Here is a 567,996-nt window from a genome sequence, read left to right as displayed (position 1 = left end):
TGTGGTGAGACTACGTTATAGAGTTGTTTTATTTGAAGTTTATAAAATACTTGACAGAGGAGTATACGTTATAAAGCCGTTCGTTACAGAGGTGTTTGACTATGCAGGATTTATACACATAGATCAACTATATTGCTTTTAGCGATAGTAAGTATATTTGAAAATTTCATAAGAGTATTGACCAGTGCTACTGTAGCTTCGGAAGTGTTTTAAATAAGCGTGCAAATTTTCAGAAAAATCACTTCATTAGCGCTCGAGTTGTTTTGGTCACCGACTTAGAGATGCCTTTTCGAGAAAAGCATATTTAAACCTTAACTTTTAATGATCGTATCTGAACCAACATTGTTCCGATCGACTTGAAATGTTCATGATATATTCCCAGATACTTAAACTTCAGAAACGGTTATATAGAGGCTTCGGATGTTTATTTGAGGCATCCAGCTCCAAAACAACCTAACCCACATGCCCAAAAAAATCAAACTAACTATAAAGATCTAACCGGAACCTTTTGAAAAAACTACTAAAAAACTCCATGTTGTAATACTACCTTCTAAAATAATACAATGTGCAATTTTTTAATATTTATTTTAAAAGGTTCCAGTTAAATCCATATAGTCAGTTTGATTTTTTGGTCATGTAAGTGAGGCCGTTTTGGCGCTGTTGTTATACTGAACTTTTCGGTTCAGCTACTTATTCCATAGATCCTTCGCATAGAGGAAAAATGCAGATTTAGCGCGTCAAAAATATAACTCGATGTTTTATTGCATGTTTGACCATAACACTATGCAACACTATAAATGCAAACAACTTTTAGTATGCATTTTTTGAAAGTATAAATTTAGACTACAAAAACCCTAGTAGGGTTTTGTCCTGTCAGATCCAATTCGGATTTTATGGCCCCATTTAAACTGGGCTAAATCTACACTAACTACACTACATTTATAAGGCCTTTATCTCAGAAACGAATAGGAATTTGGTCTTGCTGTCTTTAGCAATATTGTAGCCATAGACTAGTAGAACTTATCTTTTGAAGAAACCACATAAGAAAAACACCATCTAGGGCATCAAAATCTATAAAATATAGAACATTTTACATAATTGCTGAAATTTTGGTCAGTATCGGCTAAACTATTGGGAGTTGAATCAAGTAACGTTTTGCAAAAATCTTCCAAATAAAGTTTTCAACAATTCTTTAGAAGATTTTGAAACTCTAAAATGCTTACTTCATGTCGTTTCAGCGGTATTTTGCATCATATCTTTTACAACACGTATTTCAAACACAGTTCACACCAACAGTTTATTCTCGCATTTTGGATTTCACTACCTTATTGACGTTTTTATTAAATCGTCTGTGAAAAATGTACTGAAAACAACGGCATAGAGGCATTTTACAACAATGACATGTTCTGAAGGGTTATGTATTACATTCTAGGGATTATTTATCCAAAAGAAAATGTTCAGAAAAATAAACGGTTTTGGAGACACGGTGGGAAATGTATAAAAATTGTGGAATTTTTGCATATATTTTGAAATTTGAGGCAATAAATGTAGTTTTTCGAGTTCATTATTTCTCCAAGTATTTTATTCTTGTCCTTATCTACAAATTTGCTTCAGAGTTCAGAAGAAGATTAGCATTGGTTTCAGAGATATAGCCCAGAATTTCTTTAAAAACTTAATATTTAACAATGTTTAGATGGGGCCATAAAATCCGAGCTGGATTTGACACAACAAAACCCAACTCTTGTCGTTTGGGTCTGCACTTTCAAAAAATCCTCAGTTCGAATTGTTTGCACAAGATCACCTTAAAAATGTTGCACCGTGTATGTCAAATCTCTGAAATTTGCAGAAAATGTACAGGGATGAACCCAGTTGAAAATAGTTAATATATTTTGTTGAATTTCGGGGTAACTCAACCAGACCCTATTTTTTAAAAAAGCTATTTTTGTAAATCTTGCGAACGTATCGGGATGTCGCCTGATGAAAGTAAGCTATATATTTTGTTGAATTGAAGAGGTTTAACAATTAATTTAATGAATTCGATAGACAATGGTGGCTGTGTCTCCGACTCTAGGCACTTATTTGTGGCCGTAAGACCCGACCGCGCCCACTTTTTTTAAATATGTTATATCTCCAAAACTTCTGAACCGATTTCCATGTCATTTTCCAATTATGTACGGGGATGGCCCCTGGTGGAAATAGGTTATACATTTTGTTTAATTTCTAAGGAGCCCTATTTTTTAAATGCGCTAACGGCAATTTTCGGTATAGATCCACGTTTTCATATAGCCCCCATAGAACGGCATCCCCGATTTCGGTAAGGTTTTAGCAACATTATCCATCCGAAATTGCTAAAAATTGGTATTTAGTCTTCGTTGGAGGTATAAAATATTCCGACGGAGAATTGTCAGCAGAGGAAGATATGGCTCTCATAGAAAGGTATCGCCCGAATTCCGGTGTTTTCAGGTAAAAATAATAATAATAATAATAATAATAATAATAATAATAATAATAATAATAATAATAATAATAATAATAATAATAATAATAATAATAATAATAATAATAATAATAATAATAATAATAATAATAATAATAATAATAATAATAATAATAATAATAATAAATAGTATAAAATCATAAGTTGCAGGTTATTGCAGCTACAATTTTCACTAATTTGTTAAAAACTATGAGTTCTAAAAATAAAATAAAAAAACTACGCGGCATCCCACGGCATTCCCTACTAAATACCTGTAACAAAGAACATAAGTTCAAACAAAATCAGATGTGACAAATTTTAATTGTCACAAATATTGTATATAATAAGCTTTAAAATTGCTTGTATATAATAATCTTTAAAACTGAATGCAGCGATCGCAAATTTAGCACTAAAATATATTGCCGAAACCACTCTAAAATTTGTCAATAAAAAATGAACCGTTCTTCCACACTGGCTAATGCGAAATAAATTTTTTTAACATTTAAATGCCTTTACATTTTTGGCGTGCTAAATCGGTATTTTTTCCACTGTGCTTCGCGTTGAACCACACTAACCTGCGGCTCATTTTCCAAGAAGCATTCATAAAGGTCGAGACAGCTCTAAAAGCTGTAAAGCGGTGAATCTAAATGTGATAATTTTTCAAATGAGAGACCTAATTAAGAAGTCTATATAGAAAAAATTATAACAAAGATCACAAAAACCTTTGGTGTTAGAGAAGTGTGTAGGAGTGGCCGTAAAAATTTGTCATTTCCGGCTCCATATCTCAGTTCGATCGAAATCCTTTGCAGACCACTTGGATTTAGCCCTGTTCGTACGTCTGTCTGGCGGATTAGAGCGCACGCTAACTCTCGAATGGAGCAATCAATTGGGTCCAAATTTTGTACATCCTTCGGGTACCTCCATAAAAATATAAAATATTCGCTAAAATGGCGCGCAAAATAGCTCTCGAATCCATACTTCCTGAGATAATGAACCAAAAGCTGTAAAAAACCGGAAAGTACCAATTAAAATGACCGAAATGAGAATCCGATTTGACGTAAACATTTCTTTCAAATGTACGTCAATCTCCCAACAAGAACAAGTATGTCCATTCCGTCAGGCACCTACTCGTCAAAAATTCAAAAATTTATTAACAGAAGGAAAACATTTATTCGGAGCATCCACAACCATTAATACCAAAAAGTCTCAATATTTTGTCGGCAAGTTCATACGTCCAAACAAGGCCACCAAATTTGAGGAAAAGGATATCGATTGTGTAGCCGATAATACTTTTTTACTTGTTACAGTGTTTTATTTTTTGTTTTTTAAATATTTTTGTAACTTTTGGACGATTATATCTAGAAGCATGAATGTCGCTGTATACAGGACTACAAAGAGTGCCTTCGGAAAATATTTCAAAACTATCCTCCAACATCCCTTGAACTGCATTCAATTGAAAATTTTGAACTTTCGTGAGGAAGGTACCCGAAAGTCTTTCCGATATGGACCTTCTACTTTTTGAAGAAATTGTATGATGTGTAAAGCTGGGTACACATTAAGTCTGTCTGGTTACTTTCCCAGCAAGAATTGTCCAGCAAGAACTTTCTCAGAGAGTAAGGGGTTTTTATTCTCTTTTGCTAGAAAATTGTAAAAAGTAAACAGACACCTTCCCAGCAAAAACCAGCAAGCAATCAGCTGACTTGCCAAAACAGAACAATTTGTCCGCCAACAAAGGAAGCAAACACGTTGTATTTTATTAAAAATAAAAAAGAAAATGAAACAAAAAAGTATTTTTCCACTTTACAAATTTGTTCTCCATAAAACAATACAATTAGACTATGCTATTTCCACAATAAAATTGTTTTTAATGTTCACAAACATAAAAACATAAATCGACAAAAAACTAAAAACATCTGATTGATTGTTTTCAGGAAGAAGAAGAGCTTGCAAGTGCTTGTTAGAAAAAATTTGTCCAGCAAGAATTTGCACACTCTCAGTGAAAGAACTGTCAAAATGTCTCTCTCGAATCGCTCTCTTTTGCTGGTTTTTTGTGTTAACAGACGACTTCCAGCAACAATTGGTACAAGTTGTTACCAATTTTAGGGTAACCAGACACATCTATTGTCAGTTTTGAATGACGGATTTGTTGTTGCTTGCTACTGTGGCCGTTCATTTTCGTTATTCATCATGCCATCGCAAAATGTTTTGTGGTTGCTGGACGGTTGGACAGTAATCGATAATTGCGAAATATCGACATTCAAAACTGACAATGTGTACTGCTCTTAAGTTTTAGGCCAAATCGGATATTCAATATGTAAGTAATCGTGCTAAATAGTCATTTTTCGTGGTGCCGACATCCTTTGTAGAGCTTTTGGGCCATTATATCAGGAAGTATAGGGCCTGCGAGGATAAGCAGAAGAAAAAAATCAAAACGGCACATGTCCTTAAACTGCACTTTTACAATTATTTTTGTGTGAGTCCATATCCTATGTTTGGAAGAACAAATTTTGGACCAAATCAGTTGATTTTGGAACAAATCGTGCCCGTAATTCGACAAATATTGAACTTTTTTGTGTCGAACACGATCTAAGTTTCGACAATATGTTACGAGGACCAAATTTTAGACAAACTCTGTTGATCCATTTGAGAGATAATATGCGCTCCAGCCAGACAGCCGGACCTACATACAGACAAATAGACGAACAGACATGTCTCAAACGACTCCAATTGTGTTAAATAGATTTTGTCAAAAAATATGTGGGGTCTGAAACCATTATTTTTATCGCATCAAAGTGTATACCGGGAAAAATGTCTAAAATCGTCTTTTCCATTTCAAAAAATCTAAAATTTTTTTTTTAAACTACTTCAGTGATTTTTGGAACATAGATTATGATAAAAATCGTCATTCCCATTTTATTTTTGTTTTTAATGTTGCAACTAATAATTACATTTTATAAATTGTCCCCTTTTCAAGTTAGCTTTGCTTCATACCTCGTCAAAAAACAACTGTTTTAATCGTGTTTTAATGATGTCGGAATGTAAAAATCCCGATCTTCTATTCCAAATTATTTTGTCCGTAGAATCTGTATTAAACGTATTTTATACATGGAAAACGCTCTAAATGTGTTTAACAGGCAGTACACTTCTCATATATATATCTGGTATAGACAGATGAGCTTCTTAAAGTCTTCTGCTTCAGAAAAGCCTCAATTGGTCAACAGTGGATCAAACCCATTCTACTGAATATTTCGAGGATTTATATAAGAAATTTTACTACGATGATAAACATTTTATTTTTCGAGACTTTAATTTTCTAATAAGATGATGGGTATTTCTTTTCTATTTTGACATTTTTCTTTGTTTTTATATAATTTGTGTAGAGCACATAATATTCCCCACAACCTTACCAATAACCATTTCCACTTGTTTTCTTCATGAATGCTCCTTTTGTAATGCTGAAGGCATTCACCATCACCGAGTCCATTAAAAGAAAAGCAAAGCGGCATTTCGAAAAACGGTTAACAAATCTTAGCAAAGGAATGTGAAATGAAGATTTAGACATTGATAAGATAGCTTGGGTAAATTGAAATCTTTAAATGTCTTTGAAGCTTGTGGCGTTGGTTTCGTGGGCCACATTTATTGCAGAAAATAAGAAAATACTTATCTCTCCTACAAAACTCGCTCTGTCATAACCAACTGCACTCCATTAAGAACAATATATTACAATTGAATCCTCTTTGGTGAACTATGCGACATGGTACATTCTGCCAGCAATAAAAAACTTCATCAATTAATTTTCTTAATAAAATAAAACAGATATTCCAATTAGAACTTGATTGGTAATGGAATTTGTCCTAATTTAAACTCAAAACACATTCTTTAAAAAGTACATTTGTGTATAGAGTAATAAATCAGCTTATAGATAGTTTCTTTTTTATCAAATTCTTAAAGAAAAAGTGGTATATTTCTTGATTGAAATTTCATTTAAAAGCTTTTAACAGCTAAGTGCATGGGATTTAAAAACAATTTTATTGGGGAGACACATAAAATAGAACAATACGAAAAATGGGTTAATTTCTCAGATGGCTTTCTAATTAAGATATAAAACTTGCTTAGTAATGGAATAAGTGACGTAAGTTGTCATCAACAGTAATTAGTTCAGCTAGTTAAAGAACAACACTTTCCGCATTGGAATGGATGTCTGCTTACAAAGTATGTTGCAATGTTGTCCGCTGATGTTTGACACTTTTCAAATATAATTATGTGGTTGTGCCATAACTTTAGAACAAAAAAATGCATAAACCAGTTCATTAATGAGTTCCCATGTTTTTCACTACCACAACAACATGTTATCTTGGCTGAAAGAAACGAATACAGAACAATCAGTAGTGGAATTCTGTAACCCATTTTTGAGTTACCGACAAAAATCGGCAATATTAAAACGAAAAATTATGAATGAAAAGTATCAATAAAAGTTGACAACACTGTTGCTATCGGTAGGACTTAGCTACGGTTGTTAACTTACCGAAATTTTCGTTAATTACAGAAATTATAAGCATTTTAGTTTTACGGATTTTTGTTGGTAACTCGAAAAATTAGTTGCGAAATTCCACTACATGGGGCTCAATTCTGTTTCTATGAAAATGTGAAATGAAAACTTTTATAAAGGAAATAAATGTCAAATGAAAAAAAAAATTATAAAAAAATATTTTTCATTTCAAATTTTCATAAAACAAGAATGCGCACCAGGATTCAGTTTCACATTCAGTCACCATTTTTTTTAAGCAAAAGCAAGCGTTTATTCTTTTTAAATTTCCTGTTTTTTATCAAAAATACCACCCTCGTAATATTTTGTTTCTTAGCGTAACTATCCAAATCTTTAATTCTGGCAGGCAATGCACAGTGGTCCCACTTGTATGGGAAGGTGCGACAAAAATATTTATAATCGTCGGATCAATCTGATTTTTTCAGTATATGCTAAAAATAAGTAAAAAATACTTTAGCCAAAAAATCATCAATATGGGTCCAGTTTTTCCTATAGCCACCATGTAGCGATACCACCCGATTTCAGGTATTTTGAAGCTTTTATCTACATTTTCGGCCCTAATTGGCTGTACTTTGGTATTTGGTGTTCGCAATGGTCAAAAACCTTCTGCGCCAAAAATTGTGGTCTTAGGTCCAGGTTTCGGTATAGCCCTCATATTAGGGTACCTCCCTATTTCAGTTATTTTGAAGTTTTTATCTACATTTTCGGTTCAAATTGGTTTTAATTTGCTATTTGGAGCTCTTAGTGGTCAAAAAACGTCTCCGACTGGTATCGTGGACAGGAAAGGAAACAAATTATTCCATTTGAGGTCAGAATATTTCATGGTGCGACCGAACTTTACATTTTTACTTGTTTTTCATTTTATATGTAGCATCATACATGTATCAAAAATATACAAATGTAAGAAATACACTCATGAGTATTTCCCAAAACAAAAATGTCTAAATTATTAAAGAAAAAACTCAAAACAAACAATTAAAACACAAAACAAAGAAGAAACTGAGCATACAGTAATACGGCATATTCACTGCAACGACCAGAGGCATCGTCAGTATTTTTAATGTCACGTACGGAAGCGCAAATACATATATGCAGCTGGAACCAAATTTTTTGTAAACTTGACACTATTTCGAACATTCTTCAACAAATTTGGAGAGTGGCGAAGGATGGCGAAGTTAGTAAAACTCAACTTCAATTTTCAGGACTTGGGAACAAAAATCCACAAAAAAGTATTATAAAAAATGTGATTTCCAGCACATTTTATGCGAATAATGTGTACAAAATTTTATGCAAAAGTAATTAGAAAACCGTGTACTAAAGCTTCCATTTGAGTTACTTGCATTGTAAGATGTCACAACCTTACTGATGTTTCTAAAGTTTTTAAGAGAACATATGTAAATGTCAACTTCTTCTGTTTTGTCTTGTTAAATACCGTTATAAATTACAAAAACAGTGCTGGAATATTAAAATATAATATGTTTAGAGATAATTTGCTGAATTGTCGCAGAGATTTGCTGATATCGATTTTTCGATTTTTGTCGCAGGTTGGGACCAGTGTGCAATGTGTCCCTTGCATGAAAAAAACGAAATATTTGATTAATTTGTTGTTGGTCAGGAAAGAAATCACTTTAATGTATCAACAACGCGAGGGACATCTAGGCGTCTAAAGGAAGTGTAAATACATCAATGAACGTACGTAGCTGTGCGAACACAAAATTACCATGACGATCGAAGATTCTATTTTCTAGCGCGATAAATTTACACTAGGTGACACTTGTCAAGTGTCATTAATGCGCTGAATATTAAAAGTGGAATACGCTGTACATAGTTCTTCTTGCAAATGTGGGGTTTACTTAGGCATGGAACTACACCAAATGACCAATGTCAGAGACATAACATTCGTGCACATCAGAAGAGAGAAAAAGAAGAACAATTTGTATTTTCACGCACGAACCACTCATTGCCGTAGATACACATTTAATTGATTAACACATTTTCTTTTTTGTTTACAAAGCAATAAAATCAACACCCCGATGACCAGCAAACCTTTTTGTACACATAACTTGTTACTAATAGACCTTAATTCACAATAAATCGAAACTTTTAAATTCGGATTTTTATTGGAAAATATGATATTACCAAGTATAGCTGGCAATAAAGCATGTTTATTAGTACTGCTTAATCACTCCAAGCTTCTGACACTGTTGATCATAATAATCTGAGCTTTCTTGGAATTCGACGGTGCACCTAGTCCACAGTCAAATTCAAATTTATTATGCATTGCAATCGTGTCAATTATATAACTGAACTTGTGCATCCAAAAATCGAATGGACTTGAAAAAAAAAATAGACTTTCTACATCCGCGTAAATCGTAGGGACTTTTTATATACAGAACAGTTGCATATGGTGGATTGTTTAATTTTCCTTTTAATATTTGTAAGATAACAACATAGTAAAGCCCAGGACTTAACTTTGTCCCTCTTTCAACTCAGGTGGACCCTGAACATTCCGTGGTGGCACCGTGAACTTCCTTTAACACCAGTTAAAGGTGTGAGAGAACGATAAAAACTTGGGAAATAGAAAAACGAACTCCTCTAAAGTTTGCGACCTAACAATTTTTTTAAGGACCTTGATCTGCGAATCTGTACATAGAATGTTCTGACTCTTAACAAAGATGGTGTAGTCTACGCAATGCGGTTCTACTTACAAAGTACAAAACCGACATTACTGCCATACAGGAAATACGATGAATTGGGAAAGGCATCACAATAATACCTAAATGTGTCGCACTGTTTGGTACAAGATTTGTAGGAAGTCGGAGGTAAAAACATCTAGTCTCCAGTTTCTTGCTACAAAAGGTATGAAAGCTTATCTGTACCCATGCCCCTGCCGAAGACAAGAACGAACAAACCATAGATATATTTTAGAAGAGCTTATAACAAACCTATGATCTGTGTCTTGCTCATGACTTTAAAATTATTCTAGGTGATTTTAATGCCAAAATTGGAAAGAAGAATATTTTTAGCCCAACAGCCGTAAAAACTTTGAAGCGCCAAAATCATGGTAGTTAGCAGGAACAGGTTTAAGTATTACGGACATTCATAGGGCTCCTGAATGTCAACAGATCGATAAACAAAAAACCAAAGTAATCACGTTGTGATGAGGGAGGAAATTCATGGAGCATGCTGGATGTATGATCGATCCGAGAGGAAAATATTGACTCGGATCACTATCTTGACACGGAAGTTAGACATCGGTAAGCTTCAATCACAACATATAGCCACAGCATATTCCACTCAACTGCCCAAATTGTTAAATCAAAGCACTCCATGTCCCGATAATATATCAGCACCATGCAAACATTCGTAAAATCCATACATGGATACCAGAGACCTCCACCTTTTCCACGAGAGGAATATGCAGATTTCCGACACTAAATCCATGGCCACTCTATTCACCACATGACGGCGCAGTTTGTTAGAGAGTTGAATGTAGTAGTCGATGGTAGCAGAATTCCGACCACAAACTGCCCCAAATTCTAGGGGTCCCATTCGACACGAACAAGGTTCTCAGGTCCCTATGCGACAGCACTTGGGGTGCCGATAAAGAAACCTTGTTGACCACATATAACGCGATAGGTCAGTCTGTGGTAAGCTATGCGGCTTCAGTTTGGCCACTGAGATTATGTGATACGAGTTGTCAGAATCCCGCCCTGAGAACAGCAACATGGTGCCAGCTCATGTCTTCAGTGGACCATCTACATGAGGAGGCAAAGATTCCGGTACAGCAACACAATGCTTTCGTTGCAGTACTTGCTCGGGTGTTACCGTGAGAGCTATCCCAATTACCATCTGGTGGGTAGGCCCGACGCACCCAGGCACATCAGGAAGGATTTTCACGATCTAGAGGAAGAGGTCCAACGATACAGGATAGACAAGCAGGCATATCAAGCAGGTTTAAATAGCATTCACACGGACGCAGTTGCTAAAGCCATAAGCAGATTTAGTGTGTGTAATGTACGACCGCCTCGATATTGACGTAGCAACCGGAATAGGTATCATGGCCCAGATGTCACGGACAATTAATTTTTGGTTGCTATGGGTAAGCTGGAATTACCCTTTGAATTTGCTGAAAAGGGACTGCGGGAGCCTTTATTAGCTAACTTCAGCCGGCGTGGGGGGTTCGTGTCCCCTTTCTAACAAACAACTAAACTACAGAACATTATTATAGACTCCCCTTTTTTATCATAAGGTAATGGTTCTTGTATCCCACGATCTATCATGCTATTGTGAAGTGATGAATATTCAATTCATTCTACTATAAATCTCTGATGTTTTAAGATTTTAGCCTCTCAACCCTCCCAAACCGTGTACCTGCTTGGGCTAACTTTTAGCAGGCACCCATATCTTCCATTCCCTAGCTTTGCCTTACCACATTATGAAAACACTGAATGATTTTCTTAGAAATCCATATTTAATACTCCATAAAAATTCAAGACATATTCAATATACAAAAATCGGTAGTTTATATCTAAATCGATATAATGGCTAATTATAATATTAAGATTGCATAATTATAAGTAAATATAAATTAAACCGAATGTGAGTACAAAAAATATACTTTGGCTAATATGTATTTTATTATGCCACCCTAATATACGGAAGAATACACATTGTACTGAAGAAATGTAAAAGATAACATTACATTTTGTTTTGATCACAACTTTTATCTTTATAAGTCTGAGCGGAATAGGCAAATTTGAATGAAGAATTAAGGAAGCAAATTTTCTTCTTTGTTGTGTTCACCAAATTGTAATGTGTATCAATTGGATATACCTAAATGGGCAAATAGAATGAAGAAATAAAGGAAGCAAATTTAGGTTTTTTGTTTTGATTACTAATTCCGATCCGTATCAATTACTAATAAGACAAAAACAAAAACGATCGCAAAGGAGAATACTAGTTGTAGGTGGTGTGCAGGTAGACAAAAAAAATATGTTACATTGTTGGTACTCACCAATGACGTTGACGCTGAAGTTCTCGAGGCCTCGCAGAAGTTCGACGTTTTTTTCTTTCGATATTATACACCTTATTATTGTTGTAAAAAATATGATGATGTTATTGTTGCAAAAAGTACATAATAATGAAATTGTGGAGAATGATGTTTATAGTATTTCCCTTGTTGATTCATTCATAACTTCTATACCCATTTGCTTCGTTTATAAATGCCTTTGGTATATGCCGGAACTTTACAGGGTGGACAATTATTATGTCTACAGATTACTTAGGTGGTATAGCTAAATAACTAATAGGTAAAAAATTAATTCATAAGGCGAATAATTAACAGTGTAGTTAATTATAGGAATATTGTAATATTATACTTATCAGGTTACTTAGGTTTTAATGAAGATTTGATCTTGTAAAATATTTGTTGTTTTTGTTGCTTCTTAAACGTTTTGCTGTCGGTGAACACAGAAATATGAGAATTTTGTCCTCATAACATACAAACAGCACTAGCTGGGATTTATGGAACATGCAAGCTGCATATGAAGGTTATAGAGCGGGATGAACTTGTCAGGTGGTGTCTATAGAAATTGGTTCTGGTCACTTTGCAAAGAGCTTTGGTATTCCATGAAAAAAATATTGTAGTTTAATTAGGGCAATCTGCATGTGGCCTCCAAAAATAGATACTAACGAACGATTATGGTATGAAATTGCTGGGGTTATAGTGTTGCTACAATTGCCCAATTTAGGCTGGTAATGAACGATTGTTTGGAACAAAACAGCTATTGCAACAGCGTGGTCAGTTGAAATTGAGGGTATTCTAATGCTTCAATTACAAAATGGTTTTGGGAGATAATATAAGGGTTGTGCGTAATAGTAGCTTGTGGGAAAGGCTTATTCTCGCAGCACATGTCTCCCCCCGACGTAATCCGATGAATATTCTGTTGTCATGGCCACGAGATGATGGATGTCGGGGCAATTCTTTCCACACACTATGTTAGCACTGGTAAATTTCGTTGTTCCAAATCAATGCAATTTTTCCAAAATTTATAGATTAATTAAACTTCTATTTCAAGTGCCTAAAGAAAATATATTCTTTTATAATTTTTTTGAAAAAAAACTTCACAAAAATATGCACTTGATTACCTTGGTAGCACTTTAAAATTTATGTTTAGATTTTTATAATTAATTCTTCTAATCAGATTGTTGAAATTTTTTGTAAATTTTTTAGATTCTTTTTAGTGTTAAGAAGTTTCTCGAATTACGATTTTGATCTTTACCACACGAGAATCGGAAACAAAAAGGGGAAGTGATAAATTTTGTAGGAAGCATTAGGGCTCTGTACTAAAATGGATTGAGTGTTGTGAACTTGAATGCTACTAAAAATTGAGAGATTTACATAGTCGTATTCACTTAATTGTTGCTAACTTTTAATAGTGTTGCCACTTGAGATAGTTTTTGGTAGAATTTTTAATGAACATAAAAAATATTTTTAATGATTTTGAACGCAGGTATATTACATGTGAATGAACGCTCGGGATATTGCAGTCGCCTAAATTCTTATAGGGCAAAGATCGATCGCACAGTACAAACATCTGCCCAGCATGCGACATGCCCTGCCAAACCTACTCATCTAACTCCAGTTGATTCGTGGTTACAACCCATGTAGATAGACCCAGAGCCAGACTGAACAGAAAAAAGAACACACAAACATATAATAATAAACACTGTTACAACAACAACCAAGGACCCCTGATATGACCAGAAGTGTTGTCCTGCTATCGAAGAGAAGAATGCGGCATATAGGGCTACTCTACAATCAGTAGCAACGTAGCGCACGATTGAGGTATAGAGGTAAAGGATAAAGGGAGGAAACATATTTCCACTGGAAAAAGAGAAAAATTGGCAAAGGGTAAGTGTGCGTTATGACCTCCCTTTAAATGATCAAAAATCCCAAATTAAACAATATACAACACTCAATTGTTGGCACGGTGATCTTAAACCAAATTGAAAAGGAAGGTGCTTACACCTGGGAAGTTCTTGCGGATTCTGAAACTACAATGTTCATAGATTAATTAACACATGTTTTGGCTTACTTTTCAACTTCTAGTCGCCATAGAATAACTAGATACTCAGTTCGACAAAATTCGGTTGAAAAATGTGGATAAAATATGTGGATAAAATTTTCAAAATACCCATACCGTTCTAATAAAACATGAATTGGAGTTTAAAATGTAGGCCGCTGTTGAAGTGTAGAGTTTTTTTTTTTAATTCGAACAAAACGTGTACGCAGAGTACTTAAATGAAATTAAATATCAATTCAAATATTTATTAGTACATCAAAATTTTCAGTTTTCACAATATTAAATATTGTTTATTTGTATATTATTCCTTTTCCGCATACTAAGTAGCGGGCATTTTGCTAGTTAAGTCATAATTGCGATTAGATCGATCGCCCTTGATCATTACCGACTTATGGATTACTTATCCCAACTTCTCAATACTGCTACTCTTGTCATGTTCAAAAGTCGCAGGTTTTCTATGAACTTGTATATTTTATAGTCGGATTTGTGTATTACAGAAATATATCGTTGGGTATTGATGTCAATACTGTAGTGAAACCCCCAGAAAACGTCCAGTCCAACGCTCATTGTACAATGTCACCGTCTTGTTCACAGGCATTGACATTTTACACCAAAACAAACACCTTCAGCGACACTGGCCGTAGATTGGCGATGGCACGTACAAAAAGAATAAAGAATCGATGAAACTACAACGAGCGAACAGCTCACAGAAAGACAATATTTTCTTGGGACAGCGACTGACTATGGCAGACTTTTCCTTTTTCTTATTTATTTCGTTTTTTCCTTCTTCCTTAGTCCATGTCCATCTCCATAGACTTGACATTTGCACACACACAAACGCACAGTGTTTGCTTTAATAACGACGATGGACTTGAACTTCATGAATGACATGTTGCGCAGTTGTAGCTATGCTAAGTAAATATATGGGATAGAAAGTTTGTACTTCAATAGCGAGTTTACCGACGCATTGTCGCAATTGGAAAATGTTGTTGCTGTAACATTAATGGTAATTAAGTAATTAATATAACAACTTCTAGGCACTACAAAATTTAATGATTGCATAATTGAGTGGAATTTTCAGTAAATAATCCCTAAAATCGATCTTAATTTTGATGTTTTCTTTTTTCCGGAAAAATACCTATTTCGTCAATGCAGCATGAGTATCCACCACACATGTCCCATTTTCCAATGAGATTTTACAAATAATTCCAATTCAAACAATTTTATACTAATCCCATTTGTTTACAAATACATTCGCACAGCAATTAAACATATCCATTCATGCTGGCATAATCTACTGCTAATTCTAGTAATTTGTGATTCCGTCCGCCTGACATTTAGTCATTTACGAGAAAATGAATTTCATAACACTTTAAAGCCGCTAAATGTGTTCATTTGGCATGGGCCAAGTGATCAATTTGGTTGTCGTGTCCACGTCAAACCACCATCATTTGTTTTATTCTACATGAAATTCCAAAATAAAAACGCGTGAAGGTGCCTGCTATGACAACCGGCAATCACAGCACCCAATCATCAATGGATTTCATTGGAGGGGTCTTTGTTTGTTGGCAGCAGCAAGACAGGCAGACCAGCAGCTAGAATAAAAAATGAAAACACAAATACCACAACAATAGTATCACACCACTCTCTTGACATACAAAAGCCAAAAGGTTTAGAAAAGAAATCAAATTAAATGCAACACTACCATGCGGCGGCTGCGGCACGCCCATTCTTTGACATAATCACTGCAATTAGGTGAGCATACCAGCAAAAACCGGGCAATGGACAGACGGACATGTGTGAATGTTAAAGCATTCCGAACATGGATTCATTGAACAGCTAATTTTTTAGCTCTAGTCGGATCAAATGCCAAAATCCAATTTTAAATTGTTGTGAAGCAACAGTAAGCAGCGACAACAACAGTGGCCGCAAAAATGGAAGTCCCAAACAAATCAAAGCAGACACTTTGGTGGCATAAGTGAACATAATGAAGAATGGACGTTTTGGCTGTATGGACAGACGGACAGACAGTCCGACAAGGCGACTGATTGGTGGCAACATTGAGTGATGGTGTAGACCATTCTTTAGGTTCTGTTAAAAAATTTTACGCAAAAAACGTGTCGACAAACCCAAAAAGAAAAACCTTGATGAGCCATTATTTGCCAGTGAGGGGGTTTGAAAGAGACAGTGCTAGTGATGATGATGACTACAAGCACACATCCGTACTAGCGGTCGGCAGTCGGAAAGAAGATCACCTGTGGTGCCGCAAATTAATTCTTTTGGCTATTATTACATCAAGCGAGAAACAGCGAGTGTGAAGGAAAATTTTAAGCTTGCAGGTTATTCGGCTTCTCAAAGAATCCTTGCACACAAACGCATGTCGACTTAAATGCCAAGAACGGGATTTTGTTTTAATAGCACGACAAGCTCATCTTTTTTATTCTTCATAACACCATCAACCGTTGCGCAATGACTGGCTTCTGAATCCGACAAAGGGATATACCGGCATTTTTGGTGGATACCACCACAACATCAGTGTCAGCAGCCAGAAAAAAACCAACAACACTAACAACAGCAACACCATTTTGTAATTGATTGTGTTTACAAATTATTACGTTGCTGTTGAACAAACCCCCATTACATGAACAACATGCATTCTGCAGTTGCAACAACACTTGAACTGTGTACAGCTAGGCGGCAGGCATTTAGCGTTTGGGGCACGAAAGTTGCTCCGACACATATACACATGAAAATAAACAACACAAAAGTAGCTATCTTTTTTTTTGTTTTGAGTTAGGCAAGAAGATCAATTTTAAGCTGCAGCAAAAGACCACCCGTGTTGTCTGCCGCCACAGTATTTATAGGCAGGTCTCATTTTAATGATGCACTAGACCAGCAGAAATGTTGGAGACAATCACTTTGGCTACCAGCAGTAATGATGACATAAGGCTCCAGGCTAGTTAGGAGGGAATTTTGATGATTGATGCTTGGCTAATATTCTTAGTGTTCATTTACTTGTTGCGAAGGATGCAGAGGGCAGTAGGAAAGGGTAACTAATAGAGATCAACTGCAGGTGAGTCTTAGGCTACTACCAAAAAACCTTGACATATAAAAGGTTCAGAAGACATGAAATTTAGTAAACGTCATTGATTTTGTGTTTAAGGGAATTTTGAGGAAATTCAAAATAACAAGCAAGTTTAGGACAGCGCCTCTTACACATCTCCAAATATTTGAAAAGCATATTTTAATTGACAAATCTTAATTATGTAATGTAGACAAATTTTAATTATTAAAACCAAACTACAGCACATAACATGTAATAACGAGAGTAAATCACAGCAACACATTTCCAAAGTATAACCACAACCCTCTAAATAACCAAATAGGTCGGAACACAAAAAGAGAGTATATGTAACAGACAGATGTTTGGAAGTATGTAATTTCCATAGACGTAAAAGGAGGGAACTTCAAGTCATTTTGTTTTCCTTTCTCCCGTTATGGGTTCATACGGCTTCCACAATATCTTATACGATTGCTTGAGTTCGAATCTTCCCATGTAAGGCTATTTTGTCTTAGTTCATAGGTTATTGTTCAGTGCTTACTGTTGATCGCCTGTGAGCTTCTCCCCTCGATTTAAAGTGAATATCGTTTGCCTTACTTGAAAACATATTATTGGTATTGTTCGGCTACAGGTTTTTATATTATACCCTCCACCATATGGAGGGTATAATTAAATTTGTCATTCCGTTTGTAACACATCGAAATATTCGTCGGAGACCCTATAAAGTATATATATATCAAGCTTTTTGTAGAAAATTAACTTATGTTGAAACTGAGGTATGGGGTATTGTAACTCGCGATCAGTTTTACTATACCATAACTTTTGACCGCATTTCGGTAAAATAAACTGTTTTAGCCCGATTCACCGAGGGGTTTCTTAAAATAATATTTTGAGCGGAAGCTGTGGTCGTACTAATGTAAAAAAATCGGAAAAAATCGTTGAAAAAAACGAGTTTCATTATGTTATTTTCCAATTAGTGGTTTTACAACAGAATGTAGAGCTTAAAGCTCAAAGGAGAAGTTAAAGAGTACATCTCAGAGTTGAAGTTTCTAATGTATGATTTTTTAATATATCCACTGTATCTACCTCAAACGGATGCTGACATTTTGAAACCAGAAAAATGGGGTTTTTTGAATTTTTTTCCTAATCGGGACGCGCAGCTGGATTTGACTAAAAACTTATTATTTGATTATAGTACTCACGATTTCGCATTTTTTAATGTATAACATGAGGGTGTAGCCTTCACAGGATCACAGTAATCTGCGCCCAAACACGAAATTTTTGTGCGTAAATTTTTCTCAAAAACCTATTTTTTTGGTTTAAAATTTACAAACGTCAATCGATTTCCGTGGAAACCCGCGTAAATTTAGTTTTTTTGCGTTCTGAATCTAACAAGCCACGACGCGTAAAAATCCACCCACTAGATCGGCGGATATGATACCCCTCAAATTTTGAAAATTTGCAAAAAATTATTTTGAAAATATCGCATATTAAAACGCGTTTTGGATGTGTCAGTTCTACTCAAATAAATAGATCGATACGCGTGTTTAACTGCGCTAAAACAGATATTTAAAAACTCTCGTAAATCCAGAGATATAATAGATTTTTTCTAAAAATTGAGTGCGATGCTACATTCACGGTTCTTGATGGATCGCATTGAATCGGCATAGAATGATGTATTTTTTAATGGTGATTATTGAAATCGGATGCGCATAAAATGTAAATGAACTTCGCGGAAATTATGACCATTTTACTGTGTTTTGCACCCTAATATGCAGCAGATGCTACATCGTGGTCGCCAAATAGAATTTGACAAACTGTACATCAAATAAGAGGGATTGATTCGCTGTGTTGGAAAATCGGATGCGCATCATGTCATTTTCACAATTGCGCGGTTTATATGCATCTCAAATGTTGTAATATTCAATATAACATTATTTTAACGTTATGCCACCATTGGAATTCCTTGTGATTTGATATAAGGTTCTAATAATATTATCCAATAGGAAAACTATAAGCGAAAAATTTGTTACAACGAAATATCATCATTATTGCGTGAAATTTTGACGAAAATGCCGAAGAACTCAAACATTTTTTCTCCAACTTTTCCTAGAAAACCATAAAAAAATAAAATTAGAATAATATGATTTTAATTTTTTCGTAATATTTTTTTCGTATTTTTGCAAATAAATTGAATACTATAGCTCCAACCTTCACAACTTAGGTTTCATTTTACTCCTCAAAATGTCTGGATGCTGTTATAATTTTTTTATATATTTTTCGTAAGTATGAGCGCTATTGTTTCAAAAATATGTTTGTAAATACGTGAAATTATTTAACAAATTTGATTTTTCGCGAATCCATTGAGACTTTGCGATTATTTTTTTGCATCATCGCAAAGGTTACGAATTCAGTTCACGATAATAGGATATAACAGCCGACAATATTAAGCCGCGATTTTTTTTAGAATTTTTTCTAATTATCATAATTAAAACAGTCATATCTTTTGCGCGCAACGATCAAAGTTAGTAACGAAAACAGATTTGGAATGCTGATATTTTTCTTAATCTATATGCCAAAAATCATTGATGTAGTTTCAAAATTTTTTTTTTATTTTTTTGAAATGAAAAAGACAATTTTAGACATTTTTCCTGATATATATATATATATTATTGATCAGTATAAAATTCTATGTCGATTTGACCATCAAGATACAGCTCGCAATTTTAAAGATAGAGAGTCAAAATGTGGTACAGAAGTTTTTATTACTTGCATGATGGTTGGTATTGAAAATGGGATATATCGGTCCACGTTTTGATATAGCCCCCATGGAACGGTACCTCCCGATTTTCGGTATTTTTAAGGTTTTAGCTTCATTATCCTACCAAAATGGCTGAAATTTGGTACGTAGTCTTCATTTGGGGTATAAAACTTTCCCCCAGAATTTTGTCGGTATCGGTCCACACCTTCATATAGCCCCCATAGAACGGTACCTCCCGATTTTCGGTATTTTTAAGGTTTTAGCTTCATTATCCTACCAAAATGGCTGAAATTTGGTACGTAGTCTTCATTAGGGGTATAACACTTTCCCCAAAATTTTGTCGGTATCGGTCCACACCTTCATATAGCCCCTATAGAACGGTACCTCCCGATTTTCGGTATTTTTAAGGTTTTAGCTTCATTATCCTACCAAAATGGCTGAAATTTGTACGTAGTCTTCTTTGGGGGTATAAAACTTTCCTCCAGAATTTTGTCGGTATCGGTCCACACCTTCATATAGCCCCCATAGAACGGTACCTCCCGATTTTCGGTATTTTTAAGGTTTTAGCTTCATTATCCTACCAAAATGCCGGAAATTTGGTACGTAGTCTTCTTTGGGTATATAGAACTTTCCACCTGAAATTTGTTGGTATAGATTCACGCCTTCATATAACCCCCATAGAACGGTACCTCCCGATATTCTGTATTCAGCTTCATTATTCAATCAAAATAGTTGAAATTTGGTAATTAGTCTTCGTTGAGGATATAAAACGTTCCACCTAAAATATGTTGGTATAGGTCCACGCCTTAATATAGTCTTCATGGGAGGTACCTAAAGGTATGGATCGACACAGTCCATTTGGAAGTGGGTTTTATTTCGGGAGTCATTTCATTACAATAGATAACGCGACCTCCAATAATTTCAGTTGGTCACCATATAACTTAAAGCTTTTGAACTTTACAGGAAGCATGGACTTTCCCACGAAAAACAAAATATTTCTTTAACCAGGAGTAGCATCGGTAGGATCTTCGAACAAAGCTTAAACCGCACTTAAACAAATAAGTTGAACTAATGAGAAGACCGATATGGACCATTTTCGAAGTTAAACTACATTTGGACATGTGAAATTGTTTTAAACTTATGTGGGGGAGGTACCCGAAGGAGTGGACCGATATGGCTCACTTCCTAACTTAAAGTATGTTTGGACAAAATATTATGAAGGCCAAACTTTGGACGAATCGGCTGATCCGTTTGAAAGTTACCGCCACTACAAGTGGTTTTTACAGCTTTCGAGTCATTTTCTCAGGAACCCTTGAAAAATTTCGATTTTACCAACAAAATGGATATTTTTATCGCCATAAATCCATAACAAATTTGATAACAATTTTTATGAAAGGTTTAAGAACTTTTTATTTGTTTTAAATAAACGATTTTTGAGCTTTCTTTAAAAGTCTCTGGCTTAAGACAAGCTTTTTATGTGTATAATAATCCTACAAATCCTGAGGTGCTTCCAACTACGAAAATAGTCTATAGGCATCCAACCATAGGTCGAACATTCACACAACTTAATAGGCAACAATAAATAAAGCTTCCCAGCAGAACTCTACTTCTTGTCTTTTCATTCCATACGAAAATAGAAACAAGTACAACATTTCAATTGTGCAATTGTTGATGGTGATGCTATCATCACCCAGTTTAATAGCCGAATGATGTCAATGCTTAAATACGCCTCTTCAATAAGCAATAATTCAAATAAGTATTCCAATATTTTATAAAATGAATCATAGAAACAAACACTTCATGTGGAAATTCTCCCACAGCATTCACTCGCCACAGCAATAATGGCTAAACCACCACCACCCATATTGACAAAGGTCATGGCTAAGAAGAAGTGTTATGCAAATGCTCAAGCGGAACATATTTCAGCCAAAAATAAATGCCAAGGAATGAAAATAAATTTTGTAGCGACCACTTAACAAGAAAAAGTACTAATTTTTCATTGCTCTGCTCCCCCATTTGGTTGTTTTTCTTCCAAAAGTATCTCGTGAAATGACGTTGAAGCGTGTTATGTGGAAATCGATTCGCTTGGATACCGAAATATGAAAAAAAGTATTTTGACACAATTAGGTTGCCAGGTTGGTGTTGTGACTGTGTGTGTGTTGTTGGCACAGGTCGCAAACGCCGAAAAAGAAAACTTGACAGATAGTTCCACACTTGTACACTCTTTACGCAGCATATAAATAGAACACCGACGCGCCACCGGTTGAATTTTGGGGAGAGATATGGACACTCCAATATATCTGTCTGTCTGTCGCTCTATCTAATGGCTCTTTTAAGTGGATCTTTCAAACTTAGACAAATTTATATAAAAATAAAGCATTCATCATTCATCGAGTTAAGCTGCACAGCATTGCCATCATCATCTTCATTCACCAAAATGTAGAACACCAAGAAGAAATTCAATTCAAGCAGTTCCATTGTAGGAGAGGGGAGAAGAATACACATTTCTTAGTCCCCTCTGCTTCTTTTACGCACACGATGCGATGACTGTTCAAATAATTGTTTTGAATTAATTTTGCAATAATTGTATTGGGGTGTTCGCTCTTCTTTAGTCAATTCTACGAACTGTAACCGAACATATCAATTACACAATATCTGATGAATCTCCACGACGGGAGCTGGACGTTGGGAGTAAATGTCAGTCAAAGTCGAAAATGCATGGGTGCCTGGTTGAGTGATGTTGCAATTTGTGGCTGGTTCAACTGGATGTCCAATGAAGAATGCATACATGAAGAGAAACGTGGAAACAAAAGGGAACCCACAACAAACTTTCCTTGCAGAAAATGATTCAATATTTTGGTATGACATGACGAAATACTCTTTTACAAAAAAAAAAAATCTTTGAAGTCAAAAGAAAACTGTAGCGCCAGTCGGCTTTACAGTAGTCAGCCGTTATATTGAAATTAATGTAAAGCGAAAAAACAAATAAAACTGCAACTGTGAACTAAAGAATGAGAGTGTTAAGCACTATTGGAGTATGTTAGACGTGCGATCTATTCGAGGAGTATACAAAGAGTCGGATGACTGGTTCACATCCAATGCCGACTTAACGGACATATATCGTTGCAATCAGGACCCAAAAAAAACTGTCCTCAGTAAAAATTCCAAAACAATACTCGAACAGTCCTTAAGAGAGTATTTTGATGTTTTGTGTGGTATATATTCGTAGAAGTTTTCCGTTTCAGATCTCCTTGAAAATTCATGTACGCTTAGAATACATATTACGATTTGTAAAGGTTCAGCCAAAAGGGATACTCAATTAGTAACGAGGGTAATAAAAGGTCAAGAGAAGCACCCTTTCTTTCACAAATGGTCAAAAGAAGCACCAGAAAGGGTCATGAGAAGAGCACTTGCTTTCAAAGATGGTCAAAAGAATCACCCTTTTATTCAGAAAGCGATAAGAGAAGCAACCGTTCATTCAGAAAAGGTTAAGAGAAGCACCTTTTCTTGCAGAAAGGGTCAAGAGAAGCACACTTCCTTTCAAAAAAGGGTCAAGAGAAGCCCCCTTTCTTTCGGAAATAATCAAACGAAGCAACATTTCATTCAGAAAGGGTCAAGAGCACCTTTTCATTCAGAAAGGGATAAGAGAAGCAACCTTTAATTCAGAAAGGGTGAAAAGAATCATATTTTCTTTCAGAAAATGTCAAGTGAAGCATCTTTTCTCTCAGAAAGCGTCAAGAGCAATCTTCCTTTCAGAGAAGATCAAGAAAAGCACACTTTCTTTCAAAAAATGGTCAAGAGAAGCACCCTTCCTCTCAAAAAAGGTCAAGAAGAGCACCTTTCCCTTCAAAAAAGGCAAGAGAAGCACCCTTCCTTTCGAAAAGGTCAAGAGAAGCACCCTTTGTTTCAATGAACGTTCAAGAGAATCACACTTCGTTTTAAAAAAAGTTCTAGAGAAGCACCCTTCCTCTCAAAAAGGTCAAGAAAAGCACGCTTCATTTCAAAAAAGGTCAAGAGAATCGTCATTCCTTTCAAAAAAGGTCAAGAGAATCGTCATTCCTTTCAAAAAAGGTCAAGAGAATCGTCATTCCTTTCAAAAAATTGTCAAGAGAAGCACCCTTTTATTCAGAAGGAGCCAAGATAAGCAGCCTGTCTTTTAGAAAGAGCCAAGATAAGCACCCTGTCTTTCAGAAAGAGCCAAGATAAGCACCCTGTCTTTCAGAAGGAGCCAAGATAAGCACCCTGTCTTTCAGAAAGGGTCAAGAGAAGCACCCTGTCTTTCAGAAAGTGTCAAGAGAAGTAGTCTTTCTTTCAGAAAGGGTCAAGATAAGCCCCTTTTCTTTCAAAAAGGGTCAAGAGAAGCACCCTGTCTTTCAGGAAATGTCAAAAGAAGCACCTTGTCTTTCATAAAGGGTCAAGAGAAGCACCCTTTTTTTAGAAAGTGTCAAGAGAAGCACCCTATCTTTCAGAAATGGTCAAGAGAAGCACCCTTTCTTTAACAATGGGTCAAGAGAACAATCCTTTCTTTCAGAAAGGGCCAAGGGGGGAACCCCATTCTTTCAGAAAGGATCAAGAGAAGCACCCATTTTTTGGAAAGTGTCAAGAGAACCACTCTTTCTTTCAGAAAGGGTCAAGAGAACCACTCTTACTTTCAGAAAGGGTCAAAACAACCACCCTACCTTTCAGAAAGGGTCAAGGGAACCACACTTTCTTTCAGAAGGGGTTAAGAGAAGCACCCTTTCTTTCAGAAGGGGTTAAGAGAAGCACCCTTTCTTTCAGAAGGGGTTAAGAGAAGCACCCTTTCTTTCAGAAGGGGTTAAGAGAAGCACCCTTTCTTTCAGAAGGGGTTAAGAGAAGCACCCTTTCTTTCAGAAGGGGTTAAGAGAAGCACCCTTTCTTTCAGAAGGGGTTAAGAGAAGCACCCTTTCTTTCAGAAGGGGTTAAGAGAAGCACCCTTTCTTTCAGAAGGGGTTAAGAGAAGCACCCTTTCTTTCAGAAGGGGTTAAGAGAAGCACCCTTTCTTTCAGAAGGGGTTAAGAGAAGCACCCTTTCTTTCAGAAGGGGTTAAGAGAAGCACCCTTTCTTTCAGAAGGGGTTAAGAGAAGCACCCTTTCTTTCAGAAGGGGTTAAGAGAAGCACCCTTTCTTTCAGAAGGGGTTAAGAGAAGCACCCTTTCTTTCAGAAGGGGTTAAGAGAAGCACCCTTTCTTTCAGAAGGGGTTAAGAGAAGCACCCTTTCTTTCAGAAGGGGTTAAGAGAAGCACCCTTTCTTTCAGAAGGGGTTAAGAGAAGCACCCTTTCTTTCAGAAGGGGTTAAGAGAAGCACCCTTTCTTTCAGAAGGGGTTAAGAGAAGCACCCTTTCTTTCAGAAGGGGTTAAGAGAAGCACCCTTTCTTTCAGAAGGGGTTAAGAGAAGCACCCTTTCTTTCAGAAGGGGTTAAGAGAAGCACCCTTTCTTTCAGAAGGGGTTAAGAGAAGCACCCTTTCTTTCAGAAGGGGTTAAGAGAAGCACCCTTTCTTTCAGAAGGGGTTAAGAGAAGCACCCTTTCTTTCAGAAGGGGTTAAGAGAAGCACCCTTTCTTTCAGAAGGGGTTAAGAGAAGCACCCTTTCTTTCAGAAGGGGTTAAGAGAAGCACCCTTTCTTTCAGAAGGGGTTAAGAGAAGCACCCTTTCTTTCAGAAGGGGTTAAGAGAAGCACCCTTTCTTTCAGAAGGGGTTAAGAGAAGCACCCTTTCTTTCAGAAGGGGTTAAGAGAAGCACCCTTTCTTTCAGAAGGGGTTAAGAGAAGCACCCTTTCTTTCAGAAGGGGTTAAGAGAAGGACCCTTTCTTTCAGAAGGGGTTAAGAGAAGGACCCTTTCTTTCAGAAGGGGTTAAGAGAAGGACCCTTTCTTTCAGAAGGGGTTAAGAGAAGCACCCTTTCTTTCAGAAGGGGTTAAGAGAAGCACCCTTTCTTTCAGAAGGGGTTAAGAGAAGCACCCTTTCTTTCAGAAGGGGTTAAGAGAAGCACCCTTTCTTTCAGAAGGGGTTAAGAGAAGCACCCTTTCTTTCAGAAGGGGTTAAGAGAAGCACCCTTTCTTTCAGAAGGGGTTAAGAGAAGCACCCTTTCTTTCAGAAGGGGTTAAGAGAAGCACCCTTTCTTTCAGAAGGGGTTAAGAGAAGCACCCTTTCTTTCAGAAGGGGTTAAGAGAAGCACCCTTTCTTTCAGAAGGGGTTAAGAGAAGCACCCTTTCTTTCAGAAGGGGTTAAGAGAAGCACCCTTTCTTTCAGAAGGGGTTAAGAGAAGCACCCTTTCTTTCAGAAGGGGTTAAGAGAAGCACCCTTTCTTTCAGAAGGGGTTAAGAGAAGCACCCTTTCTTTCAGAAGGGGTTAAGAGAAGCACCCTTTCTTTCAGAAGGGGTTAAGAGAAGCACCCTTTCTTTCAGAAGGGGTTAAGAGAAGCACCCTTTCTTTCAGAAGGGGTTAAGAGAAGCACCCTTTCTTTCAGAAGGGGTTAAGAGAAGCACCCTTTCTTTCAGAAGGGGTTAAGAGAAGCACCCTTTCTTTCAGAAGGGGTTAAGAGAAGCACCCTTTCTTTCAGAAGGGGTTAAGAGAAGCACCCTTTCTTTCAGAAGGGGTTAAGAGAAGCACCCTTTCTTTCAGAAGGGGTTAAGAGAAGCACCCTTTCTTTCAGAAGGGGTTAAGAGAAGCACCCTTTCTTTCAGAAGGGGTTAAGAGAAGCACCCTTTCTTTCAGAAGGGGTTAAGAGAAGCACCCTTTCTTTCAGAAGGGGTTAAGAGAAGCACCCTTTCTTTCAGAAGGGGTTAAGAGAAGCACCCTTTCTTTCAGAAGGGGTTAAGAGAAGCACCCTTTCTTTCAGAAGGGGTTAAGAGAAGCACCCTTTCTTTCAGAAGGGGTTAAGAGAAGCACCCTTTCTTTCAGAAGGGGTTAAGAGAAGCACCCTTTCTTTCAGAAGGGGTTAAGAGAAGCACCCTTTCTTTCAGAAGGGGTTAAGAGAAGCACCCTTTCTTTCAGAAGGGGTTAAGAGAAGCACCCTTTCTTTCAGAAGGGGTTAAGAGAAGCACCCTTTCTTTCAGAAGGGGTTAAGAGAAGCACCCTTTCTTTCAGAAGGGGTTAAGAGAAGCACCCTTTCTTTCAGAAGGGGTTAAGAGAAGCACCCTTTCTTTCAGAAGGGGTTAAGAGAAGCACCCTTTCTTTCAGAAGGGGTTAAGAGAAGCACCCTTTCTTTCAGAAGGGGTTAAGAGAAGCACCCTTTCTTTCAGAAGGGGTTAAGAGAAGCACCCTTTCTTTCAGAAGGGGTTAAGAGAAGCACCCTTTCTTTCAGAAGGGGTTAAGAGAAGCACCCTTTCTTTCAGAAGGGGTTAAGAGAAGCACCCTTTCTTTCAGAAGGGGTTAAGAGAAGCACCCTTTCTTTCAGAAGGGGTTAAGAGAAGCACCCTTTCTTTCAGAAGGGGTTAAGAGAAGCACCCTTTCTTTCAGAAGGGGTTAAGAGAAGCACCCTTTCTTTCAGAAGGGGTTAAGAGAAGCACCCTTTCTTTCAGAAGGGGTTAAGAGAAGCACCCTTTCTTTCAGAAGGGGTTAAGAGAAGCACCCTTTCTTTCAGAAGGGGTTAAGAGAAGCACCCTTTCTTTCAGAAGGGGTTAAGAGAAGCACCCTTTCTTTCAGAAGGGGTTAAGAGAAGCACCCTTTCTTTCAGAAGGGGTTAAGAGAAGCACCCTTTCTTTCAGAAGGGGTTAAGAGAAGCACCCTTTCTTTCAGAAGGGGTTAAGAGAAGCACCCTTTCTTTCAGAAGGGGTTAAGAGAAGCACCCTTTCTTTCAGAAGGGGTTAAGAGAAGCACCCTTTCTTTCAGAAGGGGTTAAGAGAAGCACCCTTTCTTTCAGAAGGGGTTAAGAGAAGCACCCTTTCTTTCAGAAGGGGTTAAGAGAAGCACCCTTTCTTTCAGAAGGGGTTAAGAGAAGCACCCTTTCTTTCAGAAGGGGTTAAGAGAAGCACCCTTTCTTTCAGAAGGGGTTAAGAGAAGCACCCTTTCTTTCAGAAGGGGTTAAGAGAAGCACCCTTTCTTTCAGAAGGGGTTAAGAGAAGCACCCTTTCTTTCAGAAGGGGTTAAGAGAAGCACCCTTTCTTTCAGAAGGGGTTAAGAGAAGCACCCTTTCTTTCAGAAGGGGTTAAGAGAAGCACCCTTTCTTTCAGAAGGGGTTAAGAGAAGCACCCTTTCTTTCAGAAGGGGTTAAGAGAAGCACCCTTTCTTTCAGAAGGGGTTAAGAGAAGCACCCTTTCTTTCAGAAGGGGTTAAGAGAAGCACCCTTTCTTTCAGAAGGGGTTAAGAGAAGCACCCTTTCTTTCAGAAGGGGTTAAGAGAAGCACCCTTTCTTTCAGAAGGGGTTAAGAGAAGCACCCTTTCTTTCAGAAGGGGTTAAGAGAAGCACCCTTTCTTTCAGAAGGGGTTAAGAGAAGCACCCTTTCTTTCAGAAGGGGTTAAGAGAAGCACCCTTTCTTTCAGAAGGGGTTAAGAGAAGCACCCTTTCTTTCAGAAGGGGTTAAGAGAAGCACCCTTTCTTTCAGAAGGGGTTAAGAGAAGCACCCTTTCTTTCAGAAGGGGTTAAGAGAAGCACCCTTTCTTTCAGAAGGGGTTAAGAGAAGCACCCTTTCTTTCAGAAGGGGTTAAGAGAAGCACCCTTTCTTTCAGAAGGGGTTAAGAGAAGCACCCTTTCTTTCAGAAGGGGTTAAGAGAAGCACCCTTTCTTTCAGAAGGGGTTAAGAGAAGCACCCTTTCTTTCAGAAGGGGTTAAGAGAAGCACCCTTTCTTTCAGAAGGGGTTAAGAGAAGCACCCTTTCTTTCAGAAGGGGTTAAGAGAAGCACCCTTTCTTTCAGAAGGGGTTAAGAGAAGCACCCTTTCTTTCAGAAGGGGTTAAGAGAAGCACCCTTTCTTTCAGAAGGGGTTAAGAGAAGCACCCTTTCTTTCAGAAGGGGTTAAGAGAAGCACCCTTTCTTTCAGAAGGGGTTAAGAGAAGCACCCTTTCTTTCAGAAGGGGTTAAGAGAAGCACCCTTTCTTTCAGAAGGGGTTAAGAGAAGCACCCTTTCTTTCAGAAGGGGTTAAGAGAAGCACCCTTTCTTTCAGAAGGGGTTAAGAGAAGCACCCTTTCTTTCAGAAGGGGTTAAGAGAAGCACCCTTTCTTTCAGAAGGGGTTAAGAGAAGCACCCTTTCTTTCAGAAGGGGTTAAGAGAAGCACCCTTTCTTTCAGAAGGGGTTAAGAGAAGCACCCTTTCTTTCAGAAGGGGTTAAGAGAAGCACCCTTTCTTTCAGAAGGGGTTAAGAGAAGCACCCTTTCTTTCAGAAGGGGTTAAGAGAAGCACCCTTTCTTTCAGAAGGGGTTAAGAGAAGCACCCTTTCTTTCAGAAGGGGTTAAGAGAAGCACCCTTTCTTTCAGAAGGGGTTAAGAGAAGCACCCTTTCTTTCAGAAGGGGTTAAGAGAAGCACCCTTTCTTTCAGAAGGGGTTAAGAGAAGCACCCTTTCTTTCAGAAGGGGTTAAGAGAAGCACCCTTTCTTTCAGAAGGGGTTAAGAGAAGCACCCTTTCTTTCAGAAGGGGTTAAGAGAAGCACCCTTTCTTTCAGAAGGGGTTAAGAGAAGCACCCTTTCTTTCAGAAGGGGTTAAGAGAAGCACCCTTTCTTTCAGAAGGGGTTAAGAGAAGCACCCTTTCTTTCAGAAGGGGTTAAGAGAAGCACCCTTTCTTTCAGAAGGGGTTAAGAGAAGCACCCTTTCTTTCAGAAGGGGTTAAGAGAAGCACCCTTTCTTTCAGAAGGGGTTAAGAGAAGCACCCTTTCTTTCAGAAGGGGTTAAGAGAAGCACCCTTTCTTTCAGAAGGGGTTAAGAGAAGCACCCTTTCTTTCAGAAGGGGTTAAGAGAAGCACCCTTTCTTTCAGAAGGGGTTAAGAGAAGCACCCTTTCTTTCAGAAGGGGTTAAGAGAAGCACCCTTTCTTTCAGAAGGGGTTAAGAGAAGCACCCTTTCTTTCAGAAGGGGTTAAGAGAAGCACCCTTTCTTTCAGAAGGGGTTAAGAGAAGCACCCTTTCTTTCAGAAGGGGTTAAGAGAAGCACCCTTTCTTTCAGAAGGGGTTAAGAGAAGCACCCTTTCTTTCAGAAGGGGTTAAGAGAAGCACCCTTTCTTTCAGAAGGGGTTAAGAGAAGCACCCTTTCTTTCAGAAGGGGTTAAGAGAAGCACCCTTTCTTTCAGAAGGGGTTAAGAGAAGCACCCTTTCTTTCAGAAGGGGTTAAGAGAAGCACCCTTTCTTTCAGAAGGGGTTAAGAGAAGCACCCTTTCTTTCAGAAGGGGTTAAGAGAAGCACCCTTTCTTTCAGAAGGGGTTAAGAGAAGCACCCTTTCTTTCAGAAGGGGTTAAGAGAAGCACCCTTTCTTTCAGAAGGGGTTAAGAGAAGCACCCTTTCTTTCAGAAGGGGTTAAGAGAAGCACCCTTTCTTTCAGAAGGGGTTAAGAGAAGCACCCTTTCTTTCAGAAGGGGTTAAGAGAAGCACCCTTTCTTTCAGAAGGGGTTAAGAGAAGCACCCTTTCTTTCAGAAGGGGTTAAGAGAAGCACCCTTTCTTTCAGAAGGGGTTAAGAGAAGCACCCTTTCTTTCAGAAGGGGTTAAGAGAAGCACCCTTTCTTTCAGAAGGGGTTAAGAGAAGCACCCTTTCTTTCAGAAGGGGTTAAGAGAAGCACCCTTTCTTTCAGAAGGGGTTAAGAGAAGCACCCTTTCTTTCAGAAGGGGTTAAGAGAAGCACCCTTTCTTTCAGAAGGGGTTAAGAGAAGCACCCCTTTCTTTCAGAAGGGGTTAAGAGAAGCACCCTTTCTTTCAGAAGGGGTTAAGAGAAGCACCCTTTCTTTCAGAAGGGGTTAAGAGAAGCACCCTTTCTTTCAGAAGGGGTTAAGAGAAGCACCCTTTCTTTCAGAAGGGGTTAAGAGAAGCACCCTTTCTTTCAGAAGGGGTTAAGAGAAGCACCCTTTCTTTCAGAAGGGGTTAAGAGAAGCACCCTTTCTATCAGAAGGGGTTAAGAGAAGCACCCTTTCTTTCAGAAGGGGTTAAGAGAAGCACCCTTTCTTTCAGAAGGGGTTAAGAGAAGCACCCTTTCTTTCAGAAGGGGTTAAGAGAAGCACCCTTTCTTTCAGAAGGGGTTAAGAGAAGCACCCTTTCTTTCAGAAGGGGTTAAGAGAAGCACCCTTTCTTTCAGAAGGGGTTAAGAGAAGCACCCTTTCTTTCAGAAGGGGTTAAGAGAAGCACCCTTTCTTTCAGAAGGGGTTAAGAGAAGCACCCTTTCTTTCAGAAGGGGTTAAGAGAAGCACCCTTTCTTTCAGAAGGGGTTAAGAGAAGCACCCTTTCTTTCAGAAGGGGTTAAGAGAAGCACCCTTTCTTTCAGAAGGGGTTAAGAGAAGCACCCTTTCTTTCAGAAGGGGTTAAGAGAAGCACCCTTTCTTTCAGAAGGGGTTAAGAGAAGCACCCTTTCTTTCAGAAGGGGTTAAGAGAAGCACCCTTTCTTTCAGAAGGGGTTAAGAGAAGCACCCTTTCTTTCAGAAGGGGTTAAGAGAAGCACCCTTTCTTTCAGAAGGGGTTAAGAGAAGCACCCTTTCTTTCAGAAGGGGTTAAGAGAAGCACCCTTTCTTTCAGAAGGGGTTAAGAGAAGCACCCTTTCTTTCAGAAGGGGTTAAGAGAAGCACCCTTTCTTTCAGAAGGGGTTAAGAGAAGCACCCTTTCTTTCAGAAGGGGTTAAGAGAAGCACCCTTTCTTTCAGAAGGGGTTAAGAGAAGCACCCTTTCTTTCAGAAGGGGTTAAGAGAAGCACCCTTTCTTTCAGAAGGGGTTAAGAGAAGCACCCTTTCTTTCAGAAGGGGTTAAGAGAAGCACCCTTTCTTTCAGAAGGGGTTAAGAGAAGCACCCTTTCTTTCAGAAGGGGTTAAGAGAAGCACCCTTTCTTTCAGAAGGGGTTAAGAGAAGCACCCTTTCTTTCAGAAGGGGTTAAGAGAAGCACCCTTTCTTTCAGAAGGGGTTAAGAGAAGCACCCTTTCTTTCAGAAGGGGTTAAGAGAAGCACCCTTTCTTTCAGAAGGGGTTAAGAGAAGCACCCTTTCTTTCAGAAGGGGTTAAGAGAAGCACCCTTTCTTTCAGAAGGGGTTAAGAGAAGCACCCTTTCTTTCAGAAGGGGTTAAGAGAAGCACCCTTTCTTTCAGAAGGGGTTAAGAGAAGCACCCTTTCTTTCAGAAGGGGTTAAGAGAAGCACCCTTTCTTTCAGAAGGGGTTAAGAGAAGCACCCTTTCTTTCAGAAGGGGTTAAGAGAAGCACCCTTTCTTTCAGAAGGGGTTAAGAGAAGCACCCTTTCTTTCAGAAGGGGTTAAGAGAAGCACCCTTTCTTTCAGAAGGGGTTAAGAGAAGCACCCTTTCTTTCAGAAGGGGTTAAGAGAAGCACCCTTTCTTTCAGAAGGGGTTAAGAGAAGCACCCTTTCTTTCAGAAGGGGTTAAGAGAAGCACCCTTTCTTTCAGAAGGGGTTAAGAGAAGCACCCTTTCTTTCAGAAGGGGTTAAGAGAAGCACCCTTTCTTTCAGAAGGGGTTAAGAGAAGCACCCTTTCTTTCAGAAGGGGTTAAGAGAAGCACCCTTTCTTTAAGAAAGGGTCAAGAGAAGTCCATTTACTTTCAGAAAGTGTCAAGAAAAGCACCCCTTCTTTCAGAACGGGTCAAGAAAAGCACCCTTTCTTTCAGAAATGGTCAAGAGAAGCACCCTGTCTTTCATAAAAGGGTCAAGAGAAGTACCCTTCCTTTTAGAAAGAGTCAAGAGAATCACCCTTTCTTTTAAAAAGTGTCAACAGAAGCACCCTGTTTTTCAGAAATGGTCAAGAGAAAAAAGAAAGGGTCAAGAGAGAAAAGAGGAAAGGGCAAGGGAACAACCATTTCTTTCAGAAAGGGTCAAGGGAAGCACCCTTTTTTTATGAAAGGTTCAAAGGTTTATTTCAGAAAGGATTAGGAGAACCACCCTTTTTTCAGAAAGGGTCAAAAGAAGTTCCTTTGTATGATGAGAGAATAAAAAATACAAAGATGTTATGATATTTTTCCGGACAGTTACACATCATACACCCTTGTACTGTATCCGCACACACTTCTTCGCCTAACGTCATGTGTTTTTATGGAAATGCTGAACTGTTTACGGCACACTTATGCCACTGTACCATGTTTGCTGCCATCTTTGGATTCCGGACAGCAGACAGCGCATAATTCTTTACATCATATAATCATATATTCAAATATTTTATGAATTTTGCCAATGCAGCTCTCGCTCTTGCTATTTCTCTTTGGATCTGGTTGTGGGGACCGAGAAAATGTTGTTATGCTAAGATCTTAGATCACAAAGTTGGAAAGTAAAACACAAATCATGAATGTAATTGTAGCTGGGAGTCGAGGCGTTTAATTTTGTACTCAGTTGAATAAAGAAAATAAATGGAAACACAAACGAATACCTAAAAGTTGCAAAAGCAACTAAAACTATTACAATAACGTGCTAATGACAGAAATGATGTCATTGTATAAACAGCCTATAGTGACGTGGAGTTATTTGACAAGGATTTTCAAGGGCCAGATAATCGCTAAGTACTGCTAAACTTTTAAAATTAATTTCCAAATTAGCAGCATCATTTGTAAAATCTCAAAAAAAATGTTCGCAATATCGATGAAATTACTATTAACATTTCTATTTCAATTGTTATTTTTGTTAGTCAGTCACTGGATATTCAAATTCAATGAATTTCAAACTATATGTTGTTTTCACATTGTTGCTGAAAATCACATCGAATATTGGCATGGGAACACAAGGCCCCATTGATCTACTACCTCAATAAACGGCTGGCTATACACAGGATGCCAGTATGACATGTACGATGGCAGATATTTATTCCAGCTAGCATCGGAAAACATGACCAAATTCAATTTAGCTGCAACATAGAAAAGGCAGAGATTTTTAAAACAGCAACGGCAACAATAAAAACATTAAATTAAAATTCAAACATTGTGCGGAATGAAGGAAGCAAAAATGAAATACAAAAAAGTCAAAACAGTTTGACCAACAATCTGAATAATAAGCAGCAGCAGAGTGATGGGGCCATCAAAAACTATCAACCAACCAACAGCAATCATTGTCATCTCCTTCCTCTGCCTTTATGGATTTGATATCTAAGACCACCATGGAGATGGAAATCAATGAAAAATAGAAAACTATTCATACAAATTTAAAACGGAATACGAGACCGCAGAGACTTAAACTATTCCAAAAACTCATCGCAAATTTACATATTCCAAAGGGATGATGATGGCCACCAGTCAACTATTTCAATAAAACCCCTGCTGTCAGCGGGACTTCTTTGCAGGTACGGCAAAACAGAACAATTCTAAGGAAGCTGTGTAGAAAATATTGAAAAAATCGTGCATTTGAGGGAATACTGAATTCGATATAACAAATTGAAGTACGTACATCCCTGAGATAGTAAACAAAATATTTGCCAAGTTAATTGAGGTCGGTTACCACAAAAATAAATGTATAAAACAATGAAAAGCAACGGGTAGCTGGCATTGTCAGTATATCGGCAACACCCCTCCTGAACTCTTTTAATTTGAATAACTCTATACTCTAAGCATTTGCCAAATAAAATGTTGGTCATGCAATAAACAATTCAATAATTTTTTTTTACTTTACTTTTACTTCCATGATCATCAAAACGGTTTAAGACATTAAGGATCCTTTTCGTAAGGGGTTGCTATTCCCCTTACGAAAAGGATCCATAATGAAAGCGTATTAATGACAAACTAAATTGAATAAATATAAACAACTGTTTAAAAGTGAGTCATTCATTACTCTTCTTCCCTCCCGGAGTTTGAATAGTTTTTGAAGATTTTAAATACAAAAAAATGAAGGGATATCAATGGAAATTTCTTCTACAAAATACATTAAGACGTCCTTTTCCGACCTACACAGAATAATGAATTGTTGATCTTAGAGTGCTTGTAGAGTAAAATGTGTAGTTTAAAGATAGTTTTAAATTCGGTATGTAATATCGCCCGTACAACAATAACCGTGTCCAAACTCTTACAGAGAAGTTTTACATGGCTGAAATACTCAGGAAATGTCGCTTACATTACCTTTAGTTGTATTTTTTCGTCGTTGAAAATGTGGTGTAGTTTGGTCTGCAAATTAACCCGAGAATTCAGTTTGTATCGATGGGCTTCTCTCCGTACGGTGAAGATCTGGTACAAGATAGCCCGATCGTTACATTGATTGACTTCAGCCTTTCACAAATTCATATTCGATGCAATCCTATAGGCAATGAGAATAATATTCCTTTGTTTCAAAAATTCGCTTAGTTTTTTTTTCCATTTTTTTCTCCAAAATTAATCATGTTTTTCTTCTTACTAACCGCGAAAAATGAAAAAAAAATTGAGTTTCGAAAAATTTGGAATGTTTAAAAGCGATTTGCATCTTTAATTTTTTAAAATAATGATACTCATTTTTCTGTCGTTGGGTGCATCCACTGTGCGTCCGCTTCAGAGATTTACTGTCTAGAGAACACTGGTATCTTCTATCTATAGAAGACACCATGACGGCTTTAGGACGTTCTCATATATTGAAGACCCCCTTTGAAGTTCGTCTTTCTATTGAAAACCTCTTTGCAATTTCTTCGGTATACCGAAGACCTTTTTAGGAGGACTTTTATGTATAGAGGGCAATCTTAGGAGCCCTTGGGGACTTTAGGGCAACGTCGCCAATACTATTTCCATCAATACTCAAGCATGTGTGTATACATGAGTGAAAAAAACAACAACCACATGATGTTCATCGTTTGTTTATGTACACGTACACTGTACGTGAGAGAGAAAAGCAAACGCAAAAACAACTCAGTGGGCGCCCTTACTATACTGTCTTGGCAAAGAAGCGCGTCCCTGCTTTAGCGCATCCATACAAGATATCTTTAAGAGTTCTTCCATCTATAGAATACCCCTTTAGGAAGTGGTCCACCTCTGAAAGAGGACTTCTATCTATATAAGATCCCTTTCGCATCCCTTTCCGTCTATAGAAGGCAGCATTCGGAGAACTTATATATATGCAAGATCCCTTTCGGAGGTCTTCTTCTTTCTATCTAAAGAAAACCTTCCCGAGGTCTATCTATAGAAGACCTTTCGCAGGTCTTACGTCTATTGAAGACCACTGTAGTAGAGCTGGCAAACTATCGATAGTCCGACTATCGTTTTGACTGCTGTTGTAAAACAAAGGTAACCAAAGCAAACATAAGTGCTTCTTTGTCCGATATTAACAATGCTGTACGACAGTGATAGTTTGTCAGTTCTACCCTGTAGGAAGTCTTGCATCTATAGAAGACCCCTTTCAGAGATCTTATTCTATAGAAGATCCCTTTCGGAGGTCTTATATCTAAAGAAGATCCCTTTCAGAGGTCTTCTATCCATATAATATCCCTTCTATCTATAGAAAACCCCTTTAAGAGATCTTCCATTTATTGAAGACTCCGGAGATCTTTCGGAGGTCTTCTATTTATAAAAGACTCCATATAGATCTTCCATTTATAGAAGACTCTATTGGAGGTCTTCTATCTACAGAAGACCTTCCGCAGGTCTTTCGTCTACACATACCCTTGATGAAAGTCTTTCATCTATAGAAAATCCCTTTCTGAGGTCTTCTATCTCCATAGAAACCCCTTTAGGAAATCTTCTATATATAGAATTCATATTCTTCTATATATGGAAGAACCATTTCGGAGATCTGCTATCAATAGAAGACGCCTTTCAGAGGTCTTCTATCTATAGAAGTTCCCATTCAGTGGCCTTTTATTTACAGAATACCCCTTTCGGAGATCTTGCATCTATATAATATCGCTTTCATTAGTCTTCTATATAATACCGCTTTCGGAGCCTTATATCTATGGAAGTCGTCTTTAAGAGATCTGTGTATATAGATATGTTTGAATAACATCTTTAGATATTTCACTGTCAGTGTTAAATTTTCCGACAATTGTCTAAAGTTATTCCACCCTTCTTTAGTAACGTCGAAGTCTCCTCCAACAAATTGTGTTAAAATACAACTTCGAACTACTCGTCTTTGCCTTCAGTCGGGCTCAGATGAGACTGACGTTAAAAACTTTAGACGAAATGGTTTAACCTCCGACTGCCCACACATCCACAGCCATACTTATTTTGAGTTTGATGGCCGCAATCGTTCCTGTAAGTCGCTAATATCGGTATTGTAATTCCAAAATCACCTACCAGTACATAATTTGATTTGTTAATATTAGGCTATTAATTTATAATACGAGGGCTTTTTGACCTAGACAACACTGAGAGTTGATAGGCGTCATTTGACAATTTTTTTGAAAGTACTATGAAAAACTGGTTTAATGAATTCAATCGTGGGCGGCACTCGAACGACCGTTGTGTCAGAAAAATATTAAGCCGTGCGTGAACGGATGGTGCAAGATCGTCATGTTTTATACCGCGAGATAATGGTATCCTTGGGCAATTCTTTCACCGCACAATTTGTCTATCGCTCAAATAAGTCTTTTGTCAATTGGTGCAAAGAAATGATGAATAAACACGATCGCGGTGCTTCAAACGACGTTTTTGGGCGACGAATCTTGGATCTATGCGAATGAGCCCGAAACAAAACAAGCAAATGGTCGCCTGTTTCTACTGACAACACTGACTATGCGGGAACTATACGGCTTGAGCAACGTAGGAGGCTAATTCTAAGTGGTACACTACAATTTGTTTGGCTGAAGTCTCCTGAAAATTTCGAAAAACGAACAGCACAATGCGAGCTCCCACACACCAATTCAATCCTGCGCAACAATTCAATTCATTTTGACCGCAACAAAAAAACGGAGAATTGATGTGTTATCCGCCGTATAGTCATGCCTTGGCAACCGATGACTTCATTTGATTCCTGCACATCAAGAAAAAATGGAGTGGTCAACGGGTTTCCACGCCAGAGAATGCTGTCGAAGCGTTCTAAAAACAAGTTTTTGAGGTGTCTCAATCGGAGTGGCAAAAGTGCTTCATCAATTCGTTTGAAACAATAAAAGTATGTTTGATGGTAAATATTCGCGTTTTCGTTGTTAGGCCAGAAAGTAATCGTGCAACCCTCGTAGCGTTTATTGGGTGGATTTAGCCTGCTCATGAGCTAATGTGATACTCAGAACTACTCTGTTGTAATAGATCGTAATATGTTGCTAAACCTTTTTAAGAATACTCCAGATTTAAGCATTACCTTAAGAGCCGATTTATACCGAAGATTCGGACGGTAAATATTATAAGCAATATTGATCTTTACCAAAGTGGAGAAATGAGAAAATGAAAACAATTGCTCAATAAAATTGTCAAGACTATGGAAATCTCAAAATAGTTCTTAGAAAAAGATCAGATGAATCATACCGGGTCATGTTTTAAGGCCCCTTAAAGCTAATAAATTTTTAATTTTCAAATTTCACAAAATTCTACAAAAAATGTCAGACCCGAATCATCTTTTTAGCGCAGAAAAGGGAATGCGACAATATATTTTTTATTGTTTTCAAATTTACAAGAATAGCCAATTAGAGGGCAAATAAAGACATTAATTTTCATTGAAATTACCCCCAAAAATAAACCAACTCAACCAACCGCAATCTGAATAAAATGTGTTACCCGTTTTCAATTGACATGGGAAATCAATGAGAACAAATTAATTTGAATTTATTGCAGTGTTCGCCCCTTTCCACAGAACATAAAATGAAAAAAAAAGATCCGACGCGCTCACCTGAATGAAATTTTCATAAACCGTTTAACGAGATAAAAGACGATAGATAGGGTGAGCAATAACAACATCTATTATTTATGGTTGTTATCTACATTTGGGGTGGGATGGGAAGATTGCAATAAAATATTCAGGATTGCCATTCAGATACCAGTCAGTATTAGATCACAATTATTACTTAGAGAAAAAAGGAAAAGGATCAATAACCTCCTAATGGCTGCTCACATTAGCATTGCTTTCATCCAAGGATTTAGAATTCTAAAGATTTTGGTCGCCCTTTTTACTCGTGTGTATATGTTCTCATTCATGCATGTACGTGTGTGAATAGATCCATTTAAAAATCTCCATGAAATCTGGGTCTGTTTTTGTTTACAATCTGCTAGACAGTTTTTGTTGAGGGAAGAAAAAGTTGCCTTTGTTCTTCGAGCATAAGAAAAAAGAACGTTTATTTTTCCTTTCAACGCCCTACATAAGATAGCTGTGGTTAGGGTTGAGAAAAAAGTATCCTTTTGTTATGATAATGCATGTGTAACAAGATGAAGAATTATAGAAAGGTTAGAGGTGAGAACACGCATATATAAGGTCACTCACCTCTTTGTGAATGAAAAATTAAGATGTAAAAATATTTGACTCGGAAATTGATAATGCCCAAGTCAAGTTTGGACAAAAGAAAGGGATTCATTTCATGGGAAAAATCCGACAATTATGTAGTGAAAAATTGTATGCAAATGCGATCGTTGTTCAATTAAACAGAGCTAAAAGATTGTAGAGGCCATGAAAACAAAAAATGGTAAATGTTTGTGAGTAAAAAGTTGAAAAAGTTAGTAAAAATGCTGTCCTTCCTCAGATAGTTTAGAAATCAAAATAAATACTTTTTTATTCGTTCTTCACTCTAAGGTTTAATATGTATGTCTTCCTTTTATAATTAAAAAAAAAAAATTCCGCAGATTTTTAACCTAATCGCTGTTGTAATCTTCATGTACCATGCATTTTCTTACATGTTTACGCTGACGCATCGCAATCCTTATAGGGCTTGTTTGTTGAAGACTGCGAAAGTGTGTGCACCCGTAAGAAAACACCCACCGAACCTTTTCCAACTTATAAATTCTCACATAGATATTTTCCCCCATTACATGTGTAAGTATGTGAATACATAGACAAGTGTTTTCAATACACTTATTAATGTGTAAGAGGTAAAACCGATAAGAGGATATAATACAAGAAAAAAGAAAGAAATTTCACTTACCTTAGTGTGAAGTTTTTTTCTCTTTTCAATGAAGTGTTGAACTGCACGGAAACTGCTGTGTGAAGTTTTTTCGTGAAAGAACAGAAAATAGAAAAACAAAAAAATTAAGTCAGAAAAACTTTTGATATTGCTTGAAACATATGATGTTTTTATTGCAAATTGAAGAAATAGTTTCTTGTTTGGGAAAATGCGTTTTTATTAGAAAAGAAAATAATGATAATTTGAACATTTGCAACAGCTAAGTGATGAAAATCACTTTCAGTGCTTAGAATACCAAGTCAACAAATCTCACTCTTATTTTGTCAATATCATCCGACTATAACAAAAATAAATCACTCATCACCAAATACGTTAGTGGTGAGATTCTCTAACACATTTTTCGAGTTCCCGTTAAAATGATAATGCTTATAATTTCGGACATTAACGATATTTTTGGGTAAGTTAGTGACCAATTAGTAAAAAAGTATGAGACGGCTTTGCCCGAAGAGATATACCCTCAGCCTATGTGAATTTAAACATTCATCTAGGGACAGATCGAATGTATTTAGGATGTTTTCAGAGTTTGGTCGCCCTTTTTAGACATTTGAACTTGCCGACAAAAATGTGGATTAGGATTGAAGGTGAAAAGTGTTGCGGATGAGGTACTTAAAGGAATGGACCGACTTGGTCTATTATGGAATTGGATCTTATTTTGGCAGTCATAACTTTTCGATAGATATCGCGCCCACTTGTCATTTCAGTGGATCATCGTATAACGTTTGGACCAGAATGCCAGGAAGCTGGACTTGATATGGAAAACATAATATCGATTTAAACAGTACCACGACGTACAGCATCGGTATACATTTCCAAACGATTTTCGAATAGACCTTAAACTGCATTTGAACACACATTTTGAACTTTTGTGGGGCAGGTACCTTAAGGAGAGAACCAATAAAGGCCATTTTAGAAGTTAAATTTAATTTGGACAAAATATTACGAGATCCAAAGATTGGATCAAATTGGTTGTCCCGTTCAAGAGATAACGTGCATACAATTTTAGTGACATTTTTTAAATATTGGGGAAGCAACGGAAGTTGTGGACTGGTATTGCCCACTGAAACTAAGTTTGGACTAACTATGACGAAGGCCAAATTTTGGACCGAATCGGTTGATCAGTTCGAGAGTTATCGTGCTCTCCAGGCACTTCATATGGTGCCATAGGGGTTTCTTACACCTTACGAGCTGTTTTATCAAGAAGTATGGGCTTGCTTCTGAAAAACTTTTACCGTCGTAATTGAGGTAGCGAAAGTAAGTTGCTTCAACAAAAGTCAGAGTGATTCGAGAGCAGGTCTTAAAGTGAACTTATTCGAAATTTTGTGGGGGAGGTACCCGAAGGAGTGGACAAATACAGTCTATATTCGAACCTGACCTATATCTGGTAGATATATTAGGATGTGTAAAATATGGACCAAATCGGTCACTTCCATCAAGAGTTATCGTGTGCGCATTGTTTCCGAACATATTTGAACTTTTGTGAGGGAGGTACCTGAATGAATTAAACTAAGTTTGGACAGAATATTACTAAGGCCAAATTTTGGAAAGAATCGGCATATCCGTTCGAGAGTTATGTTATGTTCCAACCACTACACACGGTGTCATAGAGGCTATTTGCAACTTTCAGGCTATTTTTTCAAGAAGTATGGACTTGCCCCTGATGAAGCTTGTCCGACGTATAGGGGATAGTGAAAACAAGTTTTTACAACAAAAATCAAAGCGACTCGAGAGCAGGTCCTAACTGAACTATTCCGAAATTTTGTGTGGGAGGTACCCGAAGGAGTGGACCGATTGAGTCCATATTGGAACCTCATCTAAGTCTGGTAGAAATTTCACGATGTACAAAGTATAGACCAAATCGGTTACTCTCTTCAAGAGTTATGGTGCGCACAATTTTTCCGAACATTTTCGAACTTTTGTGGGGGAGGTACCGGAAGGAGTGGACCGATATAACCCATCTTCGAATTTAAACTAAGTTTGGACAATATATTACGAAAGCCAAATTTTGGACCGAATCGGTTGATACGTTCGATAATTATCGTGCGCTCCCGTCAGCCCTATATCATGAATGCTGAGAGTACAAAAACATAGTAGTACAGCTTTACCAATAACAAAAACGCTGTTACTTTTATTTGAACTTTTCATTCATAATTATGAGTTTTAATTTTACCGATTTTTGATAAAATAAGGTTAACAATTTAGTTTATTTTAGTTAATTAATTTTTTAAAGAGTTAAATATTGATTTCTTAATTGTAGTTTTAGTCTCTAAGGGGTGGTTATTACAATACTGTTACACCTACTAGTCCGTTAAAAATGACAAATATCAATGTTAACAAAAAGTCTGGCAATTACACATTCTGCGGTTTGCCGCTATGGATCAAAGGAAGAAGATTCAAAAAATACTTATGAGATCTTAACAAATGTCAACCATTCAAATCAATTTAATTTGAATTACTTTTAAAAAATCCACCCGGTTCTACTTTATAACGAAATTTGATATTATCTGTTATCAATTTAGGACTCTTCAGCATCAGTTATTTCTACAAAAAAAAAAAATAATAATAATAATAGAATACATTCTTCCACACTTAATGCATGAACAATAAATATCATCCAGGATGAAAGCAGCATTGTTGAAAACATCCCAAACCCCAAAACAACAATAGAATTTTCCATCTTCAAAGAGATGCAATGTAGATAAGTGAATTTAGAAGCTACCTCAAATGAAAGAGAATGAATGAATGCGCCAGTTTGGTAGAGTTGGGCAATTGAACGACCTAGTTTACTGTCATAGTTCAAAAACGTATGAGTAACATCATACAAACTAACGTGGCATATTAAGTATACGCATTTTTTCGTACAAACAACCGGTGTCCCATGAACTAGATTGTGAACTAGGTCGTTCAATTGCCCAACTCTACGGTTTGGTAAGCAGTTAACAACATATGTTAGATATTGAAAGATTACTTGAATAGATTCTTCATGTAACAGTTTTCCCCTGGAAACACAAATTGTCTATTTCTTTGAATAAATGTTGGTCAAACATGCCGTTGTTTGTCGGCTACACCTACAATGGACCTACAATGACAATTGTTTGCAAGTATGTTTAACACCTTCAGGAAATAACAAATATTAATTAACAATTAATTTGATTGAGAAATTTGGCTGAAACTGTCAAAATATATTAAATCGGGCCGTATCGCGTGGACAAAACAAAAAAATTTACATATGACCCATTTTAATACCAAAAATTTTAATGACTTAAAAACTTTTCAACAAATTTGTATCCAAACATTGCAATCCGTTCGGAAGCTAGAGTAATGCTGATAAAAAATATGTTTAACAAAATAGGTACCTGTATTATTAAATGTAATAAATTCATCTACAAAACATTTTGGCTGTTGCCAGTGGCAAAAACATTGACCATGAAAAATAATTTATAGGAGTACCTATCTGAAATTAAATCGAATGGAAAATGTCATCTCCCACAATTTAAAAATAACACCTGCAATGTTTTTGCGGATTCTAGCCATTCACATCCGATATGCCTGATGAGCTGAATTAAAGCACCAGCGAAACGATCGTAGCATATTGGTTGGGTTTGTGAGACTTCGCTAAAATTCACTTTTGTCAATACAAATTCCTAGTTCATGTTAGCTCGATTAATTCAATTAATATTTTTTTGTTTTGTCTTTTGATTTTTCTCATCTATGAACATTGTAGTTGCAGAATCCGCAAAAACGTCCATTTAAAATTGGTTCAGGCGCACCGTGGGCGATGCAGGAAACCAAACCCAACAACAACTGCAGCTTAGCGTTGTAATGGTTACAAATTATTTAGGAAGGATCGCACCATAGGTGGAACTGGAGAATTGATTTTCCTATTGAACCAACAACACAGACCTATTTCCCTAGAGCCTGGTTCTAATTACCAGTACATGGAAAGTATGGAAGTAGCAGTCAGGCGTGGCACTGCCGAGGTAGAGTTCCTGAACGTATACATCCCGCCGATAAATGACTGTACTCCAGGTTATAGGCCCAAATTTAGCCGGCTTTTGGAAGGTACGGTTATGACCTTCCAAGAGCGGGCTGGTCTTGGTAGTCTTTAGTGCTCATCAGAGTTCTGCCATTCGAAACTCGGCAATGACCAGAGCGGTATAGCGCTGAGTAGATTGAGAGCCAGAATTAGCGGAGAGTGTCATAGTTCGCCAGATATAACCATCGAGTCACCTTAACTGATAAATGCCGTCGTTTCTCTTAGGTCAGACCATCTCCACACAATTGCCTCCATCAGTAGACCGAACGATTACATCACCTCTGATAGCCGCACAATCATCAATCATGGGAAAGCAGAGATCTGACCAACCCTTCTGATGTTGGGGTAGCAGAGAGGACGTTCCGAGACATATTTACCAGTCATATAACTACTGGTCGAATACACGTTGAGTTTGGTGACGGGATTAGCAAATGAGATATGACACGGTATGTTGTGGTTGGAGCGCAAGATAACTCTCGAACGGACTTTTTGTCCAAACTTATTTTAAGTTGGAAGAAAAGCCATATCGGTTTACTCCTTCAGATACCTCCCCCACAAAAGTTCAAAAATGTTCGAAAAAATTGTGCGCACGTTAACTCTTGAAGGGACCGACCGATTTGGTCCATACTTTACGCATCTTAATATAGCTACCAGATATAGATCAGGCTTGACTATAGACTATATTTGTCCATTCCTGCGGGTACCTCCCACACAACATTTCGTATAAGTTCACTTTAAGACCTGCTCTTGACTAACTTTGACTTCTGTTGAAGAAACTTGCAATCGCTGTCTCAATTACGACGGTAAAAGTTTTTTCAGTGGCAAGTCCATACTTCTTGGGAAAACAGCCCCAAAGTTGTAAAAAACCCCTATGGCACGATATGTAGTAGCTGGAGAGCACAATAACTCTCGAACTGAAAGTCCGATTTGGTCCAAAATTTGGCCTTCGTCATATTTTGTTCAAACTTAGTTTAACTTCTAAAATGGCCCATATCGGTCCTCTCCTTAGGATACCTCCCCCCCAAAAGTTCAACATTTGTGTCCAAGTGCAGTTTAGGGTATGTTCGGAGATCCTTTGGAAATTTATACACAGATTTATAGACATGTCCATGCTTCCTGGCCCACTTAAATGAATAGTGGGCACCATATCTATCGAAAAGATATGACTTTCAAAATAAGATCCACTTCCCTAATGCACTATGTCGGTCTATTCCCTCCTCCGCAAAATATTTGAACTTAAATCCTAATCCACATTTTTGTCGGCAAGTTCAAATGTCCAAAAAGTGCCACAAAATTCTGAAAAGACCCTTAATACATTCGATCTGTCCGTAGATGAAAGTTCCAATTCACATTGGCTGCTGGTATATCTCTGCCGGCAAATCCGACTGATACTTTTTTACTTGTTTTTGACTGATTTTACCACCTTTATCCAAACGCGGAATTTTCGGCGGCAAGCTGATACAGCGCACATAGTCATGTCAGGAGGGATCTTCATGATCTAGAAAGAGAGTCCAACGTTACAAGAGATGACACCTAGATAAGCAGTCACAGATGCCATAAACAACTATCGTATGAATGCGGTCTTCGGAGTACATCCCCCGTCTACCGCAGTTAACGAGAGTAGGTACCACAACAAACCAGAGCTGTTTTGACTCAACTGCGATCGCGATGGTGAAGCCGTTTAAATTCCTATAGGGAAAGGATTGCTTACGGAGCATGCCCGCACGACACACTGAATCATTACAAATCTACTCAATTAACTACAGTAGCAGCCACGTTCCTAAAACTTGAGACAGACCCCTAGACATATTAAGCAGGAAATTGTGCTTACAAACATATCGTATGCTGTTACAACAACATTACTTGTAGATACATTTTATTGGCCGAAATAGACAGTAAATGGCACAAACATTACGTTGGAAATAATAGTTTCATTTCTGGTAAATCAACGCCATATTTACTGGAACAATATTTTTCTAGGTTATGAACAAAATTTCTAGCAGACATAATTACATACATATCGCTGATTTACTCAAAGAATGTCACATCTCAATAATTTCAGAGAAAAACGACTTTGAAGTTGCCGATTGAAATTTGACTTCCTAAAGTAAAACGATAATTAAAAAATCTTAAAACAATGGCTTGGACCACCTTTTGTAATGAGCTAGCCAGATATCGGTGCTAAATTAAAATACTAATTTGAAGTGGTTTAGTGCTTCATAAACTCAAAAAACTTGTTAATTAATTTATGCCAAACTGTAACCCTCTGACAGATATCAACATGAAAATTTGACACAAGATAAAGTAGAAGTCGTAGAAAAAAAAAGAAATGTCTAAGTCAGTAAACGCATTTTTCGAGTTATGCCACTCTTTGTGTATGTAAGTATATCAAGGGTATATCATTAAATAGAGAATGTGCCACCAAATATGGATGTTCTATGTGAAGTTGAAGTTCAACCAAAACAAGCTTCATTTATTTGGAATTGTTCTTTTCCTTTCATAAATATGGTTGCTTGTCACTTTAAGTTCGTTTCAAAGAATGATTTGAAGGTGCGGTAGCAAAAGCTATTTGAACTTCGTAGTAATAAAACACTCCTAGAAGTCGACCAAACAAAAAATCAAGATGACTTAATTGTGAGTCCAATGCAGAAAGTGTGTGTATACTACCTACAACATTACGACATATCTTTGTAATTTATCTTAACAAAACTTTTAGATAATATCAGGATTTAAGAAACAAAGTAATGTCTTATGGGTAATAAACCAACCAATGGAAGTGATGTCTTCTTCGATTCCTCGTTAAAATAGAATTTCGTGTTTAACAATATTTCATCTTTTAAATGCTGCAGAACAATTTCCATGTTCTCCAGATTATCAGTAAATCGCTTATTGTTATTAAAAACAAGCACAGATCATAAAAACAAAATGAAAGAGAAATTGTAAATTCGAGTCAGATTTAATTTCAATTGAAAATTATTTGGAATTAAATACAAGGAAACAGCGACATTGACTGTCTATAAAAGCCGAACACATCAAGAAATGTTTCAAAGAGAAATTGATTATTACTTTTACTACTAGGGAGTACTCTCGAGAAGATTTGTAGGACAATAATTGAGGTGTAACATAATTTCACAAACGATTTGTAGAGAATACAAGAGCTTTTGATGAGTAATACATATAAATTGTTATACCCTCAGCATTTATGCTAACGAGGGTAAATCACCAATATTTTTGAAAATTTAACATAGCTGAAGCCAAGGGGTACCCTTTTAGAACACGCGACTTGTGATTGTATACTATACAAATTAAATATTTTTGGATAAAATGAAATGTTTTTGGACGTGTCTATTGGTATATTGGCCTTAAAAGATTATTTGCATGGAAGCTGTGGTTATATTTACGTTAAAAAATGGGTAAAAATGGGTGGAAGCCAACATGTATTTTTTTTTGTTTTCTCTCGATTTGTGAGTAAACCACACCTCTCTCGATTTTCCTGTCAAAGTAAAAGTAGAAGCAAACTAAATAAGGATAATCTCACTAATGTATTACTTTTCAAAATTTGAACTGCTTCTACCATTAAATGATACAGACATTTTGAAGCCAGATCTACAGTGTTTTTGAAATTTTCTTCTACTTTAATTCCGCAAACAAGTTTTTCAAAAAATCATATATAGGATTGTAGTACTAGCGATTCTGAGTTATTTGATATGTACATATGTTGTGAATGTAGTATGCACAGCTTCATAGAAATCTGCTTCAAGATGCGGAAATTTTGCGCGAAAAATTTTCTAAAAATCATATTTTTCGGGTCTAATATTTGCAATTGTCTCTAGAATACCTCATGCTAAATTGCACATTTTAGTTTTTTACGTTCCGGATCCAATAAATCATTCCTCGTGAAAATCCATCTACTAAAGCGCGAGTTACGAGAAATTCCAAAGTAGAAAAATCACCTAAAATTGTTTTTGAACATATGGCGTATTTTACCGCATTTTCTGCGGATCGTTTCCACTGCAATGCAGAAACTAGTGCAGCATCTTCGTTTTAGCGGAAACAGAGATTTGAAAACTTCACTGATAAGGAAGCTCCATTCATTTTATCCCAAAAAAATAGTGTGTGATGCTACATCCACGGTTCTTGATTGATCGCCTTCAAATAGATATATATCGATGTAGATTTTCATGGTGGACACTGAAATCGGATGCGGACAAAAATTGTATGCACTTTGCGCAAATAAGCGATATTTTATAGGTTTTTTAATGCTAAGATGCAGCCGATGCTACATCTTAGAGTCCAAATTATATTTCGAAAAATATATACAACTTAATAGATATGGTCTTGCTGTACATGAAAATCACATGCGGACAAAATGATTTTGATAATTACGCGATTTACACGTATTTTAAAATGCATATAAATTAAAATGGGTTATTTGACCTCTATTTCCATTTCAGAAGCTTTGAGATATATCCTCATAAACCCAATTACCTTCCCTAATGGGAAAGCTTTTATATGAATGTCAATAAAACAAAATCCGTCTATTTTATTGGGAGATTTAAGCAAAATGAAGGAAGTATTCCTATAGATTTTTACAATATTTTCTACTATATAATGCATGTGAAAAAAACTTTATTCAAACAAAAAATTATTTTTTTGACCAAAATATGTGCTTATTTTGGCTGTAACATCGAAACTATAACACCAATCTGTATCATTGTAGTCTCATTTGATTCGCCGTGAAGATTTGGTCCACAACAAATTTTTATGTAATTTTATGACCACTAAATGAGCCTTAATTTTGAAAAAGTTGACTTATATTTAATTATTTATAAATTTTATGTACATTTCGCGAATTCTGTGTAACATTTTGCAGGTATTATGCAATCTACTCGCTGAAGTCACTTCGAGAGAACTTTTTTGTAACAATTGTGGACATTAAAATAATTAGCGTTTTTATAATAGTTTCTTTCTTAAAAAGCGAAATAAAAGCGCCATAACTTTTGTCCGCAACAACCAAAAATTGGCTCGCGACCAGATTTGTACTGGGAATTTTTTTCTTAACCTACATATCAAAAATCTTTGATGTAGCGCGAAAAAATTTATCCCTTTTTTCTGAAATGGAATATGAAATAATTGACAATATTCGTGATATACATGTATACTACTTTTTGTTTTCAAAAATAAAAAATAATTTAAAAAAATTAAGTTTCAGTGTTTTATTTAGAAATGCACTTAAAACTAAAAAATAATTTGTCGCTTAACCTCAATAAATATATTCTTTCTCATGATAGAATCTCTCAAATAAAACGCTTGCATTTAAATTATGAATGGTGGCAAAATTAAACGGCAAGCGTTTTATTTGAGAGATTCTATCATGAGAAAGAATATATTTATTGAGGTTAAGCGACAAATTATTTTTTAGTTTTAAGTGCATTTCTAAATAAAACACTGAAACTTAATTTTTTTAAATTATTTTTTATTTTTTACTTTTTAGTAAATACATTTTTTTGACCACTGAGAACCCCAAATGCCGAATTACCGTCCATGTGAGCAGAAAATGTGGATTAAAATGATACCGTTATATGGAGGCTATATTAAACCTTGACCTACGTCCACAATTTTTAGTGGAGAAGTTCCTGGACTATTGAGAACTCCAAATGCCAAGTTAGAGCAAAATCGGGCTAAAAATGAAGACAAAATCCTCAAAATACCAGAAATCGGTGGTACCGTTATATGGGGGCTATAGGAAAAAATTGACCCATATTGGCTTTGGTTTCATATTCATGTATTGTCACCTAAATCTGAAAAATGTGCAAAGTTTTAGTTCGATTGGTCAACTGCAACCGTGCTAAAAATCAGTTACCAGATTTTAAAAGGGGGTCAAGTTAGACACCGTGAAAACACTGTAAGAATGGACCAATATTAGTTTTGATTTCATATTCATGTATTGTCATCCAAATCTAAAAAGTGTGCAAATTTTAAGTTCGATTGGTCAACTGCAACTATGTGAAAAATGAGTTACCAGATTTGAAAAGCAAATTAGATAAAACAATGTAAAACAGTGTAAAAATGGACCAATATTGGTTTTGATTTCATATTCATGTATTGTCATTCACATCTGATAAGTGTGCAAAGTTTTAGTTCGATTAGTAAACTGCATCTGTGTTGAAATTGAGTTACCAGATTTGAACTAAACACACACCAAAGCAAGTTAAATAAAACACTGTAATAATAATAATAATAATAATAATAATAATAATAATAATAATAATAATAATAATAATAATAATAATAATAATAATAATAATAATAATAATAATAATAATAATAATAATAATAATAATAATAATAATAATAATAATAATAATAATAATAATAATAATAATAATAAAAATAATAATAATAATAATAATAATAATAATAATAATAATAATAATAATAATAATAATAATAATAATAATAATATTAATAATAATTATAATAATAATAATAATAATAATAATAATAATAATAATAATAATAATAATAATAATAATAATAATAATAATAATAATAATAATAATAATAATAATAATAATAATAATAATAATAATAATAATAATAATAATAATAATAATAATAATAATAATAATAATAATAATAATAATAATAATAATAATAATAATAATAATAATAATAATAATAATAATAATAATAATAATAATAATAATAATAATAATAATAATAATAATAATAATAATAATAATAATAATAATAATAATAATAATAATAATAATAATAATAATAATAATAATAATAAAGTTAACACCGCTGGCAATGCCAGCCAAATTAATTTGTCCTAATCAGCAAATTAATTATTCACCAGCAATTTAATAATTTCTACACGCGTATCCGGTCTGATTTCAATTTGCCTGCTTGCACTTAATTCCTGGGAAAACGATTTTGCTGTATCAGCGCCTGCACATTAACGTATGTTGATTGCAACTCGAGTGGGCAGGTGACAAGCCAACATGAATGAAGAGAAGCAGGCAGTCTTGGTTACGACGTATTGGAGTATAGTTTTGAATCAATTAAATAATTTCGTTTGTTAATTTGAAGTGCGAATTAAAATAATTATTTGTGAATTTGAAGATAATTAAAGGTGATCCTTTCAAAGTGAATAACTTGTGTTTTATTTAATAATAGGCGCAGTTGGAAGCGCCTCAAATTAATTTTTTTAACCCTATCAAGTGGAGATCCTTTAACTGGCGCCCGAGAGCAGGGACCCTGAGTAAAGGTCTCTTAATAACAAATTAAAATTTCTGCGATCTCTACGGAGCACTCCAGAAATAAAATAAAATAAAATAATAACACTCCTGCGATCTCTACGGAGCACTCCAGGACGTATAAAAATTAAAACTTAATAAAAAATAAAAAACTCGTCCCTCCTTCGCCAAACGAATAAACCCGGTGATTCCAAACTATTCTAATCACAAAAGGTTATTCGAGCGAAAGTGAAGTTACTCGTACCTTAGTAGGTATCCACGATTATAAAAGTGGATTTCCAAAAAGGAACCTTACGAAGCTTCCGCGAGGAAATAAAAGGGTTCTCCACTTGAGCGCGTCGCGGCACGTAACCAAGACTCGCTTAGTGAAAAGATATTCATATAAAAAATATAAAAGAAAGGAAATTTGTTGAAGAAGAAATAAAGAAAAATTTTATTTAATTTTACAAGAAAATATAAGAAAAATCGAATACCAAAAAGGTGAATTAAGAGAAAAAACGAAAATTTCTAAATTGCAAAAAAATTTATGCATAACCAAATAAAAAATATAAAAAAAAAGAAATAAAAAATAACAAGAAGAAATTTTACAAGAAAATATAAGAAAAATCAAATACAAAAAAGCGAATTAAGAGAAAATAAAGGAAAATTTCTAAGTTGCAAAATTTATGCATAACCGAATAAATATATATTATACAAAAAGTATAAAGAATATTATTCCTATAAAGAAGGAAAGGAAAATTTAAAGTTACAAAAAAATTCAAAAATATATAAAATATATTCCTATAAAGAAGGAAAGAAAAATTTAAAGTTGCAAAAAAAAATTCAAAAAATACATATTATACAAAAAATAAAGTATAAAGAATACAATTATTCCTACAAAGAAGGAAAGAAAAATTTAGGGCTGCAAAAAATTTATAAAAAAATGTATAATATATATATATATATATATATATATTAAACAAAAGTAAAAAAAGAGAAAAAAAGATATAAAAAAGTTGTAAAAAATAAAAAAAAGTTTTAAAGAAAAAATAAAATTTGAAGAATACAGCCCAATACAAAAGATATAAATAAAATAAAGTGAATAAAATAGAAGTGCAGTGCAGCAACGAAAACTTATACGAGTCATCTTAATCCTCAGGTGAGTCCAAGTTTCCTTTTACCGCTTATACCTTTTTCTTGTTGTAATTATGGAAGATATCCAAGGGAACCTAACCACCCTAACGGGTGCAGTAAATCGTCTCTTGCAAGAGATGAAAGCAATAGAAGCTAGACTTAGGGCAATTGAGAGTAATAGGGATGTAGAAGATTTGAAAAGAAGGCTAGATTCAATAGTACCGACGGTAGGTGATCAGGGAGAAACTGTTGCAATTTTACAGGCTCCGAGAACAGAAGAAGAGCTTAATTCGATATGTAGGCTTCCAGATAGCGTTAAAGAGCTTAGAACATTTGACGGAAACCCACTAAATTACGTGTCCTGGGTTCATGCAGTAGAGATGGTCTTGAAGGACTTTGAAATAGTGAGGCATAAGCCTATTTATAGGTCTATTTTACAAAGTATACGCCAGAAAATAGTTGGGGAAGCTGATGCAGCTCTAGTGTCATACAATATTTTTGACAACGACTGGAAAGAAGTAAAAAAGGTTTTGTCACTCCACTATGCTGATAAGAGGGATGTGCAAACCCTCGAACACCAACTGAATCAACTGTCGCAGGGGTCATCAAAGGTGGACGAATTTTATTCAACAGTGAATCACCAACTGTCGCTCATCATAAATAAGCTAAAAACGGAGACTTATAGTGAGGAAACTATAGATGCATTGGTTACTACACATAGGAATAGGGCATTGGACATATTCATCCGGGGGCTAAACCCAGATTTGTCAAGAATGGTCATTATACAACGACCAAGAACCTTGCCAGAAGCCTATTCGGCTTGCCTGGAACTCCAGAACCTTACGATGAGGAACAATATACTACACTCGAAGTCGCAACCACGAATGATCAACTCCTCAGCTGTTGTTCCTGTCGTAAAAACACTTCCAAGACCCCAATTTAATTTTTCTAATAATGCTGGGTATAATCACCATCCTCATAGATACTCCAATAGCAATAACAGACAGACCCCCCATCCAAGGTTTCAATATGTTAAGCCAGAGCCTATGGAAACGGACCATTCGACCCAAACGCGAAAAACAAACTATATAAACCGGTCCAATAACGTGGAAAAAAGAAGAGGGAGCGAAATTTTTAGGGCGGATAAACAGCCGCGCGTTTTTCACCTAAACACAGAGGTTCAAAATGAGGAATTCGTCCCACAGGAAGAATTGGTAGTAGGTGATTTTGATTCTGCAGCCGAGGAGCGAAATTTTATGGAGGAGGGGCATCCAGCCTACCTTACATAGAATTCATTACAGGTAACAACACTCGACTTGAATTTTTGATCGATACCGGCTCGAACAAAAATTTCTGCAGTCTAAACCTATCCGCCGGAAGTGTACCATTATCAAACTCAGTCGTTGTTAAAACAGCGGGCGGAGAAATTAAAATAACTAGGAAAATAGAGGGAAAATTTTTTGCAAAGTATGGAGTATTTGATTTAATAACATTTTATTTGTTACCTGGTCTTAATACTTTTGATGGCATTATAGGAGATGATACCCTCAAGGAGCTTGGGGCTATTGTCGATAGGAAAGAAAATTTGCTTGTGATTAGGGACATTATCAAAATACCTCTTGCGGCAAAAAAATCAAATAGTATAAATTATGTTTTAAGTGAATCCATTCCAGGCGAAACTAGGGTAAAGATTAACAAAATAATAAGCAGATTTAAGTCATTATTTGGGCCACTGGACAGCAACCAAGCAATCTCCACGAATGTTCGGGCAGAAATAAGGACATCAACCTCAGACCCCATTTATTCGAAAAGCTATCCATATCCAGCTGCAATGCGAGAGGAAGTCGAAAGACAAATCGCGGATTTGTTATCCGAAGGAATAATACGTCCTTCAAAAAGCGCTCATAATTCCCCAAATTGGATTGTTTCAAAAAAGCCAAAACCAAATGGCGAGAAACAGTATAGGTTAGTGGTCGATTACAAACGGTTAAATGCCGTTACAATTCCCGATACGTATCCTATCCCGGATATAAACGCTACTCTTGCAAGCTTGGGTAATGCCAAATACTTCACTACAATCGACTTGACCTCAGGGTTCCATCAAATTCCTATGAAGGCTTCAGACATTCCAAAGACGGCGTTCTCAACTATGAACGGGAAGTTCGAATTCCTTCGTCTACCATTCGGACTGAGAAACGCACCAGCGATTTTCCAACGAATGATTGATGATGTCCTAAAGGAATACATAGGAAAAAAATGTTACGTCTACATTGACGATATTATAGTGTTCGGACAAAGCGAAGAGGAACTCCTTTCTAATGTAGAGGCAGTTTTTGAAAAATTGGAAAACGCAAATTTAAAGGTCAACATTGAAAAAACCCATTTTATGCAAACAGAAGTAGAGTTTTTGGGATACATTGTTAGTGCAGATGGAATTAAACCAGATCCAAAAAAAGTAACTGCAATCGAAAACCTGGTTCCCCCTAATAATCTCAAGGAACTTAAAGGCTTTTTGGGAATGACTTCATATTATAGGCGCTTTATAAGGGACTACGCGAAAGTAGCAAAACCACTTACTAATTTGACAAGAGGTGAGAATGCCCAGGTAAAAGCTAATCATTCCAAAAAGGTCCCAATAGATTTACAAGACGACGCACTAATGGCCTTTAAAAAATTGAAGATCCTTCTGACTACAGCAGAGGTTCTTGCATTCCCAGACTTTGACAAGCCGTTTAACCTTACGACTGATGCATCCAACTACGCCATTGGAGCTGTCCTCTCCCAAGGTGAGTTTGGTAAGGATAAACCGATTGCGTATATATCCCGATCGCTGAACAAAACTGAAGAGAGCTACGCAACTAACGAAAAAGAGATGTTGGCGATTGTGTGGGCGCTAGACAACTTACGGAATTACCTGTATGGAGCAAAAAAGATCAGAATATACACCGACCATCAACCGCTTACCTACGCGTTAGGTAACCGGAACTTCAATGCAAAATTAAAGCGATGGAAGGCTCGTATAGAGGAGTACAATCACGAGTTGATCTACAAACCCGGTAGATCTAACGTCGTGGCAGATGCACTCTCAAGATTGAAAACTAGCGTTAACCACATAAGTGACGTTTCCACAGATACGGCCAGTGAAGGAGATTCACAAGCAACAAGGACAGCATCAGAAGTTAGGGACGATGACACGGAATCAACAGGTTCAACCATTCACAGTGCTCTCCAAGATGCATCTGACTTAATTCCTCACGTGGACGTGCCCATTAACGTTTTCAAAAACCAAATAATTATCAAAATAGGTCCTGAATTGCAGTCCAGTGAAATACCATATGAGCACTTCATGCGTCACTATGTCTCATCACCTGACTGGGACACTGAGAAGCTTTCGGATGTGCTAAAGAAGACATTGAATCCCAACGTAATAAATGGCATTAAAGTGCCAGAGAATTACTTAGCGATTTTACAAGATCTGTATTTACAACATTTTTCAAGATATAAAATTAGAATTGCTCAAACGGAAGTCAAGGGCGTAAGATCAGATAATATTCAATTCGAAATTATCCAGAAGGAACACCATAGAGCGCACAGGAACGCTAGAGAAAATAAAAAACAAATTTTGGATGAACACTATTTTCCACGTATGTACGCCCACATTAGAAAATTCGTTGAGCGTTGCGATATATGTAAAAGCAATAAGTACGACAGAAATCCAGCTAAACCTTTACTGCAAGACACTCCTACACCAACCATGCCGTGCGAAATATTGCATATGGATATATTAGAGATACAAAATCAAAAATTCCTGTCCGTACTGGATAAATTCTCTAAGTTCGTTAAACTGTTTCACATAAGTGATAGGTCTGTATTAAATGTTCGAGAAAAATTAGTTAAAATCCTCCATTATTTCACAGCTCCAAAAATTTTAGTAACCGACAACGAGAGTAGTTTCCTTAGCCCCTTAGTAAAAGATTTTATCGAAAGACTAGGTATAAAAATTTATTTGACACCATCGCAACGAAGCGAAGTAAATGGGCAAGTAGAACGTGTCCATTCAACCCTTATAGAAATTTACAGATGCCTAAGGGCAGAAAAAGAAGAACTCAGTGTGCAGGAGTTAATGTATGTAGCAGTAGATAGATATAATAACACTATTCACTCCGTCACGGGAAAAAGACCTAGTGATATTTTCTTTAACAGGGTAAAAACATCTGATATTAACAAACTGCTCGAAGCCCGCTCTAAAACTAACAAGGATCTTAGAGAACTAATTAGGAAAAATGCCAAAGAAAGAAACAAGCGTATGAACAGAAAGCGCACGTCTCCAAAGAAATACAGGAAAGGCGATACGATCTTTGTTAAGATTAAGAATGTTAAGGCCAAGAATAAGCCAGTTTTTAGAAAAGAAATTGTAGAGAAAGACAACAGAGTTACAGTACGCACGGTAAGCGGTAGAAGGATTCACAAAGCTCACATAAAAAATTTGAAATAATTCCATAAATAATCGAAAACTTCTATTTTTTTCACAAGATTTTTTTTTTTTTTTAAAATAATAATGCAACTAACAATGAAAACTAAATAAAGCGCTCTGCGAAATTGGTGAGTGCCTTAGGCACTGGGGTTCGACTCCCTGCCAGCGCTCATTACCACAAATAAAATTAAACAAAATGAAAAAAAAAAAAAAAAAAAAAAAAAAAAAACGGCTTTGCCAGAATTGTACTAACCACTAATGTAATTTAACATAAATAAGTATATTTTCAGGAAAAATGATTCCCAAGCCAAGCATTATTTTTATGGCATATATTTTTACCCTTCACGCTGAAAAAATATTTCGTTATGATGCCCCTATAGTTACTGTGAGAGCCGGCAACGCTTGGACTATTAATGGCAATCTAAAATTGGTTCACGTTATCAACCTGGATGACTACGCAACAATTGCGGATAATGTAACAGCGCTGATCCACAAACACATGCCGCCCGGGAAGACTAAAGAAATAATTGTTTACCATCTGACGCAAGTGCAAGAAAGACTCACCGAATTGGGAATCACACGGGGCAGAACCCGAAGATCAATCGACTGGATAGGCTCCGCATGGAAGTGGGTCGCTGGCAGTCCAGATGCAGCAGACTGGAATTCTATTTTGAAAAGTCAAAATGCAATGGTTAGCAACAACAATGAACAGTACAAGATCAACGCACAACTTATGAATACCACTAATGAAATCGTTCATAAAACTAATGAACTTATTATCAAGATGAATGAAATTAGCAATGGGAAGGAGGCCGAGAGAATTGGACAGAACACGATGAACCAAGTTCTCATTCTGAAGGATACTATTAATGAAATAGTAAGGGCTTGTCAATTGGCTAAAAGAGGAATTATCAACACAAACTTATTGAATAGAGCCGAAGTCGAGGATACCATTTCCGAAATGGAAACGCTTCCATACGCTAACGCCATTGAAGCTATCGAATACGGAAATCCGTCCATATTCACAAATGGGTCACTGTTGCTATATGTCCTTTCCATCCCAAAGCTGAAGAAAGACTTTTATCACCGACTCATAGTGAGGGCAACAATAACAATCGGTAGACAAATTGAACTACCATTTAATGAAATACTTATAAGTCAAAATGAAACGTTTGGTGTGAAAAATCCCTGTCTAAACATCAACAAAGTGACAGTCTGCCAACAAACATCTCTTATCAAACTGGCTGAAGAAACCTGTATACCACGCCTGCTCAAAGGAGGAATTGCAAACTGCCGTTACAAGATGATTAGGACTCATGTAATAGAAATGTTAACAACTGATATAATATTCCTAACAAACTTCGATGGTGTCCTTAAAACCAGGGAACATACAAAAACGCTCAATGGGAGTTACCTGATACAACTATATAATGAAACCTTACTGATCAACAATGAAACATTCTCCAGTACATCTGTTTCGAGGCTTCAACCACTTCCCCCTGTCCTAACCAACGTGGCTGAAGAAAAACTACTAGTGGACATCGATCAAGTTCACAATATAAGTTTGCACAACGTGGATGAACTTGAATATCTTGGTTTGAAATTAAACTTGTCACTTGGAACACATATGGGTATCGCTATTGCAATGGGCATTTGCGTTGGAATCCTGTGGCATAAAATAACTAGAAGAATTAACCTGCCAACGATTACATTTCCACAGACAGCCGATCCTACTCTTCAACCAAAAAATGTGATCTGCGGGACGCAGATGTTTAAAGAGGGAGGAGTTAACACCGCTGGCAATGCCAGCCAAATTAATTTGTCCTAATCAGCAAATTAATTATTCACCAGCAATTTAATAATTTCTACACGCGTATCCGGTCTGATTTCAATTTGCCTGCTTGCACTTAATTCCTGGGAAAACGATTTTGCTGGATCAGCGCCTGCACATTAACGTATGTTGATTGCAACTCGAGTGGGCAGGTGACAAGCCAACATGAATGAAGAGAAGCAGGCAGTCTTGGTTACGACGTATTGGAGTATAGTTTTGAATCAATTAAATAATTTCGTTTGTTAATTTGAAGTGCGAATTAAAATAATTATTTGTGAATTTGAAGATAATTAAAGGTGATCCTTTCAAATTGAATAACTTGTGTTTTATTTAATAATAGGCGCAGTTGGAAGCGCCTCAAATTAATTTTTTTAACCCTATCAAGTGGAGATCCTTTAACTATAATAATAATAATAATAATAATAATAATAATAATAATAATAATAATAATAATAAAATATTTATTCAATTCGATTCAGTTTACATTTCGACGCCCTACTACCTCAACTTCGTATCTTAAAAAAAGCGATTTTGACGTTTTGATATCAAATTATTGCTATTTTTGTGTTTTATTACTGCAACCACTTATTATGTCATATGTTGCCACGGTTCTCTAAATATTAATAAAATGTATTCTCGTATCTCATTCACTCCTATTTTCATAACTGCCTCAAACTCGTATCTTAATTAGAGTTGGGCAATCTCGTTCAATGGGTAGAGATGGACAGTGGGTAAATACCCAATGGGTAAATACCCGGTAAATTGGGTAAATTGGGTAAATACCGGCTAAATACCCATTTGTGGGTATTTATTTGGGTATTTACTATATTGAGTCGCTAATACAACATCTTAGACCCTATTTCTGGGTTTAGGCTATGAAATCGATTCAAAATGGATAGTTTTACAATACTTTAAACAAGTGGGTAAATACTTGGGTAAATACCCGAGTATTTACCCAAGTGTTGGGTAAAAACTCATTAACTGCCGAACTACTTGACGTAGGCTGACAAAATTTGGCTCAAATCTTACTTATGTCAAGAGAATATCTAGCATTGAAAATGGGGTCTCTGGGTCCATGTTTTGATATAGCCCCCATATAACCGTACCTCCCGATTTAAGGTATTTTTTGTCTATTTGCCTCATTGTACAATCATAGTGGCTGAAATTTGGCATAGTGAGTTCTCAATATGTAGCAAATACCCTTGCAAAAACTTGTCAACATAGGTCCACGTTTTCTAATAGCCCCCATATAAGTGTACCCCGATTTCGGGTATTTACCCAAATTTTGGGAAAAACTCATTAACTGCCGAACCACTTGACGTAGGCTGACAAAACTTGGCATAAATCTTTCTTATGTCAAAAGAACTTCTGGTACTGAACATGGGGTCTCTAGGTCCATGTTTTAATATAGCCCCCATATAGCCGTACCTCCCGATTTAAGGTATTTTCCATCTATTAGCCACATTTTACAACCAAATTGGCTGTAATTTGGCACAGTGAGTCCTCAAGGAGCAGGAAATATCCTTGCAAAAATTTGTCAATATAGGTCCACGTTTTCTAATAGCCCCCATATAAGGGTACCCCGATTTCGAGTATTTACCCAAATTTTGGTAAAAACTCCTTAACTGCCGAACCACTTGACGTAGGCTGACGAAATTTAGCTTAAATCTTACTTTTTGAAGAGAATATCTAGAATTGAAAATGGGGTCTCTGGGTCCATGTTTTGATATAGCCCCCATATAACCGTACCTCCCGATTTAAGGTATTTTTCATCTATTAGCCACATTTTACAACCAAATTGGCTGTAAATTAGCACAGTGAGTCCTCAAAGAGTAGGAAATATCCTTGCAAAAATTTATCAATATAGGTCCACGTTTTCTAATAGCCCCGATATAAGTGTACCCAGATTTCGAGTATTTACCCAAATTTTGGGTAAAAGCTCTTTAACTGCCGAACCACTTGACGTACGCTGAAGAAATTTGGCTCAAATATTACTTATATCAAGAGGATATTTAGTATTGAAAATGGGGTCTCTAGGTCCATGTTTTAATATAGCCCCCATATAGCCGTACCTCCCGATTTAAGGTATTTTCCATCTATTAGCCACATTTTACAACCAAATTGGCTGTAATTTGGCACAGTGAGTCCTCAATGAGCATTAAATATCCTTGCTAATATTTGTCAACCTAGGTCCACGCTTTCTTATAGCCCCCATATATGGGTACCCCGATTTCAAGTATTTACCCAAATATTGGGTAAAAACTCTTTATCTGCCGAACCATTGGCGTAGGCTCATAAAATTTGGCTAGAAACTTTCTTATATCAATAGTATTAAAAGTATTGAAAATGGAGTCCCTGGGTCCACTTTTTGATATAGCCGTACCTCCCGATTTCAGAAACCCATATTGGGGCCACAAAAAAACGTGGACCTACGTCGACAATTTTTTGCAAGGATATTTTATATATATAAGGAACCCACTGTACCAAATTACAGTCAGTATGATTGTAAAATGTGGCTAATAGTTAAAAATACCTTAAATCGGGAGGTACGGCTATATGGGGCCTATATCAAAACACGGACCCAGGGACTCCATTTTCAATACCCTTATTACTACTGATATAAAAAAGTTATTAGTCAAATTTTGTCAGCCAACGTCAACTGGTTCGACAGTTAAAGAGTTTTTACCCAAAATTTGGGTAAATACTCGAAATCGGGGTACCCTTATATGAGGGCTATTAGAAAACGTGGACCTATATTTTTTGCAAGGATATTTAATGCTCCTTGAGGACTCACTGTGCCAAATTACAACCAATTTGGTTGTAAAATGTGGCTAATAGATGAAAAATACCTTAAATCGGGAGGTACGGCTATATGGGGGCTATATTAAAACATGGACCTAGAGACCCCATGTTCAGTACCAGAAGTTCTTTTGACATAAGAAAGATTTGTGCCACGTTTTGTCAGCCTACGTCAAGTGGTTCGGCAGTTAAAGAGTTTTTACCCAAAATTTGGGTAAATACTCGAAATCGGAGTACCCTTATATGGCGGCTATTAGAAAACGTGGACCTATGTCGACAAGTTTTTGCAAGGGTATTTTCTACATATTGAGAACTCACTATGCCAAATTTCAGCCACTATGATTGTACAATGAGGCAAATAGACAAAAAATACCTTAAATCGGGAGGTACGGTTATATGGGGGCTATATCAAAACATGGACCCAGTGACCCCATTTTCAATTCTAGATATTCTCTTGACAAAAGTAAGATTTAAGCTAAATTTCGTCAGCCTACGTCAAGTGGTTCGGCAGTTAAGGAGTTTTTACCCAAAATTTGGGTAAATACTCGAAATCGGGGTACCCTTATATGGGGGCTATTAGAAAACGTGGACCTATATAGACAAATTTTTGCAAGGATATTTCCTGCTCCTTGAGGACTCTTTGTGCCAAATTACAGCCAATTTGGTTGTAAAATGTGGCTAATAGATGAAAAATACCTTAAATCGGGAGGTACGGCTATATGGGGGCTATATCAAAACATGGACCTAGAGACCCCATGTTCAGTACCAGAAGTTCTGTTGACATAAGAAAGACGTAAGCCAAATTTTGTCAGCCTACGTCAAGTGGTTCGGCAGTTAATGAGTTTTTACCCAACACTAGGGTAAATACTCGGGTATTTACCCAAGTATTTACCCACTAGTCTAAAGTATTGTAAAACTATCCATTTGAAACGAATTTACAACCTAAACCCAGGAATAGGGTGTAAAATGTTGTATTTGCCATTCAATATAGTAAATACCCAAATAAATACCCACAAATGGGTATTTACCCGGTATTTACCCACCGTGTGGGTATTTACCGGGTAAATACCCGGTAAAAACCATCTCTATCAATGGGCACCGGTAATTTCTTTGACAAGACTGCGTATTCTTAATTTCACACGTTGGTTTTTATGATGTTAATCATTCGTCTTTGAACGAGGACAGTGATCCGGATCGTTCAATTGAACGAGATTGCCCAACTCTAATCTTAATACCTGAGCAATGATGTCTGACTGACAATCAATGTGCAGTCGAAACGGCGGAAGCTAGGATCTTTAAATTGTGGGTAAGAGTTAGTCTTAGGGCGCAGGTGGTAAACTTGGCTGGGTTTCTGAAAATTCGCAGTAGAAGGGTTACGAAAAGTACTTAAATGTACTAACATTTGTACCATTTAAGTGACATACTGATAATCAACGTTGAGGCGAAACCGCTAAATCTGGAATATTGAAATTCTGAGTGAGGGTTCCTTTTAAAGTGTAGGTGTGTTCATAAGAGAAAAGTACTAAAATGTACAAAAAATTTTACTTTTGTATTAGGCGAACGAGTAGAGCTAGAATTCTGAGTGGAAAATTGGTACACAGACGGAGTGCAAGATAGTTGCAGTAAAGGGCTTTTGGAAATTCGAACAATAAGTTTACGATAAGTACTAAACGGCAATAAAAGTGTACCATTTGATATTATGTGGACGAATAAAGTAAAAATCTTCACAATAGTAATACTTATATCGGTTGAGATATTTTTTTATGTGTTCAAACCCAGCAATATTTGAAGGAATGGGTTTCATCCGATGACGTGGTTTCATGACATCTTTTGCATTGGTTCAAACCAGGGTTTCGGAGTCGAGGTATTTTTGGCTCGACTCCGACTCCAGACGAGTTTTTTTCACGACTCCGGCTCCGACTCCGACTCCGGGTCGACTCCGAGAGTAAATTCCTATACCTCTAAAAATGAATAAAATTTGTAAAAATTGTTAACTTTTTCCTATATTTTGGCCTATATAGGCTAATGTGTTAGTTTTTCCTTACATATTCATTAGAAAGGACATTCGTTCGAATACATTCGAACATATCAATACTGTTTCTGCCGAATCTTACGTTGAAAAATACCAAAACTAGTTTTGTCGCTTTTCCTTTTTTGCACGAGTATATTCTGGAAGCAATTCTTCCGCGTAAGAAAATCGTTGAGCTTTCACAATATGTGAAAATGAAGGAGCAATACAAATCATAAGGACTACATGCAAAAAAGTTATGGGCAATTCATGACCAAGTTTCAAACTGGATGTAAGCCAACATTTTAGTGTGCTTAGCCTCAAAAGGAGACTTCCAGTTGTAAAGCCCAATAAAAACGATTTTTCTTCATTTTTTCCGAGAAAACTACGTAACTTTTTGGCAGTTTTGTTTTCTTTATCTGAAAGAGAAAAATACTACGAAGTTTTGAGGCCGTCTACGAACCCCGTTTTTATTAAAGCATTGTGGGGTGCCAACTTTAGCTCGAAAACTATTAAACCAATTGTCATATATTTTTGTGGCCGATTTCGAAAAAAACACAGTTTATGCTGCATACAAAATAAAATGGATTGTTCCCATCCAACGCTCACACTAAGCCAATATTGTTCCGATCGACTTAAAAATTTGACTACCTATTCTATGATATTTATACATTCTACTTCTTCTGAAATTTATAAGTAGGGATCACCCCTTAAACTAAAATTTAGCGCTCACATTTTGAACATTGCTGTGGAAATATTTGAGATATAGTGTGTATTCTACCCAGCACGTAGGCAGATGAATGTTTTCTGGAACTGAAAAATTAGATAACGAAGAGATTTCGTGCATAAAAATATTCTACAAAAATGTTGCTAGGAAAATTTTATGTAGGGTCGGTCACTTCTTTATCACTTTTACCCGATCCTTTCTCATGAAAACTGTGATTATATATTTCATTGAATTTCGTATGTGATTGTGTAGAAACTCGGGTACACATGAACTATATCTGTTCCTGGCGGACAGATCCGGTTATTTGAATGTCTACATCTAAAGCCCTCATCGTGTATATAGAAAGAAATGTTCCTCACTGAAAACATGTCATCTAAAAATTATGAAACAATGTCTCCAAACAGAGATATAAAGCTATTTTCTCAATGATGGATGGGGTTCAATGAACAATTTATTATGTCATAACTCTGAAATTTCATCTATGGGATCCTTTGGGGTTCTCAATTGGGGCTTTCATTCCGAAAATGAATTTTTCAACCCCTAGATCTTGAATTCCATTTTGTGCCACAGGGTATTCAGTAAGATTTCCCATAGAGACCACACTGTCTTTAATAGAAGACAAGGATGACTTCTCATAAAAAACTGGATGAGAATACCAATAGACCTTTGTGAGAAGAGCAATAAGACTTCTGACGAAAGAGGTTAAAGGTCCAATCTTAATTCGATTGTCATAGAGCTTTACTTTTTTTGCAAAAATGTAAAGCATCAATTGGATCAACAAAATAGGGATGAATAGACTACACTTCAGAGGATAGTAAATATCCTGTGAATCCCTTAACTTAGTATAATATACCGTTTGCATATATGTTTCTTATGCATTTCTTTTAAAATAAAAAATGATTTTTAAAAAAATGTTCTTGTTCCAAATTTAATGTTATACTTTTATAACGTGGAAAAAATTTTGGCCGGAGTCGGAGTCGAGTTATTTTTTTCGACTCAGACTCCGACTCCGACTCCAGCAAAATTGCTCGACTCCGACTCGTAGACTCCGACTCCGAAACCCTGGTTCAAACGAAGTTGTGAAAGATCCGATCTTTTCATCAGCATTTGAACCCACGCAAAGGAACTCGTGAAAGATTCGATCCGAGCATTTGAACCCATTCCATCGATCCAATAGAGATGAATTTTGAGTTTTTATGTACACACATTTTCTAAATATATAAGATTAATTATTTACAATTCGGAGACTCGAAATCACAACCAACGTTGTTAAAACTCTTGTCGTAATGATAATGTCATTGCAAAGGGTTGGTGAAAATGACATAATGACATGTCAAAGCATTGGTGTAAATGACATGCTTTGGATCCAAAAATTAATATCATCTTTTGGTGTCCACGCTCATATAAAATCCATCGATGAATATGTTATAAAGATGACATGCTAGATCACTTGTACTCATGATTGAATGGCATCTTTGTCATCGAACATTTTGCTGGGAATATATACGAAAAGTACTAAAGGGTACTAAATTTAGTACTATTTCCCATTGAGCGAACGGATAAAATTGGAATATATGTTTCCACAACACCCCCGAAGGGACAAGGGGAACTTCTATCCTATCAATGAGTGCAAGCCAATTAATATTGGCTCAATGAACCTACTACTTATCGCCGAGACCGAACGCCGTGACTTACGACGCCACCTTTTAGTGAGTGAACTGTAGGGAGTGAACCGCAAACCTTCGCCTACCACTGCACCACGGTGGTTCCCAATGTCTATGCAATAGTTGCCATAAAAACAGGCAGCATTTATGGTGGTAAGTGGACGATAAAAGTGGAATAATTACATTTATTATCTACATCACTACTATGTGTACGGTTGAGGTACCACGAACAAAATAAACATATTCTGACAAAGCAGCGTGATAGAAGACCAAAAAAGAGGAGACACGTATCTCGGCGTTTATTGCTATCACATGCACTTTTGCTGTTATGGGTCCCAAATGATTAGATTCGATTTAATACCTCAAACTCATATCTCAATAAATGCGTTACGTGCTTAAGCTTAAAAAGATGTACTCAATTCCCTAATAATTTCATTTTAACTTTCACCCCAACACCGATGTATCAAAATATACATCGTTTTTTGCCTCTCCTGAAAAGTTGTATTTTTTAAGATACGAGGTTGAAGAAGTACATAAAAGGCTTAAAAGTAATAATATTTGTGAACATTTATTCTCTTGTATTAACATATACTTTTAGAGACTACCAAATTATATTTTAAATGTGCTGCAATATTTCATTTGTCAGCTAATCAATTATTTTACTTTATTTACGTATATACATTTGTAATTTTTTGACCCTAAAAATTATTTATAAAATAGGGCATTATTTTAATTTCATATAAAATTGCTTACATACTATTTTAAAATCTAGTCTTTAAATTACTGTTTACATATTTACAAACATTGTGCAGTATTTTATACTGGGTTATATATTTACATTCATTGTGCAGTATTATATACTGGATTTCCGTCGGAACAAATTTGTGGTATCTCCTATGGCGGGGATTGGCAAAATCACACATTTGCCGTTTATAACTTGCGCTGGTGTGAGTGGAAACGTAAAGAATGCGTTAAACGAACGAATGTGTTTACAGTGTACGTGTGTGTCGTATGCCCGCGGGCATAGGAAAGTTGTTGTTAGTGGCCATCACTGTCCTATGGTAATAGATGAGGGCCTCTCCATCATACAATAATCCCTCATCTAACAGCTTTATAAGTGCTCACTGCTTGGAGACGACTGAAGAAAATATTTACATTTTTGACTAAACTTATTATATTTGCCAAAAGTTAGATGAATATCTGTTGGAATAAAATAGTTACAGAGATTTTTTAAAAAATAGAATTTTTGTCGAGTCCACAACTATTGTAAATCAAATGGAACAATGTAACAAAAATATTTTCCCATCTTTGTCTCAATAAATTCAAACCTTATAAATCGAAAATTAAAGCTCTGATTTTTTGGATGTGTTTTCAATTTTGTTAGTTATTTAAATACTAATTTCATACATGAATAGAGCTTATGCTTTCGGGCCGGAACGTTGATATCTCGGAAACAAGAGCAGATAGGAAAAAGCCGGCATACGCTAGAACCCTATAAACCACCTATATCTCAAAATTTCAAAAATGGCGTATGGTACACTTAAGCATGACACCGAAGATTTATATAATATCCCTTATAAACTACAATTACATGAACAGTTAAACGCAATTTTCCACATTCTGATACCAGTTTCTGTACAACCAACAACAAATTATTCATTCAAATGCACACACAAAACAATTGTTAAATGAAATTAAAATCAGGGATTGGTTTAACACCGGCAGTTTTGTTGTTGCTGTCATTTAAATTTTACACATTTTCATGTCAGGCAGCGTTATCATCAACATAGAATTTGCAATAAGTGACAGCAACCGAGTGCAACACCGATCAACATTGTCCAGTCTTATCAGAATGGACAATCAAAACTGAAATAACGTTTTTTCACTTCAGATTTATGTTTTACTGTGGCGACCTATTTACGCGTTGGACGCCGTAGTAAATGTGAAATGACAAATAAATAAATTTAGTATTTGTGTCTGATTATTCGCTAATGCAAATGAAATGATTAACGACGACGAAAGCGCTTAATAAGTATGGTGATTTGCAAATGGGGCTATGTGGTGAATTTTAATTGACATAGAATAATTTTGTAGGTAATTTTAATTGTTTTAAAAGTGGAGAATTAAAAAAACAAAGCCGATTGTTTTCAATTTCACATTACAATTTTGATTGGGGCACCAGGGCTGGGGAATCGTTTATTTCACATAACTGGAAAATACAGCCCAAAGTAGAGGGAGTACCTACCTTAATTTAGGTTTATTGATTTTTCTTAATTGAGTTATGGCCAAATTTCCCAAGCTTTGAAAAGAGTTTCTTCGCATTAAACCATAATAGCTGCTATCAGCACGATTTTCTTACTACAATTAAAAGAAATACCCAACTAAACGATTTATGTGACAAAAAATCAGTTGTTTTCCAATGCAATTAAATTCTGAAAGCGTCAAAATGTCTGGCACATAAATACTCTTGTACGAACATAGTATGCAGTTTGCTAACACTGGGTGTAGCAATCAATATCAATTCTGCTTCTATTGGTTTTACTTTACGGACGTTATGATTTGAAACTTCTGCCAGCTGGATATTCTACAACATAACGTCATCGACAATGCGGAATTTAGAAATTCAAAAACCCAGACACTATGTCGCTGAAACCTGATGTTGTAAGTGAGAAGATTGACAGGCACAATTGATGATCAAGTGATTGGAAATTCCTTTGATGTGACACCAACAATGAATGTCAATTTTTTTCTTCTAATAGTAGACAGTTTTCTTAGTTGCTAGCAACAAGTGAAACCAACCCATACTTATTTCTATTGACCCTAAAATGTCATGAGAAGAAATTTATTTTATTATAGGTTTCCTCTCAACCTTAACAACTTTGATAAGTCACCTTGCCACATTTTGACTCCTTGAACTTTTAAGTAGTATGTACAGTATCGGCCAAAACTAAAGCACCCCCTCAGTACATATTTTTAAAATGAAATTTTTTTTAAGAAAACAAAGTTGTAATTTGTATTTGTATTTTTCGTTTTCTTTATTTATATCCATATTAATAGAAAACACAATCAGAATGTATTCAGAATGTAATAAACAAAAGTTAAAATTCAAAAATCATTTTAGGTCGAAAATGTAATCGGACAAAACTAAAGCACCCCCCTATTTGAAGTATAACAAAAACCATTGAAATCATATTTCGTTGGGCCTCCTCTATTCTGGATGACACAATCACATCTTTTAGACATAAAGGATTCTAAATAATTAATTATTGCAGGCGAAATAATTGATTTTCGGAAAATTTAGCTTAAATCCTCAAAATACTGAAAATCGGAACTTATCGCTATATGGGGGCTATACCCAAACGTGGACCTAGGACAACGATCTTTGGTGGATAGGTTTTGTGACCACTAGGAACCCTAAGTACCAAATTACAGCTAATTTAGTGGGGAAATATGGCTTAAAAATTCAAAATACCGAAGATCGGAAGGTACCGCTATATGGATGCTATACCAAAACATTACCCGATATTGTTTATATCCATTTAAAAAAGATACTACAGCCTCTTCTGTTCAAATACAAAATCGCTTAAGTTTAAAAATTAGCAAGAGAACGATTCACAAAAGAACGGTAGACGTCGGCTTATTCAGTCGACGACGACCAACAAGCAATATTTAGGATTTAACAGTTGCCCACTTGGTACACGTCTTTTACCATCTGAATACATTAAATTAAATATAGCTTCATCGGAAAATAGCAGTATCCTCCATTTTCTAATCCAATTCACTTTTAGTCGATATTAAAGGTTTCTTGCTGGTCGTCGACTGAATAAGTCGACGTCTACCGTTCTTTTGTGAATCGTTCTTTTTCTAATTTTTAAACTTAAGCGATTTTGTATTTCACCAGAGGAGGCTGTAGTATCATTTTCGGATGGATATGAACAATATCGGGTAATGTTTTGGTATAGCATCGTTATAGCGGTACCTTCCGATCTTCGGAATTTTGAATTTTTAAGCCATATTTCCCCACTAAATTAGCTGTAATTTGGTACTTAGGGTTCCTAGTGGTCACAAAACATATCCACCAAAGATCGTTGTCCTAGGTCCACGTTTGGGTATAGCCCCCATATAGCGATAAGTTCGGATTTTCAGTATTTTGAGGATTTAAGCTAAATTTTCCGAAAATCAATTATTTCGCCTGCAATAATTAATTATTTAGAATCCTTTATGTCTAAAAGATGTGATTGTGTCATCCAGAATAGAGGAGGCCCAACGAAATATTGATTTCAATGGTTTTTGTTATACTTCAAATAGGGGGGTGCTTTAGTTTTGTCCGGTTACATTTACGACCTAAAATGGTTTTTGAATTTTAACTTTTGTTTATTACATTCTGAATACATTCTGATTGTGTTTTCTATTAATATGGATATAAATAAAGAAAATGAAAAATACAAATAAAAATTACAACTTTGTTTTCTTAAAAAAATTTTCATTTTAAAAATATGTACTGAGGGGGTGCTTTAGTTTTGGCCGATACTGTAGGTATACACAATAACAATCATTGCTAAAGGTGTTATTAACCAAGTTCAAATAAACAAGGTAGTACTTATCAAATATCTGCTTCTTCCCTATTCTTCTTCTTTTTCTTCTGCCACAATACTTGTTGACAACATAATGTCTTTATTTTCGAAACCTAAGACGCCAATTGGGATGTAATCTGTTGCTGTAGTAGGTAGTACAGTGACAGGTCAACTAATTATTTTTAGTTATGATCAGACTATTCGCTATTAAAATTTCTACACGATACGAGAAATAGGCTTAAACTGATTTAAAACCTAAAAGCGTAGAACTTTTGCGCAGGAGGTACCAAAATGACTAGATCGACATGGTGCCATCATAATTCGACACCGTCGGAGTTTTACAGCTTTTGGTTCATTATGTCTGGAAACTTCCATGTCCACTATAAAAATTGCATCGCAATCTGATTCACAGACACCATCTTCGATAAAAATTTGAAGGCAATCCTCGAACAGCCCATAAACTGCACTCAATCATCAAAAGTGTTGCCCGATATATATCTTCTTAGAAGTTGATGTAAGTTTGTAAGAAATTTTATGATGCGTAAAGTTTCGCATCCTAAATGACTGGACCGACGTGATTAGACATCGTAGGAGTTTTACAGCTTTTGGTTCACAATGTCTGGAAACTTCCATGTCCACTATAAAAATTGCATCGCAAACTGATTCACAGACACTATCTTCGATAAAAATTTGAAGGCAATCCTCGAATAGCCCATAAACTGCACTCAATCAACAAAAGTGTTGCCCGATATATATCTTCTTAGAATTAGGACAACCTGTTGCAAAAAAATTCAAAACGATCCCAAACTCCGCTTATACCAAAATTTTAGACAGTTTGTGTGGGAAGTACCCGAAGTGGACCGACATATTCCATATTCGGACCTGAAATATATATGAAGGAAATATTACAATGAAAAAAGTTAGAACCAAATCGATTACTCCCATTTTTAAACTTCCTCAAGTTCCTGAAGGATTGTAACGATATGGCATAGAACATAGAAGAGGTAGATCAAATCGGTTAATCCGTTCGAGAGTTATTGTGCGCACTAGCCAGCCAAACGGAGTGATTGTTATAATTATTTCTGTAGCCACCCAAATATGTTCTATCTGCGTTCAGATTAAACAATTCTGCAACATGAATTGACTGCGTCCATAGAGAATCGCGAGACAGGTAAGTGGGTTAAGCAAGCAAATTAAACAATTGCAGGGTATCGTGCGTTCTCAATCCACATGTAAAGCATGCGATATGCATCGCGAGTGAAATTTTGGGGTGAGGTGGTAATTTTTTTTTTTTTTTGTGCAATTTTTTTGTGGTTGTTGGGCAAGTTTGTTAAGCGCTTTTGTTTGGTGGTGGGGGTGGGGCAAGTAACCCCCCTCAATATGCTCTAATTCGAGAAGAGTTTCACTCGCGAGAGGAATTCGATCGAATTCGAGCGTGTATTCGGACTCAATTCGAATCGAGGCGGCTGCACAGCCCAGATCTTAATTGGGCTACAACCATCCGATTACGGCATTCACACTGCATTTTCGTATTGCCTGGTCAACTGCATCAGTATGAATGCTATTCAAGTCCGTCTGAGAGGCTCCACTGAAGATGGTCCACTGGTATAATGAGTTTGCAGCCTGTTGAAGTCCTGAGGGCGGCATTTTGACAGCTTTAAAGATCTGTCCATCATGTTCATCATCATGTCACACCAAGTAATGCCGGCTAGAGACTTAAGTACCTAGTTCCTACATCTCAGCTTGCCGCAAACATGAGCGGTCGAAGTGAACATACTATCGAATGTGACCCCTAGGATTTTGCGGTAGTTGGTACTCGAAATTTTGTTAACATCGACCGAGACATTTAGCCCAGTGCTCACCTCCGCAGTCAATGTGGTGATAGAGTGGCCTTAGATTTAGTGGCGGATATTTGTATATTCCTCTCGTGGAAAAAAGTGGTAAACTCAGTCAAATAGGAGCTCAATGCCCACCTAGGAGAACTCCTTGTTGCACTAAAGGTACGGCATTCAGAGATAATTAAGTCGGTCGGTCTGCTAATAAAAGCTATTATAGGGAGATGGTATGATCCAAGGGAAACGAAGGGTAGCCAGTTGACGCCACTTGTCACATCAGGTGACGCGATGGTTATATCTGACGAAATAATTCTGGAAGAGGCATCCGCTATATGCCTCCGGCAAGTACCTGAAACAGAATGCCACAACGCATGATGAACATTTAAGTTCCCTAAGACCAGTCGGTTATGACCTTCCAAAACCGGGCTAGTGTTGAGCCTCTAACCTGGAGTGCAGCTATTTATAGGAGGTTCCAACATGACTTGTACAGGTCAATAGAGCCATGCCCAATGGAAATAGGTATGTATTGAACAGACTGGTGCAAAGGCAAAGGTAGTCTCCCACCTCATCTTCTGGTGCGATCCTTCTAAAGTACATTAGCACCACAACGACTGGTGTTAAGTGCTGCGTGCGGTCGCTGCTGGGGGGAATTACGGGGTAGTATCGAATTATTAAGACTTATGAATTAATGATTAAAGGCCTACAAACACAACAACAACTCAACGTACTTTTCGGACGCTGAGTGTCGAGCGTACAACAATCGGAAAAATTGTGCGCACGATAACTCTTGAAGCGAATAACCGATTTGGTCCATACATTGCGCATCGTAAAATTTATGCCAGACATAGATGAGATACCAATATGAGTTCTATTGGTTCACTCCTTCGGGTATCTCCCACACACAATTTCGGAAAAGTTCAGTTAAGCACCTGTTATCGAATCGCTTTGTTTTTTTCTCTTAACAACCTGTATTTGCTGCTCCCAGTACGATGGTACAAGCTTTATCAGGGGCTAGTCCATAGTTACTAAGAAAATAGTTCGAAAGGTTTAAAAACCCCCTATGGGACCATGTGTATTAGTTGGAGGGCACGATAACTCTCGAGCGCATCAACCGATTCTATCTAAAATTTGGCGTTCATAATATTTTGTCCAAATTTAGTTTAGACCCTATCGGTCCACTCCTTCAGTTATCTTTCAGCGGCAAGTCCTAACTTCTTGAGATAATGGCCCAAAAGCTACAAACAACTAAGTAGTACGTAGGATAACCCTCGAAGGTAGAAACCGATTTGGTATAAACGTTGTACATAGTATTATATAGACGTCAGAAGTATTGTGTGTACTTCTCCGAGGCTGAGGGTATATCTCTGTCGGTCAAGCCGACTGATATTTCTTTACTTGTTCTTTTGGAACTCCCCTAATTTTTTCCATTTGATCAAAAATCCTTCTATATGAAATTTTATGAACGTTAAACCATGCCAACACAGAGTTCTTTGTTTTGATAGTAATTTGTATGGGGCCAAACGTGAATTTTCACAAAAATCATCTAAAGGCCGCAATTAGAATCCAACAGGAGTTCCAAAAGAAACCCAATTATTTTTGTTCTTTTTGGGTCGCTCTAATGCTCCATTGCACACTGGATACGCTCAACGGCAAAAATCAAAAAATGATGTCATCAATTTAACAATTTGAAGATGCAAATCACTTCTAAACATTCAAATTTTTTCGAAACTATTTTTTTACTTTTTCGCGTTTCTTAAGGATAACAAGTGAGCAAAGGCTATAGTCGGGTCGGGGCCGACCATGTGATACCCTGCACCACTATCCCGACTACCACCAAACATAATATGCCTCTTTCTCTCTGGGACCCCCATAAGCAACAGAAATTTCGTGACCATCCGATCAAAATTTCGACCTGTAGCGTAATTCAAAAAAATTGATGAATTGGATGCATTACCGACTATTGTGGTATCTTCCTTGTTTGACAACCTTCGCCAACATACTTTACACCAATGTACAGGTAATATTTTTTTCTTCCATTGACAGGCTTTGCCGTTGAAATACCCCTACTAGAAACCGATATAGTCACAAAGAATAAAACTTTGAATTTGTCTCCACATTAGTTTTTCCCCATTCCCCATACGACTATCACCAAAATCAATAGGCTTCTTCCTCGGTAGGGCCCCATCAACCCCCAAAATTTCGTGATTACAAAAAACAGAAAATTGGTCAAAATTTCGACCTGTAGCGTAATTGCAAAAGAAGGAAGAATTGGATGCATTCATTCCATTCCCTATAGGCTTCAAAATTCCAACCGGTAGCGTGATTACAAAAAATGGAATAATTGGATATATTACTGACTTTTGCGATATCTCGGTTGTTTGCCCACTTACGCCAACATACTTTGCATCAGTATAAAGAAGATCTTTTGTTCTTCCATTGGCAGGCTCTGTTTTTGGAATACTCCTACCAGAAGCGGAGATTTTCGCTTTAAAAAAACGTTGACTTTTCTCCACATAAGCTTTTTGCTTATTTCGACTCCTGAATATTATCCGACCATCACCAAACATAATAGGCTTCTTCCTCTGTGGGACTGGCATCAACTCCCAAAAAATTCGTGACGATCCGATCAAAATCTGATGTTTGACCACCTACGACAGCCTACTATACATCGTTGTAAAGGTGATATTTTCTACTTTCCTTGCCAGGTTTTGCTTTTGATATACCTCTTAAAGAAACAGAGCTATTGGCTTTTAAATAAAATGTTGACCTTTTCTCCAAATAGTTTTTGCCCAGTCCGACCCCTGAATATTATGACGATCCGATCAAAATTGCGACCTGTAGCGCGATTTCGAAAAAATTGAAAAATGGGATATATTACCGAGTATTGCTATATCTCCGTTATTTGGCCACCTACCCACCACAACAATAAGAAAAATCACCAACATAACCAACCAACAAACTGTTAGGGAACAACAGATCTTCTGCCACTTGCCGCTACTTCCAAGGAAAATGAATGCTTATAAATTTATTAAAGACTTTAAAGAAATATTGTTATGACAGCTTTCTTTTCGTTGCGTTTTTCTTCTGCTTCTTCTTGAGTAATTTTTCTTTTCAGTTTTCACAGGAATTTTTAAAAGAAAGAAAAAGTTTTTGTTTTATTTTTACTATTTTCTCTAAATTCGTCGAAGAAAGACTTTTACTTAATTACCAGCAAGATTCTTCTGCACTCGTTTGCAGTTAGCCAAGTTGTTCTGGACTTGTTTGGTCCATAACAGGGGCTGCTGTTGGCAAAACGCACTTGCTTGCCATTCAATTTGGTATGACATGCCGTGCATACCTACCGCCGAGATTGTCCAACTAAGGAAGAATTTTCATAGCGCCGCCAATCATCATCGTCCACATTGCTTCTCTTACCAAATTCGTTGTTACTGGTTTGGATGTATTAATTGTCATTAATTGTAATAGGTATCGGGTAGTTGGCAAGCTGGTTGCTGGCTGGTGTGCAGATAAAATTGTTCTTCATTTTACTACTTTTATTTTTTACAGTGAAATTGAAATCTATGCCATAATTGTCATAAACATTAAACTTATTCGGGAAAAATAAAAAAAACGGGTTAATAAAATAACATTGAAAATGTCGGATAAATGAATAACAATAAATACGACGGTCACTCGAAAACCTTCTGGCCTTCTGACGCAGTGTCGCCAGGTGTCATTTGTCATTTTTTTGCAAGTTTGACAGTTTTTAGCTTAAGCGTACACAGTTTGACATACGACCATGTGTTGGGTTGTTAACATTGGCGTGATTGTGACACCACCAAAACATGGTTTTTGAACGCTTTTGCAGCATTTTCTGGCGTTTGCTGCTATTTTTCGTGTTCGTACGCATAGTTCCATGATTCGTCACCTGGCTCCATCTTATAAACGTCGTTTGAAACACAGCCATTGTAATTTTTCGAAAATTCTTGCACCGATCAACACGGGATCCAACGATCCATTTTTGACGCCAAATGTTTATGCAATATCAAATTTTAGTTGGTGGAATACATACCCATGTATGTCTCTATCTCACGGTATTTAACATGGCGATCTTGGATTATCCGTTTACGCACGGCTTAATTTTTTTCTGGCGCAACGGTCGTTTTTGTACGACCCTCAGGATCTTGGTTTTCTAGCGAGTGTCCGCTACGATTGAATTCATTGAACCAGTTTTTCATAGTCCTATAGGATGGTCCTTTATCGGCATGTAAAGATTTAGTTTGATCGATGCACTCTTGCCGTGATTATCCACGTCGAAATTTATGAAAAATTATCGGACGAAAATTTTCACAAGTAAATTCAATTTGTTTGCAAAGTGACTTTTTCAAGTCACTGTAAACAACACAATACATGGTCATACGTCAAACTGACTTGAGTACGCTTAGGCTAAAAACTGTCAAACTTTCCAAAAAAGTCAAATGACACCTGGCAACACTGCTAGTTGCCTAGGTCAGAAGGTTCTGGAGTGACCCTCGTATAGAATAAGTTGAAGTTATTGATACAGTGGCATCTTGGCCTTTTGTCCTTTCAGACAGAAAGTCGTGAGTTCATGCAACATAATATGTTTTCAATGAGAGATTTCCTGAATACTTCAGACATGTAAATCTTCTCTGCAGGTGGTCCGAAATGCCATTCAAACTCTGTAACAAGAAGCAGATCCCATCGTTGCCAATGATTGGATGCTTTGTGAGTAGAGTTTTTTCAATTGATTTAATTTTTTCAGGTAGTCTGCTTAGATTGGACTGGCTATGCGTCAAGTCGAACCTAGGATTCTCACAGTACATGTTCTTAACGAACTTCAGTAAAATTGTCTACAAAATAAATGCTGGTAGCAAAGACAGAATGAAAAAAAGTTACACCCCATTTGAGTTTTCCCTACTTCCTCATAAGTGCCAAATAAAATTAAAGTTGACAAGGCTTGGACCAATTACCTTCATCTTCGTCAACTAATTTTATGGGATTTAATTCAAAATCTTTCAACACTTTCATTAACTAAATCATAGCGGCAGAGCATTTAAGTAATTTTATTGCCATGCTACGACAGCTATTTTCTCCCCCAACGTCAAAGTGAAGCCGAGGCTTGATGTACCGCTCCCCGAAATCAAAAACTTTACAACTGACTTAAATTACGTTTGGAATTGATTTAAGAAGTCATAAACAAGTATGGAAAAACTAAATTAATTTCGATATATAAAGTAAATGCCGGTTTGGATGATCTGCACAGACAACCCACATTTCCATTTCGGGCGTTCAATTTACACAATTTCCATCATTTTCAATTTTCAATGGATGAGGAGACATGTATCTATCCGCAATGTTGTTGTTGTGTTCAAATGTTCCCAACCAAGTCAACATCAACATTTATTTATATTTCCTTTATGGCCATCATATATGGTCAAATTGTCAATATGTGTCCGACGGGGCACGTCTTTCTGTCTGCCAGTGAATTATTTACTGGAATGGAAAAACAAAAGAGGGCCATTTATGGCATCCACCATGCCACAGTACAGCATTCAACAATTCCTATTCAGCGCTAGTAGTCCATTGGAGCTAATAATGTTGGAATGAATGGTGGTGGAGATGGCGATGACGTTTGTGTTGCAGCGGCGCTTGCAACATTCCTTAAACGGTAGACAATCGTCGTATTGAATTTTGTATTCAAGAAATGGATAAAATTGAAATGATGACCACTTCGATATGGTATGAACAACAAGTAATAGCTAATGTTTACAACAAAGGCAAAAACAAATGCAAACTTTTTAGTTATTTTTTACCAATACATACGTTCATGTTTTTCCTATAGTGTGTAAATTTCCACTTTCTTGTCTCAGTTAAATTTTGTTGTTGTAGACTATTCTTAATGTTTCTTACGATTCTCATATTTCATCTGCCTCACAATTTTACTTTGTTGTTGTTTCAATAAGCATTTGTCAAACAATTCAATTATTTTGTCAGAGCAACATCAGCATCTGTTATAAAATCTAAAAATGATGACCAGGCCAACATCAGTTAACAGGTATTATATGAAAATTATAGGTTTCATTCTATCCACACTCCAGCTGCCACTTTTTATCCACAGATTTATGACATTTATAAGTAAAAATGTTGTCTTTTCATGTTGTTTAAAGTATTGAGCCATAAAGAATAGAATATCCGGTAGGTGGGTATAGCATCAATCATCCTAATTTCATGTGAAGTTTTAGATGTAGTATAGTAAGCAAATTAAGTTCGGAACTCATTCTGCTTTGTTACCAAATGACCTTATCTAGAAGCAAGATCAGAGTTACATTTGCAGATCAGATTTACTTTACAATGTAATATTTAATAATGTTACGGCGTACATCGACGTAATTTGATTCCCTTGTAAAAATTATACACAGGGGAGCGGACGCATGGAATTCAAAATATCGATTTGCCCATATTATAGATTTCCACTCCTTATTCTGATAGCACACTAGTGAAATGACAAATTATTGCCCACTTCATGCAAACATTGCACTGTGGTCGAACTTGTGTGGGAACAGCGGCCAAAAATATATATATTGGAGCTATATCCAAATTTAAACCGATTTGCACCAAAATTGGCACATCTATTTCTAGGCCTACTTTAATAACCCACTCCAATTTTCATCGATTTGACCCAAAATTGACACATCTATTTCTAGGCCGACTTCAGTCACCCATTCCAATTTCCATCAAAATCGGATGTATATAGCGTGTTTGGTGCAGCAAATACGTGAAATCGAAAATATATATGGAAGCTATATCCAAATCTGAACCGATTTTCACCAAAAGCAATAGCGTTCTTCCGCCGGCTAAAAAAATGATCTTCCCCAATTTTCTGCCAAATCGGACAACAAATGCGACCTGTACGTTGCGATTGGACGGACGGATAGACGGAACCAGCAAAATGTTCGATGCCAAAGATGCTATTCAAGAATGGGTGCAAGTGAAATGGAATGTCATTTTTTGAGCATCTTCACTCATTCTTTTTCCAAGAGCGTGACCCCCAAAAGATGCAATTCATTTTCAGATCCTAAGCATGTCATCTTTACTAACTAGATGGAAGGGCATCTTCAACAATTATTTGGCATGGCATCTATACTAATCCTTTGGCATACCATCTTAACCAATTTCCAAGAATAGCATTTTCACTAATCTTTAGCATGTCTTTTTCACCAAGGAATTAATGAATTAACTATAATTTATTTATCATCATAAAGTTTACATCTATAATTGCAGTTTGTTCTCGTTGTTGTAACAGTAGTTAATATGTTTGTATTCTCATTTTTCTGCTTAATCTGACTCTGGATCTATCATTCGTAAGAATGTGGCTATTTCGCTATTTATATGGTTTGTAACCACAAAGCTGCAAACTTAAGTTTCTTAGCAGGAATGGTAGGGTAATTGAAAAAAAAATTTAGCCGTGTGTCGTGGGGGCCTGTGCTGTATGCTGGGCAGATGTTTTCCACGGTGTCATCAGTACTTGCCCTATAAGCAAGTTTGACGGCTGCACCATCCCGAGCGTATTGACACAAAACTACTCTGGTTGGTCCTGACAGCTGGCGCTTCTCAGCTGCGATAGATGTGGTCTGAATTCTGCTATCATCGACCATGACATTCAACTCTATTGTTCCCAACTCGGCCGCCTAGGTAGTGAACAGAGTGGCCGTAGATTTATTGGCAGGTATATGCATATTCCTCGCGTGGAAAAAATTGTAAGATCAGACAAAAAGGAGTTCAGTCTTTCACAAATGTCGTCAGGGAAGGCACCTGACGCCAAGATAGTACAATCATTCGCATACGTTACGATCTCAATGAGGTTTTCCTCACTCTACGGGTCTTGGGCTTCTTGATCCTAAATTCAAGGCACTACTGTCATCCACACTTAAAATTTATTATCCAACGTTTCAAACTTGGGCGGTGAGTAGTCTGCTCGATGACATCAAACAACGAGGGTGCTTGACAATATCAAAGGGCTTTGCTAAATCAAGTGTGACTATCACTGTTCTATCACACGGCTTGCTCTGAGTGAGTCCTCGGCTAATATGGAGATGGAGATGGACTTCAGCGCTACTATGCTAGGGATCGGCAACTGGAAAGTTATTTCTGATGCTGGAAGAACTAAAGCCACAAGGGTCCTTGCTACGGGCGACAAAAGCGAAATCGGTTTCAGTAACTGGCCTATTTTCCAGACGATGTGTTTGGCAAGCGACAGGTTGTAAATTTAAGTGAGAAACTTGACTTCCGGCCGTCAGCTGCTGCAGTGTAAACACCGCCGCTGCACGCAACAGAGTTTTCTTCCTCCGCAACAGGTTTTGATTCATCTTACAAAAGGATTTTACTTCCCATCAGTGCAGTGCAGATTTCGACATTGACTCCAACTGCAGATTACTATTTCGTGAACCTTTACTTTTGAAAATGGTAAAAACGGAAAAAGTAGTAAAAGTTTTAAACTGCTCCCATATTAATTGTATGGTGTCTGAAGTAAAGGAACGCTTTTCGAGTAAAAAGTGGTAAAACTTGAAGATTCTTGCACGTAAAGGAACAGGGTTTTTGTTGTTTTGTAGGGATCTACAAATCGACTTGTTGAGCAGGGTTCTCTAGAGCAGGCAAGGAAACTTTTATAATTGGTCTGTTCATTTACTTTTAAAAATGGTAATTGTTGCAAAAATGATAAAAGTGGTGAACTGCTCTCATATAAATTGTATGCTTTTAAAAGTAAGGAAACACTGTGCGGGTAAAAATTGGTAACCTCAGGCACGTAGAGGAACACGACTAATACCAAAGAGACCAAAGAGTGCAGTCCGACTCTACTTTTAGCTCAATGATTGGGACTTCCTAGCATAATAAATCTTACAAAAGTAATGGCGGTTTCAATTCTGACAAAAAGAAAAAAATGTTTAAAAGACTCCAATCATTATATTGAGAAACTCTCTTAATTAGGGGCTCCCTACGTAATATATGATTACAGAGGCCTCATAACATTAGTGAAAAAGTTTTAAGTTTTCGCGGAAATTGAGAAAGATTTAAAAAATTTGCTGGCTTGCCAATTGTTTTAATAAAATTTCGCGAAGATTCAAATGTAACCAAAAATATACAAATCTGTTTAGAGGTTTGCATATTATAGCAAAAACAAAAAAATATAATGAGAGAATTTTTAAAATTTTTGTAAGAGAAAATATTTTTTCAAATTTATTTTGTGAGTTAGTTGAAGAAAATGTAGTAAAATTAGGTCGGAGTTATTCTCCTATTTCAGTTAAATTTCACGCAAAAAATCACATTTTTTATTCTAATCACTTCTCGAGCACACGCTAACATCTAGCGGAAGATGTGGGCAACGTTATAATAAATTTTGGTTTCCTTTGAATGGGGTATAATCTTCAAATAAAACTGTATCGGGTAATGTTCATTTTGAAATGCGTGTAAATCGCGAAATCCTCAAAATCACTTGATGCACATGCGGTTTATCAATACGGTGAATTCTTCTCTTTTAATCTGTACACATTTGCCAGGATTTAATTTGGAGGTTAAGATGTAGCATCGCCTACAGAGTAGTGTGCAAAAAACTGTATAATGCTTATAATTTGCACAAAGTGCATATACCTTTTATGCGCATCCGATTTCACTATCAACCGTGAAAAAATACATTGATTTAAACATATTTCAATAAAATCCATCAAGAACCGTGGATGGAGCATCACACAGTATTTTTTGGATAAATCGGATACAGCTCCCATGCCACTAAATTTTTCAAACCGCTGTTTTCGCACAAACGCGAGTGATGATTCACTTTCTTCATTGAAATGGAAACGATCCACATACTCAATATACATATCAGATTATGCGAAATCGTGAGTTCTTTAATCCTATAATTGGTTTTTCGAAATATCCCAATGCGCGTCGCAGTTACATAAAAAATACAAAAACACCTGAAAAAACACCTAAAAGGTGGATGCAGTGGAAATTTTGAAAAGTGATACATTAGAAGTGTAATCTTCATTTTGTATTCTCCTACTTTTACTTTGGACACATGTCCGTCATTTGAATGGTTTAATCAGAAATCGAATAGCAATGTAAAAAACCTGTTTAGCTTCAACGTGTTTTTACCTATGTTTTTTCCTTTATGCGGTCGTAACTACCACGTAATTTAAATTTTTTTGCTAAATTTTTGAGCTTTGTACAAAAACATCTAAATTAATCCAGCAATAGTCATAGTTACTGATAAACTAGAATAGTTCGCGTATTATAATAGTGCAAACCTTGGCTTCATGGAAACTAAAAATTTTGACTTTTCCTCATATACATGTGTAAAAATAAAAACACAAAATTCATCTCTATTGGATCGATGGAATGGGTTCAAATGCTAAGGAAAAGATCGGATCAATCACGACTTCCTTTGAATTGGTTCAAATGCTGATGAAACGATCGGATCTTTCACGACTTCGAAGGAAGTCGAATGGGTTCAAATGCTGATGAAAAGATCGGATCTTTCAAGACTTCATTTGAACCAATGCAAAAGATCCAGTGAAATCATGGCATCTCATGGAACCACTTCCATAAAATTTCGCTGGGGACATGAATAAATCGACTCAGAAAGTGATTCCATGCATATCCCTGGAAGGAACTATGGGTCTATTTCCTTTCCTTATGCATGTTACATACAAATGCACTAACACATAATACCCATTACTACAATGTGGTGTATTGTATAAAAAAAGAGAAAAAAACAACATAGGTCCAACTTAGGTATAGCCCCCATAGAACGAAATCTTCTGGTTTCTGGCATTTTTGGGGCCTTGACCACATCTTTCAATGAAATATAATGGCACCGCCAGATTTTCGGAGTTTTTAATGTTTTATATAAATTATTAATTCGAATTGGCCGAAATGCCACATAATCATTCTTGGAGGTAGGCTACCCCCAGAAAACTTGCGATTAATATAGGTCCGCATTTTTAAGTTGTCCCCATAAATCGGTACCGCCCAATATTAGATATTTTTAGGGTACTAGACGTAATAATCGATCAAAATGGATGAATTTCCTAAATTGAGGACCACATTTTGACGTATCCTTCATGTAACTGAACCGCGCAATGTCTCTTTTATATATTTAAAAACCTGAAATGTATTATCTGCCATTTGAAAACATTACAAAAACACCCTAAAAGGTATCCTTAGAATTTTGGTAACAAGTTACAAAGGTGCGGAAAGATGCAGCTGATATTTTGAAAGTAAAATCTATAAACTACTACCAATCTTTTAAAAAAATTCGTTGGGGGAATAAGGGAGAACATAACTAAAACTTTACATGAAGTTTAATTATACTGAAGAAATTACATTACAAAAGTCCTTCAGGCAACTCACGTATTCAATAATGAATCCAAAAAATTAACAAACACAAAACTGCATAATTTTTTTATTTTTTGCGTTTGTTTACTCAAAATCACTCTCACGCAAAGTTGTAGTCGAGAAGTGGAATGCAGCTAATCCCAGTAAAAAAAAAACAAAAAGTTTGGACAAATTTGACCACAACTGAATTAGACGCATTCGTCGGCATTCTTTTGGCAGCTGGTTATTCCCACAATAATATGCAAACTACAAAAGCTTTGTGGCAGTCAAATAATCTACCCATATTCAGAGCAGCCATGTCTTTTAATCGATTCTCTGTACTGGCACGATACATTCGTTTATAACAACTTTTTTTTAACATTAAACAAAAAATTAAATTTGTCTTGTTTTATTTCTCATATTTTTTACACGGGTTGAACATGTACTAAGAACAAAAAAAGAACAATAAAAGAGAAAATATCCGAAATTTTGTGTGAGAGGTACCTTGAAATATGTCTGGTGGAAATATTACGATGTGCAAAGGGTAGGCTAAAGAGGTTGGTCAATTCGGGAGTTATCGTGCGCATAATTTTTGAGAACAATTTTAACTTTTTTGGGGGAGGTATCCGAGGGAATGAACCTATACGGGTCCCATAGGGTACTTATGCAGGGTACAGTCACTCACCGTAGTCCTATGTCTTTTAAGATTTGGGGGAGTAAGTCTGCGAAATACAACTAAGAGCCCGAAACATAAGGCGAACTATGCACTTAAAATGCAACTCCATAGTACCAAAATGTTCTCAAATAAATTAGCCATTGTTAAAGTATTCATTTCTAATATTTCGAATTTCGAGTAAACATATTTACCCTGCTAATTAATTTTAAGGTGCGTTTTCTTTGTGACCTATTACAATACCCCTTGACCTTTTTCTTGTTTCCCTCAGTGCAGCGAAAGTATTGATTATTTCCGTACAAAGTACACACTGACATTTACATCGTTGTAGTTATTGTTGCTGCTGTTGCTTTTACCTGCATCAAACTGATGACCTTGAATTTAATATCCGAATAATGAGGAAAATATGAATATTGATATGGCTTTGCCTAGCAATGGTAGCTCTTGAACACGCGGCACACAAATAGCCCACTGCTAAACAAAGGCTGTTGTCGGATCAATAGGTGAACATAAATCTCAATTTCAATGAGAGGGTAAATTCAAACAAAAAAAAGAGGCACTTGGCCTTTATGTGGTTACCTATTGGCATGAGGTATCGGCATTGTTTTCCCTAAATCTGTAGGCTCGTAAGGTTAAATCCACCACCTACCTTAGCTGTCGTTATCACAAATTTTTGGTTAAATGCTTTGGTGTAGTTGTGTGTCTACCGTCAGCACCACCGCTTTGGCAACATGAATAATGGCCAGGTTAATTAGCAGAGCTCATCAGTCAATTCGTCAAAAGTTGGTTGAATGTATTTCGTCGAATGTACCACCTATGAATAGACAAAAGGCCTGACTAAGTCATCCATTCGGTAGCGGGTGTTGTAGGCATAGAATTCATAAAGTGGTTGTTTTGTGTGTGCCAAACAATGCCTTTGACATCGTTTGGCTGGCAGGCACACTGCCTCAGTTGATGTATTCGCCATTAAGTTTAATTGGTCTCTTCGGTTTCGAAGTAGAAAGAGAAGAAGAGGACTATGATGGCATTTTGGATCTAATTAGTTGTTAAGGTTTGTAAATGAATTTCAAGAAGTTGTTCATTTAACTGCCGATTTAATGTTTGCAAATGCCTATATCCATTGAAAGTAATATTGGAATATGAATCTTCGTAGAAAATAATTTACAAGTGAATATTAGTCACTTCCACTTAATATATAAATATTTTAAAAACGACAATTGTTTTCAGAAGTTATTGTTCGTTATAGTGAGAAACTGGTGAATATTGTTGTTATATGATTGTCATATAAAACTGTAAAATAAGCAAGTAAAAAACGTTAAGTTCGGCCGGGCCGAACTTTTTATACCCTCTAAAATAAAATACTTATTAGTTTCCTGGCCTCCAGCTTCACAGCAGTGAATGAAAGACTTGCTACAATTCGAATAAAGCAAAATTCTTCAACTTCAGCTTTATTTGCGCTCATGCCCCCACTGAAGACAAGGACGAACTGACCAAAGATATATTTTATGAGCGCGTAGGAAAAATATATGACCGTTGTCCTGCCCATGACATTAAAATTATTCTAAGCCATTTTAATGCCAAAATTGAAAAGGAAAATTCAGTCTCCACAGTGAAACATCTGACACTGGTATGATGTTGATAAACTTCCATACTTGCATACCAGAGACCTCCACCAAGGATCTCATGGTATGATCAGGAGTGTCGTGCTGCTACCGAAGAGAAAAATGTGGCATATAGGGCTACTTTACAATCCGTAGCAACGTGTAGCGCACGATAGAGATATCGGGAGAAAAGTAGAGAGGAGAAACGTCTTTTCCGCAGGAAAAAGAGAGAGATGGAAAAGCGGGAGTGTGAAAAAATCGAAATGTACAGGAACCAGAATGAAGTCCGAAAATTCTACCAAAGAGTCAAGCATCAAACTGATGGCTTTGGTACAGGCACATCCTACTGTAGAGACAAGCAATGTACTTTGGTAACTGGTACAGATAGTGTGCTAAGGATATGGAAAGAACATTTTTCAAAACTGTTGGCATCCAATAGCAGCGAAGACGACGAAGATACCACATACCCAATCCCAGAAGATGACTGAAGAATAATAAGGCAGCAGGAGCCATGGCTTACCAGCCAAGCTGTTCAAAACCGGACGCGACTAGCTGAAGGGAGATAAGACTGTATGCTTTCACTATAGGGGCATAAGTCTACTCCCTATTGCTTACAAGATCGTGTCAGGGATATTGTTCGAACGACTTAAGCCTATGGTCAACGAGATAATTGGTCCATACCAATTTGGCTTTAGACCTGACAAGTCCACCATTGACCAGATATTTACCCTGCGGCAAATCATGGAGAAAACCCAAGAGATGCAGATCGACACCTACCACCTTTGTGTCGATTATAAAGCAGCCTTCGACAGCCCTCTGCATTCAAAGCTCATCCGGCTTTGTAAAATGACTTTAACTGACACGAGGTCCTCAGTCAAAATAGGAAAGAACCTCTCCGAAAAGTTTTGTATCAAAAGAAGTTTCAGACAAGGAGACAGCCTTTCGTGTGATCTCTTCAACATCCTGCTGGAAAAGGTTATACGAGAGGCAAACGTCAAAAGAAGTGGCACAATCTACACCAATAGCCACATGTTACTTGCTTATGCTGATGATATAGACAACATGGGAAATCAGAAATAGAAGTAACTGGTACCTTTATTAAGGTCGAAGGAGAATCTGCTAAAGTGGGTCTGGCGGTAAACGGATAGAAGACCAAGTTAATGGTGTCGACGCGCAATGCGTCCATTGAGCTCGGACCAACTGTGGAAGTTGGTTCCTATTATTTTGAGGTAGTAAAAGACTTCGTCTACCTCGGCACCTCCGTAAACACAACAAACGACATTAGTTGTGAAATAAAAAATAATTGTGAGCAGTTTAAAAACAAAGCCACATCTCGTCAAGCAAAAATATCGCTCTACAAAACACAGATACTACCCGTCCTGGTGTATGGCTCCGAAGCCTGGGTACTTGCGCAAGCAGACATGGTAGTGCTTGGTGTGTTTGAGAGAAAAATTCTTCGAAATATCTACGGACCAATCTGCGTTGACGGTGAATATCGACTTCGCATGAACCACGAGCTATATCTGCTATAAGTAAGTTTTGTGACCTCAAATGTTTAATTACTGGTTGTTCAATCAAAAAATATTGCTAAAACTGTACAAATACCGAAAACCAGGAGGTACCGTTTTATGGAGGCTACACCAAAACTTGGACCTATGTTACCATTTTTGGTGGAGATATTTTGTGACCTCTGACCTCAAACGTTAAATTAACTCGAGAGGTGACGTTATATGGGGGCTATACCGAAACATAGACCTAATATATGTTTTGGAGTGGTTTTGTGACCACTATGAAAATTACAGGTACTTGCATCACAAAAGGCAGCTAAAACAAAATATCGAAAACCGGAAGGCTATTGTGTTTTGTGGCCTCTGCGAACCTCAAATGTTTAATTACAGGTTGTTCGGTCCAAATATGTAGCTAAACCCCTCAAAATACCGAAAACACGGAGGTAACTTTATACAGGACTATACCAAAACGCCCATCTTCGAAGTTGAACTGCTTATGGTGCAAAAATATTACAACAAACGGACATGGTTATATAGACTCAGAATATTATCCGGCTCAAGAATATGTATACATATATACTTTATAGGGTCGCAAATGGTTATTTCAATGCTTTGTTAATGAAAAAATATACCCTCCATACTATGGAGAAGAGAGAAATATGAAAATTAAAAATTAAAAGAGGGGACTCTCATTGAAAGTCAGGTTCAAAATTTGCTATCGATTCTATATCGCATGGTTTTGGAGCAGAATATACTCGCGCATAACTTGCTTCGACTTTCTGTGGTTTTGAAGGAAGATTTCTTTACTGTAGGTAAATACAGCTGATTCCTTTGGAAAATTAACCTAAAATCCCCATACTTGAAGTGGGTTATCTATATATGTATATAAAAGAGTTGAGTGATGATGACTGACAGAACTAAAAAAACCAGAAGGAACGGCTGAAGCTGGATCTCCAAATTTTGGGTGAGTGTCAGCCTTGGGTACGAAATGTAATAATTAGGACCAAATGTGGTACAATTTTGATTTAAATGGTCGGATGGAGCTGGAATCCAGAAATTTGGAATTAAGATTATTTTTGGGATTTAGGATTTAAAAAGTTTTGGAATTAAGATTATGTTGCGGTGTAGGATTGAGGTAGTTTTCGAAATTCGTACTTATGCGTATAAAAAGCACTAAATGGTACTAAATTCGGTACAACTTGTATTTGGTTGAATATATATAGCTGGATTACTGAAATTTTGAGTTAATATTATCTAATAAGATTGTGATAGAGAGGTAGTTTTGGAAATTCGTACGTATGTGTATTAAATAATAAATGGTAATAAATTTAGAACCTTTTGGTATTTTCTAAAATATAGACTGGAGTTCTGAAATTGGGATTATGGTCAGTGTTGGTGTGTAGGGTTGAGATGTGGAGGTGTTTATAGAAATACGAGACTTAAGTGTACGAAAAGTAGTAAATGGTACTAAATTTCATGTAGGAATAGAGCTGTAAAAATTGGAATTAGGGTCATTGTTGTTGTATAGGGTTGAGAAGTTATATTGGAAATACGAACTAGGAAAAGTAATAAATGGTTGAATTAGAATTGCACAAATTGGTACAAATTGTTATTGAGTAAAGTGGTTGAGATAGAAGTTTGAAATTCAGCAATAAATCTGAAATTTAAAATGCGTGTGGCTGTTGTTGGAGTGAGATACGGGCCAGTTTTGGAAATTCGAACTAATGGGGTACGAACTGCACTAAAATGAAATTAAAAATCAATTAAAATAAGTATAAATACCAGAAATTTCAGTGTTCGCCATTTCCATTTTATATATTGTTTATTTGTATTTATCCCCTTTTCGCATACGAAGTTGCAGGTACTTTGCTAATGTCTTTATATGAGAGCTATATCAAAACATGCACCTAGCTCAACAGTTTTGTGTTAATGTTCTACATCAACATCTCGTAAAATAGTTGATTCGAAATATGGCTTTATCTTTGGTTAGAATTATTTCAAAAATGTTATGTGAGTACCAAAGAGTATTGCAGAAAATATCCCAAAAATAGAATATATGCATACCTCAACACTGAATCATTCGACCTACCTAATCTGTTCATATAGGGTTATATTCAACAGCACAAAGCTACACCCTACATCTAAACGGCACAAAGCAATAATAATGGTTTAACAACAAGGAACTCGTGTCAGTCACAACAACTTCACGTATTGTCTCGGATAGCCTTTTTTGGTTCTGTGATGCCAAAAATGTGTTTGGAATTTAATTGTTCCACGACAAACTAATTGCACCTGAAGTTGGTTGACTGAGGTGTACACACACACACACCAAAAAAAGAAATTCTACAAAAGTAATTTGTGGAAAAACTCAAATTACTGTCCCAGTCCAGTCGAAATACATTTCACAAATTCTTTTAGCGCCCAAAGGTGAGTCACGTTTTGTTTTCCCCAAATAACTTCTCTCTCACAAAACAGCAACAGAATAGAAACCAACTTGATTTTGGCAATGCGACCCGGTATTCATTGTTCTTTTGTTGTGGAAACAACATCAGGTTTGGTCTCCAGCGTAATGACTCTACACAAAATGCTCGCTAATGCTTGATGACTGCTCATAAATGAAATGGAACGAATCGTACAATGATAACCTGGCAAAACAAACTTTAGCCAGCCATGCATTCATTGGCCAGGAAAAAGAAAACATTTAAAGAAAAGCGGCAGACAGATACTCACGCGAATGGACCTTGTGCTCGTCGTGATGAGTTGATTGAAGTTTTATGGTATCAGAACAGGAAGTAGATTTTGTTTATTGTTGCCTTTATTCATTTCATTCTATTGTGAACTAAAATAATTCCAGGTTTCCTTTCGCCAGGCAGCCACAACTAAATCTGAGGCTAAACAAAACAATAGTTGCCGGTTGGTCATTTAAGCCGTATGGCCGATCAAGGTTTTGCAGATGTCTTGTTTATCTGATGGAAAAAAATGTGTTGTTATTTATGACAGCCATCACAGAACACACTGGAAAAAACAACAACAGCAGTAACACTCACACGTCGTTAATTGTAAATCCTCCGGTGGGCACGTGAATTAACTTCGCAGGTAAAAGGGTGCCTAATTGCTTGCACTTTTATGGGAACATCCTTTTTGGACGCAGCAGTTTGGTGCTAATTAGAGAAATAGTTGTCCTACAAGTTTTTAAAAACCCCTTTTCTTTGTCTTTAACCTGTATTGTCATATATTCTAATTGAGATTTGACGAACTAATGACGACAATTATGGACTTCAGTTGCAACCATGAGGAAGTAGACGTTTTAAACATTTAGAACAAAATTGAAAATCAGGTTTTGTTCTTCCTGTGCTGCTATTCCATAGACACGATATAAAGTTGATAAACAGGTTGACCCTTTTTAATTTTTGGTGACAATTTAATTATGGACTAACTTGGGCGTAATGTAAATTATCAGTCAGATACTGGAATCGAATACCTTAAAAGTTTATAAAATATAGTAGAGCGAAGGCATGGAAAAATAAATATATGAAATGGAATTGTTATATTCTCTAGTGATTCTACACTACACTATTATGTCTTATGTGTACATCAAGTTCTGGCATGAATATCTCACTGAATGAGCCGATGAGATATTCTGCAACAATATAAAGCGTAGACCGATTCAAATAGGGGAAATTAAGACAAATATTGTTTTTTTAAGTACTTCAATTGATAAATAAATAATTATTTAATTTTCAAGCATTGTCAGATATACCCCCATTATTATAAGTCTTCTTTTGTTATAGTTTGGATTTACCGAACAGATTTATAGCGTTCCGGTTAAATTAAAGTTTAAAGTTATGATTGAATTTCAAGGAGGATCTTCAAGTCATTAACTTTCAATGTGAAAATTATATTTTTAATGCCATCAGATAGTAAAAGAACACATCGTCACCATAAATGCCGGAAGACGTAACCCACAAAAATAAAACTTTACAGAAGAAGCAAAAAGCGTTATAAAATGAAAACTGTGTTATAAAATATCGAAAATTTTTAGTATCGTGTTAGTATCGGAATGTTAGAAGCTGTGTGGGTTACGTCTTTTGGTATTGTAATTTTCTGAAATGCCAAGCGACGCACAGTGGGGTGAGATCCCGAAAGAGGCGGATTAATTGCCCAAATAGGTCAATGTTTTGGAATAGTCTCCATATAGAAGTGCAGACAAATGAGGGGATTTTCGAATATTTTAGGCACAAATTGTGCATTTTGAAGGAACTAAAAATATTTATACCAAACATCCTCCCATATATTCTCGTTTTGGAATAACCTCCATATATAGAAGCAGTCAAATATGACATATTTTAAAGATGTTACCCGTGCATTTAGTAGATTTTTAAAAATTTTGTTTCAGATATAGTAAAAATTATGGTTAAACATTTTAATATATTAGTGCCCTTATAAAAAACTTAACACCCAAAAAAAATTTCGAAGTGTGTAAAAAGAATTTTTGATAGCTCTATGTACATAGATTTTCTGAAAAGAAATTATACTAACTTTTTAAACAACAGTATCGCCCTGACGAACCGACATTTTTACGTAGAATAAAAAATACACCCAACGCTAAATAACAAATACAATAAAAAACCAGTAAGGAACGGATCAAAGTCGGGCGGTGCCGACTATATGATACCCCACACCACTGTGAATATGTAAAATATATATCGGAGCTATATTCAGATCTTAAGCGATTTCGATATAATTTTGCACATTTATTCCCACACCGAATTCAGTCACACATTCCAATTATCATTGAAATCGGAGTAATATAGCGTGTTTGGTGCAGTAAATACGCGAAATCGGCCGAAAATATATATGGGAGCTATTTCCAAATCAGAACCGAATCCGATATAATTTGGCACATTTATTTCTAGACCGAATTCAGTCACACATTCCAAATTTCATTGAAATCGGACGTACAGTGCTGGACATATCAATGGAAACTTTTTTCGATAAACTAAATATAATAATTTTTGACTAAGTACATTTATTCCTTAGTCAAACATACCTGAATATTTAATTTTATGCAAACATATGCAGGTATATCTAGCTAAGGAATAAATTAATTTAGTCAAAAATTATTATATATAGTTTTCTGAAAAAAGTTTCCATTGATATGTCCAGCACTGTATATAGCGTGTTTGGTGCAGCGAATACGTAAAATCGGGCGAAAATATATATGGGAGCTATATCCAAATCTGAACCGATTTTCACCAAAAGCAAAAGCAATCTGCCTATGACTAAAGAAATTGTAGTCTCCAATTTTCAGCTGAATCGGACAAAAAATGCGACCTGTACGTTGCGAACTAAAATACATGGACGGACGGACATGCATAAATCGACTCAAAAAGTGATTATATGTATATCCCCAAAAGGAACTATGAGTCTATTTTGTTTCCTTTTGTATGTTACATACAAATGCACAAAGACATAATACCCCTTACCACAGCGTGGTGTAGGGTATAATAACAACATAAGTATAATAGCGAGGAAAAAATCCATAATTACCAGTTTTTTAATAAATGAATATTTCCACCATTTCTTCAATAAAAAAATAACGCCAAAAAACGGCACGAGTTATGAGTTGATTTTGAAAGAAAACACTCTACACTAAAATACAAAATTAAAATTTTCACACCTCTCAGATACTATCTTTTTTATATAACTCCATGTACTTTCAGAAAATATGGAAAATAAGGACACATTTTTGTTGTACACCACAATTTCTATAACGCGTTTTTTCTAAAATGTTAATAAGTACCTGTATTTGACTATTCCATTCAAATGATCACTTTTGACACGCAAAATCAAAAATATTACACATTAAAAACAGCAAATTTTATTTTTTTTTGCGGGTACTTTTGAAAATGTGAATATAAGTTCAACTTTAGCACAGTGTAACTGTAAAAATAAACAACATATGACTTTGATATTTTCGGTACAGACGTAGAATTCTTTACCCTATATCCGTATAATAATAGTTGTTCCAAAAACCGAATTTCATTTTTTGAATTAATCTGCGTGTTTTGAGATTTCAACCCTCTGTGCGACGTAACCCACAATTTGTTGAGTATACATTTGAAGAAAGTAGTATAAATGAAAAATTATAATTAAATTAGAACTAGTTTATTGGCCTACGCGGCTAAGCGAACTTTAAACTAGCAAGCTGACGGTGTTGGGTTCAATTCCCAGTCTTAACGGTGATATCATTGGAGCAAAATTAGGTGAACTGTCTATTCCATCTATCACTATAATTACTTATAATTTCAAGTGTATTAGACGATATTTAAAACATCAGATCCAGAATATTATATTTATTGTTGTATTTAAGTCATTTTATTGACAAAATATTATTAATATAAATTATGTGATGTGTAACAATTTAAATGTAACTTTTAATTCTCATAAGGAATGTTGCCATAAATGTAATGACAATCATTTGTAATTAAGTGTTTTAAGTCTAGCAGGTGTTGAAATTTCTTTTTTGAAAGTTTTAAATTCTACGCGTACATCTAAGGAGGATCCACTGTCCCAAAATCTCCGAATCAAACGTCAATGTTTGCAGTTTATTGGATCTCCTGTCTTTTTGCATAAGTAAACAATACAGAAATGTTGCGTTTTTCTCCGTACCTATTTGAATACCATTAAAATCAGTCAAATTTATCCAATCTCAAGCTATTATATATGCTATACCACGGGTTGATAGGAATATTTTCGGCAAACTTACACTATAATCGTAGTTGAATTTTGAGCATATACACGTTTTCGGGTCAACGTCTCATAAGACTTGTCACATACATCAGTTTTTGTTGCTATTTGTCTTCAAAATAACCACTTACTTTTGTCCATTTACTTTATATTGTTTTCATGTTTTTGTTGTTTTTGGGAGGTTTATTTAAATCATGGAATAGGTCGGTCTTCAGACATCATTTTCAATTAGACACTTCAATCACTTTTTTTATTAAAACTTGCGACATTTTACCAAACCTGGGTTTTGGCTATAAGGGGAAATATGGAAAATTCCCACAAATCTAAAATTTTGTGCAGTTATTCGTCTTACAAAAACCGCCTAAAGTAAAAGTTGTAGATTTAAAAATTAGCAACAAGAATGGTCTTTATAATTTTTAAAACGGAATCACCATTCATGAGTTATCGTCATCAGAGAGTCAAATTAAACATATGGATAAATAAGCCGCATAAGAGGCGAACAGGTTAACATAACCACGCCATGTGATAGGTATTTCTGTAAGCTTCCAAACGACACCCACTTTGTAATAATAGCTCCAGTAGAACCGGGTAATGTTGCCATTGACATTTAGTTCCCATAAAACCATGTTGTTATTGTTAAATTGTTAGTTGTTGTAATTCATGCAAACACTTTCTTCTTACACCATGATTGTGAATAAAAACTTCTATACAACTTTCAAAAATTGACAAAACAGAAGCGTATACAATTTTCACCAAAAACTGTCCAAATAAGTGTCAAAAAATTGACTTTCTTGAAAAAATATTTTTGCAATTTTTTCGCAAATTTTCGCAATTTTTTAGGTTTTATCCTTTTCTGCCATGAGACCATTCCGAATTGGTGCGAATTGTCAAAATCTGTTCAGCCGTTCTTGAGTTATAAGCGTAGTAACTAACATCATCATCTAATATATAAAAGGCAATGTGTGTATGTTAGTATGTTTGTATGTTCCGAATAGACTCAAAAACGGCTGAATAGATTTTCTTGAAAATTTCAGATAATGTACTGGGAACACCGGTGGTGAAAATAGGCTATATATTTTTTTGAATGGTCGTCGCGGAAGTAAAATATCGCGGTCATCCCAAATTATTCAAAAATGTATTATTTCAGATAATATACCTAATTTTAGTAAGCGTGACTACATAACCGCTAAAACACTGGCTTCAATATGTGGGATAACGCGGTCAACGCCATATTTTGGAATACAGTAAAATCCCGATGATTTGAAATGTCACTATATTGAAATTCCGAAAAATCGATTGGGAAATCTTATGAAATTTTGTATGTGGAGTTTTTAGGTCTGAGAATAGGTCGTAATCTTTTTTTTTATCCCGCTAAGTGTAGTGACCGGTGGTCCTCGCCACAATTTTTTTAAGAAAACCGCGAAATTCAAGATACGTTTTAATATATTGTTTACAAATTGTTTGCAATGCTGTGGTAAGTACAGTCTTGACCCTGAATGGTCGTCGGGGAAGTGAAAATCGCGGTCATCCCAAAATGTTCAAAAATGTATTATTTCAATTAATTAGAACTGTCGTAAGCTGTTTTTATACGGCTAGGAGTAGTGACCGGTGGTCCTCCCCCACAATGTTTTTAAGAAAATCTGAAATCTTTGATATTTTTGAACGTATTGTTTACAGATTGTTTTCCCTGAATGATCGCGGTCATCACAAAGTTTTCAAAAATGTATTATTTCAATTTGTATACATAATTTTAGCGTGACACAAAAATGATATAAACACTAGCTTGAACAAGTGGGATAGCGCGGTCGTGAGCTATTTTAATACGGCTAAGTGTAGTGACCGGAGGTTCTCCTTCAAAAAATTTTTTTTTAAATCTGAAGTCCATGATGTTTTTGAACGTATTGTTTACAGATTGTTTGCAATACTACTGTAATTACTGTCTTGACCCTGAATGGTCTTCGCGGCAGTGAAATATCGCGAAAAGTGAAATATCGCGGTCATCAAAAAATTTGCAAACATTTATTATTTCAGATAATATACATAATTTTGTAAGCGTGCCTAAAAAACGCTATAAACGCTGAACACTAAACAATAAGTGGGACAGCGCGATCAACTCCACATTTTGGAATACAGTAAAAGCCGGATAACTTGAGATGTCACAAGATCGAAATTCCAGAAAGATCCATTGGAAATCAGACAAAGTTATTGATATACAATATCATAATTGGAATCAGAATACCGCGATCGTGTTCGATTTTTGAAAATATTATAATTACGGATAAAATCTCAAAATGTGGGAAGTGAAACTTCATGAGCATTGATTTCAGTCCTTGGAATAGCTAGGTAAAGATACATTTTTTAAATACAGCAAAATCTCGATAATAACAACTACACTTTACAGAAGTAATTTTTTTATGAATTATATAAATGTTGCCGTACATATCCCGAAGGAACATACATTTCGCTGAGGGGTATTTTACCACTATTGCATATAGAGCGCGAAGAAAAAAGGCGTTACGTTCGATCGGGCTGAATGAGGTTAAATCCACCAAAAATAGCGAAAATCAGGCGCCACCACTCTATGGGAGCTATATCAAAACGAGGACGTATACTGAACAGGGCTATATCTCCGAACTATCGAAAATCGGGAGGTACTGTTTTATGGGAGCTATATCAAAACGTGAACCTATTACTGTTACATACCGAGCGCAAATAAAAAGGCGTGTCTTTCGGTCGATACGAATATTTATGCTCTCCTCTTTAAAATATATTAAAATCAGATTTCAGCCATTTCGGTGTGATAATGATGTTAAATCCTCAAAAATAGCAAAAATTCGCCGGTACCGTTCTATGGGAGCTATATCAAAACGTGGACCTATACCAACAATTCTTTGCAGTAATAATTACGACCCCAACCGAGACCAACAATCCAATATATAGCAATGTTAATTGACGTGCACCGACCATTATATGTGGGTCACAAAGTGCTTTAACTGTCGATTTATGGTGAAGGGTATAATAAAAGAGATTTTATATCTTAAATTTGGGGGATACCATTATATGGAATTTATATCAAAACATTGATTTATATTGTTTGAAGTTTCTAGAGGGATGCCTAATTATGGGTGTATCAATACTGGATAGATAATTAAAGTTTACACGGAGAACCCAAACAACGGGCCAGCAACGCGGACCGGGTCAGCTAGTTTTTATATATATATAGATTCTGACTCCACAGTGTGATAGAACACCAAAAAAGAGAAGACACGTGTCTCGCAGTTTTTCCCTATCTCATCAACTTTCGCGGTTATAGGCCTGCAAAGGTTTGAGACTTTGATGTAAAAAGTTAGGGCTATATCTTCCAAACCGTTAGGAAATTTTAATTTATCTCAGAGGCAAAGTTGTAGCTCTTGTCTTAAAGAACACAAATTGTGAACACATATAATCCATCAAACTTCATCTGCAAGGCGAAAATCGCCATGGTCAAATTTCTTTTAAAATTTTTTCTCAAGTTTTGGTCTACAGCTATCAAACCGAAATGGCAAATGTGATTTGTGTCCTGTTTTCTCGGTTCTGGTCCACAGATACTAAACCATTTAATATTCAAGAAAACAACCAACTACAATAATGTAGTAAAGGCATCAATAAACAACTTTCTGGGGCATGCGAAATGTCAATGAACGGTTCTTACTGGTAAAAATAGCAAAACACTTTTGAAAATATTCAATTTTTACATTTGTTCTCCGGTTCTGGTCCACAGATACTGAATCGCCCAAAAATTAAGGATACCGTCAACCACAAATATGTACCTAAGATTTCAATAAACAACTTTTGTGAACGTATGAATAATGATTCTTAGGGCTGAAATTCACAAACAATTAAATTATTTTTAAAATTCCCCTGCTCATGTTGGGAAATAACAAACAGTTAAAAACTCAAGAAATTTTTAAAGGTTTGGCATTTACGGACCTGAACAGGAAAGAATGATCTAAAATAATCGAATTTTGAGCTTGAAGATAAGTTCCTAGAATCTTCATTTGTTCTAGAAACTTGTTTGTTGATATCTAAGGTAAATTTTCGTAGTTGACTGTATCCTTAATTTTTGGGCGGTTGCGTCGGAGAAAAGAGAGTAAAAATTTAATATTTTCAAAAGTGTTTGCTATTTTTACCATTAAGAACCGTTCATAGACATTTCGCATGTTCCAGAAAGTTATTAATTGATGCTTTTGCTACATTATTGTAGTCGGTTGTTTTCTTGAACATTGAACGGTTTAGTATCTGTGGACAAGAACCAGAGAAAACATGATAAAAAGCTCATTTGCTTTGCTATTTTGACCTTTTATTTAGCAAAAAATTTAAATATAACGTTTTCTACGAGGTTCACATCTTGATTTAGCCCCATATAACGGTACCTCCCATTTAAAGGTTTTTAAGCTTTCTGGATACATTTTTTGCACCAAGTCTGCTGAAAATTGACATTTTGGAATCGTAGTGAAGAAGGAGCATCCCTCCAAAAAGTTTCAATATAGGTCCAAGTTTTGATATAACCACCTGCATCACCGCTTTGAGGTTATACATTTATAAATATATGAATTTATTGTTCCTCTATATAATAAAAAATCTCCATTGAACAAACATCCTCTCATCCCTTTAGAAAATATAGATTTTTTGTAACAAAAACCCATTTTCGACACACTGTGCATCGGTATTACCGACCTGAATTCCTACATCCTTTTTGCAGAAAAATGTATCAACTGTCATAATATAAAGGGAGTTGTACTTTCTTGTAAAATTTTTGAACTTGATTCTGACTACTGAACATCTCACTTTTCTTACGACAACGTTTTTCTTGTTCTTTCTTTTTTGCAAATACATTTCTCCTCTCTCCTTTTCCACCGAAATTCACTTCACCTTGCTACTGAATGCACTTTTACTCTGTATGAAAAGTTCTTCCCTTCATGTCTGTCTTCCACCAAACTGTTGTTGTAACGATATGTTTGTGTTTTCATTTCGCTGCTTAATATGGAATTAATGGGTTGAAGTTGAGCCAGAATTACTCTGGTTTCTCGTGGCAGCTGACATTTTTCAACTGTTTTATATGTGCGGATGTACTCCGAGGACCGAATTTGCACGGTAGTTGTTTTTGACATCATTGGCTTGCTGATCTAGTGTTTCTCCATTATATGGATTATGATAACTCTCATGTTATCACCCGTGCAAATGCTATAACTAGAACGTGTCATTGTGTTGTAGTACTAGAAGAATCTTCGAATACTCATGCAGAAACCCCTCTAATGACATGAAGAGGCAACTGGTTGTAGTTTTCAACAGGGCGGAATTCTGACAATTTTAAATGATATTTCATTGCATTGCCGCAGACCGATCTATCGCGCTATATTTGTTCGTCCATGATGTTACTTTATATGCACTGCAGGTGCTGCCAGCTAGAGGACCTTCCTACATCTTAACTTGCCGCAGTGTGACTCCTAAACAGAGTTACCCTATATTTAGTGGTGGGCATTTGAACATTCCACGGTAAGATTAGTTTGATTGGAGTTCATTCTTTCACAAATGATATTATGGAAGGTACCCGACACCAAGTCAATGGCATTTCAGTTTTTCTGGTTATGGATAGTTTCGGTGAATTGGTATGTTACAAACTGACCTAAGAGAAAATATTTTCTTTGCTCACTAGCCACTTTCTTTGGTTATAAGTAGCATCTTCTTATGATGCCTTTTCTAACGTTGTTATGGTTGTTTATTTAGAAATTTTAAACTGATGGTTGGTGGAAACATCAGATGACCTTAAGGCAAGAATTCTACTCCCATACGACGAGTACAAAGACCGGAGGTTAGCCGGAGGTTAGTCTGTTCGATGTCCTCATTGCTTGCCAGTATCGCCCTTGGGAGAGGAAAACCTCAAGAATCTTCGCTAACGTCTAAAAAACTGAAAATCGGAAAGGTGAATCGACACCTTTCAGTAGCTAAATCACACGTTGCTGCCGGAGTGACCCGGAACCACACAACATCCGTGTTCCGGGCATTGGCTGTCACCTCTGGGTAGGATTTAAACTTCGGCCTCCCTTATACCAATTATGCCTACACTCCAGCCTCTATTATCGTGAGAACAAATAATAATATAATAATTATTCCACAAAAATCCTAGACGGGACAAGGGAGACTCCTCCCACATCAATGAGTGTAACTCGAAATACTTAGGAAATCTCTGCAACTTTACTGAGAGGTATTTTGGTGTGCATTCCACTGCACCACGGTAGTACCCATGACAGAACAAAACACATGTTATTGTTCTTGGGTGCGTCAGTTACAATTAGGGAGCTGTCGTTCTTCCTTGTCTTAAGAGTCGTTTTATTGTTAAAGAGGCTATGGTATTGTACTTTAGTTTATACCTCTTAGCAGGCTTTATGTCCTCTGTCTGGGAACGTTCTTGCTTGGAGGTTATGTACTGTACTGTTGGCAGCATACTTCGCGATTTTTGCCGAAAATGAACTTAGCTTTGTCTTTTGGTACAGGGCTTTCCGAATTTCGGACAAGCTATTTTTTTTTTTTGGTTGGAATTAGTAGGTTTTTAATCTTTCAGGCAAACAGTGTAACGGCTTGAGCACACTAGGCTACTAATAGGCACCCCCCCAAACCCGTGCCCTGGCATCGAGGGGGAATTCCTAACGACCAGACTTCTTTAGACACTTGTCGAGCATTCAAATCTTCGACACAGCAGCTTTACCACCTTCATGTTGAACGTGTAAATGTACATCGCTCGCCCCAAAGATGCCAGTCCACATCCCTGGCTTACGACAACCATTAACAAGTGACTCCAAGGTGAGTTGGTGTTCAGTTTTATCAATATAATTCCTTGATTATGCCACGCTTAGACCAATCAGAACCTTTGTTTGGTGTCTTCCACCATCTACATCACTTCATTCCGTTGCACAGTGTGTTCAAATTCAATATTTTGTGCCAAAAATGCAAAAAACAAATCGTCGAAAATTCCCAAAAAATTTACATGAAGGGGTAGAAAACATGCTAGCTAAGAGAAAAAAAACAAAAATTTAGTTATAATTGAAGTAACGGTACCTATAACATGACCTTATTTTCTTTAAAACAAATACTAAAATTCGCAAGGAAATTCGTCGAATTTGTATGGAACATATTATCGCGAGTGGTTGGAATTTTTTAATGGTTCTTTTTGCTATCCGATAATACGAAATCTGACGTATTAAACTGTGCTTAGAAATAAATGTATTTCCGTTCCAGTTCTAGAGAATACCCTGTTTTGTGTTGAATAGGATATAACTAAAAAGTTCCACGGGGTTCCACTGTTGTAATGGGACTCAAATATAGAGGAGCTCTCGAACTATCAATTTCTCAATAGAGTAATTGCGACCAAGTGCGACACCGGGAAATAGGCCCCCTATAACGGTACCACCCGATATTATGTATTTTCAGGAATTTACCTACAATAATCAACCGATCTGGCTAAATATTAAAATATGATGTTTTATACGAGTAAACTATCTCCACCTTTTGATGTAGCGCCTATATAACGGTACTGCCCGCTTTCAGGTATTTTAGAGTTTTTTAATACATTTTCGGAACGAAGTGGCTACAATTTTGCATTTAGGGTTCCTAGTGGTCAAAAAACTTGCACACAAAAAATTGTGGGCATAGGTTCACTTCTTTATAGAACTTTCATATAACGGTATCCCCGATTTTAGGCATTTTGGTGTTCAAAGGTACATTTTCCGACCGAATTATATATTGTTTAATGTTGACAAATATAATTTGCTAATTTCGAGTTATTTTGGGATGTCTGCTGTCTGGTAAATCAATACATTCAGGCAAATTTGATAAATATACACAAGAAACGTGTAAGGTTTTTTAGGCATTTATAGTTGGGATAATATGCCAGCCACTGATCATAAGGTATTATTTCATGGAGAAGCTATAATAGAAGCATGTATACTTCCTATTGAGCAACTATTGGAGAAGGCACGAGAGTCACGACTTAAGGATACACGGAAATACCGCCAGAAAGATTTCCAGAAAGGCCACAAACGAAGACTTTGTCCACCGACTTTTGGTATCATCTGACCCGTTTATTTGTAGTTTAAGAAAGAACTCAAAAACTAAAAAAACATAATTTAAACAGTGAAATAGCGTAAAATGGCTAAGTATTCATCCATTAATTTAATTTGTTCTATTTTTGTTATAGTATAATTAATTGAATTATTTTTTTTTTGTTAAAACACACGTCTGTATTTGAGAATATAACGTTTTATGTTTCTATATCTCCAAAACGTATTTTAAATAACTCTAAGAAATTATCAATTCTTATTTAAATGTATCTGTATTACACAAACTTTAAAATTTCGAAAAACCTTTTTTATACCCTCAGCCTTTAGGCTAAAGAGGGTATTTACACTTTCATACGACCAAAAATGTGCCTCATCGAAATAATGGTTTTAGACCCCAAGTATGTTTGTACGATATCCGTTTCAGACAATTTTGAGTAGATCTAGCAATGTCCGTCCGTCTGTCTGTCTGGCTGGCTGGTGCGCACGATAACTCTCGAACGAATCAATCGATTCCGTTCAAATTTTGGGTATCAAAATATTTTGTCCAGATTTGATTTAAGTTCGAAAATGGGCCATATAGGTCCACTCCTTCCGGTACCTCCCCCACAAAAATTCGAAAATGTTCGGAAAATTTCTGCGAACTATAACTCTTGAAGGGAGTAACCGATTTGGTCCATACTTTGCCAATTGTGAAATGTGTACCAGACTTTGATAAGGTTTCAATATGGAATCAATCGGTCCACTTCTTCCGATACGTCCCACACACAATTTCGGAAAAGTTCAGTTTAGGACCATCTCTCGAAACGCTTTGATTATTGTTTTAGCAACTTGTATTCACTGCCCTCCATACGACGATACAAGTTTCATCAGGGGCAAGTCCATACTTCCTGAGAAAATAGCCTGAAAAGTGCCAAAAACCCCTATGACACCGTGTGAGTGGTTGGAGCGCAAGATAACTCTCGAACGGATCTGCCGATTCGGTCCAAAATTTGGCCTTAGTAATATTTTTTCCAAACATTGTTTAAGTTTGAAGATAAGGCATATCGGTCCACTCCTTCAGGTACCTCTCCAAAAAAAGTTCAAAAATGTTCGGAAAAATTGTTCGTACCGTAACTTTTGAAGGGAGTGGCCAATTTGGTCTATACTTTACACATCCTAATATATCTACCAGATATAGATTAGGTTAAAATATGTACGATATTTGTACACTCCATCCGGTAACTCCCACACAAAATTTCTGATAAGTTCACTTTAAGACCTGATATCGAATCACTTTGATTTTTGTTGAAGCAACTTGCATTCGCTGCCTCAATTACGATGGTGAAAGTTTTTTTAGGGGCAAGTCCATACTTCTTGAACAAACAGCCCAAAGAGTGCAAAAACCCCTCCCATGGCACCACATGTTGTGGCTGGAGATCCACTTCCATAACGGTAAATGTCGATCCATTCCTCTTGGTATCTCCTCAGCAAAACTTTTGATATTTAATCCTAATCAACAAAATTTTTAAAAACATACGTATTTTGGGAAATAATTGTTTCAATATACACAGGCTGAGGGTATATCTCTGTCGGCAAAGCCGACTGATACTTTTTTACTTGTTATTCAATAAAATTCTATAGAAGAATGGCTTGTAGATCTATGGCTATAAGATCTATGTCTAATAAACATCTCCTCCAAATTTCATTTTTCTATCTTTATCCGTTTAGAAAATATAGATTTTTGACACAAAAAAACCATTTTGGGCACACTGTGCGTTGTCACATGTTCCACTGCGCAGGCTACATTTTTCATTAAATTCCCAAATATTATTTTAATGTCATGGTCAGAGCTTGGGTCGCCAATAAAACTAATATTGAAGAATTTCCGTCTATCCGAATTATCTGTAACTAGTCTTTTATTCCTCGGGATGAATCTTGAGACGCAATGTTTAAGCCTCCGGCTAACTACAAGCGTTTTGAGGTACTTTTTGTCGCCTTTCCCGTTCAATCGCACTTCCTGTAAGACGGTTCTATCATTTTTGTACTTTCAAAAACATCCGCCAATCCTGACATTCCCGATGCAGATTTACGATTATTATCGTTAGTGTGATCTTGAACATTAGGATTTTCATTCAAATTGAGTTTTTGGTAGGGTGGGTTACTACACTCAAAACTCAATAATGTTAATGTTCTCATAGGTGAATGTGGCATTATAAATATCTTCAATAAGCGCACCGTCAATCCAGGTATCATAAGCACACGGATATTTACTACGAGACTCTCCCCGCATCTACGCAGCTCTTGTTTATTTAAATCGCAGCGAACCAGAATATATGATGGGTGGATTTACCGCATCTCCATTTTATGGTCAAAACTAACATTACATCACAATATTCAATAAGCGTTATTCACATTGCCCTAATATAAATAAAAAAATCATTTTATTTCTTGCGAAAGTTTTTTCCACAAAAAAATACAATTTCATGCAACATTTCATGAAAGTAGTTTTCTCCAAAAACAAACTACAAGCTATGTGTGTCTGTCTGGTAGTTTATGTTGACACATTAGCATACAGGTCTGTCATAACTTCCCTAACACCTTTTACTTTCATTGAACATTGACATGTTTCGATATTTCATTTACCGCAATCGTCCGTCCGTGGCCATTGAGTTTCTTCACTTTGGATTTCTACTTTTTTTTAAAAAAATATTCGTTTAAAGCATGTCTGGCAAATATGCATGCCGAACAACCGACCATGTGCCAATAACCACCCTCTGTAATATTTCTGCAGAGGATATAACCGCGAGACAATTTCACGCTTTGGTAGCTGACTTTTCTGATTTCTTTCTTTTTTAGGATTTTCAAACAACAACGAGTCGCTTAAGGACATTGAGTACTGGAACTTAGAGTTGGATAGATGTATGTATGTGTGACTGATTTGGACATGAATTTGTCTTCCACAGATTTGAATGTTGAATGAAAATATTCATTCATCCATGAACTGGTGATGAAACAGATGTTGTAATAGTTTTTTTTTGTCATTTTAGTGTTTTAGCAACGGCAACAGATAATCATTTATGTTGACAATTATAATTAATTAAAGCTTGGCTGGAAGGTCTTAACCATGTCAACGTTGTGATGAACTTGCACAGTGTTTTTATAAAAAGCTATGGGCTTTTACACCTTTATCGTTTTCTGTAACTTCCTAGCCGTTTTTTCGGTTCACTGTTTTAACAAAAAGTAGCCAGTTCAACAAAATAACAATTTGTTTTGTTTTTTAACTTTCTTTATCTTTGGCTTCTTGGTTTTTGTCATCAACGTCTTAGGATAAATTAAATGTCTTTGTTATGGTAAATAGCTAAAGGCTTACATGTCACACAAACAAAAACAACGACCACCACGTCCATGACTTGGCCTGTTATATTTTTCATTTCAACAGGATTTTCGATTCACTTTTCATATGTATGATATAACAGGCCCATAATGGCCAGTCATTTGTCCGGACACATAGCTAGACAGGTGGTAGAAAGCATTTAATTTTTTTTGTTATTTATTTGTCATACTTGACTGAATTTGAAAAGGCGACAGATAGTTTGTCTCTTTGACAGCTTTGAGTCAAAGACATTTCTGCAAAAAGAGGTAAATCATTTGCAATGAAGATCAAGAAACGAAGATTAATAAAAAAAAAATAAAAAATATACAAAAAACGCTTAAATATGATCATGATCATTATCAAGCCTTGGGCATATCTAGGTTTATTCAGCCTGGCTGAATTAAGGTTTCCATAGGAAATCTTCAATTCAGCCTGGCTGAATTAAGGTTTCCATAGGAAATCTTCAATTCAGCCTGGCTGAATTAAGGTTTCCATAGGAAATCTTCAATTCTGCCTGGCTGAATTAAGGTTTCCATAGGAAATCTTCAATTCAGCCTGGCTGAATTAAGGTTTCCATAGGAAATTTTCAATTCAGCAAGGTTTCCATAGGAAATCTTCAATTCAGCCTTCAATTTAGCCTGGCTAAATTAAGGTTTCCATAGGAAATCTTCAATTCAGCCTGGCTGAATAAAGGTTTCCATAGGAAATCTTCATTCATTTTATCCTTTGCTACGAATATTTCAAATCACGAATCTTTCCTTAAGCAACCTGTCACGTGTGCGTTCACGCTTATCAATTGTAAAGCATTGATGCTCATCTTCGTTTTCGAGTTTTATTCCGAATTAAAAAATATATAAATAAGTGTGTTCATAAAGAGGTTGGGCAAAATTAACATACATATGTAAATGCAAATTGGACGTACATATATCTTTTAAAACAATTTGGTGTTATTAAAATAAAAACAATATCTCGCGAAAGTAATATGTTAATTTTGTAGAATTATTTTTCGTGCATATTACAAATTGAGCGCTGTCACTTTTGGCGTATGTCATCATTTGTAATTTTTCAATGTATTATTTATACATTTCCTCTGTTATGAATGCTCGCATTTATTGAAATAAATACTTAAGTGAAATTGTGTAATATGGTTTTATTATTTTTTGTTAATCCTCAATAATTAAATTATTGCGCATATAAATAACAATAACGAAGAGATGAATTGTTTGTTCATTTGCACATCTTGTTAAACAACAGCACCATCATTAAACGTTCGTTGAAAAGATTAAAAATGCATGGATGATATTGAATGGATAAATTAAACAACTTTGTTGGTTGTTGCTCGGCAATTGCATTTGCATTGGAAGCGGATGTTGGTGGATATTGCGAAACAAAAGGATTATTACTTAAAGCTGTCGTATACAACACACTTGACAGCATAAGAGTGGAGAAAATATCGTGTTGATATTATATCCAGTTCCTACATGCTAAATATTGAGACACATTGCAATTTATCATGTGTATATTTTTTTAATATCATATGTTTAACTTCCCAGCATATTTTGAAGGAAGGGGTTCCATGCGATGACGTTATTTCAAGTCATCTTTTGCATTGGATCAAACGAAGTCTTGAAGGATCCGATCTTTTCATTAGTGTGATTTTTATTAAAAAAATCATAAACATGCTGAAATATTCTCTTGATGTTATTTAGAAAAGTGACCAAAACACCAAATGTCGACTTTTCTTCACAGTGTACTTGGTTTTCTGCTGTATAAGAAAGCGAGATATTAAAATGTGACGAAAACTTTTTAAATAATAAATTAGTCCAGAATTAAATCCGAAAATTCTGCCAAAGACTTAAACATAAACTTGATGGATTTAGTACAGGATCCTCCGGTAGAAACGAGCAAGGTAATCTGATAATAGATGCCGATAGTTTGCTCAGGTTATGGAAAGAGCATTCTTCAAAACTGTTGGTATCAAATACTAACGAAGACGACGAATATACTATTGACCTAATCTAAGAAGGTGGTATAGAGTGTGTACCGCCCTGTCAGGTTGGGATAAATATGGCAATAAATCGGCTTAAGAATCCGCCGCACGATCCGATGATTTGGCAGCCAAGCTGTTCAAGTGCGGTTCTTCGATGCCGGATTGACTTGGCACCATAAAACGTTTTTCTGTGTTGGTAGCAACACCTGCTCCGGATTATTTTTGTCCGTGCCGGGACGGAGGAAACCCCAGGACCAATATATTTGTGCTCGGGTTGTCACATACGCATCTTCACCCAATCGTCGGTGAGATGCAACAGATGTCGGGAGTGGGTGCATCTGAGGGTTTGTTATGGACTTCTTCATGCGAAGGACAATGCGACTCCCCGCAGTCTTCACAACAGCAGCCGCACACGCAGCATTTAACATCAGCCGTTGTTGTTCCAATCCCTTAAAATGCATCCTTTTTGCAATTTAATTGCATGGAATTACCGAGGTAGAGTTGCTAAACGTATACATCCAACCGATAAATAACTCAACATGAGCACGCTTTTGGAGGGTCATAACTGACTTGGGGGACTTTAATGCTCGTCATGAGTTGTGGCATTCGGTTTTCGGAAACGACCAGAGGGGTATAGTACTGGCTGAGAAGATTGATAATCCACGTTTTTCAACGTCAATGAGGACGCCCCTACCAGAATTAGCGGACAGTGTCACAGTTCACCTGACATAACCATCGTGTCAACTGGTCTGGCAACTAACGTCACCCGGCAAACCGTTTTTTCTTTTGGATCAGACCATCTCCCTATAATTGTCTCCATCGACAGACAACCCAATTTTATCACCTCTGAACGCCGCGCTTTCCTCAATCACGGCTAATTGTCCAGTTTCACAGAGTTCACTAATCACCGCTTCAGAGATCTGCCCAACCCTTCTGATGGTCGGTTAGCAGAAAGGACGTTCCGAGACATAATGACTGCTAGTCGAATACCCGAAGTTTGACCAAACATCCTAGCATAGGCGACGGGATTACCAAATAAGTGTGATAAGTTTCGCCGTGCCAACGCCAGCGACCCCAGAGCTGTCACTAGAAGTTAACAGGTTGGTCTGTGAGCATAAGCGGAACAAGTGGCTAAATTATGGGAAGACGGAAGATAGGACCTCGGTTACATTTGGCGACGTTACGCTGACTGATCCGAAAAGGTGCGCAAGTTATCATTCGACAATTTGTCGAGCACCACGGGAGTGACAGGGCGAATAGAAGAGTACTACGTGGCATTAGATCTCTTCCTGCCGAGGATGAAACGCCAAAATTTATAATTTATGATGTTGCGAATGTCATTAGGATCGCTAAATAATCTAAAGAGTTAGAGTTAGGTCCTTATGGAATCTCCAAGGTAATGCTAAAACTGCTGGATGCGCCAGGAGTAGAGTATCTTACTCAAGTTCTCAACCTACCGGAAAATGGGCAGGGTTGTCCCACTACTGTCGCCAGGCAAGGATGTCAGCAAAAATGAATCTCGCAGACCGATTTCGATTTTGTCGCCCGCTACAAAGACTCTTGAGGCTTTAGTCATCCCCAGCGTAAGAAATAGCTATCCAGTTGCCGATCATCAACATAGGTTCCGTAAGCAGCACAGTACAACAACGGCGCTGCACGCCATCGCTACACATATTAGTCGAGAACTCAATCAGAGCAAAGCGTGTGATAGAACGGTGATGGTGGCTTTTGACTCATCAAAAGCCCTTGATACTGTCAAACACATAACACTGTTTGAGGATATCGAACAGACAACCCACCGGCCAAGCTTGAAACGTTGGATAATCAATTATATGTGTGGACACCACTCGTACGTGGAATTCGGGAACAAGAGGGCAAAGCCCCGTAGAGTGAAACAGGGATGCGGATGATTGTACGATCTTGGCATCAGGTACCTTCCCAGATGTCATTTGTGAAAGGCTAAACTCATATTTGACTGATCTAACCACAATTTTTCACGCGAGGAATACGCAAATATCAGCTACAAAATCTACGGCAACTCTGTTCAAAACATGGACGGCAGAGGTCAGAACACTGTTGAATGACATGTTCGATAATAGCAGAATTCCAACCACAAACTGCTCCAAAATTCAAGAGGTCAGATTCGACAGCTCATGTCGTCCGGGCATACCACAGCTATCTGAGACAAGCTGAGATGTAGGAACAATCCAAGTCCCTAGCCAGCAGATCTTGATGTGCAGATAAAGAAACCTTGTTGATCACATATAATGCGATAGGTCGGCCTACAGTAAGCTATACGGCGCCAGTATGGCCAGCAAGTGCAAAGCGATGGAAAAATATTCAAACCCGTCAGAATGTCGCCCTGAGAACAGGTCGAGGGTGCCTCTTCGTGTCTTCAGTGGACCACATACATACATGAGAGCCATCCAAATCACCATATAGTGGATAGGAGTCCCCACACTGGCATGTCAGGAGGGATCTTCATGACCTAGAAAGAGAGGTCCAACGTTACAAGAAAGAACACCTAGATCAACAAGCCTGTCAAGCAGGTTTAAATAGCATTCGCATAGATGCAGTCGCAGATGCCATGAACAACCGTGCAAAACATCTGCCCAGCATGTTGCTTCTCAACTAAATCCAGTAGATCAGTGGTTACATCCCATCGAGGCAGCCACATTCCTAGAACTTGAGATAGACCCAGAGCCAGATTAAGCAGGAAATAAACCTACAAACATAAAATAAAAAACACTGTTACAACAACAACGGGTGACGTAGGGGATGGAAGATACCAAGGAACGGTCCTGACCCTCTTTCATCTCAAGTGGACGCTGACCTCCCCGTGGTGTCACCTGGGGAACTGCCTTTAACACCCATTACAGGTAGTGAGCTAACATGTGCCGCGCGTTCGCCCATAAGAACGTAAGAAACTTGTGGTTGGGTGTCGGGTTAGTAACCCTCCCCTAGAAAAAACCGCCTACAATGAAAAACGAAAGAAAATAAAAACAACCCCCTCTAATCTTGACGAACCCCGCAAACGTTTTAAGGACCATGATCTGCGAATCTGCACCTGGAATGTTCGCACTCTTCACAGAAAAGGTGCAGTTTACGCATTGCCAGATGTACTTGAAAAGTACAAGGCCGACATTACTGCCATACAGGAAATACGATGGAACGGGAAAGACGTCACAACAACACCTAAAGGTGACGCACTGTATTATTGCACATATTGCATATCAGATTTAAGCATCTGGATATTCATAATGGCACTTGGCTGTCGCCAGATCAAAGAACAAGAAATGAAATTGATCGCGTTGTGATAGATGGAAGACATGCATCAAGCGTGTTGGATGTACGATCGTTCCGATGCGAAAACATAGCCTCTGACCTCTACCTTGTTGCACCAAAGGTACGTACCAGATTAAACGAAGCACACAAAGTGCGAACAGACACAACACGGAAGTTGAACATCGGTAAGCTGCAATCACAACAGATAGCCACAGCATATTCCACTCAACTGGCCCAACTGCTTAATCAAAGCACTCCTCGTCCCGATAACATATCAGGACAATGGCAAAACATTGCACACTCCATGCAAACAGCCACAAAATCAGTACTTGGATACCAGAGACCTCCACCAAGGAATACGTGGTATGACCAGGAGTGTCGTGCTGCTACCGAAGAGAAAAATTCGCATATAGGGCTACACTACAATCAGTAGTAGACATCGGATTTTAGCATGTTTTTTATTTCTTATCCGATTGGACTCAAATTTTGGATCTAGGCGTTTTGAGGGTCAATTTTTCGATATTTAGGGTCATATCAAAAATATGCAAAAAATATGCAAAAAATATGCAAAATATATGCAAAAAATATGCAAAATATATGCAAAAAATATGCAAAATATGCAAAAAATATGCTAAATATGCAAGTGTTTTTTTGACGAAAATCGTCAATTAAATTTGGAAAATCATCAAAAAAGGATTCTAAATTAAGTTTTGTGTCGTTTAACATAGTTTTTTTGCAGATTATTATGTTATTGAGACTCTCCAGATGTTCCGCCGTAGCAATAAATCTGGACTAATAAGACTTAAATCAGTTTTCACAAGGTGAGAAAATGTCAAATAACCAGCATTCCTATTACAACATAAGTTGCTTCCTATACAAATGAAGGTAATGGAAAATTTTCAAAAACTCAATCAGAAATGTCAAAATCAACGTGTCCAAATATAGTGATAGTTTCTACTCGGGCAAAATTGTCTAGCAGAAAAACAAAGGAACTAGAATTAGTCATCGCAATTTTTGTTTAGATAAAAGTGGAATTTTTTCTTGTTTTTGGAAAAAGGGTTCGTTTTTTTGCACAAAATGTGAAAAAGTACTAGAGTAATATTTACGATTCCAGGTTCTGGAATATAACTATAATTAGAAGTATACGATTTTAATATCCACATGTTAAATTTGAATATACTTTATAGCGTTTAGTCCTTTATTCAGTATATGTGGTCAAAATGTTTCTTTGGAAAAATATTCTAACTGCCGCTTTAATATTGATGACATGGTTTTAGTTTAATGCACTAAAAATACATAATTTTATATGTATATTGTACGCATACAACCGCTTAAGGCAGAATTGGGAAATGTTCACTCCTCGGTGAAAAGTAATGCATTATTGTTATACCCATCCACGATGAATAATAAGCAGAATGAAGAACACCCAATGATTAGTGCAAAATAACATCACTCAGAAAAACCACACAATAGCGTGGTAGTGGTAAAATAAGTCAAAAACCTTCGAATTATCTTTAAAATGACACAACCACTCACATATTTCTGCTAGAAAAGCATTTGGAATGCTAAAAAATATAGTTCATTCATTCCTGCTACAGGAAACAATTTAGATAACACAGTCGAAAAGTCATAACCCTTTTGTATATACAATTAATTAACTTATATCTGACCGTGTACTCGATAATTTGTACTAATCATTACAAATGCTTCGAATTTTGACAGTTGTTTAATGGAGAAGTTGCTGTAAAAATTGTTTCAGCAACATTTAGTAAAAATTATCGAGTACAAGGATATAACACCTTTTATAACACATTAGTCTTGTTGTCTAGAATATAAATAAATATATTTAGAAAAATATTCTCCGCAATATTGTCATTAAAATTGCCAAAGGCACTATACACCTAAAAGGCAAAGATTTCAAGGAATCTTAATTTCCAAAACAAAATGAAATTTCACATCTGTCCCGTGTTTTGCTTACATCCTGATGTAAACTTTAAAAAGTCATATTTCTAGCTATACTTTAACAATCTGATTGGCTTTTTTGTAATTTGGGAAAATTGAGCCTTGTTGCATTGTAAATTGGTAAAAAGTAAGGAAAGGAACAAATACGGGTAATCCCAATAAAAATGTCCGGATTGTCTTATAGACAAATCTCACTATTTTTTACACGTAGAGCACTTTTTACTTCTTTATTTAATTTAAAAGTTGGGTATTAGCAATTAGAATTTAAAAAAGTATTATTAAATAACTACCACGAGTGATTTAATCATAGAAAATAATTTATTTTCTTTACTATTCGTTAATCCGGACAATTTGATAATTCGGATACCGCCGAAACCTGTGGTGTAGGGATTATCGAGATTATACTGTATATATGTGGGCAATATCCAAATCTGAATCGATTCTTACCAAAATAAACAGGGATCGCGCTAGGGCCAAAAAATCTCCAATTTTTATGCGAAATAGTCTATAAATGTGACCTGTACTTTGTTTTCAAAAAGACATGGCCAGATGGATAAGTGCGAATCTATGCAGATCATCAGAAAGAACTGTGGGTCTATTTCGTTTCCTTTTGTTGCAAACTCATTCACTAAGACATAATACTCTTAGGGCCATTATTACATGTGTTCTTTTACTATCTGATGGATTTGAAAACGCAAAATAAACCAATTTGGAGGCATTAAAAATATAATTTTTACATTGAAAGTTAATTTTAAGAAGCTCCTCCTTGAAATTCAATGATCACTTTTAACTTTAAGTTAACCGGAACGCTATAAATCTGTTCGGTAAATCCAAACTATAACAAAAGAATACTTGTAATAATGGGGGTATGAGTATTAAAATATAGTTATCAGAGCAATCATGAATAAAAATTCCGTGCGGAATTTGTTTCAATTCCACAATTTCACAATTTTTTATTTCCAGATTTATGCCCAAAAAGGGAATATTTTTGTCATTCGACTAGAATATTCCATAATAAAGCGAATCTAGTAGTTTTCAATTTTTAACAAATATTGATTTTAATATAATTGAGCTACAAATTAAGACTACACTTTCTAAAATTATTATCCGTGAGGAAAATTCAGAGATTCATGATTGCCCTGTATATGTTTTTATATGTTGTACATTTTTCGTAAAATATGAACGATTTTATGTAGTCTTAATTTCTAGCTAATTTGTTATTTTGTCAGACAATTTTGGCCGAGCAGAAACTATCAACATATTTGGATACGTTCATTTTGACATTTCTGATTGAGTTTTTGAACAAATTTGTATTAGAAAGCAACTTATATTGTAATAAGAAGGCTGGGTTATAGGAAATTTTCTAAGTCTTTTAGTCAAGATTTATTGCTGTGGCGGAATAATAATTAATAACATAATAATCTGCTAAGAAATCGACGTTTAACGACAATAAACTTAATTTGAAACACTTTTTGATGACTTTCCAGATTTAATTTGACGATTTTCGTCAAAAAAGTTAGTTGCATATTTTGCATATTTTTTGCATATTCTGCATATTTTTTGCATATTTTGCATATTTTTTGCATATTTTGCATATTTTTTGCATATTTTGTGCATATGCAAAATATGCAAATATGCAAAAAAATAAAAAATATGAGCCTGTCATTGCATTCAGTTTTCTTCAAAACGAATTTTGGTCCAATCAGAATTTTCGTATCTTTATTAATAAAAAATATGCAAATATGCAAAATCCGATGTCTAATCAGTAGGAACGCATAGCGCACAAGATAGGTATCGGGAGAAAAGGAGAGAAGAGAAACGTCTTTTCCGCAGGAAAAAGAGAGAAATGGAAAAGCAGGAGTGTGAAAAAATTGAGATGTACAGGAGCCAGAATGAAGTCCGAAAGTTCTACCAAAGAGTGAAACATCAAACTGATGGCTTTGTAGTGATCAGCAAGGTAACTGATACAGATAGTGCTAAGGATATGGAAAGAGCATATTTCCAAACTGTTGGCATCCAATAGTAGCGAAGTCGACGAAGATACCACAGATCCAATCACAGAAGATGGTATTGAATGTATACCACCCGGCCAAGATGAGGTAAAGACAGCAATAAACCGGCTGAAGAATAATAAGGCAACAGGAGCTGATGGCCGAGCTGTGTAAAACCGGTGATAAGGTGTATTCATCAGCTAGTTAGCTCCATCTGGCTGGAAGAACGCGTACCCGACGATTGGAACCTGAGCATCCTGTGTCCCGTCCATAAGAAAGAAGATACGACTTTATGCTTCAACTATAGGGGCATAAGTCTTCTCCTTATCGCCTACAAGATAGTGTCAGGGATATTGTGCGAACGGCTTAAGCCCATGGTCAACGAAATAATTGGACCATACCAATGCGGCTTTAGACCTGGGAAGTCCACCATCAACCATATATTTACCCTGCGGCAAATCCTGGAGAAGACCCAAGAGTGCAGATCGACACCTACCACCAGTTGTGAAATAAGAAGAAGAATTGTATTGGCCAACAGATGCTACTTTGGCTTAAGTAAGCACTTTAAAAGCAAAGCCACAAATCGTCAAACAAAAATAACGCTTTACAAAACACTGAAACTATCCGTGCTGATGTATGGTTCCGAAGCCTGGGTACTTGCGCAAGCAGATAAGGCAGTACTTAGCGTGTTTGAGAGAAAAATTCTTCGAAATATCTACGGACCAATCTGCGTTGACGGTGAATATCGACGTCGTATGAACTACAAGCTGTATCTGCTATACAACGACATCAATATTGTTAAACGTATCGAGATGCAGCGATTGCGTTGGCTAGGCCATATCATAAGAATGAGCGATGATGAACCCGCTAAAAAGGCGTATAAATTCGAGCCACATGGCGGTGCACGCAGAATTGGCAGGCCAAAGAATAGATGGCGCAATCAAGTGGATGAAGAGATGACAAGGCGCGGTATTCCAGAAAGCGAAGCACTAAACAGAGAGAATTGGAGATCTTTTCTTAGTTCGGTCTATGGAACAAATGTTCTGTAATGGGCCAGCTAAGTAAGTAAGTTACAACAACAATTCTGTAGGTGACACGCTCATATGGTGTATGCATCAGCAAGTCAGCACCAGTTGGCAGAAGAAACTCATACCCGATGTCTGAAACCTGTGCGTTCTATGTTCCGTCCACAAGAAAGGAAATTAACCTGTAAATTGAAACTAAAAGGGCATAAGTCAGCTCCTGTGTTCAGTATATTGTGTGGATTGGCCTATGGGCCAATGAAATAACTGAGACATAGCAGCGCGGCTTTAGTCCTGATTAGTCCACCATTGACCACATATTTACCTTGCGTTTTATCGATTTATCGATTAAACAGCAACATTTGACAGTTCTATACGTTCATCCTATCATGGGTCGATCTGTAAACGAAGTAATTTATACAATTAATAAAGTGGAAGGAAAATCTGATAATGTGTCTGACAGTAATCGGCGTAAAGATTAAGTTGGTGGTATCGACGCACACTACGTCAACAGAATCTGGGCCCAAATGTTGAGGCGGTACTTACAATTATAATGGACATAATTTCCAAAATTATTATGGAAATTTCGGCACGGCCCTATCAACAGACATATACTGCACCAATCTAGCCGGTACGCCCTCCGCAATTTTCTTCCAATCATCACGAAATATCTCTTCAAGTGGACACCTCCTTGATGTCAACATTAATTAAAAAATAAACTATTTCACTTGCCCGGACATATGTATATAAAGTGAAAGTAGATTTTTAGAAAGTATATCAAACATTGTATCCATTTCTCATGATGGCCATGAAATGGAAATTTAAAGCATCCTTATTGAGATGTTTACAATGTTTACAAAAGAGATTAATTCACTTTTGTGTGAGCTGGTTTAGGAGATTAATAACCAGCTCACATAAAAACCAAGCAGATTTCATATTAATAATCATAACAATAATAACATCCTTATTTGTCAATGTAAACGTGGTCATTAAGAGTCTTTGTTGGGGTCATTAAATATTATAACCAAATCTATCACATGCCATAATGAACGATTGATTAATAACAATCGATTTAAGTGTTTGCTTGTTGGAAAAGATGATACATATGAAGTCAATGCAGCAAATGGAAGATATGTTTGAAATTTAATTAAATCATATTTAGTCATTTTTAATTTCATTATGAAATGTTTTTCGCTGACAAGTATGGGAATGTTTAATGATTAAAATGGCATAAATTCCTGGATGAAAATAATCAATGTCAAGACATGGAACTCCTTTATTAAAACTCGACATATACTTCAGCAACGAATTGTAAATTAATATTGACTTCCTTAAGGAAGAAGATAATGCTACACATTTGTCTTCTTTTAGTCAAAATTAAAGATTACCTATGAGTTTCTAATACAATGCAGTTATGCACTTGCTCGATTGTAGATTGCATCTCCGCTGCCTTCGGTGCAGTCATCATTCAGACGTTAAATTTTAATGACAACCATTAAGGAAGTTGCCAGAGTTCAAACTCTATTTTAGCTGCTCCCTTTGGAGCTTTGTGCAAATACAAAACAAACAATCACACTCAAATGCAAACAACAAACTTTGATATCAAATTTTAGCATACAAAGGGCGGTCGGGTGGGCGCACATTAAACTTCTCTGATAATTTGTGGCTAATGCTTACTGCTCCATTTTTACAAAAATCTAAGCAAAACTTCAACAATTTCCCATGGTTAATTTTCGTAAATATGTGCGTTTTTCTTTCTCTCTACGGGGACGTGGAGGCGCAAATGTTCGACAGCATAACTAACTTTGTTAGTTTTCATCTTGACTTGTGCATGCAGACGTTTACTTAGAGAAACTTTGCTGCTTGTCTTCGTTTTTGGCAGAAAAGAGCAAGGATAACACAAAAGATGAAAATAGTTTTTAATTAGCTTTTGTGAAGTAAAATTTGCTTGCATTTTGGAAACCAATGGAACGAGTGATGAAAATGGATGTTCGACAGTAACTAGATTCACACACACGCACACACATCATGCACATGCACAACTTTTGAAACTGTGTAATAGTTTTGTAAATTGCAAGTCTGGCACATGAAAATTGTAGCTATGTATGCAATAGTAATTTGAAGAAGGGTCACCAATGGGTTCAAGTGGATTATAGGATTTTGGAAATGAAATAATTAATTAGGCTAATTAAAAGCCAGTAAGAAAATGCTTAAATATTTCATAGAATTCCATATATTAACAAATGGTAGACTATAGTTTGCTTTGCTTGATCAACAATGGTAACCATTGTAGCTGCCAAAAATGTCTTTTTACAAGAATGGACGGGACTACAAGCGGCTGAATTGCCGATAGCAAAGTGATTACATTTGAGTTTCCCTCTCTTTAAAGCATGCCGATCTTTTACGCTGATACTTAAATCTGGAACATGTCATGTTTGATATATGGTATTAATTCTATTCAATGGATATTTTGTCTTTCACATCACTGCTTGAATCTTTATTAGGCTTGTGTTTATGTAATTTTTGCCAGAAACGTAGCCAGAAATGCATCTCGACACAGTTTCAAGGGGGCCGAACGGACAAACGGACTGGTATTGCCCACCTTCGAACTGAAACTATGTTTAGATATAATATGACGAAGACCAAATGTTGGGCCAAATCGGTTAAACGGTTCGAGAGTTATCGTGCTCTCCGACCGGCACGTATGGTGACATAGGGATTTTTTACACCTGTTTTCCCCGGAAATATGGACTTGCCCCTGAAAAAACTTTTACCGTCACAATGGAGGTAGCGAATGCAAATCGCTTCAACAAAAATCAAAGTACCAGAAGGATTGAGTTCATATTGGAACCTCATCTAAGTTTGGTAGAAATTTCACGATGTGCAAACTTTGAACCAAATCGGTTACTCCCTTCAAAGGTTATCGTGCGCACAAATTTTCCGAACATTTTCGAACTTTTGTGGGGGAGGTACCGGAAGGAGTGGACCGATATAACCCATCTTCGAACTTAAACTAAGTTTGGACAAAATATTGCGAAAGCCAAATTTTGGACCAAATCGGTTCATCCATTCGAGAGTACTCGTGCGCACCAGCCAGACAGAATGACAGACCGACGAACATTGCTAAATCGACTCCAAATAGTCTGAAACACATTTCGTCCAAACATACTTGGGGTCTAAAACCATTATTTCGATGAGGCACATTTTGCCCGTATGAAAGTGTATATTAGGGGTATAACCAAAAAAATACCACCACATAGCCGTGTAGAGCATGAAAAACTATTATGAAATACGGTGTCAATTTTTGTCTATTGCGAAAAAAGTTTCCGAACCAGATGCATTGAAGTTCAGTAATGCATTTTTTAATTTTATCTGTTATAACAACATATTTTCTTTTCATTAAAATTTTTATTTTTTTGTAATCTAATTTAAAATCATTGTCAAAGCGTTCTGGACCAATTTGTTCTCAAATCGCGACATTTTGGAGCATATTAGGAACTTTTGACACTATTGCAATTTTTGATTTTTCTTTATAAACTCGTGAATTTTATGTTTATATTTTTTGTACCTATCGGACTAGAGAATATGGGGTCATTTGCGACGAATTCGCGAAAGTGTTTGTTTCTTTTTTTTCATAATCTGAGGGTATATTTGTTAGTTGTTTATAGCAGGCTGTTTTTGTAAAGGTGGTTTACTAATTCGACGGCCAAACCAAGTGTTAAACCTGATTATGTGTGAACGTGCGTAAAATCTTTGCCACTACCTCTAACGGGTGTTCTACCAACCCACGTGGACAATGATGCTGATTGGAATATGAAAAAAAAGTATTCGAAATTGAATAGAGCTTTCCTAATGTTATCCCCCTTGCATGCAATAAGAAATTAGTTATTACTTTCAGAAATAATGGATTCACAAATGCGTAGGTTTGTCTCTGCAATTTAATATTCACCTCGACAAAAGCAACAATCAACGTCAAATGATTTGTTGAAAATATGTTGTAAGCGGAATTTGGCAACATTAATATTTGTCACACTCACATCCGTTCCAAGGTGTGCGTATATAAAAATCTTAATTAGTTATGCCAGTAGAAACGCATCACTGATAAACATTTTAGTACGAGAATTGTATATCAATTGTATTTATTAGCTACACAAATAACTCATCTAAATCATGCAAGCGAACCACTACCACTGGCGGGCATATGGTAAAAGCTTTGTTAATGCTAGGTATTGTAGCGTAAATTAAATATCGGGATATACATAAACAATGCAAACAGTAGACACAAAGGAATCAGTTGTGTGAATCATTCAGTTTCTATTGAATTCGAAATACATTCGATGGTGACAAATATCCTTGGTCTACGTCGTTACGAGTACATTCAAAATAATTTTTGGTTGTATTGAATATATGAACGTTGATCTCATATGTTGTTTACAAATTCAACAATTCGATTGTCGTAAGACGAAATCGTTCAATATCCAAATTGTTAAAAGTTGTGTCTCACTGTTAAGTGGTAACACAGGGTGAGTATATTTGTAAATTTTAATTAAACATTAAATGTCAGCCATGTAAATAACAGGCAAGCTACCAGTTGCAAGATCACATTTGGTTTTAACTACTAAATGCGAGTGACGTATTTGGCTGCCATTGCCGTGAAGTTTAATTTTAAGCCTTTGCTAAATTTCCCGTATGCTCAAAATAATTTCACACGTTTCATGTATTTGTGGAACCGCACACGGCCAAACAATGCCAAATCGATTGAAAAAATATTGAAAGATAAACGTTGTGTTTAATATTAAAATAAGATAATGATAAACACAGAGAGAGATTTTTTTAATTCACACATAAGTTGTTGTTTCTACTAAATGTGTCATTATATTATCTTCTCAATTTAGCACTATAGCTTACGCACTATCGTCAGCATCTTGGGGCATAATACAAATAGAGTTGTTTCTAAGTTTAATTTATTTGATGTTTTCTTGTTGATTCCTTGCCAAAGTACTCCAACTGAGTTCCTAGAGATTTTATTGTGAAGTTTTCATTTTTACATTGATATTGATATTAATTGACCCATATTTGTATTGAAAAATGATTCTAAAAAGACAGAAACTAGGTCGACTTAGATGGAAAAAGGCTTCAAAATAATTCATATATTCAAATTTGCAATATCTATATATGAGGAAAAGTCAAAATTTTTTAGTTTCCATGAAGCCAAGGTTTGCACTATTAGAATACGCGAACTATTGTAGTTTACCAGTAACTATGACTATTGCTGGATTAATTTAGATGTTTTTGTACAAAGCTCAAAAATTTAGCAAAAAAAGTTAATTTACGTGGTAGTTACGACCGCGTAAAGGAAAAAACATAGGTAAAAACACGTTGAAGCAAAACAGGTTTTTTACATTGCTATTCGATTTCTGATTAAACCATTCAAATGACGGACATCTGTCCAAAGTAAAAGTAGGAGAATACAAAATGAAGATTACACTTCTAATGTATCACTTTCCAAAATTTCCACTGCATCCATCTTTTATGGATGCTGACATTTTGAAGCCGGATTTCAGGTGTTTTTTGTATTTTTTATGTAACTGGGATGCGCATTCGGATATTTCGAAAAACCAATTATAGGATTAAAGAACTCGCGATTTCGCATAATCTGATATGTATATTGAGTATGTAGCCCACACAGCAGCGGAGTAATCTACTGCCAAAGGTCAAAATTTAGTGTGATATTTTTTCTAAAAAACCTATTTTTCGACGATCCGGATCATATGAATCAAAGATCGTAAAAATCCATCTACTAGAACGGCGGAAATGGCTACTGCAAAAGTTGAAAAATTTGCGAAAAATGTTTTTGAAAATATCGCGGATTAAATCGCGTTTTCTGTGGATCGTTTCCTTTTCAATGAAGAAACTGACACATCACTCGAGTTTTTGCGAAAACAGTGGTTTAAAAAGTTTAGAGCCATGGGAGCTTTATCCGATTTATCCCAAAAATAGTGTGTGATGCTACATCCACGGTTCTTGATGGATTTTATCGAAATAGGTTTAGATCGATGTATTTTTTCATGGATGATAGTGAAATCGGATGCGCATAAAAAGTGTATGCACTTTGTGCAAATTATAAGCGTTATACAGTTTGTTGCACACTAAAATGCAGATGATGCTACATCTTAGCGGCCAAAGTAAATCCTAGCAAATGTGTACAAATTAAAAGAGAAGAATTCGCTGTGTTGTTAAACCGCATGCGCATCAAGTGATTATGAGGATTTCGCGATTTACACGCATTTCAAAAAGAACATTACTCGATACGGTTTTATTTCAAGAGTATACCCCTTTAAAAGGAACCCAACATTTATTTGAACGATACCCATATCTTCCGCTAGATGTTAGTGTGTATTCGTATTCGTGTATTCGAGAAGTGATTAGAATAAAAAATTCGAATTTTTGCGTGAAATTTCTCTAAAATAGAAGAATAACTCCGACAAATTTTTCCTACATTTTTTCACCTAACTCACAAAATAAATTTTAATAAATATTTTCTCTTACAAAAATTTTATAAATTTCCTCAATATATCTTTTTGTTTTTGCTATAATATGCAAACCATTAAACGGATTTGTATAGTTTTAGTTTCATTTGAATCATCGCGATGTTTAGATTACGTACATATTTTTTTAAATATTTTTAGGATGCGTAAACAGCTTGAATTTTATTAAAACAAGTTGGAGAGTACCAATTTTTTAACTCTTTCTCAATTTCCGCGAAAACTTAAAACTTTTTCACTAATGTTATGGTGCCTCAGTAATCATATATCACGTAGGGAGCCCCTAATTAAGAGAGTTTCTCAATATAATGATTAGAGTCTTTTAAAGATTTTTTTCTTTTTATCAGAATTGAAACCGCCATAACTTTTGCGCGCAACAACCAAAATTAGTATCTCGAACAGATTTAAGAATGGGATTTTTTTCCCAATCTATGTACCAAAAATCTTTCATGTAGCTTAAAAAAATTTTTTTTAATTTTTTTTATGGAAAACTAAAAAATTTTGTCTTTTCTTCATATATATAAAATTCTTCGAGACTGTCATGATGTTCGAAATTAAACTCCTCCCAAACGGCTGGACCGAATTCTATGAAATTTTGTATGTGGAGTTTTTAAGTCTGAGAATAGGTTTTTAGCTATTTTTTATACTGGTCAGTGGAGTGACCAGGGTACCTCCCTCACAAAATTTTTTTAAGAAAATGTGAAATCAATGATAATTTTGAACGTATTGTTTAAAAATTAATTGCAATACTATGGTAATAACTGTCTTGATCCTGAGTGGTCATCTCGGAAGTGGAATATCGCGGTCAGCCCAATTTTTTAAAAATGTATAATTATAGGTAATGTCCTTAATTTTAGTAAGCGTGACTACAAAAACGCCACATTTTGCAATACAGTACAACCCAAATAACGTTAAATGTCCCTTGACCGAAATTCCAAAAAATCGATTGAGAAATCAGGCAAAACATAATATCAAATATGGTTAAATAACTAGAACGTCTAAAAAATGTACATTGGTCACTAAAGCGATGGGCCAGAAATTCGGTGCATCTATAAACTATCTAAATGCATATAGGGTTCTTTAAGACTGACATGATTTTCTAAATTAAACTTCCGAATCGGCTGGACCGAATTGGATGAAATTGAGTGTGGGGGACCACCCCAACAACGGATTTTAACAAATCGCTAAATATCAGAGATTATTAGACGTATTGGTACTTAATACAATTGCAATTGTGGCCTCTGCCATTATTATTATTATTTATTTATTTCAAAGTCAAGCCAAATGGCCATTAATGGGTGTTTTGGAAGCAGAATACCGCGATTGCGTCCAATTTTTGAAAGCTTTATTCTTACTGATTAGATTTACAAATTTAGTAAGTCAGCAAACTTGGCATGAACATTGACTTCAGTGCTTGGAATAACTCGATCAAGACCACGTTTTTTTTAAATACAGCAAAATCTAGATAAACCCAATAGCATTTTGAAGTCGTTTTTATGAATCACAGATGTTTTCATGTTTAGAGATGCAAAATAATAACGTGTTCAATGAAAAAGTATCTCTGTTAACAAGAAGTAAAAACGACGTTAAGTTCGAAAGGTCCCAACTTTTATGCACACCACCATAAATTATATTGAAATCAAGTTTAAGCCATTCAGGTTGAATAACGTGGCTAAAACATTCAAAATCCTCAAAAAATCGGTAGGTATCGTTTTATAAATGAAAAAATGGTTTTATACCGACAATTCTTTGCTAAAATATTTGATACCTCCAAGGAAGACTAAGTACCAATTATAGTCATTTCGTATGAACAATGTGGCTATAAACTAGAAAATAACGAAGATCGAGAGGTACTGTTCATTGAAGACTACTTAGAAACCTGGACCTGTACCGAATATTCTATGTTTTATACCCACACTGAATACTAAATATCAAGTTGCAGCCATTTCGGTGGGAGAGACTTAAACCTCCAAAATATAGACACTCGGGCGGTATTGTTCTATAGTAGTTCTATCAAAACGTGGACCTATGCTGATCATCCTTTGCAAAAATGCTTTATGCCTCTAAGGGAGACTAAATTCCAAAGTATTGTCATTTCGGATAACGCGGCTAAAACCTTGAACATTCCGAAAATCGGGCGGTCAGTCGGTGCTATATCAAAATGTGAACCGATATAACCAATTTTCAATACCAAACATGCTACGAGAAAAAAATAAAACCTTCTGTACCAAATTGAAAAGCTCTATGTTAAATATCGCGAGCTGTATCTTGATTTCAACAGGTAGACGGACATCGTTATATTCACTTATTTTTTATGTTGATCACGAATATATACTTTATAGGTTCTAAAGTAAATTATACCCTTCATATTATGGTGGAGGCATTAATTAAAGTAATATTCTATTTTACATCTGGAGAAACCATTGCATGAGGGTTATACCAAAACGTCGATTTATCGTCAATTCGGTTCGAATATCTAGAGGTATCGATATTAGATAGTTACGTTGTAGATAGATTACTAAGCCTTACACGGAAATCCAAAACGACGGGCCAGCAACGCGGAACCGGGTCAGCTAGTATCATATAAATAGAGGTTATCAAAAATCGACATTTTTCTAGACTATCACAGCGAAACGATCGTAGATATTGGTTGGATGTGTAAGACTTCGCTAAATATCACTTTTTCAATACAAACATTTTGCTACTTAAAATGTTTGAATGTAAAGGTTAACGTTTTGGTAACAAAAATAGTACCCTTTCCCAAAATTCAGAAATTTAATAATATCAGGAATATTTTTTGTGGTCAGAACTACTTGTTGCCAGTCACCATTTGACATATCCTATTGTGACTGTTTGTAGCCTAAACGTTTTCAATACGGTTTGACGTACGACCATGTGTTAGGTTGTTTACAGTGACTTGAAAAAATCAATTTGTGTTTATAGTTACCCAGACCAGTAGTTCTAAGTTCATCCATCAATTTTTTGAAGAAAATTTTAAAAAAGGTATAAAAGTGTATATGGCAAAAACCAAAAATGTTTTACAATCGATGAATCCGAGTTTTACCCATTCAGAATTCGCGAGCTGTTAACATATTCTATTTATTATGACTGAAATTCTTTAAAATGAAGTGTTTTAGGAGGAGTCCCATAAGGTCGACCATTAAAATTATTTTACGTGGAAGCTATGTTGGCATCAATGTAGAAAAATAGGTAAAAATGGGTTGAAGCCAACAAGTTTTTTAGGCTCCCTTCCGATTTCTGGCTTAACCTTACATTTTATAGACATATGTTAAAGAAAGACCCTATTTTTGCGTTTAAAATTTACAAATGCCATTCAGTTTCCTTTGTACCCCGCGTGCGACCTCCGCGATAGAATCCATCCATTAAAACCGCGGATATAGATACCTTGGAAATACGAAAATCGACAAAAATTTATTTTGACAAATCCGCGTATTAAACCCCGATTTTCTTTAACATTTTTTACATAAATGGAATCCTTTATACGCGATTATAATATGTGCGAAAACGCGTGTCATAGATTACAGAGATTCGCGAGTAATATGGGTTTTTACCAAAAATATAATGTGGAGGCACATTCGCGGTTCTTGAATAATCTATTTGAAATATGTGTATACAGACGTATTTTTGATGGGTGCTACCGAAACCGGATGCACATTAAAATCATATGCAAATTGCGCGATTTTTACCCACTTTCAGGTTTTTTGCATTGTGTGATGCAACTGGCGGCACACTTCGACCGCTGAGTGAAACATCGATATATGCATAAATATTGAAAGAGATTGATTCGCTGTATCCAAAAACGGATGCGCATCAACCGATTTTAACTAATTCGCGAATAACAGGCTTTTTAATTTCCACATTTTTTGAATGATTGTAATTTCAATATTGCTCTTAATTTCCTATCCTTACAAGTTATCACAGTAAGCAAATAAGTTTTCACGATGGTAAACCATATTTCTTGATGAAGTTGTAGCACACATTAATTACACAGTGCTACAGTGAAAATTTGCAGGGGTTCTAATGCATAAATTCGGTTTTGTGGGAGTCCACAGAATACGAAAATACCTTTGGTTGCTTTGGGTCACTTCGGTTTTTCATTTTATAACTGTAAATGTAGTGAAAAATGGTCTTTCTTGAATTTTCAACTTTAAACGGACATTACTTATTTTTTCCACAACCAATTTGCACACACTGTTTTTCATTATAAAGGGGAGAGTAATGCCTTTCGAACAAGCCATAGATTTTTAAAATTGGTTAACAAATGGCTAATTAATAGTGGTTTAAGTGTGACAAAAACGCATTAAAAAACAGTAAAATGTTTTTCCTTGTGCTCCAGGTAGCGTAAATGGCACCTAACAGTACAATTAATCACAGTTAGCATGTAGGAAATTTAGTTGGCTTTCCAAAATGGGAAAAACCAACAAAATCCGTTGAAAAATGAATGCGTTATGGCATTTTTTGTGTTTCAACTTTTTTGTTTTTTCTCGTATTTTCCCTTATAAAACATTGATACCTTGTGCGTAATTGTAAAGCAGGATAATCACAACTAGAATCATACATGCTAAGATACCCATCTTTTATAAAGGAAAATATGAAAAAAACCAAAAAGTTGAAACACAAAAAATGCCATAACGCATTCATTTTTCAACCGATTTCGTTGGTTTTTCCCATTTTGGAAAGCCAACTAAATTTCCTACTTGCGAACAGTAAATAATTGTACCGTTAGGTGTCGTTTACGCAGCCTAGAGCACAAGGAAAAACGTTTTACTGGTTTTTAATGCGTTTTTGCCAAACTTAAACCACTATTACTTAGCCATTTGTTAACCGATTTAAAAATTTTTGGCTTGTTCGAAAGGCATTACTTTCCCCTTTAAAATGAAAAAAAGTGTGTGCAAATCGGTTGTGGAAAAAAGAAGTAATGTCCGTTTAAATTTGAAAATCCAAGAAAGCCCATTTTTCACTACATTTACCGTTATAAAATCAAAATCCGAAGTGACCCAAAGAAACCAAAGGTATTTTCGTCTTCTATGGACTCCCACAAAACCGAATTTGTGCATCAGAATTCCTGCAAAAAAATGTTGTCCACTTTTGTATCACAGTGTTATTGTATGGGATATTAGCGAAATAGTTGGAGAACTCCCAAATATTTTTTCTAATTTTTCGAATCAAACCAAAAAGTATATTTGCAACAATATTTTCCAACAATAAGTTTTTCTCTGTTGTTGTTGCTATAATATGCAATTTATGTACCCAATCTCTATAAATTTGGTATCATATTTTTCTACGCATTGTCTACATTCCGCATATATTTTTAAATTTATTTTTTGAGGGTTTGTAGGGACTCTGGAACAGGATAATTTGGATTTACTTCAAAAATGTTTTATTATTTGTTGATTTTCCTCGAAAATAATAATAATATATTTAATAACTATTTAAACATCTACGAATGCATAAATTTTCTCATAACAACAAATAAGAAATTTTTAAATATTTTTTCTTTATATGAAAAACCGCTATAACTTTTGCGCGCATCGGCCAATTTTGTGAAGGCGAACAGATTTGAAACCAGAATTTTTTTCTTAACCTCTGCGCCAAAAATTGTAGATGAGCACGCAAAATTTTTTTTTAATTTTTTTCAAATGGAATGGCAAAGGATTTTTGGTTTTTGCCATATCTATATTATTTGTTGATTGAGTTGTGAAAAGTTAGTACTTCAAATGTTTGAAGGTGTCAGCTGTCAGCAGGTTTGCAGACGAACATGTTATTAATTTGTTTTCAGTGACCACCTCATTAAGTCTTTACCCGCTTTTTTAGCAAAACGTTTTGCGGTGTCGACTAAAGCTCGAAAACCAATGGACCGATCTCATATATTTTTTAAACAAATTTTAAAAAATCAATCTAAAAATGGCGAACATTCGAAATCGAAATTTCGATTTAAAATAAATATGGACACTTTTTTCCCCCATTCATTAGTCAAAAAAATCTTTTAAAGAAAATTCTCTTATTTAAAGATAAAATTGTGATGTATTCAGTAAGCTCAAACAAATTTATGAAGACTGAACACAAAATTTCAGTAATTTCGGGCGGAACCTTTCCATGAAAGCTATATCGAGACGTGAACCAAATACCCATAATTATTTGTAGGAATATTTCGCAGCCCTGGCAAAGACTTAATACCAAATATCAACTACTTCGGATAATGTGGAAAATGTGGCTAAACTTTCGAAATACCGAAAATTGGGGGTAGCATTCTATGGGGGCTATATCACAACGTGGACCTATGCTCATAATTTTTATCAGAAAAGTTGTTTGTCAACTGGTAACCCTCAATACAAAAATCCAACCAATTCATTTCAACCAAACATACATATATCAAACCAGCGCTTTTTGACCGGACAAAACGTGGAATTGGTGGGCCATTAGCCGTACAGCCCTGGCTTGGCACCCTTTTATTTCCCGTACATCATGAAAAAAGGCGTACTAAACCAATTATGTCGCTAGAAGATGCTGTTGAAACGATCAAAAGTCGTCTTGTGGAGATGTCTCATTCGGATTGTAAGAAGTGCTTCAACAATTGGGTTGAGGGCAATACAACTATTTTTTATGATAAATATCGCGTTTTCATTATTAGGCTAGAAACTTTTCTAGTATCCCTCGTACCAAGATTTTTATTAGTAGATCAAACTTTAAAGCAATAACTATCGTTACAGAGAACTACTATTTTCTGTTGGTACAGCTCATTAGGGCGTATAAGTTACATTATATCAATTATATGGAAAATATCAATCATACGCCCCAAACACTACTACAAAACTTTAGTGTGAGAGATGTAAAAAGGAGTAGTCCAACATATTAGGACATTTTACACTTTAAAAGCCATGATTAAAGCTGGAATCAGCTATCAAAATTCCCAAAAGTGGCCATAAACTGGATTAAAGCGTAAAGGCATTGAAATGGACCGACCATTACTGTCGTTAGTTATCATGCAAACCAGCCATTTTAGTTGGTCAAACTGTCAGATAATATGGACATGTCGACGAAAAAATATATCCTTGTAATGAGAGGTACATGCCATGAGTATTTCAAAAGAATCCTCGAACAGAGCTTAAACTTCATGAAAATTTGGAACTTTTGTGAGAGAGAAACCTGAAGAAGTTGTCCGATATAGGCCTTCTTGAAATATGACGTACGCAAGAAAACGTACGAAGAAATTTAATATGTGTAAAATTACGGACAAACAGTAATCGAGTTTTTTGGTACCGGAAAGGTTTTCTGAGCTGTTGAGCCATTACCTCATGAAGTATGGATATTAGGGTTATGAGTTTTCGACATTTTTTCTCCTTCTGATTTCCGGTAGCACTGATGAATGAACTTTTGTCTATTAATCGCTAAAATAACATATATTTCATTGAAATATATACTTTCCATTCACGCCCAAATCGGTTTAATTTTTTTTTTTTTTTTTGATAAAATGTAATAATTCTCAAAAATTAGATCCTATTACACGAATGAATAAACTTAAGCGTACTAATAACTAAAATAACGTTTATTGCATACAAATAATGGGAAAGGTCATGCACAAACCACTTCGATTTTTTTGTTAAAAAATTATATCTTTGAAAAAAGCGTTTACGATTTTCAGAATAAAGAAAATTTGTTAGAAACAAATGTTATGTCAGTTTGGTTTTCTCATGTGGTTCTAAAGTTTATTTTCTATTTATAATATAATAATTGCACATAATTCTGATAAATTCAAATGTTTAAACTATTTTGTGCGTTTCACCGAATCACCTTATAGTTAAGATTAAAAATATTGGCAATTTATGACAGTGTGTTAGTAAGTTTACATTTGCTCTCTCTTGCACGCTCCTTCTTTGCGTTCGGGTCGTATGCCTTAACAATACCAACGAACGGCGTGGGTATATACCAGCGTTAGCCTAAAGTCTGACCGCGGTCGTAAGTCCGCGTTATGACCACCACAGAGCCGATTACAAAGCACACAGGGCGTTGAAATAAAACATGTTTAATAAAAATATTACTAAAGTTAGGAAAACTTTAAACAAGTAGCCGAGTTCAACGATAAAATTCCTAGTTACAAAAATATTTAATTAAAAGTTGGTTATAAGTTTAGCTTCTAAACTTTGCATCTGCCCCAGGGTGAAAGTCAAAATCTTACTATCCAATTATTAATCTCTTGTAATATGAAATAATCAAACAGAAATTCAATTTGTCAATAACTACTGAGGTATAACTTCTCTCAGTTGTATTGAATTTCTCTACGAACTGTTTTGTAATTCCCGTTGTGGTAAAGTAAGAAATCACGATATAGAATCAAATTGCTTTAGAACTTCTGTACTTGTTTTCGCAAACTTTTTTAATTTCAACAGAAAATAATGTTTAAATTAGTTTCTAATTTAATTAAATTATAGTCACGTTATATGTTGGAATTTTCGCATTGCCATTTTTGTTTTGTTTTGTCTAGCAGTCAGTCGTTAGCATTCAACGAAGTGTAAAATTTAAAATTGTTTCGAAATTAGTTTCAAATGCACTCATTTCAACAAATATTGCCGTAAACACCGCGCAGTATAACAAACCAAACGAATGGTCAAATTCTGCAATAAACAGGTCATTCGTAGGAAGAACCAACTTCCTACTGCCAGTTAAGAACAAACCATGTTTAAATGCAATTTAGCCACAACATAGAAAGGGCAACCGTTTTGAACAACACGCCAAAACAAATTTAAAATTCAAAATTTGTGTAGAATAGTTTAAAAACAAAACATCTGCCAAAATCATTTACACAGTTTCAACGACCCACGGAGTACTCAGTGATAGTGGAGTGGTGGGACCATCAGAAACAATCAGCCAACAAATCAACAACTTGCGCCACGAAGGGTAATGAAAATAAAGTCAAAACAGAGCGAAACATTCACAACAACAAAAATAATTCCATAAAAATTTTACAAATTTCAAAGGAAGAATGCTGATTGTTAACTGCCTTAAAAATATCCATGCCACCAAGATTTGCATGCATACAACGGCGAAAAGGAAACAGACATTGGGACAATAGAGGAAAACGGTACACAGCCATCTATGAAATGGAGGACATCTGTAACAACGATTATTCCTAGAGGATTTATTTGAGGTGAGTTCAAATAAAAAGGAAATAATTAAAAGAAAAAACCTTAGAAAAATAAACTCTGAGATGAGATGAGATCATCCCAGCAATTAATTTGTTTTTATTTTGATTTTTGAATTCGTATTTCGTGACAAGAATATAAGTATGTATTAGGTACACATACAAATACAAATATGAACGAAAATATAAAAATTTTCGAACTAAACTAAGAAATAAAATTCAAACAATATCCAGTCCTCCGAACTCCTTAAAGCCACGAAACAAATAAACTCAAATTTTTGTATCAATGTGCAACATCCAAATAACTTTTGCGGGAGTAATTCTTTATAAACAGTTATTTAATATTTGACTTTTAGTTACAAATAGATCCCCTAAAGGATGAAAACAACTCTAGTTATCCATTCTCAAATGCAACAAATAAAGATATCATTCCTTCCCGCCACTTGATGCATTGAAAACAAGATATGGCTGAACGTTACCTCAATTGTTGTTGAGAAACACAAGACAACTCCAACAAAAGGATAGTACAATGGACTTTTAATCCTGGCAATACATGTTAAAACGTGTAAATACTTCTATGTGAAACTTCAAAATCAGACAAGCATGTCGCAAACCAAATTTTCACAAAGGGAACAGAGTTTTAGATATCTGTGTCCAATACACACAATTTGCCAGAGGGTTACCAACATCTTTGAAAGTTGCATTACTTGAGAAGATTGTTCTTTATGTTGGAGTTTTATTTGCTTTAACATTCTTCAGTTTTTCATTTAAAAAAAATAAATATAAAGATTAGAAATTCGTAAATTCGTAAAACTATTACTTCAGCTTTATGTGTCTTGAATGTATAATCCCACAAGAAAATATTTGTTTGAATTATTTTCTACATATGCAATTGATTAGTTATGAGTGATTGACTGACGACCGCAGCTATGATCCCAAAATGTTGTACCTGCGTCACTTTATTCGCAAAGTCTGAGATAACAGTACCAAAAGCAAGAAAAAAATTTCAGCAAATTCAAATCGACCAATCAGATTTGAGAAAACTTCAAGTATACAGATTTTTTGCTTGAAAATGTCAAATTTTTGCAAAATGTAACATTTAGTTTAAATGGAAAATGTAATAACAAATCACCGGTAATGCGAAGTTTATTCCCTACTTTTCTTAAAGTAAGGAATAACAAAAATTGACTTTGAAGACAAGATGTAAGAACGGGCCTTAGAGTCATTTTGTTTATCCCACTTGCATCTTTGCATTGCTACAGACCACACACTACTATTTAGGTCCAAATATGTATATTCAATTAAAAAACAAAAAAAACTATCTTTACAATTTTGAAACTTAGAAAAAATATTAGATTTATTTTGTTTGTTAACAATCGGTTATGTTCTGAGACACACTTCACCTCTCACTTCACGCCTCAAGCATTTTGTTCACCCCATTTACTCCTATTTTTTTTTGCGAATTTAAGATTTATTAGGGTATTTAAAAGAAGAGTACACGCTAGTTCGAAAATGGGGTGAACAAAATGTTTGATTTGTTTTGTTTTTGAAGAATAAATGAGTTTGATAGCATTTTTGTTTTTGGTTTGTTTTTGTTGAGTTGAATAAATCCAGTGGTGTGATAACGATTTATCGTTTCTGGTTCCCAATGTAGTTGATAAGGACGGTTTTTCTTCGCTTTCAATTTCTTCGGGTATGGAAAGATTATTTTTTTAAGACGATGCATGCTGTTCTTGCAGCCGGTGAACGAAAAAGAAACCGGATACACATTGGAAGGCTGGTTTAAAGGCAAAATTATCAGTGTTGCCAAATACAACTCTGGTAGGGGCTATGGGGATCTATAGGGTAGTTAAAGTAATGCCGATAAATGTCGGAAAATGTGGAAAAGGGGAAAACTTTTTTCTGGTAGCGGCCATATAAAAGCCGTTACGGGGCCAAAATTGGATTAGAAGTTATTGGTGTGAGTGATAAAGAAGCCATTTTAAAATTACCTAAAATCCCCCATTAAAACAAAGAAGTAAAAGTGGAAGGCCATTAAATTTTAATTTAATTGATTTTTATTTGGTTATTTCTTTAACGCCAAAACTAAGAAAACAACATCACCGATACAATATTGGTCCTTCCTATTATCTACAAGGAAGAGTTCAGCCGCTTTATAGGAAGATTGATCCAAAGCCATCCAAAAATTTGGGAAATACCCGGCATAGTCAGCGAGATTGCAGACAGTAGTGACGAATGATGCAGTCTGGCCTGAATCCGTCAACTTTATGAAGTCTATCGAGTATTCTTGATCACGGTGTGTACCACAACAGCCGAAAACAATCTGAAATTAAAGAAAATACAAATTTGATAAGCACCAGGAAACCAGGTAAACGGTTGAATGGATTGATTATCCCTACCATTTGTTTTTACATCAGTCCTCGAAATTGGTTGCACCTGCCAAAATGAACTAAAGCCTTCTGAAAGTAAAGAAAAAAAAAAACAGTAAATTATTAATGACGTATATCCTTGAATTACCATAACTTCACAAAAGACTACAATTTTTTGTTATATAACGTTTAGTTTAAGTGTAATTGTCAGTAGTTAGTGCTTTAAAAAGTAAGAGATTTGAATTTTTAGGGTTTTTAACGCCAGGGAATCTGCGTGAGAGTAGGGTTATCTCCGTACAACGTTAGGATAATTTTTAAACTTTTGGTCCATTTGGAAAGTCCATGGTACCACTACTAAGAGAGCTCTGTTAGGAAGTGTAATATAGGATTAAAAGGCCAAAACTGGCAAAATAACAACCTAATATACGTATGGAGTCGGTAGCCCCAGTAAGTGGCTCACTTAAAACAGTCTGGTGTTATGAATTCAATGTTGACTTTGTTTTTTTTTAATGGCCCTAGTAGTAACTCTATCGGTTGGGTTTCAACTTTTTGTAAATACTAGGATTGTACCCTCATGGAATAAAGATGAAGTAATAGGTTAAAAAATAATATAAATTTAGGGTTAAACTTTGTTTGCAATTTTTGCAAATATCAAAAATACCACCGCATAGAGCACCGTAGAGCGTAAAAAACTACTTTGTAGTTTTTTTCTATCGCGAAGAAAGTTTCCGCACCAAATGCATTGAAGTTCAGTGATGCATTATATAATTTTATTTGTTATAATGACATATACACTTTTTGTAATAACTTGTTAATAGTTTTAATCTAATTTAAAACCAATATCAAACTTGTTATAAAATCGCGATATTTCAGAGCATTTAATGCGCCTTTGACAATATTGCAATTTTTTGTTTTGTTTTGTATTTTGTTTTATATTTATTGTACCTCTCGGACAAGAGAGTATGTGGTAATTTGCAACGAATTCGCGAAAGTTACAGACCCTTTTTAATGATTTTGCCTGTGAGAATCGTATTTGTTTCTATAAATATCACGGTGCTCTTGAAAACAATTTAAATGGAAGGTGCTTACACCTTCGAAGTTTTTGCGGATTCTGAAACTACAATGTTCATAGATGAGAAAAATCAAAAAACAAAAAAAATCGCCGGAGCGCTTTTTAACAAAATCGCGATTTAAGTTGACAATTTTAGGGGTTGTTTAGGTTTTCACGATTTTGCTTAGAAACCGCAAATCCTATCAAAATGGGACTGAAAAAAATGTTGTAGCTATGAAAATTCTCTACAAGATTGTCTTTTATGGCATTCTCGTCGTTTTTACCGTTTTTGAGATATAGAAGCTCAAACTTGGACAATTCAAATTCAATTCAATTATGTATCGCCCTTTATAAAACAATGTCATGACTGCAAATTCCCAACTTAAACTTAAGACAGTCTAGTAGAGAATTTTCACAGCTTTAAGATTTTCTCAGGTCCCATATCGATAAGACTTACCGTATTCAAGCAAAATCACGAAACCCTAACAAAAAAACCTAAAAATGTAAACTGAGCTTCTTTATCTCAAAACTGGTACAGGCTGGAACAAATGATAAACGTCAATCCTCTAGAGAATTTTCACAGCTACAACATTTTCTTTAGCTTCATTTCGATTGGACTTTCGGTTTCCAAACAACATTATGAAAACCTAAAAAACACCTAAAAATGTGAATTTTGACGGCGATTTATTTAAAAATTTCTACAGCGATTTTTTCTTGTTTTTGGATTTTTCTCATCTATGAACATTGCTGTTTCAGAATTCACAAAAACTTCCCCTGTGTAAGCGGTTTTCATCAAAAGTTAGTTAAGGCGCACCCTTCATGACATTGTTTTATAAAAGGGCGATAGATTCAATGCATTGTCCCAATTTCAACTTCTATATCTCAAAAACGGTAAAACCTACGAAAATATCATAAATGCCGATCTTGTAGAGAATTTTCATAGCTACAACATTTTCTTTATTCCCATTTTGATGGGACATGTGGTTTCTAAGCAAAATCGTGAAAACTTAAACAGCCCCTAAAAATTTCAAATCAAATCGCGATTTATTTAAAAAGCGCTCCGGCGATTTTTTTTGTTTTTTGATTTTTCTCATCTATATACGTTGTGGTTTCAGAATCCGCAAAAACTTCCGAGGTGTAAGCACCTTCCATTTAAAATTGTTTCAAGAGCACCGTGATATGTATTCAAACCAAGCAATTTTAATTTTTAAATGGAAAAAATATAAAAAATGCGATTTTGTTATCAGGACAATATTCCGCAGATGGTACTGTCGTGGTATTTTTTTGGTGATAGATAGCCCTAATGTACAAATAATAAGCTTGTCTGACAATGTGTATCAAACATATGTTGAAAGAAAGCAAAAAACGAAATTACAACAAAACAAGTAAGAAAAGTCTATAGTCGGACGGAGCCGACCATGGTGTCGAGGTTTGGAGTCGACCGATAAAGTTATCGATATAAAGAGGGAAAACCTCGACTACAAATGTCAAATGAAACATAACCATCCCTATCTGTCAAATCAATCTGTAATACTTGAAGCAGAAGCAGCAGTTTTGCCGCAAAGATTATAAACATAAAAATAAACCAAAGTTAAGACCGCCAGTGTCTTTCAATTTAACTTAGTGTTTTATTTAAACCTACACCACCAGTTTACCAATAGCAACACGTAAGTATCGCCTGAATACTTGTTGTGTTGTCTTTATTGATAAAAGTGTTGTTGTTCGTCTTTGGGCAACAATTAATTTCGGTTCTAAAACTACTCTGTAGATTTAGAACCCCTACAAGTCCATACGTCTGTATCGGAACTTGTACACATGGGATACCCTATACCACTATCCCTGGACAATCGCTTTCCACGGAACTTCTTTTCAATGATTGTGAAAATTTAATTATCAAATATCAGAGATGTAATGTATAATACTTATGACCAAAACCAAAAGGTTATCTAGCATGAAAAAGACATTTTTGTAGCAGGAAAGGAAAATTTAATGAAAAAATTAAATGAAACCCACTTATGTAGTACTACTACTTCCGTTGTTTAACCGCTACGTTATGGAAATTGCTACCAATTTCACACAAAAGTTTCAGTCCATTTGACCCGCTAAGTATTATCTGATCTTCACGTTAGTTTGTACGCTTCTTCCTCATCATAAACTCAAACTTTGCTTAAAATTTTGCGGGTTATTATTTTGACCTACAGAGCCGCTACAAAATTGGTTAAAATTTTGTTTTTGGTCCATTTCATTCCATGAACATTTCACGATAATCAGCAAAAACTAATCATTTCTATTCTGGCCCGAACCCAACCTCCTTAAAAATTTCGTTACAATCGGTCCATAATTGCGGCCTGAAGCTTGTTTGCAATTTGAGATATGAATTTTGGCATACCAAATAAGGGGTCTAGGACGAATATTTCGTGGTGTTACGTAAACTTTTGGAGAGACAATATGTAGCATGGGATAAAAATGTTGTTCTCTACACAGAACTCATTATATATTAGGCAGTAGGCCCGTTATCTAGCAAACACTTTGTTGCAATTTACATCAGAGGAAAGGTCAGTAGTTTTTTCCCATATGTAGGCTACTTTGCGAAATATATATGTCCTCAAGGAATTAAAATATCGACCAAAAATAAAATTTTTATATTTTTCATACAAAAGTAATGGTCCATTTCACCCGCTAAAAAATATCAGATCATCATTCAAAATTGTAGGCATCTTTTTCGACCTATACTTTAACCCGGTGCAAAATTTCGTGACTATTGATGTATAATTGCGACTTCTAGCGAGTTTATTATTACACTACAAACAAATAACGGAATATATTAGGCTGTAACTCTGTTATCTGATCATGCACACCAACATAATTGGCATCAATTGAAAGGTCAAGCGTTCCACTTTCAAGTATATCTCACTTGTCCGGAATGTCACTTCCAGGAATTAAGATATAAGCTGTATATTAAAAATTTTTACAATTTTCACACAAAAGTTTTGGTCCATTTAACCCTCTATATATTATCTGATCGCCATCTCAAATTGCAAGCTTCTCCTTTGTAATATATTCTTACCTTATTTAAAATTACGCGTTGATCGTACTATTATTGAGACCTACAGAGCCGCCAGAAAATTGGATAAATATTATGTTTTTGGTCCATTTCACCGGCTAAATATTTCACGATCATCAACAATAAGAATAAGGATCTATCCATCCCCGACCTCCATACAAAATTTCGTGACGGTCGGTACATAATTGCGGCCTGGAGCGTGTTTACAATTTATAATGGACAGACGGACGGACACACATCTCAAAATCGCTTTATCTCGTCGAGATATGAAGATTGGTATACCACGAATATTTCTCGGTGTTACATGAATTTTTACCAAAACAAACTTATAATACCCTTTTCCACATTGTGGTATAGGGTATAAAAAGGTTAAGTCCAGTGTTTGCATGTTCCTCACAGAGAGATCTTCTGCTGGTAGGTTGGTTGTTAGTTAGGTTTGTCATCTGTTTGCCATTTTAGTTTTGCCTTATTAATATCAACACTGGTCGTTGGTTGGTGTTGAAGTGAAGATTGCTGCAACTTTTCCTTTGTGTTCGTGTCATATTTTGACAGATAAAAATAAGTTCATAAAGTCTGTCAACTGCAGCAGCAACATAAATGGACGAAAATATCTTCATTAAGTGCCATATAATTGAGTAATTGAAGTTGGCTGTTAATGATGTTGTTGCTGCTACTACTGCCGTGCCTGGCTGATGGTGGTGGAAATTGAAATTTAAAAATGCCGCTTTACAAACGGGCAGTACATGACTGATGATTGCTACTGGAATTGAATTAGTTTTCCTTAAAATATCTCTGCGTAAATATGGCCTAACGTTGTAACTGGGACAATTGCAATTGTTGAATTGTCACAATGTTTGCCACAAAATAATATTGTAGAAGAAATCATGTTTGATGTCGTTTTATTGAGGTTTTCATTTTTTGGCTATTCACTGTCGTGTAATTAGGTCCACGTATGTGTAGCAGTAAACACCGTGCGGTTTTGGTAGAAGCTAAGTAATTAAAATTCACATACAGCAAACGACGATATTGACATAGTATTTGTTTGTGCCACCATAAAATTTTTACCATACCATGCGTGCTTCGGTTTCTAATAGAATGTGGATAATGCACGAATTAATTTGGATTAAGGCAGTTAATGCAAATTAAAGCTGCCGTCTGTCTAGGGGATAAAGTTTCAATTCATTTCTCTGAGAAATTAAACAAGGAATGTGTGATGCATATTGGTAAAATTTAAAAATAATTAAAACTTGATTTGTTATGGGATATGACCAGCATGTTCTCACATATTCACAATGTCTAAGAAAGAATTTCTTGGTTAAGTACATTATAATTACAAAATGTTCTATACGTAGAATATCGTGATTATCTTATAATTAAGCTAATTATAGGTACGTTTTAATGCAGATACATAAATCTAGGAATTCATTTTGTATACACTTACATGCTACATTCGTTTAACTACCTGCCTCCAACACTATTCAATTTAGCAAACTTTTCATTTGTTGGCGTTTTTTATTGTTGGGCTGCAGAATTTTACATCTTTGTGTTTATTTCAGCTTGAGTCCATATTTTGTTGTAATTCAATTGTTTGAATAACAACAAAATATTTTAAAGTGGATATGAAATTGATTAGTTGCGGGCGAAGGGTAGGGAATACTAGGAATTGCTAGGAAATTAGAAAAGCCAATCATTTTTGTAGCACAAAACCAGACGTCTAAAACGAACACCAATGCCTCTTAGAATATCTCAGTGCACTCTATATGTTGGTATGTTTCGAAATTGGAAATTGAAATGAATACGAACTCTTCTGTTAAAATGTTAATGTGTCTATGGGAGTCTCATTTTTACTGCATTTTGTATATGTATATGAAGATCAGCCATTCGATATCCCGAGTCGTGGTTCAATTTTTATACCCTCAGCCTTTAGGCTACAGAGGGTATATTGGTATACGACCAATAATGTGCCTGAGCGAAATAAGAGGATTAGACCCCAAGTAGTGCGCACGATAATTCTCGAACGAAGCAACCGATAGGGTCTAAAATTTGGCATTCGTAATATTTTGTCCAAAATTAGTTTATGTTCGAAAATGGCTCATATCGGTCCACTCCTTCCAATACCTCCCTCACAAGAGTTTACGAATTTTTGCTAAAATGGTGTGCAAGATAGTAATCGGATTGATTATAACTTTTCTTATGGTAATATTACGTTCAGGCATAGATCGGGTTCAAATATGGACTATATCGGTCCACTCTTTCGGATACCTTCCACACAAAATTAAAAAAAATGAAGTTTAAAAGTTCCTCTTGGATCGTTTTAAATTTCTTTTCAGCAGATTGTCCTTGCGGCCATACTTACTGAGATAATGGCATAAAAGCTCTAAAAAACCTTGACGGCGCCAAATAAAATGGCAAATCCACACGATAACTCTCTCAGAAGTTTCTAATTGGTCCAAACTGTGCACATCGTATTATACAATCATACAATATACAATACTCACGGTGCTCTTGAAACAATTTTAAATGGAAGGTGCTTACACCTCGGAAGTTTTTGCGGATTCTGAAACTGCAATGTTTATAGATGAGAAAAATCAAAAAACAAAAAATCGCCGGAGCGCTTTTTAAATAAATCGCGATTTAAGTTGAAATTTTTAGGGGTTGTTTAGGTTTTCACGATTTTGCTTAGAAACCGCAAGTCCTATCAAAAAGGGACTAAAAAAAATGTTGTAGCTATGAAAATTCTCTACAAGATTGACCTTTATGGTATTCTCGGCGGTTTTACCGTTTTTGAGATATAGAAGTTCAATATGGGACAATTAAAATTCAATCCAATTCTGTATCGCCCCCGTATAAAACAATGTCATGACTGCAAATTCCCAACTTAGACTTATATATCTAAAAAAATGTTACAACTTAGGATAAGTTACTTAAGCCAGTATTGTAGAAAATTTTTACAGCTTTATGATTTTCTCAGGTCCCATATCGATAAGACTGACCGTATTCAAGCAAAATCGCGAAACCCTAACAAAAAAACCTAAAAATGTTATCTCAACAATGTTACAGGCTGGGAACAAATGATAAACGTCGATTCTATAGAGAATTTTCACAGCTACAACATTTTCTTTAGCTCTATTTCAATTGGACTTGCGGTTTCCAAGCAAAATCGTGAAAACCAAAAAAACACCTAAAAATGTGAATTTTGGCCGCAATTTATTTAAAAATCCTTACAGCGATTTTCCTTGTTTTTGGATTTTTCTCATCTATGAGCACTGCTGTTTCAGAATTCACAAAAAATGTTCCTGTGTAAGCGGTTTTCATCAAAAGTTAGTTAAGGTGCGCCTTTATGACATTGTTTTTTAAGGTGCGATACAGTCTCAAAACTCAAAAATGGTAAAAACTACGAAAATATCATAAAGGTTGATCTTGTAGAGAATTTTCATAGCTACAACATTTTCTTTAGTCCCATTTTGATAGGACTTGCGGTTTCTAAACAAAATCGTGAAAACCTAAACAACCCTTAAAAATGTCAACTTAAATCGCGATTTATTTAAAAAGCGCTCCGGCGATTTTTTTTTGTTTTTTGATTTTTCTCATCTATGAACATTGTAGTTTCAGAATCCGCAAAAACTTCCAAGGTGTAAGCACCTTCCATTTAAAATTGTTTCAAGAGCACCGTGTACTACAATCTTATACAATACTACAATCTTCATAGATGAAAAAAATCAAAAAAACATAAAAAAATTGTCGAAGCGCTTTTTAAATAAATCGCGGGCGAAGTTCGCATATATAGGATTTTTATAGGTTTTCACGATTTTGCTTGGAAACCCCAAGTCCTTTCGAAATGGGTCTAAAAAATGTTGTAGCAGTGAAAATGCTCTGCAACATATTCTTTAGTCCCATTTCGATATTACTTGCCGTTTCCAAGCAAAATCGTGAAAACATAAAAAACCTAAAAATGTGAACTGTGACCGCGATTTACTTTAAAATCTTTCCAGCGATTTTTTTCTTGTTTTTGGATTTTTCTCTTCTATGAACATTGTAGTTTCAGATTATATCGTTCCCGTCCTTCGGGTAGTTCTGACACAAAATTTGGAAAAAGGGCAGTTAACTGCTAATCTCGGCTGGTTTTGATTTTTTTCCAAAAAGTTCTTCTAGCGGGCCCTATTACCAACTTAATTGGGTAGTACGTAAGATAACCCTCGAAGGGAGAAAACGATTTGGTCCAAACTTTGAACATCGTATTAATTCTTAAAGCCTCGAATTATGTCCGAATAACGACTATCGGGTACCTCCCACACAAAGTTCAGAAAGAGTGCAGTTTAAGGACTCTTCTGGGATCGTTTTTAATTTTTTGGCAACATGTATTGTTTGTACGCGGCCCTAGTTAAGACGATACAATTTTTTTCGTGGGCAATTCCATATTCTTTGATATACGAGTATTGACCAAAAAAACTCAAAAAACCCTACAGACGTCAGAAGTATTGTTTGCTTCTTTTCTTTAGGTCCGATATATCACTGTCGGCAAAGCTGACTGATACTTTCTTACATGTCTTTAGATTAGTTAGCCTTGAGCCAACTCATGTGAGTGAAAAATGGTATGAAACCCTATAATAATATTTCTTCCAAGGAAATTAACTTTCCGTTGTGGTGCCCAAGGGTTGTGGTGCACACTACCATGAGGTCGTACTGAATTGTGAAGTAATTAAGTTCTGTCCGTAGTCGATTCCGATTATTTTTCTCGACTCAGGCTCCGACTTAAACAAAATTGTCCAACTCAGAAACATGGTCTAGAATATACAAGGACCCTCCGAAGTCAACGCCACCTTTTCCAGTCATAACTTTAAAAACAAATCCCATCCTTATCAGTTGAACATTAAATTTATTATTATAGGGTACATCATAGTTCAGGGACGAACGGGTCCCCCGTGCCCCCCCGAAATGGTTTGGTCGAACAAAATTTTTTAAGCTACTGTAACTAGTTATTAAATTTTTTTCTCATAAAAATGTTTGTATTTTTGAAGATTTCAAATTAAAACTTATATTTTCTTAGTTTCTGAACAGAAAATGTACATCATTAACAAGTTTTGTAAGAAAATATTTTAAAAATTTTTGTTTGTAAGCTGTTTTTGAGAGAAACTTCCAATGAAATTTGAATTACTTCTTCATGTCGTATCATATCACTATCAAATGCTAATTCCTTAATAAATATACCCCATGTCTATTATTTATTCGAACTGTATAGATCTCTCGAGGCCTAAAACTCATCCGGTTATAACAAAAATAACGAGTTATCATGGGAATGGAAATATATAAAAAATTTATTGAATAAAATGTATAAAGGTCCTTCGTGGACTACATATTGAAAGCCAATTAGAAATTTGTTTTACTGCCATCGCCAAAATTTTGTTATTCTGTTTTAGACAAATTTGCTGCTAAACAGTATGAGAAAATAATGAAGACAAATGCATTTTTGTGCGTCACTTGATTTTTACTTATCATTACCGAAGTGTAATTGTAACCTCAGACTTTAGATTACGAGATTATATACACTAGGATTGTATCGCATAGATTTCATAAAAATAATGATTTAAGACTTCACATATGTTTGGACGATATTCGTTTCAGCCAAGATGGGAGTACTTACCACCGTCCGTCCGTCTGTATCTCTGTTTGTCTGGCAGGTTGACTCATGATAACTCTCGGTCCAAGTTATGGATCTCGTAATGTTTTGTCCAAATTAAATTTTAGTCATATAGGTACCTCCGCCGTAAAAGTTCAAAAATGTTCACTAAAATGGTCGAAGGGACTAACCGATTTGGTCTAAAATCGAACCTAATATGGTTCGCAAAATGACTTCCAAAAGTACATCAAGGTCTAAGAGAATATGTTTGGACAACATCTTCAGGTCTCTTATACAAGTCTAACATAACTGCAGTTTAAAGACTGTTCGATGATTTTTTGGACAATTTGTAGTCTTGTTTACAGCGATATCCTACTTTTCGTGGACAAGTTTATGCTTCCTGACAAAGCTCTAAATACTACAGTGGCCAACTTAAAAGCTTATGGGCGCGGTAACTATCGAGAGGAGTGTCTCTCAAATAATTATTAGTGAATAATTATGTGGCGTTCAATAAGGATCGATTGTTATTTGTCAAAACTATATAGAACTAAGTCCATCAAAGTGTTTGTCATCGAGTCCAAATACTTCTAATCGTACAATTAAGAAAACAAATTATAACGCTTCTTTTGTAACATAATATTAAAAGTAAAAATAATCCTGGTATCAGATCTATCTCTTTCGGTAAAAAACACTGTGCAACATTTTTAAGGCAATCTTGTGCAAATAATTTGAAGTGAGGATTTTTTGAAAGTACAGACCCAAAGTACAAAAGCCCTAGTTCTGTTTTGTTGAGTCAGATACAGCTTGGATTTTATGGCCCCATCTAAACATTGTTAAATATCGACTTTTTAAACAACCAATGCAAATCTTCTTCTGACCTTTGCAGCAAATTTGTAGATAAGGGCCAAAATAAAATATTTGGAGAAATGAAAAAAAAAATTATAATATATATAAAAATTGCATAATTTGTATACATTTCGCACCATATCTCAAAAACTGTTAAATTTTTCTTAATGTTTTCATTTGGAAACATATCAACGACAACGACAGCCGATATTCTTAAAAATTAGGCTAAGATCATCGAAATAGTGAAAATCTTGCTATAGCAAAGACAACGGCAATTCTTTGTGGTTGTAAAATTCTGCGATAAACCATAACGTGGACCTGTATGATTAAAAACTTCAATATACTTCAATAAATTTTACATGGCGACATTGGCGAACGTGGCCCGATATTGTCTATTTTCAATTCTAAATATCCTACTCTGTAAATATTTAAAATTGTATCCTTAGTCCCAATTTACATTAAACGATTTTTCTTGCGGCAATTTTTCTCGTTCTCTTTTAAACTTGCCTCTTGCGTTTATACAGGCAATTCTGTTTTCAAAACAATGAATATAATGTCAAAAACGAAAAATATAAAAGGAATTGCCTGAAAATTGACGGTACGAGCAATTTTTTCCCACTTCCATACCCCTTACGTGTCTCTCCTACAAACTGAGACTTGCCGCAAGTAAACTCGCCTAATGTAAATTGGGACTAAATATTATGAATTCTTTCTATTGAATTTATATACTTTGTACCATTATTTCATATAAAATATAGAATAGAATATGTGCCAAAATTTCCAGTCCATCGGACAAAAATTTACCGAGATATGAGCTTTCGAAAGGAAACATTTATTGTGTTTTGTATGTAGCATAGAAACTAAAAACGTCTTTTCCTCGAAGTGGCACTTTGTATGTTTTTGTGGGACTATTGTACACATAAATCATGTGCTTAACCGAGAGAGTCTTTAAAAATAACTGCTGACGGAGTCAGAAAAAGTATCGATTTTGTACAGTGTTTTGTTTTTGTTAAAATCGAAATTTTGATTTTAACTGTTCAAAATTTTTAAAAATTGATTTTTTAATTCCTTTTCGATAATGGACAAGATTATTAAGTTCGAAATGATCCACAAAAATATATGCTGATCGGTTTATTCTTTTTCAAACTACAGTGGGTACCGCAAACTGCTTTAGTAAAAACAGTGCTTTATAAGCGGGCATTTGAATGTAAGAGTTTTCAAAAAAAAATAAAAAAATTGAAGGTACATTAAAGTTTAATAGATTTTTTATAAAAAATGCATGAAAATGGCTTTTCTCATGCTTATAAGTGGCTATAACCCCTTAAAATAGCTTTACGTAACGCTACACAACATTTGAATTTTTCATGATTTTTGGTCAAGTTGTGCCCCCCCCGAAATGAAATCCTGCGTACGTCCCTGTCATAGTTGGTCCCGCCTTAAAGTGCCTCGTTACACGTTCCAAGCTAAAATTAATGTGAACACATTTATTACACATGGGAGAACAAATTGTTGCAATCTACACGTGAACCATTTGCAGTTTTAAACACACCTTGAAAGAAAGTGAACTCATGTGGGTTGTTGGTATTGTTCGTGAATTAGGAAAAAAGGGGGGACGGACAGACAGTTGTTAAGTACACTTATACATGCATTTCAAAAAGGCGTTGGGGTTTTTGTTTCACAATTTCCTATTTTGTACAACATACACATTTGCATATGTATGTATACCCAAATGGACAATCCAATGTGTGTGTGTGATTTTAAGCTTACCTTGGGGTAAATACCTGAGTGGAAAGAAACAAAGGAAATTCTTGGTATTTTTCTTTAAATAATGAAAATGTTTAGATTTTAATGAAAAAAAATTTTCATTATTTCAAATGCGAAAAATAAATATGTATACGTTTAGTTACAAGATTTAAATACGTAAATTTGTCATATAATGAAATGAGGAGATTAAGATTTGGCATTAAGGACATACAATTTATTTTACTTCATGTTATTGCTATGCTTGCACCTTTTCCAAATTAATTTTCTTACGTGGTCTAATTACGGAAACATACTACCCGATTCCTGTAGAGAAACTGCAACCTGCGATCTAGATGAACTTAAATCATTCCATCTCGAAAATGAAACCACACCTTCATTTCTTATTTAAAATCTTATGAAAATAAAGTACGAAAAGTGTGCTCATCGTTTTCACATTACCATGGCAGCTATTTGTAAATACTTTCTAAGATATCACTTCAACAAATCTCCCCTAGTTTAGATTCTTAAAAGAACGAAAAAGATGTCAACTAAGCTATTTACAAAGAAGCTTGACAACAAATTGATGGCCACATAGATGGGTGACTTATCTCTGTCATTAGAAGCATTTTACTAACGTCAGCATGATGATGACACTATTTTTGTATAATGTCTTTCTTTTTCTCATGGCACCCCTTCCTTGTTGCTGCAGTCGTAAGGCTTTGCTACGGAGGAATTATATACAGCCAAATGCAAGTGGTTGGCCTCATTCTTTTAGCACTAAAAGTGTGTAAATATTTCGACATTTAGGGAATACAAGCAGGCGATGAACTACAAGCCAAGCTTAGGTTGGCACATCAACATACAGACCGGCCATCCATACAGCCTGACCTTCTTTCTTTATGGGGTTTACATATATGTGAGTGTGTGTTTGTGTGCTTGTAACTACAATTTCGAAAAAAAGGTTACTGAAAACGCAATTGCAACCTGTCAGGAGTAAGCTATCCAGACAGGATGCACTTAAGAAGTTAAAAACATGATGGCACACACATTCTGCTACTGCTGTTGAAAATTGGTTACCAATTTCTAGGAAGCTGCGGTGTGCTGCCTCACAACCTGAAGGAACCATGTGATCTTAGTAGTTGGTGGTTATGTGGCCACGGATATACACCACCAGCATCATCAACCAGAAGAACTACATCTTTGGAAAATAAAAATGTCAAATTGTCGCAGTTAGCCATACAACCGAAACGTCAAACAAACACTGCAAAACACTTAACAACCAACCCACCATATTCAGTAGCAACCGAATATACATAATTCAGCGAAAATAATTTTTGAAACAGTGGTTTGAAGTTGAGTGGAGTTACAGGTTTGGAATAATAGGAAGATAAGAATATAGTAATAATTGTTCCACAAACATCCAAGAAGGGACGAGGGAGACTTCTGTCATATCAATGAGGTCACCACTGTTTATATTAGCCAAGTGATATTGGACCTATTGTTTATAGTCGAGTCCAAACGGCATATCTTACGACACCACTTGTAGATAAGTTTTTTTGCTGAAATACTCAAGAAATGTCGACGTGTATTTTGCCACCATGTAAAATAGCATGTTGCCTGGCCTAGGTTCTGCCCATCCTAACCTATGTTGGACTTGTCTTAGCGACTGCCTATTCTATTTAGAACGCGAACTTACCGACCATTTTCGTTAAATGGTGAAATTATAGACATTTTATATTAATCGATTTTTGTCGGTATCTGAAAATGAGTTACAGAATCGCACTACTGGCTGCCATGAATGTAATCCTGGATCTCCAATCTTTGGATAACCTGGTCCTTCTTATACCCTCCACCATAGTATGGAGGGTATATTAAGTTTGTTTTTCAGTTTGTTATGCATTGAAATAATCATTTGCGACCCTATAAAGTATATACATATATTCTTGATCAGGGTAAAATTCTGAGTTGATCTGTGCATGTCCGTCCGTCTGTGGTAATCACTCCAGCATCCACAAAAATGGAGATAAGAAACTAAAATTTTGGGAATATGAGTCTTTTGTTTGGAAGCAGGTCAAGTTTGATGATGGGCTATATCGGTCGACGTTATGGTATAGCCCCCATATAACGGTACCGCCCGATTTCAGGTTTGAACCGAATTATCTCTATTTTGACATTTAAGGTTCCTAGTGATCAGCAAACTTATGTTCCAAAACTTAAGGGCGTAGGTCCGTGTTTTGATATAGCTCCCATATAACAGTACCTCCCTATTTTGGGCATTTTGAGGATTTAAGTTACAATTTTAACTGAACTAGCTGTGGTCGCGAAACTTCTTCTCTAAAAATAGTCAACATATGTCCATGTTTTAATATAGCTCCCATATAACGGTACCTCTATATTTTCGGTATTTTGAGGGTTTAAGCTACAAGTTGAAATTTGAGGCTCTCTGTTGTCACAAAACTTCTCCACCAAAAATCGATCTAGCTCCCATATAACGGTACATCTTTTTTCTTTTAACCGAACTAGCTGTAAATTGACATTTGAGCTTCACAGTGGTCACGAAACCTTTTCACTAAAAGTAGTCAACATAGGGCGATGTTTTGGTATAGCCCATATACAACCGTACCTCCCGGTTTTCGGTATTTTGAAGATTTTAGCTAAAACTTTTAACTGAACTAGCTGTAGTTTGACATTTGAGGTTCCCAGTGGTCTCGAAACTTCTTTACTAAAAATAGTGAACATCGGTCCATGTTTTGGTATAGCTCCCACATAACGGTACCTCCCGATTTTCGCTATTTTTCTTAGCTACAATTTTTAACCGAATGAGCTATAATTTGACATTTGAGGCTCTCTGTGGTCAAGAACTTCTCCACTAAAGATTGAACTAGCTCCCATATGACGGTACTTCCCGATTTTCGGCATTTTGAAGGCTTCAGCTAAAATGTTTGACCGAACTAGCTGTAATTTTACATTTAAGGTTCCCTGTGGTCACGAAAAATTTTTCCAACTAAAATTTTGAAAGGAAACTACTTATTCCATTTTAATTAAGACTATTTTATGGTGGAAGGTATAAAAAGTTCGCCGGTGGCAAAAATACACCTCAGTGTAATGATGGAGGAACTTTAAATTTCATAAATTTTTTTATGAAAGCACATTTTTTACAATACCGCTGCATCGCAATTTAAACTACACCTGCTGCGGATGCGGGAGGACAACATATTGCAACTAGCTAGCTTCCAGAAGCCCAGTATATAACATTGGAGTTTATTTACATTTGCTGACACAACATGTGAGTGAGCTAATTTCAAAACTTTTTGTTAAGCTGAGCAGATCATAAACCATCTTCTCTGTGTGCTGGAATACAAACCCTTAGCAGCTGAAAGTTCAAACATCCAACCAACAACTCCCCAAGTTGTCTTAACTCTGGCATTCCGTGTGACACCAAAGCACAAGTGTCAATATCTAGGTATGTGGCGATGGCCTTACCATTATCTGTGAAAGGGAAAAGAAAGTACAGACAGACAGGTGCTGCTCTAAGAGAGGAGCAGAACCCAGCAATGAACTACTTTCCGCATGCTGCATGTAATTTTCGTTTCATTAATAACACAGAGAAAATCTTTATGAGTTTGCCAAAGATTAATTTATGACTATGGAAAAAGGATTGCTGTTGCCGGTGCAAGACAGGCAGATGGACAGACAGACATAGCCAGAGCACTGACTGCTTAAGTTTTGCAAATTTAAACAACTTAAAATCGATATGTTCGATATTTGTTTTGCAAGAGCGGCAAGAGGGACACATGAAGGGAAGGCCTGTGATGCAAGCGACGAGCGTAGGAAAACCACTTTCACCCCAAAAAAGCCACAAAGAAAAAAATAACTGTGTTATGCGATGGTGGCATGCCACATGCCAACAATATTAGCAACGAACCCAGCTATTACCATTCAGCCAGCCTAAATGTGTGGCATGTAAACAAACTACGGCAATGTGTTGACTTTTCTCAATGATCGATAATTAAATCCTTCATACCGAACTAAGCCAAACAAACAAAAAATCCACTCCCCAACTAATCACTTCAGCAAATCTGGTAACAAATGAAAGAAATAGCTGCCGGCCAAAATCCAGAGAAAAGAGCAAAAACTCAGCAAAAAGAAATGTCCAGCCTTAGAGAAAATTCTGAGCGCCATGGTAAGCGACGGCGGCGGCTTAAGCGCGGCATCAGCATTTTGCCTGCTGTCGATTATTATGTTGTGTGCAGCAAAATTCGTTTTAGTTTTTATTGCGTTAGCGTTTATGAATTACGTGTTACGTTACACTTTTTGTCACATAAAAATCAAACAACCAGCAGAGAGGCACTCTCATAATCTCTGGCAAAAGTCACAAGAGGCCGTGCACGTTTATAAATTTGCATATAAATGGTATCGGCATTAAGCATTATGAACTGGCGGACCCCAATGTGGAACGTGGACACTAGAGTGGGGCGATTTGAAAACCATCACGGGCGCCTGGAGTTTCTAATTCTTGGGATTGTACTGAGCAAAAAAGTCAACTAGACCATATGTCTACGGTGAAAATCGAGCCCCCGGATTTTGGCTTGAAGTTATTTTTCAAGGATTTTTGGATATTTTGGCATATAAGAACCAAACCACTGAGATTTTCGATCCAACACAAAGACAAAAATTGTAGCCAAGACAATAATAAAGAACTCTCTAGTACATCGCAAAATCATTGGAACGCTCCTTCAGGTAGTTATGGCCTCGAGAAGGTGCACATTTTTCGGAAAATATCGATAAATGACACTGTGCTACAAAATGGGACTCAAAGTCAGTGGGTGGAAAATTCCTTTTGGAGATGAAAGCCCTTGGTGAGTGTACTAAGAACCCAAAAGGAAATATTCACCATAGGTCAAGTTTCCGAGATATCGCGTGATTAATGGTTTAATTTTGAACCCTTAATTTGTGAGGAAATAGCTTCATATCTCTCTAAAGCGTTATTGTAGCTTCATTTTGACATTACATTTCTTCGGTCAAATCGAATGGTGAATCTTTTTGTAGAATATTTCATCCCTCTAACTCAATTCCTTTCATGTCCTTTTCGTCCTTTATTTTTTGAACCATAGTAAAAGTAACACAAGACGAGATTTTACAGCATCCAAATATTCTACAAAAATGTTGTTCAGAAGATTTTAGGTACGGTTCTCATTGATGACCAATCGATATTTCCCCGTTTTCATGGTCCTTTTTGACATTTACCCGGTTTTTGTTCAGAAAACTATGTTTTGTTTTTATGTATATTCGTTATTGGTCTGTGGTGCTTCTGAAATACTTACCATAAATAGCTATTGTAATGACGAACACGTTAATAACAAATTTTATTTGAGGATAGATTCGGTTATCTAAATTTTTGAACCGGATATTCTGATATTAAAACCGATTTTGGAACCGGTTTTAAGTAACCGATTAACCGATTGGTTCCGAAGCTAGAATAAAAAAACAGCTTTCTTAAACCGATTTTGATGTAAAATATAGGTCAGATAGGTCAAACTTCTGAGTTATGGCGAGATGAATTTATGTTATGTTGTTTTTTTTATCAATCACTTTCATCGCCAAAAAGAATTTTTCAACCAGTGATATTTTACATCAAAATCGGTTTAAGAAAGCTGTTTTTTTTAGCTACGGAACCAACAAAGTTGTAATAAGCTACTTGCTGTCATTTGATTGACCGTTATATTAGCTTTCTAATGATATACATATACGGTTAATCGGTTAGTTAAAACCGGTTTTAATATCAGAATATCCGATTCAAAAATATAGGTAACCGGATCTATCCTCAAATAAAATTTGTTATTAACGTGTTCGTCATTACAAGAGCTATTTATGGTAAGTATTTCAGAAGCACCACAGACCAATAACGAATATACATAAAAACAAAACATAGTTTTCTGAACAAAAACCGGGTAAATGTCAAAAAGGACCACGAAAACGGGGAAATATCGATTGGTCATCAATGAGAACCGTACCTAAAATCTTCTGAACAACATTTTTGTAGAATATTTGGATGCTGTAAAATCTCGTCTTGTGTTACTTTTACTATGGTTCAAAAAATAAAGGACGAAAAGGACATGAAAGGAATTGAGTTAGAGGGATGAAATATTCTACAAAAAGATTCACCATTCGATTTGACCGAAGAAATGTAATGTCAAAATGAAGCTACAATAACGCTTTAGAGAGATATGAAGCAATTTTCTCACAAATTAAGGGTCCAAAATTAAACCATTAATCACGCGATATCTCGGAAACTTGACCTATGGTGAATATTTCCTTTTGGGTTCTTAGTACACTCACCAAGGGCTTTCATCTCCAAAAGGAATTTTCCACCAACTGACTTTGAGTCCCATTTTGTAGCACAGTGTCATTTATCAATATTTTCCGAAAAATGTGCACCTTCTCGAGGCCATAACTACCTGAAGGAGCGTTCCAATGATTTTGCGATGTACTAGAGAGTTCTTTATTATTGTCTTGGCTACAATTTTTGCCTTTGTGTTGGATCGAAAATCTCAGTGGTTTGGTTCTTATATGCCAAAATATTCAAAAATCCTTGAAAAATAACTTCAAGCCAAAATCCGGGGGCTCGATTTTCACCGTAGACATATGGTCTAGTTGACTTTTTTGCTCAGTACAATCCCAAGAATCAGAAACTCCAGGCGCCCGATAACACTTTTTTCCTTCCATACAAATCGCCCCGGCCTAGTGGACACTCATAATTGAATGGTATCAAATATTTACATCGATGGCAACAGATGGCGTTGTTGCTTACCTTAGCATTTAAGCAGAAGAAAGGTAAACAGCAAGGGGTTGCCTGGTTGGTTACTGCGTCACAACATTTACCGCAGTTACAAAACACCTTTTGGCTAAGCATGCATGCTGGCTGTTTGGTTGGCCTGGTAATGTGAGTAGTTAACGACCACAAGTTCAATACCACCCACATGTGAATTTGCTAACAAGCCAAGCAGAGCACAGAGGTTCAATGTAAAATTCCCCAACCTGGGGACCTTGTTTGTGGCATCAATGCCAATCAATCACATGGAGGGACATTTTCGTCTTTCACATAACCAGGCCAATTAAATTTAATCAAACTATTTCCAGGTCAAGCACCTAACCACCACCAACCAAGTCGTTGAAGCGTTAACTATTTGCGGCTGATATGTGCTTGTAATGAGAAACTATTTACCACCACATGATCAAAACGATGAAGGGCAAATACCCTTTCGATGCAGTTCTTGTTGTTTAAAGGACGTGACGAATCAAGGTTTTTGCTTCAAGGATCTACATTACGTTGGCATTTGAAGTGATTTGAAAATCATAAAGTATTGTAGTGCTTAACTTTTGGACGGCTGCGGATATTTTAATCATGCTTGTGTACAAACGAAATGCATGTACAAACGTACTCATGTGCTTTTAGTTTGTGATCAAGGTTTTGACAAACATTTTCCAATTGATTTTCTGTTATTTGAGGTTTAATACCCTACACCACATTGCGGTAAGGCGAGAAAACAGTTTGCCAAATTATATTGAAATCGGTTCAGATTTGGGTATAGCTTACAAATATATTTATATATCGATATGAGGTACTTGACACACCACACACGCAAATTCTGTCCAAGTTTAATCGAATTTGGAAATTTTCGGAAATTTCGGTTTTGAGCAATATAACGCACAAATATAGATCTGTCTAAGTATACCCTCAGCCTTTAGGCAACTTTGATACAACCAAACATGTGCCTCACCGAAATAATGGTTTTAGACCCCAAGTATGTTTGGACGAAATTCGTTTCAGACAATTTGGATTCGATTTAGCCATGTCCGTCCGCCTGGCTGGCTGGTGCGCACGATATCTCTCGAACGAATCAATCAATTCGAGCCAAATTTTGCACCTGGTAATATTATGCCTGAACTTAGTTTTACTTTGGGTATCTCCCCCACAAAAGTTCAAACATTTCTGTAAAATAATGTGAACCATAACTATGGAAGGGAACAATCGATTTGGTCCAAACTTGGCACATATGGGTTATATCGGTCCACTCTTTCCGCACAAAATGCGGAAAAAGTGAAAAAGCTCCTCTCAGATTGTTTTGAATTTTTTCAGCAGATTGTCCTTGCAGCCCCCTTTATAACGGTACAATTGTTTTCAGGCGCAAGTCCATACTTGCTGCGATAATGACTTAAAAGTTCCAAGAAACCCGGACGGAAACATCTCAAAGAGAAAATCCGCAAGGTAACTCTTGCAGGCAGTTTCTGATTGATCCAATCATTGCACATCGTATTATTTAACCTAGTCATATGCCAGGTTGGAAAATGGACAATATCGATCCAGTCCTTCGAGTACCTCCTACATAAAATCTCTTAAAAGCTTACCGGTACCAACTAAACTGGGTAGTATGTAAGATTACCCTCAAAGGGACAAACCGATTTGGTCCAACGTTGTACATCGTATTATTTCTTACAGCATAGAATTAAGTCTGTATATTGACTACATCTGACCACTCTATCGGGTACCTCCGATACAAAGTTTGGAAAGAGTGTAGTTTATCTATTTTATTTTTTTGGCAACGTGTCGTGTATACGGTCCTAGTTACATGGTACAATTTTTTAGGTGGCAAGTCTATACTTCCTCAGAAATTGACCCAAAACTCAAAAACCCGTATAGGTCCGAGGCTGAGGGTATATCTCTGTCGGCACAGCTGACTGATACTTTCTTACTTGTTTTATTTCATAAGGAATCATTGTTTGATATTTGATTATAAATACTTTTTTAAAAATACCACAATATTTATTCTATGATTTTCCAATAATTTTTTTTTCAGGCATTTGCTACACCAAACCGTTATTTGCATATCTTTTGTAATATTTATCAAACAGAATTTTCTGGAATTGTATCTCTAGTTTACAACTCAGATATAAGTAGCTTTTCAAAATCCAATCAATGCTGGAAAATATATTTTTATTATCGCTACAACGAGATGGATTTTCTTTGTAAACGGAGAAAAATAATAATATTTTATTGAATAGAATATCCCTCCATTTGAATTCGTTGCATGATATTTTTGTTGGGATACTAATCTTCTAACGCTAATCCTTTAAAAATTCGTAAATTTAGATTTATTCATCAGTTATCTCCCCCGCCCTCCTTCACAAATACTCTTCCACTTTTCATAAAGGCAGCTGAAATGAAATTTCATTAAATTGGGTTTGGTTGTTGATCACTCTCAAAAATAAAAGCGAGTTGGATATCCAAACAATGCACACAAAATCGAGCAACATCCCCACCAAAAAAAAATGCCTCAGGTGTTGTTGCAAATATAATAAATGCAACAAACATTTGCGTGCCGACACAAACATATTAAAGACCACAAATCCTTTGGCGCTGCGTGGGAACAATACATAAACCAGGGACACACACACAGCTAAGATGTATTGTCGAATGGATGAATGGGAACAAGGAATGAACGAAATACAAACGTGAAAGCCAGACAACACTCCAATAATCGAAATCAAACAAATTTCAACAATGCCAGACAATTGTTACGCAATCAAATATCGTACAACTTCAGATGTTGCTTTTGCGTTCGTACGCTGATGCCTTTCGTTGCCATCAATAAGTAAATGAATGAATGACTGACTGAGAAAAAAATATAAAATTTTCACAGGAAAGAAAGAAGCATGAATTTTATTAAAGCCCATTCACAATGAAAATTTTTGGGGAAATTTGTCTGCATGAATGCAGGTGTAACAGACCCACCGCCACCAACCACAATGTATTACATCACTGCCTCATCATCTGTATCATATATATGAATGAATGGATTTTGGCCTTGCATTTGCCAGTTTATTCAGTGAAAATCTCCAAATATGAAATATGGTATGCATGTAAATTTCAATGGGGTGACGATTTTTCGTTACCGTCAAATTAAATTCAGTTAGTGCATTCTACCGCATATTATTTTTGTATCCTTCCTAGAATTTTCAACACAATAATCTACAAAAAATTTGAACAGTATTTGAAAGGGGACATGGTAAACAGTGGGAACTGTTTTAAGCACACAACAATGATGTTTGGACAAGTATAAAAAGAAATTAGTATTGCCCTTGATTATAACAACATTAAAGACACATCGCTCTTTTACTCAAAGAGTGGCATAACTCAAAAAACAGTTTGCTGAGTTAGCAATTTCTATTTTTTCTACGACATCTATTTTATCTTGTGTCACATTTACATTTTCATGTTGATATCCCTAAAATATTACAAGTTACAACTCATTTAGTATGAGTTTGCCATAATCCAACAAAAAGGTTTTTTGAGCTTATGAAACACTAAAACACTTCAAATCATGCTTGATCTTGCACAGAAACATAGCACTTCTATCTGCCTAGCTATTTGCAAAATATGATCCAAGTAGTTATTTTATTTTTTGTGTAATAACACTGTACAACAAAATTGAACTTTTTTTTAAATTACAAGAAACCCTGCACAGATTATGAAAGAGGACCTAAAAAAAGAATAAACGTGTATCGGCGTTTTGAAAGTCTAATTCGAGAATAGGCGTGACCAGTTCCGCCCATTTCTACAAGTTTTGAAATATTCGACATCAGATTCCTTGGAATCCTTGTATTTTAGGTATAAAGTGTATTTGCAATATTACGGACAACAATGCGGGTTATCTTTTTATGAAAAAATTAACCCTTATGGGAGTCACTAAAGGGGTCTTTTTGGTCCATTTTTTTAAAAACGGTTAAAAAGTCCTTTAAAATGAGATCGTATCAGATGAAAATATTCTACAAAATTATTTGTCATAAAATTTGATTAGTCGGTAATACATCCCATTTTTTTGGAAATCACGCTACAGGTCGCAATATTGATCGGATCGTCACGAAAATTTGAGGGTTAATGAGGGTCTTACAGATGAAGAAGCCTATTGATTTTGGTGGGCAAACACTAATTTGGAGAAAAGTCAACATTTTATTTCAAAGCCAATATCTCTGTTTCTTTAAGGGGTATATCAAAAGCAAAACCTGACAAGGAAAGTAAAAAATATCACCTTTACAACGATGTAAAGTAGGTTGTCGCAGGTGGTCAAATAACAGAGATATGGCAATAGTCGATAATGCATCCAATTTTCCGATTTTTTTGTAATCACGCCACAGGTCGCAATTTTGATCGGATCGTCACGAAATTTTAGGGCTTAATGGGGGTCCTACAGAGGAAGAAGCCTACTGATTTTAATGATGGACGGATAATATTTAGGGGTCGGAATGGGCAAAAACTTATTTGGAGAAAAGGTCTACGTTTTATTTCAAAGCCAATATCTCTGTTTCTTTAAGAGTTATATCAAAAGCAAAACCTGGCAAGGAAAGTAGAAAATATCACCTTTACAACGATGATGGTTGTCGTAGCTGCTCAAACAACAGAGATATTGCAATAGTCGGTAATGCATCCCATTTTCCGATTTGTTTGTAATCACGCTACAGGTCGCAATTTTGATCGGATCGTCACGAATTTTTTGGGAGTTGATGCGGGTCCCACAGAGGAAGAAGCCTATTTAGTTTGGTGATGGTCGGATAATATTCAGGAGTCGGAATAAACGAAAAGCTTATAAGGGAAAAGTCAACGTTTTTTTCTTCTGCGAATATCTCCGCTTCTGGTTGGAGTATTCCAAAAGGAATACCCGTCAATGGAAGAAGAAAAGATCTCGTTTATATTGATGCAAAGTATGTTGGCGTAAGTGAGCAAACCGAGATATTGCAAAATTCAGTAATATACTCAATTTTTCCATTTTTTGTAATCACGCTGCAAGTTGGAATTTTGATCGGATAGTGACGAAATTCTGGGGTTAGATGGGGACCCCACAGAGGAAGAAGCCTATTGCTTTTGGTGATAGTCGGATAATATTTAAGGGCCGGAATGGGAAAAAAACTCATTTGGAGACAAATTCAAAGTTTTATTCTTTGTGAATATATCGGCTTCTAGTAGGGGTATTCCAACGGCAAAGCCTGTCAATGGAAGAAGAAAATATTACCTTTACATTGGTGTAAAGCACGTTGGCGAAGGTGGTAATGCATCCAATTCTTCCATTTTTTGCAATCAAGCTACAGGTCGTAATTTTGATCGGATGGTCACGAAATTTTGGTTGCTTATGGGGGTCCCAGAGAGAAAGAGGCATATTATATTTGGTGGTAGTCGGATTATATTCCCTAAAAGAAATGTTTACCAGTGAAAAACTGGTAATGGTGTAGGGTATCACATGGTCGGCCCCGTCCCGACTATAGCCTTTGCTCACTTGTTAAGTTTTGTCCCACAAAATTTCATTATAGATAGAAGACGTCGAAGACAAAAATATTCTCCATCAAATTTCAATATAAGTCGCCAAATAAATGAAATATGTACACGCAGAAAAATTTATGTTAGAAATATGTTTGGATCCAAACATAATATGTTTGGGTCCAAACAACTATATGTTTGCAACATTTTGTAAGGGTAAAACATATTTTTTATGTTAGAACATTTTTTTCATGGGTGGAGAGAGGATTTTTGTCAACGAGAGTAATAACAGTGCTCTCGCGGCTGTGGAATGCTGTTTTATAATAAAGAGTTGTGTGTATTGTATAATAGAAGACGTAGAAGCGAGGAAGGGGGCTTTGGTGGCATGTATGCGTCAAACTCGTGTGCTTCTTGTTTTGTTGTTGTTAACCAACTTAGCAGACGAATAAGAAAAGAAGAAATGATATGAATTATATTTTTTTTCTTTCTTCAGTGTTTTAGTTGCCTTTGTAGAGTCAAGACGGTAAAGTGAGTGAATAAATCTGTGTTTTGTTTTTTAAAGAAATTGTGCTTTTTAGTAAATTAAATGCCCAATACATTTTAGAATTGAATCGGAAAGTTGAATGGAATTATTTTATTGGACAAGGAAGAAATCGCATTTAATACTGGTAAATACATGCATACTTATGTATATTTGAAATATGGCATATCCATATTTATTTATTACATTACATATGTAATCATTTGATTCTAGATGCCGATTCCCCGCTGATGATTCCAACTATGAGGTCAATTTGTTTTATTTCACAACTAAGGAGAAGCGTTCAACTACGTTTCTGTATATTTTTCCTTTTTTTTTAAAGTGTGACTATTTACAAATTATTTCAATCAGTTTTTCTTTTATTAAAGTGTGTTATGTATTTCTTTGGAATTTTGTATGTACCTATGTGTTTGTTGTTCTTTTGGCTTTCAATAAAAAACCACAACATTTGCGTGTATACTATAGAGATAGCCAGTGAGTTCTTACTGACAGCAAGTGAGCACACATTTTAAAGTGTTTTACATTGAATTTTACGCTCCCTTGATCTCAGTAAGCGCCCACTGGTGCATGTGTTTGTTTTTTTTTTGTGCCTTTTGGATTTGTATTTTTCTGAACCCAAACATATAAAATGTTTGCACCCAAACATAAATTTGTTTCCACCCAAACATATCTTTGTTTGCACCCAAACATATCTTTGTTTGCACCCAAACATATCTTTGTTTGCACCCAAACATAAATATCTTTGCACCCAAACATATATATGTTTGCACCCAAACATATATTTGTTTGCAGACCCAAACATATATTATGTTTGGGACTGTTGCAAACATATATATGTTTGCTGCAAAATATGTTTGGGACATATGTTACAGAGGCCGTTTTTTTTGCGTGTATTTGCAATATATATTAAGAAAATATATACATCAAGTTTGCCAACAAAACACCCAAATATTTTTTGAATAAATTAGTTTTGTTCTTTTTTCGGGTTGACGCATGAAAGTAACATGAAATTTAGTTTTAAACGAAAGTTGTTAAAAGAAGAAATATTCTGCACAATATATATATCTAAGTAAGAAAATGATGTTACAAAATTAGATATTATAGGTAGAAATTATTTGTTAAAATTTTAGACTCTTGATTAAAATTTATTCCATACTGAGTCAAAATCTCCTAAAATACTTCACTTTCTGGGGATTGTGTCAAAAGAAGAAATATTCCAAATCAAATTTCATTATGAGTCTCTGAACAAAAGAAATTTGTAGCTATAATATTTAACATCTCCCGAAGATTTCGCTTTCTATATATGACTTAGAAGCATATTCTACCGTTTTTATTCACATTTTCGTTATCTGCGGTCACAAAATATATTTTATTGATGCTTTTTCATAATAAATTCGTTCAGAAGATTATGTGTGGTCGATCCAAACTGTTTTTGAAATATCTATGGTGAATATATTTTTTTTTCTTTTCGATTGCTTGAGTGGAGTATTCCCGCATTGGCTCAACTTCATTTATTACCCTCTATTACAGAGAGTAATGTTTTTCAAAACGAACTGACAGTGTTGCAAAATTTTACTGATCGCTACCAATATCATGATTTCATCCCGGCGAAGGGAATTATCAATTGGCTTCTCAGTTTTTGAAATGATGCCTTTTTAGTGAAAAACCGAACTCTTTAAGTGTCTAGTATTCCCAAATGAATGAGAATCACACTCACTTTTCGGCTATTCCAAAGAAACACCAACATCAAAATATTCTGCAACCTGTCAGCACGTATCAACTAAGAATTCGTCGAATTCTGTGAGTTGAAAATAACATCACCACAGTTGCCTGTGAGGTTGTTATTGGAATTTTGTTTTTAACAAAGCTCCATTTGCCCGTGCCCCGGCTGTTTTTTGTTTGTTTTGTTTATTGTTGAAGATTCAATCTCATTTCAATTGCTTGAGTGGAGTATTCCCCCATTGGCTCAACTTCATTCAGGAGTAGCTGCCACCATTATAGTATTTAAGACCATGCCAAAATCATGGATGTTAGGACTCGTATGTCAGATATATATATATACTGGACAATAGACGTAGACAATCCCCGAATTTTCACATACAATATCAGGAACCTACGACTTATACTACTGACTTTATTTTTGTTTATAATACTAATATACGTAATTTTACAAAGTCCGACATGGGTTGTCAATATTTTCCCTATATGTATTCACCATAGATATTTCAAAAACAGTTTGGATCGAGCACTCATAATCTTCTGAAAGAATTTATTATGAAACAAGCAAAAAAGTATCCGTCGGCTTTGCCGACAGAGATATACCCTCAGCCTATCCTAATTTAAACTATCATCTACGGACAGATCGAATGTATTTAGGGTCTTTTCAATATTTTGTGGCCCCTTTTTGGACATTTGAACTTGCCGATAAAAATGTTGATTAGGATTCAAATTCAAAAGTGTTGCGGAGGAGGTACTTGAAGAAATGGACCGACTTAGTCCATTACGAAAGTTGATCTTATTTTTGATAGATTTTTTGATAGATATCGCGCCCAAACATTTCAGTGGGTCATCGCATAAATTTTGGACCAGAAAGACCAGGATCAGGAGATCCAAAGTTTTGAACAAATTGGTTGCCACGTTCAAGAGACATCGTGCATTCAATTTTGCAGTTTTAGTGAAATGTTTTAAATATTGAGGGGGAAGTACCGTAAGTTGTTGCCCATCTTCGAACTGAGACTAAGTTTAGACAAAATATGACGAAAGCCAATATGACCAAATCGGTTGATCAGTTCGAGAGTTATTGTGCTCTCCAGCGACTACATATGGTGCTATGGGGTTTTTACACCTTTCGGGCAGTTTTATCAAGAAGAATGGACGTGCCCTATAAAAGCTTCTACCGTCGTAATTGAGGCAGCGAATGCATGTTGCTTCAACAGAAATAAAAGTGATTCGAGAGCAGGTCATAAAGTGAACTTATCCGAAATGTTGTGTGGGAGGTACGCAAACGAGTGTATAATGTATGGACCACATCAGTCACTCCCTTCAAGACTTATCATGCGCACATTTTTTCCGAACATTTTTGAACTTTTGTGGGGGAGTTACCTGAAGGAGTGTACCGATATGGCTTATCTTCGAACTTAAGCTAAGTTTGGACAAAATATGACGAAGGTCAAATTTTGGACCAAATCGGCAAAACCGTTCGAGAGTTATCTTGCGCTCCAACCACAACACAGGGTGTTAAAGGGTTTTTTTTGCACTTTTCAGGCTATTTTCTCACGAAGTATGCACTTGCCCCTGATAAAAGGTGTACCGTCGTATGGGGGGCGGTGAACACAAGATGTTCCAACAAAAATCGAAGCGATTCGGGAGCTGCTCTTAAACTGAACTTTTCCGAAATTTTGTGTGGGAGGTACCCGAAGGAGTGGACCGATTTTGTCCTTATTGGAACCTCATCTAAGTCTGGCAGAAATTTCACGATGTGCAAAGTATGAGCCATGTCGGTTACTTCCTTCAAGAGTTATCGTGCGCACAAAATTTCCGAACATTTTCGAACTTTTGTGGGGGAGGTACCGGAAGGAGTGGACCGATATAACCCATCTTCGAACTTAAACTAAGTTTGGACAAAATATTACGAAAGCCAAATTTTGGACCCAATCGAAATAATGGCTTTAGACCCCAAGTATGTTTGGACGAAATGTGTTTCAGACAATTTGGAGTCGATTAAGCAATGCCCGTCCGTCTGCCTGTCTGGCTGGCTGGTGCGCACGATACCTCTCGAAAGGATAGGTATCGTAAGGGTGAAATTATAGGAAAATCTGTCCGTTATACATTACCCATGAACATGATTGGACGGTTGGCTACCAGAGAGGAAAAGAAAACACATTGAAATTTTAATCTTTGATGTTCTGTGTACTTTTATTGAAAATAAAAAATATACAAACATTCAACACTACAACTAATTTAACAAAAACTACATTACCTGAAAAGAGAACTAAAAATTCAAATCCTTAAATAAAAGTGATTAAACTATAGAATTAGTAATGAAATCTGAAAGCGAAATGAACATTAACACAAGTTATGAAACAAGAATAAAATTGAAAAAAAAATACTAAATTGAAGTTAACAAAAATTAAAATATAACAAAATATAAAAACGCCAACCAAAAGTCAAATTTAAGTAAAATAAACTATAAAGATTGTCAGCCGATACCTTCCTGGAGCCATACTCATCGCGCATCCAATCCAACGAGGGAAACGCAGTGTCGATGCATGACCAGACCGACATGTTCTGGTATTCTTCCCAGGCCTATGATACATTAAACTTGGACAGGCAGACGGACGACGGCTCAAATAATTAGGTTCTCGGTAGTTGGTATGAAAAAAAGAAGAGAAGTAAAACATGTATTAGTAAAGAAGGAAACCATTGGGGAATTAGCATATACTCACCTTATTAATTTTTGAGTAGATAGTCCGGAAAACTCGTGGTTGATTGAGCTTGATCTAGGGTTTAGGGGGCTGTTTAAATATAGTTTTCGCCGTCGAATGTCGTCTCCCTTTTGGTTTCTATTCTGAAACTAAAAAGAGAAAAAAAGATAAGAAAAGTTGTATAAAACTACATACAAATACATATATAAAACACATACATTATTTTAACCTGAAATATAACTAAACGCTAAAACTATACAACTGATTACTTATCTACGATTACTTACTTTACCAATACTTATCTAACAACACTTAATACGCCTTGGGGAAGAAGTAATCCACTGACTAAATCCTCTGGAAAGCCGCTAAATCTTCACACGTCACATCCACGTCCTGTTTTCACCTGAAAAAGGAGAGAAAACATGATTAATTAGCAGATCGGAATTAATTTTGTTTTTTTTTTTCTTTTGCTAATTTGTAATTGCATTAATATAATGAATATTTTTTTTAATTGTTTTGAAGTATAAATTATGAATAATAATATTTTATAATGAAATTAAATATTTTGTGAACGGGAATGGCTTTCAATAAAACCTTTTATAACGAGTATTGAAATATTAATGATTTTTATAATGGTAATCTAACAAGATAAAAGGTAAGGAAATGCAGACAAAACAGGTGGGGAGAATTTGGGGTATTCCACAATACTTCGGAACAGAAGGAATACCATGGTGGGATGAGAAGTTCTACGGCACCAACAACAACATGCAATCTCAATAGAAGTTAGTCAAATGTATGACTGTTTATCGTTGTTTTTTGTTTTTAATCCAGCTCCATCCATCGGGCAATAGTGTTTTGGTTTTTTGTTGACCCTTACGAGGTCTAATGTCACTGACAAGAACTGCGGCCCACATACTGAGGTATCGCCGTGTAATTATGTCAGCCAGCCAGCGCCGTCAGTGACTAAGTTCCTTCTCCAGACGTTAGTGGTCCCTAGGACGGGACAAATGCATTGAAATTCATGCACACTTGCTCGAAGTAAGCCCACACTGACATTCGCTGGTATAAATGCTATGTTCCAGTACCTGCATTTTTCTTTTGATACTTTATGTTTATATCATTAATATAGGAAAACGATCTTGTTAACGGACTATGGAGAGCATAATTAACTCGACACATTGGAATGTCGAACACATCTCACAGTGGATCCACTTGTATGGAAAAAGTGGCCAAAAATATTTAGAGTGTAAAAATCAAGCCAATGCACCAGTTACAGCTTTGTGCTTCTGCGAAGAGTGTTTAAGAAACCACGAGCGTAACATTCTCCCCCCTTTCCACTCTGGAGGGGGTATACGGTTAGAATTGTTGTATGCTGTTAATACAAAATGACATGAACGAAGGTCCCGATTATCTTATGATGCAAAAACAGACTAGGGTAAACAAAACAATCTCCAAAACAGCATAAAATCCAACCAATTTAGCGGAGTGAAAAAATCAATTTTTTTGGAAGGCACGCACCGCCAACGTAAGACAAATTTGGAAGAATATTTTTTTATCTTGCCACTGATGCCAATTATGTTAATGTAGGTAGTCAGATAACAGTGTTATACGGTAATATATCCATAGAAACCCTATTCTAGGGCAGCTTTAGTCAGCGACCCACCATTTATAGTCTGGCACTAGATGGCAGCTGATTTTAATACTGAATAATCTTAAACCCATGACCTACTTTGGAAAATTATTCCCGAGGTGGGCACTGGTGGGCATCATGACTAAAACCTTAGGTCAAATTTAAGTATATGATCGAATTGGCATAACAAAATACACTAAAACATATGCAGCTAACTAGAATTCCACAACACGCTAAAGCACTATTTTTTAATGAATATTAAGCTATTACCTCCTCCTTCAAAATTTGAATATATTTACTTGCACTTAAAATATAGGTTATACTCACAACGAAAAATATTTGTCAAATGTTCCGACTTTTGAAGCTATTCTTAAGAAGATCGCGTTCGAATGAAACAAAAACTAAGATATTTTTAAAAAGGTCCATGGCATAGCTGTGAGAGTTGCCAGATGTTGTACCGAAATGTTGACTTTAATTTTTTTATTTTTGGCCAATGGGTGGATCCACTGTGCATCTGTATATCTCAACTGTATACATATGTTAAGACCAAATCCGTTTCAGACAATTGCGGGTCGATTGGTGACTGACTGAGTGGTCCGTACCACAAATCTCGAAAGTAGTAGCCATTTTTATATCCCCTACAAAAGTTAAAAAATTTTCACTCAAATTCAGTTTGGATGGAGAATCGTATTGTTGTTGTAGTATCTAATTTAATTTTTCCTCAGAATATTACTCTCGTAGTATTAATTCCAAACATAGATACATAAAGTTATAGGACGAAGTAAATCAGTCCACAAAAAGATAAAAATGTTCGCGTAAATGCACTTTGTATACCTTTGTTATACCTTGGGGCACCGAAAATTCCAATAGCTCTACATGCATTAACAAAAACGGTGATTTTCTTTTGTAACAAATAGAGGAAGTACACAAATAAGGCCCGATAATTTCGAGACACGATCCTTTACGGTCACAACCAAAAAAAAAAAAAAACATGTGTTGGGCGTCGGGTTAATGAAAAATGAAAAACATAGGAAAACAGAAACGAAGTCGCCAAAATTGTGCTAGACGGAAGGCACTCTTCCAGTGTGTTAAATGTCCGATCGATTCCAAGAGGGAACGTCGATTCGGACCACGTCCTTGTAAAGTTACTGTTCAAGGCCTATACTACATTTTGTGATGACACATGCTGGAATACGGCAACCCACTTTCTTCAAACGACTATACTTGCGTACCAAAAACCAGGAGTGTCCTGTAGCCCTGTAGCCATTAGCAACACAAAGCGTCAAGGAAAATATCAGATAGAACATGTAAAAAATCGTTAAGTTCGGCTGGGCCGAACTTTTATACCATCCACCATAAAATATTCTGAACTAATTAATTTCCTTTTCCAATTTTAGGTGGAGACTACGGATACTCCAAATGCCTAAATTAGGTCAGAAATGTATGTATGTACAAATGACTTCAATCGGGCGGTACCCTTATATATGTGCTATATCAGCGTGTGGACACATGTTGACAATTTTTGGTTGAGAAGTTTTGTAACCTCTGGGAATCTCATATGTGAACTTACAGATAGTTCGGTCAACAAATATAGATAATGGCTCAAAGCTCAAAATCTAGATATATTGTTATATGCGAGCTATACCAAAACATGGACCTATGTATGCTGACAATTTATTGTGAGGAAGTTTTGTGACCATAGCCCTTATATGGGGGCTATACCAAAACATGGACCTATGTTGACTATTTTTAATGGAGAAGTTTTGTGACAACTGGGAACCTCAAATATCAAATAACATGTGGTTCGCTCAAAATCGGGAGGTACCACTATGTGGGGGCTATACCAAATGTCATATTGCGGGTAGTTCAGTCAAAACATGTACCTAAAACCCGAAAATCGTTCATTTTTGAACTTGAAAAAAGAGATTCGGGTGCAAAAATATAGCTCAATTATTTTGGACGCTAGACTGATTACAACAGACGGACATGCCTAGGTCGACTCAGAATTTTATCATGATCAAAACTATATTTACTTTGTAGGGTCTCCAATACTAAGGTGAAGTATATAAAAATATCGAAGAGGACAGAGGAAAAACATATTTGCAGAAAAAAGAAAGAGCAGCAGAGAGCAAGTTCAAGTGTCAGAATGAAGCCCGACATTTTGACCAGAGTATAAAACGCCAGACTAAGAGGGCGGTGCAGGCACATTCTCTCTCTAATGTGGTAACTTATAGAGATAGCGCACTGAGGATACTGAACCATGGGCGGTGGTGAAGAAACCCCGGAATTTATCGATGCCTGTGCGACATGTATGTAGATAAGGAGTATGCGTAAGTTGTTTAACAAAACTTGGCTGTTGGCTGGAGGAATGGATATCCAACAATTGGATAGCTCAATTAATACAATTAAACAAAATTGGAGAAGTAAAGTAGAAGATCGGCGCGTTTGAAAATTTATTCCTAATTCAGCTTATGAAAGAAAAAATCTATTTAATAAAAAACCATTTAAGTAGGTATGTTAACGCAAAGAGTGACACCTTGACGTCCATAAGTACAAACTGTTCAATAAACAAATCTACCTTTAAGTTGTGTTGTCATTACTGTTATTGAGTCCCACCTGTACCATTATGAACAAAATTTCACCCAGCATTTCATGCAAACGAAGGTTGACATACCAAAAAATGCTAACCTCGCAATGCAGTGTGTATTTGTCTTTGCGCCATAGGTTGTCCAATGCATTCCGTCCGAATTAAATTAAATGGAATTGCTGCTGCTGCATTGCAACCGTAGCGACGACGTTCAAGTGCAATTGAAATCTTCAAGTGGATGAGAGTTGCACTTTTATGTGTTAACTCTTGTTTGAAGTGGTAAGATACAGTTTTAAACTTAAACTTATGTTGGATGCCCAAGAATGAATTTAAGATTAACGGTAAACTAAAAGACTTTAAACTTCGTTTGGGTAAAAAGATGTGGTAAGATGTGATACAAAAGGTAATTAATTGAATTGATAAAATATGATAAATTGTTTATTACATAATGTAACAGGAAGGTGACATTGATTACAGAGTGTGAAATCCAGAGAATGAAAATAAAATTTTTCAGCAGTGGCAAGTGCTAGTACTATGCTAAAAATTCAAATTTTATAAAAAACAGACATACAGTCATCGGATAAAGCGGCTACTTACGATATATAAAAGGCTTATTAATTCTTGCTGAACAAATCTAATAGAGAAGAAATTAGGAAATATTTGAATTCTGTTGTTTCCATAAAATTTTTCAAATTGATTTTACCTATCTTAAGAATACAACTATTTCTTCTTTTGTTTCCAGTTTTCGTTGGTTACAATGCTATAAAATTGACTGCAGCAGTTAATATTGCGAGAACTCTACTACTACTAAAAAATCAATGCAAAAAACACACAAATTCAATCTCTTGAATCTAATTAATACTATTTCCCAACACTCACAACAATTCACAAAAAACAACTCGTAATTGAATTCAGTTGCATTTTATTGTATGCCTCATTTATATCCTTTGTCTGGGTATATCCAACTTATTCTCTCTTGTATTTTCTCATTTAGTTAGTATAATTAAGTAAATTCCAATTAAAATTGAAAAACTTTTCCTTCAGCCAACAACTGGTAATATAACAATTAGTTGCTACTTACAGAACATCCCAAAATTTGTTTTGCCCCCGCCATCCCCCCTCGTCGCAAAAGAAACTAAAACAAAAACAGAAAACTTTATTTGAATCCTGTTGGCTGTTGTTTTGCCTTGTCGTAACAAATAACAAAATAAAAAAGTTCGGCACTTCTTTAGAATGGTAACAACAATCAATACAAATTTTGGATGGTAAACAAACGAAAAATTTTGGTACTAAAATAACAAAAACACAACAATATATAACATTAACAATTTCAAAAATTAAGGAATTGTGACAATTAAATCGAATTAAGGACTTTATTAAAATATAAATCTCGTTTTGTCTACTTAAATTAAGCAAGGAATTTATTCACACGTTTCCATATATTGCACGCTCCCTTCCAAACACCACGAAATCGTTACATTTAAAACTAACGTCACATATACCCTCCCTTTACTTTATTATATGAAAACAAAGTAATACTCACGAAAAAGTATAAATCCACATTCTTTGTGCGTTTTGGGGCACAGGTTTGGCGTTCTGTGGGGCAACAGCCGGTATTATCTGCACACCTATATAGAATCGTGCAATGCGGTGTATACATTTTCCATTTTTCGGCGAATGCTTTCAACGCGTGGTTGTGGTATGCGACAGGAGCCCTCCTTTACAATGCGTCGATGGTGGGCACTGGCAAAAGCTGAAAGAACAAAAGAAAATATGGAAAATAAAATTAAAAGGAGTTCTTATTACAGTTGACACCCCAAAAGCAGACTGCATTACAGGAGATATCCTGCCTACGCTTTATGCTCTCCATAAGCAACAGTAAATATCCAGCGAGCTTATATTCCATAACAGTTGTGTTTTCCTTGTTGTTTTTTCACCTTTTCATCATGCAACCCAAAAACTGTCAACATGCTTGAACGAACGGTAAACAAATTATTTTTTGGCAGTAAAAAATTTAGGTCGAAAGCATGCCAAACCATCTTGTCATTGTTAGTGTTAAATTTTTTCACCGTTCTTTGGCGCACAGATTTTTTTATTTCTGCCTTTATTCTCAAAGTTTGCATTTGAAGCCAAACACCCAGAAATCACAATTTAACACCTTCCATATCAACCCAACAACAAGAAGTGAGGAAAAAAATGCAAAGCAATGGCTTCAAATACCACGACGAAAAAAAGACACAAGAAAATCCCAATGAAATTACATTCTTTCCTCGTTCGATCGAATAACACGAAACTTGCTGTGACATTTCAGTGCAATGCTAAGACATTGACAAACATTTTTTATGGGGCCAAATGCTTTAGTTTTTATGGTTCGTTTTTAGGTAGTGCATACCTAACCAAGATATATTCTCAAAAAACAAACTGATATTCTAATCCACTTAAGAGATAGTTTTGCATACAGTGAGATAAATTTCAAAATATTCAATGATAATGGCATGTATTTTTTGATATTTGAAATTGTTTCAGCTTTTAGTTAAATGATAACAATGTGTTTTTTTTTTCATTGGACTTAAGAATTGATTTTAAAACATCAGGAAGAGAATAAGGCTGAGGTTTTCACGAGGCAAAAGCATGATAGTTAACAGAAACAGTTCAGATATCCCTTCCACTTACAACAAACAAAATTAATCGTGTTGTTATGGAGGGAAATCACACATCGAGTGTGTTGAACATACCTGTAAAGGAACATGGGCACGGATCATTATCGTCACCGGAAAAGATTGCCCCCGATTGGATATAACAATCATAATGATTACACGAAAGCTGGGCAGCATAAACCTCACATCACACTCTGATAAACTAACCCAATAACTTGATGGAACAACTCCACTTTCAATATGGAATCAGTGCAACAAGCAACATAGTGTCCATCCTGTCCAAATGCTATGTTAGTACTTGGGAACCAGGGGCTTAGACCCAAAAACTGAATGAAATATTCTGTATTGAACCGCTCTTATTGATTATTTTTCATTGATGCTATGAAAAGTTGCATTAATATAATGAAAGGTTTTGTACCCTAGACAAAACTATTTGCAATAAAATTAATTCAACATATTGTTACTAAAGTAATTGGTGGATTTAAGTTAAATTATATAAATTTAAATTTACGTTAATTTAATAATCTGATTTGTAGCGTAAATTTTCATTAGGCATTTACTTTTGTATGAAGCAAATTTACAACAACTTCCTCCCTCATATTTGTTTTTATCATTCAGTTTTAGTTGAATTATTCGTCTATATCGTGACGTCATTCATAATTACCCCTTCTACTCTCTCGTATTTATTACATCTGTCCCATTTGCTTATGTGTGTATTTGCTAATCGATTGACATTTCGCTTGACCATTGCAGAACATCCTATATTGAGGATTCTAGAACAGGCTGTGCTTCAGCGAGCGAGTATAAATACAATTCCAAATCTACCCTCGAATTACAACCGTTGGAGAAGAAGTAAGTTAAAGCTGGGTGCTTAATAAAGTTATGCTATGTGCTTAGTACAGTAAAGTCGTGTACGTAAGCGTATATTAAAGTCAATAAAGCTTTGTTGAATCGTAATATATACGAATCCACATTTTATTTGGTACAAATCGTATAGGGGAATAAAACAACGTCTACACAGGATTCAGTTAAACCTAATTCCGTAACAGTATTTGTCATAATTTAATTTGTTGTTCATTAAGTGAGTATAAGATAATTTATTCAGTGAAACTGCTTCATATTATTAATGTAAACGTTTGATAAAACCTTTACATCAGTGGAAGTATTTCATTAATAGTTTTATTGCATTCATGAACTATTTCATTAAGTTTTCTTCAACAAAACTCAATGAAGTTTTCTTATTAATTCAATAAAGCCCTACGTTGCACAGTGGATCCACTTGTATGATTAAAGTGGCCAAAAATATATAGAGTGTAAAAATCAAGCCAATGCGCCGGTTACAGCTTTGTGCTGCTGGGAAGATTGTTTTAAGAAACCACGAGCGTAACATTCTCCCCCCTTTCCACTGTTATGCTGTTAATACAAAATGGCATGAACAAAGGTCCCGATTATCTTATTGTGCAAAAATAGGCTTGGGGAAACAAAACAATCTCCAAAACAACATAAAATCCAACAAATTTAGCGGATTAAAAAAATCAACATTTTTGTCTGAAAATTGGTAAAATTTTTAATATAGATCTTATAGCGTTCTTCCTGGAAGGCACGTACCGCCAACGTAAGACAAACTTGGAAGAAGATTTCTCCATCTTGCCACTGATGTCAATTATATTAATGTACGTGGTCTGATAACAGAGTTATACGCTAATATATCCATAGAAATCGTATTCTAGGGCAGCTTTAGTCAGCGGCCCACCATTTATAGTCTGGCACTAGATGGCAGCTGATTTTATTACTGAATAAACTTAAACCTATGACCTTCTTTGGAAAATTATTCCCGAGGTGGGCACTGGTGGGCATCATGACTAAAACCTTTGGTCAAATTTAAGTATATGATCGAATTGGCATTACAAAATACATAAAGAAAATATGCAGCTAACTAGAATTCTACAACACGTTAAAACACAATTTTTTAATGAAAATTAAGCTATTACCTCCTCCTTCAAAATCCACTATAATATTTTGCTATACGTATTAGTTTCGCAATATTTTGAATATATTTACTTGCACTATGTTTTAGGTTGTACTCGCAACAAAAAATATTAGTCAAATATTCCGACTTTTGAAGCTATTCTTAAGAAGATCGCGTTCGAATGAAACAAAAACTAAGATATTTTTAAAAAGGTCCATGTCATAGCTGTCAGATTTGGCAGATGTTGCACCAAAATCTTGACCTTAATTTTTTTTTTTTTATTTTTGGCCAATGGGTGGATCCACTGTGCGTTGGTTCAAAAGCAATAACGAATTTCATTATTATAACGTAAAATTTCATTCATATTATGAAGGCATTTAATTGAATTCGTGAAACAATTTCCCTCATACTCTCGTAACGGACAAAAAAATGGTGAATATGTTTAATTTATTTTCATTGATATAAAGTCAAGTTGAAATCATGTTATGATGCTTTTTCTTGCCACTCCTGGTCACGAGCGTGTGGTTTACTCTTCAAGTGCTTCATATATATGGTCCAGATTGTTATACGCTGCCGAAACATAAAAGCTGTAGACTAAATAAGTCTAACGCTTTTGCCACGTGGACATATAGAATATTTTGGATATAGTATTTCAGCCATGCACCAAAGTGGAAGCAAGACTGGGTGTTCTTCCGAGTCATGTTCAATGGAAGATAGGACTAAGAGGGAAGAGACAAGCCAGACTGGGGAAACGCTATTCAGTTCAAGAGCCGCCGTGGGCAAGAACATCAGAATAAAGTGATCGAAATCTCGTTGTGGGCCAGAATAAAGTAATCGTAGGGCAGGACATAGGAACAAAATGATCGATATCTCGTTTAAAAGCATTCATGGATCAGAACAACAGAATAAAATGATGGAGGTATTGTTCAAGAGCCGTCGTAGGCCAGAAGATAAGCATAAACTGACTGACAACTCGTCCAAAGGCCGTCGTTGGATAGAAAACAAGGATAAGGTGGCCGACATCTTGTGCAAAAGTCGAGCTGTATGAAGTCTAGTCGGCCTCATAACTCCAGCTAATTCCTTGACGACGACTTGGACAGCTATAAAAATTTGGGAGTGATTTTGTTTACTTGGGAACCGCTTTAACAAACAAATATGTTTTTGGGAACAGTATTTAGAATATGTTGGTGATACTTGAAAAATCCTTCCTTAAATGCCTGATGGTCGTGCGATCTTTTGAGATGATTCTGAAAAACAATTTCGACACTTAAGCGACACTTGTCACTCTCAATTTGGCTTGCCACTCTAAGAAACAAGTGTAAGTGTGACTTTCCACTCCAAAAAATAAGTATAACTATTGATTGTCACTCTAAAACTAAGTATATAGGTATTGTGTATGCTCTGCCAAGTAGTTTTGTGTACTCAATAGAATATTCTGTTTTATTTTTGTGCTGTTCGCACATTAATGGCCAGGTTCTCTAAGACGATTCGAATTCAAATTCGTTCGAATCACTATCAAACCTCTGTTATTGTAGAACATTTGGTTTGATTGAAAATAAAAATTAATCAAATATTTTTTTTAAAACACAGAAGTTTGATAGTAGTTTGCACGAATTTATAGTCGAATCTTGTTAGTGAAACAGACCATAAGTGTTGTTTTCAACCCTTGTAATTCAACCGATGCTCTCCGAGAGACTGAGAGCAAAGGTCTAAAAGTGGCATGTAAGGAAAATGTTTGTAATGCTGTGTGTGCTTCCATTTGTTGAGCCAATTGTCAAACAATCTACGACGACTATATAGCATTTGCGATCTTGCAATTGCAAACTACAATTGACGCTTATTTTACTCTGATGAGTCAGGTCTTGATGCGTTGAGAATGTTTTTTTGATGGTGGAAAAATACTTGAGTGCAAGAAAACGCTTGTATTAATCCCCGTTTACACATGCAAGTGACAGTTCGAAAAATACCAATACACTCACACATATTCAATGCCACACCAACTAACAACCTCACTGCCGATAAAATTTCCTTGTCAGTGATCAGTGTAAGTGGTTTGAAAGTAACTTAAATTTTTTTCGATTTGTAAACACACATGCAAGTGTCCGTTCTAAAAAAATAAGTTTCGACTATAATATGTATACACAACTGTCTGCAAGTTACTTGCATGTGTAATCATTGGGTAAAGCATGAAGTATAAAACCCAAAAACACTTGTGGGTGCTTAAGTGGCTTATGAAGGCAAGTGGCTTATTCATTATCTATGAAATAAAGAAGTACAATTTGAAACGTGGTGTTGGTTATTGGAGTAGAGCAGAAGACTAGAGACATGTACTGATTTTTTGCATGACTGAAAAATACTCTGAAAATATAAGCTAATATTATGCTGAGAGGTTTTTACCCAGTAGTGCAATGTTGGTGAAATTTCTTCAGTGTTGTGTCTTCAAGTGTTGTCTTAAAACACACCGGCTTTGGCTGTTACATGTAGGGCAAATATCATTGAGTTATGAGATATGAGTGAAGTCTCCCCTGTTTATTTTGGCAATGTTGACAACTTGACTTTCTCCAGCCTGAGAATTCACCCCAGGCATTTTGCGTGTAAGTTGCGGTGCTATTGGTTGTACATATGTGTCAAAATCCATCAACTTCAAAACTTTTAATTAAACTGATGCAAATTCAATAAAAATTTTTACTTGAATTCCTTTCAACTTACCTTTATTTTATCTTTGCTGCAATGCATATTGTCGCCTAGACTCCAATACAGATGTGGGTGAACCTAATTCTTCCTCCTGTTTGCGGGTCACGGTAACCGGCACGTAATAACGTGAGTAGATGTTATCCGAATCGTCCTAACGAAGAAAACCAAGAAAAAAGGAAAAGAAAAACAATTTTAATTTAATTTCAAATAAAAAAATTTTCCCAGAAAAAAAAACAAAACATTTCATGCAACAGATCATGAAACTTTAACTTAAAGTGTTTTAAAGCTTCTTATGTATGTGCATGTGTATGTGATGGATTGGTTTATATTGCCGCATTAGCACATGTGTCTGTCATAACTTCCTTAACACCTTTTACTTTAGTCCGCAATCATTGGCATGTTTCGCTTTCATTTGACTTAGTTGTGGTCCAATGATATTTCGCCTAGTATTTCATTTTTGCTTCTTTTCTTTTGGTATAGGCCACAGACCTCCCCAATATTACAAATGATCTCTGCTAGGGATTACATTGTGGCTAATGGGAATTTATTGATTTTGAAATACTGTGCATTTGAACAAATTCCTGCCAAATGAAATATAACAACCAGTGAGCCTTTTTTCAATTTCAGTTTTCACATGACTTGGTCTATTGTCATCAAACAGCAACAACAACAAAAATGTCTTTGTGAGGTACATATAAAAAACCTACGACCAGCCTGGCTGCCTTTTCGACTGGTACATTTTTCATTTCAACAGGATATTTTTTCGATTTCTTCTTATGTGAATGATATAACAACACCACAACAGCCTAGGCAAATGGGCAGACACACACAGCCGGACAGGTGGTAAAATTCATTTAATGGTCTGTGATTGTTATGGCGTTGTTTGGCTGAAATTTACGTAGCCATGAGGCATATTGCCATACATCTGAGAAGGCGACAGCTCGTTTGTCTATTTGACAGCTTTCGGCAATAAGACATTTTTATGCTATGTTAGGCTTTACGGCCAGCAAATGCAACAACAACAACGAGAGCAACCGAATGCAAGTAGTATTGGTGTCGAAAATCATTTTATGATTAGTAAGCCATGCAGCAAACAACGAAAGTTTCGTTAGCCTTCCTTAAACTGTAATTTATTAAATTGTTAATAAGTTTGTCAACTGGCTTAGTTGCACTTGTTTCCACAAATAATTATTTCTAATGCTCCTGTTGGATCGAATGAGTTATAAATATATATACAGTGTTGCCTGTTTACAACAAGTTAACTTGAATCTTAATTATGTAGCCCATAAAAACAAAGGACATATCGTTGGTGTCATGCTTAAGTGTTCCATATGCCATTTTCCAGTTTTGAGATAATCGCATTTTAATGATTGGCTTTGACTGAAGAACATATTTATATTTTTGACAAGATTTATTAGCTATAGTATAAAGAACATATTTGCCAGAAGTCAGAAAAATATCTGTTAAAAAAAAATAGTTATAGAGAATTTTTTAAAAATAAAATTTTTGTACGACGATATTTATAGCCATATCGATTCAGCTCCTCAACACATTCAAACTTCTCAGCCAAAACCAACTTATAATACTCTCAAAAATGGCAACTCTATTAAAATATATTGTATTGTGCTGGAAAACATGTACATAAAAATAATCAAGAGCTTGGAGTGCTCCATTTATCATTGCATTTGGCAGCCACAAGATAATGCTGATGACATAAAACTACTCAGGACATTCATACCAGGATATGTGGCATCTATCACATGTTGGTAGCTACTGGTATTGTATGACAAAATAAGTTATTTACGAAATTTATGTGCATGAATTGGCGCAACAACAAAAACGTGTGTATTACCCAATATGAAACCACAATGTTTGAGGAATGCATAAATAATAAATAAATTCCTTATTTCTCAATAAAGTCATAACCCAAAGCTGATGTTGTAATATTGTGGAATTGGACTTTTGTGTAAACATTTTTAGCATTCCAATAACCAAAATGTAGAATTATTGTAAAAATCATGGAAGTAGTTTGTGTGTGAAAGTGGTATTTTAGAAATTTATGGAACACTTGATAGATTTCACATTGGGATTTGAAGTAACAAACATACATATGTATTAAAGGATTTTATATAACATAGTGATATATTTAGAGATTTAATTAAAATAATATAAAAATCTAAGCTATGCATAGTAGATAAATTTATAATTGAAAACATGACCCAATTCTATTGAAATGTTTTATTTTATATTAATATAGAATGTGAGTGGTCATCTGCTTATCTCTTCTTATATATTAGGACCTTGCTCAAACAACTAATGCATGTACATATGTATCAAAGTCTAATAAAATCGCACTAACTATCGATATACTTTAAATCGTTTTTATACCCTACACCACTATGTGGGGAGGTTATTATAAGTTGGTTTTAGCCAAAAAGTTTGTAACGCATCGAAATAATGGTCGTAGACCCATACTTATATATATCAAAATGAATGTCTCGACGAGCTGAGTCGATCTGGCTATGTGTGTCCGTCCGTCCGTCCGTCCGTCTGTCCATCTAAACCTTGTAATCACGCTACAGGCCGCAATTTTGATCGGATCGTCACGAAATTTTGGATGTTGATGGGGGTCCCGGAGGGGAAGAAGCCTATTGATTTTGGTGATGGTCGGATAATATTTAGGGGTCGGAAAGGGCAAAAAACTTAGGTGGATAAAAAGACAACGTTTTTTTCCAAAGCCAATATCTCAGCTTCTATATGGGGTATACCAAAAGCAAAACCTGACAATGAAAGCAGAAAATATCACCTTTCTAATGATGTAAAGTAGGTGCTCATAGGTGATCAAACAACGAAGATATCGCAATAGTAGCAAATAAAACCCCAATTTTCATTTTTGCGATTTTAATTATATTGACAAATATCACAGCTTTGCTTGAAAATTTTCCAAAAGCAAAGCCTGACTATGAAAGTAGAAGATCCCGTCTTTACAATGATGCAAACTAGGTCGGCGTAGGTAACCAAATAACGGAGATATCGCAATAGTCGGTAATACATCCCATTTTTTTGGAAATCACGCTACAGGTCGCAATATTGATCGGATCGTCACGAAAATTTCAGGGTTAATGGGGGTCTCACAGATGAAGAAGCATATTGATTTTGGTGATGGTCGGATAATATTTAGGGGTCGGAATGGGCAAACACTTATTTAGAGAAAAGTCAACATTTTATTTCAAAGCCAATATCTCTGTTTTTTTAAGAGGCATATCAAAAGCAAAACCTGGAGAGGAAAGTAGAAAATATCACCTTTACAACGGTGTAAAGCAGGTGGTCAAATAGCAAAGATATGGCAATAGCCGATAATGCATCCCATTTTCCGATTTTTTTGTAATCACGCTACAGGTCGCAATTTTGATCGGATGGTCACGAAATTTTGGGGGTTAATGGGAGTCCCAAAAAGAAAGAAGCCTATAGATTTTGATGATCGTCGGATAATATTCAGGGGTCGGAATGGGCAAACGCTTTTTTGGAGAAAGGTCAACGTTTTATTTCAAAGCCAATATCTCTGTTTCTTTAAGAGGCATATCAAAAGCAAAATCTGGCAAGGAAAGTAGAAAATATCACCTTTACAACGATGTAAAGTAGGTTGTCGTAGCTGCTCAAACAACAGAGATATCGTAATAGTCGGTAATGCATCCAATTTTCCGATTTGTTTGTAATCACGCTACAGGTCGCAATTTTAATCGGATCGTCACGAATTTTTTGGGAGTTGATGCGGGTCCCACATAGGAAGAAGCCTATTGATTTTGGTGATAGCCGGATAATATTTAGGGGTCGGAATGGGGAAAAACTCATTTGGAGACAAATTCAAAGTTTTATTCTTTGTGAATATATTGGCTTTTAGTAGGGGTATTCCAACGACAAAGCCTGTCAATGGAAGAAGAAAATATTACCTTTACATTGGTGTAAAGCAGGTTGGCGAAGGTGGTCAAACAAGGGAGATACCACAATAGTCGGTAATGCATCCAATTCTTCCATTTTTTTGCAATCAAGCTACAGGTCGTAATTTTGATCGGATGGTCACGAAATTTTAGTTGCTTATGGGGGTCCCAGAGACAAAGAGGCATATTATTTTTGGTTGTAGTCGGTTTATATCCCTAAAAGAAATGTTTACCAGTGAAAAGCTTATGCACAGGGGTAGTGGTGTAGGGTATCACATGGTCGGCCCCGTCCCGACTATAGCCTTTGCTCACTTGTTTAAAATTACTATTATTTTATTCCTTCAATTCCCATTCAATGGAGCCGCATTTTAGAAACCTGCAGCAGAAATCTTTTCAATTCGAATTGTTTATATTTGATAAAATTGAGCAATTTATTTGTTACACATTTGATTGCCAACAATTTTTCAAAGACAAAACCCAATGTAATGCCCGTAGTGTCGTCGTCCACTTCTGACAATGTGAATTTTTGGGCCACAATTTATGGCTCTATTAGCATTGCCTACTGACTACTTTCAAACCACAATAAATTCATATTAGTTGGTCATATTTCAAAGCATTACAAAGATAAGGAAAAGGAAAAACGGGCGACGCACATACACACACCTATCAAAACACAGATAAAACAGAAGAATATTGAAGGAAAGTTGTTTTCCACATATGCGAATATTTGTTTTGAGGAAATAGACTTCTTTTTAGGCATATGATGAAATTGTGATTGGATTTGTAATAACTTTGACCAAATAGCTATTGAAAAAAAAAAAGGGTTTTGTATGCTTGATGTTATTTTTTCATTGAACTAAAAGCATTAAAGCCACCAAAATATGTATCTAACTGTAAAAACATGTAAGCAAATATTATATTAACAAGTAGAAAAGAATCAGTCTTCGTGAACTGAAACTTTCATCAACGAACAGATCAAATGTATGGACATTTGAACTTGTAGACAAAAATGTCAATTAGGATTAAAGTTCAAAAGTGTTGTGGAGGAGGAACATAAAGGATGGACAGACATAGTCTATTTTGGAAGTGGATCCTATTTTGGGAGTCATATCTTTTCGATAGATATCGCACCCACTAGTCATTTCAGTGGGTCATCGTATAACTTTTGGACCAGTTTTCCTGGAAGCATGGAAAAACATAATATATCTGTAAACGGGACCACAACGAACAGCATGGGTAACAATTTTCAAAGGATCTTTGAACTGCATTTAGACAAAAATGTTGAACTTTTGGCGGGGAGGTACCCTAAGAGGAGGACCGATATGGCCATTTTAGAATTAAAACTAAATTTGGACAAAATATTAGTAGATTCAAAGTTTGGACCAAATTGGTTGCCTCATTGAAGAGATATCGTGCATATCATTTTAGTGAAATTTTTTAAATATTGGGGGAAGTGCTGGAAGTTATGGGCCGGTATTGCCCATTTTCGAACTGAATCTATATTTGGACAGAATACGACGAAGGCTAAATTTTGGAACAAATCGGTTGATCAGTTCGAGAGCGGGCAGTGAATACAAGTCGTTACAACAAAAATCAAAGCGATTCGAGAGCAGGTCTTAAACTGAAATTTTCCGAAATTTTGTGTGGGATGTAATCGAGGGAGTGGTCCGATTGAGTCCATATTGGAACCTTATCTAAGTCTGGAAAATATTTCACGATGAGCTAGATTACTTCCTTCAAGAGTTATTGTGCGTACAAATTTCCTAACATTTGGGGGCTTTTGTGGGGGAGGAACCGGAAGGAGTGGGCCGATATAAACCATCTTCGAAACCAGTGAAACCTGCCTCAAACCGAATGTCCTTTAAGACAAAATGAAGGAAGAAATTTTGAACGCGGGTTTTCTTTGTTTCAATTGTCGTAGTAGATTATGAAAGACGGGCAAAAAGTAGAAGACCTGTGTATCGGCTTTTTGAAAGCTTACGTTAGGAGGCAACCTATATTGCGGGAAACAAAAAATTCCCATTTGAACTTTTTTGGAAACCTTAGGCTTAGTATCAGATCACACTTTTTCTTTGTATTAAGCCTTGGTTACAAAAATAAGTTTGTTCGCATTTACTTCTATAATAGATGGGCGAAATTGAGAAGCGTTTATGTCTGCCTTAACACACAACATCTGTGTTCCGGCCAGTATATTTATAAATGCATCATTTCCCTGTGTTGGACGCATATCCTGGAATGCCTGCTCCGGATTCTTTGGTCCGTGCCGGGACGTAGGAAAATCCAGGCTCGGTTTGTCAGACCCGCATCCACCACACCAAGGCTTCGTTGAGATGCAATAGATGTCGGGAGGTGCTGCACATCAGGGGTTGCTCTGGAATCGTCTGTGTAAGGGACTACAACGGGGAATATGTTTCTGCATGCTGCTTGAATGAACAACAACAACAGCGTTCCTATTGCACCAGTCTGTTCAATACAGACCTATCTGCTAATGACCCGTACATGGAATGTATGGGGGTAGCAATATGTTGTGGAACTGCAGAGTTAAAATTGCATAACATATACAACTCGTCGATAAATAGCTGTTATAGGTTATAGTAGCAACATTAGTCCATTTTTGAAAGGTCATAACCGGCTTAGGGGACTTTAATACTCCTTATGACTTGTGGCATTAGGTGCTAGTTAATAATCAGGGGGTATAGTATTGGGTGAGCAGATTGATAACTCTATTTTTTGAACAGTCTATGAGAACACCCCTTAACGGAGTTCGCCAGATATAACAATCATGTCACAATATCTGACATATAACGTCACCGGGCAACCAGGCGTTTCTCTTGGGTCAGACTATCTCTCGGAAAAGCTAACTGGCCTAGTTTTGGAGAGTTCACCGATCACCGATGTTCGGTTAGCAGATGAGACGATCCGAGACATCATTAATTGTCGAGCCAACCTCAGTGATCCCAGAGTCAGGGAGTTGACACTGGAATTTAACGGGTTGGTCGGTGCGCATATGCGGAACAAGGGAGTGACGGGTCAAAGACAAGAGTACCATGTCGTATTAGATCTTTTCCTTCGAGGAGGAACCTCCACGATTTACAATATATGCTGTTGAAAATGTCATTAGGAACGCTAAATCATCCAAAGCAATGGGTTCGGATGTAGTCTCCATGGAAATACTGAAACAGCTGGAATAGCCGAGAGTTGAGTAATCTCACCAAAGTTTTTAACCTGTCGCTAGAAACCCACATCATGCCCGAAGTTTGGAAAATGGGCTGGGTGGTTCCGCTAGGGAAGCATGTCAAAGATGCCGGAAAAGGTGAGTCGTACAGACCGATTTAGCTTTTGTCGTTCCAGCATCAGAAATAGCAATCCAGTTGCCGATAACATCAGCATGGGTTCCGTAAGCAGCATAGCACGCCATTTCCACGCTAGTCAAGGACAATAATAATCCCTTCGATAGGAAACTGTTGGTGACCCTCAACTTATCAGAAGCCTTTGATACTGTCAAGCATTCCTCGCTGTTTGAGGACTTGAGCATACCACCCTCTGGTCAAGTGTTAAACATTGAAATTCTCCAAGGTAGGGTGATATCGCCCTAACCTATACCTTTCCTGTATTTCAACCCCTCCAGACGGCATATATGTGAATTATTGTACGATCTTGACGTCGGTTGCCTTCCCTGATGGCATTTGCGAAAGGCTCGAGGAATATATTTAAATCAAGAAGGTTGGGATAGCATTCAAACAGATGCAGTGAATGCGGTCCTCACAGTACATGCCCCATCTATGGCAGCTGAGGAGAGTAGTTTTATCTCAACTAGGCACGGAATGGCGTGCTTCTAAATTCCGATAGGGCAAAGATTGATAACACCGTGCAAAACATCTGCACCATTTCTACTTCCCTCCCAATCCTACTCAACTAAGTCCAGTACAGCAATGTTGCTGCATTGCTACAGCTGGAGATTGATCCAGAGCCTTGCTATTACACCAACAACAGCATAAAACTGCAACTTGTTTGAATTCTGACTACAATATTGAGAATTGTAAATTGTCAAACTCCAATTTCAAACCATTAGCTTCTTCCGAGCACTGAGTACTTTTAATACTCTCAACCCAAATACAAACATGCTTCCCTAAGAAGGACATCCATGCATGTGCTATGGTCCAAAGACATTGTAATAAAAATGATTGTTGAACATCAAAGCCATGGTCAACAACATGAGAAAAAACGCTCATACACACAGGCATAAATAAAAATGACCATAGTTTTGGACATAACAATCATTTCATGTCATTTATCAAGTGTGAGTACAAATTCGCATAACACTGTTTCAAAGAACACCCGAGCGGCTGCAGCAGCAGCTGGGTGGGTTTATCTGACTGGAACTATGTCAACTCTTCCAACACTAGCTGATAGTTAAACATGACACAAGAACATCACCATAACCGACACCAACTTCTATTCTCTGGGGAAATATAAACTTGAATGAGCAGATGCAGAACATAAAAAAACTGAAACCGAGATTCGTCTGGCTTTTGTCATTTTGATTTCACAAAAAACAGATACTCGTAGTATGTGTGTCATGCCATAGAAAAATCTTTTCTCATTTTCTTGACTTTGATATAAACAAACAAACAAACAAACAAATACCAGTTATGAAAATCCATAATCGCTTCAAATATTGTCATGTTTAGATGCTGAGCCATGATCTTTGCTTCTGAGATTAAGAATTTTAATTAAATGCAGTTTTTTATTGTCGACCACAAAATGCTAACTAAAATCAAAATTGACATCTGGATTTAGCTGGCGTTGTTGCCATAACCTTCAATATGCCTCAAATCGCGTAGTAAATCTCTGGGGACTCTTGCAATTTTATCTCTTAAAATTCTCTATTCAAGTGTCTTGCACAGAGATCTCAATTTATGTTGTGCGATGTTCTGAACACAAAGTTCAGCGCAGCTGCTGACAACGATTATAAAATGACAATTTATTAACTTAGCTTTACCAACCGACAGTAACTGGTAACCAGCAGTTAATTTAAAATGATATGATCATTAATTGTTTTTATCATGTGAAAATCAGTGTAACTCGTTCAGCGCTGCACTCGATCAGCGAAACAGACAGATAGCCAGCCAACTAGGTAGTTCGTCAGTCCTAGTCACCGTATGCCAAGCGTAGGCGTTAATTTCTGTTGCGTAAACATATCAAATGACTTTCGTTTCTTGGGTGGGTGTTCAAGAGAGTGATTAATTTGTTAATTGTTGTTCTCAGCTGCTGCTTCTCCTCCTCATACTTTGATGCAGTCGGATGTATCAGCTAACGATTACAACGTCTGCAATTGAGATGTTCTGAGTTGAATAGACAGAAGCCATCTGAGATGGACAAGTAGATGAACGTGTACATCATAATTTAAATCTGATTTGTTCTTAAATGTCATGATATTAGTTTTCATTCATTCATACGTGGTAGATATTTGAACGAAACATGCGAAAGAAATAATACAAAAAGTGAAGTGCTATGTGTTGCATAAAGTACGAAAAACCCCAATCTACCCATCAGAAAATTAACACGAATATATGATGAATGGTTCAATGGTAGGCACACCCATCTTGCAAGCATTGCAAAACTATACAAGTGGTGTTCTAAGATAAGGCGTTCGGACTCGGCTATAAAAAGTATGGAAACTGAAGCGTGAGTTGTATGCGAAATAAATTAGAACACAAATAATTTATATTTTTTTTACAAAATTATTTTTTATTTTCACAACCGTTCTCTTCGTTTAATTTTTTGGATTCAAAATTTTCTGTTTACCATTTACAATAGGCCTGCTCACACTCATACAAATACATTTTGTTATTGTGTTGGTTTTGAAATATACAAATTTCAATGTTTTCATTTTGCCTCTGTAGACTGTGAGAAATATTGTAAAATTTTTTTATTTTATGTTTCAAAATTTAAAGTAGAAGAATTATTTTATTTTGACCAAATATGACTGTTGATGTTATAGTTTGTTGCGCCAAAGTGCGCCGACAAACCAAACACTCTAATTTGCCGTATTAATTTTCGGCAAATAAAAATTCGTATTCAGTATCTTCATTCATTTTTTCAGTGTACGCATATAAATTGATAGACAAAATCGAAAACAGAACCTTCCTCATTTAATGTTCAATAGAGACTGGTTGGTAATTTTGAAAATATTCAAAACAAAAACAAAAGCTCTCTTCTTAAATTGTGTGTGTGAGCAAATTGACATACACCGACAGGCCAAGTGCGCACTTTGAACAGCAAGCAAAATAAAAATCATGGGTAATTTGATTTGATAAAAATTTGATTTGATAAAAAAAGGGTTGTTCTATTTTTGAATATCAACTGGTATACCTTCGAAAGTGTGTTCTTTAAAGAGAGGTTCCAGCTTACTCACTGCCATATTTTCAGTAAAAGGTTAAGATCGATATTACCGAGCGTAAACTTATTACAATTATCCTTACTAATCCATTACTGTAGCAAAGGCATGTCTGTAAAATTCGAAAAAAAATTTAATTAATTTTTCGGTCCTACACGCCGCGCTACATATGTACATATACATATGTGGTCAACAAGTAAAAAAGACGTTCAGTTCGGCCGGCCCGAACTTTTTATACCCTACACCATAAAATATTAATAAATAAAATGGAATAATTAGCTTTATTTCCTGTCCATAATTTTAGGTGCAAAAACGTTCGACCACGGATTCCCCAACTGTCTAAATAATGGTATCTTCGTATGGGAGCTAGTGGATCAATCTTGACTATTTTTGGTGGAAATGTTTTGTGGCTGCAGGGAACTTCAAATTTCAAATTACAGGTCCTTCCGTCGACCAATGCAGACCTCAAAATACTGAAAACCGGAAAGTACCGTTATGTAGGGGCTATACCAAAAAATGACCTATGTTGATGATTTTTATAGAACAAGTTTCGTGCCCACTGATGATGTCAAATGTCAAATCACAGCTAGTTTGGTTAAAAATTGTCCTTTAAATAGTGAAAATCGGAAGGTACCGTTATATGGGTGCTATACACAAACCATGGACCTATATTGACGATTTTGGGTGGTGAACTTTCGTGCCCACTGAGAACCTCAAATGTCATATTACAGCTAGTTCAGTTGAAACTTGCCGCTAACATCCTCAAAATACAGAAAATCGGGAGGTACCGTTATATTGGGGCTATACCAAAACATGGACCTATGTCCATAATTTGTGAAATATTAGTTTTGTTGTCGCTAGGAACCCTAAATCTCAAATTATAGAAAATTCGGTCTGAAAATGTGATTAAAAATTTCAAAATACCTGAAATCGAGCGGTACTGTTGTATGGGGGCTATACCAAAACGTTAACCGATATAGACCATCTTCGAACTTGACATATCCCGAAAAAATGCATCTTCCCAAAATTTCAGCGCCCTATCTCCATTTGTGTGAATGCTAAAGTGATTAAAACAGACGGTCGGTCGGACGGACATGCACATATTGACTCAAAATTTTACCCTGATCAAGAACATATATACTTTAACGGGTCGGGAATGATTATTTCATTGCGTTACAAACGGAAAAACAAACTTAGTGTATCCTCTATACTATGGTGAAGGGTATAACAAATTCCTAATTATTTCTGGCGACATTCCCCTGCCAAAATAATGGGTTAGTAAGGAGATTTATAATATTTATTTTGCTGGGTGCTGGTTTGGATGAGGTGATATAGAATGGATTTTCATGTACTGAAGACCAAAACATCTGCTTTCCAAAATTGTCCCATTGAATAAAAGTCAATCCACAATTCGAATCGATACTTAAATATTTCCTATTCTGTCAGTTGGGTTGAAATCATCGACGACGACGGATGCTGAACGTTGGGAGTCGTTCATTCCTTTTTAATATACATGTTGTAAAGGTAAGACAAATCTGAGTTAAGCAATATCTGAGTTTGAGACTTAAATTGGTGTAAGGTGGAACAGCATGGGAAATCAAACGATTCTGAAAACCCTCTGGTCAGACAAATTACACTCTAAATAAATAATAACATTATAAATTTTAACCTGCTAACGGTGCAGGATGACATCTGAAAGCTGTGGAGTAGCGCAGAGAACCGATGCGTTTCGTATAGTGCAAAATTCTTTCTGAATTGTCATTTGCAAGATGTCTTCTTTGACTTCAAACATTTTTCAATATTAACTATCCATTTTATGCAGATTTAATAATGTGAAACCTTTTATCCGCCTTTAAATTTTTTTCCAGCAACACTTTCTAATTATGGTAAAGCAGCGCTAACTACAAAGCACCAGCAATTGCACCTCGTGTCCCACAGAAAAAAAAAACGAAACAAAAAACACTATGGCTTAAAAGGAAAGAAGAGCCTGAAGCTGCTACAGATCCACAACAAAACTATCAACAACAGATGGTGTTTTTGTGTTACAAACCATACCAACAACAAAACACCAACTACCTCAAAACGATCTTGGCCGCATTTAAATTGAGTTTTGTCTGAAAAATGGAAATTGGGATGCTGAAAGTTTGTGTACTGCGAAGTTCACTGGGTGAGTAGTTGATAGGGTTAACCCTATTTTTCTATATTTTGTGATAACGCCCTTAATGGCGCAAACAATTAATTCACATTTGTTGCAATTACCAACACCACAAAACCGCCAACACAATTATGAATAAATTTGTTTTGGTTTTGTGCAAAACTATTAATTTGCAAATGAGCTATTTTATAATATTTGTTCGTATTTTATGCAGAAATGTGTTAATTTTTTCTGTTTAAACAAATGGAGATCAGTAACCATAAATTTCACATTTTTACAGTTATTAAAAAATCCCGGACTGTGTTATAAAATGCAACGTTTGTTCATTCAACTTTCCAGGCTGTGTATTGCTTTAATAAAGATAAAACCAAAGAGGGGAGGAGGTGGTCACAAACATGCACTCACACATATATTTTACACAAAGTCAAAAAGTTACAGTTAACGCTTTTTGTTAGCTCTCAGACTTGGTTATAGTTAGTTGGTCATCATAACGCACCACAAAGAACCGTTTCGTGCATGTATCCCGGCCTTTGTTAACGGATATGCTTGCCAAAACTTGAGATACTTTATTCTCTTGTTTTTGCTTCTCCTCTTTTTTTGCCGGCCAGCATAAATCCTTTTGGGAGCCATCCATTGCTTTTTATGCTATGTCTAGTGAGGTGCATATGTATATGTCTGCATATACGGTATTGTGGGTGTTGTTCTGTAGAATATCCATGGCGTTGAAAAAAAAAATGTATCAAATCATTGTGGAGTTGATGACGCTGACCACTCCTGCATGGTTTTTGTTGTCTCTTCTCACCGCACAGAGTCCTACTTTGTATTCATTCATGTAATCTTTATTTCATTGTAAAACTTTGGACCATTCATTCGGGCCCAACACACAACGATGTGTGACCAAACAACAAGCCTACCACTACTACTGTTCTCTCTGCCTTTGCCATAGACCACACTACCAAGCTTACTGGCAAAAATAAGTGGGACAAAAAATTGTTGGCTAAAGGCCTGAATAAATACACAATTCCTTTGCAAAACCAAAATGTGCAGCAGGATGTCCATATTCGTAAACAACTCAAAGCAAAGTTACAACAAGCCTAACAGACGCAGGGTCTAAAGAACAGTAAAGAACACTTTTTTCATTTCATCATATCGTTCATGGGTTTTTTGCAACGGTTAGGAAGGGTTTTTTGGTAACAGTTATAAAGTTCCACACCCCAAAATAAAGCGTCATATAAGGGCATTTTATGCATGTAACAGATTTGAAGTTGACCATTCATTTCCTCTAATTTAATTAACAAGTATTTCCAAAGTGAAGTTTTTTTTCCGGTACATTGGACAAATGTCCGGCAACAGCATGAATCGAACAATGCGGTATGTAGTTTTGGTTTAAAATTCTCATACGTTATTCTCATGTGGTATACGACCAAAATGTGGCTCAGCGAAATAATGGATTCAGATCCCAAGCAAATTTGGGGTCGACTTAGCCATGTCCGTCTGGCTGGCTGGAGCGCACGAGCATCTCCGAAGAGACAAGGGGAGATTTTTCCATTTCATAGAGTATAGTTCGATTATATTTCCATATCCTCAACCTTTAGGACAAAGAGGGTATATATACTTTCATACGACAAAAATGGCTTTAGACCCCAAGTGGGTTTGGACGAAATCCGTTTCAGACAATTTGGTCAGACGACTGACAATCTAAAAACCAACAGACATTGTAAATTGAAACTTGCTAACGACACGCCCATGTGAAGGGCGACATCTCAAAGCTTTCGATTAGCGCTGAGGCATATTCTGAGCTCGCCTATTAGAAAAGTTTAATTTCGCTTACGTAATATTTTGTCGAAGATGGGCCATATCGATCGAGTTCATTGGGTACCTCCTCCACCAAAGTTCAAAACTTAACGCTTAAATAGTGGGGACGATAACTGTGAATGACCGCAACCTATTTGATTTTGCACATAGCCCACACTCGAACCAGACATAGATCGGGTTCGAATATGGACTAGAGGTCGGTCTACTTCTTTGGCTACCTTTCACACAAAATTTTAAAAAAGTTCAATTAAAGAATCTCTCTCGAATCGCTTTGATTTTCTTGCAACAATTTGTATTCGCTGCACCTATTACGACGATACAAGTATTTTAGGGGCAAGCCAATAATTCTAGATGAAATGGCCCGAAAACTGTAAAAACTCTTACGGCCACTTACGGCCACTATGGGTATTGGTAAAAAATTTGTACATCGCAATATTTCTTAAAAAAATAGGTTAGTAGGAATATGGGGGAAGTCCGTACTCCCTGAGATAATGGACCAAAAGCTGTAAAACAAACCGGGTCAGCATCAATTAAACTGATAAACACGAATACTTACGAAATGAGTATCCGATTTGACTAAAACTTTGCACATCTTAAAATTTCTTTCAAATGTACCTTAACCTCCCAGAGGGTCTATATCGGACATCATCTTCGGATACCTCCTCAAAACAGTTCAACATTTCGCTTCGATCGCTAAGATCGTTTTGAAATTTTACCCCGGTGATCCTGTTTTCTGCGATATTATGTCAGTGGCAACTCTATTCTTCCTGACACAATGGTCCTTAGGAAACAACTAAAATTACTGGTGGGTGCGATAATTAAGAAATCTGAAATTCAGATCCACTTTCAACATTGGTCCATTCCTTCAGGTACCTACTCCGCAAAAGTTCAATACAAATCAAATTGAATTGGGTAATTTATTCGTTCACAAATGTTAAGATATATACCAAACAGTCTCGATATTTTGGTCGGCAAGTTCATACGTCCAAACAAGGCCACACAATTGCATAATATTTGGGAAAAAGCATTTGGTTGTGTAGCTGGTATTAGATCTGTCCATAGATGTCTCAATTCACCCAGGCTATTGGGTACATCTCTGATTCTTTTTTACATGTTTTATTATATTTCCATTAAAACCTAAAATCGTTTCGAAGTTACAAACCACCTAAATGTATAGAGGACATGTCAAAACAGTACTGACATTTGCAACAAATTTAATTCAATTTAAATTCCTCTTTTTTCAACAACCAAAAACTGCCTTTACATTTAATTTCGGTTGAAGTGGTGGCTAAAAATTGAATTACCAAGAAAACGGTGGAAAAACGCAATCAATATTTTCAAATTTTATCCTATAAATCATAAAACTGTCATCACATGCCAAACGCTATTTTCATTGCCATACGGCTCGACTGAGCTTCTGATGGTGGTAATGGTGGTTTTGTTTAGTGGGCTCTTTTGTATGCCGGAATAAATATTGCGTTTCATTTCTTTTTTTGGTCATACTCATATTAATGCCCGTTTGAGCTCACAAAGAAAGAGCCTGCTGCCAAGGCTGGCAATAAAATCTTTAAACCACAATCAGTAGACCTCTGTCGCTTGGGTTTCCCATTTATCTCAAGACAGTAGCAAAATTTGGTTGGTCTTTGGTCTATGGCGTTAGATAGCTAAACAGGGAAATATAGACAAATTCAATTGAGTCGGAGCAATGTATGGAGTGTTCGCTAGGTTGGATGCTTTTGCACTTTGAGTGTCGTAACTTTTGTTATTATGACATTTTTATTTATTCAATATGTGGTCGGACAGCCAGGCCATGTCGGGCTAAGTAAGCATTCCTTTCCATTGTCATACCACGCGCTACAAGCCGCCAATTCTCAGTTATTCCCAAAAAATTTTGCCAAGAAAATGAAAAAAGGAAAGCGACGATGGGCTAAATTCCTTTAAGGTTCCAATGCCGATAACAAAAATCTTAACAATTATTTTTGCTATTTTCTTAGTGCTTTAGTGTGGTGAAATAATATCAAGAGAAGAAGAAAAGAAAAATTTAATATAAGTCACGACACACAATATTTCGTGGCCTTATTTTGGCCAACAACCTAACAAATATGTCAACCCTAGAAAATGTGGCAATATCTTTAGTCGAAGTTTCCATTATAATGAGAAAAAATATTACATAAATTGGCTGTCAAATTGAAAGAAATATTTTATGTGAATTTATTTAATTAAAATCATATTGCATTTGCAGGGATTGCAGAATCGATTGGAAATCTTGATTTTAATTAGATTTTTAATGGTAAGAAGCCTTATATTCGTAAAGCAAAACGTTGTTCAGAAATTATGTTATATTTTAAATAATTTAAATTTATAATTTCTCCATTGAATTAAATAGTCTGTTCCAGTATTACACGTCTCTACTAATTTGTATTATATTTTTCCATGACATAAAGGAAAAATTGTTGTCGTAGTAAAAATGTGTATTTCTTGCAGGTTCTGGAACAGGTATATATTCTATAGTAAGACAAATGAACATAATATGACCCTTCTAGAATGTTTCATTTCCGAAATACTCATAAATGACTTAACTATTGTCAAAAAAAAAAGGATGTTGTCTCGTGGAAGTAACGAAATTACAACCTTATCAACAAAATGAAACAATCTTACAACAAACAGCTTGCCAAAAAATTCCTTGCTCTGAAAACTATCTTTATTTAAAGAACACGAAATAAATAAAATGTGTTACTAACATCTGCTTTAGATAGTTTTGCCCGTCTTTTTTCCTTCACAACAAGTGCCGATGAAAACACGTTTAAATAAGGAAATGTTTTCAAAAAGAAAAATAATATAAATGATATAACATGTTTTCCTACGAAAATGGGTAGAGGAAACAGGAAATGAAAACTAAGAAAAAAAGAAGGAGCTATTCCTGACTTACAGTTTAGTTTAATATTTAAGTTACAAGGAATATGCGAAAAAGGTCGCATATAACATATAAAATGCATGGTATAAGATGGAGAACTCTGATGTTGTCTAGCAAAAGTTTTGTTTGTTGCACTTTTGCGTTCAATCGTGTATTAAAAACTCTCGAGAAGGCATGCCTCCGACTTCGAAAGTGGAGATGTAGATCTCTGAGAGAAACAAAATTGTCAAGTAAGACTTTTTGTGTGACAGGACACTTCTCTCGCCATCTCAAAGCAGTCAACTAATGCAGTGGAGGCATTGTGACTCACAAGAGAGACCATTTGCTCTAAGTGAGCGTAAATTGGTTATCGCTCACAGCTTGTGTAGATGCTAACACGTTGTGAGCATCAACAAATTTACGCTCACTGACTCGTATAACTCTCGAGCGGATTCGTCCAACTTTGGTTCTCGAAATATTTCTTCCAGACATAAATCAGGTTCGAATATCGGTCAATTTCTTCGGATACATACCATAGGAAATTTCAAAATTGTTCGCAAACGTGCAATATAATGACCTGTCTCAAATGTTTTCAAAATTTGTTGCAGCAGACGCCTTCCAGGCCCTTATTATAAAAGTAAAATTTTAGGGGGGCAAGTCCATACTTCCTGTGATAATGCCCATTAGCTATGAAAACAGCTTCCGGCATCTACTAAAGTGATTGTTGAGCACCAAGAAGGTCTATAGCGGACAACACCTTCGACTAACTCCCTCACAAAAAGGACCTCTAAACAAGATTATATTGATTTCGTGTTCTTAGGAACCGTACCTAAAATCTTCTGGGCGACATTTTTGCAAACGATTTCGAAGCCGAAAATGTCATCTTGTGATACTTTTATTGCGGTTCTTGAAATAAAGGACAGAAAGGACATGGAAGGAAGAGAGTTGGAGGTCGAAATGTTCTACCAAAATTGTAATAAAACAACAGCGAACAACGATATGACGCTAATTTCTGATGGCTTATAGGGTCTCCAGCAAAAAATTCATTACGCCAAAACTCAAAAGTTCGACTCACGGCGGATTTGTGCTTTGTTGTTGGGTTCTGTATATACTCATAAAGAGGTTTCACCTCCAAAAGGAATTTTACGCCAGTGATAAAAAGTTTCTCAACCAAAAAATATCGACTTAGATAGTAGGATTTTTTTTTTAATTAACTTTAATTGACTTTTAAGAAAAATTTTAATTATTTTGACGATTTGATCTTCGTTTTCTGAATGATTTAGCTGTAAGTTATCAGCTATTTAGTTTTTTTTTCCAAGGAGTCGGAAAACTTATTTAAAAAAGTTTAAGCCAGCTAAAATGGTGGGGACGTTATAGATAAGTTCGACTGTAGCTTACTTTAGGGCGGAGGGTATAAAAAGTTCGGCAGAGGAAAAACCATATCCCAACAATCTGTGTTCAGGAATTTTGAAACTCCGGGATTTTTGAAACCCTATCTCATTTGACTTCCCTACTCAGATGCAATCCAAAGACGTACAAATATAAAGATTTTTAAAGATTCAAATCTTCGACTTTCCTTTTTAAAAAAAATCAGCTTGACCCAGGCTGAGGTTTGAACCCACGTCTTTGAAAAACATATAAAAAAGTGTTGTCACGGCGTGTTAGCGTTCAGAGACAAACTCATAACTTCCGAAGGCTACCCCAAAAAAGATTTGTCATGGAATGTCATACAGGTTGACTGAGAAAAAAGCTGATGATGATGCTACCAACGGCGGTGGTTGTGTGGGTTTGAATCTACCACTTTCCTTTTTCTCTTGCAAAAAATCATCGGTCATCAAGCTCGACTCTAACGAGAAATTAATTAAAATAATTTGTATACCCTACACCACCTTGTGGTAAGGGGTATTATATCTTTGTGCATTAGTTTGTAATATGCAAAAGGAAACGAGATATATTCATAGTTCCTTTTAGGGATATACATAGAATCACTTTCTGAGTCGATTTACGCATGTCTGTCTGTCTGTCCATGTATTTTTGTAAACAAAGTACAGGTCGCATTTATTGTCCGATTCGCATAAAAATTGGGGAAGATAGTTTTTTTGGCCAAAGGACGAACGCTATTTATTTTGGTAAAAATCGGTTCAGATTTGGATATAGCCCCCATATATATCTTCGCCCGATTTAAGGCATTTGATACACGAAACACGCTATATATGTCCGATTTCAATGAAATTTGGAATGTGCGACGGTATTTAGTCTAGAAGTAAGTGTGCCAAATCATATCGAAATCGGTTCATATTTGGATATAGCTCCCATTAATATTTTCGACCAATTTTGAAGAAATTTGGACTATGTAAGGGAATTTGGTCTACAAACAAATGTGAAAAATTATATCGAAATCTGTTCTGTTTTGGATTTAGCTCCCATATACATTTTACATATTCCCAGTGGTGTAGGGTATTATATAGTCGGCCCCGCCCGACTTTGATCCTTTCCTTACTGGTTTTTTTGCTGTTTGTTTTGTTATAGCCCCCACACACAGAAAAATTTATGTTAGAAATATGTTTGGATCCAAACAAATATATGTTTGGGACCGGTTGCAAACAAATATATGTTTGGATTCAAACATAACATGTTTGGGTCCAAACAAGTATATGTTTAATCGGTTCAGATTTGGATATAGCTCCCATATATGTTTTCCGCCGATTTCACGTATCTTTTGTACCACATACGCTATATATGTCCAATTTCGATGAAATTTGGAATGTGTGACTGAATTCGGTCTAGAAATAAATGTGCCAACTTATACCGAGATCGGTTCTGATTTGGATATATGTAGCTCACATATATATTTTCGCCCGATTTCACGTATTTGCTGCACCAAACACGCTATGTACGTCCGATTTTGATGAAATTTGGAATCTTTGACTGAATTCGGTCTAGAAATAACTGTCCCAAATAATATCGAAATCGGTTCAGATTTGGATATAGCTTCCATATATATTTTCGGCCGATTTCACGTATTTTCTGTACCAAACAGAAATTAGGAATGTATGACTGAATTCGGTCTGGAAATAAATGTGCCAAATTATATCCAAATCTGTTAAGATCTGGATATAGCTCCGATTTATATTTTACATATTCACAGTGGTGTAGGGTATCATATAGTCGGCCCCGCCCGACTTTGATCCTATCCTTACTGGTTTTCTTTTTAAAAGTGTGACTACTTACAAATTATTTCAATCAGTTTTTCTTTTATTAAAGTGTGTTATGTATTTCTTTGGAATTTTGTACGTACCTATGTGTTATTGTGCCTTTCAATAAACAAAAACACCAACATTTGTGTGTATATTATAGAGATATCAAGTGAGCTCTTACTGAGAGCAAGAGAGCGTACATTTCAAAGTGTTTTACGTTGAAATTTACGCTCCCTTGCTCTCAGTAATCGCCCACTGGTGCATGTGTTTGTTTTTTTTTTTTGTGGCTTTTGGGTTTGTATTTGTTTGCACCGAAACATATAAATTGTTTGCACCCAAACATAAATTTGTTTGCACCCAGACATATAATTTGTTTGCACCCAAACATATATTTGTTTCCACCCAAACATCTATTTGTTTGCTGCAAAATATGTTTGGGACATTTGTTAGAGAGGTCGTTTTTTTTTGCGTGCATACAAGGTTTTCTCCTGAATATAGGTATTTTCAGTACTGCCAACCATCGCGAAACGATAGATCTCCATCTGACTTATTCTTATTCAGTGCTTCTCTAAAAATCAGATTAAAAAACTTTATTCGCTAGTTTATTATATACGATACTAGAAAATTGAAAAAAAAACGCATTTCTTTTATCATAAAACATGAAACGAATGCAAATATAAACGATAGACATTTACCATATTCCGTTGGTTACTGAAATATTGAAGCCATCGCCCATCTACATAAATCAAGAGATACGCTGCTCCTCTCCTTTCTCTATTAGAACACCTTTGGCTCCCGAAAGTATGCAACAACATCCGCTTTAAAAATATACTATTGCATTTACGACGTAAAATGTATGTAAACGGATGTAGCCGAGTTCTACGCGTGCACGCAAACAAAAATCGGCCTCTCTAACATATGTCCCAAACATATTTTGCAGCAAACATATATATGTTTGCAACAGTCCCAAACATAATATATGTTTGGGTCTGCAAACAAATATATGTTTGGGTGGAAACAAATATATGTTTGGGTGCAAACATATATATGTTTGGGTGCAAACATATATATGTTTGGGTGCAAAGATATTTATGTTTGGGTGCAAACAATTTTATGTTTGGGTGGAAACAATTTTATGTTTGGGTGCAAACATTTTATATGTTTGGGTGCAAAAAAATACAAACCCAAAAGGCACAAAAAAAACAAACACATGCACCAGTGAGCGCTTACTAAGAGCAAGGGAGCGTAAAATTCAATGTAAAACACTTTAAAATGTGTGCTCACTTGCTCTCAGTAAGAACTCACTGGCTATCTCCATAGTATACACACAAATGTTGAGGTTGTTTATTGGAAGGCAAAAGAACAACAAACACATAGGTACATACAAAATTCCAAAGAAATACATAACACAATTTAATAAAAGAAAAACTGATTGAAATAATTTGTAAATAGTCACACTTTTAAAAAGGAAAAAATATATAGAAATAAAACAAATTGTCCTCATAGTTGAAATCATCAGCGGGGAATCGGCATCTAGAATCAAATGATTATGTAATGTAATAAATAAAAATGGATATGCCATATTTCAAATATACATAAGTATGTATGTAATTACCAATATTAAATGCGATTTCTTCCTTGTCCAATAAAATAATTCCATTCAACTTTCCGATTCAATTATAAAATGTATTGGGCATTTAATTTACTAAAAAGCACAATTTCTTTAAGAAAACACAAAACACTGATTTATTCACCCACTTTACCGTCTTGACTTTACAAAGGCATCTAAAACACTGAAGAAAGAAATAAAATATAATTAATATCATTTCTTCTTTTTTTCTTCTCCTCCTAAGTTGGTTAACAACAACAAAACAAGAAACACACGAGTTTGTCGCATACACGCCACCAAAGCCCCCTTCTTCGCTTCTACGTCTTCTATTATACAATACACACAACTCTTCATTATAAAACAGCAATCCACAGCCGCGAGAGCACTGTTATTACTCTCGTTGACAAACATCCTCTCTCCACCCATGAAAAAAATGTTCTAACATAAAATATATGTTGGTACCCAAACATATCAAATTGAGATATGTTACAAAATGTTGCAAACATATATTTCTTTGGACCCAAACATATTATGTTTGGATCTAAACATTAATTTGTTTGCAACCGGTCCCAAACATATATTTGTTTGGATCCAAACATATTTCTAACATAAATTTTTCTGCGTGTGTGTGTGTGTGTGTGTAACAGAGTGAAAGAGAAAAAAAAGAAAGCACCAACACACAACCAAGTCAAAGTGCGACCAGAGTTATTTTGTAATTCACTTCCATCTCTATTAAATGTTAGACGTTTCAGTAGTTGTGCCAGCAGTAGTGGTCTGAGTAGTAGTCTGCTTGTAAATAGTTTTATTTTATTTATTTTGTTAAGTAAAAGGATGGGGGTATTAGTATGAAAATAGTTTTGGTTTCCTCGAAACATTTGCGGTTTTACACAATGCATTTTGTTGTTGCTGTGTGTTCAGCACATCCAAAAATGCTGAACTCAAATTGTGTTTCGTTGACCTCCCCGCTTCCCAGAAATTGCATAAAATGAAGCAACGAAAGCGGAAACTCTGTTTAGCAAAATATTCGTAATGTATGAGAGTGTATGTGAGCGATTGTCCTTCTATTTGCTATCTGGTTTTAGTTTAGTTATTTGTTTTATTTGAATGACTTCCAGCAAATCCGATTTTTAGTTTAAATTGTTTTTGGTATGGCTTAATTTTTGTGCAGTTCCAGAGCAGAAAACGAATGATTTTATCAGAAGTATGGGCGACATACTTTCTTCAGCTTCCCATGTTTCATGATCCATGGCAAGCTTGGCCAACTGCTGATGTTGTAGATATGTGGGCTATACGGCCCAAAGTTTTTTTTCGCTTTGCCATAGGAAAATTGTTTCCATGGTTAGTTGGTTGGTTGTTGGTCTAATGCCTCCCTATTTTGCTTATGTTGACAAAGTGCCTTGGTTCATGGACATAACTTCAGATTTGTATGATGTATATGTGTACTTGAATCCCTATACAGGCTATGCGTAGGTTTTATGCGGTTTTCTTTCATTTTTGCCGTTAGTTTGTGACTAAGGCCAACCAATGTTTTATGGCCAAATTTGAAATGTCCTTCTGCGATTCTTTCATTATTCTCTCTTTCTTTCTGTACGTTGTCAACTCAGGCTTCAAAAAGTTTCCCCCTCACCACTTTATGAATTAAAGCTAACTGTTGGTTTTTTGCAAAAGATAAGAATTGTCAACATTTATCAAAATGTTGGAAATTTTATGAAAAGATAAATAAGAAATGAATGCAAAGTGGCTTTGCTTCCCCGAAGACTTAGAAGTTTCGAAGTGATGTGGTGAGTTGAGAATAATTGCAAGTTATGTAGGCCATTGCATTATTTATGATTTTGGAAAAAGCCAACATTGTGTCCCAAAATGGGAGACATGGTGCTGGAATGGGGGAAAAATTATGTGAGACATTAGCTGGAAGAAAATAAAGAAAAACCATTAAGTGATACAATATGAAAGCAAAGGAGAAAGGTTAATTTCAAGAGATGAAAGTGAGGTCGAGCGTGCGTTGTCAGAACAGAAAGAGGGAGAAAAACCTTAGGTATCAGAGGAAATACAGCGTTTAGAATTACACAATTGTTTAAACGACAAGGGATTTTAAAATAATGGAAATATTGAAATGAAAATGTTCTTTTAACATATGAATAAAAATATAAGCCCATACATTCGCCGTCCCGAGATAAATTGTGTGCATTGGTAAACAGTTAAATGTACTGTTATATTTACAAACACTTAACATACCCCCTTTTAAAATATGAACAAAAATTATTTAGATCAACATTCTTAATAAAAAAAATGTTACCACAAATATTTTCGAATAAAAGTCAATAAAAAAAGCAAACAAAAAATCCCAATCGAAACGAAGAAAAAATAGAAACAATTTAGCAGCAATACATTTAAGTATGTTTTGGGGTAACTGTGCACTGGCAATTTCGTAATAAAACAACAACAGCAACAAAACGGTTACGAGTTTCGTTGATTATTTCTCCTGTGTTTTGTTTTGTATGGAAATAAGTAAAGCAATAAAAACTGATTGAAAATCGAGAACTGTGGTTAAAACGAAATGAGAAATCTCTTGGCGTTGACTAAATCATATTAAGGAGGGGCACTGGAATATAGTTTGTAATCAATATCGATTTTTTAATTATAAAAAAGTAATCAAACTGAAGAATTTCTAGAGCCACATTAATCTGTGTATTGAGGTTGACTCCATAACTACATTCGAAGTGGAGGGGTTTTTTTCTAAAAGCACTTGTAAACACTCCACCATGATTAAAGTTAAAGTTCAAATTACAGGGATTGCCTTTAAGTGTATTTTGACAGTTGATTTGTTATTTCAATTTCATTTGATTTAAATTAAAAATATACACCCACACAAAGTTTTTCCCGCCACAAGCACCACAACAATGCATGCCCCAACATCAACTAGGCGGCGATACTATTTCTTTCTTCATGTGCTGAGTATTCACTCAAATTTTATGAGCACCCTGAACTTTATTCACCTCGCATTTACATGTTTCCAAATGTCAATATTCAGTTTTGCATTTTATAACTGAATCAAATGAAAAAAACCTAAAAACAACTGAATAAACGTTACCAATTTATCCTTGGCCAAAGATATTCGAGTGATTTACAGACACATTTATTTCATGCCGCGCATGTTGAAATAAAAACCAAATACAACAAAATTCTTATTGACTAAATATATTAACAACTAAGGGTACATATTTTATTTTCAACGATATGAGACCTTTTTTAAATGAGGTTTTTACCAACAAATGAAACGAATACTACTGGTTGGCTTTTTGCACAAAAGCTTATGCTGTCCATGAACATTAGTTTATTGGTAATGGGGGCAAAATACGAGTAGTATTAAATATTACATATTGAGGTTACTGGTTAGAATATCTTATCAATTTATTTATGTTTATAAGTTTCACTGAGGTTAAAATTTTTAATCCAATGGGCTTCAAATTCTTTGAATACCGAGTTATAACCTAGTTTATACTGAGATTCCTGTCATAATAGTGTTTCATAGTTATTGATTGTTCTTCCTATTCCAATTACTGCTCCATGTCGATAATAAAATCGTATAAAGCGTATTATGTGAACGACTAAAACCTAGGGCCAGTTAGATATTAGAGCCATATCAATGCGGCCTTGGACCATTGACCACCTATTCACCTTACACACCTTACCTTAAATTCTGCAGTAAGCACAAGAGAGACAGATCGGCACCTACCATCTATTTCGACTGTGTCCACTGCCATTACCTCCCAAGCTATTTCAAGCCACGTCTTAGATTGGTATCCTCGCAAATCACATACGACTTTCAAAGATGTTATTGATCGATACGTGATCATCAGTTAAAATTTCCGTTGGCGGTGAATATGGGTGACGAATGAAAAACGAATACCTATTGAGGTACAACAATGTCTTGGTCATATCATAAGATTGAACGATGATCCCCCGCTAAAAAGTGTTGGCTAGAAAGCCATATGCGAAAAAGAATGTGCTGATTATGAATCAGCTGAAAATCTGTCAGCGGAACAAATTAACAACGCCGACGAAACAAGCCTTTTTTTTGAAGTGTTTGTTGCCACAGACTAAGGGTCCAAGAACTTTTGGCTGCAGGTAGCAGACATGATTTTACTAAGTCATTGAATATAAAGACAGCTTTGTGGACAGCTGCTATGTCTTGGGACAATGTAACACCACAAGTTCTTCGTAATGTTTGGAATAACCTACTATCTCAAGATGACGAAAATGAGAATTGCAATGCTGTTATACAATCGAACATTGTAATACCGCCTGGATGTTCAATTGATGAATTCTCAAATTGGATGGAATGCGATGATGGTATCGCATCCTGTGCCATTGTATCTGAAACGAGACTGAAGGGGATTTCGAAGAATCAGACGAAGACAATCCAATAGAACCAGAAACGCCCTTATTAGCTCAAGCAATAGAAGGATGCAGTGTTCCATTGCATATTCTTGAAAACAATACCAGCAAAATGTTCGATGCCAAAGATACCATTTAATCATGGTTGCATGTGATCTGGCATGTCATATTTTTAGCATCTTCATCGAAGAATTTTTAATGAGCGTGGACCCCAAAAGATGCTATTCATTTTTGGATCCAAAGCATGTCATTTACACCAATGCTTTGACATGCCATTTTCACCAATGCTTTGGCATGTCATTTTCACCAACCCTTTGCAATGACATAATCATTACGGCGAGAGTTTTAACAACGTTGGTTGTGATTTCAAGTCTCCGACAACATCAAGAATGGATTCAAATGCCGACTTCCTTTGCAGGGGTTCAAATGTTGATGAAAAGATCGGATCTTCACAACTTCCATTACATTGGTTCAAATGCTAATGAAAAGATAGGATCTTTCACGACTTCGTTTGAACCAATGCAAAAGATGCCATGACATCACGTCATCGCATGGAACCCCTTCCTTAAAATTTTGCTGGGATAATATTCCAGAAATTTCCGAGCCATATGTAATGCAGGTCCATCGAATACATACTAATCTACTCAAAAACAGAATACACGCACAAAAACAAAGAACATTATATAATTACTTTAAGACTTATGGCATATTTTAAAAATGTATTCTTATGTTAGTCTATATAAAATCTTAAAAACCCCGTAAATTATTGATAAAAATCAATAAAAACATCATAATTAATTATATTTACAAAAACCTCTATTAACCGTCTTTTTCGATTATCCGTGCTCACCTCGGTCATGAGCGAGCCGCATAAAAGAGGTTCAACTGTATATGAATTTATTTTTATTTGAAAATTTGCCTATTAGGCGAAGGTCATTGTTTATTATTAATTTTTATTTAATTTCTAGTTAGAGACGAGCTTACTGACCAAGATGCTTTTTGAAAAAGGAAAGCCGACGATACGAACCCACACAACCACCACTGTGTGACATGACATGTTTCGCCTTTGGTTTAGGAAGGCTCCTCAGACACATCGATTATGGGGCGGCTTCGCTATCATCTAACTTTTTTCCTCCTGAAAATGCAATTTGTTTTTTACAAAGTTGAATTTTTTGTTCAAATCTTTGTATGGCTTTCATGACAAACGCTTAGCGTAGCCTTTGAAAGTTATGAGTTTGGATCTGAACACTAACTCGCCGTGACAACACTTTTTTCCATGTGTTTTTCAAGGACGTGGGTTTGAACCCCAGCCTGGCTCAAGCTGATTTTTATTTTTATTTGAAAATTTGCCTATTAGGCGAAGGTCATTGTTTATTATTAATTTTTATTTAATTTCTAGTTAGAGACGAGCTTACTGACCAAGATGCTTTTTGAAAAAGGAAAGCCGACGATACGAACCCACACAACCACCACTGTGTGACATGACATGTTTCTCCTATGGTTTAGTTTCCAATTTAGTTATTATTTTTAATTTAATTAATATTTAAAAATTTGATTTTTATTCGACCTTTTTATTTGGGAAGAAAAAAAATGATTTTATTATTTTATTAATTTTTTTGTGTTTATATTTTACTCATTAGGGTTGACCTTTTTAATAGATTGAGAAATATAAAAGAAATATAAAAACACAACATATTTTGATGCAAAATATGAAGAACTCAACATTTTTACTTTAACCTCGAATTTCTCTGCAACCACTAGACCGATCTTGATCGCTTTCGATTCACCGGAAATGATGATTGTGTTATCTGCAGAACAAACAAGTGAGCCAAGGCTATAGCCGGGTCGGGGCCGACTATGTGATACCCTACACCACTACCCGTGTGCATAAGCTTTTGACTGGTAAAATTCAAAATATTAAAATTGGGATAGCTTAGCGCCTTCTGCTAATACAGGTCAATTTTGTTGAAACGCATTTAAGTGCATTGTAAGTACCTACAACTCAAATAAAAAATTGAAAAGTGGGATGTACGCCAGTGGGATGTGAGCCTCCATCAAAATTTCGTGAGGATCCGATCAAAACTCCGAAAAAGTGATGTAATAACGACTATTGTTATATCTCTGTTGTTTGACCACCTATGACGATTTGGTGACGATCGGATTAAAATTGCGACCTGTAGCGTGATAACAAGGTTTAGATACACGCACTGACGGACGGACACACACATAGCCAGATCGACTCAGCTCGACAGGACATTCATTTTGGTATATATATGTATGGGTCTACGACCATTATTTCGATGTGTTACAAACTTTTTGGCCAAAACCAACTTATAATACCCTCCCCACATAGTGGTGTTGGCTATAAAAAATGAAAATATCTGTGCAATCGATATGCAACCTTGGGGCTCATGTCTGAAACCCTCCAATTTCTTCTATAATTTTACTATTTTCAAAGGTCTTTTGATTTTGGATAGGGTAACGAAGTTTTAGTCGCATTTATTATGCTTCGGAAAATTATGTCATATACATCACACTTTTAACAGGCCATCTCTAGGTGGACACTCACCCGACAAAAATATAACACGTATTATAGAACCAGAATTTTCTTGAAATTTTCCTAACAAATTGGTCCTATTGTGATTTAATATTTTTCCTTTTTGATTTCCATGTATGTATATACACACTTTCTTTTTAATCTCTTTTTCATATTTTTTAAATTTGGTAATAAAAACAAGAATTGCTTTGGCAGCCATACAAGCAGCATGCGTTGATTGATTGACAGATCTCCAAATTGATTAGTCTTTTAAATTTAGAACAGTTATCTTTTTTGGGAAATCTATGTCAATTTGTAGCGTTTTTGGTTAATGCTGTCTTACAATCAATCATTTGGGTGGTAGCATTGAAAGTGAAATTTAAATGTGGAACAAAAATGGATATGCACTAAAATTCCAGGTGTGTTTCTTTGTGAAATGTGATCAATTCTATTCTATTTTCATTATTTTGCAGTTGATTGCTTCTTCGATTCACTAAAACTCAGTCAAGTTGTCACTTTTAGTCACTTTTAGTAGACAATTCGTTAGCCGCCTGGCTAAATATCTACCAAATTGTTCTTTTAGACCCTTAGTTAATATATAGTTTAATCGATTTTGAGTTGAACCATTCGATACTTATTTAATTATTTAGTTTTGGTAGGCTTTATTTTATGTTCTTTTAGACCCTTAATTAATATATAGTTTAATCGATTTTGAGTTGAACCATTCGATACTTATTTAATTATTTAGTTGTTGTAGGCTTTATTTTATGTAGTTCTTTCTATATTTTATTTCTATGGAAAATATATGTATTTTTTTTAATTCATTAAAAGTATGGGTCAAAAATGTGTAATTTGTGTAATTGAAATGTACTGGCAGTCAGACAAACAGCCAATACATTATATCTTGCTTAAAAAAATAAGTGCAAATGTTTAATAAAGCGCCTCTTTGCGTGTGCTCGTTTACATCTTTACAAAGGAAACAAAAACATATCCAATTAGCATCTTTAACTTTGTCTATCATTTACAAAAGGCAGACGAGTGACTCTGTACCGCACCCAAATTACGTTAACATCTACCGAACTTCATATTTCATTTTCTTTCACAGTACAGGCGAAATGAAAAAAAAAAACTGTAGTATATGTGAAGTGTACATCTCGTATAATAACTTAACTCACTTCAAAGCGTGCCCAGATGTATTACTGGTAATTCAGTTATTCTCTTCCTCTATCCGACAACAGATTAAATTCTTCGTCTACTTGATGTATATGTATGTGCAGTACTTCAATTACTTCCATTTATTGTCCAAGTCATTTGAAGTCTAGCTTAATTGACCTTTCTTTGCCTAGGTTTTTTCTTTTCATTTTTGGATTGATGTCGGCATATACATTTCTCATCATAATGTTGAAATTTAGATCGTAATTGGTGCATACCCTTTAAATGGATGGATGTCTTTGAATTTATTTCTCTCACATTTCTCACATCTATGTGAAGTTTTTGGATGTGTTTAAGGATCGGTTATATATAAATTACACATTATAATTATATTATTTTAGTTATTTTATATGCCATAGCTTATTAAACTACTACTTAGTAGTCACATATTTTTACATATGTACATATAATTATACATATGTATATTTATCGTTCGTTATCTGTAATCTTAACCATTAAAACTAATTTATTCTTATTATTGTTGGACAATAAAATGACAAAATATTTTACATTATTGCCTTCCCACAATGTTTACAATGTTTATTACGTTAGAATCGGCAATGTCGTTGCCGCATTAACACCTGGTCTTATGCCATTGTAAATTATATGTGGCTTAACGTAATTGTCAACTAACACACTTATTGGATGAACTAAAATAATTATATATTGGGTTGAAATGAAAATGGAGATCGCATTGTCAGTATAATGGAAAAGGCAATTTGGAAGCAATATTTTATTGATTTTTATACAGATACCGATTAATGTGCCAAAAAGAGTGCAGTTGGTTAATTAAAATGCCATCAACACCAAATTTTAAAATTTTTTGTTTCAATTGTTTCATTACCAACTTAATGTTTTATTTTTTGTCATATTTCTTGACGCAGCTTAACGTTTTACCGCTTAAGTGAAATTGTGCAACTCCTTCTTTTTGTTTTACATCGAAAAAAATAAATTATTCATTCACATTATAAATGATAATAACCAAGACATGATTCCCTTTCATTTGTAGCATCTTGTAAACCAACCAACCTTACAGCTTATTTTCAGTAAGGAGGATATTCCATGAATGGAATTGGAGAAGAGCTGCCAGCAGTGGTTTAAACAAGTTCTTCTTTTTATGACAGTAAATGCAAATGAATATGTGTATGTGAATGTACATGAGGACGATGATGTTGTAAAAATTTTGAAACAAAAGGAAGATTGGTTATAGCAGATATTTAAGACATTTAACGTAATAAATGACAAGATATAAATAAACTCTTAATGTTGTTGAACAGTTGCAATATATATTAGGTCAAACTTGTATCGAATTTTCAATATCCGATTTAAGGGTAATTAATTTGTATGCGATTGCGTAAATATTTTATAGATCTAGGTGAACTTGATAAAGTTAAATTGATGATTGCTTTTTTTTGCAATTTTAAGATTTGAAATCATTTTTTATGACTTGACAAAATGAACATTTTTGAAATACGTGTGCACTAATTCGGAAATAATATTTTTTATGACAGTTGGAAGGCAGTGAGAAGTTATCGAAAGGCTACAAGACAATGATGAACGCTGGAAATAATCATTGAAGTCGTTTGTTAGATATGTGGTCCTGAGTCTCAATAAGGATGCTAATACTTCAGAGTTTATGGACAGCTTATATGTATGTGGTCGAAGTGGTGTCACAGTCGCATTTGTTGCAGCGACTGCAGTCGTTGATAAACTGATTTCGAGCCCGGCGGAAACCTACTTACTTACTTGCTTAGCTGGCCCATTACAGAACATTTGTTCCATAGACCGAACTAAGAAAAGATCTCCAGTTCTCTCTGTTTCGTGCTTCGCTTTTTGGAATACCGCCCCTTGTCATCTCTTCATCCACTTGTTTGCGCCATCTATTCTTTGGCCTGCCAATTATGCGTGCACCGCCATGTGGCTCGAATTTATACGCCTTTTTAGCAGTTTCATCATCGCTCATTCTTTTTATATGGCCTAGCCAACACAATTGCTGCATTTCGATACGTTTAACTATATTGATGTCGTTGTATAGCAGATACAGCTCGTGGTTCATACCACGTCGATATTCACCGTCAACGCAGATCGGTCCGTAGATCTTTCAAACAATTTTTCTCTCAAACACGCCAAGCACTGCCTTATCTGCTTGCGCAAGTACCCAGGCTTCGGAGCCATACATCAGCACGGGTAGTATCAGTGTTTTGTAGAGCGTTATTTTTGTTTGACGAGTTGTGGCTTTGTTTTTAAACTGCTTACTTAAGCCAAAGTAGCATCTGTTGGCCAATACAATTCTTTTTCTTATTTCACAACTGATGTCGTTTGTTGTGTTTACGGCGGTACCGAGGTATACGAAGTCTTTTACTACCTCAAAATTATAGGAACCAACTTCAACAGTTGGTCCGATCTCAATGGACGCATTGCGCGTCGACACCATCAGCTTTGTCTTGTCACCGTTTACCACCAGACCCACTTTAGCAGATTCTCCTTCGACCTTCATAAAGATATCGGTCACTTCTTTTACTGATCGTCCCATGATGTCTATATCATCAGTATAATCAAGTAACATGTGGCTATTGGTGTAGATTGTGTCACTTCTTTTGAAGTTTGCCTCTCGAATAACCTTTTCCAGTAGAATGTTAAACAGATCACACGAGAGGCTGTCTCCTTGCCTGAAACCTCTTTTGGTACAAAATTCTTCGGAGAGGTTCTTTCCTATTTTAACTGAGGATCTCGTGTCAGTTAAAGTCATTTTACAAAGCCGAATGAGCTTTGTAGGGATACAAAATTCAGACATGGCCTGGAATACCTTTGAACGTAGCGGGCTGTCGAAGGCTGCTTTATAATCGACAAAAAGGTGGTAGGTGTCGATCTTCATCCCTTGGGTCTTCTCGCTTTTCCATCTCTCTCTTTTTCCTGCGAAAAAGACGTTTCTCCTCTCTCCTTTTCTCCCGATACCTCTCTCGTGCGCCACGCGTTTCTACTGATTGTAAAGACACTCCTGGCCATACCATGGATTCCTTGGTAGAGGTCTCTGGTATCCAAGTACATACTGATTTTGCGGAAAAATACTAGCTATCACCAGAAGATGCTGTAAAAGCGACCAAAAGCCATTTTTATTTTTTATTTTTTGAGTTGTTTATTGGTTTTTAACTTTTTTTAATAGATTAGAGCATATGAAAAACTCAACACTCGTATATTGATTGCAAATATGAAAAAACTCAAAGGTTTAACTTTGACCTTGAATTATTCTGCAACATCTGAATCGAATTTGATCGTTTTTGATTCAAAACAAAACAAAAAACGATTTTGAAGCACTGTGCGCTGAATAGATAGTACAGAATAGGCCCACAGGTCTAAGTCACACGGCTTGTAAATCAAAAAAAAAAAAAAAACTACCCATACGTTACTTCTCCCGAATGATAGAACAGTGTTACCACGTCAAGACCTGTTACAACAAAAACCAATGTGCACTTTTTCAAATGCAGTATGGCCAAACTATGGCTATACGAAGTTTCCGATGATAATGGCAATGAAGGTGGTTATAAAAGTCCGTCGTTAATTTTGAGAAGCCAAAGTAAAGCCAAAAAAAAAATCCTAATACAACTTAATTAAAAAGTCAATTTTAGCGCCGCCCAATGATGGGAACACGTTTTATAATAATTTAATTAAAATTCACCACAATACCAGCATTTTGCCGCCATCAATCTGATTGCATGGTCGCCAGCCACATCAGGATAGACAGACATCATTCACCTGACAGGATAGGGTTTAATGCCAGCCAGAAAGCATTTTCAATGCCTTTGAAGGAGTTTCCAATGGGTGTTGAGGAGCCACAGTGTCAGTCAAATGAATGAAAACAACATATTTCATATGACAATGCAATGCAAGAGACGACCAAGTGAAGCAGAAAAAAAAACGAAAAATAAAAATATTTGCACTTTGGAACCATAAATTGATAATTTAATTTAATGAGCTTTTATTAATAAAGAATAATTGTGTCTGCCTGTTTAATGGGTAAACGTTTCGCTAACAAATGGCGTGCGAGACACAGAGAGAGAAAGTTGTTCGTAAACAGATATTAATCATATCGGATATAATTATGATTCCATAAAATGAATTTAAATAAGCCTTCCTTCCTTCTTTCCTTCATTTCATTTTTTTTGGTTGAACATTAAAAAAGGCAATTGTCATTAATCAATAAATGTGAAAGCCTGTAGATTTATTATTGCTAACAAATGTCATTAAAAGCTTATTCAGTGGAAGAAAAGAAATAAGGATGTTTTTTGTTAATCAATTGGGAAGATTAACAAGATCGTCAAAGATATATGTCTTTTTTAAATAAGCCGAAATCGAAATGCTAGTTTCGAATGGAAAATGTTATTTCCTGGTGATTTACATCGTGTGAGACAGTGGTATATAAAGTGATTTATTGAGTATATCGGGCTCAAAATTTTAATAATGAATAAAAAATTAAATATTAAATAATTAAGAAATTATGATAAATATGTATGCTAAGTCATTTACATTAATGGTACGCAATGTGCACTATACATAGACAGTTTTTCACCAACATCTTTAAAATTGTATAATCTTACCGCAAACTTGAAACAATGATCAAACCTATGCTGCTAAAACGACAATGATTTGTGTTCAAAGTATAGCATATTTTGACAATGGAAACTCACCTGCAAAGATAAGAAAATAAACAGATAATTTAATTTGGGATTTCATACGTTGATTCATTTGGTTTTATTTTAATATTTTAAGCATGGACAAATAAAAGAATAGGCAAAGAAATCCTCTCACCTAAGTTCTCTCACTGAGTGTGAATTGAGTCAATTTTCAAAATGGCAATAATTATACATTTTTAAATTATTTATGCTGGAAAAGAAAACATCAGGGTAGTCTTTGACCAGATGTAGTAGTTTTCGCTCGGGCGACCCCTACAAAAAACAGCACACTAAAATTTCTCTGTCTATTCTTTTATTTGTCTATGTTTTAAGTTCTGAAAAGGAATTCATGGTATGACCAGGAGTGTCGTGCTGCTACCGAAGAGAAAGATGCGGCATATAGAGCTACTTTACAATCAGTAGCAAAGCGTAGCGATATGTACAGAAGCCACAATGAAATCCGAAAATTCTACCAAAGAATAAAACATCAAACAGATGGCTTTGGTACAGGCACATCCTCCTGTAGAGACCAGCAAGGTAATCTGGTAAAAGATACAGATAGCGTGCTCAGGATATGGAAGGAACATTTCTCCAATCTGCTGGTATCCAATAGTAGCGAAGACGATGATACCACAGATCCAATCCCAGAAGATGGTATAGAATGTATACCGCACGACCAAGATGAGGTAAAAACAGCAATCAACCGGCTCAAGAATAATAAAGCAGGAGTAGCCGATGGCTTACCAGCCGAGCTGTTTAAAACCGGAGGCGACGCGCTGATAAGGTGTATGCATCAGCTAGTTAGCACCATCTGGCAGGAAGAACGCGTACCCGACGATTGGAACCTGAGCATACTGTGTCCCGTCCACAAGAAAAGAGATAAGAGTGTATGCTCCAACTATAGGGGCATAAGTCTTCTCCCTATTGCCTATAAGATAGTGTCAGGGATATTGTGCGAACGACTAAATAATTGGACCATACCAATGCGGCTTTAGACCTGGCAAGTCCACCATTGACCAGATATTTACCCTGTGGCAAATCCTGGAGAAGACCCAAGAGATGTAGATCGACACATATCACCTTTTTTGTCGATTATAAAGCAGCATTCGACAGTCCCCTCCGATCAAAGGTATTACATGCAATGTCTGAATTTGGTATCCCCGCAAAGCTCATCCGGCTTTGTAAGATGACTTTAACTGATACTAGGTCCTCAGTTAAAATTGGAAAGAACCTCTCCGAACAGTGCAGTCCCAAAAGAGGTTTCAGACAAGGAGACAGCCTTTCGTGTGACCTATTCAACATTTTGCTAGAAAAGGTAATACGAGATGCAAATGTCAAAAGAAATGGCACAATTTACACCAATACCCACATGTTACTTGCTTATGCTGATGACATAGACATCATGGGACGATCAGTAAAGGAAGTAACTGATACCTTTAGGAAGGTCGAAACAGAATCTGCGAAAGTGGGTCTGGCGGTAAACGGCGAAAAGACCAAATTGATGGTGTCGCGCAAAGCGTCCATAGAGCTTGGACCAACTGTACCTACAATTTTGAGGTAGTTAAAGACTTCGTCTACCTCGGCACTGCCATAAACACAACAAACAACATCAGTTGTGAAATAAGAAGAATTGTATTGGCCAACAGATGCTACTATGGTTTAAGTAAGTAATTTAAAAATAAAACCACATCTCGTCAGACAAAAATAACACTATACAAAACGCTGATACTACCCGTGCTAATGTATGGATCCGAAACATGGGTACTTGCGCAAGCAAAGTGTTTGAGAGGAAAATTCTTCGAAAGATCTACGGGCCGATTTGCGTTGACGGTGAATATCGACGTCGTATGAACCACGACATGACATGACATGAATATAGTTTAACGTATCGAGATGAGATAATATCACATATACTCGCCTTCATAAGATTAATATACCATAAAACAGTTTTTAATTTTATAACGTTTTTTGCTTCTCCTGTAAAGTTTTGGTTTTGTGGGTTACGTCTTCGGGCATTTATGGTGACGATATGTATGAATATTATTTAAGTAAAAATAGCTATACGAACTTTTGCATTTGAGAACTCTATTAAAATTAACCGCCTGTTCATGTATGTCGCACGGAAACTTGTGCGAAAGGAAAGCAGTCACTCCCTTCCGCCTAAAAATGCGTTCATGTATTTCGCAAACTATCGTGCGATTGCCGTTACGTATCCTATGCGAAATACTACTACTTTGAATGTACATTTGTACAACTATGTTTATAAATGAGAGCCAAATGAGAAATGAAAACAAAATTCACATATACATACAAGCATTGGAATATGTGTGATTTATTTTGTTTGAAAAATAAAATGTGTCGGTATTTTGAATTATTTTATTTTATTTATTTCTTCAAAATAATGGATGAAACCGCCATTAAAACGTGTCTATAAAATTTTTATTTTGTTTCAAGAATGTGTTGCATAAATTTGTTTTAAGATTATCGGTGTTATTCGCGAGTTTACGTTCTACTCGGCAGCTACAAAGCAAGTGAGTGATTTTGACATTTTCTTTCTATAAGAGATAGTCCTTTCGAAATACATAAACCCAAATTTAATGGAAAAGTGTACGTTTACGTGTTATTTCGTATGGCTTGTCGGTCGCATTGATTTTCGTTTCGAAGGCGTTTACATGAACAGAAAATGATTTTTTTCCACTTCCGAAGCGCAGAAAACCTTTCGGTCGAAATACATGAACAGGCTGTAAAAATTATTTAAAATTCAACCAAATCTCATTGTGTCTCAATTGCTTAACAATTTACACTTATCAATTGTTTGCATGGTAAGTTGCAATTATTAGTCCACATTATAACAAATATCAAATGTTTATATTTGTGCATATCATTTAATTTAAATCACTTTTGTCTACTATTTGTTAGAGTTTAATTAATTCAACTAGCATTCATTATATATAGTTTCTCTCAGGCAATTAAATTGCACAAAATTGCTGTTTCTATTTGTCTTCCCCGGTTGTCCTTCTCCTCTAAACGATTTGCAAATAAATCAATTATTTATGTCATATTGACACAGTGCAAATAAAACACAATTGCATAACCACAAATAAACCAAAAATAATTAATCGTTTCAAAATTTTTAAATGACAAGGAAAGACCATAACCCGCACACACACCTTCTTACCACCGACCGCTAATTATAATAATTCTAAAGCCCAAAGTCAAACAAAAATGAACTTTTCAACGAGACAAAAACCGACGATGCATTTCAAAATGCAAATACACAGAAAAAAATAATTACTTCGTTTCAGGAATAGTGTTCATAAAGTCTTGCAAAGTTCAAATTTCTGCATTTCATGAACACCTTTCATAAAGCAGAAAAAATACTGGTTTTTTCTGAGAGATTAAAAAAAAACAATTTTGGCGAGTTGTTGTTTTTGTTATTATTGACTAACAACCACCACACACCGCCAACCATACCAGAGACAAATTTTGCTGCTTTTTTTAATTAATGCTTTTATTTTGTACGGTTTCTTCTAATGAATTTTGAGAGCAAGAGAGGAAATATGAGACCAAATAGCGGAATATAGGAAAAAATAGGAAAGTGATTTTGCATCTCATGAAAATCTTACATATTTTTGATAAAATAGTGGTTTTCGGATGGAAATAAGAAATTACACATGTATCTTATGTGAGGTACCTGTACAGTATGAAAAAACTACATCACAAACGAAAATATGTAAAAATTCGTGAATTTTTTTTCTGTGTATGTAAATAATTTGTGTGTGAATGAGTGCAAGGGTATGGGTTGGAGTTTGATATATGGATTGTAAAATAATTCTCATTAGAACCTCCATTTAGCAGAAAAGCATTTTAATATTATTGACATACTGATTTTGAAATTTGATGATTATCATGACAACGTGCGAGACGTTTCACGTTCCATTGTAATTATCATTTAAAGGTAAAATGAAAAGATCTGAGTACTAAACCATATATTTGATACAACCCTGCTAGCATTTGGAAGTGAGTTTCTCACTCCGTGTACAAAAAGCAATCGCAATCGACTCTCAATTTTTGTAAAAGAACAACACTTTAGAATTTTACAACAACAAATTTATTGCAGTCCTGTTTTGATCGTCCTCAATAACTACTTAGAGTCAGCGAAAAAGATGGAAATGCGATTATTGATTGTTTACACAAACAATCCTTACGGCGTACTACTATCGCGTGTGCAGACACTTTTTATCGCCTATGCAGACATTTTCTATCGCCTAAGCAGACACTTTTGATTGTTTAGATTCATTTAAGGCGTGTACAGCCTTGAACCAATATAAGACATTTATCAATCTGATGTTTATATGCAACGGTGGTGCAGAGGTTAGCATGTTCGCTTTGCACTCGTAATGTCCCGGGTTTAATTTCCCTGCCAGAAAACATAACATTTTTTAAAGTGACAAAATTAAAGTAGACGACAATTTCAACTCAGAATAGTTCTTTAAAAACATATGTACGCTGGAAAAGTATTTAAAATAACAAAAAATTAAAAAAATAGAAACAAAAAAAAAACGAAACAATTAATTTTTTTCTTCACCATGCGAGCTCGCTGGCGAGTGTTTCTATCGCTTGGTAGCGACTACATCGGGCAATATGCGATAGAAAATGCTGGCAGGGAATTTTGATATGTATGTGTAATACTATTGAATTACATGCAATTGAAATAACCAAAGTATATCTTTTGTCTGCAACATCTCATACCAACTAAATATTAGCTGTAATGTTATTCATACATGCATTTATGTATACAAAAAATTCTAATGCAATTATATTATTTATGCACGCACAAATATTCCAATTTAAAGTGTCATTCATCATCACAATGGGATTTGTGGTGGTTTGCCAAACACCATCACTGACAGACGGACGATTCTATCTATAGTTTCAAATTTTAGGTGTTGGCCAAAATGCATTTCGTATGCAAATAAATATGTATGTTTATTTTTGTTGTTGTGGTGTGGTCGGGGCGACCAACAACAATTTCAAATAGTCTAAATGCAAATTGAAATAATTTATTAAATTTATTTGTAAATGTCTATACAAATGCAAATAAGCTGCTACATTTGTAAATTTTGTAGAGATTTTTTGTTTGGTGATCATAAATCACAAACTATATTCTTTTTTGCAGTTACACTGTCGTACAAATAACAGAAAAAGTGCCAGACTATATGTAAATTCCCTCCATTAGGTATTTTGGCTATAGAAGATATGTATGTATATGGTATGTTTTAGAACAAAAGACCTATATATTTCTATATATATTTATTTCAAGGGTATATCCTTTTTATTTATGTTACACGGAAGATGTATAGAAGATCTTTTAAAGAATTCTTCTGGAAAACAGTCTATAGAGCTGTACGGAAATTGAAAAATTATCCTTGATACGATTATTATTTATTTTTATTATTTATTTATTTATTTATTATTATATTAACTTGTAGTAAATACAATGTTAATAAGACATAGCATTGGCTACAACGGCCATCAGCTAATTATTATTTATTAATAGATAGATATTATTTCAATAACACAGTAAAGTATATACATACATATAATTAATATATCATCTATACTTGGCGTAGCAAGAATGCTGTTTGCCAATTTATACAAATATTAACATATTTTGTTTATTTCATATTTAATTGAAGTAATTCATTATTTGTTTTCTATAATTTATACAGCTTTCAAGAAATAAATAGAGAGAAGAAATATTCGTGCCATTTAGAATATCTAATGTTTCGTTTACACTGAGAATAGTTTTATTAAAATACATTTTTCTAAATTCTTTCAATATGGGACAGACACCAATAAAATGAAGAGTATTTTCTATTTCATTAGTGTTGCAGATAGAGCATATACCATTATTATTATTATTTCTAAATGCTTTTGAGTTCAGATCAAGTAAACCACCTCTGGCTCTTATAATTAGACTGGATATACGTGGTGAAAGGTCAACTGTAAGAGGTGGGATTGTGTTGTATTCAAGATGAGGGTATAGATCGTGGGACTGTGAGTTTCTGGCAGCCAAAACAAAATCAAGATTTCCTTTTTTATACAAGGCATCAATAATTTCTTTCCAGTTTGAACATATAGGCAGTCTATTATTGGATGGATAATAGTTTATATCATGGCATAAATTTGACCATGCGTTGGCCCATGAAATATTCTTTTCCAATATTTCCTGATCTAATATTCTGGGAAGTCGATTTGTATTTAACTGTAAGATTTTATTGATGTAACAGAAATGACTTTTTAGTGTAGCAGAGAACAGGGAATGTAGTGCAGTTTCGAGATGCAACATATAGTTTGGCGTGTTGTTGGGTAAATATAAAATTTTCTTAATAAAAAATCGAAACAACTTTTCTACATCGTCATATCGTTCATATCCCCATACCCGATCTGCATAGCACATGATTGCTTTTGAGCAAGATTCAGATATTTTTAATTTATTTTTTTGTGATATTTTTGGATTTTTTATGTATGTTGACCAAGTGGAATTAATGGCAATTTTAGATGCTGACAGTTTATTCTTTATGTGATTTTTAAAAGAGAGATTATATGAAATGTCTACCCCTAGATACTTATAACTGTTGACAATTTCAATGACTTGACTATTGTAATAAAAAATCAGATTACTCGAAACTCTTGAACCTTTTCTAAATACCATTATTTTAGATTTCGATAAATTAATTTTTAAGCTCCAAGTGAGACAATATTGTTGTAATACATTTATCATATTCTGCAAATCATTAGGAGTGTCAGACAAAAGAACAATATCGTCAGCATACAATAAAACTTTTATGCATGAATTTGCAACGTTCACACCTCCAGGAAGAATATTCGGCAGGTCATTAACATAGAGTGAAAACAGAACCGGACTGAGAATACAACCCTGTTTAACACCTGAGTCAACAGAAAAATATTCAGAGAACGTATTTCCGTCCCATACTCTGGTTTTAGTATCCTTGTACAGAAGTTTTATAATCGAGACAATCTTTGTTGACATTCATAATGCAGAAAGTTTATAAAATAAACTATTTCTGGGGATCAAATCAAAGGCAGAAGAAAAGTCAACAAAAAAAGCATACGTAACGTTATTTTTGATTGCGTTTAAATTGACAATACTGACTAAGTTGAAAATATTGTCTATTGTGGAGTAATCTTTTCTGAACCCCGCTTGGAATTCATTTAGGACATTATTAGTAGTCAGCCAGTTTGATATTCTATTTAAAAGTAGAGAATTAAAGATTTTACATACCGAGTCAATTAGGGAAAGACCTCTATAGTTACTCGGCACATTAACATCGCCTTTTTTATGTAATGGAACTAAAATAGATTCCGTGAAAGATGTTGGTATCTCCTCTTTAATGAAAATGTGATTGAAAACATATAATAGTTTACTTAGAAAATTTCGAGGAGCGTATTTATAAAACTCATAAGGGATACCGTCTTGTCCTGGAGATTTGTTACTTTTGAGCTTACGGATAACATTATTTAGTTCGCAATATTCGAATGGTGAATCTAAGAACGGATCAACATAAAAAGGAATACACCATCTTATATCACCGTATGCATCATGATTACTGAGAAGTGAACTAAAATAGCGTTGGAGGTCATCAGAATCAAGATTTCCATGCCTTTTGGTACTTTTGGTTTTTAAGGAATTCGAAATCTCCCACCATTTTTTACTACATTTAACCTTGTCTAACTTTTTTAAGTTTGTATTGTAACATTCCAACTTCTTTTTTTCACACAATTTTTTGAAACTGCTTCTTGCAGAATAATATTGTCTTCTGTTATGACCAGTATTTTCTCGTCGGCACAATTTAAGAGCTCTTTTCATAATAAATCTTGCACGAAAACAAGACCAGTCGAACCATTCTTGCTTGGGTTGAAAAACAATTTGTTTCTTAATTTTTTGGGGTTGTGCAAGTTTGATTGTATGTGTAATTTTATTAACCATATCATCCACCGGCATATCTTTTAGGTCAATTTTAAGAAGAGGTAACGTATTCAGATTTTGGCAATATTGTGCTTTGAACCTATTGTTCCAATAAAGTCTATGATGTGATCTTTTAGTATTTTCAGTATTCAAATTTATAGGAGTTTTTATATGTAGGCATAAAGGCATATGATCAGAGTATGACTTGGGGGGAATTGTAAGTTTCTCAACATATTGTGAATAACTATAAGAACATATACAGTAATCTATAGTGGAGTTACCCATAACCCCACAGAAAGTGTATTCACCTTCGGTATCACCATCAACCCTGCCATTAACAATGATTCCCCAATATTCTCTACGACATTTAAAAGTTGTTTACCGCGAGAGTTAACAGTTGTATCCTTAGATCTTCTGTGGGGATAAATGTGAGCGATATCACAAACTATATTATTTTCAAGAACCTGTTCATTTCCCATTCTCGCATTCATGTCACCCATAATACAGTAATCTAAAGGATTAAGTTTTAGTAAAAAGGAACTGAATTTATCAGCATCAAGGTTCCACTTGGTGCAATTTAAATAAATAGGGAATAAGTGAAACGGTTTACCACAAACGTTGAAAAGTAAAAATGGATAATCATACGATGTTATAAATTTAAGGTTGAATTTATGCTTAATTTCTTTTTTGAAACCATATAGGCAGCCACCAGAATAGGCAACCAATGCAGAACATAGTTTTGAAAGAAATGTGAAAAATTGGATTGTTTGTTTAACACTACATGAGTCTCAAACAAAAGAAATATATCAAATTTGTTTAGAAATGTTACAAAATTCCCAGAGTTCATGCAACTTTGTAAATTTGAGACATTGTAAGACACTATATGGCACGAATCAAACTGCTATTGCCTAGAAGAATCAGCATTTGAATTAACAGTTTGGTTATAATAAACTTCCAAAGGTGAACCGGCTTCAATCAGTATATTATTGATAAAATCTGCATCTTGTTGAGAAGGTGCAATTATTCTTCCATGTAGCCATATGTACTTTTTGTCATTGACATGTGTACAAAATTCTCCTGAGCGAACTTTTATATTATTTCTAAATCCCGACAGTGATTTGGAAAATTTTCTTAGGTTGTATCTACACGTCTGTTCTTCGGCAGTGTAATCTCTTTGAATATAAATATGTTTTCCATTTAGTGTCCTCCTTGCGTCGATGACATGTTGGGCTTGGCCCTGAGTATCAAGGGTGAAGATAAAAGATTTGCCAGAGGACAGCATTCTAGTTTTCAATATGTTAACCTCAATCTTCAGCTCATCTTTACATATTTTACTAAAACTTTTTCTAGCGGCCTGGGAATTGTTGCATAAAAGTCCACTCACCACTATGTTGGACAATCTGGTTCGTCTGTCTATGAGCTCAATACGGGACGTAAGCTTCTTAACTTCAGTTTTCAGCATTGCATTTTCGGCTTTTAAATCCTCTACTTCTTGTTTTATGGCAGCCAGATCTTCCTTTTTGGCAACATCTTTCAATTTGTCGTCCAATAAATCAGCCAGTTTAACCCAAGAGAAAGCATCTTGTTGTCTATCAGGGTTCATATTTTGGTATGGCGAAAATTTTTTGGGTATATTTTCCTGTTCTGGGGATGTTGACAACAGTGGTCGCTTACTGTTCATCTGGTAACACTGTTCAGCATATGTTAAGCGATAATCCGATAACAGGCAGCAAGAGAATGTCTGTTATCGATTACTAGGTATGATGGTGGTTTGAAGGAAGAGCACAGCTGTTGTAGTCCACCTGATGATCTTAGTATTTGTAAACAAACCAAGCTTTCCAGTCTGAATACAGATATTTTCACGAAAAAAGATATTAAAATTTGCAAATATCACTGCACAACAGGCCACAATCCAGAAATGACCAATATCACGGATAAAGTGAATACGAAAGTATATTTAGCGCGCTCGTTTGTAAATCAATACTGCATATATCCAGAGTTCTGAGGGAAATATTGGAGCACGTAACAAAAAGCAGCTGTATGTAAGTGTGTATATATTGCGAAATCAATATATAGCACCATCTACACCTCAAATTTAACATCGGTGATTTTTCTGATAAACATGTGTTGATACTTCTAGGCGAAACATTTAAATACCAGATTAATAGAAGACTTACAATGTACATATCTGTTAATCTATATGTTTCTATAAAAATTATGCATTATAGTTACAAAATGTGTTGTTAGATTAGACTAGGTTTTTAGAAATTCGTCAAGTAAACGGTATTGGAATTGGCGAATCTATCAAAATAAGAATTTTGAGGTATATATCGCCATCAAAAGTTAGAATTCAGTGAAGGAGATTTGAGAAAGTCAAATTAATTAGCATATGTTTAGGCGGAATATAAAAAACTGAATTTGTACTACTGGGTTTGGCAGATAAATTTTAACAATATCTAGGCTATTTAATTTGAGGTGATAATATAATATTTGGAATAGGAATGCCATGGTATTTAGTAAAACTATGGTCTTTTGTGCTATTTTGAACTTTAAGAACCGTTCCTACAGAGTTCTAGAACGTTTTTTTATTGAAATTTTAGTTTCACCTTTGTAACTGGTTGTTCGCTTGAATTGTGATTGGTTTAATATGTAGATGTATAGATCAAAACTCGAGAAAAAATATAAAATATATTTGATGGATTTTATGGTTTCACATTTGTTTTCTTTACGAAAATAGTCGTAATCATGTCATAACGACATCTTTATTTCGTATGTTACAATTTATTAAACGAGCTTAGTCTAGCATACTTTAAGACAGAATATTTTTTAGGAAATGCCTAGAGATGGTAAATGGGTAAATACCCAAATGGTAAATACCCATTAAAATGGGTAAATTGGGTAAAAATGGGTAAATACCCAAGTATTTACCCAATATGTGGGTATAAATTACAGGAACTAAAATCATTCAATTAGCTGTGAAAACGCAATGTTTTTTGCAAATTTTAACAGACTATGAATAAAATTACCTGTTTTGAGTATAGAAGCAATTAAAATATGACCAATTTTGGTCGATATTTTGGTAAATCTTTCATATATTGTGCCAGAATAATTTTGATATTTGAGAGCTGTTACAGCTGTTTGTTGCAGTTCCGAATGCCGAAAAACACAAATAGTGGCTCGAGATTCAAACTTTATGATATATCAGATGGATTAATACACGATTTCAGTGGATAATGTTGAGATTTAAGTCCTTGACAAAGCTAAAATATTTGCATTCTTCGGTTATTTTTTCACTCAAGCAACTCCAACGACCGATTTGACATATAAAAATTTCGAAACGAACCTAGGCAAGTCCCTAGATTGCACATTTTCTAACAATATTTACATTTTGTGCGGGCGGTGCCCAAAGGAGTGACCGATATAGTCTACATTCGGGCATGACATCGGACATCAATGTCAATCATTGCTTCCTATAGTTGTCGTGCACATCAAGCACTTTAGTTGGTCACCGTGGATTTCTTTAGAGTTTTTGCACCATTATGGCAGAAAGCATGGATCTACCCACGAATATTATACCGCAATAAGCAGGACCACAAGAAGAACTTTTGGTCGAGCAACCCCTAAACTGCACCTAAGCAAAAATGTTGAGCATTTTTGTGAGGGAGGTACCCTATGATGTTTTACAATATAGATCATCTTGGAACATTATGTACGTTTGGAAGATGTACGTAGTTTGAGTTGGTGTCGGCAGGTTTATTTAAAGCTTTTAGGACATTTTCTCAGGAAGCATGGACGGGCTGCCGAAAAAAGTTAAATGGGGCCGCGAAATTTTGTGAAAAATATCATGTTTCTAAAATGCATTTGTGCAAACAATTTTGAAATTTTCTTTGGTGAGGTACCCGAACGAGAAGACCTATATAGTCCATATTCGAAGCTGGTGTATGTATGGAAGAAATATTACGATGTACACAGTTTGGACCAAATCTGTTTTCAGTCACATTATCCAACCAAAATGACTGAAATCTAGCTTCAACATAATTTATGGCGGAGGTTTTGAAAAGGTTGACCCGCTCGAACATAACGGCATATTAACTTGTTTTATTTTATTTTTGGAACTTTTAATTTTGTAGCATTGTGTATTTTTACTTATATACAGATAGTATAATATCTGTCCAATCCATATTCTATTGTGGCCAATAGCAACACCGACCACAAAAAAAGTTTTATTATTTTGAAAAGGCAAATAAGCTTCATGTTTGCAAATTTTCAACTAATCACTCCCTACCCGGCAATACTCTGTGGCTGATATTACAATAATTGTGTAGCTCCATTGAAAAGTCACAACAAATATTGACTTTATGTTTGAAATGTATAACAAAATGTAATTTTTTCACATATCAAAACAACAAAACACACAAATCGTAATGACCAATGGACGGACATGGAAATAGTTTGAAAACTTGTGAATGTTAGATGGACTTCCATTATCAACCATGATGATGGTGGTCATACCATCATCAGAGATCCTATAACCTTGTGGCATCAACTTCAAATCCCATTATCCACTAAAAACATTATGTTGGATGGTGGAGTAGAGATGCCAAGGAGGAACATCAACACCTCCAGCATTGGCAGCATTGGAGTTTAAATGATGTTAATGTTTGGCATGTGTTCTCGTGGCTTGTTTCCGTTGATGGGTTTAAGGTTGTTTGTTGCTGATGGTGATGCTGTTGCTTTGCTATGTGCAACATAATTCGATTTTGTTTCGTACCAAAACTGAAACACATTCCTCCACTGGTGTTCGAGTTGAAAGGATTTGTTGACCATAATCGCTAATGGCGATACTAATCAGATTTCGTGGATGACACCATCAGAAAATGAAATGAATGTAATCCGTTTAAGGTGGAAACAATTTGGAAAAGTATTATGCAAATCGTGGGAAATATGATGAAATTAACAACAAGTAGTTTTAAACCGATCCAGGTGACGTTTAAACGTTTGACAAGTGAATTTTTACACCACATGTTAACAAAAAAAATAGTTAATAAAATAGACAGCAGAACGCTTATTGCTTTCGTATATTACAGAACTGATTATGGAGTTGATCTTACAATTTTTACATATATCCTTTCTAATAATACTACTTTATTTGAAGTATAAGGATGGGTTGAGTTATTTATAATAGTACAGTTTTTGTGTTTAATCTTGCTTTAAAATATTTATGGGGTTTTACCACATTTTGTAATGTTTTTCGATACAAATTCACTTTAGAGCAAGATTGTAATACCCTAATTTTTAGTACAATCGTTTTCACTCATGTTTGCCTTTCAGTTTAACAACAAAAGTTTTTTTTCAAACGTAGCATTGACACAAAAAAGGGTCCCTTGGAATTTAACCCAAATTTTCCGAATAAAATCATGTGGTATATAAAGATCAACAGATGCATTCCTTTTTATCTAGTCAACGCATATGTTATTCGCTGGAATAAGTCATTGCCCTCTTCAAAGACTCCCGCCTTAATTAGGTGTTACATTGCAAACTTTCTTGAATAAAAAATAAATTGTCACACCTAATCCCAATTGGACACATAAAATTCAAACTAACTCCTATTACAATGTGAAAGCTTTCTTTCCAACCAAACGTAGGTGTTGATTTAAATCCATTCAAAACAACTTTCTTTCGTTCGTGTGATGCCATGACACAATTGGCTGTTAAAACTGATTTAAATGAGGGATTTGACCACAGAGTCCTATTAGTCACACAAATCCGTTTTCCACAAAGATAGAAAAAGTAAATTAGTTAAACAAAGAGACATGTTGACTGGCTGGCAGACAGGCGAACAATTATTATATTGTTATGCTGATGTTGCTCACACAAATGTGTAAACAAAACACTAAACCGAGACGAATTGATACATTTTTCAATTATTTGATAAGCATCTCCGATTAATACCTAAGCTCAAGCATTGAATATTAAATGAGATATTTTTATACGCAAACGAAAATCATATTCACAGAAATGCAAAATATTTTTCCATTGCAACGAGGAGTATACAGTGTCATCTGAAAGATTGTAATTCACATCAAATGGACATTTATTACCAAGGCCAGAAGCAGCGGCAGCAACACCATCAAATCATCATAAAATCACATGAAATTAAGGCAACGCCAGTATTTCTGCCGTGTTGACAATGACAGCAGTGGCAACTGGAAGATGCCGTCGAATGACAATTAATGCAACACCTGTAATGACAGTCTAAGGCGATGGCATTTTATTTCAATACAGGCCACTCCACTTTCTGTAGACTCGAGGCCCTGAATTCGTTTACGATCTTGTTTTTCTCTGTGAAGCACCAGCAAATGGTAAATTTTGCAACATCCTATACATACATCTACGAAAATTAAATTTTGGTATTACGAGGATTCGACTGTTTGTAAATTACCCGCTGTGATGTTTAATTAAATACCGAAAAACAGGGCACCCATAAAAATTGCAAATAGTCGGCGGCGTTGGCATAGACTGAGCAAATAGCCAAGCGACACACATGAATTGCACGATTTCAATTACATTTCAAATGACGCTGACAATGACTGTGGTGGCTGGTCAGCTATGCCGTTCCATCGATGACAAACATTGATGCAATGACTGTGATTTGCAGCTGACTTCAATAGCTGAACGCATTATAACGCTATCTTGGATCAAAATGGTGCAGCATACAGATACACACATACGCAGCAGAAAACCAAAAAAGAAGTTTCGATTGTCGTTTAGTTGTTCGTAAAGCAAGTGATCGGAATAGTAATTTAATAATAACTAATCGTTTAACATTAAATTGTTTAAATTTAAGTCTCTCCCCCCGCCATATATTTTTGGCTGGAAATACCTGCAGCAATATTTATTTAGTTGTAATTAAAACGCTCAACTGAACACTTGAATCTGTTGGCAACCAATGTAAACGAAATGAATAACTGACTAATAGATCGATTCATTGCGATTGTAAACAAGTGGCAAGATCACGTTTCACTTTTACTGCCAACTACGACTACGCATTTTCGTCGTAGTAATCGTAAGATAGCAGCTAGATAACACAACCAGCTACGATAGGATAGCGTGAGTGCACTCGTTATCAATGGCGGCGGTTGGCTATGAAAGTGGGCTTTCAAGTTACTACCATCATCGTATTTTTTAATCATCATCCTTTTTTCCGAAATGTCTTCAACTGTCATATTCATAATTTTCAACGTTCGTTTTGTTTATGGCATTGCTTGCCCAGCAATGGCCAATCAGCAACTTTGACAATTAGAAATCAATTGAAATAAAATATCACGAGACGCATGATAACTAACCAACGCGCATGGCGATGTTGTTAAACAGGTAAAAGAGGTAACAATTATTGTGGATGTCAAGGCTCTATATAGCAATATAGTGTATTAATTAGAGAAGTTTTAAATCCAAAGAAATTACAGGCATACATATGTATATTCCCAAAATATCCCGGAAGGGACAAGGAAGTCTTGTCTGATATCAATGAGTGCATGCCGATTCATATTAACAGAATTATCGGGGAACCACTTTTTATCGTCAAGTCAGAACGGCGTGTCTTATAGAGACTTTTTTCATAACTGAAACCACGGGGGCTCTCCAACCAGCTTAGAATTCGGAATTATGGAGAATGTACCCTAATTTACGGTACGGAGTTCAATGATAAATAAAATTCAGTTTCGAAAATTTCTCTATAAAAAGTGTAGAAAAAAATTTTAAAAATTCGTTGACAAGGACAGCAACTTTGAAAACATGGCTATTCCAAAGACGCCGTCTATATTTCATTTTAACACTATGTTTTCATGTGGAGTCTGAGCATACTTTTAGGCGGTATATTTGAGTAATAGATACCATATAACTGGTTTTTCTTATGCTGGCTGACATAATGAAAAGCCCAAGATGGTCTACATTTAATGTACAAAACTTAAGAAATTAAGTTTTAGATAACACTATGCAACAAAATCGAACTAAAAGTTTGGGGCGTGGAAAATTTCTTTTGGAGATGACACCATATATATATTAAGAACCCCGGAGGACAGATCCGCCGTGAATCGAACTTTCAACTTATGACGTTACATATCACACCTTTGTTCATTGTTGTTTTAGCTTATTATTGAGATGACAAATCAAATGAGGTATTTTTCGTTGAACATCTCGACCTGTTAACTCGCTTCCTTCCATGTCTTTTATTGTAACAACCGCTATAGAAATAGCACAAGATGACATTTTTATGCCCTACACCACTATGTGAGGAGGGTATTATAAGTTGTTTTTGGCCAAAAAGTTTATCCGATCGTCACCAAATTTTGGGTGTTGTCCATCTAAACCTTGTTATCAATTTTGGACGTTGATGGGGGTACCGGTGGGGCAGAAGCCTATTGCTTTTGGTTATTGTCGGATAATATTCAGGGGTCGGAATGGGCAAAGAACTTATTGATTTTGGTAATGGCCGGATATTATTCAGTGGTCGGAATGTGAAAAAAAAACTTTTTTGGAGAAAAGGCAAACGTTTTATTTCAAAGCGTATATCTCTCTTCTGTAAGAGGTGGCAAGGAAAGTAGAAAATATCACCTTTACAACGACGTGAAGTAGGTGGTCATAGGTGGTCAAACAACAGAGATGTCGCAATAGTCGGTAATGCATCCCTTTTTTCCATTTTTTGTGCAATCACACCACAGTCGGAATTTTGATCGGATCCTCACGAAATTTTGGGGTTTAAAGGGGGTCTCACAGAGAAAGAAGCCTATTGATGGTTGGCGTACATCCCACTTTTCCATTTTTTATTTGAGTTGTGCTGACGATGCACTTAAATGCGTTTTAACAAAATTGACCTGTATTAATGAAGACATTCAGAGCAAAGGCATTAAGCTATCCCAATTTTAATATTTTGAATTTTACCAGTCAAAAGCTTATGCACAGAGGTATCACATAGTCGGCCCCGACCCGACTATAGCCTGGCTCACTTGTTCAGCTTAAAAATGTTTGCGAGAATGTTGCTGAGAAGATTTTAGGTACGGTTCCTAAGAACATGAAATCGATATAATCTTGTTTTAGGTACTTTTTCACTTTTAACCTTACTCAGATAACCCTATATTTATTTCAATACATACCACTTAAACAGATGAATGTGAAGAATTCTCGGAGTCATCAGAAATATCGACCATAAATGGAACTCGTTTTGCCGTCGGGCCAACCTTTACTACGAACTGTAATTGTAATAATTAGCTTCCTTTCGTTTATGAAACACTAAACCCTTCCTAGATCTATATTCTGGGAATACAAAATATTTCAATTAACAACCAATTGGATTGAAAATGTGACTAAAATCTTAAAAAAAACCTTAAATTGAGTGGATGTACCAAAACGTGGACATAAATATTCTGTTTTTTTTTTTTGTTTTTGTAGGGGATGTTTTGGACCTGTTATGTTTTGTACTACTAGAAGGCTAAATACAAAATCTCAGTCATTCAGAAGGACCGTTCTATAGGTGTGATATTGAAGCCACAACCTTCAAAATACCGAAAATTTAGAGGTGCCGTTCTAAGAAGGCTGATGAAGACGTTGACCTATGTCGACTATTTTTGCAGGAATGCTGCATATCCCCAACGAAGACTATTTAGCGAATTGTCCCCATTTCTTTAGGATAATGCGGCTTAAACCTTGAAAATACCGAAAATCGGGCCGTATCGCTCCATGGGGGATATGGATATGTACAGACAAATTTATTGGGGGTAAAATTTGGAGTCCCAAATTTGCCATTTCGGTAAGATAATGGGGTTAAACCATTTAATGTGTATTGCGATGTGTTAAAAACGGATTGAAAATTTAATAATATCCTCCACATTATGTGGTAGGGTATAAAAAACCAACACAGCTATACAAAAATCTTTCTTCACACGACCTTTATAGAGGAATTTTTGATTCGTGTCGTGCTAAATCTTATCGAACAAAAACTACAATCACGCACGGCTAAAAAATTATTCCGATACGCACAAGCACCGCCTTTTACGAAAAGGCACGAACACGCACTACTCACGGCACGACACGCGACCGCCTCTACTCTCTATATTGCGATTAGAGTTGTACAATCTAGTTCATTTGAAAGATCTAGTTCAATAGCTCAGCTCTATTAACTGAACTAGTTCAGTAATCTAGTTCATAGTTCACTATCCAGTTCAATCATTCAGATCAGAATCATTCACGGGCTCTTAATCGTTCGCTTGATGAAAACACATACATCCACCAAATAGGAACAAACATTAGAATAGTATAATTAAACTACAAAAATATTATATTTAGATACATATTTTTATTCCAGTCATAGAGAAAGTTTAAGTTTGCATGAAGTTTAGAAAAAACACGTCCTTCGAAAAAAAATTTAATTACAATTTCATCAGGGACGTACGCAGGATTTCATTTCGGGGGTGGGGGGGGGGTCAACTTGACCAAAAATCATGAAAATTAAAAATGTTATGTATCGTTACGTAAAGCTATTTTAAAGGGTTTTTTATGATTTTATGCACGAGGGGCACTAAAAACCTTCTGGTCTAGGCAACACGCAGTGTCGCCAAACGTCATTTGATATTTTTTGGAAAGTTTGTCAGTGTTTAGCCCAAGCATGCTCAGACATACGACCATGTGTTGTGTTGTTGTGGCTATTAGCATAAGTTTTAAAAATATCGTCACTAATATGAATTTCGGAAATCGTTTTGGTGAAAGAACTTCCATGCAAAAATTGCGAATATGTCGAATAGATATGTACTGTGTTTGGAGGATATAAACAGTTTGACCCGAACCCGTTTCCTCTTTAAAGTGCATATATTACACACTAATTTCCGTGCCATTAAAAAAGTTTTGCATTATTGTAAGGAAATAATATTCGTTACTTGCATAAAAACACCAAAGCTTTACTATTTTACCAGAAGTGATAGAGTTAATGAAAGCCAACTAAGCTATATCCTGAAAAAATAGGTTGAGTCGAAAAACTCCATCTGATACATCAATGGTCTCCAACAACCAATCACTTCTGTCGGCACAGCGGAGGCAAAGTTATGAAAATTCATAATTTTTGATTTCTGGAAAACAAGAAAAAGTAGCAGTCGAGTTTGCCTACATATATAGACATATAGCGTACGGACTACATAGCCTATTTTTGTTCTGTAAATTGTAAAGCCAGGAAGTTTCCGAATTTTGTCTTCAGTTTTGGACGTATACATTTCCCGACAATACTTCGAAATATTTGGGGTGTACAACATCTCGATTATTGGCGTTACCCAGCAAAATTTATTTGAAGTTGTTTTATGTGAAGTAAAGATTGAATAGCTTTTTTAGAAGCAGTCTACACAGAGTCATGAAAAATGCATTCCGTTCTTCACATTTTGACAATGTCCGATTTGAATCCATTTCATAAAATTTTCACATTTTAGCAATGTTTAGATTTATAATAACTTTTTGCAAAGAAAATTCTCAAGAACACAAGAGTCAATTTATTTCACGATATTTTAATTATTCAGCAAAATGTTTGTATCCCAAAAGATAATCATAGGTGCAAGAAATATCAGACTGTATATTGTTTGTAGCCAAAATTAGTTAAATCATGAGTGTAAGTAACTATGTCTTTTTAAGTGAAAGAAGTCATGATTTTTACAAGGGCATGGTGCAGCTAGGATGCAATCAATTTTAGATGTTTATCACCTATTTTGCATGACTCTATGCAAGAAGCGTTTTAAGATGTTTTTGGGTATTTTTAAGTAATAAAAGCTAACTTTCTAGAATAAAATTATTTGATTTTTATTTGCACTCAGTCGCTTTTTAAAATGATTTATTTGAGATATTCCATTGTTTTATATTCATTATATTTCAATTTCATGACTATCGAACTATTATTAAACTACTGTTTTTTCAAACAAAAATGTTCTACAAAAACATGAGTTTATTAGTAATTTGAAAGAAACTAGAGAAAGAGGCCATAAATATTAATTAGAAGTTACCACAACTCTTTTAAATACTCTTTTCCAAATGGCCCTGAGGTCTCAAATCAATGAAAAATCCTCGCTTAATAGATTTTAACTTCCCCCATATCCTCAAAATGCATGCTTGCGAATCAAATTTTACATTAATCGAAAAATCAATTCAAAATACATTCTATGAAATGTATATTTATCCACTACAAAGAACAAATGCAAAATGTGTGCTTAAGAAGCAAATTAGACAGTATCCTCACTGCACCATGCCCTTGTAAAAATCAAGACTTTTTTCACGTAAAAAGATGTAGTCCGAAATCACTTGCACTCACGATTCAACTACTTCTTTGGCTACAAACATTTTGCTGGGTATGATCAAAAATGTGACCTCGATGAAAGCGCAAAAGTTTTGCACGTTTGTACAGACGATACCTAAAAGGATAGGGGGGCCCCCCGTGCCCCCCCCCCTGCGTACGTCCCTGAATTTCATATAAGTGGCTGGCAAAAAAACTTATGTTGTGTGAGTGTAGAAAATATCACCGCGAAAAAAGCTTTGTGCATGTATGTTTCTTTTTATTTTTTTTTTTTATTTTTTCTATCCAAAACAATGTACATGTTATGTCAAAAATGTTCTTTATATCGAAATTACTTTTATTACAATGGTGGTTGACACTTTACATTGATCTAAAACATAAACAAAACTCATTACATTACGAATGCATCACTTAGCACAGAAGACGGCGTCACTTTATTCATATGTGAATGACATGTTGAACTAAATTGTGAATCGTTCGTTCGCTGATCGCTCTTCGTGGATCTTTCGGTCGGCACTCAGTGAGCTATTGAACTATTATGAACTATATCGACTGATCTAGTTCATACGCTCTTTTCAATGAATCGTTCAATTGAACTAGTTCGTTCATGAACTATACAACTCTTTGTGATATCTCCCCATTTAACAACGTTGCGAGGGCACTTAGTAATTGTAATGTTTTTAATGGTCACGTTATTTAGCGTCGCACAGGGATTCAGACTCCGATTTTCCTGGCCAAAAAACGATTTTTTTCATCGCGAATTTCGTATTGAACCTCAAGAAACCACTAGGTCAAAATATTGGAATATTAGCATGCCACGCCTATGTCCCTAAATACGAAATTTTTTTTATTTCCTGGAGAAAGACTAATATCGATATAGGCTTAATTTGTATTAGGTGAATAGTATTGTTGTTTTCACGAGATGAACTCTACTTAGCGCTTGCCAAGAAACGTTTGTCCACTCAATCTTTTTTTTCTCGACAAACTCTGTGAACCCCTATGGAACAATAGTAACCTTCCTAGTCATTCTATGCCAGAATATATGTATAAGCTTGTGGACATACATACATATGAATGTAAAACCAGGGACACGTGTTGGCCTATTCTGTAACATTTAACAACTATAGATATTATTTAAAAGTATTTTTATTGTAACAAAAACAAAACAAAAATATGAAATTGTTGTACAATAAACAATGAGTAAAGTTGTAAAAAATTACGGAATATGTCTACTGGTATTACAAATAAATATTTAATATCTCTCATTTCCGTTATTGTTTAACAGTTCCTGTTTTATTAGTTTCATTTTCGTAATGATATTAACATAAATAAATTCCAGATCTTAACACCATGAATCCGCAATACAGCCACATCAAAACTAAATGTCAAAACTTCTTTGTCGTAATAGCTTATGATAATATGCAATCAGATAGTCACAAAACTGCTACTGAACAAGCCTTCATTCATTGAGCCATCCATCAATTCATCTTATCAACTTGCATATTAGCATTACAAGTGGCTCAAATGTATCTAATCAAGTGATTAAATTTGTTAGCACAGGATTATTATGATTTGTGCAGAGGCGATGAGCTATCAGCATTACAAGCTTCTTAAATTCAATCTCGTGCGGCTTCCAAAATATGCAATTCATGTGATTTTATTTAGATAACTTGAGGCTCTTTGTAAAAAAACAAAATGCAGTGTTCCTTTTCGCAGAACCCCTACTACCAACAACTATTTCCACAACATATTCGCCAAAGCTACTGTTCATTCTTTTCTACTCGTTTTTTTTTTCGTTTTCTGTCTACAAACATATTAATCATATTGTTGGCATCTAGTTCTCTGTGTTGTTTTTGCCTCGGAACCGCAACAAAATTCTCGGAAATGCAATTAGCATTTTGTAGTCCAACAAAACAACAACATTCAATGCCTGTGACTGACTGACTCTGGCATCAAGCCGAATGTTGCTGTGCTGCACCAGACAAACAGACAGACAGACTTTAGTTGACTGACTGACGGCGACATGACAATGTAACATTCTCAATAATCTCCCCGATTTAGCTTTAACGTCATGCGATCGTGCTTAACAAAATTGTGCTATAAATGTAGACATTTTTGTGTTTGTCTGAATGTTTGTTAGAATTCCAAAAATATTCTTAACCCTCAGACATGTTTTGACATGGTGGTTACAATGGACCCGATCAAAAGGATTGTTCTTTTGATATATGAAAAAGAGAAGAGATTGTTGCCCGATTCCATTATTTATTTGCTCAATTATATGTGGCCTCATTTTTATCGCTTTTACTCTAACGGTGAATCAAACATAGTATCCCAGCAAAAATAAAAAAAAACTCATTACAAATCTTACCATTATCATTATTTTAACAACGGCATGTCGGCGAAAATAAGTCATTACGTTTGGGCCACTTAAATTCGAGAAAAGAAGTGGTTATTTGTTAGGTAATTATGCTAGTAACTACTTATTCACCCACTTTGAGAGGCCAAAACTAAATATTTCTGGCAACATGCCCTTGTTAAAATAATGTGTTTGTAAGAATATTTGTAGTGAGTTGTTTTGCTGGGATGAAACATTTATACAAAATTTTGCTATGTTCCCACCTTCTACGGTATAAAATACCGTGGGGGTATTTAGATCTCTATCGGGTATCTCCCAATGGGAAATTTTTGACGTTCAGCACGGCAAATAAACGGATCGGATACCAAGGAAATAAAATACGTGTTGGTGGCCAAAAACTATCATAGAGCAATGCCTGGGTATCAATGGAGAGCGGATGTTGAGTGAACCGAACAGCGATTGTAACGAACGTCTGTTCTCCATGCCTAAAGAGTCTGGTAGTTTAGTTGGCAGCCCCAGCGCAGAATCGGTAGCGTCAGTGCAATCGGCTGAACATTAAGAGTTGTTTAAAAGCTTACATGTGCAACATCATTGGTTTTATAATTTTGTCAACAAAAAACTCACGTGCAGACGGTGAGCGTTGAACACAAAACCCTAGGATTTGTAGTCGGTGACACACACTCTGTGCCACCGTAGTCATTACTTAGTAAGGAGTAATATAAGTAGTCATTTTTGTTTACGTTATTTTGTAATGGGTTATATAATGACTAACGGATCCGAATTTTTGCTGGGAATTATTTGGAGCTTTTTCTTCTCTATCTTTCCTCCTCTCTTTTTATTACACACCTACACAGCTCATAAATATTTCAATATATCTCCCATATTTTCTATGGAGTCCCATCTGATCCTCCCAGTCACATTCGGGTTAACAACACTTCTGTTTATATTTAACCCAGCAAATTGAATATTTTATGAGCAAACGTCATACACTGTCCAAACACAACATTATGCAATTAACAAAATTTAAATTCCCAATAAAACGAACTTTCAATACAAACTGTCCCCCTCTATTTTCCTCGATGAAATAAAAAATATAAATTACGAAAATGTGGATTTCCAAACATAAACCTAACACCCACCGCCACCATACAGACACATTTAATGGTAATAGCAAACAAATTTGTTTATTGCCAACAAAAAATAAATGATATCTCGAATAAAAATCTTAAAAGTAAAATAAAAAAGGAACTTTCTTTGTCCAATAACCGCAATATTTAAAGTGACATTTTTACGATTGAATTTTAATTAAATGAGAAAAGTATTTTCACAGTTACTAAACATCGTCAACAGTCAAGCGGCAGTAAAGGGTCAATTGGCCATGGCGGAAAAGTTTTTGGACTTTCAATTAAAACTTCCAATTGTCAATAAAAGTGTTTTCCATTAACTTGTCGGTTTGTGGATTTTCTTAAACTTCTTTAATGTTTTCCATTAAACACCATAATTTTCTTGCAGTGTATATTGTTAATAGCACTTTGCCATTATCATTTCGTAGCTTAACAATGTCTTCGCTGATGTTGTTTGTTTTTTGCCTCTGATCTATGTAACAGCAGCGGTCTGTCTACAATTTCAACAATCCATAAGTAAATAAACTCATAAAAATTGCATTTCATTCATTTGATTTTTATGACTCTGATGAATTTTTTAAAGTCAATGTAAATTTGTCCATTTCTATTACACCCCATGTTCCAGAGTGAGCCAGCCTATTAAGTCCACATACTGCAGTCGTATGTACGCCTGTTGGCGTAGCAGAGAAGCTGCATCCAATTTACATGAATCATTCATGAACAGGTTAAATGTTATACCACTACGGCTATTAATGCTGCTGATTTTTTGTTTGTCTTTGAGTTGTAGTCATGGCCAATTCGCTACAAAATAATGAATTTTTTGGTTTTGTGTTGTTATCAATGCTGATCGACATCGATGATGATGATGCGAAGTAGATTTCCTAACTAAATTAACAGTGGAACAAATGTTGATGCCTTAAATCAATGGTGCCAAGAAATTTACCTTAGATATTTAATTTTGAAATGAGATTTATGAGACAGTTTGCAAATACATATGATTGCATTGGTTAAAAATTCTAATAAATCAATCATATAAGGAAATGAAGTTTTAACACGTTTTAAACCCACGCACTCAGTTTTTTAATCAATTTATTTAAGTAAAGTAAAATATCTTAAAAGGAAAGTGAAGTATTTTATTGTTTCTAACAACTACAACAGTGCGTTTTTGTTACCAGTAAATTAAAAAGAGCTTTAATTATATCCAACTTTTAATTTAAAACTTTCAATGTAAGGTTTTGTTCCGTAGATCTTTAGTTCAAAACTGAATATCTAAAATCTCACCCCAATTTCTTATTCAAATATTCAGCCTAAAAGTATGCTCATCAAATTACTAAATCTAAATATATTTGCTATTAAAGTCAAGATGTAGATGGCGGTATATCTTATTGGACAATATGGAGTGTCATTTTGAAATGTTCACACCTTTAGTTCAGTGCGCATGAGAAGTATACTTAAGGGGTTACCACCAGTCGTGCACCACAATTTGATCTACTTTCGGTAATTTTTTGGTTGACAAATATTAAATTGTTTTCTGACAAATGGCCACCACAAAAAACATAAGCACTCTAGCTCGAAAACAACAGGACCTATAATCATATTATTAAGTACCTAATGTATTCTCTTTAAACGAGAGATTTTTTAAAATATTAATTTCTAAGAAAATTGTGGACTGTAAAAGTCAAAAGTTTAATTTTTAGCAAAAAAATTTGGAAGTTTTTTGGCTATGAAATGGCTAAAAATTACAAAAAATCCCTCGTTATAATAAAACAAGGCTTTGATGTACGTAATAACTCCACAAAAATATATATGATGATTAGACAGCGTAATTTTATGCAACCCTTATTTTTGGTCCGATTCATGTCAAATTTTGGGGCTGGACATATTTTTGGATTCTGATTAAATCGCAATCAAAAAATATTACATATGCAAAATACATAAATTTTTGCATATGCAATATTTATGCATTTAACATATTTTCTTATGCAACAAATATTTCAATAATAGGTACAAAAATGTTTGTATGTAAAATTTTTCTGTTTAAAATTCTTTTTAGATAAGATAATAAAAAAGCGAAATGTGTAACCACAGCCCCAACTTTTAAAATACCGAAAGAGGGGGTATCGTTCTATGGGGGCTATATGAAGGCCTGAACCTAAACCGATAAATTTTAGGTGGAAAGTTGTTTCCCCCAAGGAAGACTTAATACCAAATTTCAGTTATTTTGGCGGGATATTGAGGCCACAACCTTAAAAATACCGGAAATAGGGAGATGCCGCACAATAGGGGGCTATATGAAGACGTGGACCTATACTGACAAATTTCAGGTGGAAAGTTTTATACTCCCAACGAAGACTTTATACAAAATATCAGCCATTTAGGTGTGATGTTGAGGCCACAACCTTCAAAATGTGGGAAATCGGGAGGTACCGTTCTACGGGGGCTATATGAAGAAGTGGACCGAAGACTTAATACCACATTTCAGCCATTTCGGTGGGATTTTAAGACCACAAATCCTTGTATATATTTTTGCATATGGTTTTGCATATGCTCATTTTATGCAAATATGTAAAAATATGTCAAAATATGCACGATATGTAAAATATGCAAACATTTCTGGGCCTAATTCGTTTTATTTTGTGATAAAACGTGATTCTGTCTAATCAGATTTTCTCTACGACCATCCTAACCATATATGCATTTGCATAGGATTCCGCTGTCTAATGATGATGTATACAGCCGTTTTCGAGCTATAGTGAACATCGGCTTATACCTATCTCATATCTCATCGAAATAATTGTATTATTCGGAAAAGTGCAGTTTAAGAGCTACCCCCGAAGTTACGACTTTACTAGTTTTTTTTTCGAGGGCAAGTCCATACTTCGTGAGATAATAACCCAAAAGCTTAAAAAAGCCTGCCGGAAACAACTAAAGTGTACGTAAGATAAATCTTGTAGGGAGAAACCGATGTGGTCCGAACGTTGTACATCACATTATATAGACGCCAGAAGTCTTAAGGTTCGAGACTGAGGGCATATCCCTGTCAGCAAAGTCGACTGATACTTTTTTCCTTATTTTTTTTTTCAATATTTCGAAGGGAGTTCTTGTAGGGAGAAACCGATGTGGTCCGAACGTTGTACATCGCATTATATAGACGCCAGAAGTATTTCATTTACTTCTTTTCTTAAGGTTCGAGACTGAGGGAATATCTCTGTCAGCAAAGTCGACTGATACTTTATTCCTTATTTATTTTTTCAATATTTCGAAGAACATCATCAGTAGGCCTATTCTGTAGCTTTTATCGATTGAAAAGATTTTAAATTTTCTTTTGTTTTTATAACAACTACAAAAAAACTAAATCAAATTACTGTAAAATAAACAATGAGTAAAGTTGTTAAAAAGTTACTGAATAGGGTCTTTAAATTTTCCTCTCCGCAAAACGCCGATGAAATGAAAAGTGTCAGAAGCTTTTATAGAGAAGAGGTTCCATGTAATTGCGTTAAAAATAGAATCGGCTGTTTAACTGGTACTAGAGAAGTCTCCCCAGGTTTCCTTGGGGTTGCTCGTGGCAAATAGTAATATCCGGGATATAAATAATTGCTAACAGTTGTTCTGTTCGTGAACCTGCGACAACGTACTTTTTCGAAGTTTAAAACAAATTGTCAACATTTCAAAAATAGTAGACTATTGCAGGTTCCGGAACAGAGCATATGTACACTCCACGTCAGTAGCACTCGATTGTATCCGTCGAGGTTGTCTGTGTCATATTCTATCTTATTGTGGAGAAATATGACATAACTGCACGACTCCAACTGATATTCCGAGAGGTTTCAAATATCTGTCAATTTAAACCCTTTAACGCTGTTATGTAGGTGTTCGCGGAATTATTTATAGGTTTTCTTTGGTGAAAAACGATTAGAAAGTCTTGCTTTATCGACTGAAAGAAAATTCGGCGTTAATATGTCAAATAAAGTGACTGTTATATCCTGATGACCAAAAATAAATTCCTATTTTTCATTTCGCGAAGAACTAGAAACATATTTCTTTCTGTGTTGATATGGAACATTATCGACTTTAGATCCCTACAAAATTAAAAACGTAGATTCATTCGCTTCGGGATAAATAAGCTAACATTAACAGACATTTAGGTGTTCTATTCTACTGACGTGGATTGTATTTCCACATCCATCGGTCCAATACAAATTTTAAATATGAAGCACAGATGGTGTTTTTCAAGTTATTTCTAAGTCTCGCGGTCTTAATCGAAAAATTTTCAAAATCCTTGCCTTATCCTGAATCTATCTCTACATAAAAATAATTATTGAATATTGAAGGTTTAAAAAAATTCACTTGAACGTGGATGGTCGGTCTGTTGCTCATCGTCTAAATAATTTTTATTTTATGTAGATATGTATTTTCTTTCAAATCTATTTGGAAAACTTATCTCATTTTTCTCAGATGGCTTCAGTCCTTTTATCCGGATTTCTTAACACTTTTTATAGAGTTGAAAGATGGAGACACTTTTATTAACCCATTGTATGTCATATCTTTTCTTCAAAACAATAGGTTTCTCAACCGACAGGATAGTATTATTCAATCTTCTGCCTAATAGTATACCCATCAAGTCAATATTTTCAGAAAATTATTCAACTTGAAAAATAGATGGCGTTGTAAGAATTATTAGAATCCCAGGAAAATAATCTATTGCCGTTCAAACATATTTACAATGTCAACGGGTCAACCATTTTGCTACGGTATCTTAACTAATCCTTTGGCATCTTCACCAAACCTTTGGTATGGTATTCTCGCTATTCCCCTTTTATAGACTTTTCATTGAATTTTTGGATTAAAAAACCTATTCACAGTCATTCTTGCACCAGATCGAATTAACTTTATAAATTATTAATATTTCAATGATGATATTTACACTAGAATATGTGTATTATCGCACCGAAGTCTAATACAAAGCACCACAATAGGACATATTCCGCATTCAATATGTCCATTTTATATATCTATACACTTCTACCATATATTAATTTATTTATTTTATTTATTTAGGTTGTTTTTTCTACACAACAAGACAAAATCTTATGATTACAGTGTAGATTTATAAATATACATCAGGTATCCATGTTAAAAATTTTCACAAATAAAAATAAAAATGATTTAAAATTTAAAGTGAAGGTATTTTTGTAAATTGGTTTATAATAATATTGAATAAAATTGGATTATTTGTTTTTTAAATATCATTGCGTTGCTGATGCTTTGTATATTGTGGGGTAATTGTTTCATTTGTTTATTCTAACATATAATATCACTGGCAAAAAACATAAAACGTACACCAAATACTGATTTGCATAAAACTTGCTCTGAAACATGTTTAAAAATAAAAAATTAGCAATTCCAATGTTCAAAATATATTACTAAAATAGTCATAGTAATGTTTCTAACGGTGACAATAGTATCCATTCCATATTGAAAAGTTGACAAAACATAGCTATACTAGATCCCTATACTTCCAAGCCACCAGAGCCAATATTTCCTTGTCTCTGAGTTGCCATATGTCAAGAGTATGGGCGATTATTTGTATTTCGATTAAGGTGTAGTGCACGTTTTATTGCAGCCCTGAACCTGAGCTAAATTTTCTTTAAATTCAAACAACCCACACAATACAGCAGTCATGTCAATACTCAACTTCATTGAAGCCTATGGAAGCGAAACAAAAAAAAAAAAACTAAACATAAAGATATGCTTGTATGAGTTCTGCTATAGTTCCCCATACGTAACATAATGCTGGTAGGTAAGAATGTATGTATAGATGTATGAACTCGTCGTATTCCTTGTGGCAGAAGTAGTTAACCAACAATTGCAGTCAAAGTCATTTATGCACCCCACGTGCATTTGCCAAACAAAAAACAATATTTATTTCTTACCCCCATGGCCTTTGGTGGAAATATAGCTGCAAATTTTCTAATAAAGGAAAACAGCAACAACAAAGAGATCATTCATGAGACTTCATGCCGTGGCGGCAAGCTAAAAATCTGATGTTTATTTTGCATTTTTTCGTTTTTTGTTCTTCTTTTTGGCCAGACACACGAACATCAGTCAGAGTCACGCTAAACAAAAATCAAACAAAAGCAACATCGATGAATAACCATCAGGCAGCTAGGCAACAAGTAAGGTAAAGAGCCATGTCAGGCCAACCAACCAAATACCCAACCAGTAATCTAAGCAACAAATGCAGTTTAGTTTAACTAACTGATCGTGACCAATTGCTTGTCGTTTAGTAGTGGTGATGATGATTGTGGTGGCTTGGCGGTTTGTTGCATGCCACACTATGCCATTCCATTCCATGGCACACGGAGAACAGTGCATGAATGACTGGTAACAATGATGACAATACAGCAACAAGCAACAGCAGTAATAGTGGTACGACCACAAAATGTCTCACCTCAACCCTGGCTTTGCCTTTGCATCATAATGCTTAGTTCGATGTTCGCTCGGCATCCCCACATTTCGGGGGCAAAAGCAAATTGTTTAGAAAAATTAGTCGTTACAAAATTAAATTTCGTTTAGACTTTATTGTCTAGGCCAGTAGACTGACAGACCGGCAGATATTCATATGACGGCCACTGAGTCATTCAGTCAGGCGTTTTATTGAAGAGTTATAATAACAAAAAAAAAAATACAATCCTTTTTGCTGTTGTTGCCAACAATAACAATACCACCCAATAAGAAACCAATATGCAAACCACAAATTGCCCAGCCCTTTGGTATTGTTGTAGCTATAGGTTACGAACATTTACTGTGGTAAAGAAGTATTTTTATGATAGTAAAATAAAATGACATGAGTGTTTGTGTGGCGACAATATAAATTATAAGTTTTATTATTTTTTCCTTTTTAATTGACTTTATTGAATTTATGTTTATATATGGGCTTTTCTTGAACGAACCCCTAACAAAAATAAAATTTGGTAAAAAATGTGAGAAATAAAGATTTTACCCATCATTCTCCCTCTCTCCGCAAAATGTTTTTTCTAAATTATATTTTATTTTATAATCTCCCCTTATCTTTTGATCATAACTCAGACAATTTAGTTAAATTAATGGGAAACAGGCCACAAAAATTATGTACAAAATATCTGACCATCCTTACCAAAAAATATAGGTCATAAAACACCATCAAAGTAAAGAGGGAAATGGAGAAGAAGAAAGCAAAACAATGAATTACAGAATTACTTTATGACTTTTGGCAAAGAATGACCAACACAACATTCAACGGCAACATTCAACACAAACATCCAGCCAGGCAACCAGCCATGATGGCGATAACAACAAACAACAATAAATGAATTAAGCCTAGAAGCGGCTCGTATTGCATAATCCCCCAGGAAGCTGACAACACAGAATTCATAAACTATGAAAATCTTCCAGAAAAAAGTAACTTGCAGGAACAACAACAACATCACCACCACCATTAAACATTTAAGCGACAACAGAATCATAAAAGCATCTCTTGTCTGTTGATGGTGACGACAAATCTGCAAATGGCAACATTTAAAACTGTTTTACATTTGACCCATATTTTATGCTGCATTTACAATGGTCTTTGAGAAAGGAAAACAAAAAGTTACCAAAGGGAAAAGAGGAGGTAAAATGCAACCATATAATAATTACAATTTTAATCTCAGCCACCCACCAATTTGGAAAATTATCAAAATGTTTTCTCTCTCAGTTTTTGGCATGGAGATTTCTTAATAGAAGTGGAAAATAAATTTAGTTACTTCATTGAGGTAGTGAAAGTTTAATAGACATATCTACGGCAGACAATAATAGGTCACTTAAACTGCATTAATGAAAATAAAATTTGGAAACATATTCATGACACATAAAACAGGCAATGACAACTCGCTAATTTTTAGCACATAAATACAATTAAAAACACTGAATTTTCTAAAACTCGCATAATAAATAAAAAATATGAAGAAAGTTTCAATCTACTTACAAAAACCCTAAGTTCAGCATTTATTATTAATTTACGTATTTTGCCTAAAAGTATGCTCTTTCATTCAAACAACATATATAGTAAATATGAAATATAGATGGTTCTATAATATGTATTTCAAAATTAAGTATCATTAACCAATTTTTCTACAACAAATTTAAAAGATTAAACGTTCCGTCATTTGAACCGTTTTGTATAAAATCTGATACATTAATAAACATATTTATTTTGGTATCGGAAGTGGAAACTATACATGTTTAATAACATGATTAATAAACTATCTTTACGGTATAATATTGAAATTAAAAAAGATCAAAGAAAGAGTTACAAACCTTCCTTTATCGGTTATGGACAGGGGGTTCGACGTAGTTATGACATTATCGTGACAGTAAAATATTCAAATAGTCCATAATTTTTATGAGATGCAGCAATTTTGTAGCTGCTTGCTAAAACTGTATGTGGATAGGATGGGACCATTCGTTATTGGGGCGTATACGCTATAAAATATCGCGAAAGCGTTTTATAGCAGATATATTTTGTGATATTTTTTATCTTTCACAGCATTTAAAGGCAGTTCCTGACGAATAGGAATCCAAAAAGTTTGAAATAATTTTGTAACTTTTCAAAATAATATCAATTTGAATCAACTATCGTTTAAAATTTGAAGTATATAAAATTAAAAAAATATATATTTGAAAAAAAAAACAAATAGGAAAAGCTTTAAGTTCGGTCGGGCCGAACTTTTTATACCCTCCACCACACATTTCAGCCATTACGGTGGATTAATGTGGCCACAACCTTCAAAATACCGAAAATCGGAAGGTGGCTATATAATGGCGCCGACCTATACCTTCAAATGTCTGAGGGAAAGTTCTATACCCCCAACGAAGACTGAATACCAAATTTCAGCCATCTCGGTGTGATAATGAGGCCAAAACCTTCAAAATACCGTCCTATGGGGGCTATACCAAAACGTGGACTTATATAAACCCACTTTGGTAGGAATGTTTTTTGGCCTCTGGAGACACAAAATACCAAATTACAGTCAATTCGGTGGTAAAATGGGACAAATATCTTAAAATCGACGACGCGTCACACGTCATTTTGTATGGGGGCTATACGAAAGCGTGGACCTATATAGGCCGCTTTCAATAATAAAAGTCCTACGTACAAATAATAGATTTTCCCAAAATTTCATCCACCTACGTCAATCCGTTCGGACGCTAGAGTGATTTCCACAGACGGACAGACGGACGGACATGGCTATATCGATGTAGAATTGCACGCTGATCAAGAATATATATATAGTTTGTGGGGTCTACAATGATTATTTCGAGTTGTTACAAACGAAGTGACAAACTTAATATACCCCCATCCTATGGTGGAGGGTATAAAAGAAACTGTACAAAAAAAAAAAGAACAATAATAAAAGTGGTAGGTAGACCTAATAGTATTGTAGACAGACCCCAAATTTTCCAAAGTAAATGCTTTGCCGTTTGTGGGGTAGGTATCATAAACAAACAGATCCAATAAAACGTAACCACAATCTTTCTTATATTGCAAGAATTCATATTGTGCGGTTTTTTAGAACATTCTGATATTTATCAAGAGTAGTATGGAGAATAAAATTATAGCGTTTGAACCAGGATTTCGGAGTCGTGCCATTTATAGTTCGACTCCGACTCGGAGTCTGGAGTCGTGATGAGATCAATGTTACTCAAAATTAATTAAATACGTACTAGTTTCCAATTTTTCGTGTATGTTGTTTTTTGATAAGATGTTCCTTTGAGGGAATTTACTCAACTACTAAACTGGCACATAATTCCTGAACTTATCCCATTAAAGTAAAGACTAAATAAAACTGAAGTTAAGTTCGACTGGCAACCTTCTCCGTGAGAAAATCTTTAAACTTTGAACATTGTCAGCTTGAAGGGGCTATTAAAACGTTGATATGTATAAGAAACAATATATGCAATTAAAACAATTCGGTTTGATAAGAATTCTGTACCGAATTTAAAAGACATATTTTAAACTCCTCTTTGCATTCAACAGACATACTGACAATGCAAAATATACATACAAATTAATTCTGGTGGAGCTCAAATGATAGTAAATATCCTCTGTCCCATCCTCTATAATTTTGTCTACATGATTTCATTGCTTTTTATACCCTACATCACTATGTGGTAAGGGGTATTATGTGTTAGTGCATTTGTATGTAACATACAAAGGAAGCGATATAGACCCATAGTTCCTTCCAGGGATATACATAGAATCACTTTTTGAGTCGATTTATGCATGTCCGTCCGTCCGTTCGCAACATACAGGTCGCATTTGTTGACCGATTTCGCTGAATTGGGGAATACCATTTTTTTAGCCATCGGAAGATCAAGTTCGAAGATGGGCTATATCGGTCCAAGTTTTGGTATAGCCCCCATATAACGGTACCTCCCGATTTAAGGTATTTTAAGGATCTTAGCCGCATTTGTTGCCCAAACCAGCTGAAATTTTACATTTGAGGTTCCCAATGGCCGCAAAATTGCTCCACTAAAAATTGTCAGGATAGGTCCACGGTTCGGTATAGTCCCCATATAACGATACCTCCCGATTTAAGGTATTTTATGGATCTTAGCCACATTTTTTGCCCAAACTAGCTGAAATTTTACATTTGAGGTTCTCAATGGCCGCAAAATTGCTCCACTAAAAATTGTCAAGATAGGTCCACGGTTCGGTATAGTCCCCATATAACGATACCTCCCGATTTAAGGTATTTTAGGGATCTTAGCCACATTTTTTGCTTGAACTAGCTGACATTTTACATATGTGGTTCCCAGTGGCCACGAAATTTCGCCACTTAAAATTGTTAAGATAGGTCCATGTTTTTTTGTAGCCCCCATATAACGGTACCTCCCGATTTTAGGTATTTTAACGATTTTCCCCAAATATGGCTTCAATTTGACATTTGGAGTTTAATGATTTCAAAAAATTTACTTTAATGTAATTCTCTTCTGGAATATTTTATAACCTAAAGGAAGACTAAATAACAAATTTCAGTCCTTCGGTGGGATATTGACGTCACAACCTTTAGAATTACGAAAATCGAAAGGTACGAACATTGGGGGCTATATCGAAACATGAACCTAAACCGACGAATTTCGACTGGTGTAGGGTATTACATAGTCGGCCCCGCCCTACTTTGGTCTTTTCCTACTGGTTTATAATATGAAAAAACGGGCCAAAAAAAATTTTTATTCATATATTTTTCATATAAGAATAAAATAAACCATGCATTAATAAATGTAGGAAAAAGTTTTGCCCGGAGTCGGAATCGAGTTATTTTTTTCGACTCAGACTCCGACTCCAGCAAAATTGCTCGACTCCGACTCGTAGACTCCGGCTCCGACTCCGAAACCCTGGTTTGAACAAATGCCACAAAGACTACTAAAAACGTTTGTGCGAGAGGTGATATTGGGACATTTCGAGGCTCATATCTCAGGAAGAACAAAAAAAAAAAATCGACATGATTGGAGAAGTTGCCATAAACTGGATTGAAGAGCAAAAGTGTTCGACTTCTTCCGAGGAGGCACATTATGAAATGGACCATCTTCAAATAATATAATTGTTCCACAAACATCCCAGATGGGCCAAGGGAGACTTCTCTCCTATCAATGAGTGCACCCCGATTCATATTAGCTCAATGATATGGGACCTACTGTTTATTGCCGAGTCCGAACGGCGTGTCCTAAGACACCACTTGTAGAGAAGTTTTACAAGGCTGAAATACTCAGAAAATTCGGCAACATCGCTGAGGGGTTTTTTGCCACCGTTGAAAATTTGATGTTGTCTGGCCTGGGAATCGAACCAACGGCCTTTAGCGTGCAAGACGGGTGTGCGTACCATTGCACCACGGTGGTACCCGGACCATCTTCAAACTGAATTTAATTTCGGAAGACATTCCTTCCGATAGTAATCATGCCAATCAACCATTTTAAGTGGTCACTGAAGGATCTTTAAAATATTTTAACTTACTACGTCATTATATTTATAATCAGAATCGGAAAAACTTCAAACAATTCTCCAATAGCCCTTAAAGTTAATCAAACATTTTGAACTATTCTGAATGAGTTACGGGACGTACCCATCAATAGGTGTCGTGTTCACCAGTCATTTTAGTTGATCACCGTCGGCTTTGGATCTTTTGGACCATTATGTAATAAACAACGGACTTGACCAGAAAAAAACTACATATGTATATTGTTGCAATCAGAATCGCATTAACTTCGATGAAAATATCAAAAAATTCAAACATCCATTAAAACCTTTGCGGACGCAAATAAATTCAGAGCGGTGAACGTGAAAGTTAATGCATGAAAACTGCACTTAAGCGAATATTTTGAGCTTTTGTGAGGGAGGTCGCCGAAGGTGTTGTCCGGCACATACCTGCCTTCAACCTAATGTACCAGATATAGCAATTTTACCATGTGCAAGCTTCGGCTAAATTGGATACTTTCTTTGTAAGTTATCGTGCCATCAGTATTTTTTGTGGCTGGCAGTGGTTTTTAGAGCTTTTGTGTCATTATCTCAGGAAGTATGGACTTTCCCCCAAAAATTCGAAACAAGGGCCGCGAAAACAACCTGCTGAAAACAAATTTTAAAACCTTATAGATAAGTTATACTGTATTTTAATAAATTGTATATATTCCTGTGAATGTATATCATATATTGTCGAGGAAAATTTCATATTCATATAGCGAAGTTATTTTATGTTTTTTACACAAGAGTTCTAACTTATTTCTTATTGCAATTTTTTGGGAGTTTGCTAATAAAGTTTCTACTCAAGAGACCTCTGTTATTGCCTACCTCACTATTAGCAACATCAAAGGATTTACTATACTATAGTTGACTTTACCGTATATGCGATGCTACTCACAATGGATTAACCAAATACAACATATGCAAACCCATACACTATGTGTACCAATGTGTGTGGGAGTAACTCTAGCCATTCATGGAGTTCTTTTTTATTTTCACAACAAAAGCGGGAAAATGTTATATATGACATTCGTTCTAATATAAATGTTTACAAATGAAAGTTTATGATCCAGGAACATTTCTATTGATCTTGCAAAGCAAACAATAAAGGCGACTGTATTTTAGTGGCTATTTAGTCATAAAAATATTTATGTTACAAGGAAATAAAGATTCGCGTTTAGTGTTACAAAGAAATCTAACCAAACCCCCAACGTTAAGATTATTCATTTGCTTCGTTTTAATCAACAGAAGTCAAATGGGACCCTTCTACAATAAAAGTTGGTAGCGAACACCAAAAACACATCACTAAAATATGTGTGAGTTGTGTCCTGGGCATCATCTCAGGGGATAAATATTCCTTGGTTGTTAAACGTTTACAGCTTTTGTTGTTGTTGTGCGTATTGTAACACAAAAAGCCATGCTTTAGACTAGAATTGCGTTTGGTTATGTTCGGCAACAAAAACACGTTTGCACCATTTCTGTTTTATTAATGGCCGTGGGCTGAAATGCTCTCTCAAATGTCAACCAGGAAAAACAAGGATTTGTAATGGGACCCAAAGGCTTGAGAAAGAGTGTCAGAAAAAAACAGAATTGTAAGGTTAGCTAGAAAACGCAACATAGATGTGGCAAGTACAAGTGTTGACCGGAAGAAGTAAAATATGAAAAACGGCAAATGTGTGCGTCAATGTGGGTGGAGTGTTTGTGTTAAAAAGCCAACAATGACAACAATAGCCCTCAGCATTAGGGAGCATTAGGGCTGCCGGTCTCAAACAAGAACCGATTGATGCCAATTGTTGAATCAACATTAACCCCATAAACTATTTTTGTTCCAAAAGATGAAATTAGAATGAGGTTCACTTGTAGTGAAATTTATAGCGTATAATTGCAGAAGTATCTTCCATAATATATGAGCAGTATGTTTTTGGTCAGTAAATTTTAGATGAAAGTAATATTGAAAACAATATTGTCGAAATTAATGAAATCTGAAATGGCATCACTACCTCTCTTTGCAAGTTTTAAAGGGCTTTTGTGTGTGAAAAAATAAGGAATAACAAACTAACACTGACACAGCAAGTACTTCTTGGAATTGCAGCATCGGTCATATCTAACTTTAGGGGACATTAACCCTTGAGGCATTACACTGAGATTATTCCACTTGAAGAAGACGGGTGTGAGAGTGTAGGATTTAATTTAATCTTAAGATTTTGTTATGATAAGCATCACTTGAAAATTGAGACAGGTTCACAAACAAAACGGACAAGATAATTAAAAACAAAAAATTAAATAAAAAATTAAAATACAAGATTGAAATGAAGTGTGAAATGGCATACGGAGCAAACACATGGGAGGTATATTCCACTTCCAACATTCTGTTACAACATTAATAAAGTATCGATAAATATTTATAGTAAATAGCAAACTGTTGGGAATTCAATCAAACAATATTAAGAAAAAAAGTTTTAATGCATTTTACTTAAAAACTCGTCGCTGTAAAATATCTTCGTATAATTTAAATTACAATAAAACTTTTAAAAATACCAACAATAATTAGATTTAAACTTAACTTCTCTTCTATAATTTATTAGCAAATTAAATTTATTTTTCCAAAAATATTTATAAATGTTGCATGGGCCTGCCCACCACCGCTTCTCGTTCACTTTGTCGGTGGTCTGTCCCACCAAGTGAAGTGAAGTAATTTATCTGTTACAAAATTTCAGCAAGAAAACGAAACCTGTTCAAATGACATTCATCTAACACTTACATAAATAAAACAACAAATGATTGTATAATTTTTTGAGTTTTTTTCTTCTCTCGTAAAGGTGTGTCATTGGCATTTCAAAATTAATTTTGAAGTGCACTTTTACATTTATCTTTATGATTTTTCTGTTTGCCCAATTGCAATAACACGCACAAAGATCGATGATGAAATGTTTCGCTCTAAGCAGCAGCAACAGCTTTTAATATGAATTTTGATGATTTATTTCTTTGGGGTATTATTTTGAGTTGACAAAAATGTCAAATGCTTTTAAGCGAGGAATTAGAGAAAGAGGTTGATATTATCTACGCCAAGTATCAGATCGGAAATCTCTGAAAAAAGCAAATATGTTTTGCAATTTTTCGACATTATAAGATTACAGGAAATTCGTATAAGCGCTACGAGTAACATACTGAAAATATTATGTGAGCTCAATCCAGTTGGAAATGTGCGTTTTCTGTATTTACGCACATTGTATGTTGTGCAGTGTCTCTTGTTGAAAACAACCCAGTAAAACTTTTGAGAGGGAATTTTATAATAAAAAATAAATATCCTGTAACTAGGATGAAGTGTATCACAGTTTCAAAATTAAATACTACCCAGGAAAAATTCCGAAAAAGTCCCACTACAAACCCGAGGGTTGTGTGCTCAACGTAGGAGGTTTTGTAAATAGTTACGACTATCAAAAAATACTACAAAAACATATTATTCGGTAAGATTTTTTTTTCTGGGCAAAAACATAATAAAAGTGACGTTTAGGACGCACATAATTAGGCAGTTCAGTATTTTCAAAAGTGAATGGGTCAAAAGGATGTCGACAACCTGCAAATGTATTAAATAGCACAAACATACTCCGCTCAACTTATCCACAGTCGAAAGACGACATTTCTTGACCCGGTAATGTTGAAGCGCAGTGGACAAAATATTACGAGGACCAAATTTTGAATTAGGGTGACGTAGGGGATGGAAGATACCAATGAACGGTCCTGACCGGTTTTAACATGGCAAAGCCCAGGATTTATCTTGGTCCCTCTTTCATCTCCAGTGGACACTGACCTCCCAGTGGTGTCACCTGGGGAACTGCATTTAACACCCGTTAAAGGTAGTGAGCTAACATGTGCCACGCGTTCACCCATTAGAACGTTAAAAATTTGGGTTTGGGCGTCGGGTTAGTAACCCACCCCTAGAAAAAACAGCCTACTATGAAAAAACGAAAGAAAAGAAAAACAAACCCCTCTAAAGTTGACGAACCCCGCAAACGTTTTAAGGACCATGATCTGCGAATCTGCTCCTGGAATGTTCACACTCTTTATAGAGAATGTGCAGTCTTCGCATTGGCAGACGTACTTGAAAAATACAAGACCTACATTACACACAACAACAACTAAAGGTGACGCACTCTATTATAGCTGCCATGACGTAAAGCATGAGTTTGGTTGCGGATTTGTAGTTAGTCGGAGGCTAAAACATCTGGTATCAAGCTTCACCCCAGTGAATGAAAGACTTACTGCAATTCGAATAAAAGCTAAATTCTTCAACATCAGCTTTATTAGCGTTCATGCTCCCACTGAAGAAAAGGACGAACAGACCAAAGATATATTTTACGAGCGCTTAGAAGAAACATATCACCGTTGCCCTGCCCATGACATTAAAATCATTCTATGCGATTTTAATGCCAAAATTGGAAGGGAGAAATTCAGTCTCCACACTGAAACATCTGACAATGGTATGAGGCTGATAGACTTTGCAGCTGCAAAAAACATGGTAGTTAGCAGTACCAGATTTAATCATCTCGATATTCATAAGGGCACTTGGCTGTCTCCAGATCAGAAAACAAGAAATCAAATTGATCATTTTGTGATAGATGGAAGACATTCATCGAGCGTATTGGATGTACGATCGTTCCGAGGCGCAAACATTGATTCGGACCACTACCTTGTTGCAGCAAAGGTATGCACCCGCTTAAACGTAGCAAACAAAGTACGAACAGACACAACACGAAAGTTAGACATCGGTAAGCTGAAATCACAACAGATAGCCACATCATATTCCACTCAACTAGCCCAATTGCTTAATCAAAGCACTCCTCATCCCGGTAACATATCAGCGCAATGGAAAAGCATTGCTCACTCCATGCAAACAGCCGCAAAATCCATACTTGGATACCAGAGACATCCACCAAGGAATCCATGGTATGATCAGGAGTATCGTGATGCCACCGAAGAGAAAAATGCGGCATATAGGGCTACTTTACAATCCGTAGCAACGCGTAGCGCACGAGAGAGATACAGGGAGAAAAGGAGAGAGGAGAAACGTCTTTTCCGCAGGAAAAAGAGAGAGATGGAAAAGCGGGAGTGTGAAAAAATCGAGATGTGCAGGAGCCAGGATGAAGTCCAAAAATGCTACCAAAAAGTCAAGCATCAAACTGATGGCTTTGGTACAGGCACCTCCTCCTGTAGAGACCAGCAAGGTAATTTGGTAACTGATATAGATAGTGTGCTCAGAATATGGAAAGAACATTTTTCAAAACTTTTGGTATCCAATAGCAGCGAAGACGACGAAGATACCACAGTCCCAATCCCAGAAGATGGTATTGAATGTATACCGCTCAGCCAAGATGAGGTAAAGACAGCAATAAATCGACTGAAGAATAATAAGGCAGCAGGAGCCGATGGCTTACCAGCCGAGCTGTTCAAAACCGGAGGCGACACGCTGATAACGTGTATTCATCAGCTAGTTAGCATATCTGGCAGGAAGAACTAGTACCCGACGATTGGAACCTGAGTATTCTGTGCCCCGTCCACAAGAAGGGAGATAAGACTGCATGCTCTAACTATAGGGGCATAAGTCTCCCTATTGCCTACAAGATCGTGTCAGGGATATTGTGCGAACGACTAAAGCCTATGGTCAACGAGATAATTGGACCATACTAATGCGGCTTTAGACCTGGCAAGTCCACCATTGACCAGATATTTACGCTGCGGCAAATCCTGGAGAAGACCCAAGAGATGCAGATCGACACCTACCACCTTTTTGTCGATTATAAAGCAGCCTTCGACAGCAGCTGCGTTCAAAGGTATTCCAAGCCATGTCTGAATTTGGTATCCCCGCAAAACTCATCCGGCTTTGTAAAATGACGTTAACTGACACAAGGACCTCACTTAAAATAGGAAAGAACCTCTCCGAAGAGTTTGGTACCAAAAGAGGTTTCAGACAAGGAGACAGCTCTTCACCATCCTGCTGGAAAAGGTTATACGAGAGGCAAACGTCAAAAGAAGTGGCACAATCTACACCAATAGTAACATGTTACTTGCTTATGCTGATGATATAGACATCATGGGCCGATCAGTAAAAGAAGTAACTGATACCTTTATGAAGGTCGAAGGAGAATCTGCTAAAGTGGGTCTGGCGGTAAACGGTGAGAAGACCAAGTTGATGGTGTCGACGCGCAATGCGTCCATTGAGCTCGGACCGACTGTGGAAGTTGGTTCCTATAACATTGAGGTAGTAAAAGACTTTGTCTACTTCGGCACCTCCGTAAACACAACAAACGACATCAGTTGTGAAATAAAAAGAAGAATTGTATTGGCCAACAGATGCTACTTTGGTTTAAGTAAGCAGTTCAAAAACAAAGCCACATCTCGTCAAACAAAAATAACGCCCTACAAAACACTGATACTACCCGTGCTGATGTATGGCTCCGAAGCCTGGGTACTTGCGCAAGCAGACATGGCAGTGCTTGGTGTGTTTGAGAGAAAAATTCTTCGAAAGATCTACGGACAAATCTGCGTTGACGATGAATATCGACGTCGCATAAACCACGAGCTGTATCTGCTATACAACGACATCGATATAAGTCAACGTATCGAGATGCAGCGATTGCGTTGGCTATCATAAGAATGAGCGATGATGAACCCGCTAAAAAGGCGTATAAATACGGACCGCTTGTCGCAAACAACTGGATGATGAGATGAATAGGCGCGGTATTCCAGAGTGCGAAGCAACAAATAGAGAGAAATGGAGATCTTTTCTTAGTTCGGCCTATGGAACAAATGTTCTGTAAAGGACCAGCTAAGTAAGTAAGTAAATTTTGAATTAAGTCGATTTATCCGTTTGAAAGTTATCGTGCGCTTCAGCCATACAGAAATATAAAGGGACGGACAGGGCAAAATCGACTTTAAATTGTCTGAAACGGATTTCGTCCAAACATATGTATGTGGGGTTTAAAACCTTTATCCTCTTTAGCCTGAGAGTAAACACCAGCGATATTTTGCAAAAATATGTTCGTCTGCGGCGCTTTTTGTTTTTAAAAAAAGATATGCACACTTTTACAAAAACTTTCTATTTTCTAAAATAGTGAAAATATTAAAAAAAAACGTGCGATTTTTTACAAAAATAATTTCGCCAGCGGGGTTTTCGTTAAAAAAAAACTAGATTTGAATATTATTACAAAAACTTTGTATTTTCTTAATTTCTTAAAACATTTTTTAAAAACTCGCACGAATTAAAATAATTTGAATATTCTTGCGATTTTTTTCAAAAAAAAAAAAAAAAATTTCGTCTGCGGCGCTTTCTTTATTAAGAATGGCAATTGAATATTTTTTAAACAAAATTTGCATTTTCTTAAAATAAAAACATATTTTTGTGCAAAATCTTGCGGGGCTTTTCCACTTCCCGACACCAATTAGTTTTGTAAGCTGAGAGTATTTTATTTTTACAGCATTTTCCATTCTTTTTTTGTGTGGCTACATACTTATTTTACATACTTATTTTTCTTAAACATTTTAAATTAATTATAAAATGTATATGCATTGATTGTATTAAACAAAATCTTTTAATTTTTAGAAACTCCCATGGGAGTTATGTCCGCTAGGTGTCCGTTATGTCCGTTGGGAGTTATGTCACTGCACCCGTCTGACAATCCATTCTAAGTATGACTTATGGAAACTAACGCTCTGTTTAGAATATAAGGTCCCCTAAATAAGTACAAGTTTTATATATGTATAATCGATGCTCTTTGTTTGCTGGACTGCCTTTCTTCGCAGGAATGTCATATCTTCTCACATCGCTATGTTTATACAACAATACAACAACAATTGTCATCACTCAATGAATTATTAATTTTATTTTGTATACAATATTTTATAAAAGTTTTTTCTTCCATCTTTTCTCCCATCCGTGCCTATCTAAAAACACACCACATCCATCAGGCGGCGAAAACGAAGAAAACAATGTATTATATTACAAAAATGTTCACATTTCCTTGACATGGTTATGCCTTCATGGTTATATTTGAGTGGTGGGAGGGGAACAGCAAGCTTGAAAGAGGGTGGAACAAACATATGTTTGTGTAAAACTTTCTCAATGATTACTTAATATTAATATTCCAACATTTATTGATTTTTTCACGTTTTCGTCTCTGCCATCAATTGCTGCACAGCAATTTTGCTTTTCACTTCATCGTAAATTTTTTTCAATACTTGATATCCTTATGGGAATATTGTAGAGACTCTTATACACTCACTCATTCAGTCATACGTCAATAATAGAGCTTTTAAGGTATGTGAGAGTCATTCCAACAAATTGATGTGAATTAAATCGAAGTATATCGCATCGTACGGAACAATTCGAATCATGTATGATGATCTGCAAGAGGGGTGAGGAGTGGAACATCGCAACATTTTATCTCCTATCTATGGATCAATGAAGAGCAAAGGAATAGACGAATGGACGGAGGAGGTATGGATGCATGGACTCTGCCGGAATGAATGAATGCCAATTGTTGTTGAATAATGCAAACTAATTAAAAGAGTAAATTGATTGTTTTCTCTTTGTCAATGGCTTGGTGTGTGTGTCGGTCTATGGATTGTAAATGTTGGGCCCCACTGGACAACTATGATGCTGTTGCTGCTTAGTTTTTCATCTTCCCTCTTTTTGTTTTTCATCTTCTTCTGCTGCTTTGCAATTGAACAAATATTTGGTCATGTTTGTGTTTTAGAGGAGTATGTTTGCCAATGTTCGTTTATTCAATCGATTTCTGTTCAATGTTCGATTTGAAAAGAATGCGACTCTCAGAGGTTCAATGACTTTAAAAACTTTAAACATTGTAAATATGTCATTGTATTTATTGTTGTTGTTGTTGCTGTACTCTGTCGCAGTCGCTGTTGTGGCTGTAGCTATGTTTGTTTCTTAATAAATTCACTTTCGTATCGAATTGAATGGAATATATTACATGCTAAAATATGTATGTAAGTACATACATACATATATCCATACATACATTAGTAAAATAGACAATTTGCATAGTGAAGTTTGCCACACATACAAACCGTTTAACTTACACGTCGTTAGACATATTACAAAAAGAATTTACCTGGAAAGACACAGAATGGAAATAAAGATAAAATATATATTTATTGAATTGTTATAAAATGTGTTCGCTTGTACAAAACAAATTAGATAAATTGTTACAAAATATTTACATAAAGAATTTAAAATATGTCAATGTAATTTAGAATTCAATATTCTAGTATAAGATTATAATGTTGATTACAAACGATTGCAAATTTACTTTGCAATTAAAAGAATTTTTTTAGAGACAACTTAATTTGAGGGGACGGATAAGTGCATAACCCAGTCTAGATTGCATAATTAGATTAGAAAATGTTATCTTTCTCAAAGACATTGAGATTATGAGGCGAGCATTCCCAGAAATTTGGGGGATGCCAAAGTGGTTCTCGCATAATGCGCAGTGAATGGGAGCTACCGAAGTGCAGTGGTAAGCAAGCAGCATATGATAATATATAAATTGGTGCAAATGATCTTGAATGGTATTTTTTGGCAAATCAGCTACTCGTTATACCCTCATACAATTTGATACGATCAAAAATGTGACACATCAAAATAATGTCTTTGGTCCCTAAGTAGTTCGGACGTAGTCCGTTTTAGGCACGTGGCCCCCTGTACGCCCGTCGCACTGCTCAACATGTCTAATCTTTGCACCATGCAAAATTTTGTTGAAAGTTATATCAAGTTCGAAGATGAGCCATATTAGTCCACTCATTCGGGTACTTCCCCAACAAAACCTCAAATATTTCCAGCAATATGCTGCGCTCGACAACACTCTTCAGGAATGACCAATTTGGCCCAAGCCTTGCACATATATAATATTTCTTCCTGACATAGATCAGGTTCGAGTAATTTTGCAAACGTGCCGTTTAAGCACAAGTCTCGTATATTTTTATCCTTGTGACACCTATTAAAAAGGTATAACTTTATCGGGAGCAAGTCCATACTACCATAATGCTCAAAAGGCCGGTTCCAACTAAAATTACTGATGAGAGCGATAACTTACATATAGAGTATTCGATTTGCCCAAAACTTTTGCACATTGAAATATGTATTCCAAACGTATATCAAGTTCCATGAAGGTCTATAGCGAACACCTACCTCCCTCACAAAAGTTAAAAATGTTCTCTTAGGCACCATTTAAAGACGTTTCGAGAATAGTTTTGAAATGTTCCCGAAAGTTTTCCTTGAGGTACAGTTTATGCTTTTCGTGCACAATTCCATGCTTTCCGACATAATGGTATAAAAGCCCTAAAAAATCCAACTGTGACCAACTAAGATAGCAATAGGGCAAGATAATTACACACAGAGAAAACATATGATTGATCCAAAAATATTCAAAGAGCAAAATATGTATTGTAAAGATATTTTAGATTCCGTATGTAGTATTGTGACTCCAATTACAATTTCTTTGTCATTTGCAACGACAGTTTTATCAACTGAACAATATTATTCTTTTTTCTTCGACAATTTTATTGTATTTTCTCGGTATTCGATGCCGTGGTGAAAAAACAATGTTGGTGAGTTTTGTTTGTATGACAGTATTATTTTCTCTTTGTTTTTTTTTTGTATGTACACCACCAAAATTAAGATTCTTGTTTGTATTCCTTTCTTTTTTAATTCTTCTTTAGGTGGTTGAGTTTTACTGACACAATCTGAGAAGTGTTTTTGGGTTGAAACATGAAACCTACCTGGGTTTTTATAGTACTTTTTGTTAGTTGTAACTACTTACAAAACCCCTACTAACCCATTATTTAAACAAGGGCGTGTCGCTGCGAATAACTATTAATTCTATAACCACTTGAATAACTAGTTATTTTATAGCCAATAGAAGTTGAAAGATATGTTAAACAAGTAAGAACGGCGTTATGTTCGGCCCGATCGAACTTTTTATACCCTCCACCTCGATTTATATTGAAGTAAAATGAATCAATTAGTTTCCTTTCCTTTAGGAAGAAGACTAATTACCAAATTTCAGCAAATTACATCGATCTATACCGACAAAATTCCGGAGGAAAGTTTTATACCGTTCTATGGGGACTATATGAAGGCGTGGACATATACCAACAACATTTTGGGGGAAATTTTTATACTCCAAATGAAGACTAAATAACAAAAAATAACTAAATAACGATCGGAAGGTGCCTTTGTATGGGGACTATATGAAGGCGTGGACCTTGGACTTTCTGGTGGAAAGTTGTATACCCCCAACGAAGACTAAGTACCAAATTTTAGTCATTTCAGTGTGATAATGAAGCTAAAATCTTAAAAATACCGAAAATCGGGTGGTACTGTTATATGGTATTTGCAATACCAAACAAATAGAAACTTCTATACCAAATTACAAAGCTCTATCTTAACAAGTAAAAAAGTATCAGTCGGTTTTGCCGACAGAGATATACCCTCAGCCTGTGTGGATTCGTCTATAAGATATATATAGGTATTTCAGCGAATATTTTCGAAATTTTGTGGGTGAGGTACCGGAATGAGTGGACCTATAAGCACCACCGTTGAATTTCATATAATTTTCGAAGAAATATTACGATGTCCAAAGTGTGGACTCGGTGCGAGCTCTCTAGCCACTACATGTGGTGCCATTGGGTTTTTTACAACTTTCGGACTGTTTTCTCAAGAATTATGGACTTGTCCCTGAAAAATCTATTACTTTCGTAATTGAGGTTGCTTCAACAAAAATCAAAATGATTCAACGAAAATCAAAATTTTGTGTGTTATCCAAAATTTTGTGGTACCCGAAGGAATGGCAAATATAATCCATATTCAAACCTGATCTATATCTGGCAGATTTTGGACCGAATCGGCAGATCCGTTCGAGAGTTATCTTGTTTTACAACCTCTACACACGGGGTCGTAGACATTTTTTACAACTTTCATGATATTTTCTCAGGAAGTATGGACTTGCCGCTAAGGAAACTTGTACCGTCGAATAGGGGCAGTGAATACAAGTTGGCACAACAAAAATCAAAGCGATTCGAGAGCAGTCCCTAAACTGAACTTTTCCGAAATTTTGTGTGGGAGGTACCCGAAGGAGTGGACCGATTGAGTCCCTATTGGAACCACATCTGAGTCTGGTAGAAATTTCACGATGTGCAAAATATGGGCCAAATCGTGCACACAAATTTTCCGAACATTTTCGAACTTTTGTGGGGGAGGTACCGGAAGGAGTGGACCGATATAACCCATCTTCGAACATAAGCTTAGTCTGGACAAAATATTACGAAAGCCAAATGATGAACCGAATCTGATCACTGATCAAGAATATGTACTTTATAGGGTCATCGATGAATATTTTGATGTGTTACAAACGGAATGACAAATTTAATTATACCCTCTATACTATGGTGGAGGGTATAAAAACAAATGTTCTATTTTTGTGCCAGTCTACTCATTACTTAGTAAGTAGTAATGTAAGTAGTCATTTTTGTTTACATACTTTGTAATGAGTTAAGTAATAACTAACGGATCCGAATATTTAATGGGTTATTTGGGGTGGGTTCTTGGATGAGCGCAAATGAGTAGTTATGTTGTCTTTGCTGTCAGTTAAATCAGCAAAACTTCATCATGTATTGTGTTCATGAATAATAATAATAATAATAATAATAATTGTTCCACAAACATCCCAGGATTGACAAGGGAGATATGGGACCTACTGTTTATCGCCGAGTCCGAACGCCGCACAATGGTTCAAGAAACGATTTTCCTGGCCAAAAATCAAAATTTTGTTTTGTAACAGATATTTAATTTCTATATGGGATTCGATAGTAAACATATTGAAACTAAGGAAACCAAAAAAGTAGGTCAAAATATTGGAAGGTGCGGGTGTGGGGTGCCACTAAAGACGTACATTTTTCCCATGTTTGAGAAATACTTAATTTTTCAAAACTTCTGGAGAAAGAAATAGCTATTTCACGGAAACTATAACGTATATTGCGTTCGCTGTTTTTTTTGTTAGGTAGGTAGGATTGTGGCCTTTAAAAATAAATTAAACAAATTACCGTGGCGTTTACACAGCATGAGCTCTTTTATTTTTCCTCAGGTACTAAATTTTATGAAATTCCAAATTTAGTGGACTAGAACTTTTGTGGAACAACATGGAACAATGTTCTGTTTCCACAGAATTATGGCCTCTCCTCTTTCAGCCCATATATACTTTTGTTCCCGTCCCGTTCCGTCCGTTTAACACTTTTTTAAATTTATTGAAATTACATGGGTAAAAATGTGTGTTTTTCCATACCAATTCCCATATGAATTACAGCTTTTTTACACAAATTAAGATTTTGAGTATATGAGTTTTCATATGAGTTATATAAGTTTTATGAAAACCCAAGGAGCATTTTATTTTAATTTTTGAAAAAATTAAATTTTTTGTATTTTTTTATGTGAAAAAAATTTGTGAAAAAAATTTTAATTTTTTTTCGAAAATTTTTTTTACTTTTGTTTTGGTATTTTTATACTTTATTTATTGGCGTTTGACCATCTTTAATATATAAGAAGATATAAAAACACAAAAACATTGATATTTTGATGAAAAATAGTAAAAAAAAAATCAAAAGTTTAACTTTGACATTGCAACTACCAGACCGAATTTGACCGCCTATAATTCACCGGAAAGCTGATTGTGTTATCTGTCTAACAAAAAAAGAATTATGAAAATATCTCTATCCGTTCAAAAGTTACAGAATTTTGACCAGGAAAAAGCGATTCTGAACCACTGTGCGCCGTGCCTTAAGACACCACTTGTAGAGAAGTTAACATGGCTGAAATACTCAGGAAATGTCGCCAACATTACTGAGGGGTATTTTGCCACCGTCGAAATTTTGATGTTGTCTGGCCTGGGAATCGAACCCACGACCTTCTACGTGCAAGGCGGCATTTATACCAAAGTTATGTGGAAAGTGTATATGAGAATTACATACAATCAAATCAAACATTTTAGTATCGGGTTTTCCGGGCTGACAATAGTGTTTGTAAAAAATCTAGATTATGATATTTCCTACACGCAAAAAAACGGCCTCTCTAACATATGTCCCAAACATATTTTGCAGCAAACATATATATGTTTGCAACAGTTCCAAACATAATATATGTTTGGGTCTGCAAACAAATATATGTTTGGGTGGAAACAAATATATGTTTGGGTGGAAACAAATATATGTTTGGGTGGAAACAAATATATGTTTGGGTGCAAACATATATATGTTTGGGTGCAAAGATATTTATGTTTTGGTGCAAAGATATATATGTTTGGGTGCAAACAAAGATATGTTTGGGTGGAAACAATTTTATGTTTGGGTGCAAACATTTTATATGTTTGGGTGCGAAAAAATACAAACCCAAAAGTCATAAAAAAACAAACACATGCACCAGTGGGCGCTTACTGAGAGCAAGAGAGCGTAAAATTCAATGTAAAACACTTTAAAATGTGTGCTCACTTGCTCTCAGTAAGAACTCACTGGCTATCTCTATAGTATACACACACATGTTGTGGTTTTTTATTGGAAGACAAAAGAACAACAAACACATAGGTACATACAAAATTCCAAAGAAATACATAACACAATTTAATAAAAGAAAACTGATTGCAATAATTTGTAAATAGTCACACTTTTAAAAAGAAAAATATATAGAAACGCTTCTCCTTAGTTGTGAAATAAAACAAATTGTCCTCATAGTTGAAATCAACAGCGGGGAATCGGCATCTAGAATCAAATAATTATGTAATGTAATAAATACATACATAAATACATAAATAAGTATGTATGTAATTACCAATATTAAATGCTATTTCTTCCTTGTCCAATAAAATAATTCCATTCAACTTTCCGATTCAATTATAAAATGTATTGGGCATTTAATTTACTAAAAAGCACAATTTATTTAAGAAAACACAAAACACTGATTTATTCACTCACTTTACCGTCTTGACTCTACAAAGGCAACTAAAACACTGAAGAAAGAAAAAAAATATAATTCATATCATTTCTTCTTTTCTTCGTCGCCTGCTAAGTTGGTTAACAACAACAAAACAAGAAACACACGAGTTTGACGCATACATGCCACCAAAGCCCCTTTCTTCGTTTCTACGTCTTCTATTATACAATACACACAACTCTTTGTTATAAAACAGCATTCCACAGCCGCGAGAGCACTGTTATTACTCTCGTTGACAAACATCCTCTCTCCACCCATGAAAAAAATGTTCTAACATAAAAAATATGTTTTACCCAAACATATCAAATTGAGATATGTTACAAAATGTTGCAAACATATATTTGTTTGGACCCAAACATATTATGTTTGGATCCAAACATATATTTGTCTGCAACCGGTCCCAAACATATATTTGTTTGGATCCAAAAATATTTCTAACATAAATTTTTCTGCGTGTACCATCGGCATTGTTAATGATTTTTTAAATATTGCGGAAAGCCCCAAGTTTTATATGTTTGAAGCAAAAGGTGATATTTTTGGATTTGCCATTACAATGCTTGAACAAAATAAATAAAATAGATATTTTAATTAATTCTCTTTCGAGTTGAGCTGTTTTGACCTAAGATGTACATTGAAAAATTAGGAATCTACCGAAGTCCCCTACATTCAACCATTATGCTATGTTTCACGGGTGGTTAAATCCGATCATCAGGCATATTAGAATGTCATTTGTAGATGGACGAAGGCTAAGCTTGGTAACGGGTATTTATACCACAAATCATTCGAAAATTGCATATTCGGTATTATCATATTGGTATTATTCGACCTTTTTATTCATTGAGGTCATTATATTTGTTTCTTTATTTCTTCATTCTTTTTCCCAATATTTAATTGCATCATAAGGGGGTAATATCTACGTAAAAACTAAATTCGTCAAATAATTCCTGCAATATTTACAGCCGACAATAGTAGTGGAACTTCGGTAGTTTGTAAAGGAAAGGAGCGACTGACATTGGTCTAACTCAATTTAATAGTGCGAAGACATGGGGGGAAGCCAATATTTCGTGAGATATGAGTTCTTAATATACTAATATATCACACTACAATTTTTAGTAGTCATTCATTTTATTTTCCATCCCTCTTCTATGATTTTTTCACATTTGCTTTGTGATTTTGCGTGCCTGAAGACACCACTTGCTGTAGCATACCAAGACATGTCACATCAGTCTAAAATTCTAATGAAAATAGTTTGAAATTCATTTTCCAAAATATCTAATACTCCTCTATATTTAATCAAATAAAACACAGTCAGTTGTAAGTGTAATCTAAAATAGAAACTTATAGGCCATTTACATATAACAAGGTTAACCCAGTGGGTTTGGGTTTCAAATGTCATTTCCATTGTATATACTTCAAATAAATCCTCATAAAGAAGGTTAACCCTTCAAAAAAACATAATATAAACGCCGTATCAGTGAATTTATAACATTTATGAAAGGAACAATTATAAATTGCATTAAAAAACTAATACTATTTGGACAATAACACTTAATATTTTACCATTACCGGCACATGACAACGACAGACTCTTAGACAACAACAAAAACAAGTAAAAAAGTATCAGTCGGCTTGGCCGACAGAGATATACCCTCAGCCTGTGTATATTGAAACAATTTTTTCCTAAAAAAACGCATGTATTTAGGGAATTTTGGGCGTTTGAACTGACAAAAATTTTTTATTAGGATTAGAGATCAAAAGTTTTGCGGAGGAGATACTAAAAAGAATGTATCTCTAGCCACTACATATGGTACCATAGGGGTTTTTTACAACTTCAGGGATGTTTGCTCAAGAAGTATGGACTTGCCCCTGAAACAACTTTTACCATCGCAATTGAGGTAGCGAATGCAAGTTGCTTCAACAAAAATCAAAGTGATTCGAAAGCATGTCTTAAAGTGAACATGTATCCGAAATTTTGTGTGGGAGGTACCGGATGGAGTGGACAAATATAGTCCATATTTGATCCTGATCTATATCTGGTAGATATATTAAGATGTGTAAAGTATGGTCCAATTCGGCCACTCTCTTCAAGAGTTATCGTACGCACAATTTTACCGAACATTTTTGAACTTTTGTGAAGGAGTGGACCGATATGGCTGAAGGCTTGAAGGAGTGGACCGATATGGCTTATCTTCGAACTTAAACTATGTTTGGACAAAATATTACTAAGACCAAACTTTGGACCGAATCGGCAGACCTGTTCGAGAGTTATTTTGCCCTCCAACCTCCTCACACGGTGTCATAGGGGTTTTTTGCAACTTTCAGGCTATTTTCTCAGGAAGTATGGACTTGCCCCTGATGAAACTTATACCGTCGTATGGAGGGCAGTGAATACAAGTTGCTAAAGCAAAAATCAAAGCGATTCGAGAGATGGTCCTAAACTGAACTTTTCCAAATTTTTGTGTGGGAGGTACCCGACGGAGTGGACCAATTGAGTCCATATTAAAACCTGATCTAAGTCTGGTACACGCTCCACGATGGGCAAAGTATGGACCATATCGGTTACTCCCTTCAAGAGTTATCGTGCGCACAAATTTTCAGAACATTTTCGAATTTTTGTGGGGGAGGTACCGGAAGGAGTGGACCGATATAGCTCATCTTCGAACTTAAACTAAGTTTGGGCAAAATATTACGAAAGCCAAAATTTGGACCGAATCGGTTCATCCGTTCGAGAGTTATCGTGCGCTCCAGCCAGCCAGACAGACAGACAGACGGACGGACATTGCTCAATCGACTCCAAATTGTCTGAAACACATTTCGTCCAAACATACTTGGGGTCTAAAACCATTATTTCGATGAGGCACATTTTGCCCGTATGAAAGTGTATATGGCGAAAAACAAAAATTTTTTACAATCGATGAATCCGAGTTTCACCCTTTCAGAATTCGCGAACTGTTAACATATTCTATATAGTATGATATACATTCTTTAAACTGAAGTGTTTTAGGAGGAAGCCCATAAGGTCGACCATTAAAATTAATTTACGTGGAAGCTGTGTTGGCATCAATGTAGAAAAATAGGTAAAAATGGGTTGAAGCCAACAAGTTTTTTTATGCTCCCTTCCGATTTTAGGCTTAACCTTACATTTTATAGACATATGCCCAAAGAAAGACTCAAAGAATACTTCATGGGCAATATGATACTAGTGTATCATTTTTCGATATATCCACTGCATCCACCTAAAATTGATGCTGACATTTTGAAGCCGGAATTTCGGGGTTTTTTGAATTGTTTTAATAATTCGGACGCGCAACAAGATAATATTCAAAACTCACATTAGGATTATAAAACTCGTGATTCTACGTCGTTTAATGCATATCTCATGAGTGTGCTCCTTACAGCATCCTAGTAATTGGAGTCTAAAGGCCAATATTTGATGTGTGATTTTTTTTTAAAAAACCTATTTTTTGCGTTTAAAATTTACAAGTGCCATTCAATTTCCTTTGTACCCCGCGTGAATTTAGTTTTTTTACGCGACGGATCTAATGAGACCTTCCGCGATCGAATCCATCCACTAAAACCGCGGATATAGATACCCTGAAAATAGGAAAAGCAGCAAAAAATTATTTCGACAAATCCGCGTACTAAAACGCGATTTTCTTGAAATTTTTTTACGTAAATGGAATCCTTTATACGCGATTATAATATTTGCGAAAACGCGTGTCATAAATTAAAGAGATTCGCGTGTAATATGGGTTTTTCACCAAAAATAGAATGTGGAGGCACATCCGCGGTTCTTGAAGAATCTAATTAAAATTGGTATATTTGGACGTATTTTTGATAGGCGCTGACGAAACCGGATGCGCATCAAAATCGTATGCACATTGCGCGACTTTTACCAACTTTAAGGTTTTTTGCAGTGTATGATGCAACTGGTGGCACACAATGGCCCCTGAGTGAAACATCGAAATATGCATACATTTTGACAGAGATTGATTCGCTGTATCCAAAAACGGATGCGCATCAACCGACTTTAACTAATTCGCGAATAACAGGCTTTTTAATTATAATATTAATGGAATGATTGTAATTTCAATATTACTCTTAATTTCCTACCCTTATAAGTTATCATAGTAATCAGTTAAACTCTCGCGATAGTAAACCATATGTTTTGATGAAGTTTTAACTGTATACATTCATTATTCTATGGGATTTTAGCAAAATAGTTGGAGAACTCCCAAACATTTTTTTCTAATTTTTAGAATCAAACCAAAAAAATATTTGCAACAATATTTTCCAACAATAAGTTTTTCTCTTTTGTTGTTGCTATAATATGCAATTTATGTACCCAATCTCTATAAATTTGGTATCATATTTTTCTACGCATTGTCTAGATTCCGCATATATTCTTTAATTTATTTTTTGAGGGTTTGTACGGATTCAGGGACAGGATAATTTGGATTTAGTTCAAAATTTTTTTGTTATTTGTTGACTTTCCGCGAAAATAATAATAAATTTAATAACTATTTAAACATCTACGAATAGATACGAACTCTGGTCGAGAGAACATCAAAAAGGCAGTGCTCCGAACACAAAAACTTTAATTAAAAAAAAATTGTGTTAACACGATAGATTGTGACTCAAAAATTGATTTCTTTTATAAAGAAAGTACAAAAGTTTTCATATAAAATCGAGTATGCCTGCTACAAGTAGAAGAAGTTTAAGAAAAAATAATATTATATGTGGCCAATGCAAACTTGTAGTTAAGGAAGAAGAAGAAGATTCAATTGAGTGCGACAAATGCGAAACAATTCTCCATGTTAGGTGCTCAAAAATAAACGAAAGAGAGTTTGAACGGCTCCTAAAGAATAAGAGTGAAGAGTTTGAGTGTCATCTCTGTAGTGAGAGTAGTGGAAGCATTCAATCTGAGTTGAATGTAATTAAAAGAGAATTGAAAAAACTAGATCAACTAACAACAATGCAAGAAACAATGACTTTTATGTCAAAACAATATGATGATATATTGAAAGGAATCAAAGAAAATAATAAGAAACTAGAAACAGTTCAAAAGGAAAACAAAATGTTAAAAGAAGAAGTTAAATACTTAAAGAGCTCAATGAAGTTTATAAATGATGAGAGAGTGAAAAATGACTGCATTATATCTGGTATTAAAAGAGCAGATAACACTACAGCAATGGAAACTCTCATTAAAATAACTCAAAATGCTGGTGTGGAAATAAATGAAGAGAACATTGAAGATGTGTTTTTTCTGAAAAAGAATGTAACATCCAATAACAACAATCAAACAATGGTTGTCAAAACTAAATCAAAACAAATGAAAAGCAAAATAATGTCTATGAAAAAAACGCTGAAGGAAAATGATGAAACGAAAAACGTATACGTAAATGACTTTTTAAGTCGCGAGACAATGAACCTTTTCAACTATGCGAAAACTTTAAAAAAAATTGGATTTCGTTCCGTATATACTGTTGGAGGAAAAGTGTTGGTACGAAGAAGCGAATTATCAAAACCTAGAATTATACGTAATGAGGAAGACATCAATAAATTGCTGATTGAGGCAACAACACATAAACCTCGTCGTGATTTGACTGAAGTTGATGGTGATGACGACGACACATATCTTTCGTCTTAGCTGTTTATCGATTAAAGTATCATTGTAGTCGATTAAATATTAATTTATTTCTTTTTTATGTCTAATAAATATTTCAATGAATTTACTTATTTTAAAAATTATATTCAAAATATTAGTAATATACATTTTAATATCATTTCAATAAATATGCGAAGTTTATCTTCAGTGAATAAATTTAATAAATTTAGAACTTTAGTTGCAAGTTTGCCAGTGTTGCCATGTGTTATTTCTGTGCAAGAAACCTGGTTTAGACGGGAGATTTCTCAAATATACACAATAGCTGGTTATAAAGCTGTTCACTGTTGTAGGATGGATGGATACGGAGGAACGTCTTTTTATATAAGAAATGATATTCAATTTGATATTGTTCTATGTAGAAGTGAAAATTTTATTGAATGCATTCAGATTTCTTTGGATGGTGTGAAATCATGTGGTAAAACAGTTAAATTAGTTTCATTTTACAGGTCGCCAAAATGTTTAACGAACTTTTTTCTTTCATTTCTGGAAGATATGTTTATAAATTATGGAAGAGATCCATGTATTTTTGTAGGAGATACTAATATAGATGTATTAGATGCGCATGCATGCAATGGCCTTTTCAACATCTTAGAGAGTTATAGTTTTAAGAATTGTCATACCTTAGTAACACGGCCAATAAGTGGTACATCCATTGACCATGTTTATACTAACATTGATGGTATTTCGGAAATTTTTTCGGCTGAATGTCTTTTGTCGGATCATAATCTGATTTATTTTTCTGTTGGAGTTCCAATGGAACAATATATACAGACTTCTGGAACTTACTCTTTCATAAATCATCAAAACTTAGTCCGCTGTATACAAAGGGAATTACCACTGCTTAGACTAACTAATGATTCGTCGGTCGATATAAGTTGTTTAATTTCTATGTGTCAGCAATGTTTAAATGAGTCTACAACTATTCGAGCTTACAAACGGCAAGACAAAGGTCACATTACTCCATGGATAAATCAGAATTTGCAAAATTTGATTCGTTTTAAAGAGAAATTGTTGAAGAATAGAAGAAGAAATCGTGGCAATCGTATTATAGAAAGACAGCTCAAATTCATAAGCAAGATAATAAGGATTGCTTGTAGGGAATCAAGAAATAATTACTACATTATAAATCTTGAAGAACTTCGAACTGATCCTGGTAAGTGTTGGAAATTTTTGAATAATAATCTAGGAAGATCGACTGGGGATAAATCTATAAAAGTCCGAAACAATGACGGTAATTTAATTTGTGATGATCTCGAAAAGGCTAACTTTCTAAATAACTATTTTCTCGATTCAGTGAGGGAATTGAAATCGTCAGTGGAATATAATATTGATGTTTGGAATTCGTTGAGAACTACAAACTGGTTGAGTTGCGATTTAAACTTTCGTCATACCACTGTGGGCGAAATGCAAGAAGTGATATCCAATTTGTCTCTTAAATCCAGTCCAGGTTACGACAATATTTGTCCTAGAACCATTTTACAATGTGGTGCCGACCTTGTTGCATATCTTGTGATTATCTTTAACAATATGCTTGATCAAGGTATCTATCCTGAGGCTTTAAAAATTCATAAGGTTGTTCCGATACCAAAGGAAGCTAATGTCAGTTCATCTGATAAATACAGGCCAATTGCTATACTATCAACTTTCAATAAAATTTTCGAAAAAATTTTGTTTAAACAGATTTGCGAATATGTTGATAATAACAATATTCTTTGTCAGTATCAGTACGGATTTAAAAAAGGTTGTGGAACTGAGGAGGCTTGCGTAAACGTAGTGACAACGATATGCAATGGATTAGACGATGGCGCGAAGGGAGTTGCTGCAATTTTTTATGATTTTTCCAAGGCCTTTGAGCTAGTGGACCACATGATCTTATTAAAAAAGTTGCAATATTATGGTTTTAGAGGGAATACACTTCAGTTGGTAAGGAGCTACTTAGAAAACAGGAAACAATTTGTGCAAATAAAACAGAAGAAAAGTTCTGAAGCTTCTATTGTCCATGGAGTTCCACAGGGAAGTGTTCTTGGGCCATTGCTGTTCAAGTTGTATATAAATGATATTACGAACTTAGGTCTCTCTGGGAAAATGTTCTTATACGCGGATGATATTTGTCTCATTTATCCTTATAAACATGAGACGATAGCAAAAGTTCACATGGAGCGTGATGCTGCTTTAATCAACGAATATGTACGTATAAACAAGCTGTTTCTGAACACAAATAAAACGAAAGTCATACGTTTTAAGCCACACGTCGATAATACGTCTTTTAGTGTAAATGTCAATGGCACACCAATTATAGAAGTTAGTTCCTTAAAGTACCTAGGACTAACTTTACAAAGCAATCTTTCATGGGATACTCACATACAACAGTTAAAAAATAAAGTAGCTGGAGTGTTAGGACTTCTGTATAAATTCAAAAACAAATTTAATTTTGAAACTAAATATCTGATTTACCAAGCATTGTTTCACAGCAACCTTACTTATTTGACTCTAATATATGGATGCAGAAAGAGTGTTGAATTGAAATCACTGTTTAGGTTACAAAACAAAGCTTTAAAAATCGTCGGAAATCTTCCAATCCGATATCCAACCATATTGCTATACAAAGAAATGTTTCCATCTGTCTTGCCGCTATATAGCATTTATAAAATGCAACTGTTAATGTATGTGTACAAATGCATTCATAATATTGGTTTCCATACAATTGGATTTTTTGTGAATCAAAATGTTTTTAATACCAGAAATAACACAAACTTAAGGGTAGCAAGGTGCAGACTTGAATTAACAAAACAGAAGATTTTGTATGTAGGATGTTATGAGTTTAATAAATTACCCCATGCTATAAGAAATGTAACCCGAATTTCAGAATTTAAAAATAATATAAAAAACTATCTATTTGAAGAATTAGATGCAATTTTAAATTAATTTAAATTTTTCAGTTCTAACAAAAAGATAATAATGCTAAATTTTGCCTTTCAAGTACCAATAATGTTTACTTTGCCAACTTTAGCCTCTACAATGTCTTTGTGACGCTGAGGCATCAATGTAATTAGAGTAATATCTATTAGGTACTTATAAGATATTTTTATAGTATGTCTATATTTTAAGTACTTAATACACCAATAAATGAAATGAACTATTAAAAAAAAAAAAAATATGGACTGCTGTTAACGATTTATGCATACATTTTCTCATAACAACAAAAAAGATATTTTTAAATATTTTTTCTTTATATGAGAATAAAAACCGCTATAACTTTTGCGCGCATTGGCCAATTTCGTGAACGCGAGCAGATTTGAAACCGGATTTTTTCCTTTACCTCTGTACCAAAAATCGTAGATGTGCTCGTAAAAAAAATTTTTAATTTTTTTCAACTGGAATTGTAAAGGAATTTTGTTATTCGCCATATACCCTTCATAGCCTAATGGCTGAGGGTATAAAAAACTTCAATACATAATCGCATGTACAAACTTCACAGGCATGAACTTACATTGCAACATAAAATGAAACAGAAATTCAATTGGAAAATGTTGTGCTCAACATGTAGTAGTTGTTCAACGAAAAGCAACAACACCAGCATCCTTACAACATTGATATTTTGTGCAAAAGAAAAACAAAACCAAAAAAAAACATACTAAAAACAACGAATTTATTTTGTGTCAGCATGTGGTCGGTCACTTAAGCTGTAAGAAGACTTTGGCGGCGGCGGTGGTGATGTTGGCGCGACTGATGCGATAATCTCAGTATCAGGTTGGCCTTCAGTAGTACATCGTTGATGACTGCAAAACATTCCGTCATTGGTGGCAATAAACTTTAAAGTGACACTGTTGCCAATATTATTTAAGAAGACGTCAGATCACCGGCAATGTTAAAGCTAACAAAAAACATAACACGAGAAAAACAAGAAGAAAAAGAAAAAAATCAATAGACTACAGCCACCGGGGACAAAACAAGAGGTGAGATACGAAGAACTGGTGGCCGTATGCCGTATGAGTAATGTGTAAATATCTCATGTTTTTACTTTTGCTGCTGCTTACTTTAGTATGTGGGGGCTATATGCGCCGGTGGTGTTGTCTTCGTTCGAGTTTTCTGTTTACATCGTCGGTGCTAGACTTTGTGGCAACAATTGTTGTTGGCAGTTTGCTGCTGCTGTTTTTGTTATTATTATTGCTTTTTTTCAATTTGTTGCTGAGCGTTTTTTGCCTTTATTCGTTTTTCAATTTGTCTATGCCAGTACATACAGTCAGAGTCAAAAGAACGTTTACACCTCACAAAAAGTTGTTAATAGCATAATTACACCGGTATAGGGATATAATGAATATGAAATATAAATGCAGTTTTTTAAGTGTTTAGTGGTGAATTAAAATCCGCAAAATATTAGGCCTTGCATAATCTTAATTATGAAATAAATGAAGATTGATAAAATAACCCAACATTTCAAGAGTCAAAAGAAAGTTTACACTCTTGCCAAAAGTAAGACATTTTTTAATCCTTTAGCTTGACATGCCTTTATTTAGGCTTTTTAACTTATTTTGATCCTATTCGAGTGTCTGAATAGTAAATCCACCAGTATTTTAGGGAAAACCGGTGGTAATACCCCATTGGACCCGTAGTACGGTTTTCGGGCAATTTTGACACAAAATAGGGCTTTATTTAACTTTCTTTCGAATTTTTTCGGTAAGTACTCAGTGGATTTGAGGTCTAGAGACTACAATGAGTGATCCTAGATACATGGGAGTAAAATATAGCAATTTGTTATTCATGAATATGGGCTAAGCCTTCAAAGCCCTGCCCAAATGTCAGATCCCCATTTGATATAGGCCCCATTTCAGTTCACTGGGATCAGTAATCTCGTGTCAATACGAGTATCTGATATTGTTCTTGTATCCTTGAACCCATACAAACTATTTCTTTGAACCCCGCTTCTGTCAGGTACCCGATGAACATGTATAAGACACTCCATCAAGTTTGATTCTGTATACAACATTTTCATCGTTAAAAGCTTCGTTAATGTTTTTCGACAGTTGTGGCATATTTTGCGACAAAATATGTGGAAATGGTTATGAAAATAGAAAAATACATTTTTTTAACTATATTTGGTGAAAAATATCAAACCTGTGGAAAATTATAAACGAAGCTTTTAACGGTGAAAATGTTGTATACAGAATCAAACTTGACAGAGTGTCTTATATATGTTCATCGGGTACCTGACAGAAGCGGTGTTCAAAGAAATAGTTTGTATGGGTTCAAGGATACAAGAACAATATCAGATACTCGTATTGACACGAGATTACTGATCCTAGTGAACTGAAATGGGGCCTATATCAAAGGGGGATCTGACATTTGGGCAGGGCTTTGAAGGCTTAGCATGAATGAATTCATGAATAACAAGTTGCTATATTTTACTCCTATGCATCTAGGATCACTCATTGTAGTCTCTAGACCACAAATCCACTGAATACTTACCGAAAAAAATTCGAAAGAAAGTTAAATAAAGCCCTATTTTGTGTCAAAATTGCCCGAAAACCGTACTACGGGTCCAATGGGGTATTACCACCGGATTTCCCTAAAATACTGGTGGATTTACTATTTAGACACTCGAATAGGATCAAAATAAGTTAAAAAGCCTAAATAAAGGCATATCAAGCTAAAGGATTAAAAAATGTCTTACTTTTGGCAAGAGTGTAAACTTTCTTTTGACTCTTGAAATGTTGGGTTATTTTATTAATCTTCATTTATTTCATAGTTAAGATTATGCAAGGCTTAAAATTTTGCGGATTTTAATTCACCACTAAACACTTAAAAAAACTGCATTTATATTTCATATTCATTATATCCCTATACCGGTGTAATTATGCTATTAACAACTTTTTGTGAGGTGTAAACTTTCTTTTGACTCTGACTGTATGTACATTTTATGGGCAGCGATATTTGCAAATGTTGTTTCTCTCCATTAGGGAATTGCGTCAATCAATTATCAAGTTCGTGTGTTTGTATTTTTGCAATTCAGAGTTTGATGCACACAAGTGTGCCACACATTCACTTCATTGCTGAACAGCAGTTCGTAACAGGGCCAACAAAAAACAATCACTTTGTGAATTTGCATCAAACTCTTTTTTATTTGTTTGTTGTTTGATTGAATTGCTGGCAAGACAATGATTGTTGCAAAGCCCCCACCGCTCACAACTTTTGAAATTAATTGTAAAGAATTCTAATTTTGATTTCTATGAAAAATCGTGGAGCACCAGTTCGATAGAAAAAATGCCGGCTGGTATCTACAATGTCCATGAACTCATAGTATAGAAAAACAACAACAAACTCCCACCCTGGCTATCTAAGTTTCAAACATCTGGGAGGTCTTAGAAAACAGCAACAACAATAGTTTGTAAAGAATGAAATTCAATATATTAGAACGATAACAAGTACGAATTGCATAGCGAACAAAAAGGATTGGCTTATTGTTGTTGTAATTCGTACCGACTAAACCGAATATTAAAAAAATTTTAAGACGAACATATTTAAGTTGGGTAATAAGGAAAAATGTATTTCAGATCGCCTTAAGCAGAAACCTATACAAAACGTTTGTCACAAGACTAAAGGTAAGGTCAAATTAGGCAAATATTTGCTCCAACACCAGAGATGGTCTGTATTACGATTTTTTAGGTTTTCGACGGTAAGAAAGTTGTAAACGTCGAAAACGTCATATACCCGTAGAAAACGTATAAAAAGTAGTAAACGTCATAAACCTCAAAAAATTTATGTTCCCATCATATTTTTTTTACTTAATAATAATTCTGCAAGCCTGTTTTTGTTACTGAAGAGCGTCCGTACCTTTTTTTTTGAAAATAACAGCATATTTTTATTAATATTTTAAATTTAAAAATAACTGAAATAATGGAACAATAAGATGGATTACGCACTTAGCAAGCCATCTACAATATATTCCGAACACTACCACTACTTTACGTATGATTCAAAGAATTTGCGGGTGAAGTAATAAACAAACATATGTATAATGTCCATAAAATATAAAAAGTATATATAAAGTGTACATTTTAGAGTGAAATCTTTTTATGCCTGTTTTATTGTCATGAAAAAACATCGATTTTTAGGTTATAAAATTCGTTTGTTTATTCTGTCAAAAACCTTGTTTGTTTGGCTAGGTTTACGACGTTTCCGACGTATGTAATATACGTCAGAAATGTATGTCAGATACGTCATAATTGCAGACAGACCATCTCTGTCCAACACAGTCAGAGTACGCTTACTAAAAGCAAGTGAGCATAAATGTCAATGCATTATTTACGCTAACTTGTTCTCAGTATGCGCACACTAACTGTAGCTAAAGCAAATATTTGCTCTATTGTACCCGCTACAAATCAGAAGTTCGCATGATCAAATCTAGCAGACAGCAAAAAAAGAAAAATATGAAGGGTGTTGGAATTGAAAACAAATTCCACCTGAACTGTTCTAAAAATAATTTAGTTTAGTTTATTTTTCAACGTCTAGTGCCCCTGGAATAACCAGTTATAAAATAGTAGATTAGTATGGGGTTTTAAGTAGTTGCGACTACCAAAAAGATCCATTTGTGAATGTTTTTTCCCTGGTTATTGGTCACCGTAGGATTTTAAGCTATTGGACAATTATGTCAGGTAGCATGGTCTAGCCCACGGAAAACATTATATCGCTGTAAGCATGATCAAAAGGAGTACCTTCAGGAAAATAAAATTTCCATGGGATCCCCGAAAAACAAATTGAACTTTTGTGACGTTACCTGAAGATGTTGTCCAATATAGATGGTCTGTATTGGACAACACTAGCAAATGCCCGCTACTTCGTATGCGGAAAGGAAACGAAATATATATAAACAATATTTAATACGGGAATGGTGAATATTGGAGATTCTGTTGTACTAAGTCTTATTTTTATTACCAATATTTTTTCGATTGTAGTCAGAATTAAAAAAAAAAATCTGCCGTATCGCATCCCTACACAGCTAGTATATTTTTTATTTCGAATTTCCAAATCTACGTATCATATTGCAAATTTCAGATTTGGCTCCTGGTTTTACCCCTTCACTAACACAGCATTCCCTTCCAGTACGAATTTCCAAACACTAAACTTTATCTCACCCCTTCACAACAACAATCATGCACATTGACAATTCAATGTTCTAGCTTTAGCGGTTTCGCCCAGAACCCGAATAGGTCCGCTAAATTTTCGGCATTCAAAATGGCCATAAAAATCCACGTTTTCATATATCGCCATTTAACGGTACCTCTCGACTTAGTGTATTTTAAAAGAAGAACAAATGTATATTGTCCAATTTTCTTTAAATTAGGAACTTGAATACTCAGAGGATATAAAAGTTTAATTTAAAAAATCTCCACTTCAATCCACGTCTATTAGAAGAGATATTTTGAAGATTTAGAGTATTTTGAAGATTTTGACATTTTCCAACCGAAATTCGCAATTTGTGGCATGAAAGGTTAGAAAACTTCTTTACAAAAAATTGTACTTAATGTGCACGGGTATTCAACCGTATATAACTGAAAATTTTTTGAAGGCATTTCAATTTAGGATTTTTTAATATCAGGGGGTAAATACCTTCTAGTTAACTAAAAATTGTCGCATTGGACCACCTTTTCAAATTTACATATCAAAGCGGTCAGAAAAAAAAACATTTTTTGAAAAGATACTTCACGTTTGACTACTTAATTTCAGTACATTCTTTAGAAACTCCTTGGCGTTAACATCAAATCAATGGAACAATATTCAGTACAATTTTTCAAACTCAGAACTTTGTCTCAAATTTTAGAGCGATCTTCATAACAAATATTTTTCTATTTCGTTTTTTTATACAAATAGCGTATTTCCAAATTATATAATCCCAGATTTGTTCCTACACCCAACACCAAATTTAGTACCTTAACTATTTAAAATGGTTTTGCTACCAACATGTTACCCAACTTTTCGTACACATAGGTAAACGTTTCAGAAATTACTTCCTTATATTCAACATATATCCTAACCCCAATTGACTTTTTTAGTTTTACCAGTTCCCCAGAAACTCATTTGAGGACTATTTAGTACTTTTTGTATAAATAAGTACGAATTTTCAAAACCTCCTCCCTACCTCCACTCTAAACACCAATTGCTAATCTAATACCGAATTTCAAAATTCCAGTTCTACCCTTTACAAAATCACAAATTGTACAAAATTCTATACCATATAGCAAATGCCAAAAGGTACCAAATTTTGTATTATTTAGCACTTTTCGTACACGATTTTCCAAAATGTACTTTCATATCTCAGCTCTATCCGTTCACCTAAACCCAAATTATAGCCAATGTAGTTCCATTTAGCACTTTTCCATAAGTACGAAATAATAATCTGTTTACGCAAATACAAGTTATATAAACTCTCTACCATATAGGGCTTTTCGACCTTTGATACATCTTTCTTACTCTTCATCAGTGACCCCTATTCCAAATTTCAGGATTCCGGCCCTATTCGTTAACCCATATCCAAATTGTACTATATTTAGTACCATTTATTATTTTTCGTATACTTTTAATTAGAATTTCAAAAAACCTTTCTTTTTTACTCTCCATCAGTGACCTTCATTCCAAATTTCGGGATTCCAGCTCTAATCGTTCACCCAAACCCAAATTGTACTAAATTTACTACCATTTATTACTTTTCGTACACTTATAGTTCGAATTCCAAAAACCTTTCATTTTTACTCTTCATCTGTGATCCTTATTCCAAATTTCAGGATTCCAACTCTATCCGTTCACCCAAATCCAAATTGTACTAAATGTAGTTCCATTTAGTACTTTTCGTGCACTTATAGTTCAAATTTCTAAAAACCTTTCTTTGTTACTCTCCATCAGTAACCCTCATTAAAAATTTCAGGATTCCAGCTCAATCCGTTCACCCAAATCCAAATTGTACTAAATTTAGTACCATTTAGAACTTTTCGTGCACTTACAGTTCGAATTTCCAAAAACCTTTCTTTGTTACTCTCCACCAGTGACCCTAATTTCAAATTTCAGGATTCTAGTTCCATTCGTTCACCCAAATCCAAATTGTACTAAATTTAGTACCATTTAGAACTTTTCGTGCACTTATAGTTCGAATTTCCAAAAATCTTTCTTTGTTACTCTCCACCAGTGACCCTAATTTCAAATTTCAGGATTCTAGCCGCATCCGTTCACCCAAATCCAAATTGTACTAAATTTAGTACTTTTCGTACCCTTATAGTTCGAATTTACAAAAACCTTTCATTCATCAGTGACCCTCATTCCAAATGTCTGTTTTCCAGCTCAATTCGTTCACCCAAATCAAAATTGTACTAAATTTAGTACCATTTAGTACTTTTCGTACCCTTAAAGTTCGAATTTCCAAAAACCTTTCATTGTTACTTTTCATAAGTGACCCTCATTCCAAATGCCTGTATTCCAGCTCTATTCGTTCACCCAAATCCAAATTGTACTAAATTTAGTACCATTTAGTACTATTCGTGCACTTATAGTTCGAATTTCCAAAAACCCTTTGGTACATGTTTCTAGCTTTCCATCAGTTACCCTCATTCTAAATTTCAGAATTCTAGCTCTTACCGTTTGCCTAATACAAAGGGTACCATATTTAGTACCTTTTAGTACTTTTCGTACACTTGTAGGTCGAATTTCCAAAAACCCAGCCTTATCTCACCCCTGCACACCAACAGCAACCTACACCCAAAATTTCAACTTTCTAGCTTCAGCGGTTTCGTCAGTCAATCAGTCAGTCAGCCACTCACCTCACTACTCTTTACTATATATAGATTTTCAGACGTTTTTAATTATATTCTCGTTGGAGCCGAGGATTCGAACACATACAACCACCACTATGTGACATGTTTCGCCTTTGATGGATGAGACATATCGGCTGTGGAGCGACTTCGCTGTCACCGAACTTTTCTTTTTTCAAATGCAATTTTTGTTCAGAAGTGTGTTTTGAAGAAATTTTACGATGTGTAAAGCAAATTCGGATATTCAATTCGTAAGTTAACTTATGAGCACCAGTTATTTTAATTGGTGTCGACGAGGTTTTCAAAGTCTTTGGTTCGTTGTCTCAGGAAGTATGAACTTCTCCACTAAAAAATTATATCGTTGTTATAGAGACCGCGAGAACAACCAAGCAAGCAATTTTGAAATGATCCGTTATCGTGTGCAAACCTTTAGTAAATAAACAATTTTGAATTTTTGGTCTTAGCAAGTATTTGACATAAACTATTAGCGGCGAGGAATATAACAAAGAACCAGCAGCTTTGAATGTATACCACCTAGTCAAGGTTAGGCCAGGAAAGCCATTAATGGGCTCTAAAAATCTAAGGCAACAAGAGCTGATGCCGTGTCAGCCGAGCCGTTCAAAATCGGTAGTGAAATGCTGATTACGAGTATGCATCAGTCGTAAGCATATGTCCGAACAATAAGGAAGATAAGGCGACGGTATGTGCAAAATATATAATTCAAACGTGAGCGTCTAAAACCTATGATCAATTAAGCAATCGGACACATGCGGTTTTAAACCTGAAGAACCCACCCAGACCAGATCACTACTGTACACCTAGATAAAACCCACGTAAAACACATTGACACATTCCACCTATTCGCGACTACAAGGCCGTCTTCAACAACTAAAAAAATATGTTTCAAGGCATGATTGAGTTTGGAATTTCTGAGAAATTGCAACGATTAGACAGGATTATATTTACTGATGCAATAACAATTATTAAAATACGAAAGAACCTCTCCGATTTTTCAATACTAAAAAATATTCCAGAAAATGTTCCAATAACTGTATCAGACAGAAATTCAGTATATTTCGTCCCTCGAATTATTTAATTTTCATTCAATTTTCACCTTTTTCTTGGTCAATGACACTCAAAACATTAATCAAAACAAAAATCAGATAAAATGATAGCAGACCACCTTAAAATCGATGAACCAGATTAAAAACAAACATGGAATATTCCAACAAAACACGATTACGTATATCGATGATCAATCGTGAGAAAATTACATGTTTCCGCAATGAAACTAGTTTCGAAACAAATTCCATCTGGTGTTGATATCTTTAAATGATAAATATTCCACTGAAGAAAACAAAACAAAAAACAACTTCAAATGTTTAACTTTGACAATCCCAAGTGAGGAATATTTTCATTAAATTGACAACTTTTCCTGACCCGACAATCTCGACTGTCCAATTTGTTTAATTAAATGATTATTAAAAAACTTATCTATGATTGTCTCTCCTGCATTGCGGAGACGATGGCGACAAAATGTAAGTCCCCCATGATTCCAGCTTCAGCAGATACGCATAGCAAGTGACAAACGGGTATTGCAAATCTTTTTTATCAGAGATAAGAAAACGGCAATGCAATGTAATTTGTTAATGCTTTGGAGCTTTGTTGTGCGCGCTATGTGCGGCTGGGCATTTCAACAAAAATGACAAACATTTTAATTTCAACAATTCAAAATAAGAGCTCAACAACAACAAAGAAACAATCCAACTACTAAATGTATACATTTTTTAAAACTGCACTTTGTTGGCAGCGGCAACAAGCATTAATTACAGAAAAAACCACAACAACAGTAGCAATAAAGAAAAATTGAGGGAAAAAACACTGGCGGCGGTTCATTTGAACGTGTTAAAAAGCTGCTTGTGGGCCAGGAGTTAACTTTCTTGTGTCCACTTATTGCGGATATCATTTGTATGTCGTCAGCAAACGCTTGCCACTTATTTGTTGGTTGCACTATTAATGATTATCATCTCTCATCTCCAAACGTAGGATGATGGATCATTTGTTGGTTTATTGCGAGTTGTTGATGATGTTGATAGCGATTATTGCCAACTTGAAAAACGAAGCGATTTTTTTAATTAAATAAAAACGAAACAAGACAAACAAAAACGTTGATGGTTTGATGATACGTCTCAAGAAAACTGATATCAAAAGTGATGTCTGATATTAAATTATATTAGTAACTTGTCGTCAAGCTGTTTGTGGTACAATTTGAAACATTAAAACGATTCCTTTGATGAGTGTTGCATTAAAATGAGATTTAATGACACCAGCAGCCAAAATATTGAGTGTTTATTATTTTGAAATAATTTTTCCATTTAAGGTGAAATTCAGTCAAGCTTTTAATAAATAAACAAAACTTTAGTTTAAAGAAATAAAATTTACTAGAAACGTATTTAAGGTACTGGATTATATAAACCGTGTTTGACGTACCAAAGCTATAAAATATTGAACATTGAAAATACCACTCACGAATTGTTGAGTTCACTTGTATTGAATTTCATAAATACATTAAAAATCAATTATATAATGGTTTCTAGCTATAAATAAGTTATAAGTAAGCCATAAAAATTTAATAGTTTGAAAGTTTTTCTTCAACAATTGATAACACATATTGTTATTATTTTACAACAATAGGTGAATTGAAATCAGGTAATCAAAAACATTGCAACACGTGCATCTTTATACCCTTTTGCATTAATCGGAAGGTATTGTCAAGTCTTTCATTCATAATTTAAATATCAGTACATGACTATCTTTAAATAAAAATCAGAAATTTAAAAGTAACAAGTAAAAAAGAATATGTCGATCGACTTTGCCGAAAGAGATGTACAGTAGGTAAAAGAAACAGAGAGAGATGGAAAAGCGGGAGTGTGAACAAATCGAGATGTACAGGAGACAGAATGAAGTCCGAAAGTTCTACCAAAGAGTGAAGCATCAAACTGATGGCTTTGGAACTGGCACATTCTCCTGTAGAGACCAGCAAGACCGTGCTGATGTATGGTTCCGAAGCAGATTAGGCTGTGCTTGGTGTGTTTGGGAGAAAAATTCTTCGAAAGATTTACGGACCGATCTGCGTTGACGGTGAAAATCGATCGTATGAACCACGAGCTGTATCTGCTATACAACGACATCAATATAGTTAAACGTATCGAGATGCAGCGATTGCGTTGGCTAGGCCATATAATAAGAATGAGCGATGATGAACCCGCTAAAAAGGCGTATAAATTCGAGCCACATGGCGGTGCACGCAGAATTGGCAAGCCAAAGAATAGATGGCGCAAACAAGTGGATGAAGAGATGACAAGGCGTGGTATTTCAAAAAGCGAAGCACGAAAACGATCTTTTCTTAGTTCGGTCTATGTAACAAATGTTCTGTAATGGGCCAGCTAAGTCAGTAAGTAAGATGTACAGTAGGTATTGATAAAGAATTTCATCTATGGACAGATCGAATACCGTATACACAACTGAAATCTTGTACAAAAATTATGTTTTTGGGGATTATGAGAATTATGTGGCTTTCTTCGGAAGTATGAGCCTGCCGACAAAAATAAAACAAAATTTTGGGATATTCATCTTAGATATTGTGGACTTTACGTTTTATTACAATTTTGCTATTACGTTTTATTACAATTGTTGAAGTAATGGACCGACAAAGTCTATTTTGCATGTGGGTCTAATTTTAGAAGTAATTCCTTTCGATAGCCACCCAATATGCTCTTGGGCCATTATGTTAAGAATCATGGAATTGGCTATTAACAAATTTTAGTTCATTGTAACTAGAAACACAAGGGCTACATTCGATGAACATTTCAAAACAATCCTCTAACAGGCCTTAAATTGCATCTATGGAAAAATTATTTCAAAATAATTTAACTGTTTACAATTAGCAAATGTTGTCAGTCTTACTTATCGCGCCCACAAACCGTTTTTGTTGATCACCATATGATTTTTAAAGCTGTTATATCATTATTTCATGATGCTAATGAAAAACATCAAACTTCTGTAAGAAAAATCAAAACGATACATAAACTTTTGTGAGGGTTGTACCTGAAGGTTTTGTTTAGGAACTTGATATACATTTGGAAGACATTTTACCATGTCCAAATTATCGGATAAATCGGATACTCAAGCTGGTGCCGGCAGGGAATTTAAGGGGTTATAGACACCTCCAAATTTAAACAAAAATCAAAATGTATTTTATTGACGCATTCTAAAGTACAGGTAGAATAGAATACGTTTCAGAAATTTCGGTCGGACAATTATTGGCTGAGATATAATTTCATGAAAAATTGATTTTTTCGTACACAATCTACACCCGAAAAAATTCTACCGTAGTAATAGGAGCCGCGAGTGCAACCGGCTGGAAAAAAATCAAAACGATGGGATACATGTCCTTAAACTGGACTTCTACGAAAAAATTTTAAATTCTGTGTGGGAAGTAACCGGAAGAGTGGACCGATATAGTCCATATTCGAACCTGATCTATGCATAGAAGAAATATTACGATGTACAAACTTTGGACCAAATTGACTTCTCCCTTTGAGTGTTATTGTGGAAGAAGGAGACCGATATGGAAACTTGTGCAGTGATTCAGTCCGTTACAATACACGGTCCAACACGAAAATTATTAACCATATTCTGCTACCGCATCGGGATAGAAAATCAAAAATAAGAAGACACGTGTCCCGGCGTTTTTCCCTATCACTTCAACATTCGCGGTTATAGGCCCCCAAAACCTGAGGCTTTGAGGCTTTCTGGAACAAAACAAGATTCTAGGGACGGTTCCTCAAGCTCTAAATTCGATTATTTTAGATCATTCTTGCCTTTGCAGTCCGTAAATAGCAAACCCTTCAAATTTCCTTGAGTTTTATACAATATTTCCAGACTTGAGCTGGGGGAAACTTTAAAAATAATTTCAGATTGAGGAACCGTCCCTAGAATCTTTTTTTGTTCTAGAAAGTTGTTTATTGAAATAGGTACAGTTTTGTAGTCGACAGTATCCTTAATTTTTGGGCGGTTCGGTATCTGTGGACCGGAATCGGAGAAAAAAGTATAAAAATCTAATATTTTTAAAAGTTTTTGGCTATTTTTACATTTAAGAACCGTTCATAGACATTTCGTATGTTCCAGAAAGTTGTTTGCTGATATCTTTGCTACGATATTGTGGTCCATCGTTTTCTTGAATTTTTAACGGTTTAGTATCTATGGAGCAGGAACCGAGAAAAAAGATACAAATCGCATTTGATTTGTTATTTTGACCATTAAGACCCGCTTCTACAGAGTTCGTATGTTCTAGAAAGTTGTTCACTAAGATCTAAGGTACATTTTTCTAGTTGGTTGTTTGCTTCAATTTGATATCGGTTTGATATCTGTAGACTAAAATCCGAGAAAAAACTAAAAGGGAAATTTGACCATGACGATTTTGAATTAAAGGTATGGTTGAATGGATTTTATGTGTTCACAATTATTATTCATTAAGACGAGAGCTACAACTTTTCTTCTACGAGTAAACCCATATTCTTAGTGGTTTAGAAGATATGTGTCTGAAAAAATGATCCCTTTTGACATCAAAGCCTCCAGCCTTTGGTGCCCATAACCGCGAAAGTTGAAGTGATAGGCAAAAACGCCGGGACACATATCTTCTTATTTTTGGTCTTCTATCACGCTGCGGTGTCAGAATATGGTTAACCATGACAAATTATTACACACAGTGATATAGACAAAAAATTAAATCCGACCTAGTTTATATACTAATGTCCGTCCACAGTTAATATATTTAGCCTCCCTCCCACCTGTATCTCAAAAAGTCAAAAATGGCGTATGGAACACTTAAGCATGACATCGACGATATAAGTTTTTGCAAAATTTGTAGAGTACGTAAGAAAAACAATAAACAATAGTTGGAAATATTTTTATAAACATATCTCAACATTTGTTAACATGCAAGCATAAATAAATATTTCTCTAATTTGATTAAATATTAAACAATAGAAAAATAATAACATTGAACATAAATAATTCATGGTAAACCTCGTTCGTTCGTCAACATGAATTCTTTGCAATTCAATATTTAAAATTAGATAAGTCAATTTACAACAAAACAACATGTCAGGCAGACAATAAACAATGGCAGATTTTGTACAGCGGATTAACCACTCAACATCTAAGCGATTAAATGGAGTCATTTATTATGGCATTATGGCTGGCACTCCAATTGAATACTGGAATCAATCAAGAATTGTCAAACGGTTCAAATTCTGATGACTTGTGGCATGTCGGGGCACTTGATAAAATGTCAGACGTTTGATTTAATGACCGCAAAATAATTCTATTGCGTTTCGTGTGGTTTTTTCTCTCTTCATAACTTTGCAATGCAAAACGCATTGAAAACAAAAATCACAAATTCAAAGTTTCTAGTTAAGCACTTCACTCCCATAACTCCCATAGACCATCGAACCAATGAATGCAGAAATAATAATTGTAGCAAATATGCTAAAGAAAAACAATTACCCAGTACAACAATCACAAACCAATTGTATAATTGGAGTGGAAATAGACTTGATTAGCTGAGGAGACGTATTGATAGACAGGCCAAGTCATAGATTGAAGATTGAAAACAATAACATTTTTATTGTTAATCATGTTGCTCTTTGAGCATCAATTCTTTTGTAAATACCAATAAAATGGCAAAAGTTGCAAATGCATTTGGTCTTCCGCAAGTAAAGATACAAGAAAGGCACAACAATAGAAGCCTCCCACAAATTTTACCATCAATCGTTTGATATTCTCCTTGGCATCTTTGCTAGATTTTTTTTTTTTTTAAATATGACAAGTGCTCAAGAGGGAGTGTTAAGCGAAATCTCTTTGTAAAAATCATTTGTGTGCCCAGAAGCAATCAAATGATTGGCATATTTAATGAACATTTCTGATTAGCCATTAAACGATTTAATTAAAAGCATTTGCTTTTAATAAAGCCCAATCCCAATAATGAATCGAATACAGATTATTATTGGGGAAGTTGGAATAAGAAGTGCTCTGCAATAAGGAAAAGTCAAAAGCTGGACATAAGGTTGGGTTGCCGAAAAACTGGGCAATAGTAGTCTCAGATAAATAGATTGATGATCATACTTTAAGGCGGAATATTTAAGTAATGATACACAATTTGCTGTAACCTGTATTCGAAGTTCTTTAACGTCGATCCTTTTTAGAAAGCTGTTTTATTGATTACATACTCGTATGCATATCAGTTCGGCACAATTTTATCAATGAACTGTGAGGTTGCAATCAATTCATATAGTTCTCTAAAATACAACACCTAGTACATTGTGCACAGCTAATTTTTCTTACTGTTCAAAATTCTATTCAAGAACTCCAACTTCCATGCTCTTGAACACTTTTCATCCATTATTGTACATTATTAGGGTTACAATTAGTATAGAGACATATTGAATGGAATGAATAAAGCTCGGGAATCAATAATTCTGTTTTTCAAAATTTGTGAGAAACAGTTTTAAGGAAATTTATGAATTATGCTGGTTGTTATTGATAATCTTCATGCTACTGCTTGTTTCTCAGCCATAATAATTAAATCTCAATTATTTTTCAAATGCCTTACTAATTTATCGAAATTTAGTGATTGAATTTAATGTGTTTTTATTGGTACCATATCATAGCTTAATGCTTCTGTTGTATGTTGAGGGGAGGGGAGCTAAACTATTGATTGGTTTCCCAAGACAACAGCTTACTGACCCACAACAACAACACATCTGATTATCAAATAAATTTCCAAATTGAATCTTCTCATAAATTATGAATGCGAAGAATTCCCCAAATAAACAAAACACAAACTGTTGTGTTTTAAACACCGTTGACATTTATGATCCCAACAACAGCAGAAGCTTTAGAAGACAAATAGAGCGTTAATGGGCGGTTTTTTAAATTGTACAGCATTTGGGTAGCGAATAAAGACAAATGGTGAATATTTTATTAAAATGAATAAATTTTTTAAGCTCGATTTTTTTCAAAGTAAATATCCTTCGAGATATTGTTAAAAATATATTGGGGCTTCACAAATAAGTTGTCGTTTTTATACCCTCCACCATAGTATGGAGGGTATATTAAGTTTGTCATTCCGTTTGTAACACATCGAACTAATCATTTGCGACCCTATAAAGTATATATATTCTTGATCAGGATAAAATTCTAAGACGATCTAGCCATGTCCGTCTGTCCGTCCGTCCGTCTGTTGTAATCACTCTAGCGTCCGCAATAATTGAAATAGAGTGCTGAAATTTTGCACCCGAGGGTATTTTTTCTATAGGCAGGTCAGGTTCGAAGATGGGCTATATCGGTCCACTCTTTGGTATAGCCCCCATATAACGGTACTTCCGGATTTGAGGTATTTTGGCGTTCTTCGCCACATTTGGCACTTAGGGTTCCTAGTGATCAACAAACTTATATCCCAAAGGATATGGGCATAGGTCCATGTTTTGGTATAGCCCCCATATATCGGTACCTCCCGATTTTCGGTATTTAGAGAATTTTAGCTACAATTTTTAACCGAACTAGCTGTAATTTGCCATTTGAGGTTCTCAGTGCTCATGAAACGTCTCCACCAAACACCGTCAATATAGGTCCATGTTTTGGTATAGCCCCCATATAACGGTACCTCCCGCTTTTCGGTATTTTGAGAAGTTTAGCTACAGTTTTTAACCGAAATAGCTGTAATTTGACATTTGAAGATCTCAGTGACATAGGTCCATGTATTAGTATGGCCCGATATAACGGTATGCTCCAATTTTTAACCGAACTAGCTGTAATGATCGATATTTTGAGAATTTTATCTACAATGTTGTCTATTCAAAAATAATCGTCAATATATGTCCATGTTTTGGTATATCCCCCCATATAAATGTACCTCCCGATTTTCGGGGTCCATTCTTGAGGGTCTACATTGTTTTTGAGGAAACTACCCTCAATTTGGCTCTTGAAGTTCCCTGCAGCTATAAAACTTTTCCGCCAAAAAATTTAAAGATAGGTTGACTCTTTGATATAGCCCCGTAGGTGGTACCTTTCACCTAGCTGAACACATTTTTTTAGATTAGATTAGATAACACTGTGCAACAAAATGGAGGTGAAGGGCTTTCATCTCCAAGAGAATTATCTCTGCCCCAACATTTGTGTTCACAGTGTAATTTAAGCAATAGTGGGAGGCAGTAGGAGTCTATCCATTTTCGAAAAGTTGTTCCACCTAAAATTGTGAAAAGACCCTAATTATTCCATTTTAATTAAGACTTTTTTTATGGTGGAGGGTATAAAAAGTTCAGCCCGGCCGAACTTAACGACTTTTTACTTGTTTTATATCATTTCATATTTCATGGATTGCATTCCACGCCATTTATATTTCAAAGTTGGCATCATTAATTTGCGATTTGGCAAAAATAAAAATTGATAAGTACCTTATTAGGCAGATTAGTGAAATGATAACACATGACATAATGTGGGTTTTAAGCAAGCAGACTGAAACTAGATAAGGAGCTAAAATTATAGGCCTTTTTGTGGCTAGAACGATTCAGCTATCTTGGGTATTTCCTTGATTTAAATCGATCGTCCATATTCATTCAATTGCCCTTGGCTGTTGGGAAAATCCCATAACATTTCGTCATAACGGCACACACATCCAATATTGAGATAATGCACACAAACAACATCCTCAATCCGCAGTGTCATAGGTTATCGTTATCACTACTGCTGCTGCAACAATGAACACAAACAGACACCCAATTAGAGATGGGCGCGTGCCTAAAAAATTAGGCACGAACATGCACGAACACGGACCAAAATTTTTATGCACTTTCACGCACAAACACGGCGTTTTTCGAGAAGGCACGAACACGCACACTCACGCACGAAATTAATGAAAACATATATCGATATAGTTGTACATTTATTTGTTCAAAAAATTCATATGTTCTAAAATATACATATTGCAAAATTACTTATAAACAAACATTTATATATTGTTATTTAATAACATTATTTTGTCCAAGTTAGAGTTAAAAAGTCTAGTTCGTCTTTCGTTGAGAATATTTCCAGATGTGGAAAAAATCTCTCGCTCGTTGCTGAGCCGACGGGTATAGCCAAAATTTTCCTGGCTAATTGTTTTAAAAGTTTAAAACATCTGGCTAGATACGGCACTCGCTAAATATGTATCAATTTCTGTATCAATTGGAGATTTTTCAATTTTTCGTCTTTTTGCCAAATTTTGATCCAAAAACTCTGAAAATTCGTGTAAATGTGGCATTGCAATTTCCTCCTCATCATTAGAACACTCTATGTTCTCACCTTGTATATCAAGTAACATTACTTAACATACTTATAGGCCGAACTAAGAAAAGATCTCCAATTCTCTCCATTTGTTGCTTCGCTTTCTGGAATACCGCGCCTTTTCATCTCATCATCCACTTGTTTGCGCCATCTATTCCTTGGCCTGCCAATTCTGCGTGCACCGCCAAGCGGTCCGTGTTTATACACGTATCGCTGCATCTCGATACGTTTAACAATATTGATGTCGTTGTTCAGCAGATATAGCTCGTGGTTCATGCGACGTCGATATTCACCGTCAACGCAGATTGGTCCGTATATCTTTCGAAGAATTTTTCTCTCAAACACACCAATCACTGCCATGTCTGCTTGCGCAAGTACCCAGGCTTCGGAGCCATACATCAGCACGGGTAGTATCAGTGTTTTGTAGAGCGTTATTTTTGTTTGACGAGATGTGGCTTTGTTTTTGAACTGCTTACTTAAACCAAAGTAGCATCTGTTGGCCAATATAATTTTTCTTTTTATTTCACAACTGATGTCGTTTGTTGTGTTTACGGAGGTGCCGAGGTAGACGAAGTCTTTAACTACCTCAATATTATTAGAACCAACTTCCACAGTCGGTCCGAGCTCGGTCGGTCCGAGCTGAACGGACCATTTACCGGCAGACCCACTATAGCAGATTCTCCTTCGACCATAATAAAGGTATGGGTTACTTCTTTTACTGATCGGCCCATGAGGTCTATATCATCAGCAAAAGCAATTAACATGTGACTATTAGTGTAGATTATGCCACTTCTTTTGAAGTTTGCCCCTCGTATAACCTTTTCCAGCAGGATGTTGAAGAGATCACACGAAAGGCTGTCTCCTTGTCTGAAACCTCTTTTGGTACCAAACTCTTCGGGGAGGTTCTTTCCTATTTTAACTGAGGACCTCGTGTCAGTTAAAGTCATTTTACAAAGCCGGATGAGCTTTGCGGGGATACCAAATTCAGACATGGCTTGGAATACCTTTGAGCGGGCTGTCGAAGGCTGCTTTATAATCGACAAAAGGTGGTAGGTGTCGATCTGCATCTCTTGGGTCTTCTCCAGGATTTGCCGCAGGGAAAATATCTGGTCAATGGTGGACTTGCCAGGTCTAAAGCCGCATTGGTACGGTCCAATTATCTCGTAGACCATAGGCTTTAGTCGTTCGCACAATATCCCTGACACGATCTTGTATCTCTCTCGTGCGCTACGCGTTGCTGCGGATTGTAAAGTAGCCCTATATGCCGCATTTTTCCTTCGGTGGCAGCACGACACTCCTGATCATACCATGGATTCCTTGGTGGAGGCCTCTGGTATCCAAGTATGGATTTTGCGGCTGTTTGCATGGAGTGGGCAATGCTTTGCCATTGCGCTGATATGTTATCGGGATGAGGAGTGCTTTGATTAAGCAATAGGGCTAGTCGAGTGGAATATGCTGTGGCTATCTGTTGTGATTGCAGCTTACCGATGTCTAACTTTCGTGTTGTGTCTGTTCGTACTTTGTTTGCCACGTTCAAGCGGGTGTGTACCTTTGCTGCAACAAGGTAGTGGTCCGAATCAATGTTTGCGCCTCGGAACGATCGTACATCCAACACGCTCGATGAATGTCTTCCGTCTATCACAACATGATTAATTTGATTTCTTGTTTTCTGATCTGGAGACAGCCAGGTGCCCTTATGAATATCGAGATGATTAAATCTGGTACTGCTATCTACCATGTTTTTTGCAGCTGCAAAGTCTATCAGCCTCATACCATTGCCAGATGTTTCACTGTGGAGGCTGAATTTCCCGACTGTTGGGCCAAAGATATTCTCCTTTCCAATTTTGGCATTAAAATCGCCTAGAATGATTTTAATGTCATGGGCAGGGCAACTGTCGTATGTTCCTTCTAAGCGCTCGTAAAATATATCTTTGGTCTGTTCGTCCTTTTCTTCAGTGGGAGCATGAGCGCAAATAAAGCTGATGTTGAAGAATTTAGCTTTTATTCGAATTGCAGCAAGTCTTTCATTCACTGGAGTGAAGCTGGATACCAGATGTTTTAGCCTCCGACTAACTACAAATCCGCAACCAAATTCATGCTTTACGTCATGGCAGCTATAATACAGTGCGTCACCTTTACGTGTTGTTGTGACGCCTTTCCCAATCCATCGTATTTCCTGTATGGCAGTAGTATCGGCCTTGTACTTTTCAAGTACGTCTGCCAATGCGAAGACTGCACCTTCTCTATAAAGAGTGCGAACATTCCAGGTGCAGATTCGCAGATCATGGTCCTTAAAACGTTTGCGGTGTTCGTCAACTTTAGAGGGGTATGTTTTTCTTTTCTTTCGTTTTTTCATAGTATGCTGTTTTTTCTAGGGGAGGGTTACTAACCCGACGCCCAAACCCAAGTGTTTAACGTTCTTATGGGAGAACGCGCGGCACATGTTTGCTCACTACTTTTAACGGGTGTTAAAGGCAGTTCCCCAGGTGACACCAAGGGGAGGTCAGTGTCCACTTGAGATGAAAGAGGGACCAAGATAAATCCTGGGCTTTGCCATGTTAAAACCGGTCAGGACCGTTGCTTGGTATCTTCCATCCCATACGTCACCCAAGTAACATTGCTTTTACATTTAATTTCTTTCTTTTATCTTCTAATAAGAAATTAATCTCCTTAAACGGGGGAAATAAAAACGTCCCTATAAGATGTGCCATTGTTGGTACAAAGCGTTTAAGCAATGTAAACAATCATTGCTTTCAAATTTTTCATTTTTGTTTTCAAATCTTTCATGAATAGGTATCAATTGAGCAAACTATCAGAGGTTTTTCAGACCAAAGGGTAAAAATATGCATAGTAGGGTATTTGTCCGAGCTTAATTTTTCGGAACACTCTTTGAAAATTTTTAAGTCAGATATACGATTCAACTCATTCTTTTCTAGCAAAATACTCTTAATCTCATTCTGGACTTGGTATATGCTGTCAAGCATAGTATATGTCGAATTCCAACGTGTTCTTATATCTTGTTTTAAAGTTTTCGACAATTTGTTGTTTAGCTCCGATTGTGTAAAATATTTTACAAGGTTTTTTGAGCAGTCAATCAGTTTTCCCAATTCGGGAAGTGGGTGTTTTACAATAACATCATCCATAACTAAGTTCAAATTATGACAAGCGCAAGATATACGTTTAAATCTAAAATAACGTTGGAACCATTGTCGGTTACAAATACAGAATTCCTCAACTTGTCGTCAATATCAAATTTAGCAAGATAAACAACTGATATCAAAGACAATATATTGCGTTAACCCGCTGAGTTGTTTTTGTATTTGCTTCTCTCTCATGAACAAAACAAATGGCAAACAAACATCATATTTTTGTTTTTTTTTTCACTCGTACTCTGGCCTCTCCATAACAAAACGGCAAAAAGTACCAGACTACAAAATCAAAGAAAATAAATTTGGGAAAACTAGAGTTGGTGAATTTTTTGGTCGGTTTTATATTCTTGTTCGATTTTTTTGTTTAGTATGGTCTCTTGCACGACTTATTAAGGGAACCCAAAAATTTAGCACGATCGTGACACATAGTGTAGGTCGTGTTTATTCGTGTTGTGCAAAATCGTGTCGAACAAAAAAACACGATCACGCACGGCCAAAAATTTATTCTGGCACGACACGCACAAACACGGCGATTTTCAAGAAGGCACGAACACGCACTACTCACGGCACGACACGCGCCCACCTCTACACCCAATTATGGAAATAATTTAAATTTGTTTAAATTTGTATATTGGTCTATACAAACACACACACATAACGACTGCCCGCCGGGAGGGAGTAAACAGGAAATAAGGGGAAAAACAAAAGGTCATTCAGCCGCATGAATGACCGACCGCAAACAGCAGCATGCCACTGAACAGCATGTGCCATTCATTTCGAATTCAGTGGTCATGCAGTGACGTATAATAAAAACATTGTGAACGAATAATGTGATTGACCAAACCTGGCCATTGAGTCATGATGATTTTAAATCAAAGGATGGTAAGAATGATTTGCTAAAGTTTGAATGACCAGCAATAATTTTTAGGAGGATATTGGTTCTATAACATATTGAGCTTTAACAAAATAAAGCTCATTAGCAGCTTTAGAATACACACAACTGACACAGATTTTCTGCTTGATTCATTTGGGAATGCCGCCGCCGCCCTTATCACTGTGCTGTGATTTTTTTATTGTTGCCATTGCAACCCGCATCACCATGGCATGGCATAAATCATTGCAGCCAAAGTTCCACAAACAGGTTTCTTTGTTTGGGTTAATTTGCTCTCTTCAAGTGTACTCAATAACGTCGTTGTTGTAAACTTGATAATGCATTTTTAATAATCCCAAAGAAAAAGAAGAAGACAAACCTTGATCTTAACCGAGTTTTTTGATTTGCAACCAGTTTTGTTTTGATTTTTTTCTTTGTGATTAAATGTAAGCCGACACCGACTTATGTTTTTGGCTGAACCATATTTGGCTAATACATCAGAGGTGGGAGGCAGTCTTTTAGTGAACTGGGTCAGTGTGGCAATTTTGAGTTGTCCGGCGGAAGTTGTAAGCTAATAAAAAACAGTTAACACAAATCTTCAATACGAAAATAAAACCAAAATGTTTCGTTTTATGGCTTATATTTGGAAATTTACAATCATGTAAAGGGGTTTCTCGAGAATAGTATTACTAAGCTGAGATCATATTTGATTATTATTAGCAGAGAGTAGGCTGCAAAATAGTTTATGCCCTTTTAAGCCTATAATTTAAATTTGATTGTGAATTATGTTAGACATTAACACTTCACTAAATACTTTAAAAAATATTAGAAGTCCACTTAATTTGATGTTTGTACAATTACACTGTGCAACACGAAAATTATTAACCATATTCTGACACCGCAGTGTGATTGAACACCAAAAATGAGAAGACACGTGTCTCGCCGTTTTTCCCTATCTCATCAACTTTCGCGGTTATAGGCCTCCAAAGGTTTGAGGCTTTGATGTAGAAAGGGTCATTTAGTCAGGACTATATATACCAAACCGTTAGGAAATTTTAATTTATCTCGGAGACAAAGTTGTAGCTCTTGTCTTAAAGAACAAAAATTGTGAACACATACATATAATCCATCAAACTTCATCTGCAAGGTCAAAATCGCCATGATCAAATTTCTTTTAAAATTTTTTCTCAAGTTTTGTTATACAGCTTTCAAACCGATAAAATTTGAAGCAAACAACCAACTACAAAAATGTACCTCAGATCTCAATGAACATATTTCTAGAATATACAAACTCTGTAGAAACGGATCTTAATGGTTAAAATAGCAAAACAATTGCTATCTTTATCCTCCTTTCTAGGATTCTGCTCCATAGGTATTAAACCGTTCAAAATTCAAGAAAACAATCAACCACAATAGCGTAGCAAAGGCATCAATAAACAAATTTCTGGAATATGCGAAATGTCTATAAACGGTTCTTAATGGTAAAAATAGCAAAAATCTTTTGAAAATATCCAATTTTAATACTTTTTTCTCCGACGCTGGTCCAAAGATACGCAAACGCCCAAAAATTAAGGATACCGTCAATCACAAAAATGTACCTAAGATTTCAACAAACAAGTTTCTAGAACAAATTAAGATTCTAGGAAGGATTCTTAGTTTGGAAGATATAGTCCTGACTAAATGACCCTTTTTACATCAAAGCCTCAAACCTTTGGAGGCCTATAACCGCGAAAGTTGATGAGATAGGGAAAAACGGCGAGACACGTGTCTTCTCATTTTTGGCGTTCTATCACACTGTTGAGTCAGAATATGGTTAATAAAACATGACTCAAAAAATTACACACAGTGTTATTGATTGCTTTAACGAGGGCTATGATACCATGCAAGTAAAAAAGTATCAGGCGGCTTTGCCGACAGATATATACCCTCATTGAAACATGCATCTAGTGACAGTATCGAATCGAATACCGGCAACGTAACCAAAATTTTTTTCCGCCAAAATAAATATTTGGATTAAAGCTCAAAGGTGTTGCGGAGGAAATGGATCGACATTTTAGTCCATTTTGGAAGTGGATCTTATTTGGTGAATCATTTTTTCGATAGAAATCGCGCACACCAGTCATTTCAGTTGGTCACCGTATAACTTAAAGCTTTTGAACCACTACGTCAGGAATAATAGACTTGGCCACGAAAAATATAATGTCGCTATAAACCGGACCACTGCATTTAAAACAGTGTTGAACGTTGGGTGCCACCGTGGTGCAATGGTATGCACACCCGCCTTGTACGCAGAAGGTCGTGTGTTCGATTCCCCGGCCAGGCAACATCAAAATTTTCAACGGTGGCAAAATACCCCTCGGTAATGTAGGCGACATTTCCTGAGTATTTCAGCCATGTAAAACTTCTCTATAAAGTGGTGTCGTAAGACACGCCGTTCGGACTCGGCTATTAACAGTAGGTCCCATATCATTAGCTAATATGAATCGGGGTGCACTCATTGATATGAGAGAAGTCTTCCCTGTCCCGTCTGGGATGTTTGTGGAACAATTATATATATATTATTATTGAACGTTTGTGAGGGAGGTACCCTAAGCAGAAGACCGATTTGGAGCATTTTCGAAATAAATCGTGCGTACCATTTTAGTGAATATTGGACCAATATGGCCCTTCTTCGAGAGATATTATGCCCTCCAGCCACTACACATGGTACCGTAGGGGTTTTTACAGCCCAGACAAGTCCTTAACCTACACCATTTCTAAGCTCTGTGTGGGAGCTACTCGAAAGAGCGGTTTCAAATGTCAATTCCATAGCGCAAACGTCAAATAAATCCTCATGAAGTGGGTTAACCCGGCAAAAAACTCTAATGTAACCGTACTATTAAACTGTAATTTTTCCCAATTTTGAGTGAAAGGTACACGAAGGAGTATACCGATTTGGTCCATATTCAAAACTGAACTATGCCTGGAAGTAATATTACCGTATACAAAGTTATAGCACGAATTGGTACTTCCTTCGAGTGTTATAGTGCGCCCCATTTTAGCGAACATTTTTGAGCTTTTGTGGAGGAAGCGGAGTGTGCCAATATAGCCAATCTTCCAACTTAAACTAAGTTTGCACAAAATATTACTATATCCAAAATTGTGTGAGAGAGTGTGCCCACCAACCAGCCAGATAGACGGACATGAATCAACTCTAAATTTCTTGAAACGGATTTCGTGTACACATACATGGGTGTAAAGCCATTATTTCGATGAGGCACAATTTTGGTCGTATCAAAGTGTATATGAAGAAAAGACAAAATTTTTTAGTTTTCCATAAAAAAAAAATTAAAATTTTTTTTTAAGCTACATGAAAGATTTTTGGTACATAGATTGGGAAAAAAATCCCATTCTTAAATCTGTTCGAGATACTAATTTTGGTTGTTGCGCGCAAAAGTTATGGCGGTTTCAATTCTGATAAAAAGAAAACAATCTTTAAAAGACTCTAATCATTATATTGAGAAACTCTCTTAATTAGGGGCTCCCTACATACTATATGGTTACTGAGGTCCCATAACTTAAGTGAAAAAGTTGTAAATTTTCGCGGAAATTAGGAAAGCATTCAAAACAATTGGTAGTTTACAACTTGTTCTAATAAAATTTAAACTGTTTATGCATGTGAAAAATATATACAAAATATGTACGTAATCTAAACATCGCGAAAATTCAAATGAAACCAAAACTATACAAATCCGTTTAGCGGTTTGCATATTATAGCAAAAAACAAAAAATATATTGAGGAAATTTATAAAATTTTTGTAAGAGAAAATATTTATTGAAATTTATTTTGTGAGTATGTTGAACAAAATTTAAGAAAAATAGGTCGGAGTTTTTCTTCTATTTTAGTTAAATTCCACGCAATAAATCACATTTTTTATTCTAATCACTTCTCGATAACACGCTAACATCTAGCAGAAGATATGGATATCTTTCAAATAAATGTTGGTTTCCTTTAAATGGGGTATAATCTTGAAATAAAATTGTATCGGGTAATGTTCATGTTGAAATGCGTGTAAATCGCGAAATCCTCAAAATCACTTGATGCGCATGCGGTTTACCAATACAGCGAATTCTTCTCTTTTAATTTGTACACATTTGCCAGGATTTACATTGGCCACTAAGATGTAGCATCGTCTGCAGTTTAGTGTGCAACAAACTGTATTACGCTTATATTTTGCACAAAGTGCATATACTTTTTATGCGCATCCGATTTCACTATCAACCGTGAAAAAATACATTGATCTAAACATATTTCAATAAAATCCATCAAGAACCGTGGATGTAGCATCACACAGTATTTTTTGGATAAATCGGATACAGCTCTCATGCCACTAAATTTTTCAAACCGCTGTTTCCGCACAAACGCGAGTGATGGTTCACTTTCTTCATTGAAATGGAAACGATCCACATAAAACGCGAATTAGTCAGCGATATTTTGAAAAACATTTTTCGCAAATTTTTTAATTTTTGCAGTAGCCATTTCCGCCGTTCTAGTAGATGGATTTTTACGATCTGTGATTCATATGATCCGGATCGTCGAAAAACTAAAATATCGCGGGGTACCAGCACACTCAAAACGATATTGTAAATACTGTACCCAAAAAATAGGTTTTTTAGAAAAAATATCGCACTAAATTTTGGCCTTTGGCAGTAGATTACTCTGCTGCTGTGTGGGCTACATACTTAATATACATATCAGATTATGCGAAATCACGAGTTCTTTAGTCCTATAATTGGTTTTTCGAAATATCCGAATGCGCGTCCCAGTTACATAAAAAATACAAAAAACACCTGAAATCCGGCTTCAAAATGTCAGCATCCATAAAAGGTGGATGCAGTGGAAATTTTGGAAAGTGATACATTAGAAGTGTAATCTTCATTTTGTATTCTCCAACTTTTACTTTGGACAGATGTCCGTCATTTGAATGGTTTAATCAGAAATCGAATAGCAATGTAAAAGACCTGTTTAGATTCAACGTGTTTTTACATATGGTTTTTCCTTTACGCGGTCGTAACTACTACGTAAATTAAGTTTTTTTGCTATATTTTTGAGCTTTGTACAAAAACATCTAAATTAATCCAGCAATAGTCATAGTTACTGGTAAACTACAATAGTTCGCGTATTATAATAGTGCAAACCTTGGCTTCATGGAAACTAAAAAATTTTGACTTTTCCTCATATAGCCTAAAGCCAGAGAATATAAAAATAATCCTTAACTTGTACTAAAATCAAAATTGATATTAATGTGATAATTTTCAAATATTAAAATAGATTTAATCCCATGTTTATAATCGCCAAGAAAACATTTCATTTTAAATTTAATCTCATCTTCAGGGTTAACATCTTTCATTTCCCAGTGTTTCAAATTACCAAATTTCCATTTTAATTCCATGGCCGTTCATAATGTTGTAGTTGTAATGTTTTCGTTTTTCTTTCTTAGTCAAAATGATTTGCCTGTTTTTTCTATTTACAACATTAATTATATCACCTGCTTAATCCCTTTCAGCGGCGGTTTGACGTTACAATAGCAACAACAACACAAATATCAAACCACATTATTTACCTGTCAATAACTTTTTTCTATTGCTTCGTGAACTGGGCGTTATCCATCCATCTGCAGATTATCGATTGTTGTGTTGATATCAAACGCCAACAGACCACTACTCACTCATTCAAATGTGTGAGAGAAAAAAGAAAAGAGCATCAGCAGAAGCAGCAGCAGTCGAAATGATTGAAGAGCAAATGTTATTTTTCAATTTTATTGATGTATTTTGATTGTTGATAAAGCCAAACATTTACTATTGCCCATTGACCGACCGTTACAGCCAACAAACAGGAAAGTTGCCAATCAGTCAACATTTATTTCACTGATGACGCCGCCGAAGTTGAAGATGACGGTGTGATGTTCAAATTATATTATTGGGAACATAAACAAAGTGATTGATGAAACCAACATTGGATATTATGTCAAAATAACAATAACTTCTTCATCAATGATCGAACGAATCTAAATGGACGAATGAATCAATGATCATTTCCATGGAGAGTTTCCCACAGCGATGGACATTTGAAGGCAAGCCTAAAACTAAAAGTATCGAATTACAAATTAGTCTTGAAAACACAAAACGACAACAATGACTTGTTGAAAATTTAAATATTAATTGAGAATGAGAATACCAATAAATATATTGAGGGAATGCAGCTTCTATTTCTAACCAATATGGCGCACTTTCGCTTTTATTTGGGTACACAAAAGAAGAATTAATTAAAACAAATAAAACAACAATAGCAATAAATACAAAAAAAGGGTTGCAAGAAAAGCTGTGAAACAAATTAGAGAAATTCTGTTTTGTCATTTTAATAAAAAATACACATTTTGGAATTTTCCAAACTTGGTTCGAATGAGAAATATGTGTGTCACAGATCAATGAAATGAGAAGTGAATTGGATGTTTTTTTATTTTAATTGTTAAGATGGGTATGGAAGCAGTTTTTGGAGCACTTAAATATGTTGATGTTTTTTTCAATTATGGGCTAAAACTAAACAACATTATGATTGCGCCCAAAACAGGAGATTGGCTGAACGGTCTTATCTTTGAACAGTTCTTGTAAAGGACGAAAGGTAAAAAACTCCAGTTTGACCCCAGTGGAAGAAAGATATACTGAACTATCTATGCGAAGCATGTGTACTTTCGCAAGCAGATAAGGCAGTACTTGTTGTGTTTAAAAAAAAAAAAATTCTTCACAAGATGTACGGGTCAATCTGCGTTGACGGTAAATATCTATACAAGTTTTCAAATTCACCCTTTGTCTAGCACCACATCTAAATATGTCTGATGAGGTGACTTTAAACCTGGGTCCTCTCCAACAAACACCACAATGTTGTCAAGGTCTTAGCGTTATAAGCCACTGCCAATCTATCAAACTTCTGAACTGGAAGGCATTACAATTCATGAAGAAAAAAAGTCTTCGATTGTATATGTGTGTGTATTGAAGAAGTATGCTAGGAAGACCAGAGACACTAGGCTGACTTGATGATAAAAAAGGCTTCAAAAATACTTCACAACTGCAAATTTGCAATATGTTTAGTATATCAGGAAAAATGTCTAAAATTGTCTTTTCCATTTCAAAAAAATCAAAAAAAAAAAAATGATATTACATCAATGATTTTTGGTACATCGATTAAGAAAAAAATCAGCAATCAATTTTTAGAAAAAAATCTATTATATCTCTGGATTTGCCAGAGTTTTTAAATATCTGTTTTCGCGCATATTTAAACACACGTATCGATCTATTTATTAAAGTAGAACTGACACATCCAAAACGCGTTTTAATACGCGACATTTTCAAAATAATTTTTTCGAAATTTGAGGGGTATCATATCCGCCGATCTAGTGGGTGGATTTGTACGAGTCGTTGCTTGTTAGATTCAGAACGTAAAAAAACTACGCGGGTTTTGTTATTATTATTATTTTAAGAACGTTTTAACAAATAACCGTATCATTTACACAATTAAATTGTGTCTCATCAAAAAGGTTCGGGAGCACATATGTTTGGACGATGTCTGTTTCAGATCCGATTTAGCCCTGTTTCGATCCACTACTTCGTGCACCGTTCTGCACAAATGTTCAAAATTGTTCGCTAAAATAAATAAAGCTCGAAGGTAGTAACCGATTTGGTTCAAACAGTCCATATCTCAATATTTATTGCAGAAATGTATGAGTTTTGAATATGGACTATATCGGTCCACTCCTTCAGGTACCTCCCATACGAAACTTCACCATTTTCCCAAAAGTCAGTTTAAGAACATTTTGTAGCGGCCCGCATCCCATAATTTATTCCAAAAGTACATCAACCATCAAGTTCCAAGAAGGTCTTATATAACTAACACCTTTGGATTCAAAAATTCAAGATTTTCCTAATAGGTCTAAAAGCTTTTCACGGTGCGCCTGAACTGACTTTAGTTCTGAAACTACAATGTTAATAGATGAGAAAGATAAAAAAATTAAATAAAAACAAAAGTGCAGTTTAAGATCTGTTCAAGGACGTTTTTAAATTTTTACGGAGGGTGATATAATGTTCAATATTTTCACTTAGTAGACTTTAAGGATTGTTTTGAAATTTTCAACGAAGGTTGTGATTGTAATAACAACGAAATAAACCAATCCATACTGAGTTTATTAGCTGGTGGACAAAGTCTACTAAATCCTTTTTTATTGTTTCAACCCAGATAAACACCACAAAAAAGTGGTTGCAACAATTAACGTAAAACTCTGTTTTTTTTTTCATTTTGTTCTAGTATTGTTTGTTATCTGTCATTTCACGCTTACAAAGCTTCATTTAATCTATGCATTTCCACGCAATTGTCCTAAAACCCAAGCTATTAAAAAAAATCGACTATTTTGTAATTTTCAACTTTTGATGAAAAAATTAAATATGCGATAAAAATTTAATCATAATTGTTAGAATCATATAAAGTCAGGGATTTCTTAGGAATATAGTAGGATTATTTTCTCAATCAAAAACCAAGAGATTGGCATATAAGGACACACCTATATTACCCTCCAAAGTTTTTGGCAGGAAAACTATAAGTTTTAGAGAAAAAAGTTATTTCTTAAAAAAATGCTTAAAAAAATAATTTTCGTAATCAATTTTAAGTTTTCTCGCAACAAATTTCTCGGCGCTAAGTGGGTTATTTTTTAAGGGTAAGCCTGGATTTTTAAGAATGTGTTTGAGGGACTTCGCATTAATTGTGATTTTTTAGCCATGGCAAGCTTGGCATTTTTGTCCCAACTAGTCCCATCAACTGGTCCAAGCAGTATTTTTTTCAGTCATTCCTCCTAATAGGCTTAAAAACATTAAACCTACATAAGTCTTCAGTTTCCCCTAACTGCAATGTCCCCCACGACATGCTGACAGATAACTGTCTAGCCAAGATTAGAATTAACCGCCGACAAATAATTTCAATTGTTTAATTACACTGGTCAACAGGACTTTTGTTTCAACCGAAGTTGCAGTTGTTTCTAGATTTCCCCTAACTGCAATGTCCCCCACGACATGCTGACAGATAACTGTCTAGCCAAGATTAGAATTAACCGCCGACAAATAATTTCAATTGTTTAATTACACTGGTCAACAGGACTTTTGTTTCAACCGAAGTTGCAGTTGTTTCTAGATGAAATCGGCGAGTTATTTTCAAATCCGGTGCCGGTTTTTCTCCATCAGCTCTTGTTTTTGAGATATAGCTCAAAATCGGTTTTTACGAGTTTAACCCAGACTTTCGTTATTTTCGGATACAAACAAATATTTTTTGTGGGTTTTTCGACATCAATATATTAAGGAGATGTTGTACGCTCGATACAAATCATTTTGGAAATAGTTATGGTGAGTATATATCATAAAAATATAGAAAATATACGACGGACCTTGTAAAAATTGCATATTTTGAGTACTTTAAGCTGTAATTACGTCATCGGGAGAAGTCATAGGATCTTCATATGGTACTTCGGATATGCTTAGGGTGTCTACTATATAATCCAGTATTCAAATGTATAATATAAAGTTCATAGCCGCCATGATTCGGCCATAACCTAAAAATCGCCATGAAGACTGCTAAAGGGAAATAATTTCCCAGTGATATCATTACCACATAAGCCAATTACTTTTCAATGGCAGTCTTCATGATGATTTTTAGGTTATGGTCGAATCATGGGCGGTATGAACTTTATATTATATATTTGAATACTGGACTATATAGTAGACACCCTAAGCATACCCGGAGTACCATATGAAGATCCTATGACTTCCCCCGATGACGTAATTACAGTTTAAAGTACTCAAAATATGCAATTTTTACAAGGTCCGTCGTATATTTTCTATATTTTTTTGATATATACTCACCATAACTATATCAAAAACGATTTGCATCGAGCGTACCACATCTCCTTAATACATTAATGTCGAAAAACCCACAAAAAAATATTTGTTTGTATCCGAAAATAACGAAAGTCTGGGTTAAACTCGTAAAAACCGATTTTGAGCTATATCTCAAAAACAAGAGCTGATGGAGAAAAACCGGCACCGGATTTGAAAATAACTCGCCGATTTCATCTAGAAACAACTGCAACTTCGTCTGAAACATTCAACTTTTTCAATTTTGTTGAGCAGTGTTATTGGTTCAATGATTTTTGTGCGTAATTAGACCCCTATAATATATGTTTGAAAAATGATTATTTTTGACATTCACACAAACAGTCAACAATTACATCATTTCAATTAAAACACACACACAACAGACAGACGGATAGAAATTTCTTTGAATGCTGGCATCTGTTCTGTTGTTGTTCTGTTCTTGTGTTATCATCATTTAAAACAATGTAAAGTTCATAAAGTTCAAATTTAAAATTTCTTTATTTTTTATTCTTCGTTCATTGTGGATGTGAATGTCTGACTGTCCCACCAAGCAGACTGACTTTCATTTCGTTTAATGTAAAAGAAAAACGGTTAAAAGTTATTGGTGTCAAATTCCAAAGGGTGGCACGCTGGTGGCAAACCTTTTTCATGTATGTCATGCAATGACTGCAAAATAAGTATTAAAATGGTGACGCATGTTTGTACATGTACATAAGACGTTGTCAGGAAAATTGTCATGTCAAGTAATTAATAAATTAGCCAGTATTTTTAACTTCGAGGAGCCCAATGATGGTTTACATCGTAGAAAAATTAGTTCATGCAACCCACCCTATTGTGTGACCTGTGATCTATGAATATTTCCTATTCCCCAAGTTTGTACTATTTTATTTTCTGCAAACTGTCTCACATTTTTGATATAAATTGCAGGCATTCCATATGAAAGAACCAGGAACATAGCACCTATTTTAAATAAATATTTCTCCACTATAGCCACGTCATTGAACTCCAATGAAAACTTACACTGACCGCATTATTATAAATTCGTTACATCGTTTCATTTGTTCATATTTATGAATATTGAATATCACGTCTGTCAATTCATCCTTTTTATAGCTTGGCATTCAGAGTTTGTTGTTGATTTAATAACTGTGTATTGTTGTTCAACATTTTTTCTTTAATTCTGAATTTTTCTCGCCGGTATCCGCATTGCTCAAAACTTAAGTGAAGCTTAGTAATTTATTAAGTATTAAACGTTTGTCTGACATGATTTATGAAGTGTTTTATACTTTGACTTAATGAAGATTTGTTTGCTTTTTTTCTTCTGCAGTTTTTTTTCTTTAAGAATGAAATTTAAACCATTTCCTTAGTGTGTGTAGTTGTTGGCGTAGAGTTGCACTGGCACTGCACTTAAGAAAGGTCTTAATTTACAATGCCTTCGATTAATGATGGCGCCTTTCAGTTTTGGCAAACACCAATGATTTGTCAGCATTGAACAAGCTTTGATGGTGGGTTTTATGCTAATACCTGTGACACAACACACAGGGATTTACTGTTCTACAAATTTGGACATTGTGTAAAATTATTGAAGAAAAAGCTTTTGAAATCTTTCGATAAAAATGAGAAAATATATTAATATAATTTTGACAAATCTTGAGATTATTTCTAATGAATAAGATTCGCCTACTATAAGTTGTTTCCTAGCATAAAGAGATGAATCACGCATTCAGAAACTTTGTTAGAAATGGTATGTAATTCAATAAATTATTTTTTAATTATTCATTATAAGGACGTTGTTGTGTTCATTATTTTCCATATATGAACCACATAACCTAGATTAAGAACATTACCTTAAATTGTGTCTATTATTTTAAAGAAATCGGAGACCCTTTCGGACCACTGTTTGTGATTAATGTCGGGGACACACACATTGTGACATAAACACATAGCCATGGATGTGGGCAATTTGGTAATAGTGCGATACCTAATTCCCTGTTAGGGCTTGGCAAACATGCACAAATCGCATATTTCTTCTCCCACAATATTTGCATTGTATGAACGAGTGGCATAGTGAAGAGCAAAGGACGGTGAATGTTATAACAATTTTAAGCCTAGATTCGCTTCGTTGTTTGTGACTGCAGTTTGTTAATTTGATAATGACTTTGTCGCCAATCTTTCCGTTTTAGGCCATACGAGTTATTCCCCATTAATGGAAGCGGTGTTGGGTTAAATGATGTCTATGACTTTAAGATTTTACTTAACCAGATCCTACTGTACCACAAAAATGAAATGCCTTCACGCTCACTTACACCAGCAGACGACATAAACTGTCACTTTGTGGTAAAAGAGGCGCATAATAATCGAATAAATTTAAACATAAATTGTTTAATCGATAGTTTATGAGAAGTGGTTTTGGTCATTTTGCTGCCTTGCTTTGCGTACAGGACAATGTATTAAAATTTGCACAGAGATATGTGAAATATTACTGTAAAATGTGCATGTGTGTGGGTGTGTGGATTAACAACTTGTGTCGTCTTTTATAGTTCATATAAATTCTAGGATTATGTGTATGTATGTGTGTATCTGTATGCATATGGAATGACAGTATAACGGCGATAATTTTCTTTCTTGCGTGCATATTCTGTGGGTGGGTGGTAACCACAAACGAAACTTTATATTTTATTTCTTTGCAGTTCTTGCCTTTTGAGGTTAATGGGTTTAAAACAGCTGCCGCTGCTGCTTCTGCCGCTGTCATAGTTTTATAGGGGCCAGAAAACAAGACATAAAATATTATTCTTGTGAATGAATGAATAAAAATGAATGACAATGACATCACTTATCATGATTACAATTCATTTCTTTAAAATAGGACAAGAGTATAAAATTAATTCAACTAAGAGAGTAGTGAGTGAGTGATTGTGCGTTTTGTTGGCCTTTGCCGTTTGTTCTAATGTCTTACAGATGGATTCAAATGTGCAATATTGCAATTATTCATATGGGACAAAAATGACAGAGACATGTGTCATGAAATGATGAATGAATTGAAGTATTAAACAAAGTATTGAAGGAAACGAACATGGAGAGTAATAGAAAGTGTTAAAATTTGCATAAACAAGTGACATTACCTAACAGGACAAATCATCTAGAAAAGCCAACAACTAAAGATCTCCAACTTATATAAAATTCTTATAAAACCTTGGATTTAAATTTTTTTAATCGAACATTAAACATTGACAATCTGTCCGTCCGTTATATTTTGTACGGGCTTATAAAGAAGCCCCAAAATTGTCCTAGAGGGAAAAACATAGTCCCCACGAAATATAAACTTTGAAGGGACAAGAGCAGAAGCAGATTCAGAAATTTCGATCTCATGATCTTGTCACCGATTAATTCATAGGAAACCACTACGAAAATCGTATACATAGAAGGTGAGTATTTTGAGTCACTAACGCATCGAATAAAGCACAATTGGGCATTTCATTCAGAAAGTAATCTTCAATTTGGAACACCACCTTGTTGTAGCCAAGAATCGCGTCGGCTTGAACGTAGTGGAAAATGCACATACCTCCTACACAAAAATTCTCGTATCTGTGGAATAAGAACTGTGTGACGTTTTTTACACTGTCCTTGTTCCCTAGTAGCAATGCCATAGTCTTTGTTCAAATTAAAACATTTAAAAAAATCCTACTATTTTTATGTCGGTTCCACTACACGCAAAAAAATATATGTTAGAAATATGTTTGAATCCAAACAAATATTTGTTTGCGACTGGTTGCAAACAAATATATGTTTGGATCCAAACATAATTTGTTGTGTCCAAACAAATATATGTTTGGATCCAAACATAATTTGTTGTGTCCAAACAAATATATGATTGCAGCATTTTGTAACATATCTCTATTTTTTTTTTATGGGTGGAGAGAGGATGTTTGTCAAAGAGAGTAACAACAGTGATCTCGCGGCTGCGGAATGCTGTTTTATAATAAATAGCTGTGTGTATGGTATAATAGAAGACGTAGAAGCGAAGGGGGTGCTGTGTATGCGTCAAACACGTGTGTTTCCTGTTTTGTTGTTGTTAACCAACGTAGCAAGTGAAGAGGAAAAGAAAAATGGTATGAATTATCTTGTGCTTTTTTCTTCAGTTTTTAAAAACGATCGTTGAGTAAAGGCGGTAAATTGATTGAATAAATCAGTGTTTCGTGTTTTCTTAAAGAAATGGTGCTTTTTAGTAAATTAAATGTCCAACACATTTTATAATTGAAAATTTTAAAATTGAATCAAAAAGGTGAATGGATATATTTCATTGGACAAGGAAGAAATCGCATTTAATATTGGCAATTGCATACATACATATGAGTATTTGAACAATGGAACATCCATATTTATTACATTACATAATCATTTGATTCCTGTGTTGTGTTTTATTTCACAACTAAGGAGAAGCGTTCAACGATGTTTCTATATATTTTTATACCCTCCACCATAATATGGAGGGTATAATTAAATTTGTCATTCCGTTTGTAACACATCGAAATATTCATCGGAGACCCTATAAAGTATATATATTCTAGATCAGGGTAAAATTCTAAGTCGATATAACCGTCCGTCTGTTCGTCCGTCCGTCTGTTGACATCAAGATACAGCTCGCAATTTTTAAGATAGAGCTATGTAATTTGATATAGAAGTTTAAATTACTCCTAGGAAATCGGCTATATCGGTCCACGTTTTGATGTAGCTCCCATATAACGGTACCTCCCGATTTTCTGTATTTTTAAGGTTTTAGCTTCATTATCACACCGAAATGACTGAAATTTGGTACTTAGTCTTCGTTGGGCGTATAGAACTTTCACCAGGGTTTTGTTGATATAGGTCAACGCCTTCATATAGCCCCCATAGAACGGTACCTCCCGATTTTCGGTATTTGGAAGGTTGTGGCCTCAATATTCCTTCGAAATGGCTAAAATTTGGTATGTAATCTTCGCTGGTCGTATACAACTTTGCCCCAGAATTTTGTCGGTATAAGTCAAGGCCTTCATATAGTCCGCGTAGAACGGTACCTCCCGATTTTCGGTATTTTGAAGGTTGTGGCCTCGATATTCTTCCGAAATGGTTAACATTTGGTATTTAGTTTTTCTTGGGGGTATTCAACTTTCCCCCAGAATTTTGTTGGTATAGGTACATGCCTTCATATAGGCCCCATAGAACGGTACCTTCCGATTTTCGGTATTTTGAAGGTTGTGGCCTTAATATTCCACAGAATTTAAGTGTGGTGTTTAGTCTTCATATGGGACGATTTTCGTAATTTTGAAGGTAGTGACGTCAATATCCCACCGAAATGACTGATTTTTGTTATTTAGCCTTCCAGGGGGTTATAAAGCATTCCTGAAAAGAATTATTAGTATATGTCCACGTCTTCCTTTATTACCCATATAAGCATACTCTTAATTTTTGGTATTTTTTTTTTTTGGTTTTAGCCAAATTATCTCACCGAAATATCGGAAATTTGGTAATTAGTCTCCTTTGAGTCTAAAAACTTTCCGCAGGAATTTGTCGGTATAGAATTTTTGCTGAAAATTGGTAATTAGTCTTCTTCATAAACGAAAGGAAACTAATTGTTCTATTTACTTCAATATAACTCGTGGTGGAAGGTATAACAAGTTCGGCCCGGCCGAACTTAACGCCCTTCTTACTTGCTTTCTTTTTAAAAGGGTGAATATTTACAAATTATTTCATTCAGTTTTTCTTTTATTAAAGTGTGTTATGTATTTCCTTGGAATTTTGTTTGTACCTATGTGTCTGCTGTTGCTTTGTCTTTTAATAAACAACCACCATTTATAAACGTGTGTATATGATAGAGATAGCCAGTGAGCTCTTACTGAGAGCAATTGCGCATACATTTCAATGTGTTTTGCAAAATTTGGCCCTTATAATATTTTGTCCAAACCTAGATCATGTTCGAATATGGGACATAACACTTCCACCCCTACAAAAGTATACACTTGTTTGCTAAAATTCTGCGCGGATCAATCGATTATACTCGAACGTATCAACCGATTTGATCCAAAATTTGTTTCTCTCAAAATTTCTTTAAAAAAATACGTTCGAATATGGGCTATATTGGTCAACTCCTCTGCTTACCTCCTGCACAAATTTTCGGAAAAGTGCAGTTAAGGACCTGTTCTCAAATCATTTTTTTTGCAACAAGTTGTTCTGAAAGTCTTTTTACCATGGTGGAAGTTTTTTCAAGGGCGAATCCATACTTCATTTGAAAATGACCCGAAAGCCAGAAAAAAGGCCTACTACCACTACGTGCAGCGACCGCACTACAACTTTTGAAGAGGTTACTCCGTTGATAAAAATTTTGTATATCTTAATATGTCTGCGAAACTTAGATATAGTTCGAAGATGTTCTTATCGGTCTACTCCTTCTGGTACCTCCTTCGCAACGGTTCAAAATGTGTTTGCTAAAATGATACGAACGATATCTCATGAACGGAGCAACCAATTTGGTCCAAACTTTGTACTTTAATTACTTATCTGGCCCATTACAGAACATTTGTTCCATAGGCCGAACTAAGAAAAGATCTCCAATTCTCTCTATTTGTTGCTTCGCACTCTGAAATACCGCGCCTTTTCATCTCATCATCCACTAGTTTGCGCCATCTATTCCTTGGCCTGCCAATTCTGCGTGCACCGCCAAGCGGTCCGTGTTTATACGCCTTTTTAGCGGGTTCATCATCGCTAATTCTTATGATATGGCCTAGCCAACGCAATCGCGGTGCGGAAACTTTGTATTTCTCAATAATTAGTAAAAACTTCAACATTTATATTTGAAAACGGGCCAAATCGATCTTATCTCACAAAAGTTCCAATTTTTTTCTCACAAAAGTTCCGATTTTAAGCGCAGTTTAGGGTCTGTTCGAGGATTCTCTTAAAAATTTTACCGAAGGCACTGCTTGTGGTCCTGTCAACAGTGATATTATGTTTTTCTGGGGCAAGTCCCCGACTCCTGGCCCAAAAGCTCTGATCATATGTTGACACACTGAAATGCCGTTGGGCGTGATTCTATTGTAATGACTGCCTCCCAAAATGAAATCCACTTCGAAAATGAAGTACTGTGTCGGTATATTACTACTGTTACAGTTTCAGCAACACTTTTGAGCTTTATTCAAAATCCATATTTTTGTCGGCAAATTCGTGCTTCCAAAAGGGATTACAAATTTTTGAAATATATAACTTTGGGGAAAATGATTTTTGGTTGGGTACCCCGAAGTCGATTTGTCCACAGATAATAGTTGTAATTCACATAGGACGTCGGAAAGGCCGATTGATACTTTTTAACTTGGACTTCTTTCGACATCGTGGACTTGTATTGGACCTCTAATTATGTTTAGAAAAATATCGTAAAACAATTAATTTTCTAACTACAGGCGTACCAATATTAGTCTACCTTTGAAACTGTACGAAGTGCTAGGTCTTCCTAAATCTGAAGTACGAAATATTTTATATACCAATTTTTATTAATGAAAAAGTCGCCAGTTCTGCATTCGCGGAAGTTTAGGGAAAATAGCTCTCTTAGTGTAGTAAAATAAATAATTGAACAATTTATACAGTTAGTCAACTATATTATTGCAAACGATGAATTTTTAAAAATTTAGATATTTAATTAGGAATTACTACAAGTAATTCTTTCAATAATGTTGGGCTTTTTGTAAATATCTGTTGATTTACCTGTTAATGACAACATCAAGCCAATAAATGCAGAAATCGGTCGGAAATAACAGAAACAACGGGCAAAATGGATAGGTACCTGGTTTTTGTAGTGTCAACTAAATAATTGCAAAATGAATGAATGTGCAATAAATTCTTGGGATTTCCCCCTCGATTTTTTTCAATTAAGGATTTTTATGACTTTTATGGTATGTGGACATGTAGATCCATAATTTTTGATCATAAGTAAATGATTGTGTGTGTAACATAGACAGTATATTCAGAAAAAGAGAAAGTCAGGTAAACGGTTTCGGAAAATATGCTACATTTGGTCTATTCCAATTATAATAATGTTAAATCCGCCAGAGACATCGCTAAAATCACTTCTCATAAGCTGAGAGCTGTATACAACATCATATACCGCACCGAGAGAGAAGCCAGGCTCAAACTGAAGGCGTTACAAGGCAGACCCAAAATAGTAACCACGCGAATTGACAGGAGAATGATTAAAGAAATTGACGAAAGAACCCAAATCAGCACCAGAAAATTGATTTTTTTAATTAAAAATGATTTTGAAATAAGTGTGTAACATGGAAATGTCAGAAAAGTGCTACATAATAACAAGCACTCATCACGAGTGACTAGGTAAAAACCGTTGCCTTCCCAGCACAATATATAGAAACTATTCAGACGTGTTACAGACAACTTTTCACACCATCTTTAGTATCGGCATGTCGTTATATTTTCTGATGAGACTAAAATTATGCTGTACTATCACAATGGGCCTCAAAAAGTATTGCGAAAACACCTTTACAGCGATGGAAAACAAAAATTTAATACATACCGTAATGTTCTGAAAACTGTTATTTATGGTGTGGGGTTGTATACCAAGAAGTGACGTTGGTAACATCCAGATTTTGGAGGAAACAATGACAGAGGATGTTTATTTAGATGTTTCAAAACATGACTTAACCGAAAGCGTCAAGAAATTTAGGCCTGTTGGCACTGAAAATTCAAAGTACTACCAAGACAACGCCCCTAAACATAAATCTAATTTATGTAGGACTTGGTTGTTATACAACTGTACCAAAGTCATTTACACCCCGTTCCAATGCCTAGATATTAACCCCATCGACAATTCATGGGTACATCTGAAGGGAAAAGTCGGGAATAGGCCGCCCACTAACCTGGGGGACTAAATAAAATGCAATAAAGAAGAATGGCAGAAAATACCATTGGAATATGACATTCTGAAACTTATTTATTAAATTCAGATACGTTTACAAGCTGTTTTTGGTGTCAGAGGTGGGCATGCGAAATATTAGAACCAACTTTTCGAAAAATACCGTAAAACACTGAAAAGTTGTGAATTTTGCAATTCTTTAGTTGACAGTGCAAATTATGAGTTGTTTTCATTTTTGTTAATTTTAAGAAAATGTTTAGTGAAATTTTGCTGCTTTTTTATTTTATTATATTAATAAACATCTGTAAGAATTATACTGTTAACAAAAATATAAAAAATTATATTTTTTTATACCAATAAAATGAAGTTTTATTTTAAATTTTGTAATAATTTTGGTTTTGCAATAATTAAGTTGACTAACTGTATGTACTACAATTTCCTTTTTGACTTAAGCCTCAGGTACATACGTACAAAATATTACTTACCGATCGAGTAAACCAATCGGAAGTAAATATACGTATCTCTTTTTGGGCAATTTTTTATATTTTGGCCATTTGTAATGTTTCAACACAGACAGAATGTCTGGCGAGACAACAGAGTTCAGACACACACACACACACGTACACAGAATAACAACATTATGGCCATCTGCAACACATTCTTGAACGTGTTTCTTTAATGCTTAGATTTCACATGAATAGACAAGATGCTAGCTAGACGGACAGACACACTAAGGAAGTCGACAGTATTTGTTGTTGTTGTGGAAACAACACTGGTTTGAAAGTGGCTTTGTCACACAGCAGCACTTGTTTGTTCTTAGAGAAGGGGTTAAACAAGAATGACAGAGATAGAAAACAAAAACAAACATAGAAAACAAAACAACAAAAAATAGAAAACACAAAAACATTTTGAATGGAATGGACACAAAGCAACGTGTCCATTTTACGCACTTTGACATTACGCACCATCACGTACCAATGACCATGTCACGTTGCCACACATTCAAACACACGCTAACACTTTTTATTACCGCCCAAATGGCCAATTTGATAGATTTATGTTATGTGGACATTCTACTAGGCCACGCCGCTGGACAAAGGAAAAATAAAAACAATTCAAAAAGTAGTGTCTGTCATGTTAACACTTCGCCTAAAGGTTTCATAGGTTGGGAATAAATAATTAATTTGTTTTTTCATGTATTTCAATTTTATATGAATTTTGATTTATTTTCTTTGATATTGTGGCGTTTTGTGTGTAAAATATTTGGGTTTATTATCGCATTATTGGCAATGAACATAAAGTAAGGGAGGGAGGGGTGAAATATCACAGTCATATATGACCATAATGTCCATGGTCATTGCTAAGCGAACACCTGAATGGATGTCATTAATAATTTTATGTATTTTTAAATCCGATTACATTTCCGCTTTATTGAACCCTGCTGATGTTGCTTATTTACGTGTTTTCTGCATAAATCCCCTGTGTAAGCTTTAAAACCACGTCCAACGAAGGCATCGCGCAATTGAATATTTTAACACCTTTCCGAAAGGCTTAATTTGTGGGGCAACAGCAAGAGTAAACATTATGGCGGATAAGTTCATAGCACCGCGCACACACCGGCACCTGTCCCACACCACTGGCTGGGGATTTGCGGCAATATTTGCTTGTTTATTGTTTAATGACTTAATTAATAAATTAATTTAATAATTTTATAGTTGTTGTTTACTTCGGTGTGTGGTTGTAAACCCTAGGTGTGGGATTGTTTGTTTGATTCAATGCCGCAACAAATTACTTGCCACATTTTAATACAAATAACTCGCTGTTGGGTGTTGATTATGTAACTCATTATTGAGAAATATTGCGGATGTTCTACAGATTTAACCTCATTAATTAAGCGAAGCTTTGCTGAAAAATTTAATTTTTCCATATCCAGTCCAAAGTTCTACATATTTTAATTATATTATTATTAATTTAATATTCAATTTAATTGTCATTTCTTTAAAAGCTTGAAAGCATTAATATAGAGTTCTTAATTGACCTCCAGGTTTGGCCACTTTTCCCTAACCCATCTATGACAAATTTTTCAATTTTTATACTTAAATACAAAAACATCAATCTTAATTAACATGAAATTAGGATTTCATAGAAAAGAAAAAAAAAACTTTACAAAAAATCTCAGTCAGGTGTTCTGGCAGCTAGGTGTTATTGAAAAAAAATCCAAAACAACTTTACTTTCTCACATTTGTTGTAATACCGATTTCACTCTTTAAAAAGGCGTTTTATTTTCTCATGTTTTTGTTACACCTCCTTCAAATTTCGTAACTAATACAAATCACTGGGCAACTCCTTCCTGTCCATTACTAGAGTACACGTTTCACAGCATTTACTTTCGTGGTACTTAAAAATTCTAAAATTCATTTTGGGTTACACTTCGTTTTGTTCTATTTCAATTTATTTTCGTATACTTTTTTCTCGTTTATGTTTTTTTCTTGATTTTAACAACATCATCAATCACGGAAATTGAAAAGTGCCTTTTGTGTGTTGGCTGCGGCCCTGCCACCGACGAGAGTACAAAAAAAAACCCAATGGAAAATGGGAAAACAAGTTTTTTTATTATCAAAATATTCAATCTTCAATTCGTCGTCACTCTTCCCCTTTTGCCGTAGCGGTATGGTAAGAATTTGTTCTTTTCTTATGTTTTGACATTTGCACTCGCATTTTGTCTGATCCAACAAAAACACTCTATTTCCCTGTAACTGCATCAAATTTACTTCAGCACACAGCCCAGTTCAAAATCATCAAAATGGACTTTACTTCTCTCAACTGAACTCATTTGTAGGCATTTCACATAGCCGGGGAACCAAATGGTTTTTTTTTCCTTTTCTATTTCGAGTCCATTTAGAATCTTAGAAAACATTATTACATTTGTCCATTCATCCATCCAACCCGTCCGTCTCAGCCTCTTTCCTATCAACTTGGTGACCTCTGACCAACAGCTGTGTTGATTGATTCCCTTTTCTTCTTCCCAAACATTTTTTTGTGAAATTTAGGTAGAAGATTTGCACAGTGACTAAAGGGAGTTGGGAAATTTACATTTTTATTTGTTTCTTCGTAAAGAAGGAACATTTCGAAATTATGTAAAATATCTTTGCATGCAGGTTAGACCGATCAGGTTGTACGTTCATTTAATATTTGCAAAGAGGTCGAAGTGGAGGCCTCTAGACCGAATTTGACTATATATATGTATATCGAAATTAGAAAAACCACTTTCTGTTTAATACCGGAAAATGTGACATTGTCGGAAATGAGATTGTTGTAAGCTAGCATGAGCGGGATCACATTTATTAACAAACTCGACAACTTCTATACTGATCTACCTCTTTGCGAATTGGAGAACGAACACGGTAGGGTCTCAATGCTTATCTGCACAGTTATATCGAACTTCTTCCGTACTACTACTCAACACTTGTTTGTGGGATGAAAGCAATGTCGATTACTGAAGGCTATTTTAAGATGTGGTCGAGACAGAGACTATTCCACAGATTTTTCGTTCTATCGACATGGCCCAGAACCAGCGTTGCCGACAGTTTTTGATCAGAAATCGTCAAATCGTCAACAATAACTGAAAAATCATCAAAAAATCGTCAACATGGCCCAAAACTCGGTTTGGTTACCGTTTAATGCGATTTTTCGCTGCTATTTTTGTGAATGAAACATAAGATATACAATCCACAGCAATAAATCTAACCCAATATCACTTAAATACTGCTATAAAAACAGCTTTCAGAAGATGATAGTTTTCCTATGGTTATCGAGTTTGAAGCAATGCAGTATGGTAAAGCTGGGTACACATTGCCATTTTAAATGGTAGCTCAAATATCGCTTGCTTGACAGTGTAACTGTCCATATTTGTCCGTATTCATCTATTCATCTATTTGCATCTATTACCAAAACTAAAGGAAAATTTTCAGCTCATGTAATTTGAATGTGGTTCAAAAACTGTGAAATACCTGTGCCTAGATATGTCACAAGTGTGCCTAAATATAGCCAATCCGTCTGGAAATTGCTATAAAACATTAAAAAGCTCAAAAATCGAGTTTGGAACATTGCTTTCCTTAAAATCTTTCGTGAAACTTTGGTCAAAATGTAGTTATCGTCTTTTATTTCATGCATTTCTGCCTTAGGTGAAAAATCGTCATTTTGGACCATAAAATCGTCAAATCGTCATTTTTCAGTTTTGGGCCAAAAAATCGTCAAAATGACGATAAATCAGCAAATTCGGCAACACTGCCCAGGGCTCATTGCCGTATTCCTTGAAGATGTCTTAATTAGCTTCTTCCTTTCTTCCTTTCTACATTGGGCCTTTGGCTTCCGAGTGAAGAGGCTGCTTTAATTACAGTCACGCGTCCTTAATTCTAAACCTAGTGAAATCAACATACGCAAAATGTTTAAGCCCCTGCCACCCATCATCAACGTCTCGTGGACTGCTTCCTCACCCAATACTCGTTAGCCTAAAGACTGTGGGTATAATAATTATTTTTAATTAATTTCTCGTTGGAGATTTTTGCAAGTGAAAAATGAAAGACGAAGTCGGTCACATAATTTTGTGGAGTCATTGAAATATTCGTTTTGGTCTGGTTCGCTTGGTCTGCAATCTATCGATATTCCCTACATTAGATATTTTCATTTCAAATTATCGATAGCTTTCAACATTTCGTTAAATTGTCATCACCATTAATTTGGAAATAAAAATGGCGGAAAAGGGTAGAAAAATGGAAAAAATAGTCTTTATTTTTCATTGATAAACTTAGACCTAATAGCCCGATAAGACGAAGCCTTAAAAATCATACATACGTAAAGATTCAAAGACACTTAAACTAAAGTGCTTTTGTTGACATTTTTCACAAGTAATTCACAGAAATATAAATGAGAAAAAACAATTGTTTTTATTAATTAAAAATGCACAAAAATACAATTTACTTTACGAAAATTTTGTATTTGTTACTACTGACTTAGTTTTTTACATCCAAAAAACCGAAAAGCCGCGAAATTTCTATTAATTTTAATAGATTGTAGGTTGGGGGCTTTTATCCGATAATATCGATAGACAAAACTGTCTATCGATATTGAATTTATAAAAAGGAATCGATACTAACAATAGTGCCATCGATTTTTTGCCAGCTCTAGGTTGGTGCGCTTGGTAATTTCGGGTTTCTCCCAAACTTTGCCAATAGTAATTCAAATCAACCGATTTGGTCCTTCCGAAATAGGTTAGGGTCGAATATGAACTATATTGGTCCACCGATACAAAATTTTAAAATTTTCGCAAGAGTGCAGCTTTCGACCACCTCTTAGAACGATTTGGATTATTTTGCCACAGGTTGTCTTCGAGATCACTATTACGGAGGTAAACTTTTTCGGAGGCAAGCCAATACTTACTGAGATAATGAGCCCAAAGCTCAATAGACTCCTGTCGGTACCAACTAAAATGGCTGGTGAGCACGAAAACTTACGAATTCAGTATCCGTTTTAGCCAAAACTTTGCTCGTCGTAAAGTTTGTCCGAAACGTACATCAAGTTTCAAGAAGGTCTATATCGGACAACAACTACACAGCAAAAATACTCATTACAAATTGACCTACCTTCTAATTATTTTAACAAGGGCATGTCATAAGAAATCCGTACTTATTTTTGGCAACTAAAAAGTAGATAAATAAGTAGTTACGACTTGAAGTAACCAGAGAGTAACTACTTATTTATCCACTTTTAGTGCCCAAAAAAAAAGTACTGATTCCCTATGACATGCCTTTGTTAAAATAATTAGAAAGTAGGTCAATTTGTAATGACTATTTTTGCTGGGAACTGCTACATCTCTAACTTAAGTTAAAAATTTTTGATTTTGTGCAGTTCAAGGTCAGTTCGAGGACAATTTAGAAATATGTAATAGAGACTTCTTGTGGATCTATTTACATAATGTTTTTCGTGGACAAATTTATGCTTCCAGATATAATGGTCCAAAATATCTAAGAAAACTTATGGCGATCTACTAAATGGCTGGTGGGCAGGATAACTATTGAAAGAAGTGATTGGTATTGCTTCAAACTTTGCACATCGAAATATTTCACACGAACTTAAGTAAAGTTCGAAAATTACATTCATATATCGGACAACTTTTTTCGGTACCTCCCTTATGAAAGTACAACGTTTTCTCTTAAGTACAGTGTAAGGCCAGTTCGACGATGGTTTGGAAATTTCCATCCAAGGTAGTCAATGTGATTCTGATTACAAACACCCAAAAAGTCCTATGGAGACCGACTAAACTGATTGGTTAGGACGATAACTATTGGTACTGTACTTCGTAATATTTATCTTAAACTCCCCCAAAATAGAGTACAATAGGTTCGCTGAAGTACAGTTTAAATGTTGTTCAGGGATTGTTTTAAAATTTTCATCGAAGTTAATACTTGCGATTCTAATTGCAACGATATGATTTTTTTATAATATAATGAGCCAAAAGCTCTTAAATCAGCCTTAACATGGCTGGTTGCCACTATAAAAATCGAAGGAATGAGATCCAAAATTAGATCCAGTTTCAAGATAAACATATCTCCACTGCAAAAGTTAAACACTTTTGCGCTTCAATCCAGTTTAAAGCCACTTCTCGAATCGAGCTATTTTTAGTAGGGTACGCCAATACTTCGTGAATCCCTCAAACACTTCTCAGATTATTGTGGCCTTTTTAAAACGTTTTAATTCTATTATCCATATTTATCTCGATGATGGCTCGAATATTAAGAAAAAAACGTCCAACGGGACGGAATATATGAAGAATTAAGTTTTGGTGTTAGTGTAGACTGTGTTGTGTGTCCGTCAGTTGAAAGATTAGGCCCACAAATGACTGACAATTTACGCTGGGAAATTCCAAAATTTTCTGTTACCAATGGAAATACTATTTGCTTTAAAAATTAGGGATCTATTACAGGTAATATCTTTCGCTACAACAAGAATCCAAACTGCACAGTGAAACGGAAATGGTTTATAGCTAAGAACATTACAGAGGAGTTGTATCAATTCATATTGGCATCGACTCTGCAGGACTTTATTGGCGGTTTGTGAATTAATACCAGCAATATGGTATTTTTGATGCCTGATCCTCACCTAAACAATTATTTTGATATACATTTTTTAGACCACTGTTACTGGCCATTTTCATTCTTTGTATTTTTTGACCTATTCTTGGGAGTGGCTCTAATTCATTTCTGTGTTCATTTACTTCCTTAAAACAGCAACGACACATATACTTCTTCTGTTCCTATTCTATATGAAACAGATAAAAGAATGTGTGTTTGTGTTTGTGAATGGGGTTCAATTTACATTTAATGGCTTTGACTTTTTGGTGTGAACTTTTCCTTTATTGTTGCTTTGAGAACCAAAACAAAGAAAATGAATTTTTTGTGATATTGGTTTTATTGTTCTTCTCAATTAGAAGAAAACAGAGAAAGATTTTAGCAATTGGAAATTAATGGGAATTTTAGAAGAGTGAAAAAAAGGCATTGTGGCCATTTCATTGCAAACGTCCTTGTCAACAATGTAGTTTTTGGGGCTCACAAAAATTGATTGAGGTCGCAAACAATGAAGGATATTTTAAAGCTTTTAACATGAGGAAGGTTATAATGAAATAAGGAAGAGGAAAACCAAGATAGGAATAAACAACATTCTCGGAAATAATACACATATTTTAGAGTCTTTTGCTTGTTAATGTATGTGTATATACATTTGTATGTATGTGTATTGGTAATCATTCAATAGAAATGTTTAAGGCGTCCTTGTTATAATTGCTTTGATTTCCTTAAATATTATCCTCTCTAATTTAAGGTAATTTATTCCAAATTCACCTGCTTTAATACTGGAAAAACATAATTACTTAATTTATTATGAAATAATTTTTCCAACAAAATTAATTAATGATTTGATTTCATGTTCGTCAACATTTCATAATAGAATGACAGTTCGTTCATATCATTTGATTTGAGTGACATTTCATTTGAATAATGCAAATATTTCTATTTTTTAGATTTGTCACTGAGTTGCAAACTAGTAGTCGAATGACTTAAAACCCACTTTAAGGCTTAGTCAGAGATACACAAATGCCTGTTGAGGGGGTAAATACTGCGTTTAGCTTTAATAGATTTGAGTTTTATAGTCTTGCAAGTAGTTAACACATTTGTTATAGCGTGTAAATTGCTCAACATATGGTGTTTTGTGCAAATATTTAGCATTAGAAATAATATGCGTAAAATTGCTTGAGATTTCTTTCTAAATTATTACTAGAATTTATTAATTAGTTTCGTAATTATTAAACATTACACATTATAAATTATTCAAACGATTGCCTACTACATTTTATAGGCTATTGAAATTCGCAATTAAAACTTTAAATTATCATAAATTCGCCATTAATTGATTCAAAATTCCACTTTGCAATTCAAATTACTTCCTTCAATGTCAAGATGTAATAATAATGTCTTTCACAGCAGTTTCCTATTCAAATTATCTAACATTTCTTACATGTTTTTGTTTTCCTTTCCGCTCATAAATTAACGATTCCATTTCATATTTTCTTTTTTCTATTTCTTTTACTGAAAGACGACTTTTACAAAATTGTTTCTAACATGACTTTCAATTATGTTACGTTTATCTCGTTTAACATAATATTTGCAATTATGAGTCATAAATTGCATTTGTGCTGGATCAGTTGTTGTTGTTCGATGCAAAATTTTCCGTCTCAATGAGTAAATGGAATGGCGGCAGCACTCATTACATATAATGTTAAATTGCAACTATACACACCAAGTAAGACAGACAGATATTCAGCAGGGTCCAATAGCTGCTGCTGATGCAGCCAGTGTTTGGAGAATGAATGTAATTCCAAACAAAACAAGTAAAAAAGCATCAGTCGGCTTTGCCGACAGAGATATACCCTCAGCCTGTGCAAATTGAAACACTTTTTTTCACAAAAAACTTATGTATTAGGGGGTTTCAAAATTTTGGTCGTATGAACCGACAAAATTGTTGATTAGGATTAAAGTTCAAAAAGTTTGTGGAAAAGGTACTTAAAGGAATGGACCGACATAGACCATGGGGTTACCATAGGGGTTTTTACACCCTTCGGGCTGTTTTCTCAAGAAGTATGGACTTGCCCCTGAAACAACTTTTACCATCGTAATTGAGGCAGCGAATGTAAGTTGCTTCAACAAAAATCAAACTGATTCAATAGCAGGTCTTAAAGTGAACTTATCCAAAATTTTGTGTGGGAGGTACGGGATGGAGTGGACAAATATAGTCCATATTCGAACCTGATCTATATCTGGTAGATATTATGAGAATGTGTAAAGTATGGACCAAATCGGTCGCTCCCATCAAAAGTTATCGTGCGCACAATTTTTCCGAATATTTTTGAACTTTTGTGGGGTAGGTACCTGAAGGAGTGGACCGATATGGCTTATCTACGAACTTAAACTAAGTTTGGAAACAATATTACGAAGGCCAAATTTTGGCCGGAATCGGCATTTCCGTTCGAGAATTATCTTGCGCTTCCACCTGTTTATGGGTTTATGGTGTCATAGGGTTTGTTTTTCAACTTTCAGGCTATTTTTTCAGGAAGTATGGACTGCCACTGAGGAAACTTGTACCTTCGTATAGGGGACAGTGAATACAAGATGTTACAACAAAAACCAAGGCGATTCGAGAGCAGGTCCTAAACTGAACTTTTCCGAAATTTTGTGTGGGAAGTACTCGAAGGAGTTTACCGATTGAGTCCATATTGGAACCTCATCTAAGTCTGGTAGAAATTTAATAATGTGCAAAGTATGGACCAAATCGGTTACTTCCTTCAAGAGTTATCGTACGCACAAATTTTCCGAACATTTTCGAACTTTTGTGGGGGAGGTACCGGAAGGAGTACACCGATATAATCCATCTTTGGACTTGAACTAAGTTTGGACAAAATATTACGAAAGCCAAATTTTGGACCGAATCGGCAGATCCGTTCGAGAGTTATCTTGCGCTCCAACCACTACACATGGTGTCATAGGGTTTTTTGTAACTTTCAGGCTATTTTCTCAGGAAGTATGGACTTGCCCCTAATGAAACTTACAGCGTCGTATAGAGGACAGCGAATACAACTTAAGTAAACAAAAATCAAAGCGATGCGAGACCAGGTCCTAAACTGAACTTTTCCGAAATTTGGTGTGGGAGGTACCCGAAGCAGTAGACCGATTGAGTCCATATTGGAACCTCATCTTAGTTTGGTAGAAATTACACGATGTGCAAAGTATGGACCAAATCGGTTATTCCCTACAAGAGTTATCGTGCGCACAAGTTTTGCGACAATTTTTGAACATTTGTGGGGGAGGTACCTGAAGGAGTGGACCTATATGGCCCATCTTCGAACTTAAATCGAATCTGGACAAAATATTTCGATACCCAAAATTTGAACCGAATCGATTGATCCGTTCGAGAGTTATCGTGCGCACCAGCCAGCCAGACAGACAGACAGACGGACAGACAGACAGACGGACGGACATTGCTAGATCTACTCAAAATTGTCTGAAACGGATATCGTACAAACATACTTGGGGTCTAAAACCATTATTTCGATGAGGCACATTTTTGGTCGTATCAAAGTGTAAATACCCTCTTTAGCCTAAAGGCTGAGGGTATAAATATACAAGTCATTCAAGGTTGTTGATTGCATCATTAGCATTGTTGCAAACAAACAACAGTTTGTGCAAAGTAAATGCAGGTGTCTCTCTCTCTTGTTGGCATCTATTTTATTTGTCCGTTTTTGCCATAATGACCCAAAAGTTATGAATTAGAAGACACTAAGCGGCAATAGAGTTGAGATTCCGGACCAATGTACATAAATGCTTTGCAATGACATTTCGGTCGTGTGTTTATCCAGGTGATATTTGCTTGCCAAATGTTTGTTTTTAAATTTAGGAAATGTCCAAAATGATTAAAAAATAAGTAAACCAAGAATCAGTTGCCTTTGGTCAGACATTGTACAATAACAGAAGCAGGAATGGTTGACCTAAATACCCTACGGGCAGATACCTAATTTTAAAAGTAAATAGCATTTTCGTAGGTAATAAAATAGGTTTTGGAAGATTCCAGCCACTTATTGAGCACGAAAATGCAAATTTTCACGATTTTTTATAAGAAATGTAGCAAACTTATTTAGAAAATTTTGTTTTCATGTGAGAGGTCACACTTTGAGCTACTTTCGAATTGTTTTGTTCATCACTAAGAAATTAATAATTTCGTCCTTAAGCGAAATGGAATTAAACAAGTAAAAAAGTATCAGTCGGCTTTGCCGACAGAGATATACCCTCAGCCTGTGCAAATTGAAACACTTTTTTTTCACAAAAAACTTATGTATTTAAGGGGTTTCAAAATTTTGGTCGTATGAACCGACAAAATTGTTGATTAGGACTAAAGTTCAAAAATTTTGCGGAAAAGGTACTTAAAGGAATGGACCGACATAGACCATGGGGTTGCCATAAGGGTTTTACACCCTTTGGGCTGTTTTCTCAAGAAGTATGGACTTGCCCCTGAAACAACTTTTACCATCGTAATTGAGGCAGCGAATGTAAGTTGCTTCAACAAAAATTCAATAGCAGGTCTTAAAGTGAACTTATCCAAAATTTTGTGTGGGAGGTACGGGATGGAGTGGACAAATATAGTCCATATTCGAACCTGATCTGTATCTGGTACATATTATGAGAATGTGTAAATTATGGACCAAATCGGTCACTCCCATCAATAGTTATCGTGCGCACAATTTTTCCGAATATTTTTGAACTTTTGTGGGGTAGGTACCTGAAGGAGTGGACCGATATGGCTTATCTACGAACTTAAACTAAGTTTGGAAACAAATTTTGGCCGGAATCGGCATTTCCGTTCGAGAATTATCTTGCGCTTCCACCCATAAACATGGTGTTATAGGGTTTGGTTTTCAACTTTCAGGCTATTTTTTCCGGAAGTATGGACTTGCCCCTGAGGAAACTTGTACCTTCGTGTAGGGGACAGTGAATACAAGATGTTACAACAAAAACCAAGGCGATTCCAGAGCAGGTCCTAAACTGAACTTTTCCGAAATTTTGTGTGGGAAGTACTCGAAGGAGTTTACCGATTGAGTCCATATTGGAACCTCATCTATGTCTGGTAGAAATTTCATAATGTGCAAAGTATGGACGGTTACTTCCTTCAAGAGTTATCGTACGCACAAATTTTCCGAACATTTTCGAACTTTTGTGGGGGAGGTACCGGAAGGAGTGGACCGATATAATCCATCTTTGAACTTTAACTAAGTTTGGACAAAATATTACGAAAGCCAAATTTTGGACCGAATCGGCAGATCCGTTCGAGAGTTATCTTGCGCTCCAACCACTACACACGGTGTCATAGGGTTTTTTGTAACTTTCAGGCTATTTTCTCAGGAAGTATGGACTTGCCCCTAATGAAACTTACAGCGTCGTATAGAGGACAGCGAATACAACTTGAGCAAACAAAAATCAAAGCGATGCGAGACCAGGTCCTAAACTGAACTTTTCCGAAATTTTGTGTGGGAGGTACCCGAAGGAGTGGACCGATTGAGTCCATATTGGAAACTCATCTTAGTTTGGTAGAAATTACACGATGTGCAAAGTATGGACCAAATCGGTTATTCCCTACAAGAGTTATCGTGCGCACAAGTTTTGCGACAATTTTTGAACATTTGTGGGGGAGGTACCTGAAGGAGTGGACCTATATGGCCCATCTTCGAACTTAAATCGAATCTGGACAAAATATTTCGATACCCAAAATTTGAACCGAATCGATTGATCCGTTCGAGAGTTATCGTGCGCACCAGCCAGACAGACGGACAGACAGACAGACAGACAGACGGACGGACATTGCTAGATCTACTCAAAATTGTCTGAAACGGATATCGTACAAACATACTTGGGGTCTAAAACCATTATTTCGATGAGGCACATTTTTGGTCGTATCAAAGTGTAAATACCCTCTTTAGCCTAAAGGCTGAGGGTATAAAAATATCCATTTTTAAAACTCGTGAACTGTCAAACTCAAAATTTCGATTTTACCTAAAAAACTGAATTGTTTTTTCGCCATAAACTTGTCAGAAAAGAAAACGAATTAAAAAAGCCTCTCGCTTTTGCAACTATGTAAAATGGGCCAATAAAAAAATTAGATTTTGTAAAATTTGCAAGTGGCCATAACCTAGAGCTGGCAAAAAATCGATGGCACTATCGATAATATCGATTATTATTTAAAAATTCAATATCGATAGATAGTTTTACCTATCGATATTATCGGAATAAAAACCCCTAACCTGAAATCCATTGAAATAAATAGAAATTTCGCTGCCCAGCTAACATTTTTTTCCGAATTCGTATCGAATTCGGACAGAATTTCTGAAAAAATATCCGATTCTGATGCCGAATTCGTATCGAATTCGGTACGAAAGTTGTATGGACGTGGTCACCGAATTCGGAAAGAATTTTCGAAGGAAATTCTTAAAAAAATGTTAGAGTTTCGCGACGAATTCGGTCCGTATTCGGAAGTAAATTCTTGGAAAATTCGGAGAAAAATTTAGATTTTCTGACAGAATTCGGTCCGAATTCGGAAGAAAATTCTGAAAAATTCGATGAAAAATTTAGATTTTCTTAAGAAAATCCGTCCGAAATCGGAAGGAAATTCTAGAAAAATTCGGAAAAAAGTTCAGATTTTCTGAAAAAATTCTGAAACAATTCTGACGCCTTCGATATTGACACAACACGTGTCGTACTGTACTGAACAAACCCCACTCAGATACAATTTTCTTTTAATGTACTATTTATGGAAGATTATAATTTCAAACTTTCTAATGATTTTGCCTGTTGTTATGATTTTATGATTAACAGTAGAACAATGTGCAGAAGTATGTTGAAGCTATCAACACTAGCTTGAATTATTATATGTTGCATTGATATTAAAAAAATGTAAAACTGTATATGCGAATTTTATGACCAGTCATTTTGTTCTTCGACATCAACCGAAAAAAAATTCCCTTAGAAAATCCATTAGAAATCGGAACGAATTCGGAATAACGATTCTTAAGATTCTTTAGAAAATGTGCAGAGATTCTTAAAATAAAGTTATAGAAAATCGGTCCAATTTCTAGGAAAATATTAGAGAAATCGGCCACATTTCTAAAAAAAATTCAGAAAATCTCGGTTACGTGTGTGTAAGAAATTAAGTCCGTAGTCACACGTACACATTTCTCGGTAAAATAAAATGTGTTTTTGTTGAGACAGTCTGAACTCCATTGTTAAATAACTTTGTAATTTTTTAAATATTTTTTCAATCACATACGTTTGAATTTTCTGTTTAATACATATTTTCTGTAACCATATTTTTTCTTCACTTCAAATTGTTTTCTCCTTCGTGTATATACATTTTTGGTTGAATTTGTTCTCTCATTAATAAATTTTATAAAAAATAAATATCCACCGCGTTTTATCTCTGCAAAAAGATTATAAGAGGTTATGGGCGATACCAAGCAAGAGTCTACCCACGGAATCTTACAATTCCGTGGTACTAATTTTGAGAACTGGAGTTATCGAGTATGGATGTATCTGGATTCGTTGGATTTGCTGGATGCCATAGAGAATACTCCGCCCGCCGAACCAAATTTAGCTGCATCATTTTCTAAAAAGGATAAAAAGGCTAAGACAACTATTATCAGCCTAATAGCAGATGATTATTTGGAATGTGTTCGCGATAAGAAAACAGCGAAGGAGATGTGGTCTGCTCTGCAAAATACATTTGCTAAGAAGTCGGTTACGAGTCAGACATTGGTAAGGAAGCAGTTAGCGCTTTTAAGAATGAAGCCTGGTGATGACTTGCAGAAACATTTACTGGTTTTTGATGAACTTATACGGAAATTGAAGACATCTGGAGCAAAAGTGGATGAAAGAGATGCCGTTGCTCAACTTTTTGTCACACTACCAGAAGCCTTTGACCCGGTAGTGGCCGCGTTGGAAAATATGAAGGAAGAAGACCTGTCAATTGAATTAGTTAAGCAGAGGCTATTGGCAGATGAATCAAAAAGGCAAGATCGTTGTGACGTGGATACTTCAAAGTCGTCTGCATTTAGTGGTGAGAAGAAATCGAAGAAGTTCCTTGGTGTGTGCTTCCGATGTAAGAAAAAGGGACATAAACAGAAGAATTGCCGCGTTCGTTTGGAAAACGGAAAAGCCAATTCAGCGTCGACATCAAAGTCAATATGTTTTATGTCAAGCGTTTCTGATGGTAAGAAAATTAAGGATAAGTCTGAAATTTTAACATTCAAAATAGATTCTGGAGCCACGGATCACATGTGTAAAGCGGAATGCAGTTTCAATGATCTTTATAATATGAACGAACCCATTACCATATGTGTTGCTAAAGATACGGAAAAGCTTTTGGCTTACAAGAAAGGTACAATCAGAGGATATTGGAGAGATTTGGCAATCACCATGACGGATGTTCTCTATGTTAAAGGACTTCGGGATAACTTGTTATCTGTACCAAAGCTAACTGAATATGGAATAAGCGTTGAATTTTCCAAAAATGTTGCTCTATTGAAGAAAGATGGTAAGGTGATTATGAAAGCACCTAAGAAAGGAAGTTTGTACGAGATGCAAATAAGAATAACACATGAGGCAAATGCAAGTTTAAGTACAACAGATATTGGGAAATTGTGGCACTCAAGAATGGGTCACCCTAGTGATAGTAATCTTGAAGAACTGGTCCGACATAAAATGGTCGATGGTGTGGAAGCTGTGGCGCCTGTTGGCATTTGTAATGTATGCATGCAAGGTAAGCAGAGTCGGCAGCCTTTTAAAGGAAGTCGTCCAAAGTCCAGTCGCATTCTTGAAAGAATTCACACTGATATTTGTGGACCAATTGATCCCCAAACATGGGATGGTCACAGATACTTTGTAAGCTTCATAGATGATTATAGCCATTTCGCATTCATATACCTACTGAAAAGAAAATCCGATGTATTCGACAAATTTGTCGAATTTGAATCAATGGTTACAGCAATGCATGGTGTCTCAATATCTGCAATAACTGCCGACCAGGGCACAGAATATCTTTCAACCAAAGCAAAGGAATATTTTAAGAGAAAAGGAATTCAGATTCAAAATACAATTTCCTATACTCCCCAGCAAAACGGAGTTGCTGAAAGATTTAACCGTACCTTGGTTGAAAAAGTAAGAAGTATGTTAATTGAATCTGGTACTCCGAAAGAATTATGGGGTGAAGCTGCATTAACGGCAACATATCTAATAAACAGAAGCGCATGCAAAACTCTTTCGGATAAGAAAACACCTGCAGAAATTTGGTACAAGCATAAGCCTAATGTTTCAAAATTACGTGTTTTTGGATGTAAAGCATTTGTGTGGGTTCCTAAGCAGAAAAGAAAGAAATTGGATTCAAAGTCGGAGGAAATGGTTATGATGGGTTATACATGCAACGGATACCGATTGTGGAATCCTAAGAAAAGAAATATAATTTTTGCAAGAGATGTTCGTTTTGATGAAAGTTGTTTTCCTTATTTGCAACAGACAAAGGAAGAAGAAAATCCTCAATTACTTATAAGATCCCACAGTAACGAGCAAGAGGGGGAATGTGTGGAAAATGTCGTTCCTGGTGAAAATGTCAATAATTATGAAGGTAGTTCCGATGATGAATTGGTTTCTGCTGAAAATGATAGCGATATCGATGAAGATAATACTACCAATGACGAAGATAATACTATCAACGAAAATGAAGGCAAATCTACCCAACCTGAACCGAGGAGAAGTCAAAGGTTAAAAGCAAAATTGATGGGGTACATAACAGGTAATGCAAACTCTGCAATTTCTCAATGTATGTTGGAACCTAAAACTTATGGAGAAATCATGAATAATTCCAATAAAGAAAATTGGATGAGGGCTGTGAAGGATGAGCTTGATTCTATTGAAGATAATCGGGTTTGGGATTTGGTCCCACGACCAAACAACCAGAAAATATTAAAGTCTAAATGGGTATTTCGTATCAAAGAGGACGCAAATGGTAATCCTGTTCGCTATAAAGCTAGGCTTGTAGCGAAAGGCTTCCTTCAGAGAGCTGGGATTGACTATGAAGAAACGTATTCACCGGTAGCGAAACTTAGTACAATTCGAATAATATTAGCGGTAAGCGTTAAGAGACATTTGCATATTCACCAGCTGGACGTAAAAGCTGCATTTCTTTACGGAGATTTAAAAGAAGACATTTTCATGGAAGTTCCTGACGGATTAAATGCTCCTAAAAATCAAGTATGTAAATTACGAAAATCGCTTTTTGGACTTAAACAGAGCCCAAGATGCTGGAACGAAAAAATTAACAACTTCTTGCTCCAACTTGGTTTCAAGAAATCTTTGCATGATTCGTGCCTTTACACAATGTTCCAAGGTAATTCTGTTCTGTATTTGCTACTATATGTGGACGATGTGTTGATTGCAGGAGATGAGTTGCAAGCAATAGAAAAGGTAAAATCTGATCTGCGTGCATCATTCAAAATGTCTGATTGTGGACCCTTACAATATTACTTGGGAACGAAGATTGAATATGACAGCACTGGGGGCGTAATGAAGCTGAACCAGAGAAATCACATCGAAAAGATCCTTGAAAAATTTTCAATGACAGAGTGCAATCCTACAAAAACTCCAATGGAGAAAGCTTTGATTCTACCAAAAGAAACCCAAGATTTAACTGATAAACCATATCGTGAAATGCTGGGAAGTTTAATGTATTTAATGCTAAGTGTTCGACCAGACATATGTTATCAAATATCATATATGGGTAGATTTCAAAACAGTCCTGGTGATATACATTGGTCGGCGTTAAAAAGAATTGTTCGCTACATTAAAGGAACTAAAGACTTCCATTTGGTTTATCAAGATAATTTAAGTGCTGAAGAACTTGTTGGATACGTAGATGCCGATTGGGCATCAGATAGTACAGACCGTAGATCTGTAAGCGGATTTATTTTCAAAGTTTTTGGTTGTACCGTATCATGGAGCAGTAAGAAACAGACAATAGTTGCAACGTCTTCCAGCGAAGCGGAATACATCGCTCTTAGTAATGCAGTTTCAGAAGCAGTTTGGATAAGGGGTATCCTTTTAGATTTAAAAGTTCTAAATGAAAATACGCCTATTAAACTATATGAAGACAATAAAGGATGTATTGGTATAGCGCAAAATTCCGGCAGTAAAAGATCAAAACATATTGACGTGAAGTATCACTTCATCCGAGATTACATTTCTAAAGGGATTATAAAAATTCAACATATATCAACAGAATCTCAAGTTGCTGATATGTTTACAAAAGCGCTGGATACTAGCAAGTTCGTAAAGTTTCGAGATGAACTACAATTAAAACGCAGTGATTGAGAGGGGGTGTTGAGACAGTCTGAACTCCATTGTTAAATAACTTTGTAATTTTTTAAATATTTTTTCAATCACATACGTTTGAATTTTCTATTTAATACATATTTTCTGTAACCATATTTTTTCTTCACTTCAAATTGTTTTCTCCTTCGTGTATATACATTTTTGGTTGAATTTGTTCTCTCATTAATAAATTTTATAAAAAATAAATATCCACCGCGTTTTATCTCTGCAAAAAGATTATAAGAGTTTTTTTACATTTTTTATAAAATAAAAACAGTTGTTTATTCTCCTTTACATTTCTGTGAACTACTTTTCCATAATTTCAAGAAAATCATTGACATTTCCGCCATTTTCATATCCAAATTAATGACGGTGACAACTTAACGATAATATCGATAGCAATCGATATTTTAAAACATTATATCGAAAATATCTAATGTTGGGAATATCGATGGTTTGCCAGCTCTACCATAACCGCTTCATTAATCCACAGGTCTACATAAAATCATATTTCTTCATGTATTGCAAAAATGCCACAGTATTTTGTGATACATTAGGGTCATTATCGAGAGAAGTAAGGAGAATAAAATTATAGTGTTGTTACTAGAGTTGGGTAATCTAGTTCCTAGTTCCTTGTACTAGTTCCAAAACGTATGAGTAACATCATGAAATATAACGTGCGATAGTAAGTATACGCAGTTTGTTCAAAGAAAAAGTGTGGTCCATTGGAACTGCAAAGTGAACTAGATAGTTCCAAATAGTTCCTTTGGCACAACTCTAGTCGTTACGGGGACCACAAAAACTACTAAAAACGTTTCTAGGAGTTGCCCTCAATATTTTTACATTTCCGGGAATATTGACATCCCTAGAGAAAATGTTACTGTTGTAGTTATAATCACAATGTCACTACAAGTTCAACACAAACGTGGCCTGCATCTGGACAAAAGTGTTAAACTTTTCAGCAGGATGTACCTGACTCCTCCTTTTGTGCCCACCAGCCATTGAAGTTTTTTAGTAGTCAACGTTTAATTTTTTAGAGCTAGGGGACCATTATGCCATTAAGCAAGGATTTGTCCTCGAAAATTATTGCATCGCTATAAACAGGAAAATCCCAAGGCGGCGGGACCTTCGGTATCGGATTGACCCGAAACCACACAACACCCGTGTTCCGGCCCTTCTGATGTTCGGGTAGCAGAGAAGACGTTCAGAGTCATCATCACTGTTGCAGCCGCTCGCTATACACACGCTTGTCGAATACCCGAATTCCCCAACAGAGGCGGTGGGATTAACAAATGAGCGTGATGAGCTTTGTGTCAAACCCAGAGACCTCCGAGTCAAGGAGCTGACATTGGAAATTAACAGGTTGAGCGGTGAGCATTAGCAGAACAAATGGCTAAATCATCTGAAAAGTAGCAACGTTGGAGCCGCAATCAGTGAATTATGGGCAAGGGCTAAGTCACTCTCGAACCCTGGAAAGAAGTAAGATAGGACCGCAATTATATTAATCGACAGTTTGTCGAGCATCCCGTATGTGAGAGAGCGAAGAGATAGTTATTACGTCAAATTAGATCTCTTCGGGCCGAGAAGGAACCACAATATACAAAGGATATGTCGCGAATGTCATCAGGAACGCTTTATCATCCAAAGCGTTGGGCTATAAGTATCTCAACAAAGATCAAAAGTAGCTATCCAACTGGCGATCATCAGCAGCACAGAACGACAACAGCGCTGTATGCCATATCCACACATATTATGCGATTACTCAACCAGAGCAATCCGAGTGATAGGACAGTGTGGGTGGCGCTCGACTTATTAAATGCCTTAGATACTGTCAAGCACTCCAAGCTGTTGGAGGACATCGAGAAGACTTCCCTTCGGCCATGTTTGAAACGTTGGATAATCAATTATATGTGTCGACGCCAGACGTACGTGGAATTCAGGAACAAGAAGTCCAAGACCCATAGAGTACAACTCGGAGTTCCCCAATGTGGGTTGATATCTACGGAAATGTTTAAACTCTACCACTCCTGTATCCCATCCCCTCCAGACGACATTGAGATGAGATGATTGTAAGATCGTTGCGTCAGGTACCTTCTCTGATATCATTTTTGAAAGGCTGAACTCCTGTATCACCGATCTTATCTATCTGCAAATATCTACGACCACTCAGTTCACCACATGTACTACTAATCGCATCTAAATTTTAGGAGAACATTCGACAGCATATTCATATCGCGACAAGCTGAGATGTAGGAACAAAGTCCTCTAGATCCTAGCCCCCGGCACTTGGTGTGCGGATAAAAAAAACTTGTTGACCATATAAAAACCAATAGATTAGAAAGTTATGCGGCACCAGTGTGTTCCGCAAATATAAGTGCATGGCGATTGAAAAATACTCATGCTTGTCAAAATGGCTTACTGAGAATTGCATCAGGTGTCCCTCATGTCTGCAAAGGCCATCTGCATGAGGAGACAAAGTACATTAGAGCAACACAATGGCATGCTCAGGTGATACCGTGAGAGTCAACCTAATCACCGTATAGAGGTTACAACAACAAACTTGGGGTACTTTTGGTAAAAAATTAAAAATGAATTCATATTGGAAACGGTATGGAAAAAACACACTATTTAACAAAAGTATATCTGGACTGAAATAGGAGACTTTCGGGCATCTTTCTGTGAAAACAGAACATTTTTCCATGTTGTTCCACAAAAGTTCTGGTCCACAAAATTTGCAATTTCATAAAATTTTGTACCGGAGAAAAAATAAAATAGCTCATGTAGTGAAAATGCGACGGTATTTTTAAAGGCCACAATCTTACATACCTTACAAACAAACAATGAACACAATATCTGTTATAGTTTCCGAGAAATATTTTTAGTTATAGTTTTTAGGGGCACCCCGCGCCTACATCTTCCAATATTTTGACCTAATGTTTTGGTTTCCTTAGTTTTAATATGTTTACTATCGAATCCCATATAGAAATTAAATATCTTTGACAAAACAAACTTTTGATTTTTGGCCAGGAAAATCAATTTCTGAACCACCGTGCGTCGTTAGTCCAAAGCCTCTGGGAATAAAAAAAAATATGCTGAAGAAGATATGAAATTGAAAAATCTGTCCTGATCAGACAAGAAAGCTGGCTTTATAGCAGTATTAGTTTCATAGTTATATAAAAACCAAACTAAATTCTAACAAACAAATTTCCATAAAATTATCTCAAACATTCGTTGGCAACACTGATTATGTCCACATTGACTTGCCATCATCCTCCATTACAGCACTTTGCGTACGATGGACAATGAGGTAAGTTGCGGATTACAGATGAAACATGGATCTTATCTCGTGGTATTAAAAGCTGTTTACGTCTTGTAAAAACTTCTTATCGATAAAGTAAATTTGGAAATATTTTAAATCCTCTCAACCACTTCACTGAAATAATTTTCATAAAAAACTCCAAAAAATACTTCAGTTGACTGTCATAATGATGGACACTTTTGTATTCACATTTCGACGCCACTTAATAAAGATATTGTCGAGTCATAACTCAAATTTTCTCCCACAATAAAACAACAACAACAATGGACAAGAATGTGTTGAAATTAAGGCGTAGCATAACAATTCAACTTTTAACAATTTTTTACATTAAATAATCATATTTTACAAGATACGATTCGTTTGGCATGCACGCGGCAGACATTGCTCGAATGCCAGCATTTGAATGGATTTTCATAAGGCACATGGCGGTGGTAGTGATGGTGTTGGTGGTGGTGGTGGCATGGTAGCAATTCATAGATTATGGTAAGCACTTAATACCGGCCGGTTAAGCGGCTGGGCTGCATGGCAGACAAGCAGGTCAGTCATTTAGTCGCTCAGTTATTCATTCTTTAATGCTGGGAGAGTAAGACCACATCCACTGTTTAACTTCAACACCATCGTTTCCATTCAAACGTCAAGTTCGTTTGCAAATTTCAGTTTTATTCCACTGGTTCCCCGTGACACAATAGCTGTGTAAATACCCATATTTGCCTTTTTTGAAAATCTCTAGTTATGGCAATAAAAAAACTCCAAAAAGTCAAAAAACGGCAAAGTCTTTTGTATTCTTAAAGACCGGTGCTGATATATGACCGACAGTTAAGCATAGTTGTCGTTTGCATGTGCGTTTAGTTTTTTGTTTCTTGCTTGCTACTTGCTTTTTGTATAAAATGACATTTGCAAATAAATACTGGCATTTTTTTGTTTTTTTCTTCTAAATACAGCCTCCTTCTACAAGCACTGCTGCTGCTGTTGCGGTTTAGAGCTAGCACAAACACTACAAAAGTTGCAGATTTCTTACCGTAGTCCGACTATCCGTCTGCCAGCGTAGCTGAAAACAGTTGTTAACGTGTTTGTTTAATTTCTGTCTTATTGTATTGCTGTTGTTGTTTGTTGTACAAACATATCATTGCATTTTTTTGTTTATTTGTTTATCTACTCCCGTTTAACCACCCCCACACTCACTCACACACACACATTATAAATCACTTCATTTGCATTTGATGTTAGTATTGGTATCACTAGGGGAACTTAGAGTACAATGCAGCAAAATATTGAAAATAAGCTCATCGAAATTCCATCTTAAGGCCATTATGGATCCAGGGTTCTGACCATTTTTCGTTTGACAATGCATCAACTGTTACTATTGGGAAAGGAATTTTGGAGGAGAGACTTGGACTTAATATAATAATTGTTCCACAAACATCCCATAAGGGACAAGGGAGACTTCGACTTGGACTTAATTACGTATTATTTTTTAGCGATTAATCTATAATGTCCCAAATTTAGTGGGCCATAATTCTGTGTATTCAGAAACTGATATTGATCATACTTATGGTCATCATGGCTTAGTAATAATTTCTTTATTTATTTATTCAGGATTTATATCTATGAAATTTAATATAAGCAAATGACATCAGGACTTGACGTACACGTAATTTAAATGCTATTAGTTACCCATTCAGATACATTCAAGAACTCACCTGAAAATAAAAGAAAGAACATATTAATCAAAATTAGTAACATTTTAATTAGAACAATCATTTTCAAATTGCATGATTTAAAATAAAATAGGAACTACTAAATAACATTTACTAGCATGCCTTCCTCTTGTCCCAAGATGGTCATTGATCAGACCTTTAACAGGAACTTCATCATAATTCGGAACTTCAGAAATACAGTAAGCTTCAGCTGTAAGCTAAGCAGAGTATTGCAACAATGTGCACCTGTATTTTTTTTTTTCTTGTAATTTTACCGATTTTTGTCGGTAACTCAAAAAATGTCTTAGAGAATCGCACTACTGCTATTTAAATAAGAAAATACATATTTAGAACCTCGTATAGACCTAAAGATAAGTCCATATTATAGAGCAAATATGAAAAATGTTGGCTTATTTTACATGAATCGACTTTGTCCTTCGAATTTCTCCGCTATTCGTTAAAAATCGAATATATTTTCTGTTGTATTATTACATACATGTTAACATTACCTAATCGCTATGAAATCTAATAAACAGGATTTTGCATCTATGTTTGGTAGATTATATTCTGTGATGTTTCTGCATCGATCCTGAATTTTTCTCAGTGTATTTAAATGTATTTTTTACATTTGACAAGCTATTCAATTTCTTGAATTCGCAGCAATGTCCTTGGACATGGTGACTTGTGCTCCTTGTGTTATGTTCTATTTATGACATTGTCTTGTAGACATATCGTAGTCACTCACCCATAGCCAGACATTACATACATAGTATGTATGTAATATTGACTGGACTGGCCAGTCAATTGTTTCCCATTGTTCGCTTCGGCTTGATTCTGTTCTTTTGTCTATTTGACAGACCAGCAGACTATGGATTTCGGTTTTCAAAAACTTTAAGATTGTTGTGCGTCTGACAAACGTTTGTCATGCATGCCGAACGATAACTTGACAATTGTTGACATTAATTTATGCAAAATTTATGGTTTTTAGCTAAGCACCAGAATTGTTAAAAGAAATATGAAATGAAAAATGAAGCAGACGTTAAACGCAATCAAATGAAATGGAAAACTAAAAATTGAGATACAAAATCAACAGCAATCAAACATATAAACATTTTTATTGGCGGTTTTTTTCCTTCGACTGAATATAAATATGAAAAATATGGGGAATATCATAAGCAAGTCGTATGTCCGCCCGAGTGGCACAGTGTTTGTCATCATAATTTAAGGAATATAAACATTTAAGGTAATTACTGGCAGGTGAGTCAAGTCGAATGTAAATTTTATAATAAAAAAAAAACATTTTTGCAATCCCAAACAAGTAATTTTTTAACATCATCTGCGCCCTAAAGCGAACATATTACAGCTGCCCTGGCCATGATAGATTAACTTACTTAATTAGCTGGCCCATTACAGAACATTTGTTCTATAGGCCGAACTAAGAAAAGATCTCCATTTCTCTCTGTCTCTTGCTTCTCTTTCTGGAATACCGCGCCTTGTCATCTCTGTTTGCGCCATCTTTTCTTTGGCCTGCCAATTCTGCGTGCACCGCGAAGCGGCTCATATTTATACGCCTTTTTTGCGGGTTCATCATCGCTCATCCTTATGATATGGCCTAGCCAACGCAATCGTTGCATCTCAATACGTTTAACTATATTGATGTCGTTGTATAACAGATACAGCTCCTGGTTCATGCGCCATCGATATTCACCGTCAACGCAGATTAGTCCGTAGATCTTTCGAAGAATTTTTCTCTCAAACACACCCAGCACTGCCTTATCTGCTTGCGCAAGTACCCAGGCTTCGGAGCCATACATCAGCACGGGTAGTATCAGTGTTTTGTAAAGCGTTATTTTTGTTTGACGAGATGCGGCTTTGTTTTTAAACTGCTTACTTTAGCCAAAGTAGCATCTGTTAGCCAATACAATTCTTCTTTTTATTTCACAACTGATGTCGTTTGTTGTGTTTACGGCGGTGCCGAGATAGACGAAGTCTTTTACTACCTCAAAATTATGGGAACCAACGTCAACAGTTGGCCCGATCTCTATGGACGCATTGCGCGTCGACACCATCAACTTAGTCTTCCCGCCGTTAACCGCCAGCCCCACTTTAGCAGATTCTACTTCGACCTTCATAAAGGTATCTGTTACTTCTTTTACTGATCGTCTAATGATGTCTATATCATCAGCATAAGCAAGTAACACGGGGCTATTGGTGTAGATTGTGCCACTTTTTTTGACGTTTGCCTCTCGCATAACCTTTTCCAACAGGATGTTGAAGTGATCACACGAGAGGCTGTCTCCGTGCCTGTAACCTCTTTTGGTACAAAATTCTTCGGAGAGGTTCTTTCCTATTTTAACTGAGGATCTCGTGTCAGTTAAAGTTATTTTAAAAAATAATGATTAAAATTCAGACATGGCCTGGAATACCTTTGAACGTAATGGGCTGTCGAAGGCTGCTTTATAATCGACAAAGAGGTGGTAGGTGTCGATCTGCATCTCTTGGGTCTTCTCCAGGATTTGCCGCAGGGTAAATATCTGGTCAATGGTGGACTTGCCAGATCTAAAGCCGCATTGGTATGGTCCAATTATCTCGTTGAACATAGGCTTTAGTCGTTCGTACAATATCCCTGACACGATATTGTAGGCAATAGGGAGTAGACTTATGTACCTATAGGTAGAGCATAAAGTCTTATCTCTTTTCTTGTGGACGAGGCACAGGATACTCAGGTTCCAATCGTCAGGTACTCGTTCTCCTGCCAAATGGTGCTAACTAGCTGAAGAATACACCTTATCAGCGTGTCGCCTCCGGTGTTGAACAGCTCGGCTGGTAAGCCATCGGCCCCTGCTGCCTTATTATTCTTCAGCCGGTTTATTGCTGTCTTTACCTCATCTTGGCTCGGGGGTATACATTCAATACCATATTCTGGGATTGGATCTGTGGTATCTTCGTCGTCTTTGCTGGATACCATCAGTTACCAAATTACCTTCCTGGTCTCTACAGAAGGAGGTGCCCGTACCAAAGCCATCAGTTTGATGCTTCACTCTTTGGTAGAATTTTCGGACTTTATTCTGGCTAATGCACATCTCGTTTTTTTCACACTCCCGCTTTTCCATCTCTCTCTCTTTTTTTCCTGCGGAAGAGACGTTTGTCCTCTCTCCTTTTCTCCCGATATCTCTCTCGTGCGCTACGCGTTGCTACGGATTGTAAAGTAGCCGCATTTTTCTCATAGGTAGCAGCACGACACTCCTGATCATACCATGGATTCCTTGGTGGAGGTCTCTGGTATCCAAGTATGGGTTTTGCGGCTGTTTGCATGGAGTGGGCAATACTTTGCCATTGCGCTGATATGTTATCGGGATGAGGAGTGCTTTGATTAAGCAATTGGGCTAGTTGAGTGGCTATTTGTTGTGATTGCGATGTCTAACTTTCGTGTTGTGTCTGTTCGTACTTTGAGTCGAACATTCCAGGTGCAGAGTCGCAGATCATAGTCCTTAAAACGTTTGCGGGGTTCGTCAACTTTTCAGGGATTTGTTTTTCTTTTCTTTTGTTTTCTTCATAGTAGGCTGCTTTTTCTAGGGGAGGGTTACTAACCCGGCGCCCAAACCCAAGTTTTTAACGTTCTTATGGGTGAACGCGCGGCACATGTTAGCTCACTACCTTTAACGGGTGTTTAAGGCAGATCCCCAGGTGACACCACGGGGAGGTCAGTATCCACTTGAGATGAGAGAGGGACCAAGATAAATCCTGGACTTTGCCTGTCATTACCGTTCCTTGGTATCTCTCATCCCCTACGTCATTAACATTGTATTAAAAGACTTCAATGCTAAAATTGGGGGTAAAATGTCTTTGGTCCCACAGTCGAAGCCGAATAAATGTCAAGCAACAGAAATATATCCTTGTAGCAGCCCAGGTACACAAGACAGAAACTTAACATACAAAAGAAACTGCAAATACAACTTATACCAGGAGCCTACTCCGGTCGCCTTGCCACTTGTTGAAAACGGCACACCCACTGACTTCTACCTGCCACAAAATCTTTATTTGGATAACATAAATCACCACATAGTAGTCCAGGTGTGCCGTTGGGCTACTGTAGTAGTTAGGCTACTGTAGTTTTCATGGAACCGATCATATCAACACGATCACCATCGAGACTATAGCCACCATCCGATTATCATCGCGCCGGCATTAACAAACCGATTCCGATTACCACTAAGCCAACAAAAACTATACCATTACAATAAATATTGAATTTCTAACCACTCGTGTTTCACTTAAAGTTTATAGAACCTAAGTTCGACCACTCGTTAAATTGGATTAAAGGAAAACAACTTTGGTAGAGGACGTACCTGCTTGAATGGACCAAATTGATGTACGTTTGGAGAAATTTTATGATATGAAAAATTTCGACCAAATCGAATACTCAATTCGTAACTCATCTTGGTCATAAGTCATTTTAGTCGGTGTCGGCACGGTTTTTGGATCCTTTGAGCCATTACCGCAGGACTTGCACTTTTGCCAAAAAATGTGGAATTTTGTGTAGACCGAGCGATATAACCCATAGTCCATATAGTCCAAATCGGTTGATCCATTCAAGAGCTATCGTGAGCACCAACCAACAAACGGACAGAACTAAATCGACTCGACGAGTTGACATTCGGCTTATGGAACAAAGGTTCTGTATAGAGCAGGTTACATGTCAGCCAAGAAAAAATGTTTTTATACATAGGTTATAGGATGTTAGTGAAAAATCCATGATTCGAAAAAAATCGTCTTACAAAACTCAAAATATCTGACAATTAAAGTTCGACTAGACTGTGCTAGACACAAGTTATTACATTGAAGATAGAATACATCTAAAGCTATCCCGTAATTAAACATAGAGTAGTACCCTTTTCATTTAACTTGAGCTTAATGTAGGGATCACTAAAGTCGATCCCAGTACAATTTGCCCTTTTAAGTTAAAATTGCGTTTTGTTTTAATTGCCACATTGCCCAACTACCAGTGGCAATAACTCTTCCATCTGTTATGTCGTTGAAGTTGCAGTTGTCGCTTTCGTTGTGTTGAATTGTTAATAAACAATTTGCCAGAACATCATAAAAATGAAGACATCACTCAAACATTAACAATAAAAATGGGACTTGCCGATGTTGCAATAATTTTTAATTGCTTCCATGATGGACAAACCAGGCGGACGATGAAACTTCATTTTGCCGTAGCCGTTGCAGTTGCAGTAGAAGGAAGACACTTTGGCCATAAGAATGGTTAAATTGCAAGGCGGTCACAAACAATGCCACTGCAACTGCCTGGCAGTCTGCTCGTAATAACAACTTGTGGGGGAGGAGATGTCTATGACAACAATGATGATGCTGATGAGAGCATGGAGTTGTAAAACTGTACCACAGCACACTAATAATAATACTTCATGTGGAATGAATATGAATGACATTGGAGAAAAAACCGGGGAGGAAGAAATGAGGTCTGCAATCTTTTGTGGAACATCCATCCATATTTACCGGTGAGATGGCCAGAAACGGTGTTAAAATTAACACTTTTCCTTGCAACGTGATTGCAACTGCAATGTTTGTGTGTTGCCAACATTCGTTTGTTATACAAACACTCTTATTGAGTGTGGCACTCCCTGCTTGAATTGCTGTGAGGAGTAAGTGTTGCTGGGTGGTCATTTGGTGCCATACCATCACAACTACTATCATCATTGTAATGATGTCTGACATCTCATGTGAATGTGTCATGTTCAACATTTATTTGATATGAATGGAGTCCATTGGACAACATCGAATGTGGACATTGCAACATTCATGTCAAGTATGATGTTATCCTCCCTCTCTTCAATTTTCTATATTCTTCTCGTTTTATGTAGAGTAATTTTACGATGAACCCAATTGCATGATGCTGCTGTCTGTAGCTGTTGCTGGTAATTGGTAATTGCTTTTAATGTCTCTTCTTTTGTCTGATGGTGGTCCATGCCCACAATTTCGACAAGCGTGACCATTAGGGTCCATTCTATTATTTTTGCTGTTGTTGTTGTTGGTGTTAACGAACCATGAAATGAATTTGTTTCTGTAAGTTTGTAACATTTTGTTGTTTGGTTGTGTGTGTGCGTGCTTTTCTCACTTTCATATGAATGTTTTTATGGTTAAGTTGGTGTTAACCACAAGTTAAACTTAACCGCAACAATAAACGTTGCGCTGACTTTACATGATGGTGTTTTGTACGCCATCAGTCAATATTTGTACTCTCGTAACATATTAATTGAATGGCAAACTTTACTCGCTGTCTGCTTGAATTCAATCAATTTTTGTTTTTGCGCGGTCGATGGTGGTAAACCACCAATGTAATAAATAATAATTTTAAATGAAAATTAATAACTATTTAAAGACCGCATAAGTAAGTGGTGGTGTGACAAACAAACTTTAAAATATTAACAAAGTGCAAGTGCATTTATATTACACATTAAATGAGTAGCAGCTTTGAAGTTTAATATAATTTGTATTCGAAAATGATGATTTGAAATATCATATAAAATCAACTGGTAAAATCAACCCCTAAAAGGCGATGCTTGCTTTTTAAGTGGACCATATTCCACTATTTGACACTCTGCAAGTTTGTACTTGTGGCAGGGCCATTATCTCTTCTGGTTTATATCCGATAATATCCGGAAAAGTAATTTTAGATTTTAAAGATTTCTCTTTTTTATTGTGTAATGAGTAGACATCGGATTTTGCATATTTGCATATTTTTTATTAATAAAGATACGAAAATTCTGATTGGACCAAAATTCGTTTTGAAGAAAACTGAAAGCAATGACAGGCTCATATTTTTTATTTTTTTGCATATGCACAAAATATGCAAAAAATATGCAAAATATGCAAGTATTTTTTTTTTTTTGACAAAAATCATCAAATTCAATTTGGAAACTCATCAAAAAGTGTTCTAAATTAAGTTTATTGCCGTTAAACGTCGAGTTCTTAGCAGATTATCATGTTATTAATTATTATTCCGCCACAGCAATAAATCTGGACTAAAAGACTTAGAAAATTTCCTATAACCCAGCCTTGTTATTACAATCAGAAATGTCAAAATGTACGTATCCAAATATGTTGATAGTTTCTGCTCTGCCAAAATTGTCTGACAGAATAACAAATGAGCTAGAAATTAAGACTTAGAAAATATTGACTATTACATAAAATCTTTTATATTTTATTAAAAACATATAAAAAATACATACGGTGCCATCATGAATATTTCCCTCTGAATTTTCCACACGGAAAATAATTTTCAAAAGTGAAATTCTTTTAAAATCAATATTTGTTAAAAGTTGAAAACTACTAGATTCGCTTCATTATGGCGTATTCTAGTCGAATCGACAAAAATATTCCCTTTTTGGGCATAAATACGGAAATAAAAAATTGTGAAATTGGGGAAAGGAAACAAATTCTGCACGGAATTTTTATTCATGATTGCACTGATAACTATATTTTAATACCCTAAGGGTATTATGTCTTAGTTAATGAATTTGCAACATGCAAATTGAAACGAAATAGACCCACAGTTCCTTTTGATGATCTGCATAGATTCGCACTTATCCATCTCGCCATGTCTTTTTGAAAACAAAGCACAGGTCACATTTATAGACCAATTCGCATAAAAATTCTGGGTTTTTTTGACCCTAGTGCGATCCCTACTTTGGTAAGAATCGATTCAGATTTAAATATTGCTCCCATATATACAGTTCATTCGCGATAATCCCTACACCACAGGTTTCGTTGGTGTCCGAATTATCAAATTGTTCGGATTTACGAATTGTAAGGAAAATAAATTATTTTAGATGATTAAATCACTCGTGGAAGTTATATAATAATACTTTTTCAAATTGTAATTGCTAATACACTTAAATGAAAGTGCTCTACGTGTAAAAAAATATTGAGATTTTTCTACTCGACAATCCGGACATTTTTATTCGCATTGCCCGTATTTGTTCCAGAAAAAGCCAATCAGGTTGTGAAAGTAGTGCTAGAAATATGACGTTTTTACATCAGGATGTAAGCAAACCTAGAGACAGATGTGGAATTTCATCGTTTTGTAAATTAATATTCCTTGAAATCTTTGCCTTTTAGGTGTATAGTGCATTTGGCAACTTTAATGACAATATTGCGGCGAATATTTTTTTTAATATATTTATTTATATCCTATACAACAAGACTAATGTGTCATGAAAGGTTTGTCCTTGTACTCGAGAATTTTTACTAAATGTTGGTGAAACAATTTTTCACCAACTTCTCCATTAAACAACTGTCAAAATTCGAAGCATTGGTAATAATTAGTACAAATTATCGAGTGCACGGACAGGTATAAATTAATTAATTGTGTATACAAAAGGGTTATGACTTTTCGACTGTATTATCTAAATTGTTTTCCTGTAGCAGGAATGAATGAACTATATTTTTTTAGCATTCCAAATACTTTTCTAGCAGAAATATGTGAGTGGTTTTGCCATTTTAAAGACATTTCCAAGGTTTTTGACTTATTTTACCACTACCACTCTATTGTGTGGTTTTTCTAAGTGATGTTATTTTGCACTAATCATTGGGAGTTCTTCATTCTGCTTATTATTCATCGTGGAAGGGTATAACAATAATGCATTACTTTTCGCCGAGGAGTGAACATTTTCCAATTCTGCATTAAGCGGTTGTATGCGTACAATATAGATCGATATTATAAAATTATGTATTTTTAGTGCATTAAACTAAAACCATGTCATCAATATTAAAGCGGCAGTTAGAGCATTTTTCCAAAGAAGCTTTTTGACCAAAAAGAACAAAAATTGTCAATTTATGTCTGTATATACTGAATAAAGGACTAAACACTATAAAATATATTCAAATCCAATATGTGGATATTCAAAACGTATACTTCTAATTATACCCTCAGCCTTTAGGCTAAGGAGGGTATATACATTTTGATACGATGGAAATGTGCCTCATCGAAATAATGGTTTTAGACCCCAAGTATGTTTGGACGAAATGTGTTTCAGACAATTTGGAGTCGATCTAGCCATGTCCGTCCGTCTGTCTGTCCGTCTGTCTGTCCTGCTGGCTGGAGCGCACGATAACTCTTGAACGGATGAACCGATTCGGTTCAAGTTTTGGCTTTCGTAATATTTTGCCCAAACTTAGTTTAAGTTCGAAGATGAGCTACATCGGTCCACTCCTTCCGATACCTCCCCCACAAACGTTCGAAAATGTTCGGAAAGTTTGTGCGCACGATAACTCTTGAAGGGAGTGACCGCTTTGGTCCATACTTTGTATAGCGTAAACTTTCTACTAGAGTAATATGAGGTTCCAATATGGTCTCAATAGGTCCACTCCTTCGGGTACCTCCCACACAAAATTTCGGAAAAGTTCAGTTTAGGGCCATCTCTCGAATCGCTTTGATTTTTGTTTTAGCAACTTGTATTCACTGCCCTACATACAACGGTACAAGTTTCATCAGGGGCAAGTTTATACTTCCTGAGAAAATAGCGTGAAAGTTGCAGAAAAACCCCTATGACACCGTGTGAGGTGGTTGGAGCGCAAGATAACTCTCGAACGGATCTGCCGATTCGGTCCAAAATATGGCTTTAGTAATATTTTGTCCAAACATAGTTTAAGTTTGAAGATAAGCCATATAGGTCCACTCCTTCGGGTACCTTCCCCACAAAAGTTCAAAAATGTTCGGAAAAATTGTTCGTACGGTAACTCTTGAAGGGAGTGGCCGAATTGGTCTATACTTTACACATTATAATATATCTACCAGATATAGATCAGGTTCAAATATGGACTATATTTGTCCACTCCATCCGGTACCTCCCACACAAAATTTTCGGATAAGTTCACTTTAAGACCTGATATCGAATCGCTTTGATTTTTGTTGAAGCAACTTGCATTCGCTGCTTCAATTACGATATTAAAAGTTTTTTTAGGGGCAAGTCCATACTTCTTGAGCAAACAGCCCGAAGAGTGTAAAAACCCCCTATGACACCATATGTTTTGGCTGGAGATCCACTTCCATAACGGTCAATGTCGATCCATTCCTTTTAGTATCTCCTCCGCAAAACATTTGATCTTTAATCCTAATCAACATTTTTGTCGGTTCAAACGCCCAATTTTTTTAAAACTCCCTAAATACATACGCATTTTGGGAAAAAATTGTTTCAATATACACATGCTGAGGGTATACCTCTGTCGGCAAAGCCGACTGATACTTTTTTACTTGTTATAGTTATATTCCAGAACCTGGAATCGTAAATGGTGCTCTAGCACTTTTTCCCATTTTGCGCTAAAAAACGAACCCTTTTTCCAAAAACTAGAAAAAATTGCGTTTTTATCTAAACAAAAATAGCGATGACTAACTCTAGCTCCTTTGTTTTTCTGCTAAACAATTTTGGCCGATTAGAAACTATCACCATATTTGGACACGTTGATTTGACATTTCTGATTGAGTTTTTGAAATTTTTTCATTATCTATCTACATTTGTATAGGAAGCAAATTATGTTGTAATAGGAATGCTGGGTTATTTGACATTTTCTCACCTTGTGAAAACTGATTTAAGTCTTGTTAGTCTAGATTTATTTCTGTTTCGGAATATCTGGAGAGTCTAAATAACATAATAATCTGCAAAAAACTATGTTAAACGGCAAAAAACTTAATTTAGAATGCTTTTTTGATGATTTTCCAAATTTAATTGAAGATTTTTGTCAAAAAAACACTTGCATATTTAGCATATTTTTTGCATATTTTGCATATTTTTGCATATATTTTGCATATATTTTGCATATATTTTGCATATTTTTTGCATATATTTTGCATATTTTTTGCATATTTTTTGCATATTTTTGATATGACCCCAAATATCGAATAATTGACCCTCAAAACGCCTAGATCCAAAATTTGAGTCCAATCGGATAAGAAATAAAAAACATGCTAAAATCCGATGTCTAGTAATGAGATGTGTAAATAGATATGAACTTGTTGGTGAAGATGCATTTGAATCGATAATAGAGTGCCTCATATGAATAACAATTTAAAAAATAATTATTGCTGTAATTCCGTTTATGATAAGGAGAAAACCCAATTTTTGGAGCCACATGAGTAACGGCGATTAAAGAAAAAAAGCTCACCGTCACATGTAGCTTGCGATATTGCTATGGTTACAACGTTTTCTGAAATGATCGTATAAGAAGAGGAGGAGGAGAACATGCCTTGCCAGTATGTCCAGTGTAGACCTACCTCGTTTGAACCTTGCGTTATCTGCCCAACATTAGTCCGATTTTGGAAGACAATACCCGTCTGGTGCTTGTATACTTCAATGCTCATCTTGAGCTATGGCACTCGGTCCTAAGCAATGAACAGAGGGCGCTGAACAGTGCTGGCCGAGTAATAGCTTCAAATTTCGCACGTTGGACGAATACGCTCCTACGAGAATAAGGAGAATTACCCAGCTCGCCAGACATCACCATTGTGGCGCCTGGGCCCTATTCCCCGAAACAACTTATTGGTTTTCACTTTGCACTTATCAGACAGTAGTTATTTTACAAAGTGCTAGTTTTTTGTTCCACAAAATTACTTTCCAATTCCTCTTTGCACTTAGCAAATTTTTCTATCATTGTTCCCTTTAAATAAAATTAAATAAAATAAAACAACAAAAAATGTGAAATAAAATAAACTCTCAAATAGAGTCTAAGAGTAAAACCGAGAAACATCTATTTGTGGGGTTGGAAGTTGGGAATGGGGTGGTCCGGAGGTTGGAAGTTCGGAATGGGGATGTTTGCAGGGTGGGAATTCGGAATGGGATGGTTGGTTCCAAGGGGTTTGGTTCGCAGTTCGGAGAATTGTGGTTCGGAGAGGGGAAGTTCAAAGGGGTGGTTCGGAGGGTGGAAATTCGGAAAAATTAACTCGATCTTTATAATTTTTTGTCATAACCGTGTTTTCACAATTTCCGAAAAAATCTCCCGTCATAAAGTTTTGAAAACATTAGTTGTTTTAACAATGTACATTGGCAAGGAGGACGTTTGCCCCGCAAATGGTCTGCAAAAACAAACTGCAAAGCTTTCTGTGGAACGAAAGATCACTATTTTTTGCAAAATCTTAGCAAAATACACTTTGCAGTTACAACTTTTCACTTAGCGGAAGAGAAGGTTTGTGGAACAGAAAGCATAACCTCTGTCCGCCGTACTTTTCAAGAACCATGGAAAAGCTGTTGGGCGATGGTTCAGAGAATTTACCAATCACCACTCCAGAGAGCTGCAAATTCCCTCTGATCCTCGGGTAGCTGAGGGAACTTTTCTGGACATCATCAAAGCTGCAGCCGATCGCCACATACTTGCTGGTCGAATAATTGAAATCAGGCCAAATTTCCCAGTAGAAGCGACGAGACTTGCAAAAATGCGTGATAGGCTTCATCGTACGGACCCTGAAGACCCCGGAGGGTTAGGGTTAGGCTAGTTTTCGCTCATAATCGTAAGAGTGGCTAAACCACCTGAAGGAATGCAACATTGGTACAGGATTAAGTAAATTGTAGGCAACGGTTAAATCTGGGAATGAAGGATGATAAAAGAGGTGTTACCTTCAAAGGCGTGACAGTAACTGACCCAAAGGAGTGCGCGTGTTATGTTAACCGACAGTTTATAGAGCAACCTAAGAGTGATAGGACAAAGAGGTATGTTCTACGCCTCCCAGCCGAGGAGGTACTACCACAATTTACGATGAGCGATGTTCCATATGTAATCTGGAACGTGAAATCATTCAAAGCGTTCGGCCCACACGGAATCTCAATGATAACGCTTAAGAATACCGGATGAACCCCGGAGTTGATTTTTGAACAAGTGTCCTCAATCTATCATTAGTCATCCATAAAGTCTCTGGAAAGGATTCCAGCAGAGACGAATCGTACATACTGATTTCCCTCCTGTCCACAGTAGCGAAAATTCTAAAGGCCGTATATTCCCCAGCACAGCACCACAACGGCAATATGAAATGAGGCTCACACCCTGAACATATTGATCGATGGTGTCCTGATTCCGATCACTAACTGCCCAAATATATTGGGTGTAAAGTTCGGTAGCCTACCGACAAAGAAACCTTATTGAACTCTTATAATGCAATAGATCAGGCTGTGGTAAGCTATGCGATGTCTGTGTGGTACGCAAGTGTTGGCGCTATACAGCGGAGAAATATTAAAACCTGTCAGAATGCCTCCCTGATGACAGCAACAGGAGGTACGTAGAATATCGAGGTAATATAAACCCCAATCTATATGAGCTTTACATCGACAATACTGAAGAAGCTGTAGCATCCCAATGTTCAACATAAAAATAAAAAAATTTAAAAAAATAGATCACATAAACATTTATTTAAAGTGTAAAATCATGTCTATTCATATCTCTTATACCACCACACACCATTTCCACAAGCTGCAACACTACCACTAGAGAGAGTACCAACAACATTTTTATACCCTCCACCATAGTATGGAGGGTATATTAAGTTTGTCATTCTGTTTGTAACACATCGAACTAATCATTTGCGACCCTATAAAGTATATATATTCTTGATCAGGATAAAATTCTAAGACGATCTAGCCATGTCCGTCTGTCCGTCTGTCTGTCCGTCTGTCCGTCTGTTGTAATCACTCTAGCGTCCGCAATAATTGAGATAGAGTGCTGAAATTTTGCACCCAAGGGTCTTTTTTCTATAGGCAGGTCAAGTTCGAAGATGGGCTATATCGGTCCACTTTTTGGTATAGCCCCCATATAACGGTACCTCGGGATTTGAGGTATTTTGACGTTCTTCGCCACATTTGCAGACCGAATTAGCTATAATTTGGCACTTAGGGTTCCTAGTGATCAACAAACTTATATCCCAAAGGATATGGGCATAGGTCCATGTTTTGGTATAGTCCCCATATAACGGTACCTCCCGATTTTCGGTATTTTGAGAATTTTAGCCACAATTTTTAACCGAACTATCTGCAATTTGACATTTGAGGTTCTCAGTGGTCATGAAATATGTCCACGAAACATCGTCAACATAGGTCCATGTTTTGGTATAGCCCCCATATAACGTTACCTCCCGATTTTCGGTATTTTGAGAATTTTAGCTAAATTTTTTAACCGAACTAGCTGTAATTTGCCATTTGAGGTTCTCAGTGGTCATGAAATATCTCCACCAAGCATCGTCAACATAGGTCCATGTTTTGGTATAGCTCCCATATAACGGTACCTCCCGATTTTCGGTATTTTGAGAATTTTAGCCACAATTTGTAACCGAAATATCTGCAATTTGACATTTGAAGTTCTCAGTGGTCATGAAACATCTCCACCAAACATAGTCAACATAGGTCCATGTTTTGGTATAGCCCCCATATAACGGTACCTCCCGATTTTCGGTATTTTAAGAATTTTAGCTAAAATTTTTAACCGAACTAGCTGTAATTTGCCATTTGAGGTTCTCAGTGATCATGAAATATCTCCACCAAGCATCGTCAACATAGGTCCATGTTTTGGTATAGCTCCCATATAACGGTACCTCCCGATTTTCGGTATTTTGAGAATTTTAGCAACAATTTGTAACCGAAATATCTGCAATTTGACATTTGAGGTTCTCAGTGGTCATGAAACATCTCCACCAAACATCGTCAACATATGTCCATGTTTTGGTATAGCCCCCATATAACGGTATCTCCCGATTTTCGGTATTTTGAGAATTTTAGCTGCAATTTTTAACCGAACTAGCTGTAATGATCGGTATTTTGAGAATTTTAGCTACAATTTTGTCTATTCAAAAATAATCGTCAATATAGGTCCATGTTTTGGTATATCGCCATATATAACTGTACCTCCCGATTTTCGGGAATTTTCAGTGGTCACGAAATTTCTTCACTAAGTCCCAATTTACATTAGGCGAGTTTACTTGCGGCAATTGCCAGTTTGATGGAGAGAGAGGTGAGGCATATTGTAACCCTTTGCCTCTCAACACCCTCTCTCACCAACAAACTGACAATTGCCGCAAGTAAACTCGCCTAATGTAAATTGGGAGTAAAATTCGTCAACATGGGTCCATTTTTGAGGGTCTACATTGTTTTGCTGAAACTACCCTCAATTTGACTCTTGTAGTTCCCTGCAGCTATAAAACTTTTCCGCCAAAAAAAATTAATGATAGGTTGACTCTTTGATATAGCCCCGTAGGTGGTACCTTTTTAGATTAGGTCAGATAACACTGTGCAACAAAATGGAGGTGAAAGCCTGGGGCACGGAAAATTCCTCTTGGGGAAGAAAGGCCTTGGTGAGTATATTATGCACCCCGAAGGACAGATCCGCCGTGAGTCGAACTTCCGCCTTATGGCGTGATGAAATTTTTGTTAGAGACCCTGTGGGCCATCAGGAATTAGCGTTATATCTTTGTTTACTGTTGCTTAAGTGCTCTACAAAAACAACAAACAAAGATATAATGCTAATTCATGATGGCTTACAGGGTCTCTTGCATAACGCGGAAGTTCGAATCACGGCCCATCTGTCCTTCGGGGTTTTTAATATACACACTCCAAGGGCTTTCATCTCCAAAAGAAATTATCTCTGTCCCAACATTTGTGTTCACAGTGTAATTTAAGCAATAGTGGGAGGCAGTAGGAGTCTAACCATTATCGAAAAGTTGTTCCACCTAAAATTGTAAAAGGACCCTAATTATTCCATTTTAATTAAGACTATTTTATGGTGGAGGGTATAAAAAGTTCGGCCCGGCCGAACTTAACGACTTTTTACTTGTTATGATTATTATCGAAGTTATTTGAATATTTACTTATGGATTTCAATTGAAATGTGCCACGAATTAACACCCTCCCTCAATAAAATTATCTTTTATTGCAGACAAACGAAATGAGAGACAAGCAGTTAGACATAACGACCGACAGACAGAAAAACAGACGGACAGACAGAAATATAGACATGAATGCATTTTACAAATATGTATCTTCTGGGTATTTGTAACTGTAGCCATAAATAAATATATGCATACATCTATGCATACAAACATGCATATTTATACATAAATGTCTGTGTATATTCATTCGTCCATTCATTCATTGTCTTCTATTGACAATGATAACAAAAATTGGAATGGCAGAGAGAAAACAGACATGACTTTTTTATTATATTTAAGGCAGTTTTGAGGCAATCTCAGCCACAACACAAAGCTCTAAACAGCGCTTTACACTATAACACTTTAAATTACCAAAAAATAACAACACTAAATAAATTATTTGAATTTGGATGGATGCTTTATCACCTTCACACCGTCACACATTGCACCGAAACGAAAACAAGAAATGGAAAGGAAAAAATGTCGAATTTCAATGTTTATATTTTTTTGGTTAATTGTTTTGTTGTTGTTGTTTTTTGAACAGACAACTTGCATTGCTGAGCTGTGCATCTGAAAATGCAAATGAATTGCCTTAAATGAGAGTAAATGTGGCCATAAAAGATACTACCATTTGACTGTGCGGTATTTTGTGGTACACCAAGTAATTTCAATAGATCAACGTAGATAACACTAAAGACAACGACGACAACAAAAACAACACCAACAATATAACTGGCAACTGGAAAAAATTCCACCAACCTCTCTAAGAAGTTAAAAAATGACAAACTAGCTGCTAAACACACTATTAACGTTCCTCAGATATGTACGTTCGGTAGTTTTTCTTCACCAAATTTGGCATCACAGAGTTATAATTTAACATGTCATAGGCTTAGGCTGGCTGCTCGGTGCAGCAATGGGTGCTCGGTGCAGCAATGGGCATTAGGAGCTTTTAGGTGCACCCCACTTACATTCCTCTGCTATAGACTTCAAATTCAATTGCATTCAGATTTTTGTTAACAAAAATAACAACAAATGTTGTTCATAAATAACTTTTCAATGTTTTGTAGACAATTAAATGTTTGTTGTGACACGTTCATGTTGAGTCAGTCTCTTATGAATGCTGCTCACACTAACTCACACACAGCTAAGCGTTAAAGTTAGCCTAGACTGCCGTCATTGCTCGTATTTTACTCTAACTTTATGTTAGCTGTCCTAATCGATATAAATCTTTGAATGAAGTTGCCAGTAAAGTTGTCAAATTATTGCTTAATTAATATGGGTTGAGTCGTAGAATTTATGTTCCACTTAAATTCAATAAATACGCATGGAAATTTAAAGCCGTCAATGTTGTAGAAGAAAAAGTTTACTTATTTCTTGTCAGGGGCAACAATCTTGACGCGATACAGGGGCTTAGGTCGCAATATCTCGGTACTCGACATGGCATCTTAAACGGACTAATAGAGCTCCGTTTTACTTGACTTTTTGAGCGCGAGAAAGTGCGGCTGACCAAAGGTTATCCAGGCAGTGATCTCCTACCCATCAGAGATCCCCCAACACCGGGGTGTTATGCGTAATACTCGTGCCTATCGGTGTTTTAAGGTTTGCAGTGGGGTACCTAAAACTGTATTCGAACGGAGCCTCGTTGACACCTGGGCGAATCAACGAGTAACGAACTTGTTCTTCTGCCAATGCCCTTACCGTGGCAATGCCACAGTTGACCTCCCATCCTTCCCTTAAACTACATAACTTATGGAAAACAGAACTTTAAAAAAAAACCCAAAAAAACAAAAACTTTCAAAAAACAAAAACCCCCGACTGATGTTGGTGTGGATGCCTTGGCACAATCAGTCTTCACTTCCACAAGCGCAAGTACCTCCCTCTCGTTGACGATTAGGAATATGGACACGGACAACTCTCAATTAATCTCCCCCTCCACTTCGCGTGGTACCCCAACCAGGGGTAAGGCAGAGCAGGGTCCTCCTATCCAAGATAGATGAGAGCTTTCTCACATCAACAAATTTGGATGACGAACAGGTCGACGAGGTAAATGACTCAACCTTAACCAACGAGGAAGAAATAATGGAAACCACCATTATTCCCTCCACAGGTCAAGCTGGGTCGTCACCTCTGTCCGACAAAATCGCTCCTCCAATTTGTTCAGGAGAAAAACCCTCACAGCTTCTTAGACAAACTGCCGTTGATGAAGTTGTCGGAGAGTGCGACGCAGCCATGGAGGTCATGGATGAGTCGCAAAAACCCTCAACCTCAAAACGAGCAAGCAAAGAGGCTATGGATAGGAAAGGCTATCGTTTCGCAACCTCGTATTGTGGGCGATTTGTCGATAAGGACCCCAAGACCATCACCGAAAGGGAATTTAAATTTATTAGGAAAAACCTAAAGTTTGTGAGGAGATTCGAAAGGAAATATCCTCACCTAACGAGTAAGGATTTCCAAATCAATAAAATTCCCACGTCGAGTGAGGGAGGGTATTCTGCCGTAACCCGTACGGATGTGACGACAGACCACCCTCCTACTACTATACCCGCCGGGGACCTGGCAAAATCACAGTCCATACAGACTGTGAAGAAGCCAACAAGGTCAAAACCCAGGCCCAAAAAAACCGTTGCCTCCCCAAACCCCTCTGCTGCCCCTTCTTCTAAGCCCATAAACAAGGTGATGGAGGCGGGTCGGCTGATGGGCAGGGGGAAGCTCGAAAAACGGGATGAGAAGTCAGTGCCAGTGAAGACTTTTTCAAAGACCAGTGGTACCTCAAGGACAAACTCCACCGAACCCGTAGTGGTGAAGAGGATTAGGTCCTCTGAGGAGCAACCACCGGCTGCGAAGAAGTCATCGCTGTCACGACCGATCATCTCGCAGACCTCTGCTGCACCGGTAAGCAAGGTCAGTGCAGGTGCCAGTAACTGTGGGGCTACACACTCCGCAGCGACCGCCACCACGCAAAAACCTTGCGCGCCGAAGGTGATCAAGGAGAGTGTGAAGGACAACACAGGGAAGAGTAATACTTCCACAATCGTTGTCCCTTCACAAAAACTTGTGAACCAGCCAGCGGGTCTCAAGAGAAACCTTGCACATCCAAGCAGGGTAACAGTGCGTTGCGACGGACAGTTCCGGATGACCTGAGAGTGGCCATCATTGACAAGGCTGAACCCAATGGAAGGATCAGCACAAGTCATTGGTTGCAAATCGAGGGTCATCTTAGAGACGAGGTGGATCGCAGTAAAGTGAGACTCGGTCAGTCTGCCCCCTATAAGGTGGTCATGGTTGTTAACTGCGAGAATAAGGAATATGCAGATTTCCTTAGATCTACGGTTAACAACCTTGATCCTCTTTGGGAGGGGAGTGATTTGGCTGCTGTCAGCATTGCTGAGATTCCGTGTGGGATGGTGACTTCAGTATGGGCCCCCCCTCCATCTATGGAGCTGGACAAAATACTGAAGTTAGTCGAGAGGCAGAACGTCGGTCTTCAGATGGAGAACTGGAGAATTCTCAGCTCCTATCCGAAGAACGGCGGTCTTGTCATTCGCTTTGCAACGGATGTTAGCGGGGAAGCCTACTTACGTAGTCGAGAGGGGTTGCTTAACTTTGGATTGGGAAGGTTATGCTTCAAAATCCCAACAAAGCAACAGTAGGAGGTAGGCGACAGCAGCTCAGTGTGGTGCAGATTAATCTGCATCATTGTAAAGCTGCTGCTACCGAACTCCTACTTACTCTCTCGACTTCCAAAATTGATATTTCTCTAGTCCAGGAGCCTTATTTATACAATAATAAGGTTGCTGGACTGAGTAATAACAACTACACTGTCCTCGCTGCGTCGAACGGAGACAAGGTGAGAACATGTGTAGTCGCAAAAAAGAACCTAAAATTAATGCTTCTCTCTAATTTCAGCAGAGGAGACATCACCACCATAAGGATGGACAGAGGGCATGGAAAACCCCTTATAATGGCCTCTGTCTATATGCCCTATGAAGACCCCGACCCACCCGGCGGTATCGTAAATAATCTAATGGACGAAATGGGGAGCACAGGCCACATCATTCTGGGATGCGATGCAAATGCTCATCACTTCCATTGGGGAAGCAGCGATACCAACACTAGGGGTGAGTCAATTTTCAAATTCATTCTGCAAAACAATTTAAGAATTTGTAATAGGGGTACCACACCCACTTTCCAAAATAGAGTTAGAGGCGAAGTAATTGACATCACCCTAACTAATTTGGAAGACTCCAAAGCTATGGACTGAAAGGTATCTGAAAAGTGCTCTTTTTCAGATCACAAGATGATACTCTTCAAAGTCCCCATAAGTTCGGAGAAACAAAAACCGTACAGGAATCCCAGGAGGACAGACTGGAACAATTACAGCTTACAAACGACTTCGGTGTTAAGCAATCCTCAAAGGCTGTCTACATCAAAGGAAGTCGAGGTTGCTGTAAACGATCTAAGTAAGTCCCTCCTGAGGTGTTTCGAGGATTCCTGCCCAATAACCTACCCTGGGAAGAAATCTCAGCCGGTATGGTGGAATAAAGACCTGGCCAGTCTTCGCAAGGCGGCCAGGAAATCATACAACAAAGCCAACAAATTTTCTCTCAGTACAGATTGGGATACCTACAGGGTTAATTTCAATAAGTACAAGAGTGAAATTAAAAAGGCTAAACAGAGATCTTGGGCTTGCTTCGCTGAGTCTGTAGAAGGAGTAAACGAAGCTGCCAGGTTTCGTAAGATACTATCCAAGGATCCCAAACCCATGGGTAGCATCAAACGAGAAAACGGCACGTGGACTAACTCTGGTCTAGAGACTCTAAATCTGCTGTCTGAAGTGCATTTTCCAGGCTGTAATGACCTAGAGAGTGACTCGCAACGAACGAGTCACAATCAGGGCTGTACGGCACAGGACGAGCAACTGATTGACAGCTTAACTTGCATCCCAAGAATAAAATGGGCGATAGACAGCTTCCAACCCTATAAGTCTCCTGGACCGGATGACATTATCCCGGCCATGCTGCAGAATGCAGCTGACTCGGTACTGGCAACCATAAAGGAAATTTACAGGGCCTGCCTGCGTCTGTCGTACATACCTAACTCATGGAAGGAGGTAACGGTAACTTACATTCCCAAAGCTGGGAAGCCTAGTCACACACTACCTAAAGACTATAGACCTATTAGTCTTTCTTCCTTCCTCGTCAAAACTCTAGAGAGACTACTCGTCCACGTCATACGGTCTCATCTAGATTCCAATACTATAAGCAACTCGCAGCACGCCTATATTAAAGGCAAGTCGGTGGACACCGCCTTACATGAGGTGGTTGGATATATTGAGAGGAATATGGAGGGTTCGTGCTTCACACTTCCAGCCTTCCTCGACATAGAGAGAGCCTTCAACAATGTGAAGCTGGAATCCATTCATAATTCGCTCACTAACGCAGGAGTTTCCTCTATCCTTGTTAGGTGGGTTGATGAAATGCTGAAGAGTAGAATCATCAACTCCCATCTAGGAGAGAGTTCCGTAAGGAAAAAGGTTTGCAGGGGTACGCCTCAAGGAGGAGTTTTATTACCCCTCCTCTGGCTCCTTGTAATAAACGAAATTCTTGTGAATTTCAACCAACTAAGGACAAAGGTGGTGCAGCTGTCTCGCTGGGCTCGCACCGATGGACTTGGTGTGAATCCAACGAAGACCGAGCTCGTACTCTACACGACTTACTTACTTACTACTTACTTAGCTGGCCTTTTACAGAACATTTGTTCCATAAGCCGAACTAAGAAAAAATCTCCAATCCTCTCTGTTTGCTGCTGTATTTTCCCAATCTGGGATATGTAGCTTTGTGATATCTCGCTTCACTTGTTCGCTCCAACGAAGCTTTGGCCTTCCAGATCTGCGAGAACCTCCATGCGGCCCGTATTTATACGCCTTTTTAGCGGGTTCGTCATCACTCATTCTTATAACATGGCCTAGCCATCGCAATCGTTGTATCTCGATTCGTTCAACTATATTGATGTCATTGTATAGTTGATACAGCTCGATGTTCATACGACGCCGATATTCGCCGTCAACACAGATTGGCCCGTAGATCTTTCGAAGAATTTTTCTCTCAAACACACAAAGCACTGCCTTATCTGCTTGAGCAAGTACCCATGCTTCGGAACCATACATTAGCACGGGTAGTATCAGTGTTTTGTACAGTGTTATTTTTGTTTGACGAGAGGTGGCTTTATTCCTAAACTGCTTACTCAGCCCAAAGTAGCATCTGTTAGCCAACACTATTCTTCTTCGTATTTCACAACTGATGTTATTTGTTGTGTTTATGGCGGTGCCGAGGTAGACGAAGTCCTTTACTACCTCAAAATTATAGGTACCAACATTCACAGATGGTGCGGTGTTTATGGACATATTACGCGTCGATACCATCAACTTGGTTTTTACGCCGTTTACTGCCAGACCAACTTTAGCAGATTCTCTTTCGACTTTTGCAAAGGTGTCAGTTACTTCCTTTACCGATCGACCCATGATGTCAATGTCGTCGGCATAAGCCAGTAACATGTGGCTGTTCGTGTATATCGTTCCATTTCTTTTGACCTTCGCGTCTCGTATGACCTTTTCCAGCAGGATGTTGAACTCTACACGAAGAAGCGCAAAATTCCCGATTTCCCGCTAACAGAGCTGGATGGTGTTGCCCTAAAACTCTCATCGGAAGCCAAATACCTCGGTGTTATCCTGGACCAACGCTTAAATTGGAAAAGGAATACTGAGGAGAGGGTTAAGAGGGGTTTTATGGCACTCTATTCCTGTAAGAACTCCATTGGTAAAAGTTGGGGTCTCAAACCAAAGATCATACACTGGTTGTATGATACCGTGGTTCTCCCAATCCTTACCTATGGAGGGCTTGTCTGGTGGCATGCACTCGGGAACAGTGCACTTCTGTCCAAATTATCTAGTGTTCAAAGAGCCGCATCTCTGCTAATCTCTGGTGCCATTAGAAGTACACCTCAAGCCGCCCTGAATGTGATACTGGATCTCCAACCTCTTGACATCACTATCAACTCTCAGGCGGCGAGAACTGCTTTCAGGCTTAGAGAGGCAGGTATGTGGCAGTGTTCACGATTTGGACATGCAAAGGTCCTCTTCCCCTTCACCGATTTACTTGAGTCCAGTGGACCCGATCACATCAGTGATTATATACCCACTGCACTCAATTTCAACCAAATTAACGTCATAATCCCAAGCAGAGATGCCTGGTCTAGTGGTAGCCCTCCTCTTGGCGGTCTGGCCATCTACACAGACGGTTCAAAGATGGAGGATGGCACAGGTGCCGGGGTCTTCTGCGAAAACCCACAAATTAAGCAATCCTTCAAACTCAACGATAACTGCAGCGTCTTTCAGGCAGAGATTTTTGCAATTAGGAAAGCAGCGGAGATGATCAAAGAACTTGGGAGTGTCCTGAAAGGACCGGTGACTATTTTTGTCGATAGTCAAGCGGCCCTTAAGGCTCTCAAGTCATGGACCATAAACTCAAAAGCTACCCCCATTGCAAAAACGCTCTGCTTGAAGTACGCGACTTCGTTGATCTTTGCTGGGTTCCAGGACACAGTGATATAAAGGGAAACGAAGAGGCAATGCGACTTGCCCCTGATAAAACTTGTATCGTCGTAAAGGGGGATACGAGAGCAGATCTTCAGCGGAACTTTTCCGAATTGTTGTGTGGGGAGTACCCTAAAGAGTGGACCGATAAAGTCCATATTGGAACATGGCATGTATGAACCAACTCGGTTCCTCCCTTCCAGAGTAATACTGCGCACAATTTTTCCGAAAATTTTTGAACTTTTTGATGGAGGTGTCTGAAGGAACGGACCGATATGACTCATCTTCGAACTTAAACTAAGTTTGGACAACATATTAGGACGGCAAAATTTTGGACCAAATTGGTTCATCCATTCGAGAGTTATAGTGTGCTCCAGCCACTACACATGGTGCCATAGGGGTTTTTACCTTGCCTCTGAAAAAACTTGTACAGTCGAAACGATTCGAGAGCAGTTTTTAAACTGAACTTATCCGAAATTTTATGTTGGGTACCCGAAGGAGTGGACCGATATTGGAATCTCATTTATGTCTGGTAGAAATTTCACGATATGGACCAAATCGGTTACTCCCTTTCTCTTTGAACTTTAACTATGTTTGGGCAATATATTACGAAGGCCAAATTTTGGATCAAATCGGTACATCCGTTGGAGAGTTATCGTGCGCTCCAGCCAGCCAGCCAGACAGATGGACGGACATAAAATATGTTATTTCTATAAAACTACTGAACCGATTTTGACATTTTCAGGGAAGCTACAGGGATGGCCTCTGTGTAAATGCGAATTAATCTAGAATCTAGGTACTTCTTTGGGGCCTAAAGTCGGGTTTTTACGTCACGCCTAACTTTTCAAATGTTTTTATCTCGATTTCCAAGGTTTACCGGAGGAGGTGAGGTACCTTCGCCACGCCTTTCTTTTAAACAATACATGTATCTGCCAAATTAATGATTATTTAGGTTCTAGCATTGATTTTGGAAGACAATGGGGTTGTATCTCCGACCCTAAGTACATATTTGGAGCCAAAATACCGGACCCACTTTTTTAAATAGGTTTTATCTCTTGTTTTCAATACATTGTTTCTCCAAAGCTACTGAACCTATTTTCATGAAATTTTCAGAAAATGTTTAAGAATGTCCGGTACTCCAAAATTATATATATTTGTTGATGAATTTCGGGGGCATATTGTTTTATAATCGTATATTTGCTAAACATATGAATGCATCGGTATCATGTATGTATATTAGTCATGAATATTGTAGTAAAGTATAATGTTTCCAAAAATATATTATATATTATTTTTTCGACCATTTTATTTATAGCAAAAAGGTACTAAATTTTTAAACGCCCACTGTCATAAACACATAACACATTAATATTCTGAATACAATTCGGTGTCAGAAATAGAAAGCAGGTTTCGGAGTTATTTTTAAATTATTCAATTTTTATTGAATAATTTATAAAACAAAATGTAATTACAAAATTGCAAGTTGGCGCCATCATTTTTTTTTTTTATTTTTAATTATTTTTAAAAACAATTTAAAAGTCATAAAATCATTTCCTTGAATTTTTATTATGTATTTTACTCGATTGTTGACACGGGAAACATAAAGTACCAACTGTCATGACAGAATATAGCTACATATAAATGTATGTCTGTACATACGTTAACAAGCAATAAATTCTTATCGCCATTATTTATAATGTGACCTTCATTTTTCAAAAAAAAAAAAAAATAGAAAATGAATGCCATGGGGAAATATTCATGACATTAAATAAAAATTTCGATTTTTCAACACATTAACCCAGTGACTTACAAAAACAGAATAAGAACGACAACATCTACAGAATATTAAAGGGGCTTTAAACACAATACCACATTTATAATTTTTTTATTGTTATGTTTAATATGGGAAAGCTGACTTTAAATGAAAATGTCACATGAAAATGACTTAAGACCACTTTATTATTTTTCATTCTGTCTGTATTTTTTGTTTTTGTAGCAAGGCACGTTCACGATATATTAGGTGTCAAAGTGCTTAAGACCACAACCTCACGTCTGAAGATTCAAATGCTGCGCACACCACCACCATCGAGTGAGCCTAAGCCTAATATTTGAAATACTTTATTATTTTTTCATGCAGTCAAATTGCCTTCTTCGTCTAACAGCAACGTGCAGAAAGAAGTGAGAGTGAGTTAAGACCAAACTTATTACCACCAACAAACGGCAAGCAGGCACATGAAATGAAACTTAACAGGCAATTGATTGTAAGACGAGCCTCTTTTCTTAAGATTGCCTGTTAGAGGTGATAAATGAAAATCCCTCTATGGTATGCTCATGCCACCACCATCGCGACCATGGCCAACACTTTCGTTTTCCTTTCCTTAGGCGACCAAATCACGTCGTCTTTAGCTGGTAATATCAGAATAGCTGGTTATTGAAAAAATAAAAGTCATAAAAATACACTGTTGTAGCTGTTTAGCGATAAATCATATTTATGAGATTGAAAATTAAATTATTTTTTGTCTCTTCTTCGACGTCGTTGCCGTGGTAGTTAATTCTATTGAAGGTAATAAATTTGGGAATTATGAGCAAAACATAGGATCTGAGAAAAAATATTGAAATTCAATGCAATATTAAAATATTTTATAAGTTTCAATGTGGACATTAAGAGTTGTGTGAACGAAAGTTGACATCAGGAAATGGAAGATATGAATTACGAAACGTTGAGGAATTTATACAGTTTACGCTGAAACATTTTTATAGCGCAATTTTAAATAATGAAAGGAGTTTCTGTGTTGGAATATTTTACTGAAGGAAAATTAAAACTCCTAATTGAAGGAGGATTAGATATTATTAGAACTGTTGAAGAGTCAGCACGCATTAACACATGTTTTCGATTAGAGAAAATATGCAGTTTATATACCCTCAGCCTTTAGGCTAACGAGAGTATATACACTTTGATACGACTAAAAATGTGACTAATTGAAATAATGGTTTTAGACCCCAAGTATGTTTGAAAGAAATTTTTGTCAGACAATTTGGAGTTGATTTAGCCATGTCCGTCCGTCTGTCTGGCTGCCTGATGTACATGATAACTCTCGAACGGATCAACCCATTTGATTCAAAATTTGGCTCTTGTAATATTTTGTCCAAAGTAAGGTCATGTTCGATGATCGGCCATTATCGGCCCCACTCTCATGGGTACCTCCCCCATAAAAGTTCAATATTTTGTTCAAAAGTAATGCGCAATAACTCTCGAAGGGACTAACCTATTTGATCCATACTTTGCACATCGTAATCCACTGCTTCGGGTACCTTCCACAGGCAATTTTGGAAAAGTGCAGTTTTAGACTTGCTTTTGAATCGTTTAGACTTTTTTGCAACTGATTATTCTCGGGCCCCTTTTACCTCGGTTCAATTTCTTTTCAGGTGCCGACAAAAGTTCAAACATTTTTTGCTATTTGCTATTTTTCTTAAATTGAGAAACCGATTTGGTCCAAACTTCGGAACTCATAATATTTTGTCGGAACTTAGTTTAAGTTCGAAAATGGGCCCCAACGATCCAGTTCTTAGGGTACCTCCTTCACAAAAGTTCACAAATTTTCTTTATGTGAGCTTCCTGACATAATGGTAGAACAGTTCTCGCAAAATAAGATCCACTTCCAAATGGGCTACGTCGTAAATTGCTTGAGTTAACTACTTCGCAACACCTTTGAGCTTTGATACACTGATGTTCGTCCATATACGTTATCGGACCCAAAAGCATACGTTTTCTGTTTTCATCTGTTGTTGTTTAGCAAAGGAAAGACTTTCTCAGAGAGATTAATGCATAAATATTTTGAGCACCAATGCTTAAATCCAAATTTTGTCGACAAGTTCATACCTCTTAAAAGGGCTACAGAATTCAGAAAACCCCCTAAATAAAAAATTTTTGGTGAAAGATGTAGCCGGTATTCAAGGTTTGAGAAAGTATCTCGGTTGGCAAAGCCGACTGATACTTTTTTACTTGTTTAGACATATGTTTTTTATTAAAAAAGTGAAAATTTCCAAATTTTGAGTTACTACCCTTTTGTTGAACAGGTGCGATATGTTGTGCATTTTACTGGCAAATTTTGTTAACTGAATTGAAATTGAATTTCAATTAGCAATTCCAGATCCAGTCGTATAAATTAAAAGGGTTTCAAGGCAATATGTTACAGATAACGGTGTCTACACTATGCAATAATTTTCGGGTCATGCTCTGGGTTCTAGGAAATTCCAGGTGTGGGTGATATTATTCAGTTAGTAAATCAAAACCCCGAAAGCGGAATCTAAAGGCCAAATTTTTTAGAGCATTATTTAACCTTATATAACCACAATACTATGGATAAAGTTTTGAAATTTGATAGAGACCTTTGAATTACATATGGAGTCATGGTTCAAAAAATGGGTCATATAGTGCACTTTTTGGTATAGACCCAAATAAGGGTATACCCTGATTACAGTACCTTTTAGGTTTTATCCATATTTTCTAACTAATTTCACGAAATGTTGGTCTTTTTAGGTGTTAGTATGTAGTAACCCTCTACACAAAGAATCATTAATATAGGTGCACGTTTTGGCAAAGCCCTCATATATAGGTACCTCCTGATTTAAGCTATTTCGAGGGTCTTGGACACATTTTCCAATTATTTAGGCTCTTATTTGGCATCTTGGTTTCCGAGGAGGAGAACACCTTTTTGCGAAAAAATATTCAAAGGGTCTTGGCCACATTTTCCAGACGATTTGGCTGAAAATTTGTATTTTAGTATTTTAATTAACTGTCTGTCATGGTTATCAAAATTAAACTATCCTCTTAAATATTTATATATGTATTTATTGCATTCGTTTCCTGCCAGACTTAGTCCTGTCGATTTCTGGAAGTCAAAGAAATCCAAACAACAACCACAACCGAATGCAACAACATTTTGTTTTATTTTCAAAATTTAATGTTGTCCTACGATGTTGCCAGTATCTGATGTGAATTCTTCTACGGCTCAGTGTAGTGGAAGCTATAAAAATATCGATAAAAACTTTGTATTATTGGCAAAACATTTAACAGCCATAAAGTCAACAACGAAAACAACACCACCACCGCCAACAGATGCAGTAACAATAAAAGCTTGGCCAAGACCAGCATCTACCTTTCTCTGTTGTTGCTGAAGACGAATGGAAGCAGTAGTCAAGCACCATTAGCGACATGCTGCTGCAATCCATTGAGGAGTAGTTTTTCGTTCCCTCAAATCGTAAATTACCAAAGGTTATTGCAAAGCATGGTAACAAAGGTACATTGGTAGCCCTATAGGAGGGCACTGTACTGCTGCTGATGATGACGATTGGGATGCATCTGTAGTTTATGACAGCTGCAGTCGAGAAACAGAGAAATAGCAAAACAAAATACAAACTTTGAAGAGTGTAGATTTTTTTCTCTTATAGTCAGTTGCCATAAATTCTTTTAGTGTTCTTCAAAAATATGGTGTTATTTTATTTTTGTAGAAGATACTGTAACGCGGACCAATAACCCAATGTCATGATCCGGCAAGTGAATCATTGCAGCTTACGATAAAAAGTTGTATAACATTCAAAAATATAAGAAACATTGGGGGTTATCATGAACTGCAATTCCGCGTGAATTTTTTCACTTTCGCCCTTAACTTGCAACGGCGGAAAGACGAAACTCGCGGGGAAATTTCATTCATGATTGCCACAATTATCTCTTAAACATGGGTCTTACCTTGATCTTGTACTATTTATCAGCCGATATTAGAAATAACGGTTATATAAACTCACCTGTAAACAAAAGAAACAAATTTCAATTATTTAAAAATAAAAAGGATTTTATTAGGAACAAGTTGAATACAGTTGATTGCGTAATTTTGTTAAGTCTTCAACGGGAGACAGTCTTCGCATTCAAGAAACTAAATAACCCTAACAATTGCAATACTTTAAATAAAACTAAATTGTTTTCATAACCTCACATTTGACCACAGATATATGTACATTTCAAATTACATCCTTGAATGATGTCTGCTTAACCTACATACATACAATTTCCCAGAAACATCAAGAAAATCAAACTGACGAAAAGTTAAGCCATGTTGCTGACAAAGAGTCTATGTAATTAGCCATAAATCAAGTGTTATCGTAGATTCTCTTCGCAAGTGGGTTCGTTTGGTTCTTGCTTGCAATAGTTGTGTTCTTGTTTCTTTATTTCGTTATCAGATTTTATAAATTAATTTGTTCTTGGCTTGAAAATCAAAACAAAACTTTTCTTATCAAGACAACAACATCTCTATTAAAAAGGGCAATGTATAGATGTGTGTTCGAACACATACATGTATAGGTATGGCTGTGAATAAATCTCAAAAGGAATATACCAAGGCATTTAAGCTAAAAACAAACAATGGCAAGGATCTGTAATTACTTACGAGAACAAATGCTGCCTTCATATCAGATAGTTTGGCAAAGAAGTCAGTCGTCTGTCAGCAAGTCAGTCAGTCAGTCAGACGGACCGACCTAAGAACAAACAATTTATAAAATAACACTGCAAGTTATTTTACAAATAAACTACAGAGATGAGAGAGAATGCAAAAGGCATGCTGATTCAAAGAAGAAAGAAAAATAGACACCCAAACAAATAATTACTCTTATGCAAATATGTAATAACATTGTAATGTGTGAATGTGAGATTCTCTAACATGCATTTGTGTACTACAGAATTTTTAGGTGAGTAAACATAAATTGTATATTGGGGTATGTTTGTGTGTGTGTGTGTGTGTATTTCTTATTAGGATTTGTTATCATTGTAGTTTTCTTTGTTTTCCTTCAATCTACTCAAGCGGAAAGAAAATCATTTACATTCTCACAAACACACATGAAAAGTCAACTTTTCTTTTCCATCGACAAACCCAAAAACATAAACAAAGGGGAGATGGTAAGGAACACCAAGAACAAAGACATTATTGCGTTTGTAAAATAACATCACGTAAAATCAGATATGCAGATGGAGATTGTGGAGTTACACTTGAAATAGTTTTGCATATTCTCACGGCCCATTTGTAAGGCACTAACAACAGGTGAATTGGTGGTTTGTTGGGTAACATGAGGGGCTATGTACATATAGAGAACTGAGGACTTTAGAGCAATGTCGTTCTTTGGTATTGTTGAAGTTACGAAGTTTTTCGGCAATTCACACACACACGACCCGAACGCATCGAAAGAGCACACAAAAAAAAACAAATGTTTTGATTTGTTTTTGTTTTGCAACATGCGCGCGTACAACCCTACTCACACACTGTCAAAAGTTGCCAGTATTCAAAATTTTGTATGCCCTCTTCTTGGTCGGCAGTGCTGTTATATTTTATTCTTTATAGAAACCGAGTATGGTATGATACGTTTTATAAAGGTCCGAATAGACTGTAAGGAGTATGAAATGCTGTGTTGGGGACAAAATATATGTACATAAAGGACTATGGATGTCAGAGTAGTGTATTAGGTGTTTATAGAATAATATGAGAAGTTCTATAGAAGTCAGAGCAATTGTAAATAGTCCTAATAGGATATGCAGCGATTCGAATATAATATAAAGATCTCTAAAGAGTTCTAAGTATAATAAACTCTATAGAGGTTCAAATTGAATATTAGGTAAAACACATAGGTTTAATTAGAATATAAGGAACTCTATAGAGATCCCTGAATATAAAACGAATTCAAGAGTTGCCCAAGTAGAATATACGGATCGTTTTACAGGCCCAACCATAATATACGTTACTCTGTAGTTGTCCGTGTAAAATATACTAGTCCGATTAGAATATGAAGAGTTCTGTTCTAGAATATGACGGATCCAATAAGGGCCAGCGTAGGATATAAAAAGCTTACTGAAGGTACTCTATAGAGGTACATATGTGTAGAATACGAGATACTCTCTCCGATTTGAATAGAAGGAGTTCTATAAGCTTCCGAGAAGAATATGAACAGCACAGTAGATGTTCAGGTAGAATATGAAGAGCTTTGTAAGGTCCCAAGTAAATATAAAGATCTTTTTTGGATGCGAATAGAATATGAGGAATCCTAAAAGGGTCAAAGTCCTTCTAGGATCCAAGTAGAATATGAGGAGCTCTATGGGGGTCTGAGTATAAGATGAAGAGCTCAGTAGAGATTCGGGGATATTATGAAGAGTTTTGAGAAGTCCAAGAAGAATATAAAGAGCTTTATGGAGTTCCGAGTAGAATATGAGGAGTTATAATAGGTTCATAGTAGAATAAGGGAAGCTATATAGGGGTCAGAAAAAAACACAAGAATATGAGGAGCTATATAAGAGTCAGAGTAGAAATTAAGAAGCCCTTTAAAGGTTCCAGTGGAATATGATGAGCTCTATAAGGGTCGGAATACCATATTAGGATGTTTATAAGGATCCAAGTAAAACATAAAGAGCTCTATAGGAGTCCTAGTCGTAAATAAGGAGCTCCATAAGGGTACAAGTAGAATATAGGGAGCTCTCTCGGGGTCTGTGTGTAATATGAAGAGCTCTGTAGAGACCGGAGGTTTTTATAAAGTGCTTTGAGAGGTCCGGAAAATATGGGGAGCTATATAAGGGTCAGAGTAGAACATAAGGAGTTCTTCAAGGGCCTTGTTGAATTTGAGAATATCTATAAGTGTCCGACTAGAATATGACGAGCTATATAAGGGTCAGAGTAGAACATAACGAGCTCTTCAAGGGCACTGTTGAATATAAGAATATCTATAAAGTTCCGACTAGAATATGACGAGCTATATAAGGATCAGAGTAGAACATAAGGAGCTCTTTAAAGGTCCATGTGGAATATGATGAGCTGCATAAGGGTCTTAGTAGAATATGAGGAGGTTTATAAGGGTCAAAGTAAAAAATAAAGAGCTTCATAGGAGTCAAGAGCTGTAGAAGGGTCCAAGTAGAATATGGTGAGTTCTATAAGGTCCGAGTAAATTATGGAAGGTTCTACAAGGGTTTGACTAGAATAGCTCTGCAGATGTCCAAGTAGAATATATGTTGCTCTTTAAGATAAGAAGTCAAGACATGTACAAGTAGAATGTAAGGATCCCTTTAGAGGTCTGACCATAATATAAGTTGCCCTATAGTGGTCTCTGTAGAATGCGTTGAATATGAGATTCCCTCGATTTGAAAAGAACGTATTCTATAAGGTTCCGAATAGAATATGAAGAGCTCCTTCGGAAGCAAATAGAATATGAGCAGTCCTAAAAAGGTCAAAGGTCCTATAAAATTCAAGTATAATATGAGGAGCTATATCGGAGTCTGAGTATAATATGAATAGAGATTCGGGGATATTATGAACAGCTTTAAGAGGTCGGAGAAAAATATAAAGTGCTATATGGAGATCTGAGCTGAACATGAGGGGCTATAATAAGGGTCATAGTAGAATATAGGGAACTATGCTAAGGTCAGAATATAACATAAATAGATCTTTTTGGGTTCCTGTGGAGATATCTATAAGGGTCCAAATCGAATACGAGGAGGGTCATTGTAGAACATATTGAGTCCTTTAAGGGTCCCTGTGGAATACGATGTGATTTATGAGGAGGTTTATAAGACCAAGTAAAACATAACTAGTCGTATATAAGGAGCTCTATAAGAGTCCTATTAGAATACAGTGATATCTATAGGGGTCCAAGTAGATTATGGAAGGCTCTATAAGGGTCCGAATAGAATATGAAGAGCTCTGTAAATGTTCAGGTAGAATATGAGGAGCTTTATAAAGGTCCGCGTAGAAAATGCAGAGCTCTATGGGAATCATAATATAATATATGGGGTCCTATAAGGGTTCGATTATAATATAAAGAGCTGTGTAGAGTACAAGTAGAATATATTCTAATAAAAGAAGAAAGGAGAACCGAAAATAATAAGATTTAGATTTATGAGAAAATCTGTAGCAATGAATTGGTAAAAATTGCCCCATACAAATACAAATTACAATAGAAACTTTGAGGCCCAGTGGCACGTGTTAACATATTCCGATTGTCCTCACTTTGACAATCCAAAAATTTAACAAAACTAAACAATGTTGGCCGCCTCAATAAAACATGAAGAACAACGAACATATTAACAAAAACAAAAATGCGTTTATTTAATGCATGCGTTAAAAGCACACTCCTTTATGGAAGTGAATCATGACTGATGCCTAAGATCATAGCCCAAAGACTACAAACGTTTATCAACAAGTGTTTATGAATAATACATCGAATATTTTGGCCTAGAAAAATCACAAACGAAGAACTACTTCTATTAGCCAAAGAGGAACCAATTGAAAAACAAATAAAAAGACGTAAATGGAAGTGGCTAGGCTACACACTTCGAAAATCACAAGACAGTAAATCAAGGGCAGCCTTAGAATGGAACCCCCAAGGCACAAGAAGACCGGGAAGACCAAAGAACACGTGGCGGCGTACAGTACTTGCCGAACTGAACAAGATCAACAAATCATATAATGAAATTAAAGTAATATGTAATGATAGACTAAGTTGGAATAACATTGTAGAAGTCCTATGTTTCCATTTGGAATAAATAAAGGTTACAAAAAAAAAATTTGGGTAATGCCGCAGAAAAAAATCCGACATCGATGTTTTAAACTACACTAATGCATAAAAGCCGAAGAGGAAGAGGTATTCATCATACAAAGTACTAGCGGGCGAACTGTGTGAAGATTATAGTCAGTGTTGTAGTTGGGCCACATTTGTGGGACTTTAGATCTGACATACCTCTATCTTTGCCTTACGCCAAATCTTCGTATCGCTACTTACTATATTTGTACAGCCTACAATGCACCATTAGATGAGCTCATAGGGATTTACACGATGTTATTAACTAATATAAGTTACGCAGTTAAGATCAAGCCGTTCAATACCAAATGAATTTTCAGGCAATAGAATATTTTATGTTATGCCAATGTTTTAAAGCTATGAATGGAAAAATCCCTAAGTCATTTCAAAATTTAATAATGTTTCCAGCGGAATATTTTTTGTAATCATTGAAAAATATTTTTCCACACAATGCTTCAAATTTAAATACCATGACCTCATGCGTGTATTCTTCTTCTATGCTTGTCCATTGTCACAAAGCATCCTCTTTTAATTCTCAACTGCTTTGAAAGGCAAATACACAATCAACACTAGGCCAAAGCATCATCCGACATTTTGCATATGAATAAAATGTGGAATAACAAAACATTACAAAGAGGGGATTTTTCATTTCACACAAAGAAAAATCCTTAAAAATAAATTTGTTTTGTTTAAAGTTACATACTGACATCTATACATACACAGAAATAATAATAACAACAACAGCAACCTTGACTAAACAATTGTTTTTTGCCTTTTTTGTTATGTTTTTAATTTATTACGATGAAAAAAAAGAAAAGGACATTAATGATAATGGAAAAGAGGAAAAACATAATGCATGAGGATGATATGTATGTGGTGAATACACATACTCGTATATTGAAGACGTTAAAAACTTATGCATTAAATATCGCAAATTACACACGAAAAATTATGAGGCTCTCTACACCAATGCTGAACCATGTCTGATGTTAAAAAACATGTGTGGACCCACATAATACTCGAGTCAAAAAATCTCATAAATTTCCTACTTTGCTCTTCTCAATTCAATCAGTAGCAGCATTTAAATAATCCTGAGATATTGGCCTCGCCGGGGAGAGATGCTTGGGGGAAATATACAAATATTCTTCAAACTAAAACATGTGTAAAGAATAAACGAATGCAAGCACCAATGAATGACTGAATATGCATTGGAATTTGCCTTCATTTTTAAACTGAAAATCTTTATAAATTGTAATTTTCCTATTTCGGTGTGTGGTTGTAATTACATATTCTTCTTCTCTATACACATTATGGAGACAAAACCAAAAGACAAGGAATTGCAATTATAAGATTCTGTTCAACCCATTCATTTCGCCATTCCCATCGGGGAGTGTAGGACGATGTCGAAACAGGCAGAGAGTCATAAAAACGAAGTTCATGTTCATTAAAAATGTGAAATATGCCCACGGTTGTATTTGTCTCTGCCCTCGATGTCTATATTTTATGCAATGATGATGTAGTTCAAGGAATTTTATTCATATAATGCGAGTACACTCAAATATAGTTGCCACAGATATAGAAGTAGGAAGGAAAGCAATAGTCAAACTGTAGCCAATTTTATGTATTAGCAAAATTGTATTCGAGTCTATGGGGAAATGCAGCTTTACAAGGTTATGGAACGGTAATGGTCTTATTGGATTAACCCTTAGATTACGATAAGGGACTCACAGATACTATTTAAAATTATGTGATAAAATGATCAACAATAAAATAATCGCTACACTCGGAGAACGAAACATATTCTGAGAGGTTTTTGTAAATATCTAAAAATATATATTGTTGGAGCAACCATATACCTTGTGTCGTTATGGTATAGGCCATGAAATTTTCAATTGTGGAAATACAAAAATACAAGGATGTTCTGCGTCCTTAGAGAGAAGGAATATCGATGAGGTAAACATATTCTGAGAACAAAATAGGATATTGTACGTATGTATGTAATATTAATTTTTACATATTTGCAATGCACTACTTTTTTCTCAGAATATGTTTACGTTAACAATAGGGTATTGTAAATATGTAATAATAATTTTGTACATATTTGCAATACCCTATTTTGTTCTCAGAATATGTTTACCTCAGCAATATTCCTTCTCTCTAAGGACGAAGGAAGTTCGTAGTTTTGCTTCTCCACAGTAGAAAATTTGTGTACATTTATATTTGGTGATTAGAGATTATCAGGCGAGACGGTTTCTTTAGATTTACTATTGGTGAGAAATATTTTGTCCAGAATGTTGTAAATGGTAAAGTGTATGTGTAACGACATCTATATTTCTTATTAAACATTACTATAAGAAAGGGTAGTCATTAAAAAGGGATATAATGGTGCATATTTCAGGCGAACAAAAGACTGTTGGTCTTGCTTTAAGGCAGCCAAGATCACCATATACTACGTTAAAGTGACTGCAACAACAGCATATGTTCTCTTTATTCTCATCCGTCGTGGTTTATCAAAGGAAAGATTCGCTCAGAGAGACTAATGCACAAAATATTTTGAGCACCACCGCTTTAAGGGCTGGAACTAGAATCTACTTGTGAGTCACATAAGATTCGGTTTTGAAAAAAATCCTAAAAGGACCTGTCCTGCTGATTTAACTTATCAACTTATCTTTCGCACTTATGATGTACAAAAACAGTGCTAACATCCTTCTAGAAGTAGAATGAAGGTTATAATATGTTACTTCTACTTCTTATTTCCTAACCAACAATTCTGTATTTACCTTCAAAGGGTTAATTGGGGCACTACTAAAACACTCTTCATAACAAGCAACCCCACCACAACTACCAACAAAATCTATAAAAATAAATAATAGTTTTACATAAAAAGTAAATAAACAACTTTGAACCGGCATTCCAATTTTTCTTCTCCTTTTTGTTCTCGTTGGAAACTTTCATTTGTACGAATGAACAACGCGGAGATGCTATATCTAGAGGCAGATAAACTATTGCATAAAATAAACATTAACCGCAATAACAACGGCGCACATTTATTTATTTGAAGAGAATTTTTCTCTCGCATTCCCCCCCCCCCCCCCCATTTCGAGACCACTGAGAACCTCAAATATCAAATTTCAGATAGTTCGGTCAAAAAATCCTATAAAAAGGGCGCGATAGCCGATAATTAACCAGTCAAGCTGTTTACGACTGGATACGCGGTAAGGTGCTATTCAACGCTTGCAAAATAAGCAATCTTTATCCTGTCCGTAAGAAAGGAAATACGATTTTGTGCTCAAAACACATGAACGATAAAGTTCATGAAATAACTGGGCCATATCAATGCAGCTTTAGGCAAATCCACCATTGACCACATATTTTCGTTGCAGAAAATATATCAACACCTACCATATTTCTGTCAAATACAATGCAGTCGACAGTCCTTTACGTTCAAAGGTATTCGAAGTCATGCCTGAACTCGAGTCATTCGAGGTGCAAACGTTGATTTGATGCTTTGGGCTAAGTAAGTAATTTAAAAACTAAGCCACATCATGAGAATGAGAGATGGTGAATCCACTAAAGAGGCGGATTAATATGGCCTGCATGACGGTACAAGCAGTACGGAATATAAGATGAATGTTCAGCATTGGACCACCTTAGTAAGTATACGTGACACGAAGCACGATATCAAACACGCTAATCTTAAATTGTTGCAGCAATTTTATCAAATTTTTCGAAATCAACCATTCCAAAGTACGAAGCGTTGCCTTAATGTCGGATACCATCAGGGTGACAAGGACTAATTTCCAAAAATTACCCGTTAAATACACTTTCTCATGGGCTTGATGACCAATCACTCATCACGTAACTCATTTATATGAGGCAGTCAGTGTCAAAACGGCCTAACCCACATGTTCAAAAAAATGAAACTGTAATGAGCTGTATGTAACTCGTTGAGTTTTAGAGATATCAACTTGAAAATTTGATACAAGATAAAGTAGAAGTCGTAGAAAAAACAGAAATTGCTAACTCAGAAAACGCATTTTTGAGTTATGCCACTCTTTGAGTAAATGAGCGATATGTAGATGTGTTTTAACCCTTAAAATTATTAAGGACATTCTAAGGCATACAAATTTGTAATTTTTAGAGTTGGGTAATCTAGTTCCTAGTTCACTGTACTTGTACCAAAAAGTATGAGTAACGTCATAAAATCTAACGTGTGACATTATGTATACGCAGTTTGTTCATACAAAAGTGTGAGCCATTGGAACTACATAGTGAACTAGATAGTTCCATATAGTTTTGCAAACCTTTAGTAACTTGAATATATCCATATTATCCGCAGTTTACCAAATTCCTTCCTGTTCGTTTTTCACTTTGATGTGATAATCATATCACAGCCAATTCAATTTCATTCATATGTTTCGTGAGATTTTAAATTAATTTCAAAATATGTTTTATATAAAACCATGTTCAAACATGTCATTTGACTAGCACAAATGTTGATTTCATGTCAAAAATTGTTCAAAACGAAAGTTTCGAAAATATACAAAGTAAAATTAATTTATAGTGAAAGGTAAACATTTATGGCAATTACGAAGACCTCCTCTCTCTCTCGCTGGTTGTACAGGGAAAAAAAAACCAGGCGATAAACGGGCTATGTACGCAATGTAACTAATTGAAGTGGTATATTGATTTTGAAAGAGATGTGTATGTATGTAACGCTTACATATACACGGGGAAAACAGAACAATGTGAAAGCATATTAACAAAGTGAACTACATTGATTAAATGTTTATTATTATAGTTTAATTATAGGCTATTTTTTAATTAATTAAAGAAAATGTTCAAAAGTTAAATATTTTATTAATTATACCCTCAGCCTTTAGGCTAAGGAGGGTATATGGTAATTTTCAAATTTCTTTTAAAATTCCATAGAAAAAAAATTAAATATTTTTTTGGTGAGCACATCCGCCATTTTTAGTACATGGGTTAGGAAAAAATCGTGGTTGCAAATCTGTTCGCGTTCACAAAATTGGATGCTGCACTCAAAAGTTATGGAGGGTTTTAATCTCTTATAAAGAAAAAATATTTGATAATTCCTATTGTGTTGTAATAAGAACATGTATATATGAATCGTTAACAGCATTTGATATCTATGCGTAGATGCTAAAATAGTTGTTAAATTTATTTTTATTTTCGCGGAAAATCAACAAATAATGAACAAATCATGGAGTAAATTTTATTTATTCTAACTCAGAGTCCATAAAAATCTCTAAACAAATAATTTAAAAATACGTACATAATCTAGACAACGCGTAGAAAAATGTGAGACCAAAATTATAAAGATCGTGTTTATAACTTGCATATTACAGCAACAACAAAGAACAGAAACTTATTGTTGGGAATTATTTCAAAAATATTTTGTTGGTTAAGTACGAAAAATTTGAAAAAAAATTTTGGGAGTTATTCTATGATTTCGCTAAATTTCCATACAAATCCTGAAGTATTTTGCTTAAACTTCTACAAGAAAAGTAATTAGTCATCATGAAAGTATATTTGTTTTCTATGATAAGCAATAGAAATAAGAAGTAGAGAGTAATATTGAAATTACAATCAAAGAAAAAACATAGAAGTTAAAAACCGTATAATTCGCGAATCCGTTTAAATCAGTTGAGGTGCACGTGATTTTCGGATACAGGGAGTCCATGTCTATCAATATCATGGATTTTCCCATGTTTCATTCAGCGGCCAAAGTGTGCCATCAGTTGCATCTTGCTATTCAAAAAACCTTCAAGTGGGCAAAAATTACGCGATGTGCATATGAGTATAAGGTGCATCTGATTTCAATGGTCGCCTATTAAAAATACGTCAATATAACTTATTTTAGACAGATTCGCCAAGGACTGCGGATGTGCTACCACTTTCTATTTTGGGATAAATAGGGATATTACTCCCGAATCTTTGTAATTTGTGACACACCTTTTTGGCAAATATTATAATCGCGTATAAATGATTACATTTCTGTAAAAATAATCAAAGAAAATCGCGGTTCAATTCGCGGAATTCTCAAAATATATTTTTGCAGATTTTCCTACTTTCAGGGTATCTGTATCTGGCGTTTTAGTGGATGTATTCGAACGCGGAAGGGCTTATTAGATCCGGCACGTAAAAAAACTAAAATCACGCGGGGTTGAGGGGTACCTGTACGACAGTTGTAAATTTTAAAGCCAAAAAATAGGTTTTTTTAAAAAATGTACGCACCAAATTTTCGCCTTTGGACTCCTATTACTAGGAAGCTGTACGGTGCACACTCATGAGATATACATCGAACGACGTGGAATCGCGAGTTCTACAATCCTATATACTAGTTTCGATTATTATCGAGTTGCACCCTCTAATTATAAGAAAAATTCGAAAAACACTGAAATCAAAACTTCAAAATGTCAGCATCAATTTTAGGGGGATGCAGTGTATATATCGAAAAGTCATACACTAGAACCATGTTGCCCAAGGGGTATTCTTTAGTTCTCTTTTTGAGCACAGGTTTGAGTTTTGCGTGGTTTGGACAGAAATCAAGAAAGAACACAAAAAAACTAGTAAACTTCAACACATTTTTCCCATTTTTTTATATTACCACCAACGCAGCTTCCACGAAAATTATTTGTTATGGTCCATATTATGAGATCGTGGCTAAAACACTTCAATTAATATAAATATATTCATATTTTATAAAATATATTAAAAGTTCGCGACTTATTCAATGGTGAACCTCAACTTCAACGATTGTAAAACTTTTTTGAATATTACCATATACACTTTGATACGATGAAAATGTGCCTCATCAAAATAATGGTTTTAGACCCCAAGTATGTTTGGACGAAATGTGTTTCAGACAATTTTGAGTCGATCTAGCCATGTCCGTCCGTCTGTCTGTCCTGCTGGCTGGAGCGCACGATAACTCTCGAACGGATGAACCGATTCGGTTCAAATTTTGGCTTTCGTAATATTTTGCCCAAACTTAGTTTAAGTTCGAAGATGAGCTACATAGGTCCACCCCTTCCGGTACCTCCCCCACAAAAGTTCGAAAATTTTCGGAAAGTTTGTGCGCGCGATAACTCTTGAAGGGACAGACCGATTTGGTCCATACTTTGTATATCGTAATCTTTCTACCAGAGTAATATGAGGTTCCAATATGGTCTCAATAGGCCCACTCCTTCGGGTACCTCCCACACAAAATTTCGGAAAAGTTCAGTTTAGGACCATCTCTCGAATCGCTTTGATTTTTGTTTTAGCAACTTGTATGCACTGCCCTCCATACGACGGTACAAGTTTCATCAGGGGCAAGTCCACACTTCCTGAGAAAATAGCCTGAAAGTTCCAAAAAACCCCTATGACACCGTGTGAGGTGGTTGGAGCCCAAGATAACTCTCGAACGGATTTGCCGATTCGGTCCAAAATAAGGCCTTAGTAATATATAGTCCAAACATATTTTAACTTTGAAGATAAGCCCTATTTTGGTCCACTCCTTCAGGTACCTCCCCCAAAAAAGTTCAAAAATGTTCGGAAAAATTGTTCGTACGGTAACTCTTGAAGGGAGTGGCCGAATTGGTCTATACTTTACACATCCTAATATATCTACCAGATATAGATCAGGTTCAAATATGGACTATATTTGTCCACTCCATCCGGTACCTTCCACGCAAGAGTTCGGATAAGTTCACTTTATGACCTAATATCGAATCACTTTGATTTTTGTTGAAGCAACTTGCATTCGCTGCCTCAATTACGATGGAAAAAGTTTTTTTAAGGGCAAGTCCATACTTCTTGAGCAAACAGCCCGTATAGTGTAAAAACCCACCTATGGCATCATATGTTGTGGCTGGAGATCCACTTCCATAACGGTCAATGTCGATCCATTCCTTTTAGTATCTCCTCCGCAAAACTTTTGATCTTTAATCCTAATCAACATTTTTGTCGGTTCAAATGCCCAAAATTTTTAAAACCCCCTAAATACATACGTATTTTGGAAAAAAATTGTTTCAATATACACAGGCTGCGGGTATATCTCTGTCAGCAAAGCCGACTGATTCTTTTTCACTTGTTTTGTTAAGACTTTGCCTTATTTTATTACCAATACTGCTTCGCCTTAATTTCTCTCAGTGTGGATTGCAAACATTTGCTACTGTTACGTGGTTAGTACACAAATCACTGGAATTAATTTAATGCTTCTGGCTGATTATTGACCGGGCAAGCTGATGCTGATATGTAGACAGACAGTAATATTGCAACAGCAAACAAACATTGGTGGTCACCACCACGACCATACCACACTCACCATGGAAACAAAAGGCATTAGCGAATTTGACCACAACAACATTTAGAAGTGATACATTTTCGAATGGCAAAACAGAAGCGATAAATGGTTCCGAAAATTAATTTCTGTTTTCCCCTCCTCTCATCCCAAAGATTAATATACCATTTGATTACATTCGACAGGCGGACAGACGGACAAGCAGGTTACAGGTCAGCTCTTTATTTAGCAAACATTTTGTAATCAATTTGAAGAATTGTTGTTTTGAAAATCTAAAAACATATCATGTCTACAGCGATCAGCCTGACAGGGGTGTGAGAATGATGGATTTAATCAATTTCAATTTATTCATGTGAAAAATGTGGCATGCAATCGATTGGATTTAAAGGCCTCTTACTTGGGAACGTAAGCAACCACACCAATGAATTTGTGTATGTATGGATTTGTGCAACAGCAACAAACATTCTTCGTTGTTTGGCAAAAACACAGTTATCTGCTGTGGTGTCGGATAAACCACAGCTCACCATGTTTGAATAAACAATCAACTTGAAATTATTTTAAGGCTTCTAGCCGTTTACTTAAATATTTGTATCTTAAATAAGTCATTAGAATTTATATTATGCCCATAAACAACAACGGTAGCAAGCGTTTTATATTTTAAGACAGGTTATAATTTTATGTTAAGGTGGCCAGATGAGGGGCATTTTTGAAAATTGTATTTTAATGTAGGTGATTCAAATATCCATCAATCGATATCTAAATATGTAGTTAGCAATGTACGTATGTTTGAGGACACTTATACATTCAACTTATTTCGCTGTTGTTTATGAAATCGATCAGAAAATTAGGTGTAAAGGGCTGCCTGGTTATGATATCCAGAAGAAATTGCGTTAAAGGTGCATTTAACCAAAAAGCCAGCTCAAAGTTTAATGCCAGATGGAGAAGCGCAAAAAATATTTTCATGTGCATTTTCAGAGTTTTTTTATTTGCAATGACTCTTCAGGAATCCCTGGTCACCTTCAAATAAAAAATCACATACTTTTAAAAATTAATAGAATTTATTGCCAAAAGGTATTTCAGAGTTGATACGTTCGTTCATTCGTTTAGTGAATTCGTTTCGGCATTATTATCTTAAGTTTTATTTTTTCGTATATTCGTATAAGCCTCTTATAAATGTTTAGTGGCTGACAAGGAATTGAAAATTGTTTTACCATAAACTTGCAAATATGCAAATGCCATTTACCTGCTAAACCTAGCGTAACAGTGATGTGGTAGTGGTACCACTCTTTCCCAACTCTTAACTTCCCATTGTAAATTGACTTACTTCAATTAACTGCCTCTGCCCGACATGCAATGCCATGCCGTAAACTCTGAATACACATTGAGCGAGAGGTTTTTAAGCCTTTGGCTAATATCAAAACCTAAAAGTTGTTATCTGTAAGCATGTGGAAGTTTGATTGAATGAATGTGTATGTGTGTTTATTAGGCCGGGGCGATTTGTATGGAAGGAAAAAAGTGTTATCGGGCGCCTGGAGTTTCTGATTCTTGGGATTGTACTGAGCAAAAAAGTCAACTAGACCATATGTCTACGGTGAAAATCGAGCCCCCGGATTTTGACTTGAAGTTTTTTTTCAAGGATTTTTGGATTGTTTGGCATATAACAACCAAACCACTGATATTTTCGATCCAACACACAGACAACAATTGTAGCCAAGACAATAATAAAGAACTCTCTAGTACATCGCAAAGGCATTGGAACGCTCCTTCAGGTAGTTGTGGCCTCGAGAAGGTGCACATTTTTCGGAAAATATCGATAAATGACACTGTGCTACAAAATGGGACTCAAATTCAGTGGGTGGAAAATCCCTTTTGGAGATGAAAGCCCTTGGTGAGTCTACTAAGAACCCAAAAGGAAATTTTCACCATAGGTCAAGTTTCCGAGATATCGCGTGATTAATGGTTTAATTTTGGCCCCTTAATTTGCGAGAAAATAGCTTTATATCTCTGTTAAGCGTTATTGTAGCTTCATTTTGAGATTACATGTCTTCAGTCAAATCGAATGGTGAATCTTTTTGTAGAATATTTCATCCCTCTAACTCAATTCCTTCTATGTCCTTTTCGTCCTTTATTTTTTGAACCGTAGTAAAAGTACTACAAGACGAGATTTTACAGCATCCAAATATTCTACAAAAATGTTGTTCAGAAGATTTTAGGTACAGTTCTCATTGATGACCAATCGATATTTCCCCGTTTTCATGGTCCTTTTTGATATTTACCCGTATTTTGTTGAGAAAACTATGTTTTGTTTTTATGTATATTCTTTATTGGTCTGTGGTGCATCTGAAATACTTACCATAAATAGCTTTTGTAATGACGAACACGTTAATAACAAATTTTATTGAAGGATAGATCCGGGTATCTAAAGTTTTGAACCGGATATTCTGATATCAAAACCGATTTTGGAACCGGTTTTAAGTAACCGATTAATCGTATATGTATATCATTGGAAAGCTAATAAAATGGTCAATCAAATGACAGCAAGTAGTTGATTACAACTTTCTTGGTTCCTGTGCTAGAACAAAAAACCGCTTTCTTAAACCGATTTTGATGTAAAATATCACTGGGTTGACGCGGTTCAAACTTCTGAGTTATGGCGAAATTAATTCATTCTTGATTAACTTCAAGTGCATGATAACAAAACAACATAACACAAATTCATATCACAATAACTCAGAAGTTTGACCTATGGCATAACTGTCTTTTCAGATTTAAAAAATATCCTTATCGACTTTCATCCCTAAAAACAATTTTTCAACCCAGTGATATTTTACATCAAAATCGGTTTAAGAAAGCGGTTTTTTTTGTTCTAGCTTCGGAACCAACAAAGTTGAAATCATGTAATCAGCTACTTGCTGCCATTTGATTGCCCATTTTATTAGCTTTCCAATGATATACATATACGATTAATCGGTTACTTAAAACCGGTTCCAAAACCGGTTTTGATATCAGAATATCCGGTTCAAAAAGTTAGATACCCGGATCTATCCTTCAATAAAATTTGTTATTAACGTGTTCGTCATTACAAAAGCTATTTATGGTAAGTATTTCAGATGCACCACAGACCAATAAAGAATATACATAAAAACAAAACATAGTTTTCTCAACAAAATACGGGTAAATATCAAAAAGGACCATGAAAACGGGGAAATATCGATTGGTCATCAATGAGAACTGTACCTAAAATCTTCTGAACAACATTTTTGTAGAATATTTGGATGCTGTAAAATCTCGTCTTGTAGTACTTTTACTACGGTTCAAAAAATAAAGGACGAAAAGGACATAGAAGGAATTGAGTTAGAGGGATGAAATATTCTACAAAAAGATTCACCATTCGATTTGACTGAAGACATGTAATCTCAAAATGAAGCTACAATAACGCTTAACAGAGATATAAAGCTATTTTCTCGCAAATTAAGGGGCCAAAATTAAACCATTAATCACGCGATATCTCGGAAACTTGACCTATGGTGAAAATTTCCTTTTGGGTTCTTAGTAGACTCACCAAGGGCTTTCATCTCCAAAAGGGATTTTCCACCCACTGAATTTGAGTCCCATTTTGTAGCACAGTGTCATTTATCGATATTTGCCGAAAAATGTGCACCTTCTCGAGGCCACAACTACCTGAAGGAGCGTTCCAATGCTTTTGCGATGTACTAGAGAGTTCTTTATTATTGTCTTGGCTACAATTGTTGTCTGTGTGTTGGATCGAAAATATCGGTGGTTTGGTTGTTATATGCCAAACAATCCAAAAGTCCTTGAAAAAAAACTTCAAGTCAAAATCCGGGGGCTCGATTTTCACCGTAGACATATGGTCTAGTTGACTTTTTTGCTCAGTACAATCCCAAGAATCAGAAACTCCAGGCGCCCGTGATGGTGTTCAAATCGCCCCACTCTAGTGTTTATGCTTTGTTCATTAGGCCAAGTGTACATAACGGATTTAGATGGCAAATATGCCTCCCTCCCGTCCTATTTACTAACTGCTCACAAGATAAATATTCTCTAGAATAGTTCCTTTTTTCATTTTTTTGCACCTACTCCTTGCCATTGCTTACTGTGTCTGAGCCGATTTGGTGGCTGTTGTGTAGGATTTGTTGCCTAGCATTGGTCCCATTCTTAAATACGTAATAAGTTTTGGCAGTTGCTTCGTTTACATCTCAATTTACAATCGTCAGCTGTGTAATAGATACTGGTTTGTTGTTGTTGCAGTACTTCATCACATGCTGGATCCTGCGATTATGCCATGATGAATATGGCAACGAAAGGCTGTGTTAAATCGTTGCTGCATTGCATTCTAACTAATTTCCAGACATTCACAAACATGGTTTAATGTTATCTAGGTAGTAACTAGTAGGTACTTGATTGTGGTTGTGCATGGGTGTTTTTCTGTTAGTTTTACACAGGCCAACAAATGTTTTGCAGGTCATGACTGGTGACTTATAGTATAATAGACCCAGCAAGAATCAATTTTACTGTTAATAGTACCGTACTATCTTGGGTGTCGCCGTGATGCAATGGTAAGCCCATTCACCATGCACACTGAAAGCCCAGGTTCGATTTTCAGGACAGACAACAAATTATATAAAAAAATTGCACTAGCATCTAAGGCTAACGGCTAATTTTATCGTGCCAAGCAGACACTGTAGTTGGTGACCGTAGTATTATTTAGAGCTTTTGGACCATTATGTCATAGTCTCGCCCACGAAAAACAGTACATGTCTGTAAATAGGACGACAAGAAGTACCTTCGTACTTACCAAGTAAGCGAAAATTGTTTTGATTTTTGTAAGGGTACCATTCGGGTATGTGTTTTCTGACATAGATGTTCTTGGAACTTGATGTACGTTTGGAACTATTGTTACGATCAAAATTAGGGCGGACCAAAGGTCAATTTTCACGGAAATGCTCTAAATCGATGAACAAAGTGAACCAATTAATTGTTGTGGTTAAAAAACGAATCCAACAACAATTTGTGAAAATCGCGCCATATTTTGATGCAGGTTGGAATATTCTTCCGGTGCGTAAGGCTAAAATTTGCATAACACACTGTCGTCGCATAGTTTACCAAAGATTTCTCTGCCAACACCCAAGAGCTACCGGCTAGCGAATTGAGGACCTCGTATCTACTTCAGATATTGTCGGTAAAAACGTGCAAGCGCACGGACGACATAAACATGTTATCGAAATGTCTTGGCGTAATTATTGGCCGGAATCTGGTCCAGGTGGTGTACAGTGTGGCAGTAGATTTAACTGCGATTATTTTCATATTCCTCAGGTGGAAAAACTGTACTCAGTCAGCTATGTAAATATTTAACCTATCCACATATGTCATCGATGATAGGACCCGACGCCAAAATCGTTTAATCATCCGCACACATTAAGAGGTTGTAGAATTGCAGAAAGGTACAATTTAAGCAGTTTCGGAGATAGTACCCCTTTTTTAAGAACTCTGTGTTTCGGACCACAGGTTTTCGACTCCTTATTCCAGAATCCCACCAGCGACCACCGTCCACATAAGTAGTGCTGATTATCCAACGTTACAAACATGTCTGGAGGGAATATCTTCTCTATAACTTCCAACAACTCGAAGGCCTTCGATAGGCCAAGAACCACTATAACTGTTCAGTTACACAGCCTGTTCTGGTTCAATCCTTGAATAATATGGGTGGTTAAGGCGCATATTTCTGGTGTGATACTGTGCATTTTCCGGAAGTAAGGAAATCGGCCTGTGCGATTAATATCTGCTGGCATCAGTAACTGGCCTCTGTAGAGGGACCACTCTGGCAAATTTTCAAGCTTCTGGTGCAATATGAGTAGCTAACGATAAATTGATTAAACTTGTCAAATACTCATCTCCGGCTTCCTTCAGTTGTCTAAGCATTACCATTAAGATTCTGTGTCCCAACGCTTTTAATGATTACGAGTTCTGGAATTGTGGTGGTACCTCCTTGACTGAGGGGGCTCTTGTACAGCGTAGTATACTCCTCTTCGTCCTATCACTCTCGGGATGCCTCTTAAAATAACACGCGCACGTCTTGGGATATATCACTCTCATTTCCGGTACCAATTTTGCATTGCATCGTCTACTCGTCAGTTGACTTGATCATCAGGGTTCTTACGACGAAGCTCCTCACACTCATTGGACAATACCGTCTGCCCTGCTGGGAAATTTAGTCGGGTATTCGACCAACAGGAAAGTCGTGTCATTTCAGTTGGTGTCGGCAAGGTTTTTAGACCTTCTGGGCTACTATCTCAGGATGTATGAACTTGTCCCGAAAAATTTTACCATCGTAATAGAGGCTGTGTGGCCAACCTAGAGCGCAAACAAGGGATGACCGAGGGATGACCCTAAACTGTATTTTTGCAAACAATTTTGAAATTTCGTGTTATGTATTCGGATCTAATCTCTGGTCAAAGAGCTATCGACTAGGATGATCTAAGGTTGGACAGAATATTACAAGGTGAATATTGAATAGTTTGCCACCGTGATGCAATGGTATGCATACCCGCCTTCCACGCAGATGGTCGTGGGTTCGATTCCCCGACCAGCCAACATCAAAATATTTTCAACGGTGGCGAAATACCCCTCACTGATGTTGGCGCCATTTCCTGCGTATTTCAGCCATGTAAAACTTCTCTACAAAAGTGGTGTCTTAAGACACGCCGTTCGGACTCGGCGATAAACAGTAGGTCCCATATCATTGAGCTAATATGAATCGGGGTGCACTAATTGATATGAGAGAAGTCTCCCTTGTCCCTTCTGGGATGTTTGTGGAACAATTATATTATTACTAGCTGAACCCAGTGCGCTTCGCTACCCCGACCAAGGTACAATATAGTTTGACACATTTGTTTGTAGGCCAATTTTCTTCCAAATTTCATTAAAATCGGGTATACATAGCGTGTTTGGTGCATCAAATACATGAAATCGGACGAAAATATATATGGAAGCTATATCCAAATCTGAACCGATTTGGATATAATTTGGCACACTAATTTCTATACCGAATTCCGTCACTCATTCCAAATTTCATAGAAATCGGAGATATATAGCGTGTTTCGTGCACCAAATACCTAAAATCGGCCTAAAATATATATGCAAGCTATATCCAAATCTGAGCCGATTTCAATATAACTTGACAAATGTATTTCTGGACCAAATTCATTCACACATCTAAAATTTGGAGATGGTAAAAGATACCATTCTATAGATATTTGCATACAACATCTAAATTTTTTGAGGTACCTCCGATTCTGATGCTATATCTCCGGATCAACGCGGAATTTCAAAACATTTTATAGCCTATGTTACTTTCAGGCCATGTAGTAATATACTCTGACAATTTGAGGACGATCGGTTTAGCGGTTTTTGAATCCATAAACTTCAAACAAACAAATAAACAAACAAACAAACAAACGTACAAACATTTTTCTACTTTATATATAGATAGTTTCGATAAAATCGGTTGTTATTAGGGGAACCCGACATATGGACCGACAGGGCTAAATCGATTTCAAATTGTCTAAAGCGGATTTCGTCCAAACATTTTACTCATATTTCGCTAATAATTTTTGAATGGCTTTTGTAGACCGGAAAATCACAAAGTCTTCAGTAAGTCGAAGAGCGTGGTAAGATATAAAAACAAGAAATGCTCCTAAAAATGTTCTATAGTAAGGATGCACTAATTGTTTTGTAACCCAGTGTAAAACGAAAATTTGTTTTTCCTTGCTTTAATATTTTTACAACTTTCTACGACTAGCAATTTCGCTGTTGACTATTTCTCATATTTTTTTTGCGAGGAAGGTAATAGCAATCCAAGAATTCCCTGATATTACGTTGCTTTAGAAAAGAAGACGAAGAATATAACAACGTAAAAATATATAAGGATGCCATTTTATTATTATTTGTGGAATTGGAAGAACAGTTATATCTAAAGTCAGTGTGGATGTTTGAACGTCTTTTCTGGTAAGCGTTAGAAATGGACTGTGTTTGAAAACTTTATTTCCATTTATAAATGTTGCTTTATTTTTCTTCTTCTCTATGATGGGTACTATGAAGTACTTCAAACACAATTTATTTCATCAAAGTACAATAATTTTTAAATTTAACTAAATTTTATTTTCAGTTTAATTTAAAATTAAGAATTAGAATTCTAATTTCCTTTAATGAATTCTTAGCATTTTTCACTTTTTATAATTCTTCTCCAAGTCTCCCTATCTTAGCTATGCATCATCTAAATTTGAAATTGCAATTTAATTCCCATTGTGGAAGCTTTATCCGTTTTTTCTTTCTTCTTTTCTTAGTTTACCCCCTGGATTTATTTGTTATTCCTGCCGGTTCTTTACAGATTCCAAAGAATAACATATCCGCTTCTGCTGTTGCAACATCATCGGTAACTTCATCATCTTCAACTTGTGCAACATTCTTCATCTTTGTGTGTGTGTCTGTTTTTTTTTTTTACTTTTTCAATTATTCAACATCTTCTGGCTGGCCATGAACATGGAATGATTTCAATGCTGTTGGCGTTTATTATACTTATCCTGCTGCTAAAGAATTTCTTTGAAATTTTAAGCTGTTATACTTTAATTTAGTTATGGCTGTTATTACATATCCACAACGTCTAGCAAGGAAAAAGGAAGACGAATGTGTTATTCGTGGTAATTATTTATTTTTAATTAATATTTTTACAGGTTTCTCATAATGATGTTCTTGGATTGCGTAATATGGTAGGAGAATAATTTATTTCCTAGAAATTATTTTATGTAAGGTAAATAAAAACTAAATTACCAATGTATGTATTATCACTCACACTTAGGGGAAATTCTATAAAATATATCGAATTATATTTCCAGCAAACTATGGGTTATCTCTGAGGAGTTTATTTTTAACAAATTATAATTTCAATTTAAATTTCCACCTGTATCCAACTTTAATTAGTTCAAGTTCACATCTCTGACATAGCAACTGCAAATTACCATAGTTCCATGACATATTCACATTAACCACAAAACCACTCCTTTTGGTAATTTTCCCATACAATTTTCTTGTCATCCAACTTCAACTAGCATTCGGAGTCTTACAATGACTAGCAAGCAAGCACAATCAAACTATGCTTTTGTTATACTTGTGTCACCCACCCCCTTTCATATGATGAAAGCCAGGGAGCCAGGTATTCGCTGTTAGTTGCTCGGAGAGAAGGTGTTCTTCGCCAACGGTGGTGTTGCCACAAATAACAACAGCAGGCGGCACTTGCAATTGTTTAATGTGGTTTTTATTACATTTTAAGCGTTTTTGAAAACATTGTTGTGTATCTCAAGCAAGCAACAACAATAGTAAAATGTTTTGTGAAAACCACATAGAAAAGCAAAACAAAAAACAAAAACAACAATAAAACACTTTATTAGTATTGCAATTCATTTATAAGACACCTTACATCGCATTGTTGTATTGGTTTCGCTATTCAAGTGAAAAAATAATTAAGCAAATAGACAAACATACAGACAGATGGTTGCTTGTTTGACGTGTGACACAAGTTGGTAAATGATGTTGCAATTTTAAAGGAAAAACAACACCTGAGTCATAGCAGCTCAAAAGCACACACATATTTTGATTGTGGGAGAAAATTTAAGTGATGAGGGAGTTTTAGTACCAAATTCTAGGTAGCGGTGGAACAATTTTCGTTGGAAAGTGTGTGTTTAGTTAGCCATAATCACTAATTAGAACGTTATATGGAAGTCTTAATTTTTGATTGAATGTTATTAGAAATGGAGATTAGGACCAAGTGTAGTTTATGTACGTATTTAAGAAATAATTTTGACCAGTTCTAGCGTGGGAATACAAATAAAAAAATATCAGTCGACATTACCGACAGAGATATACCCCCAGTCCGATTTTATTAGGATTAAAGCACAAAAGTGTTAAGCATTTGCAGAAGAGGTAACTGAGTCCATCTAGGAACTGGAGCTTTTTTGGGAGTCATTCCTTCCGATAGTTATTGTGTCAATCAGATATTTTAGTTGGCCACCTTAGGATTCTTTAGAGCATTATGTCGGGAAGCATAGACTTGTCCACGAACTAAATAATATAGTTGTATTATGAATCGCAAAGACTACCATAAATGAAAATTTTAAAACAATGCTCGAAAAGCCCTTAATCTGCACATGAGAGAACATTTTGAACTTTTGTGACGGAGATACCGGACAGAGTTGTCCGATATAGTATATCTTCGACCTCGGGTTAGTCACTCCTTATTGCGACCACCAGCTATTTTAGTTTGTCACTGTAAGATGTTTATGGCTTTGGACTGTTTTATCAAGTAGTATGAACTTGTACAGGCTAAAAAATATTCAAGACTGGACCGGATACCGTGATGAACTCAGTCTTTTAACAGCGGCTAAAAACAGACAAATATCGTTTTCCCCATAAAATAGATATTGCCAAAAAGAATGTAACATCATGTAATATTGTATGATCGCTTAACATCTGGATAACGGATATGCAAATAATGAAGAGCATGGACTTGCCCACGAAAAACATTTTATTGCTGTAAAGTTATTGTTGTTGTAGCAACCAAAATATGCTCTGTACTTATCCGGTTTTGGTTCCTCTGTGTCAGATTCTGCATCCTGGAGAATCAGGAGACAGGTGAGTGGGTTTATCTAGTTACACAAAAGCAGCGTGTCGCGCGCTTCCAATCCACATGCAAGGCGTGTGTTGGGTATCGTGCTACCAATGTGGCACCAATACGAATTGAAGAGGCAGCATCTTAATTTGGCTGGCTTCGCAGCTAGGGTCTTTCTGCTGTGATGGATGAGGTGGTATCTAAGTAAGCATTCACTCTGTACTGCCTGAGCAACTGCATCAGAGGCAGAGGTTCTCGCAGGGATGTTCGAGGCGAATCTACATCTACATGTAGGGCAAATCTTCAAGTTGGGTATCGTGCTGTCACTTTCATTTCGACCCAAAACGAATTGAGGCGGCTCCACCATTCGGATTTTAATTGCTAACCAACTGCTGCTTCGGCAGCTGACATTCTTCTGCTGCAATTGGGTAATGTGTGTATGAATGCTATTCAAGCCCGCCTTATAGTTTCGTTGATTTAGAGGTTCCCGTTTGGTTCTCTCTCTCTTTCTAGATCATAAAGATCTCTCCTGACGTATCATGAGAAGGCACTCTGTTGCAGTCCTAATGACAGCATTTTGCCATTTTGTAATTTTCTTCCACTGCGAAACGCTAACATTCGCATACTTCGCTGGCGCCTCGTAGCTAACCACACACCGGTATATTGCTTTGTAAATGGTCAACAAGTCTTCTTTCTTTGTCAGCACCCCAAGTGCTGCAGGACAACGACATGAGGACCTTGTTCCAACTTTTGATCTTGTCGCAAATAGCTGTGGCTGACGCAGACATCTTAAACATGCTATCGAACGTAACGCGCAAAAATTGAGGAGATATTGTTTGGATCACCTGAACATATGGTTCGGACACCTTCGACCCATATGTTCAGGTGGAACTTTGGACTTCTTCCAAAAAAATTGCACTTGAAACAGGCGCCGCACAGTGGTTCAGAAATCGATTTTTTCTGGCCAATTTTTGCAAATTTCTGGAGAAAGAAACAACTATTTCTCAGAAACTGTAACAGATTTTGTGTTTTTGGTAGGTAGCTAAGATTGTTGCCTTTAAGAGTAGTTTTAATAAATTACAGTAGCGTTTACACGAAGTGAGCTATTTTATTTTTTCTCAGGTACTAAATTTTAGTGAAATTCCAAGTTTAGTGGACTGGAACTTTTAGGGAACATCTTAAAACAAAGTTACGCTTTAACAGAACGATGCCCAAGAGTGTCCCCTTTCAGCCCATATATACTTTTGTATCAGCCCGTTCCGTCCGTTTAACACTCTTCTTAACTTTTTTGAAATTACATGGGTAAAAATGTGTGTTTTTTTCATACCGTTTCCCATATAAATTATAGCTTTTTCACACAAATAGACTGATTTTAATATGAGTTTCTATAAGAGTTATGAGAGATTTATGAAAACCCAAGGAGTTTTTGTTTTTAAATTTAGGAACAAAATTTTAATTTTTTGAAAAAAAAAATTAATATTTGTTTTCCTTTTTTTTAATGTTTGTATTTTTGTGGTTTGTTTATTGGATTTTGACCTTTTTTAAATAGTTACAACATATGAAAAACTCAAAAACACTCATATTCCGATGCAAAATATGAAAAAAACTCAAATTTTTAAATTTGACCTTGAATTCCTCTGCAACCGCTTGACCGAATTAGGTGACATTTAATACGTCGAACAAAAAAATAATTAGAAAAAAATTAATATGAACATAACATTTTCTTACAGTCGTCGTAATAATTCTAGAAATATTCTATTACGAATTTAAGAGATTATCTATGACAACTCATGTTTAAAAAAGAATCTCAAATATCTTCTATTCGACTCCTTGGTATTGTTTAAAAACGTTCTTAAACATATTCCGAAGTCGTCTTTTAAAACCGAACATACATCCAACGTTTCAGTAAAGTTGGGCGTCATTTTTGATAAAAAATAAAAGAGCAAGGGCAACATACATCCAATTTTTCTTTATTCTTTATCAGAAACGATCTCCAACATAAATGAAAAGTCGGATATATTTTCGGCTTAAGAGTTTCAGGTTTCTAGCTGTCGTCTAAACAGGTTTCTATGATGACTTCAAGTGGTCGTCTATGAAGACCACTCAATGTCGTTTAAAAGGTTCCAGAATTCTAGAGGTCGCATATGTCATTCAAAACAATCCAAGTTTTTAGTCTGAAGATTTCTGGAAAAATAATCTTTAAAATTTAAGTTTTTGGTCAGAAGGCCTTCGAAAAAACATTCTTAATCTTATTTTGGATAGAGTATTATGAAGCGCAATGATTTGATGATATCGGACGATCCGTTCAAGAGTTATCGTACAGGGCTTAATATATTCAAAATTGTCTGAAATCATTTTGTCCAAACATATTTGTGATCTAAGATCTTTCTTTCCTTGATGGACTTTTTTGATTTTTTCTCAAAAATGATTTCCTGTAGCACGGATGAATGAACTTTTGCCTATTAAGTTTAGTGATGTTATCCAAACATCGCGTTTTGTAATACATATTTTCTCCAAAATAAGATTAGGAATATTTTTGGTATGCCTTCTGACCAATAAACTTAAATTTTAAAGAATTTAAATTATTAGTAAACATTCCATTGAAATATAAACAAAAAAAATTTCAAAAATAATTTCATGTTGCACGAATGAAAAAAAATTTAGCCTACTAATAACTTAAATATCGTTTATTCCATTCAAATATTGAAAAAAGAACATGTAACAACTTTGCTCAAAATTTAATTTTTTTTTTGTTTAATTATATCTTAAAAAAAGAGTTTACGACATTTTTATGATTCGCAGAATTAAAGAAAATTAGTGAGAAACGAATGTTATGTCAGTTTGGTGATCTCATGTGGCTCTAACGTTGATATTCAATTATATATCTGCTTACAGTGACCTCACAAAATTGCCCATAAATGCGATAAATTTAAATTTGAAACTCATCACGGTATGATGCGGGATTATGAGGTTGCAAAAAAGTAATAAAGCTACTATATTTCTTCGTTAGTCTAAAGGCTGAGGGTATAATTAAGTTTACAACTTCGATTTAGATATATGTACCATTCAGATCTGTTAAAACAAATCATAACCTCGAATGAATTATTTTTCTCTCTACGACTTATAGTCCCAAATTTATAATTTGTACACTTTTATTTAAATAATTGTCAGCATTTTCAATTTTATTTAATTCTTCAATTTGCACTAATCAGCATGCCTCCTGTTCTAGCTGTGTTTGCATTGTTGGAAAAATATAATTTAATTAAAAATAACAAAACATCAGCAACAGCTGTTGGTGTCAATTTCATTATATTAAAATGTTACCAATTTCCGGAAAATTGTTGCAAAGATTTGAATCATTTATTATTTTTTCAAATATCCTGTATGGAATTTACTTTAGTATTGCAAAAATATATGTTAATAATAAATGACACAAGCACACACACATCCCGCACACATGGAGATAAAATTTCATTAAAATGATGGAATTTCAAAATAAAGTCAAAGTAATATTAAAAATGAATAAATTATTATTAAATAAAACGCACATAAAAGATGTGCATTTATTCTATGTATTATTTCAGAACAATGAAACACAAAAGATAGATGAACAGACAAACAAAGGATGTCAGTTTCCGATTTAATGATTTTTGTTTGATTTCATTTTCATAAGATGATGAAATCGAAATCACAATGTGTCAAGTAAAACTGAAAAACACATGAATAATTTTCCCCATATCACCCACATGACAACTCGACGACTCTTACATAAATTTCGTATAATATCCGCCTCAATGATTTATTTATTTAACATCACACACACGACAGACAATACGCTACGCTCCTTGTTTGGGGCGGTATGTGGTTTGCTTTGCCATGGCATTTGTTTATTATCCTGACCAGATGCCAATTCCCCCACATTCCTCTCCCGAAACACCTGTTTTATTTCACGATTATAAAAATAGTTACAATTGCATTAAAACGCCAACAAATAAAAAATCAGAAATTCATGCACTTTCAGCACTCACCACTCTTGTTGTAAATGATTTATATTTGTATATATGTGATGACAGTGGCTCAAAGAAAAAGAGTTATAAAAAAAAAATAGAATAATGAAACATTTAAGCGATGCCAAAAATATATATTTTAAACAAATGAATCCTACAAACATATTTAATAATCGGATTGGATTTTGATAAAGCTCCAATTTGCATATTTGAGCGATTTTGGGTATTTTGAAACATGTTTTTGGGTCGCCCTAATGAACTGTATGGAATCACCTTTTAATTATCGTATATTTTACAGGTCTGATATACTCACATAATGTAAGACGACATGTCACGGAGGGTTTAAAAACTTTAACTTTGTCTTCTCAGAGTTGAGCTCATGATTATCTATTGATATTCCTTAATCAGAGGTTATATTATATTAATTTAAAGTAAAATTGTGGATAATAAAACACAATTGAGACATTTCTGAGAGCCACTGTATACATAAATAGCTCATAAACAAATAGACATTATATTTCATTTGTGAAAATGGAGATTTATTGCTTTGTCGTGATGTTGCGTTAAATGGCGAACAATTAATTTGCGTAATAAAGACTTTCCACTCTCAGGGATGTCATTTGCACACACATTGCACATTATTTTCCTATACCAATTGAACACAGAAAGAGAGGTTGAGAAATACGAGCAAAATAGTCATTATTTAGCTAAGGAAAATTTGAACAAAGAAGCAACCGGAAGGAGATTAAAAATTAATGAACTGATTATCCATTTCATTTGCTTGAATGACATCATCTTTAAATTAATAAATGGAATTTATGCAAACAGGGAAAGGGGAGAGGGGACCAGCAAAATATTTGCAGTAATATCCTCTCCTTCTCACTTTCAAGCATTCCTCTCAAATAACTCATAATTCTTTCAATGCCCTTTTTGAAAAACAAATCTGTTTATAAACTTTTGACCCATTGAATGCAACAACCAAACATGTAACCCATATTTGTTAAATTGTTTATTGAAAAAAAACTTTGTTTACAAATTGCAAGAAGCAGGTGAATGGGCCATTTGGTTACCACAACCAACAAAAAGGTAATTTCCCCAATGTGCAACAAGAAGGTGTCAAACCATTTGGTGTTAAGTGGTGTCAAAATGTCGAAGTATAGGAAGAGAACAACGAACCACACAAAATTAATTTAACCCAACATGAGGAATTCAATTGTTGCCGACATATGGCCCCCCAATTTGTAAATGTGTGGCAGTGGTAGTAGCAGCAGCATCCAGCTTCTGGCAAAGTATTTTTAACCAAATAATAACAACAACACTGGCAGCAGCATTGTTGTTAACATGAATTTTAATAACAAAGGGAAGAAAAGAGATATGAATAAAATTTTGTAAACACCGAGAATTGTTTATATTTTTTGGAATATAATAAAACATTTCTTCGTTATTTTTCTTGTCTAGAATTTCATGAAAGCTGACAAAAAGAGGTTTAATAAAATAAACATTGTCGTGTTATTTGTATAGAAAATTCGATATAGAGAAATATTAAATTTGATTGTGATAATGATACTAAATTGGGCACAAGTTAGTTCTTCGTAGGGAGCATTTTGGATAAATAAAAATTTCGACTCCTTCATAGCCCAGCATCGATGAAATCATCACTTAGTCGAATGAGTGGGTGTAAGGGGTTTTCGCTACTTTCAATTAGAAAGTAATGTAAAAAATCTCCATACTTTTTATAAATTTAGGAAAAAAAATTTATTCATTTCCTGCTAAAATTAGAAGCCACCAAAAATATGAGCCGAATAACCCATTAAAAATTAATGCAAACAAGCTTCCTTCTGCATTAAAAGATTTAAAAGGGAATAGTACGTATTTTGCTCATTACAAAGTAATGAGTATGGTTGCGCAGAGCATGTTTTTTTTGATAAAAATGCGAATTTTTTATGTACATTAGGGTTATGACGTTTTGACAATTTTTTCAAAAACGATTTCCTGTATCGGGAGTGAAAGAACTTTTGCCTATTAATGCCAACAATAACGTTCATTCCATTTAATTATTAAAAAAGGTTACACACAAACCACTTTGAAAAAAACATTTTTTGAATAAATGCTATTAATTGAAAAAAAATCTCAAAAAATTATTTCCTGTTGCACCTTTTGAATATTAATAACTAAAATAGTTGTTTATTATTGTCTTTTTAGGACGAAGGCCATTATTTATGAAAGTTTTTAATTAATTAATTGGATTAATTGAGCTAACATGGCCTAAGGAGTTTTGTATTGAGTGTGTGGTATTTCGCTAGAATTCATTTTTCAATACAAAACTCCTTAGGCCATGTTAGCTCGATTAATCCAATTAATTAAATAAAATAATTGTTATTCCATTTAAATATTGAAAAAGGTCACACACAAACCACTTTCTATTGATATGATATATGGAATAATGTTATATACATACTTACATATGTTATAAAATGATATATATGTAATGATATGGCGATAAAATTGGTGAGAAACAAAAGCTTATATCATGTTGGTTATGTCGTTTGGCTTTAAAGCTTGTTTTGAGTTATATATGAGCTTAAAGTAACTACAAAAATTTTTCAAAAAAACTCATATATAAAAATTTTAAAAGCTTTTTGTGGGTGAGCTTTTTTTATCGAATCACCTAACTAAGATTTTATCTAATCTTAGGCAAAAGCTCATCAAAATATGATACAGGGATATGAGGTTGTAAAAAAGTCATAACCCTAATGCATGCATTGTAGTGTGTAGCGTGTTTAGCTACAGATCAGAACTTCTTATGTCTAATCCCTGCAGAGCCCAAAATAAAAATGTGGTGTGCAATTAAATTAAACATAAATTCACTTCAACCTTATTTGGTGCGACATGCCCTTATTGAAATACGGCGTTAGTATATGGATTTGTAAGTGTGTGGTTACAGCTATCAAAAAGTGCTATACATTTATACCCGTCGCTGGGTTAGTTTGGTTAATTTTGTACTCAAGGAAGTATAGCCTCTCCTAAGAAAAAATATATGGTTGTAATGGAATTACGACAACATACTAACGTACATTTTCAAAGAACTTCCCCTTTCAGAATATTTTTTGTCGTCAGCGATTCTTAAAAATATTGGAAAATATGCAATTTTCGCAAATTGTTAGAGAAAGAAATAGCTATTTCTCGGAAACTATAAAGGATATTGTGTTCGTTTTAATAAATTGCAATAGCGTTTACACATGTACCAAATTTTAATGAAATTCCAACTTTGGTGGACTAGAACGTTTAGGGAATTACTTGGAACAATGTTTAGTATTGGTAAAAATATGACTGAGAGTGTCCGTGGTGACTTTTTTTTTGGTTTTGTATTTAACTTTGACCTTAAGTTCCTCGGCATCAACTAGACCGAATTTGGTAATTTTTGATTCACCGGAAAGCTGATTCTATTATCTGTCGAATAAAAAATTATGATAATATCTCTATCCATTACACAATTCTGACCAGGAATATCTCTATCCATTACACAATTCTGACCTTTGGAAATTTGTAATTGTCGGTCCATTATTCTTTCAGGTACCTCCTCCCCAACGAGATATTCGATCCATAGATTAAAGTTTCAATTCACACAGACTGAATTTAAACTATAATTTTTGGGCTTTTATGGATAGGAACCACAAGGGATGCAACGATGTCGTCCTTATTCGACCCATTCTAGTTGGCCATCATATGGTTTTTAGAGTTTTTGACCTCCTTTAATTTACACTTATTAACTTATTATGAGGTAACTCGGTAACACTCTTGGACAGTTATGTAAGTACTGTCCAGAAAGATATGACTAAATATAATTAAAATATTTTGAAAAAGATTTAGTCTTGATAGACATTGTCCTATGCCATTATTTTCATGTAAACTTTTTTTATATACCACCTTTTAAGATATAGGGTCTATCGGAGGCTCAAACTTTAGTTTCCACCCTGGATACGCAGTGAAATGCAATAATCGGTTTTTCGATTATAATCGACCATTTTCATTGACGCGATCGGAGTGGTATATATGTATAAAAAAGTACCGCCAATTACGCGGTTGTAGCATACCCAATAGTCAACTACGACTAATAGTCGACTACGAATAATAATAGACTACGACTATCGAAAGTCGATTAAGAATAATCGATTATCAGGTCTTTGCACAGTCACTACGACTTTTAGAAATGTTACGGCTAATAACCGATTAATAGATTAACCGAAATCGATTTTACGTTTCTCTACTTTCCACGGTAATACTCTTTCTATTATCACGGATCTCGAACACAAAACCAGTGCTACCTGTTCTTTACACGAAGGTCTTCGACATGGTCAACCATCTTTGCTAAGTACTGTCAACTTGTATTGGTTAACAGACCCGCGTGGTGAATAGATTCTTGTGGACAGAAGTCCGAATACTCGTTCTAATTCGCTCGAATTTCACTCGCGAGTGAAACTCTTCTTGAATTCGAGCAAGTTGTGGGCGGCAAATTGCCCCCTTTCCCCGCCCAAACAAAAAATTACCCCACCCTCAAATAAACTTGCCCCACGTCCACCAAAAAAATTGCAATCAAAAAAACTTACAGACTCCTCCCAAAATGTGGATTCAAAATCCACTAAAGCTACATCAAATTTTCAACGGCTGATAAATTCACCAATACAATATCGGTTACTTTTCCTAAATAATTTATTTTTACATTTTTTCAGAACTTAAAATACAAAAATTATAGAGAACCACTTTCGACATATAAGTTTCATTTATCTTCCATCTTCTTATCTGTGGTACTATTCTGTAACTAGTTAAAGACAGAATTAGCGACAAATATCGATAAATAGAACATTTTATTTGCTTATAATTTCGATTATTTAGCAACCAAAATTCAAGCATATTTGTGTCTTAAATTTAACGATTTTTGTCGGTAACAAAAAAGAGTTACAGAATTCTACAACTGTGGTCTAAAATATACACAAAAAATTTGTCGCTTCAGAGTAAACTTTTATAACTTGCCATTGTTTGATTTCCATCCGATTTCAAACCAATTGCTCGATAGAAAGCAGTTATTCATAGCTGTGAAAAACAACTAAAAATTCTGACATTTATTAAAAGCAACATGCAACCATAAATCTCGACTATCTCATATTTCACATTCACACTTTTATTTAAAATGGAAACAATGTTGTCATCACTAGAATGTAGAAAAAACCATTAGAATTATAATCAAAAACGGTTGATGCAGTTTATCTACCTAGTTCTCAGAATCTAAAAATCATTTCATCGTTTATCTAAAATCTTGTTTATCCAACACATTAACATTTCACCTGTAGACGATGACACAAGGCGTTGACCCACTGCACTACTTTGTATCGTTGCTCCCCCATATAAAAAATGTAAATGTGTTTTGCTGCTTTAATGTTATTTGAAGTTTCATTTATTTTTATAGCCTCCAAGGGGAATGGGTGAGGGTATCACTGCTACTGGACTTCCTTCCGTAGCAATTATTTGACCGGACTGTATACGCAGTTTCCGAAATTTAACAATAACAGAACTAAATACAATACATGGAAACCGAGAAAAGTTGAAATGAAAAATAGTTTTTGGTGTTTTCGTATGCTTTGTTTTATAACTTCCATTGAAAAACAACAACAAAACATGAAAACTTTTTCAATAGCCTCGGTCGTTAAACAAACGTAAAAGTGCAACAAAATAACACAACAAAAATCGTAACATTTTCAGACTGAAACAAAACAACATTTCTCTCTGCGATTTGGTTCCAAAAATGAACAATAAATTCCCCACCTTTGATGGTTTGGTTCCTAGCTGGTGGTTCATGTGGCGATAACTGCAAAAAGTTCCTCCTTCACAACAAATGCAACAGAAACATTTAAATATTGACGAAAGAGGAAACAGGGAGAGATGATTTCGGAAAATAACAGACCTTTTATAGGCTTCATTTTCAATGTTGCAACCAACCAAACCAAATGAAAAAAGGAAACTACATCTAAATAACCAACTACATGGCATCGACGATGATGAAGTGATATGGCCATAACAAACTCCCATCTCCCCACGAGTTTTTCATGGCATTTTCATTGAAATGAATAAATAAAAAACAATAACAACAACATGTGCAGCAAAAAATGCACCGACTAAAATCAATGAACGCTATGGAACATGTCGATGGAACATTTCACTCGTTGCTCTCGTAAAATCGCATTTTCCACCAGACGGTAGCAGGCAGTAATGCCTTTTGCCACCATTGTCGTTTACATATTTTCGTTTTAAACGTTTCTTCTTTTGTTTATATTCGGTTCTAGGCAACGCAATGCAAGCCAACTTCAATGGGAATTTTTTAACAATGACCCCCACCTACCGCCACCAATGCCAGCCAGAGCAGTAGTAATCGTCAATAGCGCGAAATAAATAAACAAATCATAAAGATTCCAACACTTAAGCAATCATAATCACCATCGTCTTCGCGCTGGTGCGGATGATCATAGAATATGTGCAACATGCCGGTCATTCTAACATACATACTAAGATGTTGCTCCCCAGAAATCGAATGAAATTGAAACCATAAATGAAAATGTCAATCACGAAATCAAATGAAAATCAATTGGCAGCCAATATTCGATAAAAGAGAAATGTTGGGAAATATTCTCAGATTATATGAGCGGAAGAGGCTTTTATTTCACTTCCCTCTAAATAAGAAAAACGCGCTACAAATGTTTCTTTTTTTTTCTTTCTTTACACAGAACAAAATTATCATGAAAGAGAAGATATGGGAGAAGACTTCCTTGTTCCTACGGGGATGTTTTGGCAACATATGTATGTAAATTTTGGAATAAATCTGGTATTCCATTCAAGAGTTATCGTGCGCACAGTGGTTGGGAATCGTGTTTTCTGGTCAAAACTCTGTAACTTTTGAACGGATAGAGATATCTTCAGATGTCAAGGTCAAAGTTAAAAATTTGATTTTTTTTCGAGTTTTTTATATGATATAACTATTTAAAAAAGGTCAAACACCAATAAACAAACAATAAAATACAAAAAAATGGACATTTTTTAAACTTTTTTTTCAAAAAATTTATATTTTTTCCAAAATTAAAAAAAATGCTCTTGAGTTTTTCATAAAACTCATATAACTCTTAGAAAAACTCATATATGAAATATGTCCATTTGTAAAAAATCTATAATTTATATGGGAAACGGTATGGAAAAAACACAAACTTTTATCCATGTAATTTCAAAAAAATTAAAAAATGTGATTGCTTAAGTGGAGTATTCCCCCATTGGCTCAACTTCATTTATTACCCTCTATTACAGAGAGTAAAGTTTTTTCAAAACGAACTGACAGTGTTGCAAAATTTTACTGATCGCTACCAATATCATGATTTCATTCTGGCGAAGGGAATTATCAATTGGCTTCTCAGTTTTTGAAATGATGCCTTTTTAGCGAAAAACCGAACTCTTTAAGTGTCTAGTATTCATATATGAATGAGAATCACACTCACTTTTCGGCTTTTCCAAAGAAACACCAAAATCAAAAAAACATGTCAGCACGTATTAACTAAGAATTCATCGAATTCTGTGAGTTGAAAAGAACATCACCACAGTTGCCTGTGAGGTTGTTATTGGAATTTTGTTTTTGTTTTTTTTTTGTATTTAACAAAGTTCCATTTGCGCTTGCATCCGCTGTTTTTTGTTTGTTTTGTTTATTGTTGAAATTCAATCTCATTTGAATCTTCAACAATAAAAAAACAAGCAAAAAAGTAAAAAAAAAGTATATATGGGCTGAAAGAGGACACTCTCTGGCATCATTCTGTGAAAACAGAACTTTATTCCCAGCTGTTCCCTAAAAGTTCTAGTCCACTAAAATTTAATACCTGAGGTCACTTGGTGTAAACGCTACGGTAATTTATTGGGACGGTTCTTAAAGTCAACAATCCAACCTATCTAACAAAAAAAAAAACAAATAAGCCAAAACTATAATCGGACGGGGTCGACCATGTTATACCCTACACCTTTACCACTGGGAATTAGCTTTCCACATATCAAAATTTCTGTATGCAACAAATAAACTTATTGTTAGAAGTAAATTAGTGAATTCTTGTACCGTATCACACCAAGCTTAAATAATAAAATTAATAATTGTTTCACAAACATCCCAAAAGGGACAACGCTTAATGATATGAAACCCACAGCTTATCTCCGAGTCCGAACGGCGTGTCCTAAGACACCACTTGTAGAGTAGTTTTACATAACTGAAATACTCAGAAAATGTCGCAAACCTTACTGAAGGATATTTTACAACCGTTGAAAATTTGATTTTTGCTGGCTTTGGTTTTGGAAAAAGGTGGCAAAGCGACCCATGCGCAATGTATGTATGTATAATAATCCAATTGGACAATTAAAACGTCAGGGCACCATGTAATTTGCAATAATGCAACAACTGGGAAACTGTGGTTCTCTACGCAAAACCCATTATATATTAAGCAGTATGTCCGTTATCTAGCAGACACTATACTGCAATTTTCATCAGAGTGAAGATCCGTAGTTCTATTTCATATATAGTCTACATTGCCGGTATATGCCCTCCAGGAAATAAAATATATACCAAAAATATTTTTTTGTATTTTTCATACAAAAGTAATGGTCTATTTCACCCGCTAAATAATATCTGATCATCATCCAAAATTGTAAGCATCTTCCTCTACCTATCTCCTAACCTCGTGCACAATTTCGTGATTATTGACCTATAATTGCGACCTCTAGCATGTTTATGATTACACTAAAAACAAATATAAGGCTGTAACTCTGTTATCTTATCATGTACACCAACATTATTGACATCAATAGAAAGGTCAAGCGTTCCTCTTCCAAGTATAGCTTACTTGCCCGGAATGTCTCTTCCAGGAATAAAGATATAAGCTGTATATTAAAATTTTTCACAATTTTCACACAAAAGTTTTGGTCCATTTAACCCTCAAAATATTATCTGATCGCCATCTCAAATTGGAAGCTTCTGCTTTGTCATATACTCTTACCTTATTTAAAATTTCGAGGCGATCTGACTATTATTGCGATCTACAGAGCATATACAAAATCGGATAAAAATTACGTTTTTGGTTCATTTCACCAGCTAAATGTTTCACGATCCTCACCAACTAAAATAGCGATCTATTCTGATGTGAAACCGACCTCCATACCAAATTTCGATCGGTTCATAATTACGGCCTGGAGTTTGATTACAGTTTATAATGGACAGACGGACACACGGACGGACGGACACACATCTCAAAATCGCCTTATCTCGCCGAGATATGAAGATTGGTATACCACATTGGGGGTCTCCGACGAATTTTTCGCGGCGTTACATGAATTTTTACAAAAACAAACTTATAATACCATTTCCACATAGTGGCGTAGGGAACAATTAACACATTATCTGTTATAGTTTTCGAAAAAATAGCTATTTGTTTGCAAAATGACGATTGCGAAAAAAATGGTCGCCCACACCTTCCAATAGTTTAACCTATGTTTTTGGTTTCCTTAGTTTTAATATGTTAACTATCGAATCCCTAATAGAAAATAACAATCAGTGATGAAACAAATTACACTCATACCTCTTTATACGGCCCCTCGTTTTACGGCATTTTGCTATAACGGCCTGTATAAATTATGGAACACATTCGCTTTACGGCGCTTTGTGCCTCGTTATACGGCCAGAAGAAATCGTTAATTTACCGTTTTGCTATGAAATTTTGCTTAGTCAATTAAAACCTCTTACTGTTCTAAACGGACCCGTGAAAGAAGTAGCATTATGGAGCAGATGGAAAGATTACTAGATTTGTGGATGGAGAATAACCACCAAAGAAATGTTCCTATGAGTCAGATCATTATTCAGCAAAAGGCTAAAAGTATTTTTGAATCTTTAATGAGGGAAAACCCCGATGAATCGTCACAAAATTTAACTTTTGTTAAAAGCCATATGTAAAAGCCATATTTTTACTTCCACTCTGAATTCAAACCTTATGTCCACAATGAATCGGAACCGATCTCTTACTCCTAATATGGATTCGTATGAAATGTTTTGCCTCGCTTTACGGCGTTTCGCTTTACGGCCGACATTTTGGGAACGTATCTAGGCCGTATAAAGAGGTATGAGTGTATTCGGTTTTTTTTCCATGAAAAGGATTTCTGAACCACTATGCGCCGTTCTTACTTGTTTACACTGCAAGGGTGTAGTGTAGAAAGCACACAAGTCACCACTGGACACCAATTTTTAATTTCTATATGGGATACATTGAAACTAACGTATTGAAACTAAGGATACTGACAAATTAGGTCAAAATATTGGAAGGTATGTGTTTCCTTTTATCGTTTTTCATATTAATTATAGCATTTTTACACAAGTGAATATTTCAATTGTGAATATTTGTGAAGTGAATATTTCAATATTGTCAATTTAAAAAAATACTCTTTTGAAAAAAATATTTTATTTGTTTTAATATATTAATTTTATTTTTAATTTATTTTAATTAAAAAAATAATATTTTTAATTTTTATAGTTTATTTATTGGGGTTTGACCTTTTGAATATTTTGTTTTTTGGTTCACCGGAAAGTTCATTATTACATTACCTGTCGACCAAAAACATAATTGCGACAAAATCGTTATCCTTTCAAAATTGAAATAATGAAAATTATTTTTTTTCTTTTATATATCATCAAAAAATTTTAAAACGGCATCGCTAGACGATAACTTAGAAATAAAAGTTGTGTATGCCACCTCTTCTCCTCTACATATGCATATAATTTTATCTGTATTTACTTTTATCATATATTTTTATAACAGAAATATAACTAAGAAGCTTCCTATTTCAAAAAGTTATTACGAGTATATTTTTCCAAAAATCAAATATTCTCACACCTAAGTAACCCTTACTATATTCGTACAAATGCATATTACGTTTTTTCGTAATCTCAATTTAATCCAAACTTTTCACACAAAAAGATAAAGAATGATTAATTAAAGTTTTTTCCCAATTTGTTATTCAAAAACCAACGACAAACAACCAATAAATAGTCATTAAAATGTTGTAATGCCATTAAACAGAAAAATACACCTTACATCCTCAAACTACGAGTTGAGATCATTAATCAAATTACTTTATGTTAAGGTTAATGCAATGGAAGAGGTCAAAGGTTAGAAATAAAATGAAAATAAAATTTAACTCTTAAAAATATTACCGTAAATAATTGGATTTATTGTTGATGGTTGGAAGTGCATCAGAACTTACCTGAAATTAAATGGAGAAAGAAGGAAATTAATTTTAAAATTACAATAATTTAAATAATGTTTAGGGGATTATAAGGGAACTTATTTTTTAAAACCGGAAGTGTTAGAAGAAGTAGAAATAAGTACAATACGTGTACTAAAATTGTTTTTGTAATAGTTTTTGAACACACATTTCCCACAAATTGTAAAAAGGAAGGCATCCTTATCACACAAATTGTGGTTCTTAGCTTATTCAGGCTCAGTTGTAGCAAGGAGAAATCACTTTTCCCTTTTTTAAAAAAATACGTTTTATTTATTTTTATATAGTGAGACTTAATCAGTTCCAGAACCTGCAAGAATCTACTATTTTTGAATTTTTTGACAAATTTATTAAGGAAAAACATTTTAAAATTTCAAAAATAGTAGACTCTTGCAGGTTAAACGTGGTTTAGACTACACGCTTATCCGATGATTAAGTGCATTATCTCGATATATTTGACATATATTGTATGAAAATGACATCTTCAATCGACTGGAGTTGCTAAACCAAGCCTGGTTTAAACGGGATATTAGGGAACACATCACACCTTATACAACTTTTATTTATTAGTGGGAAACATTTTTCATTCTTTTCCAAATCCAAATATCAGGATATTATACTGAAACTCAAATATTTAGATCACCAAACTCTTGGAACGAAATATCACTGAGCAACATTTCCCTCACACGAATTCCAAACAAAGCCATCATATCGTCCAGTTCCTACGCCAGACTTTTTAGTTATTCCACGCAATATGGTACGTGTTAAATTCAAAGGACTTTCTTATTACTTTAGTCACAGACACATTAAACAAATCAACAACAATAACACCAACAGCAATGCATATTAACATCGTCTGTTCCGCAAATTACAATAAATAAAACACAATTATTCATTTAAATTGTTATGACTTTCGCCAAATGTATCATCGCAGAGCATAGGCACGCTACAGCTCAATTTTTATTTTTATGCAAAATTGATTAACGACTTTGTGCTAAAAGACCAAAAGACAGAAAAGACCAAACAATATTCGAATTGAACAATTGCAGCACCAAGAAAGACCCCACAAACCACATAAAACAACTAAAAAAGAAATCGTAAGTCAATTGAAAAACTTGAAAGACTTATTACAGTTGCATTTTCTGTTTGTATTCTACACATAGAGTTACCAGGCTTAGAAAATGTTGATAGAAAGGATAATGCTAGTAAATAGAACGAGTGAATTTCTATTGTATTATAGGTAAACTGATTCACCTGCCCTTGAGAATTTAATATAGAATTTGTGGAGCCTGAGGACTCTAAATTAAGAGGCCCTAGGCATGATAAACTTGGTGGCTATAGATCATTTTATATCTTCAATTAGAATGATAAAAGTGACTTTATAAAATGTAATACCCATCGATATTTTAGATATTTAATTTTTTATGGTCTAATTTTATGGTAATGGCAACTCTAACCCCATGTTGAAAATGAATTTCATACGTTCATTGGAGCTTGAAAAATTGCAACTGCACAACAAACCAAAAAAACGAAACTACAAACAACTATCAAACATATTGCAAACACGCACAAAAGCAATAACAAAACCAAAATAATGACATCCATGACGACAGTGGCGACGACGAGGACTACGACAACAAAAATTATATTTAACGCCCCCTTTTTTACTTTTTCAAAGAATTGAGAACATTTTTTATTAATAAACAATATTTTCGATAAATGATTAGGTGGGTGGGTGTATGGAGGAGCAGTATCAGCAAAAACAAAATAGAGAAAACAAAATTACTTTGCGATGTATCACCCTGCCAGAGATGGGAAAACTTAACAAAATGGAATAAAATCAAATCGAATGAAAGGAAGACAAAGCATTTTTTTGTGAGGCAAACAGTGAGTAGATTGGCCATGTAAATATTTTATTGTCTAAATTATCTCATACAGTTGTTCAAAATCTTTTTTTCCTGGTCAAGACTCTGTAACTTTTGATTTTTTTATTCATTCATTCATTCATTCGAATCCGCTCTAGTAGTTGCACAGGAATTCAAGGACAAAGTTAAAATTTTGAGTTTTTTCCATATTTTGCATCAAAAGTTTGAGTGTTTAACTATTTAAAAAAGGTCAAACGCCAAAAATCAAACACTAAAAATACTAAATTTTTTTCTAAAAAAATATTTTTTTTTTTCAAATTAAAAAAATACTTGGGTCCCAGCCAACAATTTTTGCCGATGCACAGTGGATCCACTTGTATGGAGAAAGTGGCCAAAAATATTTAGAGTGTAAAAGTCAAGCAAATGCACCTGTTACAGCTTTGTGCTGCTGCTAAGAGTGTTTTAAGAAACCACGAGCGTAACATTCACCCCCTTTCCCCTCTAGAGGGGGCATACGGTAAGAAGTGTTTTAGGCTGTTAATACAAAATTACATGAACAAAGGTCGGGAACATGAACAAAGGGTTGGGGAAACAAAACAATCTTCAAAACAACATAAAATCCAACCAATTTAGCGGATTAAAAAAAAACAACATTTTTGTCTGAAAATTGGTAAAATGTTGAATAAGATCTTATAGCGTTTTTCCTCGAAAACACATACCCGCTCCCGTAAGTCATATATGGAAGAAGAATTCTTGACCTTTTCATTGATGCCAATTACGTTCTTCTACGAAGTCAGATATCAGAGTTATACCCTAATATATCCATAGAAACAATATTCTAGGGCAGCCTTATTCCGCGACCCACCATTTGTAGTCTGGCACTAGATGGCAGCTGATTTTAATACTGAATAATCTTAAACCTATGACCTACTTTGGAAAATTATTCCCGAGGTGGGCACTGGTGGGCATCATGACTAAAACCTTAGGTCAAATTTAAATATAGGATCGAATTGGCATTACAAAATACACTAAGAAAATATGCAGCTAACTAGAATTCCACAACGCGCTAAAACACTATTTTTTAAAGAAATCTAAGCTATTACCTCATCCTTCAAAACCCACTATAATATTTTGCTATACCTATTAGTTTCGCGATATTTTGAATATATTTAATTGCACTTAAAATTTAGGTTGTACTCACAACAAAAAAATATTAGTCAAGTGTTCCGACTTTTGAAGCTATTCTTAAAAAGATCGCGTTCAAATGAAACAAAAAGTAATATATTTTTAAAAAGGTCCATGTCATAGCTGTCAGAGTTGCCAGATGTTGTACCAAAATTTTGACATTCATTTTTTTATTTTTGGCCAATGGGTGGATCCACTGTGCGATGGCTCTGATTTCAGATTTTTTCCGAGATTTCCTAAACTTTTTTTTTCGAGTACTCTGCAGGGAAATTTTGATTCGCTTTTTTCGATTAATTTCCGAGTACTCTGCACATAATCTGAAAAGAAATTTTACGTCTTTTTATACCCTCAGCCTTTAGGCTAAGGAGGGTATATGGGCAATATTATTGAAAATTTAAAATCGTTGAAGCCAAGGTTTACCCCTTTATAACTCGCGAATAGTGGTTGTATATTGTACAATTTAAATGCTTTTGGATAAAATGAAATGTTTTTAGACTTGGCAAGAAATATTGGGTTTCAAAGTTGATTTGCGTGGAAGCTGTGGCTATATTTATGTTAAAAAATGGGTAAAAATGGGTTGAAGCAAACGTGTCTTTTTTTGTTTTCTCTCGATTTGTGGTTAAACCACACTTTTCACGATTTTCCCGTTAAAGTAAAAGTAGAAGGCAACTAAATATGGATTATCTCACTAGTGTATAACTGCTCAAAATTTGATCTGCGTCTACCATTAAATCATGCTGACATTTTGAAGCCAGATTTTAAGTGTTTTTTGAAATTTTCTTATAATTTCGTTCCGCAAACAGCTTTTTCAAAAAATCATATATAGAAATGAAGAACTCACGATTCTGATTTATTTCATATATGTGTCATGAATGTAGCCTCCACAGCTTCAGAGAAATCTGTATCCAAATACGAAAATTTTGTGCGAACAAATTTCTAAAAATCATATATTTCGGGTCTAATTTGTACAATTGGCATTTGATTTACTCGTGCATGTATGCAAATTTTGGATTTTTACGTTGCGGATCTAATAAATCTATACTCGTGAAATTCCATCTACTAAAACGCTAGATACGAGAAATTCCAAGGTAGGAAAATCACCTAATATTGTTTTTGAAAATATCGCGCATTTTATCGCGTATTCTGTCGGCCGCTTGCACTGCTATGAAAAAACTAGTGCAGCATCTTCCTTTTTGCGGAAACAGAGATTTAAAAACTTCACTGATAAGGGAACTACATTCATTTTATCTCAGAAATAGTGTGTGATGCTACATCCACGGTTCTTGACTGATTGCCTTGAATAGGTATATATCGATGCAGATTTTCATGGTGACACTAAAACCGGATGCGGAACGAAATTGTATGAACTTTGCGCAAATTAGCGATGTTTTATAGGTTTTTTAATGCTAAGATGCAGCCGATGCTACATCTTAGCGTCCAAATTATATTTCGAAAAATATATACAAATTAAAAGATAGGGTCTTGCTGTACATGAAAATCACATGCGGACAAAACGATTTTGATAATTACGCGATGTACACATATTTTAATAATGCATATAAGTTAAAGCGGTTTATTTGAACTCTATTTCCGTTTAAGAAGTCTAATGATTTATTTCAACAACCTGGTAACTTTCCTCAATGGGAAACCTTCTATGTGAATGTAGATAAAGCAAAATCCGCCCATTTTCTTGGATGTTTAAAGAAAAATAAAAGAAGTACTCCTATAGATTTTTTCCAATATGTTCAACTCTAGAATGCATGTGAAAACTATTATTCCACACCAAAATTTGTTTTTTGTAACACAAATATGTGCTTATTTTGGCTATAATACCCTAACTACTATCCCGATGATAATAAGTTTGGTCTCATTCGATTCCCCCTGAAGTCCTTTTTTAAAACTGTTACTTTTTTGTAATTTTTGACGGGTAAATGGACCTATATTTTCAAAAAATTCGGATTACATTTAAAATTTTGTCAATTTTTTGTAAATTCCGCGAATGCTGAGTAACATTTTACAAATATTATGCAATCTACTTATTAACGTCACTTCGTGATAACTTTTTAGTGACAATTGTGCTCAATAAAATAATTAGCGTTTTTATAATAATTTTTTCTTAAAAGCAGAAGTAAAACCGCGATAACTTTTGTCCGCAACAACCAAAAATTTGCTCGCGAGCGGATTTGTACAGGGGAATTTTTTCTTAACCTATGTACCAAAAATCGTTGATGTAGCGCGAAAAGAAAAAATTCAATTTTTTGGAAATGGAATATGAAATAATTGGCAGTTTTGCCCATATACACTTTGATACGATGAAAATGTGCCTCATCGAAATAATGGTTTTAGACCCCAAGTATGTTTGGACGAAATGTGTTTCAGACAATTTGGAGTCGATCTAGCCATGTCCGTCCGTCTGTCTGTCCTGCTGGCTGGAGCGCACGATAAATCTCGAACGGATGAACCGATTCGATTCAAATTTTGGCTTTAGTAATATGTTGCCCAAACTTAGATTAAGTTCGAAGATGAGCTACATCGGTCCACTCCTTCAGATACCTCCCCCACAAAAGTTCGAAAATGTTCGGAAAGTTTGTGCGCACGATAACTCTTGAAGGGAGTTACCGATTTGGTCCATACTTTATATAGCGTAAACTTTCTACCAGAGTAATATGAGGTTCCAATATGGTCCCAATAGGTCCACTCCTTCGGGTACCTACCACACAAAATGTCGGAAAAGTTCAGTTTAGAGCCATCTCTCGAGTCGCTTTGATTTTTGTTTTAGCAACTTGTATTTAGTGCCCTCCATACGACGGTACAAGTTTCATCAGGGGCAAGTCCATACTTCCTGAGAAAATAGCATGAAAGTTGCAAACAACCATTATGACACCCTGTGAGGTGGTTGGAGCGAAAGATAACTCTCGAACGGATCTGCCGATTCGGTCCAAAATATGGCCTTAGTAATATTTTGTTCAAACATAGTTTAAGTTTGAAGATAAGGAATATCGGTCCACTCCTTCAGGTACCACCCACACAAAAGTTAAAAAATGTTCGGAAATTTTGTTCATACGGTAACTCTTGAAGGGAGTGGCCGAATTGGTCCATACTTTACACATCCTAATATATCTAATAGATATAGATCAGGTTCAAATATGGACTATATTTGTCCACTCCATCCGGTAACTCCCACACAAAACTTCGGATAAGTTCACTTTACTACACTTCGACTAACTTTGATTTTTGTTGAAGCAACTTGCATTCGCTGCCTCAATTACGATATTAAAAGTTTTTTTAGGGGCAAGTCCATACTTCTTGAGCAAACAGCCCGAAGAGTGTAAAAACCCCCTATGACACCATATGTTGTGGCTGGAGATCCACTTCCATAACGGTCAATGTCGATCCATTCCTTTTTGTATCTCCTCAGCAAAACTTTTGATCTTTAATCCTAATCAACATTTTTGTCGGTTCAAACGCCCAAATTTTTTAAAACCCCCTAAATACATACGTATTTTGGGAAAAAAATTGTTTCAATATACACATGCTGAGGGTATACCTCTGTCGGCAAAGCCGACTGATACTTTTTTACTTGTCTTTTTTTTATTAGTTTCCGAGTACTCTGCACATAATCTGAAAAGAAATTTTAATTCGTTTCTTTTTCTCACGAACAAAATTCCCGAACTTCGGTTGAGAGTTGATTTTTACCCGAGTCTTCATTCGAGTTTTTAAGAATTCGTTTAGAATTCGGAAAGAAACTCTAATGTTCCTTCAGATTTTTTCCGACAAAACTTTCCGAATTCGTGGGCACCTTCACACAATTTTGTTCCGATTTCGGAACGAATTCGGCATCAGAATCGGAAACTTGTGCAGAGTTTCATTCCGAATTCGGAAAAAAATCGGACAAAATTGTAGCTGGGGTTTACCTAAAACTCATACAACTCTTATAAAAATTCATACATTAAAAAAATGTCCATTTGTGCAAAAAAGATATAATTTATATGATAAACGGTATGGAAAAACACACATTTTTGTCCATGTAATTTCCACAAATTCAAATTTAAAAAATAAATTAGCTCACTTCGTGTAAACGCTATTTCAAAAATTTACATATTTTCCAAAATTGCGAAAAAAACTGATCGTCTTTAGCAGCACGCCACGCCCAAACCTTCCAATATTTTTTTCTAAATTAATTAACAATCGGTGACGCCAAACATTTGGGGTTTGTCAAAGAAAATCGATTGCTGAAACACAGTGTCTCGTAATTATGTTTATATCAAAATCCGATCTAATTTGCACAAATTCATCGATTGCATCATAATTGCAACCTTTAGAGAATTTTCGTGAAAACGCTACTTTGGTCCTATACAAATTACCATGGAAACAGGATTAACGTTAACCAATCGCCATTAAATGTAATATATTCTATGAATATTTTATATGTCTTCTAATGTTTGAATCATTACATCGCAGAGCCTCCCATCTATTTTTCGGGTACTTTAGCCCATATAGAAGCTTTATTTTTCTGATTTTCCTGGACTTCCCATCTCTGGCACAACAAAAACACTAAACCACAATTTGAATAGAAGAGGGCGATAATCCTCACTGTTTTATACTCTCATAAATAAAAGTGGTGGGCAACAACAACAAAACATACCAACACGCTGAACACAGAATTTGCTAAAATAAAATACGGCTCCAATTCCTGACACGTTCATTCGATGAGAATGATGACGAGTAGAGTATGACGATGTTGATGATTTTTCACTGCATGGTTTCGTATGAGATATTCAACAACAACAGCAGCAACAACATAACAAAATAAATTCTCATAAATTTGTATATTTTTTTCGCTTTTGATATTTTGGTCGTTTATTTCTTTTTTGTGCAGTATTTCTTGTTCTTAAATATTTTTTTTTTTGTTTTGCTCGAATAGAAACACGAAATGACAATCCTGTATTGTAGATACAAAGTATTAGTCATGCGTGGGGAAGGATGTCGGAAATTTTTACACAAAGTTCTATTCACAGAAAGTTAAATTTTTACAGTCAGTACTATGGGAGATTTCGAGGAATGGTTTGAATATCTGTTACTTTTTTGTAGAATAGTCTTGAGAGGGACTATCAGGACCAAGAACCGTAGAATACTGAATTAATATTTTTAAATTTTAATTTAAATTTTGGATCGAATCGTTTGATCCGTTCGAGAGTTATCGTCTGCTCCAACCAGACAGACGGACGGACATGGCTAAATCGACTCCAATTGGTCTGAATCAGACTTGTGGTCTAAACCCAATATTTCGACGAGGCACATTTTGGTCGTATGAATGTGTTAATACACCATTTAGCCTAAAGACTGAAGGTGTAAAAAATAGATATCGCACCTGTTCAACAAAAGGCTAGTAACTCAAAATGTGAAGTGTCCACTTTTTATTAAAAAACGATAAATAATGCTCAACTCCACCAACAGAAAATATCTCTGTTCTGCCTAATCTTTCGTAAAAAAATACCGTTATTCCACTCTTCATGTTTGTATCAACAGTTTTTTGTCTCTACTAAAAATAAGAAATTTTGAGTTACTACCCTTTTGTTGAAAATGTGCGATATCCAATGTAGAGATAGTTACGTCGACTTTTGTTTAATCGATTATTCGATTTTTATTTTAAATAGTCTAAAAATCGAAATAGGCTTTTGGTTATAGAGAAATTCAAAAAGACGACTTTTCATAGTAGACTATCGATTTTCCAACACACGATTTTTTTTACAAATTTTAATAATCGTTATAATAGATTTTAGTAAGATAAAATCGGAAATTTGACTTTTTAGATGTACGTAAATCAAAAAGTCGAAAAATCGAAAATTCGACTTTTGACTGCGATTACATTCCCTTAATACAATTTGACCATGTCAGCCGTAAAAAATGATAGGTCTGATGATCTTCAACTGTGAAAATCCTTCGTTTTGGTTCGATGCGTATGGCAACTGAGAGCTCCCGTGAGAAAATGAAGGTCCTTGTGTTAAGGGGTTATCCCAAATGTGCAGACAAAAAAAAATTCACGACATTTTTCAAAGAAAATACTAATATGTTATGTAGATTTTTTTTTAACTGAAGGAGCACATCTTAAACTATATTCGCAGTTTATGTTGTTGAAAAATATTGCATAGTTTTGTGGTAAATGGCTACCAGCGAAACCCTGTTTTGTGCCAACGATAACTCGAAAACTAATGGATCGGTTTACATATATTTTTGTGAACCTAATAATCTTGTCTTTAAGCAAAACAGAATTTTAAATAATCTGTTTTAACAAAAATTGTGAAGTGTTAAAATTAAAATTTCTATTTTAACAATATCGGCAAAAATTAAAAAAATCTGTCTTACTTAAAAAAAAGGTTATGTATATAATAAGCTCACCAAAACATATGAAGACCGGTCCATTCGTTTTCGAGCTATGGTTGGCACCGACTTCAAAAAGGGCATTTCGACAAAATGCGCGTTTTAAGTTGCACAAAGCACAACGGCTCTTAATTTTGAACAGTCATATCTCAGCAAAATTTGCTCCGTTCGACTTTAATTGTTTTGCGGCAAAAATCGAAAAAAATGTTATTGACTTATTTGGAAGTACAGGTAACATAGGTAACTTCCAAATAAGTCAATAATTTTTTTTTCAATTTTTTTAAGTGATAAGTTAATCCCTTAATCCCGCAAAATTTTCGGAGATGACAAATTACCTCGTTCGTCGACTGGTATTGGCTGTAAAATAACTACTAATTTTCGCGGCATGCTCTGGTTAAAAGAGTGGTGGTTTTTCTGGGATACCTTCCCATCGAGCGCGTATATAAAATACAAATATATGTTTGTTTTTCATAAGCTACGGCAAATTAACAAATCTAAATTCATTTGCAAACAACAAGAACAACAATAATCCTAGAAACAAAACATAAATTATTACTTTAATGTTTATTTTGTTTGCTCCCCGATTTGATGTTAAACGGACATAGGCCATTATTGGAAACAATTGCCAACAGACAAATGGACAAGCAGCAGGAACGAACGACAGCTACTCATTTGGCCATTTGTTGTACGCCCGACATTGCCAATATGTAAATGGTTTGTATCTCTGGCTGCAGTGATGCTTAATTCGCATAAATACAACGTACTTCAACTGTTGTTGTTACTGTAATAATGCGTGCAGTAAATTATAGTTGTTGCAAACACATGTTGCACCACCACCGCCACGATGATGATGGTTGCCAGCAACATGGCAAAAAATTAGCAACTGCATTCTATCTAGGAATGAAAAAAAAATCAAAAAGAAGTTTTTGCCATCATGCAGCTCTATGCAAATTCCAACACATGAAGCGTGAGATTTTCCATGGAATCCGCTGAGATATGACGACGATAAATGAATGCTCAATGACTGAACACGAAGTATTTGTCGGCCGGGATTTTAGGACAAATGCATGCAACAGCAGCATCAGATAGATGATCATCTTAATGAAATAATTGACAACTAATTTCTAAAGATTTTCTAGTGTTATATATTTGTGGAGGTTGTAGCACTTTGTAAATGTCAAAATTATCTAATGGTTACACAAGACTTCTTCTTGGCAAGCGTGTGGATGGCTTGCTGCTGATATTAAATCCATCCGGTTTAATGTTCAGCTTTATTTTTTTAATTAAATCAAAATTCACAGTGAATTAACCTCAGCAAATTGCTTTGTAATGGCCAAGAGGGACACCGACATTAAAAAGCAACCAAGAACAACTACAAAAACAGCCACACAAACCAAAGCAGAAGCCCCAACATTTTGCTCACTAGAAAAACCAAACAAAAAAAAAGCTCTCTGAAAAGTGGAACAACACTTGTAAACTTGTAAATTATGAATTGCTTGTTGGCTAGTATTTGATGTTGCTGATGCCTTCCAAGCCAATGCTTGTGCTTGTTCGTTGTTATTTGCTATTGTTGTAGTTTATCTATAGAAGACAATCAAAGTAAACACATAAAATACCTAATAATAAATTCGGTACGTTCGAATGTTTAGATACACCCTACCCACACCACACCTCTTAACAGCTACGAAGAGTTAATCTTAAGAACCTAGAATCCAATTGAGACCTAACCGTGTGTTCCTAAAATGCCTCATTTTTCAATGTCATGACGGATTTTGGGTGTAGAATGTTCTTCAATAAAAAATTAGCCACTCGATTTAGACAATTTGTTAACAACATTTTTGCTACTTCAAAATAGTTTTGAAGTGGCATTTTAAAGAAGTTTTCCTCTATGAAGGAGGAAGGAGGTATCAAATACGAATTTACATAGCAGGTTATAAATTAGCAAAACATGTAGATTTTCTGTCGCTTACTTCAGAGGTGCTCTGCCTATGCAAAGACACTATCCCCATATTGCTTATTAGTCGGAAAAACAACATACATTCTTCCTGAATCCTTTTATTATAAATACAGTAGATTCGCGATAATTCGTAATTCAAGGGACCAGGCAACTTTTTCGAATTATCGAGGATTACGATTTAGCGAGATTACGAGTTAACCAGGTTAAAATAAAGAAATACGAATTATAGACGTTTTTTATTTACCTATTGAAAAACTCTAATACAAATTCAGAAACTACATCTAGGGATATTCAGGTAATTTTTGACGCTTTGCTATGCTACTAGAAGATGATTGTTATATTAATTATCTTTAGGCTAACGAGGTTATATAGCGTATGTTTGTGCGAAATCTGTTTCAGGCAATTTGGAGTTAAATTGATCATGCCTGTTTGGCTAGCTGGCGCGCACGTTAACTCGAACGGATCAATCGATTTGGTTCAAAATTTCGGAAAAGAGCAGTTTAAGACCTGCTCACGTATCATTTTGTTTTTTTTTAACAGATTGTTCTCGGGGCCACTTATACCGCGGTTCAAGTTTTTCAGTGGCAAATTCATACTTCCCGAGAACATGGAACGAACGCTGTAAAAACCCCCATGGCCACCATGTGTTATGGCTGGTGCGCAGAACAACATTCGAACAGGATACTTCGTTGATCTAAATTTGATATCGTATATATATATATATATATATATATATATATATATATATATATATATATATATATATATATATATATATATATATATATATTTTAGCGAATCTTACATAACGTTTAGAGATGCTTCTTATCGGTCCACCCCTTCGACTACCTTCCCCACAAAATTTCAAACACCTCCTCCTCAACACTTTTGAGCTTTAATCCAAATCCGTATTCGTGACTCCAAAAAGAGCCACAAAATTCTGGAAACCCACTAAATAAAATTTTTTTGACGAAAATGATTTTGGTTGAGTAGCCGGTATTCGATATTTCTATAGATTAATGCTTCTAAGGGAAAATTTCTATTGATTGTGTAATTTCGCAAGAACTATTGAGGATATGCTTTTGGCATGGACGTATACAAGGTCTGAAACCCCTGTCAGAGCTGGGATCCAAAATAGACCATTTGCGAAAGATCGGACTGAATCGGAAAAAAACTCTAATTCCGCTTCGAATGCTTCTAATTAGGAATTCGGAGAGGGAACGGATTGATCGAAAAATTTTAAATTTTCTTCGGAATTTCCAACGCATTTCGTCTAGAATTTGGAGAGATAATATCCGATTTTTTCCGACTTTTTGGTTTGAGAACACTCCAACCACAATTTCGGCTATCAGGGGATACATAATCGATCAGTGACTTCGGACCGAACTGTTACAGGTGGAAAGGTTGATGGTTTTGATTGTGTGTGTTCTCTCATCATTGAGAGGATATAATTCCTAAAGGGAATGTGGCACGTATTCTTTTTCTTTTTATCTGCAAACCGCGGTGTTTGTTTCTCTTAATGGCGGTTTCGATGTATACAAAATCGCTCAACATCCCGAAGGGACAAGGAAGACTTCTCTCATATCAATGATTGTACTCCGATATGAAACCTGTTTTTTTATAGCCAAGTCCGAGAAGCTCAATACACCTCTTGTAGAGAAGTTTTTCGTGGCTAAAATACTCAGGAAATGTTAGCCAAAATTACGCTAGGGTATTTGCCACCATCGAAAATGATGATGCTCTGGTCAGGGATTGAACTGCAGAACTTCTGAGTGCTAGGTGGATATGCTCACTACTGCGCCACAGTGGCTCCCACTTTCCCAAAATTGCAGTTAAAAAATTGTCAACTCAGATGAATTTCTGTTAATTAACATTGTATTTACTACAAGTTAATATAGTAATAAATAAATAAATTAAAAATTTAAATTGTAACATATAATTTTATGAAGCATTTAGTTTATTTGTATCAGTTTTGCAACAACAACTAATGTATGAAGTTTCAAATTATCACTTAGACTTAATTTACACTGTTTACTTAGCTAATTGTTTTTGTACTCTTTCTCCCTCATTTATTTCGACTATTCACTTATGCTTCTGTATTGTGACGTCATTCATTGTAACCCCTTCTCCTCTCCCTTTTTACTACCTCAGCCCCAATATATGCCAATCGTTTAGCATTTCTTAGCATCATTAAGGAGGCTAGAACAGTATATGTATCAGCGAACGAGTATAAATACGGGTTCGGCTGGGCGAATGAGTTATAATTCAGACTGCGACATAAAATCGTCATTGAAGTAAAGAGACACCTAAGTATGATGCCGTTGTCATAACTTATTAACATATGCTATTTTGCGTATAGTGCACCATTTCTACTCGTATTTTTTATAACTTTCTCCAGCAGGATGTCAATTCCAGACTCTATGCGTGTCCGAAACCTCGAAGACCCGGAGGCGTATCTGGCTTAGGTTATATCATGTATAACTTTATTCAGGCTGCGGGTCATCCTAACTCATCTGATCCTACCTTATGATTACTATTATTTACTCCACTTAGTGCAGTCTTGGCTGAGCGTTATAAATGCAATTCCATTTTTTGGGCTTTCCATAACATCAGTGCGCTATCTGTATCTGTTACCAGATTACCTTATTCTATATGTCAAACTCTCCTTTTCGGTTACAGAAGAACACATCTTGTTTTACCATTGGTCCATAGACGTGGACTCTGGATCTCTAGTGCATATTTGGGCCAGTTTCCATTACATTATCGGAAAGATGATTGCCTTCCTGAATCATTTATGTAAGTTAAGCGGAGTAAGACAATGCTATTTATTGGGATTGCAGCTTTCCAACATCCCTCAGATCGGAAGATAACACTGTGCAACATTTTTAAGGTGATCTTGTGCAAACAATTCGAACTGAAGATTTTTTGAAAGTACAGACCCAAACGCCAAGAAACCCTAGTTGGGTTTTGTTGTGTCAGATCCAGCTCGGATTTTATGGCCCCATCTAAACATGGTTAAATATTGAGTTTTTAAAGAAATTCGGGGCTATATCTCTGAAACCAATGCGAATCTTCTTCTAACCTCTGAAGCAAATTTGTAGATAAGGACAAGAAAACAATATTTGTAGAAATAATGAACTCGAAAAACTACATTTATTGCCTCAAATTTCAAAATATATGCAAAAATACCACAATTTTTATACATTTCGGACCGTATCTCCAAAACCGTTAATTTTTTCTGAATATTTTCTTTTAGAAAAATATTCCCTGGAATGTAATACACAACTCTTCAGAACATGTCATTGTTGTAAAATGCCTCCATGCTGTTGTTTTCAGTACATTTCTCATCGACGATTTAATAAAAATGTCAATAATGTAGTGAAATCCGAAATGCGAGAATAAACTGTTGGTGTGAACTGTGTTTAAAATACTTGTTGTAAAAGATATGATGCAAAATACTGCTGAAACTACATGAAGTAAGCATTTTAGAGTTTCAGAATTTTCCAAAGAATTGTTGAGAACTTTATTTGGAAGATTTTTGCAAAAGGTTACTTGATTCAACTCCCAATAGTTTAGCCGATACTGACCAGAATTTCAGCAATTATGTAAAATTTTCTATATTTTATAGATTTTGATCCCCTAGATGGAGTTTTTCTTATGTGGTTTCTTCAAAAGATAAGTTTTACTAGTTTATGGTTACAATATTGCTAAAGACAGCAAGGCCAAATTCCTATTCGTTTCTAAGATAAAGGCCTGATAAATGCAAAAAAGTGTAGATTTAGCCCGGTTTAGATGAGGCCATAAAATCCGAACTGGATCTGACAGGACAAAATCCAACTAGGGTTTTTGTAGTCTAAATATGTACTTTCAAAAAATTAATACTAGAAGTTGTTCGCATTTTCAGTGTTGCATAGTGTAATAGTACAATGCAGATTGCAGCTTACCAACATCCCTCATATCGGAAGCACATTCCCCAATCGCAGCGTTAACAATTCGGTTTCGTATAACTTCTTAGGGAGACAATCAGATAGATACCTTTATATATATCTGAATCTAATGCATCTAACTGCCATTTTATGAGGCCGCTTTCCGTTGTCGAAAGTTTCACAATGGACGCAAATGAAGCCGAAGTCTCGACATTTGGATAAAAGATATTTTAGCTTCATTTTCTGACATTCAATTTTGATTTGGTTTTGGGTATTGATTATCACATCTATCGTTACATATTTTTGGAAATATCAATTCATTAGCATATTCCAATTTAATCGACAAAATATTTTACTTTCTTTAATTCACTCATCATCAACGATAATAAACATACAGCAGCGTTGCAAAAGCAACAATAAACTTAAAATTCATTTGCTTTACAAATAAAGTGTTCTCTGAGAAATAAATGTGATGTATGCGAAGTGCGGGAGAAAACAGTGTATGTATATTTGTATAAAATGTTGTTGTTTCGTTTTTTTCTGTTTTTTGTTAGTTTAACAGAGGAAACAACAGCATTAAAAGCTAGCTAACCCATCATTCAGCAAAGTTTACATTTTATTCAACAGCTACAAGAAAAACAACAATAATAATTACGAATTCAACAAAACGTTGGAATAGATTAACCAAGAAAATAAGTTAAGAGGCAACATTCGGCAACGGCATCGTAGTCGTCATCATCAGCAGCAGCTCCATCAACAGGGGCCGAACTCTACAATAATAACAATGGCAACAACTAGCCATCAACAGCATCTAAGTTTAGCTGTTAAATTTTGTGTAGATGGATTTGCTTGACTTGGCGTTTGCCACCCGGTCGGTAACTTGTAGCAACAAGGCATCGGACCAGTCAAATAACCCAGCTTAGCGTTAAAACCAAGCTACCACACGCAAATTAATTTCGCATTTGTGTGTTACATTAACAATCATGAACAATAACAACAACAAAAACAAAAACAAAAGAGTCAAATGATCAGACGGGCAAACAGACAGACACACGCCAGCCAGCAAACTGGTATAACGAAAAATTAACTCAAACCCATGGATGAAGGACGCTTGACGGACAACTGGCAAAGGGGCGCAGCTTAAGTACCTCATTTACATCACGAAGTGAGAGAGATACGAAAAGCATTGAAACTGAGCCATTATAGTCATCAGCCTCACCTCGACACCACTGACACTGCCACGAATGCCACCACCACCATGGTTGCCTTGGTCCCCATCATCATTATAGCCACCATCATCATCAGCTGTGTCATTAACTTGCCACAAAAATATTGAATCAAAAATATTGCAGCTTGAAATTGGGGGCCATGTCAGACCTATTAGCGTTAACAATTTCTGTTTCAGGGGTTATTAAATAATTGTTTTATATCGCTAGTATTTAGCGGTATTTTTCTGTTTTTAACGCTTCATATTTCTTTTGATGGACAGTGAAGCAGGCAGGCAGACAGGCTGTCTGATATGGGTATCTGCGGATTATTATGTAATGTTTTGGGGGAATATTCCACAAGATGTAAACGGATGTAATTTTCTTTGTTTCTAAAGAAGATACAATTTCACAACTTCGTCTTGTGCCCAGTTTATATCGGAAGCGTCTGTCTATTGCGATATTAAGCCTGTGTTTGGCATACCATTTCGAAATTTAAAATGCAAATTTTGGAGTAAATTAAATTATAAAATATTAAAGAGTTGGGTGATAAGTTACTGTCAAACTGATGTTTAAAGTTTAATGGGAATATGTGAAGTTAGGCGCCACCGCTTTCATAGAAACTCTGGAATCTTGCGATTAAATAATGCGATGTTTTAGACATACTTAATAATTAGGTAGACGAATCATGTATATTTTTATGAGAAGAGGAAACCAAAATTTGACACAATTATGGAATCAACGTTGTGGTGTTTAGGCCGACCGAACAGTATTCACTAGAAAATTGATCACTCAAAGTTATTTTATTTGAATTAACGAAGATGAAACATCGACATATCATATAAACATACGTTAGGCACTAATATATTTATTTATTAGCATATTCCATCAGGAACATAAACTATTCACATAGAATCTCCATCTTACTCTATCCGATGCAATGTATCTTAACTCATTGAATGTTTTTCCGGTTTCATTGAAAATGGTTCTTCGCCAAGTGGTTTTTGGCCGTCCTCTGCTGCGATTACCCTGGGGATTCCAGCTCAGTGTTTCATGGCAGATATCATCAAAAGGCTTACGGAGTGTGTGACCGATCCAGTTGTATTTGCGTCGTTTTATTTGTATGTTAATATCTTCTTGCTGAGCCAGTTGTAGGAGCTCTTCATTTGAGATAGTCCTTGGCCACCATATTTTTAAAATGTTGCGAAGACATCTATTAGTGAAAACTTGCAGTTTATTTTTAATTCTTTCGTTTACTAGCCAGGTTTCAGATCCATACAGTAGTACTGACTTGACGCAGGCATTATAAAGGTGCAGTTTCGTTTTTGGAGAATATGCACCAGAGTTCCAAATATTTTTTAGGCTGCAGTATGCACCTCTGGCTTTTTGAATGCGGATGTCGGCATCATCATTTGCTCCGCCGCTAGGGTTGATATTGCTACCTAGATAGCAGAAGTTATTGACATTTTCAATTAGTTTCCCGTTCAGAAAGAATGAAGGGTTTTGGTTTGATTTAATAAGCATACTCTTCGTTTTTTCAGCATTTATGTACAGGCCGAGTTTTGCTGCTTGCTCGGAAAGTTGATTAATTTTAGTTTGCATATTTTCTCTGCTTGTCGCAAGTAGCACGATGTCGTCTGCATATTCCAAATCTTCGAGGTTATGATGTAGCCTCCAGGGGATGCCTTTGTTTTGACCGGTATATTTGAACATTGCTTATTCCCCGAAAGTTTTCTCGTAATGTTAAAAACTGTTTTCAAGTCTCCACGACTTGCTGCTGCCTCGGCTTCGGCAGCCATACCATTTATAAAACTTCGTTTATCGTTTTGTGGCTTGTTTCTTCACTTTTTTTACAAGTTGTGATAGTTTAGCTTGTAATTCTGATTTTTGTAGGGAATTTTTTTCTGACAATAATATCGTATTGATCTTACGTCGCTCCTCTACGAGATTCCAAAATTCTTGGGATAACCATTCTTTGTGCTCTTTCCGGGGGAAGTTCACTATTTCAAAAGCAGTCTCACATAGTGCGTTTTTAATTTTCTTCCATTCATCTTCTATGTTAATATTCGAAGCTTGCGTTAATGGGGTCTGCTAGGCACTAATATGGGTGTTATAAATTATATTTCACAGCGGAAATACACACAACAGTAACAAAAGTTTTCGGCGAAAAAAAATTAAGTACTATAATTAAGTCACGACTTGCTGTACCGGTCATGCAGTATATTCATCGCGGTTCTCGTGGAAAATGGTGGCAGGTAAAATTACATTATCAGAAATCGCCATCTCTCCTCGCTCAGACCGACTTCCTATCGTTTACTCCGATAATAGGTCATCCGACATCCGATTGCAGTATGACCGGGAGGATGTATAAAGTCATCTGGAAGGTCATGTCTGAGTATATTGAGTCCGTTCTTGGTGGTTGCATTAAGCAGGGGTACTTCCCGCGTGCGTGGAAGGAAACTCGCGTCGTGGTACTCCTCAAGTCGCCTGATCAGGTAAAGAGTAATCCTCGCTCGTATCGGGACATAAGCCTTCTCCCAGTGCTTGGAAAAGTGCTGGAGAGGATTATGGTGTCAAGCCTTGGGAAGTGCCGCGGCGTGAATCCTACACCGCATCAGTTCGGCTTTGTCGAGTTCGGCATGTGCAGAACAGTCTGAGCATATTTGTTGACTTCCTTTCGTGGGATAGCGTGCTCGCTAAGCTGTCTGAGATCAGGTGTCGGGAGTTTGTTCTCCGGTCAAGTTATTTCAGTAGACGAAGGGCTTGTGTCGTGGGAGCCAATACGACTGGACAGATGTGGAGCGAGGCTGCCCTCAGGGGTCTGTGGTCTATTTATTTGGAACCTCATGATGGATTCTCTGCTGCGGAAGTTAGCGACCACTTTCATGATCTGTGCGTATGCTGATGATCTCCTCGTCATGATCGAAGGTGAGACTCGTGTCGAACGGGAACGTCGTGCTGAGGAAGCCATGGCCATCGTGGGGGTCTGGGGTGACCGAGTGGGTGTCGAGGAGAAGACTGAGCTAATGCTGCTGAAAGGCAGATTAGCGCACAGTCGACCTCCCCATGTTCGATTTGTTGACCACGGCATACGATATGTCAATAACGAAGGTCGAGAGAATGAACTTCCTGCCGTACTTTGATCGTTTGAAGGACAAGTTAACAGCTGTAGCTGGTATGGTTAGAAGGGTCTTGCGGAACGACTGGGGTTTGAGCAGACGTTCCGTGAGCACCATTTGTTGCCTGTGCAACATATGGTGCACCTGTATGGTGTGCCACAGAAGAATCTGATGTTGGGCGTAGGAAGCTCTTGTCGTGGCAACGAGTGGTCATGTTAGCATGTCTGCCAGTGTGTTGCACTGTGTCTACGGAATCAAAGCAGGTGCTACAATAGGTCGGTCTATGGTGTGATATGCTGCCCCACATTATAACTAAGCAGTGGAAGAATACTAAAACTAAAAAACAATACAGTCGATCTGAGGACAGCAACAGTGTGATTGTTTATGGCACCACTGAAATATATTCATGAGGAGGCGAAGATTAAAACGGTTCAGCAGCAAAAGAAGATATCGATTATGTGTTGGTGTTGTGGCCCCTAGACTCCCTATCACAATCTTGTGGAGGTCAAGATCGAAACAGAGGTACAAACGTCAACTTCTAGATCAACTGGCATATAAGATAGTCGTAATCCAAGGCAAACTGAGGCTCAGTAAACAACAGTACTGTGAATTTGTATTAGGTACGAATGCATGCACCTTCCAAACTCGTCTCCCGATTTTTCATAGAGACAGAACTCGAACCAGAGTTGCTAGAACAACCAGAACTTAGAAGAAACTTCCAAGAAACTGCCACCAAATTCGTACTTGAAGAACAAACTCCGCCAAACTTAGAGTAGAAATGTGCTTACAATGTAAACCAACTTTCGGGACAAAAGCTTATTCAAAGAAGATTTATAATGGTAGGTTTTAAAGCAGAAAAAAAGAAAAGTAGTTCTCATAACATTGAGCTAATATGTATAGGGGTGCACTCATTGATATGCGAAAAGACTCGATTGTCTCTACGGGGATGTTTGTGGGAACACATTGTTCCGGAATTAGTTCATGTTTTATTTCCCCATACGAGTTGAACCAAATTAAACCCAGATTCGTTTAGATGACGAATCTACAATGCTTTAGAAATTCACACACGACTTTACCAAGCACGGGTTTCGTTCGAGGTATGATTTACAACTCACTCACCCACCTGCTACTCTCCCGTATTTTTACTAGCTCGCTCTAAATTGGCAATCGATTCGCAAATACACACGTAAACAGACGTATGAATGTAAACAATAAATGGGGCAGAGATAATAAATACGAGTGTAATAATGAATGAAGTGACAATGTTGAAGAATAATTAAGCTAAACTTGAATTATCAACATCAACAGCAAAATAAACATGGGAAACAGTGACTAAGCGATAATTGTTTGATTGTAGTATATTCTATACAGCAGTTGTTGTTGTAAAGCTGATTCAAATAAATTTTTGCGAGGATGGTCCATAATTAAGATATAGTAATATTATCATGTAATAATGAATAAACACAGCTAGATCAACTTCAAGTTAACTGCAACGGACTTGGTTTTAGCATATTTTGGGTTTTAAACCATTATTCTGATGAGACACTTTTTATACCCTCCACCATAGGATGGGGGTATATTAAGTTTGTCACTACGTTTGTAACTACTCGAAATAATCATTGTAGACCCCACAAAGTATATATATTCTTGATCAGCGTGCAATTCTACATCGATATAGCCATGTCCGTCCGTCTGTCCGTCTGTCCGTCTGTCCGTCTGTGGAAATCACTCTAGCGTCCGAACGGACTGACGTAGGTTGATGAAATTTTGGGAAAATATGTTATATTTACGTAGGACTTTTGGTATTGAAAGCGGGCTATGTAGGTCCACGCTTTCGTATAGCCCCCATACAAAATGACGCGTGACGCGTCGTAGTTTTACGGAATTTTTAAGATATTTGGCCCATTTTACCACCGAATTGGTTGTAATTTGGTAGTTTGTGCCTCCAGAGGCCAAAAAATATTCCTACCAAAGTTGGGTTATATAGGTCCACGTTTTGGTATAGCCCCCATATAAGGCCCCATATAAAGTACGCGTCATTTTAATATATTTTGAATGTATTAGACCCATTTGACCAAAGAATCGGTTGTAACTTTGTGTTTTGTGTTTCCAGAGACTAAGAAACATTTCTACCATAAAATGTTTATATAGGTCCACGTGTTGATATAGCCCCCATAATACAATATCTCCCGATTTTCGATATTTTGAACGTTTTAGCCTCATTATCACACCGATATGCCTGAAATTTGGTATTTAGTCTTCTTTAGACGTATAAAACTTTCCCCCAGAAATTTGTAGGTATAGGTCCACGTCATCATATAGCCCCCATAGAACGGTACCTTCCGAATTTCGGTATTTTGAAGGTTGTGGCCACATTAATCCACCGAAATGGCTAAATTTGTGGTGGAGGGTATAAAAAGTTCGGCCCGACCGAAATTAACGCTTTTCTTACTTGTTTGACCTGGGAGCGGAGAAAACCTTAAATGTTGTAATCTAAATGGGAAAACTGCCCCCAAAGTAAACATATAAGCGACGAGTGAATTATAATCAACTGCCTGACAAAATGTTATAGGTTAAATCTTGAAATATCATTGTATTACTATAGTAATTGGTATGAGTTAAGTTTGGAGTATGTTTTACATAGTTGGTGCCACCAAAACACAAAAGTCACAGCTCGGCAAAGTGTCTTAACGACAAGTTTATTAATCTACAAATCGACAAATTAAGCATTGTAAGCTTTTATTATAACATAATGCATATTTAATGATTGTAATAACATCATAATTAATGGACAAAGCTAAAATACTGCTGTCACTTAGCTGATTGAAGGCACACAAATAAAAGAATAAAATACCGACGACGACTCTATTTATGCCGAAACAACACTTGAGCACTTCCAATGACCTTCGAACTGTCGGAATTGTCACTTTGTCATTTAGTTTGGTGTGGATTCATTCATTCGTTGAGCATCATTTAGTATGAAAAGAGCGTTGCTCATTAAGCAAAGCTAATTCTTGGGGGAAATGACACGCAACAATAAACGGCAAGCTAAGTTTTTTCCTTCTTTCCATGTTTTTTTTTTTTTTTGGGTCAACCTTTGAGTGTTGGGGCTTTTTTATTATTGGTAACAAAATTAGGTCTACGAAAGCAAATTGCTTAACTCCCAAAAGCCAAACCCTTTTCAAAATAGGGTGAGGAGGGGGCAAATATGGGGGATTTTTATGGGGATTAATAACGAACAAACATATTTCAGTTTATGGAATATCTCTATTCTAAAAGGTGGGAAATGGGAAACAACAATAAATTAATTACATAATCAACTAATGGAAGAGATTAATTTGGTAATAAAATATTAATGGCTCTAAAAACGCCACAACACCAAAGCCATAAAGCACGGGCGGATTAATTAGAGGAGTCTAACATCAATAGTTACATTAGTTACGCTTGATTGAGCCAAAATAATAATATTTGTTCATCAATAAAACAAAACACAAAACAAAGCTCATCATTCCCTGGAGTGCAATGGAGCACCCGATTTCTTTTTATACCCTCCACCATAGGATGGGGGTATATTAAGTTTGTCACTACGTTTGTAACTACTCGAAATAATCATTGTAGTCCCCACAAAGTATATATATTCTTGATCAGCGTGCAATTCTACATCGATATAGCCATGTCCGTCCGTCTGTCCGTCTGTCCGTCTGTCCGTCTGTGGAAATCACTCTAGCGTCCGAACGGATTGACGTAGGTTGATGAAATTTTGGGAAAATATGTTATATTTACGTAGGACTTTTGGTATTGAAAGCGGGCTATGTAGGTCCACGCTTTCGTATAGCCCCCATACAAAATGACGCGTGACGCGTCGTCGTTTTAAGGAATTTTTAAGATATTTGGCCCATTTTACCACCGAATCGGTTGTAATTTGGTACTTTGTGTCTCCAGAGGCCAAAAAATATTCCTGCCAAAGTTGGGTTATATAGGTCCACGTTTTGGTATAGCCCCCATATAAGGCCCCATATAAAGTACGCGTCATTTTAATATATTTTGAATGTATTAGACCCATTTGACCACAGAATTGGTTGTAATTTGGTATTTTGTGTCTTCAGAGGCCAGAAAACATTCCTATCAAAGTTGGGTTATATAGGTCCACGTTTTGGTATAGCCCCCACATAAGACCCCTTATAAAGTACGCGTCATTTTAATATATTTTGAATGTATTAGATCCATTTGACCAAAGAATCGGTTGTAACTTTGTATTTTGTGTTTCCAGAGGCTAAGAAACATTTCTACCATAAAATGTTTATATAGGTCCACGTTTTGATATAGCCCCTATAAGACGATATCTCCCGATTTTCGGTATATTGTAGGTTTTGGCCTCATTATCACACCGAGATGCCTGAAATTTGGTATTTAGTCTTCGTTGGGGGTATGAAACTTTCCCCCAGAAATTTGTAGGTATAGGTCCACACCATCATATAGCCCCCATAGAACGGTACCTTCCGAATTTCGGTATTTTGAAGGTTGTGGCCTCAATATTCCACCGAAATGGCTGAAATGGCCCCATATTAACTGTTTTGAAGGGAGTATTATCAGTTGAGATATATGTATTACTCCTGCAATAAAAGGAAGAGTTTAATACTTTCATAAACGAAATAAAACTAATTGTTCCTATTCACTTCAATACACTTCGTGGTGGAGGGTATAAAAAGTTCGGCCCGGCCGAACTTAACGCTTTTCTTACTTGTTTTTATTAAAAACAATTTAAAGAACATAAAATGCGTAAAAATTACTTCGATTTTTTTATTTTTTTGGGAAGGAACAACAACCACAAAACACATCCGACAATGATCGCGACATGAAAATGCCCAAACAGAAGTTGCAGTAGTTGAAGCGAAAGAACGAAATTACACTAAAAATGGGTCAACGATAGAAGGAATGAACAAAATACATATCAAAAAATCCAACAAAAATCCAAACGACGAAATGTTTCGGAATTAAGAAAAAACAATAATAGCAACAACCAAGAGAGCTGAAAATAAAAAAAAAAATTATAATTAATGAGTTTTATAGCAAAGATTATTTGAGTGAGTAGCAATGGAATTGCCTTGTGTTCCAATTTTGGGTGTCTGAATTTCCTTTGACTGTTCATGTCGTTTTGGTTGTTGTTGTTCTTCTTCTTCTTGTATGGGGTGGGGACAATGATCTTTGTTTCACTTGAATTTGCACTAAATTCGAATGATGCAATTCTGAAAAGTGAATTTTGTTCCGTTAATGGCCAATGAATTGTTTGCTGTGGTGGCGGCAAGTCTTTATTTTGAAATTTAATTGAGAGCTCGTAGACACTTTCTTTTGATGGCAGCAAGTGGCGTTATCCGCACAGTTGTTTGTTGTACCCTACATCAGACATGTTACAAATTTCTTATGACCGAATCCGAACAGAAATAGGGAAGCACGATCTGATGAGACACGCAAGCTTGGCATTGAAAAGCAGTAATTTACTCATTTACTTGATGAAAGTATGGCTCTGGTATTCGCTTACCATATGTTACCGCTACAGGATACCTCAATTGGGTATCGAAATATATAGAACATTTTGGGACTTCTTAAAATTATACTCAGGAACAGTTGGACTCACAGTTCGAAAACTATAAAACCTGGGAACAAGCGGCAATAGGGGGAATGAAAGGTACCTTAATCAGGTCTCAAATGTAGAAGGTACGTATCCGAAATTAATTTCCGATATCGAATATTTCGGGACTTATTGAAATTATAGCCATAAACAGTTGGACCCACTGTTCGAAAACTATAAAATCTGGGAACAATCGGCAATAGGGGGAATGGAAGGTACCTGAAGTAGGTCTCAAATGTCGAACGTCCATATCCGAAATCAATTTCCGATATCGAAAATTTCGGGACTTCTTGAAATTATAGCCATGAACAGTTGGACCCACTGTTGGAAAACTACAAAACCTAGGAACAAGCGGCTACTCGGGAATGAAAGGTACCTAAAGTAGGTGTCAAAATATTTGAGGTTCGAAGACTATAAAAGCTGGGGACAAGCGGCAATAGGAGGAATGAAAGCTACATCAAGTAGGTCTCAAAATGTGTAAGGTCCGTATCCGAAATCAATTTCCCATATGGAACATTTTGCGAATTCTTGAGTGAGTCCACAGTTCGAAAACTAAATAATAAAATAATAAAATCTGGGTACAAGCGGCGACCGGGGAATGAAAGGTACATAAAATAGCATTCAAAATTTGTAAGCTTCATATCCGAAATCAATGAACCGACTACGTGTTTAGTTTTGGACCTGTCAAATATCAAATCATTACCATAGACGAACTCCTAAGCGGTACCAAGCCTATTCGTAGCTATCGTTTCATATGATTCTTCATATAGGCAAAGCTATAGGATATCACATGGTTGACACAACGCCTTAAAATTATGTTAAATAATTTTTTCCTTCTTCTTGAATTGAGTTTTCGATAAATTTCCATAACAATTATTGACTGAAATAATTCACTCCAATAAAAAATCATTATAACACTTTAGCACGAGGCTAACTAGATATTATGGTTTCAAAATCAATACAACATCAATCCTCGATAACAAAAACTGAAATTGATTTGCCACAATGTTGGAAACTTTGGAAAACAAACGATTTATAATTAATTTACACCAGTAATTACCACAGGTTCAATCGATCAGCCAGGAAAGTGCCAAGCCTGTTTCAATAAAGCAACACAACAGAGACTATTGATACACTGTCATCGTCGTCATCTCGTCATCCTGCTGGCGTTGGCTCCATTTGAATGGTGGCTCAGTGATGACTGGCCACCACCACCATACGTACGATAGATCAATGACTTAATTGTTATTATTTTGCCAAGTGTATGGATCGTTAATGGAGAGAGATATGAGGCTGTGGCGCCACCATACATGTTTACTTTTTTCTTTCCTACATTATAGCAAGTGGCTTTACCTCCCGTATCGAATCGAGTGATGCTAGCTTGGCTTTACCTTTCCATTACTTTATTGGAGGTTTGTCACCATGTCCGTGGCATGGCATCAGCAGCAGCTTGAGTAGCTGCTATTATTAAAAACTATAAAGAAAAACAACAAGACTTCCGTTGATCCCTTCTTTGGCATCTTTTGTTGTTGTTGTCATTCCTTTTAGCCATTCCGCCTTCTTTGGTGGCGCCAGTAAAATGTAAGAAACAGGCTATTTGCTAGAGAAATGCTTTTCTTCAATATTCAATGGGTCTTATTGTTTTAGTGCTTCTTGTTGCAGCAGCTCCAAGATCAAAGTCAACAAATGCCATAGATCCATGTAACTTTGTCTTCTTCATCGACAACAGCAAGAACAAACAATTGACAATTGTCATGTGATGTGATGATGGGTTGGAATGGAATAGGTTGAACCAGACAAGAAGGGTTCAGTAACATTTTGCTGTTCTAAGTCAATAATAGTAACAATGCCAGGCAAACGTACCTACATACATATGCAAAATAATGACAGGGAAGTAATTCCATAGGTAACCAAGGTGCAGGAAATGTTAGTAAGCACCACAATGAAATGTTTTTTTCACTTCCTAGTGGGAGTATTCTTATGGTTCAACACATTTAAAAAATATTGGCACAATAGGTGGAATTGTTTCGGGGGTATTTGATTTACAGAAACCGCCATAACGCTGTTGTAACCACCTTGTCGAATACGACGGACAATCCGCTCTATCAAAAATACGCGCATCATGATATTATTTTGCTGACGTGGGAGATGTTCAACAGTCCTGATTGTATTTAACATACTAAAGTCCAAAACTTAGACTAGTCCGTCATAGATCAGATCTCAAGTAAACGCCAACGTCCTCGTGCTGTTCTATTGGAGCCTAAGTGCACACCAGAATTCCACAGAGTAATAATAAACCATTATATTGTTATTCAGGATTATTAATCCATACATACATATGTTCCCACAAACATCCCCGAAGAGACAAAGGAGACTCCTAACATATATTAATGAATGTACGCCGATACATATTATATAATATTCATATGGGAAATACTTTTTATAGCCGAGACCGAACGATTTGTCTTAAGACACCACTTTTTAGAGAAGTTTTAAATGACTAGGAATGATGAATCTGGGAATTGTATCCTGGATACAGTGTACAAGGCGGATGTGTTCACCAATGCACTACGGTGGCACCCACGAAGGGTTTATAATCCATGTGTTGATGCTACGTTGGTCTGAAAAATAAATATCGTTCAGAATTAGTAGTCGCATCCACACAAAAAGACGATTATTAAAAAATTACGAACAGGCACGAAACATGATTTAATTCACACAATTTAAAAATGTCATCACAAAAATGTGCTACAATTGCAGCGATCAGATACCTGAGGTCATAAGCAAATAATTAACCACTTCGTTATGAATTGGTCCAAAAATGTACGTAACTCGTGCTCTGCTGTTTATCTGTTTTCTCTAGGTACGAAAAATCACTACATACAAACTAGTATATGCGCGTGACACGAGTAGTCCGCACGTGCTCTGCTCTAATCAGTATTTTTGTGTGAAGTTTCGGTAAGAATTCAGTACAATCTGAAACGCGTTGAAAGCATGGATCGACTTAAGTAATATCTTGAAAAAGACTATCCTAGCTCCATAAAGTACTGGGCACGCCATACAAGAGACCCACGCTGCGCCGTGCTGCTAAGAATACTGCAAAAGAATGGAATGAAATACATAAATCGCAGCCAAAATATTAAGACGTACAATAGGCAAAATGATATCCGAACAAGTAAGAATTTATCTGTCAGCTGTGCTGACGGAGATATACCCTAGCCTCTGACAATAAGAAGCAAATGCAATAGTTATGTCGTATTAAAAATATATTGATTTTTTTTTCTCGTATTTTCATCAAAATCCGTCGAATCTATGGGTACTTTAATGTGGGGCTATAATAACTCATTGACATGTACCACAATTACATAATGATCCAAATATCTCAGGACAATTTGTTTTCCAAATTTTGTATGGGAGGTATCCGCAGGACGGCATGGATTTAGTCCATATTCCAACCTGACACAAGACTGGATGAAATAATACGATGGGCAAAGTTTGGACCAATCTCTGCCGAGGTTATCTTGCGGATTTGTCATTTTAGGCGGATGTGATTTCAGAGTTTCTTGAACCTGTTATGCCAATAACTCAGAAGGAATAGACTTGCCCCCGAAAAAAATGTAACGTCATAAAGGGAGCTGCATGGACAACCTGCAAGAAATTTCAAAACCAGCAGAGAGGAGCTGTTAAACTTCCCTTTTTCGTAATTTTGTGTGGCATGTACCCGAAGGAGTGGACTGATTCGAACTCGGTCTATATCTGGAAAGATTAAAAAGATGTGCAAAGTTTGGACCAAATCGATTGCTCCCTTCGAGAATAATAGTGCACACCATTTTACAAAAACATTTTGAATTTTTGTGGAAGGTACACGAAGGAGTGGACCGATATGGACCATCTTCGAACTTAAACCCAGCTTAGGCAAAGATTTATCGCACCAACGCAGATAGACAGACGGACATTTCTAAATCGACTCCAAATTGGCAGAAAGGAATTTCGTCCAAACATACTTGTGGTCCAAAACCATTATTTCGATGAGGCACATTTTTGGTCGTATCAAAGGCTGAGGGTATTAAAATGTTTGATGTAGGCACACCCTCCTGTGCTTATAGATGACATTGGATGAGTACCGCCTGGTGAGATTTAGGTCTTGAAGTTTGAGACAAGAAAACAGTCAATCGTGTGACCTTTTCAACACCCTGCGTGAGATAGTATAACAGATTCGAGATAGTATATCAGTTGTAGTTCGGAACTACAAGTTTGAACCACTATCATAAGGGAACTAATACTAGTTTAGAGAAAAAAATATAATACTGGTCTATTCCCGTGAGTAGAAAAAAATAAAGGTGATCCTGTAGTAAAGTCGTTAAAATTCGATTGCTGACTGTTCACGAAGAAAGGAGAATGCCGAAATTTTACATTTTATCTAAAGGAAAAGAACTCCAGTCTTGGTGTTTCTATTTGAGTCTATTTTGAGTTCGGCTTCAAGAACAAACGTTCTGGTACAATATAAATTCAGAATTTAAAATTTCTACCATTTTGCAATCAACCTACAACTAACCTTTAGAACTTCAAACGCATCTCCACTCTTTTTTAAGCAACAAATATAGCCATTATCTTGAACAAAGAAAACTGCACTATAATATCTTCCATTATCCCCAGGCTAAACTTTGTCAAACTCTTGACTTTAGACAAAAAAAAAGTAACAACAAAAACAAAAACATAACCAAAGATGAATAATGCTTGAAAACTTATTTGTAATAAACTGACATTGCAAAACATAGACAATGCAAAGACAGACAGAAGACAGTCACTATGACAAGCGTTTGTTATTGTGTTCAGCTTGGCTATCTTACTAACTGACTGACCAAGAAACTGACATTACAATCATGACTTTTTGCTGAGCCTAACTATTGTACAAAACATGTGGTAAAAGTCTCAAGATTGGGAAGAGTGAACAGAGTACAATATCTAGCTGCCTGCCTTTTTGATGTTAGTTAGCCTCATCCGAAAACAAGTATTAGGAAGAGGAGGAGGTTATGATGTACCTACGCATTGTTGTGCTTTAGGTAAGTCTGTATTCTAACAACAGCAATAATATCTTAATGTACTGATTATCGCTGTTATTAAGGGCGTATGCGATTTTCTTACAAGTTTCTGATAATAATTGTGCGGGGTTTTGTGTTTATGCAAATTAATAGAAGTATGGGTTGAAGTACAAATATAAGATAAACTTATAGAACTAGAACTGTGGAAGATTATGAAAAATAGTAGGCGGTAAACTATTTAAAAATCATAGGTAAGAAAATCGTTCCTGAACGGATTAGAACTGCGCGTATTGTCACAGAAGAACATGGGTATTAGACTGTGGCAAGGCAACATTATCAGAAATATTTCAGCCATGTTAAGCTTCTCGAGGCATTTTTTGGTTAGAATTCGACACCTGAGCAAACTAAGTTTGGAAGACATTTTTGAAGAAAGTTTAAGAGATATCTTGCAGATTTACCATTTTAGTTTGGGCCGTCAGGACTTCTTCGAGCTTTTAGGCCATTACATCAGGAAGTATGGACTTGTACCGCCACACGGTGGTTCAGAATCTTTCGGCTCAGTAGTTGCAGAGTCAAAGTTAAAATTTTGAGTTTTTTCAGATTTTGCATTAAAATATGAGTGTTTTTGAGTTTTATATACGTTCCAATCTATTATAAAAGGTCAAACACCAATAAACAAACAATAAAAATACAAAAAATGTTTATTTATTAAGATGTGTTCAAATACATAAAATACATAACTAATATAAAAACTCATAAAACCGAAAAACTTCTGAGGTGGGAGTTCTTTCACTGCACCACGATGTCTGTCAATGTGTTATCTGATAAATTGGCAAATTTTCATGAACATTTTGTTGTCATCAACATATTTTCAGATTAAAAATATTGATTGCTTAAGTTGGAGTATTCCCCCAATGGCTCAACTTCATTTATTACCCTCTATTACAGAGAGTAATGTTTTTCAAAACGAACTGACAGTGTTGCAAAGTTTTACTGATCGCTACCAATATCATGATTTCATCCCGGCGAAGGGAATTATCAATTGGCTTCTCAGTTGTTGAAATGATGCCTTTTTAGCGAAAAACCGAACTGTTTAAGTGTCTTGTATTCCCATATGAATGAGAATCACACTCACTTTTCGGCTTTTCCAAAGGAACACCAAAATCAAAATATTCTGCAACATGTCAGCACGTATCAACAAGAATTCATCGAATTCTGTGAGTTGAAAAGAACATCAACACAGTTGCCTGTGAGGTTGTTGTTGGAATTTTGTTTTTAACAAAGTTCCCCTGTGCGTGCCACCGCTGTGTTTTGTTTATTGTTGAAGATTCAATCTCATTTGATTGCTTGAGTTGGAGTATTCCCCCAATGGCTCAACTTCATTTATTAACCTCCATTACAGAGAGTAATGTTTTTCAAAACGAACTGACAGTGTTATGATTTCATCCCGGCGAAGGGAATTATCAATTGGCTTCTCAGTTTTTATACCCTACACCACTATGTGGGGAGGGTATTATAAGTTGGTTTTGGCCAAAAAGTTTGTAAAGCATCGAAATAATGGTCGTAGAACCATACTTATATATACCAAAATGAATGTCTCGACGAGCTGAGTCGATCTGGTGTCCGTCCGTCAGTCCGTCCGTCTGCCCGTCTATCCATCTAAACCTTGTAATCACGCTACAGGTCGCAATTTTGATCGGATCGTCACGAAATTTTGGATGTTGATGGGGGTCCCGGAGGGGAAGAAGCCTATTGATTTTGGTGATGGTCGGATAATATTTAGGGGTTGGAATGGGCAAAAAACTTATGTGGATAAAAAGACAACGTTTTTTTCCAAAGCGAATATCTCAGCTTCTATGCGGGGTTTTTGGTATACCAAAACCTGACAATAAAAGTAGAAAATATCACCTTTCTAATGATGTAAAGCAGGTTCTCGTAGGTGTTCAAACAACGAAGATTTCACAATAGTCGCAAATAAAACCCAACTTTTCATTTTCGCGATTTTAATTATAACTAGCAAAATGCCCGCCACTTCGTAAGCGGAAAAGGAATAATATACAAATAAACAATATTTAATATGGAGAACACTGAAAATATTTAATTTCTTTCAAGTACTGCTCATATACGTTTTGTTCGAATTTAAAAAAAAGACCTCTACACTTCAACAGCGGCCTACATTTTAAATTTCAGTCCCTGTTTTATTAGAACGGTATGGGTATTTTGAAAATTTTATCCACATTTTATCTAAATGTAGAAAACCGTTATTCAGAAGATTTTACCCTGTATAACAGTTCATTTTTGAGACATTTTATTTTAGGCCTTTTTTTCTCAGTATGTAAAAACCTTCTTGTAAAACATTAGCCGCATAGATCTAACTTTTCAAATGAACTTACTATAACGTTTAAAATAGACAACAAATATAAAAACAATTTTGTTGAAAAGGTACGTTTGACTTTTTGATTTCAGTACATTATTTAGAAACCGAATTCGTGTTAACCTAGAAACAATAGTACATTCTTCAGTACAATTATTAAAATCCATCTTCATTGCTACACCCAACGTCAAATTTAATAGCATTTAACACATTTCGTATTTCTCAATAAATCATCCACCCTCAGCCTAATTTTATGCATTTCAAAAAATCCGTATCTAAACACCAACACAATCCCTCATACAACAATTCGAAATTCCACCTATATCCCATCATGCAACACCAAACTGGTACCAAATTTAGTACTTATAGTATGTATATGTTTCAAAAATTACTTACTTTTATCCAAAACTATATTCCAACCGCGATTTAGTATTTTTCTTATACATTAGTACGAATTTCCAAAACTTCCTCTCTATCTCCACTCTAAACGCCAACTGCTATACTAATACCGAATTTCACAACGTCAGCTCTACCTCTTTACACAATAACAATTTGGACCAAATTTTGTGCCATTTAGTAAAAATACACTTATTGTACGTATATCCACAACCACATCCATATCTCAACCCTACACATCAACAACGGCCATAATACCAAATTTCCGAATTCCACCTCTATTAATAATACCATTAATACTTTTCGTATGAAAGCACAAATTTCAATAACTATCTCCAAGAGTAATTGCGAATTTCAGGATTCCACCTTTATCCGTCCACCCAAATCTAAATTGTACCAAATTTAGTAGCATTTAGTACTTTTCGTACCAGTAAATACGAATCTCCAAAACTTCCTCAATCCCACACTCCAATAGTAACCTTAACTCGAAATTTCAGGATTCCAGTTGTATCCGTTCACCCAAATATAAATTGTACAATTTATTTTTTCACTTTCCGTACCCATAAGTACGAATTTCCAAAACTACCTCAATCCTACACTCCAAAAGTAATCTTAATTATAAACTTCAGGATTATAGCTCTATCCGTCCACCTAAATTTAAATTGTACCAAAATTTAGTACCATTTAGTACTTTCCGTACCAATAAGTACGAATTTCCAAGACTAAGTCAATCCTCCAACAGTAATCTTAATTCCAAATTTCAGGATCCCAGCTTTATTCGTCCCTCCAAATCCAAATTGTACCAAATTTAGTACTTTTCGTACCCATAAGTACGAATTTCTAAGACTAACTCAATCCTGCACTCACACAAATATAAATTGTACCAAATTTAGTACTTTCCGTACCCATAAGTATGAATTTCTAAAACTACCTCAATACTCACTCCATCAGTAGCCTTAATTCGAAATTTCAGGATTCCAACTCTATCCGTTCAACTAAATTTAAATTGTACCAAATTTAGTACCATTAGTACTTTCCGTATCCATAAGTACGAATTTCCAAGACTAACTCAATCCTACACTCCAAAAATAATTAAATTCCAAATTTCAGGAATCCAGTTCTATCCGTTCACCCAAATCCAATTTGTACCAAATTTAGTACGGTTTACTACTTTTCGTACCCATAAGTAAGAATTTCCAAAACTACCTCAATCCTTCACTCCATCAGTAATCTAAATTCCAAATTTCAGGTTTCCATATCTATCTAAATCCAAATTGTACAAAATTTGGTACCATTTAGTACTTTTCGTACACATAAGTATGAATTTCCAAAACTATCCCCATATCTCAAACGGTAATCTAAATTCCAAATTTCAGGTTTTCAGCTCTATCCCTTTACCCAAATCCAAATTGTACCAAATTTAGTACCATTTAGTACTACTCGTGCACATAAGTACGAACTTCCAAAATCATTTCCTTATATCGACACCACTTCCCAACATCGATTCCCATACCAAATATGAAGATTGTAGCTATATCCGCTCATAATATACAATTGGTACCAAATTTAGTAACTTTTCGTACACTTATAGGTCGAATTTCCAAAAACCCTTTGGTACATCTTTCTAACTCTCCATCAGTTACCCTCATTCCAAATTTCAGAATTCTAGCTCTTCCCGTTTACCCAATACAAAGGGAACCATATTTAGTACCTTTTAGTATTTTTCGTACCCTTCTAGGTCGAATTTCCAAAAACCCAGCCTTATCTCACCCCTACACACTGACAGCAACCCACAGTCAAACTTTCAGCTTTCTAGCTTCAGCGGTTTCGTCTGGGCGATGATATGTCAGTCACTCACTCACTAAGCTCTTTTATATATATAGATAGATGACGATTATCACAGCTTTGGTTGGGGACTTTCCAAAAGCAAAGCCTGGCTATGAAAGTAGAAGATCCCATCTTTACAACGATGTAAACTAGGTCAGCGTAGGTGACCAAATAACGGAGATTTTGCAATAGTCGGTAATACATCCCATTTTTCCACTTTTTTGGAAATCACGGATCGTCACGAAATTTTGAGGGTTAATCGGGGTCACACAGATGAAGAAGCCTATTGATTTTGGTGATGGTCGGATAATATTTAGGGATGGTAATGAGCAAAAAACTTATTTGGAGAAAAAGACAACATTTTTTTCCTAAGCGAATATCTCAGCTTCAATATGGGGTATACCAAAAGCAGAACCTGGCCATGAAAATAGAAAATATCGCCTTTCTAATGATGTAAAGTAGGTTCTCGTAGGTGATCAAACAACGAATATATCGCAACAGCCGCTAATAGAACCCAACTTTTTATTTTTGCGATTTTAATAATAATGACGAATTTCACTGCTTCGGTTGGGGATCTTCCAAAAACAAAGTCCGACTATGAAAGTAGAAAATCACATCTTTACAGTGATGCAAAGTAGGTTGGCGTAGGTGGCCACATAACGGAGATATCACAATAGTCGGCAAGACATCCCATTTTTTGATTATTTTTTTTTTTTTTTTGTAATCACGCTACAGGTTGCAATTTTGATCGGATCGTCACAAAATTTTGGGGGTTAATGGGGATCCTACAGAGAAAGAAGCCTATTGATTTTGGTGATGGTCGGATAATATTCAGGGGTCGGAATGGGAAAAAACTTATTTGGAGGAAAAGTCAACGTTTTATTTCAAAGCGAATATCTCCGCTTCTAAAAGGGGTATATTAAAAGCAAAACCTGCTAATGAAAGTAGAAAATATCAACTTTGCAACGTAGGTTGTCGTATGTGGTCAAACAACGAAGATATCGCAATAGCCGCTAATAGAACACAACTTTTCATTTTTGCTATTTTAATAATAATGACGAATATCACAGCTTTGGTTCGGGACCTTCCAAAAGCAAAGTCTGACAATGAAAGTAAAAAATCTTATCATTACAATGATGTAAAGCAGGTTGGCGTAGGTATCCAAATAACGGAGATATCGCAATAGTCGGTAATACATCCATTTTTCCACTTTTTTGGAAATCACGCTACAGGTCGCAATTTTAATTGGATCGTCACGAAATTTTGGGTGTTATTGGGGGTCCCACAGAGGAAAAAATGGGCGGATATTATTCAGGGGACGGAATGTGAAAAAAAAAATATTTGGAAAAAAGACCAACGTATTATTTCAAAGTTAATATCTCCCTTCTGTAGGAGGTACATATATAAAAAGCAAAGCCTGGCAAGGAAAGTAGAAAATATCACCTTTACAACGATGTAAAATAGGTTGTCATAGGTGGTCAAAAAACAGAGATATCGCAATAGTCGGTAATGCATCCCCTTTTCCATTTTTGTGCAATCACACTACGAAATTTTGATCGGATCCTCACGAAATTTTGGGGTTTGATGGGGGTCTAACAGAGAAGAAGCCTATTGATGGTTGGCATACATCCCACTTTTCCATTTTTTATTTGGGTTGTACTGTCGATTCACTTAAATGCGTTTCAAAAAAATTGACCTGTGTTAATGAAGACATTCAGAGCAAAGGCGCTAACCTATCCCAATTTTAATATTTTGAATTTTATTAGTCAAAAGCTTATGAACGGGGGTAGTGGTGTAGGGTATTACATAGTCGGCCCCGACCGACTATAGCCTTGGCTCACTTGTTTAAATGATGCCTTTTTAGCTAAAACCCGGACTCTTTAAGTGTCTAGTATTCCCATATGAGTGAGAATAACACTCACTTTTCGGCTTTTCCAAAGAAACACCAAAATCAAAATATTCTGCAACATGTCAGCACGTATCAACTAAGAATTCATCGAATTCTATGATTTAAAATGTATTCTATTCTATAATTTTTATAATTTTATCAAATGATGAAAATATATTTGGTGCAGCAGTCCGGTATTTGTCACGACTCTGACTCTAGCCAAATTTGCTAGACTTCGAGTACAGATTTCGACTTTGCAACCCTGAGGTGAAGGACCTAATAATATATAGGAAATAGGTCAAAATATCTAAAATTATTTTAAGTTATATTCAATTCCAATATTATTAACATCTCCATTAACATTTTTCTTTTGATGCCCTTTATCTTTTCGAAGATGATATTCATCTTTCCCATATAACCCTAATTATTACGCACTCTATCATACAATTTAAGACATTTTATAACTTTATTATGATTTAAATACCACATTAATGATTATTTCATAATTTGACCATAAACGATTTATGGTAATCAGGAGACAAAATAGGTTTTACCTTTCGTCTCGAAAGGTATCATAAACCCTTATTGGATTTTAATAAAAAATAATTTTACTAATTTTACTACTGTGTTATGGTTAAAAGGTTTTATAACAGGAAATTAGACAAAAATGTGTGTTATACAATTCCAAATTCCACAACAATTAGAAGTCAATGCACCCACCGGCATTTCACGTTTACGATCCGTCATCATAAATTTATTTCAAATTCTTTTGTTTCGTTTTATATTCATTTATAACCAACCGGCCATTCATGCAGTGTAGGGTTACCACCAATAAATTAATATATTGAGCAAACAAAATGTCTATGTAATTTCCTTTATCCTGATTTCGAATTTATGATAACATATTAATTTCCGATCAATTGTCTATAACCATTACAAATATAGAATTTTTGCCATTAGATCAAAGAAATACTCAATGTGTTGTTCAATTTATTCATTCATATCATTGAGCAACTGCTGCAGCAGAAACAACAGCAACGAAACGATACCCCTTTCATCAATTATTTAATAGTAATTGAAACCAAAAAACAACAATAAAAAAGAATAAGAACAAAGACCACAATAAGAACTTTCAATCCAGTTGGAAAAAAAAGAATTAATGATTAAACAAATTACTATAGACCACAAAATTCTGTTAAATTTTATAAAAAATAAAATAAAACAATAGAAAAGGCCATCAGCATACTGGAACAATAAAAACGAATGAACATAAAATGAATTAAACAAACGACCAATGAATTAAACAACAACAAAGTGCGCATCAACCTTTAGCACGGCATTCACCCACCTCTGCTGTTGAACGATGACGAATGCACAGACAGACGTATGATGAATAAGTGGCGGAATGTTTATATAGACCAGCTGATGATCTGTAGCATAGCAATCACCAACACATTATGCCAATAAAAAACTACTAGCTACGCAATTTATTGTCAAAGCATCAACTGCAGCGCCAATGAAATCTGGAAGTGCATTGCATTGTTGGGGTTTTTATACACCGAAGGAAATTAGTTCTTCAGCACATGGACATTACATCACGGGAGTAATTCCATCAAAATAATGAAGTCGTGCAAGGTGAAGTTCTGACCTCACTAGTCACTTATACAAATAATGAATGTAATCGCGTAAATAGATGCAGTGCATCGGTATTTACACTGGTGATTGGTCCTTCGATGCCAATAGGGTTGTAAATACAGATTAGGAATATGGTTAAGGAAGACACATTTAAACAATAAAGAAGTATCATTCAGTTTTTCCAACAGAGATATAACCTCAGCTTGTACGAATTCTGACTTTCATCTATAGTTAGAGCACATATGAAAGAAAGATCTTGTCGACAATAACACTGTGTGTAATTTTTGAGTCATGGTTTATTAACCATATTTTGACACCACAACGTGATAGAAGACAAAAAGTAAGAAGACACGTGTCCCGGCGTTTTTCCCTATCACTTCAACTTTCGTGGTTATCCCAAAGACCTGAGCCTTGATGTCAAAAGAGATCATTTTGTCAGGCTCAAATCTTCTAATCCGCTAATAATTTGGATTCAATCGTGGAAGCAAAGTTATAGTTCTCGTCTTAGAAAATAATAATTGCAAACACATAAAATCCATTAAATCATGGTGAAAATCGTCCAGGTCAAATTTCCGTTATAATATTTTCTCGGATTTGGGTCTACAGATATCACAATTGAAGCAAATAACCAAAAAAATTTACCTCATATCTCAATAAACAACTTTCTGGAATATACGAAGTCTGTAGAAACGGTTCTTAATGGTCAAAATATCAGAACTATCGCGATCTTCATCCTCTTTTCTCGGATTCTGCTCTATAGATACTAAACCGTTTAAAATTCAAAACAAAAAAAAAAAAAAAAACAATCAACCACAACAATGTAGCAAAGACATCAGTAAAAAAATTTGTGGAACATTTGAACTGTCTATGAACGGCTCTCAAAGGCGAAAATAGCAAAAAAAAAACTGTTATGAATATTCGATTATTATACTTTTTTCTCCGATTCTGGTCCACAGATACCGAACCTCCCAAAAATTAATGATACTGTCAACTACTGTAACGTGGTTTTTTCGTCGGGTTTCCATAAGGACCCACTAAACCTTACGAAATAAAAGACTAGTTTTATCCCTTCTAAGGGTTCAATCGGATGTTTATTGAACTAAATATTATTATGTTCTAATTCAATGAAATGCGATATTCGGGTATGTTCTGAGACACACTTCACCTCTCACTTCACGTCTCAAGCATTTTGTTCACCCCATTTACTCCTATTTTTGCGAATTTCTTGTGGCTTAGATACATTAAGGTATTTAAAACAAGTAAAAAAGTGTCAGTCGGATTTGCCGACAGAGGTATACCCTTAGCCAATGTGAATTGAAACATTCATATACGGACAGATAGAATGTATTTAGCGTCTCTTCAGAATTTTGTGGCCCTTTTTCAACATTTGAACTTGCCGACAAAAATGTGGATTAGGAATTAACACAAATGTAGAACTTTGGACAAAATATTAGGAGATCCAAAGTTAGGACCAAATTGGTTGCAACATTTAAGTGATATCGTGTTAACATTTTAGTGACATTTTTTAAATATTGGGGAGAAGTACCGGAAGTTGGGGACCGATATTGCCCCATGAAACTAAGTTTGGATAAAATATTACGAAGACCAAACGTTGCACCAAATCGGTAGAACAGTTCGAGAGCCACATATGGTGACATAGGGCTTTTTACACTTTTCGGGATGTTTTCCCAAGAAATATGGACCTGCTCCTGAAAAAACTTTTACCGTCGTAATGGAGGAGGTACCCGAAGGAGTGGACCAATGAGTCCATATTTAAACTTCATCTAAGTCTGGTAGAACTTTCACGATGTACAAAGTGTGGGCCAAATCGGTTACTCCCTTCAGGAGTTATCGTGCGCTCAAATTTTCCGAACATTTTCGAACTTTTGTGGGGGAGGTACCGGAAGGAGTGGACCGATATAACCCATCTTTGAACTTAAACTAAGTTTGGGCAAAATATTACGAAAGCCAAATTTTGAACCGAATCGGTTGCTTCGTTCGAGAGTTATCGTGCGCACCAGCCAGCCAGACGGACGGACATCGCTAAATCAACTCCAAATTGTCTGAAACACATTTTGTCCAAACATACTTGGGGTCTAAAATTATTATTTCGATGAGGCACATTTTGTCCATATGAAAGTGTATATACCCTCGTTTGCATAAATGCTGAAGGTATAAAGAAGAGTACACCCTAGCCCGTCCATATAATACTCGAAAAATAAGCGTAAATGGGGTGAACAAAATGCTTGAGGCGTGAAGGTGATCGGGAACGTGTTGATTGCTGATCATTCGGCTGACGACGATATGATGGAATTCGGCAACTCGGCTGACGATGATCGTGAACTCGGCTGATGAACGACAATGATTGATGACTACTGTCGATAAACGGGGACGAAGAAGTTGCTTAGTTCTACGGTTCGGTGATGATCGGAAACGTGTTGATTGATGATTTCGGGAGCTCGGCTGATGTTGATTGAGTACGACGATGTGATAACTAGCTAACACGATAGTTGTGTTCCTTTACTTACCTGAGGTTACCATTATTTTTACCATTTTTTAACCTGCAAAGCGTTCCTTAAAAAAGTGGTAAAACTGGAAGCAATTTTTAAGAGAGTGAGAGAGGAGAGAGAGCAGAAATGGGAAATAAGTAGGTACCGTTATATGGACATTTCGCCAACATTTTTGGTAAGCAGGCTTCTGGTTTAAAGCGTGGTTCGAATGTACCCTAGAACTTAAATTAATTTATAAAAAATATCTATGTGTATAATTGAGGCGATCAATGTTAAAAAGGTATAGCCCTCATGTGAAATAAATAAAAAAATCTCCCTTAATTGAGAAGTTTCGTGACCACAAGGAACCTCAAATGTAAAGTTACCCTAGTTCGGTGAAAACATATAGCTAAAATCTTCAAAATACCTAAAAACGGGAGGTACCGTTATATGGACTGTACCAAAACATGGACCTATGTTGAAGATTTTTGATGGAGAACTTTTGTGACCACTGAGAATGTCAAATGTCAAATTACAGCTAATTCGGTTACACATTGTAACTAAAATCCTCAAAATCCGAAAATCGGGATGTACCTTTATATGGAGTATATTCCAAAACGTGGACCTTTGTTGACAATTTTTGTTGAGAAGTTTTGTGGGTGTGGGTGGGTGCCACAGTGGTGCAATGGTAAGCACACCCGCCTTGCACACATAAGATCGTGGGTTCGATTCCCCGGCCAGGCAACATCAAAAACACTTTTCAACGGTAGCAGAATACCCCTCAGTAATGCTGGCGATAATCCTGAGTATTTCAGCCATGAAAAACTTCTCTACAAAAGTGGTGTCTTAGACACGCCGTTCGGACTCGGCGATAAGCTGTAGGTCCCATATCATACTCGTATCATTGAGCTAATATAAATCGGGGTGCACTCATTGATATGAGAGAAGTCTCCCTTGTCCCTTATGGGATGTTTGTGGACCAATTATTTTAGTTTTGTGACGACTGGGAACCTCAAATGGCAACTTACAGGTAGTTCCGCCAAAAAATATCTTCAATATACCTAAAATCCGGAGGTCGCATATAACGGTGGCTATACTAAAATATGCCCCTATGTTAACAATTTTTAGCGGAGAAGGTTTACGACCACTAAGAACATCAAATGTCAAATTGCAGTTAGTTCGTATAAATAATGCAGTTTAAGTCCACAATAAACATATAAACTGGAGGTACCATTATATGGGGTCTATAAGAAAACGTGGACCGTTACAGGTCATATTCGAAGTTGACCTGTAATACACTCTGGTGCAAAAATAGCATTTTAGAGCAATTATTGAGGACACTAGAGTGATTAGATGGCGAATAGACGGACATGACCAGAGCTCCGAATACTCGCTTTTCGCTTTTCTTTCTTGAATTCGTTCAATTTGATGGTGGCAAATTGCCCCCTTCCCCCACCCAAACAAAAACTTACCCCACCCTAAAAAAAATTGCCCCACCTCCACTAAAAAAATTGCACCCAAAAAAACTTACAACCTCCTCCCAAATTTTCACTTGCGAGTAAACGGAGCTCTGGGGTCGCAAAAGATTATTTCGATGAGTTGCAAACAGAAAAAACAAACTTAATATATCCTCCATAACATGCTGGTGGACGTACAATCGCTAAAAAGATTAGGTCTAAAAAATGTATATCGTTAAGGCACGTTTTTATTTAGCAAAAAAAAAGAACTACCTGAAAACAAGCCTTAATCTGTACTTAATTCAAAATGTTTGAACTTTTGAAGTGGAGGTACCTGAAGGAGTGGACCGATATTGATCCTAATATATGTTTGGTAAACAAGTATCAGTCAGTATTCCAGACAGTGATAAAACCTCAGGTTCGTGATCTGAGAAGAGGCCGTAAATTGGATTAAAGCGCAAAAGTGGTGTACCTAAAGCAATGCACTTATTCCATCTTGGTTATAATTTTGGAACTCATTTCTTTCGATATTTATCGTGTCAACCAACCACTTCATTTTGTCACTGTAACATATTTTTCAAACTTTGAAAATTCCTAAGTTTTGTGAGGAAGGTTCTCGATAGTGTTACCTGAGATAAGCTTTTTTGAACTTGATGAAGGCTTGGAAGAAATTATACAATGTGTAAACTTTCTGTCATATCGGATTCCCAATTAGTTTTATATCGTGCTCATCAGCCACAGGGTTGTTTTAGATATTTTGGGTAATTTTCCAAGGAAATATGGACCTGTCCCCAGAGCTCTGATTGGTCCATTTAACTCGCAAGTGGGAGTAATCAAAGTGTAAGGGTTTTACAAGAAATTTACTCTAAGAGTGCAAGTTGAAATTTTCGAAATAGAGTTAGAGTTTACTTTACACCCAGAGAAAAAATGACATCCTACGTGGTCAAACTGAGCACATCCGTTATCGATAGTGCAGCAACAACATTTGTGCTTGAATTGAGCACGACGTGATCAATTCGACAACGAGATTTTGGCAACGGTTTTGACCACAAACGTGGTCGAATTGAGCACGAAAAGTTTCAGATTGACACCACTCTGTTGTTAGATTGACCCCATACGGTATCGGATTGGCACCACTCCGTACTCAGATTGACACCACTCCGGGATCAAATTTACACCGTATGTGCTCAAATTGACACCATTCGGTGTCATTATTTTTTTATCAGTTTTTATCCTTTCCCTTAGTAAAAACTATTAAAATCGATATTATTTAAAAATACGTTTTATTAAAGGAAAACAAATAAATATATAAAAGAAATTAATGTATATAAAATAAATTAAAGTGACTTAAGTCTAAAATAAACTTTTCCATTATTCATAGGATATAAATGAAATGGGGAAAAAATAAAATCTAAAATTGATATTCAAAGTTTTATCTTCATTCAGAGAACCAACATTATAGGATTGCAAATGATTATCAAAGTTACATTTTCATTTTCAACAATAAAATGTTTGATTTTAAACATTTCAATTTTACCATTTTGTTTGCTTGTTTTATAAATTTTTTTTCGGCAACGAACGCAAATATACTTTTTGAATTCAATGCTAATTACTAGTGCAAAAAGTTAATAAGTGATGTCACATTACCTGAATTTATAGTATATACAGTAATATTTTCATAAATTTTTTTTTTTTGGATATTTTAAAGATAGTGTTCGGAATATTTTTAAGCACGTATCCAAAGACTCGAGAAACGATTCGAACTTTTATATCAGAATCAGACAGGTCCTCCACAAGTATAAATGGCTGTATAGTTAATCCAGCATTGTAATATTTTTCTGTTACTGCATCTATTAGGCGTTTATAATCATTAGTTGTAGATAGACGCAACACAAAACTTTCCTGTGAATCGCCAAATGTAACTTTTTTTCGTAATTTTTTCGTAATTTGCATATATAATCTTGAGCATCTGCAAAGAAAATATATAAGAAATTGGCGTTATTGTTTTGGAAATATGTTTCATGGGATTACTACTTACATAAGCTACTTGACGACAAACCATTTGCGAAGAGCTTTTTGCAATATTCATTGTGAATATTTTTTCCATAATAAGTCCCAAATGGTCCCATTTTAAAAGTAAAATATGATCTGAGGATACATAATATCAAAATCAATGTTGACTTAAAACAAAACACATTTAGCCAATAATAAATAAAAAAAGGTAAATTATGAATACTTACTAATTCTGACGCCCTTGCGTCTGACAGCTTCGGCCATTCCAGAAGAAATTTATGGCTATTTAAATTCCGTAATTCTTTCTGCCATATGTTGAAAGATCTTTTCCATTTTCGCGGAACGATCCCCAATCGTCACATTCTCTTATTAAGGAAGGAATGAATTGCCAACTGATTCATCAACTTCGGGAAACTCTTGGCTGGAATACTTAGGTGGAGTGTGAAATGCTTCCGTGCTTGTGGTTGGCTCTGGATCCAAAATCTTTATAATTTTTTTTTTTACTTTTTGTTTCTGTACTTAGCATACAGTTTTCCGCTTGCATTGTTCTTTCCTTTACTTGGAATGTAATAATAATCCTAAAAATAGTGGAGTTTTACAATTTTAGGAGCTAAGTAAAATATAAAAAATTTCAGTTAAAATATTATATCTTACTCTCATCTCATTTTCAAGAAGAAAAAGAAAAAAGACGAAATTTGGTCTAATATTCGCTACAGTCTTGAGCGTAAAAAGCTATATTTATTTTTAAAATAACTTCAATAATAATAATATTAATAACATCTCTCTGTTCGTCCGTTAAATTCTTATTTGCACTACTATCTTCAAGTGCTAATTCTCTCTTCGAGGTATTTCTTAACAATAATTTTAGGTACTAAATTAAAATAAAAACTATGTTTACTACGTATTTTATAAATATTTCTATTTTACCTCTGAAAGAAGTCCTCCGGCTTTTGATAAGTTCGAAACGGGATTGCCGGGAGTGCTGTTATTTCATTTCATTTCCACCATTCATCTATTGTGGATGGAACTGACATAGTTTCAACATCGATTCCGAGCTAACATTATGGTAATGTACTCACAGGAGTACTCCCCTTCGAATTCGAGTTAAGAGTGAAACTCGCTCGAACATTTCAGAACTCTGCTTGTCCCTCTTGTAATAGAGGCTAAACAATCCAAGACATGTCCTTACACTCCAACTGTGTAAAATTTCGCGTAGGGGGTAGCTAAGGGGAGACCAGTTCAATATTCGAAACTGATCTATGTATATCAGAAAGAAATATTGCAAGGACCAAATTTTTGACTTTATCGGTTGATTCAGTTTTGATTCATAGTGCGCACCAGTTTATAGAAAAAAAAATTAATTTTTGGGAGAATATACCGGAAGGACTTGACCGATATATTCCATCTTTGAACTTGATCTAAGTTCGACAAATTTTGCACCAAATCGTTTGATCCGTCCTAGAAATATAGAGCACACCAGCCAGTCAAACATTTAATAGATGGACAGACAGCGCTAAATAAACAAAAAATTCTGAAAACAATTTTGTACAGATATTCTAGGGATCTAAAACCTTTATTAGATTAGAATTTTTTGATAGTATCAAAGTGTATAGGTATATTCTCGTTTCCATAAAAGAGATGTCACTTGAAATTGTAGGTAGAAACCAAGTAACTTTTTCTCGACGTGAATTATTGAACTTTATGTAGAGAACGCAACCCAGCAGCAATTTTGTTCATTTTCATTCCTCTTCGCTAAGTCTCTTTAAGCAGACATATAATAATACCCGCAACTCAGGAATGTTTCATTTCTTTTTCCCAGTGTATCTGGAGCTAATGCTATGAAAAACTCTAAATCGTTCCTCTGGATCAATGGTGCACAAGAAGAGAATGCTAATTTGGGGTTTTGTATGGGAAAGAGAGTTGTAGTTAACTTTTTCGTAAAAACGCGTGCATGGCTGCTCTGGTGGGGAATTACAAAGCTATTGGTGGAGGGCATTATCATTGTACGAACGGGTAAACGTTAAATAAACACAAGTGCTTTGTTTTTTTTGTAAAAAAGTTTTTGTTGTCTGCTTTTTTAAATTAACAAAAGGCGCACAGAGAGCAAATGATACTTTTTGTTTTGTGAACTGAAGCAGATAAGGTCGGTCTTTAGATCAGCAGAGAGGACAGCAGCACAAAGTAAAAGAGAAAAAATGCCAGAGTACTCGTAGTAGTGTAGTAGTAGTCAGGGACGTACGCAGGATTTCATTTCGGGGGGGGGGGGGCCCAACTTGACCAAAAATCATGAAAAATTCAAATGTTGTGTAGCGTTACGTAAAGCTATTTTAAGGGGTTATGGCCACTTATAAGTATCAGAAAAGCCATTTTTATGCATTTTTTATAAGAAATCTTTTTTTCTTTTGAATAATCTTTCTGACAAATGCCCGACTATAAAGCACTGTTTTACTAAAGCAGTTTGCGGTACCCACTGTTGTTTAAAAAAGAATAAACCGATAAGCATATATTTTTGTGGGATCATTACGAACCTAGTAATCTTGTCCAATATCGAAACGGAATTAAAAAATTAAATTTTAAAAATTTTGAACAGTTAATACCCTAGACAGATGGTAGAGATAATTTGCATTAAAAATGTCCTAATTTGAATTAATTTTTCACCGTGAGAGACGGAAGTTTCTGCATTTATGAAACAGCTGTTTGTGTGGTTTGTTTGTACCCAGCAGACATTTCCTAAAGCTTTACAGAAGTTCGCCAAAAAAGCGAAACAAAAACACTTTCTACCATTAACTGTTTCACCACGATGAAGCAAAAATAAATTTAATATTTTTGAGTTTTTTTAATATTAAAAATATGTTGATTTTCAACAGCATTGTCATATTGAAATTGCTAAATTCAGTTTAAATTCACAATGATTTTGTACATTAAGAATGTGGATAATGCACGAATTAATTTGAATTAAGGCAGTTAATGCAAATTAACGCTGCCGTCTGTCTAGGGTATAAAATCAAAATTTCGATTTAAAAAAAAACACACTGTAAAAAATTGATATTTTTCGGACTCCGTCAGCAGTTTTTTAAAGACTCTCTCGGTAAGCACATGATTTATGTATGTGTATAATAGTCCCACAAAAACATATAAAGACTGGAGCATCCGTTTTCAAGCTACAGTGGGCACAGCTTTCAAAAGTGCCATTTCGAGGAAAAGACGTTTTTAGATTCTATGCTACATACAGAACACAATAAATGTTTCCCTTCGATAGCAAATATCTCTTTATTTTTGTCCGATGGACTGAAAATTTTGGCACATATTCTATTCTACATGTACTTTAAAATGAGCCAAAAAATTTCGATTTTTCGAATTTTATATGAAATATTGGTACAAAATATATAAATTCAATAGAAAGAATTCATAATATTTAGGATACAATTTTAAAATTTACAGAGTAGGATATTTAGAATTGAAAATAGACGAACGTGGCCCGGTTCGGTAAAGTCGCCATGTAAAATTTAAGCCCCGTTTTCAGTATATTGAAGTTTTTAATCTTACTGGCTCACGTTATAGTTTATCGCAGAATTTTACAACCACAAAGAATTGCCGTTGTCTTTGCTATAGCAAGATTTTTACTATTTCGATGATCTTAGCCTAATTTTTAAGAATATCGGCTGCCGTTGTCGTTGATATGTTTCCAAATGAAATCATTAAGAAAAATTTAACAGTTTTGGAGATATGGTGCTAAATCTATACAAATTATGGAATTTTTAGATATATTATAAAATTTGAGGTAATAAATGTAGTTTTTCCAGTTTAATATTTGTCCAAATATTTTATTCTGACCCTTATCTACAAATTTGCTTCAGAGGTCAGAAGAAGATTTGCTTTGGTTTCAGAGATATAGCACCGAGTTGCTTTAAAAAGTCGATAATTAGCAATGTTTAGAGGGGGCCATAAAATCCAAGCTGGATCTGACTCAACAAAACGCAACTAGCGCTTTTGTACTTTGGGTCTGTACTTTCAAAAATCCTCACTTAAAATTTTTTGCACAAGAATACCTTAAAAATGCTGCACAGTGTTATTTACCGGAAGAGATAGAGTCTGATTCAGGATTATTTTTTACTTTTATTATAATGTTAAAGAAGAAGCATTATATTTTTTTTAATTGGACTCGACACTTTGACAAACACTTTGATGGACTTTGGATAAACACATTGATGGACTTAGTTCTATATAGTTTTGACAAATAACAATCGATCCTTATTGAACCCCACTTGATTATTCGGTTATAATAAGCTAAATAATTTTAGAAATGGATCTTATTTTGAGAGACGCTCCTCTCGATAGTTACCGCACCCATAAGCTATTTTAGAAGGTTACCGTAGCATTTAAAGCTTTGTCAGGAAGCATGAACTTGTCCACGAAAAATAGGATATCGCTGTAAACAAGACTACAAAATGTCCAAAGGATCCTCAAACACTCTTTAAACTGCGGTTATGTTAGACTTGTATGAGTGACCTGAAGATGTTGTCCAAACATATTCTCTTGGAACTTGATGTACTTTTGGAAGTAATTTTGCGAGTGGACCAATATAGTCCATATTAGGTTCGATTTTAGACCGAATCGGTTAGTCCCTTCGACCATTTTAGTGAAAATTGTGAACTTTTATGGCGGAGGTACCGATATGACTTAAATTTAATTTGGACAAAACATTACGAGATCCATAACTTGGACCAAATCGGTTGATCCGTTCGAGAGTTATCATGAGTTCCAACCTGCCAGACAAACAGAGATACAGACGGATGGACGGTGGTAAGTACTTCCATCATGTCTGAAACGGATTTTGTCCAAACATATTTATGTGGAGTCTAAAATCATTATTTTGATGAGACCTACATACTTGTATCGTATCCTAGTGTATATAATCTCGTAACCTTAAAGTCTGAGGCTACAATTATACTTCGGTGATGATAAGGAAAAAAATCAAGTGACGCACAAAAATTCATTTGTCTTCATTATTTTCTCATACTGTTTAGCAGCAAATTTGTCTAAACTAGAATAACAAAATTTTGGCGATGGCAGTAAAACAAATTTCTATTTGGTTTTCAAGATGTAGTCCACGAAGGACCGACCCTTCATACATTGTATCCAATAAAAATTTTTTCATATACTTCCATTCCCACAATACTGAACTCGTTATTTTTGTTGTTACAGGATGAGTTTTAAGCCTCGAGAGCTCTATATAGTTCGAATATGACATAAACTTGGAGTACATTCATTAAGGATTCGCATTTGATAGTGGAATGATATGACATGAAGAAGTAATTCAGATTTCATTGGAAGTTTCTCTCAAAAGCAGCATACTAACAAACAATTTTAAAATATTTTCTTACAAAACTTGTTAATGATGTACATTTTCTGTTCAGAAACTTAAGAAAATATAAGCTTTAATTTGAAATCTGCAAACATACAAACAATTTTATGAGAAAAAAAATATAATAACTAGTTACAGCAGCTTAACAAATTTTGTTCGACCAAACCATTTCGGGGGGGGCCCGGGCCCCCTGTGACCCCCCCTGCGTACGTCCCTGGTAGTAGTACACCACAACTACAGCGATAACTTACCTCATTTAAAGCTGGACGTTGTGCTGATGATGTTGATTTGGATGCTGCAGAAGGATATTTATTGTTCTTCGCGCCATTGGACGCTGTTTCCACTGTAAGATCCGGTTGATGGACGTCGGGAACGGAATGCTTGCATAGCTCTTTGATGTTGTTGCTGTTTGCGATAATTGATCGATCATGAACGATCAATTTTATTCCATTTCTCATCGGAAAGTGTCCTCATCATCACGATTATCGTTTTCGTTGTTGTCATTTGAAACCTGGTCATAGTCCTCATCAAAAGAATTACGTGCGGGTGGTTGTGGGCGTTTTCTCGAAGAATACGATACAACGGATGATGATGGTTTCTAGGGATTATTTCTCACTGGTGCCGTATAACATTTAACATTAATTTTTGCAGTATTGGTACTGGGTGCAGATGGACTCTTGTTATCTATGATGATGCAAATGTTGTCATTGATGATGGCGCAAATGTTGTTGTTTGAGGTGATGTTCATAATATTGTCTGGAACGAGGTGGTGGCAAGGGCCATTTAAATTCATCCTCTTGATCATCCTTCTTTTCCTCGGCGGCAGTATGCTTGCCATGATGACGATAATGTTGTTGTTTTTGCTGGTGGTGGTGGTTGTGATGCTGCTGCTGATGACGATGATGCCTTTGATGATAGTGTTTTGGTGGCAAAGGTGTAATGGGCTCTCGTAGAGCTTGCTGTATATGTTGATATCTAAGATGACGATTATTTTCTGATTGTGGCTTGTGATCTGGGGACGATGGCATCATGTTAGAAGTTTGTGGTAAACGTTGCATCATTTCTATGTCTTCGTTCAATGCTTGTTCTTTCCTAACATTTGACATTAGTGTCATTTTTGCACCATTAGTTGCATCACCTTGATTGTCTTCGCCATCATCATCGTCGTCGTCATCGTATTCATGGTCTTTGCATTGTATTTAGCCAGGAAAAGCATTGCCAAGATCATCACCAGCAGGGTTTTTGTTGCTGTCGCTGCTAGCAAGCATAAAGATGTTCTCACCTTTTGCTGTAACGGATCCAAAGTCTTACAATGAGGAATCCGCTGCAGCAGCAGCAGAGCTTAACTGGGCCCATAAAATCAAAAGCAGCCCAGAAATGTCAGTAACATTAAATTCATTTGGCCCATGAGTCTTCTACGTTTGCGTGGTATATGATCCCAAGATTTCGATGAAGGAGTTAATGTGGCAAACGATGCTGCTGCTGGCAGTTCCATGTTTTTTAATGCTCTCATATTGACAAGCAAACTGATGTTGCGAATTTCCTCTACTATCGAATTTTTCCATAAAACCCTCAAAAAGACGAAAATGGGCCCATTATGGGGTCCCATTTAAAGTAAGCCAGATTCTAGCTCGCACTTTAACCTTTCCAAAATGGTGCTATATGTTGTAATACCTTCTCTGGGTCCAGAGATATGGCCCTTAGAATCTTGAGAATTCGGTTCTGTAGGGCTCATTTCTTTACATTATAGGTGTCTATGGAAAAATTTAAAGTTCTAAATTGAACAACATTTTCTTTTAAATTGTATTTTTTCTCTAAATAGCCGGCCTTCGGCCGGGGATTTAAGACTTTCTCCTATGGACAGGCGCAAATCTCGGGAACGGGATCAAAATGTTCTTTTAAATTATAAATTTTTCTTTAAATAGCCGGCCTTCGGCCGGGGATTTAGGACTTTCTCCTATGGACAGGTGCAAATCTAGGGAACGGGAACACATTTTTCTTTTAAATTATAAATGTTGCTCAACATAGCCGGCCTTCGGCCGGGTATTTAAGACTTTCTCCCATGGACAGGTGCAAATCTCGAGAACGGGAACAAAATGTTCTTTTAAATTATATTTTTTTTCTATACATAGCCACTTAGAGAAACCGGGTTGTCGAGATTCTAAGAGCCATATCTCTTTATCCAAGGAAGGTATTACAACATATAGCACCACTTTGGAAAGGTTAAAGTGTGAGCTACAATCTGGCTTACATTAAATGGGACCCCATAATGGGCTCATTTTCGACTTTTTGAGGGTTTTATGGAAAAATCCGGGTCCAAAAATCAGTTTTTGGGTTATATCACCTGACCACCTGAAACTATATCATATGACCACTTGTTAGATTGGTATTTCCATAACCTTTCCAATGATACCCATTTTGTAGCAATTCGTTCAGTAGAGCCGGGTCTAACCCGGGTTTTGTAACCGGACTTTCGGGTCTAATAACCGGGTAACCGGGTCCGTCCCCCAGGAAAATTATACATTTTCGTGATCGGAGAAACGCACCTTTATTTTTGCGGGTAAATAAACTTTGCGGCTTCTAACACAACGACCGACTACGTTCCTAGCGTTTCCACGCAGCAGCCAACACAAAAATGTATTATCGATTGAATATTGCTGTCTGTGAATACGGTAATTGCGAAAGACTACCTCCTTCGCTTTACAAGAACTTGAATTGTAATTTATGCAAATTTGAAGCTTTGATTACAATAAACGCGCGCATTTGTAATTTTTGTTTACTTTTTATGACAAGTTGTTGCAGTTAAATAATTTTCAAGTTCATTTGAACACGCACGCTCACACACTCTGTTGAACACTTTACAAGAGTTTTTCTCACTTTCTGGCACCGACCGTAAAGACCATTCAATAAATCAATCAAAAATATTTTTTCGCATATATTCTAATTAAGCCAAAAATTATTTGCCACTGGAATTTTGTTGTTTGTTAATCTTTCACTTTTGGCCTGGGTCAAAATACCGTCACACACACACCGATTCACTCACGCACGCATGCACGAACACTTGCTGCTTAGAAATAAGGAAAGAAAATTCCAAAACAAAAACACCGTTTGTTGTTGCCATTCACCACGGACAGCAGCAACATAAAAATTGACAAAAAAAAACTTCTTATTTTTGTTGTGAATAATTTTTGTAATATATGTAACTGTGACTCTCAGAGAATTTATTATTGGCGTTTGCATCAAAAAATTCCACCGTCAATACGAACGGTTAAACACCAAGTCAAGCAAAAAACTGAAATTGAAAATCACCCATCTAGCGCATACAACGTCCATGCGTTCAAACATGTAAACAAAAACAAAGAGACTGAAACAAAGAGCAACTAAAAAGGCTTTTTAATAAAGCTGATGTTGTTGTTCTTTTCGTAGCAAAAGATACAAACAAACGAATGAATGCAGTTACATGCGCAACATCGAAGAAAGCAACATGTTGATACGCAGCCACCACCGTTTTTACGATACAAACTATAGCACGCACACACACTCACACATTCACAAGAATAACCAGTATGCACTTCCCAGAAAAATCAAAACAAAAATCAGCTGTTTCTGTTGTATAACGGATTCCATTACAATGTAATGATTACATCGATACCGCAACATAAATTCCACAAATGTTGCTTTTTGAAGCGAGCGGTTGCATCTGTGTGTGTGCATTTTCCCCTCAACATGTTGAGAGTGCAAGCGATGCAAATGTTTGTACCCCCAATAAAATGTAAACAAACCATTCATAGTTTTGTATATCAACAATGTACAACCCCACTTTTACAGAGCGTTCTACAAGGGTATTTACAGTTTGGCGAATGGTATGGGACATGAACAACGAATCTGTAGTCGGGAAGCTTAACAAAATTGTCAAAATGTGTTTAACAGGCAGTATATTTCTCACATACATACATATGTATGTATCAGTTATAGAAAGATTAGCTTCTTACGGACTTCTGTTTCTAGGAAAACCTCAATTGGTCGACAATAGATACATACATATGTATATGGTATAAAAAAATTATTTATATGCAACAGACTTCCAAAAATATTTCTTTAGATACAAAACCTGCAGGACTTTTATGGATCAAACCCATTCTAAAAATGTTAATAGGATGATAAGCATTTTTTCTGTTTCGAGGCTGGTATTTTAAGTTTCTAATAAGTTGATGAGATTTTATATTTATTTTGACATTTTTCTTTATTTCATATAATTTGTGTAGCACACAAAATATTCCCCACAACCTTACCACCAACAATTTCCACTTGTTTTCTTTATAAATGCTCTTTGTAATGCTGAAGAGTGTTCATTTACCATCACCGAGTCCATTAAAAGAAAAACAAAGCGGCATTTCGAAAAACTGTTAACAAATCTTAGCAACGGAATGTGAAATGAAGATTTAGACATTGATAAGATAGCTCGGGTAAATTGAAATCTTTAAATGCCTTTGAAGCTTGTGGCGTTGGTTGGTTTCGTGAGCCACATTTATTGCAGAAAATAAGAAAATAATTATCTCTCCTACAAAACTCCCTCTGTCATCAACCATTTCATCGCTTGTTTTTGTTGGTTTCTTTAAATGAAACCAAGCAGTCAGTCTGCCAGTTAGAGATACGCAGTGAATTGCAATAATCGGTTATTCGATTATTCGGTTTTCGTGAAAAACTTAAAACTCGATTTTCGGTTAGTCGATTATTTGAGAGTGTTCTTAAAGTCGACTTTCGATTAATCGTTAACCGCCGAAAACCGATTATAATCGACCATTTTCATTGATGCGATCGGCGATGGTTATATGTATAGAAAAAGTACCGTCAATTATGCGGTTTTAGCACACCCAATAGTCAACTACGACTAAAAGTCGACCACGAGTAATAGCCGACTACGAATAATAATAGACTACGACTAATGGTTGACTACGAATAATAGTTGACTCCGTCTTCCGAAAGTCGACTAAGAATAATCGATTATACGGTTTTCGCAAAGTCAATAGTCGACTACGACTTTTGGAAATTTTACGGTTAATAATCGCTTAATCGATTAACCGAAATCGATTTTACGTATCCCTACTGCCAGTCAGTCATTCGCTTGATTCGGGACTAACTAATTACACATGTCTTTAAAATAAAGTTTAGGAGATAAACAAGCGCCAAGTTAAAAACACATATGTTGTTGCATTACATCATTCATAATTCTATTTTTCTCATAATTTTTGATGTTGCTCCTGTTCTTCTTCTTGTTGCTGACTGGCTGGCTGATGATGCGAGAAATGCTATACGCATTGAAGTCACCACCCCCACTATTGTCTTGAGGTGACATTGAATTCGTCATAAATTATTTATTACAAATAAAAATATAATTAAACTTGAATGAAATTAGAACTGATAAAGGTATTGTCATGAGCGTCACAAACTTTAGTTTTGTATGGGAAGTAGAACGTACAGATTGTGGGAAACCCAGGCGGGAATTTTTTGATAATTCTTGTAGATGATATTATTTTCCACTATTGCAAAATTTTAAATAATTGCACTTACTTACTTAGTTGGCCAATACAATTCTTCTTCGTTAGACGAAGTCTTTAACTACCTCAAAATTATAGGAACCAACTTCCACAATTGGCCGAGTTCTATGGACGGCACCGGCACCAACAACTTCATATTGTTGCCGTTTACCAGACCCACTTTAGAGATTCTCCTTCAAATTTTTTAAAGGTATTACTTACTTCCCTTACTGATCGCCCCATGACGTCTATATCATCAGCATAAGCAAGTGGCTATTGGTGTGAATTGCGTTATTTCTTTTAACATCTGCATCTCGTATAACATGTTCCAGCAGTATGTTGAATAAGCCATATGAAAGGCTGCCTCTTTGTCTGAAAATTTCTTAAGGTACTAAACGCTTCAGAATGGTTATTTCCTGTTTTAACTGAGGACCGGGTATCAGTTAAAACCATCTTACAAAGTCGAATGAGCTTTGCGGGGATACCAAATTCAGACATGGCTTGGAATATGTTTGAGCGTAGGGGACTGTCGAAGGCTGCTTTATAATCGACAAAAAGTTGATATGTGTCGATCTACATCTCTTAGGTCTTCTGCAGGAATTGTCGCCGGGTAAATATCTGGTCAATGGTGGACTTGCCGGGTCTAAAGCCGCATTGGTATGGCCCAATTATTTCGTTCACCATAGACCTTAGTCGTTCTCATAATATCCTTGACAGTAGGCAATATGAAGAAGCCTTATCCCACTTTAATTACAGCATACAGTCTTATCTCATTTTTGTGTAAGGGACATGGGATGCTCAGACTCCAATTGTAGGGTACGCGTTCTTCGTGCCAGACGGTGATAACTAGCTGATGCCGATTTATTGCAGTCCTTGCTTTATCTTGGCTGGGCGGCCAATCTGTGGAATCTTCTTCGTCTTCGCTAGATAGGATAACAACAGTTTCGAAAAATGCTCCTATCATATCCCGAAAGTTACCAAAGCCAAAGCTATCAATTTGATATTTCACTCTTTTGCAGAATTTTTGGACTTCATCCTGGCTCGTGTACATATAGATTTTTTCATCCTTTTTCCTTTTTCAATTTCTTTCTTTTTCCTGCGGAAAACATGTCTGGCCTCTTTCCATTACTCCCGATACCCCTCTCGTGCGCTACGTGTTGCTATAGATTGCAATGTAGACCTTTATGTCGCATTTTTCTCTTCGGTAGCAGCACGACACTCCTGGTCATACCATGGGTTCCTTGATGGATGCCTCTGGTATCCAAATATGGATTTTGCGGCTGTTTGCATGGAGTGGGCAATACTTTGCCATTGTGCTGATATGTTATCGGGACGAGGAGTGTTTGATTAAGCAATTGCGCAAGTTGGGTGGAACATGATGTGGCTATATTTTGTGATTGCTGCTTACCGATGTCCAACTTCCCTGTTGTGCCTGTTCGTACCTTATTTGCTGCAACAAGGTGGTGGTCCGAGTCTATGTTTGCTCCTCGGAACGATCGCATGTGTTGGATCGGAGCCTGTTGGATGCTCAATGAAGATCTTTCATCTATCACAACGTGATCAATTTGATTTCTTGTTTTTTGATCTGGAGACTGCTTAACTCTGGTGCTGCTATCTACCATGTTTTTGCTGCTGCGAAGTCTATCAGTCTCATTCCATTGTCAGATCTTTCACTGTGGAGACTGAATTTCCCGACTGTTATTTTAATGTCATGGGCCGGACAACGGTCATATGTTTCTTCTAAACTCTCGTACAATATATCTGTTGGAGCATGAGTGCAATTAAAACAATTAAAATATTGCAGAATTTTTGTTTTATCCGCATTGTAGCAAGTCTTTCATTCACTGGGGAGAAACTTGAGACCAGATGTTTTAACCTCTAACCAACTACAAATCTGTTTTTGTGTCATGACAGCTGTAATGCAGTGCGTCACCTTAGGGTGTTCTTGTGCCGCCTTTCCCAATCTATCGTAGTTCCTGTACGGAAGTAATATCTGCCTTGTACTTTTCATGTACATCTGCCAATGGGTAAACTGCACCTTCTGTATAAAAATGTGCGAACATTCCAGGTGCAGATTAACAAGTTAGCGGGGGTCGTCAATTTTAGAGGCGTTTATTTTTAGTTTCCCTTGTTTTTCATAGTTTGTTGCATTTGCAAGTTTTTCACTACGTTAAATGGGCGTTAAAGGCAGCTCCTCAGGTGACACCACGGGGAGGTCAGTTTCCGATTTCAGTTATTATCTGCATACTTGGGCAAGATTGGATGTCTTCTGGCATTTATGGTTCCCAGTACTGCCCTATTTCAGGTATTTTCAAGTATTTATCTGACCGAATTAGCTAAAATTAGGTATTTGGGGTTAGCAGTGGAAGAACATGGAAGGTATAGATACAGAAGGATGAAATGTTTTACAAACAGATACTCCATTCAATTTGACATAAGACATGTAATCCCGAAACAAAGCTACAATAACGCTAAACAGAGATGTAAAGCTTTTTTCCCAAGCATTATTGGAAGACATTTCGAAAATGTATCAAACTCATAAACTTGATAAATAGCGAAAATTTCCTTTTGGGTTCTTAGTGTAATCACCAAGGAAGGGCCTTTATCTGCCCCTGTCCTTGAATTCCATTTTGTGCCACAATGTAATCAACTAATTACTGTATTTTATAAAAGCTGAAAATATACGAATTTTTGATTACAAATAACCACAATAATCATTATAGATCTTCCGCAGCTATCTAAGGAAAATAACAAAGCAGGGACACGGTTCTAACGTCAATAACCACATGCACTCGATGAAGAAATATGAATTACAATTGCATTCTTTGTGGCGAACTATGTGACTTAGTAAGCTCCGCCAACATAAACCACTCGCTGTGAAAAAAATTCATCAATTATTTTTTTTAAATAAAATAAAACAGATATTCCAATTGGAACTTGATTGGTAATGGAATTTGTCCTACTTTCCAGTCAATATTCTTTTGAAATACATTTGTCTAAATAGTAATAAATCAGCTTATGGATATATACTTTATCAAAGTCTTATATAAAAAGCGCGATATCTAAAACTATTATTTCTTGATTGATAGTTCGTTTAAAAGCTTTTAAAAGCTAAGTGAATGGGATTTAAAAACAATTTTATTGGGGAGACACATAAAATAGAACAATACGAAAAAATGGATTAATTTCTCAAACGGCTTTCTAATTAAGATATAAAACTTGCTTAGTAATAGAATAAGTGGCGTAAGTTGTCATCAAAAGTAACTGGTTCAGCTAGTTATAGAACAACACTTTCCGCATTGGGATGGATGTCTGCTTACAAAGTATGTTGCAATGTTACCCGCTGATGTTTGACACTTTTCAAATATAATTATATGGCTGTGTTATAACTAGACATCGGATTTTGCATATTTGCATATTTTTTATTAATAAAGATACGAAAATTCTGATTGGACCAAAATTCGTTTTGAAGAAAACTGAATGCATTGACAGGCTCATATTTTTTATTTTTTTGCATATTTGCATATTTTGCATATGCACAAAATATGCAAAAAATATGCAAAATATGCAAAATATATGCAAAATATGCAAAAAATATGCAAAATATGCAAAAAATATGCAAAATATGCAACTAATTTTTTTGACGAAAATCGTCAAATTAAATTTGGAAAGTCATCAAAAAGTTTTCTAAATTAAGTTTATTGTCGTTAAACGTCGATTAATTATTATTCCGCCACAGCAATAAATCTGGACTAAAAGACTTAGAAAATTTCCTATAACCCAGCCTTCTTATTACAACATAAGTTGCTTTCTAATACGTATCCAAATATGTTGATAGTTTCTGCTCGGCCAAATTGTCTGACAGAATAACAAATGAGCTAGATATTAAGACTAAGACAATATTGAATATTACATAAAATCTTTCATATTTTACTAAAAACATATAACATATAAAAATATATACAGAGCAATCATGAATATTTCCCTCCGAATTTTCCGCACGGAAAATAATTTTAGAAAGTGAAACTCTTTTAAAATCAATATTTGTTAAAAGTTGAAAGCTACTAGATTCGCTTCATGATGGCATATTCTAGTCGAATCGACAAAAATATTCCCTTTTTTGGGCATAAATATGGAAAAAAAAATTGTGAAATTTGGGAAAGGAAACAAATTATGCACGGAATTTTTATTCATGATTGCACTGATAACTATATTTTATGTCTTAGTGAATGAGTTTGCAACATGCAAAAGGAAACGAAATAGACCCACAGTTCCTTTTTATGATCTGCATAGATTCGCACTTATCCATCTGGCCAGGTCTTTTTGAAAACAAAGTACAGGTCACATTTATAGACCAATTCGCATAAAACTTGGAGATTTTTTGGCCCTAGGGCGATGCCTGTTTATTTTGGTAAGAATCGATTCAGATTTGGATAATGCACCCATATATACAGTATAATCTCGATAATCCCTATACCACAGGTTTCGGCGGTGTATTAAATTGTCCGGATTAACGAATAGTAAAGAAAATAAATTATTTTCGTTGATTAAATAAATCGTGGTAGTTAAATAATACTCTACGTGCTCTAAGTGTTAAAAATAGTGAGATTTTGTATACGACAATCCGGACATTTTTGTTGGCATTTCCCGTACTTGTTCCTTTCCTTACTTTTTACCAATTTACCATGCAACAAGACTCAATTTTCCCAAACTACAGGAAACGCCAATCAGATTGTGAAAGTAGAGCTGAAAATATGACGTTTTTAAAGTATACATCAGGATGTAAGCAAAACACGGGGCAAGTGTGAAATTTATTTTTTTTTGAAAATTAAGATTCCTTGAAATCTTTGCCTTTGGCAACTTCAATGACAATATTGCGGCGAATATTTTTCTTAATATATTTATTTATATCCTAGATAACAAGACTAATGTGTTATAAAAGATGTTATATCCTTGTACTCGATAATTTTTTCTAAATGTTGCTGAAACAATTTTTACAGCAACTCCTCCATTAAACAACTGTCCAAATTCGAAGCATTTGTAATAATTAGTTCAAATTATCGAGTACACGGTCAGGTATAAGTTAATTAATTGTATATTTTCTTTTCGACTGTGCTATCAAAATTGTTTTCCTGTAGCAGGAATGAAAGAACTATATTTTTTAGCATTCCAAATGCTTTTCTAGCAGAAATATGTGAGTGGTTTTGCCATGTTAAAGATAATTCCAAGGGTTTGACTTATTTTACCACTACCACGCTATTGTGTGGTTTTTCTGAGTGATGTAATTTTGCACTAATCATTTGGTGTTCTTCGCATCAATTTTAACTACATCCCACTTTAAATAAAACTTGTTGTTTTTAAAAATTTGAAAACAACAAAACCCGAGATTAAGCTCAAATTATTTAACAACAATAAAATAATACACATCTCAACAAAACTGCCAAAAGTGAATCTAAAAATAATGCATTACTTTTCGTCGAGGAGTGAACATTTCCCAATTCTGCATTAAGCGGTTGCATGCTTACAATACACATATAAAATTATGTATTTTTAGTGCATTAAACTAAAACCATGTCATCAATATTAAAGAGGCAGTTAGAGCATTTTTCCAAAGAAGGCTTTTTGACCACAAATATAGGACTAAAAACTATAAAATATATTCAAATCTAATATCTGGATATTCAAAACGTAAACTTCTAATTATAGTTATATTCCAGAACCTGGAATCGTAAATAGTACTTTAGTACTTTTTCCCATTTTGCGCTTTAAAACGAACCCTTTTTCCAAAAAACTAGAAAAAATTGCGCTTCTATCTAAAGAAAAATAGCGATGACTAACTCTAGCTCCTTTGTTTTTTTGCTAGACAATTTTGGCCGATTAGAAACAATCCCCATATTTGGACATGTTGATTTTGACATTTCTGATTGAGTTTTTGAAATTTTTCTATTATCTATCTACATTTGTATAGAAGCAAATTATGTTGTAATAGGAATGCTGCGTTATTTGACATTTTCTCACCTTGTGAAAACTGATTTAAGACTTGTGAGTCTAGATTTATTGCTGTGGCGGAATATCTGGAGAGTCTCAATAACATAACAATCTGCAAAAAACTATGTTAAACGTCAAAAAACTTAATTTAGAATGCTTTTTTGATGATTTTCTAAATTTAATTGACGATTTTTGTCAAAAAAACACTTGCATATTTAGCATATTTTTTGCATATTTTGCATATTTTTTGCATATATTTTGCATATTTTTTGCATATATTTTGCATATTTTTTGCATATTTTTTGCATATTTTTGATATGACCCCAAATATCGAAAAATTGACCCTCAAAACGCCTAGATCCAAAATTTGAGTCCAATCGGATAAGAAATAAAAAACATGCTAAAATCCGATGTCTAGTTATAACTTTAGAACAAAAAATGCATAAACCAGTTCATTAATGAGTTACCATGTTTTTCATTACCACAACAGTATTAGCTGAGAGAAACGAATACAGAACAATCAGGATTCAGCTTCTTATTCCACCGCCACCCTCCACCCATTAAGAAAAAATCAAGAGTTTCTTCTTTCAAAATATGTCCCTTGCATTGGACTGAATGAAAAAACGAAATATTTGATTAATTCGTTGTTGGTCAGGAAAGAAATCACTTCAATGTATTAAAAGTGCGATGGACATCTAGGCGTCTAAAGGAAGTCTAAATACATCAATGGCCGTACGTAGCTGTGCTAACACAAAATTTTCTAGCGCGATAAATTTGCACTAGGTGACACTTGTCAAGTGTCATTAATGCGTTGAATATTAAACGTGGAATACACTGTACATAGTTCTTCTTCTTGCATATGTGGGGTTTACTTAGGCATGGAACTACACCAAATGACCAATGTCAGAGACGTAACATTCGTGCACATCAGACGAGAGAAAAAGAAAAACAATTTGTATTTTCACGCACAACCACTCATTGTCGTAGATACACATTTAATTGATTAACACATTTTCTTTTTTGTTTACAAAGCAGTAAAATCAACACATGACCAACGATACCAGCAAACCTTTTTGTACGAATAACTTCTTACTAATAGACCTTAATTGAGATTAATTCGAAACTGTTAAATTCTGATTAATTTTCGAAAATTTTATATTGCCAAGAATAGCTGACAATAAAGCATGTTTATTAGTACTGCTTAAGCATAGACTAATAAATGTATAGACACAGAAACCCTCTCAGTGAGTATGTTCGAATTGAGTCTGCTTAATATGCACTCAATTTTTAAAATGGCAATAACTATACATTTTTATACTATTTATTTTGGTAAAATACAATATTTGGGTAGTCTTTGACCGGATCTACATCCTCGTAGAAAAATAATGAACAATATCTTGTAATTAACCCGCAAAAATTGTATTCGAAAAATGATGAGTTATTTGATTTGAGTCACAACGCCGTGCATATCATGCGTTTTTCTTCGTCTATACACTTATTAGTCTATGGCTTAATCACTCCAAGCTTCTGACACTGTTGATCATAATAATCTGTGCTTTCTTGGAAGTCACTACACCGTGTGAGTATATATATTAGAGTTATGACTTTTTTACAACCTCATTTCCGTGTATCATATGTTGATGAGTTTTTACCCAATATTAGATTAAATCTTAATTATAAGGTGATTCGATAAAAAAAAGCTCACGACGCCCAATGTCATTTGAACATTTTTTATAAGCTTTTTTGACAAACTTTTGAAGTCACTATAAGCAGATATATAGCTGAAAATAAGCTTTGGAGCCACACGTATAACCAAAGTGGCGATAACCTTTTGTTTCTCACTAAATTTATCATCATTACATATTATTATTTTATATCATACCATATCAAAAAACATATTGCCCTCAAAATAAGTTGCAGAGGTCAGAACAACATCTAATGATCACGCACCTTATTAAAGCTGCCATGGGATACTTGTAGGTTAAAACATCTGCTCTCCAGTTTCATCCCGACAAGGCATAGGCCAGATATACAGTGCAACTTCTCGATAACGAGAAGTTCGACTGTAGTTTACGACCGCTTAGAAAAAACATATGCCCGGTATCCTGTACATGACATTAATATTATTCTAGGCGATTATATTGTCAAAATTGGAAAGGAGAATATCTTTGGCCCAACAGTCGGAAAATTGAGTCTCAATAGTGAAACATCTGACAATGGTATGAGACTGAAAGACTTTGCTGCGACAAAAAACACAGGAGTTAGCAGTACCAGATTTAAGCATCTCGACATGCATAAGGGCACCTGTGTAACGTGGTTTTGTCGTAGGTTGGGGTAGACTTAGTCGTTTGTAGGATCGATCGAATACGATAAGAAGTGTTTAAATAGCACTACCATTTGCTATTTAAACACTTCTTATCGGATAATTGACTGGACGATAATTGACTGGGAGATTCAGTATTTGTGGTTGGAAGCTTCGTACGAGTTAAGTGGGTGGTGGAGTGGTAAGGTCCAACTACTCGTTATTAGGTTCGGATACGGCGGTTCGCAGATGCCCTGGAGCTGGATGACTCGGTGTTCAGTAATAGACGGAAGAACGACCGGCTTTGGGATTCGTTGTTGTAGTAGTAAATGATATTATGATGATCGGTAACTCGGTGATTTTTCTGTCCGGTACTAAATGTTTTGATGATGATAGGGAACTCGGTGATTCGCTGTTCGGTAGTAAATGATTTGATGATCATCGGGAACTTCATGATTCGCTGTTTGAAGATAATCGGGAACTCTATGATTCGTGTTGTAGATGTTCGGCCACTCGGTGATTCGTATAGTAGATGTTCGACCACTCGGAGTTCGTATGTGTTCGGTCACTCGGGGTTCGTATGGTTGATCGTGCCCTCGGCTATCGTGTTGTAGGGCTTCGGCCTCTTAGTGTTAGCTCTAAGGGGTAGTTTACACTATATGTAAATGTCATATGATATGCAATTTTCCATCGTTATATATTCGCTAATATGTGTAATATTGGAGATTTTCCTTACGCCATTTACTCTGTGCGTCCATACTAGCAAAAATGTAAAAAAACTACGTCTCCACATTGCCTCCGTGGGTAAATATAGAATGTTTTTATTTCGTGTCATATGACATTGATAGATAGTGTAAACTAACTACCTCTATGTTAACCTCTACATTATACTACGAGTACTGACTAGTGGAACAAAACCCGGAGATGGAGTGGAACAACACACGAAGGTGGAGTGGAACAACACCCGGAGGTGGAGTGAATGTATTAGCAACCGCGCAAAAGGGGTAGCTTTCAAAAGTACTTCCCAACCTCTCTACACCAGCGTCAGGCGAGAGAGCGCCCACGTACGCTCATTAAACGATGCTCTCTCCACACACACAATTAAACACATTGAAAAAGCATGCACTCACACAATGACACCCCGTAAAGTATGCAATAGAATAGTATGGTGTCTGACGCTGCTCTACACTCCCGTGTCTGTTGGCGGACTACGAACACACAACTGCACTCAAGCCTAGCTCCCTGCAGTAGCAAGCCTGCCCTTTCCCCAACAAACTGAACTATTTGTGTGTACAGTTGCACAAAGCGATTGAGAATTACACCGCAGTCGTTATCCTGTCGAACACCTCCAATTGCACTGTAACACACACCTCACAAAATAATGCATGTTCAACCAACAGTGCGTATTAGTTATCTGGTTGGGTAGTGGGGCCTTGTTGTTGATTGGCTAGTTGTTATGTTGTTGGGTAGTGGGGCGTTGCTGTTGTGCGGTATATAGGGCTACTGTACAATCAGTAGCAACGTAGCGCACGATTGAAGTATCGGGAGAATGGATAGAGGAGAAACATATTGCTACTGGAAAAAGTGAAAAGTGGCAAAGCGTGAGTGTGATAAAAATTTAAAATTCTACCAACATACCTCCTGTTAATGTGGGCAAGGTGGCGAGCTGACATAACGTCGTGTGCGTTGTGACCTCTCTATAAATGATTACAAATCCCAAATTAAACAGTACACAAAGTAAGTTTCTACTTATTTTGTGTACTGTTGCTCTTGAAGCAACTTTAAATGGAAGGTGCTTACACCTGGGAAATGCTTACACCTGGGGATTCTGAAACTACAAGGTTCACAGATGAGAAAAATAAAAAACAACAACAAAATCGTCGGAGCGCTCTTTAAATAAATCGCGATTCAATTTGACATTTTTAGGGGTTTTTTAGGTTTTCACGAGTTTGCTTGGAAACCTATAGAAATGTTGGTTGCTATGAAAATTCTCTACCTAATTGTCATTTATGATATTTTGGTAGATTTTACAGTTATTGAGATATAGACGTTCAAATTGGGACAATGCATTGACTGTATCGCCTCCTTATAAAACAATGTCATGACTGCAAAAATAGTAAAACCTAGGAAAAAAATACAAAAGCCAGTCTTGTAGAGAATTTTCACAGCTAAAAGATTCTCTCTAGCCCACTTTGGTATGACTTACAGTTTTCAAGCAAATCGTGAAAACATAAAAAACACTAAAAATCTGACCCGAACTTCTATATCTCAAAAATCTATGAGCAAATCATAACAATCCTCTATAGAATTTTCTAGCTACAACATTTTCTTTAGCCAAGTTTCGATAGGACTTGCGGTGTCCAAGCAAAATCGCGAAAACCTAAAATAAACCAAAAATGTGAATTTTGACCGCGATTTATTTAAAAATCCCTCTAGTAATTTTTTCTTGTTTTTGGATTTTTCACACCTATGAAAAACTTCCCAGTTGTAAGCGGTTTTCACCTAATGTTAGTTAAGGCGCACCATGTATGAATTTGTTTTATAAGGTAGCGATAGGATCAACGCATTGTACCAAGTTGAACTTCTATATCACAATAACGGTAAAACCTCTGAAATTATAAAATAGGTCAATCTTATAGAGAATTTTCATAGCTACAACATTTTCCTTAGTCCCAGTTCGATAGGACTTGCGGTTTCCAAGCAAACTCGTGAAAACCTAAAAAAACCCTAAAAATGTCAACTTGAATTGCGATTTATTTAAAAAGCGCTCCGGCGATTTTTTTTTTGTTTTTTGATTTTTCTCATCTATGAACATTGTAGTTTCAGAATCCGCAAAAACTTCCCAGGTGTAAGCACCTTCCATTTAAAGTTGCTTCAGGAGTACCGTGTTAAGGCTTGATATATGATACGATACTAAAGCCTATAGTCAATGAAATAATTGGATCACATCAGAGCGGCTTTATACCTCACATATCAACCATTGAGATGAAATTTACCTTGCGGCAAATCCTGGGAAAGGCCCAAGATTTGCAGATCGACACTTCTTTTTTTAATTTCATTTCTCGTTGAAATCGGGCTTAATGATCAATAATACATCTGAAAAAGGAAAGACGACGATTCGAACCCACACACCCACCACTATGTGACATGCATGTTTCGCCTTCGGTAAAGGCTCTTCAGACATATCGGATGTGGAGCTGCTGCGCTGTCCTCGAACTTTTCTTCTTTCAAATTCATTTTTGTTTTACAACAACAATGCGGATTTTCCCATTTAGTTGTGCTTTCATGACAAACGCTTAGCGCTGCCTTTGAAAGTAAAGAGTTTGGCTCTGAACGCTAACACGCCGTGACAACACTTTTTTCTTGTGTTTTTTAAGGACGTGGGTTCAAACCCCAGCCTGGCTCAGCTGATTTTATTTGAAAATTTTGCCTTTTAAAGCGAAGATCATTATACCCTAAACCACTATGTGGGGAGGGTATTATAAGTTGGTTTTGCCCAAAAAGTTTGTAACGCATCGAAATAATGGTCACAGACCCATACTTATATATACCAAAATGAATGTCTCGACGAGCTGAGTCGATCTGGCTATGTGTGTCCGTCCGTCAGTCCGTCCGTCCGTCTGTCCGTCTGTCCATCTAAACCTTGTAATCACGCTACAGGTCGCAATTTTGATCGGATCGTCAGGAAATTTTTCATGCTGATGGGGGTCCGGAGGTGAAGAAGCCTATTGATTTTGGTGATGGTCTGATAATATTTAGGGGTCGGAATGGGCAAACACTTATTTGGAGAAAAGTCAACATTTTATTTCAAAGCCAATATCTCTGTTTCTTTAAGAGGTATATCAAAAGCAAAACTAGGCAAGGAAAGTAGAAAATATCACCTTTACAACGATGTAAAGTAGGTTGTCGTAGGTGGTCAAATAGCAGGGATATGGCAATAGTCGATAATGCATCCCATTTTCCGATTTTTTATAATCACGCTACAGGTCGCAATTTTGATCGGATCGTCAAAGAGGAAGAAGCCTATTTAGTTTGGTGATGGTCGGATAACATTCAGGAGTCGGAATAAGCGAAAAGCTTATGTGGAGGAAAGTCAACTTTTTTTTCATTATGCGAATATCTCCGCTTCAGGTTGATGTATTCCAAAAGGAATACCCGTCAATGGAAGAAGAAAAGATTTAGTTTATATTGATGAAAAGTATGTTGGCGTAAGTGAGCAAACCGAGATATTGCAAAATTCAGTAATAAACCCAATTTTTCCATTTTTGTAATCACGCTACAAGTTGGAATTTTGATCGGATAGGGCCAAAATTTTGGGGGTAGATGGGGGCCCCACATAGGAAGAATCCTATTGATTTTGGTGATGGTCGGATAATATTTAGGGGTCGGAATGGGGAAAAACTCATTTGGAGACAAATTCAAAGTTTTATTCTTTGTCAATATATCGGCTTCTAGTAGTGGTATTCCAACAGCAAAACCTGTCAATGCACATAGGTTTCAATCAGGAAATTTTTGGCCAAAACCCTATTTTTGAAGTTTCGAAATTTTAAAATTTTTTTTGCACAGAATAATAAAAAACACATCAAGCCATCTGAAAATAATTAGTTTTTGTAAATAACGTTAGTATTCTTTGATTGGCGCAGTACCAAAGTTGACACTTTTTTATGTAAAAATAAAACAGACTTTGTGCTGTAAAATATAAAATTTTTGTTGTACTGCGTCGCTGCATAAATATACAGATGAGAGACCAAAGTTATTATGAATCGGGAAGCTGTTAATGAGTACTTTCATAATATTTACAAAAAGAACGATAAAATTTGTAAAATTAGCGTAATAATATCAATGTTTATATATATGTACTAGCAAAGTGCCCGCTACTTCGTATGCGGAAAGGATATAAAACACAAATAAATAATATATAATATGGAAATGGCGAACACTGAAAATTGAGTACCATTAAGTACTTTTCGTATACTTATGGTACGTATTTCGACGACATATCCCAACCCTACACTGGCATTAATACAAAATAATAACAGTAATCGTAATACCAAATCTCAAGATTCCAGCTGTATCCAAACTTAGTACTATTTCGTATTCTTCGTACCCATATGTAAGATTTTCGAAAACTACTTCAATCCTTCAGTTAATTTCCGAATTTCAGGACTCCAGCCCTATCCGTTAAACCAAATCCAAATTGTACCAAATTTAGAACAATTTAGAACTTTCGTACCCATATGTACGAATTTTCCTTCCTCAATGCAACAGGCCTACAATAATCATAATTTCAAATTGCAGGATTCTACCGCTATCCGTTCACCTAAATCCATATTGTACCAAATTTAGTACTTTTCGTAACCATAAGTACAATTTTTGAAAACTACCTGAATCCTACCCTTCGACTGTAATCGTAATTCCAAATTTCAGGATTCCAGCTCTATTAATTCACCCAAATCCAAATAGTATGACTTTCCAAAACTACCTGAATCCTACACATTTACAGTAATATTAATTAACGAAGTCAACCGAAATATTGGAATAAAAATAAAAATGTAAAACTAAACATAAACAACGTCTTTTCACTGACGTTTAGCCGAAATATACATCAAATATAAATTACCATATTACAGCTCAACAATAAATAACAACAATACTAATTCCAAATTTCAGGATTCCACCTCTATCCGTTCACCCCAAATCCATATTGTACCATAATTAGTACCATTTAGTACTTCTCTTACCCATATGTACGAATTTCCAAAACATCCTCAATCCTGCAGTCGAACAGTAATATTAATACCAAATTTCAAGTTTGCAGCTCTATTCATTTACTCAAATCCAAATTGTACCAAATTTAGTATCATTTAGTACTTCTCGTACACATAAGTACGAACTTCCATATTTAGTACCCTTTAGTATTTTTCGTACTTTTCTAGGACGGCTTTCCAAAAACCCCTTTACACAGAAGCAAATTGTACCAAATTTTGTAACAATTAGTACTTTTCATAGTATGACGATACACCCGATACCAAATTTAGAACGATTTAGTACTTTTCGTGTATATATGATATATGCACGTACTTTTTAAACCACCTCCATATACGCTACACACCAACACTCATCCTGACAACCACATATATCAATCATACACTGACATTAATACCAAATAATAACAGTAAATTATTTCGAAATTTTTAGGATTTCACATCCATCCGTTCGGCCAATAACAAATTGTACCAAAACTACCTCAATCCTTCACTTCAACAGTGACCTCAACTCCAAATAACAGGATTCCAGCGCTATTCGTGCAATCAAATCAAAATTGTACTATTTAGTACCAGTTGGTAAAATTCGAATTTCACAAACTACCTCCATGTCTCAATCCCACACTCCAGCAGTAGTTTTACCAAATCCAAGGATTCCAGCTCTATCCGTCCCCCAAATGCAAATTGTACCAAATGTAGTACTACTTAATACTTTTCGTACCCATAATTATGAATTTCCAAAACTACCTCAGTCCTATCCGCTCACCATAAGTACGAATTTCCAAAAGTACCTTTATCCTACACTCCAACTGCAATCTCAATTCCAAATTTAAGGATTCCAGGTCTATTTGTTCACTCAAATCCAAATTGTACCAAATCTAGTACAATTTAGTACTTTTCGTACACTTATAGTTTCCAAAAACTCTTTGGTACATCTGTTTTACTCTTTATCAGTGACCCTCAGTCAAAATTTGAGGAAATAAGCCCTATCCGTTCACCCAAATCCAAATTGTACTAAATTTCGTACCATTATTACTGTTAGTATAGTGATTCTAATTCCAAATTTCCAACTCTATCCGTTAGCCCAAATCCAAATTGTACCAAATTTAGTACCATTTAGTTTCCATAAATACAAATTTCCAAAACAACAGCAATCATACACTCCAACAGTAATCTTTCCGTTCACCCAAATCCCCATTGTACCAAATTTAGTAACATTTAGAACTTTTCGTTCCCATAAGTACGATTTTCGAAAACTACCTCAATCCTACACTCCAACAGAAATCTCAGGATTCCAGCTCTATTGTATCATTTCGTATTTTTTGTACTCTAAGTACGAATTTCCAAAACTACTTTAGTCCTAGTAATATCAATTCCAAATTTAAGGATTCCAGCTCTATCCGTTTACCCAAATCCAAATTGTACTAAATTTTGTACTATTTAGTACTTTTCGTACACTCATATTTTATAAAAACTCTTTTCTCACCCTCAGTCCAAATTTGAAGAATCAAGCTTTATCCGTTCACCCAAACCCAAATTGTACTAAATGCAGTACCATTTAGTGCTTTCCATGTCAATAATTACGAATTTCCCACACTACCTCAATCCTACACTTCAAAAGTAATCATAATTCCAAATTTCAGGATTCCAGCTCCATCCATTTTCCGAAATCAGAATTGTACCAAATTTAGTACCATTTTGTACTCTTTGATCCCATAAGCACGAATTTCCAAAACTACCATTCATTTATTCCTATTCTCCAACAGAAATTGTAATATCAAATTTCAGGATTTCAGCACTATATGTTAACCCAAATCTCAACTGTACCAAATTTAGCACCGTTTAGTACTTTTCGTACCCATAAGTACGAATTTCCAAAACTAACTCAATCCTACACTCCAACAGTAATCTTCATTCCAAATTTCATCTTCCAAAATCAGAATTGTACCATTTAGTACGTTTCGTACATATAAACACGAAATTCCAAAACCACCTCAATTCTACTCTCCAACAGTAATCTTAATTCCAAATTTCAGAATTCCAACTCTTCCTGTTCGTCTAAATCCAAATTTAGTACTATTTAGTACTTTTACCACCCATAAGTACTAATTTCCAAACTTATCTCAATCTTACACTCCAACTGTAATCTTAATTCCAAAATTGAAGATTCCAGCTCTTTTCGTTCACCTAAATCCCCATTGTACCAAATTTAGTACCATTTAGTACTTTTCATACACATAAATACGAATTTCTGAAACTTCCCCAATCCTACACTCCAACTGTAATCTCAATTCCAAATTTCAGGTTTCCAGCTCGATCCGTTTACCCAAATCCCTAATGTACCAAATTTAGTACCACTCAGTACCTTTTGTACCCATTTAGTACTTTACGTACCCAAAAGTACGAATTTCCAAAATACCTCTATCCTGCACTCCGACAGTAATCCTAATTCTAAATTTCAGGATTCCAGCTCCATCCGTTCCCCCAAATCCAAATTGTACCTTATTTCGTACTATTTAGTACCTTTCGTTCCCATATGTACAAATTTCGAAAACTACCTCCATATCTCAAACCTACACTCCAACAGTAATAGTAATTCCAAATTTCAGAATTCCAACTTTATCGGTTCGCCCAAATTCAAATTGTACCAAATTTAGTACCATTTAGTACTATTCGTACACATGAGTACACATTTTCAAAACCACCTCCTTATATCAACTCATCTTTTAAACCTTGATTTCCATTCCAAATTTCAAGATTTTAGCTCTATCCGTTCACGTAATACCAAATGGTACTAAATTTAGTAACGTTTAGTACTTTTCGTACACTTATAGTTCGAATTTCCAAAAACCCTTTGGTACACCTTTCTAACTCTCCATCAGTGAACCTCATTCCAAATTTCAGAATTCTAGCTCTTCGGGTTTGCCTAATACTAAGGGTACCATATTTAGTACCTTTTAGTACTTTTCGTACCGTTCTAGTTCGAATTTCCAAAAATCCAGCCTTATCTGACACCTTGGGACCAAGAGTGACACTCCCTCAAAATTTCAGGATTCTAGCTCCAACCGTTTAGCCTGGGCGTTGTTTATGAATCAGTCAGTCAGTGAGTCAGTGAGTCATCATTACTGAACTCTTTTATAAGTATAGATATTAAAAATTATTTTTATACCCTCCACCATAGGATGGGGGTATATTAAGTTTGTCACTACGTTTGTAACTACTCGAAATAATCATTGTAGACCCCACAAAGTATATATATTCTTGATCAGCGTGCAATTCTACATCGATATAGCCATGTCCGTCCGTCTGTCCGTCTGTCCGTCTGTGGAAATCACTCTAGCGTCCGAACGGATTGACGTAGGTTGATGAAATTTTGGGAAAGTATGTTATATTAAGGTAGGACTTTTGGTATTGAAAGCGGGCTATGTAGGTCCACGCTTTCGTATAGCCCCCATACAAAATGACGCGTGACGCGTCGTCGTTTTAAGGAATTTTTAAGATATTTGGCCCATTTTACCACCGAATTGGTTGTAATTTGGTACTTTGTGTCCCCAGAGGCCAAAAAATATTCCTACCAAAGTTGGGTTATATAGGTCCACGTTTTGGTATAGCCCCCATATAAGGCCCCATACAAAGTACGCGTCATTTTAATATATGTTGAATGTATTAGTCCCATTTGACCACCGAATTGGTTGTAATTTGGTACTTTGTGTCCCCAGAGGCCAATTTTTCCGATTTTTCTTAAAATTCATATTTAAGGGTTTCAGAGTGTAGAAAACAAGTATGTATACTTTTTTTTGCAAATAGGTCCATTTTTTGTCATAGCCCCACATAAAAGTACCGTCCGATTTTAGGTATTTTGTAGATTTTAGCGACACTTTATGACCGATTCGGCTGAAATTTGGTATTTCGACCTCTTGGAAGATATGAATCCTTCATACCAAAAATTATTAACATAGGTCAATGTTTTGGTTTAGACCCCACACAACGGGACCACCCTGTTTAACAAATTTTGGCAGTTTTTGGTCATTTTGGTCGATAAAACGTAAGAATTGCTGTTTGTACACATTTGTTATAAATAATAATTAGTTTCAATACAAAATGGATTTTGAAATAGTTTTGGCCAGAAAAATTTTGATTTGGGTCCATTGTGCAATGGAAGAAGAAGATATTACCTTTACATTGGTGTAAAGCAGGTTGGCGAAGGTGGTCAAACAAGGGAGATACCACAATAGTCGGTAATGCATCCAATTCTTCCATTTTTTTGCAATCAAGCTACAGGTCGTAATTTTGATCGGATGGTCACGAAATTTTGGTTGCTTATTGGGGTCCCAGAGAGAAAGAGGCATATTATTTTTGGTGGTAGTCGGATTATATTCCCTAAAAGAAATGTTTACCAGTGAAAAGCTTACGCACAGGGGTAGTGGTGTAGGGTATCACATGGTCGGCCCCATCTCGACTATAGCCTTTGCTCACTTGTTTTTAGTATTAATTATATCCTCAGCATTTATGCTAACGAGGGTATATACACTTTCATACGGGCAAAATGTGCCTCATCGAAATTATGGTTTTAGACCCCAAGTACGTTTGGACGAAATGTGTTTCAGACAATTTGGAGTCGATTTAGCATTGTAATATATATACTTTGCACATCCTAATATATCTACCAGATATAGATCAGGTTGGAATATGAACTATATATGTCTCCTCCTTCTGGTACCTCTCACACATAATTTCGGATAAGTTCACTTTAAGACCTGCTCTCGAATCACCTTGATTTGTGTTGAAGCGATTTGCATTCGCTACCTCCATTAGACGGTAAACGTTTTTTCAGGGGCGAGTCCATATTTCTTGGGAAAACAGCCCGAAAGGTGTAAAAGCTCTCTATGTCACCATATGTGGCGGTCGGATAGAACGATAACTCTCGACCTATTTGGTCCAACATTTGGTCTTCGTCATATTATATCTTATAACTTCGGGTACTTCTCCCCAATATTCAAAAAATGTCACTTAAATGCTAGGACGATATCACTTAAATGGGGCAACCAAGTCTGTCCAAACTTTGGATCTTCTTATATTTTGTCAACATTTAGTTTAACTTCTAAAATGGTCCATATCGGTCCTCCCTAAGGGTACCTCCCCCACAAAAGTTCAACATTTGTGTCATAGTGCAGTTAATTCCTAATCCACATTTTTGTTGGCAAGTTCAAATGTCCAAAAAGGACCACAAAATTCAGAAGAGACCTCAAATACATTCGATCTGTCCGTAGGTGAAAGTTTCATTTCACATTGGCTGAGAGTATATATCTGTCGGCAAAGCCGACTGCCACTTTTTTACTTGTTCGCATTGATAACATTATACCACTCAACATAACAAATGATCTCCAAGAGGTGCAACAACCATATTTTATAAAAAATAATGCTCAAATAATGTCCGGATGATTTAAGGAGTAATGTCCACTCAGAAATTTTACAAAATAGATTTTTTTTATTTGCTCAGTTTATAGTACATGTAGAATAGAATGTGCTGCAAAAAATCGAGTTGTTCGGACAAAAATTAGCTGAGATATGAGCCTTAGAAAGATAATATTTACTGTGATTTGTATGTAACATCGAAGTTTTAAACGAGGTTTTCTCGAAATGACATTTTTGAATGTGGTGCCCACTGTAGCTCGAAGACGGATGAACCGATCTTCATATGTTTTTTTTTTTTGGGATTATTATATATGTATATAAAATAAATGTACTTAAGCGAGAGATTTTTTTAAATCGAAATGCCGACTTTAACAACTCGCAATTTTTTTTTAAATATATATTTTTAAGTCAGTTTCGCTTAAGTATAAAATGAATGTACTTAAGTGAGAGATGTTTTTTTACGTATTTATGGCAAAAATTCTATCCATTTTTTAGTTAAAATCAAAATGCTGACTTTGACAAATCAAAATTTTTTTTTTAAAATATATATTTTTAATTCAGTTTAAGTGCAATATTTTTTAGTTCTTAATGATCCCACAAAAGCATGAACTGACCGGATTATTCGCTTTCAAGCTACAGTGGGCACCGCAAACTGCTTTAGTAAAAACAGTGTCGGGTGCGGCCATTTGTGAGAACACTGTGCAATATTTTTTAAGAAAAAACAATCCGAAAGTAGCTCAAGGTGTGATATATCAGATAAAAACAAAATTTTCTAAAAAAATATGTAATGTATGTAAAATATTCGTGCTCAATAAGTGGCCATAACCCCTTAAAAATGGTGACGAAAGAGTCCCATCAAGTCTAAATTACGATTATAGCGATCGCCCTGGGCCAATACAAATTCAGGATTCATATTTCCTAACTTTTCAATCCTGTCACTGTCACCATTTTTACAAGTCGGTGCAATAAGCAATTATATTCTCTTGGCCCTAAAATCTCCAAAACATGACGTGCGTTAGACGTTTTCTGTTAACATATACATATATTTCATCGTCAGATTTGGGTATTATTGAAAAATGTGGCTGGGTATTGATATCAATACCTTTGAACAACCCCCAGAAAACGTTCAATCCAACGCTTGTTGTATAATGTCATCATCTTGTTCACAGACATTGACATTTTACACCAAAACAAACACCTTCAGCGACACTGGTCGTAGATTGGCGATGTCACGTACAAAAGGAATAAAGAATCGATGAAAATACAACGAGCGATCAGCTCACAGAAAGGCAATATTTTCTTGGGACAGCGACTGACTATGGCAGACTTTTCCTTTTTCTCATTTATTGTTTTTTTTTTTTCGCTTTTTCTTAGTCCATGTCCATCTCCAAAGACTTGACGTTTGCACACACACACAAATGCAGAGTGTTTGCTTTAATAACGACTATGGACTTGAACTTCATGAATGACATGTTGCACAGTTGTAGCTATGCTAATTAAATATCTGAGATAGAGTGTTTGTACTTCAAAAGCGAGTGGATGGAGGTACTGTCGCAATTGGAAAAGTTTGTTGCTTTAACATCAATGGTAATTAAGTAATTAATAGAATATCTTTCCGGTACTACAAAATTTAATGATTTCAACATTAAGGGGAATTTTCAATAAATAATCCCAAAAATCAATCTTAATTTTGATTTTTTTTTTTCAGAAAAATATTTCGTCAATGCAGAATGAATATCCACCACATATATCACAAACAATTCCAATTCAAACAATTTTCTACTAATCCCACTTGTTTACAAATTCATTCGCACAGCAATTAAACAAATCCATTCATGCTGGCATAATCTGCTGCTAATTCTAGTAATTTGTGATTCGTCCCCCTGACATTTAGTCATACACGAGAATTTCATAACACTTTAAAGCCGCTAAATGTGTGCATTTGGCATGGGTCAAGTGATCAATCTGCTTGTCGTGTCCACGTCAAACCACCATCATTTGTTTTATTCTACACGAAATTCCGAATTAAAAACGCGTAAAGGTGGCTGCTATGACTACCGGCAACCACATCACCCCATCATCAATGGATTTCATTTGAGGGGCCTTTGTTGCTTGGCAGCCGCAAGACAGGCAGACCAGCAGCTAGAATAAACAAGTAAGAAAAGCGTTAAGTTCGGTCGGGCCGAACTTTTTATACCCTCCACCACAAATTTCAGCCATTTCGGTGGATTAATATGGCCACAACCTTCAAAATACCGAAATTCGGAAGGTACCGTTCTATGGGGGCTATATGATGGCGTGGACCTATACCTACAAATTTCTGGGGGAAAGTTTTATACGCCTAAAGAAGACTAAATATCAAATTTCAGCCATCTCGGTGTGATAATGAGGCTAAAACGTTCAAAATATCGAAAATCGGGAGATATTGTATTATGGGGGCTATATCAACACGTGGACCTATATAAACATTTTATGGTAGAAATGTTTCTTAGCCTCTGGAAACACAAAATACAAAGTTACAACCGGTTATTTGGTCAAATGGGTCTAATACATTCAAAATATATTAAAATGACGCGTACTTTATAAGGTGCCTTATGTGGGGGCTACACCAAAACGTGGACCTATATAACCCAACTTTGGTAGGAATGTTTTCTGGCCTATGAAGACACAAAATACCAAATTACAACCAATTCTGTGGTCAAATGGGTCTAATACATTCGATATATATTTAAATGACGCGTACTTTATATGGGGCCTTATATGGGGTCTATACCAAAACGTGGACCTATATAACCCAACTTTGGTAGGAATATTTTTTGGCCTCTGGAGACACAAAGTACCAAATTACAACCAATTCGGTGGTAAAATGGGCCAAATATCTTAAAAATTCCATAAAACGACGACGCGTCACGCGTCATTTTGTATGGGGGCTATACGAAAGCGTGGACCTACATAGCCCGCTTTCAATACCAAAAGTCCTACGTAAATATAACATATTTTCCCAAAATTTCATCAACCTACGTCAATCCCTTCGGACGCTAGAGTGATTTCCACAGACGGACAGACGGACGGACATGGCTATATCGATGTAGAATTGCACGCTGATCAAGAATATATATACTATGTGGGGTCTACAATGATTATTTCGAGTAGTTACAAACGTAGTGACAAACTTAATATACCCCCATCCTATGGTGGAGGGTATAAAAATGTTCTCAATTCTTTGAAAAAGTAAAAAAGGGGGCGTTAAATATAATTTTTGTTGTCGTAGTCCTCGTCGTCGCCACTGTCGTCAGGGATGTCATTATATTGGTTTTGTTATTGCTTTTGTTCGTGTTTGCAATATGTTTGATAGTTGTTTGTAGTTTCGTTTTTTTGTGCAGTTGCAATTTTTCAAGCTGCAATGAATATATGAAATTCCAGGGTGTCCATTACCATAAAATTAGGCCATGAAAAGAAACGTCTAAAATATCGATAATTATTAAATTTCAAAAGGGTATTTTTATCATATTATTTAAGGATATAAGCAGATATATGTATAAATTAATATATTTATATCCCTCAGGTTCAACAACTTCTAGAATTCTCTACAAATTCTATACAAATTATATATAGAATTTTCATTATAAGTTTAGGTTGGTCAGTTTACCATATAATTCAACAGAAATTCACTTCTACTATTTACTAGCATTATTCTTTCTATCAGCATTTGCTAAACCTGGTAACTCTATGTGTAGAATACAAACAGAGAATGCAACTGTAATAAGTCTTTCAAGTTTTTCAATTGACTTACGATTTCTTTTTTAGTTGTTTTATGTGGTATGTGGGGTCTTTCTTTGTGCTGCAATTGTTCAATTCAAATATTGTTTGGTGTTTTTGTCTTTTGGTCTTTTAGCACAAAGTCGTTAATCAATTTTGCATAAAAATACAAATTGAGCTGTAGGGTGTCTATGCTGTGCGATGATACATTTGGCGAAAGTCATAACAATTTAAATGAATAATTGTGTTTTATTTATTGTAATTTGTGGAACAGACGATGTCAATATGCATTGCTTTTGGTGTTATTGTTGTTGATTTGTTTAATGTGTCTGTGACTAAAGTAAACAAGTAAGAAAAGCGTTAAGTTCGGTCGGGCCGAACTTTTTATACCCTCCACCACAAATTTCAGCCATTTCGGTGGATTAATGTGGCCACAACCTTCAAAATACCGAAATTCGGAAGGTACCGTTCTATGGGGGCTATATGATGGCGTGGACCTATACGCCTAAAGGAGACTAAATACCAAATTTCAGCCATCTCGGTGTGATAATGAGGCTAAAACGTTCAAAATATCGAAAATCGGGAGATATTGCATTATGGGGGCTATATCAACACGTGGACCTATATAAACATTTTATGGTAGAAATATTTCTTAGGGTCTGGAAACACAAAATACAAAGTTACAACCGATTCTTTGGTCAAATGGGTCTAATACATTCAAAATATATTAAAATGACGCGTACTTTATAAGGGGCCTTATGTGGGGGCTATACCAAAACGTGGACCTATATAGCCCAACTTTAGTAGGAATGTTTTCTGGCCTCTGAAGACACAAAAACCAAATTACAACCAATTCTGTGGTCAAATGGGTCTAAAACATTCAAAATATATTAAAATGACGCCTACTTTATATGGGGCCTTATATGGGGGCTATACCAAAACGTGGACCTATATAACCCAACTTTGGTAGGAATATTTTTTGGCCTCTGGAGACACAAAGTACCAAATTACAACCAATTCGGTGGTAAAATGGGCCGAATATCTTAAAAAATCCTTAAAACGACGACGCGTCACGCGTCATTTTGTATGGGGGCTATACGAAAGCATGGACCTACATAGCCCGCATTCAATACCAAAAGTCCTACGTAAATATAACATATTTTCCCAAAATTTCATCAACCTACGTCAATCCGTTCGGACGCTAGAGTGATTTCCACAGACGGACAGACGGACAGACGGACGGACATGGCTATATCGATGTAGAATTGCACGCTGATCAAGAATATATATACTTTGTGGGGTCTACAATGATTATTTCGAGTAGTTACAAACGTAGTGACAAACTTAATATACCCCCATCCTATGGTGGAGAGTATAAAAATGAAAACACAAATACCACAACAACAGTTTCACACCACCCGCTTGGCTTCCAAAAGCCAAAAGGTTTACATAGAAAAGAAATCAAATTAAATGCAACACCACCATGCGGCTGCTGCGGCACGCCCATTCTATGACATAATCACTGCAATTAGGTGAGCATACCAGCAAAAGCCGGGCAATGGACAGACGGACATGTGTGAATGTTAAACCATGATTGCTCCCGTCCATGGATGCATTGAACAGCTACATTTTTTAGGTCTATCGGATCAAATGCCAAAATCCAAAATCCAATTGTTGTGAAGCAACAGTAAGCAGCGACAACAACAGTGGCCACAACAATGGAAGTTCCAAACAAATCAAAGCTGACACTTTGGTGGCATAAGTGAACATAATGAAGAATGGTTGTTTGGTTGCACGGATGGAGGGGCAGACAAATAGACAGACCGACAAGGCGACTGATTGGTGGCAACATTGAATGATGGTGTGGACCATTCTTTTGGTTCTGTTGGAAATTTTTACGCAAAAAACGTGTCGACAAGCCCAAAAAGAAAAACCTTCATGTGCTATTATCTGTCAGTGAGGGGGTTTGGAGGAGACAGTGCTGGTGCTGATGATGACTACAACCACAAAATAGATACGAGCGGCCGGCAGTACGGAAAGCAGATCACCTGTGGTGCCACAAATTAATTATTTTGGCTATTTTCTCGCAATTCATTATTACACCAAACGAGAAACAGCGAGTGTGAAGGAAAATGTTAAGCATGCAGGTTATTTTGGCTTCGAAAAGAATCCTTGCACACAAACGCATGTCGACCGAAATGCGAAGAACGGGATTTTGTTTTAATAGAACGACAGGCTCATCATTTTTATTCTTCACAACACCATCAACCAACCGTTGCACAATGACTGGCACGGATGCCGACAAAGAGAAATGTCGACATTTTTGGTGGATACCACCACAACATCAGTGTCAGCAGCCAGAAAAAAAAACAAACAACACTAATAATAACAACAACAGCATTTTGTAATTGATTGTGTTTACAAATTATTACGTTGCTGTTTAACAAACCCCCATTACATGAGTGCAACATGCATTCTGCAGTTGCAACAACACTTGAACTGTGTACAGCTAGACGGCAGGCTTTCAGCGTTTGGGACACGAAAGTTGCACATATATACACATGAAAACCACAACAAAAAAGTAGCAATCTTTTTTTGTTTTGAGATAGACAAGGAGATCCATTTAAAGCTGCAGCAAAAGACCACCCATGTTTTCTGCCGCCACAGTATTTGTAGGCAGGTCTCATTTTAATGATGCACTAGGCCAGCAGGAAAGTAGGAGACAATGATTTTGGCTACCAGCAGTAATAATGACATAAGACTCCAGACTAGTTAGGAGGGATTATTGATGATTGATACCTAGCTAATATCTTAAGGGTTTGTTTACTTGTAGCAAGAGGTGAACAATGCAGTAGGAAAGGGAAAATGCTACTACCAATAACCTTGACATATACACATTTCAGAATACATGAAATTTAGTAAACGTCATTGATTTTGTGTTTCAAAGAACATTGAGGAAATTGGATTGACAAAGAAGTTGAGGACAGCGCCTCTTACACACCTCCAAATATATGGAAAGCATATTTTTATTAAAATTTAGATACGTCTTAAATACTACAACCAAACTACAGCTCTTAACAAGCGTAAATTACAGCAACACATTTTGCAAGGTTCCATTTTGCTAGTCTATGACGATTTCATTTCGGTCGTCTATAAAAACTCCCTTAATGTCATCTATAAAGACGTCCTTTCGGTCGTCTATAAAGACTTCCATTTGCTCATCTACAAAACGTCCTTAAAGTTATATATAATTCGTCTGTAAAGGTTTTCTTCTGCTCGTCTATAAAATAAGCCAAAAATAGACCAATATCAAGGTCGTCTATAAAGCCTAATTTTCGGTCATCTACAAAGACTTCCTTCTGCTCGACTATAAAGACCTTTCTTTGCTCGACTATAGATTCCCTTTCGCCCATCTATCGTGAGAGACTCCCTGATATGCCTCTCCACTGCAGGGGTGACAAGGTAATCCTTTTTTATCCAGCGTTAGTAAGGACTGTTTTGTTTATGTTTCCATGGTGAACGGTTGTGAGTTCTGCATTTTCCCTACATCGTTCTTATTACTTACTTACTTGGTTGGCATATTACAGAACATTTGTCCTATAAGCCGAACTAAGAAAAGATTTCCATTCCTCTCTGCTTGTTGCTTGAAGCCTTGGCCTACCAGCTCTGCGTGTACTGCCATGTGGTCCGTATTAATACGGCTTTTTAGCGGGTTCATCATCGCTCATTCTTATGATATGGTCTAGCCAACGGAATTGTTGCATCTCGATACGTTTATCTTTATGGATGTATTTGTATAGCAGATACAGCTCGTGGTTCATACGACGTCGATATTCACCGTCAACGCAGATTGGATCATTTGAAGAATTATTGTCTCAAACACACCATGCATTGCCATGTCTGCTTGCGCAATACCCAGGCGTAGTATCAGTGTTTTGTAAAGCGTTATTTTTGTTTGACGAGATGTGGCTTTGTTTTTAAACAGCTTACTTAAGCCAAATTAGCATCTGTTGGCCATTACAATTCTTCTTCTTATTTCACAAGTGATGTGTTGTGTTTATGGCGGTGTCGAGGTAGACGAATTCTTTTACTACCTCAAAAATATAGGAACCAACTTCCACTGTTGGTCCGAACTCTGTGGGTGCATAGCGCGTCGACAGCAAAAACTTGGTCTTTTCGACTTCATTGTGGCTTCTGTACTCTCGCTTTTCCATTTCTCTATATTTCCTGCGGAAAGACGTTTTTCCGCTCTCATTTTCTCCATGATTTATTAATTTCGTTCCATGATTTATTGGCCTTCCTCAGTTCTTCTAAATCTTGCCGTCTCCACGTTACCTCTATGACGGCTACATTGCAGGCCTTCTTTGGCAATATTTCCATCTTGTTTCCTCAGTGTATGGCCAATCCATCGCCATTTCCTTAGTTTGATTTCCTTGACTATTGGGCTTTGGTTGCACCTTTCATAAAGGGATTGGTTCGTAATCACATTAGGCCAATTATTCTTAAAATTCGTCTTAAGCATCAATTGTCGAATGCCTGCAGTGAATTCGCTATTCTTGAGGACATGTTCCATGTTTCGTATCCGTACAATAGAACTGATTTTACATTTGAATTGAATAGTCGTATTTTTGTACCATGTCTGATTTGCGATGATCTCCATATATTTTGGGTGCCGTGACATAACTCCCAACGGACATAACTCCCAAAACGCTAAGGCGGACATAAGTCCCAATGGGTGTTCTGTCCGTTTTTAAAATTGAAGTGATTTTTTATTTAAATACAATTTTTATTTTAAATGTATAAAAAAAAAATTAAAAATTAACTCTATGTTCATATGCATTTTTCATTTCATAAAAAATGTATAATTGATTTAAAATTTTTAAGAAAATTAAGTGCAAAATAAGTAGTAGCCATCTCAAATCGAACTATATTCAAAATTTGCCTTTAAACCTATTTTAAACGAAAAATGCTGCCTACAGGAAAATAAAAAGTTTTTGTTAAAATTCACAAATACTTTCTTGAAAAAATCGCACGATGTTTTACAAAAAATATTTTCACAATTTAAGAAGATAAAAAGTTTTTGTAAAAATATTCAAATACTTTCTGAAAAACGACAAGAGCCGCAGGCGAAAATATTTTTGAAAAAAAATCGCGCGATTTTTTACAAAAATCTTTTACAATTTAAGAAAATAAAAAGTTTTTGTAAAATTATTCAAATACTTTCTGAAGAACGAAAAGCGCCGCAAGCGAAAATATTTTTGAAAAAATCGCGCGATTTTTTTTCAAAAATATTTTCGCCTGCGGCTCTTGTCGTTTTTCAGAAAGTATTTGAATATTTTTACAAAAACTTTTTATCTTCTTAAATTGTGAAAATATTTTTTGTAAAACATCGTGCGATTTTTTCAAGAAAGTATTTGTGAATTTTAACAAAAACTTTTTATTTTCCTGTAGGCAGCATTTTTCGTTTGAGAAGATAAAAAGTTTTTATAAAAATATTCAAATACATTCTGAAAAACTAAAAGCGCCGCAGTCGAAAATATTTTTGAAAAAATCGCGCGATTTTTTACACAAATATATGTTCACAATTTAAGAATATAAAAAGTTTTTGTAAAATACTTTGTAAAAAACGAAAAGCGCCGCAGGCGAAAATATTTTTGAAAAAATCGCGCGTTTTTTTACAAAAATATTTTCAAATTTTAGAAAATAAAAAGTTTTTGTAAAAATATTCAAATATTTTCTAAAAACGAAAAGCGCCGCAGGCGAAAATATTTTTGAAAAAAATCGCGCGATTTTTTTACAAAAATATTTTTACAATTTAGGAAGATAAAAAGTTTTTAAAAAAGTATTCGCGATTTTTTACAAAAATATTTTCACAATTTAAGAAAATAAAAAGTTTTTGTAAAAGTGTTCAAAAATATGTTCACAATTAAAGGAGATAAAAAGTCGGAAATATTTTTGAAAACAAAAATCTCGAGATTTTTTACAAATATTCAAATACTTTCTGAAAAACGAAAATATTTTTGAAAAAATAGCGCGATTTTCTTAACAAATGTTTTTACAATTTAAGACTTCTCCTAACTGCTACTTACATAATTTCGGGCATAATTTCGTTTTTAAATAATTTTATGAAATCAGGAGGATTTTGTGGATACTTCGATAGTGGTTGACACTTAGGCCTTCTCAAATGTATAATTCCGCTTACATTCTAACTTCTACTCTAAAAATTATAACTATAAATTTCAAAATTAAGCAAAGAAATAATTTGTAAATTAAGAAAAAAATCGTTGGGAGTTATGTCCGCCATTTTTTGGGTGTTATGTCCGCTTTGGTGCCCGGACATAACTCCCACGGACATAACTCCCAACGAATTTTGGGAGTTATGTCCGCAAAGGGCAGCGGACATAACGCCCAAAATCATTTTGGGAGTTATGTCCGTGGGAGTTACGTCCGGGCACCATATTTTTGAGTGCTTCTTTGGTTGCTTTGGTTTGCAAGGAGTGATCAATACTTTGTCATTGCGCCTTTCGGGACGAGAAGTGTTTTTATTAAGCGATTGGGCCAGTTAAGTGGAATATGCTGTGGCTATCTGTTCTGATTGCAGCTTACCGTTGTCTAACTTTCGTATTGTGTATGTTCGTACTTTATTTGCTACGTTTAACCGGTACGTACCTCTGCTGCAACAAGGTGGTGGTTCGAGTCCATGTTTGCTCCTTGGAACAAACGCACATCCAACACTCTCGATGTATGTCTTCCATATATCACAACGTGAATAATTTGATTCATTGTATACTGATCCGGAAACAACCAGGTGTCCTTATAAATGTCGAGATGCTTAAATCTGGTGATGCTAACTACCATACCGTTGCCAGATGTTCCACTGTGGCGACTGAATATCCCGTCTGTTGGACCAAAGATATTCTCCTTTTCAATTTTGGCATTAAAATCGCCTAGAATAAATTTGGTGTCATGGGCTGGGCAACAGTCATATGTTTCATCTCGTCTTCGTCCTTGTCTTCGGTTGGAGCATAAGCGCAAATAAAGCTGAATTTTGCTCTTATTCGAATTGTAGCAAGTTCACTGGGGTGAAGCCGGAGACCAGATGTGTTAACCTCCGACCAACTACAAATCCGCCACCAAACTCATGCTTCATGTCATGGCAGCTATAATGCATTGCATCACCTTTAGGTGTTGTTGTAACGCTTTTCCCGTTCCATCGTATTTCCTATATGGCATTAATGTCGGCCTTGTACTTTTCAAGTACATCTGCCAATACGTAAACTGCACCTTCTCTATAAAGAGTGCGAACATTCTAGGTGCAGTTTCGAAGATCATGGTCCTTAAAACGTTAGCGGGGGCCGTCAACATTAGAGGGGATTGTTTTTTTCCTTTGTTTTTTTTTCATAGTAGGATGCTTTTTCTAGAGGAGGGTTACTAACCCGACGCCCAAACCCAAGTTTTTATCGTTCTTATGGGTGTTAGCTCACTACCTTTAGCGGGTGTTAAAGTCAACTCCCCAGTTGACACTACGGGGAGGTCACTGTCCGCTTGAGATGAAAGAGGGACCAAGATAAGTCCTGGGTTTTGCCATGTTAAAACCGGTCAGGACCGTTGCTTGGTGTCTTTCATCCCTTACGTCACACACATCGTTCTTATTAATCTGCTTATTTTCAGGGATGCTGACTTTCTCCATGCTTCTTATATGGCAGCTGTCGTATACCCTTTAGTAATTGTAGTTTCAGCTTTAGATAATTATTATTCTTGGAAATACATATCCCGAGCGTTTTGCTTCGAACAAACCGTCTACCATAATTATATTAAGTTCGTAGTAACGGTGAGAGATATCAACATCGGATATGGTTTCCAGAGTAGTTAACAGAACCTCTACGGCAGACACTACTTTTCTTCATGTTGCGGCAAAGCTGTCCCAGGTAACCATCAACTTTGTTGCCTTGTCACTATCATACATCAAATCAATCAATACACACATTTATAAATGGTGGTTATTTATTATGAGAAATGCCAAGAACAAAAGCAACACCAGAATAATTAATAACAGAACTACATAATTATTTAGTGCCACACATTAATTTTAATATAAGAAAACCAATAAATCACTTTTAAATATAAAATACAGGGAGCATCATTAAACGTTGTGAAATAAACTGCCAAAATAAACGAATATTTTTATCGCCATTCGACAAAAATATGGTGATAAAGCTTTTAATCAAAATTTTCTGGGTGGCTTTTATTTTCTGTGTACGTTTCAGTTACTACACTGAAAAAATGATTCGTTGCTTCAATTAACGGGTTTCATTGAGTTTCATAAATACAAAGAAATACTTTAATTAATGTATTGCATCTGTTCAATAGCATTAAAGTAACAGTTTAATAGCAATAATGAACTGTTTCTAACATTACATTAATGAAAGCTTTCACTGCATTAACTAAGAGATTCATTACATCAATGAAGTATTTTCACTGCATCAATGAAGATGTTACATTATATTAATGAAGAATTTTCATTGCATCAATGAAAAAGTTTCATTACATTGATGAAGAAGTTTCAATGCATCAATGAAAAAGTTCCATTGGGTTGAACAAATTTATTAATATCACTTAAATGAAGCTCAACGAAACTTTTTTAATTCATTCAATGAAGCTTTACGTTCGTTAAGAATGAATGTCAAATTTCATTGTTTATTTTATGAAATTTTTTCTTTTAGTGGATGGGAGAATAGACGACCCTACAGTTGGCACTTAGCCTCCCCTAACCATCAAGTCGTCTATAGAAACTAGATAACTTTCACAAAATCATTTAGCTGGTCTGCTTACTGTCTTTTGTCATTTTGTTTTTATATGGAGACCTAGGACCTTTAGGTTGTCTATAAGACTCTTTGTCCTTCGGCTCCTCTGAACAAAGACTCACTGGTTTTCAGCTCATCCACATAGACTCACTGTCTTTCAGCTTGTTTACACAAGCCGCATAGCCTTCTAGTAATCTACAAAGAATACCAGTCATATATAAACTACATGACCTTTAGTTCATTTAGTTCATAGAAAATATGTCCGTTTGTTTATCATCATAGCCTCCCTGGCCTTCCAGTCGTCTCATCGAATATCTGCACTTATAAATAGACTTTCTGACTTTTCGGTATTCTATATAGACTCCTAGCATTCAGCTTGTCTATAAAAACTCCCTAACCTTTAGGTCATTACATATGTTCCATGGGCTTTCATTCGTCTATATATAATCCCAGATTTGTTGGTCGTCTATATTGACCCCGACCTTCAGTTCCTCTATAAGGACTATCTTCATTCCTCACATTCATCAATAAATTACATTACCCAGCAAAATTGTAATTCTTATTTTTCCACCCCATATGAAAATAGAAACAAGTACAAGTTTAATTGCAGAATGATGTCAATGTTTAAATATGACTCTTCAATAAACAATAATTCAAATAAGTATTCTAATATTTTATAAAATGAATCATAAAAACAAGCATTTCATGTGAAAATTCCCCAACAGCATTCACTCGCCGCAGCAATAATGGTTAAACCACCACCCATATTGACAAAGGTCATGGCTAAGAAGAAGTATTATGCAAATGTTGAAGAGGAACATATTTCAGCCAAAAGTAAATACCAACGAACGAAAATAAATTTTGAAGCGACCACTTAACAAGAAAAAACGCTAATTTTTCATTGCACGGCTCCCCCATTTGGTTATTGTTTTTTGTTCCAGAAGTATCTCGTGAAATGATGTTGAGGCGAGTTATGTGGAAATCGATTCGCTTGGATACCGAAATAAGAAAAAAAGTATTTTGACAAAATTAGGTTGCTAGGTTGGTGTTATGCAACTGTGTGCGTGTGTTGTTGGCACAGGTCGCAAACGCCAAAAAAGAAAACTTGACAGATAGTTCCACACTTGTACACTCTTTACGCAGCATATAAATAGAACAACGACGCGCCGCCGGTTGAATCTTGGGGAGGTGATATGGACATTCAAATATATCTATATGTCTGTCTGTCGGTCTATCGTACGGTTCTTTTAAGTTGATCTTTCAAAGTTAGACAAATTTATATAAAAATAAAGCATTCATAATTCATCGAGTTAAGCTGCACAGCATCATCCTCATTCACCAATATGTAGAACATGAAGAAGAAATCCAATCCAAGCAGTTCCATTGCAAGAGAGAAAAAAAATACACATTTCTTAGTCCCCTCTGCTTCTTTTATTCACACGATGCGATGACTGTTCAGATAATTTCTTTGAATTAATTTTGCAATAATTGCATTGGGGTATTCGTTCTTCTTTTGTCAATTCTACGAACTGTAACCGAACATATCAATTACACAATATCTGATGAATCTCCACGACGGAAGCTGGACGTTGGGAGTAAATGTCAGTCGAGTCGAAAATGCCTAGGTGCCTGGTTGTGTAATATTGCAATTTGTGGCTGGTTCAACTGGATATCAAGTGAAGAATGCATACAAGAACAGAAACGGGGAAGCAAAAGGGAACCCACAAAAACTTTCCCTGCAGAAAATGATGATTTAATATTTTGGTATGTCATGACGAAATACTCTTAGACAGAAAAAATCTTTGAAGTCAAAGGAAAACTGTAGCGCCATTCGGCTGTACAGTAGTCGGCCGTTATATGGAAATTAATGTAAAATGAGAAACAAAGAAAAAGAACTAAACGACTAAAAAATTAACGGTGTAAGTCACTAATCGAGTTTGTTGAACGTACGATCCCTACGAGGGGTATAAATAGAGCCGGATCACTACCGGTTCAATCCACACAGATTACATAACAGAGCAATGTCGAAATGTTGTCCGTTGCGATCAGGACCACAAGGACTGCCTTCAGTGAAAATTTCAATCCTCTCCTCGAACAGATCGGAAGAAAATTTTTTGTGTGGAATATAACCGAAAGAGGTGTCCGATACAGATCTTCCTAAAACTTGATGTACATTTAGAATAACGATTTGTAAAGTTTCAGCCAAATCTGATACTCAATTCGTAAGTTATCGTGCTTTTCTGCAGGAGCAGCCTCTCCTTAAAAAAGATTCAGCAGGAGCACCCTTTTTGAAAAGAGTCTGCAGGAGCACGCTTTCTTTTAAAAAGGGTTTGCGGAGGTTTGCGGAGCACTCTTTCTTTTAAAGTGGTCTGCAGGAGCACTCTTTCTTTTAAAGTGGTCTGCAGGAGCACTCTTTCTTTTAAAGTGGTCTGCAGGGCACCCTTTCCTTTAAAAAGGTTCTATAGGAGAGCCCATTAATTTAGAAATGGTCAAGAGAAGGACCCTTTCCTTAAGAAAGGGTCAAGAGAAGCACCATTTCTTTTAAAAAGGGTCCAGAGAAGCATCCTCTCTTTTAGAAAGGGTCAAGAGAAGCACCATTGCTTTAAGAAAGGGTCAAGTGAAGCACCCTTTCTTTTAAAAAGGGTCCCGAGAAGCACCATTTCTTTTAGAAAGGGTCCCGAGAAGCACCCTTTCTTTTGAAAAGGGTCCAGAGAAGCATCCTCTCTTTTAGAAAGGGTCAAGAGAAGCACAATTGCTTTAAGAAAGGGTCAAGTGAAGCACCCTTTCTTTTAAAAAGGGTCCCGAGAAGCACCATTTCTTTTAGAAAGGGTCCCGAGAAGCACCCTTTCTTTTTAGAAAGGGTCAAGAGACCCTTTCGTTAATAAAGAGTCAAAAGAAGGACATTTTCTTTTAGAAATGGTCAAAAGAAGGACATTTTCGTTTAGAAATGGTCAAGAGAAGCACCCTTTCGTTATGAAGGGTCAAAAGAAGCGCCCTTTCGTTATGAAGGGTCAAAAGAAGCACTCTTTCGTTTAGAAATGGTCAAGAGAAGTACCCTTTCGTTTAGAAAAGGTCAAGAGAAGCACCCTTTCGTTTAGAAAAGGTCAAGAGAAGCACCCTTTCGTTTAGAAAAGGTCAAGAGAAGCACCCTTTCGTTTAAAAAAGGTCAAGAGAAGCACCCTTTCGTTTAGAAAAGGTCAAAAGAAGCACCCTTTCGTTTAGAAATGGTCAAGAGAAGCACCCTTCCGTTTCGAAATGTCAAGTGAAGCACTCTTTCATTCAGAAAGGGTCAAGGGAGGAACCCTTTCTTTCACAAAGGGTCAAGAAGAGCACCGTTTCTTTCAGAAAGGGTCAAGAGAAGTACAGGAAAAAAAATAAAAACGACAAAGGTGTTATGATATTTTTCCGGACAGTTATACATCACACACCCTTGTCTGTATCGGCACACACTTCTTCGCCTAACGTCATGTGTTTTTATGTAAATGCTATTTAAATAGCTGTTTACGACATGCCTATGCCACTGTACAATGTTTGCTGACGTCTTCGGATTCCGGACAGCAGACAGCACATAATTCTTTACATCACATATTCAAATATTTTATGGATTTTGCCAATGCAACTTTTGCTCTCCCGTTCTCTCTGAATCTGGTTGTGGGGACCGAGAATATGTTCTACGCTAAGATTTTAGATCAGGTATCGGCACTAATACAAACGCATTGTTTGCGGTCACACGCATACGTCTCTCTCTCGCTCTCTCCACAAACAGCGTGTGCGTTAATGCATTGCTAAAACTAAAAATCATTGAAACAACCGACAGCAGAACCTTCTTCATTGACTTCTTAACGAAGAGTGAGTTAGAGCTGGCAAACCATCGATGGAAATATCGGTATTATCGATACATAATTTTTTACGTCAATATCGACGAATAGTTTTTTACATCGATACTATCGGCCATTTTGACATCACTAAAGAAAAGCCATAGAATCAATAGCCAGAAATTTTCACACCCTCAGCCTTTAGGCTGACGAGGTCATATACACTTTGATACGACCAAAAATGTGCCAAATCGAAATAAAGGTTTAAGACCTCAAGTATTTTTGGACGAAATTCGTTTCAGACTATTTGGAGTCGATATAGCATTTAGAGTCCGTCCGTCTGTCTGTCTGTCTCGAATGGATCGAGCGATTCGAACCAAATTTTGCATTTCGTAATATTTTGCCCAAACTTAGTTCAAGTTCGAATATGAGCCATATCGTTCCAATTCTTCGAGTACCTACCCCACAAAAGTTCAACATTTTGCTGTAAAACGGTGTGAACGATAACTATCGAAGAGATCGATCGATTTGTTTTAAACTTTGCACATCGTATTATTCCTTCCAGATATAGATCGGCTTCGAATATGGATTATCACGGCTTACTCATTCGGGTAGCTCCCACAGAATATTCGGAACATGTGAAGTTTAAGAGCTCCTCTCCGACCGTGGCGAAATTTTTTTTCTGCATTTTCATATAAACTTCTTTTAAATCACCGCGATCGTAGTTTTTCGAAATTTCTTGCACCGACCAACGCGGGGTCCGACCAGAAGACCCCCATTTTGTGCGCCAAGTGTTCATGCAAAATCAAATGTTAGTTGGTGGAATAAATGCCCAAGGAGGCCTTTATCTCACGGTACATAACAGTGCGATCTTGCACTATCCGTTCACGCACGGCTTAATTTTTTCTGGCACAACGACCGTTTTCGAACGACCCTCAGGAACATCGTTTTTCTATTTTTGCGAATGTCGGCCACGATTGAATTCATTAAATCAGTTTTTCATAGTGCTATGAGATGGTATTTTATTGACATACAAAGATTTACAAAGATTTAATTTGATCGATGCACTCTTGTCGCGATTATCCATGTCGAAAGTTGTGAACAATTATCGGACGAAAATGTTCACAAGTAAATTCCATATTTTTGCAAAGTGACAACACAACACATGGTCACTGTAAACAACACAACACATGGTCGTATGTCAAACTGTTCTGAGTACGCTCAGACTAAAAATTGTCACACTTTCCAAAAAAAATGTCAAATGACGACTGGCGACACTGCGTGTTGCTTAGGCCACAAACTTTTCTAATTCGCCTTGTATTTCACTGACATGCGAAATGTAAACAAAACACATATGTATGTCGGCAATTTTGGATTCTAAATAAATAGGAATAGGAAATCTACGATAGTATCGATTTTATCGATATTTTGAAACGGAAATATCGAAAAAATCGAATGGGCCGAAATCGATAGTTTGCCAGCTCTAGACTGAGTGGTGGTTGTTCTGTTGTTATTCTCATCAAGGGCACGTGTGCCCCTTTTTGCCGGATGATGTTTTAGATCACAAATATGGAAAGTGAAACACAAATCATAAATGTAATGGTGGCTGGGAGTCGAGGAGATTACACGAATACCTAAAAATTGCAAAAGCAACTAAAAAGATTACAACAACATGCTAATGACAGAAATTATGTCATTGTACAAACAGTCCATAGTGACGTGGAGTTATTTGGCAATTATTGCCAAGGAGCAAGGGCCAGATAAACGCTAAGTACTGTTAAACTTTTAAAATTAATTTGCAAATTAGCAGCAACATTTGATGAAATTACCATTAACATTTCTATTTTAATTAAAATTTTTGTCAGTCAGTGAATGGATATTCAAATTCAATGGATTTCAAACTTTATTCGTTGTTTTCACATTGTTGCTGAAAATCACTTCGAATATTGGCATGGGAACACAAAGCCCCATTGATCTACTACCTCAATAAACGGGGGCTGGCTATATACAGGATGCCAGCATGACATGTACGATGGCGGATTTTAGTCCAGCCAGCATCGGAAAACATGACCAAATTTAATTTAGCTGCAACATGGAAAAGGCAGAGATTTTTAAAATAGCAACGGCAACAACAAAAACATTAAATTAAAATTCAAACATTGTGCGGAATGTAGGAAGCAGAAATGAAAAACAAAAAAACGTCAAAACAGTTTGACCAACAATCTGAATAATAAGCAGCAGTAGAATGGTAGGGCCATCAAAAACTATCAACCAACCAGCAGCAGTCATTGCCATCTCCTTCCTTTCTCTTTATTGATTTGATATCTAAGGCCATCAATGAAAAATAGAAAACTATTCATACAAATTTAAAACAGAACACAAACGGAATACGAGACCGCAGAGACCAAAACTATTCCAAAAAATCATCGCAAATTTACATATTCCAAAGGGATGATGATGAAGATGGCCACCAGTCAACTATTTTAATAGAACCCCTGTCAGCGGGACTTCTTTGCTGGTACGGCAAAACAGAACAATCTGGGTGGTGTAAGGAAGGTGCATAGAAAATGTTTTAAAAATCGCTCAATTGAGGGAATACTGAATTCGATATAACGAATGGACATCCCTGAGATAGTAAACAAAATACAAGTTAATTGAGATGGGTTACCACAAAAATAATATAAAACAAAGAAAAGCAACGGGAAGCTGACAATGTCAGCACGAATTGGCAACCCCCTCCTGAACTCTCTTAATTTTAATAACTCTATTCTCTATTCATTTGCCAAATAAAATGTTGGTCATGCACTAAACAATGCAATGCATTTCTTGATTACTTCGCATAAATCACCATCATCTCCATCATCACAACGAGTTAAGACATCAAGGGTCCTTGTAGTAAGGGGAATAGCAACAATGAAAACATATAAACGACTAAGTTTAAATTGAATAAATATAAACAATTGCTTAATAGTGAGTCATAAATTATAGTTTTTCCGGCCCGAAACTCCGGGCAACAAACAATATGAAATTTTCTTCTTTTTTTTCAAAAAACATTACACATAGGATAGACGACGGTAGCTTGCTGTGGTTTTACTAAGTATATCACAAGGTTTTCAGACATCCACTTCTGACATACACGCCGAGAAGAAGAGGAATTGTAGATCTGCCAGTTAGGAGAACCTTTCGATATCGCGACAAAAAATATTTTAAAAGTTTTATTTTTGTATTTTTAGGTAAAGCCACTTTGGTAGATTATTTATCGACTATTTCAACGTTTTTGAAGAAATTCTAGTCATGAAATCAATAGCGACTAATATGCGCTCTTTTGTGCAATGTGTGTCATTATGATGTCTTCCGTGGGCAAGTCCATGTTTCATCATATAATGGTCCAATCGGGAGGAATGACTCCAAAATGGACTATTGCGGACCATTACTTAAGTATCTCCCTAGCAAAACTTTTGAGATTATATTCTAATCCATATCTTTGCCGGCAAGTTTTATACGCCCAAAATTCTGTAGAACCCCATAAATGCATAGGTTTTATGGGAAAAAGGTGTTTCACTTCACTCGACTGATTTCAACATCTCCCATAGCCTTTCCGAGCAGGAAACCCTTTAGAAGATCTTTCATTTATGGAAGACCTCTTTCGGAGATCCTCTATCTATAGAAAAGCCTTTTCGGAGATCTTATATCTACGGAAGATCCCTTATAGATCTTCCATCTAAAGAAGACAACTGTCGGAGGTATTCAATCTATAGATTGTCCCTTTCGGAGATCTTATATCTACGGAAGATCCCTTTCGGTGGTCTTCTATCAATAAAACACGTACTTAGGATATCTTCCATCTATAGAAGGAATCGTTGTTTTCGACATTTCTTTTCACCAAATGATATAAACTTCATTTGAGCGATTGTCACGTTGTGCTGTATCCATCAAGAACAAAAATGTCAAACTTTCCAATGGCGCCTGGCAACACATAGCGTTGCTTAGGCCAGGAACTTATATAGTATCCCTTTCTTCTGTCTATGGAAGACCCCTCACAGATCTTCAATCTATAGAAGGTCCGCTTCGGAGATCTTATATCAATGGAAGATCCCTTTCGGAGGTCTATAGAAGACGACTTTGAGAGATCTTCCATATATAGAATATATCTTTCTGAGATCTTATATCTATAGAAGATCGCTTTTACCTATGGGAATATCCTTTAAGAGATCTTCCATCTACAAAAGACCTCTTTCGGAAGTCTTCTATCTGTAAAAGATCCATTTCGGAGGACTTCTATCAATAGAAAACCCTTTTCGTAAGTCTTCTATCTATAGAAACCCCTTTTCGGAGGTCTTTTATCTATAGAAGACCCCTTATATATCCCTTTCGGAAGTGATTTATCTATAGAAGATCCTTTTAGGAGTTATTCTGTCTATAAAAGACTCCTTTCAAAGACCTTCTATCTATAGAAGACGCTTTTAAAAAGTCTTCTATCTACAGAAGATCCCTTTTCGAAGTATTATATCTACATAAAGTACATTTCGAATATCTTTTATCTATAGGAAACCCATTTAGAAGATCCTCCATTTATAGAAGACCTCTTTCGGAGGACTTCTTTCTATAGAAAACAGTTTTTGGAGACCTTATATCTACAAAAGATCCCTTATAGATTTTCAATCAATGGAAGGTCCTTTTCGGAGATCTTATATCAATGGAAGATCCCTTTCGAAGGTCTTCTATCTATAGAAGACGACATTAATAGATCTTCAATCTATAGAATACCTCTTTCGGAGGTATATAGATGATATGGAATAACCTTTAAGAAATCTTCCATCTACAGAAGACCTCTTTCTGAAGTCTTCTATTTTCCCTTGGTTCCTTGCGGAGATCTTCTCTCTATAGAAAATCTTTTTTCGGAAGTCTTCTGTCTATAGAAGGCACCTCATATTCAATTTATAGAAAGTCTATTTCGGAGATATATATATAAGATCCCTTGGAGGTCATCTATCTTTAAAATATGCCTTTAGGAGATCTTCTATCTATTGAAGACCCTTTATATATCTTCAATCTATTGAAGGTCCCTTTCGGAGATCTTGTATACCGCTTTCGGAGGCCTTATATGTATGAAAGGCCTCTTAGGGAGCCCGTCTGTCTATAGAATAACCTTTTGGGAGGTGTTTATATCTGTAGACGATTATTTTCAGGGATCTTCTATCCATAGAAGACACCCCAGCTATAGAAGGCCCATCCAGGACGGCTTTCATCAACAGAAGTCCTATTTCGAAGGTCTTCTATATATAAAGGATCCCTTTCGGGGATCTGCTATCAATAGAAAAACCATTCTATCTATCGAAGTCCCTATTCAGAGGTCTGTAATCTAGAGAATACCCATTTCGGAGATCTTCTCTCTATCTCGAAATGTCTTAGCTTCCTGCAGCCTATAAACTCACAGGCATACTTATTTTGAGTCTGATGACAGCAATAGTTCAGTATACCAGTTTTAGGTGTTACACTTCGCTAATATCGCTATTGCACTTTCATGATCATCGACCAGAGCGTAAACTACAAATTTTCTGTAAATATTCCAGGTGCTGATTTCCGTGGGTCGTTGTTGTTTCCTTCGCCCCTTTTTTTTCGCCACTTCACAATAGCGTTTTTTGGAGGATTTACCCTGCCCTGGACTAACGTGATACTCAGAACTATTCTGTTGTAATAGATATTAATATGAAGTTAAACCATCAGATGAATACTCCAGATGTAAGCAATCATATTTGCATTACATTAAGAGTTTACTTATAATGAATATTCGAGGGAAAAATTTGAAGCTATACTGATCATTTCCAAAATGAAAACAATTGTTAATAACATCGCCACGACGTTGGAAATCTCAAAAAAGTTCTTAAAAAATCTCATATAAACCATTGATATTTAAAGGTCCCTTTGATTTGCTCCCCAAGGAGTTAACAATTTGTTTACTCTCTAGAGAGTTATATTTAATTTCCACAGAATTAAAAAAAAAATCCAAACCCCAATCATCTTTTTAGCACGGAAAAGGTAATGTAATTATTGTTTTCAAATTTAAACAAAATAGCAAATTTGAGGGCAAATAAAGACATTAATGTTCATGGAAGTTACCCCCAAACAAACCAAACGCAATCAAAAGAAAATGTGTTACCCGTCATCCAATTGATTGCCATGGGAAATCAATGACAACAAATTTAATTTGAATTTATTGCGGTGTTCGCCTTTTTCACAAGACATAAAATTCAAAAGGGGTCCGACGCGCTCATTTGAATGAAATTGTCATCAAACGATTAACGAGATAAAATACGATAGCTAGGGTGAGCAATAGGGTTATGACTTTTTTGCAACCTCATATCCCTGTATCATAGCGTGATGAGTTTTACCATAAGATTACATAAAATCTTAATTATAAGGTGATTCGGTGAAAAAACCTCACGCACAAAATGATTTTAAAATTTGAATTTATCAAAATTATGGGCATTTTTTGAAGTCACTGAAACAGATATATAATTAAAAATAAACTTTAGAGCCACATGAGATAATTAAAATGACATACAATTTATTTCTCACCATTTTTCTTCAATTCTGAGAATCGTAAAAATATCGTAAACGCTTTTATTCAAAAATATAATTTTTTAACAAAAAACAAAAAATTTAAAATTTTTTCAAAGTGACTTTTTTCGCGACTTTTTTAATATTTGAATGAAATAAACGTTATTATAGTTATTAGTAGGCTTATACATATTTATTCATTCGTGCAACAAAAAATAATTTTTTGAAAAAAAAAATTTTCATTTCATATATTTTTTCAAAAAATTATTTTTTTAAAACCGATTTGTGCGTGAACTTTTTATACCCTACACCACTATGTGGGGAGGGTATTATAAGTTGGTTTTGACCAAAAAGTTTGTAACGCATCGAAATAATGGTCGTAGACCCATACTTATATATACCAAAATGAATGTCTCGACAAGCTGAGTCGATCTGGCTATGTGTGTCCGTCCGTCAGTCCGTCCGTCCGTCTGTCCATCTAAACCTTGTAATCACGCTACAGGCCGCAATTTTGATCGGATCGTCACGAAATTTTGGATGTTGATGGGGGTCCCGGAGGGAAAGAAGCCTATTGATTTTTGTGATGGTCGGATAATATTTAGGGGTCGGAAAGGGCAAAAAACTTAGGTGGATAAAAAGACAACGTTTTTTCCAACGCCAATATCTCAGCTCCTATATGGGGTATACCAAAAGCAAAACCTGACAATGAAAGCAGAAAATATCCCCTTTCTAATGATGTAAAGTAGGTGCTCGTAGGTGATCAAACAACGAAGATATCACAATAGTAGCAAATAAAATCCAATTTTCATTTTTGCGATTTTAATTATATTGACAAATATCACAGCTTTGGTTGAAAATTTTCCAACAGCAAAGCCTGACTATGAAAGTAGAAGATCCCGTCTTTACAATGATGCAAACTAGGTCGGCGTAGGTAACCAAATAACGCAATAGTCGGTAATACATCCCATTTTTCTATTTTTTTGGAAATCACGCTACAGGTCGCAATATTGATCGGATCGTCACGAAAATTTCAGGGTTAATGGGGGTCTCACAGATGAAGAAGCATATTGATTTTGATGATGGCCGGATAATATTTAGGGGTCGGAATGGGCAAACACTTATTTGGAGAGAAGTCATCATTTCATTTCAAAGCCAATATCTCTGTTTCTTTAAGAGGTATATCAAAAGCAAAGCCTGGAAAGGAAAGTAGAAAATATCACCTTTACAACGGTGTAAAGCAGGTTGTCATAGGTGGTCAAATAGCAGAGATATGGCAATAGTCGATAATGCATCCCATTTCCGATTTTTTTGTAATCACGCCACAGGTCGCAATTTTTATCGGATCGTCACGAAAGTTTAGGGGTTAATGGGGGTCCCACAGAGGAAGAAGCCTACTGATTTTAATGATGGTCGGATAATATTCAAGGGTCGGAATGGGCAAAAACTTGTTTGGAAGAAAGGTCTACGTTTTATTTCAAAGCCAATATCTCTGTTTCTTTAAGAGGTATATCAAAAGCAAAACCTGGAAAGGAAAGTAGAAAATATCACCTTTACAACGATGTAAAGTAGGTTGTCGTAGCTGCTCAAACAACAGAGATATCGCAATAGTCGCTAATGCATCCCATTTTCCGATTTGTTTGTAATCACGCTACAGGTCGCAATTTTAATCGGATCGTCACGAATTTTTTGGGAGTTGATGTGGGTCCCGCATAGGAAGAAGCCTATTGATTTTGGTGATAGCCGGATAATATTAAGGGGTCGGAATGGGGAAAAACTCATTTGGAGACAAATTCAAAGTTTTATTCTTTGTGAATATATTGGCTTCTAGTAGGGGTATTCCAACGACAAAGCCTGTCAATGGAAGAAGAAAATATTACCTTTACATTGGTGTAAAGCAGGTTGGCGAAGGTGGTCAAACAAGGGAGATACCACAATGTCGGTAATGCATCCAATAGTCACGAAATTTTGGTTGCTTATGGGGGTCCCGGAGACAAAGAGGCATATTATTTTTGGTGGTAGTCGGTTTATATTCCCTAAAAGAAATGTTTACCAGTGAAAAGCTTATGCACAGGGGTTGTGGTGTAGGGTATCACATGGTCGGTCCCGTCCTTTGGTCACTTGTTTTATATTTCAATGGAATAAACGATAGCATAGTGATTAATAGGCAAAAGTTCATTCATCCCTGCTACAGGAAATCATTTTTGAGGAAAAATGTCAAAAAGTCATAACCCTAGTGAGCAGTAATAGCATTTATGGAATGGCTTAGAGTTGTGCCAAAGGAACTATATGGAACTATGTAGTTCACTTCGCAGTTCCAATGGCCCATATTTTTTCTTTGAACAAACTGCGTATACTTAACAACACACGTTATATTTCATGATGTTACTCATACGTTTTGGAACTAGTACAAGGAACTAGGAACTAGATTACCCAACTCTAGAATGGGTATGGGATGGGAAGATTGCAATAAAATATTCACGATTGTCATTCAGATACCAGTCAGTATTAGATCACATTTATTACTTAGAAAAAAAGGAAAAGGATCAATAACCTCCTAATGGCTGCTCACATTAGCATTGCTTTCTCCCTAGGATTTAAAATTCAAAAGATTTTGGTCGCCTTTTTTTCGTACGTGCGTGTATATGTTCTCATTCATGCATGTGCGTGTGTGAATAGATCCATTTCAAAATCTCCATCAAATCTGGGTCTGCTTTTTCTGTTTACAATCTGTTAGACAGTTTTTGTTGAGGGAAGAAAAAGTTGCCTTTGTTCTTCGAAAGAAAGTTTATTTTTTTCTTCCAATGCCCTACATGAGATAACCGTAGTTAGGTTTGAGAATAAGTACCCTTTTCTTATGATAATGCATCTGTAACAAGATGAAGGATTATAGAAAGGTTAGAGGTGAGAACACGCATACATATAAGCTCATTCAACTCTTTGTGAGTGAACAGTTAAGATGTCAAGTTTGGACAAAAGAATGGGATTAATTTCATTTTAAAAATCAGCCAATTATATTGTGAAGAATTTTATGCAAATGCGACCGTTGTTTAATTAAACAGTGCAAGAGGATTGTAGAGGCCATAAGAACAGAAAATGTTGAATGTTTGTAAGTATAAAGGAAGTATTAATTTGATGCTGTCCCTTCTCAGTAAGTTTAGAAAACTAAAGAAATTACTTTTTCATTCATTCTTTACACTTTATGGTATAATATGTGTTCCTTTTATAATTGAACTCTGTCCCGCAGATTTTTACCTTAATCGTTGTTGTAATCTTCATGTACTATGCATTTTCTTACAAGTTTACGCTGACGCATCGCAATCCTTATACGTCCTGTTTGTTAAAAACTGCGAAAGTGTTTGCACCCGTAACAAAACACCTCCGACTACGTGGAACCTTTTCCAACTTATAAATTCTCACATAGATATTTCCCCCGTTGTATGTATAAGTATGTGAATACATAGAAAAGTGTTTTCAATACACTTATTAATGGGTAAGAGGTTAAACCGATAAGAGGATATAATACAAGAAAAAAATAAAGAAATTTCGCTTACCTTAGTATGAAGTTTTTTCCACTTTTCAATGAAGTGTTGCACGGAAACTGCTGTGTGAAGTGTTTTCGTGAATAGACTGAAAATAGAAAAATAAAAAAGGAAGTCAGAAAAGAACTTTTGATATTGCTTGAAACTAATGATGTTTTTATTGCAAATTGAAGAAATAGTTTCTTGTTTGAAAAAATGTTTTTATTATGGAAGAAAATATCGATAATTTGAACTTGGTAGAGATAGTTCATGACCACTGAGAACCTCAAATGGCAAATTGCAGATAGTTCGGTTACAAATTGTGCCTAAAATTCTTAAAATACCGAAAATCGGGAGTTACCGTTATATTGGGGCTATACCAAAACATGGACCTATGTTGACGACGTTTGGTGGAGATGTTTCATGACCACTGAGAACCTCAAATGTCAAATTGCAGTTAGTACGGTTAAAAATTGTATCTAAAATTCGCATAATACCGAAAATCGGGAGGTACTGTTATATGGGGACTATACCAAAACATGGACATATGCCAATATCCTTTGGAATATAAATTTATTGATAACTAGGAACCTTAAATGTCAAATTATAGCAAATTCGGTTTGAAAATGTGACTAAAAACGTCAAAATACCTGAAATCGGGCGTTACCGTTATATAGGTGCTATACCAAAACGTGGACCGATATAGTCCATCATCAAACTTGACCTGCCAGCAAACAAAGGACGCATCTTCCCAAAATTTCAGCGTCCTATCTCCAATTTGGGGATGCTAGAGTGATTACCAGACGGACATGCAGAGATCGACTCAGAATTTTACGCTGATTAAGAATATATATACTTTATAGGGTCGCAAATGATTATTTCAATGCGTTACAAACGAAAAAACAAACTTAATATACCCTCCATACTATGGTGGAGGGTATAAAAACAGTAAAACCAAATATTTAGATCAAATGCAACTTATTGTCTATTAATTTTTTTAAAGTTCAAGGACTGATTACACTGTGAACACAAATTTTGGGGCAGAGATAATTCCTTTTGGGGATGAAAGCCCTGGGTGAGTATATTAAGAATCCCGAAGGACAGATCCGCCGTGAGTCGAACTTCCGAGTTATGGCGTGATGAAGTTTCTGCTGAAGACCGTATAAGGCATCTGAAATTAGCGTTCTATCTTTGTTAACTGTTGTTTTAGCTTATTTATCAGACGACATGTCTTCAGTCAAATCAAATGAGGATTATTTTCGTAGAGCACTTCGACCTTCTAACTTGCTTCCTTCAATGTCCTTTTCGTCCTTTATTTTGAGGCGCGCGCTAAAAGTACCATAAGGTGGCGTTTTCAGCTTCGAAATGTTCTGCAAAAATGTCGCACAGAAATCGATTTTGTCGTGTTATCGTGGTCGTTTTGTGCATTTACCCGTGCAAAACATCTGTCCAGCATGCGGTTCAGGCTCGGACGAGACACTTCACGTTTTAACTGTCCTGCGAAACCTACTAAATTAACTTTAGCAGCTTTGTGGTTACAACCCATCGAAGCAGCCTCGTTCCTAAAACTTGATGGACCCTGAGCCAGATTAAGCAGGAAAATAAACTTACAAACATATCATATGTCGTTACAACAACACCACTTGTAGAGAATTTTAACATGATTGAAATACACAAGAAATGTTGCAAGCATTTCGCTGGAAAAAATATTTCTAGTAAATCAACGCCATATTTACTGGGACAGTATTTTTTAAGTTAAGAACAAAATTTCAAGAACACATAACTACATACTTATATCAAGGCTATATCATTAGATGAAAAGGTGCCCCCAAATGTGAATGGTTCTTTCTGAAGTTGAAGTTCAACCATAACAAACTTCAATTATTTGGAGAATGATTTTTTTACAAATATTTTTGCTTGTCACTTAAAGTTTGTCTCAAAGAATGATTTTTTAGGTGCAGCAGATGACTCAATTGAGAGTCTAATGTAGAAGTTGTCAGTTACCTACAACATGGCGGCATACATAAACACATATCTTTCTAATTTATCTAAACAATATTTGTAGATAATATCTGGATTTAAGAAACAAAGTAATGAGTTACTGGTAATACACCAACCAAGGGAAGGAATGTCTTTTTCGATTTCTCGTTAAAATAGAATTACATGTTCAACAATATTTCATCTTTTTATCAAGGATAAACAATTATTCGGTGGATTAACAGTTATTTATCTTATACACCATTAACAGTTATTGTCTTATAAACGATTGTAAAACAATGTTTATGTTCTCCAGATTATCAGAACAGTGGTGAATTTTTATTAGAACAATATTGAAGCAAAGATAATAAAAATAAAATCAAAGAAAAAAGTGTGAGTTCCAGTCAGATTTAATTTCAATTGAAAATTATTTGGACACAAACTTGAACTGCCTAAAACTGAGTCTATAAGCCGAACAGAGCAAGAAATGTTTTAATGAGAAATTGCATATAATGTATACAACTAGGTAGTACTCTCTAGTTTCGGAGGACAGCATTGGTAGAACAACAATTGAAATATAACCGATTTAGAGAACAATTAAACAAGACCCAGATGATTTTTTCTTAGATACATGCTTTGCCGACAGAGATATACCCAACAACAAGTGAAAAAGTATCAGTCGGCTTTGCCGGCAGAGATATACCCTCAGCCTGTGCAAATTGAAACACTTTTTTCACAAAAAAATTATGTATTTAGGGGTTTCAAAATTTTGGACGTATGAACCGACAAAAATTTTGATTAGGATTAAAGTTCAAAAATTGTTGCGGAAAAGGTACTTAAAGGAATGGACCATGGGGGTGCCATAGGTGGTTTTTACACCCTTCGGGCTGTTTTCTCAAGAAGCATGGACTTGCCCCTGAAACAACTTTTACCATCGTAATTGAGGCAGCGAATGTAAGTTGCTTCAACAAAAATCAAAGTGATTCAATAGCAGGTCTTAATGTGAACTTATACAAAATTTTGTGTGGGAGGTACGGGATGGAGTGGACAAATATAGTCCATATTCGAACCTGATCTATATCTGGTAGATATTATGAGAATGTGTAAAGTATGGACCAAATCGGTCACTCCCATCAAGAGTTATCGTGCGCACAATTTTTCCGAATATTTTTGAACTTTTGTGGGGTAGGTACCTGAAGGAGTGGACCGATATGGCTTATCTACGAACTTAAAGTAAGTTTGGAAACAATATTACGAAGGCCAAATTTTGGCCGGAATCGGCATTTCCGTTCGAGAATTATCTTGCGTTTCCACCCATAAACATGGTGTCATAGGGTTTGTTTTTCAACTTTCAGGCTATTTTTTCAGGAAGTATGGACTTGCCCCTGAAGAAACTTGTACTTTCGTATAGGGGACAGTGAATACAAGATGCTACAACAAAAACCAAGGCGATTCGAGAGCAGGTCCCAAACTAAACTTTTCCGAAATTTTGTGTGGGAGGTACTTGAAGGAGTTTACCGCTTGAGTCCATATTGGAACCTCATCTAAGTCTGGTAGAAATTTCACAATGTGCTAAGTATGGACCAAATCGGTTACTCCCTTCAAGAGTTATCGTACGCACACATTTTCCGAACATTTTCGAACTTTTGTGGGGGAGGTACCGGAAGGAGTGGACCGATATAATCCATCTTTGAACTTGATATAACCCATTTTCGAACTTAAACTAAGTTTGGGTAAAATATTACGAAAGCCAAATTTTGGACCGAATCGGTTGACCCATTCGAGAGTTATCGTGCGCACCAGCCAGACAGACAGACGATAACTCTTGAAGGGAGTAACCGAATTAGACCATACTTTGCACATCGTGACATTTCTGCCAGACATAGATGAGGTTCCAATATGGACCCTATTAGTTCACTCCTTCGGATACCTCCCACACAAAATGTTGCTTAAGTGCAGTTTAAAGCATGCTCTCGAATCGCTTTGATTTTTGTTACAGCCACTTGTATTCACTACCCCCATTACGACGATATAATTTTTTTCAGGAGCAAGTCCATATATCCTTAGAAATCAGCACGTAGTTGGAGTGCACGATAACTCTCGAACGGATCAACATATTTGGTTAAAATTTTGGGTCTTTCAATATTTTGTCCAAACTTAGTTTAAATTCGAAGATAGACCATATCGGTCCACTCCTTCCGGTACCTCCCCCACAAAGGTTCAAAATTTTTGGCCAAGATTGTGGGCATGATAACTCTAGGAGGGAATAACCGAATTGAGCCAAACTTTGGTATTGGTAATATTACTTTCAGGCATAGATCGAGTTCTAATATGGACTATATCGGTCCACTCATTTGAGTACCTCCCAAAAAAAAATTTGGAAAAAGTATAGTTTAACAACTCCTCTCTGATCTTATTAATTTGTGACGCAGCAGGTTGCACTTGCGGCCCCTGTTACGACGTTGTAATTTTTTTTCGTGGAAAGTCCATACTTCCTGAGATAATGACCCAAAAATGTCCAGAAAATCCTACCAGCACCACCTAAACTGGCTAATGTGTAAAATAACCCTTTAAGAAAGAAATCGATTTAGCTCAAACTTTGTAAATTGAAAAGTAAAATTGTAATATATTTAAATTCAGAAAATTAAGTACAACATATTTAATTATATAGTCTATAAGGAAAATAAACCAATTTTGAAAGCACTTAGAGAATTCAACAGAATTAATAATCTGCACGCTATAGACTTCTCTAGTAATGTTTTAAATTTTAAACATATGTTACAAACAATTTATTATTGAATTTTATTATTAAGCATTAGTCTGTAAGAAATTTGTATTTTCCATAGACGAAATAAATAAATAAAAAAATATCCATAGACTAATAAAGAAAAAAAAAATATTTCCTACAGGTCCGAATATGTACTACATCGGATCACTCCTATGGGTACACCCTACCCAAAGTTTGGAAAAAATGCACTTGTCTTGGATCATTCTGAATTTTGTTGCAACATGTAGTTTTTTGCGGTCCTTTCCATCCTGGAAAATTTTCCCAACAGCTGAAAAACCTACAGAAGTATTGTGTTAACTTTTTTTCTTCGGGTACGTGGCTGAGGGTATATCTCTGTCGGCTCAGCTGACTGATACTTTCTTACTTGTTCACTTCAGATTTATGTTTTACTGCGACGACCTATTTACGTGTTGGACGCCGTAGTAAATGTTAAATGACAAATACATTTAGTTTGTATCTGATTAATCGCTAATGCAAATGAAATGATTAACGACGACAAAAGCGCTTAATAAGTGTGGTGATTTGCAAATGGGGCTATGTGGCGAATCTTAATTGGCATAGAATAATTTTGTAGGCAATTTTAATTGTTTTAAAAGTGGGGAATTAAACGAAAAAAACCGAATGTTTTCAATCTCACATTACACATTGGATGATGGCCCCTGGGCTGGGGAATCGTTTATTTTAAATGGCTGGAAAATACAGTATTTAATAGCCCTAGGTAGTGGGAGTGTCTACTTTAATTTAGGTTTATTGATTTTTCTTAATTGAGTTATGGTCAAATTTCCCAAGCTTTGAAAAGAGTTTCTTCGCATTAAACCATAATAGCTGCTATCAGCACGATTATCGAACTACAATTAAAAGAAGTACCCAACTAAACGCTTTATGTGACAGAATAGTCCGTTGTTTTCCAATGCAATTAAATTCTGAAAGCGTCAACATGTCTGGCACATAAATACGCTTGTACGAACATAGCATGCAGTTTGCTACTACTGGGTGTAGCAACCAATATCAATTCTTCTTCTATTGGTTTTACTTTACGGACGTTAGGATTTGAAACTTCTGCCAGCTGGATATTCTACAACATAACGTCATCGACAATGCGGAATTTACAAATTCAAAAACCCAGACACTCTGTCGCTAAAACCTGATGTTTTAAGTGAGAAGAGTGACAGCCACAATTGATGATCAAGCGATTGGAAATTCCTTTGATGTGACACCAACAATGAATATTGATTTCTATTTTTTTATTTTCTTATAAATGTAAACAATTTTCTTAGTCGCTAGCAACAAGTGAAACCAACCCATATTTACCATAGTTATTTCTATTGACCCTAAAATGTCATGAGAAGTTTTATTTTATTATAGGTCTCCTCTCAACCTTAACAACTTTGATAAGTTGTGGGAGTGTTGTTTACTCTTGTCACCTTGCCACATTTTGACTCCTTGAACTTTCAATTGGTATGTAGGTATTAACAATAACAATCACTGCTAAAGGTGTTATTAACCAACTCCAAATAAACAAGGTATCTGCAGTACTTATTAAATATCTGCTTCTTCCTTCTTCTTCTTATTTTTCATCTACCACAATAAATGTTGACAACATAATGTCTTTATTTTCGAAACCTAAAACGCCAATTGAGATGTAATCTGCTGCTGTAGTAGGTAGTGCAGTGACAGGTTAATGAATTATTTTTAGTTGAAACTTTAATTTTAGTATTGTCATGATCAGACTATCAGCTATTAAAATTCCTACATGATATGAGAAGTAGGGTTAAATTGATTTATAGCCCAAAAGCGTAGAACTCTTGCGCAGACTTTTTAGAGCTGTTGTGCCATAACTTATGATTTAAAAATTCTGGAACTTGGAATAGATGCATTCATAAAGAATCGGGAGATAGGTGAGTGCGTTAAGTTGGGCAATTAAACAAATGTAGGTATCGTGCGGCCCCCATCCACATGCAATGCATGTGTTGGGTATCGTGCATTCAATTCGAACCCAATACGATTTGAGGCGTCTGCATCGTCCAGATCTTATCTGCACTAAAACCACAAGTGTTTGCCTAGGCATCTGGCGTTCTTTCGCAGGGATGGATAGTCTCCCAGTAGAGAATTCACACTGTATCATTGTACTACTTGCGTAACTGCATCAGTGTGTATGTTATCCAAGCCTGCCTGATAGGCTAGAGGTTTTCGCTGGTACCTTTGAACCTCCTTCTCTCTCCAGATCTCTCCTGACGTGCTTGAGTGGGGGAAACTTGTCCCTAGATTGTGGTAGGGATGCTCATGGATATAACAACAGGTGCTGTATTGACAACATCATGTTGGGCTAATGCACCAGTAAAATCATTGTCTTCTCATGAAGTTTGTCCACTGGGATCATGAGGAGGCACGCTGTTTGCTACCATTTGCAAACCAAACTGGAGCAGCATAACTTACCGGTCTATTGATTTATAAAAAGGTCAACAAAGTTTCTTTGTCAACATTCCAAGAGATGCCGGCCAGGTCAAGTCTACTAGTTCTGATCTTTGCCGCAAATAGTAGTTGCTTTCACGAACGACTTCAACAAGTACTTTACACTAAATACCTTGGGGTAATTAGTGGTCGGAATCAGGACGTCACTGTACAGGTGGTAAACAGTGTGGCAATAGATTTAGCGGCGGACATTTTCATATTCCTTAGAGGGAAGAACTGTACGAAGTCAGCTATGTAGATATTTAACCTATCAACTATGCCATTGTAGATAGATACATTACAGGTAAAACATTCTGGAGATATCATCCCGTGTGGAACTTTCTGCTTCACTCCACAGGTCTTCGACTTCTTATTTCTGAATTCTACCCACGGCTGACGCCCATACCCAGCAAAATTTGAAGGAAGGGGTTCCATGCGATGACGTGATTTCATGGCATCTTTTGCATTGGTTCAAACGAAGCCGTGAAAGATTAGCATTTGATTCAATGCAAAGGAAGTCGTGAAAAATCCGATCTTTTCATCAGCATTTGAATATTATTTGAAATATATTTGAATAGATACAATAGAGATGAATCTTGTGTTTTTATTTATACACATTTTTTCTAAATGTATAAGATTAATTATTTACAATAGGCTTGATGTTGTCGGACACTCTAAATCACAACCGACGTTGTTAAAACTCTCGTCGTAATGATAATGTCATTGCAAAGGGTTGGTGAAAATGACATGCCAAAGCATGTCAACCTGCGACAAAAATCGAAAAATCGATATCAGCAAATCTCTGCGACAATTCAGCAAATTGTCTCTAAACATATCATATTTTAATATTCTAGCACTGTTTTTGTAATTTATAACGGTATTTAACAAAACAAAACAGAAGAAGTTGACATTTACGTATGATCTCTTAAAAATTTTAAAATCATCAGCAAGGTTGTGACTTCTTACAAGGCAAGTAACTCAAAATTAAAAGAACAAAATTATTTTTTTCGAAATGGAAGTTTTAGTACAAGGTTTTCTAATTACTTTTACATAAAAATTTTTACACATTACTCTCATAAAATGTGCCGTCACATTTTTTATAATACATTTTTGTGGGGTTTTTTCCAAGTCCTAAAAATTAAAGTTGAGTTTTACTAACTTCGCCATCCTTCGCCACTCTCCAAATTTTTTGAAGAATGTTCGAAATAGTGTCAAGTTTACAAAAAAACTTTGTTCCAGCTGCGTATATTTTCATTTCCGTGTGTGACATTAAAACTACTGACGATGCCTCTGGTCGTTTCAGTGAATATGCCGTATTACTGTATTCTCAGTTTCTTCTTTGTTTTGTGTTTTAATTGTTTGTTTTGCATTTTTTCTATAAAGATTTGGACATTTCTTTTTTGGGATCAACTTATGAGTGTATTTTTTTACATTTATATATGTATGTTTGATATATGTATGAAGGTACATATAATATGGAAACTAACTTTATTATATCCCCAACCATGAAATATTCTGACCTCAAATGGAATAATTTGTTTCCTTTCCTGTCCACGATACCATTTGGAGACTTTTTTGACCACCAAGAACTCCAAAAAGCAAATTACAACCAATTCGAACCGAAAATTTAGATAAAAACTTCAAAATAACTGAAATGGGGAGGTACCGTAATATGAGGGCTATACCGAAACCTGGACCTAAGACCAGGGCTTTGGAGTCGAGGTAAAAATTGGCCTACTCCGACTCCAGGCCACTTTTTTTCACGACTCCGACTCAGACTCCGGAGTCGACTCCGAAAAAGACAAAATTGCAGTAAAAGGTTTTCTGAATATGGGATCCCTCTCAATCTGTTAATGGATTATTTATAGGTAAATAAATGTTTTTACTCTGTGGTTCTTAAACCTAGAATGTGTGTTTTATATTTGTTTAGATTTCTCTACTTGTCTCCTTCAGTACATGTAAACTGTTTACATGTATGTATGCCAATATAGAGATAATTATCTCAAAAATAGGAAATGCATTAGGAGTCGGAGTCGAGCTTTTTTTACGACTCCGACTCCCACTCCGACTCCAGCAAAATTTGCTAGACTCCGACTCCAGACTCCGACTCCAGACTCCGACTCCAGACTCCGACTCCAAATCCCTGCCTAAGACCACAATTTTTTGCGCAGAAAGTTTTTGAACTTGAGAACTGGACCCATATTGATGATTTTTTGGCTAAAGTATTTTTTACTTATGTTAAGCCTATACTGAAAAAATCAGATTGATCCGACGATTATAAATATTTTTGTCGCAGTGAAAATTCTCTCCAAGATTGGCCTTAATGTTTTTTCGTAAGTTTTACACTGACTGTATCGTCTACTTATAAAACAATGTCATGAAGGGTGCACATTAACTAACTTTAAACCGCTTACAACAAGGAAGTTTTTGCGGATTCTGAAGCAGCAATGTTCATAGATAAAAAAATCCAAAAACAAGAAAATATCGCTGGAGCGATTTTGAAATAATTCGGGGTTAAAGTTCACATTTTTATGTTTATTTTAGGTTTTCAGGATTTTGCTTGGAAGCGGTAAGTCTTATCGAAATGGGACTAAAGAAAATGTTGTAGCAGTGAAAATCTTCTACAACATTTTCTTTCGGTAGGACTTTCCGTTTCTAGCAAAATCCTAAAATCCCTCCAGCGATTTTTTCTTGTTTTTGGACTTTAATCATCTACGAACATTACTGAATCTTCCCAGGTGTAACCGGTTTTCATTTAAAGTTAGTTAATTGAATTTCTATATCTCAAAAACGAAAAAACCTACGAAAATATCATAAAGGCCAATCTTGTAGAAAATTTTCACTGCTACAACATTTTCTTGAGTCCCATTTCTATAGGACTTGGTAGCTCCAAGCAAATTCTTGAAAACCTAAAAAACCCTAAAATTGTACTAAATTAATACCATTTAGGACTTTTTGACAATAGGTACATCATTCTTACCCTTCATCCGTTACCCTCATTCAAAATAGCCGAAATCCAGCTCTCTCCGTTCAAACAAATCTATATTGTACTAAATGTATCATTTAGTACTTTTCGTACACTTATAGTTCGAATTTCCAAAAAAACGTTCTTTGTTACTCTCAATTATTGGCCCTCATTCTAAATTTCAGAATTCTATCCATTCACCCAAACCCAAATTGTACTAAATGAAGTACCATTAAGTACTTTTCGTACACTTATAGTTCGAAAAAAAATTTAAAGTGGTGTATGCGGAACCTTTTACTTTTTATTTTTAAAGTAAGCCCAGCTTAATCACAGATTTGTGGTTTTCAAATTTTAAAAACAACAAGGGTGTAGTGATAATAAAAATGGAATATAATAAAATGGAATAATCGTTATTTTAGGCATTAATAGGCAAAAGTTCATCCATTCTCACTAGTGGAAATCATTTTTGAGAAAAAATGTCAAAAAGTCATAACCCTAGTGAGCATATAGTGGACGCGTATCTGGTAATCGGAACAGATTCATGTCCCGTAGCTCTTCTCTATCCTTGCACAGACCAAAAGAGATTGGATAAGGCATTCCGGGATATATTGTCGCTCCCAAGGTAAAAAATATAGGACACAGGTATTTATTCTATTTTCATAAAAATTATCAAAATTTTTGATTTTATTAATATAAAATTAATGTGCAAAACATAACTCACTTCAAAAACCACCTGCTATTGACCTATACTGTGGTTACTTCAAGTTTAAAGAAAACTGACCATACGAATACATATATTTCTGTTTTGTTTTTTTTTTCTACTATTTTTCCCTGTCATATCAAATGGAAGCCACCACTTAAATGGAGAACTTTCGTCAGATTGTTTCATAGGAAACCCACACTACAACAATAACAAAAATCACCAACATAACCAACCAACAACTGTTAGGGAACAACAGATCCACTTGCCGCGGCTTCCAAGGAAAATGAATGCTTATAAATTTATTAAAGACTTTAAAGAAAATTATTGTTATGACAGCTTTCATTTCGTTGCGTTTTTCTTCTGTTTCTTCTACAGTCATTTTTCTTTTCAGTTTTCATAAAAATTTTTACTAGAAAGAAAAAGTTTTTGTTTTGTTTTTTTTTTCTAAATTCGACGAAGAAAGACTTTTACTTAATGACCAGCAAGATTCTGCTGCACTAGTTTGCAGTTAGCCAAGTCAAGTTGTTCTGGACTTGTTCGGTCCACAACAGGGGCTGCTGTTGGCAAAACGCACTTGATTGCCATTCAATTTGGTATGACATGCCATGCATACCAACCGCCGAGATTGTCCAGCTAAGGAAAAATTTTCATAGCGCCGCCAATCATCATCGTCCACATTGCTTCTCTGGTCATATTCGCTGTTACTGGTTTGGACGTATTAATTGTTATCATTAACTGTAATAGGTACCGGGTAGTTAGTTGGCAAGCTGGTTGCTGGCTGGTGTGCAGATATAATTGTTCTTCATTTTAATAATTTTATTTTTTTGTCAAGTGAAACTGAAATCTATGCCATAATTGTCATAAACATTAAACTAATTTGAGGTCTTTAAAAAACGTGTTCCTAAAGTAACATTGAAAAAGTCAGAGACGGGAACACCAATGAATACTGACTAAGTAGAAGTTATTGGTACCTATAAATTTAACGAATTCATAGCTATCAGATTATCATAAATTCAGGTGAGACTTGGGTCATATTTTGACACAAAGGGGGAATGGGTCTTCCGCTTGATTCAATTCTGATTTTTGTCAAATGTAAGTATATTTTAGTAGCGACGAGACAACCTAGACTAATGGTAGAAATTTTAATGTGTGTACAAGACGCCGAACTTAAAGATAATTATTATCGGTTCCATGGATTCTGTTCATTATAGTACTCGTTCGTAACTAACTTCAATAAAATGGTCTCATAAATAAATGCGGGAAGCAAAAGCAGATTCAAAATATGTTACACCCGTTTGAGTTTTTCTGCCTTATTAATGCCAAACAATATTTAAGTTGACCAGCCTTTGACCAATTACCTCCCTCTTCATCAACTGATTTTATTGAATTTAATTAAAAAAAACTTCAACACTTTCATTAACTAAATCATGGCGGTAAAGCACTTAAGTAATTTTATTGCCATGCTACTACAGCTATTTTCTCCTCCAACTACAGCGTGAACCTGAGATTTGATGAACCGCACCCCCGCTTGGAATTGATGTAAGAAGTCAAAAAAGTATCGAAAAACTAAATTAATTTACAACAAAAATTCGATACATAAAGCAAATGCCGGTTTGGATGATCTGCACAGACAATCCACATTTCCATTTCGGGCGTTCAATTTAGACAATTTCCACCATTTCCAATTGTCAATGGATGAGGATGCAAGTATCTATCCACAATTTGGTTGTTGTTGCGTTCAAATGTTCCCAACCATGTCAACATCAACATTTACTTATATATTCCTTTATGACCATCATATATAGTCAAATTGTCAATATGTGTCCAACGGGGCACGTCTTTCTGCCTGCCAGTGAATTATTGACTGGAATTGAAAAACAAAAGAGGGCCATTTATGGCATCCACCATGCAACAGCACAGCATTCAACAATTTCTATTCAGCGGTAGTAGTCCACTGGAGCTAATAATGTTGGAATTGATGGTGGTGGAGATGGCGATGACGTTTGTGTTGCAGCGGCGCTTGCAACATTCCTTAAACGGTAGACAATCGTCGTATTGAATTTTGTAGTCAAAGAAATGAATAAAATTGAAATGATAACCACTTCGATATGGTATGGACAACAAGTAATAGCTAATGTTTACAATAAAGGTAAAAACTAATGCAAACTTTTTTCTGTTACTGTTTACCAATATATACATACATACATACGCACATGATTTTCCTATAGAGTGTAAATTTCCACTTTCTTGTTTCCAGTTTGCATTTTTTTGTTGTAGACAATTCTTAATGTTTCTTACGATTCTCATATTTCATCTGACTCACAATTTTTACTTTGTTATTGTTGCTATAAACATTTGTCAAACATTTCAATTATTTTGTCAGAGCAACATCAGCGGCTGTTATAAAATCTAAAAATGATGACCAGGCCAACATCAGTTAACAGGAATTATATAAAAATTATAGGTTTCATTCTATCCACACTCCAGCTGCCAAGTTTTTTATCCACAGATTTATGATAGTTAGAAGTGAAAATGTTTGCTTTTCATGTTGTTAAAAGTATTAAGCCATAAGGAATAGAATATCCGGTAGGTGGACACAGCCTCATATTGGTAGCATCCTAATGGCAATAACGAAAGCAACTAAGGTTTGGAACACATTCAGCTTAGTAACCAAATAGTTTATCTAGAAGCAAGATCGGTATTACATTGGCGGGTCAGGATTTACATTTCAAAGTAATATTTAACAATGTTAAGCCCACGTAATGTTATCCCTGGTAAAAGTGATGCACAGGGAAGAGGTCATATGAAGTAAAACGAAATATCGATCTGTAGTGCGATTCTCTAACATTAAAAGTAAAATTAAAACGCTTGTAATTTCGGCAATTAACGATATTTTTCGGTGAGTTAGAGAATCGCACTACTGAAAATATTATAGATTTCCACTACTCATTCTGATAATATACTAATGAAACGACAAAATATTATCCGTAAACAACAGACAAAAAGTTATGACCGCACTTAATGTAGTACGCCCAAAATTTCGTGGATTTTCGTTCGATGTTATTAGGCGGCGGACATTGACCCCCTTTTAGTCATTTATAATTTTCGGTTTTGATTTAAAACTTTATATATACCCTCAGAAAAAAAGAAGCAAACACAATAATTATGTCGTATATAAAATATATTGATTTTGTATCACAAGTTTGATTCAAAATAGGTGGAATCTGAAGGTACCGTAATGTGGGGCTATACCAAAACATTGACATATACCAAAAATTTTTAGCTAGCAAACTTCTAATTCGTAGAGAACTCGAAATATTAAATTACGTTAAACTAAGTTTGGATGAAGTTTGTGAATAAGTTTGAGAGTTTTTCTTGCGCTCTAACCATTTTAGTATGTGCCGACAGGGTTTTTTGAGCTTTTGGAACATTATCTCAGGCAGTATGGACTTAATCCGGAAAAAATTGTACCGTTGTAATAGGGACTGTAAAAACAACTTTGTACAAAAAATGTCAAATATATCCGAAACTAGTCCTAAAACTGCACTTTTCCCATATTTTATGTGAAAGATACCTGAAGGACGGGACCGATGTAGTCCATATTTAAGCCTACATGACTGGATGAAATAAAAATATTTGCAAAGTATGGACCAAGTTCGGAACTGTTTCGAGGCTGCAAGATATAATACGATTACAACGTTTGGACCAAATCGGTTTCTCCCTTCGAAGGTTATCTTACGTACTACCCAGTTTTTTGGAGCTTTTGGGCAATTATCTCAGGAAGCAGGAGCTAGACCCCCCCCCCCCCCATTAGGGCCCGCAAGAAGAACTTTTTGGAAAACATTTCGGAGATGAGCTGTTAAACTGCACTTTTCCCAAATTTTGTGTGATACATGACTTGAATGATATGTGGCTAGATGACATAATACAATATGCAATGTTTGGAGCAATCAGAAACTCCCTGCGAGAATTAATTTGCGGATTTGCCATTTAGTTGGTGTCGTCAGGGTTTCTTGGAGCTCTAAGGGCATTATCAGGAAGTATGGACTTGCCCCCGATAAAAAGTGTTCCGTCATAAAATGCACCGCAAGGACAACGTGCTAAAAAATTTCAAGAGATCCATGAGGAGGTCTTAAACTACACTTTTTCCAAAGGAGTGAAACGATATAGTCCACATTCGAACCCGATCTATATCTAGAAGGAATAATACGATGTGCAAAGTTTGGACCAAATCGATTACTCCCTTCGAGAGTTATTGTTCACACAATTTTTACAGAAAAAAATTCGGACTTTAGTGGGGCAAGTACCCGACGGTGTTAACCGATATGGCCCATCTTCGACTTAAACTAGGTTTGGGCAAAATATTACGAAGTGCAAAATTTGGTTTAAATCGGTTGATCCGTTCGAGAGTTATCGTACGCATCAGCCAGCCAGACAGACAGATAGGGCTAAATCAACTCCAAATTGTCTGAAACAAATTTCGTCCAAACATACTTTGGGGTCTATGACCACTATTTCGAGGAGGCACTTTTTGATCGTATCAAAGCCTAAAGGCTGAGGATGTAAAAATAGAAATGCATGTTAGTCAGAATAAAGTCCGAAAGTTGTGCTAAAGAATGGTTTTACAGATACATTTTTCTGTAAACAAATACAGATAACGTGCACAGGTTATGAAAATATCACTCTACAAGCTGTGTTGTATCCTGGGTTAACAACACTGTATCAGAAATAATCCCAGAATACAGTTTAAGCAGGATGAAGAACAATGAGACAACAGAAGCCAACAGTTTACAGTCGGACTGTTTCTAACCGGAGGCAAAGATGTGATATGATTGAAACTAGAGTGTCCTATGTCCCAGCCGCAAAACCTTCCCTGATCGCTTACAATATCTTCCCAGTTTGGAGGGAAACCAGGATGTCATCTTTCACCTTTTCTTTCCTATTCTTTTTTGGTTTTATGACTATGCCGAGGTAGATGAATTCATTCATTACTACCCAGCAAAAATCATTACAAAATAATGGGTTTTTATAGTACTTTTTGGTAGTCGTAATTACTAACAAAACTCCTTACTAACCTATTATTTTAACAAGGGCATACCACTCTGAATAACCGGTTATTCTATAACCACTAGAATAATTAATTATTCTATGACCACTAGAAGTTGAAAGATAAGCAAAAACCATACGTTCTATTTTTAGAACAGTTTAGGTGGAATTTGTTTTTAATTGCAACAAACTTCATACTTTTATTTTACTCCGCTCTCGCTGGATTTGATCATGCGAACTTGTTATTTGTGACCGAGCAGACTGTGCCACGCGTACGAACATTAAGGGTTGTTTAAACGCTTACATCCAACTTTTTTATATTGTTAACAAAAAAATCGGGTGCCGACGGTGAGCGTTGAACATATAACCGTAGGATTTGTAGTCGGACACAAACGCTCTGTGCCACTCATACTTAGTAAATAGTGAAGTAAGTAGTTTTACCTTGTTACAATGGGTTACATAATGACTAAGGGATCCTAATGTTTGCTGGGTAATACTAAACTGTAGTAGATGCATTGCCCGTCTATACAATCAATTTGGTCTTAGCTGCATTTACTGTCATCCCTAATTTAACATATTCTTCTTCTACTTTTATGAAAGTGTCCCTTACCACTTATTCCGATCAGCCGTCCGATGCCGTCGGCTTAAGCGAGTATCATCGCGTATGATCTTATCCAGCAGGCCATGCTTCGCCGCCATGCTTCGGAGCAATTTCATGTTTCAGACCTTGGTGGAATTTTCTGGCTTCATTTTGACTCCTATATATATATTAATTTCTTTGCACTTGCGCTTTCCCAATTCTCTCTCAGGGATACCATATTTGATTCTACCTCCATCGCCGAATCAAATGTCCGAAATCTCCAAAAATTCGGCACACCAACGATTTCTGAGTTTATGTTAAAAATTATAATGCATTTAGCTCCACCATGGCATGGAGGGCCGATCAATGCATGTCCGCCATCTGCGGTAACCACTCTAGCTTCTATACATATCTAAAAATCTTAAAAAAACCTGAAATCGGGAGGTACCGTTTCATGGGGCATTTCCATAAGGTAGGCCGATAGAGTCCAACATGGAACTTGACCTGCATGCAACTCACCTTAGTCCTATGTCTTTTAAGAGGAGGAGAAGTAAGTCTGTGAACAACACATTAGAGCTCCATACACAAGGCTAACTATACACTTAACAAATTCCATACGACCAACAAGTTCTCAACTAAATTTGCCAGTGTCAATATTATTATAGTATTCATTTTTAATATTTCGGATTTCATGTAAAAACATTTTCCCGGCTAATTAATTTTAAGGTGCGTTTTCATTGTTTCCGATTACAATATTCCTTGACCTTTTTGTTGTTTCCCTCAGTGCCGCAAAAGTATTGATTATTTCCGTACAAAGCCCACTGACATTTACATCGTTGTATTAGTTATTGTTGCTGCTGCTGCTTTTACCTGCATCGAACAATTGACCTTGAATTTAATATCCGAATAATGAGGAAAATATGAATATGGTTTAGCCTTGCAATGGTAGCTCTTGAACACACGGCACACAAATAGTCCATTGCTAAACAAAGGCAGTTGTCGGATCAATAGCTGAACATAAATCTCAATTTCAATGAGAGGGTAAATTCGAACAAAAAAGAGGCACTTGGCCTTTTTGTGGTTACCTCTTGGCATGAGGTATCGGCATTGTTTTGCCAAAATCTGTAGGCTCAAAATGCTCAATCGAACATCTACCTTAGCTGTCGTCATCACAAATTGTTGGTTAAATGCGTTGGTGTAGTTGTGTGTCTACCACCAGCAGCACCACCGCTTTGGCAACATGAATAATGGCCAAGTTAATTAGCAGAGCTCATCAGTCAATTCGTCAAAAGTTGATTGAATGTATTTCGTCGAACCACCTATGAATAGACAAAAGGCTTGACTATGCCAGCCAGGCAGTAGCGGGTGTTGTAGGCATAGAATACATAAAGTGGTTGCTTTGTGTGATCCAAACAATGCCTTTGATATCGTTTGGCTAGCAGGAACACTGCCTCAGTTGATGTATTCGGCATTAAGTTCAATTGGTCTCTTCGATTCACAGTATTAGAATAAGAGAACTTTCATGGCATTTTGGATCTAATTAGTTGTTAAGGTTTGTAAATGAATTTCAAGAAATTGTTCATTGTTCATTTAACTGAAATATGAATCTTCGTAGGAAGTAATTTACGAGATAATACCAGGTACTTCCACATAATAAATGTATAATGGACAAATGACAATTGTTTTCAGAATTTGTTGCTCGTTAGAGTGAGAAATTGCTGAATATTGTAGTTATGTGCCTGCTATGAAACAAAGTCCAACGTTTCGTATAAAATTATAAAATAATAAAAAATAATTTAAAAAAATTAAGTTTCAGTGTTTTATTTAGAAATGCACTTAAAACTAAAAAATAATTTGTCGCTTAGCCTCAATATATATAATCTTTCTCATGATAGAATCTCTCAAATAAAACGCTTGCATTTAAATTATGAATGGTGGCAAAATTTAACGGCAAGCGTTTTATTTGAGAGATTCTATCATGAGAAAGATTATATATATTGAGGCTAAGTGCTTCTTCATGTTATTAGTGGGGCTTTTGTATGAGTATACGAAGATTCTTCTAATGTGAGAGTCATCCTTATCACCATATGGTGGATAAAGACCCTCCCACCAGGCATGTCAGAAGGGATCCTCACGATCGAGAGGTCCAACGTTACAAGGAAGAAACTTAAGATCAGCAAGCCACTGATGCCACAAACAACTATCGTGTAAATTCGATTCTCGTAGTACATCCCCTCATCCATAGCAGTTGAAACATGTTAGCTGCCACGAGAAACCAGCGTAATTTTAACTCAACTCCAGCCCATTGATGCTTGACCTGGAGATAGAGCCAGATCCATTTTAAGCAGGAAAATGACACAAACATATCGTATGCTGTTAAAAAACAACAAGAGCTTGATGGATGACGGAGTTGAAGGGTAGAACGTGTCATCAATAGCTAGGTGAAGTGTAAGGAAAAATATCGGGAGAAAAGGAGAGAGGAGAAAGGTATTTGCAAACAAAACAAAAACAACAAGTATAAAACATTAAGTTCGGACGGGCCGAACTTTTTATACCCTCCACCATAAAATACTCTGAACTAAAATAGAATAATTAGTTTCCTGTTAGGTGCAAAAATTGTTCGACCACGGATACCCCAAATGCCTAAATTAGGTCAAAATATGTATCTAAAAATGTCTTCAATCTGTTATTACCTTTATATGGGGATATGCCAAAACATGGACCTATGTGGACGATTTTTGGTGGAAGAATTTCGGACCTTCAAATGTCAAATTTCAGCTAGTTCGGTCAAAAAATGTAGCTAAAATCCTCAAAATACCTTAAATCGGATTGTACTGTTATATGGGGACTATATCAAAACGTGGGGCTATATAGTCCATCTTGAACTTGACCTGCCTATGGAAAAATACACTCGGGTACAAAATTTTAGCGTTCTATCGCAATTATTGTGGTGTGAGAGACTACAACAGACGGACATGGCTAGATCTTCCTAGAATTTTATCCACATGGTCGCAAATGATTAGTTCGATATGTTACAAATAGAAAAAAAAACTTAATATGCTCTCTATACTGTAATAACGATATCCGGAGAATCACGAGAGTTTTCTGTACTATATTTAGTGAACTTTTGAGGTATTCCGTTCAAGGTAACGTAAGGCTGGTAATATCCATTATAAAGGACATTATGTCCAAGTTAGTCCATAATCAAATTGTCATTAAACATTAAAAAGCGTCAACCTGAGTGGTTATCCTTGGCCAAAAAACGTTTATCAACTTTATATTATGTCTTTATATTATGTCTTTATATTATTCAGGAATAACAAAACCTGATTTTTCAATATTGTTCTAAATGTTTAAAACGCCTACTTCCTAATAGCACCGACTGAAGTCCAAAACTGTCATCATTAGTTTGTCAATTCGGAATTTAAATATGTATATGACAATACAGGATAAAAATAAAAACAAAGAAAAGAGGTTTTACAAAACTTGCAGAACAGCTATTTCTCTAATTAGCACCAAAATCCTGTGTAGAAAACGGATGTTCCCATAAAAGTGCAAGCAATTAGGCACCCTTTTACCTGCGAACTTAATTCACGTGCCCACCGGAGGATTAACAATTAACGACGTGTGAGTGTGAGTGTTACTGTTGTTGTTGTTTTTTTGCTAGTGTGTTCTGTGATGGCTGTCATAAAAAACAACACATATTTTTATCAGATAAAGAAGACATCTGCAAACCTTGGTCATTTGGCTGTAATAACCGACCGCAGACTATTGTTTTGTTTAGCCTCAGATTTAGTTGTGGCATTGTTGCCTGCCGAGAGGAAACCAGGAATTATTTTAGTTTACAATAGAATGAAAAGAATTAACGCAACCATAAACAAAATCTACTTCCTGTTCTGATACCATAAAACTTCAATCAACTCATCACGATGAGTACGGGGTCCATTCGCGTGAGTGTCTGCCGCTTTCTTTAAATGTAAATGCATTGCTGCTTAAAGTTTGTTTTGCCAGGTTATCATTGTACGATTCGTTCCATTTCATTTATGAGAAGTCATCAAGCATTAGCGAGCATTTTGTGTAGAGTCATTGCGCTGGAGACCAAACCTGATGTTGTTTTACTCAACAAAGGAATAATGAATGCCAGGTCGCATTGCCAAAATCAAGTTGGTTTCTATTCTGTTTTTAGTCTGTTGCTGCTGTGTGAGAAAGCAGTTGTTTGGGGGAACAAAACGTAACTCACCTTTGGGCGCTAAAAGAATTTGTAAAGTATATATTGACTGGATTGGGAGAGACATTTGAGTTTTACAAATTACTTTTATAGAATTTCTTCTTCTGGTGTGTGTGTGTACGTCAGTCAACCAACTTCTGGTGCAATTAGTTTGTCGTGGAGCAATTAAATCCCAAACACATTTTTGGCAACACTGAACCAAAAAAGGCCGTACGAGACAATACGTGAAGTTGTTGTGACTGACACGAGTTCCTCGTTGTTGAACCATTATTATTTCTCTGTGCCGTTTAGATGTATGACTTTGTGTTGTTGAATACTCGTATAACTCTATGTGAACAAGTTAGGTAGGTATGATTGTTGAAGAATGAATATATTTTATTTTTGAGATGTTTTCTGCAATACTTTTGGTTCCTCCATGACATTTTTGGAGTTTAAGTCATGATGAAATAATTCTAACCAAAGATAAAGCCATATTCCGAATCAACTATTTTATGAGAAAAAGCATATTGACGTAGAAGTAGAGTTGGGCAATTGAACGACCTAGTTCACTGGCTTAGTTAAAAAACGTATGAGTAACATCATACAAACTAACGTGAGATATTAAGTATACACATTTTTTCACACAAACAACCGGTGTCCAATGAACAAGATTGTGAACTAGGCCGTTCAATTGCCCAACTCTATGTAGAAGTACATATGTATGTATGTTATGCGTACGTTTATTTTAAGTTTAATCCAGGTGTAGAAGTTTGATTCTGTAGTGTTGTTCATTTTATTGATTCGGCTCTGCCTCTAACTCCAAGATCAGTAAGGACGCCTCCTGGATAGGATTAGTCCAAGTTAAGTCAATTGGGTTGTCTGGACCGTTGGAAAGGTGCAGTGTATTATGCGGACCAGTGCCGCATGCTAGGCAGATGTTCTACGTTGTGCCATCAATTTTGGCCCAATAAAAATTGAGGCGGCTATACTAACCAGATCTTAGTTGCAACATCAGCATTCATACGATAGGCTCCTAAAGCCTAAGCTACTGCGCCAGTGTGAATATTTCTCAAACCTGTCTGATAAGCTTGTTGATCTAGAGGTTCTCTTTTGTATCTCTGGACATCCCTCTCCAGATCACGAAAATCCTCTCTGATTTGCATGGCCGGAAGGGTCTATCCATTAGGTGGTGGCTTAGATGGGTTTGCCTCACACCCAAGCAAATATTGCATCGACAACATCCTGTTTGCAAACCACACTGCTGCAGCATAGCGTTGTATGCGTTGCATGTGGCTAACAAGGTTTCTTTATTCGCACCCCAAGTGCTGTCTGCTAGGGAATTGAGGACCTTGTTCCTGCTTCTTATCTTATCGTTGATAGCTATGTCATGACTTATACATGCTATTTGGGGTGGTTTGTGCTCGGAATTATTGAACCATCTACTTGCACATTCAGTGGGAGCTTCATTTGCGCCGTCCACGTGATGAACAGTGTGGCTGTTGGCCTAGTGGGTGGTGGATATTTTCATATTTCTCGCGTGAAACATGTCAACAAGATCAATGAGATAGGCGTTTAACATGACACAAATGCTATCAACGGTGGGACCTGATGCCATGAGCCTACAAGCATCCGCGTACGTAATTAACACAATGCCGTCGGGAGGGCGTGGAATTACAGAAAGGTCGAGGTTAAACAGTTACGGATATATCACCCTTCCTTGGAGAACTCCCTGCTTCACTCTACGGTTTCAAACAAGGCCGGAGGGTACTATTCTCAATCCTCAAGGGTAGTATTATCATCTTCGAACAGCTTAGCATGGCTGACCGTATCAAAAGCTTTGGTCAGATCCAATGCTACCATCACTGTTTAGTGACACGGCTTGTACTGGTTGAGTCCTCGTCTAATATATAGGTGGAAATGGCGTGCAGTGAGTTGTGGTACTATGCTGCTTCCGTAATCCCTGTTGATCATCCGCAACTGGATAACACGCTCTGAATCTGGGGAGGAGAAACGCCTCACGTATCATTGCTATTGGCGATCGAAGTGAGATCGGCCTGTATGACACAACTTTATCGAAACCACCCCGCCCATCTTTCCGGCTACTTGAGAACTATTAGGATGGCTAGCGATAGGTTAAGTCCAGCTGACGTCGGACCTGACGAATTGCCAAGTCACCTCATTCGTCAGACTAGATGACGCGATGGATATGTCATGGCATTCTCCTCTAATCCTGGTAAGCGCGTCCTCTTTCACGGTGCAACATGTGGAACTATCTATTTGCCCAGCCAGAGCAATGCCTTTCTAGTAATTTCCTAGGGTTGAATGTCATGGCTCATGATGCACATTGAAATCCCCTAGGACCAGCCGGTTATCACCTTCCAACAGTGGCCTGATGTCGGGCGAATAACGTGGGACACAGCAATTAATCGGCGAGATATACACATTCAGTAGTTCTATCTCGACTATTACACACTTCACCGCAACCCCCATACACTCTAAGTATGGGTCCCTAGAGTCGAGCTCAAGCGAGATAGGTCTGTACTGGACATATTGGTGCAATAGGATTACAATTTCACCACCCCACTTCTCGTACGATCCAAGCGAAGAACGTTTTATCCATTATAACTCGGAATCCTGCAGGTGTTGCTCATCTTCGTTTCATTAATCGGCCCCATCGTTATATTTCTTCGACTCATAAAATCCACGCGGTGTCATAGACTGCTGCTGCTACTGCTGTTGGGAAGAACTAGATTTTCATGTGTCTGTAGCGTTTCTTTGTAGTGATGCATAGCACTTCTCCCATAAGTCTAATAATTGTTCCACAAACATCCCAGGCCGGACAAGGGAGACTTCTCTCATATCAATGAGTGCACCCCGATTCATATTGGCTCAATGATATGGGACCTACAGTTTATCGCCGAGTCCGAACGGCGTGTCCTAAGACACCACTTGTAAAGAAGTTTTACATGGCTGAAATACGCAGAAAGGGGTATTTTGCTACTTCTTCTTTGAAAACCAAAGAAAGTCGAAACAAGTTATTCGCGAGGATATTCCAAAACCATGCGATATGGAATTGGTAGCAAGAAGTCTCTTCTTTTAATGTTTTGAAATTCTGTTTCTCAATATATATAATCTTTCTCATGATAGAATCTCTCGAATAAAACGCTTGCATTTAAATTATGAATGGTGGCAAAATTTAACGGCAAGCGTTTTATTTGAGAGATTCTATCATGAGAAAGATTATATATATTGAGGCTAAGCGACAAATTATTTTTTAGTTTTAAGTGCATTTCTAAATAAAACACTGAAACTTAATTTTTTTAAATTATTTTTTATTTTTAACTTTTTAGTAAATAATTTTTTTGACCACTGAGATCCCCAAATGCCGAATTACAGTCCATTTGAGAAGAAAATGTAGATTAAAATGCTTGAAATTGGGTGGTACAGTTATATGGATGCTATATTAAACCTTGACCTACGTCAATAATTTTTAGTGGGGAAGTTCCTGGACTATTGAGAACTCCAAATGCCAAGTTACAGCAAATTCGGGCTAAAAATGAAGACAAAATCCTCAAAATACCAGAAGTCGGGTGGTACCGTTATATGTGGGCTATAGGAAAAAATGGACCCATATTGGTTTTGGTTTCATATTCATGTATTGTCATCTAAATCTGAAAAATGTGCAAAGTTTTAGTTCGATTGGTCAACTGCAACCGTGTTAAAAATCAGTTACCAAATTTGAAAAGGGGGTCAAGTTAGACACCGTAAAAACACTGTAAGAATGGACCAATATTAGTTTTGATTTCATATTCATGTATTGTCATCCAAATCTAAAAAGTGTGCAAATTTAAGGTTCGGTTGGTAAACTGCAACTATGTGAAAAATGAGTTACCAGATTTGAAAAGCAAATTAGATAAAACACTGTAAAACAGTGTAAAAATGGACCAATATTGGTTTTGATTTCATATTCGTGTATTGTCATCCAAATCTGAGAAGTGTGCAAAGTTTTAGTTCGATTGGTCAACTGCAACCGTGTTAAAAATGAGTTACCAGATTTGAACTAAACACACACCAAGGCAAGTTAAATAAAACACTGTAAAAAATAGGAAAAAATGAACTTCGTAGTGATGTAGACGAAACAGAATTTCAAAACATTAAAAGAAGAGACTTCTTGCTACCAATTCCATATCGCATGGTTTTGGAATATCCTCGCGAATAACTTGTTTCGACTTTCTTTGGTTTTCAAAGAAGAAGTAGCAAAATACCCCTTTCTGCGTATTTCAGCCATGTAAAACTTCTCTACAAGTGGTGTCTTAGGACACGCCGTTCGGACTCGGCGATAAACTGTAGGTCCCATATCATTGAGCCAATATGAATCGGGGTGCACTCATTGATATGAGAGAAGTCTCCCTTGTCCGGCCTGGGATGTTTGTGGAACAATTATTAGACTTATGGGAGAAGTGCTATGCATCACTACAAAGAAACGCTACAGACACATGAAAATCTAGTTCTTCCCAACAGCAGTAGCAGCAGCAGTCTATGACACCGCGTGGATTTTATGAGTCGAAGAAATATAACGATGGGGCCGATTAATGAAACGAAGATGAGCAACACCTGCAGGATTCCGAGTTATAATGGATAAAACGTTCTTCGCTTGGATCGTACGAGAAGTGGGGTGGTGAAATTGTAATCCTATTGCACCAATATGTCCAGTACAGACCTATCTCGCTTGAGCTCGACTCTAGGGACCCATACTTAGAGTGTATGGGGGTTGCGGTGAAGTGTGTAATAGTCGAGATAGAACTACTGAATGTGTATATCTCGCCGATTAATTGCTGTGTCCCACGTTATTCGCCCGACATCAGGCCACTGTTGGAAGGTGATAACCGGTCCTAGGGGATTTCAATGTGCATCATGAGCCATGACATTCAACCCTAGGAAATTACCAGAAAGGCATTGCTCTGGCTGGGCACTTACCAGGATTAGAGGAGAATGCCATGACATATCCATCGCGTCATCTAGTCTGACGAATGAGGTGACTTGGCAATTCGTCAGGTCCGACGTCAGCTGGACTTAACCTATCGCTAGCCATCCTAATAGTTCTCAAGTAGCCGGAAAGATGGGCGGGGTGGTTTCGATAAAGTTGTGTCATACAGGCCGATCTCACTTCGATCGCCAATAGCAATGATACTTGAGGCGTTTCTCCTCCCCAGATTCAGAGCGTGTTATCCAGTTGCGGATGATCAACAGGGATTACGGAAGCAGCATAGTACCACAACTCACTGCACGCCATTTCCACCTATATATTAGACGAGGACTCAACCAGTACAAGCCGTGTCACTAAACAGTGATGGTAGCATTGGATCTGACCAAAGCTTTTGATACGGTCAGCCATGCTAAGCTGTTCGAAGATGATAATACTACCCTTGAGGATTGAGAATAGTACCCTCCGGCCTTGTTTGAAACCGTAGAGTGAAGCAGGGAGTTCTCCAAGGAAGGGTGATATATCCGTAACTGTTTAACCTCGACCTTTCTGTAATTCCACGCCCTCCCGACGGCATTGTGTTAATTACGTACGCGGATGCTTGTAGGCTCATGGCATCAGGTCCCACCGTTGATAGCATTTGTGTCATGTTAAACGCCTATCTCATTGATCTTGTTGACATGTTTCACGCGAGAAATATGAAAATATCCACCACCCACTAGGCCAACAGCCACACTGTTCATCACGTGGACGGCGCAAATGAAGCTCCCACTGAATGTGCAAGTAGATGGTTCAATAATTCCGAGCACAAACCACCCCAAATAGCATGTATAAGTCATGACATAGCTATCAACGATAAGATAAGAAGCAGGAACAAGGTCCTCAATTCCCTAGCAGACAGCACTTGGGGTGCGAATAAAGAAACCTTGTTAGCCACATGCAACGCATACAACGCTATGCTGCAGCAGTGTGGTTTGCAAACAGGATGTTGTCGATGCAATATTTGCTTGGGTGTGAGGCAAACCCATCTAAGCCACCACCTAATGGATAGACCCTTCCGGCCATGCAAATCAGAGAGGATTTTCGTGATCTGGAGAGGGATGTCCAGAGATACAAAAGAGAACCTCTAGATCAACAAGCTTATCAGACAGGTTTGAGAAATATTCACACTGGCGCAGTAGCTTAGGCTTTAGGAGCCTATCGTATGAATGCTGATGTTGCAACTAAGATCTGGTTAGTATAGCCGCCTCAATTTTTATTGGGCCAAAATTGATGGCACAACGTAGAACATCTGCCTAGCATGCGGCACTGGTCCGCATAATACACTGCACCTTTCCAACGGTCCAGACAACCCAATTGACTTAACTTGGACTAATCCTATCCAGGAGGCGTCCTTACTGATCTTGGAGTTAGAGGCAGAGCCGAATCAATAAAATGAACAACACTACAGAATCAAACTTCTACACCTGGATTAAACTTAAAATAAACGTACGCATAACATACATACATATGTACTTCTACATAGAGTTGGGCAATTGAACGGCCTAGTTCACAATCTTGTTCATTGGACACCGGTTGTTTGTGTGAAAAAATGTGTATACTTAATATCTCACGTTAGTTTGTATGATGTTACTCATACGTTTTTTAACTAAGCCAGTGAACTAGGTCGTTCAATTGCCCAACTCTACTTCTACGTCAATATGCTTTTTCTCATAAAATAGTTGATTCGGAATATGGCTTTATCTTTGGTTAGAATTATTTCATCATGACTTAAACTCCAAAAATGTCATGGAGGAACCAAAAGTATTGCAGAAAACATCTCAAAAATAAAATATATTCATTCTTCAACAATCATACCTACCTAACTTGTTCACATAGAGTTATACGAGTATTCAACAACACAAAGTCATACATCTAAACGGCACAGAGAAATAATAATGGTTCAACAACGAGGAACTCGTGTCAGTCACAACAACTTCACGTATTGTCTCGTACGGCCTTTTTTGGTTCAGTGTTGCCAAAAATGTGTTTGGGATTTAATTGCTCCACGACAAACTAATTGCACCAGAAGTTGGTTGACTGACGTACACACACACACCAGAAGAAGAAATTCTATAAAAGTAATTTGTAAAACTCAAATGTCTCTCCCAATCCAGTCAATATATACTTTACAAATTCTTTTAGCGCCCAAAGGTGAGTTACGTTTTGTTCCCCCAAACAACTGCTTTCTCACACAGCAGCAACAGACTAAAAACAGAATAGAAACCAACTTGATTTTGGCAATGCGACCTGGCATTCATTATTCCTTTGTTGAGTAAAACAACATCAGGTTTGGTCTCCAGCGCAATGACTCTACACAAAATGCTCGCTAATGCTTGATGACTTCTCATAAATGAAATGGAACGAATCGTACAATGATAACCTGGCAAAACAAACTTTAAGCAGCAATGCATTTACATTTAAAGAAAGCGGCAGACACTCACGCGAATGGACCCCGTACTCATCGTGATGAGTTGATTGAAGTTTTATGGTATCAGAACAGGAAGTAGATTTTGTTTATGGTTGCGTTAATTCTTTTCATTCTATTGTAAACTAAAATAATTCCTGGTTTCCTCTCGGCAGGCAACAATGCCACAACTAAATCTGAGGCTAAACAAAACAATAGTCTGCGGTCGGTTATTACAGCCAAATGACCAAGGTTTGCAGATGTCTTCTTTATCTGATAAAAATATGTGTTGTTTTTTATGACAGCCATCACAGAACACACTAGCAAAAAAACAACAACAACAGTAACACTCACACTCACACGTCGTTAATTGTTAATCCTCCGGTGGGCACGTGAATTAAGTTCGCAGGTAAAAGGGTGCCTAATTGCTTGCACTTTTATGGGAACATCCGTTTTCTACACAGGATTTTGGTGCTAATTAGAGAAATAGCTGTTCTGCAAGTTTTGTAAAACCTCTTTTCTTTGTTTTTATTTTTATCCTGTATTGTCATATACATATTTAAATTCCGAATTGACAAACTAATGATGACAGTTTTGGACTTCAGTCGGTGCTATTAGGAAGTAGGCGTTTTAAACATTTAGAACAATATTGAAAAATCAGGTTTTGTTATTCCTGAATAATATAAAGACATAATATAAAGACATAATATAAAGTTGATAAACGTTTTTTGGCCAAGGATAACCACTCAGGTTGACGCTTTTTAATGTTTAATGACAATTTGATTATGGACTAACTTGGACATAATGTCCTTTATAATGGATATTACCAGCCTTACGTTACCTTGAACGGAATACCTCAAAAGTTCACTAAATATAGTACAGAAAACTCTCGTGATTCTCCGGATATCGTTATTACAGTATAGAGAGCATATTAAGTTTTTTTTTCTATTTGTAACATATCGAACTAATCATTTGCGACCATGTGGATAAAATTCTAGGAAGATCTAGCCATGTCCGTCTGTTGTAGTCTCTCACACCACAATAATTGCGATAGAACGCTAAAATTTTGTACCCGAGTGTATTTTTCCATAGGCAGGTCAAGTTCAAGATGGACTATATAGCCCCACGTTTTGATATAGTCCCCATATAACAGTACAATCCGATTTAAGGTATTTTGAGGATTTTAGCTACATTTTTTGACCGAACTAGCTGAAATTTGACATTTGAAGGTCCGAAATTCTTCCACCAAAAATCGTCCACATAGGTCCATGTTTTGGCATATCCCCATATAAAGGTAATAACAGATTGAAGACATTTTTAGATACATATTTTGACCTAATTTAGGCATTTGGGGTATCCGTGGTCGAACAATTTTTGCACCTAACAGGAAACTAATTATTCTATTTTAGTTCAGAGTATTTTATGGTGGAGGGTATAAAAAGTTCGGCCCGTCCGAACTTAATGTTTTATACTTGTTGTTTTTGTTTTGTTTGCAAATACCTTTCTCCTCTCTCCTTTTCTCCCGATATTTTTCCTTACACTTCACCTAGCTATTGATGACACGTTCTACCCTTCAACTCCGTCATCCATCAAGCTCTTGTTGTTTTTTAACAGCATACGATATGTTTGTGTCATTTTCCTGCTTAAAATGGATCTGGCTCTATCTCCAGGTCAAGCATCAATGGGCTGGAGTTGAGTTAAAATTACGCTGGTTTCTCGTGGCAGCTAACATGTTTCAACTGCTATGGATGAGGGGATGTACTACGAGAATCGAATTTACACGATAGTTGTTTGTGGCATCAGTGGCTTGCTGATCTTAAGTTTCTTCCTTGTAACGTTGGACCTCTCGATCGTGAGGATCCCTTCTGACATGCCTGGTGGGAGGGTCTTTATCCACCATATGGTGATAAGGATGACTCTCACATTAGAAGAATCTTCGTATACTCATACAAAAGCCCCACTAATAACATGAAGAAGCACTTGATTGTAGTTTTCAGGGCGGCATTCTGACAAGTATATTCGACATTTGCCGAACATACTATCGACTCCGCAGTCCATGTGGTGAACAGAGTGACCGTAGATTTAGTGGTGGACATTTGCGCATTCCTCGAATTCGGATAAAGGAAGTAAGATCGGTTTAATTGGAGTTCAGTCTTTCACAAATGATATTATGGAAGATACCCGACATCAACATCGTACAATCATCCATCCAACACAGAAAAAGTACAGGTTCAATAGTTCTGTTGATATCTTTCAACCCACCTGCTTCACTCTACGAGGCTTCGATTTCTTGTTCCAGTTACGACTGGCGTCCACTCAAATAATTGATTACCTATCATTTCAAACTTGGCCGCAAGTTAGTCTATTCGATATCCTTAAACTGTGTGGAGTGCTTGACAGTATCGTCCTTAGGAGGGGAAATTTTATTCATATTGAGTTTTTGGTAGGGTGGGTTACTACCCTAAAAACTCAATAATGTTAATGTTCTCATAGGTGAATGTGTCATCATATGAATGTGGCTCGGACCGACAACCCAGGTATAATAGGCACACGCATATTTACTACGAGACTCTCCCTTAGGATACACAGAATTATCAGCTGCTGTTTGTTTAAATCGCAGTAACCCAGAATATATGATGGGTGGATGAACTGCGCCCACATATTCTGGTCAAAACTAACATTACATCCCAATATTCAATAATACGGCGTTTATATTATAGTTTTTTGCAGGGTTAACCTTCTTTATGAAGATTTGTTTGAAGTATATACAATGGAAATGACATTTGAAACCCAGACCCACTGGGTTAACCTTGTTATATATAAACGGCCTATAAGTGTTATTCACATTGCCCTGAAATAAATATAAACTAAATTTAATTTCATACCAAAGTTTTTTCCAGAAAAATAAAATTTCATGCAACATTTCATGAAAGTAGTTTTCTCCAAATACAAACTTCAAGTTTATGTTGACACATTAGCATACAGGTCTGTCATAACTTCCCTAACACCTTTTACTTTCATTGAACATTGACATGTTTCGATATTTCATTTGCCGCAATTGTCCGTCCGTGGCCATTGAGTTTCTTTACTTTGGATTTCTACTTTTTTTTAACATTCGTTGAGTGCAGCATGCCTTGCAAATATGCATGGCGAACGACCGATCATGTGCCAATAACCACCCTCTGTAATATTTCTGCAGTGCATATAACCGCGAGACAATTTCACGCTTTGGTAGCGGACTTTTTCTGCTTTCTTCTTTTTACGATTTTCAACCATCAACGAGCCGCTTAAGGACACTGAGTACTGGAACTTTGAGTTGAAGAGATGTATGTATGTGTAACTGATTTGAAAATGGATTTAAATCTTACAAGTGTCTTCAACAGTTTTGAAAGGTGAATGAAAATATTCATTCATCCATGAGCTGGTGATGAAACAGATGTTGTAATAGTTGTTTTCCTTCTTGTTACTTTAGTGTTTTAGCAACGGCAACAGATAATCATTAACGTTGACAATTGTAATTAATTAAATCTTGGCTGGAAGGTCTTAACCATGTCAACGTTGTGATGAGTTTGCACAGTATTTTTATATAAAATTGTGGACTTTTTATCTTTATCGCTTTCTGTAACTTCCTAACCAATTTTTTGGATTCACTGTTTTAACCAAAAGTAGCCAGTTCAACAAAATAACAATTTGTTGTGTTTTTTTTTTTAACTTAACTTCTTGGTTGTTGTTATCAACGTCTTAGGTTAAATGAAATGTCTTTGTTATGGTAAATAGCTAAAGGCTAACATGCCACACAAACAAAAACATTGACCACCACGTCCATAGTTTGGTCTGTTATATTTTTCATTTCAACAGTATTTTCGATTCACTTTTCATATGTATGATATAACAGGCCCATAATGGCCAGTCATTTGTCTGGACACATAGCCAGGCAGGCGGTAAAATTCATTTAACTTTTTTGTTTTTATTTATTTGTTATACTTGACTGAATTTGAAAAGGCGACAGATAGTTTGTCTCTTTGACAGCTTTGTGTCAAAGACATTTCTGCAAAAAAGAAACGATTAAAGGCCATATTTTGTTCCAATTCAGCCTAGCTCAATTGAGGTTTTCAATTGGCTGAACTAAGGTTTTCATAGGAAATCTTCAATTCAGCCTGGCTGAATTAAGGTTTTCATAGGAAATCTTCAATTCAGCCTGGCTGAATTAAAGTTTCCATAGGAAATCTTCAATTCGGCCTAGCTGAATTAGGGTTTGCAAAGGAAATCTTCAATTCAGCCTAGCTGAATTAAGGTTTCCATAGGAAATCTTCAATTCAGCCTAGCTGAATTAAGGTTTCCATAGGAAATCTTCAATTCAGCCTAGCTGAATTAAGGTTTCCATAGGAAATCTTCAATTCAGCCTAGCTGAATTAAGGTTTCCATAGGAAATCTTCAATTCAGCCTAGCTGAATTAAGGTTTCCATAGGAAATCTTCAATTCAGCCTAGCTGAATTAAGGTTTCCATAGGAAATCTTCAATTCAGCCTAGCTGAATTAAGGTTTCCATAGGAAATCTTCAATTCAGCCTAGCTGAATTAAGGTTTCCATAGGAAATCTTCAATTCAGCCTAGCTGAATTAAGGTTTCCATAGGAAATCTTCAATTCAGCCTAGCTGAATTAAGGTTTCCATAGGAAATCTTCAATTCAGCCTAGCTGAATTAAGGTTTCCATAGGAAATCTTCAATTCAGCCTAGCTGAATTAAGGTTTCCATAGGAAATCTTCAATTCAGCCTAGCTGAATTAAGTTTTCCATAGGAAATCTTCAATTCATCCTAGCTGAATTAAGGTTTCCATAGGAAATCTTCAATTCAGCCTAGCTGAATTAAGGTTTCCATAGGAAATCTTCAATGCAGCCTAGCTGAATTAAGGTTTCACTAGGAAATCTTCAATTCAGCCTAGCTGAATTAAGGTTTCCATAGGAAATCTTCAATTCAGCTTGGCTGAATTAAGGTTTCCATAGGAAATCTTCAATTCAGCCTGGCTGAATAAAGGTTTCCATAGGAAATCTTCAATTCAGCCTGGCTGAATAAAGGTTTCCATAGGAAATCTTCAATTCAGCCTGGCTGAATAAAGGTTTCCATAGGAAATCTTCAATTCAGCCTGGCTGAATTAAGGTTTCCATAGGAAATCTTCAATGCAGCCTGGCTGAATTAAGGTTTCCATAGGAAATCTTCAATTCAGCCTGGCTGAATTAAGGTTTCCATAGGAAATTTTCAATTCAGCCTGGCTGAATTAAGGTTTCCATAGGAAATCTTCAATTCTGCCTGGCTGAATTAAAGTTTCCATAGGAAATCTTCAATTCAGCCTGGCTGAATTAAGGTTTCCATAGGAAATCTGGCTGAATTAAGGTTTCCATAGAAATCTTCAATTCAGCCTGGCTGAATTAAGGTTTCCATAGGAAATCTTCAATTCAGCCTGGCTGAATTAAGGTTTCCATAGGAAATCTTCAAATATATTATTTTTCCGAAAGAAAATATTCAGAAAAAAGTTATGGTTTTGGAAATACGGTGCGAAATGTATAAAATTTTTGCATTTATTTTGAAATTTGAGGCAATAAATGTAGTTTTTCGAGTTCATTATTTCTCCAAATATTTTATTCTTGTTCTTATCTACAAATTTGCTTCAGAGGTCTGACGAAGATTCGCATTGAATTCAGAGATATAGCCCCGAATTTCTTTAAAAACTCAATATTTAACCATGTTTAGATGGCACCATAAAATCCGAGCTGGATCTGACACAACAAAACCCAACTAGGGTTTCTTGTCGTTTGGTTCTGTACTTTCAAAAAATCCTCAGTTCGAATTGTTTGCACAAGATCACCTTAAAAATTTTGCACAGTGTTATTAAATGGATGTCATTTTATGAAGACGTCCTTAAGATGGTCTTCGATGCAAATGAGGATAATTTAGCAATTAGATTTGCTATTGCTTGTAGTTTTTACAATTACAATCAGTTACTAATAGGAGGAGGATTTCAGGATTTAAGATTTATATCGGCTTAGTATAAAACGGCATGTTGAATGAGATGCTAATAAATGCAATGCTTTTATATCGCCAGTTGCACCAACAGTATTCCTCTTGCCAATTTGGCAATAAAATCGCTTAGAAAAAATTTAATGTCATGGTCATTGCAACGGTCTTGAAATATTTGCTAGTCCTTTATGCGATATTATCTTTTAGCTAACGGTTAACTACAGACCTACCGTCAAACTCAAGTGGATTTGTTTTAGGGACGACAAAGTATCGATCAATTTTGGGTATCCTGGATACCCTTCCTCAAGTAAAATTTCTCGTTATTTGTTGTTTGCATTAAATTAAAATATTTTCTGCATTGTTATTGAAATTTTATCTCTTTCTGTTTGTTTATGTCACTTAACCAACCTTTATGTTATGTAGATATGTCATATGCGAACATTTTATCCTGTGCTACGAATATTTCGACCACGGATCATTCCTTATCGTAACCTGTCACGTGTGCGTTCACGTTTTTGAATTGTAAAGCATTGATGCCATCTTCCGCTTTTCGCATTTTATTCCGAATTAAGAAGAAATACATGCACATGTAATTGTGTACATAAATAGTTTGGGCGAATCAATTTTTTATTAAATTGGTGATATTTAAATACCATTAAAATTCATCCCGAAAAAATATGTACATTTTGTATTATTATTTTTCTTGCATATTAAAAATTGAGCGCTGTCACTTTTTGGCAGATGTCAACATTTGCAATGTTTCACTGTATCTTTTATACATTTCCTCTGTCATACATGATCGCATTTATTGAAAAAAAAAACTTAAGTGAAATTGCGTAATTTGGCTTTTTGTTAATCCTCAATTATTAAATTATACCGATTATAAATTACAATAACGAAGACATGAATTGTTTGTTCATTTATACATCTTGTTAAACAAAAACACCATCGTTAAACGTTCGTTGGTTGAAAAATTGGCGTCCATTAAAAGATTGAAATTGCATGGATGAAATGGAATGGATAAATTAAACACGTTTGTTGGCTGTTGCTTGGCAAATGAATTTGCATTGGAAACGGATGCTGGTAAATATTGTGCAACAAAAGGATTATTACATAACTCTGGCGTATTCAACGCACTTAACAACTTAACAGATGCCAAAAAGATAGGGGAGAAAATACAATTAATCATGCTTGTATTTTCTTTAATATCAGATGTTTAACTTATTAATTGTTATACGATTGCACATATATTTTTGAATGATTGTAAAGATTCCATGAAACTTCAGCTAATTAAAGCTCCGTTCCCCCGGAGAGCCAAGAAGTGATTTCTATTTTAAAAAGTCATAAACATGCTGTAATATTTATTTAATGTTTTTCAAAATATTGTTATCAAATATCACAAAGTGTATTCTGTCAATTTTCGACTTCTCTTCACACGGTACTTGGTTTTCTGCTATCTAAGAAAACGCCGAGGTTTACTTGTTTCGTTAAAATAGCGTAAGGAGGACATACCAATAATGGCGGAGATGGAAAGAGATCAATAATATACCAAGAAACCCATGTTATGTACATGAGCCAAAATGAATTCTAAAGAAGAGCAAAACAACGAAATTAATTTAACATACTTGATTCCCCATTTAGCTATTATTTCCAGCAAAACATCTGAGTCCATCAACTTGGGCAAGCGTGGTATTCATGTTAAGCCTTCAACTGTAGCTACAGAGTGATAGCGATTTTATTGAAATTTCGATTTACTTAGGTGCTTAGGATGAGACGCGAATAGTATTAGTTGTACAAAATGGTATTAAGATCAAAGATGTAAATTAATAGTAATGTTTACAAAATATGCACATGGTTGCATTTTTAGCTGTTAAATTCAAATATTTAAACATATGTTGCGTAATACTAATTGAATTAGTGAAAACGTCTACGTAAAGTATTAAAATAAAATATGTACATAAGAGAAATTATAATAATAAAAGTTGATCCGCTTCAAGTCCGAAAATTCTACCAAAGAGTTAAACATCAACCTGATAGATCCTCCTGTAGAGAGGAGGAAGGTAACCTGATAACAGATGCCAAAAGTTTTAGTTTCTGTGTTGGGAGCAGCATTCCGGATTCTTTTGGTACGTGTCGGACCGAGGAAAACTCAGGACCAATATATTTGTGGTCGGTTTGTCACATCAGGACCTTCACCCAAACCCAATCTTCGGTGAGATGCAATATATGTCGGAAGTGGGTGCTGACCTTCCTCATGCGAGGGACTACGACAGGGACTTTGCTGTTGCGTGCCGTGACTCCCCCTCAGTCCTCCCAACAGCAACCGAACACGCAGCCAGCCTAGCTATAATGACCCGTGCATGGAATATATAGGGGTAGCAGTCAGGCGTGGAACTGACCAAGTAGAGTTGCTAAACGTATACATCCCGCCTATAAATAGCTGTACCCCAGGTTATGAACCCAACATTAGCACGCTATTAGAGGATCATAACCGCGTGGTTTTGGGGCACTTTAATGCTCATCATGAGTTGTGGCATTCGGTTCTCGGAAACGACCAGTGGGGTATAGTGTTTAGCACGGTCAATGAGGACACCCCTACCACAATTAGCGGAGAGTGTCACAGTTCTCCAGACATAACCATTATATGACCTGGTCTGACAAATGACGTCACCTGACAACCCGTCGTTTCTTTTGGTTCAGACCATCCTCCGTTATTATCTCTATCAACAGACCGCCCGTTTTTATCACCTCTGAACGCCGCACTTTCGTCAATCATGGGAAAGCCAATTGGCCTAGTTTCTGAGAGTTCACTAATCACCGCTTCGGAGATCTGCCCAACCCTTCTGATGTTCAGGTAGCAGGACGCTCCGTCATCATCACTGTTGCAGCCGTACGCCCTATACGTGCTGGTTGAATACCTGAAGTGAGACCAAACTTCACAAATTAGCAAATAAGTGTGAGGGGCTGCGTCGTGCCAAATTAAGTCACTCTTGAACCGTGGAAAGCAGAAAGATAAGACCACAGTAACGTTTGGCGACGTTATGCTGATTGATCCGAAGAGGTGCGCAAGTTATGTCAATTGACATTTTGTGGAGAACCCCGAGAGTGACAGGGCGAAGAGTACTACGTCGCATTAGATCTCTTCCTGCCGAGGATGAACCACCACCATTTCCCTGATGGAATCTCCATGGTAATGCTGAAACAGCAGGATGTACCCAGAGTAGTGTATCTTACTAAAGTTCTCAACCTGTCGCTAGCCACTCGTTCACGAAGTCTGGAAAGTGGACAGGGTGGATCAAAGCAAAGGTAAATCGTAGAGACCGTTTTCGGTTTTGTCGCCCGTAGCAAAGACCCTTGAGGCTTTACGAGTAGTAATCCCCAGCATCAGAAATAGTTATCCAGTTGCCGATCATCAGCATTGGTTCCGTAAGCAGCACAATACGACAACGGCTGCTCGCCATCTCCACAAACATTCGTCAAGGATGAGCAAGAAGTGCAACTCCCGTGGAGCGAAACAGAGAGTTCCCCAAGGTGGGGTTATATTTCTGGAACTGTTTAACCTCTACCTCTCATATATTCCGTCCCCTTCAGACGGCATTGAGATCTTAACGTATGCGGAAGATTGTACCATCTTGACGTCAGGTACCTTCCCAGATGTCATTTGTGAAAGACTGAATTCCGATTGGACTGATCTTACCACATTTTTCCCCGCGAGGAATGTGCAAATATCCGCCAGTAAATCTACTGCCACTCTGTTCACTACATGGACGACAGATTTGAGAACAGAGTTGAATGACATGGTCGATGTTAGCAGAATTCCGACCACAAACTACCTCAAAATTCTCTGCGCAAGCCACAGTTGTCAACGACAAGCTGAGATGTTGGAACAAGGTCCTTAAGTCCATAGCCGGCAGCACTTGGGGTGCAGATAATGGAATCTTGTTGACCACTTATAACGTGACAGGTCGGTCTGTAGTAAGCTATGCGGCGCCAGTATGGTCAACGAGTATAAGTACAGCCCGATGGAAAAACATTCAAACCTGTCAGAATGTCGCCCTGAGAACTGCGACAGGGTGCCTCCTTATGTCTTTAGTGGACCATATACATGAGAAGACATAGATTATTCCAGTACAGCAACACAATGGCATGGTTTAGTTGCAGTACCAGCTCGGGGGTTACCGTGAGAGCCACATGGTGGATAGGACTCCCCCACCCAGGCATGTCAGAGAGGCCCAATGTCACAAGAAAGAACACCTAGATCAACAAGCCTATGAAGCAGGTGCAAATAGCATTCACACGGATGCAGTCGCAGATGCCATAAACAAATATCATGTAAATGCGATCTTTGGTAATTAGCCCGTATCTATCGCGGCTGAGGAGTGTCAGCTGCCACGACAAAACAGAGTGGATTTGGCTTAACTACGCTCCAGATGGTGCAGCCGTCTAAATTCCTATAGAGAAAGAATCGATGACACCGTACAAAACATTTCTTCAGCATGTGGTACGGGCCCGCTACTCAACTAACTCCTGTAGATCAGTGGTTACATCTCATCCATCAGCCACATTCCTAGAACTGGAGATAGACCCAGAGCCAGATTAAGCAGGAAATAAACTCACAAACATAAAATAAAAAATTCTGTTACAACAACTACAATTCTGTAGGTGACACACTGATATGGTGTATGCATCAGCAAGTTAGCACTAGTTGGCAGAAGAAACTCGTACCCGATGTCTGAAACCTGTGCATTCTATGTCCCGTCCACAAGAAAGGAAATTAGCCTGTTCGCTGAAATTATTGCCTGTAAGGTAGTGTCCGCTATATTGTGTGAATGGCTAAAGCCTATGGGTCATTGAAATAACTGGAACATACCAGCGCTGATTAGTCCACCATTGACCACATATTTACTTTGCGGCAAATCCTGGAAAAGAGCCAAGAGATACAGATCGACACTTACCACCGTTTTGTTGATTAGAAAGCAACCTTCGACAGCCCTATACGTTCAAAGGCATTTCAAGACATGTCTGAATTTGATATACGCCGAAAACTCATTCGGTTTTGTAATATGAAACTAACTGATACCCGGTTCTCACTTAAAATAGGAATGAACATCTCCGAACAGTTATGTACCAAAAGAGGCCTCAGACAGCGAGGATTTCTGTGTGACCTTTTCAACATACTGCTGGAAAAAGTCAAACGAGATGCAAACTTTAAAAGATATGACACAATATTGACAAATACCCACATCTTAATTGCTTTACGCCATTGACATCATGGGTCGATCTGTAAACGAAGTAATTTGTACCATTTGTAATTGGAAGGAAAATCTGCAAATGTGTCTGACAATAATCGGGGTTAAGATTAAGTTGATAGTATCGACGCACACTGCGTCTACAGAACCTGGTGCAATTGTGGAATCGGTATCTACAATTATAACGGACATAATTTCCTAAATTTCTAAAATTGCACGGCTCCATCAACAGACATATACTGCATCAATCAGCCGGACCGCCCACAGCAAATTTATTCCAATTGTCACAAAATATTTCTTCAAGTGGGCACCTCCATGATGTCAACATTAATTAAAAAATAAACTATTCCACTGGCCGGGACTTATATGAAGTGAAAGTAGATTTTTAGAAAGTGTATCGAACATTGTATCCATTTCTCATGATGGCAATGAAATGGAAATTTAAAGCATCCTTATTAAGGTGTTCACAATGTTTACAAAAGAGATTACTTCACTCTTGTGTGAGCAGGTTTAGGAGATTAATAACCAGCTCACATAAAAACCAAGCAGGCATCATATTAATAATCATAACAATAATAACATCCTTATTTGTCAATGTAAACGTGGTCATTACGAGTATTTGTTGGAGTCATTAAATATTAATGATGAACGATCGATTAATAACAATCGATTTGAGTGTTTGCTTGTTGGACAATACATTGGCAAGAAAAGGATGATAGAGATGAAGTCAATGTAGCAAATACTTGATATACATATTTGAAATTTAATAAAACCATATTTAACAATTTTCAATTTTATTATAAAATGCAAATTTGGGAATCTTTAATGATTACAATGGCATAAATTCCTGGAAGATAATAATCAATGTCATGACATGGAACTCCTTTATTAAAACACCTCAGATATTTCAGCAACGATTTGAAAATTAATGCACATTTATGGCCTTCTTTGAGGAAGTCGGTAATGATACAAATTCTTCTTCATTTAGTCAAAAATAAATATTGTCCACTAAGCATTTATGCATTGCGCGATTACATATTTCATCTCCGCTGCCTACGGTACAATCATGATTCAGGCGTTAAATTGTAATGACAAACATTAAGGAAGTTTCCAGAGTTCAAACTCTATTTTAGCTGGTCCCTTTGGAGATGTATGCAAATACAAAACAAACAATCACACTCAAATGCCAAGAACTTTGATAGCAAATTGTATCACACAAAGGGCGGTAGGGAGGGGTAGCATTAAACTTCACTGATAATTTGTGGCTAATGCTTATTGCCCCTTTTTACAAAAATCTAAGCAAAACTTCAACCATTTCCCATGGTTAATTTCCGTAAATATGTGCGTTTTTTCATTTTCTCGGCGGGGACGTGGTGGCACAAATGTTCGACAGCACAACTAACTTTGTTTGTTTTAATCTTGACTTGTGCATGCAGACATTTACTTTGAGAAACTTTACTACTTGCGTAAGTTTTTGGCAGAAAAGAGCAAGGATAACACAAAAGAATGGAAATAGTTTTTAATTAGCTGTTGTAAAGTAAAATTTGCTTGCATTTTGGAAACCAATGGGACGACAGTAACTAGATTCACACACACCCACACATCCTGCACATGCACAACTTTTGCAACTATGTAATAGTTTTGCAAATTGCAAGTCTGGCACAGGAAAATTGTAGCTATGCTACAGTAATTTGAAGAAGGGTCACCAATGCGTGTCAAAGTCAACTCTTAAATTTTAGAAAAGAAATAATTAATTAGTCTAATTAAAAGTCAGGAAGAAAATTCTTAAACGCTTCCTAGAATTCCATAAAGTAACAAATGTTAGACTATAGTTTGACAAAATGCATAATTATGAAAATTATTGTATGCGATTTAAAAATATAACACAATATATTAGTTAAATGTTATAACTAACAAATGAAAAATATGCTGTTGACAAACAATCAACAATCAACTTTACTTGGACAGCTCACAGTGGTTCAGATATCGATTTTCCTGACCAAACACCCAATTTTTTGTCAACACCAATATTTTATTTCTATATGGGATTCGATAGAAAACATATTGAAACTAAAAAAAAAAAAAAAACAAAAAAATAAGATATCAATATTGGAAGGTGTTTCCTTAATTTTGGGAAATACGTAATATTTGAATATTTCAGTAACGTTTACACAAAGTGAGCCAGTTTATTGTTCTTCAGGTACCACATTTTAGTGAAATTCCAACTTAACTGGTCTAGGATTTCTGAGGAACAACACTGAACAATGTACAGTTTTTCTATAGCCGGTACATGTAGTGGTACGGCCTTCTATATTTGCACAAGCACCCATGCTTTGGAACTAGAGTTGGGTAATCTAGTTCCTAGTTCCTTGTACTAGTTCCAAAACGTATGAGTAACATCACGAAATATAACGTGTTATGTTAAGTATACGCAGTTTATTCAAAAAAATGTGGGCCATTGGAACTGCGAAGTCAACTAGATAATTCCATATAGTTCCTTTGGCACAACTCTATTTGGAACCACTGATACTACCCGTGCTAAGGTATGGTTCCGAAGCATGGACACCTACGCAAGCATAGAATGTGTGTTTGAGAGAAAATCCCTTCGAAAGACTTACTGGATAATCTGCGTTTATGTTGAATATCGTCTGATTTTTTGTTTGTTTGTTTTAAAGCTGTTGCTCAAAGTTGCGTCTTTTGGCCAATATTCTTCTTCTCATTTCACAACTAATATTGTTTGTTGTATTTATGAAGGTGCGGAGTTAGATAAAGTCCTTAACTACCTCAAAATTGTAAATACCCACTTCCGTATCGGTCCACTCCTTTCGGTACCTCCCCCAAAAAAGTTCAAATTTATTTATTTATTATGTTAACTCTAGAGGAGAGTAACCATACTTTCCACGTCGTAATATTACTACCAGACGTAGGTCAGGTTCGAATATGGACCATCCTTCAAATATCCCTTCCTACAACAAGGGTTTTAAAAAATCGATGTCGGATTTTTTATGCGGCACCTCCCTAAAGGGTGTTTTGTCAGATTTTCAAATTGCCAAAGTTTGAGTACAATCGGAATATGTTAAAACGTGGCATTATGGCCTCAAAGTTTTCATGGGCCCTAATATTAAAATCTGACCCGATTTTCAAATTTTTTGTAGGATTACTTGTTTAGCCACAGAAATAAACTGGTAAAATTTGTTCATCGATTGGACAATAAATGTGGTCTTTAGAGCGATTTCGTGAAAATTCGCCTTTGGCTCCATACAAATTACTATGGAAACTTTGAGGCCCCAGTGGCACGTGTTAACATATTCCGATGGTACTCAAACTTTGGCACTCTTAAAATCTAACAAAACTAAACACCTTTGTGTTAAAACCAGTCTAATATGCTGTTTATATTAGAGATTTTTGCAGGGTTAACCTTCTCTATGAGGATTTGTTTGAAATATAAGCAATGGAATTGACATTTAAAACCCAGTCGGTTTGTTAAATCCGGTTATATATAAACGTGGTATAACCTCCAACACAAAATTCCATTTTTTTGGAAAACTGAGGTTTAACGCGGCTTTTTTACGGCGGTATTCGTTTTTTTTTTTTCAGGGACAATTCAATACTTTCTGCAACAGCTTTATAAACACCTACCGGCACCAAATAAAAGGACTGATGAGCAGCAAAACTTAAGAATTGAGTATCCCATTTGGTCGAAACTTTGCACATCGTAATTTTTTTCCAAACGTACATCAATTTCACGGAAGGTCTATATCGGCCAACTCCTTCTGGTACCTCCCTCACAAAAGTTAAAAAATTTATAGATCTAATGTTGTCGGCCTAAAGAAGTAACATGTGGATATATTGTGTCATTTATTTTAGCTTTAGTACATCATATAACCCTTTCCAACAGAATATTGAAAAGATAACACGGAGACATGTCTCCTTGTCTAAAATCTCTTTTGGTACTAAACTGTTCGGAGAGTTTTTATACCCTACATCATTATGTGGGGAGGGTATTATAAGTTATTATAAGTTGGTTTTGGCCTAAAAGTTTATATATACCAAAATGAATGCCTCCACGAGCTGAGTCGATCTGGCTATGTGTGTCCGTCCGTCTGTCCATTTAAACCTTGTAATTTCGTTGCAGGTCACAATTTTGATGGGATCGTCACCAAATTTTGGGTGTTGATGAGGGTGCCGGAGGGAAGAAGCCTATTGAGTTTGGTGGTGGATGGTCGGATAATATTCAGGGCTCGGAATATGAAAAAAAAACTTATTTAGAGCAGAAGTTAACGTTTTATTTCACAGCGTATATTTCCGCTTCTATAAGTGGTACACCAAAAGCAAAAACTGGCAATGAAAGTAGAAATTTCACTTACTTTAAGTTCGAAGATGAGTTATATCGGTCACTCCTTCCGGTAAATCCCCCATGTCCTTGTCGTATGATGCAAAGAAATTTTAGAAAATGCGATTGCGGTGCTCTTAAAGACGTTTATTAGATTGACCCTGGTAACGAACTATGGATCTATGAGTATGAGACCGAAACATTGTGTACCATGGCAATGCGAGTTTTCACACATCAATTCAAACAAGCGCCTTTGACCGGACAGAAAGTGGAAATTATGCTCCAATCGCCTTACAGCCCTGACTTGGTACCAAATAACGTCTTTCTATTCCCATTCATCAATCAAAAATGCTCATTAGTGCGTATAAGTAACATTATATCAATTATATGCGAAATATCTATCATACGCGCCAGTATTTCAGAAATAAATTACGAAAAACTCAAACACTATTAAGAACTTTAGTGTGAGAGATTTGAACAAGTGTAGTCCAAAATATTAGCCATAAACGAAGCGGCTACCAGCTATTAAAATTTCAACGCGATCTTAAAAGTGCAAGGATTAAAGTGATTAAGGATTAAAGTGAAATATCGTTAGTTATCATGGTGACCAGCCATTTTAGTGGGTCAACCAATCAGGTAACATGGACTTGTCCACGTTAAAAAATATATTCTTTTAATGATAGTTACAAAAACTACCTTCGATGAGCATTTCAAAAGAATCTTCGGACAGCGCTTAAACTTTACGAAATTTTCGAACTTTTGTGAGGGAGATACCTGAAGACGTCGTCCGGTCTATATCTTGAAAAATTACAATGCTAGAAAACGTGCGAATAATTTTTACTATGTGTAAAATTACGGTAAAATTGTTATCGTGTTTAGTTGGCACCGAAAAGAACTTCTGAGCTTTCTGAGGAGCCGCGACGGCAGGCTGCTGCAAACTATATTAAAACGTTTGGGACATGTATTTTGACTGCATTTTTTCGAAGTAGTCTGCAAAAAATACAACCATGTGCCAAGATGCTCCCTTCGAGAGTTATCGTGCGCACCATTTTAACAATTTTGAACTTTTGTGGGGAAGGTACTAAAAGAAATCGACGAACATGACCCATCTTCGAAATTGATCCAAGTTTGAACAAAATTTTACGAGGTGCAAAGTGCAAAATGAATTTAGTGAGTTATGACCTCCAGACCGCGGTCATAGGGCCAATTTAGTTTTTGTCGTTATGACCGTCACAATGCCAGTTATAAAGCCCAGAGGCCTTTAAAATAAAAAAAGTTTAATAACTATGTTACTAAAGTAAGGAGAATTTCGAACTCGTAGCCGCGTCCTAGAATGAAAGTCCTTCTTACAAAAATTTTGAATTTAAAGTTGGTTATAAGTTATGGTCCTATACTTTGCATCTGTCCAAGGGTGAAAGTATAAATTTTAGTTTCATAAACCTAAAAAATAGGCTTGTGATCTGAAGGTCAGTCATAACGCCAAAATTATTTGTGGGCCTAATGGACGTTGCGTGTTATGTCAGGACGCCTGATTAGTGTAAAAAATACTCTTTTCATTTGATTGCTTGAGTGGAGTATTCCCCCATTGGCTCAACTTCATTTATTACCCTCTATTACAGAGAGTAATGTTTTTCAAAACGAACTGACAGTGTTGCAAAATTTTACTGATCGCTACCAATATCATGATTTCATCCCGGCGAGTTATCAATTGACTTCTCAGTTTTTGAAATGATGCCTTTTTAGCGAAAAACAGGCTTTTCCAAAGAACAACCAAAATCAAAATATTCTGCAACATGTCAGCACGCATCAACTAAGAATTCATCGAGTTCTGTGAGTTGAAAAGAACATCACCACAGTTGAGGTTGTTGTGAGTGTGATTCTCATTCATATGGGAATACTAGACACTTAAAGAGTTCGGTTTTTCGCTAAAAAGGCATAATTTCAAAAACTGAGAAGCCAATTGATAATAAAAAATTGTTAAACATTATCAAAAATCCATCAAACTATTTATAATATGTATTATATTTGGGGCCACAGAGAAAAAACGCCAAACAACTTTTTATGGAAATCCAAGGACTTTAGCATGGCATGTGCTTTTGTTCCTAGACACAGATCTCTGGAGTTATTAAACAGTTGTAATGTGAAATAATCAAATGAAAATGTTACTATTTCTACACTAAAAAGTGGGAAGTCGTGTTTTTATCATATTACAATCTTTGACTAACGAAATAAAGTTATGGAGAAAATCGGTGGAATCTTTTTACTCGTTTCCTATCAAAATCAATTTGTCAATAACTACTGAGGTATGACTTCTCTCCGTTTCATTGAATTTCTCTACGAACTATTTTTTGCAATTGCAGTTGTGGTAAAGTAAAAATCAGAAGATAAAATCAAATTGCTTTAGAATTTCTGTACTTGTTTTAGCAAACTTTTTTAATTTCTATAGAAAATAGTTTTTAAATTATTTTCTAATTTAATTAAATTATAGTCACGCTATAAGTTGAATTTTTTGTTGAAAACACTTTGCCATTTTTGTTTTGTTTTGTTAGTTCCGAAATTAGTTTCAAATTCATTCATTTGAACAAATGTTGCCGTAAATACAGCGCAGCACAACAAACCAAACAAATGGTCAACTTCTGCTATACACAGGTGATTGGTAGGAAGGTTCAACTTCCTACTTCCCGTTAGGAACAAATCATGTTTAAATTCAATTTAGCCACAACATAGAAAAGGCAGCAGTTTTGGAACAACAAGCCACAACCAACTTAAAATTCAAAATTTGTCTAGAATAATTTAAAAACAGAACATATGCCAAATTCATTTACACAGTTTCTTCGACCCACTGAATACTGAGTGATAGTGAGGGCCATCAGAAACAATCAGCCAACAATTTAACAACGTGCCATCTCTAGCCATCTCCAATAAGGGCGGGATATCCCACGAACAGAAATGAAAATATTGAACGAAACATCCACAAAGTGAAAACTAATTCCATACAAATTTTACAAATTCCAAGGGAAGATTGATGGCTGTTAACTGCCTTGAAACTATCCATGCCACCGAAATTTGAATATATACAATGGCAAAAAGGAATCAGCTAATGGGACAATAAACAAACCATCGATGAAATGAAGGACTGTTATAACAATGATTATTCCAAGACGTACTAGAGGAGGTGAGTTCAAACAAAAAAGAAAAATGAATCAAAAGGAAAACCTTGGATAGAGAATCTCCATAGCTAATCCCAATATTTTTTTTTTTTATTTTTGAATTCGTACTTCGTGACAAGAATAACAACATTATGAACTCTATGTTTAAAGTGGTACATAGTGACTATTATACAAATGTGAACGAAACTATAAAAACTTTCGAATCAAACAAAATCCACTCCTCCGAACTCTTTAAAGCCACGAAACAAATAAACTCAAATGATAGTATCAATTTTCAACATCTAAATAATTCATGCGAGAGTTATTGTTCTTAATATGTTACTTTATATTTGTCTTTCAGTTACAAATAGATCCCCTAAAGGATGAAAACAGCTCCAGTTCATTCATTCTCTATTGCAACAAATAAAAATATCACCCCTTCCATTCACTTGATGCATTGAAAACAACTCATGGATGATGATAACAACTTCACGGCACCACTGAACGTTACCTCAATTATTGTTGAGAAAGACAAGCCAACTCCAACAAAAGTATAGTACAATGGACTTTTAATCCTGACAATAGATGTTACAATGTGTAAACACTTCTATGTGAAACTTCAAAATCAGACAACAATTTCACAAACAAAATTTCCACAACAGGAACAGAGTTTTAGATATCTGAGTCCAATACACACAATTTGCCAGAGGGTTAGCAAAATCTTTCAAACTAACATTACTCGAGAAGACTGTTTGTTATTCATGTTGGTGTTTTCGTTTCTATAACATTCTTCAGTTTTTTTTTTTTAAGTGAATAGAAATATAGATTTGGAATTCGTAAATGTATTACCTCATTTCTATGCCAATTTTTTTTTTAATCCCCCAAGAAAATATATGTTTGAATTATTTTATACATATTTAATTGATTAGTTATAAGAGATTGACTGACATATTCACGCCACTCCAACAGTAATCTTAAGTCTATATTTCAGGATTATAGCTCGAAGCGTTTACCAAATTGTATCACATTTAGTACTTTTCGTACACATAAGTACGAATTTCCAAAACTACCTAAATCCTCCACTCCAACAGTAATCACAAATCCGAATTACAGGATTCCACCTCTATCCGTTCACCCATATCCAAATTGTACCAAATTTAGTACCATTTAGTACTTTTCGTACACATAAGTACGAATCTGTCTCAATCCTCCACGCAACAGTAACCCTAATTCCAAATTTCACAATTCCACCTCTATCCACTCACCAAAATCCAATTTGTGCAAAATTTAGTACCAGTTGGTACACATAAGTACGAATTTCCAAAACAGCCCCACATCTCAATCCTCCACTTTAACAGTAATCCAAATTGTACCAAATTTATTTTTTTTTCGTACATATAAGTTTGAAATTTCAAACACCATCTCAATCCAACACTCCATCAGTAATCTTAATTCTAAATTTCAGTTTCCCTATTCTATCCGTTCACCCAAATTATAACATATTAGTACAATTTAGTACTTTTCGTACGCAATATGTATGAATTTCCAAAACTACCTCAATCCTATACTCCAAATTTCAGAATTCCATCTCTATACGTTCAATCAAATCCAAATAGTACTTAATTTAGTACCTTTAATTACGAATTTCCAACACTTCAACAGCAATCTTAATTCCAAATTTGAGGATTCCAACTCCATCCGTTCCCCAAAATCAAAATCGTACCACATTTAGTACCATTTAGTAGTTTTCGTACACATACTGTTATGTTCTTACGGAGGTGGTCGATTGAATAAAAGACGATGTTTAAACATAACAATCAATTCATTTATTGAATAAAACTTTAAGTTATTTTATGAGTTGAAATAAAGCGTTAATTATGAAGAACAATGAAGTATGACGAAATATGTACAGATGAGATGTCTATTAATTGGTGGTTGCAAAGTAACTAACTGACTGTTTCCTCCGAAAATGAATTAATTTCAAATTTTTCGTTGTTCCTTCACAAACATTTTTTGTTTTTGAAAATTGTATATATCACGAATATTGTCGATTATTTCATATTCCATTTCAGAAAAAAGGGAAACATTTTTTCCGCGCTACATCAACGATTTTTGATATGTAGGTTAAGAAAAAAATTCCCAGTACGAATCTGGTCGCGAGCCAATTGTTGGTTGTTGCGGACAAAAGTTATAGCGCTTTTAATTCGCTTTTAAAGAAAGAAAATATTATAAAACCGCTAATTATTTTAATGAGCAAAATTGTTACAAAAAAGTTCTCTCGAAGTGACTTCAGCGAGTAGATTGCATAATACCTGCAGAATGTTACACAGAATTCGCGGAGTGTACATAAAATTTATAAATTATTGAATGTAAGTCAACTTTTTTCAAAATTAAGGCCCATTTAGTGGTCATAAAATTACATAAAAAATTGTTGTGGATCAAAACTTCACGGCGAATCAAATGAGACTACAATCATACAGATTGGTGTTATAGTTTCAATTTTACAGCCAAAATAAGCACATATTTTGGTTTAAAAAATTATTTTTTGTTTGAAAAAATATTTTTTCACTTGCATTATGTAGTAGAAAATATTGTAAAAATCTATAGGAATACTTCCATCATTTTGCTTAAATCTCCCAATAAAATAGACGGATTTTGCTTTATTGACATTCATATTAAAGCTTTCCCATTAGGGAAGGTAATTGGGTTGATGAGGATATATCTCAAAGCTTCTGAAATGGAAATAGAGGTCAAATAACTCATTTTAATTTATACACATTTTAAAATACGTGTAAATCGCGTAATTATCAAAATCATTTTGTCCGCATGTGATTTTGATGTACAGCAAGACCTCTATCTATTAAGTTGTATATATTTTTCGAACTATAATTTGGACTCTAAGATGTAGCATCGGCTGCATCTTTGCATTAAAAAAACCTGTAAAATATAGCTAATTTGCGCAAAGTGCATACAATTTTTTCCGCATCCGATTTCAGTGTCCACCATGAAAATCTACATCGATATATATCTATTTGAAGGCGATCAATCAAGAACCGTGGATGTAGCATCACACACAATTTTTTGGGATAAAATGAATGTTGCTTCCTTATCAGTGAAGTTTTCAAATCTCTGTTTCCGCTAAAACGAAGATACTGCACTAGTTTTTTCATTGCAGGGGAAACGGTCCGCAGAAAACGCGATAAAATACGCGATATTTTCAAAAACAATTTTAGGTGATTTTTCTACTTTGTAATTTCTCGTAACTCGCGTTTCAGTAGATGGATTTTCACGAGGAATGATTTATTGGATCTGGAACGTAAAAAACTAAAATGTGCAATGGAGTACGAGGTATTGTAGAGACAATTGCAAATATTAGACCCGAAAAATATGATTTGTAGAGAAATGTTCGCACAAAATTTCCGCATTTGGATGCAGATTTCTATGAAGCTGTGCAGACTACATTCACAATATACGTATCAAATAACTTAGAACCGCAAGTACTACAATCCTATATATGATTTTTTGAAAAACCTGTTAGCGGAATGAAATTAGAAGACAATTTCAAAAAACACTGTAAATCTGGCTTCAAAATGTCAGCATCATTTAATGGTAGAAGCAGTTAAAATTTTGAAAAGTAATACATTAGTGAGATGATCCTTATTTAGTTTGCTTCTGCTTTTGCTTTGACAGGAAACTCGAGACAAGTGTGGTTTACTCACAAATAAAGAGATAACAAAAAAAGACATGGTGGCTTCAATCCATTTATACCCATTTTTTAACATAAATATAGCCACAGCTTCCACGCAAATTATCTTTTAAGGCCAATATTTTTTGCCATGTCCAAAAATATTTAATTTGTGTTATATACAATCACAACTCGCGTGTTCTAAAAGGGTAAACCTTGGCTTCAGCTATGTTAAATTTTCAAAAATATTGGTGATATACAATTTGAAAATAAACACAATTCACCTAGAACTGTAGTGCGATTCTCTAACAAATTTTTTGAGTTACCGACAAAAATCGTTAAAATTAAAATGCTTATAAATTCGGTAATTAACGAAATTTTTCGGTAAGTTAGCGAACAAACGAAAGTAGTCGTAAAGTTTTACCGACAGCAACAGTGTTGTCAACTTTTATTTGATCTTTTCATTTATAATTGTGAGTTTTAATTTTACCGACATTTGTCGGTAACTCAAAAAATGAGTTAGAGAATCGCACTACTGATGGGGGTTCATTTTGAAATCAAAACTATTTTGATTTTCATCAGTCTTGAAAAACTCACACATATGTACATACATTCTCAATTTTCGAAAATTTACACATGCTGTCGGGCAGACTGATAGGTGAGTGGACGCCATAATAATGTATCGATCGATACATGAAAAAATATTTTTTCATTCCGAATTATGTCTTTCAAAAATAAATACGTTTTAATATTTTCACAATCTATATCTTCTATATATATAAAAATGGTGTAAAAAATGTATAGTAATTCATAAAATGAGAACGGCTAGGCCGATTTCTGTAAAATTTTTTGTCAGTTATTCGTATTTTCGAGGAGAAGGTCTTTACGGAAGAAAATTTTGGAAAATCTCTCTGGAAAAGTCGGAAAATTGGAAAAATCGAAAATTGAGTTTTTGTATGAAATTTTATTCCTTAATAGCGAGAAGAAGTTCGCCGGGTCCGCTAGTTCATTATAAAAATCACACTACTGTTTTTTATTCTTCTTTAACCCAAAAGGATAACGTTAGTTTCCAATAAATCCTACACTTCAACAGTAATCTAACTCCAAATTTCAGGATTCCACCTTTATCCATTCACCCAAATCCAAATTGTAGCAAATTTACTACCGCATAGTACTTTTTGTACGCACAAGTACGAATTTCCAAAACTACCTCCAACAGTATTCATTATTCTAAATTTTAAAATTTTAGGTTTCCAGCTCTATACGTTCATCCACATCCAAATTGTACACGGAGGAAAAAAACGGTCTCTCTAACATATTTTGCAGCAAACATATGTATGTATATATGTTCTAACATAAAAATATATGTTATAACATAAAATATGTTTGGATCCAAACATATGTTATGTTAGGGACTGTTGCAAACATATAATATGTTTGGATACAAACACGTAATATGTTTGCCGAGTTTTTTTTTTGCGTGTACCAAATTTTGTTCCATTTAGTACTTTTCGCAAGTACGAAACCACCCTCATATACCAATCCTACTCTTCAACAGTAATCTTAATTCCAAATTTTAAGTTTCCAGCTCTATCCGCGTTCATCCAAATCCAAATTGTACCAAATTTTACATTTTACATTTTAGTACTTTTCGTAACCTTCTAGTTCGAATTTCTAAAAACCTAGCGTTATCTCACCCCTACACACCAACAACAACCCACACTCTAAATTTCAAGCTTCTTGCCTCAGCCGTTTCGTCTGGGCGATGATCTGTCAGTCAATCGGTCACTCACTCAGTCATCACTAAAGGCCTGCGTACATAATCAGCAGGTTGTCCTTGCGGCTCCCTTTACGAGTGTAATTTTTTTCGGTCGCAAGTCCATACTTCCTGCACGAAAAAAAGGAAATCTTTAAGATAACTCTTGCAGGGAGTTTCTGACCAATTAGAAACTTTGCACATGGTATTATTTCATTCAGTCATGTTCAGGTTGGAATATGGACTATATCGGTCCACTCCTTCGGGTACCTCCCACACCAAATTCGGAAAGAGTAAAGTTTGAAATTTTGTCAGTAGGTTATCCTAGAGGCACCCTTTACAACGGTAAATTTTTTTTCCAGAGTAAGTCCATACTTCCTGAGATAATGGCAAAAAAGCTCCAAAAACCCTGCCGGAATATACTAAAATGGCTAGTGTACAATATAGATCTCAACTTTTTCCAAGAATTTTCTACAAACTTAGTTTAATGTAGTTTAATATTTCGAGTTATCTATGAATCAGAAGTTTGCTCACTAAAAATTTGTGGTATATGTCAATGATTTCGTATAGCCCCATGTTACGGTACCTACAAATTTCACGCATTTTGAAGCAAACTCGTTATACAAAATCAATATATTTTTTGGCCAGAGGCTGAGGGTATATCTCTGTCAGCAGAGCTGACTGATACTTTCCTACTTGTTTTTTTTTATAAATTAGGTTAGGAGGATTTGATTCACATCGCATGTGTCGGGAATATTTATACACTTATGGAATAAGAACTAATAAAAATATGTTGAGACTTGTTTATGAAACATTTAAAATCCCACTACCCGAATGGACTCAACACATAGATAACATCTGAAATAATTTGTCACTATCTCACAGTGGAAAAGTGCAGATTTAGCGTACTAAAAATAAAAGTCGATGTTTTATTGTATGTTTGACCATAAATTGGGTAAGAGCACCTCTAGATCGACAACTTTATTTCATATACATATGTATTAATATATTTGGTAAATTTGCATTTTTACCCATAGAACGTTAGCTCCCGATTTCCGGTATTTTAAAGATTTCTACAACATTATCCAACCGAAATGGTTAAGATTTGGAATTTAGTCTCCGTTGAGGTTATATTTTATATTCCTATACTTTCGGTATATGTCCACGTTTTCATATATCCCCCACAGAACGGTAGGTTTTAGCCACATTATCCAACCGAAATTGCTAAAAGTTGGTATTTAGTATACTTTGTAGGTTTAAAATATTCCGACGGAGAATTGTCGGCACAGGTGCACGTTTCGATATGGCCCCCATAGAAAGGTACCGCCTGAATTCCAGTATTTTAAGATAAAAAAATAACAATAATAACAAGTAAGAAGGGCGTTAAGTTCGGCCGGGCCGAACTTGTTATACTCTCCACCACAAGTTGAATTGAAGTAAAATGGAATAATTAGTTTCCTTTCGTGTATGAAGAAGACTTAATACTAAATTTCAGCAATTTCGGTAAAACAATGTGAGGCACCGTTCTATGGGGGCTATTTCAAAACGTCGATCTATACCGACAAATTTCTGACGGAAAGTTTTTAGACTCAAAGAAGACTAAATACCAAATTTCAACCATTTTGGTGGAATATTGAAGCCACAACCTCCAAAATACGGAAAATCGGGAGGTACCTTTCCATGGGGGCTATATGAAGGCGTGGACCTATACCGACAAATTTAAAGGGGAAGTTTGAGTACCCCCTGCGAAGTCTAAATACCAAATTTCAGCCATTTCGGTGGAATATTGAGACCACAACGGTCAAAATACCGAAAATCGGGAGGTTCCGTTCTATGGGGGCTATATCAAGGAATGGACAGATACGGACAAAGTTCTGGGGGAAAGTATTATACCACCAACGTAGACTAAGTACCAAATTTCAGCCATTTCGGTGTGATAATGAAGCTAAAACCTTCAAAATACCGAAAATCGGGGGGTACCGTTCTATGGGGGCTATATGAAGGCGTGGACCGATACCGACAAAATTTTGGGGGAAAGTTTTGTACCCCTAAAGAAAACTACGTACCAAATTTCAGCCTTTTTGGTAGGATAATGAAGCTAAAACCTTAAAAATACCGAAAATCGGGAGGTACCGTTATATGGGGGCTATATCAAAACGTGGACCGATATATCCCATTTTCAATACCAATCATCCTGCAAGTAATAAAAACTTCTGTGCCAAATATTGACTGTCTATCTTTAAAATTGCGAGCTGTATCTTGATTTCAACAGACAGACGGATGGACGGACGGACATAGTTAAATCGACATAGAATTTTATGCTGATCAATAATATATATACTTTATAGGGTCTCCGACGAATATTTCGATGTGTTACAAACGGAATGACAAATTTAATTATACCCTCCATATGGTGGATGGTAAATATAAAAACAGTATAAGATATTTCGTTGCAGGTTATTGCAGATACAGTTTTCACAAATTTGTTGAGAACTATGTGTACTAAAAATAAAAATTCTGCGCGCCATCCTACGGCACTCCCTATTAAATACCATTTACAAAGTACACAAGTTGAAACAAAATCAGATGTCAAAAATTTTAATTGCAAAATCCGAATTGTAATAAATAATTTCTTATAAGGAATATTTTTAAACTTACCTGCTGTCACCAAATGTTAAATACAATAACGATTAAAAATAGTTTCAGCTGCGTATCTGTCAATCTAATTGTCACCAACGTTTTTAAAGGTTTTACATTTTGAAATGTGATAGAAGGCTAAAAATATGAAGTTTTATGGATTTTATGTGTTCGCAACATTTGTTCTTCATGACAAGTTCTACAACTTCGCCTTCGACTGCAAATCAAAATTCTCAAAGTTTTGGAATAGTTGGACATGAAGGCCTCAAGTGATGGGGATATCGCCGAAACACATACAGTTTGACAAGTAATTGTTTTCAAACTGAGAAAACGAACACTTTTCATGCATTAATTGCTAAAAAATGACAAATAGTTGTGATAAAAATGGGTTTTTTGCAAAAATTAGTTCGTCGACTTATTTAAGACCAAATTGAATGGATAAATAAAAAATTAACCCTCTTAGTTCAACAATAATAACCAAAAGAATAATTAACATGTAATGTAAGGTGCCAAGAAAATGTTTTCAAAATGTAATTGGGGTTCCAAAATACCCCATGTTTTCAGTAAATACTTAAAAATCATGACATTTTATGAATTTTATTCTTAACAAGGATTAGTTGCTAACAAGTATCAACAATATTAGGCATGGAATATCCCCACTAAGAGGGTTACCATATGGACCAAGGGGGTACCAGATCGTATTACATGTAAACGATGTCCTATAGGTCTCAAACCGGGAATATCTGAAAACTAAGACATTTTATTAGTTTTTCTATCAATTACAATAAATATTGCCTACAGAATAGCTCGATCAGGACGATCGAGTTCTGCTGTAGGTAATATTCATTGTAATTGATGTCATAACATCTTGGTAAACCAAAATACTCATAAAACGTCTTAGTTTTTAGATATTCTCGGCTTGAGACCTATAGGACATCGTTTACATGTAATACGATCTGGTACTCCCTTGGTCCATATGGTAACCCTCTTAGGGGGGATATTCGTTTTCTCAGTTTGAAAACAATTACTTGTCAAACTGTATGTATATTCTCTTTTTTGTCTTGTATCACTGCGGTGTCAGAAAATAGTTAATTTTTCATGACTCAAAAAAATTGCACACAGTAGTACTTTACTAATTTTAATTAATATTAGTTTAGGGATTTGTATTGTAAACAAATTCCTAAACAAACCATTTTATACCTAACTATTTTTGTTTTTTTGTTTATGGTCATCATAAGTATATGGAGGAATGAAATTTCTACATATGTATGTGCGTATATTTGAAGTCTTGTCTTTTTCTATCATTCAATTATTAGTAAAAACTTGCAGAGTCCCATTTATGGCGTCCTCACCACCTTACTTAACATCCTTAAGCTGAAAACACATCCACGTTTGAGTAAAGTTTTGTCATTTCTGGTAGAAGAATAGAGAAAACTTGAAACTTGGCATCACTTTGCCTTTTATTCATCTACCAGAAATGACACAAAACTTTACTCAAACGTTGGATGTGTTTTCAGCTTTACTTTTTTGGTTACATTGTTTAGGCGGCGCTTAAATCAATTCTTTAAGAGGAAACAATTGTATGGAAACATATATAAAAAAGTTACAAAATTGCAACATGACCACTTCATAAAGATGGTCTCAAAACAAACATGTTATATCTAATCATTAATATCTACAAAAAATTTAAACGTGTTCTGGGATTTAAATTGGATTTTTTTAATCATTTGCGAATGTGGCACAGAGTCTTTTAGTAAGTTGCAGTGCACTGAAACATTTTCCCAATGGCGCATTTGTCCATAACCGTATCATACATGTTGTTGTTATTATATAAATTTATTATGTTATAATTTAATTTAAACTGCTAATGGCATCTATTACCGTCGGTGCAATTCCAAATTTGAATCTCAAAGTAGGTATTAACATTAAATATCTTCATTCTTAAGGCCGCGGCACATACGGTCCGTTGAGCGTGGCGTTACAACAACCACATGGAAACTTCAAGAACAAACTTGGCATCACTTACACATTTTTCATGTGGTTGTTGTTCTCAACGCGCAACGCGTCACACAACGGACCGTATGTATTTGGCCCTTTAAGGTGTGTTTTCAAATAATCTATTGACTGCCTCCATTGCACTATAGGTAATTTGCCCAGTTTTTTAGGCAAAAAGTCGATTTTGCAACTTTTAATAATAATAAATTTTTAGTTGGCATTGAAAAAAGAACATGTCAAAATTTATTAATATGAATGATATTTTTCAAAATAGCGTCATTATCGCGGTTTAAATTGCAGCCAAAGTGAGAATTTCGAAGAAGAACTAAAAAATATATATTGTAAGGCATATTTCAATGTATTTAAAACCGCGGAAAAATAAACCAAATATAAATATGTGTAATATGGAATAGATTGACAATTGCGAGAGGAATTTATTTAATGTATAATATAGCTTAAACATTTTGGGTAGCGACCAAAAAACACAAAAAGTCAGAAATAAATATTTTATTTTTCTTAAACTCACTTCATATAGACTTATACTAAATTGGCCGTGTTTGGCCGTGATTTTGCCACCTAGAACACATTACTGAAAGTCTTCTGCATTGGTATTACTAGGTTTCAAAACCCGATTTTGCCCGTTTTTTGATATTTATGAGATTTTATTAGGTTACTTCTCAATAAAAAGTCCTAAAATTGAGGAAGCTAAAAAAAAACAATTACATATTTGGTCTGTTCCAGCACTGCAAGAATGTACTAATTTTTTCTATTTTTTGCGATAACATAAAGAAAAAAATGTTTTCGTGGTAAGAAGTAGTAGCTTCTTGCAGCTTCTGGAACAGAGCAATTATTTTTTTAACAAAATTGCAAAACGTCTGACTTTTAATTGTTTTTAAGTTTATAGAATAGCCATCTTAAAAAATTAATACAAAAACATAGTAACAACTGGCAATGCTCTTTATATTTGTGGGTAATATGTAGTTGGCAACACATTTAATAGATATATGTAACCAAGGTAAATTTATAGAAGGTATGTGCATGAATTACAACAACAAACAAATTTACAAAAACAACATTGTTGGTATTGAAAATTAATTGTCAAAGAAAATATTGAATAATAGGGTCGTTCCAAAAATTTCCTCAGGAAAAACATAAATACATTGTGAAAATCCGCCAAAATAGAACAAATTTGAATGACAATGTAAATATAAAGCATTCAGAACTGTGGTAGGTCATTTTTACTACAAGTTTAGGAAGAAAAACAGTATTTTATGGAGGCAAATTTCGAAGTTTCAAATTTCATGAGTAGACCCTATTACATTTTGAAAACTAAATTTACAAAAAAAGTAAGAATACAGCTGATTGTCACTTCTACCTTCTATAAATGTACCTTGTATGTAACAATCTTGCTAATCTTGCGATTTTAATTTATTTCTCTTGGAAGAAACCATCAATGAAAATTAGTTTAATCAATAGTTAGATGCATTTATTCAAAAATACAAAATCTGTTTAGTATAAATATAAATGTAAATGACAATTGTATATTGTCAGAAGCTTCAACGTACCTTTATTCTTACCCTGCGTTTACAAATGACAGGACAGTTGACTTCATGTATTGATTGTCAAAATCCCAAAACTTGCCTTTGTGACGTACGCGTCCAGACAACTGCAACAACAGTTGTAAATTTCTGAATGAAAATCATCGAATTCCTTTTGTTTTCCGTTCACATATTTTAATTTTGTTCATGTTCTTTTGTTTTCAACACATTTCAATTATTATCTCACACATTTTTACAAAAAATGACAAAATTTTGTTAACCGGCTGTCTGTGAAAGAATGATGGACAGCTGGTAGCCAAACGAAAAATTTATGTATGTGTTAGTAAATCAGAGTTGTATTTGAAGACAAACTGTCTAGTGTAAACGCCTAGTTATACCCATAAAAAATTAATGAATCTACAATAATCCATGGTACAATAATTTTGTGTCATGCAATAAGGCGTAGAAGTATATAAAAACCGTAAAACTGGCAACATAGTCTAATGTAACCCTGCGTTTACAAATGACAGGACAGTTGACTTCATGTATTGATTGTCAAAATCCCACAACTTGCCTGTGTGACGTAGGCGTCCAGACAACTGCGAAAACAGTTGTAAAATTATGAGTGAAAATCACCGATTTCTTTTTGTTTTCCGTTTACATATTTTGTTTTGTACATATTCTTTTGTTATCAGCACATTTGAATTATCATCTCACTTCTTTTTCACAAAAATGTCAAAAATTTGTCAACCCGGCTGTCTGTGAAAAACTGATGGACAGCTGAGAGACAAACGACAAATGTATGCATGTGTTAGTAAATCAGAGTTGTATTTGAAGACAAACTGTCTGGTGTAAACGCCTAGTAAGGGGTACTCAAGAAGCATGGTACAAATACACAGGTAGCCGCATCGGCAATTGTTGGTAACATAAAATGTCAAAATTTGACATCAATTCAATGCAATTGACACATTATGTTACCATCAGCTGGCTTGATAATGCTACCTGTATTATTGTACCATGTCAAGAAGCAGCAGAAACGTCAAAAAAGTTGTCTAAAATATAAAACAATATATGTTTAAAAAAGACGGAAATTTTTGTCAAATTCAATCAATATCAGTGTTTTAAACCATCAGCTATTAATTTAACTGTAAAAAAGTATGAATTTTTATGCGGAAATAGAAAAATCCTATTACTAAATTTGATGTGGGCAACGCAACTGGAGTTGGGTTGCTATCCATAATCGACCCCTAATACTAATCTGCGTTTTTGTATTGATTATGGTCTTTTATCGTCCTTCCTTACTATCCCCCCTTATTCGTTTCAGAGATGCCATAACGTGTAATTTTCTTTCTTACTATCCCCCCTTATCCGGTTTTGTGATGCCATATCATGATGTAAATGAAACGGTCATTCTGCAGTGTGTGGGAGTGTTTGGAGAAGGCGCGAATTGCCGGGTATGGTGGCATGGTATAACAAATATAAGGTAATAGCACGGTTACACTACAGCTTTTTGCCGGGTTAACCCACTTCATGAGGATTTATTTGCTTAATCTGCTCATATCTGACCAGTAGTGCGATTCTGTAACTCCTTAACGACAGAATTAACGACGAATGTCGGTAGTTAACGATAATTTTCGGTAAGTGCTATTCTGTATACCAATTTTAACGATTTTTGTCGGTAAATTTTGTCGTTAATTACCGAAAATTATTGTTAAGTTAACAACCAAAAAAAAGTAGTTGTTAAGTCTTAACGACAGTACATTATTGCAATATTTTGCTGATTTCTTTTAAAAAAAGGCGTTTTTATACGAACATATGTTAAGTTAATAAGGAGGGTACACAAGGTAAATTCCGCCTGGCATAAGATGAATGTAGTGGCTGGACTCAGAAAGTTTTGAAATTTTGTCCACAGGTAGGTCTTGGAATGCTGATTACGCCAATATGTATATCATGCATGGGAATTCCGTATTTCCCGAGATATAGGCTTCGAAAGTTCCGAAAAAACATATGATTTTTGACAAAAAAAATAATGTTGACAAAATTATGATCGCGTTAGCCCTGTTTAGCCGAAGGCCGGCTATTTTCGACAAAAACTTAATTTTTGAAAACTTTTTGTGGAAAAAGTTTCAAATCCAGCCACTACATTCAACTTGCTCCTTCCGCCTTATTGAGAAAAATGTTCTAAAGGCATTTACATAAGTGTTAACTATGTGGGATAACATGGAGCAGCTTCGCCAATGATGTGCTTATACCAGCGCCGATTTTATTGAACCTACATAAAGAGCGCTAAAGAAAAACTTATAGAACTTCGATTAACTCATAACTTTCCTTTGGATGATTATTATGTAGCATCAATTAAATCGGCGCTTGCGAAGCCGCAACAGTGGCGAAGTTGCCCCATGCTACCCCACATATGAACGCTGCACTATCCTTTGTTTTAATTATTAAAGAGGGAAAACGTTAGCTAATAGTACGTTTATATATAACCGGATTTAACAAACCCACTGGGTTTCAAATGCCAATTCCTTTGCGTATAAGAAGAAGGTTAACCCTGCAAAAGGCTATAATATAAACATGCCCTAATGCTTCAAGAACTCAAGTGTGGTACTGCTAAGTAAAACTTACATATATCAATGTCCTTAACACTATCTTTCTAGGATGCTTTCGTTGGGGTAATGCCGTACTGAGGCCAAAACGTGTATAGTATTTCTGTAACCTACCTTGTGCTGTGGTAATCTTATACATTTAGACTCAGCAACACTAACAAGCAGAATGTTAAAATTGCGTATAAACTTGGATTTCCGAACTTTTCATACTCTCCGCTAAGAGAAATTCCATTTAACGTGAGCGTGAATTGAATATGTGAATATATAAACTTAAATGACGGTAACGTGGATCCACAAACATCATTGAAGGGGCTTAAGTCATGTCTAATTTCAAAGCTCAATAATCATATAGCGAAGCTAGATCTTTTTGCATTGCTTTGAATTTCCTTACAAAGCGCCACAAACCAAAATATGACCCCAACATTCAATTAGAAAAAATACAACTGCGCTTTAAATAAAGGCATAAGTGTTTTATCACTTTTATTGTTTTTAAATCACACACACAAAGTGACCTTCAGGCCGATGATCCGGAATGGTTACATATTATTTACTTATTATCCTAGAAAATTCGGTTGTGTTGGTCAAAAGCATCTTAAGAAATGCTTCTTCACTGGCATCAGTAGTCATGCAAAAGAAGTGGCCTTGCTAAATTGACAGCATCCTAGCTGCACCACAATACCCTTGTAAAGATAATAACTTCTTTTATTTAACAAGATGTAAGCTCGTTTCACTTGCACTCATTATTCAACACCTTTTTTATTCTAGCTATTTTGCTTCCAGAGATATTACGTGATGGCTAATGACATGTTTATTCATACCCTGAAATAAAACCACCAACATCTATGGCATGAATGTATTGGTCATTTAACTTCTAGCAATACATACATACTTGACACTTTAGAAATTGAAGGTATTCTTGGGTTATGCATGCTGGAATGCTTGAGGAAACCACTTATTTGAGCCACACTCCTTCAAAAAGCAGAAATTGTCTTCTCCTTAAATGATTTGTGTTTTGTATTCGCGACGAAATAATGTTTCAGCTTCGAAATATATTTATTTAATATTAAAATATAATAATTGACATTTTTCTTCACATCGATATTCGTCGGTATGAGTTAACGATTTCTACAATCGGTAACATAAAGTTACAGAATAACACATTCGTTAACTCAACCGAATATTTTTGTTAACTACCGATGTCGGTTCGTTATTAAAAAAAGTTACAGAATCGCACTACAGATATGCCATACAAAAATTAAATCCTCTCATAGCTGGGTTTATTTTAAATCCGACACAAATCCACCAAAAATGCAGTGTTGTATTCGGTATTTGTGCAAAAAAATCCAACTCTACTCAAAAAGTACCAAAATTTGCAACTGTTTTTGCAACAGAGTTTGTCGTGTTTTACACGTTTACGATTGGTCGCATGAGATTTTATGGAGTTAATAAATCTAAAGATATTTGGAAATCATAAAATTATTTATTTTTTTCATTAGACACTTTTTAACCAAAAGCACGATTGATACCATGATACAAAAATGTATCCCTGTGTGTAAAATATACCAATATGAGCATGGTAGAATAAGAAAAGGTAGCAGCAATACACAGCTGACTGAACTGGGTTGTAACGTTAGTGTCAAATTTCATATGACATTTTATACATTTATTTCTATTTCGATGTACATTAGGGACATATATTTTTTGAGAAAAAAATATATCATTCGGAAAAAAAACATTTCCCAGAAAGACTTCTTCATATCAATGATATGCAACCTCCTCCAAGTTCGAACGATAAGCCGCGCAGTAAATCCCCGCTTGTAGAGGCGATACAACGTTTGTTAATATGTGAGGTATTTTGTTAAAATTTAAAAAAATAAAGCCCTAATAAACATGTGCTTCTTTGATTTCTAAAACAAAACACTGAAACAGCTTCTCCTTTTTCTATGAATTTCCAGCGACCCCAAACTTTTCTGCAAGAATTCTACTTTCTGCAAGAATTTATGCATTTAGTGGAATGATGTGGAAACATAAAAATTGAAAATGTAACGAATTTTCATTCATGTTTTCCAAAATATTGAACCAAATGTGAAAAATTATTAGTTTTTTAAATTCCAATAATTTATAGACATTTCCTTGTTTTGTTTACAAATACAACTGGCAGTAACGTTACAAACAAAAACAAATTCCTTTGTGGTTGTTGTTCGAGTTGTATTTGTTGTAGTATTAACTTTACCTTGTATTTGTTCTACCATGCAATATGAGCAAAGAGGGGACGGTATCTCATACGAGAAATTGTAAAAGTGTAACACACGACTTTATTAGTTATTTTGTATGTATACGTAAACAAACATCAGCTGGCAGTTTATATCCTCGAAAAGCTAAGTGTAACCAGCAAAGATTAACCCACTGGATCTATTAAACCCAGTGGGTTAACCTTCAATAGTGTAACCTTGGTATAAAGTAAATACTACAACATATACAACTCGAACAACAACCACAAAGGAATTTGTTTTTGTTCGTAACGTTACTGCCAGTTGTATTTGTAAACAAAACAAGGAAATGTCTATAAATTATTGGAATTTAAAAAACTAATAATTTTTCACATTTGGTTGAATATTTTGGAAAACATGAATGAAAATTCGTTACATTTTCAATTTTTATGTTTTCACATCATTCCACTAAATGCATAAATTCTCGCAGAAAGTAGAATTCTTGAAGAAAAGTTTGGGGTCGTTGGAAATTCATAGAAAAGGGAGAAGCTGTTTCAGTGTTTTGTTTAAGAAATCAAAGAAGCACATGTTTATTAGGGCTTTATTTTTTTAAATTTTAACAAAATACCTCACATATTAACAAACGTTGTATCGCCTCTACAAGAGTTGATTTACTGCGCGGCTTATCGTTCGAACTTGGAGGAGGTTACATATCATTGATATGAAGAAGTCTTTCTGGGAAATGGTTTTTTTCCGAATGATATATTTTTTTCTCAAAAAATATATGTCCCTAATGTACATGGAAATAGAAATAAATGTATAAAATGTCATATGAAATTTGACACTAACGTTACAACCCAGTTCAGTCAGCTGTGTATTGCTGCCTTTTATTGTGTGTGTGTA

At 35.8% G+C, this 567,996-nt stretch overlaps 1 protein-coding gene across 5 annotated transcripts; it reads right to left on the bottom strand.

Moving 5' to 3' along the window:
* Positions 1-175,089: 175,089 nt before the first annotated feature.
* Positions 175,090-455,648, bottom strand: LOC141391987 (uncharacterized). 5 transcript variants are annotated; one of them, XM_073964811.1, is made up of 5 exons: positions 454,563-455,648; positions 452,563-453,859; positions 447,174-447,524; positions 446,972-447,081; positions 446,200-446,902 (listed from the first exon to the last, which is right to left on the bottom strand). In XM_073964811.1, exon 2 carries the CDS (start codon positions 453,424-453,426, stop codon positions 453,016-453,018), a length of 411 nt encoding a protein of 136 aa, XP_073820912.1. In that variant the 5' UTR covers positions 453,427-453,859; positions 454,563-455,648; the 3' UTR covers positions 446,200-446,902; positions 446,972-447,081; positions 447,174-447,524; positions 452,563-453,015. The 5 variants fall into 5 exon arrangements, with proteins under 5 accessions (XP_073820914.1, XP_073820912.1, XP_073820913.1 ...); XM_073964812.1 differs by having other exon boundaries at positions 452,563-453,790; positions 454,711-455,648; XM_073964810.1 differs by having other exon boundaries at positions 452,563-455,648.
* Positions 455,649-567,996: the final 112,348 nt, after the last annotated feature.

The sequence above is a fragment of the Musca autumnalis genome, unplaced genomic scaffold, assembly GCF_047663935.1.
Source record: "Musca autumnalis isolate F117 unplaced genomic scaffold, ASM4766393v1 scaffold_2, whole genome shotgun sequence".
Lineage (NCBI taxonomy): Eukaryota > Metazoa > Arthropoda > Insecta > Diptera > Muscidae > Musca > Musca autumnalis.
Note: the sequence above shows the minus strand (reverse complement) of the source record. Positions and strands in the feature narration are given on the sequence as shown.

Bases quoted from the DNA above. Each gene is read 5' to 3' on its own strand.
- LOC141391987 (XM_073964813.1), bottom strand. From the start codon at position 453,426: ATGACACTAATGTCAAATGTTAGGAAAGAACAAGCATTGAACGAAGAC.